Raw genomic sequence first — 576,716 nt, forward strand, 5'->3', positions numbered from 1 at the left:
GACTGTCTAGGTGTATTAAACATCAACCTTCAGTATTTCCAATGTGTTTCACTGTACTCTGTGCTAGTCACTTCTGTAGTGTCAACTATCAAACAACATGCAAAACAGCTGTTGTGTTGTGTTTAACAGTGTTTTAGTACAATTTGTCTACCGAGCCAATAAGAATACCCAAAGGTTGGCTGGTGCACAAGTAAAGCTTCCATACAATCAAAACCAATGAAATTTTATAAACAATATTCTGTCTATAGCTTCAATTATTTGACTGTAAACTATTTGGCAATTTTTTATACAGACTGGAACAAAGACGAGAAAAGTATTATACATAAGTATCATATTAAAACTGAAGGAACATATTTTTCTCAAAAAAAAGTTTCAAAGGGCTCTGAGCACTTTGGGTCTTAACACCTGAGGTTATTAGACACACATCCATGCCCAACACTGGACTCGAATCTGTGATCGTAGCGGTCGCACGGTTCCAGGCTGAAGCGCCTAGAATCTCTCGCCACAGTTGCCAGCCATATTTTTCTCAATACTGAACATTCTTCACAACACCGGTTAAAGATGTTGCTGAACTGGGACGGGTCCCCATGAATAGAGTTATTCGCCAGATCTTAAGATGAAGAATCAATATATCGAACAGATTTAAGCTATGGTCCATTAAAAGAATTACACCTTTAGGTGCAGAAGAAAAAGGGAAAATGAAAGAATTCAAAGTTAGAAAACTGGAGCATTTGGTAAGATAAGTTGCCCCAAAGGAATTGTTACTGGTAAAGGAGCAGGTCACTGCAGACCTGTAAGCAAGGCCCTCAAATTACTTTAAAAACAGTTTATGAAGAAAGTTGGATACGGCTGGGGAATACAAAATATCAGCATTTACTATAAACAGCAGTGGTAAGTTGTTATATGTTGTTGTGCTTGCAGAAAATGAGGGATTTTAAGGACATTTACTATATGAAAAGATACACAAAAACTGTTTATAAGCATATATTCCATTTGATTCTGCTTAAAAATGATGGCTATATTGTATGTAAAAGGGGTGGACTGCACATTGTGAATTCAGCAACGGAAGAACCATTTGCAGAGTTCAAAACTCACAGAGAAACTACACTTAACATAATTAATTTGCAAAAAAAAAATTCTATACAAAAATACTGCAATATAATCCAACTCAAATTTAAATTTAAACTCAAGATATTTATTGTTCACCTCTCGTTCACAGAAATTTGTACAACAGAAATAGTAACAATATCACCAACTTCCCATGCCATGATCACAACTCCTCCACCTTTTCCAACTTGCACAGCACTGACAACAATGCTTATGTGCTGAAGACACATGAAGTCGAAGATACTCTCGATACTTATTGCCTCCAAAAATATTACAAAATACTCAACAAACATTATATTTAAATTAAATGTAAAGATTCACTCTGGGGGCAGCCACTTGAGATGTTTCATATGAGAAGAGATCAGGCTAATAAAACATTGATAAGGATGCTTTAATGTGATACAGGTGCGGAGGAGGGGTTCATGAATCACTGATAAAAAAGGAGGGATGAGAGTGACAGCATAAATCATCAGTGCTTGTAGGACCATATACCGTCAATGTCTCCCAGCCAATAATGCCATACAACTTGCAACAAGGTAAATTTTTTATTAAGTAAGTAGCTGACAGTGGAAGAACCCTACAGAAATGACACAACTTCACAGAACCAAGATTTTATTTCATGTGGTGTGTGCTATGTTTGCAGATGGCAATACTGGTGTACAAAATGGATGATGTTAACGACTCCTCATTCTGATAAGCACCAGGGTAAAACAATATTTTTTCCCACAGGGCCGCCCACTTAGGGTGGCCATTTACTGCTGGGGTAATCCTTAATGCCTCGAGCCAGTTACACAAATATGGAGATAAAATTTGCAATATTCGAACTGACAAGCAGATTTTTTGTAGACTGACAAGAAGAATCAACGGGAATGGTGTGATGGGTAGTTGTTATTTCTAGAAAATGTGATTCAAAACTTATCTAACGAGTAACAAAGCGAGAAATGGGGTCCCAGTCTCTTGGAAGCTGAAGGCAGATGAGGTCCAAGCAATGAAAAGAAAGCTGCAAAGATGTGTCTCCAGAGTTGCCTGCCGCCAATCTGCTCCTTCACACCACTGTTTCTCGCAAATTAACACAATTTCCGTCGTACTGTGAGCGTTCCGAATATACTGCAGTGAAAGAAACAAGTTGTGCTGGATTAGCAAGGACTGAGTATTTCTTACACTTTGGTAATTTCCCTCCTCAGTGTGTGGTCCAGAAATTTGTACTGTGTACATTCAGCATGTCTTTGTCTACATGACGTCACAATATTATAGGATAATTTATTTATGCTATATAGGGTGATCACGAACTCCACTGACAAAATTTCAGAGGTTGTTTACCTATATTTTCTGAATGCTTTGGTGTAAAGAACCTACACTGTTTGATCAAAAGTATCCAGACGTCCCTACATAATGCGTAATTGACCACTAAATGTCAGAAAGAGGGAACCGGTATAGTAAAATGAAGCGAGGAGTATTGTGTTATGAGTAGAGGGGCAGTAACTGCAGAATGGCTCAGTCCAGAGAGCTCAGTGACTTTGAATGTATACTTCGTCAGTGGACATCACCCTTATAAAGCTGCCCAACTTGGCTATTGGCGATGTGATTAGGAAATGGAAATGTGAAGGGACAACTATAGCTGAACCGACATCAGGCAGACCTCAGGAGCTGCCGAACAGGGACTGTCGAGCACTGTGAAGTGAGATTGCAAAAATTAGCATGAAATCAGCGGAAAGGATTACTCATGTGTTCCAAACTGCTACCATCAGTCCAGCTAATACATGACTGTGTGTAGGGCGTTAAAAGAATGAGGTACAATTGCCACACTGCTCGTTATAAGCCATAGGTTTCTGTAGTCAATGCTACGCAGTTCTTGAGGTGGTGTAAAGAGTGACACACCACTAGAGAGTGGATAACTGGAAATGAGCGATTTAGAGTGATGAAATAACCTATATTCCGTGCCAATCCAATGGAAAAGTTTGGGTTTGGTGAATGCGTGGAAGTCCTTACTTGCCATCATGTATAATGCCAACAGTTCAATATGGAGGCGGTGGTGTTAGGTTATGGTGATGCGTTTCGTATGTGGATCATGATCCCCTCATTGCTCTTAAGAAAACGCTAAATTCGGAAGGACATGGGCACATTTTACAGCACTGTGTACTCTGTTCGGTACAGAAACAGTTAGGAGATGATAACCGACTGTATCAGCATGACAATGTATCCAGTCATACAGCAGCATCCGAGAAGCAGAGGTTTGTGGACAGTAACGTTCCTGAAATGTACGAGTATGCATAGTTTCTCGACTTCAGCCCAAAGGAACAACTTTAGGGTGAGTTATAATGTCGGCTTCACCCTGGATTGCAGCGTCCAACAACATTACCTTCTCGATTTTGGCTCTTGCGGCAGATTCTCCTGTCAATCCTCCACAGACATTCACACATCTTATTGAAAGTGTCCCCAGCAGAGTTCAGGCCGTCATACAGGCGAAGAGTGGACACACCCACTACTGACGTCCATTATTAAGTGTCTGGATCATTTTGATCAGATAGTATGTGATCACTAGTACATCATTACAGAGTAATTGCATTTGGGTTGATTCCTTAACCTCATCTAACTTCGTATCTGCACTAAACTCAAAATATATTCAAAGAAAAAACAAAAATAACGCATCACAAAGGAATTATCCGAAATGAACGAAAATCGATGGATATGATGTACATGTACAGACAAACAAATAATTGCAGTTTCAGAAAAATTGGATGATTTATTCAAGAGAAAGAGCTTCACAAACTGAGCAAGTCAATAATGCGTTGATCCACCTCTGGACCTTATGCAAGCAGTTATTCTGCTTGGCATTGATAGAGATGTTGGATACCCCCATGTCCAAAAGATGCATTAGATCATCAAAATCCCGAGCTGGTTGGAGCGCCCTGCCTATAATGATCTAAACGTTCCCAACTGGGGAAATATCCAGCGATCTCTGCTGGCCAAGTAAGGGTTTGGCAAGCACTAAGACAAGCAGCAGAAACTCTCACCATAAGTGAGTGGGCATTATCTTGCTGAAAGGAAGCCCAAGATGGCTTGCTATGAAGAGCACCAAAATGGGGCGTAGAACGTCGTCGACGTACCGCCGTGCTGAAAGGGTGCCACAGATGACAACCAAAGAGGTCCTGCTATGAAACGAAATGGCACCCCATGCCATCACTCCTGGTTGTCAAGTTGTAAGGAGGACGAGAGTCAATTTGGCACCCCACCGATGTTGCAGGCGTCTCCAGAGACGTCTTCACTGGTCATTGGGGCCTGGAATCTCATTGACTGGATTAGAATTGTATTCAGTTGTGAGTCACACTTCAAACTGAGCCTTGATTACCAGCCACGATATGTCTGGAGATGCCCTGGTCAGCAGCGACATATTAACCTGACTGTGACATGTCATACGGCCTGAAACCCAGGAGCGATGGTCTGGGATGCCATTTTTTAAATAACAGGACACATTTAGTTGGTACCCTTACAGGACAGCAGTACATAGCCAAAATTCTACGCCCCACTTTGTTGTCCTTCATGCCAAGCCATACTGAGTTTACTTTTCATGAAGATAGTTTCCGTACGCATATGGCGAGATTTTCTCCTTCTTGTCTTTTTGCTTGCCAGTCCTTACCTCGGCCAGCAGAGGTCGCCAGATCTCTCCACAGTTGAGAATGTTTCGATCATTATAGACAGGGCCTCTAACCTTCTTGGGATTTTGACGATGTAAAGCACCACTTGAACAGAATTTGGCACAATATCCCTCAGGGTATCAATCAATCACAAACCGAATACCTGCTTGCATAAGAACCAGAGATGGACCTACACATTACTGACATGCTCCATTTGCGAATCTTTTTCTCTTGAACAAATCATTCAACTTTTCTGAAACAGTAATTCTTTGTTTGTCTTTACTTGTACACCACATCTATCCGTTTCTGTCCCATTCGCATAATTCCTTCACAATGAGTTTTTACAATGTACCTGCACAACAGCGTAAATGTTTGAAGGTATATGCTGTGTGTCTTGTATGGTCTTACTGCCCATGTTACTTTTCGTCCTCAAAGCTGCTTTCAGTACAACTGGGTTCTGTCACAGGTTTGTTTTTCCAGCAGTGTTAGTTGAACATTAACAGTAATGCACAGCAGCATGGATGGGTTTACTGATGAGGTGGTGGCACCTGATGTATGGGTTCATAGAATGCAGTGGACGAGCAGCGCAACGACGCTATGCTGAGCTGTTCCCGCATCTCTATGGAGGTTTTTGAATTACATTGTGGTTGCATACTGTAGGGTTTTTTGCTCTTGTAAAGGTATTTTCGCAGGAAGTAAGATAATTGGGGATAACAAACAGAATAAAACGTATTACATTATTACTTTGTAAACGCCGCCAGATACTAGTAGTCCACTTACATCAAAATACTCTGGAAATATTCCTCAATAACCTCCGATTTTGTGGTTTTCGGATTCACCCTGAACAGCTGAGTTGACAACAGTATGAATACAGGTACCTGCTGATATGTTCTATGGTGTGGCTGGTATTCAATTGGATCGATGGAACACACCTCAACTTTTTCTCCATATCTTCGAATTCTTATACAAACATACATTTACGTATAAAAATGACCATTGGGTTGTAATTGGCCAATAGTTATAAAACAGCTTGTTGTTCTGGTCTTCAGTCTGAAGATTGGTTTGATGCAGCTCCCCTAACTAGTCTACTGTGTGCAAGCTTCTTCATCTTGCACAACTACTGCAACTGACCTGTTTAGTGTAATCATGCCTTCGTCTTCCTCTACATTTTCTCTCTCTCCACACTTACCTCGGAGACGTGCGGGATGGCCGAGCAGTCTAAGGCGTCTTGTCATGGTCCCCGCAGCTTCCCCCGTCGGAGGTTCGAGTTCTCACTCGGGCATGGGTGTGTGTGTGTCATCCTTAATGTAAATTAGTTTAAGTTAGATTAAGTAGTGTGTAAACTTAGGGACCGATGACCTCAGCAGTTTGGTCGCATAAGACCTTACTACCACTACCAATTACCTTGATTTCCAAATAGAGAATTTCTTGCTGTCTCAGATAGTTAGTTACGTGTTCCATTGATCAATAGCACGGAAAAACCGTTATGAAGTGGAACGTGTCAAATGCACAAGAAATATGCACAGGAAACAAGTTTCTTTTACGTTATAGTGTTATACCTAAATATTTCTATTATCTATCCCATTCCCTTAAGTGGCACAAAATGCATATATTATATCTCCAGATTTATTTACTCATATTCAAGAATTCATCTATGGTATAGAAGGAGTTGTCAAGGAGGTATGATTTCAATTTGTTTTTGAAACTATTACTACTGTCTGTCAGACATTTTATTTCATCTAGTAATTTATCAAAAAAATATATAGCAGCACATTTACCCCTTTCTGTGCCAAAGATAGGTTAAGTAAAAGACAGTGTAGGTCTTCCTTTTTTCTAGTATTGTAATCATGAACGTCTGTGTTGATTTTAAACTGGTCCATGTTGTTGATAAAAAATTTCATTACTGAGTAAAAGTACTGTGAAGCAGTTGTAAGAATTCGTAACTTTTTAAACAGATGCCTGCAAGATGTTCGACTATGAACCCCACACATTATTCTAACTACTTTCTTTTGAGCAGTGAATACCTTTTGCCTAAGTGTTGAGTTGCCCCAGAATATTATTCGGTATGACATCAGAGAGTGGAAGTATGCAAAGTATGTTAGCTTACTAATTTCTACATCCTCAAAATTGGGAATTATTCTGATTGCAAAAGTTGGTGAACCTAGTCGCTTTGTTGTTGTTGTTGTTGTCTTCAGTCCTGAGACTGGTTTGATGTAGCTCTCCATGCTACTCTATCCTGTGCAAGCTTCTTCATCTCCCAGTACTTACTGCAACCTACATTCTTCTGAATCTGCTTAGTGTATTCATCTCTTGGTCTCCCTCTACGATTGTTAGCCTCCACGCTGCCCTACAATGCTAAATTTGTGATCCCTTGATGCCTCAGAACATGTCCTACTAACCGGTCCCTTCTTTTTGTCAAGTTGTGCCACATACTCCTCTTCTTCCCAATTCTATTCAATACTTCGTCATTAGTTACGTGATCTACCCATCTAATCTTCAGCATTCTTGTATCCTAGTCGCTTTAGGAGATCCAAAATACGAATCTTCCAATTAAGATTCTCATCTATATGTACACATCAGTCTATCCATTCTTTCAATCAAGTTTTACCATACATTTTGTTTGTTCCCAGTTAGCTCAGAATCTGTTCATTAGTTATCCAATTTATTCATCCAGTCTTTGGCATTTTTCTGTAGCGTCACATTTCGAAATTTTCTATTCTCTTCTTGTCTGAATGCTTATCGTTTATATTTCATTTTCATTCCAGGCTACATTCTAGAACGATACATTGAGAAGGTCTTACTAACACATAGTTAGATTTATTTTATTTATTTTATTTTATTTTATTTTATTTTTTTTTAACACTTTCGTTGCTATTGCCAGTTTACATTTTACTTCCGCTCTTCTTCGGCCGTGGTCATTTACTTTGCTACCCAAACAGCAAAGAGTGAGATGCATGAAAAGTTACTGCTCTATGCATAACGTTTAAATTTATTACTTCGCTGCTACTAACTCCATTCGCAATAGATTTTGCAGACAGCGTCCACATTTGCCGCTGAATGTACCTACAAAATTGTATCACATTACGACACATAGTCCAGGAAGTATGACGTCATACTCGTTAAGCACAAGGTCAGACGCTGCATGGTACAAGCATGGATGCACAATTGTAAATAAATACCTGGGCAACACTGGGTTTCTCTACTCATGTTTCAGTAAAAATATAAAATACTATAAGCCTATCTCACTCCGTTCTGAACTACTGCTATCCTTTAATGTGCTTCGACCCTTAGAACTGCAGTTTGGTTTATGTACATTTTATTCAGATAATATACAGTCTTGGCTTTTTTCTTTATTAAATATTCGTCTCTTATGAAACACACAGAAGTATCTATAAATCCAATAAACCTGTAATGCCTTTAAAATTGATTTTTGTAGTAAATAATCAACGTGTAATATCCACCTGTTGCCTTATGCAGTCACATCTACTCTGTTTACTATTTAAATAACGGGATATTTCAAGGGAGTAGTATTCCAGGTTGTTCAGCCTTTACTTTCTTAATACGCAATGAAATGCAGCATTACAGCTCATAATTTCACCAGCAATCAACCAGTTTGAAACGCTGACCGGGTTGCAAGTGCCTTCACTGTTTGTTGTCCTCGTATGTAACTTGTCGTTTATAAAAACAGATAGACAGCCGCAGCCGCTACGTGAGAGTTTCAGGCCGAGGTGAGAGTGTATGCAGGAGCAAGCGCTTGTAGAGGTCGACGTCGAAGCGCTGCACGATGCGCGCGTTCCTGGGGCTGAGCTCCCGGCTGTAGTCTACGAAGGCAGCGCCCCTGGCGAGCGCGCCCGACACCTCGACGGCGAGGCGGTAGCGGCCGCTGGCGGTGACGAGCGCCGGCCGCAGCAGCAGGGCCGCCGCCACGGGGTCGCCGCTCAGCCACGGCGCCTCGTCCGACGCGGCCGCCGCCAGCTGCGCGCGCTCCGCCCTGTTCAGCAGCGACACGCGCTCGCCGCCCACCGCCCCCAGCACCCTCTTACGCCAACCCTGCCAACGACCGAGCAAAATCTCCACTCTGTTACAAAGGGACACCGGGAATACTGCAAAATTTTTAGATTTTTTTCCGAGAAAATTGTAGCGCTATTCTTATGTGATTACGTTGTAATACGGCACCAGTACTGTACAGGATGCTTAGAAGTCGTTGCATCAGACGTCTGTGGGTGGCACATCACATCAAGGGGAACAACTTTTCCTAGACGCTAGAGTTGTAAAACTACTGTAGACTATCATAAGTCATCGTAGACTACGGATGTTTTGCTAGTAGCTCTGGTCGGTTAAGATCGTTACTGCCTTACCTGTACGTTAGGTGTGTTGCATACCTATTGGGCGTATCTCATTTAGATCACTTTGTTTGCATATGTGGTCAGTACCCCCAGAAACCAGCAGCAGTGAAACAGTGAGGATATTTAAAGAGCTGCATTATTTAAAGAATATTTTTGTTCTACATAGCTATTCTGCTGTCTGTTCCCTAAAAATTAACAGTATTTATAGCAAAATTAAAACTTTCAGTATTCAATTCTGGTTTTACTTGAAAGTTAAAGAAAAATACAGGTTTATCACATAGCACTAGGAAACGCTTTTTTTCCTCAAAAAAGGTAAAATAAAAAAACTGCAAAACAATAACATATCACACATTCCTTCAGTACTTCGTCGAGCAAAATTGCTACACCACGAAGATGACGTGCGACAGACGCGAAATTTAACCGACAGGAAGAAGATGCTGTGATATGCAAATGATTAGCTTTTCAGAGCATTCACACAAGGTTGGCGACACCTACAACGTGCTGACATGACGAAAGTTTCCAACCGATTTCTCATACACAAACAACAGTTGACCAGCGTTGACTGGTGAAACGTTGTTGTGATGCCTCGTGTAAGGAGCAGAAATGCGTACCATCACGTTTCCGACTTGTTAAAGGTCGGATTGTAGCCTATCGCGATTGTGGTTTATCGTATCGCGACATTGCTGCTCGCATTGGTCTAGACCCAATGACTGTTAGCAGAATACGAAATTGGTGGGTTCAGGAGGGTAATACGGAACGCCGTGCTGGATCCCAACGGCCTCGTATCACTAGCAGTCGAGATGACAGGCATCTTACCCGCATGGCTGTAACGGATCGTGTAGCCACGTCTCGGTCCCTGAGTCAACAGATGGGGACGTTTGCAAGACAACAACCGTCTGCACGAACAGTTCGACGACGTTTGCAGCAGCATGGACTATCAGCTCGGAGACCATGGCTGCGGTTACCCTTGGAAGCGTCTATTCCTCATCGCCATACTGGCGTATCACCCGGCGTGATGGTATGGGGCGCCATTGGTTACACTTCTCGTTCACCTCTTGTTCGCATTGACGGCACTTTGAACAGTGGACGTTACATTTCAGATGTGTTACGACCCGTGGCTCTACTCTTCATTGAGTCCCTGCGAAACCCTACATTTCAGGAGGATAATGCACGACCGCATGTTGCAGGTCCTGTACGGGCCTTTCTGGATACAGAAAATGTTAGACTGCTGCCCTGGCCAGCTCCTTCTCCAGATCTTTCACCAATTGAAAACGTCTGGTGAATGGTGGCCGAGCAACTGGTTCGTCACAATACGCCAGTCACTACTCTTGATGAACTGTGGTATCGTGTTGAAGCTGCATGGGCAGCTGTACCTGTACACGCAATCCAAGCTTTGTTTGACTCAATGCCCAGGCGTGTCAAGGCCGTTATTACGGCCAGAGGTGGTTGTTCTGGGTACTGATCTCTCAGGATCTATACACCCAAATTGCTTGAAAATGTAATCACATGTCAGTTCTAGTATAATATATTTGTCCAATGAATACCGGTTTATCATCTGCTTTTCTTCTTGGTGTAGCAATTTTGATGGCCAGTAGTGTAAAATGTGTTTCTGTAATTCATAAACAACTTATTATTGGAGGAAACTCTTGCCTTTGATCGTTGATAAAGAACGTTCTATTGTCTTATATGTTTGTGTGTGTGTAAGCTGTACTTGCTACAACATTGGTAAAATCTCGTCGTCCCAGGAGGGGCGAATTCAATAAAAAAAGCCTACCGTCGGCAGGAAGTATCGCGAACGTTTTGTCTCTATTAGGGTTGCGCTCTACCAAAACTACGGTTCGGTATTTTTGGTACAGTACATAAATGTGGTAGTAAATGGTAGGATTACCTGTACTATTACATAAATTTACATACTGTTACATAAATGTATGGAAGTTAGGTGATCAACTAATTTTTATTACTTATAAAAGGCAAAATATATTTTTTAGGAATGTAAAATACTCAGTGGACTAACACAGAACGTTATGCAGTTCTAATTATGTGCAGAACAAACAAACAAAAAACGAAGTCGTCGGGTCCTAGTTTGTCTCTCACATATTCATTTATGTTTTTCTCCCTACCAATACTGTAGGTAATCGTACCATTTACTACGTCATTTATGTAGTGTATCAAAACTACTCTAACATAAGCAAAACGTTCGCTGACACTTCCTGGCGACGGTAAGCGCCGGTTCTGGGACGACGAGATTTTACCGAATTAGCAGCGTCTACTAATCAGGTGTACTGCATGTGCCTACTACCTGCTCCAGTAAATGGACAAAGTGATTTTCGACAAGAAAACATTAAGAATGAGTGTCGCTAAGCGGAGAAAGATATTTTAGAAGCTCGGCCTGCCCCTTCTGCGCAGGGCAGGTGACTGGATTATGACAACATACACTGCGCAGCACCGCTGCAGAGTGCCTACGCCCTGTGCCCTCAGGGGGATCACCAATTGCAAAAGACATCTATCTAGTGTCAGCGAATATTTTGTCTCTAAAAAAAAGTTGTTTCCCATGACATGATCCGTCATCCCCAGACTTCTGATGCAAAGACTTCGAGACACCCTCTCTATTCATCACATTTCCTGTTTTCTTTTGTTCTGCTATCAGAAATATCAAACACTTGATTCATTACGTCACAATGCATGTATAATTTTACAAAGAAGCATTATATTATAAATAAATTAGGTAGCAAATCCATTAATTTTCTTCACTTAATACATGTGTCACGTCCTTGATTCTAAGAGAGAATGACAATTTGGCTGACTGAACCTACACGCAGAGTAATTGTAATCCCTTCGTGTTAAGTGGGAATCGAACCTGGCTTCTCTATATGTCAAATACACTGTCATACGTCGGTTTTTATGTGTGGGGATTGGAGGAGCTCACATAGGACCAAACATAGCCAACAGGGTCGCCAGGGAACTACAATTAAAGTGTTACACTGTGAAACACCAATCTAATATTTATATAACTTACTTTGTTAATAATATAAAAGGGTATTAATTAGTGAAACTTTTATTACATTCGGAACTGTTATCCATCATCGGCACTAGTACAATGGGAGACCCCAGGTTGCGGATAATTCTTGTATTCAGTAAAAATTAAAAAACAGCCTTCATCATATAACGTGATTATTTAAAACTGGCGACCCGTTCCAATCTATTTTATACCAATATCAGACCATACTCAAACCGTGGCAGTCAGAGATGGCGACACAAAGCAGGAACTGCAGGTGACATCCGTGTTTCGTTCATAAGACTCCTCTTCCATATCATGGTCTCCGATGCCATGCTTGTAGAATGGTCTAATGAAGGCCTGAAGCAGATCACCATCTTTAAATAAATTTATTTATGTGGTGAATACTGCTTTTTAAGTTTTGTTACATGTTGTTTGTAGATCACTGCTTTTCCACTTATGATTACAAAAATAACTTTGCATTCGTTGCGACATGGAAAGAAACAGCCCTCAAATATCATCTTGAGGAATTTCTTACCAGGGAAAAAAAAAACAAGTCACCTTGAGGAATTTCGTACCAGGAAAAAAAAAAAAACAAGTCACCTTGAGGAATTTCTTACCAAGAAAAAAACCGTAGAAGATTACATTATTTTCGTTGAAGAGAATGGCAGCGATGTAGAAGACTGTTCATGTATAGCAAAAATTTTTAATAATTACTTTCAAAAAATAGGGTAGAAAATTGGTGCAATTAACTAGGAAGAGAAAGGAAAGAAGTATGCCAAAGAAGCAGAGCAGAGGACTTAAGTGAAATTAAAATTAATTTCACCTCACCTTCTGAAATAACGAAGATCACCATGACTCTAGAAAGTAAAAGTTCAAAAGGGGTAGATAAAATCTCCAATGAAACAGAAAACATTTATGGCCCTATAATACAGCGACAGAATTATTTATTGCATCACCAATTCTTACTTCATAACTTCGTGTTTGGCGGCTGTTTGCTTCAGGTTACAGCAGTCCACTGTAGTTAAATCATCGGTTACATATTCTTGCGTTAATTGTTTCATTTTCTTTCACATCTTTCCAACAATATGCAGCTCCTTGTTGTCACTTACATTGAAGCAGTGTTCATACAGTCATTTTGTGTTGACACATTGAAGTGAAAAGATGGGTGGGGCAGTCGAATTAACGCCAAAGTATTACTTATTTCCATGTATGTCAATTTGTCTCAACACAAGGAAGATATCCTCTAAGAAAGGCTTTGGTCAGAACACAATTTAGAGGGTACTAAATAAAAATAGGGTGAAAGGGAATGTTGATCATGAGAAAGGAAGAAGTAAAAAAAGGGTGTCTACAGTCAAACAAGATAGGATGTTGAAAAGATTTTCTCCAATGGATCGTCACCTGTCATCAACTGAACGAAAGCGATAGTTGGCAGAAATTTGTGACGTCTCAGCGTCCAACAGAACTGTTAGAAACAGACTGATGGAAGCCGGATTAGCTGCCTGTTGACCAAGAAAGGAGCCTTTACTGACAAAAGCAATGCGACGACACCAGCTGAAATGGGCAAAACAGCGCGTGACATGGACACCGGAGTTGTGGAACAGAGTAATGCCTTCAGATGAGTAAAAAATTTAGTCTGCATGGCTCTGATGGCAAAGTGCCCGTGCATCGCAGAGTGGGTGAAGAGCTTTTGCCTTTCTGTATAACATAAACAGTCAAACATCCAGCAGGACAGCTGTTCTGGGGATGCATTTCTACCCACAGAGTAGTTCGTTGGACTTCCTAAATAGCAGCGTACGACCACAGTAGGAGACCTGTTTGGAGATTTTTTCCAGTTGCATTTTCCAGGATCAGTTTGCTCCTTGCCACAGAGCTTTGAAGGCAAGTCCTGTGAACAACGTTTGTATCAGGCATGAAGCAGATATAGGATGTGAAATTAAATACCTTTCAGCCGTCAATTTTCAGCCTTCTTTTATTTGACAACCAGTTTCGACGTTTATTACGCCATCTTCAGGCCCATGACCGACGTGTAGGAATAATCTACCTCGCTTGTGATCAAAACAGGGGCCAGCAATACTGTTATTAGTAGATATTTGCTACAGTGGCCACTTCAACCATCACCTGCCTACGTCGCGGGTGATGGTTGATGGTTTCAGAAAAATGAGATGATACATTCAAGATAAAGAGAGTGTCAAACTCAGCAAGTCAATAATGCGCTGGTCCACCTCTGGCCCTTATCTAAGCAGTTATTTGCCATGGCACTGATTGACAGAGCCATTTTGATGTTATCCTGAGGGATATCGTACAAACTCCCGCCTTGTACGGGCGGGTATCATCTTGCTGAAATGTAAGCCCAGCATGGCTTGTCATGACGGGCAACAAAACGGGGCGTAAAATGTCGTCGAGATGCCGCTGTACTGTAATGGTGGCGCAGATGACAACCAAAGGAGTTCTGCTATGAAATGAAATGAAATGTCAATCCAGACCATCACTCTTGGTTGTCGTGTCGTACGTACAGTCAGGTTGATATCTCATAGCTGTCAAAAAATGGTTCAAATGGCTCTGAGCACTATGCGACTTAACGTCTGAGGTCATCAGTCGCCTAGAATGTAGAACTAATTAAACCTAACTAACCTAAGGACATCACACACATCCATGCCCGAGGCAGGATTCGAACCTGCTACCGTAGCGGTCGCTCGGTACCAGACTGTAGCGCCCAGAATCGCACGGCCACTCCGGCCGGCTCATAGCTGTCCAGAGCTTCTCTAGACACGTCTACGCTGGTCATCGTGGCTCCGTTCGAAGCGGGATTCAACGCGGGAGACAATTCTACTGCAGTCAATGAGATTCCAGGCCGAAGATGTGTCTGGAGACGCCCCAGACAGTGGTCGGATCCTAGCCTGAATTTCGCCTGTCTTACGGCCCGACAACCAGTAGTGATGGTCTGGGGTACCATTTCATTTCGTAGCTGAACCACTTTGGTTGCCATCTTCGGCGCCCTTATAGCACAGCAGTATGTCAACGATATTCTACGCTCCATTTTGTTGCCCTTAATGAAAAGCCGTCCTGGACTGATATTTCAGCAAGATAACGGCCGCCCGCACACAGCAAGAGTATCTACTGCTTGTTTTCGTGCTTGCCAAACGCTACCATGGCCATCAGTGTCGCGGAATCTCTCCCCAGATCAGAATTATGGGCACGCCTATCCAAACATTTCCAGATTTTGACGATCTAATGCACCAGTTGGACAGTGTCGCGGAATCTCTCCCCAGATCAGAATTATGGGCAGGCCTATCCAAACATTTCCAGATTTTGACGATCTAATGCACCAGTTGGACAATATGGCACGATATCCCTCAGGTGAAGATTCAACAACTTCATCAGCCAATGCCAAGCCGAATAACTGCTTGCATAGGGGTCAGAGGTGGACCAACGCATTATTGACTTCTCAATTTGTGAAGCTCTTTCTCTTGAATACGTCAAATTTTACTGAAATTGTAATCGTACGTTTGTCTGTACATGAACGTCACATCTACCGAATTCCGTCCCATTCGGTTAACTCCTCCGTTGTGCGTTGTTATTTTTATTTATTTGTCTTAGAGTGTACCTGGGCTGTCCCAAAAGCAGGGTGACCACGCGCTATAGATTCATCCAACTGCGTTTTACACTTCTCTTACAGTTCTTTTATTTTGATTGCCTGTCTTTACAATATGAGCAGATACTACGTTGTCCAGATAATGCCAATGAGGAAGCCACAGGTAACAGCAAGTGATATAAGAAAAGATGGTCCGTAAAACCCTAACTGGACATTCTTTCTACAATTCTTACTTCTTCTTTTTACAAAATAGTTAAAGCTGACATTGCCATCGTGCACACTGAATACTTGCGCAGTGTACAATACGGTAATCATTTATTTCCATTCCCATACATAAGGATAACTTCGTTCTGTACACTATATTTTCAGGATATGCTTTTCAATAAATTCATATGATGTTTCCTATTATGAGGAAGCTTTAACAAAAGTCTGTCGCGCGAAATATCGCCAGGTACTCACCATCGTTATGTGATTTCTGGAAAAAATTGTCTCCCAGGGGACTAACGTTATCGGTTTCTTTTCTGCGTTGGACGTGTTGTAAGAGTCGAAAATGAAACTCGCAGCCTCGGGGTCCATGTAAAAATTAAACTCAACTCCTGGCTTCACATTTCCAATCCCTGAATGAACGAATAAATAAATAAAGGCTGATTATTATATTTAAGGTGTTTAACCTATCAAAACAAACAATAGTAGTCTAGGAATGATATACAGAGCCTTAGTGTGAGCATGACAAAACTGAAAAATGTTAGAAAGCTGGAAATCCACACATAACACGTACACCATAAAACTACTAACAATACAGTTCAAATATCTCTCTTCTTTTCACTTACCAATCTGTTCACAGTATTTCTTTGCCCAAGTCATATGTAGTGAAAGACTATCAATTTCCCCCCAGTTATATTTAATAAGAAATTAAGTATAAAAATTATGTTTCCGTTGCATCTTTCTCACCAAAATTAGTTTAAGTTCTGCAATCGTACGAAGCAAATTGTTGTAAGGTACTTTACCAATTTCTAATGTAAACGTAGTTGCGACACGGTTAAGAAATACACCATTAGTATAGGGCATTTCCAAAAGTTTTATTAAACTCAGTGAGCTATGCAGCACCAGCATTTCACATTATTCAGCAACAACCTTGCAAAGCTGTTATACACTAGGGATAAATCAAATGAAGTAGCACAGTTTTAAATAGTCTGACCTTTTATTTGGAAAGGCGGACGCTCTAATCTTCGTCCAGCCATCCTGGTTTAGATTTCTGGGATTTCCCTAAATTACTTCGGGCAAATGCCAGGACGGTTCCTACTTTAGGACCATTGTCGACTATCTGACCGCTCCTCCTCAAACTAGACATGTAAGTATATGAATTATGTTAGTCCTATTGTTATTAAACTATAATACCTGTCGAATTTCCTCGTAAGAGTGATTTACGGATGAATAAACTGCTAGTACAATTAAGAGCAAAAGAAACTGGTACACCTGCGTAATATCATGTAGCGGCCCCGCGAACACGCAGATGTGCCGCAACACGACGTGGCATGGACTCGACTAATGTCCGAAGTAGTGCTGGAGGTAATCGACACCGTGAATCCTGCAGGGCTGTCCCGAAATGTCCGCAGCTCGTGGTCGTGCGGTAGCGTTCTCGCTTCCCACGCCCGGGTTCCCGGGCTCGATTCCCGGCGCAGTCAGGGATTTTCTCTGCCTCGTGATGACTGGGTGTTGTGTGATGTCCTTAGGTTAGTTAGGTTTAAGTAGTTCTAAGTTCTAGGGGACTGATGACCATAGATGTTAAGTCCCATAGTGCTCAGAGCCATTTGAACCTTTTTTTTTTTTTTTTTTTTTTTTGTCCCTAAATCCGTAAGAGTAAGAGGGGATGGAGATCTCTTCAGTTGTCTTGTGACAGCCAGAGCGAGAGCACCAGCAGCAGCGAGTACTGTTTGTATAAAGCGTTTTTGTACTTATTTGCTGCGCTTAGCTTTTAAATAGTTTTTCTGGGAAAACCTAGCGTAGTTTTCGCGTCTCGTATTTCAGTGAGTGTTTCTTGATTATCAGAGTAGCTCATCAGAAGATTATCTTGGGAATTTGTCACCGTATAGGGTAGGGTAAACATAGTCATGTGTAGGGACTGTGGTTGTTGTGAGCGGACGCAAGGAGAATTGGCCACTCTTCGGGGGCAGGTGGAGGCTTTGTCTGTTAGGCTCATCGAGCTCGAGGCGCAGGCGTCGGCTCGTAGTGGCGTTGGGGCAACTGTGGTGAGACCTATGCCTACTTCGGTGGCCTTGGAATCGCATGGAACCCCTGATGTCGCTGCGTCTTCCGGCAGTGAGCATCTTACCGGTCAGCCATCACTCCAGGGTGAATGGCGGACAGTGGTGGGCTCGCGCGTGCCTGGCCGAAAGGCGAAGGTGGGATCTGGCCGCGTGGCAGCTGCCTTACCCCTTTCCAACAGGTACGGGGTGCTTCCTAGTGGTGATGACATCGTTTCCGAGCCACCACAGGATGCCTCGCCTGTTGGGCCAGTGGCCGATTCTCCGGCAAGGTCCCGACAGTCACAGAGGGCGGGCCTATTAGTTATAGGGAGCTCCAACGTTAGGCGGGTTATGGAGCCCCTCAGGAAAATAGCGGGTAGGGCGGGGAAGAATGCCAGTGTGCACTCGGTGTGCTTGCCGGGGGGTCTCGTCCGTAATGTGGAGGAGGCCCTTCCGGCAGCTATTGAACGCACTGGGTGTGACCGGCTGCAGATAGTAGCACATGTCGGAACGAATGACGCCTGCCGCTTGGGTTCTGAGGCCATCCTTGGTTCCTTCCGGCGGCTGGCTGATTTGGTGAAGACAACCAGCATCGCACGCGGAGTGCAAGCTGAGCTTAATATCTGCAGCATAGTGCCCAGAGTCGATCGCGGTCCTCTGGTTTGGAGCCGTGTGGAGGGTCTAAACCAGAGGCTCAGACGACTCTGCGACTATAATGGTTGCAAATTCATCGACCTCCGTTATTGGGTGGAGAACTGTAGGGCGCCCCGGTTAGAGGGACCCCCCCTTGGGCGAAACGATAAAATACCTGACGGCTTACCAGAGAGGACATTATCATCGTTGATAAAGAACGTCCGTCCTCAGAGACCAAAAACAGGAAAAGTTAACGTAATATTGGTAAACTGCAGGAGTATCCAGGGCAAGGTTCCTGAATTAGTATCTCTTATTGAAGGAAATAGTGCGCATATAGTATTAGGAACGGAAAGTTGGTTAAAACCGGAAGTGAACAGTAACGAAATCCTAGACACAGAATGGAATATATACCGCAAGGATAGGATAAACGCCAATGGTGGAGGAGTATTTATAGCAGTAAAGAATTCAATAATATCCAGTGAAGTTATTAGCGAATGCGAATGTGAAATAATCTGGGTTAAGCTAAGTATCAAAGGTGGGTCAGATATGATAGTCGGATGCTTCTATAGACCACCTGCATCAGCAACCGTAGTAGTTGAGCGCCTCAGAGAGAACCTGCAGAACGTCGTGAAGAAGTTTCGTGATCATACTATTGTAATAGGGGGAGACTTCAATCTACCAGGTATAGAATGGGATAGTCACACAATCAGAACTGGAGCCAGGGACAGAGACTCTTGTGACATTATCCTGACTGCCTTGTCCGAGAATTACTTCGAGCAGATAGTTAGAGAACCAACTCGTGAAGCTAACGTTTTAGACCTCATAGCAACAAATAGACCGGAACTTTTCGACTCCGTGAATGTAGAAGAGGGTATCAGTGATCATAAGTCAGTGGTTGCATCAATGACTACAAGTGTAATAAGAAATGCCAAGAAAGGAAGGAAAATATATTTGCTTAACAAGAGTGATAGGGCACAAATCACAGAATATCTGAGTGACCACCATCAAACGTTCATTTCTGAGGAAGAGGATGTGGAACAAAAATGGAAAAAATTCAAAAACATCGTCCAGTACGCCTTAGATAAGTTCGTACCGACTAAGGTCCAAAGCGAGGGGAAAGATCCACTGTGGTATAACAATCATGTACGAAAGGTACTACGGAAACAAAGAAAGCTTCATCATAGGTTTAAGAGTAGTCGAATCATAGCTGATAAGGAAAAGCTGAACGAAGCGAAAAAGAGCGTAAAGAGAGCAATGAGAGAAGCATTCAACGAATTCGAACATAAAACATTGGCAAACAATCTAAACAAGAACCCTAAAAAGTTTTGGTCATATGTAAAATCGGTAAGCGGATCTAAATCCCCTATTCAGTCACTCGTTGACCACGATGGCACCGAAACAGAGGACGACCGAAGAAAGGCAGAAATACTGAATTCAGTGTTCCGAAACTGTTTCACTGCGGAAAATCGTAACACGGTCCCTGACTTCAGCCGTCGCACGGACGCCAAAATGGAAAATATTGAAATAAACGATATCGGAATTGAAAAACAACTGCTATCACTTAGTAGCGGAAAAGCATCCGGACCAGACGAGATACCCTTAAGATTCTACAGTGATTATGCTAAAGAACTTGCCCCCTTTCTATCAGCAATTTATCGTAGATCGCTGGAAGAACGTAAAGTACCTAGCGACTGGAAGAAAGCGCAGGTCGTTCCCATTTTCAAGAAGGGTCATAAATCAGATGCGAATAATTATAGGCCTATTTCGCTTACGTCAATCTGTTGTAGAATCTACATCTACATCTACATGTTTTGTGTTCTCGTATTATGACGTTCTTAGATAATACAAATCTCCTTCATCATAACCAACATGGATTCCGCAAACAGAGATCATGTGAAACTCAGCTCGCCCTATTTGCCCAAGAAATTCACAGTGCCGTAGACACTGGCGAGCAGATTGATGCCGTATTCCTGGACTTCAGGAAGGCATTTGATACGGTTCCGCACTTACGTTTAGTGAAAAAAATACGAGCTTACGGAATATCGGACCAGGTTTGTGATTGGATTCAGGATTTCCTAGAAGAAAGAACACAACATGTCATTCTTAACGGTTCAAAATCTGCAGATGTAGAGGTAATTTCGGGAGTACCGCAAGGAAGCGTGATAGGACCTTTATTGTTTACAATATACATAAATGACTTAGTTGACAACATCGGTAGCTCCGTGAGGCTATTTGCAGATGACACGGTTGTCTACAAGAAAGTAGCAACATCAGAAGACTCGTACGTACTCCAGGAAGACCTGCAGAGGATTAATGCATGGTGCGACAGCTGGCAGCTTTCCCTAAACGTAGATAAATGTAATATAATGCGCATACATAGGGGCAGAAATCCATTCCAGTACGATTATGCCATAGGTGGTAAATCATTGGAAGCGGTAACGACCGTAAAATACTTAGGAGTTACTATCCGGAGCGATCTGAAGTGGAATGATCACATAAAACAAATAGTGGGAAAAGCAGGCGCCAGGTTGAGATTCATAGGAAGAATTCTAAGAAAATGTGACTCATCGACGAAAGAAGTAGCTTACAAAACGCTTGTTCGTCCGATTCTTGAGTATTGCTCATCAGTATGGGACCCTTACCAGGTTGGATTAATAGAAGAGATAGACATGATCCAGCGAAAAGCAGCGCGATTCGTCATGGGGACATTTAGTCAGCGCGAGAGCGTTACGGAGATGCTGAACAAGCTCCAGTGGCGGACACTTCAAGAAAGGCGTTACGCAATACGGAGAGGTTTATTATCGAAATTACGAGAGAGCACATTCCGGGAAGAGATGGGCAACATATTACTACCGCCCACATATATCTCGCGTAATGATCACAACGAAAAGATCCGAGAAATTAGAGCAAATACGGAGACTTACAAGCAGTCGTTCTTCCCACGCACAATTCGTGAATGGAACAGGGAAGGGGGGATCAGATAGTGGTACAATAAGTACCCTCCGCCACACACCGTAAGGTGGCTCGCGGAGTATAGATGTAGATGTAGATGTAAACAGCACGTTCCAAGGCATCCCAGATATGCTTAATAATGTTCATGCCTTGAGAGTTTGGAGCCAGCGGAAGTGTTTAAACTCAGAAGAGTCTTCCTGGAACCACTCTATAGCAATTCCGGATGCGTGGGGTGTCGCATTGTCCTGCTGGAATTGCCCAAGTCAGTAGAAACGCACAATGGACACGAATGGATGCAAGTGATCAGACAGGATACTTACGTACGTGTCACCTGTAAGAGTCGTATCTAGACGTATCAGGGGTCCCATGTCACACCAACTGCACACGCCCCACTCCATTACAGAGCCTCCACCAGCTTGAACAGGCCCTTGCTGAGATGCATGATCCATGGATTCATGAGGTCGTCACCATACCCGTACACGTCGACCCGCCCGATACAATTCGAAACGAGACTCGTCCGACCAGGCAACATGTTCCAGTCATCAACAGTCCAATGTCGGTGTTGACGGGCCCAGGCGAGGCGCAAAACTTTGTGCGTGCAGTCATCAAGGGTACACAAGTGGGCCTTCGGCTCCGAAAACCATATCGATGGTGTTTCGTTGAATGGTACGCACGCTGGAACTTGTTGATGGCCCAGTATTGAAAGCGGCAGTAATCTGCCGAAGGGTTGCACTTCTGTCACGTTGAACGATTCTGTTCAGCCGTCGTTGGTCCCGTTCTTGTACGATCTTTTTTTTTCGGCGGCAGCGACATCGAAGATTTGATGTTTCACCGGATTCCTGATATTCAAGGTACTCTCGTGAAATGGTCGTACGGCAAAATCCCCATTTCATCGCTACCTCGGAGATGCTGTGTCCCATCGTTTGAGCGCCGGCTATAATACCACGTCCAAATTCACTTAAATATTGAAAACCTGCCATTGTCCACCCCCGGTAGCTGAGTGGTCAGTGCGACAGAATGTCAATCCTAAGGGCCCGGGTTCGATTTCCGGATGGGTTTGAGATTTTCTCCGCTCAGAGACTGGGTGTTGTGTTGTCCTAATCATCATCATTTCATCCCCATCGACGCGCAAGTCGCCGAAGTGGCGTAAAATCGAAAGACTTGCACCCGGCGAACGGTCTATCCGACGGGAGGGCCTAGTCACGCGACATTTACATTTACCTGCCTTTGTAGCAACAGCAACCGACCGCAGCGCCGTATTCTGCCTGTTTACATATGTCTGTATTTGAATACGCATGGCTATACCAGTGTCTTTGGTGCTTCAATGTATTATTGCTATGACTAGACTATATTTTCTACATGACTGAAGATAGAACTTGAGGTAAACTGTAACTGACATGCAGTATGCCTCATTTATTTTCAAAAGTGCCTTCCGGATTTACAGACATGTACATACAACAGCGGAGAGCAAAAACTGCGGGCGTACTACACTCTAAAGTGGTGCGATCACATTTAGTGGGGTTGCAGGTCCACAGTGCCTTAGAGAAACGTTGAACCATCAGGGGAGTATCAGCAGTGTCAAAGGTTGTCAAAAACGTCACGTTTTAGACTGCGAAGCGTGTGGGAATCGATGCCCTAAGAGAAGGAGTCGTTTCATGGACGCCCTTTATGTGGCTTTTTCGTGTCGATTTTGGGCGACGGTATGTCTGCAAGGTTTTCCTCGGCCACCCATACGAAAACCACGTGATTTCATCACTGGACATCGCGGTTCAGACCTCCATCGCAGAGGCGTCGAAGTAAGGGGTGAAATGTGGGTAAGAGGGGGTGTGATCATCCTATCGTACGACACGTCCACTGTGGCGTTGGGCAGAATTGTGGTGAAATTTAGACGCAATTACGGAGGAAGATTTGGGGCAACATTGAGCAAAACTTCAAACTTTGGCGTCGCAATAGTAAACAGTTAGGGGTTTCGAAAATGTGATCCTTTAATTATGGTGCACACTGGATATCTGGGTGTCTCAGAAATGTTGCAACAAACTTTGAGGAATTGTAGAGGGTGTCTTGAGGAACAAATAAAGGGTAGAAACCCGTGTCCACAAACGTCATCCAGCGCCACTACAGAGCATCGAAGTTATAGGAGCCAGTGCCTGCCACTAGGTTGCCCCTATGGCAGCAAATGTGACTTTGTGCTCTGATGGACCGAAGGCGGATGATGGCTTTGAATACAGATTTCCACCTGCAGCTCATTTTTCTTCGTATACGGAAAACAATAGAAATTTTAGATGCTTCCAGAAGAAAAATAATATGCAGAGGGAAACCCGTGTCCAAAACCGTCGTCCACCGGGACAATAGAGCATCACGTTCTACGGAGACAAGATGTTTCTACGCAGCAGCTAGCCCAATCTTCTACAGTGGCTACTGTGGCAATCTGTCGCGACCAGAGAACAAGAAACAATGTTGCGAGAAGTTCTTTCTACGAAAACTTCACTATACAAAATACATTTGCTGCCGAAGGTGTGGCCTAGTGGCAAGCAACGGTGCCTCTAAATTCGACTCTCTGTAGCGTCGTTGGATGACATTCCCAGACACGGTTTTCTAGCCTCGATTTGTTCCTCAAGGCATCCTCTACAACCCCTAGTAGTTGTAGCAACATCTATTGTATTGAACATGTAATCTTGTGAAATTGGAGGAACGTTTTTGAAACTATTTCAATCTAGTCTTCTGACGGCTGGCAAGATGAGATGAACTTGTAACGTCCGAATGGGACAGAGCAGTGCAGAAGGCACTGGACTCGTATTCTAGAGGTGCAAGTTTCAGATTCCTGTCTGCCCACACTGATTGATGTTTTCTATGATTTCCTCGAACTGCTTCGGGCTAATATTGAGATATTTCACTCAACAAAACGACGCTAATGACCTAAATGTCAACTGGACATTAATCACAAAACTTTCTTCATTTTCTGTCTGTGATGTCAGGTGCCACTGAGAATACCGAACTGGAGTAAACGTTTATAGCGAATAATGGAGCGATCGACCACATCTGCTTGCTGATCAGGAACTTCAAGCACTGTCTACTGTCCGAGGAAACCATGCCAAAGGACATCACATGTTCATGTAGAAGCTAAGAAACGTATCTTCAACCAGCTACCTATTCCTAGTGACATCTAACGGGAGCAGCTGATAGGGCCATCGCCTTGGTTAGGCTCTAGGCTTGCAATGATAAAACTTTATTTCGTGTTACGCTGTCTTCTTGTGCCACAGATATAATGATGGGGTAACCTGAAACGCGTCACGAAAATTTAAAAATAAATAGAAATCTTTGGCGTCAAAGAGAAGTGTGTAATCACTTGTGAAGCTGCTCATTGATCACTTTAACTCGGTTCATTGAGTCTCTGCTTGGCTATGTCGAGCCGATGACGGGAACTGCTACAGTGCAGGTTACCTGTAGTCAGCTAGACACTGTCGAGGCACTGAAGGCATTGTACCGGCTCGTGCCTTTGAGGTACGGTATTTTGTTGCATCAGTAACTGATTACAGTCATCACACTCAACAGAACAGTTGTCAGATGAAGCTATTAAAAGCTGCTTTGGGGACCTTAATAGAATCCGCGAGCTGTGTAAATGACTAATTCTGTCCGGTAATCGACCTGTGCGAGAGCGAAGGATTTCCAAACTGGTTTGGTTAAAATTCCACATAATTAAAAATTCCCGGCTACGACGTATGTCAAATGAAACGGGTCTGTTGTGTCCAATATACACTAATCATAGATCTTAAGGGGCTGTTGTAACGGCATCGGTGAGTAACATGGCAAACACTGGTAATCTTCGTTCATTATGCGATTGATAAACATAATCTAATGACTCTTCCGTTGCGTTTTCGCAACTGATTCTTATTTATTTATCCAAAGAAACGTTGCCTTTTTCGCCTATTCAGGCGCTCTACTTTTAACGTACACGTGACCGGTACTGTTTCAAGTCTGCAAATCAATTGAGTTTGATCCTGTAAAGGGCGAGGAGACAGTAGTGCTCCATTGCTGCGCAAAGATCATCACCATCAAGTATTTGTCTTGTTAAGACGTATCCGTCTTCAAGCGTTCAAATGGTTCAAATGGCTCTGAGCACTATGGGACTTAACATCTATGGTCATCAGTCCCCTAGAACTTATAACTACTTAAACCTAACTAACCTAAGGACAGCACACAACACCCAGCCATCACGAGGCAGAGAAAATCCCTGACCCCGCCGGGAATCGAACCCGGGAACCCGGGCGTGGGAAGCGAGAACGCTACCGCACGACCACGAGATGCGGGCTCTTCAAGCGTTCATAACTAGTATTTCCATCCTTTTTCTTTTCTTCCTTTAATGCAACCCCTATGGACTTGTAATTATACATTAGTTTTGGCTACCTATTAATGGATATCGTTAAACAGTATTTAAAAAATTTATTTAAAGTGCTTCATTTTCTTGGAGTATAATATGTACACCAGAGTCTCATATCTTTATTTCGGATGTAATCATCTACTGTGTATCCTAAAATCGAGCGACTACACTCCATTTCCGCTGTCTGAAATCTTCATTACAGTTTTTCATGTGCGTGTCCAACACACTGCTCCACAAAGGATTGCAGCACTGCCATCGTTCTATAAAATTTTATAAATAGCTCTGGTTTTTCTGTCTAAGATTGTTTTAGTTCTCCCGCATAAACTAGAGAATCATTTAATTTTGAATTCAATGTCTCTGGTTTTGTCTAAAGAAACTGTATCAAAGGCATTTAAAAACATTGGCCTGTTCCCACAGGTTTGTATCTGATTGCGAGTTTTGCTCTTGTCAACTGTTTACCGATACATGCTAGTATGTTAGTTTAACTTACATACATTTTTTTAAAGATATGTTAATTTACTAATAACTTTGGCATTTCAAGAAAGAGAAGTATAATACCTAAAGTTTGGTCCTGATTTAAATGTGATGGTGGTGCATAGTGACACAGACGCTGTACAACATGCATGGCTGTAGACTGGAGATCGACGGTAGAGCTAACATAGAGCAACACCTTGTTAATCTACGAGGAGCGTTTAATAAATACCGCAACAGATTTTTATTTCAGAGAAGGCTGGTTTTATACAGGATCTGAATACAGCACACTATTCCTTACTCTTTTGGCTACAAAGGCCTGCTTTTCAACATAATCTGTGTTGACTCTGAGGGCCTAACGCCACCTTACTGGGAGAGCCTGTATGCTCGCAAGGTACGAGTCTAGTGGTCAGCCTCGCAGCCAACGTCTTGCTGCATCAGTAACATCCCCATTATCCAGATACTGTTTCCCGTGGAATGCATCTTTCATTGTGCCAGACAGATGGAAGCTGCGACATCCGAGCTGTAGGGTGGATGAGGGAGAACAGCTCAATGAAGTTTTGTGAGGATCCCTCGGCTTTGTAGACTTGTGTGAGGCCTTGCGTTGTCATGGAGAAGGAGAAGTTTCTTTGGATTTTTGTGATGACGAAACGCTGAAGCTGTCTCTTCAACTTCGTGAGGGTGTGTGCGGCCGGCGACACACGGGAGACCGGACAAAATTCTGTTTTTCAACATAATCTCCATTACTGGGAGGGCCTGTATGGTACCACTCTGCTGGTCGACGTCGGAGCCATTGTCTTGGTGCATCAGTAACCTCCCATCATCCACGTACTGCTTCACGCAGAGTGCATCCTTCATTGGGCCAAACGGACGGAAGATCCGGGCTGTAGGGTGGATGAGGCAGAACAGTCCAATGAAGTTTTGTGAGCTCCTCTCGAATGTGCAGACTAGTGTGTGGCCTTAGAGCTGAGCAGCGAGGTGTTTGATGGTGATCCGTCGATCACCTCGAATGGGAGTGTCCGCGCGTTCCAACAGTGCGCGATTCACTGCTGTGTGCGGCCGGCCGGTTCGTGGGAGATCGGACAGGTTAGTTGCGAGGATGACAGGCGCCTCGCTCAACGACTCACCGTGCTTTTGTCTACTGCCAGGTCTCCGTAGACATTCCGCGAGCGGATATGAATATCTGCGATGCTGTGGTTTTTCGCCAAATGAAACTCAATGATAGCTCTCTGTTTGGAACACACCTCCGTCACGGACGCCGTTTTGAAGGCTATGTAGTGCGCCGCCACTTATCTGAACTCCATGAAACGACTGGGACTGAAGTGGAATACTCCACAATGTCCAACAACAAATTCTGCGTTTTTTCTACAGATATTTGCGGAGACAAAAAAATGTTTTGCATTACTTATTGAACGACCCTCGTATATTTCCTGGAAGTATATCGGTACGAGTAGGATGTTTCCTCACCTTCCACACTGGCCCCGAGCACGACGATCTGCTTGAGATTGTATAAGAAGTCTGGGTCCGCCTGCGCGGCCAGAGCTATGTTAGTCAGCGGGCCCAGACACAGCAGCGACAGCTTCCCTGCAAACAAATTAACTCAAAAATTCGGCGTTCGTGTGAGCATGTCTTACACATAAAAATGGGGGAGGATATTTAAAGAGACACACAGGAACGCGGATCAAAATCTTTGGCACACGTTTTCGGGTCTAAAATGCAAATATCCGCGGAAACAGCGACAACGTCTCAGAGTTAGTTCTCAATAAAGCCACCGTTCACATTACCATACATGCTGAAATTTATTTATTTAATCGTATGGCTAGTGCCCCCCCCCCCCCCGGTCTTTCAATTTGACGCCACTGCTGCATCGAATCCGGACCCAGAGGACTGACAATCCGCCACGCTTAGCTCTCTCTCTCTCTCTCTCTCTCTCTCTCTCTCTCTCTCTCTCTCTCTCTCTCTCTCTCTCTCTTTTTTTTTTTTTTTTTTTTTTTTTTTTTTTTTTTTTTTTTTTTTGCGAACGTCACATGACTTCCGTTCAAGTTCGTTGTTGATCCTTTCACTCAGTTTTTTATTACAGAGGCGCCAACCAGCTCTCTGACCGAACACGCTGTGCTACCGTGCCGGCATCCATTCAGCTACCGAGACATGCTGAAATGCCATAGAGCGATAACCAAGATGTTATTCGGCTTGTATATAACACACATTTTATGTAGGCAGTGCAGTAAAACACACATTTATGTACCTGTATGGTACCTTGAGCTAGGAGTGGCATTCGTGTTTCCAGTATTCCTTTATTTAACTATTGTTCATATTCCCTCTGCTTGAAGCGGGCTGGCAGCGACAACTTTGCCGCTCTCCAGCAGATACAGTATACAGGATGGTCAAACGTAGTGTGAAAAGCTTGTAAGGGTTATGCAGGGTAGTTTGTGCTAAGAAATAATTGTTAAGAAAAAAAAAGATATGTTTCGCCGTTTCCGAGTTACCAGCATTGAAGTTAGCCAACCAGGCCGTTTCGCGCGCAAATTCAAGCGGCGGCTCGCCAGAGACGGTGTCGCCAAACGTGTTCTTCGAGGATAGCCCAGGAAACTAGTGGAAGTATACGCACTCAGCGTCATGGAAAACTGCAAGTCGACAGAGTACTTATTTGTGCAAAATGGTTCATAAGAAAGGACAGCCGCCATTGTAATTGTGTAGTCTACGAGGCGAAGAGACGTTTCATTGCATCTTTGAATTTATTTTCCTTCAGTTGGCTTTTTCTGAGGTGGACGTACTATGACGAGAGGTACTGCGATCGCCGAGACGTGCTGTACAAACTCAATAAGTCCTGTCTGTCATTTCGCAAATTTTTAGGCAATGGTAGAAAAAGCAGCAGTCAGAAAAGCAGGGAAAAATATTTCTTTTTGCGAGTGTAAAATGATGATACCACGTATGCATTATTTTCATGTTATTCTTTTACTGACGGATGATTAGATTATGAAGGCATAGGCCATATAACAGAACAGAAAATTGCCTCTCTCCAACAAATGAAGTTTTACGAAAAATAAATGGCACTTCATTGGCAGAATTAAAAACAAACTGTATATCCCTTGATGGAACGTGGCTTACCTGATATCCTCCCTACATATTTTTCCAGAATGTACTGATTCCGTTCCGTAGGAAAATAAGTTGATACAAAGGCAAATAAAAATTAGAATCTATTAGGACAGCTGTAATTTGCAGGAGCGAACTTAAGAGGGTGTTGAATCTGTACTAGATATCGTTCCATACATTCTGTAGTTTTTGCTTTATTTGAAATTTCCTACCAGAATATGAGAGCAGCAGGAGTAAGGTCTGGCTTGCTAAAGAAGCACATATATTATTCACAGTTCATTGAACGTTTTAAACAGTATCTTTCGCAGACATATAAAATAGATTTTCAAGAAATACTTCGAACAAAAATTTGATGCGATGTAGGATAGGGTAACAAACTAGCACCGCAGTTACTGCTTACCGAATATGCGTAAGTCGGTAACCGAAACCAGAATGAAATTGTCAATCCCTGCGTGGCCATTCGTTTAAAAAAGTTAGACAAGTTGTTTCCGTACCGTTTACAGCACTTTGCACTTCGTGTCTCTAACGGAATGATCATAAGTCGAATGCAAAAGTAAAATAGGAGACAACATTAACTGGAACTAAAGTGATCGCTAGCAAATTACGCCGTGCCCTCTGTATTGGAATAAAAATATATACACTAAGGTCTGCAATTTTCTGCTTCCTATTTTTACCATGGTTGTTAGGTTGTAAAGAGGGTCCCAACAAGCGCTAGAAGTGCACATTTCGGCAACATGGATCACATTATAGACGAAACAATAACTCAGTTTAACATTGCTGAACAAGGAAAGCTGTTGATTCTTTGATGTAACAACCAGCTCGAAATTTGTCTCAGAAGATTTGTTGAAAACAACGGGAACCTATATCTAAATTGTTTGACTACAATTTGAGTCTTCTGTGGACTCCACTGCAGTTGTTACAATTGTCCAAGTTGGAAAAAAAACTGGTTAGTAATTTCGTACAGAACACATTAAAAATATATTGCCTTCCGCTTGCAGCAACACTGTCTAACAGTTCCTAAACCAAGATAGTAGCATACAGCATCATCCCGGTTAATTGCCCGAATTGCAGTAATCTTCCTGCAGACTTCAGTACGTTATATCCATCCTCCGGCTGCTCTATGTTAAGTGCGAGTCTCAGAACAACGGTCTTGTTATACCAACATGGTGGCCGTTGCGACTTTAGCTTCAGCGTCGCGCATGGCAGTTCGGCGTACTGGCCTTATGCTTTAGAAGAGGTATCTGCCAGCAAATCCATCAAGCGAGCTGAGTTCTTCACCAGTGACGGCTTAGTATAGTGTCATTGATAGGCGCAAAGATATTTCCGGAAAGCATCAATATATACCCCGGCAACAGTTAGTACTTGTGAGTGCATCTAGGAATGATACCGCTTCTACAACGTCGTGGTATGACTGTGGACGGAATGACAAAAAACACAGTCGCCGGCCACACACCTAAGTGCCGCCCATTAGGACCTGTTCAGTATCCTACAACTGACCATTGCAAAACTGCTGTGCATTAAAAAAAATTATAGGTGGCGACAATAGCTGCTACTGAATTTCGCATAGCAAATAGCCAACCTCCATCAGCAGCAGCAACCGGAGAGGAGGTTTTTATGTTGGTAACGTCACGTACCTCTCTGTATGAAAATCACTGGCTGTGCTGTGTGCAGTCTGTGGCTGGTTGGCATTGTTGGAATATTCGCTATTGTAGTATTGGGCAGTTGGGTGTGAACAGCGCATAGCGTTGGGTGGTTGGAGCTGAGCCGCCAGCAGTGGTGGATGTGGGGAGAGAGATGGCAGAATTTTGAGAGCGGACGATCTGGACGTTTGAGAGCGGACGATCTGGACGTGTGTTCATCAGAAAGAGTAAATTTTTAATACTGGATATCATGAACTGATTAATATATATATATATATATATATATATATATATATATATATATATATATATATATAATGACTTTTGAACACTGTTAAGGTAAATACATTGTTTGTTCTCTATCAAAATCTTTCATTTGCTAAGTATGCCTATCAGTAGTTAGTGCCTTCAGTAGTTAGAATTTTTTATTTAGCTGGCAGTATTGGCGCTCGCTGTATTGCAGTAGTTCGAAAAACGAAGATTTTTGTGAGGTAAGTGATTCATGAAAGGTATTGGATATTCTTGGCCATTCTTTTGTAGGGCTTATTGAAAGTCAGACTGCGTTGCGCTAAAAAATATTGTGTGTCAGTTTAGTGATGATCAGAATAAGTAAAGAGAGAAATGTCTGAGTACGTTCAGTTTTGCTCAGCTGTTTGAAAATCAAATAACGTAAGGGGTTTACCAGCACAGTCATTTATAATTTTTCTAAGGGGAGGTTTCAGAGGGTATAATCTTGCCTCCTCTAGGATTGCAACCCGATGTAACAACAGTGTGGGAGAGCCGAACCTTCCCAAATCACACAGACTTATTCAAAAATTCTCGAGAAAATCGAATTCGAAGTTCCCCGAGGGACTTAAATTCACAATTTCCGGGGAGCTGTGTGGCTCTCTTGGTAGCGCTCGAGAATGGTAACCGCTGGTTCGAACAACGCAGATAACAAATGAAGTTAACATCGTCTGTAGAGACGCGCTCTGTCGTACCGCGTTTCTGGTCACACATGCAATTTTCATAAAAACTTATGATTAGATACTTGTTAATTACCACAGATTTGATGAATTTTATATCTGAGTGACGTAGGTATCCGAAAGTATTGGGACACGGCCGGCACCATTCCAAAATACCGAATGTATCCGGTACGTGTTGCCTCTCTAGTCGTTATTACCGTAGCGGGTTGCGACATAGAGAGAGTCCTTTCCTAAGCATCGTTAGTAGACAGCAACAAGGTCGCACGCAGTGTATCCGGCAAGTGTTGACTCTCTAGTCGTTATTACCGGCGCGGGGTTGTGACATAGAGAGAGAAACCCTTTCTGGAACTCGAACCCTGCTCCTCCTGGGTGGAAAGGCCAAGTGCTCCCACCTAACACAATTAAACCACCAGACACACATGGAATTGATGGGAAATTAAAAATGCCGGAGCCCTTTCTGGGACTCGAACCCTGGTGCTCCTGGACGGAATGCTCAAGTGCACCCCCAACACATGAAACCTGTCTAGATGCGGGAGAGGAAGGTTAGGTTAGTGTACTTTATTTATTTTGGTCGAGAAACTGACGCAAAGATCGATCCTAATTGCGTAATTAATCACAAAGATAGGTCCTAATTACACAACTATATGCAAAGCACTACAGAAGGACGGCATAAAATCGCAATACGCCGCGGAAACTGACGATACCATACAACTGGTGTTATCCTGCCAAGAAAAAAATTCGCAGAACCACTCGAAACCAGCGACAGAAACATCGAAACTCTACCCTACACCTACAAGCTGCCAGAGTCGATATTAGCTAACTTTGAGACGGGTGTATTTCCTGCTTTTCATGTATGCGTGTTTCTACTGCATTACAGAGAAGTTATTATCAGAGTTTTTTTTTCTTTGTATACGTCTACGGCATTGCATGTTTCCTTTATACCATTCGTTTCGATCTTCGTGTTGGACGAGAAAGAAAGCGCGGGTCACTCCAGTATACAAGAAAGATGAAGGAACAGACCGCAAAATTACAGACCAATATCCCTAACTTCGGACTGCTCCCGAATCTTTGTACGTATTCTCAGTTCGAATATAATAAACATTCTTGAGGCTAAGCTGTTTATGTTGATGAATCAGCCTGATTTTAGAAAGCATCATTCGTTCAAAACTCGGCATGCCTTTATTTCACATGATATATCTAGAACTATAAAGGAAGGTAACAGGTGGATTACATATTCTAGATTTCAGGAAGGTATATGACACGATCTCCCACCGCAGCCCGTTAACGAAGGCACGAGCATATGTAACAGGCTCAGAGATAAGAGTGTGGCTATATCCAATATGCAGCCCAGTGCAATTGGATAGCTGCTGTTCTCTTTATACTTAAATGATTTGGCGGGTCAATAGTCTGCCGACGATGCATCGGTCTACGATAAGTCATCAAAGCTGAGTGACTGTAGGAGGACACAAGACGATTTAGACAAAATTTCCATTTGGTGTGATGAATGGTCGCTAGCCTTAAATGCGGAAAAAAATGCAAGTTAATGCTGATGAGTAGGAATAATAAACCAGTAACTTTCAGGTGAAGTATTACTATCGTCCTGCTTACTTCACTGGTGGGATTGATCCGTTCCAGGTCATGTTGAGGAATTTCGGCGAATGGCTTCTAGATTTGTTACCTGTAAGTGCCATGGAGCTGCTTTCAGAACTCAAACAGAAGTCCTTGGAGGACGGTGTTCTTTCCTAGGAACTGTAAACACTAAATTTAGAGACCCTCATTTCAAGGTAACTACCAAACGACTCTACTGCAGCTAACATTAATTGCGCATAAGGACCATGAAGACCAAATACGAAAAAAGTAGACCTCATATGGAAGCGTCCAGACAGCAGTTCTACCATCACTCTATTTAAGATTAATTGTACATGGGGCCCATTGAACTTAAAGAATTCGAAACATGCAATGCCGTAGACGTATACAAAGAAAAAAAAACTCTGATAATAACTTCTCTGTAATGCAGTAGAAACACGCATACATGAAAAGCAGGAAATACACCCGTCTCAAAGTTAGCTAATATCGACTCTGGCAGCTTGTAGGTGTAGGGTAGAGTTTCGATGTTTCTGTCGCTGGTTTCGAGTGGTTCTGCGAATTTTTTTCTTGGCAGGATAACACCAGTTGTATGGTATCGTCAGTTTCCGCGGCGTATTGCGATTTTATGCCGTCCTTCTGTAGTGCTTTGCATATAGTTGTGTAATTAGGACCTATCTTTGTGATTAATTACGCAATTAGGATCGATATTTGCGTCAGTTTCTCGACCAAAATAAATAAAGTACACTAACCTAACCTTCCTCTCCCGCATCTAGACAGGTTTCATGTGTTGGGGGTGCACTTGAGCATTCCGTCCAGGAGCACCAGGGTTCGAGTCCCAGAAAGGGCTCCGGCATTTTTAATTTCCCATCAATTCCATGTGTGTCTGGTGGTTTAATTGTGTTAGGTGGGAGCACTTGGCCTTTCCACCCAGGAGGAGCAGGGTTCGAGTTCCAGAAAGGGTTTCTCTCTCTATGTCACAACCCCGCGCCGGTAATAACGACTAGAGAGTCAACACTTGCCGGATACACTGCGTGCGACCTTGTTGCTGTCTACTAACGATGCTTAGGAAAGGACTCTCTCTATGTCGCAACCCGCTACGGTAATAACGACTAGAGAGGCAACACGTACCGGATACATTCGGTATTTTGGAATGGTGCCGGCCGTGTCCCAATACTTCCGAACGGAACGAAAATCTTACCATTGCCAGTCTCGAGGGCTACCGACGGAGCCTTGCCACAGTGGTAACACCGGTTCTCGTCATATTACTAAAGTTAAGCACTCTCGGGATTGGCTTGCACTTAGATGGGTCACCCTCCAGGTCTACCGAGCGCTGCTGGAAAGCGGGTTGTACCCAGCACTAGGGAGGCCAAGCGAGGAGCTACCTGATTGAAAAGTAGCGGAGAAGGTCACGAAAGCTGACAACGGCCGGGAGAGCGGCGTGCTGACCACATGTCCCTCCATATCCGCTTCCTGTGACGCCTCTCGGCTGTGGATGACACGGCGGCCGGTCCGTACTGTTGGACCTTTCGAAGCCTATTCGGGTGGAGTTTTGAGAGTTAGTGAATTAAAGTCGCTCGAGGAACTTCTAAGTCGATTTTCTACAGAACTTTTGAAAATTGCATGGAACGGCTTTCTATCACTGATATTTGAGTCCCGAACTTCCAAGTATCATAAATATGAAAAATTACAAAAATCCGATTGCCCTGTTGTCCCCCTGTAAATCTTTGGATTCGCTTTACGAAAGGTCGGCGTTCAAAGCAATGTCCAACCATCCGGATTTAGGGCTTCCGGAGCTTCCATAAACTGCTTAGAGCAAATGCTGTGATGGTTCCTTTGAGAACGATATACCGCTTTCCTTCACTATTCTTCCTCAATCCGGGGAAGTGTTCCGCCTACAATGACCTAGTCGTCAACACAGGGCGTTAAGCCCTAATCTTAGAAATCAATACCAAAAATCCGATTTCATGTGCTCCTCTTGCTAAACACTGTGCCACCTCGCTCTGAAAAGCTATCGGAGGCTTGATTTGGGTCTTGAGTTGTTAAGGAACTGTCCTCTAGCTATTACTGAGTTTGACTTTAAGAAATCGGAGGTGCGGTTGTGACCAACGGAGCCTTGATTATGGATGGGATAGGGAAGAAAAGTACTGTAGCTGCTGCTTGGAAGGACAGATTACCGCACAGGTCTCTGACTCAGGAAGCACGAGTTGGGTAAGTCACCCTGGGACATGATACGTAGTGTATGGACATGAAGGTACCGGTGTTATACATTCGTCCGCAGCTCGTGGTCGTGCGGTAGCGTTCTCGCTTCCCACGCCCGGGTTCGATTCCCGGCGGGCTCAGGGATTTTCTCTGCCTCGTGATGACTGGGTGTTGTGTGATATCCTTAGGTTAGTTAGGTTTAAGTAGTTCTAAGTTCTAGGGGACTGATGACCATAGATGTTAAGTCCCATAGTGCTCAGAGCCATTTTTTTTATGCATTCCTCGTGGAGCGGTGATGAGCCAGACTCAGTGAGCATAGATTAACCTATGGGGTTTTGTTGTTCAGATTTACAGGATCTGTTTGGTTTCCGTACGTCTTTTGGGAATCTGTGGAGGGTTTAGTATTCAAGTATCTGGTAAAGAGGCGACAAAGAGAGCATCGTCTGACTGAGAACATGAGGTGGCGAGACTAATTCCCCATAACTTGTAAGTGGTGACAGAATTTAGCAGGAGCAGAAACCCAAAAATCGTTTCTAAAGGTAAGGAGAGGCTACAAGGGCTTTTGTGGATGTACACTGATCGGCCAAAACGTTGTGACCCTTGCCCACCACGACACTGGCTGCTGCCTAGTGGTGTTGCGGGCACGTGACGCGGTAACATGGGCTGAAAATGTGGAAATCCATTGAGATAAGCGGATTTGGCAAAGGCCAGATTATTATTTAGCAGAGTCTGTGAACCAGTATCTCGAAAACGGCGAAGCTGGTCGAATGTTCACGTGCTACTGTCGTGAGCATCTACTGAAGACCACTCGTCGTACATTGTTGAACATGGAGCTCCGCAGCAGACCACTCCTACGTATTCACATGTTAAGCCAACGACATCATCAATTACGTTTGCAGTGGGCACGGGACCATTGGGAGTGAGCCATCGATGAATGGAAACGAGTCGGCTCTTCGGGGGAAGCACATTTTTGTTACACTAGGTCGATGTCGTCTGCATAAATGTCGTCATCGAGGTGAACGGCGGCTCGAAACGTGCAGCGCGCCGCGGCCGCGGGCTGGTGGGAGCAGTATTATACTATGGGAAACATTGTCCTGCGCTTGCATGGAACCTGTGGTAGTGATGGAAGACACGCTGACAGCTGCGAACCACCTGCATTCCTTCATGCTTGATGTCTTCCCCGACGGCAAAGTCATCTTTCAGCAGTATATTTGTCCCTGTCTCGGAGCCAGAACCAGTGGTTTCAGGAGCATTATTGTGAACTCACGTTGATGTCTCGGCGACAAAATTCGCCTAATGTAAATCCTATGGAACCCATCTCATTATCGGGCGCCATCACCGCGTACGCAAATCAGTCGCCCGTTATTTAAGCGAATTACTAGGCGTATTCGGGAAGTAACGTCCAATTAGGCGCGAAATGGAAACCACTGTGAAAATCCGATGTGTTGGGCAGTGTCTGTAGTGTGCTTGTCGACCGCTTCACGTCGCTCTTTTTAGTTCGGAGCGCAAGGTGATCACATAGAAATACCGAAAGCAACAGTGTTCCAGCCAAGTATGTGGATCACGTAAGAGATTTCGCCTGAAGCTATGCAGCTCACATAACGTAAATGTCATGCTTTTCTTTCTTCAATGAAGACGCTCCTACAGCGTTTTCGGTGGGAAGTGCTTGATCAATCACAATACAGTCCTTAATTGGCTCCCTCCGTTTTTCATCTCTGCTCACATGAACTGCTGGCTACGAAGACAACATAGTGACACAAACAACGAAAGGCAGACCAGCGTAGAGAACTGGCGGAAAGCACAGGCGGCTGCTTTCTGTGACGAGGATACTGGAAAGTTTGTACAACGCCACGGCAAATGTCTAAGTCGGAGCGGCGACTATTTTTGAGAGGTTGCTAACTGATGCGAACAAAAAATTTTGGATTTTCACTGTTTTTCATTTCGCGACCTTTCGGACCTTACTTTCCGAACAGCCCTCGTACATGACCTGTGCGTAGACATCTAATGCTACATACCTCCACAAATCTGTCAGCAAACCGTCGGATCCTTGATACGCAGAATCAGTTATGTACACTCCTGGAAATTGAAATAAGAACACCGTGAATTCATTGTCCCAGGAAGGGGAAACATTATTGACACATTCCTGGGGTCAGATACATCACATGATCACACTGACAGAACCACAGGCACATAGACACAGGCAACAGAGCATGCACAATGTCGGCACTAGTACAGTGTATATCCACCTTTCGCAGCAATGCAGGCTGCTATTCTCCCATGGAGACGATCGTAGAGATGCTGGATGTAGTCCTGTGGAACGGCTTGCCATGCCATTTCCACCTGGCGCCTCAGTTGGACCAGCGTTCGTGCTGGACGTGCAGACCGCGTGAGACGACGCTTCATCCAGTCCCAAACATGCTCAATGAGGGACAGATCCGGAGATCTTGCTGGCCAGGGTAGTTGACTTACACCTTCTAGAGCACGTTGGGTGGCACGGGATACATGCGGACGTGCATTGTCCTGTTGGAACAGCAAGTTCCCTTGCCGGTCTAGGAATGGTAGAACTATGGGTTCGATGACGGTTTGGATGTACCGTGCACTATTCAGTGTCCCCTCGACGATCACCAGTGGTGTACGGCCAGTGTAGGAGATCGCTCCCCACACCATCATGCCGGGTGTTGGCCCTGTGTGCCTCGGTCGTATGCAGTCCTGATTGTGGCGCTCACCTGCACGGCGCCAAACACGCATACGACCATCATTGGCACCAAGGCAGAAGCGACTCTCATCGCTGAAGACGACACGTCTCCATTCGTCCCTCCATTCACGCCTGTCGCGACACCACTGGAGGCGGGCTGCACGATGTTGGGGCGTGAGCGGAAGACGGCCTAACGGTGTGCGGGACCGTAGCCCAGCTTCATGGAGACGGTTGCGAATGGTCCTCGCCGATACCCCAGGAGCAACAGTGTCCCTAATTTGCTGGGAAGTGGCGGTGCGGTCCCCTACGGCACTGCGTAGAATCCTACGGTCTTGGCGTGCATCCGTGCGTCGCTGCGGTCCGGTCCCAGGTCGACGGGCACGTGCACCTTCCGCCGACCACTGGCGACAACATCGATGTACTGTGGAGACCTCACGCCCCACGTGTTGAGCAATTCGGCGGTACGTCCATCCGGCCTCCCGCATGCCCACTATACGCCCTCGCTCAAAGTCCGTCAACTGCACATACGGTTCACGTCCACGCTGTCGCGGCATGCTACCAGTGTTAAAGACTGCGATGGAGCTCCGTATGCCACGGCAAACTGGCTGACACTGACGGCGGCGGTGCACAAATGCTGCGCAGCTAGCGCCATTCGACGGCCAACACCGCGGTTCCTGGTGTGTCCGCTGTGCCGTGCGTGTGATCATTGCTTGTACAGCCCTCTCGCAGTGTCCGGAGCAAGTATGGTGGGTCTGACACACCGGTGTCAATGTGTTCTTTTTTCCATTTCCAGGAGTGTATTTCGTTTCAAAGATGCCAAACAAGATATTAAGCAGGTGGTTATAATGTTTTAGCTCATCAGTGTAGGTGACAGTGGAAGAACCTAATTCCCATTTTCTGCCTGTTAATACTTTTAATCTATTGTGGATTTCGTGCTGGACAGTCAGTAAACGGAACTTCACGTTATTTTGCAGTCGACAGGTATTTTTGCCTGGAATAGTCGCGTATGGTAATGTCAAGTCAGGGTGATTGAATTCACCCTATGATAAATAACACGGTTTAAGGGAGAAGAGTTGACTGTTAAGTGCAGGAGATGCTACCAGGACATGCAGTTGCCACAATGGATCTTTGAGATTGCCAAAGGGTTGTGTGGGGGTCGAGCAAACTGGTGTCGTTAGCATAATGGAGGAACAGGTGAACGGCAGGGGGGAAGGGCGGCTGTGCTTGGAAAGTGTTACAGGAGGTACTGCTGCTGGTGTGTGTGTGTGTGTGTGTGTGTGTGTGTGTGTGTGTGTTTGTGTGTTTGTGTGTTTGTGTGTGTGTAGGTGCTGAGCATGATATGGAGAGTGCAATACCTGGCTCCTTGGCAGCCATCTGGACGAGCGCCTCGGAAGCGTTGAGGTCGCGCACGTAGCGGTCGGGGTCCGGCGAGGCGTCTTCGTCTAGCTGCAGGTCGCCGAAGCCGTCCGCGCCGAAGTAGGGGGCTGTAGGCGGCGGCGGCAATCCCAGGGGTCGCTCCGCCCCCGCGTAAACAGCCACCTGCAGCAACGCCAGCTCCTCTCACGTCAACCACTAGTGGAAAAACACTTCTCACCATTAAAATTGCAACACCATATAGGTGGTATGCAATAACCGTTAAATAAGCACGAACTGTACTACATGCTCGGATATGCAATCGATTAGTATGAAGGTTGTCCAGAAAGTAATGCACCGCATTTTTTTTCTCAGCCGAAAACATTGCTACGAATGCCAAACGTTACATATGTATTATTTAAAGTCACCTGAGTGAGCACGCGATGTTTCCGTCACATCTGACAGACAGCGTATCTGCAGGACAGTTTCAAAATGGCGTCTATAGGTTGTGTACGTGACAAGGAACGTGCCGTCATTGAATTTCTCACTGCAGAGAAAGAAACTGTGGGGAACATGCATAAAGGCTTGTGCGAAGTCTGTGGAGCATCTGCTGTCGAGAGGAGTACAGTTAGTCGGTGGACACGGAGGGTGAGGTCATCAGAAGGCCGTTCGGCGGAGCTCCACGTTTTGCAGCGGTCGCGGAGACCATCCACGGCTGTCACACCTGACATGTTGCAGGGGGCTGATGTCATTCGCGAGGACAGACGCATTGCCACTCGGCAGTTGGCACTGCATCTGTCAGTCAGCAAAGGTAGTATTGATGCAACTATCCGCGCTCTTGGATTTTCAAAAGTGTGTGCAATATGGGTCCCGTGGTGTCTAACGGTGAATCACAAAGCGCACAGAAAAAAATATTTGTTTTGATTTTGTTGCAGCGTTTTGAAATTGAGGGGGAGGCCTTCTTGTCTCGGATTGTGACAGGTAATGAAACCTGTGTTCACCATTTTGAGTCTGAAACAAAACGGCAGTCGATGGAATGGCGTCATTACCACTCCCCGCAGAAGAAAAAATTCAAAGCAATTGCTTCTTTCGGTAAGGTCATGATCGCCGTGTTCTGGGACTATAAAGGTCTGATTCTCATTTATGTGAAGCCAAGAGGCGGTACCATTAATTCAGATGCATATGTCAACACATTAACAAAACTCAGGACGCGTTCCAGCCGACCTCGGCGCCACAGCAACCCAGGAGATGTTTTGGTGCAACGTGGTAACGCTCGGACCCCGGCCCCACACAAGTCTGAGGACTGCTGAATACCTCGCAAAAGTGTTGGACAGTGTTACCCCATCCACCCTACAGCCCTGACCTAGCCCCCTCGCACTTCCACTTGTTTGGGCCATTAAAGGACGCCATTCGTGGAAAACATTTTGAAGACGGTGAAGAGACGATTCACACAATGAAAGTCGGCTCTCAGCCGTGGCAGCGTGCGGACGGTCCCGCGCTCCGGCCAGTGCTCCGCTGCAGGCGTTGTTTACTTCCGCGTAGTAGCTTTAAGGCTTGTGTCCCTCCACCGTGAACAACATGTCGAGCGCTTACCGCCGTGCGACCCTTAAAGTTTCCTTCCCAGCTGAACATGCGCGACCTCGTGCACATGAAGTTGAAACGTTCATACGTGAAGAAGTTCGTTTAGATCCTAACCACGTTCTCGGAATCCATTTTTCGATCATGAGTAGTGTCGTTTATATTAAAATGACAAACACCGAGGTGTGTGAAGGTGTTATTCGCCGCCATGCCAATGGACTTAAGTTCAAATACTCTGATGGTTACGTCGGAGCTGTAACACTTGAACTCGCAGAGTACGGTCAACGCACGATTAGGGTGTTTGAATTACCTTTTGAAGTGCCGAAGGACGAAGTTGTCTCTGCGTTACAACCATACGGTAACGTCATCGGTTACGTAGAGGAAAAATTGCAAACCTTCACGACCTACCATGTCCTTAATGGTGTACGTCAGGTCAAAATTGAACTGAAAAAACATATACCATCATACCTGACAATTGGCGGGGTGCGAGCCATTGTCATGTACGACGGCCAACCCCGAAGACGTGCGGGTTGTGGACAAGGCCACGTCAGATCCGCATGCATGCGACGCCGCCTGATCCAGACGCCGGTCGGCGAAGAAGCGTCCCCAGCGGTGATCTCTCAGATCCCTGTCACATATGCCAAGGAAGGTAGCACCTCTACACAGGGTCTTCCTGCTCCGTTGACGTAGTCTGATCAGGTAGATGCAACCGCTACTGAGATTCCTTCTGAGGTGCCACAGACGCCAGATTCTGACCTGCCGAATCTTCGCAGCACTGTGACTGAAAATGCTACTGAGATGGACGTTGATTCGGGAGTGGTACCTACTTCTGCTTTCCTTCAGACTGGTCCGGAGTCAGACGAAAGCCACCCGCAATCAGACTGTGAACGACATGTTCGAAAACAAAGGTCGACGCGAAAGAGAAAGAAACGTAGCTGTACGCCCCCTGATGAATCCATTCTACGGATGGATACTAGGGATGCAGACCCGAAGATGGACGACAAACCGCTCTTTGCTGACCATAAGTCTGATGCGAACGACCCGCCACAGGTGACCACTGGCAACGAACACCCCTCTTTACTGGCGCCGTCGCCCTCACAAGTCGACGTTGAAGAGAGCCTATCCGTTGAGCCGAAAACTACGTCTCCTCTCCACGTGGATGATGTGCACAGCCGATATCCTACCGCAGTATCAGTCTCCTGGGCAGACGACGTGGAGATCGAAGGGACGGGGGTGGACGGTGCGCCCGCAAACTCTCCACAATAGCAACCTCTTCAGCGGACCGGCAAGATCGAAGACCTCTCGCTCCTGAAGAAGGAGCCCCAGCTGTGCCTGTGGAACACCAACACCAGCATTATCGTGTCGCAACGATTAACCTCGCGACCATTCGTGCGCCCCACAAACTAGCGCTGCTCCGCGATATGATTTATAATGCGGACATATATATTGCGCTTTTTCAGGAAGTGCATGTCGCCGATTTTTCACCACCACATGGCTTCACGGCGCATCGTTCTCCCGCTTCGGACACCGGTAGTGGTGTTGCCATCATCTTACGAGAAGGTCTTCCTGCCGAAGGTGTCCTATACCTCCCCAACGGCAGAGGTATGGCCCTTACTCTCTTTGGTGTACGCATCGTCAATATTTATGCGCCGTCGGGCTCCAGCTACCGTCGTGAACGCAATGCCTTCTTCGCGAATGAAGTTACACCCCTTCTTATGGGACCACACGATGACTGCGTCATGGGTGGAGACTTCAACTGCACCCAGCGACCTCAGAATCAATTGCCGCGTCACTCACCATGCTCAGCTCTGGAAACAGTCGTCACGCGGCTACAATTTGTCGACACGTGGAGACATGTTCACGGTGATCTTATGGGCGTGACGTACTACACTGCGCACTCCTCTAGCCGACTAGATCGCATTTACATCTCGCGATCTTTAATTCGACACACTCGACAGGCTGAAATCTGGCCTGTTGCTTTCTCAGATCATGAGGCTTACTTCTGTGATGTTGTTCTCACAAGACAGGCAGTATGGCACGGACGTGGTTTATGGGAACTGAACACGGCTCTTCTTAATTCACCTGACTGTCGACTTCTAATAGAAGACACTTGGATCACATGTAATAGACGGCGTCCCACGTATCCGTCTACCATATCCTGGTGGATCCAGTGTGCAAAACCTGCTCTTCGAAAAACTTTGATACGGTATGGCAAAGATGTTGTAGCCTGGAGGAAGAGCACCATGGACTTTTACTACAGGATCCTACGGGAATGCTCCACGATGGCAGCGTCCCCTGAGCGTCATACAAGGATGAACCATGCTAAGGCACAAATCTCCAATCTCATGCGGAGGCATTTGGAAGAAGCGATAGTACGATCTCGTACTGCTGATCGCATGCCTCATGAACATCCGTCGATGTATCATATCATCCAAGAACGCCAAAATCGACGACGAAAATTGATTCACGTCCTAACAGACCAAAAAGGGCGTCGCTACGTAACCCAATCTGCAATAGGGAATGTGCTTCACGCCCACTACCAGCAGCTCTACGCCGCAATTCCACATTCCCCAGAATTGATCGAGGAAGTCTCACAGCTCAACTTCGGTGGTATCCCAGGAGATGCGGCGATTGACTTGATGTCAGAGGTGACTGATGATGAAGTCCGCGATGCGATCCGGGCAGGAACAATCAATCGCTCCCCAGGACCCGACGGTCTTCCCCTCGAATTTTATCGCACCTTCCGTGATTTGTTAGAGTCCACCTTCACCTCCATCTGTCGGGAACTGTGCCGGACACTTTCATGGAAGGAATTATTATTCCTGTACATAAACCGCATGGTGGCAACAATATCAGTGATTATCGGCCCATCACCCTCCTTAACAGTGATATGAAAATCTTCACTCGCCTTTTGGCGGCACGACTTAAAAACGTTGCCCGATATGTTGTGTCGCCAGACCAAGCATCTTTGGGAGGGGATAATAATATCCGCACGGCTTTATGCCGCTACAGGTATATGATCGCCGTTACCCAGGCACAACGCCTCTCTGGGGCACTTGCGTCTTTGGACTTTACTCAAGCGTTTGATAGGTTGGCCATTCGTTCCTTACGGCCGTTCTCCACCATATGGGTTTTCCAGTCGCCGTTATCACGGTAGTGATGCGCCTTCTGCGGGGTGCCTCATCCAGGATTATGTACAATGGTAGACTCACTCCTCTGATAAAAATAGGTCGATCCGTACGTCAAGGTTGCACTCTATCAGAGATTTTGTACGCCTTTTCCTTGGAATCCTTGCTATGTGGTCTAAGACAACGTTTGGTAGGGTTGTCCATAGATCGCTACCGATTCTGTTGCCCGGCCTATGCTGACGATATAGTCATCTGTTTACGTAATGCCGGCGAGGTTAGAGCTGTTTTCACGTGGGTAGCGACTTATGGTGAGGCATCGGGTAGCTCTTTAAACGTACGTAAGTCACAAGTTATGTTCATTGGCACGGGACTTCCCGTGGAGTGCGTTACACCTCTCACTACCGTTGATACAATTCTCTGTTCGGGAATAGATTTTTCATCTGATCACCTAAGGCGGGAGTGCCCTCAGTGAGGGCCCCCACAAGGGAGGAGCGCGCCATCGGAGACGCCGGTAATCATGGGGGATTCTTCCGCAATGGTTTCCTCACCTTCCACTATGTCTGCTCACAAACGTAAGTTCACTGAGTCTCAGCCACAGACGGTTCTTCCATCGTTGCCACAGTTCCTTGTTGTTTCTCGGTCTGACGAAGGTCAAGACTTCTCCACGGTCAACCCTTTCATTATTCAGAAAGGTGTCGACGCAATTGCAGGTCCTGTAAAGTCTTGTTCCAGATTACGGAATGGCACCCTGTTGTTAGAAACAAACAGTGCCCTCCAGGCACAAAAATTGCTGCGTACTTCTCTGCTCCACACCTTCCCTGTCCGGGTGGAACCGCACCATACCTTAAATTCTTCGCGTGGAGTCGTTTATACACGCTCCCTCGATGGATTGTCTGACGAAGAAATTCAGCACTACCTGTCTGACCAGGGCGTAACGGCTGTTCATAGAGTTATGAAAAGGGTTGACACAAACATCATTCCAACCCGCACTGTCTTCTTGACGTTTGACAAAGTTCAACTCCCATCGAAAATCAAAGCGGGCTATGAGATAATTTCCGTTCGCCCTTACGTCCCAAACCCTACGCGTTGCTATCGATGTCAGCGGTTCAATCACACCAGCCAGTCCTGTTCCAATCCGGCCAAATGTGTTACGTGTGGCAAGGATGCCCATTAGGGTGCTTGTCCACCTCCATCCCCTCGCTGCATCAACTGTATGGGTGACCACGCTGCTTCCTCTCGAGATTGCCCCGTTTTTAAGGACGAAAAGCTCATCCAGGAAATAAGAGTGAAGGAAAAGGTGTCGACCTTTGCTGCTCGAAAATTATTCGCCAGTAGACAGCCCACCGTGCCTCAGACAGGAAAATACAGCACTGTCCTTGCTTCTCCTCGGCCAACAAAGGAGGCGGCCACGCAGACTTGCGACCTCACCTTTAGTGCCACGGTCGTCAGATCGGCCAGCGCAAAGATCGCCCGTTCAACCTCACCACTTTCGCCTGCCCACTCTATGGTTCACCCTTCGTCGGGTTCTGCTAAATCTCGAGCCCAAAAGTCAGACACCAAGTCTTCGAAAAGAGAGCATACTCGTGAAGAGTTTTTACGTACCGCAACTTCACAACCATCGGTTCCTCCTTCATCTAAACATCATACTTCCAAGAAGGCTACAAAGAAACCCAGTTCCTCTCCTTCTCCGCCAAGGCGTGTCCCATCTACAGCACCACCTGGCGGAAATCGCCCTCGGCCGTCTTCTGTGTCGCCGAGGCGCACTGCTGGTGGCCGGTCAACCGGCCGATCGCTGGTGGCAGGAGCTGCTCCTGACCAACCTATGGATCAAGATCTTCTGCCTACGGCTGAATGCCACTCCATGCTGTCGGTCGCAAGCTCTGAGCAGTCGTTGAGTTGACAGCACCCTTGGTCACATTCCTTCATTTTCTGTTCACCCTATGTCCATTCTCCACTGGAATATCCGCGGCATTCGAGCCAATCGGGATGAATTGTCGATCCTCTTACGATCCTACTCGCCGGTCATCTTCCGTCTTCAGGAAACAAAGCTGCGTCCCCATGACCGCTTGGTTCTCCCTCATTTTCAGTCCGTCCGATATGACCTCCCCTCTGTTGAAGGCACTCCCGCCCATGGAGGACTCATGATTCTTCTCCATGATACTCTCCATTATCACCCAATCCGCTTAAACAGTTCCTTCCAAGCTGTCGCCGTCCGCCTTTCCCTCTCTGGATACACGTTCTCTCTTTGTACTGTATACATTCCATCGTCCACACCAATGGCACGAGCTGATCTCGTTCATCTTCTTGGTCAGCTTCCACCCCCCTATTTGCTGGTTGGTGACTTCAATGCCCACCACCCGCTTTGGGGATCTCCACATCCTTGTCCACGTGGCTCCCTATTGCTAGACGTCTTCCACCATGCGGATCTCGTTTGCCTCAACACTGGGGTCCCCACATTTTTGTCTGCCTCCACGACAAATTTATCCCATTTGGACCTTGCGGTCGGTACTATTCCGCTAGCTCGGCGCTTCGACTGGTTCGCCCTTGATGATACACACTCGAGTGACCACTTTCCATGTGTCCTTAGACCGCAGCCTCAACTGCCATATATGCGCCCGCGACGCTGGAAGTTTGCCCAAGCCGATTGGACACTTTTTTCGTCTCTAGCGACATTCGATGACCGTCGCTTTCCCAGCGTCGACGATGAGGTCACACATATTACCGACGTTATTCTTACAGCTGCGGAACGTTCAATACCACGCACCTCCGAATTGCCCCGGCGCCCCCCAGTTCCTTGGTGGAACGAGGCATGCCGTGACGCAATACGTGAGCGGCGACGTTCTCTTCGCGTTTTCCGTCACCATCCTACTTTGCCCAACTGTATCCGCTATAAGCAGCTCCGTGCGCGATGCCGTCGCGTCATCCGCGATAGCAAGAAGGCAAGCTGGAAATTCTTTATTAGCTCATTTAACACCTTCACTCCCTCCTCGGAAGTTTGGAGTCGGATTCGACGGTTCTCAGGCGCGCCTAGTTTCTCCCCGGTCTCTGGGCTCACTGTTGCGCATGATACATTAGTGGACCCCGTCGCAATTTCTAACTCATTGGGTCAGCACTTTGCTGAGATTTCGAGCTCTTCCAATTACCCGCCAGCGTTTCTCCCGAAGAAACGTGCAGCGGAAGCGCGACCTCTTGCTTTCTCCTCTCCAGATCGCGAAAGCTACAATACTGTTTTCTCCATGCGGGAACTCCAACATGCACTCTCTTTTTCTCGCTCCTCCGCCCCAGGACCGGATGGTATCCACGTCCAAATGTTGCTGCATTTATCAACCCATAGTCTGCGTTACCTCCTTCGCCTTTATAATCGAATTTGGACCGACAGTACTTTTCCCCGACGATGGCGGGAAGCTGTCGTCGTTCCTATTCCGAAACCTGGAAAGGACAAACATCTCCCCTCTAGCTATCGCCCCATTTCTCTCACGAGTAGTGTCTGTAAGGTTTTGGAGCGTATGGTGAATTACCGTTTAGCTTGGTGGCTGGAATCCCGCAGTCTTTTAACACCTGCCCAATGCGGATTCCGAAAGCGTCGTTCTGCAGTTGACCATCTTGTTGCTCTCTCCACTTATATCATGAACAATTTTCTCCGGAAACGCCAAACAGTAGCAATATTTTTTGATCTGGAGAGAGCATACGATACCTGTTGGAGGACAGGCATCTTCCACACACTGTTCTCTTGGGGCTTTCGCGGTCGGCTGCCCCTTTTTCTTCGCGAATTTATGGCAGAGCGCACATTTAGAGTGCGGGTGAACACTACTCTCTCCCGTACTTTCTCCCAAGAAAACGGGGTACCCCAGGGCTCCGTGCTGAGTGTTGTACTGTTTGCCATTGCCATCAATCCAGTTATGGATTGTCTCCTTCCTGATGTCTCGGGCTCCCTCTTCGTGGACGATTTTGCGATCTACTACAGCTCTCAACGAACCAGCTTTCTTGAACGACGTCTTCAAGGATGTCTCGATCGCCTCCACTCTTGGAGCATCGAAACCGGCTTCCGATTTTCTCCCAGTAAGACCGTTTGTGTTAATTTTTGGCGACGTAAGGAGTTTCTTCCACCCTCCTTACATCTAGGACCTGTCAACCTTCCGTTTTCAGACGTCGCTAAATTCTTGGGTCTTATGTTTGACAGAAAACTATGCTGGTCCTCCCACATTTCGTATCTTTCGGCTCGCTGTCTGCGATCCCTCAACACCCTCCGTGTCCTGAATGGTACCTCGTGGGGAGCGGACCGAGTGGTCCTTCTCCGCCTCTATCGCGCCTTAGTGCGCTCGAAATTGGACTATGGAAGCATAGTCTACTCCTCTGCTCGGCCGTCTATTCTTCGGCGTCTCGACTCTATCCACCACCGTGGATTCCGTTTAGTGTCTGGAGCTTTTTACACCAGCCCTGTGGAAAGCCTTTATGCTGAGACTGCTGAACCTCAGCTGTCCAATCGGCGAGCAGTCCTTCTGAGTCGTTATGCCAGCCATCTGTCTTCCATGCCTGCTAATCCAGCCCATGACATATTTTTCGACGCCACCTTTGATGTAGGGTATGCAGGCCGCCCCTCCTCCCTACTACCACCGGGAGTCCGCTTCCGTCACCTGCTCCATTCTCTTTCCTTCCGCTTTCCTAAAACCTTCTTGACAACTTGGGGTACAGCACCGCCTTGGCTCCGTCCCCGGATCTGCCTGCTCCGTGACCTTTGTCGATTTCCCAAGGATGGTACCCCTTCACTTGTTTATCGTCGGGCATTTGCTGCTCTATGTGCACAAATGACGGACGTGGCGTCCGTCATTTGTGCACATAGAGCAGCAAATGCCCGACGATAAACAAGTGAAGGGGTACCATCCTTGGGAAATCGACAAAGGTCACGGAGCAGGCAGATCCGGGGACGGAGCCAAGGCGGTGCTGTACCCCAAGTTTATTTACACCGACGGCTCGAAAACATCGTTAGGTGTAGGGAGTGCCTATGTTGTTGGCGACACCCCAAATCACTTTCGGCTTCCCGACCAGTGTTCGGTCTATACTGCGGAGCTTTACGCTGTTCTCCAGGCTGTCCACTACATCCGCCGCCATCAGCGGATACAGTCCGTTATCTGCTCCGATTCTCTCAGCTCTCTCCTCAGTCTCCAAGCTCTTTACCCTGTGCACCCTCTGGTCCACCGGATTCAGGACTGTCTGCGCTTGCTCCACCTGGGGGGCGTCTCGGTGGCGTTCCTCTGGCTCCCGGGACACGTTGGTATCTGCGGAAATGAGGCGGCTGATATTGCAGCCAAGGCTGCAGTCTCTCTTCTTCGGCCAGCTATTCCATCGATTCCCGTCGCCGATCTACGGAGCGTTTTATGTCGTCGTGTTGTTCACTTATGGCACGCGCACTGGTCGACACTTCCCCAAAATAAATTGCGGGACGTAAAAACTCTTCCTTGTGCTTGGACCTCTTCCCCCCGAACGCGTCGTCGGGAGGAGGTAATTTTAACTAGACTCCGGATAGGGCACTGTCTTTTTAGCCATCGACATCTTTTAAACGGCGATCCTCCCCCACTCTGTCCCCACTGCTCTCAGTTGTGGACGGTAAGAAACCTTTTAATTGAGTCCCCCTATTTTACTCCGTTACGCGCCCGTCTACAGCTGTCGCCTGATATATCGTCAATTTCAGCAGATGACACGCGATCGGCCGATCGCGTTCTAGAGTTCATTCGTGCCAGTGAAATGACGTCAGTCATTTGAAGTTTTTTTTTTTTTTTTGGGACAACCAACCCCCTTCTGTAGTGAATTTTTAAGCCATCCTTCTGCTTTTAGTTTCTCCAATTTTATGACTTTCGTTCCCATTGCTGCTGGTTTCCGTTTTCGGTTTTTTACTGCTTCTTAAGTCACAGACCGGGCGCTAATGACCATAGCAGTTTTGCGCCCTAAAACCAAAACAAAAAAAAGGCCTCCTTTTAATGATCAGAGCAGGTCTTATGGACCATCGCTTTCGATCCCCAGATATTCACCAACGAGCTCGTTATGTCAATATACACCCCTGGAAATGGAAAAAAGAACACATTGACACCGGTGTGTCAGACCCACCATACTTGCTCCGGACACTGCGAGAGGGCTGTACAAGCAATGATCACACGCACGGCACAGCGGACACACCAGGAACCGCGGTGTTGGCCGTCGAATGGCGCTAGCTGCGCAGCATTTGTGCACCGCCGCCGTCAGTGTCAGCCAGTTTGCCGTGGCATACGGAGCTCCATCGCAGTCTTTAACACTGGTAGCATGCCGCGACAGCGTGGACGTGAACCGTATATGCAGTTGACGGACTTTGACCGAGGGCGTGTAGTGGGCATGCGGGAGGCCGGGTGGACGTACCGCCGAATTGCTCAACACGTGGGGCGTGAGGTCTCCACAGTACATCGATGTTGTCGCCAGTGGTCGGCGGAAGGTGCACGTGCCCGTCGACCTGGGACCGGACCGCAGCGACGCACGGATGCACGCCAAGACCGTAGGATCCTACGCAGTGCCGTAGGGGACCGCACCGCCACTTCCCAGCAAATTAGGGACACGGTTGCTCCTGGGGTATCGGCGAGGACCATTCGCAACCGTCTCCATGAAGCTGGGCTACGGTCCCGCACACCGTTAGGCCGTCTTCCGCTCACGCCCCAACATCGTGCAGCCCGCCTCCAGTGGTGTCGCGACAGGCGTGAATGGAGGGACGAATGGAGACGTGTTGTCTTCAGCGATGAGAATCGCTTCTGCCTTGGTGCCAATGATGGTCGTATGCGTTTTTGGCGCCGTGCAGGTGAGCGCCACAATCAGGACTGCATACGACCGAGGCACACAGGGCCAACACCCGGCATCATGGTGTGGGGAGCGATCTCCTACACTGGCCGTACACCACTGGTGATCGTCGAGGGGACACTGAATAGTGCACGGTACATCCAAACCGTCATCGAACCCATCGTTCTACCATTCCTAGACCGGCAAGGGAACTTGCTGTTCCAACAGGACAATGCACGTCCGCATGTATCCCGTGCCACCCAACGTGCTCTAGAAGGTGTAAGTCAACTACCCTGGCCAGCAAGATCTCCGGATCTGTCCCCCATTGAGCATGTTTGGGACTGGATGAAGCGTCGTCTCACGCGGTCTGCACGTCCAGCACGAACGCTGGTCCAACTGAGGCGCCAGGTGGAAATGGCATGGCAAGCCGTTCCACAGGACTACATCCAGCATCTCTACGATCGTCTCCATGGGAGAATAGCAGCCTGCATTGCTGCGAAAGGTGGATATACACCGTACTAGTGCCGACATTGTGCATGCTCTGTTGCCTGTGTCTATGTGCCTGTGGTTCTGTCAGTGTGATCATGTGATGTATCTGACCCCAGGAATGTGTCAATAAAGTTTCTCCTTCCTGGGACAATGAATTCACGGTGTTCTTATTTCAATTTCCAGGAGTGTATATATCGCATCCCGAGTTCCACATGTAGCACAAGTTCTACCTTTCCCGCTTACTGTGGCACGTCGCATGTTGGCAGCGATGGCATCTTTCGTCAGCTCTGGGCTGTTGTTTAGAGTTATCTATGCAACCCTTACCCTTACCCTTCCCCGTGAACGAGGTGGGATAGGTCTGTTTCACGTCCCGGATAGAGCTCGCGCCGTATTTGTCAGCTCCCAGATGACGGTATGGACACGTTACCCAACGAGCCTCACTGGTCTCCTCCTGTCGGCATATTCGCCGGTCTCACTGTCAGCCCCAGTGATGATCTCGGATGTTTCGGTCCAGTTCCATTACATACGATACTTCTTTCTTGAACGCAGTTATCTACGCCTCACCTTACCAAGACAGCTTTTACTGAAGACAAAGGCAATATACAATTTCCTCCAATTAGGTCGTCCACCTAACCCGATTGAACAAAAATTCCCCCAGGTTGACTGGCGTCATGTATGGCGCGCGGTGTTCGCCTGTTACCTTGATACGAGTCTTCAATCTGTCTGGTAACTAACTGTCAATGGTAAGCAAATCAACCAGTTTCGCCTTCATCGTATCCACCTCGCCCAATCACCTCTATGTTCCACGTGTGGAGTGCCAGACAATGATGAACATCGGTTTGTTTGCGGACCGGCGGCGGAGGTTTGGCACTTGGTTCGTCGTATTTTGGCTTTTCTAACGCGGGGCATTCCGGATCGGATTACTCCCCTTTCATTATTATTTCCGGAACGTGACTATTTTCCTCGGACAAAGACCGATGCTGTGAATTGGGTTCGCGGACATGCCATTCACTACCTATTTGGACAAACTGTAGACTCTGTACTCGATTTTTGGACATACCTCAATGACCGTCATTATGTCGTTGTCCGTCACCCAAAATACAGACAATTTTTCTCGAACTTCCTTGGGAGTGCTTTCCACGACCCGCCTTGCAGCTGGAATGTGTTAAGCCAAGAGAGAAGAAGTTTTCCTGTTTGAACCAATGAACATTTCTGAACAATTGAACGGAACACATCAATTTCGAGAAGACGTGACTCAACATATTACCAGCGGGGCGCAGAAGGCCTCTGATCAATTACACAACAACAACAACAAATTTAAAAAAAATAAAAAATAAAAATAAAAACAAAATTCAGAAAAAGGAAGATTTTGTTTTGTTTGTAAGGATAGCTCTAGCCTTGATTTCCCATATTTCGCCTGGTATATAGATAGGAGCCAACGCCTGAAGCGGACCAGATTTTTTTGTTATAGGATGAAAAGTGGCGGTGGCACTTAGGGTTTTTTGTTTTGTTTTTGTTTTGTTTTTGTTTTTGTTTTTTTACTAAGGGACTATCTAAAAATTAAAGAAGGAAAAGAGACAAGAGAAAAGAAAAAAAGAAAAAGAAAAAAACGAAAACGAAAATTTTTTTAAAAAAAGTTGGTAGAAAAATTATAAAAAAGAAAAAGAAAAAACAAATAAAAAAGATGGTAGAGCACTTTAAAAAAAGCAATTAAAAAAGTAAAAAAAAGTGGTCAGCGCGACAGAATGTCAATCCTAAGGGCCCGGGTTCGATTCCCGGCTGGGTCGGCGATTTTCTCCGCTCAGGGATTGGGTGTTGTGTTGTCCTAATCATCATCATTTCATCCCCATCGACGCGCAAGTCGCCGAAGTGGCGTCAAATCTAAAGACTTGCACCAGGCGAACGGTTCACCCGACGGGAGGCCCTCGTCACACGACATTATTATTATTTATTATGTTCAATGAAGAATGGTTAAAGAAAAGAAAAATGCGGTGCATTAGTTTCTGCGGAACCCTCGTATTTCACACTATTGCAACAATTATATACATCTAAGGCCATCTACGCATAACCGTGTATGGACGTTTGTTGTTGTGAGCTTACTTCTGAGCCACAGACACATCCCTATAGATGTCGGAAAGAGCTGTACCGGGTGACTTTACGGACAATCAGCTCACTCCAAATACAATCATGTGTATTTAATTACACGTATTGATTCACGGATAACTTAATAAGTTTAGCTCATTAAACATGGGTGGCTCTAGTATATGTGAAGCATGTGTGTGATAAGTCACAAGATAGTAAAACTAGGGAGTTTCATTAACCTACTAAATGAAACAATAGTCACTATAAAACCCTGTTCATTATAATTTGCTGTGGTCTTCAAGTTAAAGACAAGTACATAAAGATATGAAATCGCTGATTGTTAATATAGTCTTACAGCGAAATTAAAGTAACAACACCTTGACAAGGTCGGGTAATGAAGTTGACGTGAATACGTTTAAGTCGACACAACACTTCGGGGAACAATTGAGTTGAGTTTGGAGAAGTAGTGTGGTGACTGCCGGATGTTAATCAGAGATGAAAGAAAGAACTACGGGAAGAGTCTTGCGTACGTCCACTATCTTGATTGAGCACATGTTAACTCGGAGATTACTAATGGCTTTACTTGAATTAGGAACGTAAAAGCACTAACGTCAGTCTGAAAACTTCGTGTGCATCCTATCACTTGGTTTACGAACTCCGCAGTGGCTCACCACACTTGGCGTTACGGGCGCTTGTGAGTGGCGGCTGTGGTGGTTGGAATTCTGTCATCTGGGCTGCCTCAGAGCCCGGAATCGAAGTCCTTCTCACGGACAAAGCGTCCGCGCGGAGTCTAAGATGGAAGTAAGTTCCACAGAGTACTCCTGGCAAGAAGCAGACTTTTTACCTGTGCATGATTCTGAGCACCAATGACACTGATCCTTCCGAGTCCTGGCCAATCTGGTCAAGTCTAATACTGCAACGACCTCCATCCCTTCCTCAGTTTAAAGATAATTAACCAGTTTTTAGTGACGGGGTTCAGTATAAGCAGCTCCTGACCCTCACCACCTATGCTGTCTTGGCTTTTTGGCCAATCAGGTCTCATGTACGTACACACAGCAGTTCCTCTTCTATAACAATTTGTCCATTTTTATTTGGACTGTTGAGCTCCGTGGCCGTGGATAACGATATTTTACTATAAAAATACAGCGACCAGCCACTTTTTTTAATGCGTTTTATTTATGCCAATATGCACTTCGCGTTTGCACCCATCTTCAGCTGGCAAATTACGTGTATCTTCAGTTTCTACAGTGGTACAATATCGACAGCAGTTTGGATGCTGCGTCTGGCCTGTGCAAAAGCAACGATTCCAGTCATTTACTTCAATTTCGCGAGTTTAAAGTTACGCACTATCAGTTGTTCATTTTACTTACATTCTCCTCTTCTTGTTTTTTCTTGGCCTTTCTTCTTTTTTGTAAAAGCACAAACACTTTTTGTCACGTATTTTACACAGGCGCACTGCGTTATCCGCCATGTTGTCGACTGACAGTTTTGTTTACATACAAGCAGTCTATCTTCTCCCACTCTAGATTTTACCCATATTATCCGGTGGCAGAAGCTCTTACTGTTTCTTAACAGAGTCAACAAAGCCATTAACTAGTTGCCAGCCTGACAGCTTCACGTCCATGTTCTTAAACACAAAAGTACCAAATGGCCTCCTGTCTCATTCCACTTTACAAATCTGTGTGCTGGTACTGCTTCGTGTCGAGCTTTTCCCAGCTTCCTGCTGAGACCAGGGTGCCGCGAAACTGCATTCTTTCATTGTCTGCTCGCGGCCCGTCCCTCCGGCTCCAGTCGACTGATCACATTAAAACAGTGGCTTCCTGTAGTTTGGGAGGCAACAAAGACGTTATTCCTTAGGCAAAATTTAACCCGCACGCAATACACTGTTCTAACTTCTCATCCACGCTTCTCGTACCGCTGGCAGCGTTAACCCTTTGACGAGGCCTGCAGCTCAGCTAATGGCTGGACGCTGGTTATGTTCCTCCTGTGAGGGTGGCCTCTCCCCAACCAGTCCTCGTTACGCTGAGATCACAAAAGTCATGGGATCGCAATATGCACATACACATGGCTGTAGTATCGCGTTTGCAAGGTAGAAAAGGGCAGTGTATTGCTGGAGCTGTCATTTATACTCATGTGATTCACGTGAAAAGGTTTCCGACGTGATTATGGCCGTACGACGGGAATTACCGGACTTTAAACGCGGAGTGATAGTTGGAACTAGACACACGGGACATTTCATTTTAGAAATCTTTAGGAAATTCAATACTCCGAGATCCACAGTGTCAAGAGTGTGTCGAGAATACCAAATTTCAGGCATTACCTCTCACCGTAGGCAACTCTGTGGCCGAGGTTTCACTTAACTACCGAGAGGAGCGGGGTTTGCGCAAAGCTGTCAGTGCTAAGTGACAAGTAACACTGCGTGAAATAACCGCAGAAATCAATGTGGGACGTACGACGAACCTATCCGTTACAATAGCACGGCGAAATTTGGTAGACGACCGATGCGACTACCTTTGCTAACAGCACGACATCGCCTGCAGCGCCTCTCCTGGGCTCGTGACCATTTCGGCTGGACCCTGGGCGACTGCAAAACCGTGGCCTTGTCAGATGAGTCCCATTCCAGTTGGTAAGAGCTGATGGTAGCGTCTGAGTGTGGCGCAGACTCCCCAAAGCCATGGACCCAAGTTGGCAACAATGCACAGTGCATGCTGTTGGTGGCTCCATAATGGTGTGGGCTGTGTTTACATGGAATGGTCTGGGTCCTCTGGTCAAACTGAACTTACCATTAACTGGATATGGTTATGCTCGCCTACTTGGGGACCATTTGCCCATTTGCAACCATCATGGATTTCATGTTACCAGACATCGAGTGAATTTTTATGGATGACAGTGGGCCACGTGACTGGACCACAACTGTTCGCGACTACTTTGAAGAATATTCTGGACAATTCGAGCGAATGACTTGGCCACCCAGATCGCCCGACATTAATCCCATCGAACTCTCGTGGGACATAAACGAGAGGTCAGTTCGTCCACAAATTCCTAAACGGGCAGCACTTTCGCAGTTATGGACGGCTGTAAAGGCAGAATGGCTCAGTATTTCTGCATGTGACTTCAAACGTATTGTTCAGTCCATGCCACGTCGAGATGTTGCACTATGCCAAACAAAAGGAGGTTCGATACCATATTAGGAAGTAATCCATGACTTTTGTCACCTCTGTATGCTCCTAGCTACATTTAAGCAGAACAAGAATTTGGTATGGAAATCTAGGAGTTGGCTGTGACAATCGCGGACATTAACTGAAGTAATACTTGCTCTCTTGTTCCTAGTTTGGGATTAATTTAGATTGCATGGACTTATCAGTTTATTGGAATTTAATTACAGCACATTACAGTTTTGCCAGAAGTGGTCGCGTAACATTGTTTGTGGTAAGATCGTGTTATGCCTCGTGTAAGAAGCAGAAACGTCGACATCACCTGTCAGAATTCGGTAGCAGCAGTATAATCGCCTATTGAGTCTGTAGTTAATCATTCCTCTATGTCGCTACTCGCATTGGTCTGGATTCGACGAGTTGTGTGTTTGTGTGTGTGTGTGTGTGTGTGTGTGTGTGTGTGTGTGTGTGTGTTGAACCGGGGACCTAGAAACCACGGAGTGGTTTCGCCCCGCCGTAGCCCTCAGTGGTTCACAACAGGCCACAGCAGTCCACCCACCCCACCGCCACCCCAGACCGAACCCAGGGTTATTCTGCAGTTCGGTCCCCAGTGGACCCCTTCTGGGAACGTCTCATACCAAACGAGTGTAACCCCAAATGTTTGAGTGGTAGAGCAATTATTTTGTACGCGTACGTGGAGACAGTGTTTGCGCAGCAATCGCCGACATGGTGTAACTGAGGCGCAATAAGGGGAACCAGCCCACATTCGCCGGGGCAGATGCAAAACCGCCTAAAAACCATCCGTAGGCTGGCCGGCACACCGGACCTCGACACTACTCCGCCGGGCGGATTCCTGCCGGGGACCGGCACGCCTTCCCGCTCGGGAAGCAGCGCGTTAAACCGCGCGGCCAGCCGTGCGGGCTACGAGTTATGTGAATATGTAATCGATTGGTTCAGTAGGGATCTCAGCAGGCCCGTCGACTAGCGTTTGAGAAGACAGATACACTATTCTCTCCCCTTGGAGGACCGTTTGGTCATGTCATGTAGCTTGTATCAGGAAACTGACTTCTTTACAGCAAGACAAGTATCATCGCTGGCAGTCTGACGACGTCGGAGCACACGATCTGTCAGCATAGCGACCACTGTTATTGTTTCCCTTGACAGAGCCCCAGAGAGAGGCCTACCAACAGCATTGCGCCCAACGACAACACTTGATACAGTTGCCGTATGGAGGGGCCAGTAATTAAATTCTCCCCCTCCCGCCCGAAGCTAATATCTGCTTTCCCAACCTGGGGCCACAACCTCTCTCCAAGAACTTCCCCAGTTTGCGAAGTACTTCGGGATTTCTTCGTTATCTGGTCCACGGCCTGCACCACATAACTTGAAACGTATGTTCACCTCAAGCACTTTATCGGCTAATTGTTTCTCTGTTTACCGCAGCACAAAATAGCGTCTGGTGGCAGGTAAAATGCTTCATATTAAATTGGAATATCTTTGAAAACTCCGGTGAATTTTCTTTTAGCTCTCGTTATGACGCTCGCGTATCGCAGTGAACAGAGTATAAATATTTACAGCCACAAAGTGCTCCGTGTAAGTAAAAATTTTTGCCGTACCTGGTAACAATGTATGTAATCTCATTTTACACGTTTTGTCTTGTGATCGTGATGTCCCCTCACAACTTCTTTAAGAACAGTTCGTAATTTAGTCGCATGAAATGGCTCTGAGCACCATGGGACTCAACAGCTGAGGTCATCAGTCCCCTAGAACTACTTAAACCGAACTAACCTAAGGACATCACACACATCCATGACCAAGAAAGGATTCGAAGCTGCGACCGTAGCAGTCAGGCGGTTCCGGACTGAAGTGCCTAGAACCGCACGGCGACCGCGGCCGGCTTAGTTGCATTAGGTTGACTGAATAAAACTACACCGTAATAGGCAACTCAGTAAACAAGCAGTCAACACTTGTGGAGAAGCTACGGCGCTTCCAGGATTGGTAAATCAACCGTTCTCTCATGAGCAATTGATCTTAAATATATCGTTTTTGATAGTTCTTTAAACGAAGCTGCGGACTTTGCAGGTGTCATTTGAATCATTTTCCATTTCATTATGAAATCCATTAATTCTTCTGTAAGAGCCACTCAAACAAGCGACGGATGGCTGCTTATATCGTCTACTGCCGCTCTCCTGCGACAAGCGAGTGATTTAGGAAACCATTTGAACCATTATTTCGAAAGACATTCTGTCTAACTTCTGCCATGGAACATTAACTGCTATGTTTAGCAGCAGTTGCTGCTGTTCTCTGTATGTATACTACATTCTGACAAAACAATTCGAGTACAGAAATTTATTAAATTTTTGATGGATCTTTTATCTTGGGAACTGTAAGCTATATTATACACTCCTGGAAATGGAAAAAAGAACACATTGACACCGGTGTGTGAGACCCACCATACTTGCTCCGGACACTGCGAGAGGGCTGTACAAGCAATGATCACACGCACGGCACAGCGGACACACCAGGAACCGCGGTGTTGGCCGTCGAATGGCGCTAGCTGCGCAGCATTTGTGCACCGCCGCCGTCAGTGTCAGCCAGTTTGCCGTGGCATACGGAGCTCCATCGCAGTCTTTAACACTGGTAGCATGCCGCGACAGCGTGGACGTGAACCGTATGTGCAGTTGACGGACTTTGAGCGAGGGCGTATAGTGGGCATGCGGGAGGCCGGGTGGACGTACCGCCGAATTGCTCAACACGTGGGGCGTGAGGTCTCCACAGTACATCGATGTTGTCGCCAGTGGTCGGCGGAAGGTGCACGTGCCCGTCGACCTGGGACCGGACCGCAGCGACGCACGGATGCACGCCAAGACCGTAGGATCCTACGCAGTGCCGTAGGGGACCGCACCGCCACTTCCCAGCAAATTAGGGACACGGTTGCTCCTGGGGTATCGGCGAGGACCATTCGCAACCGTCTCCATGAAGCTGGGCTACGGTCCCGCACACCGTTAGGCCGTCTTCCGCTCACGCCCCAACATCGTCCAGCCCGCCTCCAGTGGTGTCGCGACAGGCGTGAATGGAGGGACGAATGGAGACGTGTCGTCTTCAGCGATGAGAGTCGCTTCTGCCTTGGTGCCAATGATGGTCGTATGCGTGTTTGGCGCCGTGCAGGTGAGCGCCACAATCAGGACTGCATACGACCGAGGCACACAGGGCCAACACCCGGCATGGTGGTGTGGGGAGCGATCTCCTACACTGGCCGTACACCACTGGTGATCGTCGAGGGGACACTGAATAGTGCACGGTACATCCAAACCGTCATCGAACCCATCGTTCTACCATTCCTAGACCGGCAAGGGAACTTGCTGTTCCAACAGGACAATGCACGTCCGCATGTATCCCGTGCCACCCAACGTGCTCTAGAATGTGTAAGTCAACTACCCTGGCCAGCAAGATCTGCGGATCTGTCTCCCATTGAGCATGTTTGGGACTGGATGAAGCGTCGTCTCACGCGGTCTGCACGTCCAGCACGAACGCTGGTCCAACTGAGGCGCCAGGTGGAAATGGCATGGCAAGCCGTTCCACAGGACTACATCCAGCATCTCTACGATCGTCTCCATGGGAGAATAGCAGCCTGCATTGCTGCGAAAGGTGGATATACACTGTACTAGTGCCGACATTGTGCATGCTCTGTTGCCTGTGTCTATGTGCCTGTGGTTCTGTCAGTGTGATCATGTGATGTATCTGACCCCAGGAATGTGTCAATAAAGTTTCCCCTTCCTGGGACAATGAATTCACGGTGTTCTTATTTCAATTTCCAGGAGTGTAGAATACATTAGATTTTTCACGGATGACAAGTCTGTTGTGTAAATCTTTCCAGTGTGTATTTCGAAAATACGTCTTACAGCCGTGAATTCCTTTCTACAAGTAGGTACACATTGGTTTTGAAATCTACATCTGCATGGATACTCTGCAAATCACACTTAAGTGCCTGGCAGAAGGTTTATCGAACCACCTCTACCTATAGACCTGTATCAATACTGATACTGCTGGTTTTCACAACTCTTGTAAATTGTATGAAGGATAGATAAAGGATGAGAAGCAGCTAGAGACTTACGTGTAGCTTACGTATAGCTGTAGAACTGATGTGTCTTAAACATTTAAATTAAAATGCGCACTTAGAATTACGTCATTCTATTTAGAAGTTAAAAGCGACAGTGCATCTAAACACATCACACATAAGTCGAAATCAACAAACGAAGCCGAGCATGTTTTGACTAATACTATGAACTTCCCATGAATTTTTAGTTCTAAAATACAAGATACATAATGGAACTCACTGCAAACTCTTAAGAATATCGTTTTGTTTAGATTTGTATTCAATCTTAATACAAGGGGCAATTCCGCCTTCAGCTTCACTTTTCACAGTGGTCTGTGTTCTCTGAATAACTATAAATTCCAACGTAAGGACCTGTTTCAAGACGGTATAGCAAAGCGAAACAAAACTACACAAGCATGCTTAATAACTAGTGACGTGAGTCGCAGCCACTCAGCAAAACTGTCACACGTCACATGTGATTTATCAGATGAATTGGTAACTACGAGTGGTCAGTGATCGATCACTACAATTTGATATTTTCCGTCACACATGTGCCCGACCGAGACTCGAACTCGGGACCTTTGCCTTTCGCGGGCAAGTGCTCTCGCAGGAGAGCTTCTGTAAAGTTTGGAAGGTAGGAGACGAGGTACTGGCAGATGTGAAGCTTTGAGGACGGCGTGAGAGTCGTGCTTGTGTAGCTCAGGTGGTAGAGAGCACTTGTCCGCGAAAAGCGAAGGTCCCGAGTTCGAGTCTCGGTCCGGCACAAAGCTTTTATCTGCCAGGAAGTTTCATATCAGCGCACACACCGCTGCAGAGCGAAAATCTCATTCTGGAAAATTAGCTTGCTTACAGAAAAAGAAACGTGTCGCGTAACCTACTGAACGCCTGTCGCAGTTACCTTCTCATGCTGTTACTATCGACATCTTTGAAAAAACATCCCCTATCCGGAACGTGGCTATGTTATTTGAAGAGTAAAATTTCATTGTCGCTATTTAATGACGTTACCTTTTAGTAGTGAACAAGGCGGATCTGTTATTACCAACATCTTCGGAAAAAAAACGCCCAAACCGAGACCTGTCTAAATTATTTCACGAGTGCGATTTCATTGTCGCTATTTAATGACGCTCCCTTGTAATAGAGGACAAGTCAATGCTGTTATTATCGGCATTTTTGAAAAAAACACTCCCTAACCGGAGCTGTACGCTGTGGCCGAGCGGTTCTAGTCGCTTCAGTCCGGAACCGCGCTGCTGCTACGGTCGCAAGTTCGAATCCTTCCTCGGGCATGGATGTGTGTGATGTCCTTAGGTTAGTTAGGTTTAAGTAGTTCTAAGTCTAGGGGACTGATGACCTCAGATGTTAAGTCCCATAGTGCTTAGACCCATTTGAACCCTAACCGGAACCTGGCTAAGTTATTTCGCGAGTGAAATTTCGTAGTAGTGAAGAAGGCGGTACTGACGTCGAGCCTGTCGGCGGCGCGCAGCGTGGTGAGCACGTTGCGGCAGACTTGGCGGACGGCGGCGTTGCCGTGCACGCAGGTGACCGCTTCCAGCGACACGCCGGGGGTGGCCAGCGCCAGCAGCAGCGCCGCCGCGTCGTCGACGCCCGCGTCGGTGTCGACCAGCAGGCGCACCGCCTCCCAGCGCTGCAGCTCCGGCCTGCCGACAGAGCACACCCACCACCGTAACACAGCCCACTGTACAAGATGCCGCGTGTAATACAGTCACGTGACAAAAGGCGCGTGATAGCGCTATGCACATAGAGAGATGACTGTAGTATCGCGTACACAAGGTGTGAAAGGGCAGTGCAGTAGCTGAACTGTCATTTGTACTCAGATGATTCATGTGAAAAGGTCCAAAATGAGATTTTCACTCTGTAGCGGAGTGTGCGCTGATATGAAACTTCCTGGCAGATTAAAACTGTGTGCCGGACCGAGACTGGAAATCAGGAGACGAGGTACTGGCGGAAGTAAAGCTGTGAGGACGGGGTCGTGCTTGGGTAGCTCATTTGGTAGAGCACTTGCCCGCGGAAGGCATAGGTCCCGTGTTGGGGTCTCGGTCCGGCACACAGTTTTAATCTGCCAGGAAGTTTCATGTGAAAATGTGTCTGACGTGATTATGGCTTCACGACGGGAATTGGCAGACATTCAACACGAATTAAGAAATCGTTACGGACTTCAGTTTTCCAAGATCCCCAGTGTCACGAGCGTGCGGAGAAAACCAGATTTCAGGCATTGCCTCTCACCAAGCACAAGGCTGACGGGGATCACCTCACGACCGAAAGCGTTTGTGTGCAGTTGTCGGTGCTAAGAGTCAAGCAACACTGCGTGAAATAATCGCAGAAACCAATCTGGGACGTACGCCAAACGTATCTGTTACGACGAAGCCATGAAATTTGGCGTTAATAGGCTATGGCATCAGGCGACCAGTGCGAGTGCTTTTGCTAACAGCATGATATCGCGCACAGTGCCTCTAATAGGCTCTTCATCGTATCATTTGGACCGTAGACAGTCGGAAATCCTTGGCCTGCTCAGACGAGTTCCGATTTCAGTTTTAAAAACTGATGGCAGAGTTCGAATTTGACGCAGACCCCACAAAGTCATGGACCTAAGTTGCCAAAAAGGCCTGTGTGAGCTGGTGGTGGCTTCATAATGGTGTGGACTGTGTTTACATGGGATTGTCCGGGTAATCTGGTCCAACTGAACAGATCATTGACTAGAAATGGTTATGTTCGGCTACTTGAAGACCATATGCAGCCATTCACGGACTTCATGTTTCCAGACAACGATGGTATTTTTATGGATAACAATGCGCCAATTGCCGCGCAGGATTAGCCGAGCGGTCTTAGGCGCTGCAGTCATGAACTGTACGGCTGGTCCCGGCGGAGGTTCAAGTCCTCCCTCGGGCATGGGTGTGTATGTTTGTCCTTAGGATAATTTGGTTAAGAAGTGTCTAAGCTTAGGGACTGATGACCTTAGCAGTTAAGTCCCATAAGATTTCACACAGATTTGAACATTTTTTTGAATGCGCCAATTATTACCGATTGGTTTCAAAAACATTCTCGACAATTCGAGCGAATGATTTCGATACGCTGGCCGCTCTGGCCGAGCGGTTCTTGGCGCTTCAGTCCGCAACCGCGCTGGTGCTACGGTCCCAGTTTTGAATCCTGCCTCGGGCATGGATGTGTGTGATGTCCTTAGGTTAGTTAGGTTTAAATAGTTCTAAGTTATATGGGACTGATGACCTCAGATGTTAAGTCCCACAGTGCATAGAGTCATTTGAACCATTTTTTTTTATTTCGACATCCAGATCGGCCAACATGAATCTCATTGAACATTTATAGAACATAATCGAGAGGTCAGTTCGTGCACAAAATCCTGCACCGGTAACATTTTCACAATTATGAACGCCTATAGAGTCAGCATGGTACAGTACCTCTCCAGGGGACTTCCAACGACTTGTTTAGTCCATGATACATGGAGCTCTTACACTACGCCGGGCATAAGGAGGTCCGACACGATATTAGGAAGTAGCGCATGACTTTTGTCACACCAGTGGTATTACCAACAGGAAATTTGTCTGATGGAATGGGTGTGGCTTATAGTTTTAGAGAATAGCCGCTATATGCTAGTCTATGCGTCTGCTCAGTTTTGAAGCGGCCCTTAAGTTTTTCCCTCGGTAATGCAAGAGGCAAGCAAAGCAGGGCAATGCGCAACCGCTAGGCGCAGTGCCAACAAGGAAGCACTGCTCATGTTACATGTAATGCGGTCACAAGATGGAGGTAATTGCTACACACTGAAAGAGGTGGGTGTCCAAGAGGACAGTACAGCAGAATGATATCAAGAGAGAGAGGAGGATGCTGTCATCAAGTTGATCACACAGAACAAAATGACAAGCTGTAAGTCGGGCATGTGATTCCTTATTCAGACTACCGACGCTACAATATACGTCCACCACTGCTCCTCAAAGCCGATGAGATACCTTTCAGCTACAGCCAAAGCAGAAAAAATGAAGTAATGATCGCCTCGCAATAGCAATGCACGCGGCAGTGGCTCGATCTACATGTACTCAGTTCACAGTGAATCAGCCCAGGTGTGTCTGTCCATTCTCTGTTCGTGAACACAGTCTTTGACCTTGGAACAGCGAATCCTGCCAGGAGGACACTGCCACTGCAAGCCGCAGTGGTGCCTTTCGAGTCAAGACTGATGGGAAGCTGTGGGCGACATTCGCCACGAGGCCTGCTGGAGACCTACCTGGTGGGACTAGGGAGCAGCAACAACCGTCATTGGGGAGGGTTCAAATGGCTCTGAGCACTATGCGACTTAACTTCTGAGGTCATCAGTCGCCTAGAACTTAGAACTAATTAAACCTAACTAACCTAAGGACATCACATACATCCATGCCCGAGGCAGGATTCAAACCTGGGACCGTAGCAGCAGCGCGGTTGCGGACTGAAGCGCCTAGAACCGCTCGGCCACAGCGGCCGGCATTGGGGAGGGCTGTGCCGCAGTCGCCACCCGCACACCGTTCCTGTAGACATTGTCCAGTTCTGCGATAGAGCTACCAACGTTTTGCCATGGTTTTGAGGGAGATGACCAACATTTGACCACAATTTTAAGGGAGGTTTAACGGAGCTTTTGCCACAATAAACTTCAGCTGCACAACTTGGTTACATTTTAATTGCAACAGGTGACACTAGAAATATCAATATAAATAAACTAGCAAATTTTGCTCGCATTACTGTATTACGTCATACAGTATAATATTTTGGGGTAACTTCACAAACAGAAAGGAAGTTTATAGAGTGCAAAAGCTTGTAATAAGACTCATTTGTGGTGTAAATTCAGAAATCAGTATTAAACTCAAGTATTCTAAATATGTTTCTTATATTATATTTTCTCACGTGTTCCACATCTAGAGGATCCTTTCATTTTTGGTTCTATAGAATCAAAAATGAATCTAATCTAATCTAAGCAGATCAATTTATTTGTTCATTGCATATAATGCACAAATATAATGGCTATAAAATTTAACAAATTTGCACATATATATTGTGTGTACCCTGTAAGTATTTGTTTATAAAAGCTGCATAACTATACAGTTTTTTATCTTCCAGTGCAAATTTAAAAATTCTCTGCAATTATAATCAAAATTTATTTCAATCAGTTAATCAGTTATAAGCTGTTGCCGTTTTTCTGATCACTCCACTTATTGTTCATTAGAGGAAAAACGCTTTTGAAACTTTGTGAAATGTTGTTGCGTTGTGTGAATCAATGTAGAAATAAATAACGTAACGAACGTGTTGAAACATGACCTCTACAATCCTCTTTCACAAGTCTTTATTACTTCCATGTGTTATATGTACCACAGTTGATTGGTACGAGGCAAACACATCAGTGGTTTGCCAGTGTTGACCGAGAAACAAGTAAACATTCCCCCTCTGACAACACCTCTAGAGCCGCGCAGGATTAGCCGAGCGGTCTAGGGCGCTGCAGTCATGGACTGTGTGGCTGGTCCCGGCGGAGTTTCGAGTCCTCCCTCGGGCATGTGTGTGTGTGTGTGTGTGTGTGTGTGTGTGTGTGTGTGTGTGTGTGTGTGTGTGTGTGTGTTTGTCCTTAGGATAATTTAGGTTAAGTAGTGTGTTAGCTTAGGGACTGATGACCTTAGCAGTTAAGTCCCACAGAATTTCACACACATTTGAATTTTGAACAACGCCTCTAGACACTTAGGTTCTGCCATTTTATCTTAGCTCCTCGCATTCCCTTGAGCAAAAGCGTATTCTTCGCGTAAGTTATACACTAAGACTCGAAGAAATTGGTACACCTGCCTAATATCACGTAGGGCTCCCACGAGCACGCAAAAGTGCCGCAAAACGACGTAGCATGGACTCGACTGTCTGAAGTAGTGCTGGAGGGAACTGACACTATGAACCCTGCAGGACTGTCCATAAATCCGTAAGAATACGACGGGTGGAGATCTCCTCCGAACAGCACGTCGCAAGGCATCCCAGATATCCTCAATAATCTTCGTGTCTGGGGTGCTTGGTGGCCAGCGGAAGTGTTTAAGCTCAGAAGAGTCTTCCTGCGGCCAGTTTGTAGCAACTCTGGACGTGTGGGATGTCGCGTTGCCTGCTAGTACTGCCCAAGTCTGTGGGACTGTACAATGGACAGGATGGATGCAGGCGATCACACAGGATGCTTACGTTCATGTCACCTGTCAGAGTCGTATCTAGACGTATTAGGGGTCCCGTATCACTCCAACTGCACACTCCCCACACCATTACAGAGCCTCCTCCACCCTTAACAGTCCCCTGCTGACATGCAGGGTCCATGGATTCATGAGGTTGTCTCCATACCCGTACACGCCCATCAGCTCGATACAATTTGAAACGAGACTCGTCCGACCAGGCAACATGCTTCCATCAACAGTCTAATGTCAGTCCCAACTAGGCGTAAAGCTTTGTGTCGTGCAGTCATCAAGGATACACGAGTGGGCCTTCTGCTGCGGAAGCCCGTATCGATAATGTTTCGTTGAATGGTTCGCACGCTAACACTCGTTGATGGCCCAGCACTGAAACTGCAGCAGTTTGCGGAAAGGGTTGCACTTCCGTCACCTTGAACGATTCTCTTCAGTCGTCTTGCAGGATCTTTTCCAGCCGCAGCGATGCCCGAGATATGATGTTTTACCGGATTCCTGATATTCAAGGTACACTCGTGAAATGATCCTACGGGAAAATCCCCACTTCATCACGACCTCGGAGATTCTGTGTCCCATCGCTTGTGCACCGTTTGTAACACCAAGTTGAAAAACACTTAAATCTTGATAACCTGTGATTGTAGGAACAGTAACCGATATAACAACTGCGCCAGGCATGTGTTGTCTTATATAGGCGTTGCCGACCACGACGCCGTCTTCTGCATGTTTACATATCTCTGTGTTTGAATACGCATGCCTATGCCAGTTTCTTTGGCGCTTCAGTGTATGTCAACAGTAGTTTCGATTATTACACGAAAACTTTTCGGCATGTATCGGTCATGGAACTTGAACTATCGATAGTAGTTCATGGGATTAATTTTCACAAATATATAGGAGAAACAGGCGATCAATAAGGCAGGCGGGACAATTAAAAAATATACACTACTGGCCATTAAAATTGCTACACCAAGAAGAAATGCAGGTGATAAATGGACATTCATTGGACAAATAAATTATATTAGAACTGACATGTGATTACATTTTCATGCAATTTGGGTGCATAGATCCTGAGAAATCAGTACCCAGAACAACCACCTCTGGCCGTAATAACGGCCTTGATACGTCTGGGTATTGAGTGAAACAGAGCTTGGATGGCGTGTACAGGTACAGCTGCCCATGCAGCTTCAACACGATACCACAGTTCATCAAGAGTAGTGACTGGCGTATTGTGACGAGCCATTTGCTCGGCCACCATTGACCAGACGTTTTCAGTTGGTGAGAGATTTGGAGAATGTGCTGTCCAGGGCAGCAGTCGAACATTTTCTGTCTCCAGAAAGGCCCGTACAGGACCTGCAACATGCAGTCGTGCATTATCCTACTCAAATCTAGCGTTTCGTAGGGATCGAATGAAGAGTAGAGCCACGGGTCGAAACACATCTGAAATGTAACGTCCACTGTTCAAACTGCTGTCAATGCGAACAAGAGGTGACCGAGACGTGTAACCAATGGCACCCCTTACCATCACGCCGGGTGATACGCCAGTATGGCGATGACGAATACACGCTTCCAATGTGCGTTCACCGCAATGTCGCCAAACACGGATGCGACCATCATGATGCTGTAAACAGAACTTGGATTCATCCGAAAAAATGACGTTTTGCCATTCGTGCACCTAGGTTCGTCGTCGAGTACACCATCGCAGGCGCTCCTGTCTGTGATGCAGCGTCAAGGGTAACCGCAGCCATGGTCTCCGAGCTGATAGTCCATGCTGCTGCAAACGTCGTCGAACTGTTCGTGCAGACGGTTGTTGTCTTGCAAACGTCCCCATCTGTTGACCCAAGGATCGAGACGTGGCTGCACGATTCGTTACAGCCATGCGGATAAGACGCCTGTCATCTCGACTGCTAGTGATACGAGGCCGTTGGGATCCAGCACGGCGTTCCGTATTACCCTCCTGATCCCACCAATTCCATATTCTGCTAACAGTCATTGGGTTTCGACCAATGCGAGCAGCAATGTCGCGATACGATAAACCGAAATCGCGATAGGCTACAATCCGACCTTTATCAAAGTCGGAAACGTGATGGTACGCATTTCTCCTCCTTACATGAGGCATCACAACAACGTTTCACCAGGCAACACCGGTCAACTGCTGTTTGTGTATGAGAAATCGGTTGGAAACTTTCCTCATGTCAGCACATTGTAGGTGTCGCCACCGGCGCCAACCTTGTGTGAATGCTCTGAAAAGCTAATCATTTGCATATCACAGCATCTTCTTCCTGTCGGTTAAATTTGGCGTCTATAGCGCGTCATCTTCGTTGTGTAGCAATTTTAATGGCCAGTAGTGTATTACTGTAATACTGGAGATCCTGGGAAATACGGGAGAGCTGGTCACTCTAGCTGCGGGCCCTACTCCTGATCCAGCCCAATGTCGCACACTCCGTGCAGGGTCAGTGGGTGATTACAGGAGCTTGCGAGAGCGCTCTGGTAACCCACTTGCTACGCTGCTAACGCCAGGCGCAGCGCAGACAATACCAGCCGAGCTGCGGCCAACGTGCCGCGACGTCGCCGGGTGCGGAATACGCGGCCCGACAACTGCAACGGCCGGCGTGACTCGTGAGCTGCTGCCCGACGCCACTGCTGGCAGCCGTGAATGGAAACACGGTGCACTGCGGAACAGTACGAGCTTGTTTCTTAATGTCGTTTTATGGGCCACAGAGCAGGCTATCTCCCACTGAGACACGGCTCACCCATGTCCGAGGGGTTACGGTCCGCCCTGACCGTGACAGCGACGAACCAGTACCGTCACCTAACGCACCGTCCGGTGTCTGGGCGATCACAGATTACTGCTCAGTTAGTCTGAAGCAAAATGGGGCCCGTCAACAATAGGCGTCATGTGTACTACAGTTTGGTAGAAGTGAGATAGGGATTACAGTCACGCGTGAGTTTCATCGAAGTTTAGGGACTGATCCACCTTAGAAGAAAGACATTCGTTCTTCGCTTCGTCAACTTGAAGAGAAAGGTTTTTATGCAAAGGTAAGAGTTCAGGTCGGCTCTGCGCTCCCGATGCAACGGGGGGAAGAATTTGGCAATCGTCTATGCTGCGTCTACAGATTTTTATCACGTTTAGTTTTCAGTGATGACGCTACATTTCATATTAGTGGTAAAGTAAACCGAAGGAACGTGCACATTTTAGGACTTCAGAACCTTCATGCTATTGTTGAGCACAAAAGAGATTCGCCGAAAGTGGTCGATTTTTGTGTCATATTTTATATAAAAAAAAGTTTAGGCCTCTTCTTTCGATGAAAAGAAAGTGACTGGAATATCTGCCAATGCTGCTGACTTGTCTTTTCCCACAGCTTGGTGAGGACTCTAATGACTTCATATTCCAACAGGGTGGAGCTCGGCCGTACTGGCACAACACTGTTCGCAAGTTCCTCAATGATACACCACCTTAACGCTGGATAGGGGGCATGGGACCCCGAGACGCGTGAGTCAATGAGCACAAATATGCTGCTGACGGACGCATGCAAACTGGCCATTCGACTAATTAGGCTTTTGGATAATAGAATCGTCAGTGTAGTTGCGTTGGTCAGTTGAGGTGTATTTGAGTGGGAAATAACCTAGAAGCATTGGCAATGGACTGTTTTCAGCAGCGTGATAGATGTCAAGGTTGCAAAGGATCACAAATAAAAAAATAAGAAATCGTATAAACGTGAAGGATACTATAATCGAAAGAAATTACTGTGTTACGGGCATGTGATAAGAACGTTGGACAAAAAGATTTCTATTATACGTATATTACAACCCAAAGAGGAAAACTGGACGACCAACGACAACTATAAAAAGACAATAAATATAGCCAAGAGAAGAGGAAATTGAAGAGAAGACGCTGGAAGGACAATATGAGGTGGGCACTTGACTGAAATGCGAGAAACACCGAGCCTGTTGCAACTGTGCCGTTACAGAGGTAGGTGTAGACAGGACACAACAAACTTTCAATAGGAAATTGTAAAAGAATGTAGGAAAGTCATCGAAAAGGAAGAAAGTTTTGTTGTTAGGCAGTTCTCATGCCAGAGGTGTAGGCCAACTTCTGCAGGAGGAATTAGGACCAGAACACCAGGTCACAAATTTTTTCAAACCAAGTGCTAGTCTGGATCAGGTGACAGAGGATTTAGGTGCACTCTGTAAAGGATTTACCAGGGCAGACACCGTGGTTATTGTGGGAGGGCCAGGGAACAGTATCGACACAGATCCTGGGTACAGTATAGAGTGTGACCTGGTGAAGATTGCGTCGGCATCGAGACACACCAATGTTGAATTTGTATCTGTCCTGAGACGCCATGACCGGCGTCATTTGAACTCTTCTGTTGGGAGAGTTAATTTGGAGTTGGAACGGCTGCTTGGGTTGGGTGTGGGGGCTCATATTGGTGTGGTTCCTGTTGGTTCTCTCAGTAGGTGGGACTATACCAGGCACGGCCTACATCTCAACAGGAAAGGGAAGGGTAAACTGGCTGGGGTAATAGCAGGAAATTTAAGGGGGGGGGGAGGCACTGCCATGAATGGTAAAATACCTGTGGTTACAGGTGCTGGAGCAGCACCTTTTTTAGGATAGGTAAGACAGAAAGATGTCAAGTTATAAGAGAGGTCAGGATTGAAACAAATCTTCAGTTTAGGAAAGAAATTAAACAGCACAATTCTAGCACATTGGATCACCAATAACAGCTGTCAATTATAAATTTTTACCAATCACCAGAAATTTTATCTCCACAAAGTTGTATCTCAGTCCTAGGTAATTGCATTGATGAATTAAAGTCGCCCAACCCAGTTGACATAATCTGCCTCTCTGAACACCATGTGACCACTGGTATAGGAACTAGGCCTAAGCACAATGAGAAACTCAGACAGGAGAGAACTGCAAATGTTAGAATAAGGAAAGGTTCTCATAAAAGTATAATTAAAAATAATGTAAGTATATTTCATCAAAATATTGGGAGTTTAAAGAATAAAATAGATGAGCTTCTGGTTTGTTTAGAAGATTTAGAAGCTGAGGATGAAATAGATATACTATGCCTGTCTGAGCATCACATTGTTACTGATATGGATAAGGTAAATGTAAGTGGATATAAGCTCTCTGCACATGTAATTAGAGAAAATATGGAGAAAGGAGGAGTTGCCATATATGTCAAAAGTTATCATTGTGCAAAAAGTATAGAAACAAAAAGTTTTGTGTAGAGAAACATATAGAAGCATGTGCCAGTGAGCTTAAATTAAATAAAGGCACATTTATAATTGTAACTGTATATAGGTCCCCATCGGGAAATTTTCATCTATTTCTGAAAAATTTGGACTCCTTGTTGTGCTATCTGTCAAACAGGGGGAAGCAAATTATTATTTGTGGGGACTTCAATGTAGATTCTCCGAAAGAGGGTAATTGGAAAAATGACCTTGAAGTATTACTCGGTTCTTTCAATTTGACACCCGTTATTAATTTTCCTACTCGGGTGGTAAAGGATAACAGCTCACTGATAGATAACTTCTTTATAGACCAAGATAAGTTTAACCAGATAAATGCTCAGCCTGTTAAGAATGGTCTTTCTGATCATGGTGCACAGCTAATTACAATATATGACATAGCTCCATTCAGCAATACTAAACAGTCCTCCAAAGTAGTACGTTCAGTCAACGATTTAACAATTGCAGATTTCAGGGAAAGCCTACAGCAGTTAGACTGGGATGAGGTGTACCGTGAACCTGATGCCAATCCAAAATATAATTTATTTCATGACACTTTTGTAAATGCATTTGAAAACTGCTTCCCCAAGAAAATAGTTAAATATACTCGTAAGAAACCATGTAGCAAACCATGGCTTACTAAGGGTATAAAAATATCTTGTAACCGGAAAAGGGAAATGTATCTGACAGCAAGAAAAAGTAGTGATCCAGAAACTATCAAACATTATAAAAACTACTGTGCTATATTAAGAAAAGTTATTAAAAAATACAGAAGTATGTGTATCATGTCTGAAATCAGCAACTCTGATAATAAAATTAAAACAATTTGGAATATTATTAAAAGAGAAACAGGTTAACCAAGATCACAGGAAAACAGTATTACCATCAAATTGAATGAAAACTTTACAAACAAATAGTCAGAAGTTGAAAATATTTTTAATAATCATTTTCTAAATGTTGTGGATGTAGTAGGATCCAGGTGTTCATTAGAAGATGCTAGGCTGTTAATGGAAGAGGCCATACCTATGCAATTGGATACAATTGAAATCTCACCCACTTCTCCCTCTGAAATTAGGAAAATAATAAACTTGCTTAAAAGCAAAAACTCACATGGAATTGATGGCATTTCCAGCAAAATACTAAAAGCTTGTTCTCAACAGATAAGTAAGATTCTCAGCCACCTGTGTAATAGCTCTCTGGAACAGGGCATTTTCCCTGATAGACTGAAATATGCTATTGTTATACCTTTGCATAAAAAAGGGGATAGATCTGATGTCAACAATTACCGTCCAATCTCCCTTCTAACAGCTTTATCCAAAATTTTTGAGAAAGTCATGTATTCAAGAGTAGCTTCACATATCTGTAAAAATGAAGTACTAACAAAATGTCAATTTGGTTTCCAGAAAGGTTTTTCTACAGAAAATGCCATATATGCTTTCACCAATCAAATTTTGAATAATCTGAATAACTGAACACCGCCCATTGGGATTTTTTGTGATCTCTCAAAGGCTTTTGATTGTGTAAATCATGAAATTCTGCTAGACAAGCTCAAGTATTGTGGCTTGAGTGGGGCAGTGCACAAATGGTTTAATTCGTACCTAACTGGAAGAGTGCAGAAAGTTGAAATAAGCAGTTCTCATAATATGCAAAGATCAGCACATTCCTCAAACTGGGGAACTATCAAGAATGGGGTTCCACAAGGGTCGGTCTTGGGTCCTTTTTTTGTTATTAATATACACTCCTGGAAATTGAAATAAGAACACCGTGAATTCATTGTCCCAGGAAGGGGAAACTTTATTGACACATTCCTCGGGTCAGATACATCACATGATCACACTGACAGAACCACAGGCACATAGACACAGGCAACAGAGCATGCACAATGTCGGCACTAGTACAGTGTATATCCACCTTTCGCAGCAATGCAGGCTGCTATTCTCCCATGGAGACGATCGTAGAGATGCTGGATGTAGTCCTGTGGAACGGCTTGCCATGCCATTTCCACCTGGCGCCTCAGTTGGACCAGCGTTCGTGCTGGACGTGCAGACCGCGTGAGACGACGCTTCATCCAGTCCCAAACATGCTCAATGGGGGACAGATCCGGAGATCTTGCTGGCCAGGGTAGTTGACTTACACCTTCTAGAGCACGTTGGGTGGCACGGGATACATGCGGACGTGCATTGTCCTGTTGGAACAGCAAGTTCCCTTGCCGGTCTAGGAATGGTAGAACGATGGGTTCGATGACGGTTTGGATGTACCGTGCACTATTCAGTGTCCCCTCGACGATCACCAGTGGTGTACGGCCGGTGTAGGAGATCGCTCCCCACTCCATGATGCCGGGTGTTGGCCCTGTGTGCCTCGGTCGTATGCAGTCCTGATTGTGGCGCTCACCTGCACGGCGCCAAACACGCATACGACCATCATTGGCACCAAGGCAGAAGCGACTCTCATCGCTGAAGACGACACGTCTCCATTCGTCCCTCCATTCACGCCTGTCGCGACACCACTGGAGGCGGGCTGCACGATGTTGGGGCGTGAGCGGAAGACGGCCTAACGGTGTGCGGGACCGTAGCCCAGCTTCATGGAGACGGTTGCGAATGGTCCTCGCCGATACCCCAGGAGCAACAGTGTTCCTAATTTGCTGGGAAGTGGCGGTGCGGTCCCCTACGGTACTGCGTAGGATCCTACGGTCTTGGCGTGCATCCGTGCGTCGCTGCGGTCCGGTCCCAGGTCGACGGGCACGTGCACCTTCCGCCGACCACTGGCGACAACATCGATGTACTGTGGAGACCTCACGCCCCACGTGTTGAGCAATTCGGCGGTACGTCCACCCGGCCTCCCGCATGCCCACTATACGCCCTCGCCCAAAGTCCGTCAACTGCATATACGATTCACGTCCACGCTGTCGCGGCATGCTACCAGTGTTAAAGACTGCGATGGAGCTCCGTATGCCACGGCAAACTGGCTGACACTGACGGCGGCGGTGCACAAATGCTGCGCAGCTAGCGCCATTCGACGGCCAACACCGCGGTTCCTGGTGTGTCCGCTGTGCCGTGCGTGTGATCATTGCTTGTACAGCCCTCTCGCAGTGTCCGGAGCAAGTATGGTGGGTCTGACACATCGGTGTCAATGTGTTCTTTTTTCCATTTCCAGGAGATATTAATGACTTGCCATTCTATATTCATGAAGAGGCAAAGTTAGTTCTCTTTGCTGATGATAAAAGTATCGTAATCACACCTGACAAACAAGAATTAACTGATGAAATTGTCAATGTCTTTCAGAAAATTACTAAGTGGTTCCTTGTAAACGGACTCTCACTGAATTTTGATAAGACACAGTACATACAGTTCCGTACAGTAAATGGTATGACGCCATTAATAAATATAGACCTTAATCAGAAGCATATAGCTAAGGTAGAATATTCCAAATTTTTAGGTGTGTCCATTGATGAGAGATTAAATTGGAAGAAACACATTGATGATCTGCTGAAACGTTTGAGTTCAGCTACTTATGCAATAAGGGTCATTGCAAATTTTGGTGATAAACATCTTAGTAAATTACCTTACTACGCCTATTTTCACTCATTGCTTGCGTATGGCATAATATCTTGTGGTAATTTATCACTGAGGAATAAAGTATTTATTGCACAAAAGCGTGTAATCAGAATAATAGCTGGATTTAAGGATCTAGGGATATTCACAGTAGCTTCTCAGTATATATACTCTATTATGAAATTTGTTATTAACAACGAAAACCAATTCAAAAGTAATAGCAGTGTGCATAACTACAATACTAGGAGAAAGGATGATCTTCACTATTCAAGATTAAAGCTAACTTTGGCACAGAAAGGGGTGAATTATAATGCCACTAAAGTCTTTGGTCACTTACCAAATAGTATCAAAAGTCTGACAGATAACCAACAAGCATTTAAGAAGAAATTAAAAGAATTTCTGAATGACAACTCCTTCTACTCCATAGAGGAATTTTTAGATATAAATTAAGAAAAAAAGAAAAAATAAGTCAAAAAGTAAAAAATAATAAGTTGTTATATTAACTTAATTATGTTGTTAAATTATGTCATGTATTGGAAAATTTGACTCGTTCCACATCATTACGAAATATCGTATTCATGATCCATGGAACTAGTATTAATCTAATCTACAGTTTTGGTGCAAATCTGTATTTACATATAAAACACTTGTGTGTGTACGAACTGACGTGCTCCATGACCGCCTACTGCCACCAACTTTTGGTTGCGGTGGTAGAGAGCTCTTGGTCTCACGCTGTTAGTAAGGCAGTTTGATCGCGGCGGGTGGCAATCGGTGAGTCTTGCGAGCAAAAATCCGCGAAATATGGAGCAATAAATACTCTTAGGAATAGTTATATGCTCTGTGACTTACGAACTTGACCGTACATGTGGAAATGCGTTAATTGTTTCATTCTTCCGATATAATACCATGCTTGCGTGGTTTCGTCATTCACACTTCAATAACGACGTGTAACATCAAATAGATCAGTTTTTAATCGCTCAGCGCGTTTTCGTCGAGTACACTTTACCTACGATCAACAGAGATAAAAAAAAAATCCAGATAGGACTGGCCCCGTGGCGTTACCCGCGCTTATATATGTCTGCGTAACGTAATGTTAATGCCAGTATGTATGGAACAGCGTGAGGACTGTATACGCCAGTATAATACGAAAAAGTTCAAGTCACAGAGCTATAGCTTTTTCTAAGAGAATGAAGTGTTCCGCATCGCGCATTATATTGAGATATTTGCCAGTCACAATCACCCACTTGCACCCACCACAGAATGCATGAAATACGTTGACGACTCTATCACCAATACATTGCGTAGTTAATGAAACAATAGAAGCATACTGACATATACGGTAAAGATCGAAAGTCATATATTATTTAGCTTTACCTAAGAGAATTTATTACTCCATGTTTCGCGGTTTTTTGCCAACCACATTCACCCACCACCACGCACCGCGACTAAACTACCTTACTAACAGGATAACTGCGAGAGTATCCCTTAAGGGGGACGTTGATAAAATTGACCGAAAATGTCAATTTTAGATTTATTTTTTATTTGTTAGTACAATTCATGGACTATAAGTTCTCAAAGTTTCAATGTTGAAATCGCATCTGAAGTGCCTGAAAATTAATTAAAAGTGTGACGCAGCCTCCCTGCCACGCCGTAACAACCCCTACATTCACAAGGAGAGGCTTCACAATTGTATCCTGGATCTTGTCAAGACCACTTACAAGTTCCTGGTCGATCCTGCATTTCCCAAAAAGTGTGTTCATGGCAAAACCCAAAATCCAAATGAGTCTCTAAATTCACTCATATGGAAACGATCCCCTAAAAACACATTTGCATCTGCTACAGTTGTCAGGATTGCAACTTATGATGCAGTTATTGTATTTAATGATGGGAACGTCGGGAGGATGAAGGTATTCGAAAGAATGGGCTTCAAGATAGAAAATTTTACTCAAGACATCCGGAGAAGAATAGATTTACAGCGCGTCTCTGCAGCTGAAAAGTCAGTTGAAGGCCTGGCAAAGGAAAGAAGACGGACAACGAGAAACCAGAAGAGAAGCCTTGAAGGGAAAGACGACCCAGAGTACAAATGTGGTGCCTTCTGAAGAAGTGACATAAGGAAAAAAGTTAGGTTGAACTTTAAATTGCGTTCCCTGAAATTTTTTTTTTAATGTTTATGTACCTTTTCCTCAGATTCTATGAATGCTAGAATTATGAAATTTTGTACACATATTTCAGTAAACCTCATAAACGTTGTCTCAAGAGCAAATTTTGAAATTCTAATTGCAAGCTGAGATATGGGGCAAAGTGCTTGGAATTTTGCATTAATTCATAATTGTACTTTTGGAATTATAATTAAAAAATTACGAAAATTCTCCTATTTGACCTATTCCAAAAACCTCATGAGAGAACCTTACAACATATAAAGAGATGAAACAGAGAAATTTTTCTAGAAATCTCTTGAATACTTTCTGAGAAAAAGGAACATACATTATTTTTTGAAAATAAAACTTTAAATTTCATTCAAAAAAAGTTCAGTATATATAATAAAAGGATTTTATATGTAAATGTGTTACTTTCAGGTAAAGCGTGGTACAAAATTTCATTGCCATATCTCCAAAACTGTGGATTTGATGCATTTTTGATATAGTGTGTATTTTTCATCAACGCCCCCTCCCCTTAATGAGATACACGTTTGTATGTATCTCCTGTGCAAAATGGTACTCATGCCTTCTCCTATGACATGCATTCTGACCCTGGCCTTGCCGAACCTCTCAGCCAGTTACATGGAAGACAATAACAGTTCACGGCAATAACAAGATGAGTAATTGAAGATTCAAGACAGGTACATGATAGAACATGGCACTACATGTAGTATGAGAGCAGTAGGTACAGTGAATACCGACCTGCCAGCGGCGTCGGCGGGCTGTTGGGACGGCGGGTAGAGCAGCAGCACAGACACCAGCGCCGCCAGCAGCAGCGCGGCGCCCAGCAGAAGCAGCCACAGGGACCACCTGCGCACGCGAGCATCGCCTGGCTACATCTTTACTTGCAAAGCTCGAGATTGCTGTACAATAACTTTAAAGAGGTAACTGAGAAATGCCAACTTTTGGTAACAGCTGGTGTGCTGCTTCTCTACTCCACCCTACTACCGTAACGGCAAGGCAATTAAAAGTTCAATAATTACCTATAAAGAAGCTTTGAAAGTGCTGAGATGTTGTAGGGAACAAGCTGTAATGCAGACGCTGCTACAATCCTGCACACGGCACAATTATCCAAACCCACAAATTCCATCCACTGAATTGGGACTGCAACGATACTGCTTTTCTACCCTCTGTTCTAGTTTTCAGCTTAGTCCTATCAGCTTCCTTCCTAGTCTAAACACTGGCTCCCGAAAACAGACCTATATCCAGACCTATATCGCAGAAGAGCTTCTGTGAAGTTTGGAAGGTAGGAGACGAGGTACTGACAGAGTTGAAGCTTTGAGGACGGGTCGGGAGTCGTGCTTGGGTAGCTCACTTGGTAGAGCACTTGCCCGCGAAAGGCAAAGGTCCCGAGTTCGAGTCTCGGTCCGGCACCACTTTTAATCTGTCAGTAAGTTTCAGACCTATATCCCCCAGAGTATAATTATAGGACGAACCTGATACGTTAATGAGCAAAAACATCATGACTACTCAACATCGCGAGACTGAATACTGTCTGGCGGCGTCCCATGGACGTGACGCAGTAAGGAAAGTATGTAAGAGGAACAGAGACGAATGCCAAATTATTTTAGGGACTGTACGGGGCCGGCCGGGGCAGCCGAGCGATTCTAGGCGCTACCGTCAGGAACCGCGCGACCGTTACGGTCGCAGGTTCGAATCCTGCCTCGGGCATGGATGTATGTGTGATGTCCTTAGGTTAGTTAATTTTAAGTAGTTCTAAGTTCTAGGGGACTAATGACCTCAGATGTTAAGTCCCATAGTACTCAGAGCCATTTGAACCATTTGACTGTACGGGCCACGAATGGGAAACTTCAGTCATAGCAGAATCTCTCAAAGTGCAGACTGTGACGGCCCGGCGTCATCTCGGAAACGGCGAAAGTGGTCCGCTGTTCGCGGCTACTATCGTGAGCATCTATGAAAAGTGGTGGAGCTTTGTGACGGGTTAAAAGTTTTTGGGTGCCGTCAAGGACTTTGATTCGCTTCAACATACTAACGTAGCGATTGGCAAGTATTAAATACGTGATGAATGGTTATAACTGTATGTATGTTCTATAACTGAAATCTCTGTGTGTGCAACTGTTGTAGAAAAGCGAGCTTTCGACCGCACTTGACAGAACGAGCAAGTTGCGGCAAAAAGTCTGCTCGCTCCGGCAGCATCAGCCACCAACCGTCAGTTGATTTTGGGGAAAGAGACCAAACAGCGAGGTCATCGGTCTCACCGAATTAGATTAAGGAGGGGGAGGGAAGTCGGCCGTGCCCTCTGGAAGGAACCATCCCAGCATTTGCCTGAAGCGATTTAGGGAAATCACGGAAAACCCCAATCAGGATGGCCGGACGCCGGATTGAGCCGTCGTCCTCCCGAATGCCAGTCCAGTGTGCTGACCACTGCACCACCTCGCTCGGTACCAATTGTCCGACCCAGAGATATAATCTCTTCGAACTTACCGCTATTCAATGAGACGAAGGCTGCCGAAGAACTAACATTTAATAGTTAAAAGCAATGGAATTATGAAGTGATTGTCTGAACTGGTTCCCCTTTGGTTTTTGGGATTTAGAAGTTCACTTCTGATATGAGTCTTGCTAGGGAACTCTACGCTAGAGCTGGTAGCTCCAGGCTCTAATTAATTATCATGTCTGACAGTCACCGGGAAAGACAATAGATCGCGGATACAGGTGGCATCGCGACTAATAAATTTCGTGAGAATAACGTCAAGATGTTTTGTTGAATTATTGAGTTAATATTCGGTCCGTGCTGTAGATCAGAACTTAGTGTGACCGAGTTATTAGACGTGTTTTGCAGTGCATATTATTCAATTTATATTGCTCTGCAAGAGAAAGTAGGGTAAGTTAAACTAATTGATCTGAGTTTATTTTGGAGTCGCAGCGCTGGAGAGATTTTTTACTACGATCGTATATGTACAGGAATTGGTTAATTGGCGCTGCAATAGCTTCGAAACAGTGTATTAGGGATCACGTTGTGTAGGAAGTAACGGGCTAGCGTCCTCTTGTGAAACTACGCTCCAACTGCGTGGTGTTGTAAAGTTACGCTCTAATTTCGGTGAAACTGTATTCCACATTTGGAGAAGTTTATGTTTGAGGGTGTTAGGCAGTCGTTGGACTGGACTTGAGTACGATTTGTAGTATTCCTGGTGCGCACAAGACTCTAGAAGTTTTTGTTGTTTAACATAGTGGGTGTTGTATTCACGCACGCTTTGAGATCATTCAGCGGTTGCGGTATTTGTATGATTTTGGACGCGCACTCTAAGGTAGTTGAGTGTCGAGTGATTTATGTTGGTGTACGTTTTGAGTGGCGTAATAATTGTGAATTTGTGTGCCATTGAGTTTAAGTCTCAAACGATGTTTCATAAAGCCAGAAACCAGGATCTGCACGACTTATGTATAAGAGGACAGAGTTAACGTTGCCCGTAAATTTTGTGACACTAATCTTTGAAGACAGCCTTCGTACCTTAGCGGAACCAATTAATATTATTCGACGATATTCAATTTCATTGTTTGGTAGGGCGGTGAGCAGAAAAATTTAATTTAGGGGCTGTTAGAGGGCCAAAACCTGAAGTCGAGGAGCCATGATTGCTATATTAAAGTTAACACAAAAATGGTGTGGCTCGTATGATTTTTTATTTTATTTATTTATTTATTTATTTATTATCTGTGCCATCCCGATTTGTGTGGGGCTCAGATTACAAAGTCTGGGCCCACAGGACCTCGCAACAACCGCAAATGAGATCCCAGGATCTCGTCACGATACCTGACAGCAGTTAAACCTTGCCGATTCACCCGTACAGTTTCATGAAGAGGGATTCGAGTGATAAACATAATCCCTGCCCATACCATTAGGGATTCTCCACGATATCGTTATCTTTACAAAATGTTTGGGTCCCAAAATCGTGTTCCACGTTCCCTCCAGAAGTGACTGTATCGAGAACCACTCTCCAGACTAAATCGGGACTCAACTGTGAAAACAACATTGGCCCACTGTTCGACCATGCAGGTGGCATGTTGATGACTCGACTCTAGACGTTCCCTTTTGTGAAGACGCGTCAGAGGTAGACATACCTTAAGTCTCTGACAATAAGGGCCACTCTGCCGAATTCTTCAGCACACCGTTTACATGCCAGTTGCCGTGCAGTACTAGGGCGGTACTGTCGTGCCCTCACAGTCAAATAATGGTCCTCTCTTCTGCAGTCACACGTGCTCGGCCATGCCCTGGTCTCTGAGATACAGTTTCGATCTCTATAAATTGTCGCCACATCCGAGAAAGAACAGAACGATTCTTAAGCTATCGGTCCACATCAGTTTGCGGCTCTCCTGCTTCCTTTCTTTCCATGGCCCTCAAGCGCAGAGAATCTGGTAGCCATCTTCTCTGTGCCAAACTGCACCGACTGTGACTATGTACACAGCGACTGTGGACGTGGGGCTACCCGGCAAACACTACCTCGTTTCATAGGTGCCCTGACGTCATCGTTGGCATGGTTGCCCGTTGACCGGAATGCCATCTTCCGTGCAGGACACGATCGTACGGACATCTCGTTGACTGTTTGTATGATTATACCGTGAATTAGACACAGAACGGGAAATAGCGGTTTGTTGCTTTAATTTTAGACACCACTGTAATTACAGCTTGCATCTGTAGATTGTGGTGTCTTCAAGTTTCATCGTTAACCCTCCACTCCACTGCGTATTGCCACATAGAATTAGTTCACGCCTGGAGATAGGCAACGCGATGATCAGATATGCGAAGCGGGCTGCCGTTCAAGAAAAATTCGTGTCAGTGAACTGCACGCAGATACTGACATTTGCAGTGTGACAAACGGAGCCCATATCGAGCGTCTATAGTATGAGTTAAAAACTTGGAAAGATGCTCTGTCCACTGAAGTGTGTCTGTTTTCTGAATGCCTTGTAGTTTTTGCGCAGTCAGCATCTCAAACCCTGGAGGTATTTATGAATAACCCATGACACCCAGCTCGGCGTGACATACATTTTTCTTGTTGTTGCTGCTGACTACGACATCAACTGAATTAACCATACATTAATGCCTTTCACTCCAAAAAAATTGATCGTGAAAGACGTAACCGAGATACAGAGCATTCTCCTTCTCCTCTTATGCAATACAAGCCCAAACTCGATGTTGATGCGGCGCTAAACTCAAACCTACTTTCTTTCTTTTTTTCTTTCTTTCCCGAGTATGCTTAGAAAGAGAAATAGTTCTGTTTTAAACCCAAGTTATAATCCCGAAAACGTGTAGCTAATTAAAGCTAGTACCAGAAATCTGCTTGTTTTGTTGGAGAATGACGAGTACGGAATTATTAACGCTGGAGAACTGGTTTCAAGTAATTAAGTAAAATGGGGGAGGAGGATTCTAGAGCGAATCGTTACTATGCAATACCTTATAGTAAAGGTGTTTCCTCGGTTTCACGAAAGAACCAGAAAGGTCGACGATATATTTCGGATTTCTAACTGAGCTGAAGATCCCATTCTTAGCACTAACTGGCCTACAAACCTCAAATCATACAGTCACTCAGTCGCGCCGGGAAAAACTTGGAAATCACGTGTAAAAGGCTTTGCTCTGTGTTCCGACGATCACTTCTCCAATTTTCAGACACGGGTCTCCAAAGAAGCGTCATAAAAGTATCTATACGAAATATCGAAACCTGTAGAAAATACTTCTCTGTCGTTTTATGCATGTAGAAAGAGACTGCTGTTATTCGACAGGATCAAAGCTAATATAGCACACATGCTCTTGAAAGCAGAAACGAAATATCCCGATTGGAGGGTCTATGGTACTGAACTAAGTAGCTCAATAACAGTTAGGACAACTGCATACTTATTCGCCAGAAGTGGACCTCAAATCTCCTCCCATCCATTCTCGTTTCGATTTTCTGTGGTCTGAAAGGGCTATGACGAATGTAGTGGTGGTACCTTCGACAACGCGAAGGCCTGTTTTCTCCCTCATCCTTCAACAACTGAGGGTATTCTTCATCCATAGTGGTCCCAAAGTCCTTCGTAGTCTTTTGTGAAGCCTAATCTGTGGTCAGTTCGCTGCGTTACTGTCAGCAGTTCCATCAACAAATCGGTCATTTCTTTGCTGAAGGAATCATCCTGGCACTCACTTTGAGTGACTTCGAGAAACCAGATTAACATAATTCAGAACGGCCGGATGGGTACTTGAAACCCGCTCTTTCAAAAAATGGCTGCCTGCAGTGCCAGTGCGCCTACTCTGTTGATCGTACTTTGTGTGTAATATCATTACAGTTGAATCTGAGAAAATCCTCCATTTTGTCTGAGAAAATCCATCATAAAGTTTTGGAAAGTAAAAGAGTACAAATGTATGCAGCACTAGCGCTTATCTACTATGTGATCAAAAGTATCTGGACACTTGGCTGAAAATGACTGACAAGTTCGTGGTGCCCTCCATCGGTAATGCTGGAATTCAGTATGGCGTTGGCCCACCCTTAGTCTTGATGATAGCTTCCACTCTCGAATGGCAGCTCATTCTTCACGGAGTGCTGCACTGAGGAGAGGTATCGATGTCGGTCAGTGAGACCTGGCACGAAGTCGGCGTTCCAAAACATTGCAAAGGTATTCCATAGGATTCAGGTCAGGACTCTGTGCAGGCCAGTCCATTAGTGGGATGTTATTGTCGTGTAACCACTCCGCCACAGGCCGTGCATTATGAACAGGTGCTCGATCGTGTTGAAAGATGAAATCGCCATCCCCGAATTGCTGTTCAACAGTGGGAAGCAAGAACGTGCTTCAAACATCAATGTAGGCTTGTGCTGAGATAGTGCCATGCTAAACAACAAGGGGTGCGAGCCACCTCCATGGAAAACATGACCACACCATAACACCACCGCCTCCGAATTTTACAGTTGGCACTACACAGGCTCACCCCAGGGGGTCCACAAATCTTTTGTGGATACGTGCGTAGCGAGCACGGGACCCCGAGCTAATGTGGCCTTCCTTCCTTTCTGGGCTGCATACCTTCCCTTTCCGCATCCTTCCCCATCCCTCTCTTCGCCCCTCCTCCCCTCACCTCTGGCTCTTTCCTTCCCTTTCTCCCTATCTGGGAGTATGGTTTGTGCCTACGTCCGGAGACGGACGCTCGTAAATGTACTGCACTCCTCGCCTTCCTTGCTTTTACGTCTTCTTCCTTCCTTTGTCCTTCTCTTTTCCTTACCTCTTCTCTTTACCCTTTTCTCCGCTGCGGCGTTTGAGACCTCTCTTCTTTCCTTTCCCTTTCTCTTTCTTCCTCCCTGTGCGTGTCTGTAGGCCGACCCACGCACTTCCATGCGTAGCCGGTGACGGGGTAACGCGTAATTCCCCGCCCCGGGTAGATAGGTAGGACACGTACGTACCCCCTGGTAACAGCCAGGCCCAGCGAGGGGTGATTACCTGAGCTGATACCTTCCGAAAGTGCCGATTGGTTCCTCCGTCCGTTTGTCGGGAGGTGTGACCTGAGGTGTGAACAATCGCCTAAGGCGGGAGTGCCCTCAGTGAGGGCCCCCACAAGGGAGGAGCGCGCCATCGGAGACGCTGGTAATCATGGGGGATTCTTCCGCAATGGTTTCCTCACCTTCCACTATGTCTGCTCACAAACGTAAGTATACTGAGTCTCAGCCACAGACAGTTCTTCCATCGTTGCCACAGTTCCTTGTTGTTTCTCGGTCTGACGAAGGTCACGACTTCTCCACGGTCAACCCTTTCATTATTCAGAAAGGTGTCGAAGCAATTGCAGATCCTGTAAAGTCTTGTTCCAGATTACGGAATGGCACCCTGTTGTTAGAAACACACAGTGCCCTCCAGGCACAAAAATTGCTGCGTACTTCTCTGCTCCACACCTTCCCTGTCCAGGTGGAACCGCACCGTACCTTAAATTCCTCGCGTCGAGTCGTTTATACACGCTCCCTCGATGGTTTCTCGGACGAAGAAATTCAGCACTACCTGTCTGATCAGGGCGTAACGGCTGTTCATAGAGTTATGAAAAGGGTTGACATGAACATCATTCCAACCCGCACTGTCTTCTTGACATTTGACAAAGTTCAACTCCCATCGAAAATCAAAGCAGGCTATGAGACAATTTCCGTTCTCCCTTATGTCCCAAACCCTACGCGTTGCTATCGGTGTCAGCGGTTCAATCACACCAGCCAGTCCTGTTCCAATCCAGCCAAATGTGTTACGTGTGGCAAGGATGCCCATGAGGGTGCTTGTCCACCTCCATCCCCTCGCTGCATCAACTGTATGGGTGACCACGCTGCTTCCTCTCGAGATTGCCCCGTTTTTAAGGACGAAAAGCTCATCCAGGAAATAAGAGTGAAGGAAAAGGTGTCGACCTTTGCTGCTCGAAAATTATTCGCCAGTCGCAAGCCTACCGTGCCTCAGACAGGAAAATACAGCACTGTCCTTGCTTCTCCTCGGCCAACAAAGGAGGCGGCCACACAGACTTGTGACCTCACCTTTAGTGCCACGGTCGTCAGATCGGCCAGCGCAAAGATCGCTCGCTCAACCTCACCACTTTCGCCTGCCCACTCTATGGCTCACCCTTCGTCGGGTTCTGCTAAATCTCGAGCCCAAAAGTCAGACGCCAAGTCTTCGAAAAAAGAGCATACTCGTGAAGAGTTTTTACGTACCGCAACTTCACAACCATCGGTTCCTCCTTCATCTAAACATCATACTTCCAAGAAGGCTACAAAGAAACCCAGTTCCTCTCCTTCTCCGCCAAGGCGTGTCCCATCTACAGCACCACCTGGCGGAAATCGCCCTCGGCCATCTTCTGTGTCACCGAGGCGCACTGCTGGTGGCCGGTCAACCGGCCGATCGCTGGTGGCAGGAGCTGCTCCTGACCAACCTATGGATCAGGATCTTCTGCCTTCGGCTGAATGCCATTCCATGCTGTCGGTCGCTAGCTCCGAGCAGTCTTTAAGTTGACAGCAACTTTGGTCCCATTCCTCCATTTTCTGTTCACCCCATGTCCATTATCCACTGGAATATCCGCGGCATTCGAGCCAATCGGGATGAATTGTTGGTCCTCTTACGATCCTACTCGCCGGTCATCTTCTGTCTTCAGGAAACAAAGCTGCGTCTCCATGACCACTTTGTTCTCCCTCATTTTCAGGCCGTCCGATATGACCTCCCCTCTGTTGAAGGCACTCCAGCCCATGGAGGACTCATGATTCTTCTCCATGATACTCTCCATTACCACCCAATCCCCTTAAAAACTTCCTTCCAAGCTGTCGCCGCCCGTCTTTCCCTTTCTGGATACACGTTCTCTCTTTGTACTGTATACATTCCATCCTCCACACCAATGGCACGAGCTGATCTCGTTCATCTTCTTGGTCAGCTTCCACCCCCCTATTTGCTGGTTGGGGACTTCAATGCCCACCACCTGCTTTGGGGATCTCCACATCCTTGTCCACGTGGCTCTCTCTTGCTAGACGTCTTCCACCAAGCGGATCTAGTTTGCCTCAACACTGGGGTCCCCACATTTTTGTCTGCCTCCACGACAAATTTATCTCATTTGGACCTTGCGGTCGGTACTGTTCCGCTAGCTCGGCGCTTCGAATGGTTCGCCCTTGATGATACACACTCGAGTGACCACTTTCCATGTGTCCTTAGACTGCAGCCTCCACTGCCATATATGCGCTCGCGACGCTGGAAATTTGCCCAAGCCGATTGGACACTTTTTTCGTCTCTAGCGACTATCGATGAGCGTCGCTTTCCCAGCGTCGACGATGAGGTCACACATATTACCGACGTTATTCTTACAGCTGCGGAACGTTCAATACCACGCACCTCCGAATTGCCCCGGCGCCCCCCAGTTCCTTGGTGGAACGAGGCATGTCGTAACGCAATACGTGAGCGGCGACGTGCTCTTCGCATTTTCCGTCACCATCCTACTTTGGCCAACTGTATCCGCTATAAGCAGCTCCGTGCGCGATGCCGTCGCGTCATCCGCGATAGCAAGAAGGCAAGCTGGAAATTCTTTGTTAGCTCATTTAACACCTTCACTCCCTCCTCGGAAGTTTGGAGTCGGCTTCGACGGTTCTCAGGCGCGCCTAGTTTCTCCCCGGTCTCTGGGCTCACTGTCGCGCATGATACCTTAGTGGACCCCGTCGCAATTTCTAACTCGTTGGGTCAGCACTTTGCTGAGATTTCGAGCTCTTCAAATTACCCGCCAGCGTTTCTCCCGAAGAAACGTGCAGCAGAAGTGCGACATCTTGCTTCCTCCTCTCAAAATCACGAAAGCTACAATACTGTTTTCTCCATGCGGCAGCTCCAACATGCCCTCTCTTCTTCTCGCTCCTCCGCCCCAGGACCGGATGGTATCCATGTCCAAATGTTGCTGCCTTTATCAACCCATAGTCTGCGTTACCTCCTTCGCCTTTATAATCGAATTTGGACCGACAGTACCTTTCCCAAACGGTGGCGGGAAGCTATTGTCGTTCCCGTTCCGAAACCTGGAAAGGACAAACATCTCCCCTCTAGCTATCGCCCCATTTCTCTCACGAGTAGTGTCTGTAAGGTTTTGGAGCGTATGGTGAATTACCGTTTAGCTTGGTGGCTGGAATCCCGCAGTCTTTTAACACCAGCCCAATGCGGATTTCGGAAGCATCGTTCTGCAGTTGACCATCTTGTTGCTCTCTCCACTTATATCATGAACAATTTTCTCCGGAAACGCCAAACGGTAGCAATATTTTTTGATCTGGAGAGAGCATACGATACCTGTTGGAGGACAGGCATCCTCCGCACACTGTTCTCTTGGGGCTTTCGAGGCCGGCTGCCCCTTTTTCTTCGCGAATTTATGGCAGAGCGCACTTTTAGGGTGCGGGTGAACACTACTCTCTCCCGTACTTTCTCCCAAGAAAACGGGGTACCCCAGGGATCCTTGCTGAGTGTTGTACTGTTTGCCATCGCCATAAATCCAATTATGGATTGTCTCCTTCCTGATGTCTCGGGCTCCCTCTTTGTGAACGATTTTGCGATCTACTACAGCTCTCAACGGACCAGCCTTCTTGAACGACGTCTTCAAGGATGTCTCGATCGCCTCCACTCGTGGAGCATCGAAACCGGCTTCCGTTTCTCACCCAGTAAGACCGTTTGTGTCAATTTTTGGCGACGTAAGGAGTTTCTTCCGCCCTCCTTACATCTAGGTCCTGTCAACCTTCCGTTTTCAGACGTCGCTAAATTCTTGGGTCTTATGTTTGACAGAAAACTGTGCTGGTCCTCCCACGTTTCCTATCTTTCGGCTCGCTGTCTGCGATCGCTTAACACCCTCCGTGTCCTGAATGGTACCTCCTGGGGAGCGGGCCGAGTGGTCCTTCTCCGCCTCTATCGCGCCTTTGTGCGCTCGAAATTGGACTATGGAAGCATAGTCTACTCCTCTGCTCGGCCGTCTATTCTTCGGCGTCTCGACTCTATCCACCACCGTGGATTACGTTTAGTGTCTGGAGCTTTTTACACTAGCCCTGTGGAAAGCCTTTATGCTGAGACTGCTGAACCTCCGCTGTCCAATCGGCGAGCAGTCCTCCTGAGTCGTTATGCTAGCCATCTGTCTTCCATGCCTGCTAATCCAGCCCATGACATATGTTTCGACGCCTCCTTTGATGTAGGGTATGCAGGCCGCCCCTCCTCCCTAGTACCACCGGGAGTCCGCTTCCGTCAACTGCCCCATTCTCTTTCCTTCCGCTTTCCTAAAACCTTCTTGACAACTTGGGGTACAGCACCGCCTTGGCTCCGTCCCCGGATCTGCCTGCTCCGTGACCTTTGTCAATTTCCCAAGGATGGTACCCCTACACTTGTTTATCGTCGGGCATTTGCTGCTCTATGTGCAAAAATGACGGACGCCACATTTATTTACACCGACGGCTCGAAAACATCATTAGGTGTAGGGAGTGCCTATATTGTTGGCGACACCCCAAATCGCTTTCGACTTCCCGACCAGTGTTCGGTTTATACTGCGGAGCTTTACGCTGTCCTCCAGGCTGTCCACTACATCCGCCGCCATCAGCGGATACAGTACGTTATCTGCTCAGATTCTCTCAGCTCTCTCCTCAGTCTCCAAGCTCTTTACCCTGTGCACCCTCTGGTCCACCGGATTCAGGACTGTCTGCGCTTGCTCCACCTGGGCGGCGGCTCGGTGGCGTTCCTCTGGCTCCCGGGACACGCTGGTATCTGTGGGAATGAGGCGGCCGATATAGCGGCCAAGGCTGCAGTCTCTCTTCCTCGGCCAGCTATTCAGTCGCTTCCCTTCACCGATCTACGGAGCGGTTTATGTCGCCAAGTTGCTCATTTATGGCATGCGCATTGGTCAACACTTCCCCGTAATAAATTGCGGGAAGTGAAAGTCCTTCCTTGCGCTTGGACCTCTTCCTCCCGAACGCGTCGTCGGGAGGAGGTAATTTTAGCTAGACTCCGGATAGGGCACTGTCTTTTTAGCCATCGGCATCTTTTAAGCGGTGATCCTCCCCCACTCTGTCTCCACTGCTCTCAGCTGTGGACGGTCAGACACCTTTTAATTGAATGCCCCTATTTTAATCCGTTACTCTCCCGTCTACAGCTATCGCCTGATCTATCGTCGATTTTAGCAGATGACACGCGCTCAGCCGACCGCGTTCTCCAGTTTATTAGTGACAGTGAAATGACGTCAGTCATTTGAAGCTTTTTTTTGGGGACAACCACCCCCTGTCTGTAGTGGATTTTTAAGCATTCTTTCTACTTTTAGTTTCTCCAATTTTATGACTTTGTTCCTATTGCTGCTGGTTTTCAATTTCGGTTTTTTACTGTCTTAAGTCACGGGCTGGGCGCTAATGACCATAGAAGTTTTGCGCCCTAAAACCACAAAAAAAAAAAGCTACACAGGCTGGCAGATGACGTTCACCGGGCATTCGCCATACCCACACGCCCTGCCATCGGATCGCCACACTGTGTACCTTGATTCGTCACTCCACAGAACGTTTTTTCACTGTTCAATAGTCCAATGTTTACGCTCCTTACACAAAGCAAGGCGTCGTTTGGTATTTACCAGCGTGATGTGTGGCCTATGAGCAGCCGCTCGACGATGAAATCCAAGTTTTCACACCTGCCACCTAACTGTCATAGTACTTGCGGTGGATCCTGATGCAGTTTGGAATTCCTATGTGATGGTCTGGATAGATGTCGGCCTATTACACATTACGACCCTCTCCATCTGTGGGAGGTCTCTGCCAGTCAACAGAGGAGGTCGGCCTGTATGCTTTTATGCTGTACGTGTCCCTTCACATTTCCACTTCACTATCACATCGTAAACAGTGGACCTAGGGATGTTTAGGAGTGTGGAAATCTCGCGTACAGACGTATGACACAAGTGACACCCAGTCACCTGACCACGTTCGAAGTCCGTGAGGTCCACAGAGCGCTCCATTCTGCTCTCTCACGATGTCTAATTACTACTGAGGTCGCTGATATGGAGTACCTGGCAGTAGGTGGCAGCACAATGCACCTAATATGAAAAACGTATGTTTTTGGGGGTGTCTGGATACTTTTGATCACATAGTGTATATGCCTTATTCTAATGTACACTGAACAAATGAATTACTCATATTCATCGTTGAGCTAAACAAATTAATTACGATTTTGTAATCTGACTGACCTGATTCAATATACACTCCTGGAAATTGCAATAAGAACACCGTGAATTCATTGTCCCAGGAAGGGGAAACTTTATTGACACATTCCTGGGGTCAGATACATCACATGATCACACTGACAGAACCACAGGCACATAGACACAGGCAACAGAGCATGCACAATGTCGGCACTAGTGCAGTGTATATCCACCTTTCGCAGCAATGCAGGCTGCTATTCTCCCATGGAGACGATCGTAGAGATGCTGGATGTAGTCCTGTGGAACGGCTTGCCATACCATTTCCACCTGGCGCCTCAGTTGGACCAGCGTTCGTGCTGGACGTGCAGACCGCGTGAGACGACGCTTCATCCAGTCCCAAACATGCTCAATGGGGGACAGATCCGGAGATCTTGCTGGCCAGGGTAGTTGACTTACACCTTCTAGAGCACGTTGGGTGGCACGGGATACATGCGGACGTGCATTGTCCTGTTGGAACAGCAAGTTCCCTTGCCCGTCTAGGAATGGTAGAACGATGGGTTCGATGACGGTTTGGATGTACCGTGCACTATTCAGTGTCCCCTCGACGATCACCAGTGGTGTACGGCCAGTGTAGGAGATCGCTCCCCACACCATGATGCCGGGTGTTGGCCCTGTGTGCCTCGGTCGTATGCAGTCCTGATTGTGGCGCTCACCTGCACGGCGCCAAACACGCATACGACCATCATTGGCACCAAGGCAGAAGCGACTCTCATCGCTGAAGACGACACGTCTCCATTCGTCCCTCCATTCACGCCTGTCGCGACACCACTGGAGGCGGGCTGCACGATGTTGAGGCGTGAGTGGAAGACGGCCTAACGGTGTGCGGGACCGTAGCCCAGCTTCATGGAGACGGTTGCGAATGGTCCTCGCCGATACCCCAGGAGCAACAGTGTCCCTAATTTGCTGGGAAGTGGCGGTGCGGTCCCCTACGGCACTGCGTAGGATCCTACGGTCTTGGCGTGCATCCGTGCGTCGCTGCGGTCCGGTCCCAGGTCGACGGGCACGTGCACCTTCCGCCGACCACTGGCGACAACATCGATGTACTGTGGAGACCTCACGCCCCACGTGTTGAGCAATTCGGCGGTACGTCCACCCGGCCTCCCGCATGCCCACTATACGCCCTCGCTCAAAGTCCGTCAACTGCACATACGGTTCACGTCCACGCTGTCGCGGCATGCTACCAGTGTTAAAGACTGCGATGGAGCTCCGTATGCCACGGCAAACTGGCTGACACTGACGGCGGCGGTGCACAAATGCTGCGCAGCTAGCGCCATTCGACGGCCAACACCGCGGTTCCTGGTGTGTCCGCTGTGCCGTGCGTGTGATCATTGCTTGTACAGCCCTCTCGCAGTGTCCGGAGCAAGTATGGTGGGTCTGACACACCGGTGTCAATGTGTTCTTTTTTCCATTTCCAGGAGTGTAATAATGTAGATAGAGTATACTCTGTTTCATGTGGATCTTGAGAATACTAGTGTATGTTTCTGACGTTAAAACCAATTTAGACGATGAATGCTAATTCCTCTATGATTCATCTAATTATATTTACGAGCGTGCATCTTCCCGAGATTTCCATAAATTTTATTTTAACTTACTACGTAATTATTTACACTTCATTTTTGTCAGTCATCTGGAAGTAGAGACAAATATTTGCACTACACATGCATCACTTATGGTAGAGTCGGCAGAAGAAGACCTGTCAGCTTTCAAACGGAAAGCGCAAACGGCTTCAGGCTGTGATAACCCTGAGACGTTTCCATAGACACGTATACAAAATCGCATTACGTGATTGTTTGAGGTAGATAAGCCAAACAACTAGACTACGTTTTGAAAAATAATAATAGCTAGCACACAAATTGTTGACACCTGATGATTAAAGTGATATCTGCTCATAGACGAATCGATATGAAACACAACTGTATAGAAGTTGCGACCAACCACATTAACAATCGCCTTCCTACTGACATCAACTATGAACCAAACGCTAAGTTGGCGAAGGAGCAGCAGTCTTATCTTCCTGGTTTTCTTGTTACTTGCAGTCCTTGCAATCCTTGTGTGTGTGTGTGTGTGTGTGTGTGTGTGTGTGTGTGTGTGTGTGTGTGTGTGGGTGGGTGGATGGGTGTGCGTTCGAGGGAGATAGAGAGAGAGAGAGAGAGAGAGAGAGAGAGAGAGAGTATCGAAAATACATGCATCACTCGAGGCTTCTCGGCGCACAAGGTCCGGGGCTGCTCGCCTTGTGCCTAAATATCCAAACCCTGTTCGTGCTGGGAAATCATTGGAGGCTGATTATTGCTTATCGCATTTTGCACTTTTACATCAACTGAGTGTCTCGGGGTTTCAGTACCTCTCGATCACGGGGTCGATTCCCGGCCGGGTTGGGGATTTTCTTTGCCCGGGGACTGGGTGTTCGTGTTGTTCTCATGATTTCATCACCAGCATTCGTGACAGTGGTTGGACTGGAATGTGGAAAACTTGGACTGTGTGAAAATAAGGACTTTGTACAGACGCTGATGACCGCGCTGTTGAGCGCCCCCAAACCAAAAATCATCATCATCATCATCATCGAGGTTTCAGCAGCAGTTCTGCAGAGGAGCACCACAGGCATCTAAAGGATGATTCAAAAGATTGCTCAAAAATTGAAGGAGCTGCGGTGGAGTCGGAATTCAACGGCTTTGAGATAGGAATTTACGATGGTGGGAGCAGTGCTGAGCCAGTAAAAGCTTTGCAGTGTCAGAAACAATAAGGAAAATCAATGTGTACGCGCCGTAAGTTCCGCAGAGGTAATGTGCCGTTTGCTCAACAGTGTTGTATATTGCAGAAGGTTTCCAAAATAACGACCACCACATTCCATACAGGCATAACATTTTCGTAGAAAATTCTGGCACACGGTACATCTACATCTACATCCATACTCCGCAAGCCACCTGACGGTGTGTGGCGGAAGGTACTTTGAGTACCTCTATCGGTTCTCCCTTCTATACCAGTCTCGTATTGTTCGTGGAAAGAAGGATTGTCGGTATGCTTCTGTGTGGGCTCTAATCTCTCTGATTTTATCCTCATGGTCTCTTCGCGAGATATACGTAGGAGGGAGCAATATACTGCTTGACTCCTCTGTGAAGGTATGTTCTCGAAACTTCAACAAAAGACCGTACCGAGCTACTGAGCGACTCTCCTGCAGAGTCTTCCACTGGAGTTTATCTATCATCTCCGTGAAGCTTTCGCGATTACTAAATGATCCTGTAACGAAGCGCTCTGCTCTCCGTTGGATCTTCTCTATCTCTTCTATCAACCCTATCTGGTACGGATCCCACACTGCTGAGCAGTGTTCCAGCTGTGGGCGAACAAGCGTACTGTAACCTACTTCCTTTGTTTTCGGATTGCATTTCCTTAGGATTCTTCCAATGAATCTGTCTGGCATCTGCTTTACCAACGATCAACTTTATATGATCATTCCATTTTAAAATACTCCTAATGCGTACTCCCAGATAATTTATGGAATTAACTGCCTCCAGTTGCTGACCTGCTATTTTGTAGCTAAATGATAAGGGATCTATCTTTATATGTATTCGCAGCACTTTACACTTGTCTACATTGAGGTTCAATTGCCATTCCCTGCACCATGCGTCAATTCGCTGCAGATCCTCCTGCATTTCAGTACAATTTTCCATTGTTACAATCTCTCGATACACCACAGCATCATCTGCAAAAAGCCTCAGTGAACTTCCGATGTCATCCACAAGGTAATTTATGTATATTGTGAATAGCAACGGTCCTATGACACTCCCCTGCGGCACACCCGAAATCACTCTCACTTCGGAAGACTTCTCTCCATTGAGAATGACATGCTGCGTTCTGTTACCTAGGAACTCTTCAATCCAATCACAGAATTGGTCTGATAGTCCATATGCTCTTACTTTGTTCATTAAAAGACTGTGGAGAACTGTATCAAACGCCTTGCGGAAGTCAAGAAACATGGCATCTATCTGTGAACCCGTGTCTATGGCCCTCTGAGTCTCGTGGACGAATAGCGCGAGCTGGGTTTCACAGGACCGTCTTTTTCGAAACCCATGCTGATTCCTACAGAGTAGATTTCTAGTCTCCAGAAAAGTCATTATACTCGAACATAATATGTGTTCCAAAATTCTACAACTGATCGACGTTAGAGATATAGGTCTATAGTTTTGCACATCTGTTCGACGTCCCTTCTTGAAAACGGGGATGACCTGTGCCCTTTTCTAATCCTTTGGAACGCTATGCTCTTCTAGAGACCTACTGTACACCGCTGCAAGAAGGGGGGCAAGTTCCTTCGCGCACTCTGTGTAAAATCGAACTGGTATCCCATCAGGTCCAGCGGCCTTTCCTCTTTTGAGCGATTTTAATTGTTTCTCTATCCCTCTGTCGTCTATTTCGATATCTATCATTTTGTCATCTGTACGACAATCTAGAGAAGGAACTACAGTGCAATCTTCCTCTGTGAAACAGCTTTGAAAAAAGACATTTAGTATTTCGGCCTTTAGTCTGTCATCCTCTGTTTCAGTACCATTTTGGTCACAGAGTGTCTGGACATTTTGTTTTGATCCACCTACCGCTTTGACATAAGACCAAAATTTCTTAGGATTTTCTGCCAAGTCAGTACATAGAACTTTACTTTCGAATTCATTGGACGCCTCTCGCATAGCCCTCATCACACTACATTTCGCTTCGCATAATTTTTGTTTGTGTGCAAGGCTTTGGCTATGTTTATGTTTGCTGTGAAGTTCCCTTTGCTTCCGCAGCAGTTTTCTAACTCGGTTGTTGTACCACGGTGGCTCTTTTCCATCTCTTACGATCTTGCTTGGCACATACTCATCTGACGCATATTGTACGATGGTTTTGAACTTTGTCCACTGATCCTCAACACTATCTGTACTTGAGACAAAACTTTTGTGTTGAACCGTCAGTTACTCTGTAATCTGCTTTTTGTCACTTTTGCTAAACAGAAAAATCTTCCTACCTTTTTTAATATTTCTATTTACGGCTGAAATCATCGATGCAGTAACCGCTTTATGATCGCTGATTCCCTGTTCTGCGTTAACTGTTTCAAATAGTTCGGGTCTGTTTGTCACCAAAAGGTCTAATATTTTATCGCCACATCAGACATTCCATACCAAGTACACCAGACATCGAACGAACATGGGGCGTCAAATCAGGAGAGCGAGGAGGCCATGCAATTGGACCTCCCCTTACGATCGAAAACATGGGATATGAACAACTGAGTACCTCACTTACATGCACAAAAAAGTGTGCAGGTGCTCTGTCTAGTTGCATCAGACATTCCGTACACAGAACGGTACATTTTTTCTGCTGAACCCAAGGCGCGTGTGCATTGTTTGTCCTTGATGTCACTGACATTCCAAGCTTCCACTGTTTCGGGATTATTGCCTAGAGCATACGTTCCTGTTAGATAGTTGTATTTCGACTCCTATAACAGATCCTTCAGTCCGTGTGCAACCCTTTGAGTCGCACTGTGTATATCAGCAGAGTGCCGCCTCACTACGACGGCAGATAACGCTGCTATTTGCTCGTTTCGGCGCTCGCCGACTTCAGTACTTAACTGCAACTCGTTTTATTTCTGTTTCCGTGTGACTATTCACTACCGGATGGCATGCAGATAATGTATGGCTCTACAAGTATGTTCTTATCTGGTGACTTTGCTGCGACGCACAGTAGATAGCAGGACGAGAAAAACCGGCACTGTCTAATTGGGGAAGTTTCTTAGTCCAAAGTCATCAGTGGCGGAGATTACTGAAGTACATACATGCTGCAACTCCGCTGTCATGCAGGCTGAGCATAAAGTCGTCCTATGATTGCAAAATAATGTTTTTAAGTAGCTACGCTAGATGCAGCTATGCGTTTTGTTGAAAATGGAAGTTCTTGTGGTACGCTTCTAAATGTGCTCCCGCAGCATTTGATTTTTTTCTCTTTCTTGTTGCAGGTAGCGTAATTTAGGAATGCTGTTGTCACAATGGCCTCTGTATAGGAGAAAGCGCAATGTGTTTTATGGTTTCAGAAAACACGATTTCCTATTACAGTTAAGCGACAGTTATACAAGAGACTGGCAGTGTTGGCGACACGGCAAGAAGCGGTAGACGCGGAGTGAGAAACGAAGCTGTTCGAACCGTGTGCACGGCATTTCATAGCAGTCCGCGGAAATCGACGCGTCGTGTTCCCAAAGGAACGGGCATATCTTAGAGCACTGTGGTGAACATTTTACACAAACGGCTAGATCCCTGTGTATACAAAGTAAAACTGTTACAAGCAGCCAGATGGTAGGTACAGAGGTGCTGATTTTGCTGAGAGCGTGCTGAAACGAATCGATACAGACTATGACGCCCTTAACTCTTAATATACCAAACCTATGTCGTCAACGTTGTTTACCAAGCTGCGGTCTTTGGGGACCCCTTCCTTTTTTTCTTAATTTCTCAACATAGTAGTGTAGATGGTTACTCAGATTAGGTTCTCTATGTATATATTTAATTTAAATGTGCATTGTTGACATGTTGCTTTATCGTCAAACCAGGTAAACTGAAGAATGTGCGCAAATCGATTCCGTGGCATGGCAACAATAAAAACTGCACGACGAAAATTTTCGTCTGTTGTCCGCAGTGCAGAAATTGATTCCTTTCGGCACTGAACACTCCAGTAAACACTATCACACCAAAAAAAAATGCACTCAGTTCTACATCTGTCCAAATTCTCTCTTTGTTCAAGCGGCATTTGCACTATAATGCTGAAAATGCTGAACGACACGTTATGCTTCAGCGTTAGTGAAGGCGCTCTAAATTTTATATTAAGGATAATGTGTTCAGTTCACCAGTTCATTATGTGCAAACTCTTGCTGCACGAATACCAGATGCTGTACAGGCGGTGACGGAATAGATGTTGGCAAAGACACTGAGAGAAAGTGCCATCTAGATGTCCTACGCACAATAGACAGGGCACTTGTGAAAGTGTATCCATAAACATCTTAAGGAACTGAGCTATCACATGCAACAAACTGCGTAGTTGTATCTAGTATGGCTCCTTAGGAACATTTATTTTTTTTAACTCAGCGAATAACTCTGTTCTCATTGTGTTCGGCAGTATCGTAAAATGAAGCAACGTTTTTTTTTCAGCTTACAGTATGAGAGGATTCGTCAGAAACGTCCCGGCACAGATTAAATAATACGTTATGTTTATCATACAGGCAAGAAGAATTAAATACTCCTATTATTCCTCTTTTGCAGGTGAAGTTTTATTATTGTTTCTAAGAAATGTATTTCACCTCACTTTATGAGGTTCTACAGAGGTCTAGAAAGAAGTAAAAGAGGTAACTGTTTGTTCAACTTTGTTAGGAGATATGTAGTGTTTCCTGGGAGCATATTTATGTTATCTTAATAGTCATATTATTTACAAGTGCAGGATTGCGATTTAGCACTTATGTTTATGTGTCCTTTGTTTTCTGTCCATCCGTACGTCTTCTGTCAACTACAAGTCAGTTTTGCATCCCACTGCACATAACCATGCTGCTACAGCCTGGCTGCGCACCACATGAGCTGATCGCTTACAAAAGCTTCGCTGAGCAGTTCTTGAGTATTGCTCGAACTCTCGCACCTTCGCTTAAATAAATTAACGGAAAAGAGAGAAGATTGAAAGAAAAGAAAAGAAGGATAAACTGAAAAGCATTAAAATATCCCTAGTCCAGTATTTACCGAGCAAAGTTGTGAGGGATGACAAAGCCCACCGTGGATCAGTAACCACGTAAGAAAGATCCTAAGAAAGCAATAGTGTCTCATCATAGATTTAAACGTACTCAGAGCCTAAATCAGAAACAAAAAATCAACGATGTATTAGGAAAGCAATGCGCCAAACATTCAATGAATCCGAAAGTAAAATTTTGTCAACTGATGCGACAAAAAATCCAATGAAGCTTTGGTCGTACGTTAAGTCAGTAAGCAGGTCGATATCACGTATTCGGGCACTCAGTGACCAGACTGGCAACGGAACGGAAGATGCTGAATTCGGTCTACCAAATGATAGATGTTGACATAAGTGATTGCGAATCATAAAATCACCCAGAATCGCTCAAAAGAGGAAAGATATCTGTGCAGGATGGAGATACCTGTGACATTAAGTGAAAAAACTTGTTACACTTTTAGAAGCAGTCTGTCGTAGGTCGCTATAGGATAAAGCGTACCAAGCAATTTCCCGTTTGCAAGAAGGATCTTCGAGCACATGCATGTAACTGTAGGTCTATATCGATGACGTCAGTATGTTGTAGAAGTATGGAATATGTTTTATACTGACGCATTAGCTACTCCAGTAGACGCTTTGCTGTGGCTCTAATTAAACGAAAAAGAAAGAAAAGAGAAAAGACATGTTTCCAATATGTGTGGGAACTGGATATACGTCTCAGTCTTCTCCCCGCTGTCCCTGTCAATCTTTTTCTCCCCCTCTATTTGTCTGTCTCCTCCTCCTTCTCTTTCTCTCTGCCCGTCACCTCTGACCCGTTCTCTCTGTCCATCTTCCCTCCCCCCCCCCCCCCCCACTCCATTTCCCCTGCCAACTCTCTCCGTCCATCTCCTTCTTTGCACTTCCTATGTGCGTTTCCATTTCCTCTCACGCCTTTATCCACCTCCTCTTCCCCCGCCCCCCTACCCCCTCTGATCTTGAGCCTTGTTTATTATTATGGCAAATTCAGATCCTGTAACATCATTGTAATCACTCGCTGATAAGCTATAAGCACAACTTTCTTGTTCGCTAACAACGCTTCACTATTGTGTTTGTGTATGTGTGTGTGTGTGTGTGTATGTGTGTGTGTGTGTGTGTGTGTGTGTATTACATATACTGTATGAGGGGATGTATTTGGTCTTGTCTCTGCACTGAACTATTTCACAGTTGATACGTGACTCACAGTAGGTCACACAGATTACTTCTCGTCTCACTTAGTGAATAAAAATTTCAATTTGTAATCATATTCTTCTAAGAAACAAGTTGAAGCTCCCACTTACAACACAACCATTGAGGTGAGGACCAAAATATTTTCGAATTCATGTTCAGACAGCCGGGAATTAGAACACTGTGGGCCAGTGGTACTTTCATAACGTAAATAAGCACATCAGACAAAAAATACTATAATCACCTCCAGGTGACATGACGCTAATACAAATACCGCATCTAGTCTTAATAACGGCATCAACTCGAGGAAGAAGGGGGTCTACAAGTTTCTTAACATTTACCCTAATTAGTTGAGACCATTCATTCATGATTTGACCCCAAAGAGCTTGCAAATTGCGTCGAAAATTGACTGTTGTGTTTCACTTGATGCTCCAAGAGGTTTTCTGTGGCATTAAGATGGCTAAATTATCGGGCTAGTCGAGGTGCAATAGGGTACCTGAGTGTTTGTGAAACCAGGAACCTATATGTACAGCCCTCTGAACACAACTGTCGTCAACCTGGAAAACGAGAGTGTCCACAACGTACTCATCAAGAAGATGTAGAAGAAATGGTAACACTTGCTCACCGACAACGTTCATATAAACTTCCGCCTTGAACTACACCTGCGACTCGTCGGCCCACACTAAAAGTCTCCAGTCAGCTACCATCCACTTTCCATATTGCTGCGCCAACTGAAAACGTGCAGCTTTTTGTGCCGCTGGAGCCACCACCTTTCGTGAGTTCATGATGATGATGATGATGATGATGATAAGGTCCCATACTCCGAGGAGCGTAGGGGACGATGCGGGTGACCCGCACCGCCTACTAGGCAAGGTCCTAGCGGAAGTGGTTTCCCATTGCCTTCCTCCGACCGTAATGGGGATAAATGATGATGATGAAGACGACACAACAACACCCAGTCACTCGAGGCAGGGAAAATCCCTGACCTCGACGGGAATCGAACCCGGGACCCCTTGCGTGGAAACGCTACCGCAAAAGTACCCTACTCCAAATATTCAGTGAATGCAGTTCCCTTCGCAACGTTCGCTTGGAAACTGGTCGAGATGGAGTCGCACTCACTGACGGCAGTAATTCCAGTCGGGATGCAAAGCGACTGTCACTGACAGGGCGTTACCCTTGTCCCTGGTCCCTATCGGGTTACTGGTCTGCGGCCGTGTACACGGCTGCGCGAGTTTCAACATCCCTGGTAGAGGAGTTGGACAGCAAGAAATCCGGCAATTTTATTCACACTGTGGTCTCGGGCACGTAGGAACACGATAGCTTCCTTCTGCCATTATGTCATGCATCCTACTCGACTCCCCTTGCTGATTTCATTGGATGCAACTGACTGGGGTATACAAACCACTTCACTGTCGTGAATTACGTCATCGTTGTAGCTTCACTAATATTTTGTCTGGTGACCATATCAAACACGTACATACCTCTTCATTGTCGGGTTAGTCACACTCTTGCACTGAAACAGTCGCTAAGATGGGGTTTTGATTAATCACCTATTTTGTTTGTGTTAGAGACGAACAGTGCTTCACAAGAAAAAGAGACACACCCAAAGGTATTCACCTATGAGTAAAAAAAATACTACGACAATCCCGATCGTAAATAACCACACAGTTCATTTTTCTACTGCATACCGCAAAACAGTCGAGATTTTAGAGGGTTCCTAGAGAAAGAGAAACTGAGGCGGAAACCTGTATTCGAAAACATCATCTACCGAGGCAATAGAGCATCACATTCGTGGGAGACAAGGTCTTTCTACGCAGCAACTAGGTCCATCTTCTCCACTGGTGATCATAGCAATCAGTCATGATCATTGTGTAACAAACAACATTGCGTTCCGCCTACTGTCCGTCAGTGTGCAACGCCACGTTTGCTGCTGAAGGGATGGCCTGGTGGCAGGCGCCGGCGCCTATAACTTCGAAGCCCTGTAGCGTCGTTAGATGAAGTTTCCGGAGATGGGTTCCTAGCCTCAATTTGTTCCTCAAGACACATTCTAAAACCTCTCGATGTCTGCCGCAACATATCTAGGACTCCTTATATAAGTGGCTGGTAATGAAATCTCTGGGTTTGTAGTATTTTTTCTAATATTCTAATAAGTCAATGTCGAAACTATTTTACAGCAACCATGGTATTTAAAAGAAAGTACCTGCTCTATTATTTCTCACCTGCTAAATATTTTTGCCTTTTCCAATCAGCCATTTTCTTGGCAGCCATAGTTTTCGATGTGTTCTCGATATTAACAAGTTATACGCTGTTACTGTTAGGACGTGGTCATCTACAATCGAAACCGTCTCCCACCAAGGCAACAGTCCGCCGCTCGTGGTCTCGCGGTAGCGTTCTCGCTTCCCGAGCACGGGGTCCCGGGTTCGATTCCCGGCGGGGTCAGGGATTTTCACCTGCCTCGAGATGACTGGGTGTTTGTGTTGTCCTCATCATTTCATCATCATCCAGGAAAGTGGCGAAATTGGACTGAGCAAAGGTTGGGAAATTGTACGGGCGCTGATAACCACGCAGTTGAGCGCCCCACAAACCAAACATCATCAACACCAAGGCAACAGAGAATCGCATTTATAGGAGACAAGGCCTGTCTCACAACAGATAGCTCTATCTTCTCCACTCGCGATCGTGGCCATCAGTCGTGATCACTGAATAACAAACAGCATTGTGAGACCTTCTGCCTTTGATCCATCAGCGTACAAAGTCACATATGCTGCCGAACGGGTGGCCTAATGGCAGGCGATGTCTACTTCGATGCTCTGTAGCATTGTCGGACGTTTCCGACGTGGGTTCCTATCCTCGATTTGTTCCTAAAGACATACTCCACAATCCGTCGAAGTTTGTCGCAATATTTCTGGGACACTCTTAGAAAGATATGAGGAAAGACCTTTAAACTGTTACACATAGCCGGCCGAAGTCGCCGAGCGGTTCTAGGCGCTTTAGTATGGAACCGCGCGACCGCTACGGGTGCAGGTTCGAATCCTGCCTCGAGCATGGATGTGTGTGATGTCTTTAGGTTAGGTAGGTTTAAGTAGTTCTAAGTTCTAGGGGACTGAAGACCTCAGATGTTAAGTCCCATAGTGCTCAGAGCCATTTGAACCATTTTGTTCCACATAACATCAGCTCTAAAGCCACTTTTTATGCTGCACATTATAAGTTGCTGCGAGAGATAAAATTAGAACCGATAGTATCTGAGGTGAGTCGAAAACAAGGAAGATGGAAGGAAGATAACGGTTTAACGTCCAGTCGACATCGAGATCCTTAAAGACGGAGCCTAAGCTCGGACTGTTCCAAAGATGAGAAAGGAAATTGGCCGTGACGTTTCAAAGGAACCATCCCAGCATTTGCCTGGAACTAAATAGGGAAATCACGAAAATTTAAATCTGAACGGCCGCGCAGATCTGAATCGTCTTCCTCCTGAATGAGTTAAACACAAATCACTAGATAAATGTGTCTCACCAAAGAAATAGGAGATGTTGACAGGCTCCAGGCGAGTTGGATTCCACAGTTCATTAGTTACGGAGGGGGATTATACTCAGTCTTGTGCAGAATAAGCAGAAGAAGATGATTTTTTGTTATTGTAACGTGTCTTTCTGATACGTCCGCCAAGTTCTATGCGTGTGACGGAATTTTCGGCATGCTTGTCAGCACACATGATGGCCAGTAACATAGCAGAGTTTGCTCGTGCGTTGTTGGCTCATCTGAGCTGTGCTGTTCAACGAGACATTAAAAACGAATCAAAAAGCACAAACATAGAGACAGACAGAAAGAGACAAAATTCCAACTACTAAGACAGCCTGAAAGAAAACGAGTCAAAAATGTGTAATCTGTAAACTTGTCTAAGCTGCTCGTCCGTTTCGCTATTTTTTTTAATTTTTTATTTTTTTGTAAGCGCAGCTCTGTACTTAGTAGTAGACACTTCACGTCACGCCCAAAACGTTCGCCGTTGCCAGACTGCCATAATAATTGGTCAGTTTATTTCCAATTCCTTGTCCGGCTTTCTTTCTTGATGTGTTCGGATCTTGAATCCTGTGTCTGACCCTTTTATTTCATATTTCATCACACATGATAACCATACAAAAACGCACGCAACGATGCAAACGAAATTCACACGTTTCATACACAACTTTAACTAAACGCTACTGGATCCTTCCGTACAAGACGCGATTCAGCCTCAGATATTCAGTTATTATTCACAGAGATAGGCTTACATGAGATACATTCCACACGACATTGTGTGAAGCTGAATTTTTGAAGACTGCAATTCATCGTTGCGTCTGGGTCATTAGGATCATAAATACGAGTATAATAACCTAACTAAAAGAAGTTGCGTAGCGCAGTTGTTAGCACATAAACCTGCCGTGCGTAAAGTCATAGGTTCGTATCTCGTCAAATGCAGCGAATTTTTTTCTAAATCTAATCAGAAGAATTTGATCATTATTTTTATTCTATTAATTGATTTAAACGTCATTTATGGTTATTAGAATGCTACTCACCGGAGAGGAAGAAACATTTTGCGCTGGGAACGCAGCTATCGCCTGCTAGCACCCGCATGTAGCCAACAACGGTGCAGACGACAGGTGTTTCAGCGAGATCCGATGTTGGTGTGGCGGCACGGACGAGACGGTGCGTCTGGAATAGAGGCGCCTCAGTGGCCCCGATAAGGATCAGCACGCGCGCTGCCAGTGACAACCCGCCAGAGGTGACACCGGTCCCATTGTTATGTAACAGCCGCTAGCAAGCCTAGCGACCCGTCTGCAGAGACAACAGCGGCGCGTGGTGGGAACCGCAGCGTTCAACCTAACCTCACAGCGCTAATAGACCGGCTTTTCTTGTCACGGAGGAGGAATGGACAGTGTCTTGAAAGGAGAATATAAGATGAACATCAACAAAAGCAAAACGAGGATAATGGAATGTAGTCGAGTTAACTCGGGTGATGCTGAGGGAATTAGATTAGGTTCAGATGGTTCAAATGGCTCTAAGCACTATGGGACTTAACATCTGAGGTCATCAGTCCCCTAGAACTTAGAACTACTTAAACCTAACTAACCTAAGGACATCACACACATCCATGCCCGATGCAGGATTCGAACCTGCGACCGTAGCAGCCGCGCGGTTCCGGACTGAAGCGCCAAGAACCGCTCGGCCACAGCGGCCGGCTCTTGATTGTAACAGGTTGTATTATTTTTTACAAAGAACCGCATAAAGAAACAGAATATCAATTTGTCATAGCAGTAGAGCTAATATTTTTGGTTTTTAAATACAACTTCCTTTAAAACAAGTAATCCTGATTCGTACAATTTCCATTGCTTTGAAATACTGGATTATTATATAAAATGAAAAAAGCGTCACTGCTATTTTAATAATAACATTGAGGGTTAAAAAAGAGCAAAACAAACACACACACACACACACACACACACACACACACACACACACACATGTGACGTAAGAATCGGTACAGCATTGCTGAGAGAGTAATGAACCTAATGATCCTTTCGTTTGTTGGGAACAGAGTAAAAGGACTGTGTCAGATTTGTCGTCTGTAGCCCTTCGATATTTAGCGATGGTAGAAAGTTCTGTGCTTTCTGAAAGACCGTCTTTGAAATATTGTTTCTGATGAAAGGAGTCGACATACACATCAACACATCATAGAATAAGTATTTATGCATAGACTGGACAATAAATATTGTTCATTACAGTAATTCATTATTGCTATTTTAACTATTGTTATATAAATATTCCTGGTAAAGGATGTTTTACTACTATCTAAAATTTTCGTTTGAATTTTTTGAATGAGCATTTTTAGTCTTACCAGAAAATACAATCGTATTCATATTCTTGTTATAAAGGAAATAAATATATTCGGCTACAAACCTGGTTTCTCGTTCGAAACAATTACAGAAAAAATACGCCACAAATTTTGCAACAGCTTATTATCTGTCCTGCCATTACTATGAAATAACAAAAAAGAAAGGAAATTAAAGCAACAGTAATAAATAAAAAACTTAACACTTCCTTCATAATTTAGAGTAAAAACAGAAAGTAGTTGATCTGCTGCCTGCATCTATATAATATGCCTTTATCTGCTTGTAGCCCCTGAAATCTGACAACATGAAAAACTGAGTTCTCCAACATTATAGTTTGCACACTTTAGCACTGACTGTTCGTACCGTCCAAATAAATATTGGGGTGATACTCGATTACAAGACAGTTCTCGAGCACAGTTTCAGAAAATTAGAGTCAATAGGAGAATACTGGTGATTTTTAGTACTATTCAGCCTCTTATTATTTTTCGAGAAAAGCGGCGACCTTTAAATACACGAAGTTTTCTTTTATTTACCTGTTTTATTTGTTATTTTCATTCTACATATATTGAAACATATAGTGCCAATGTCTGAGTGAGTCTTATAATTTTTAAACCTTTGTTCGATAACAATGTTTATTATTAGGAATAATAACAATAACGAACCGAAAACCTGTTGTTTCCACAACCAGTTATTTTGCGTAATCTTAACAGCCACGTTCAACTGGAGATGAAAAACTCGCGGTATAAGAGAAAAAAGGTTGTTCCAGCGATAACCACCATCCCTACGTAGTAGCTCCCACGCGGACGCAGCAGCTCCTCCACATGGGCCGGTCGTTACGAGTCCCCAACCTCACAGTCGGAGGCACCGATAGCTGCATATTCCTCTCATGGATACAACTATCACTAGGAAACGATGAAAACGCAACGATAATCTTTTCGATTCAACGAGCAGTCCGTATACAGCCATTGGAGCTACCTGTATGAGCATTATCCAGAAGCAAAAAACTAAAGTCAACAAACCAGTTCTATGTAGTGTAACACAAATATTATGTAAACACAACAGACAAAAAGTTTGTCAGCCCTATGAGACATCGCACTAATACCTCTATCCCCGATAACGGCCTCAATGCCTCAATTCGGAGAAGCATATACACTACTGGCCATTAAAATTGCTACACCAAGAAGAAACGAAGTTTATAAACGGGTATTCATTGGACAAATGTATTATACTAGAACTGACATGTGATTACATTTTCACGCAATTTGGGTGCATAGATCCTGAGAAATCAGTACCCAGAACAACCACCTCTGGCCGTAATAACGGCCTTGATACGCCTGGGCATTGAATCAAACAGAGCTTGGATGGCGTGTAGAGGTACAGCTACCTGCCCATGCAGCTTCAACACGATACCACAGTTCATCAAGAGTAGTGACTGGCGTATTGTACGAGCCAGTTGCTCGGCCACCATTGACCAGACGATATCAATTGGTGAGAGTTCTGGAGAAGGAGCTGGCCAGGGCAGCAGTCGAACATTTTCTGTATCCACAAAGGCCCGTACAGGGCCTGCAACATGCGGTCGTGCATTATCCTGCTGAAATGTAGGGTCTCGCAGGGATCGAATGAAGGGTAGAGCCACACATCTGAAATGTAACATCCACTGTTCAAAGTGCCGTCAATGCGAACAAGAGGTGACCGAGACGTGTAACCAATGGCACCCCATACCATCACGCAGGGTTATACGCCAGTATGGCGATGACGAATACACGTTTCCAATGTGCGTTCATCACGATGTCGCCAAACACGGATGCGACCATCATGATGCTGTAAACAGAACCTGGATTCATCCGAAAGAATGACGTTTTGCCATTCGTGCACCCAGGTTCGTCGTTGAATACACCATCGCAGGCGGTCCTGTCTGCGATGCAGCGTCAAGGGTAACCGCAGCCACGGTCTCCGAGCTGAAAGTGCATGCTGCTGCAAACGTCGTCGAACTGTACGTGCAGATGGTTGTTGTCTTGCAAACGTTCCCATCTGTTGACTCAGGGATCGAGACGTGGCCGCACGATCCGTTACACCCATGCGGATCAGATGCCTGTCATCTCGACTGCTAGTGATACGAGGCCGTTGGGATCCAGCACGCCGTTCCGTATTACCCTCCTGAACCCACCGATTCCATATATCATTGGATCTCGGCTAACGCGAGCGGCAATGTCGCGATACGATAAACCGCAATCGCGATAGGTTACAATCCGACCTTTACCAAAGTCGGAAACGTGATGGCACGCATTTCTCCTCCTTACACGAGGCATCACAACAACGTTTCACCAGCCAACGCCGGTCAACTGCTGTTTGGGTATGAGAAATTGGTTGGAAACTTTCCACATGCTAGCACGTTGTAGGTGTCGCCAACCTTGTGTGAATGCTCTGAAAAGCTAATCATTTGCATATCACAGCATCTTCTTCCTGTCGGTTAAATTTCGCTTCTGTAGCACGTCATCTTCGTGGTGTAGCAAAAAAAATGGTTCAAATGGCTCTGAGCACTATGGGACTCAACTGCTGTGGTCATAAGTCCCCTAGAACTTAGAACTACTTAAACCTAACTAACCTAAGGACAGCACACAACACCCAGCCATCACGAGGCAGAGAAAATCCCTGACCCCGCCGGGAATCGAACCCGGGAACCCGGGCGTGGGAAGGAGAACGCTACCGCACGACCACGAGATGCGGGCCGTGGTGTAGCAATTTTAATGGCCAGTAGTGTAATGCACAAGTTTCCCCAGGTATGCCACATCCCGTGCAAGCCACTCACTACTAAGCAGATCCCGTAGCGCTATCAAACTGATGGGATGTAAACTGTCTGCGCCATACACCGAAAAAATTAGCAAATTTAATTCAAGCTGAGGTCATGGGCAAGTAGAAACACGGTAGCTTTTTTCTGCAATTTCGTCATCCTACGGCGCTGACTCCATACAACAGACTGTCGCACACACATCATCCTACTGCTATGACATACGTCGCTTGGAGGGTTGCACGGCGCCCTGGTACCAGTTCTACACCGCACAGCGCTCCAAATCTAACAGTGCGCTCTGTGAAGGAGTTGCTAATACCTTCTGATGCAGTGGAACAAATGAAGAACGTGATTCGCTCGACTGAACAATCAATACTCGATAATATTCCAGCAAGTAACAACGTATAACTCATAAAAAAACGTCAAAAGTATTTCTTAATCCAAGAACGTGTCTAACTACAGATTCACTAGTCTTCGGATTTGTGCTTATTACAGAATAACTCCGTTAACACGAACCCGAAGGGGTCGAAAAATCAAGATTTTGCTTAAAAAATTCGTGTTAAGTCAAAAACACAAATTTTAATACGTATACATGTACAGTAGAACAGAATGCATAATACACTACATCATCGATCACTATACATTACTGTAGACTTGTAACACTATAAAGTATTTGTAAAACTGTAAGTACTCACAAATTACACTATTTTATCGGAAAAATTCAAGCTTAGTTCGCTGACTTTTACGGAAACGGAAATATCTTCTAATTTCACAACCAATTATAACTATAACGTCCGTAGATCCAGCAGTGACGTCGTACGTTGAAGCAAATCGTTATAAATTGTCCAAGGCTGTAAACATTTCCTGACGGATAGGTGGAATAGTATCTGTATTGTCCTCCTCCTCCTCCTCCTCCTCCTCACTTTCTTCTGATGACCTTCTTGCATCTCGGTCACACCTTCTGGCGCATCAGATGCCACAGAAGCACGTACGTCTAAACTTGGTAGCGAATATTCTTCTAAGCGTGAAAATGCAAATTTGAATCGCCCGACCAGTGTAGTTACAATATCTCAAGGTGAAAGTTTAACACCATTTAATGGAACTGTTGACGGCGATGAAATGTGTGGAGGTAGTGTTGGTGCTGAAGCTGCATGGACCATAAAGACGGGGCCTTGTACTGGCACATGTAAACTCACGAGACCTCTTATACACATCGCAGTACCAGTCGTCATAGGTCATAAGTGTAAAACGTTGGTACGACAGAAAACAATGTCAAACAACATTTATCTGAGAAAACAGCGTTTTACATCCTTAACCGAGTGGACGCAGTGCCACTGCGGCCATATTTTGGAAGAGGGGGTTAGAGGGGGTTTCAGATACCGTTCGTGGTCAAATACTACGGCGCAATCTGCAGGCTTGGCTAGCATAAGCATTTACGTTCAAGCACGCGTTTCCAGTGGTGTTTTCATATTTTTGTTCTACCCCTGTTCAAAAAATGGTCCAAATGGCTCTGAGCACTATGGGACTTAACATCTGTGGTCGTCAGTCCCCTAGAACTTAGAACTACTTCAACCTAACTAATTTAAGGACATCACACACATCCATGCCTGAGGCAGGATTCGAACCTGCGACCGTAGGGGTCTCGTGGTTCCAGACTGAAGCGCCTAGAACCGCACGGCCACACTGGCCGGCTGTCCTACCCCTGTATCTGGTGCAAAGGATACTTGTTCCAACAAATCGCATTTCTAACTCCTTAGCACACAGACCTGTTCTAGAACAGCTGCGCGTAGTGGCCGCGCGGTTTGAGGCGCCATGTCCTGGATTGCGTGGCCCCTCACGCCGTAGGTTCGAGTCCTTCCTCGAGCATGGATGTGTGTGTGTTGTTCTTAGTATAAGATAGTTGGAGTCAGTTTAAGTAGTGTGTAAGTCTAGGGACCGATGACCTCAGCAGTTTGGTCCCTTAGGAATTCACATACATTTGAAAATTCTTTCTTCTAGAACATTGTTCCATTCGTTTCGTCAGAAGATTTGTATAATATTCGCCCATTAGTGTCTTTATCCTTGGGAAGGTAATCAATAAGAGAAATCACCTTTGTATCGACGAAGACATCGTTCATAACATTTCCGTCAGATGAAATCGATAGTTGATGCAGAGCCTCCGGCAACCACCCACTGCTTTGACTGGTTCTTCATTTCTGGCGTATCGTCCGTAGTAAGAAATAAGCGTTAAAATCAGTTGGATATGTTTTAAACAGTGGAAAAGGTCCATAGAAATTCGATTTCACATTTTATTTGGCCAGTATTCAATAAGAGCGGTATCCATCGTGCATATGGTTTGTCTTGGATAATTCCAAAAGTAAAATATGGGGTACTTCTGTTTTCTGACATGATACAGGTGTTATTTATTTTGTACACTTTTACACTACCAAGTTATGCACTTCTTCCATGCTGTTATCAGTATTCGTAATTTCGGGACGTTGTTTTGGTGAATCTTCTTTAACAGTTGTACAAACATATTTTCATTTCGCCGCCGATTTAATAAACAGCTGGAAATGAAACAACAAACATTGGATGAATATTAAGGGGCTCCGGAACGCCCTATACTTGCAATGTTAAAATAACGCTTATAAATTACATCTTTCCTCACAAAGTATTTGAGGTAGGAAGTTGAACTTTTTACAGATTATTTATTGGAATATGGGCTACAACTTAACACAGGGATTTTAGAAAATTTTAGTTCAGTTATTAAAGATGATTTTTTTTCAATTGTAATGAAAATTCACAACATTTTTTTGCAATTGTAATGAAAATTCACAACATTTTTTTGCAATTTTTTATTTATATATTCAAAAATATACAGTTTTTTGGAAAAGGCTGTGTTAAATTATGCAGAAGGTACTGTGTAACATTTACTGAAAGTTTGAAACAAATATGTTTGGAAGATCCTTAGAAAACATGTAATTAGTATCAGAAAATAAAAGTTTTGGGAATCGAGCGACAAAGATTGGATTAACTTTTTAGTACATTCCAGGTCCATAGGATGGATTATCTTCATCCTCTGCAAACTCCTCCTCCAGCTTCCTCTTGTTCCTCCTCCTGTTTACTCTTGCTTGTATTTCTAGACTCTTTACAGCCCTGTCTGCAGCCCGAAGGCGTTCCTTGTCTAAAGCAAGCATCGCTCGTACCATATTAGAACCTATCTTCATTCCCATATTTGGCTTTCCAACATTTCCCCTTTTCTTAAAAGCCTTCAGAGGATTTCTAATAACTTTACTTTTACTCATTATTATACTTCAACAAAACAGAGACTCAAGAAACAGAATTAATTACGAATATTTTCGAGATAACGACAGAGTAAATAAACATGAAACAATCGACAATCACACCAGCGATATATACTGAACCATCACAGGTTAGCCACAACACATACTTTATCTCACATCACTAAAATGTACCTGATGAACACGGACGTTAATAATAACACCATTTGACAGCAGTTTAACAGCGCCACAGTGGGTCACGCCCATGTAGAACACATTTCAAAAAAAATTTAAAAATAGTTGTAGTCCTCGGAATTGAATAAATTATATATCTATTAAAAGGTAATAGTCTGCAGATTCAGAAAACGCAAAAAAGTAAAAATTGAACTTTTCATGATTTTGAGCCTTTCCGGAGCCCCTTAATCAAAATAAATTATTTTGCAATCGTATGGAATTTCAATTTAGTCATTTGAAAGAAATGATCAACATGAAAAGGCTCTATAATTCATACGAATTCCACAGATCAAGCTGTCACTTGAATTGCTCAGTCGTGCAACGTGTACCTACATAATAAAAACTAAATTTCGTTGATACCACTCTCATTCCTTTGCAAGTCTAAGAAATTGTCTTCTTCCCCTAATGCGATGGTACTTATTATTGTACTGAGGACGGGCGAGCTCTAATGTCCTATATTGTTTATAACTTGAGGCAAAGAATATTCTGTCTCGCACAATGCACATCTTAGCTTTTTAATATGTCTCTGCTCCCAGATGGCACAAACGTGCTAAAACATTTTTGAATAGCAACGTATAAAAAGTAAAAATCATGATTTTTTGCAGATTTGCTCAGTGCCATGTTTGTTATAAATACTCGTGTTATTCTCTCTTCTTCAAGGTCATTTCAGTTTCATCAAACTGTCGCCAATCTCGTTTCCCAATCGTGCAATATCTCCTGAGTTGTTTCCTTGACATTAATCTTTTTGATTCCCCAGGACATTTCAGCACACCCGTTTTTTTCTTTACTCTAATTTCCAAGAAATGCAACCTTTTTTATTTATTTTCTCAGCTTCCATTCTTTTAAGAAGCTCGTAAAATTTTAATTTTGAAAAAAAAGCATATTTGTGCTATCAGCTGTACAAGTGCATGTTTATTCCCTACCGTTTTCAGTTATTACAACCACCTTCACAGGAGAAAAACAGTGGACATCAATGGATCAAAACATTTTCGTCAAATATGATCCAGCCAATATGTAACTGTCGTAATAGTCTGCCAACATAGTTCACACAAACGTGGTGCACCTTGGCACAATAACAGTATGAACTCTTGGTGATAACTCCACACTTAATAAGTGGTTAACTGTGGAGTTATCATCGAGTATACATTACTGTAATTGTGTCAAGGTACAGCACATTTATGCGGACTGTTTTCAGACAGACCATTACGACATTTATATACGTTCTGCATTTGTTTGGGTCATATATGACGAAAGTATGTTTTTGATGCATTGATATACATTGTTTTTCTCCTATGAAGATGGTTATAATAACTTAAACCGATAGACAAAGAACTTACAGCTGTGCAGCTGTTGGGACAAATATCCTGCAGACATTGACCTAGCAAAAGTTTTAGTAATATTTTAATTTACGTTTTCTAATGTTGCTGTGAAAATCTACGTAAATCCTGTTTCTTGTCGTTTGTCAGTCTGGATTGATAACATAAGGAGTTTAGTTCTGGAATTTTCATTATCTTTTCTCAAGATTTTCACTGCCTGCATTCCTACTCAATAATAAAATTTTCCGATGCGTATGGACATCTTGGTTTAATAAGAAAATTGTAATGTTTTGGTTTCTAGTGGTTTTGAGTGAGCTCCTCGTTGTATATATTTTGGGCGCTGTTTCCATTCTTTTAGCTTCTAACTTCATTGTCCTTTCTTTCAGATTATTTTCCTGCTTTATTTGAAGTACTTGAATTACTGAACACGCTTCAATACGCAGTAATTTGTTTAGGTGGATATCAGTTTTTCTTTTTGGAAATGAGTATTCCGTCCTTTTGCATAAAATACGGCAAATAACTCTTTCTACTATTTCTTTTATGAAGCTAATCCCGTTTGTGATGTTCTGATATCAGGAGCCAACATTACAAGGTCGTCTGAAATTCAAGACTATCTACATACTATATGCATCTCTAAAGGTTCCACTTCATGTTTTTAATATCTGTACCATGAATCTTTCAGTCAGTATGGATTCAGAAGTCCCTCCAGATTTTAAAATCTTAAAGCCTTCTTCTCGGTTACAATAGCTGAAACCTTGTACGCAAGAATATTTATTACGGTAACAGAAGCACCATTGAGTGCCGTAATTGAACGAGAGGAAAATGTGCTCAGAACACAAGTGTTACATATATTAAATTAATATCCATATTAATAGAAAATGAGAAATTATTCCGGATACACGTAGCGCAGGTGATGCGATACATTCAGAGCACAGGAGAGTAACACATTTGCTTCAACCTGTACATACGATGGTTTGTAGTGCATGTTTTACAATCTATAAGACATAACTATAGTTAGAGTGTGCCGCTGGAGACGGACAAGTCATTGAAAATAAATCGTATAATGTCGACAATCTAGTTATCAAAAATAAAGCTCCTGGAAGTCGTACTTGCCTCGGAGTACCGATAGAATAACGTACCGATAATGGAAGCAATAAACAGTGAGACCGGTGTTACTGCCAACTACCCTGAGGATCAACGGAATATGATGACAGACTGGCTGGCACCTCGGTCACCGATGATCGTGGAATAACAACTGCTGCGTGAAGGCGCCGCGGCTGCCGCCAGCTGAGCTGCATCCACAGGTGTGCTCGTAGGCGTCCTGTTTACGGTAGAAAGGAATATTACGGTTCAATATTCGGTCGCAAACGAGGTCTTCAAGACGCATCACAAGCTCGCGTTGAGAAAGGACGGAGGAGGAAACCGTCACGTCCTTTTCAAAGGAACCATCCAGACACATTAAACGATATACAGGATGTTACAAAAAGGTACGGCCAAACTTTCATGAAACATTCCTCACACACAAATAAAGAAAAGATGTTATGTGGACATGTGTCCGGAAACGCTTACTTTCCATGTTAGAGCTCATTTTAGTTTCGTCAGTATGTACTGTACTTCCTCGATTCACCGCCACTTGGCCCAATTGAAGGAAGGTAATGTTGACTTCGGTGCTTGTGTTGACATGCGACTCATTGCTCTACAGTACTAGTATCAAGAACATCAGTACGTAGCAGCATCAACAGGTTAGTGATCATCACGAACGTGGTTTTGCAGTCAGTGCAATGTTTACAAATGCGGAGTTGGCAGATCCCCATTTGATGTATGGATTAGCACGGGGCAATAGCCGTGGCGCGGTACGGTTGTATCGAGACTTCCAGATTTTCAGAACGAAGGTGTCCCGACAGGAAGACGTTCGAAGCAATTGATCGGCGTCTTAGGGAGCACGGAACATTCCAGCCTTGGACTCGCGACTGGGGAAGACCTAGAACGACGAGGACACGTGCAATGGACGAGGCAATTCTTCGTGCAGTTGACGATAACCCTAATGTCAGCGTCAAAGAAGTTGCTGCTGTACAAGGTAACGTTGACCACGTCACTGTATGGAGAGTGCTACGGGAGAGCCACTTGTTTCCGTACCATGTACAGCGTGTGCAGGCACTATCAGCAGCTGATTGGCCTCCACGGGTACACTTCTGCGAATGGTTCATCCAACAATGTGTCAATCCTCATTTCAGTGCAAATGTTCTCTTTACGGATGAGGCTTCATTCCAACGTGATCAAATTGTAAATTTTCACAATCAACATGTGTGGGCTGACGAGAATCCGCACGCAATTGTGCAATCACGTCATCAAAAAATGGTTCAAATGGCTCTGAGCACTATGGGACTTTACATCTGTGGTCATCAGTCCCCTAGAACTTAGAACTACTTAAACCTAACTAACCTAAGGACATCACACAACACCCAGTCATCACGAGGCAGAGAAAATCCCTGACACCGCCGGGAATCGAACCTGGGCGCGGGAAGCGAGAACGCTACCGCACGACAACGAGATGCGGACAATCACGTTATCAACACAGATTTTCTGTGAACGTTTAGGCAGGCATTGTTGGTGATGTCTTGATTGGGTCCCATGTTCTTCCACCTACGCTCAATGGAGCACGTTATCATGATTTCATACGGGATACTCTACCTGTGATGCTAGAATATGTGCCTTTACAAGTACGACACAACATGTGGTTCATGCACGATGGAGCTCCTGCACATTTCAGTCGAAGTGTTCGTACGCTTCTCAACAACAGATTCGGTGACCGATGGATTGGTAGAGGCGGACCAATTCCATGGCCTCCACGCTCTCCTGACCTCAACCCTCTTGACTTTCATTTATGGGGGCATTTGAAAGCTCTTGTCTACGGAACTCCGATACCAAATGTAGAGACTCTTCGTGCTCGTATTGTGGACGGCTGTGATACAATACGCCATTCTCCATGGCTGCATCAGCGCATCAGGGATTCCATGCGACGGAGGGTGGATGCATGTATCCTCGCTAACGGAGGACGCTTTGAACATTTCCTGTAACAAAGTGTTTGAAGTCACGCTGGTACGTTCTGTTGCTGTGTGTTTCCATTCCATGATTAATGTGATTTGAAGAGAAGTAATAAAATGAGCTCTAACATGGAAAGTAAGCGTTTCCGGACAAATGTCCACATAACATATTTTCTTTCTTTGTGTGTGAGGAATGTTTCCTGAAAGTTTGGCCGTACCTTTTTGTAACACCCTGTAGAGGAATCACAAAACCCAGCGTCAAAGAAGAAATCGGTTTCGACAAAAAACATTTTAGCAGCATAAGTCATGAGTCGGACAAGAGACACGAGATTACTAATAATGGTATGAATTGCCACGTGCCACGCTTTGTGAAGACGCTTGCAGAGGACTTAAGAATTGCGGAAAGCGGTTTAAAGAGGAATTACGACGGTACAGAGGAGCTCTTCTGTTGGAATCTAATAAAGATAAGAAACAGAAACGAGTACTGACTTAGACGACCCCAGCCAGTATCGTAAAACTTTCACGTGACCACGTCTGCCAATGTAGGCGGATCAGTAACTCCGTCGTGAAAGAGGACATGCAGAAGGGCGGCGAGGGGGAGTGGGAAATCTGTCCTACTTTAGAAATCAATCTCACATATGGTAACACTGATCCACACTGCAGTAGATCTGGTCAAGGTGGGTTGGTAACCGACAAGTAAATCAGTGCTTTTCTATCTTGTGTGCACTCCCCAGTTTCCTCCTCTGTCGTACATCTACGTCAGTACTTCACAAGCCACCTCACGGTGTGTGGCGGTGGGTGCTTGTGTTTCCACCATCTTCTCGCTCCTTCGTGTTCCATAAACGAAAGGTGCGTAGGAAGTAGTATGTTGTCCGACTTTTTTTTGGAACGTCGATTCACAGCACCTCTCTTGTAGCGTCTGCCACTAGAGATTGTTCAGAATCTCCGTATCGTACCATTCTCCCATTGAGTAAACGATACCGCGACGAAACGCGCCGCTCTTCGTTGGATCTTCCCTACCTCTTCTATTAATCCTTCTTGGTAAGGACCCCAGACTGATGAACATTACTCAAGAATCGAACAAGTGCTTCAGAAGCCACATCTTTTGTGGATGAGTTACATTTTCTTAAGATTCTTCCAATGAACCTCAATCTGGCATCTGCTTTTCCCACTATTTGTTTTATGTAGTCACTCTACTTTAGGCCGCTTCATATCGTTAGCCGAAGGTATTTACGGTGCTTACTGTTTCCAGTGATTTTTCGTCTATAGTACGTGGGTTGGGACTTAAATAGTGGCAACTATTTATTCACAACCGATACAGAAAAAAATGGTTCAAATGGCTCTGAGCACTATGGGACTTAACTGCTGAGGTCATCAGTCCCGTAGAACTTAGAACTACTGAAACCTAACTAACCTAAGGACACCACACACATCCATGCCAGAGGCAGGATTCGAACCTGCGACCGTAGCGGACGCGCGGTTCCAGACTGTAGCGCCTAGAACCGCTTGGCCACACCGGCCTGCCAACCGATACAGAAGAGTTACATGTTTGCACCTGCTACTGTCCTTCAAAGTAGTCAGCAGCGTTGTATAGAACCCGTTGCCAGCGATGTGGAAGGCGTAGTATAGCGTTAGCAGAGCCTGTTCTATTGTTGGTGCGCATGGACCGGTCTAAAGTTATGGTGATTCTCGTGTACGACTGTGATGGTGTTATCGTAACGCATTACGTTCCTCCACGGCAGACCATCAATGCACAGTATTACTGTTCGTTTTTGGAGCATCACATGCGACCAGCTTTGCGAGAGAAGCGGCAACACTTTCTGCGCAACCCGCCCATCATCTTGCAGGACAATGCGCGGGCGCATACAGCGCAAGCTGTGGCTGCTTTTCGGTCGCTGGGAGTGGGAAGTACTGCACCATCCACCATACTCCACGGACTTCAGTCGTTGTGACTTTGATTTGATTCCGAAGGTGAAGGAACCACTTCGTTGCATTCGCTTCATAACTGTTCCAGAGATTCGACAGGCAGTAGACCGCTCCACTCGTACCATCAACAGAAAAGGCTCCGCTGGCAACGGGTTCTACACAACGCTGGTGACTACTTTGAAGGACAACAACAGGTGCAAACACGTAACTCTTTTTTTATCGGTTGTGAATAAATAGTTGCCACTATTTAAGTTCCAACTCTCGTATATTCGAATGTCAGTAGATCTCTTCGGCTAACTATGCGCACTATGTTACAATTTATTAAAGTTGTCAGTCCTGTACTAGTCGTCGATCGTCTGCAGGTCTTCTGACGTTGCGGCCGTCTTACAGTTAACATCACAGTTTGCAAATTGCCTGACGGATCCACTAGATTAGTAATACAACTTGTATAAGGGGCTGTCAAGCGAAAGCCGAACACGCGCCGCAACGGGACCATGGAATTGTTTCATAGATAAGTAATCACCACACGCGTTAAGACGTTTATCCCAATAGAAGACGAGACGATCAATTCTTGTTTCGTACACCGCTGTCGTCCGCTTATCGGCCGCTGACGGATGCACGACCGCAACCGTCCGACTGAAACCGACGTCCACGCATGTCTTTTTCAGGTCGTCAAGGATGTGAAAATCACACGGTCAAAGATCAAGGCTGTATGGAGGATTGTGCAGTGTTTCCCAACCAAATGGCTGAAGCGTAGCCTTCGTCCGATTGGCAGTGTGTGGGCGTGCGTTATCGTGTAACAGGATGGTTCCGTCCGACAGCATTCCGGCAGCCCGAGTGCAAAAGTCAAAGCCAAAAGTGGAAACATCACACATCTCCCTCACGCTAAAGAAATTCGAAGCAGTTCACACAAGTTCCGGTAAGGTCATGATGACCTTCCTCTTCGACTGCAGGGCCCCTCTGCTCATCGAGTTCCTCGAGCGTGGAATCACAATCAATGTGCAACGCTGTGAAGACATTTTGCAGAAATTGCGATGCGCAATAAAGTCAGAAGGCCCCGGAATACTGACGGACGGAAAAATCCTGTTACACGATAACGGCCGCCCCCACGCTGCCAATCGGACGAAAGCTGCGTTTCAGCGATTTGGTTGGGAAACACTGCAACACCTTCTTTACATCCCATATCCTTCATGGTGCGATTTCCACGTCTTTAGCGACCTGAAGAAAGACATGCGTGGACGTCGGTTTCATTCGGACGATGAGGTACAAGAATAGTTGCTGCCGTGGATCCGTCAGCGGCCGACCGCGTTCTGCGAAAGAAGAATTAATCTTCTCGTCTCCCACAGGGATAAATGCCTTTTCCCGTGTGGTGATTATTTTTGTAGGAACGATTCCATGGACATGTTGTGTCAGGTGTTAGGTTTCCATTTGACTACCCGTCATAAACACTAACAAACAGCCCTGTAACACTCTCTTGGAGTACTGCCTAAATTACCTTTAAATTCGTCAATTTTTTTCTGTTAAGAACGACCTTTACATTCTATCTGCAAGATACTCCTGTATCCAATCACAAATTTGGTCCGGTTCTCAACGTGCTGTTATTTTGTTCACTAAACAACAAAAATATGGTTCAAATGACTCTAAGCACTATGGGACGTAACATCTGAGGTCATCAGTCTTCTAGACGTAAAACTACTTAAACCTAACTAACCTAAGGACATCACACACATCCATACCCGAGGCGGGATTCGAACCTGCGACCGTAGCAGCAGCACGTTTCCGGACTGAAGCGCCTAGAACCGCTCGGCCACAACGGCCGGTCACTAAACAACAGTGCGTAACTGTAGCGACTGCCTCCCAGAAATCAAGAAAGAGGGCACTGATCTGAGTGTCTTTTTCTTCGCCCCCTGTATCTCATGAACGTAAAGAGCGAACTTTCTCAAGATCTTTGTGGAATCCATGTTGATTTTTATATGGGAGATTTTCGTTCTGAATAAATGTCACGATTCGTGAGCACAAAATATGTTCCAGAATTTTACAACAGACTGACAACAGCGATGGAGACCTATAATTACGAGCGTCTGTCCAACGGTCTTTCTTGAACATGGAAATGACCTACGCTTTTTTCCAATCGCTGGATGCAGGTACCCTTCGTTGCTCCAGTGGTCTAAGATAAACTGCTGGTAGAAGGGGAACAAGTTCTTTCGCCCAATCTCTGTAGCACCTGACAGTATCTCATCCGGTGCAGTTGTCTTCCCACTGTAAATAAAAAAAAAAAAGGATGGAAGATTACGATTCAATGTACCATCGACAACAAGGCCATTAGAAACGGAGCAGAATGGGGAAGGAAATCGGCCGTGCCCTTTCAAAGGAACGATCCCGGAATTTACCTGGAGCGATTTACGGAAATCACGAAAATCCTAAATCAGGGCGGTGGGACGCGGATTCGAACAGTCGTCCTCCCGAATGCGAGTCCAGTGTGCTGAGCCCTGCGCCATTTCGATACGTGACTTTACATTGCTGAGCATTTTCAGATAATTTCTCATTCCACTATCGCTTATCTCAATATCTGCCATTTCTGAATTCGTGTGATGACGAGGAACCGTATTGCTGTCTTCCACGGTTAAACAGTTCGCGAGACAAGAAGGAATGTAAGTTGCAGTGCCCCTGTGAGTCATTCGTGTTAAATTTCCTCATGGCCCTTCCGTGATTCGGCTCGTGACTATTCCATTTCACTGGAAATTTGACTGACTCCTCGAACCCCGAGTTTCAGATCCCGATGCCAGTCGCAGCACCACGGCGTCCTGTTGGTGAATCAGTATCTTCTGGGCAGAAGCTCTCCATTATATGTAAACGCTTTATAACATTGTGTAACCCAACACACATGTCACACGGAGAAGCAGCTACGAATACGCACAGTTTTGCAAAACCTCAATATACACACATACACACACTCTGAAATTCACACTTAAAAGCCTGGCAGAGGGTTTTTCGAACCACCTTTAGACTATTTCTCTGACGTTCCACTCTCTAGTGTGTGTGGTTTGAGGTTTTCGGGCGCTAAACAGCGTGGTCATCAGCGCCCAAACGCATAGAAACAGAAACACATGCGGTGAAGGGACGAAGACGGACAGCAAACAAGGAGAACGGCTAAAAGACACAGACCTGACGCAGTTCCAAATCCTCACATACAGAGGCAAAACAAGAGGAGAAGAAACGCACTAAAAAAGGAAAGGAAACACAAGGAAAAGAGAACAAAAATCGAAGTGAAACAAGTAGGTAATCGTGACTGGCGGACCTCTTACCTAAAACCTTGGTGAGCCAGTCATCCAGCAGTACATTAAAATCCTCTCCCTAAAATCCGAGGCAACAAATTGGACAGGACACAAAACCGTAAGACCTTAACCACAGTCGTTGCGTCGTCTTGCAAAATAGAGGGCAAATCCGGTGGCAAGGAAACCACCGCCCTCTGGTCAGAGAATAAAAGACAGTCAAGTAAAATGTGGCGGACAGTAATCTGGACGCCACAAGCACTGCAGATTGGGGGGTCCTCCCGCCGGAGTAAAAAACCATGCGTTAAGGGACTGTGCCCGATGCGGAGGCGAGTGAGAAGAACCTCACCCCGCCTACATGACTGGTAGGACGTACGCCATGGCCGCGTGTTGGCCTTGACCAGACGCAGCTTATTTTCACCGACTGCCAGCCACTCCTCTTCCCATTGACGCATAACACGAAAACGCAAAAGAGAGGTAATAGCATGGAGAGGGACGGCACATTCAACAACTTGAGGGAGGGAACATGCATCTTTGGCAGCCACATCCGCCAGTTCGTTTCCCCTAATACCCACGTGCCCCGGCACCCAGCAGAAAGAAACCTCCTTCCTCTGCCGTTGCAGGTGGAGTAGGGCATCATGGATGTTCTGGACGACCGTATCCGCTAGGTACAAGTGTTGCATGGTCTGAAGGGCACTCAGGGAATCAGAACAGATGAGAAACTTAAGACTGGGAACACATCTCATCTGCTCCAAAGCCCGCAAGATCGCTAATAATCCGGCATCAAGGATGGTAAACGCCGCAGGAAGCCGTAACTTGATGACTCGATCAGGGAAAACAACAGCACAACCAACAGAGTCCCCCTGTTTAGAGCCATCCGTAAATACTGGTACATGGTCGAGATGCTGGTTTACAATATCGTAAAATAAGGAGGTAAAACAAATGCAGGAGTGCAGCTCCTCCGGTACTCTGACAAGTCTAAAATTAAGTCTCACTTTTGTTCTTAAAAATTGTGAAAGACAATACTAAGTGGTATTATGTATGACATTTTGTAATCACATAACTATGATGAACAATTTCTGTGAATGCAGTTGAGAACGTGAAAGCGAACCGGCTAAACTCTTACGAAACAGCGGGAGCAGCGAGGAGGAGGACTAGTTGTAAAGAGGCGGGTTTCCCAGCAGGACACACTGTCAACCGGGCCACTTCGGGAGCGCGGTCGACAACAAAAGAAGGATACGAGGCAAACACTTTCCCTTGCACCCGGAGATAATGGCCGCCACACCAGTGCGACCCTTCGTGGAGGCTATGACCTGAGATGGCCGAGCGGTCCACCTTGCGGAAATCCATCTGCTGGCAACGCACCACACGCACGCGACCGTGACGAGACGGCCGCGGTGAAATGACAAAAGACAGGGGATAAAGGGGCGTGGAGCCTTTTGACAGGTACTGTCCAGAGAAACTTGCGGACGTCAACGACGACTATCAACATTTCTTGGCGGAAGCCCATTGTCAAGCGACAGTAAATCATGGTTCGATGTTCTCTGGTCGCTAAGGGTGGCACAAAAAAAAAGAGCCATTAAGTGTCATCCTTGCCCAGGAATATCAAACCGACGTGCCAATTGAGGATAACTCAAGAATGTAACAACACAAGGGGCGTGGAGCCTTTTGACACGCACTGTCCAGAGAAACAACGGCCATCAACATTTCCTGGCGGATGCCCACTGTCAAGAGACAGTAAATCATGGTTCGATGTTCCCTGGTAGCTAAGGGTGGCACTAAGAAGAGCCATTAAGTGTCATCCTCGCCCAGGAATATCAACCTGGCGCGTCAAACGAGGATACCGCATGAATTTGACAACACAAACATGGAACCAAATCGAGATGTACGTGACACAGGCCACTAAGAGAAACTTCATGAGAGGGCAGAGACGGGTGTCAGTGAACAGTGATTATACAGTTCTTAGTCCAATACATATACGTGTGTTTCTTCTTATAAACTGATTTATTGCTTTTTATTTAAATAGGGTGTTACATAAAGGTACGGCCAAACATTCAGGAAAAATTCCTCACACACAAATAAGACGTTATGTGGACATGTGTCCGGAAACGCTTAATTTCCATGTTAGAGCTCATTTTAGTTTCGTCAGTAAGTACTGTACGTCCTCGATTCACCGCCACTTGGCCCAATTGATGGAAGGTAATGTTGACTTCGGTGCTTGTGTTGACATGCGACTCATTGCTCTACAGTACTAGTATCAAGAACATCAATACGTAGCAGCATCAACAGGTTAGTGATCATCACGAACGTGGTTTTGCAGTCAGTGCAGTGACGGGGCAATAGCCGTGGCGCGGTACGTTTGTATCGAGACAGATTTCCAGAACGAAGGTGTCCCGACAGGAAGACGTTCGAAGCAATTGATCGGCGTCTTAGGGAGCACGGAACATTCCAGCCTTGGACTCGCGACTGGGGAAGACCTAGAACGACGAGGACACGTGCAATGGACGAGGCAATTCTTCGTGCAGTTGACGATAACCCTAAAGTCAGCGTCAAAGAAGTTGCTGCTGTACAAGGTAACGTTGACCACGTCACTGTATGGAGAGTGCTACGGGAGAGCCAGTTGTTTCCGTACCATGTACAGCGTGTGCAGGCACTATCAGCAGCTGATTGGCCTCCACGGGTACACTTCTGCGAATGGTTCATCAAACAATGTGTCAATCCTCATTTCAGTGCAAATGTTCTCTTTACGGATGAGGCTTCATTCCAACGTGATCAAATTGTAAATTTTCACAATCAACATGTGTGGGCTGACGAGAATCCGCACGCAATTGTGCAATCACGTCATCAAAAAATGGTTCAAATGGCTCTGAGCACGATGGGACTTTACATCTATGGTCATCAGTCCCCTAGAACTTAGAACTACTTAAACCTAACTAACCTAAGGACATCACACAACACCCAGTCATCACGAGGCAGAGAAAATCCCTGACCCCGCCGGGAATCGAACCTGGGCGCGGGAAGCGAGAACGCTACCGCACGACAACGAGATGCGGACAATCACGTTATCAACACAGATTTTCTGTGAACGTTTAGGCAGGCATTGTTGGTGATGTCTTGATTGGGTCCCATGTTCTTCCACCTACGCTCAATGGAGCACGTTATCATGATTTCATACGGGATACTCTACCTGTGATGCTAGAACATGTGCCTTTACAAGTACGACACAACATGTGGTTCATGCACGATGGAGCTCCTGCACATTTCAGTCGAAGTGTTCGTATGCTTCTCAACAACAGATTCGGTGACCGATGGATTGGTAGAGGCGGACCAATTTCATGGCCTCCACGCTCTCCTGACCCCAACGCTCTTGACTTTCATTTATGGGGGCATTTGAAAGCTCTTGTCTACACAACCCCGGTACCAAATGTAGAGACTCTTCGTGCTCGTATTGTGGACGCCTGTGATACAATACGCCATTCTCCAGGGCTGCATCAGCGCATCAGGGATTCCATGCGACGTAGGGTGGATGCGTGTATCCTCGCTAACGGAGGCGTTTTTGAACATTTCCTGTAACAAAGTGTTTGAAGTCACGCTAGTACGTTCTGTTGCTGTGTGTTTCCATTCCATGATTAATGTGATTTGAAGAGAAGTAATAAAATGAGCTCTAACATGGAAAGTAAGCGTTTTCCGACACATGTCCACATAACATATTTTCTTTCTTTGTGGGTGAGGAATGTTCCCTGAAGGTTCGGCCGTACCTTTTTGTAACACCCTGTATATATATATAATCACCGGTTGTCGTAAGATGACTATTAAAAGATTATAATTAATGTTGGTCTGGTTGGGAATTTGGTAAGCTAGACTGGATACCTGGTGAAACAGTTGCTCAGTAATGCAAGCTTAACTTCCCCAGATAGCTCACAGCTTTTAACCCGCTTTTATTGTCTTGAATATCAGCACCGCTTTCAGAACAACTTAATGCATCAACATTACAAGAGGACAAACAAGCGTAGTGTAGACAGTCTCTTTAGCAGACGTATTGAATTTTCTGAGTGTTCTGCCAATAAAACGTAATTTTCAGTTTTTGCTCCTCACAATATTATTTATGTGATGGTTCTAACTTAAGTTGTTCGTAATTGTAATTCCTAGGTATTTTGGCGAATTGACAACCTCTAAATTTGTGCGATTTGTCGAGTAATCGAAATTTAACGGATTTATTTTTGTACTCATGTGGATGATCTTACACTTTTCCTCACTGAGAGACAATTACCGCTTTGTGCGCCATTCAGATATCGCGTCTAAGTTATTTTGCAGTTGGTTTTTATCGTTTGATGACTTTACTACAAGGTAAAAGGCAGCATCATCTCCAAACAATCTAAGAGGGCTGCTCAGATTATCTCCTGAATATTTTATTTAGACTAGGAACAGCAGACAGCCTAGAACACTTCCTTGGAGAGCGCTGGGTATCACTTCTGTTTTATTCGATGACTTTCTGTCGGTTACTACGAACTGTTATTCTCTGACAGGAAATCTCGGATCCAGTCCCACAGCTGAAACAATATTCCATTATATTCTTTAATTAAACGACGCGATAGTTTTTTGAAAGTACTACTACGGTTCATATTTTACTAAAAAGTAATCACGTTTTTGATATAACAGACGTGCCGCGACTTTTAGGAATTGAAAAAGACCCTGTTATACCTAACTACGAAGTTGACGATGCACCCAATCCGCCAGAATAACACCAAACACATAACACTACATCAACGTATTATATACTCGGTAATCCAGTGTGTACTGCTTAGCGGAGGGTACATCGGATCAGTTATGTTGACTTCCTTTCCTATTACATTCACGCAGTAAGCGAGAGAAAAGTGATTCCCTGTGTGCCATTATAAGCTCCCTATTTTTTCCTAAAGATGCCTACAGGAGATATACGACATTGGCGCCACAATGGTCGCGCAGTCTGCTTCGAATCCTTCTAAATTTACCCAACAGGATTTTCTAAAAACTGCTTCGTCATTCTTCCAGGGATTTCCATTTAAACTCCCCGATCATTTCTGTTACACTTTGATATGGGCTATATCGACCTGTTGCTATCCTAGCAGTGCCTCTCTGAATTCGTTCTGTGCCCACTTGATGAGGACTCCCAAACATTGGTACGATCAGAATCGGTCGCGCTAGAGTCTTGGAAGTGATCTCCTTTTCAGATGCATTGCGTTTCCCAAGAAACCTACTAACAAATATAGGGTTATTTCGTGATGATGTTACAAACTTCAGTTCTTAAGGCATGCATTTTAGAGTGCATCTTTACTGGACTGGACATAGTACCACCTATGAAAGTTGCGTACCATAAAATCTTAGCAACAGCGGTACCGGTAAATGTAGTCCACTGTCAGAGGTATCAGAACGATTTTCGCTTATAAACTTGGTCATTTCCAGGCCAGGATATCTTACATCACATTGATACATTTCCCCTTCTCCACTGTTCCTGTAAGTTTGTAACATCGTCACTGAATCACCCTGTATAATTCTTCCAATTTCCTCCCTATACTGATTTTACCTCCCAATGTACATCGCTTCTTAGTGTTACCAGTAAAATACTTACACGGTGTGACGTCCTCAAGACATTCACCAGTAATCGGATTACGACATTGTCGTGTCCCTTCTCCTTGTTAAAAGAGTTACCTTACGTTTATCCGTATTTAAAGGCAACTGCCATTCAACAACAAATGCAGAATAGAAATATTTTAAGAGATGATCCTGGATAATAAGCTGTCAAAAATGAAATTGATAGATCTGACGTGAAACCTCACACGGCATAAGACCCCTACGATAACTAAGTTTGATAAAGAACGACATACGGGTAATCGATAAGTAAGTCAGGAGTTGAACGATGCACAAATCAATCATTGTGACCAATTGTAGTTAAAACAGCTAGCGAAATCGATTCCATCACATGAATAAAGAAGTAATGCTGGACGGCAGAGGTCTCACCCCATAAAACTGAGGAAAATTGCATGAATATCTTGGGGCTGTAAAAATAATCCGATGAAACGGGCCTTCAAAGTTAAGCAACCACTTCAGATTGAAGAAAGGTTCGTTAAAAGCAATTCCAGAGTCGTTTGTGCGCAGTACAAACATCATGTCAGAGAGTATACTCCTTCAAATTGCTTACAATAACAATGAAAACTGTTATGTCGTGGCTGAATACTTTAAGAACATTCTTAACAGTATTTCATCGAAGATAGATTTCTGCTAATAAAAAACAATAAAATAACCTTAGTCACTCCCGGCTTCAGAGGAGGAAGTTAGTGAACGCCGAAGACGACTTGAAAACAGCAAAGCAGCTAAAGCGTTCTTTATTTTAGCTAAGTGTGGATGTGTGCTGGTGACAGTGCGGTGAAAAATCTCGGTGAAATAACACATGAAAAAGCAGGATTTACCACCTCAGTGGATCTCAGCCTTGACATCCCCCAATCATTCAGTAAACCCCAAAAGATATACAATCCGAAATAAATTTTAGAGGTGAGATACATATATAGCGGACCTATTAGGAGGAATAACTATAAAATTTTCCGTATGGTTCCTGTCTAGTTTTCAGGTACAGCTGGTATTGATTTTGGATCTCGATACTCCGCTTGCTATGAGTTCGTTTACCGACTGTCCTTTTTGTTTTGAAGTTCAAGTTGTGTATCTGTGCTTGACATAATAGAATTTTTCAACAGTGATTTTGATTTGTTGGTAAATTCTTCTGGATCGTTTCAGCATGCCCCACGTACTTCCAAATAACGAGAGTGCTGATAAGATACTTGCGTAGGAGTTTTGTATTGGCAACGCTGCTGCTGTTTGTAGAGAATACGCTAGGTGATTTCATTAACGCAAAGCTGTGATTTCATTAACGCAAAGCTCCAAGTTGAAAAATGTTTATTCAGGTTTTCACAAAACCTCGTGAGTCTGGTGCAGTAACCAGCAATCACATCACATCTGAACCTACAAATGAACAGAGTGTGGATGAAGTAGAAACCGTTATTCAAATGGTATAACTTATTCTTTCAGTAAGCACACGCAAAATTTGTATACGTACCCTTGTATCGTTGGGTCTTCATGGCCTGTTCGAGCGAAGTTTAGTTTTTTTGATCCATGTTTAATATACAAGAATATGGCGGACATTACGTATGTACGGCTCTATCTTTATTATTTATAGGGGACTCGACGCCTTCGAGAAGGAGATGAAGGTAGACGACTGGAATTTTGTCGTTGACTAGTTGAAAATCAGCGAGTAATCCCATTAATACTGTTTACTGATGAAGCCAGTGTCACGCGTGACGGTGTCAGTAACATTCCATTTGTAACTCGCGTTTGTGGCCCGATGAGAACCCACATGCCTTTGTTGTGTCTCCTCCGTTATCTAAATATTGTTGGAAACTACCTTCCAGAATTACTGGAAGAGATTCTTTGGGCTACAAGGATAGGTATGAACTTCCAAGATGACAGGGACCATATACGTTCTATTCGTCAGATGATACATCGGGACTGCTACGGTCGCAGGTTCGAATCCTGCCTCGGGCATGGGTGTGTGTGATGTCCTTAGGTTAGTTAGGTTTAAGTAGTTCTAAGTTCTAGGGGACTTATGACCTAAGATGTTGAGTCCCATAGCGCTCAGAGCCATTTGAACCATTTTTAGATGATACATAAACTAAACCTAACACAGAGATTGGATCGGAAGAAATTGTCTCGTTTCTTGGTCATCAAGGTCTCCACATCATTTCATTTTACATTTTTGGTAGTTCGGGTGGTTGAAATGTTTAATTAAGTCTGTCGTCCTTTGTTGTTTGATACTGCGTAGATATCAGTAGGCAATAGCGTTGGAGGCCGTAATCGGTCATGGTTTAGAATACAAAGGAAAGTGCAACTGGTGCTGAAATTTTCTTCAAAACTTTATCATAGTTTCAGTATCGTCACCAAGATGTTCCACATGCTGGACAAGAAACTATACAGCAGTAACTGTCGACTGTCTAGAAACAGCGACAGTCCGTGTCAATTGCTGAGTAGGCAAGCAGCCAAAACAAGATTCCGTTATTTGAGAAAGCCAAGTACTGTGTTAACTTCAAACCGTCTGGTACAGAGGTATTACTGAAACAGGGAAAAGTCAGGGGAACGATGAAAATTAAATATCTCCACGAGTGAACGGAACCTAACTTCTCAGGTGAAGCAATTCTGTATGCGAAAATTCCTAATGCACAACTAGTCTATAGATTGACACAAAACACGTTCAACAACAAAAAATACTTATTGCTTAAAGTGAAACTGAAACACTACATTACAGTCAACCACTGTGAAATCTTTTTTGTCACGGAGAGCCTGTCACTTAAGAGAAAAGAGTTGAGCGATAAAATTGAAGTAAGAGGGAGACTAATTCTTATAAAGACGTAAGGCCCACTGCTGGAAGAAGGGAAAAACCGTTGGTTTATCTGCCGGTAAAACAACAAATGTCTTTACCACTAGGCGCTGATTCACTTAGATACCAGGAAGAGTTTAAGATGAACTGTGAATAGCGTCCATAGTTTTCAGAAACATCAATAGAAGGAGAAAAACGGCTTCAGGACGAAAGAAAGTAAGGAGCAGCATGGGCAGAAATAACACTATTGGGCAAAGATCATAGTTCAATGGTTGAACAAAAGTGGTCCAAGGTAGATCTTCTTGAAGGAGAAAAGCATTTGCCGGACAATTTCTTGTTTCTCCCCTGGTGCCATTTTTCATTTAGTTTACGATAGAAATCATGCAAAGCTGTGTAAAAAATCCCAGTGAACTGTATTACAAAATAAGACAAGAAAGCAGAAGTTACAAACAAAATACTTTATTCTCGTTCAAAGCAATCTCTTTTGTATTCTTCTTGGGGACTGAAAACCCATCAGGTCAAGATCGCTCATGAAATCTTCTTTATTTGATGGCTTACTAGCTTCGGCTAAGAATCTAACCATCTTTACATCATAAAGCATTCTTGATTAATGTTGGTACCATTGCGGCTTAAACATCTTTAAATATTTCTTAAAATGACAACATCCATACATGACATGATTAAAAACAGCTTTTCATCGTTCGTGGCCAATGTAACTCATAAAAGGTCATAAAATAAAAGCATTACGCAGTTACAACTTTGTAACTGACACTATCAGTAATTCATCATTTCGTTACATCATAAAACAAAGACATCACATGTAACGCCTTTGTTTTATGAACATTTCTAAATTACACTGGCCACGAACTATGAAAAGCTGTTTTTAATTGTGCCATATATGGATGTTGTCATTTTAAGAAAGATTTTAACGATGTGTGAAGCCGTAATGCTACCAACAATAATCAAGAATGTTTTACGATCTGAGGATGGTTCAATTGTTAGCCAATACTAGTAATCCGTCCAGATAGGAAGATTTCATGTGCGATTTTGAGTTCATGGGTTTTCAATACCTAAATAAATTTAAAAAAAGTTATAACAGATCGCATATCTCCTGACTGACTTTGTCAACAAACTCGACAATCTCTTTAAGCCATACTACGCTTTCAGTAATACTTATAGAGTTGCTGGAAACTGTCAGCGCAGGTTTCTCTTCAAACTGATCAAAGCATTGACGTGACGCGTCGTTGGATGTGACGCAGACAGCTGTGCACTTCGATGATGACAGTTTACTACCACCTCTGGATATAGACGGCAGTGTGAGACATCGTATCCACTGATGGCTGTTTACAGATGGACTGAACATCGATTGCACGTGTCAATCGGGTACTGAGCATTTTCCACCCGATTTGTCATCTCCTCGTCAGTCAATCCGCAATTCACGAAGTAAGATTAAATCTTGAAGGTACTGACAAAGCCGTTACTAACGACCAGTTTCTCGGAGAGCCTCCAACTTTGTCACAACACCTGTCGCACTTACACTTTGCTATGTCTTGTGATGTTCCACCCAAACGTGCAGTACCATTAACCAGTCGTAAACAGTTTCTATAGGTGCAGCTTATATTATTTGCACTTGCAACAGCTACGTGCCTTGTTCCTTGACTTTGCATTCGATACAGTTCCGCACTATAGCTTAGTGAACAGTGAATAAAATACTAATTTATCGAATATCAGATGAGCTTTACGACTGCACTCAGGGACTTCTAAGAGACAGAATTCAGCAAGTCGTTCTTAACGGAATGATATGACCACATGTAAATGCTTCGTGAATACGCCAGGGGAGCGCTAAACGACGGTTACTGTTCACTGTACGCATATAAATTGTGATGTGGCGGTATCTGCACAGACGTCCGATGTCACCTTTCATTTCGTTCAGTGAAAAACAGACATTTTAAAGTAACACGTAAATGAATCCCGAAAAAACAAGAGCATGCAGCAGTTTGAACAGAAGAACGTATCACCCAGATGACAAAATTATTGAAAGAGTATTGCATTTAATGAATTTTATCCATAGTGGATGCTGTCGAACTCCGTGACGGTTCCTTTATGGGGTTGTAGAAAAATATCCGCTACCAGTCACAATAAAAGGTTGTCTGACAACAGTGTGGCTCAAAACAGCTCTAGCTGTCATTTTTTAATTTGTAATAGCTTTGAGTAATTTCATATATATAACAACATTGTACTTCCTAGATCTAAGTTCTCCGTCAAAAATGTGAATCAAAAAATTTAATAATGTGTGTCAAGAAACGTCGCAGTCTATAATAGCTTTTTAAATTTCTATATATGCAGCACCTTTGCACTTCCTGTGGTTAAGTTCTTTGACCAGAAAGTACAAGTTTCTGTGTGAGCAACATCTTTACATCTGCTACATCTAAGTTCTTTGACCACACCCCACATCTTTGTGTATGTAAACAGTGTATTTCGACGGGACGTTAAACACTAATCTCCTCCTCCTCCCTCCCATAGTGTATTTCACGAGTGCACATCATAATAGTGTAATATGAAGCTATACTTGGTAAAACTGATATATGGACGTGAAAGTGACCGTAAGTGTGTAACTAAGTGGCAAAACTATCACCACAGCATAACTGTAATAATGGTACTTCATATTTTTGGAAGTAGAGATATATTTTCGTCAAATGCTGCCTTTGCACTTACAATTGTCCCACTTGTATCTGTGTAGTCACCAGCAAATAATTTTTCTTGTATTTATACAGTGATCTCCAACAGTACAAACATGTACATGAATGTATAAACACCTGAAGATGGGCGCAAGCCCGAAAGAGGTCGTGTGACAAATAAACAACCTGTTATTGTGACTGGCAGCGGATATTTTTCTACAACCCCAAAATAGCATTTTATTGGATGCCCTGTTTCGACATACTGTCCATCACTGTTGCAAATTGCTTCACGTTACATTTACACTGACATGCCGATTTGTAGCGATCTTCATGATACTGGAAATAGTATATACAATTTGAAACGACTTGCAACACTTATGGACAATATTTTAAAGCATAAGATCCGAAGATGACAACATAGCTCTGACTAAACCGCTCATCTAATACAATACTTATACAGCGACCTTCGTTTGTGTATGGTCCGCCACGAATCCCTCTCCTGCGCCAACCTCTTCATCTAAGAGTAGCCATTACAACCTATGTCCCCATTTATTTGCTGGATGTATTCCAATCTGTCTTTGTCTACTGTTTTTGTCATCTACAGCTCCCTCTATTACCGTGGAAGTCAGTCCCTGGTGTCTTAACAGATGTCCTATCAGCCTGTCCCTTCTCCTTGACAGTGTCTTCCACATATTCCTTTCCCCTCCGATTCTGCGAAGAACCTGCTCATTGGTTGGTTGGTTGGGTTGGGGGGGATTAAAGGGACCAGACTGCGACGGTCATCGGTCCCTTTTTCAAAAAAAAAAAAAAATAAAACCACCCAAAGAGAATAAAAAACGAACAACAGGAAAGACGTCAGACGACACAGGACAAGAAATACTCCTACAGAGATCAGACGAAACAAATTAAAATCACACAGAGTGTGACAGTGGTTGGCCGACCATAGAGATAAAAAGGAAAAGCCAACCACCGAGAACACATTAAAAACTCAGCATAAAATCGTAGGCCAATGGCCAGAATCAACACAAAAGAACACAACAAACACCCAGAGTAAATAATAAAAACCCCCTGCTCGAATAAAACGGAAAACTAAGTCAGCCATACCAGGGTCATCACATAAGAGGGCAGGGAGCGTATCAGGCAGCGCAAATGTCTGCCTGACCACAGCTAAAAGGGGGCAGGCCAACAAAATGTGGGCCACTGTCAAAGCCGCCCCGCAGCGACATACAGGAGGGTCCTCCCGGCGCAGTAAATAACTGTGTGTCAGGTGGGAGTGGCCAATGCGGAGCCGACAAAGGACGACAGAGTCCCTGCGGTTGGCTCGCAGGGATGACCGCCACACAGTCGTCGTCTCCTTGATGGCACGGAGTTTGTTGGGCATGATCCGATTGCGCCATTCAGCGTCCCAAAGCGCAAAAACTTTTCGGCGGAGGACTGCCCGCAAATCAGTCTCTGGGAGGCCAACGTCCAACTCGTGGCCTCTTTCGCCAGGCGGTCAACATGTTCATTGCCCGGGATACCGACATGACCGGGGGTCCACACAAAGACCACAGAGCGGCCGCAACGCGCAAGAGTATGCAGGGACTCATGGATAGCCATCACCAGACGAGAACGAGGAAAACACTGGTCGAGAGCTCGTAAACCGCTCAGGGAATCGCTACAGATAACGAAGGACTCACCTGAGCAGGAGCGGATATACTCTAGGGCACGAAAGATGGCGACTAGCTCAGCAGTGTAAACGCTGCAGCCAGCCGCCAAGGACCGTTGTTCGGAATGGTCCCCTAGAGTTAGCGCATACCCGACACGACCAGCAACCATTGAACCGTCGGTGTAAACAATTCCAGAGCCCTGATACGTGGCCAGGATGGAATAAAAGCGGCGGCGGAAGGCCTCTGGAGGGACCGAGTCCTTCGAGCCCTGTGCCAAGTCGAGCCGAAGGCAAGGGCGAGGAACACACCACGGGGGTGTACGCAGAGGCGCCCGGAAAGGAGGTGGAACTGGGAAAAACCCAAGCCCGCAGAGAAGCTCCTTGATGCGTACGGCGATCGGACAACCCGACCGGGGCCGACGGTCTGGCAGATGGACGACTGAATGCGGGAACAGGACACGATAATTTGGATGCCCGGGCAAGCTAAAAACATGGGCAGCATAAGCGGCCAGCAAACGTTGGCGTCGGAACCGCAGTGGAGGTACACCTGCCTCCACTAGGACGCTGTCCACAGGGCTGGTGCGGAAAGCACCAGTGGCAAGGCGTATCCCGCTGTGGAGAATTGGGTCCAGCACCCGCAACGCAGATGGGGATGCTGAGCCATAAGCTAGGCACCCATAATCCAGGCGAGACTGGATTAGTGCCTGGTAGAGCCGCAACAGGGTAGAGCGGTCGGCGCCCCAGCGGGTGTGGCTCAAACAACGCAGGGCGTTGAGATGCCGCCAACACGCTTGTTTAAGCTGCCGGATATGAGGCAGCCAAGTCAACCGGGCATCAAAAAGGACACCCAAAAACCTGTGGGTCTCCACCAAAGCAAGAAGTTCGTCGGCAAGATAAAGCCGCGGCTCAGGATGGACCGTTCAGCGCCGGCAGAAATGCATAACGCGGGTCTTGGCAGCCGAAAACTGAAAACCACGCGCTACAGCCCAAGACTGCGTCTTGCGGATTGCGCCCTGTAGCTGACGTTCAGCTGCTGCAATGCTAATAGAACTATAGTAAAGACAGAAGTCGTCAGCATACAGGGAAGCGGAGACAGAATTTCCTACTGCCGCAGCGAGACCGTTTATTGCAATTAAAAACAGGCAGACACTGAGGACAGAGCCCTGGGGTACCCCGTTCTCCTGGACGAGGGAGGAACTATACGAGGCCGCGACTTGCACGCGGAAGGTACGATACGACAGAAAATTTCTGATAAAGATCGGCAGAGGGCCCCGAAGACCCCATCCATGAAGCGTAGAAAGGATGTGATGACGCCATGTCGTATCGTACGCCTTCCGCAGGTCGAAAAAGACAGCGACCAGGTGCTGACGGCGGGCAAAGGCTGTACGGATGGCCGACTCAAGGCTCACCAGATTGTCGGTGGCGGAGCGGCCTTTACGGAACCCACCCTGAGACGGAGCCAGAAGGCCCCGAGACTCCAGCACCCAATTTAAGCGCCGGCTCACCATCCGTTCAAGCAACTTGCAAAGAACGTTGGTGAGACTAATGGGACGGTAGCTGTCCACCTCCAGAGGGTTCTTTCCAGGTTTCAAAATGGGGATGACAATACTTTCCCGCCATTGCGACGAAAACTCACCCTCGACCCAGAGACGGTTGTAAAGGTCGAGGAGGCGTCGCTTGCAGTCCACTGAAAGGTGTTTCAGCATCTGACAGTGGATGCGATCTGGCCCGGGAGCGGTATCAGGGCAAGCGGCAAGGGCACTCTGAAATTCCCACTCACTGAATGGAGCGTTGTAGGGTTCAGAAGCGTTGGTGCGAAAAGAAAGGCTCCGACGTTCCATCCGCTCTTTAATGGAGCGGAAGGCCTGGGGGTAATTCGCAGAAGCGGAACTCATAGCAAAATGCTCTGCTTAGCGGTTGGCAATGACGTCGGAGTCAGTACAAACTGCTCCATTCAGTGAGAGCGCAGGGACGCTGGCAGGGGTCCGATAGCCGAAGACCCGTCGAATCTTGGCCCAGACCTGCGATGGAGTGACATGGAGTCCAATGGTGGACACATACCGCTCCCAGCACTCCTTCTTGCCTTGGCGGATAAGGAGGCGGGCCCGCGCACGCAGCCGTTTGAAGGCGATAAGGTGGTCCATGGAGGGATGTCGCTTGTGACGCTGGAGCGCCCGCCGGCGATCTTTAATCGCTTCAGCGACCTCAGGCGACCACCAAGGCACAGCCCTCCGCCGAGGGGACCCAGAAGAACGGGGAATGGCAGACTCGGCGGCAGTGACGATGCCGGCGGTGACCGATGTAACCACCGCATCAATGGCATCAGTTGAGAGAGGCTCAATAGCGGCAGTGGAGGAGAACAAGTCCCAGTCAGCCTTATTCATAGCCCATCTGCTAGGGCGCCCAGAAGAGTGACGCTGTGGTAGTGACAGAAAAATCGGAAAGTGGTCACTACCACACAGGTCGTCATGCACACTCCAGTGGACAGATGGTAAGAGGCTAGGGCTACAGATTGAAAGGTCAATGGCGGAGTAGGTGCCATGCGCCACACTGAAGTGTGTGGAGGCACCATCATTCAAAATCGAGAGATCGAGCTGCGACAATAAATGCTCAACGGTGGCGCCTCGACATGTTGCCACTGACCCACCCCACAGAGGGTTATGGGCGTTAAAGTCGCCCAGTAATAAGAAAGGTGGCGGCAATTGGGCTATCAGCGCAGCCAGGACATGCTGCGCGACATCACCCTCCGGTGGAAGGTAAAGACTGCAGACGGTAAGAGCCTGCGGCGTCCACACCCTAACAGCGACAGCCTCTAAAGCTGTTTGTAGAGGGACAGACTCGCTGTGAAGAGAGTTAAGGACATAGATGCAGACGCCACCAGACACCCTTTCATAAGCTGCTCGGTTCTTATAATAACCCCGATAGCCACGGAGGGCGGGGGTGCGCATTGCTGGAAACAAAGTTTCCTGCAGAGCAATGCAGAGGAAAGGGTGAAGGCTGATAAGTTGGCGGAGCTCAGCTAGATGGTGGAAGAAACCGCTGTAGTTCCACTGGAGGATGGTTTTGTCCATGGCTGAGAAAGGCGTGCCGGGACTGGGACGGCAGATTAAGCCGCTGAGTCACCTGCTGCCTCCGATTGAGCACCCGTGCTAGTGCTATTGCTATTCACGGCGTCTGAGGGACCGGCGAGATCGAGGTCCTCAGCGGACGCCAGAATCTCCACCTCGTCCTCAGACGCAAAGCTAGAAGGTAGCGATGGGGTGGCTACCACCGCGCGTTCCTTGGGCTTAGAGCTGCTCTTCTTTGATTTCTCACGCTGCTCCTTGGGTTTAACTGGCTGGGAGGGCTTCACCGATTCAGTCTCCGGGACTGAGGAGGATCGGGAAGCCCTTCGACCTGCAGATTGTGGGCACTTACGCCACTGTCTATCGTCAGCCTTCCCGCCGGTGGAAACCTGGGAAGGGAGGGACCCAAGGGACCCCTTGCGAGCGTGAGAAGCCGAAGAAGTTGGACACTTCTCCGGGAGCCTGCTCATTCCTTACCTTATCAGTCCACCTAATTATCAACATTCGTCTGTAGCACCACATCACAAATGCTTCGATTCCCTTCTGTTCCTGTTTTCCCCTCAGTCCATGTTTCCCTACATACAATACTTTACTCCAAACGGACATTCTCAGAAATATCTTCCTCAAATTAAGGTCTATGTTTGATACTAGTAGATTTTTCTTGGCCAGAAATGCCCTTTTTGCCAGTGCTAGTGTGCTTATGATGTCCTCCTTGCTCGGTCCGTCGTTGTTTATTTTGCTACCTAGGTAGTAGAATTCCTTAACTTCATCTACTTCGGGACCATCAATCCTGATGTTAAGTTTCTTGCTGTTCTCATTTCTTCAGTTTATACCTATACAAATTAGTATGTTCTGAGCTCCAAATAGATTAGCTATAGTAAGGGTGCAATGAGCTGGCCGCCACCCACCAAGTACTGATCGTCAAAAGTGGGTACCATTCAGAACACATCGTGTCGACTGTCTTCTGTTTCAGGTTGCTGCTACCCTCAGCAACTCCAAAGTTGTGACACTGTAACTGCCTAACGAAGTGGTGTTGTGTTCTCTGTGCGAGTGGATGATTAGCTGATTAGTAACGGTAACTATATTTATATTTAAGTGCATTACGCAACAAAGGACACATTACAAATGTTTACTAGATGTTTTGAATGTCATCTTTCTTCTACTCATTGTATTGTATTAAAAAAGCCTTAATTTAATTTCATATTCCTTACTGCAAATATGTATGGCATTTGAAGATAACCATCTCTGTATAGCCCATTCATGAATTCATGTTCCTTCCATTTCATATTTACTCAATCGTAGCCGATCTGTACGAGGCACATATGTTCTTGGGATGACAGCACTGGAAGAAAAACAATAAAACATTTCCCCTATCACAGCCATCATCCCAGAGCGGCGGAGGAAATTACCCCTCTGCCCCTGAAGTTCGTAGCCAACTTTACATGGCTCACGGCGAATTCACCAACGTCAGTTACAATTGAGCACATGGTAAGTATTTTTGTTTGCAATAAAATGACACTATTAAGTAGCTTTTAACGTTAGCTGACGTTTTTGGATTCGATTATGAGTTGTTAGGTGCATGTTATGAGAATCGAGGGCTGCACGAACATTTGATTCGGGCCGCATGCGGACTGCGGACCGCAGTTTGACGGTCATGGCCCTAGAGTGACGCCAAGTTGCGTGTAGTTGGGGACGAGAGGAAGTTGGGACTGAACACCATGAGTGAACAATGGTGAGTGAGGTAGAATTATATGAAGGGCTAGGGAGTTTGAACAGTTTTGAGACAGATTACTGGTGGCGGAAGGTAGCGTTGAACATTGAATATAAAAGTACGCGAACAAGGTTATTTTTGACAAAATGCAACACAGTGAAGACGTGTGATGCAACAGGTAAAATCGTAACAATGTATGGTAAGAGTTTTTATCGTAACATAACAGAGGAAATAAGTGACATGGCAAAGTAAATCAGTCTAGGTCTCTTCTATTTCAGTAAATCATTTGCCTACAAATTTACCTCGAGAATGGTTTGGCACACTCCATCGCAGCAAATCTCATTTTAAGATAACAAAGAACAACATTTTATTGCATAGCTCTTCAGACGATTTAGAAGAACGAACTGGAAATGCCAGTGTTCTTTGCATGCGGCATAATCCCTAAATAACTTCTCTTGTAGTCAGATTCCATTCATAAATGCAGTCAGATTCAATAACATTTAAATTCATTTGCTTGTAAACACTAATATTTAACAGGCAGATAAAAAAACTGGTAGAAGCCGAGCTCGGGGAAAATCAGTTTGGATTCCGTGGAAATGCTGGAACACGCGAGGCAATACTGACCCTACGACTTATCTTAGAAGATAGATTAAGGAAAGGGAAACCTACGTTTCTAGCATTTGTAGACTTAGAGAAAGCTTTTGACAATATTAACTGGAATACTCTCTTTCAAATACTGAAGGTGGCAGGGGTCAAATACAGGGAGCGAGCCGGCCGTGGTGGCCGAGCGGATCTAGGCGCTACAGTCTGGAACCGCGCGATCGCTGCGGTCGCAGATTCGAATCCTGCCTCGGGCATGGATGTGTGTGATATCCTTAGGTTAGTTAGGTTTACATAGTTCTAAGTTCTAGGGGACTGATGACCTCAGAAGTTAAGTCCCATAGTGCTCAGAGCCATTTGAACCATTTTGAACAGGGAGCGAAAGGCAATTTACAGTTTGTACAGACACCAGAAGGCAGTTATAAGAGTCGAGGGGCATGAAAGGGAAGCAGTGGTTGGGAAGGGAATGAGACAGGATTGTAGCCTATCCACGACGTTATTCAATCAGTATATTTTACCGAGTTGTAGATATTCACGGTACACTCGTGAAATGGTCGTACGGGAAAATCCCCGCTTCATCGCTACCTCGGAATGCAGTGTCCCATGGCTCGTGCGCCGACTATAACACCAGGTTCAAACTCACTTAAATCTTGATAATGTGCCATTGTAGCTGCAGTAACCGAACTAACAACTGCGGCAGACACTTGTCTTGTACAGGCGTTTCCGACCGTAGCGCCATATTCTGCCTGCCTACATATCTCTGTATTTGAATACGCATGCCTATACCAGTTTCTTCGGCGCTTCATTGTAGGAGCAAAAACTCGTTACTATTCGATTACACTACAGGCAACAAGTCGTTAGAAATATTAAGAACCGTAAATATCTAGGACTGATCTGAAGTGCAAGGACAACAAAAAATTAGTTATAGCAAATGCAGATGCCAGGCTAACGCTCATCGTAAGAATCCTATGGAAATGTAGGCCTAGTTCATTCATGAAAGAAGCACTTACAAAACCATTGTGTTGTTCGTCACTGGAACTCTAACCACGTAAGATTAAAAGAAGAGATGGAGAACCCCCCAATGAAGGGCGTTTCGTCACAGGTTGCTTTAGCAACCGTGAGAGTGTAGCACAGATGCTCAAGAAACTCCTCTGGATGATGCTACAAGATAGGTGGCGTGCTTTACAAAGCTAAAATTTTGAGGTCGTACTTTCAACAACAGTCAAGCAACATATTACCTTCTCCCACACACCTTTCGCAAAATGACGACGACAGCAAAATCAGAGCAGTCAGAGCTTGTTGTGCTTACTGACTGTCGTTCTGCTAACACACCATCCACTACTGGAACAGGAAAGTGGGAAAAGGGGGTGGTACCAGTAGCTCTCTCCACCGGACACCATGACGTAGCTTGTGGAGTGTACGTGTAATGCCCGTTGCTGAAAAGAAGGCACATTGCTATCGTGTGTACGTTGTAACGTGCTCTAGGACACAATTGTACTGAAGCGGTGGGGAACTGCTTGGGGAATAATAAGGGCTAGCATCATTAAAAACTTGTGTACACTTCAGCAACAGTTTATTATCAAAACAATAAATTCTTTACAAGTACCAAATAAACAATTTAATAATGGGAGCGTTCGTGACTAATGGACAAAGCGGTTGAAACCAAGGCTCCTCACAGCGATAAACACAATCCTTGAAATGCACGACTGCAAGATGATAAATAAAAAAAGGAAACCAACTAAGATTGCCGCACGTTGACCAGCCCAAAATCAAATTGCCAAACCAATTTAAAGTACTAAGCAATTTCAGAAAGAATTATTAACTGCCATACGGAGTTATCTATTAAGAGCAAGTCAAGAACATCAACTGATCAAACCACTTAGCAACTGCAAAAACGGCTTAATGCCTACCACGGTGAAGCCAAAATAATTTAAAATACTTAAATTTTTCATACACATTTCATTACGGAACATGATGCACGGCTATAAAGACTAGTGTATGGTAACACTGCCTAATCTCAAGTGAACAGAATTTTACTAGAAAGAACTTTAACAGCATTTAAGACGCATTCAGCATAACTGAATCAACGACCGGCGGTCATGCAGATAAGCTTTACAGTCGATGATGGTGCTCAATAAATTACATGAAATTTGGTTGAAATACAAGAAATCCATTAGTAACTATTTTAGGGAATCTTAAACTCACGACTGAACACGCTTCCGCGGGCAAGCAGGTTATCAGACATAAACACAGTGAATTTCACGGTGTAATGGCCAATCTAAGTGAAATTTTTTTATTTAAATGTGTGAGTCTGTACTTAAATTGCTGAATGACTGAGAAGATAAAACTTCTACGTTATTTTATTCTGAAACAGCTGAGTAAAATTGAACGTACTGAGCCTACTTTCTCTTTACTTTTTCTTATCACGTCAACACTGACCCACAATATTCTAGCGCAACGCAATCCGACTGCTCAAAAAAAAAAAAAAAAAAGGATAACCTGACTTCAAATAATTAAATAAAAAAAAATGGCCATGACTAAAAAGAAATCCTAACAATAACCTATACATTTCATTAAGCACTTACCTCACAAAAATCTTCATTACGCGAACTACTGCAATACAGCGAGCGTCAATACTGCTAGCTAATAAAAGATTCTAACTGATAAAGCCACTAACTACTAATAGGGATGTTGTTAGAAAAGGAAAGATTTTGTTGCAAACCAAATAATGTATTTCTAACCTTAATAATATGACATCCAATACAAAGATATATAATCATGAACAATTTTCAATCTCCAAGTCGGATACTTCCAGATCGTTAGTCATCGCCAACACTTCAGACCTCTACCCTCCATCAATGTTAACTTCTCACATCTAACATCCATCACTGCTGGCTGTTCACCTCCAACTGCCCAACAGTACTTCCATCACTGCTGCCGACTAACTTCCAACTGCGCAACACTATTGGCTCTGAGCACTATGGGACTTAACAGTTGAGGTCATCACTTCCCTAGAACTTAGAACTACTTAAACCTAACTAACCTAAGGCCATCACGCACATCCATGTCCGAGGCAGGATTCGAACCTGCGACCGTAGCAGTCGCGCGGTTCCGCTCTGAAGCGCCTAGAACCGCTCGGCCACCGCGGCCGACGATTAACTTCCAACGAGTCCAACCAGCCACAGAGTCTCTTACAAAGAAAGCGCAGTCAGAGTTCCAATGCAAAGCGCTACACAGCGCTGCCAACACAGAAGCAGCCCACTTACATAAGCACTAGGTACAAGGCGTGATGTTCGTGAGAGTTTCACGGCCTTTGCCTAGAATATACAGCATGACACAAAAGACCGAATCGAACTAATACAAAAGGTCGCCTCTAGACAGTGTTGCTTATATTTGGTGAAACGGGATTTAGAAGAAATCAGTTGTATTAAATTACAAGGGTAATTAATTATAAACGCCCACTTATCAGTACCATACACAAATGAAATATGGAACACCAAGGTAAGGCAAATGTTTAATCTCAGGAGCAATCAAAAACGGTAGCCGATCAAATACACAGAAGAAACCAACTAAACCCAGCGGGCAGAAACGGCAAATAAACAAATCAAAAGCTAATTGCTACGCAGGTGGATAGTTTGGAAAAGTAGTTAGTAACAAGTAATCTGGTTTTACTAGAATGAGCTCACCAACTGTCTTACCAAAGTAGATACCTTTTCCACAGGCGTATGAGGAAATTATGTTAGAAAATGATTATGCCACAAGACCAATTAAAGCATACAATGAGGTTTCTTCCGGTTTCACTCCTGGATTTAACAAATAATGAATGCCTAATAAATGGCTAATCTGTATTGTAACACACACACATAAGGAAAATTAAACACTTTTCTAATAAAATACAAAACACCGATGAATAAAACAAGTCTGGCAAGCACTGAATGCGTTAATACGGCAAACAAGTGGGTCACAGTCAACTTGGACAGAAAGTGCGTTAAAACTATTATAATAAAATACAGAATACCAATGAATAAAGCAAAGCTGGTAAACACTGAATGGGTAATGCGCCAGAGAAGTAACTTACAGTTAACTATACAGAAAAAACGAAAAGCATGGGCTTGCATACAAAAGCAACCAAGCCACGCTACCAAGTAACATGGGGTGTAGGCAGCACGAACCAAATCATAATTCATGTTCGCCACAAGTTGCGAATACGCATCCAGAAAATTGGCTAAACACAACGTGGTAGAAAAATACAAATGAGCTCCTTCGCTTACAACAGAAAATCGGAGGAACGGCCACAAATACTAGACCGGAAAGGAACCATGATACAGTTGGTCACACATCAGATAAGAACAAGATTGCTGCCCATTACAACAGGCCTCACCATATAGCCCACGCAACGGTTCTCCGAGCAGGCTCGCTTCCTCCAGTGATAGAAGAGCTGTTAGTTAAAGTCCAACCCGCGTGGTGGTGCCACCCGTAAGACTCCAGAGGCCTAGCCGCCGTCTTCCAGTTACGTTCGGGCCAACATGGTGCTCACACGTGCTAGGTAAACCCATACCTCCAACCCTCTACACTGCTGCAAGCAAGTCACTACCCCCTGGCTTGCTGAGCTCCCCTCTGTATCACCGTCCGCCACTGCTCGTGCGCCCCCTTGCGGTTATGCGTCCTCCAGTATACCAACAACAGAGCAGAAACATAACAGTATAGATACAATGGGTTACTGAGTGCTAAGGCTATCACGCACACACAGCACAAGTACATACCACGATGCAAACAATTTCACGAATTCAGTTAGGTGAATTATGTTACTGACTTGGTGAAGTTCGAATGACGAAAACCACACTGCCTGAAGAAAAAGTGAAATACCCAGAAGAGAGGGTCGAATGTTAATATAAGTTTACACACATACACACCGTCAGTAGATATGTAAATGATCGGCCACCGGAGTGCGTTTATGTTTGCTAGAAGTGTTCCTAACAGGCTTGGTAGAGTATATAAGAGGTGCAAACAAGGTCACATGTTGAGCGGTCACTGTGAGGGACACGGGTGCCAAGTACTTACGTGAGATAGCATTATCAGCACCAGACAGAGTTTGTAAAGGGCACAGAGTTTGCAAGGGGCCTCATTGTGGGTCTCCATTTGGCCGGCTGGTCGAATCGTGTAATATGCCGATTTGTGAGGTATTTGGATGTGACAGTGGTCCAATAGTGGACTGCTTTCGAAAGTGAAGGCACCATTACTGCACATGCAGGCTCCAGTCGACCATATCTGATCAACACAAGAGAGGATCGTTATATTGTGCAGAAACCACTTCGCAATCCTTTACATCGGCGCCTTCCATCCGAGAACATGTGATGGACTCTCTGCAACATTATGTGCCACCCTGAACCAATGGTGGGAGACTACTGCAGCTGGACAAAGGATTTACTGCCGATGGGTAGGCTACCGTTGACACCAGAACACGAACAGCTGCATTTGGATTGGTCTAGTAGCAAGGAAGCGTGAAATGGTGATGAATGGCACCTGATTGTGTTCAGCGATGAAACACGGTTCTGCATCCCCAGATAACCATTTTCGATTACTATGGCGGTGACCTGGGGAGATGTCCCATTATTCCAGTTTTGGAGGGGCGCGACAGTGTACTCCTGGCGTCATGACGTGGGAACTACCGGGTATGACATCAGGTCACGGTTGGTAGTGAGAGAACTACGACGGCATTACTGTATGTCACTGACATCCGTGTCCTCATGTGTTACCTCTCATGCGCCAGTACTGTGGTGCCATTCTTCAACATGACAATGCTCTTCCACACACGTGTCTCTATGAACTGTCTGTGCGACATTGAAGTACTACTGCAGCCTGTTAGTGTCCCAGATGTTTTCCCAACAGGAAATGCCTGGCACGAGCTCGGATATCAACTCTGCCCCAGTGCCATTATCCGAGATATCCAGGACGTGTTATAACATCTGGGGGGTCAGGTTGTTTCAGGAGAGTATACAACGGATTTGTGACACCCTACCCTGCCGAATCAGTGAATGCATTCAGGCCAGAGGGATGCAACTTCAAAGTGATAATTGAACTCATACTGCCGAGTTCTTTGCAAATGTGACTCTTCTATAATCCCCGATATAACAGCACATACCCTCTCAATCCGTGAAGTTTTTTTATCAACCACAGTATTTTCCAGAAGAGCGTATATAAGTACACTGCACTAAAGAGTTGTCACCTGCACGAGGTATCGCGGTAATACCGTGCAATACCGCCTCTTGCGCGGATAGGTACGTCAGTTCGACGAAGCAGAGAGTGTACAAGTTTCTTCAGGTGCGCTATATCGAGCTGAAGTCACTCATTGATGATTAAATCCGGCAGAATGCCAAATTGCGGAGATGATGATTACCATTTTCATTCGGTGCTGCAAAAGTGTCAGACATTTTCTAGAAGTAATATCGGATTAATTAGCTGTCCAGTCGAGGTGAGAAAGGGTTCCTCGGCGTTCGTTAAACAGGGCACGTACCCGTGCAGCCTTGTGAACATAGCTGTTGTCATCTTGGAAGGCGACACGGTCGACTGCATGCTTATCATGAAGATGAAGAAGAAAGGGCAACATTAGGTGACTAGTAGTGTACACGGTAACCTGAACGAGGGGGTCCAAGTCGTGGTACAAACAACGCCCTACACACTGAAGCATCTCCGGCCTGAACCATACCGTCCATTCTCCGTGGGTTGGGTCGTGCACCATTTGAAATGAGACAACACGCATCTCTTCGGGTCACATTACACGCCAGCAGTCAGCTACAGTCGAGCTGCTGTGTTGTTTGGCCCACTGAGGATGTGGGGCTAATTTTCAGCTGCGATCACCGGCCTTTTGTTAGGTACCCGACTTGAAATGTCCATTGCAAGTAGTTCCGCTCGAAATGTTAACTCGGAAACTGGTTCAGATGGACCTGCAGCCAGCGACAGCGGCAGTTCTTGCCTGGTTTGAAACCGACTGTAATTGACAAAACGTGACATTCATCTCTGTTCCATATCGGTTACCAACTTTTTACGACCACTGTTCTTACGCCGTGTTACACGCCTGTGAGCGATGCAGCAATCTTCGTAGACACACTGGACAGTCTGCATTAACACACAAACAAATAGGCAATTTCATCCATCCACGATGTGGTCTTGGGCACGTGCAAATGCGATAGTTCCTGTCTGACATTCTGCCACGCCTCCACGTCCGCCCACGTTGCTGCGCTGATTACACACAGCCGACCAGCACATTCAGACCACTCCACTGCCGCGACCTGCGCCAGCGGTGGAGGGTCACCCCAGCGCGTCCTACCTACTCAACGCCATCTACAGCGTTCAAAACTGACAAATGTCTGGTGAGCTTACCTCTCAAAACTTCACTGTAATTATGTCAAAATCACCTTGCCCGAAAATGACAGCCTCTGGCTTCCCTTCTTCATGACACACGTATCTCCAGTCCTCCGTTTATACTGATATGCTCCATGACGAGACATAAAAAAATGTACAGTACTGGCCATTAAAATTGCTACACCAAGAAGAAATGCAGATGATAAACGGGTATTCATTGGACAAATATATTATACTAGAACTGACACGTGATAACGTTTTCACGCAATTTGGGTGCATAGATCCTGAGAAATCAGTGCCCAGAACAACCACCTCTGCCCGTAATAACGGCCTTGATACGCCTGGGCATTGAGTCAAACAGAGCTTGGATGGCGTGTACAGGTACAGCTAGCTGCCCATGCAGCTTCAACACGATACCACAGTTCATCAAGAATAGTGACTGGCGTATTGTGACGAGCCAGTTGCTCGGCCACCATTGACCAGACGTTTTCAATTGGTGAGAGATCTGGAGAATGTGCTGGCCAGAGCAGCACTCGAACATTTTCTGTATCCAGAAAGGCCCGAACAGGACCTGCAACATGCGGTCGTGCATTATCCTCCTGAAACGTAGGCTTTCGCAGGGATCGAATGAAGGGTAGAGCCGCGGGTCGTAAAACATCTGATATGTAAGTCCACTGTTCAGAGTGCCGTCACTGCGAACAAGAGGTGACCGAGACGTGTAACCAATGGCACCCCGTACCATCACGCCGGGTGATACGCCAGTATGGCGATGACGAATACACTCTTCCGATGTGTGTTCACCGCGATGTCGCCAAACACGGATGCCACCATCATGATGCTGTAAACAGAACATGGTTTCATGCGACAAAATGACGTTTTGCCATTCGTGCATCCAGGTTCGTCGTTCAGTACACCATCGCAGGCGCTCCTGTCTATGATGCAGCGTCAAGGGTAACCGCAGCCACGGTCTCCGAGCTGATGGTCCATGCTGCTGCAAACGTCGTCGAACTGTTCGTGCAGACGGTTGTTGTCTTGCAAACGTCCCCATCTGTTGACTCAGGGTTCGAGACGTGGCTGCACGATCCGTTACAGCCATGCGGATAAGATGCCTTTCATCTCGACTGCTAGTGATACGAGGCCGTTGGGATCCCGCACGGCGTTCCGTATTACCCTCCTGAACCCACCGATTCCATATCCTGCTAACAGTCATTGGATCTCGACCAACCCGAGCAGCAATGTCGCGATACGATAAACCGCAATCGCGATAGGTTACAATCCGACCTTTATCAAAATCGGAAACGTGATGGTACGCATTGCTCCTCCTTACAGGAGGCATCACAACAACGTTTCACCAGGCAACGCCGGTCAACTGCTGTTTGTGTATGAGAAATCAGTTGGAAACTTTCCTCATGTCCGCACGTTGTAGGTGTCGCCACCGTCGCCAACCTCGTGTGAATGCTCTGAAAAGCTAATAATTTGTATATCACAGCATCATCTTCCTGTCGGTTAAATTTCGCGTCTGTAGCACGTCATCTTCGTGGTGTAGCAATTTTAATGGCCAGTAGTGTATAAAACCTTGTGATGACTGTACGTGCTACACTGTGCGACGCTCACCAATAACGCAAAGTGTAATGAAGAACTAATGAGCTGCGAGTGAGCCGGTATGGCAGACAGTGCCGACCCCGCGCGGCCGGCCGTGGCCTCTAAACGAGCGCCGTATCGCGACTGTCCGCCCGTCGCGGCCGTCTGGCTCATTGTTTGCAGAACAGCTGCCAATGTGAGGCCCGGCGCGCATTAACTGCTACTTGCCGCTAACTGGTTTAGCCGTACGGCTCCAGTCAGTCGCATTCCAGAGGGACAAAGAGCTGCGGCCGCCCTCGGCAAGGATCCGCCATTCGTTGGCAGTGACGCCCTATGCTCACCTCAGTATACAACAGCTGATCAAAAGTATTCGTACAACACTGTGTGATGTGTATATGACGATTAGAGGTCACGAGAGGCGGACCACCAATACATACTCGAAGACAAAAAATCGGCACGCCATGAAGGAATTATCCGAATGGGACGCAAATCGGTAGATGTGATGTACATGTATAGACAAACAAATTATCACAATTTCAGAAAAATTGGATGATTTATTCAAGAGAAAGAGCTTTACAAATCGAGTACATTAATAATGTGTTGGTCGACATCTGGCACTTATTCAAGTAGTTATTCAGTTTGGCATTGATTGAGAGAGTTGTTGGATATCCTCCTGAGGTTTGCAGAAGAGTTTCTGTGAAGTTTGGAAGGTAGCAGACGAGATACTGAAGCTGCCACGACGGGTCGTGAGTCGTGCTTGGGTAGCTCAGTTGGCAGAGCACTCGCCCCCGAAGGGCAAGGGTCCCGAGTTCGAGTCTCGGTCCGGCACGCAATTTTAGTCCGCCAGGAAGTTTCAAATCGACTTACCGTAAAGATGGTACATTAAGCTCCAGACAGACACAATTAAACGTTTACAAGTAAGCTTTCGGCCACATCCTTCGTCAGGGAAAGAAAGAGAAACACGCACCATTCATTCACATAAGCAAGCACGCGTCATGTACACATCACCGCCAACTCCGGCGGCTTGGACCTGAATGCCACGATACCAGTCAGCCACAGCTGGAATAAGTCAACTCATAGAAGTACCTGGGTGTAACGATTTCTAGAGATATGAAATCGAAAGATCACATAGGCTATGGTAAATAGGACTCTCTGGATATAATGGATTATTTATATTAATTTATTTTTATTTATTTTAAAGTACAGGATATTCATTGTAAGAAATTAAGTCATTCCAGTGCCAAAAATATTATTATCGTTTATCTAAATGAGAGTGGATCAACCGGCAAATATTTTATAAAATTGTAGCGATTACACCTTCATGAAAGTCTTCCCTCATTCACTTCGTCACATTCATAGCGGACCATATTGTTACTAAAATTCTGATAAGGATTCTAGTGCTACCCACCAGCATATATTATCGCGGGAGAGAATTTCACAGAAATGATACAGGATTTGGGTTGGACATCATTAAAAGAAAGGCGTTTTTCGTTGCGACGGAATCTTTTCACGAAATTCCAATCACCAACTTTCTCCTTCGAATGCGAAAATATTTTGTTGACAGCGATCTACATAGGGAGAAACGATCACCACGATAACATAAGGGAAATCAGAGCTCGTACGGAAAGATAGATGTGTTCGTTCCTTCCGCGCGCTATACGAGACTGGAATAATAGAGAATTGTGAAGGTGGCTCGATGAACCCTCTGCCAAGCACTTACATGTGATTTGCAGAGTATCCATGTAGACGTAGAAGTAGCTCTTCCTTGAACGTCCAACATCTCTTCGACCAACACAAGAAAGCCTTTTTCATGGCTTTTGGCTTCTCATTCGCAAGAGGTGCTCATACTAACTTAGTAGCTTTCTTTGGCCTTCTACCTTTTCATTTATGTTATATACTTCACTTGCTGTCTGATGTTGACGTTTCTTATTCTGTTTCTAGGGGTATATCCATCTGTTATTCTCACAGATTTCAGTTCCCCTGGTTCAATAGCTCTCTGATTTTCTTTCTTCAGATACCAATTCTCACAACCAGCAAACAGAATATGGACTATCAGCACTTTATGAGATTCCACTTGTATGTCTTTCTTCACTCGTGATAGAAAAAAGAGGCATGTACTGTCCAATGCCGTATGGCAGGTAACAGGTCTCGCGTAACCTGCCGTATATGTACCAATTGGTGACAAAATACACCCCTGCGAAGTTATTCGCTGTCACGTATGCGTAGGTAGTGGATGAGTGAGAGTAACACTGCCAGTTACTATGCATTCGGATTCATAGTGCTCGTATAATGGGCATGGGAAATCAGTGGTTCTTAACATCAGTATTGTAAATTAAGGAGTTAGTAGAGAAAGTCTTAAAAGTATGTCTAAAAAGAAATTACAATATCACTAAAATAATGTAGAGCCCACATACAGAAAAACAGCACAAATTAGCCACTAAATCAGGCTCGTCCAAACTGTGCCCCTGGGGCGCTAGCGCCTGCGATCGCCCGTGGCCAGCGCCCTGGGCCAATTCGTACGTTGCTGCAGTGGCCGAGCCGTGCCGCTTTTAGCTGGCCGTGTGGACCGCCCGAACGCCAGCCGATAGATATATTTGTTCGCCCGTTTTCCCTTCGGGCAGAGGACGTCTCACAAGTGCTTCAGCTAAAGCTGATTGACCTACAGTGCCACATCCGTCTGAAGGACCGCTTTCTTATGTGTAAAACTTTGGATGACTTTTACAGCTGTCTTCCACGAGAGAAATATCCTCTATTGCACAAGCACGCGGCCAAAGTTCTCTCAATGTTTGTTTCCACGTATATTTGTGAGCGCTTTTTCTCTCTTTTAAAGCTTGCTAAAACTAAGCACCGTTCATTCCTTGGCGATAAAAATTTGACCAATTCTTTGAGGTTAGCAGTCTCACGGAATATTGTACCAAGCCTAGACAAAATCGTTTCCTCGAAAAAGAAAAACGTGTAAAATGTTAATTGTCTTCTTTGAAAATGTTGACTGTAAGAATTAAAGAGCTTTATAACCTTAATTCTATTTTAATAAGTTTTGAAACTTGGTCAGTTAAAATTATTACGTACAAAACAGCAAACTAAGGACCCGATTTCTAAACTCTGAAAAGGGATACAAAAAATTGTAGCACTAAGTATAACAAAAAATACTTACTTTTAACTACTAACAGTAAGAATGAGTATATCCCTTACATAAAATTAATTCTAAAATAGAATATTTTGCTTACGTTAGGTCTGACCGTGGGACAGTCCAACGCAGAGCAGTGCTGTGCGGTCTCACTCGCACTGCAGCTCTCTCTCTCTCTCTCTCTCTCTCTCTCTCTCGCTCCTATGCCGACACTAGCGACACACGGTCGGGAACGGTGCGATGAACTACACTGCCTTGCGCCCGCAGGGCGCGGGCGCGCCCGGCGGGCGCAATTCTTGGATGAGCCTGAACTAAATCATAGAACCAGTTGATGAGTTCTGGTATTTGGGACAGTCGAAAAGAAGACCTGAATGGACAATAAAGGGAAGAAACAAAAGTGTGAAACTGGCTAGGAATGAAGGGAGATAAACGTGTAATGTCCCATCGACGATCGGGTCATTAGAGACGGAGCAACGGCTTGAATTAGACAAGGTTGTGGGAGAAAATGGGCCTTGACCTCACAAAGGAACCATTCCGGTATTTCACTTAATCGATATAGGAAAATCACAGAAATTCTAAACCTGGATAGGGATTCGAAAAGCTGTCGTTCTGAATAGGAGCCCAATGTCTTGTCATTGGCCCAGCCCGCATGGAATGCTTCATGGAAAATGAACAGTGTTTCCAATCGAAGAATCCAATGTGTTTGAAACGAAAAGATTACTATCAGTGCATATCATCATCTTCGACTTAGTGAAATATGCACTTTTGATTAAAAATCCATTAAAAAACCGGAGGGTTGTCCAGCGAATAATGGAAAGGCGCAAGCGGGAGTTGCTGCGTATTCTGTCACTGTCTTAGATACTAGTGAGGCCAGATACACAGCAACGGCGTGTTATTTAAAACCCACAAACCTCTGTGAGGAGGGAGTCGATTCTACTGCTTCCACTTGAAGCTGCGACGACGCCACCTACCGCGAGACACAGAGATCAGTTATGGGGTAACTTGTACCGTTAGTACTCACGACGTTATTTCCCCGAGTCGTTTGCGAATGAAGCTACTAAATGACGATTGTCCCAGGTTCGCGTCCATGTCTGGAAAACCATTTTGATCTTCCAGTAAGTTTCAACGATTGTTTGAGTTCAGAGGTGCTCCAACTGTTTCACTTCCAACCTCGAACGCTTACTCTGTGCTTTTACATTTAAGCGATAGTGAGTGGAGAGTAGAAGTCGTCTTTCTTTGGGCACACACTGGCAACTTTGAAGCGAATCTTTGCAACACTATCGCAATGATGTTGGTGGTTTCAGCTCTAGCAGGACGCCTCTCAATCCATTCTATTTATTTTTTTCTGTGTGACAAATCTTGTTTAGTAAACTCCAGAATAACATTAAAAGATAGACGTGGTGTCATTTCAGCCAGAGATGGCGAGAATTATTCACATAAACCGATTTCTTCCACGTCCTCTCCGACCAATGTAGAGTAACTTTTTTTTTTTACTTTATTGTTATTTTAAAGCCAGTTAACAGGCAGGCTGTCAGCAGCACACTACGCTGCTCTTCAGCCATACAATATACAAGCAGCAAAAACAGGAGAAGACACAGAAGTTACAGAACGGTGGGCAAGAAAACAGGAGACACATAGAGACAAACACGGAGCCGTTCACACTCGTCGATAATCCACACTGCTAACTGATGAGACGACGCACAAACACTGAAGATGACGATGACACTGGTGAACGAGGGAGTGTGACGGGGAACACTGAACACTGAACACGACGGCATACACGAAACACTGAGGGCGGTGATCTCCGGCGCGCGAATGTTCACTATGCGTGTGCGAGTCCGGGGACCTGCCAAGAGAGGAGGAGGAGGAAGGGGAGTGGGAGAGCGAGAGGGGAGAGCAGAGATGCCACGGGCAGGGGAGATAGGGGGGAGGGAGGAAGGGGGAGGGGAAGCCCGGGGGAAGAGGGGTGGAGGGAGGGGATGGTGGAAAAGGAAAAAGAAGGGAAGAGAAGAGAAGGGAGGGAGGGTGCCGAAAGGAAAGGACACCGGAAGTGGGGGGGAGCAGGGTCAAAGTTGATAGGAGGGGTAGATGGAAGGGGCGAGGACATCATCAGGGAGGAGGAGCTGGCGGAAGCCACCTTGGGAGAGGGTAAGGAGGGTGGAGAGATGGAGACCGGGTGGGACGTGCGAATATAGGCGCGGCAGTGGGCGGGGGTGGGAAAGGATCGGGGAGACGAGAGGGTGAGGAGGATCAAGGTTACGGGAGGTGTACAGGATCCGTATCCTTTCAAGGAAAAGGAGGAGGTGGGGAAAGGGGATGAGATCATACAGGATCCGCGTGGGGGAGGGGAGACTGATGCGATAGGCAAGGCGGAGAGCATGGCGTTCGAGGATTTGGAGGGATTTATAAAAGGTAGGGGAGGCGGAGATCCAAGCCGGATGGGCATAACAAAGGATAGGGCGGATGAGGGATTTATAGGTGTGGAGGATGGTGGAGGGGTCCAGACCCCACGTACAGCCGGAGAGGAGCTTGAGGAGACTGAGTCGGGAGCGTGCCTTGGCTTGGATTGTCCGGAGGTGGGGAGTCCAGGAGAGGCGACGGTTGAGGGTGACACCAAGGTACTTAAGGGTGGGAGTGAGGACGATAGGACGGCCATAGATGGTGATGTAGAAATCAAGGAGGCGGAAGGAAGGAGTGGTTTTGCCTACAATGATCGCCTGGGTTTTGGAAGGATTGACCTTGAGCAACCACTGGTTGCACCAAGCGGTGAACCGGTCAAGATGGGATTGGAGAAGGTGTTGGGAGCGCTGCAGGTTGGGGGCAAGGGCAAGGAAGGCGGTGTCATCGGCAAACTGGAGAAGGTGGACGGGGGGTGACGGCGGCGGCATGTCCGCCGTGTACAAAAGGTACAGAAGGGGGGAGAGTACGGAGCCTTGGGGCACACCGGCAGAGGGGAAAAAGGTGTAGGAATCAGTGTTATGGATGGTGACATAGGAAGGACGGCGGGAGAGAAAGGAGCCGATCAGACGGACGTAGTTAATGGGAACGGCGAAGGTTGGGAGCTTGAAGAGGAGACCGGAATGCCATACGCGGTCATATGCACGTTCGAGGTCCAGGGAGAGGAAGATTGCGGAGCGACGGGAATTAAGCTGTTCGGAAAGGAGATGAGTGAGGTGAAGGAGAAGGTCGTCGGAAGAGAAGGACGGCCGAAAGCCACACTGAGTAACGGGAAGGAGGCGGTGCTGGCGGAGATGCTGGTGGATGCGTCGGGTGAGGATAGATTCCAGGACCTGTAGAGTAACATCTTACTCGTAATTACAGTCAACGAAAGTACAGTATGGTCATGTTTACGTGCAAACTGCTTCGTCGTGGATATTAAATGTTTCACTTACTTTTTCTTCAATTTAGGACAGGGTGTTTCAAAAATGACCGGTATATTTGAAACGGCAATACAAACTAAACGAGCAGCGATAGAAATACACCGTTTGTTGCAATATGCTTGGGACAACAGTACATTTTCAGGCAGACAAACTTTCGAAATTACAGTAGTTACAATTGTCAACAACAGATGGCGCTAAGGTCTGGGAAACTCTATAGTACGATATTTTCCACATATCCACCATGCGTAGCAATAATATGGCGTAGTCTCTGAATGAAATTACCCGAAACCTTTGACAACGTGTCTGGCGGAATGGCTTCACATGCAGATGAGATGTACTGCTTCAGCTGTTCAATTGTTTCTGGATTCTTGCGGTACACCTGGTCTTTCAAGTGTCCCCACAGAAAGAAGTCACAGGGGTTCATGTCTGGCGAATAGGGAGGCCAATCCACGCCGCCTCCTGTATGTTTCGGATAGCCCAAAGCAATCACACGATCATCGAAATATTCATTCAGGAAATTAAAGACGTCGGCCGTGCGATGTGGCCGGGCACCATCTTGCATAAACCACGAGGTGTTCGCAGTGTCATCTAAGGCAGTTTGTACCGCCACAAATTCACGAAGAATGTCCAGATAGCGTGATGTAGTAATCGTTTCGGATCTGAAAAATGGGCCAATGATTCCTTTGGAAGAAATGGCGGCCCAGACCAGTACTTTTTGAGGATGTAGGGACGAGGGGACTGCAACATGGGGCTTTTCGGTTCCCCATATGCGCCAGTTCTGACGCCAGTTATTGACGAAGCCGTCCAGGTAAACATAAGCTTCGTCAGTAAACCAAATGCTGCCCACATGCATATCGCCGTCATCAATCCTGTGCACTATATCGTTAGCGAATGTCTCTCGTGCAGCAATGGTAGCGGCGCTGAGGGGTTGCCGCGTTTGAATTTTGTATGGATAGAGGTGTAAACTCTGGCGCATGAGACGATACGTGGACGTTGGCGTCATTTGGACCGCAGCTGCAACACGGCGAACGGAAACCCGAGGCCGCTGTTGGATCACCTGCTGCACTAGCTGCGCGTTGCCCTCTGTGGTTGCCGTACGCGGTCGCCCTACCTTTCCAGCACGTTCATCCGTCACGTTCCCAGTCCGTTGAAATTTTTCAAACAGATCCTTTATTGTATCGCTTTTCGGTCCTTTGGTTACATTAAACCACCGTTGAAAACTTCGTCTTGCTGCAACAACGCTGTGTTCTAGGCGGTGGAACTCCAACACCAGAAAAATCCTCTGTTCTAAGGAATAAACCATGTTGTCCACAGCACACTTGCACGTTGTGAACAGCACACGCTTACAGCAGAAAGACGACGTACAGGATGGCGCACCCACAGACTGCATTGTCTTCTATATCTTTCACATCACTTGCAGCGCCATCTGTTGTTGAAAATTGTAACTACTGTAATTTCGAAAGTTTGTCCGCCTGAAAATGTACTGTTGTCCCAAGCATATTGCAACAAACGGTGTATTTCTATCGCTGCTCGTTTAGTTTTTATTGCCGTTTCAAATATACCGGTCATTTTTGAAACACCCTGTATGTGTCTGTGTATTAAACAGCGATTATTAATTGTGTCAGTATCTATACACCCGGTGACGCGACGAGGAAAACATATAAGAAGAGCAGAGAGGAACTGAGAGTCATTCTAAAGACGATACCGGCCGAAAATGGGGAAGTACACTGACATAAGCGACTCTGACGGCAGATCGTCATGTTCCATCAGCTGGAACGTCAGCATCTATGAAATGCGACTGATGGACGATAAGGCGACGAATAAGAGACAGGGTGTTGGACATCCACGCCGCATCACAGAACTTAGACGTCAGAGGTCTTCCCTCAACCTCCCATAAGAAAACAGCATTATTGTTGGGCCTTGCCTACTCTTCTCGTATAGGGTGCCTAAGGGATGCTGCTTTCTCGGAATGCTACACAACAATTCAAACAAATAAGATTAGTAGTTTTATTTCTAACAACTTGGAAATTTACAAGTAGTAGTCGCAACCGATGGGTGACATGCAAACAGTTATTTTCGTCGATACAGACAAAATCCAGACAAGCTCTTCTCTTGTATTACTTGTGTGTTAATTAATTATCACTGTCAACACATTTTATCGATTTTACGTTGTCACCTTAAGGGATGTAAGATAGCGTGATTGCGCACGTGACCAAGAGAGTGGTTAGGATTGAGTATGAGTAATTCTGTCGGACTTATAGTCCTTGTTTTACGACCTTTCTAGCCATTTTAATAACATTCATTCTCACTAATTTTGGTATGGGCGCGTTTGATAGTGTCCCATATGCGTTCCATCTGGTCCAGACATCAAAGTTAGTTCACAATGACGATCCTAAAAACAATTTAACACGATTCTGACATTGTAACACGGAGAGTTATACTGCTGGAAGATGTCATCACAGTCGGGCATCAACCGTGAAGGGATGCAGGTTGCCACCAGTAACGTTCATGTAGTCTACAACTGTCATGACGCTGTCAATTACCGCCACAGCTCCCATAAAAGCCAAAATGAGTGACCTCACGGCTTAATACTGCCTTCACCGGACTGTGTCCCTGGCGCGGAGCACATTTCGAACAGCCGTTCGCTTGGATGACGGTGTATCCGAACACGATCATCGATCTGCAACACAAAAAGCACTCATTCGATCAGCCCTCACGTTTCCATTGATCCACGCTCAATTTTAGATGATTCCACGCCCACTTAAACAGTAACCGACGTTGTGATTTGGTCAACGTGGAATACGTGGGAGCCCCACATGCAACAGTGTGCACTGACGCTGTGCTCCGGAACGCTTGCGCTTGCGCCTTCACTGGCACTGTACTCTGCCTATCCCGCTTTACAGAGCGGGCAAGCCCCAGACCTCCACGTTCTGTGATGCGGCTCAGACGTCCAGTGTCTTGTTTCTAGTCGTCGTTTTATCATCCTTCAAGCACTTTCCATAGATGCTAACGACAGTAGCATGCTAACAGCCTACCAGCTTTGCCGTTTCCGAGATGCTCGTGCCCAGTTAATGAGCCATAACATCTGCCGTAAAAGCCGCTTATGTCAGTGTATTTCTCCATTTGCGGCCGGTATCATCTTTAGAATGATTCCTATCTCGTATCTGCTTTTCTTATATGCTTTCCTCACCGCGTCACGTACGCACGACGCTGCCATGCGGGATGCAATGCTACGGTAGGCTGTGGTCCTAATCTTTGTGTCATCTGTGTATAATCCCACACGCCTATCATATGATACTAGCACAATCAATAATCGCTTTTTAACACCCACGCGTATACAAAACATAAACTGAAGAAAAAGTAAGTGAAACATTTAAGGATCTCAGCGTATGCACTCGCACGTAAACGTGTCAATGCCATAGTTTCGTTCGCTGTAATTATGTGGAAGATATCTCTTTACGCTGGGCGGAGATGACATGGAAGATATCGATTTGTTTGAATAATTCTCACAATCCTTGACTCAAAAGACACCACATCTATCTTTTAATGTGTTTTAGTGTTTACTATACAGCAGTAGTCTCACAGAAGAAATAAATACAACCGATTGAGAGGCGCCCTGCTACAGCTGTAACCAGAAAGTACGATATTATTTTTAAGATTCTCGTCAAAATTACCAGTAAATGGCCAAAGAAAGACGACTTCTACTCTCCAGTCACTGTCACTTAAACGTAAAAGCAGAGTTAGCGTTCGAGGTTGAAATTGAAACAGCTGGAGCGCCTATAAACTCATACAATTGTTGAAAACTTCCTGAAAAATCAAAACTGTGCTCCCGACCGGGACTCGAACCCTGGACCATCATCATTTACCGGCTTCATTCACAGACGACATGCGGAAATAATGTTGTGAGTATTAATGGTACAAGATACCCAACAAGTGAAGTCTGTAGTCTCGTGGTACGTACCGTCACTGCATCTTAAAGTGGGAGTGGTAGCTTCGACTGCCGAATCTTAAAGTGGACGTTGTGGCTACGATTGCCGCATCTTAAACTGGAGGTGGTGGCTTCTACTGCCGCCTTGCAGAGGTGTGAGGGTTTTAAACAATGAGCCGTTACTGTGTGTCTGCCATCGCTAGTTGCTGAAACAGTGACAGAAACCGTACGCAGTAACTCCCGCTTGCGTTTCTCTATTGTTATTAGATTTTTTTATTTCTTTTTTTAATGGATTTTGATTTTACCAAAAGCATTCCAAGCTAGTCAGCGAGCGAGTAGGGACAATAGTAAGACATTGGCCTCCTATCAAGGATGATGACTGTTTGTGTTCCCATACGGGCTAAAATTTCCTATATCGATTAAGGCAAATACCGGCATGGTTTCTTTGTAAGGACAGGGCCCATTTGCTTCTCCAACCTTCTGTAAACCAAGACGTTGCTATGGTTGTCGATCAGACGCCAAACGCTTATCTTCCTTCAATCCTAGCCAGTTTCACACTTCGGTTTGTTTCCTTTGCTATCTATTCAGTCCTTCGTTTCAACTGTTCCAAATATCAGCACTAGTCAACTGGTTTTATGGTTTAGTAGATAATTTGTGTTATTTGTGCTATGTGTCGATTCTACATTATTTTAGTCGTATTGTAATTTCTTTTTAGACATACTTTAAGAGTTTCTCTACTAACTCTTTAATTTACGATGTTGCTCTCAAGAAACACCGATTTCCCACCAACATTGTGTGAGCGCTATCAATACGAATGCATTGTAACTGGTTGTGTTACTCTCAGTCATCCACTGGCTACGCATAGATGACAGCGTATAACTTCGCAGCGCAGTATTTTGTCACCAGATGGTACATACATAGCAGGTTACACGAGAACTGTGACCTCCCGTACGTCGCCGGACAGCACATGTCTCTTTTCTTTTTTTTCTATCGCGAATGAAGAAAGACTTACAGATGAAATTTAATTAAGTGTTTCTGGTGCCTACGCTGTTCTTTAGTTGTGAAAATTGTTCTCTGAAAGTAAGAACAGAGAGCTATTTAACCAGAGGAAATGAAATACTCGAGAAAAATAGCTGGATATGCCTTAGAAAAGAAGTAATAAACGTCAACAACGGATAGCAATTAAATACATTTATTATAAATGAAAAGATACAACACCAAAAAACTACTAATATGAGCATGTCCTACAAATAAGAGGCAAAAGGCCGCAAAAAAGGCTTTGTTCTGTTGATCACAGAGATATTGGACGCTCAAGGAAGAGCTGGAGGGCAATCTTGGAATTCGTACTTGAGCTTTAGGAACACTTTGGTGCAATGTGAACAAGGGAAAACTTTCATGCAGGCTTAGTCAGTTCATCTTTATAAAATATTTACGGGTTTCTCTGATCTAATTTAGAAAAAGCGATAGTAATATTTTAGGCACTGGAATGACTCAATTGCTTACAAGCAAGATCCTGTATTTCTTAAAATAAATGAAAGTGAATTAATATAAGTGGTCCATTATATTCAGATAGCCGCATTTACTAGGAAAAAACTTATTTTTTGGGGAAATTTCTAAATCATTTCCAGATAGTGGATTAGTTTCTTTAATTTTTATAGCGTCCATTAACTGTAAAGAAGCTTGCAAACGACATACGGATTGCAAGAAACGCCGTAAAGGCAGAATTACGACAATACAGAGTAATTTCTGAAAGATTATAAACATAAGGAGAAAAAAGATTGGCGGCTTACACCGGCACCAGTGTGAAGTATTCTGGCTGAGGTTTCCAGTGTACAGCAAGGCATAAGTGAACTAGTGAAAAGTGTGATTTGGATAAACTGGCCCTTCGTCGAGTGGGACAGTGACCCTGGAGTTGTCAGACCTTGTGCTGGCGGTCTGAATCACATTCTCCCGCAGGGTGGACAAGACATGAAGTCTACATACATTTACCGCACTAGGCACGTGGCACGTGGGATGTCAAGGAGACACTACGACAAGAGTCTAAACGAGTTCCTCATTCGCGTAAAGGCGCTTCTGCGTGGATCAAGTGCTGAATTCAACATGCGTAGATAACGTCCCCGTCAGCAAGCTCACTTGTAATGAAAGACTGAGCAACTGTTGTCCAACACGATATCCGTCTATCAGATACAACAGATAATCAACCATGCCACCTAGGGCCACGCCCTCGCTATACACTATCTAACTAAAAGTATGCTGACACCTGTTAGAGGACATTAACATGGGGTGCATCCACCCTTCTGCTTTACGACTGCTTCAACTCTACTGGGGACAGTCAACGAGCATGAATGTCTGTGGGGGGGAGGGGGGGGTGGTAGTCCATTCTTCCTCAACAGCCGAAACCACAGACGGTAGAGATGTAAGCCGGGGTCTGGAGCAAAGTCGACGATTTGACTCATCCCAAATATATTCCACTGGAATCAGGTTGAGACTCTAGATAAGGCAGTCCGTTTGACGAAAATTACTGTGCTGCCTAATAGATGCCGATTTATGGCAAGGTCCATTGTGATGTTGATGCAACAGTCATCGTTTTCGAACTGTTCTTCTATTAAACGCTGTAAAATGTGTTCACATACTTACACATTTAGAGTTTTCGTAAGCACAATAATAAGCCCACACCTTAAGGACAAAAAAGAAATAAAACACTCCCATACCGTAACTCCACGTCCTCCGTAAGTGCCACTAGACGTGACTGAGCGAGGTGGCGCAGTGGTTAGTAGACTGGACTCGCATTCGGGAGGACGACAGTTCAATTCCGCGTCTGGCCGTCCAGATTTAGGTTTTCCGTGCTTTCCCTAAATCGCTTCAGGCAAATGCGGAGATGGTTCCTTTGAAAGGGCACTTGCTGCCCTAATCCGATGGGACCGATGACCTTGCTGTTTGCTCCCTTCCCCCAAATCAACCCAACCCAATCCTACTAAATCTGGTGGCACATAACGTTCTCCGAGTATTCGCCGAATTCAAACTCTTCCATCAGACTGCCACAGGTCAAGCGTGATTCATCATACTGCATCACTCGTTTCCAGTCATCGACTGACCAGTGGCGCCACTCCTTATGCCACAAGTGTCGCCTGGTACTGATTACAGAAAAGTGTGTCCAACGTGGAGCTGCTGAACCAATGTGTACCATTCTTTTTAACAGGCAGTGCACAATCATTGTGCTAGCTGGACTGCCGGTAGAACTTTGCAGCTGAGGGGTGATTTCTTCCCCTAATTTGAGGCGAGTTTTGAGAACCACCCTCCGCAACCCTCGACGCATCGCAGTCCCTTAGAACGTGAGATATGCCTGGTCTTAGATTAGTTGTGGAAGTTCCTTCGCGTTTCCACTTGATAATCGCATCACGAGCAGTCGCTTGGGCATCTTTAGAAGGGGTGAAATGTCCCTGATGGATGTGTTAGTCAGTTGACATCCAATGACCAATTCACGTTAGAAATAACTGAGCTCTCCTGACGGACAGATTCTATTGTTACTGCTTCTCAGCTGACAACACAGTACTCCCCGCCTCCTTTTACACTGGTGGTTCCGCCTCTCGTGACATGTAGTGGTCAGTTCCACAGTACACAGGGGTGTCTGAAAATTTTTAATGAAATAGTGTCGGATACAAAAGTCCCTGTGGCGTCAGAGCGCCTCTAGTGGCCTTCCATCACTGAATCCAGAGATTAGCATGAGCGCCGGTAAACCGTCGCTGGACTTCGAACAAGGAAAAAGATCTCTTGTACTAATCAGTTACGACATTATCGATACATTCCTATGGCAGGTGCACGATTGCTTGTATTAGAGACCGTAGAGCTTCTCTTCCTGGCAGATTATCAATGTAGACATTGATTATATACTCTGTAAATCATGTTTTTGAGGGAAAAAATGAATCTGTGGTATTTTTGCCTTCGTCCCTATGTCAAAATATTACAGGCCGATTCTGTACCACTGGTACTTTATACGTCTAAAACACGTCAATAAATCACAGTTCGATTTGATACAACGTCCGTTTGTCAAGCACAACAGAAGTTGTTCAAATGGTTCAAATGGCTCTGAGCACTATGGGACTTAACATCTGAGGTCATCAGTCCCTTAGAACTTAGAAATACCTAAACCTAACTAAGCTAAGGACATCACACACACCCATGCCCGAGGCAGGATTCGGACCTGCGACCGTAGCGGTCGCGCGGTTCCAGACTGTAGCGCCTAGAACCGTTCGGCCACATCGGCCGGCAACAACAGAAGTTGTGCCTCAAATCTAGAACACCAGCATATGAAATGGGAGTCCAAATGCTATCCTCAGAATTCGACCAGGACGCAGAGTGGAAACGTGAGCGGCAAGCTACAAGAACCCGAAACCACGAACTTGTAGACAATCCAACAGTTCCAGTTCCAGGCTTCCACCAACCAAGGGAGGTGTGGGTGCAGTTAAAACAGATATCGGACCGAAGAGGGTAGGTGCAAATACAACATGCACAAGTGGGGCTTTTCAAGTGACAGTGTGTGTGACTGTGGTGACACCCAACAATGAGCCACATTGTGAATGACTGTCCAATCACACGCTTCCCTGGTGGCACTGAGAAGCCCCATCAAACATCCCACGAGGCACTCCGCTGGATCAAGTCCAACAACATCCGAGTGAAGTCTGAGCCGTTTTAAAACTTGTGTACTATATATAATTTCACTTGTTCATTTTTATATATATTTCTTTGTTTTGCTAAATGTGTATTACTGTAATTGATGCATACGATAATAATATTAATAAATAACAGAAGAACCAGAACTTCGAGATGTAAATTAAAAGTATACAACTATACCCTGTAAACGAAGGTAGAAACACAACAGGATGTCGCTTTACTGAAGGAACTATCCCAGCATTCACCTGAAATGATTTAAGGAATCCACGGAAAGATTACATGACGATGCCGGATGGAGGTGTGAATCTTGCTCCTCTTGAATACGAGGTCAATGTAACGTTTGCACGGCAATAGCTCGCTCCTAAACTTGCCAGTACTGGGTTCCTGTACGGTGCTTAGAGGAACCTTTCTGCGACTAACCGTGGCGAATTTTTTGAGATTCAGAACTTGGTTCGTACGCCAAAGAAATGCTGCTTAGGAGTAGCAGAGGTGCTAGTGCGTACGGCGGGATACGTAGACGAATACTTTCTGTTTGAGTCCAGCTGTCTGTGTTTCGTACTCGGTTTAGTACTGTCGTTATCAGTCTTGTCCTGCCAGGAGAGTTAAGATGACGACATTGCAATAATGTGCCGTCAAGCGGAATGAGGAGCGGTCAAGGCTTGACAGGTGCCGGGCTTCCCGGCGGGCAGTTCTCAAAAGAGGAGCGAGTGGCGGAAGAGTGCACGACGCGGCGTGACAGAGGAACGGTTGCGCAAGGCGCGCGCCGCGCCGGCCTTTGGGAGGCCGATAGACTTCCCGCGCCCACGCAGCGCCTGCGCGGAATGCCGATAGCGGCTGCTTCCACTTAGCCTCCTCCGTGCCCCCCCCCCCCCCTCCCCGCCCACCACTGCGTGCATCCGTGTGTGCCGAGACGTACCGTAAGACAAAGGTAGACTGAAGGCAGAACTCGACACCGGTGCAGCGTTCGCTGTGCTGGTTGCTGCCCTCTGGAAGCTGCTGACGCAAGAAACAACTTCACTTTTTCAGATACCCCGCTAACCTACGTTTCTATCTCTCGTTAGTATTTCATTCCACATCCATGACATTCGGACTTCGTAAAGTAGTATCTTTATTGGATAGTGCGCTCTAACAAATACAATCCGTAAGTCGCCTTGGAAACTCGAATTTCTGTAATTTTATCTTCCTAGTCATTACGCGAGCCAACAATTAATTAATGAAACTGCGACCATATGGAGTTTCAAAGGAAATTTGTGACTGGATTCAGAAGTTCTGACGGGGAGGACGCAGCGCGTTTCCTTGGATGGAGAGTCGTTAACGAGAGTAGAAGTAGCTTCAGATGGAACCCACGCAGGATAGTTCGACCCCTTGCTGTACATTTTGTAGACTCTACATCTACAGCGACATGTACGTGATTACTGAGCAATTAACAATTACGAGATTGCAAGAGGGTTCATCGAACCACCTTCAGATCGTTCTTCTCATTTCTCCCTGTGTAGGTGGGCGTCCCAACAAAATATTTTCCCCTACTTATGACTTGGCAGGCAGCGTTAACAATAACCTCAACCTTTTTACATATTGCATATAATAAAATACGTTGTGAAAAAACTGGGCAATTATCCACACGCATCTCGACAATATTTCAAAGTGGTGCTAAGATCAGCAACTTGCTTTAAATGTGTAGAAATGATGATTTGTGCACTTAATAAAAAACTTAAACCTGTTATACTGTGACCACGGCATTAATGTGTCACAATTGTAATCAGTCAATTCAACAACTTGCGGGGATACGAAATAGAGTATCTGAGCGAGTTGGCGCAGTGGTTAGCAATCTGGACACCCATCGGAGAGGACGACGGTTCAAATTCACTTGCGCCCATCCAGATTTAGAATTTCCGTGATTTCCCTAAATCGCTGCAGGCAAATGCCGGGATGGTTGCTTTAGGAAGAGCACGGCAGGCTCGCTTCCTCATCCTGTCGTAATCTGAGCTTGTGCTCCGTCTCTAATGACGGTGCTGTCGTCGGGACGTTAAACTATAATCTCAGTTTTCTTTTTCTATTTTAAAATAGAATGACCTAATAGGGTAATTCATAGCTGTCTTCGCTGCTTTGGTAGAATACCATACCCGGAAAATGCAGCCTACGAAAGACATTAGTTACGAGACACTTGTCTGAGACATCCTACAATATTGTTCAAGTGCGTCGGACGCATACCAATAGTAGATAGTGAACATCTACAAACGAGAACACGACGAAAGTTCACAAGTTAGACTCGAGGAATGACAGCACGGAAATGTCGAAAACCATGAACTGGCAAACACTGGAAGAAAGCTGGCAACAGTCCCGCGGAAGCCTACTTAAGCAATAAGAGAAGAAATTAGGACTACATAAGCGGCTGTCAAATGAAAATGAGACACATAGGAAAAAAGGAAGTAAACTGTTTATCAATTCAAAAGTAATCGCCATAACGGTTAATACGTCTATTCAACTGTGAAACAGATGGTCGATACCTTCATAGGAACATGTTCCCGGTTGCCTACGAAACCATGATTGTACCTAGGCGGCCATCTCCTCGTCCGAAACAAACTGACGGCACGAACGTCTTTCTTCAGGGCCTAAAAATATGGAAATCGCGTGAGCAGAGATCGGGATTACGAAGAACGTGTAAGGGCGAAACTTCTGCAGTGTAACCGAAACAACAAGTGGGCAAGCCCGATTTGCTTCGGACAAGGAGGTGCAAGCCTGCTACAGTCATGGTGGCATAAATATATTAATAGTTACAGCGATTACTTCTGAAGTAATAAACAGGTTATTTACTTATTTCCATTCGTTTCGTTTTCATTTTACTGCCTTTTATATACTCTAAGACAAAAAAAGACGCACCACGAAGAAATTATCGGAATTAGACGGAACTTGGTGGATGTGATGTATATATACAGACAAACAAATGATTAAAATTTCAGGAAAATTAGGTGATTTAATCAAGAGAAAGAGCTTAACAAATTGAGCAAGTCAGTATCAAGTTGATATAGTTCTGGCCTTTCTCCAAGCTATTATTCTGCTTGGCACTGATTGACAGAGTTGTTCCTGAGGGGTATCGTGCCAGATTTTGCCAAATAGCGCGATAGATCGTCAAAATCCCAAGATGGTTGGAGGGGCCTGCCCAAAATGTGCCAACTATTCTCAATTGGGGAGAGATCTGGCGACCTATCTGGCTAAGTTAAGGTTTGGTAACCACGGATACAAGCAGTAGAAACTGCTTGTATCCGTGCTGAAATGGAAGCACAGGATTGCTCACCATGAAGGACAACAAAAGGGAATGTAGAACACTGTCGACATACCGCTGTGCTGTAATGGTGCCGCTGGTGACAACCAAAGTGATTCTGCTATTAAAACAAATGCAACCCCAGGCCGTCGCTCCTGGGTGTCGTGTCGCACCCCACCGCCCTCGGGGCTATCCCCATACACGTCTTTACTGATCATCGCAGCTCAGTTCGAAGTGGTGTTCAGCAATGAACACGATTTCTACTCTAGTCAGTGACATTTGAGGGCTTTCAAATTAAATTAAATGATGAGTGGTGTGGCCCTCAGCTACGTACCCTCTGAATCAAAGTTGAAATATTAAAAGTTTCGGCTGGGATACACAGTTGCTGCATTACAAGCCAAATACTGCGGAGTCTACAGTATACAATACGTACAGACATGAATCGAATGGTCGAAGGTTCCTATCACTCGGCAATTCCGAATTTTTAATGCAACGTAGTAATTTATAAATGAAACATTGCAGTTAAATAGAATCTGCAGGTACTATCTTAACGACTTTAAATGATGAGAACGATAGCAGAAGTACCTTTTAGAATGCCGTTTATTACTGTATAACACTTATTGGTGTCGATGGTCCAGCAATTAAATAAAATATAAGTTGAATAACAGGGAAGCAATAGATTCCTACTTCACATAATTATTTATGAACAACTACATAGCTCGCGAGATATTCACTTGTAAACGCACACTACGTCTTCACTGCAGAAGCCACGGAAATCCCACAAGTGCACAAGTCGGCACTGCGAATTATTTCTATCTCCCGCGACCGCGCGTCCGTCGCGCCGTACTGTACAGGACTCTCCCGTGTCCTCTTCCGTACTCCCCAGAACTCCTCTGTCCTGTCTCGAAACGATGCTCCTCCCCCACTTCCATACAGTCTCTCCACGTGTCCTTTTTGGAACGATCGCTGTGATTGGCTAGAGCGCTCCCGCCCTGCCTCCAAGCTAACGCACACTCACAAACATAATGAAACACATTCGGAATACTGGGTTTACGTTGAAATAACTTGAAATTAAATAAATATTCCTACGGCTGGACCATAAACACGCTCTAACACACATTATTCAATACATAAACAAATTAAATAAACATATATCAAAGGAATAGCAACAAAAGGTAGGCCAGTAACCTAATGTCCCTGTGCTTTCTAAAACCCAGTAAATAATTGATCAGTTTCTTCATGAATAGTTCATATCGGATATAAACAAAGACACAGATGAATATATATATATATATATATATATATATATACATATATATATATATATATATATATATATATATATATATATAAGCATGCTGCCACCGTTTTTTCGTGTAACTGTGGGGTACTTAGGGCCTGACGCAATCGATAGTAATCGGCCACTTTCACCTCCAATAACTCATGTACTAGTCAAGCTACATGCCTGTAATATATACCAATTTAGGTTTACACTAATAGCTTCATGAAGACACATCGATCGACAAAATCAGTTGAACCGTTTACATTTTGGAAATTTGTTGTTGGGTGTGACTTGTATAAATTATTGTCAGATACTAAACTTTAAACTAATATAGATATTGAAAATCTGATTACACCATCAGAATCGTCGTGCAAATAATGGTAATGTAAATTTTTCTTTTTGATGTATCATGATTCCTCTGGCTGCTATTAATTCCTATATGAACTGTGAAACGTCTGCCATTAAGGTTTCACAAAGTCCACCATCTTTGCCACTCCCGGCATGTCTCCTTCATCAACACAGCGTCACCATGGAATTCCTAGCCATGCGGTCCCTGAACCCCAGCCAACGTTCGGCACCAAACGGCCGCCAACGAGCCGCGGCCCGCCGAGAGGCCCCAGCCAGATTCCAGACCGAAAATGTGTCTGGAGACGTCCCGGACAGCAGTGGTATAGCAACCTGACTGTCACTCGTCATACGGCTCGACAACCAGAAGTGATAACCTGGGGTGCCAATTCTTTACATAGTAAGACCACTTTGGTTGCCATCCATCTACTGTATTCAATGGCCTGTTCTGTTGAGATTTATGGAAAGTCATCCTGGGCTTACATTACACCAAAATTATGCCCACCCGCACACTGTTTCTATTCGTGCTTGCCTAAACTTACCTTGGCCACCGAGGTCGCCAGATCTTTCCCAAATTGAGAACTTTTGGAGTATTATGGACAGGGCCCCCCAACATATCGGGATTTTGACTATATAATGCACCATTTGGACAGAATGTGGCACTATATGCCTCAGGAGGATATCCAATAAGTGTGACAAGAAACACTTAAATGGTTATCAGCCAATTTCCTTACTGACAACTTTCTCCAAGACAATTCGAAAAAGTAATGTACTCAAGGCTAATCCTACGTATAAGCAGAAACACTTATATAGCATATCACAGTTTGGATTCCAGAAGGGTTGATTGACTGAGAATGTCATTTATACATTCGCTCACCAAATATTACAAACATTAAATAATAAAATATCACCACTTGGTATTTTTTGTGATCTTTCCAAGGCCTTTGATAGAGTAGATGACGTTACTCTCTCAGAAAACTCAACTTTTATGTAGTTTCTTTCCACACAATAGTTTAAATCATACTTACCAAATGCAAAAAGTTGTCCTGAATAATTCAAACAACGCTGGACTGTGGAGAAAACACAGAAATAGTCCCACAGTGTTCAACTTTTGGGTCAACTCCTATTCCTTGTATATGTGAATGATCTGCTTAACACTAAACAGGCAGAGTTGGTATTTTTTACGGACGACACTAGCTTTACAATAAGGAAAGCAACAGAATAGACCGTAAATGATGGTTTTCGCAGAATTATTGAGTGGTTCTCTGAAAATGGACTGTACAAAGATTCTGAGAACTATATCCAGTTCTGTTCAACAAATATAATCATACCAATAATTGTTGCACACGGACAGGAGTTCGTAAAAATACGGTAAATAGGGTAGAATGCTTCAAATTTTTGGCTGTTCACATTGATGGAACCTTGAACCAGAAGAGGCATTTTACTGAGCTTCTCAAACAATTAAGTTCAGCTACTTTTGCTCGTCTATGATTGTTAGTCTTGGAAACAAACGAATCAATTTTCTGACATTGTTTGCATAATTCCTCTCGAGGCTTTAGATATTTTAATTCTACTCTGGCAATACATGAACTCACTAATGAATTCGTCATAAATAATCCATCACTATTTGAGAACAGTGATATTAATACCTACAACACTAGCTCCGAAAGGAGTCCAATAAACAGCAACAACATTTTTGTCGATTGCTCAATATCATAAAATGTCTGTCAGGTAATAAGCGTTCTTTTAATCTAACCTAAAATCCTTCTTTTCCTTAGACGAATTTATTTTTAAAACTGACTGCCTGTGCAAACAAAAAAGAACTTGTTTTTAATTGTAGTTTCATGAACAGGGCTAAAAACTAACGTGTTCATTAATGTTAACAGTAATATATACCCCATAAACTGATTGGTTCTACATCACCTCGACAAAAGGATTGCTCTAATGATCTATGGAACATGTAACTGACTAACTATCTAAATAACTAACTTGTATTTGTTGTTGCCAAACCTTAACTGAGCCAGAAAGGTCGCCAGATCTCTCCCCAATATTTGGAACATTTTGGGCAGACCCCTCCAACCATCTCGGGATTTTGACGACCTAACGCGCTATTTGGTAAAATCTGGTACGATACTCCTCAGGAACAACTCTATCAGTGCGGTTTCGGGGCGGTGAGAACACACCAAGGATGAAGAAAATTAAACACCGCGCGCGGTCCACAACACAAAATACAGACCGTGCTGGGCACGATCAGGGGTATAACTGAGAAATTTGCTACTTTATGGTGACTTCCTGTATTTAATAGATTGAGGGAGGTGGATTTTCTCACACGTCTCTAAAGTTGGTCTGAAATTTGATGCACAGACACGCGAAACTGGAATGCCCCACCGAGAAAACAGTGAAGCTCTCGTCACAGGATTTTGTGTGTGTCCAAGTGTGGTGGGGTGTTGGTATGGAGCCACGCCTGAAGTGGCTTCACGATATAAGAAACCCCACAATTGCCAAAAAAATCGTAAAGGAGAGCAGAATTGTTCTTCGTCTCTACCTAAACGCTTTGCGGCCGGGAACGTCGCTGTGATGCACTAGACGGTCCTTCGAACGCCACAGTGCGGGATATCCTTTTTCCGTAGCAACCCGTTTAATCGTTTTTGCACCTGAAGATAGTTTTTTTGGTTAATATGGTATCTAAGAGAACAAAATCATGGTGATCTGCCCTTTTCATGCAGAAAAACCTAACCAAAATTGTTTTAACGTCGATTCTCACCTGTATTGCTTCCTTCGGTCGTGGTGAAGAAGCAGTCTTCCACTGTCTCGATCGTAGATCATCACATACATAACGTTTTCGCCGCTGGTTTCCCTAGTTGAAAAAATAACGTGATGTTAATACCATGTTCTGTCACGCCCGTAGCTGCGAAATCGCTGAAGACGTAAAATGGCAATCAGAAAAAAAGCTCCGACGTAACTTACGCTTCCACACGGCTGACCGTTCGTTTACTGATTGAAAATAGTAGACAAACATTGTGGGAGACTCCGGTTTGATTTTTCCAACAAGAAACGAATTATAGATCATCCACCCTGATACGTCACAACATGAAGAAGCAGGCAAGAGCCCAACCACGACTTTCTCCCTGAAGTACTGTGGGAAGATGAGGCCCGGGAAGGACCGAAAGGATATTCTAAAACCGTTATGGTTATCCCCATAGGAAGGGAAAGATGAAGTAAACTGCATTATTGTAGTACGGAGGACATACAGAGGTTGGATAAAAGTATTATAACATCGCGAAAAATGCATATCGGAACATAAATTCAGTCGTTAGCCAAGCCTTAAGACGGCGCTGTTGTATCTGACCACGAACGCCACCTGTGCAATATCCTCAATGCGTTTCAAGTGTCGGCCATTGTCAGCACGAAGTTCTGTATAGTTGTGGGTGAGTTATGTCGGAGGTAAGAGAATTCCAGCGTGCGCAAATTGCTTGCTGCTCATATGGTGGATGCCTCCGTCACGAAGGAGGGCGAAGTGTTTGGAGTTCAAGAGCCATCTTATCCAGTAGCTACAACGCATAAAGGGAAAGCGGAAAACATCATACGCTAAGTCACAACGCGGACGAAAGTGTTTATCGAGTAATCGTGACAGACGGTCATCGAAGAGGACAGCTACGAAATCATTACAGAACTGAATGTCGCACTAGCGAATTCTATCAGCGACAAAACAACGAAGGGAACGCCATAAGAAGGTTACTGCAGTGCGAACTGGAATCCCGAAACCACACATCAGTGATGGAAAAGCCCGTAACAGGAAAACTTGGTGACGAACCCATAAAAGTTCGACTGTGGAGCAATGGAAGAATGTTATTTTTGTTGCAAGAGTCTTGTTTCAAACTGTTTCCAACGTCTAGCCAGGTTTATGTTCCAAGAGTGAAACATCGCGCGGGTGTTTGGTGTTGATTTGGGCAGTTATGCCGTGGTATTCCATAGGCTTCATAGTTGCTCTGCAAGGTCGTATTTCTGCCAAGGACAATGTGACCACATTGGCTCATCAGGTCCATCCGATGGGTCAATGTTTGTTCCCCCGTGGTGACGGTGGTTCCAAGAAGACGGGGCCCCTGTTCACACAGCTCACAGCGTGCGGGACTGGTTTTGTCTGCACGAGGATAAAATGTCGCATCTCTCCTAGCGAACGCACTCACGAGACCTCAGTATTATTGAGCCTTTGTGGTCTACTTTGGAGAGAAGTGTGCGTGGTCGCTAACTACCTTCATCGTTACCTGAACTCTGCTCTTTTTTCAGGAAGAATGGTATCAGATTATCTTGAGAATCATGCAGGACGTGTATTTATCCATTTCGGGACGACTAGAAGCTGTTTTGAACGTGTTACCCAGACAGTATTAGCCGTGATAATATGCTGCGTTTTTGATGTTTCCATGTTTTTGTCCACCCTTGTACACTGATGAGCTACAACATTACGACCACTGCCCACCTCGAGAGCGAATGCTGCTTGCTGGCGTTGGGGACATTTGATGCAGTAAGGGAATTATGTAAGCCGAGCAGAGAAGAATGGGGAATCACTATAGCATCGATGCGGGCTGAAAATAGAAAAATGCATTGAAAAAATGGGAACCAGAACCGTGAAAACGCCGAAGCTGGTCGGCTGTTCTCATACAACTGTCGTGAGTATCTTCGGGAAGGGATTAATGGACGGTGAAACCACGAGTAGGCGACAAGGTGTTAGACGATTACTCCTCAACACAGAACCAAGTGGTCGGAGGCCTGTCCACTCTGTAAGGCAGGGCGATGGTTTGTGGCAGATCGGAAGGCAGAGTACAACGCTGGTGCAGGCACAAGTATTTCCGAGTACGTCGTTCAGAGCAAACTGTTGGGCGTGGTCTTCCACAGTAGAAGACTGCTGTTCGTTCTCGTGTTGACCCAACATCGTCAATTACGATTGCAGAAGGCACGAGGTCATCGAGAATGGACCGTGAATCAAATGAGACTTACGACCTGGTCGGATGAATCAGGTTTCGGGTACACAAGGTCGATGGCCGTGTCCGGATACGCGGTGATCCAGGCGAATGGCTGCTCGAAACACGCACAGCGCCACGGATGAGTCTTCTAACCAAACTGCGTGCCTACAGAGTATCGCCTCAGTTGTGCGACTGGATTCGTGATTTCCTGTCAGAAAGGTCACAGTTCGTAGTAATAGACGGAAAGTCGTCGAGTAAAACAGAAGTAAAATCCGGCGTTCCCCAAGGAAGTGTTACAGGCCCTCTATTGTTCCTGATCTATATTAACGACATAGCAGACAATCTGAGTCGCCGTCTTAGATTGTTTGCAGATGATGCTGTCATTTGTAATCTTGTAAAGTCATCAGATGATCAAAACGACTTGCAAAATGATTTAGATAAGATATCTGTATGATGCGGAAAGTGGCAATTGACCCTCAATAAAGAAAAGTGTGAAGTTATTCACATCACTATTAAAAGAAGTCAGCTAAATTTCGATTACGCGATAAGTCACACAAATCTGAAGGCTAATTCAGCTAAATACTTAGGAATTGCAATTGCAAATAACCTAAATTGGAACGATCGCATAGATAATATTGTGGGTAGAGCAAACTAAAGATTGCGATTCATTGGCAGAACACTTAGAAGGTGCAGCAGGTCTACTACGGAGCCTGCTTACACTACGCTTGTCCGCCCTATTCTAGAGTAATGCTGTGCGGTGTGAGATCCGCATCAGGTGGGACTGACAGATGACATCGAAGAAGTACAAAGAAGGGCAGCTCGTTTTGTACTATCGGGAAATAGGGGAGATAGTGTCACAGACATGATACGTGAATTGGGGTGGCAATCATTAAAACAAAGGCGTTTTTCGTTGCGACGGGATCTTCTCATGAAATTTCAATCACCAGTTTTCTCCTCCGATTGCGAAAAAATTCTGTTGGCACCCACCTACTTAGGGAGAAATGATCATCACAATAAAATAAGAAAAATCAGGGCTCGCACGGAAAAATTTAAGTGCTCGTTTTTCCCGCGTGCCGTTCGAGAGTGGAACGGTAGACAGACAGCATGAAGGTGGTTCATTGAACCCTCTGCCAGGCACTATATTGTGAATAACAGAGTAATCACGTAGATGTAGATGTAGATGCAGGCTGGGGAGGTGGACGCTACGGGGAACATTCGTCTGGTATTACGTTGGGTTTTTCTTTTCAGTTTAAGTTTTTTATTACGTAGCGGTAGACCACACGCCATGGGGGCTAAGCTTTGTGGATCTAGTCGGCAAGTGAGTGTCAGACTGAGGCGTAGCGCTTCATACCGTGCCTGTGTTAACTAATAGACGGTAGCTAGCTGACAGCTTCGGACAATGGGCCATGGTTATCGCATGATACAGCTGATACAGCAGCTATTTGCGAGTAGTTACGACTGTGGCCGAAGGAGTCAGCTTCTTACGGACTATGGAATTGTCAAATATTTAAAACATACTTTCGAAACAAAACTGCAGTTATTGGAAACAAAACTGTAGTTATTAAGGTTATAATGAATGCCATTAATTATCGCTAATTTATTTATTAATGCGAATGGGAAGTAATTTAACAAATGATTATCATCATGTCTATTAACTGTGTACACGTTAAAATGAGAACTGTTATTGTACATAAAAAGTGAATTATACGCTCAGAGGAGTTTTGTAATGTGTAACTAGCTAGTTTATGAGGCTGGGAGAACAAGAAATATTTGCCAATAATTCTGTTTGTTAAAGAGGGAGATTTTTTTTTTTTTTTTTTTTTTGTAGTAGTGGAACTTCTCAATTTGTTCATTTAGTGAATTGTGCATGAAAGCTGTTAAGTTGTGACTGGTCAAATGTAAATGACGCAGGATTGCGCAGTTCAATACTAATATCGGATTGGCTGTGATGTGTAACAGCTAATCGGTGGACAGTACGTTCGCGCCTACTTTGTGGGCTAAAGAATTGCTTTGTGAGGTCTAAAGAGTCAGTTTGGAAGCTCAGCTATCATCATGTTTGGATGCGGATGTAAGGAGTTCTGAACAGATGTCATAATTTCGTAGAATAATGATTAAAACTTGACCATGGAGTGCCGCAAAGTGGAGGCGAACGAGTGAGAAAAACGATTTTAATAAGCAAATTGTGACTTTTGAATTACCAAAATCCGCATGGCATGTCATACAAACCAAACATTCGTAGTGGTCAAATTGTGTGATGTTTGAGCGAGCATTATGTCACAGATAACCCATTTGGTAATCCTTCTGGTAATGGGATCGGTAAATTAGCTGGCTATTACGAATGACTATGGTTGCATGTGGGTGTTCAAACTATAATTTAAGATTAGCACGAGTTTGGCAGTGCCTTTGTATCAAATTAGTGCCAATATGTGAAAGTTTTCACTCACAAACTACGTTTAAATTACTCACTCGGTTAACCTGATACTGTCTGCAGCTTGTGGTCTTGCGGTAGCGTTCTCGCTGCCCGTGCACGGGATCGCGGGTTCGATTCCCAGCGGGATCAGGGATTTTCCCTGCCTCGAGATGACTGGGGCCTCACGCCCTCGTCGTTGCTGCCGCAGACACCCTTCCACCCACCAACACTCCCACAAGTACATGATAAAAGTGTGGGTTTGTGTAAAAATTGTGCAGTGCACCTACAGTGTCTCCTATGTGAAATAGTGCAACACAACAAATAATACCGTCACCCCAATGGGAAAATAAAAGTGTTAATAATATTAGACGTGTTCTGTTAGCGCTCCACGTAGAGTGCATACCAAGATAGCGTGTAAATAAATCTGTGAAACATCTCTCGCCACGACGAAGGTGATTATGTAATTAATTTAACAAACAAACATCTCACTGCAACCCTTATCAATAATCACGTTAGGCATATCTAGAACTGTGTTTGTGTACCTACACAAATATTAATATTTGCAAAGACTTCTTCTCTTTTTATACCATATGTCTCAAATGTGTTTCTCTCTCTCTCTCTCTCTCTCTCTCTCTCTCTCTCTCTCTCTCTCTCTCTCTCCCTCCCCCCCCCCTCTCTCTCTCTCTCTCTCTCTCTCTCTCTCTCTCTCTCTCTCTTCCTCTCAACCACCATTTGACGACTAGCTCGCTAAATCAAGTATGGTACCTTCTTGTTTTTGTATATATCATTGATCATTGTTTTCTTAGATGTAGGCCATAGCCAGTAAGATAAAACTACAATTAACTTTTAAGAGATGCCGTACTATGGCACCAGATCAAGCTCTCTTCCTGAAGTCAGCAATTTTGAAGTGATAGAATTAACAACCCATAAAATTATCAAAAACCCAACAAAAAACAGCAAAAAAAAATGAAAAACTCAATGTCCCTCTGCCATACATACCTACAGGACTAGAACTAAAATAAAATCACACTAACATTATAAATCAACAATTAAAAACAAATTTGTGTACCAGAAAACAATCTCAGCAAAAAGCAAAGAATAAGGCTGTCGATAACTAACAGAAAATGTACACAAGAAACTTAAACGTATCTTGATACGTGTGAACGTACTGTTAACTTGTAAATAAACAAAAAAGGTGTTGTTGTGCCGTCTTCATCATCCTTATTCATCCCCATTACGGTCGGAGGAAGGCAATGGCAAACCACCTCCGCTAGGACCCTGCCTAGTCGGCGGTGCGGGTCTCCCGTGTCGTCCCCTACGCTCCTCGGAGTATGGCACCTCATCATCATAACCTGATACTGAAAAACATTTGTTGCACCCTTTGGATTCGTATAAAGCTGGTGGTTGTACTACAGCCTTTCCAGTTGAGGAACATCATTTGTTTTTAATATGGTGGGCGTGCGGATCGGACTGCAGAAAAAGAAATCACCGCAAGGTGAGTGAACATTATTTCTGTAGGAAGAGCAAACATAGTAATTGCGATGTCGCAAGGCGAAAGGTATATGCCACCACCCTTGAAAATATTTTTTGAGAAGTAACAGAACAAAACAGGAGGCCTAAATACGGGTTGCTATAAGGAGCGATCAAAAATTTTCCATTCTAAGGCCGCACAGTCCAGAATCGGTATTCCAGTCAGGCATAATCGCTCTGAGCATTGAGACAACTAGCCCACCAAAGCAAGTGGTTGAAGATACCAGTTTGGTAAAACACCATGTACTGCTGGGTGAAGAAGTCCGCCGCAAATACCTGCTGCACATCCTCACTTGACAGGAATCGTCGACACTTCACCGTCTTTTTTAAGGGACTGAAGGCGTGATAATAGCATGGGGAGAGATCAGGATTGTAGGGCGGGTGCTCCAGTGTCTCCCGCTTGAGTAGGTTCGTAATGGATGAGCCTGGCCTCCCACATTGTGTCGAATTGTGACCAGCACATAACTTTGGCGCACCATTCCACAACGGTGATTTTCGACAGACTTGCTGCCCCGTACACAATCTTCATTCTCCGATGGGTGTCTACAGTGTTTTTTCTTCGGCAGCCAAGAAAAGAACGACAGCACATTTGTCCTGTTTAGGCCATTTGGTAATAACGTCGTCATAATTCAAGTTACCGTATTTACCCCACACACGTCGGAAAGATACGAATGCGACACTGCTCTCTTGCTTACCTGCCAGTGCTTATATATGCACATCGGAATAGCGCTACGTTGCATATACGCTTCAGCAACGCCCTCAAACGGAAACTTTTTGATCGCCCCGTTATATTAAAGACTTCTGGCTGGTTTTCTCCTTAATCGTTGACGTGGATGTATATTCGTAATTTTGTCACATCGCACCTGCCAGCGATACCATTGTGTCCAGCGGCGTAATTTTGTCACATCGCACCTGCCAGCGATACCATTGTGTCCAGCGGCAACAATGTCCAACTCGCTGGGTTCTTGTTAGTAAAATACTCACACCAGCAATACACATGTGACTTTTCTGTATGGAACAATTTCTTTTAAAAATAAACTCACTGCTCCTGGGAAAAAAAAACATCTGTCTGATTTTTTCTAGAAGTTGTTACTGATATTTCAATAAAAGCGATTCCTCTGATAGAACGGGAAATATATTTCGAGATTCTTTACCAGAGATTAATGTTTTATGAATCGTCATCTAGCACTTCATTAATAAAAATTTTGTGAATGTAAAGACGCATATTTGGACTTTCAAACTTCTTCTAACATCTTGTATTCTTTAAAATGAGAGCAGTTCAGAGCAAAATTAATTCTCTCCTTTCATATTTGATCCTACGTAGGCTCAAACTGAAAATAATGTTACATTCTTTTTTTATTTCCAAGCAAGCTATCTGGCAGTCAAAAACATAAGTATCAACCAAAATTGGTTAAGAAATCGACGTAAAAGATGTTCGTCGTTGCTATCTACTTATTATAAATTCAACTTTTCTACATTACACATAAAACACATGTATTGCTTGTTTCACCTACAGCTTCGGTATAGCGCTCCGAGCGATAAAGCCCGCATCTCGTGGTCGTGCGGTAGCGTTCTCGCGTCCCACGCCCGGGTTCCCGGGTTCGATTCCCGGCGGGGTCAGGGATTTTCTCTGCCTCGTGATGGCTGGGTGTTGTGTGCTATCCTTAGGTTAATTAGGTTTAAGTAGTTCTAAGTTCTAGGGGACTGATGACCATAGATGTTAAGTCCCATAGTGCTCAGAGCCATTTGAACCATTTTGAGCGATAAAATAATACTGTTCTTACTTTTACCTATTGCTTTCTCTCGTAGCTACACTACAAAATAATATACCAAAATTATCTATAATCGAAGGCGTCACGTCTCTCCATGAAAAAAGAAAAAAAAAGAAATTCTACTTCATGAACGAACTGTCTAATCTCATCCCAAGAATACTACACAAATTAATCATCTCAAATTCTACCCACTCAAGCTTTTGAAATAAACGAAGCGTTGTAGATTGCCATACCTTACTGTGAAATGATGTGAATGTGCTAGTCTACGCTGAACACACGTCTTCTCTAGACACCAGACACTAAGCAACTCTCTCAACTTTTAACAAGGCCAAATCGAACAACGCTTCAACTCCGTTACAACAATGCATTTCACAATTACAACATATGAATAATCCGTCACATGTGGCCAAGTTAATTTATGATTAATATAATATTCTGGTCCAACTTCGCTTCTCTCTGGAGCTATGGCGGCTGGTTACTTCACTGCCCGCCAGATACTGCCTCCTCTGTAGTTGAACACCTTGTAGCTCCCATCATTGCCACGACATGTCACTCCATGCGTCATTGAAACAGTTAACAAACAATATCCACATTAAACCCTCATCATTACTGCAAATAATTTTTTTTTCTTTTTTTAGTATACGTTTCGATGTGTAGTACTACCGGTACGAATTGTCTATAGTTGAGGTTTCCCTCCCAAGAAAATGTTACGTTACGTAAATGGGATTCACACTTCATGGGACCTTTATCAGTAATCGATGTCAGCACGATAGCTGTGGACCACGCGAACGTTATTACGGACCACTTGCAGCCCTCCATGCTTTATGTCATCCCCGACGGCGATGGCATTTGCCATTAAGCAAGAATCGTGTTGTTGGAGTTTGAGGAGGATGAGAATTGCGTGACCTGTGTATAGACATATGGCGCCAGGACCCAGCGGAAACCTTCGAAGGATGTAACGTTCAGCTTATCACCGTGAATTCTAACAGCTCGCTATCACTGTGCTTCCGGGCCTATGCCTCAGTGTTGTCAGTAAGAGAAATAAATTCAGTCACTTTATTTACTTTAGCCGGCCGCGGTGGCCGTGCGGTTCTGGCGCTGCAGTCCGGAACCGTGAGGCTACTACGGTCGCAGGTTCGAATCCTGCCTCGGGCATGGGTGTGTGTGATGTCCTTAGGTTAGTTAGGTTTAAGTAGTTCTAAGTTCTAGGGGACTTATGACCAAGATGTTGAGTCCCATAGTGCTCAGAGCCATTTAAACCATATTTACTTTAATGGAAACAACAGGACTGGAACGTGATACCTGACGGTAGAAGTGTAATAAAAAAAAAGACAACATTTCTTGATTAATTTCTGTTTGTATTTAGAAATATGCTTTCAAAGAGAGCCATTATGTCTCCCTACCAGAAAAAATAATCTGTACCTAAGTGCTTTTTTTTAACAGAAAGTTGGATCTTCACCTTTTTATGTATTGTTGAAGCAGCAAATCGTTATATGCTCTGATTTTTTTAATGTGTGCTTCGTTTCATCTTAACGTTGTACGTTCTCAGAGCTGTAGAGTGCAAGATCTCTTGACAAAGTTTGAAAAAGACAACACTGCTGTTAATCAGAAAGTTAATGATGCACTGGACGTCGCAGAGAATTGTATTTGTAATTTGTGAAGTCGAAGACAGTCAAGTGAACCTACATGCAATGACCCGGAAGCAGTCAGATAGAACAGAGATTGTAGGCCGCGGATCGAAGCTATGTTTGTTGCCTTGCAATTCAGTAATTTGGACTACCCGAATGTCATACTCAATGGAAATTGTATAATGTGAGAACCCGATATAATTATTATGAAATTGTCTTTACCTACAAAACTGAGAACATTTTAAGATTATATTTGCACTGAAGTATTGCGGATAATTCCGACGAGTCAGTGCGAAGGGTGTTTTTTTTTAATTTTTTACAAAAACAATGAAACAAAAATATTCTACTGTTTCTCAAAATTCTCATCTTTCAATTTACGCAGTACACTTTTGTCGTTCCAACCAGTTCTAGAAACATCAATTCCACTCTTATCTTGGTTCCCCAAAATTAGACCTATCGTTTTGCAAGGTTCAAAAATGTTCACATGTGTGTGAAATCTTATGGGATTTAACTGATAAGGTCATCAGTCCCTAAGCTTACACACTACTTAACCTAAATTATCCGAAGGACAAACACACACACCCATGCCCGTGGGAGGACTCGAACCTCCGCAGGACCAGCCGCACAGTCCATGACTGCAGCGCCTAAGACCGCTCGGCTAATCCCGCGCGGCTTGATAGGTTCAAATGGTTGAAATGTCTCTAAGCACTATGGGACTTAACATCTGAGGTCATCAGTCCCCTAGAACTTAGAACTACTTAAACCTAACTAATCTAAGGACATCACACACATCCATGCGCGAGGCAGGATTCGAACCTGCGACCGTAGCGGTCGTGCGGTTCCAGACTGAAGCGCCTAGAACCGTGCGGCCACACCGGCCAGCCGTTTTGAAAGGGTTCGACAATTTATGTAAATGATTAAACTCCCTGTCCTCTAAGATAACGTAATAAACAGAAATGTCTTGGCGATATATTAGGTGAATGCGGGCAAGAGACATTAATTCGTTCTTTTCCAACGTCAAATAACAACTTTTATGTAGTCAAATAACCAACTATTATGTAAACTGAAGGCAGAGGGCGGAGGGGAGAGGGCATGGAGAGAAAGCAAAGGTAAGGAATTCATGATGTCAGGTGCATCGGAACTTTACGCGGAGTCAGTGGCGACGAGTAAAAATGTGTGACAAACCGGGATTCGAACCTGCAATCTCCTGCTTACTAGACACTTACGTTAACCGCTGCGCCAAACAGTGTTTGTCGCAATTACGTTCGATCGAACATGTCCGAAAGCACAGGCACCACGCATTCATATAACTGACTCGCCTCGATGGGCTATGAATCCAACACCTTCAGTGCGAGTGCATAATGACGTCCGACCTCCTGCGGGAATTTCAAAGTAGCGGGCAGGGGTGACTTGGACAGGTATAGCGGACAGATGGCGCTAGATGGGAATGTGGGTCGGCCGGGGAGCGTACTGACATAGTCCGAATAATTGCAATGAACAGCGTGTCCGCGTGGTGCAAGGTTCTAATCCTAGTGTGGCACACATTATCACTTATCGCTCCTGACCTCGCATAGGGTTCCGATGCAGCTGACTCATGAACTTCACTATTTTCCTTTCTCCCCCTCCCCCAACCCCCCTCCATCTTCAGTTTACACAATACGCATCACGGCTGCGGATTCCGCGTTGTGTCTGTTCTTTCGACAAGTCACCACGCATTTATATAAATAACCAACTGTTCGACGTGCTGTCTGACAGCTGGCTCTGCCGTGGTACGTAATGATGCCATGTTTTCTGTTGTTTTTCCATGATCTCCTGGAAGATCTCTGGTTCACGAATTGTTGTATATCATTCAGTACTTCTATTCTCAAAAGCAGTGGTCACATTGTGTTCAGTGTAACGAAAGAGACATGTAAATATATTCTTGGAAGACTTCCACGAACGAAGCACTGTCATTTATTTGTCGGTTCTCGTGGAACACCCGAACAGTCTACTGACGCTCAGTTGCCGGCTCGTGCGAATATATTTTAGCCTCCTATTACAATGTTACATTTCCTGCGTCAAATGTTCTGAGCACTTCGTTACACAAATTGCAACGAGTATTCTTTTATTGTTGTTGTTGTTGTTGTGGTCTTCAGTCCAGAGACTGGTTTGATGCAGCTCTCCATGCTACTCTATCCTGTGCAAGCTTCATCATCTCCCAGTACCTACTGCAGCCTACATCCTTCAGAATCTGCTTAGTGTATTCATCTCTTGGTCTTCCTCTACGATTTTTACCCTCCACGCTGCCCTCCAATACTAAATTCGTGATCCCTTGATGCCTCAGAATATGTCCGACCGACCGATCCCTTCTTCTAGTCAAGATGTGCCACAAATTTCTCTTCTCCCCAATTCTAGTCAATACCTCCTCATTAGTTATGAGATCTACCCATCTAATCTTTAGCATTCTTCTGTAGCACCACATTTCGAAAGCTTCTATTCTCTTCTTCTCTAAACTATTTATCGTCCACGTTTCACTTCCATACATGGCTACAATCCATACAAATACTTTCAGAAACGACTTCCTGACACTTAAATCTATACTCGATGTTAACAAATTTCTCTTCTTCAGAAACGCTTTGCTTGCCATTGCCAGTCTACATTTTATATCCTCTCTACTTCGACCATCATCAGTTATTTTGCTCCCCAAATAGCAAAACTCCTTTACTACTTTAAGCGTCTCATTCCCTAATCTAAGACCCTCAGCATCACCCGATTTAATTCGACTACATTCCATTATCCTCGTTTTACTTTTGTTGATGTTCATCTTATATCCTCCTTTCAAGACACTGTCCATTCCGTTCAACTGCTCCTCCAGGTCCTTTGCTGTCTCTGACAGAATTACAATGTCATCGGCGAACCTCAAAGTTTTTATTTTTTCTTCGAATTTTTCTTTTGTTTCCTTTACTGCTTGCTCAATATACGGATTGAATAACATCGGGGAGAGGCTACAACACTGTCTCCCTTCCCAACCACTGCTTCTCTTTCGTGCCCCTCGACTCTTATAACTGCCATCTGCTTTCTGTCAAATTGTAAATAGCCTTTCGCTCCCTGTATTTTACCCCTGTCACCTTCAGAATTTGAAACAGAGAAAGCTTTTGACGATGTTGACTGGAATACTCTAAGTCTGCAAATGCTAGAAACGTAGGTTTCCCTTTCCTTAATCTATTTTCTGAGACAACTCGTAGGGTCAGTATTGCCTCACGTGTTCCAACATTTCTACGGAATCCAAACTGATCTTCTCCGAGGTCGGCTTCTATTAGTTTTTCCATTCGTCTGTAAAGAATTCGTTTTAGTATTTTGCAGCCGCGGCTTATTAAACTGATAGTTCAGTAATTTTCACATCTGTCAACACCTGCTTTCTTTGGGATTGGAATTACTATATTCTTCTTGAAGTCTGAGGGTATTTCGCCTGTCTCATACATCTTGCTCATCAGATGGTAGAGTTTTGTCAGGACTGGCTCTCCCAAGGCTATCAGTAGTTCTAATGGAATGTTGTCTACTCCCGGGGCCTTGTTTCGCCTTAGGTCTTTCAGTGTTCTGTCAAACTCCTCACACAGTATCACATCTCCCATTTCATCTTCTTCTACATCCTCTTCCATTTCCATAATATTGTCCTCAAGAACATCGCCCTTGTATAGACCCTCTATATACTCCTTCCACCTTTCTGCTTTCCCTTCCTTGCTTAGGACAGGTTTTCCATCTGAGCTCTTGATATTCATGCAAGTGGTTCTCTTTTCTCCAAAGGTCTCTTTAATTTTCCTGTAGGCAGTATCTATCTTACCCCTAGTTATATACGCCCCTACATCGTTACATTTGTCCTCTAGCCATCCCTGCTTAGCCATTTTGCACTTCCTCATTTTTGAGACGTTTGTATTCCTTTTTGCCTGCTTCATTTACTGCATTTTTTGATTTTCTCCTTTCATCAGCTAAATTCAGTATCTCTTCTGTTACCCAAGGACTTCTGTGTGCTCAGACTGTGCGTTAATATAGAAGTTTTAAGGGATTTTAGTCTTTGCTATAGTCTGTTATAGTTTTTGTTCTCTTCGTAAATGTTGTAATGTGATATATTGTAAAGACTTGTGCGCATTGCACAAATTTACACTCTTCATTCGGTTCGTGGAATTGGTCGTTGGTACATATTTTAAGACGAAAACTCTGCATTGAATGTCTTGTTGTTGCAAGTCTCTAGTTCCCACATTCTCTGACACAGAGTCATGGTCTATCTCCTTCTCCTTCTGGTCGATAATGTTAATCTGTTCCTGTTATGGTCCTATGGAAGGCAGACAGAGTTGTAACTAGATGCCCTCTACAAAATAGGTCTTTTTCATGAGGTCATATGTAATCTTACTATCCATTCCATAGACGTCTTCTTCCTTTTTTTTTTTTTTTCATACCCCCGAAGTATTGGCCTTCCGATGACATCATAAAGTGACGCGTTGTGTTTTTTTTCCGATGTTACTACAAGCCACGCCCCTTTTTTCGATGACATCATCAAGAGATATATGAGGAACTTAAAAAAATTGGCTGAATATTTAAAAAAATTAAAATTGGCAGTAGGCGGTGTATTTAAAAATACACACAAACGCACACACATGCACGGATCACAGATCGCGTTATTGCTGTGACATTAAAGACAGTGAAAGTCAAAGATATTTTTTGTAAGATATTTGAGTAGAATTACATAAATGCACCCACACAGTCACACAGAAATGGCTATATCAAATACTGTACTGTTGTGCCAGTAAGTTGCAGCCCACACAATCTTTCCTCTGTTTTGATACTTAATGTTATGACATATACTGAACTGTCTTGTGCATAAATATCATCTCATATCTGGCTCATCAGTGAACTCCATACTTCACTAATGTTTATGCGAAAACGCTATACTACCTCATCATCAGTATATTACAGAGGGAAAGAAAAAAACTCAAACAAAAAATCCATAAATTTAAAATGTATTAATTTCCAAAGAAAGTTAGAAGCACAGTTGGATGACTGCGCACATTTACACTAAACAAGGAATATTCAAAGTTTAAACTGTAAAATGTTTTTCACAAATTTAATGTCTCTTTCTTTCACATTTTTTCACGGTACAAAAATTATCCAGTACCCTTATAACCCGTCTGTTATACCGAAATAGAAGTGCTTTTATGCTATCATACACAGTCGAAACATGTGAATTTAATACACATTCTGTTTCTTATTCAGCACTTTTTAGAATACCATCTGTTGTAAATAGTTGGGTGTTGCGATTTGAAAAAATATTTGCGATTTCTCCTCCAACCAATCACGTTTTGACAGCTGTCTCTCCCTTAATAAAATCGAAACGACGCTGAATTGCATACAGGCAACCACAGCTGTGATGATACATTTTTAAATTATGAAAGCCGCAACAGCGGCGTCAAAATGAAATTATAGTAATATCATCAGTTAACAAACCCTTGATCTGAAGAAGATGTAAAAATCAGAATTAGAACTACCTTAAAGCAGGAACTACCGAATTAATATACTGTTGATTAGTAAGGGCAGTACGCGGACCTTTCAATACATAATGCCCTTAAAATCACCTTAAAGGTAAATAAAAGAAATCCCCTATCTTCCTGAACGAAATTGGTGTCATTCAGTACGCAAGAATAAAGAAACTAGACAAAGACGTAAGCCTAGAAACAAAACTTGTTGAGTAGGAACCGGCATCATAGAACATGAAAAAAAACAGCCTAAACGGGCTTACCGAACATATGTGCTATGTCCTCTCAGGTACAGCGGCCAGCACCATTAGTACGTCATAGACTGATTAAGCAGGCCCCGTCCTAGGAAGAATGCACAACACCGTATGTGCAGATACAGGCGAACCGACATAGCGGCCTAAGACCACAAACAAATGCGAAAAGCAGTGGCAAAATGCCAAACTAAACCGATGTATAAATGTAGGTAAGCACTAGGAGGTACAGAAACTACTGTGCACAACAAAAAACCGTAAAAGAGGGACTTGTATTGTATTGTATGTTAACCGGGGGCCTAGAAACGATGTAGAGGCTCCGTCTCCGCCGCAGCCGCAATGGTCCACAACCCCACGACGACTACCGCAGTCCACTTCACCCCTCTACCGCCCCACACCGAACCACTCTTTCAGGGTTATTGTGCGGTTCGACCCCCGGTGGAGCCCTCTCCAGGGAACGTCTCACACCAGACGAGTGTAACCCCTATGTTTGTGTGGTAGAGTAATGGTGGTGTACGCGTACGTGGAGAACTTGTTTGCGCAGCAGTCGCCGACATGGCGTAACTGAGGCAGATGGAAAACCGCCTAAAAACCATCCACAGACTGGCCAGCTCACCGGACCTCGACACAAGTCCGCCGGACGGATTCATGCCGGGGACCAGGCACTCCTTCCCAATCCGGCAAGCCGTGCGTTAGACCACACGGCTAACCGGGCGGGCAAAGGTGGGCTTAATAGCATTACAATTAACAAGAAGATATTACCGTAAATTAACACAGTAATATGGAAAATGTTAAGCGACACAAGGTGGATGGAACGATATAACTTACTTATTATGTGTCATGATTCCCCCCCGCTTTTAGATTTTTGGAAACGTTAGCAGGAGAGTGTCCCTCAAGGCATATATGTCGCTGAATGCCGTTTCCGAGTTCGTCTCATGAAAATGTTCTTTAAATCTAGCATTAAAACTTCTCCCCGGTTGACCAACGTATTTTACTAAGCATCAGTCACAACACATACTACAAACACCTGTATCATTGAAGGGATGTTATCTCTATAACTCTTTGCGTCGAATGGAGGCACCAACATTATTAGGTAGGAAAAAAGAGGGTATGATACATTCTTTGTACGTAGTGTTTTGCCATCTCCTTCAGATATTCTACTGAGATACAGGACACTATGGTATCTCCTGTGATTTAGCATCCATTCCAGAGCTAAAGTGATATACCGATCCGAGTTGGTCATAGTGGCAGCACTATGAGGCTTATTCATTCTTTTCTTAATGGTTCGTCTATTAAAATTATTAATAAACTCCTTTTTGTAACCGTTGCTATAGACAATATGCTGAATGACTTTTAATTCTCTATCAAAGGCTTCATGGCTAAATGGTGCACTGTGTTATATGTCGAGTAACCACCTGAAGGCCACCTTACAAGAGCGGAGACAGATCAAATCACTGTGAATGGCTGTGGTCGAGCGGCTCTAGGCGCTTCAGTGTGGAACCAGGTGGCTGCTGCGGTCGCAGGTTCGAATCCTGCATCGGGCGTGGATGTGTGTGAGGTCCTTAGGTTAGTTAGGTTTAAGTAGTTCTAAGTTCTGGGGGACTGATGACCTAAGATGTTAGTCCCATAGTGCTTAGAGCCACTGTGAATGACCAAGTCAGTAGCGGCTACTGTTCTGTATATGTCGTACCTAATTTGGGTACCTTATATTGTAACAAGCAAATCAAATTGAGGGACTTTCCCTTGAATTTTATCTTGCATGCCTAATGCTGCATGTTTAGAGCATACAATTGTCCTCGATACACCGGTAGAGCATGAACACGACATCCAAGTAGCTGTTCAGCCTAATATTTTATTGATAAATTGAGAAAGTCGTGTCCAACTCTGATGTTGAAAATTAATCATAAAAATATCAACCAGAGAATACGTTATAGGCGACCTCATACCACGACGCTGTTGGTGTTGGTAATGCAGGTCACTAAATATAAAATAGTTATAATCAAGAACTGTATCCAATAACTATACCGAATTCATTAATTTCATCACTTGAACTGCCACTATGTGTGTGTGCGAAGGTTCAGGGCAACCAAGTTAAAAACCTCATATTTGAGGGTACTTGTACACATACTCTTAATGCCAAGAGACACAATGTGGGTTCCAAGTGGAAACTTGATTTCATCCAGTATTGTGATAAGATGGTCCCTATTATTAACATAATCAATGGGATGTAAATAATATTAATTCAGATATTTAGATAAATTTTTTTCATTAGCACATCCCAGTCCATTACTTGCATTAACAATGGACGTCATCGGCATATTTGGTTTATGGATCCTTCAGGTAGCTATAAGTGGAGGTGCACTAGAATTCATAAGAAACAGTGACTTCTTCACAGAAATAGCCATTCCTTTTTGGCAAGTTTTGACTGGCTACATAAACTACTCATGAATGACAGGAGGGATGTGAGACATAATAAGTAAGTTACCATCTTCCTGTGACTTTAGTGGCATTGTTCCCATCCTCCTTCCGTGCTTTAACATTGTGCTTGTTACTGTAATACTGTGTTATGTTACTGTAATATCTTACCTTCTTGTTAACTTTAACGATGTTAACACTAGCTATTACGGTTTTTTGTTGTGTGCAGAGGTTTCCCTATCCTCCAATGCTTACCTACATTTATGGATCGGTTCACCTGGTACTTTTGCTATTGCTTTTCGCATTTGTTTTGCTTTGGATCCGCTGTGTCGGTACCCCTGGGTCTGCGCATGAGCTGCTGTGCGTTTTTCCTAGCACGGAGACTCCTTATTCAGTCTATGTTATACCACTGATACTGCCAATTGCACCTGAGAGGACGTATGACGTACGAGATCTGTTCAAAAAGTTCGGGAACATTCGTAATTTCACGCCAATGGTGTGTTGCAGAAATATGCAGTTGGCATCCATGCACACGTCTGTGTTTAATGTGTAACTTCCCGAAGTTTCATTGTTGTATGTCTGTTAGTTTTTGTTCAGTGCTGTATTGAGTAAAACGTTGTGTCGCACAGTTTACGAATTTCGAGATGGCAGAGTTAGAGGAGCAACGGGTCTGCATTAAATTTTGGATGAAACTCAAGAAAACCTATAAAGAGACACACAAAACGACGCACGTAGCCTACGATCATGAGTGCCTAAGCCGTACTTGGTGTTACGGTTTAAAAATGGCCGGACGGAAGTTAAAGAGGATTCTCATTCATGACGCCCTTCGACGTCTACCGACGACGCTCGTATCAGGAATGTCAACGAAATAGCGCGTGGCAATCGAAGACTGACTGCCCGAGAAATTGCAGAAGAATGTAACATTTCAGTTTTATCAGGTCATGAAATCCTTACACAGCATCTTGGAATGCATCGCGTTGCCGCCAAGTTCGTCCCACGTCTCATGAGTCAAGACCTGAACGACCTTCGCCTCGCAATTTGCGAGGAGCTTTTGGATTGTGCAAAAGAGAACGAAATGTTCCTTAAGAGAATCGTAACCGGTGATGAGACATGGATCTACGCTTATGATGTTGAGACTGAGGTTAAGTCTTCACAATGATGGGGAAAGGTTCTCCAAGACCAAAAAAGCTCCTCTGGTCAGGTCAAATGTCAAAGCCGTACCGGCAGTTTTCTTTGACTTTGAAGGATTAGTTTATCATGAATTCGTGCGACAGGGACAAAGTGTTAATCGTAGGTACCATTAGGATGTGTTGCGACGCTTGCGAGAATATGTAAGAAGTAAACGGCCTGAAATGTGGCGAGACAACTCATGGCTCTTGCATCACAATAACGCACGCGCACATTCATCCCTGTTGGTGCGTGACTGTTGCACAAAAGACGATATCACTGTGCTGACTCATCCTCCGTGCTCTCATAACCTGACCTCTGCGAATTTATTTCCAAAGTTGAAACCTCCGCTGAAAGGACGAAAATCTGCAACGATGGACGAGATAAAGGGAAATTCGCAGACGGCTATTCGCGCGATCGAGCAAGAAGCGTAGCAAGACTGCTCCCGGAAGTGGAAACCGCGTTGGGAACGGTGTATGAATTGTGGAGGAGAGTATATCGAATGAGACCATGCACATTAAGTAAAAGGTAAGCGCAGAAAATAATTTATGGACAAAGTTACGGAATTTTTTGAACAGACCTCGCATGTCCAGAAAGCTCGTTTATGTTGGTGGTTCTCTTCCACGTTTTATGATGCCAGTTCTTATGCAACAATATCTGTTTCTAGTGTTACTTTCTCTAGTTTCAGCGATTTGTTTATCCGTGACGGTTTCATACTATACGACGCCAGTTTTTTGCTGGAAGGTAGAGCACTTTGATTATTTATCTTTGTGGAGATTTTAAGGACATTATTTTTTGAAAGGTTCGTATACCTGACTTGGAAATCAACAGTATATTAAATCGGTAGTTCTTGTTTTAAGGTAGCTATAATTACGATTTTTGCACCTTCCTTAGATCAACCGTTTGCTACCTAAAGATGTGATTATAATGTCATGAAACTAGTCGTGATTAACAAATCATTTTAACGCAGCTGTTGGCGTTTTCATTCTTAATAATCAGCCAGTTTGTTATATTGAAAGAAAATCACTTCAGCATAATAAATATATTCACAGTACCGAATGAGATGGAGCAGTGGTTAGCACACTGGACTCGCATTCCGGAGGACGACGATTCGAACCCGCGTCCGGTCATCCTAATTTATGTTTCCCGTCATTTCCCTAAATCGCATCAGGCAAATGCCGGGATGGTTCCTTTGAAAAGGCACGACCAACCTCCCTTCCCACCAGCCGCGCGGGATTAGCCGAGCGGTCAAGGCGCTGCAGTCATGGGCTGTGCGGCTGGTCCCGGCGGAGGTTCGAGTCCTCCCTCGGGTATCGGTGTGTGTGTTTGTCCTTAGGATAATTTAGGTTAAGTAGTGTATAAGCTTAGAGACTGATGACCTTAGCAGTTAAGTCCCATAAGATTTCACACACACCCTCCCCATCCTTCCCTAATCCACTGGGACCGATGACCTCGCTGTTTGGTCCCCTCCCCCGAATTAACCAACGAAGCATATTGACAGTTATCATACACTCGAAAAGAAACAAAGTTTTCAGACTCTCTAAAGCACTCTTTTTGAAGCACCTGTGTTATTTTCAAATTCATTTCTCAAAAAGCTCTTAAATTCTAACCGAATGCTATGACTTTTGTATGAGTGAACTAAACACTCTTGCGAATCAAACACAGAATTACAACAGTATTCCTTGAGTGGGCAAACACTAATATCTGTGACGGCTCATTTCCGTCACGGCACCAATCCGTTAACACCAGACGAACGGCTCTGGCGCATCCGCGCGCTCGGCTGCAGTAATCTACACGCTCGCCCCAAGTGATGCGGGAGCTGGTTTCGGCGACTCTGTGCTCCAGCGCGATCTTTGCTGTCGAGCGACCGGCAAACAGACATCGTCTGTGATCATATAGGCGGCCCGTGGTCTCATTGTGTCTACGTGTCTCGACCTGGCGAGAAGCTGGATTTATCAAAAGTTTTCACCACCTGCGTATTACCCTGGATCGTGGTCGGCTCGGTTTGGCTTGTATGAAATGCAAATCAAGTAAAGTATTTCAGTCTCGCTAGGTACCAGTGGTGTGTCAGGGAGCCTAAGTTTCAGATGTCCTATAAATTTCATTACAGAAAAGTTTAAAAGTGACTGTGGTTTTTTTATTTGTACAAATACTGTATTTTCTAATCATTACTGACTAGTAGTCATAAGTTACCTGTTAACTCACTTTGCCGTTTGAATGACTGTAGTTGTGTTTTCTCCAGGGCCGTCTGTGATAATTGATAGCCATCCTTATTGCTAGAAAACTCACTAGTGTAAGATAATACGTTATTTGAAAATCACAAAAAGAGACATTATACATGGAACACAAATTTGAATAGAGAAAGGTATCATTTGGACTACATTCTGATGCAAAAAGGGTTTAGGAATTGTCTAAAGAATGCCAGAGCTTACCTAGGAGCAGACATAAACTTAGACCACCACCTCGTAGTTGGAGAAGTACAACTGAAGTTGAAGAAGGCGTGGTGAGGTAAAGCAAAAGAAAAATTAAATCTGGAGATGCTCAAGGAGGTAGGTAATGCTTCACTGTTGGAAGACAGGTTTCTGGAAAAATGGGAGAGAGGTAGAAAGGAGGAACGTGTAAGTGACAAATGGATAAAAGTGAGGGAAGCACTCATGGACTCTGCCAAACAGATACTAGGAATTAAAGTGTCCAAAAATATCAGGAAAGAATGGATAACGAAACCATGTTCAAAAAGATGGAAGAGAGGAGAAAGTGGAAAAATATGGGACATAAAGGAGGCAAAAAGAGATACAAGAAACTGAATAATGAATTAGGAAGAGAAACTGAAGGAGCAAGAGAAAGATGGATGAAAGGAAAATGCGACGAAAGAGGAAAGTGGAGAGAGAAGGAAAGCATGAAATGAAGTATAGATTAGCTATGAAGGTAGTTTTTGAAAGTAAAAGAAGGAAGACTACAATGGAAACAGAAAGAGTGCACGGTACATAGCTGAAGAACCACAGGACGTTCTGAGCAATTGGCAAGAATATATAGCATGTCTGTATAAGAGGGATCAATGAAAACAAGCATGAAGAGGAGAAATGTGTGTCGGAAGATGGAAAAGGCTACAGCATCTAAGAAGCAGAAGTAGAAAAGGCGCTGAAAGAGATGATGAATCCGAAGGCATGTAGAATCGATAATTTGCCAGCAGGAGTGTGAAAGAGTCTGGGAAACAGGAGAAAGAATGAAATAGACTACCTCTGTATTGAGATACATGACAAAGGGGAATGGCCTGATGATTTTCTTGCAACGGTAATGATATCAAATGAGAAAAAGCGAAATACCAAAAATAGAAGAGCACAGGACTGTCAGCCTAATTTCTCGTGCAGCTAAAGTATTGCTGAAAGTGCTGAGTAGAAGGCTGTATGGTAAGTTGGATAGATGGATTGGGGAGGAACAGTTCGTATTCAGAAGAGGAAAAGGGACAGGAAATGATATTGGCCTGTTGGGAATCATAGGGGAAACATATATTGAGAAAGGTAGAGAAATTTATGCTGTTTTTATTGATATGAACAAAGTTTTTACAATCGAACAAGTTGATGGACATTTTGAGAAGGAAACGAGTAGACTAGAAGGAGAGACGATTGGTATAGAACCTATATTTACGAAAGAAAAGAAGAATAAGTGTTGGAAATAATATATCCGAAGGAAGCAGCTTTGGAAGGGGAGTTAGACAAGGTTGTTGCGTCTTCCCTTTATTGTTGAACTTATACCTGGATGAGATTACTGCGAAAGGCTTAGATGGAGAAAGAGGAGTGTGTGTCGGTGGAAAGCGAACAGAATGTATAGGATTTGCTGAAGACATAGTGTAAGTGCTAGAATGTGAACGAACTGTAGACAAAATGTTAAATATTTGAATGATGCTTGTGTGGAACATGAGATGAGATCAGTACAGCAAAAACAAAGAGTATGGTGAGCGGCAAAGAAAGGATATTGCCACATATTAAGACAGGATAAGTTGTTATTAGTCAAGAAAGAGCATGAAAAATCTTGAAAGTGCGATTACTGAAGACTTGTAATGCCATCAGGTGGTGAAAACACGCATTGCTACAGCGAAGGTAGTATTCAATAGAAAGAGGAGATTATTATGTGGCAAACTAGATAAAGGTCTGAGGAAAAGACTTGGCAAGTGTGTTGTCTGGAGTGTGGCACTCTATCGAGCAGAAACATGGACACTGAAACAAGAGAATGAGAAAAGGTTCAAAAATCAAATGGCTCTAAGCACTATAGGACTTAACATCTGAGATCATCAGTCCCCTAGACTTAGAACTACTTAAACCTAACTAACCTAAGGACATCACACACATCCATGCCCGAGGCAGGATTCGAACCTGCGACCGTAGCAGCACCGCGGTTCCGGGTTGAAGGGCCTAGAACCGCTCGGCCACACCGACCGACAATGAGTAAAGGCTAGAAGCATTTGAGATGTGGATGTGTAGGGGAATGGAGAGGATATGCTTGATAGAAAGAGTAAGTAACGAAAGAGATTTGAAAAGTGTTAGTGAGAGGAGATGATTGCAGCAGGTTATAAGTGAAAGGAAGAAGAACTGGATGGCACATTCGATGAGACTGGAGCGCCTGCTAGCAGACGCTTTGGAAGGCCTAGTTCGTGGGACGAGATTGAGAGGAAGGAGGAGATACAAGATGATAGACGACAAATGAAGTGGAAATTTCGCAGACCTGAAGAGGATGGCAGAAAACAGGAGAGAATGGAGAGTTACCATGTGAAAACTTGTTTTTGAGCAAAACACTGATGATGATGGTCCTTATTGCTCATGTTTTGAGTACTGTGTATTTTAGGTGGCCCCACTTAGAGTGAACAGTGTTTCCTCAATATTTGGTGATTACTTTTTGGAACAGATATTGTGCAAGAATCAATCTATGCTTAAAATCATATGTGTTGTTTTAAAGAAATGTTTTCTTGTTGGTAAATGGCGTCATACAGCTGAGATCTGTAGTGTATTTTCTTCTTTTTCTGCCACTGGCAGCTGGGCAGAGTTAACATTTAAAAAATTTTCTGAACTTCTGTGCAAACCATTCTATCCTGTATTTTTTAAAAGATGCATATTATGGCTATTGTAAGCTGTGTTTATGAACGGCACATGTAACAGGAGGCTCGCCTCTTGACTTGGATTTGATGTGAATGTGAATGATGTGGATTTGATGATATGAATTTTCAGTGTCATTCCACATCTCTCAATCCAGCACTATTCCTAAATACCACAAGACTTTGGTACCAGAGCATGGTTATGATTGTGGCGAGTGATGTGTGCATCTGAAAATTAGTAGAGGTGAAGCTGTGTAAACTACAAAACTTCAGGAATTTTATGGATTTTAACAAGGATTTTTGTCTTTTTTTGCCTAGTGCATACTACTGGTGGAGAACTGTGTTTCAGAATGTGTGCGAGGGAGTTGGCCGGTATTGCAGAGCTGAGGAAGGATAAAACTGTTTATGAATTGTCCATTCGGGTTTGTAACGTTCCCGTGAGAATGGGCGAGTTACCGTGTGAGCTGATGGGAGGCAACCGGCCGCGTCATGGACCCGTTGAATGTGGACCAGACTGGGTGGGTAATACTGTCGCCAGCATTCCGTGTCCACTAGGGGAGCTTACATCACTGCTCTTTTCCGACACTGGTGAACCATCACACTCACAGATTAGTAGAATAACGGCATGAGTGGTGCATTATACAGAGTCCGCGAGTTGCGTTGCTTCAACGCAACGCGTTATAAACGGCCACAGGAGCAAGTTGACGAATTGCTCGGCAGAATGCAGAGCTTGGTTGGTTGTACCGCTGAATCCGTAGTGCAGATGGTAGCATTACCTACGGTGTGTATTGAGCGAACTTTCAGGAATTGTGTGCGGGCTTTTCTGGCCATTTTGCTACATTACTTAACCTCTAGCGGGATTGCTGCACGGAGGATGAGTATTGTCTGTGACGTGCAGTGAGATAGAATGGTCACTTTATCTCGTCTTGGATTTACGGGATTGTGTTGAAGTGTTCGGTCTGACTAATCAGTAGTTTTACCATCTTTTGTATCTGATGGTCACTGGGCGTTTCAGACAATCCTTGAATGAGGCGATACGAAATAAGCTGTCCTTTGCAGAAATTAGCTGTTCAATGTGAAGGGTCAGACGCGCTCTCAGCTGAGAGAAAATAGTAGCTTTGGTGTACAGTGGCACGATGAGCTATTGGAGAAGTATGTGAAGAGAATGAAGGACACTGTTAAAAGTATGTGCTTAGATTTTCAGGAGCAAGAGATTATTTCTATTATTTTGAAGGGAATGAGCCTAAGCAACATGTCAAGAATCACTTTTAGTGAGCAACCTAGGACTTTAGAGGCGGAAGCCAAAGGCCAAATCGATGTCACGCAGAGAGGTGATTTAAGGATTCGGCAGCCCTATGAGAGCGGGGTGTTAGTTAATAGATCACGCGTGTTCGATATCAGGTGTTACAGGTGCCAGGTTAAAGGTCACATGGTGAGGAAGTGCCCGCATCCAGGGAACCTGTCTTGTATATACCAAGAGGTGAAGGACGATTCGCATCAAATCCCATTCTGTAAACGTGTCTTTGCGAGCCCCAGTTCAAGAGTCCCAGTCGTGTCCGGAAATGTAAACAAAGTACCTGCGTTTGCGATTTTGTATTCCACAAGTTCCCTGAGCTTGGGCAGAGAAGACTGATATCTGACGCAGCGGGCAATATGTACATTACCTGCTGTTATTGCAAGAATGGAGTCCTGTAGGGTAGCGAATTCCGGTGAAATGCAATTGATGGGGAAAGTTCCCATCAATGCGCGAATTCAATACTTTACCTGGGTGATTAAAGACAAAGAGTCTCAGACTTTCTGTGTTCTCCCTATTTTGGGAACAGATTTTGTCCACCGTGTGGGGCTGACTCTGGACTGCGAAAGAGGTAAGTTTTTGGTTTCAGCGGGTTGCACACAAATGATTTTTGTAAGCATTTTTTGGGAAGACTTGCCAGTAATCAAACGAGAGTGGTCACAGCGAATGCATCAACTGTCAAAATTATGATTTTAGTCATTTATCTCCTGAACAGGGTTGGCAGCTCCGTCAGCTGCGTGGTCAGTTTAGCAATGTCTGGTGCGATCATCTGGGTGAAGTGATAGCGGAAGAACATAAATTGGACCTTACAGACAATATCGCTGTATAGCATCCACCTCATTGACTGTCTCCATCTCGCTTTAAGCAGCTTAAGATGCTCTAAGCAGCTTAGATGAGGTGTAGACAGAGAAAGTTATTGGGCCATCTAAATCATTCTACTCGTACCCAATTTTTGTTATACCTAAGGGGCATGACAGGGTGTTTTCCATTGCGGATTGCTGAGCTCTCGACAAAGAGGTTGTTCTCAGTCGATACCACTGCCTGACCTGCACTTGTGTTTCGGCTGGTTTCAGAAAGACTCTCGACTTTATCAGACATATTACTAGATTCCACTAGCTAAATAATCAAAGCCTGTCACGGTTTTTTGAACAGACTGGCATCTATATGAACACAAACGAGTCCCGTTTTGGCTGTCCATGGGGGTCACCATCTTTCTGGGATTTTGGACAAAGTTTTTTCGGATCTGAAGTTTTGGTGCATTTAGCACTACTTTGATGTTCAGGTAAATTTTTAGTAAAGGTTTTGATGAACATCTTGAGCACAGTAAGGAAGTCCTTCAGCGTCTTTGCAATTACTGTTAGGCCATAAAAAGTGAGTTTTGCTCAATCTAAGATTTCCTTCTTAGGTTTCAGAGTTTCCGGTCAGGGTGTATAGAGTAGACAAGAGCAGCACTGATGATATCCAGTTATGTCCATGTACGAAGAATACAAAGGGAGTGGCACACTTTATTCGTAAGATCAACTTTTTTTCGGAAATTTGTTTCTAAATTTGTTCAGCTCATGGCTTCCCTTAACGAAGTCCCAAAAAATGGAAGGAAATTTGAATAGTGCTTTTCCTAGCAAGTAGCGTTTGAAGGCCAGAAGTTAGCATCTCCATATTATCAACGCCTACTTTAATAGGGAGTTTATTGTCCAGACCGACACATCGGAGGCAGGGGTTATGGCAGTCATTATGCAGGAGGATGCTAGTCGGAATTGAAACACAGCATATATCTCATGTGCCCTCTCTTTGCTTCAAGCCAAATATTTTAAGTATGAGGTAGAGACCTGCCCATTTCGTTCAGGGTTGAGATATTCAAAATCTATCTTGAACACCGTCCTGTCTTGCTAGAAATGGACAACCAGGCCCTCAGCTGGGTGTTGGCAAGACCAAGACATACGTACATACATACATATTGCGAGGTGGGCAGTGAGGATTTCTGATTTACAATTCTGGGGATAAACATATCCGTGGTGCCGAGATTATGATCGCTGACACACTAAGCAGTATGTTTAGGAAGAATGAAATGTACTCCCAGACGAAAAGGCATGTGAACTAATGAACTGCATGTCTCAGTTTATCAAGTTTGTTCAATAATTACCAGGTGTCCTCTTCTTTTGAAGATGTCAGGGAACAGTAGAATTCCGACCCAGAGCTAAGCAGGTTGAAGGAGGGAATTAAGAAAGGGTAAACTATTAGACCGTATTTCGTGAAGGAGAATGTTCTGTGTTGCTCCACTTGTGGAAGTCATGAAAGTAAAATTTTGTTTCTCGAAAGAATTAGTCCCTCCTGTTTTTAAATATTACCAACGAATTCCTGAGGGTAGTCATTTGGAGGTCTTTAAGACTAGAATCAAAGTTATGGATTACTTCATATGGAAGATTATTGCTAAGTAGACTAGAGGCTTTGTAACAGTGTGTAAGATGAGTGGTATTAGCAAACCAGCATTAAACGCCCAGCAGGGATTGCTGCGATCATAAGTTGTTAATCTCCCCATGGAAAGGATGTAAGAGGATCGTTTGTTGATTATGTGGATCGTTTCCACGCATGCGAGAGGGCAATCGATGCACTTTGTGTGCGTAGACTCATTTACGCGTTTTCGCTTCTTAGTTCCAATGTGAGGCACTACATCGCAGACTATGATATAATGCCTTCAATCAGTATTCAGGATCTTTGGGACATGTAGGATATTAGTTACAGATAATGCCTCTACCTTCGCCTCAGTATCTTCCCACAGTTTCTGCTTTGAAGTTGATTCTGCGCGCAAGCATGTGCTGCAACTTGACATATCGGATCACATTGTATACCGAATATTGGACAATGAACTACAATATTACGCATACAAAATTCAGACAGTGCAAAAACTGAATAAGAACAATCTCCAAAAGAGACTACACTTTTGCTGGGAATTGTGGGAACTCACTAACGACAACCCAGGCCGGTGCTACAATTTGATCATGAGCGATGAGGTCAGTTCTCATGTCAGGCTTTGTTAAAAAGCGAAATTTCAGATACTGGTCACGTGAAAATCCTGAAATGCTTCATGAAACGCCACTTCAAAGTATGAAAGCGGCAGTGTGGTGTGGCGTGTCATCATTTGGACTCAGAGGACGTTACTTTTTTGAAAACGATCGTGGCAATGCCACTACTGTGAACACACAACATTGTGTTCACATGTGGAGCCATTTATTAGGGCGACAGCTTACTGGTCTTCCCGTAACTGCAAACATATTCTTACAACAAGGTGAGACCGCATGCCGTACCTCGCAGCACTCCATTAACTCGCTGCAGGACATCTTTCCTGCTCATGTCATCTCCAAGAATAGGAAAATTTCCTAGCCTCTAAGATCACCTGACCTTTCTGCGTGTAATTTCTTCCTTTGGGCTCGTTTGAAATCTCAGATCTTCCAGTGTTATCTACCACACATCATCCAGGAGGTCAAGGATCAAATTCGGGTGGAAGTTAATCTTTTCCAGACCAGTCTTGCAAGATGTAATGTCTTAACTTCTGTAAAACACTTGAAATATGTGTGGGAAAACAACGAACACCTACATGATATCATTTTCAAGTGGTGGGCATTTTAAGTTGCAAGCACTATAAATTCATGTTGTATTTCTTTTATATCTCTGTGAGTAAATTTTTATCGCTGGTGGAGGTTTCAAAATTACCCGTTTCATTGTCTTCCGCACATGCTCTTTTGCTTTGTAATAAATATATTTCTTTAGTGTCGTTGCACACCTCTCAAACAAGCAACACCGCCCCGAAGCAGCACCAGAATACCTGATATAGTCCGATTCCATGATACATTATTAATAGGAACTGAAATTTTTATATACGCAGTTTTCTAGTGTCGCTCATGTAAAAGCATTTTTTTAATTAATTACTTAATTGTGCAGAGGTGTCTTATTTAGTAGACATATTTGAAGCACACATTTTTATACGAGGTATATCACCAGCTAATGAAAATTGTAAGTTATTATTTCACAGGAGGCCGATTTCAACAGGGATTGCGATCGTCGTTGTTCAATGACGAAACAATTTGAGCTACATGTTGGCTCTTTTGCTGTACATTTTTCACCAATGGAAGAACATATCTTGTCGATATGAAGTCCAGTAAATAAATTTTCTCTCTTTTCTTACACTTTCCCGGTATGGTAATTGTATCGACATTTCAGCCAAAAGAGTCAATGAGTAATGACAGAGGCTAACCACAATGCATTGGCCCGAATATCCAGCGATGGGAGAAAAGTAATGAAGTTATTTTAAGTCCTAATAACTAGAATGAGAATCAGTCCCTTCACTGTCAGAATGTGCTTTCATGACGAGGCAAAAGGTGTATGCGAAACTTCCGAATTACTCTCATTTTTTAAAATGTAGCATAACTAGAGGGATTTTTCTTTGATGTAATTACACTATCTTGAAGGCACATTTCAAACTGTCTCTATGTTTCTGACTCTTCAGTCATATATCATGCACATGATGCCACTCTTGAGAAAGTTAATTTCTTCTTCTCCGATAGCCGAGAATCGTCGTGATAGGTCCTGCCACTCCACATTTGGTGTAGACAAGTCTTTCGCTCAAAAATGGATGCCGCTCACCCTTTTACAACATCGACACTCTTTCAGTGCTATTGCACTTCCACATGCTTCAAGTTCTGTAACATGCAAGGAGAATAACTCCTGATTTCTTGAATTATAACGAGAAATTGAAAGCAAAATATAAATTTTATTGCTATTATTATTATTATTAGTAGTAGTAGTAGTAGTAGTAGAAGAGTACACCAGACCTACATTTGATACACGTACAGAGGACAGCAGCAGTGACACCAACAACAACAGCAGTCGTTTACTTATACTAGTAGTAGTCTCGTATTCATACACCAAAAAAAGTTTTGCATCACCCCTGTTCCCAGAACTCCTGAAGATAGACGTTGACTGTGGATATTGTATCACAGATACAGTCCCTTTGACTGTTCAGAGGTGTCACTAAACCCGCCCAAAGATGTAAACAATCATGCATGAGCAGCGCCTATTAGACGGGGGGGGGGGGGGGGGGCGGGGGGGGGGGAGGTCCGAAGGCCGGTCATTGCACTAGGAAGGAAGTACACGGCTCGTGTTGTCTGTAGTTCAATCATGCCTAGACGGTCAATACTGCGGTTCGATGGCGTTCGCATTGTTACTTTGTGCCAGGAAGGGCTCTGAACAAGGGAATTGTCCAGGCGTCTTGGAGTGAACCAAAGCGATGTTGTTTGGACATCGAGGAGATACAGAGAGACAGGAACTGTCGATGACATGCCTCGCTACGGCCGCCCAAGGACTGGTTGCATGATGTGCAAAAAAAATGGCTCTGAGCACTATGGGACTTAACTTCTGAGGTCATCAGTCCCCTAGAACTTAGAACTACTTAAACCTAACTAACCGTAGCGGTCGCGCGGTTCCAGACTGTAGCGCCCAGAACCGCTCGGCCACTCTGGCCGGCCATGATGTGCAGCTTCACTCCCGATGTCCATGGCGAGGTTCATCTTAGCAACCACGACACCATGCAGCGCAGTACAGACTTACACAACATACCGAGTGGACCCCTCAGGATAAGCACCACGTTCTCTTCACCGATGAGTGTTGCATATGCCTTCAACCAGACAATCGTCGGAGACATGTTTGGTCGCAACCCGGTCAGGCTGAACGCCTTAGACGCGCCGTCCAGCGAGTGCAGCAAGATGGAGGTTCCCTGCTGTTTTGGGGTGGCATTATGGGGGGCCGATGTACGCCGCTGGTGGTCATGGAAGGCGCCGTAACGGCTGTACGATACGTGAATACCATCCTCCGACCGATAGTGCAACCATATCGGCAGAATATCGGCGAGGCATTCGTCTTCATGGACGATACTTCACGCCGCCACCGTGCACATCTTGTGCATGATTTCCTTCAGGATAAAGACATCCCTCTACTAGAGTGACCTGCATATTCTCCAGACATGAACCCTATTGAACATGCCTGGAATAGATTGAAAAGGGCTGTTTATGGACAAAGTGACCCAGCAACCACTCTGAGGGATCTATGCCGAATCGACGTTGAGGAATGGGACATCTGGACCAACAGTGCCTTGATGAACTTGTGGATAGTATGCCACGACGTATACAGGCATGCATCAATACATGAGGACGTGCTACTGAGTATTAGAGGTACCAGTGCGTACAGCAGTCTGGACCACCACCTCTGAAGGTCTCGCTGTATGGTGGTACAACATGCAATGTGTGGTTTTCATGAGCACTAAAAAGGACGGAAATGATATTTATCTCTATTCTAATTTTCTGTACAGGTTCCGGAACTCTCGGAACCGAGATGATGCGAAACTTTTTTTGATGTGTGTACATATTTTCTTGGTGCGTCAGGCATTGTTGATGAGTCCCAATAACCAGGAATACTTAGTGACTCAATAGCTCCGCAATCTCCAAGCATGTTACATACCACAATCTCCATATAACTGCACGTGTGCTTTTCTCAGAATAAACTGAAGCTTGCAAAAATGCGTAGTTGGAGAGCTGAGACTTGCTGCTGCCTAACTGCTGTCCACAACCTGCATACGATGCCGTTATGGAGCAGTTACGCATTTTATGCTACCCTTTTAATAAGAATATTCAGTTTATTTTCAAAAAGCGTCTTAAACTTTTGAGCATACGCATGCATCCGCAAAACTCTCACGACATGTGACAATTAGCTTGTAATATTAGCCAAGAGTCAAATGCAATGAAGAAGCTTATAGAAACATCGAACATCCAACAGATCGTTCGCTAATTTATGAAAATCTTTATTGGAACGTAAAACTTCGAAGAGAAAGCGTAAGAATAAGAAAAGAGTTTTGGGGTGTTGTTCCAGACTTTATTGTATTCAAAAGTCTCCATGTGAATAGACTTCGCTGTACCGATGTTGAGAAATTGCTTTCTAGTATGTGAAACTGAAAGTGATGAATTTTATTTTAATAATGAAATATAGCAAGATGTATAGTCTTTGTATCATCTTGTCAATTAACCATGAGTGTAAATAAGCAGTCATTTGTTTACTGCATGTAATATGAGTCCGCATGATGTGCAGGAAGCTTAGTCTCCTTAATGCTGTGTTTCTAAATTGTCACAACTTAGCACGGTCTGGTGCTAGACTTTGTAAAGCATAGCTATCACAATACATCTGAAGTAACATGCAGCGTGACAACACACACTGCACAGATAACCTGCTCCCGCAACAAGCAAGTCCTTAAGACGTTTTGCCTACTATATCTGCTCTGAGATGCAGTTCAGAATTTTTCGATAGAATAAGGAATCATCTGAATATCAAAGACATCCCACATTCGTTCTGCAAGAAAATTCGATCGAATAGGCAAATTGGACTCTGTGCATATGAGAGAGAATCGCTGGCATTGGGTTGCTGACCAGATAATTGTGAAGTGAGAAGTTACTAACCATTCGTGGTATAATTTGTAAAGTCTGGGAATAAATATCAGTGCGTAACGACTGCTCCATCAGATTTTTAAAATTTTTTGCAGCTATACTAATTTCAGTTAGCAAAAATCGCTCGTTGACGATGGAAAGATATCAATGTCGTCGATGTGTAAGCGAGCCCAGATTTTAAATGGTGGAGCAGATACAGATTATCAGCAATATAGAAACTGTTAGATTAAAGCATAAACACAGTGTACTAGATCGTCAAGCACAGTGTCTGGGTGTTTTTATTATAGTCTGCAAACAGGTAGTTATTCGATAGTTCATAAGATATTTCTCGATCCATTTGTTGGGTGGATAGTTTCTCAATACATCTTCAGAACGATTAATGTAAATATATAGTGTTCTGTCGTATGGTGCAGAGTCTATAGTACACCGAGAATTATCAAAGTAAACAATGGCAACATCGCAAAAAAGCAGTTCATTGCACGTCTTGGAACGTATGGCAATTTCATCAGAAAGCTTACCAGCAGCGTAGTACAAAAGATTATCGTCTTTTTCTGTTACACAGTGGAAATTACCCGGCACTTTGATGAAATAGCATACTAAACAACAATACGCATTCGTATGGTAAGACATCTTTGACCCCTTTGGTTTCAGCGAGTACTCTGTGTCTGTCTTTTCATCTCTGCCTCGTCATTAAATTTCATCTAACATATTGTCGCAGCCGTGAGTTCAAAACTCACCTGGAGTGTATCATTTTAATTTTTATATTCGGTTCGAGTACATTGTAGAAGTATTCACAAACGTCAAGAATCATTGAACTGGAATGTTCTGTAGCTGTATATATACTGTATGTATTCTGGCCGGAGGCAGTTCGCTCCGCGCTCTTGTATGTGCAAGTGCTGAATAAACCTTCGTTATGTGAAGTTAGTGTTAGTCATTCATCTAATTACACCAATTCTATGTGACATTATTTACGTATATGCGCATTTTTTCCCGCATCTTCCTCATAATTATTATATATTAGAGAGGCAATGAAAGGAAAACAAACAAAATACAATATAAAAAAAATAATTTTACTATAAAAATTTTTCACACTGAACTTTCAGATTTTATGCTTCACACCCAATGGAAATATAGGAATTTAATCTTCCTCCTCAACGCTTCCAGAACATCATCCATTGCAAACAGTAAATTGTTACAATTTGAGTAAATATTTGAGACATGTATATTAGACAACCCAGTGTAGACTGCTGTATATGCCTTAATAAAATCGAAATTTACTGAACTGCATTTTATGGCCCAACTACATACAATATGAATAATATATCCTTAATGACACAATCAACCAGTGAGTTATACTGATACAGAAACAGTTCAGTGTAATAAATACATTCATATTCAACATAAGCTTCAAAATCCGCGAAGTATTCGGAATCTGCAAGTCACTCTTCCATTGCTAGACCGCGTCGCCCAGTCGTGAACTTAATCATAACCATCTTCTTCTCCGTCTTCTTTTCTTCTTCTCCTTCTTCATCATCCTAATCATCATTATCTTTCTCACCATAATCATCCTCTTTTCACCTTCTCCACCATCCGCTTTCCTTAATATATTTTTTGGTCATGGTCTGTCTTCTTCTTTTACGATAGTTGTTCAGTCTCTGCAGCCGTTTAGAAACGGGTCTTATAGAAGTTGAAGTACATGTTTCTTGAATCCCACCTTCTCGTCAGACAAAACCTCACGAAATTTTTTGTAGCCAACTGTAGGCACAAATGGACTGTCATCTGAAACCGAGAATAGTATATCTCTATTAAGTGATGGCAAGAGACTATATAAATACTGTATTTAAAATATTGATTCAGTGTGTTTGTGGTGGACGATTGGTAATTAATTTCCTATAAAATATTCGCTTATACGTCATATAAAATGTTTTCTTAGCTGTAGAATTAAGTATAACTATAAATATTACTACCAGCACAATCAGTTTTCATTTTTCAATAGAATCGATAGGTAGCCTCAAGAAATCTATTCCGTATTTACTAGAGGCCTTTCCCAGTGAAGAACCAGTTATTACTTCTCCTGTTTCTTAGATACATATTTCTTTTGGCGTTGTGCCTCTGTTTGTCTTCTTTTTGTAATTTTCCATGTTACCTCTACAAGGAAAAAAGCAGGTCATTGCTCCACAACAACTTGTAATAAACTGTAACAAAGAACCCATGCATTTTATACTCGGTGGAATATGACATGCTTGGAGCATCACTGGGCATGCGCAAGTGTCAGCAAGTCTTATCATGACTTTCACTAAACAGCTTGAGAACTGATTTACAAGTTTCAACAAGCAAAACCAAGTTTAGCCCAGTCAGCTCAAGACTTAGTGAAAACTGTTTTCCTTCTATAGTAAATACTATAATGTTGTTGCCTCATAGTTTAAGCATTACAGAGAGATAGAGGGAATGTATTGCGTATAAATCAGAGAGAGATGCTGATGAGGCAGGTGTGGAAATATTCTTCATAATAGTGTTCACCAGCTGAGTCAGCAAACGTTTGATGGGGAGAGGATTCCCTAGCAATTCCTGTAATTGTTACAGTTTTGCTGTAACGTGTCTTAACTATTACAGTTGTTATAGTTTTGCTGTAACGTGTGTTAACTGTTACAGTTTTTGTTGTGGTTTGGGATAATGAAGAAAAAGAGGAAGAAGAAGATGATGATGATGGTGGTGGTGGTGGTGGTGGTGGTGATGGTGGTGGAGGTGGTGATGGTGTTGAAGAAAAGGATGAGGAAGATGCAGTTCAGACTGGAAGATGATCAGCAACAAATCACTAGCACATATCGAGCTGAATGACTTGGAAGAGCAATTAGTTTTCTTGCTAGCTTCGAAAGCGGTTGGCAAAAATCACATGATAATGAAATACTAGTTACTGATGAGAAACTTCGCCCGCATCTCGTGGTCGTGCGGTAGCGTTCTCGCTTCCCACGCCCGGGTTCCCGGGTTCGATTCCCGGCGGGGTCAGGGATTTTCTCTGCCTCGTGATGGCTGGGTGTTGTGTGCTGTCCTTAGGTTAGTTAGGTTTAAGTAGTTCTAAGTTCTAGGGGACTGATGACCATAGATGTTAAGTCCCATAGTGCTCAGAGCCATTTGAACCATTTTTTTTTTTTTTTTTGAGAAACTTCAAGAAGAATCAATTATTGCTCGAAAGTTTACGATGCCTGTTGAAAATAAACCTTGTTGTTATTAAAAATGTAACATAAAATATGTAACCGTTCTGTAACAATGATCACAAACAAGTGGTATGAACCAGTTAGGCATCAACAAGTTTCATCTCGACAGCTACATATTTTTGCAAGCCTCTACTTGTTCTGAGAAAAGTGTACATCATTTTTGTCCAGTCGACGGTATCATAAAATGCTTGGAGATTGCGACATTATTGGCTCACTGTTAAAGAACTACTTCTTGTTGGGTCCTGTCGATAATAGCTGACTCAGCAGTAAAATATGTATAAATACGAGGTGACTACGGGTCATTCGTAGAACTGTTGCTGGTACCGCTCCCGTTCACCTCTACATGTGCATCAACGAAATAGAAAAAAATTAAGTCTGACATGCACTAATAATAGTAAATAAAAATTTTGCTTTTAATTACTTGCTATAATTCAAGAATTGACGGATTCTTCTGCTTCCATGTTACAGAACTTGAAGCATCTGGATGGTGGTGGGAACGCAATACACAAGAAAAATTGTCAGCGTTGGAGGCAGGTGAGCGGTACCCAGTCTTGCGTGCAAGAAGAGTCAATTCCAAATCTGTAGAGGCAGTGCTGCTCTGTCCGAAGGACTGAAAGCTGTATCTACCACCAACACTCTCTGATGTCACCAAACATGAACATAACTTTCTCAACAGTGGCACCTTGTGCATTATACGAGGGCAGTTCAATAAGTAATGCAACACATTTTTTTTTCTGAAACAGGGGTTGTTTTATTCAGCATTGAAATACACCAGGTTATTCCCCAATCTTTTAGCTACACAACACTATTTTTCAACGTAATCTCCATTCAATGCTACGGCCTTACGCCACTTTGAAATGAGGGCCTGTATGCCTGCACGGTACCATTCCACTGGTCGATGTCGGAGCCAACGTCGTATTGCATCAATAACTTCTTCATCATCCGCGTAGTGCCTCCCACGGATTGCGTCCTTCATTGGGCCAAACATATGGAAATCCGACGGTGCGAGATCGGGGCTGTAGGGTGCATGAGGAAGAACAGTCCACTGAAGTTTTGTGAGCTCCTCTCGGGTGCGAAGACTTGTGTGAGGTCTTGCGTTGTCATGAAGAAGGAGAAGTTCGTTCAGATTTTTGTGCCTACGAACACGCTGAAGTCGTTTCTTCAATTTCTGAAGAGTAGCACAATACACTTCAGAGTTGATCGTTTGACCATGGGGAAGGACATCGAACAGAATAACCCCTTCAGCGTCCCAGAAGACTGTAACCATGACTTTACCGGCTGAGGGTATGGCTTTAAACTTTTTCTTGGTAGGGGAGTGGGTGTGGCGCCACTCCATTGATTGCCGTTTTGTTTCAGGTTCGAAGTGATGAACCCATGTTTCATCGCCTGTAACAATCTTTGACAAGAAATTGTCACCCTCAGCCACATGACGAGCAAGCAATGCCGCACAGATGGTTCTCCTTTGCTCTTTATGGTGTTCGGTTAGACAACGAGGGACCCAGCGGGAACAAACCTTTGAATATCCCAACTGGTGAACAATTGTGACAGCACTACCAACAGAGATGTCAAGTTGAGCACTGAGTTGTTTGATGGTGATCCGTCGATCATCTCGAACGAGTGTGCTCGCACGCTCCGCCATTGCAGGAGTCACAGCTGTGCACGGCCGGCCCGCACGCGGGAGATCAGACAGTCTTGCTTGACCTTGCGGCGATGATGACACGCGCTTTGCTCAACGACTCACCGTGCTTTTGTCCACTGCCAGATCACCGTAGACATTCTGCAAGCGCCTATGAATATCTGAGATGCCCTGGTTTTCCGCCAAAAGAAACTCGATCACTGCCCGTTGTTTGCAACGCACATCCGTTACAGACGCCATTTTAACAGCTCCGTACAGCGCTGCCACCTGTCGGAAGTCAATGAAACTATACGAGACGAAGCGGGAATGTTTGAAAATATTCCACAAGAAATTTCCGGTTTTTTCAACCAAAATTGGCCGAGAAAAAAAATGTGTTGCATTACTTATTGAACTGCCCTCGTATATTGTGGAAGACTGAACAAGAGGGACATAGTTGATTTCGAAAATAGTGGTACGAATTAACGTTTGTGCATAGTAGAAAGGAGTGTATATAAAGCAGATGCTGTTGATAAGGTATGACGCAATGGCCTATTGTATCACAGCCGCCCACAATACGAGCACGAAGAGTCTCTACATTTGGTACCGGGGTTGCGTACACAAGAGCTTTCAAATGCCCCCATAAATGAAAGTCAAGAGGGTTGAGGTCAGGAGAGCGTGGAGGCCATGGAATTGGTCCGCCTCTACCAATCCATCGGTCACCGAATCTGTTGTTGAGAAGCGTACGAACACTTCGACTGAAATGTGCAGGAGCTCCATCGTGCATGAACCACATGTTGTGTCGTACTTGTAAAAACAGGTAGAGTATCCCGTATGAAATCATGATAACGTGCCCCATTGAGCGTAGGTGGAAGAACGAAAATAAAATGAACTCTAACATGTCCACATAACATATTTTCTTTTTTTTCTTTATTTGTGTGTGAGGAATGTTTCCTGAAAGTTTGGCCGTACCTTTTTGTAACACCCTGTACGCAAAGGTTCATTGTATAGGGTTATACTGTCTTTTATGATGTTTTTCGTTGTTTGCTGAAGGTCCGTCGTCTCGTGGTTTAGCCGGCTGAAGTGGCCGTGCGGTTCTAGGCGCTGCAGTCTGGAACCGCGAGACCGCTACGGTCGCAGGTTCGAAACCTGCCTCGGGCATTGATGTGTGTGATGTCCTTAGGTTAGTTGGGTTTAACTAGTTCTAAGTTCTAGGGGACTAATGACCTCAGAAGTTGAGTCCCATAGTGCTCAGAGCCATTTGAACCATTTAGTCTCTTGGTTTACTTTTAGGTGATTTTCCTTTGCCCGAGTTTCTAGTCTCTGTAGTGCCTTCTGTACTTCCTCTCTTACTGCTGAGCCTATCACCAGGTCGTCTGCGTACAGAATCACTTTGCTTTTGAGTCTCCCTCTGTTACGTTTGTCACATCTGCTGCGTAGATGTAGAACAGCGTTAAACTCTTAAGATCTCCTCGGAGAACGTCATTTTTCTATATAATTTTCTTTGAAATTTCGAAATTATTGTCTGTTGGGATCTCATTTAGTTGAAATCGTGCTTCGGTTGTTCTCACTAGAAGACTGTGTAGCACTTTTCTATTTCATGTCTCAGCGTGTCAGCTATCTGATCGATTAAGTATTTCGCTGCCTGTGCCGTGCTCCTGCCCTTCATAAAGCCAAATTGTTATTCCCGAAAGTTTCCGTCGACTGCGTCGAATAACGTTTTTTGGGTGTTTTCGTGAATACTTCGAAAGAAGCGCACGGGCATGCTTTCGAGCTTCGATGAAATTGTACTGATTGCGTAGGAAACAGATCTTTCTCAAAACAAAATATTAATACAAAATCGACGATGGACCTACTGCCGTCTTCGAGATTTCTAAGGATGCGTCTGTGTCACGTGAAGTCCTGTCACAATGCTGCTGACGACATCCATCGTTGTGGACAACTGATTGGATCGACCTCCAGAAATTCGCCGTTAACGGAAGCGCGACCACGACGAAATTCTGCAACTGTGAACAGTCTTCTCTGAAAGTGATTAACTACGAACAATTGCACGAAGCGATTCGAAGTACTGTTGTTGAGGTATGCTTTACACACTTGCAAAGTATAATTCAACGAACTTTTAAGTGAAATGTGAATTATTTCACAACACCGCTTCTTCAAACACTCAATGCAAACAAACTATTGGACCAGTATCTAGGCTGTAATTGTCTTAAGAAAATAAATGACAGATGTTAAAAACAATAGTGACGAGACATTTGAATAGCCACAATTTTTGAAAAGCTTAAGCAAGCCCTCACAGGTATGAGAACATTTGTTATGGAGTTCCTGGCGCAAGAGCGAATCGTGTTTCCCGACAATACGAGAACGATAACCGTGCTTCCCCGACTTATGTGCCACAGTTTCCGTTCCAGAATTATGCGTGACGGTTAGTCTCCACAGATAAACGTGCGACAACAGGACGTCCAAGAGTTCTGAACAAACAAAGACGAGATTTTTACGTGCTGTTGACATTGAGGGCGAAAGTGATTGATGATGATGACTTCGGGAGAAAGTACACAATGACGACATAGTCGTCAGATAGAGACGGAGGAGTAGTTTCATAAGAAGCAGAGAGGGAATCGTTCGAGACTTTGTGGGAAGGAACCATCCCTGCATTTGCTACAACCAGTGTTTGTGCAAGCTTCAGTTGCGACGACACGACATAAAAGCTCACAGCAATATTTCTTCGGAGGCGACTTGTTGCATGTGATTATGCTTGAGCAGCCACGGCGTATCGGTCTTACACTCTTGCGACCTCGTGCGTCATATCTTCCTGCGCCTGTTTGTGCACGGACGAAACACAAAGGGAGGCCGAAGGCAAAAAATGACACCAGTTAGTCCGCACTGTGCTACTTCCTGTCCAGCGATTCTTCTTCAGAAGGTGCTGACAAATGACTTAGCCGTGCAGTGTCGTTTTCACAATGTACCGTTCATCATCGATTTCTCTCTCTCTCTCTCTCTCTCTCTCTTTCTCTTTCTCTCTCTCTAGTCGTGATTGGATTGAAAATTTCTTGATCGAGAGAACACAGCACGTTACCTTGGATAGGTAGAGAGTTATCAACAGATGTACAAGCAGCTTCAGCTGTGAGTCAGGAAGTGTGTAGGGTACCTTGATGTTCACGTTGTACATTAATTATTTATTTGACAACAGTAATAGCAATATCATACTGTTTTTATATGAAGTTTTCTCTAACGATGTTCTATATGAGGAAAGCTGCGCAGCATTTCGTCAGATACTGTTAAGATTTCAACGTGGTACAACAGTCGGCAGATACATTTAAATGTCATTAACATAAAGCTATGCATTCCACGAAACATAGAAAAGTAGTATAGAGCGGGTCAATATCGATGAGTCACAACTGGAGTGACTCAGCTCATACAATCAGCGTGGTGTAACAATTAGTTGCAATATGAAATGGTATACACTGTCAATCGTACGTAAAGCAGGTGGCAGAATTCGTTAATCGGTAGGATACCGTACTTTTAACAGCTACATTTCCCTCCCCTACCCCTCCACCCCCCCTCCCCCTACCGCCGCTCCGCCATCCCAGGCCTAATATAAAGGGTGTTACAAAAAGGTACGGCCAAACTTTCAGGAAACATTCCTCACACACAAAGAAAGAAAATATGTTATGTGGACATGTGTCCGGAAACGCTTACTTTCCATGTTAGAGCTCATTTTATTACTTCTCTTCAAATCACATGAATCATGGAATGGAAACACACAGCAACAGAATGTACCAGCGTGACTTCAAACACTTTGTTACAGGAAATGTTCAAAAAGGCCTCCGTTAGCGAGGGTACATGCATCTACCCTCCGTCGCATGGAATCCCTGATGCGCTGATGCAGCCCTGGAGAATGGCGTATTGTATCACAGCCGTCCACAATACGAGCACGAAGAGTCTCTACATTTGGTACCGGGGTTGCGTACACAAGAGCTTTCAAATGCCCCCATAAATGAAAGTCAAGAGGGTTGAGGTCAGGAGAGCGTGGAGGCCATGGAATTGTTCCGCCTCTACCAAGCCATCGGTCACCGAATCTGTTGTTGAGAAGCATACGAACACTTCGACTGAAATGTGCAGGAGCTCCATCGTGCATGAACCACATGTTGTGTCGTACTTGTAAAGGCACATGTTCTAGCAGCACAGGTAGAGTATCCCGTATGAAATCATGATAACGTGCTCCATCGAGCGTAGGTGGAAGAACATGGGGCCCAATCAAGACATCACCAACAATGCCTGCCCAAACGTTCACAGAAAATCTGTGTTGATGACGTGATTGGCACAATTGCGTGCGGATTCTCGTCAGCCCACACATGTTGATTGTGAAAATTTACAATTTGATCACGTTTGAATGAAGCCTCATCCGTAAAGAGAACATTTGCACTGAAATGAGGATTGACACATTGTTGGATCAGTTTGGATTCTGTAGAAATGTTGTGATCGTGAAGCAATACTGACCCTACGACTTACCTTAGAAGATACATTAAGGAAAGGCAAACCTACGTTTCTAGCATTTGTAGATTTAGAGAAAGTTTTTGACAATGTCGACTGGAATACTCTCTTTCCAATTCTGAAGGTGGCAGGGGTAAAATACAGGGAGCGAAAGGCTATTTACAATTTGTATAGAAAGCAGATGGCAGTTATAAGAGTCGAGGGGTATAAAATAGAAGCAGTGGTTGCGAAGGGAGTGACACAGGCTTGTAGCCTGTCCCCGATGTCATTCAATCTGTATATTGAGCAAGCAGTAAAGGAAACAAAAGAAAATTCGAAGTAGGAATTAAAATACATGGAGAAGAAATAAAAACTTTGAGGTTCGCCGATGACATTGTAATTCTGTCAGAGACAGCAAAGGACTTGGAAGAGCAGCTGAACGGAATGGACAGTGTGTTGAAAGGAGGATATAAGACGAACATCAACAAAAGCAAAACGATGACAATGGAATATAGTCGAATTAACTCGGGTGATGCTGAGGGAATTAGATTATGAAATGAGACACTTAAAGTAGTAAGGGAGTTTTGCTATTTGGGGAGCAAAATAACTGATGAATGTCGAAGTAGAGATGAAATAATATGTAGACTGGCAATGGCAAGTAAAGAGTTTCTGAAGAAGAGAAATTTGTTAACATCGAGTATAGATTTAAGTGTCACGAAGTCGTTTCTGAAAGTATTTCTATGGAGTGTAGCCATGTATAGAAGTGAAACGTGGACGATAAATAGTTGAGACAAGAAGAGAATAGAAGCTTTCGAAATGTGGTGCTACAGAAGAATGCTGAAAATTATATGGGTAGATCACATAACTAATGAGGAGGTATTGAATAGAACTGGGGAGGAGAGAAATTTGTGGCAGAACTTGACTAGAAGAAGGGATCGATTGGTAGGACGTATTCTGAGGCATCAAGGGATCGCCAATTTAGTATTGGAGGGCAGCGTGGAGGGTAAAAATCTTAGAGGGAGACCAAGAGATGAATACAGAAAACAGATTCAGAAGGATATAGGTTGCAGTAGGTACTGGGAGATGAAGAAGCTTGCACAGAATAGAGTAGCATGGAGAGCTGCATCAAACCAGTCTCAGGACTGAAGACCACAACAACAACATGTAACCTTACCTCGTTAGTAACAGGACAAAAATTAGTCACACTGGAGGGACGGGGGGATATCACGACAATACCATGTAACACCGCCTCCAGCCTTGATATTGGCCTCAGTTCAGCGGGAAAGAGAGTCCATGTGTTTATGCAGGTACTCCAGATCTGGCTTAAGTCACTCAATGATGTGTTCGTCAAAAAAAAATGAAATTATGCGTGCGTCCTAGTCAACACGGCTGTTGTCATCCTGGAAGACGTGACTGTCCCCAGCATACTCATCATGACTTTATAGAAGAAAGGAAAACACTTGATCACCAAGAATATTGAAAAACCGCCAAAGTAAGACAAAACCCCTTCCGGACGGAACTGACGCCTCCACACACTACGGATGAAATGCCTCATTGTGTCGACGGGGTACTCGACGCCTTGCATCGGTTCAACAAAGGCAAAATGGTGAATCTTCAGGCTATATTACAAGCCTGCAATCAGTTACTGTCAAGTCTGTGTCTTGTCTGGTGCACTGAAGACGTGCTGTTTTTTGTGCCGCTGTGAGCAATGGCGACTGGCGAGGTATCCGACTCCAAATGTCGATTGTATGCCGCTATCTTCGCAACGTACGCTCGGAAACTGGTTGAGATAGATGCCTTCACCCCAACTGCCTTGAATCCGGTTGTTACTTACAAGTTGTCTGCGGTTTCGCTCGTTTTACGACCAGTGTTCATACGCTTTTTTACATGGCTGTGACTGGTACACCATTGTTTGTAGACACATGGACAGTCCGCTTTGATACAACAAAAGGTCGGAGAACTTGATTCACGGTGTGTTGGTGGGCACGTCCAAACACGGCATATCCTTTCTGCCGCGGCAGAATTCGTTGATCGGCCACGTCTGCAGGTCGATCCGTCCTACCGCGTTGATTCAATACAGCCCAGTGGTACACATTCACTATTTCACTGCCATGATTTATATGAGCGACGGAGGTGACCATCTGTTACCAGTACTACACCGTACAGCGGACCAAAGCGACCGACCCTTTGAGAGGGTTGGCCCCGACCGGCTCGCCTGTGTGTGGACGATGGGCTCGCGCTTGTGTCCTAAGTTCGGGTGCGTCGCCTCCACCGGCGAGCCGTTACCTGCTTCCCCGACCGCCACCTGCTGAGCCGGGGCCACAGCTCAGGCCGGCCGCTTCCTCCTAGCCCACGTTCCGTCAGTACGGTGCCCGACTCTTTGTTATTCACTACTTTCGTTGTCGCTGCTTTTATGATGATGTCATTCGAGGAAAACAAAGACTTTTGGGCGTGTTTCATCACTGCTGCAGCCACAACAAGTTTTCCTTTTTGTTTTGGCATGGTGAGCGCTGCAGCAAGCAGAGGTAGGTGTAGACAGGACACGACAAACTTTCAATAGGAAATTGAAAAAGAATGTAGGAAAGTCATCGAAAAGGAAGAAAGTTTTGTTGTTAGGCAGTTCTCATGCCAGAGGTGTAGGCCAACTTCTGCAGGAGGAATTAGGACCAGAATACCAGGTCACAAATTTTTTCAAACCAAGTGCTAGTCTGGATCAGGTGACAGAGGATTTAGGTTCACTCTGTAAAGGATTTACCAGGGAAGACACCGTGGTTATTGTGGGAGGGCCAGGGAACAGCATCGACAGAGATCCTGGGTACAGTATAGAGTGTGACCTGGTGAAGATTGCGTCGGCATCGAGACACACCAATGTTGAGTTTGTATCTGTCCTGAGACGCCATGACCGGCCTCAATTGGACTCTTCTGTTGGGAGAGTTAATTTGGAGTTGGAACGGCTGCTTGGGTCAGGTGCGGGGGCTCATATTGGTGTGGTTCCTGTTGATTATCTCAGTAGGTGGGACTATACCAGGCATGGCCTACATCTCAACAGGAAAGGGAAGGGGAAACTGGCTGGGGTAATAGCAGGAAATTTAAGGGGGGGAGGCACTGCCATGAATGGTAAAATACCAGTGGTTACAGGTGTTGGAGCAGCATCTTTTTTAGGATAGGTAAGACAGAAAGATGTCAAGTTCTACGAGAGGTCAGGATTGAAACAAATCTTCAATTTAGGAAAGAAATTAAACAGCACAATTCCAGCACATTAGATCACCAATCACAGCTACCAATTATAAATTTTCACCAATCACCAGAAATTTTATCTCCACCAAGTTGTATCTCAGTCCTAGGTAATTGCATTGATGAATTAAAGTCACCCAACCCAGTTGACATAATCTGCCTCTCTGAACACCATGTGACCACTGGTATAGGAACTAGGCCTAAGCACAATGAGAAACTCAGACAGGAGAGTACTGCAAATGTTAGAATAAGGAAAGGTTCTCATAAAAGTATAATTAAAAATAATGTAAGTATATTTCATCAAAATATTGGGAGTTTAAAGAATAAAGTAGATGAGCTTGTGGTTTGTTTAGAAGATTTAGAAGCTGAGAATGAAATAGATATACTATGCCTGTCTGAGCATCACATTGTTACTGATATGGATAAGGTAAATGTAAGTGGTTATAAGCTCTCTGCACATGTAATGAGAGAAAATATGGAGAAAGGAGGAGTTGCCATATATGTCAAAAGTTATCACTGTGCAAAAAGTATAGAAACAAAAAAGTTTTGTGTAGAGAAACATATAGAAGCATGTGCCTGTGAGCTTAAATTAAATAAAGGCACATTTATAATTGTAACTGTATATAGGTCCCCATCAGGAAATTTTCATCTATTTCTGAAAAATTTGGACTCCTTGTTGTGCTATCTGTCAGACAGGGGGAAGCAAATTATTATTTGTGGGGACTTCAATGTAGATTCTCTGAAAGAGGGTAATAGGAAAAATGACCTTGAAGTATTACTCGGTTCTTTCAATTTGACACCCGTTATTGATTTTCCTACTCGGGTGGTAAAGGATAGCAGCTCACTGATAGATAACTTCTTTGTAGACCAAGATAAGTTTAACCAGATAAATGCTCAGCCTGTTGAGAATGGTCTTTCTGATCATGGTGCATAGCTGGTTACAATATATGACATAGCTCCATTCAGCAATACTAAACAGTCCTCCAAAGTAGTACGTTCAGTCAACGATTTAACAATTGCAAATTTCAGGGAAAGCCTACAGCAGTTAGACTGGGATGAGGTGTACCGTGAACCTGATGCCAATTTAAAATATAATTTATTTCATGACATTTTTGTAAATGCATTTGAAAACTGCTTCCTCAAGAAAATAGTTAAATATACTCGTAAGAAACCTTGTAACAAACCATGGCTTACTAAGGGTATAAAAATATCTTGTAACCGGAAAAGGGAAATGTATCTGACAGCAAGAAAGAGTAGTGACCCAGAAACTATCAAAAATTATAAAAACTACTGTGTTATATTAAGAAAAGTTATTAAAAAATCCAGGAGTATGTGTATCATGTCTGAAATCAGCAACTCTGATAATAAAATTAAAACAATTTGGAATATTATTAAAAGAGAAACAGGTCAACCAAGAGCAGAGGAAGACAGCATTACCATCAAATTGAATGAAAGCTTTACGAACAAAAAGTCAGAAGTTGAAAATATTTTTAATAATCATTTTCTAAATGTTGTGGATATAGTAGGATCCAGGTGTTCATTAGAAGATGCTAGGCTGTTAATGGAAGAGGCCATACCTATGCAATTTGATACAATTGAAATCTCACCCACTTCTCCCTCTGAAATTAAGAAAATAATAAACTTGCTTAAAAGCAAAAACTCACATGGAATTGATGGCATTTCCAGCAAAATACTAAAAGCTTGTTCTCAACAGATAAGTAAGATTCTCAGCCACCTGTGTAATAGCTCTCTGGAACAGGGCATTTTCCCTGATAGACTGAAATATGCTATTGTTATACCTTTGCATAAAAAGGGGGATAGATCTGATGTCAACAATTACCGCCCAATCTCCCTTCTAACAGCTTTATCCAAAATTTTTGAGAAAGTAATGTATTCAAGAGTAGCTTCACATATCTGTAAAAATGAAGTACTAACAAAATGTCAGTTTGGTTTCCAGAAAGGTTTTTCAACAGAAAATGCCATATATGCTTTCACCAGTCAAATTTTGAATGATCTGAATAACCGAAAACCACCCATTGGGATTTTTTGTGATCTCTCAAAGGCTTTTGATTGTGTAAATCATGAAATTCTGCTAGACAAGCTCAAGTATTGTGGCATGAGTGGGACAGTGCACAAATGGTTTAATTCGTACCTAACTGGAAGAGTGCAGAAAGTTGAAATAAGTGGTTCTCGTAACATGCAAAGATCAGCACATTCCTCAAACTGGGGAACTATCAAGAATGGGGTTCCACAAGGGTCAGTCTTGGGTCCTTTGTTGTTCTTATTATATATTAATGACTTGCCATTCTATATTCATGAAGAGGCAAAGTTAGTTCTCTTTGCTGATGATACAAGTATAGTAATCACACCTGAGAAACAAGAATTATCTGATGAAATTGTCAATACTGTCTTTCAGAAAATTACTAAGTGGTTCCTTGTAAACGGACTCTCACTGAATTTTGATAAGACACAGTACATACTGTTCCGTACAGTGAATGGTATGACGCCATTAATAAATATAGACCTTAATCAGAAGCATATAGCTAAGGTAGAATATTCCAAATTTTTAGGTATGTCCATTGATGAGAGATTAAATTGGAAGAAACACATTGATGATCTGCTGAAACGTTTGAGTTCAGCTACTTATGCAATAAGGGTCATTGCAAATTTTGGTGATAAACATCTTAGCTTACTACGCCTATTTTCACTCATTGCTTTCATATGGCATCATATTTTGGGGTAATTCATCACTGAGGAATAAAGTATTTATTGCACAAAAGCGTGTAATCAGAATAATAGCTGGAGTCCACCCAAGATCATCCTGTAGACATTTATTTAAGGATCTAGGGATATTCACAGTAGCTTCTCAGTATATATACTCTCTTATGAAATTTGTTATCAACAACCAAACCCAATTCAAAAGTAATAGCAGTGTGCATAACTACAATACTAGGAGAAAGGACGATCTTCACTATTCAAGATTAAATCTAACTTTGGCACAGAAAGGGGTGAATTATACTGGCACTAAAGTCTTTGGTCACTTACCAAATAGTATCAAAAGTCTGACAGATAACCAACAAGTATTTAAGAAGAAATTAAAAGAATTTCTGAATGACAACTCCTTCTACTCCATAGAGGAATTTTTAGATACAAATTAAGAAAAAAAATTATTAAAAAATAATAAAAAATAAAAAAATAAATAAATAAAAATAAAAAAACACACAAAAAAAATAAAGTTGTTATATTAACTTAAGTATGTTGTTAAATTAACCAAATTATGTCATGTATTGGAAAATTCGACTCGTTCCACATCATTACGAAATATCGTATTCATGATCCATGGAACTAGTATTAATCTAATCTAATCTAATCTAATCTTTGCGCTCGCAGCTAGAGGTCGCCCAGCGGTCGGGGCTGGCCACACTCAGCCCGACTTGTCGGGGCTACCGTTAGCGAGCTGTTTGGCGGACCGGTCGGGTTGTGAATGGGCTGCGTAAGGGGACCAGTCATCACTGGCGAACCACGGTTGGACAAGCACGCATAGGCGTTTGTCTTCTGGTGGTTTTAAACCTTAACAGCCATGCTCTGACCAACTTTCTTATTACTGAAGTAACGAGGCTATAGCCAACATTGTGCTTAGGTACACAGTCGTTACCATGAACCGCATATTTCTGTTGTTTTTTTTAGTGTTTTCGTGTTTTGATACGAGAAAGGATCGGAAAGTAACGGACAACAATGATTTTCTCCCGTGATACTGCCGCTGGAATGTTGAAATGTCACGACGATATGTATGTATTAAACCGGGGACCTAGAAACGACGAAGAGGCTTCGTGCCGCGGTAGCCCGCAGTGGTTCACAACCCCACAACAGGCAACAGGAGTCCAACCACCCCAATGCCGCCCCACACCGAACCCAGGGTTATTGTGCGGTTCGACTCCCAGTGAACCTCCCCCCCTCCCCTCCCCCCCGGAACGTCTCATACCAGACGAGTGTAGCCTCAAATGTTTGCGCGTAGAAAAATTATGACGTACACCTGCGTGGAAACAGTGTTTGCGCAGAAATCGCCGACACAGTGTAACTGAGGCGGAATAAGGGGAATCAGCCCGCATTCGCCGAGGCAGATGGAAAACAGCCTTAAAAACCATCCACAGGCTGGCCGGCACACCGGATCTCGACACTAATCCGCCGGGCGGATTCGTGCCGGGGACCGGCACGCCTTCCCGCTGTGGAAGCAGCGCTTTAGACCGCGGGACTGACCGGGCGGGCCACAACGATATAGTTCGAAGTTTGCGCTACAAAGGGTGTTTTGTTTTCATGTGCAACTCTAGCGACAGGGCGGGAAATACGAAACAAACATGGTGCGCATGTTACTCTTGTTAACTTGTGACGAGGGGCGAACTGTAGTTCGATATTTGTGAGCCAAAGGGAATAAATCGAGTGAGATTCACAGGTACATGTGTGGCGTGTAAGTGGATGACTGTACGGACTGTACCAGTGTCTCCAGGTGGTGTGCATTCTTCCGAGAGGGTCGTGTGAACCTTAGCGTCCGGTAACAGCTGCAATGCCGCAGAATGGCGGAGCAACTGAAGCAGCAATTTTGAACGACCGGCGTGTGCAACTGCGAACCCTATCGCAGCAGTTCAACATTTCCTATGGTGCGGTGTGCAATATTGTTCATGACACCGTGAAATTTTGCAAAGTTCGTGCTCGCTGAGTGCCTAAGAGCGTAACAGACAACCACGAGGGCCAACGAATGATGACGAGTTTGCCGCAGAAGCTAGTTCTCATTCAGAACGTGTTTTAATACTTCATTGCATCAGCCCACATATTTATATTAATAATCACTGTACTGCCAGTTTCATTTGTAAGCCTGTTCTGGGAGAGAAGCAACATTTCGACGTGGCACCGATTCGCCGTTGACGTGACGTTCTTACTAATTTTCGATATCTTTTTTCTCTTATCGTATAACCTGAACCTTCAGTCATTCGAGGAAGTCGGAAAATTTTAACTAACTATACCACTTAGAGCGATTATCAGAAAGTGTAATGCAATTTACATTTTCAAAAATACCGTCTTTAGTTGCGCGGCTCTCGACACCAATCGGGGAGAATTACAACATACATTATTTCCGTGGTTCGGCATTTACTTAGTGAGCGGAGATGGAAGCCAACTCAAGAGGTGTTTGGCAAAGGCGGGGAGAAAGAGGTGCTGCCTACAATATCAACGCCCAGAAACAGATGAACGAAGCTGAAGAGATATGTCACTATCTTCTGTGATACTGTGAGATTCTCTTCTAAAATGTTGATCTAGTTAATTTTAGATCTGTTCGCCCAATGTAGAGGACAGCTGTACACGGAAACCACGAAGATACTCGTGTGAGCACGCATATACAAATACAGAGGTACGTAAACAGGCAGAATACGGCCCTGTGGTAGGCAACGCCCATGTAAGACAACAATTCTCTGGCGCAGTTGTTAGATCGGTTACTGCTGCTATAATGGCAGGTTATCAAGATTTAAGTGAGTCTCAACGTGATGTTAATAGTCGGCGCACGAGCGATGGGACACAGCATCTCCGAGGTAGCAATGAAGTGGAGATTTTCCCGTATGAGCATTTCAAGAGTGTACCGTGAATACCAGGGATCGGGTAAGAAAAGTTCAACGTGACAGCAGTCCAACCCTTCCGCAAATTGCTTCAGCTTTCAATGCTGCGCCATCAACAAGTGTCAGCGTACAAACCATTCAAACCATTCAACGAAAGATCATCGGTATGGGCTGGTGGAGCAGAAGGCCGACTCGTGTACCCTCGATGACTGCACGACACAAAGCTTTACGCCTCGTCTGGGCCCGTCAGCACCGATATTGGACTGTTGATGAAACATGTTACTTGGTCGGACGAGTCCCGTTCCAAATTGTAACGAGCGGATGGACGTATACGGGTATGGAGACAACCTCACGAATCCATGGACCCTACATGTCAGCAGGGTATTGTCCAAGCTGTCGGAGGCTCTGTAAGTGTGGGGCGCGTGCAGTTGGAGTGATATGGGACCCCTGATAGTCTAGGTACCATTTTGACACGTGACACGTAAGTAAGCATCCTGTCTGATCACCTGCATCCATTCATGTCCATGGTGCATTCTGACAGACTTGGGCAATTGCAGCAGGACAATGCGACACCCAAAAAAAAAAAAGGTTCAAATGGCTCTGAGCACTATGGGACTTAACATCTTAGGTCATCAGTCCCCTAGAACTTAGAACTACTTAAACCTAACTAACCTAAGCACATCACACACATCCATGCCCGAGGCAGGATTCGACCCTGCGACCGTAGCAGTCACGCGGTTCCGGACTGAAGCGCCTAGAACCGCACGGCCACCGCGGCCGGCCACCCCACACGTCCAGAATTGCTACAGAGTGGCTCCAGGAACACTCATCTGAGATTAAATACTTCCGTTGGCCACCAATCTCCCCAGCATATCTGGGATGTCTTGCAACGTGCTTTTCAGAAGAGATCTCCACCCCCTTGTACTCTCACTAATTTATGGACGGCCCTGCAAGATTCATAGTGTCAGTGTCCTCCAGCACTGCATCAGACACTAGTCGAGTCCATGGCACGTCTTGTTGCGGCACTTCTGCGTGCTTGCGAGAGCCCTACACGATATTAGGCAGATGTACCACGTTCTTCGGCTCTACAATGACCAACGCAACAGAGAAGAGTTCTTTAAAAAGCAGTTACGTCATTTCGTAACTTGAAGACTATAGAGCTCTCTTACAGCCCTCAACCCTCCGCAAACGGAAAAGAAGTCTCACGGTGAGAGTTAGTGGCGCTGCGTAGGAGATCCAAAGCATCAACAATCTACGAGAAGGCGGCCGTACGAAAATAAATAAGGTAAAAATGTTGAGCAGCATCAGGGTGACAGAACATTGAAAGTGACACGTTTTCTGGGATAACTAGCCATCAGAAGCCTTTGCCGTTACGTTTTACCATCGCCGAATGGGACAGAAAGGGAACAAAATGATACTGTACCCTCTGCCATACACCGCAGACTTCCTAAGAGTAGTTGTAGATGTAGCTGTGCTACCAGCACAGGCGCGGCTCGCCAGCTCCCTTACCTTCAGCTCCCTTACCTTCGTGAATATCGGCTGCAAAATTATACGATTCATTTGGTAGTAAGATTAAAACAACACGAGACGTGTCGTTAGAAAAGTCTCTCTCTTCGTCGTCCGGTCAACAATGTCGTCTGACTAGGGCCTCCCGAAGGGTAGACCGCTCGCCGGGTGCAAGTCTTTCGATTTGACGCCACTTACGATTTTTTCAATTATCAGTGAATCGTTATCTGTGACACTATTGTTGTCGATGGTATCGTCGGTCAATATAACTCTTTTCCTCTGTCGTTGAATATTGGAAATGCAGACATAAACTTATTTGCGCTGCGGTTGAATTTACCACGAAAGCCATGACCAAGACACCATTCATTCGTAAACCGAGGGAAAGATATAGTAACTCTCGGCTGCTTCTTCGATCACTTCATGAAGTTGTAATTTTAAAAAGTACAACCAGGATACAATCACGATTTAGTGTCCTCCTTCCCGTCACTCACAGTGAGCAGAAAAACGGGAAACTTTATTTAGCTGCTAAGAAACTATTTTTTTTCTATTTTAATATAATGAAAGGAAAATGCCTACATCATACCGCTTTCAAGAAAGTATTGAAGAAAGTGTTGTGGTATCATCACCTGTAGGGAATGAAGGGAGGGTGAGTAAAGGTGGGGCCGGCCGGAGTGGCCGTGCGGTTCTAGGCGCTACAGTCTGGAACGGAGCGACTGCTACGGTCGCAGGTTCGAATCCTGCCTCGGGCATGGATGTGTGTGATCCTTAGGTTAGTTAGGTTTAATTACTTCTAAGATCTAGGCGACTGATGACCTCAGAAGTTAAGTCGCATAGTGCTCAGAGCCATTTGAGCCATAGTAAAGGTGGGAATGGGGGTGGGAGGAGGAACGTAAGATAATCAGCGTAGATTCGCATTAACAACGTCCGGTAGAGTTCTGCTTTTTTCGCTGTTTGACCGATTAGGTAGCTCTTCTGAATTTTATTTGTATAGTCGACTACTATCAGAGACCATGAAATACTTCTGAACGGAAAAAATTGAAGAAATAAGGAAAGACTTGCTTCTGTTTTGAGTGTTTAACTACATGGACGCAAAAAAACGAAAGATATATGCGCAATATAGACAAAGTGCCATTTCTGTACTCCATATTTATGAATGATTAAATTACTACCGAATCCAAGGCAGAAGAATATCATCTTGCTGGGTTCTGTAGAGTGTCCAACAGGAAAGCGTATATATTCAGGGGTATGTCAGGAGCAATCATTCGAAGCAAAAAATCGTAGTAAACACGGGCTTTAAAATGCTCACCTTAAAGGCTACGAGCACTTGTTCATCTTCTGTACTGTGAAACACATATTTTCTACTGAACAAGTGCTCATAGGTCATAAGGTATGGGTTTTAGAGAACAAGTTTACTAGCATGTTTTGCTTCGAATTATCGTTCCTGTCATATCATTGAATAGTGACCATTAGCCGGCGAAGGTGGCCGAGCGGTTCTAGGCGCAACAGTCTGGAACCGCGCAACTGCTACGGTCACAGGTTCGAATCCTGCCTCGGGCATGGGTGTGTGTGACGTCCTTAGGTTAGTTAGGTTTAAGTAGCTCTAAGTTCTAGGGGACTGATGACCTCAGAAGTTAAGTCCCATAGTGCTCAGAGCCAATAGTGAGCATTACTCCTGGGACACTTTGTATAGCTGACGCGGCTGTAAGTTATTAGCTGAATGATAGAGAATTTTCAGTTCCCGTTTTTTTTTTTTTTTTTTCGACGAATGTTTGAGCTGCAGCCAATCCTAAGATAGGGATATTGAAGTATGCTGTACGTTGACACCAAAAATTGAACACAATAACTTTTTCTCAGTTTTGACGGATATCAGTTAATACGATGAGACCCGCGATTTTGTATATACTGGGAATTATATAAAAAGTATTGTTACGGTACAGACATCGGATGTGCCTAAGGTAACTCTCGCCGAGCCTGGACCTTTTAATTTCGTGAAGCAGACTCTGCACTGCGCGCACCGCGGCCACAAATAAGGTAGGAGGCGGGAAGCGGCGGTACTTACCTGGGTCCGCAGCGGCTGTCCATCTCCAGACGGGGCTCCAGTTTGAGACGGGCCGGGCAGATGCAGATGCAAAAAGCCGTCTGGCTGACGCCGTGGCGACGTGCGCGCGCCTAGCGGCCGTCAGGGGCATTGTCTGCGTATGCAGCTGGGTCAGTGGCGCGCTGTGGGCGAAACTGGCGCAGCCGCTGATTCCGTTCCCGGCTGCTGCGACTGGGGATGGCAAAAACCGATACCGGTATTTTAATTCTAAATAACCGGTGTTTTTTTAGAATGTTTCTGGTCTCGGTTATAACAGTTCTTTTGTTCATTTTTAAAATCATAAGCAGATAAAAACTAGCTTAGCAATTTTCCATAGCAGCAGTGTTAATATTTTTTTGTTTTTAAATAAAACTTTTTTTTAGGAACGAGCAATTTTTGTTTGCAAAATTCCCAGTGTTTTGAAATACTGGATTATTACAGAAATTGCGAAAAGAAATCAGCACTACTATAAAAACAACGCCTACAGTTAGAAACTAGTAACAAATACATGACAGGAATCGGTACAACATTGCAGAATCAATAAGGTATTTCTTGCTGTGTGCGTAGCCTATTACACAGTACGCGTGTATGTGCAGTGCGCAAGATTGGCCCCACCAGGTCTATGCGCTAGTTTCTTGCTGTCGTGCTCAAACGACAGTTTCATTGCAGAATGGTTCCACCCATAGTCTGGAAGTGTTTTACGTAGTGCGATAGAAGTGAAGTACAATGCTCCATTTGCTTTCAAATATTAAAAACGGGAGGAGGCCCAACAGACTTGCGACGTCATATAAGGAGAAAGCATCCACGATGTGCCTTGATAGAGAATGTGTATTTGACTGCTATTCCTGTAATTTCATTGACGAGCTATACCTTAATTTTGCGGTTCCTTCAGGTTGAAAAACTGATACCACACAAAAGCGATAATACAGGGCAGTCATCAACTTGTGAGTGTTCGTCCACGCCGTCGCCGCTCCCGCCTCCTTCACCTTCGCAATCTTTGCTGAAGACAATGATACCGATTTCTGTCGCTGCCTCAACCCTATATCGATCGACATCTCTTTCTCCTTCACTTTCCTCAGAATTTTTAAATCTTTATTCGAAGTTTAGGTTTGTAACAGCAATTAAAAAAAAACGAAATTCGGTTACTTCAGAAAGCGGTTACTTTGAGCGATTAAACTGGAGACGAAAAGAACTGGTGTAGTCGAAAACCGGTTATGTCAGCGATAACCGCCATCCCTATCTGGAACTGGTCGAACAACGTTTTATAAAACGATAATGTAGCGTATGATCAAAAATGTTAACTTCTTATGTTTTCTGATGTCTTCTCGGGTCGACACGTGCCTTTTAGTCACTGTGCTTGGACGACTAGCCGTATCGTCATCGTTGGACGCATTCATATTAACATCTTCACTTTGTAAATTACTCTAAATGGAATGGCAGACAAAGCTATTGATCGCCTAGGTGCCCATGTCCAGTGGTGGTAAGTCCCTATGGTACCAAACTGTTGAAGCTATCGGTCCCTAGGCTTACACAGTACTTAATCTAACTTAAACTAACTTACGCAAAGGACAACACACTCACCCATGCCCGAGGGAGAATTCGAACCTCCGACGGGCGGGAGGGGGGGGGGGTTGCAGTGGACGATGGAAGGGGTGGGGGAGAGCCGTCCTAGACCGCGCGGCTACCCCGAACCCCACGCGGCTACGTGCCGATGTGTGCGCTGTCATTTATACAGTGTCACCCAAGAGGAATGGTCAATATTCGGGGTCATGACAGGAGCGATAATTCGAATCAAAAAAATATAGTAAACAGGGTCTCTAAAATGCATACGTTAAGAGATACGAGCACTTCTTGATCGTCGGTACTGTCAAACAGATCTCTTCTCCTGAAGACTGTTTGCTCTCCATATTTTGAGAGGTGATAGTGTGGACCAAAACAAGGAAAAAATGTCTATGAGCACTTGTTCATCTTCGATAGTGTGAAACACATGTCTTTTACCGAACAAGTGCTCATAAGTCTCAACGTATGCATTTTAGAGCCCATATCTACTAGACTTTTTTGCTTCAGTTCCTATCATATCGCTGAATATCGACCATTCCTTCTGGGACACCTTTTATTTACCGTACCCATGGAAGTGGTAAGTAGCAAGTTCAGTAATAACTATGGATCCTTCTCAAAAGAGGATCACGGACTTTACCTAGTTTCTCGTATTTATTCTGGCGTGTGCTCGTTATGATTTTTCAGCTTTTACTCCTGCGAGGCAAACGAGTCTGCGACCATTTGCGCTTCCCTTCTTTGTGTACCCCTGATCTTTCTTATTAGGCTGACCTGATGCAGATGCCACACATTGAGCGTTAATCCGGTGTAGGCCGTAAGGTGTTGTGCAAGCAGTCTCATTTCCGGACAAATTGTTGTTTCGCAGCGTTCTAGAATTAACAGAGAGTGTATCATTCACTTACCTACAAGTGAGTTTTTTACTTTTCGTAAGGTGCACAATTTTACATGTCTCTATATGCAGCACTGGAACAAGGGCTACGTGCTATGCTAGCACAATTGCTACACTCAAATAATGGCGGAAGATCTACCAGAAAATTCTAGAAAGTTCTGGTCCTGCAGATGACGAAAGAATCAAAACTTTCCATCCAGTTTCTCGTAGAACAATCTAGTGTCAAAGCTGAACACAACAGTCTAAACGTGGAAATATTAATATCCGAATTTAAAAAATGCTATTACGCATGAAGCCTGCTGCTATGTTTCACTGTAGCAAAATCACAGAAATGAGATGTACTAATATTAGAAATCCTGTCACTGGAAAAGAGTTATAGCTACTGAAGGGCGGCAGACACCATTCCATTTGGACAGCGGTGGGCAAATAGCTCCCCACGTGCCACATGCGGGCCTCTCTAAGGGTTTTGTGTGGCCCGTCAAGACAGTCAGGAAAACCTGTGTTGAACCGCCTTCCCCTCTCGTGCGCAACTGCATATCCTCACTAGGGTAGCCACGTCAATACCCATGCACTGTGTCGACAGTACTCGCGCAAACGAAGTTGATCCTCAGCGCGGTGGCTGATGGGGGCGAACCTACAGGCATTTGCAATTTACGCTCGCTCCCATCAGCCACCGCGCCGAGTATCAAGAGGATTTGGTTCAACGGTAAGATGAACAGCGCTTTTACGGTTTATCTGGTTTATTTCCATGTTATCTGTGCAACAGTAAATACATAAATGTCTCTCAAAACCATTAAATCATTGAAGAATGTAGAATGTATGATAAAAATTAATCTTTTCTGAAATACAAACTTAAATAGTGAATGCAAACGTTTTAAAACGTGCGGCCCTCCGCTAACCTCCACTTCCACAAAGTGGCCCTGCCCTAGAAAATTCCTATTCTACATTGTTTAGGTTGCACAACTGGCTAATTTCCTAGCACCTCACACACCGTCAGTCCAGAAAGTTCCGAAACTGGTTTTATACCTGGCGTATACTGACGTCAGCGCAGTAGCTGCGGTGACAGCTTGAAGTAACAGTTGCGAATGACGGGTGTGCTTTCGACCAGCCAGTTGAGAGCACGCACTGTTAAATAGTGGGCGTACGGCCGTTGTGTCACAAATCGCAGTGGAGCAACATCTCTAAATCAAGTGCTCCAGACACTGCGGAAATACACTCCTGGAAATTGAAATAAGAACACCGTGAATTCATTGTCCCAGGAAGGGGAAAGTTTATTGACACATTCCTGGGGTCAGATACATCACATGATCACACTGACAGAACCACAGGCACATAGACACAGACAACAGAGCATGCACAATGTCGGCACTAGTACAGTGTATATCCACCTTTCGCAGCAATGCAGGCTGCTATTCTCCCATGGAGACGATCGTAGAGATGCTGGATGTAGTCCTGTGGAACGGCTTGCCATGCCATTTCCACCTGGCGCCTCAGTTGGACCAGCGTTCGTGCTGGACGTGCAGACCGCGTGAGACGACGCTTCATCCAGTCCCAAACATGCTCAATGGGGGACAGATCCGGAGATCTTGCTGGCCAGGGTAGTTGACTTACACCTTCTAGAGCACGTTGGGTGGCACGGGATACATGCGGACGTGCATTGTCCTGTTGGAACAGCAAGTTCCCTTGCCGGTCTAGGAATGGTAGAACGATGGGTTCGATGACGGTTTGGATGTACCGTGCACTATTCAGTGTCCCCTCGACGATCACCAGTGGTGTACGGCCAGTGTAGGAGATCGCTCCCCACACCATGATGCCGGGTGTTGGCCCTGTGTGCCTCGGTCGTATGCAGTCCTGATTGTGGCGCTCACCTGCACGGCGCCAAACACGCATACGACCATCATTGGCACCAAGGCAGAAGCGACTCTCATCGCTGAAGACGACACGTCTCCATTCGTCCCTCCATTCACGCCTGTCGCGACACCACTGGAGGCGGGCTGCACGATGTTGGGGCGTGAGCGGAAGACGGCCTAACGGTGTGCGGGACCGTAGCCCAGCTTCATGGAGACGGTTGCGAATGGTCCTCGCCGATACCCCAGGAGCAACAGTGTCCCTAATTTGCTGGGAAGTGGCGGTGCGGTCCCCTACGGCACTGCGTAGGATCTTACGGTCTTGGCGTGCATCCGTGCGTCGCTGCGGTCCGGTCCCAGGTCGACGGGCACGTGCACCTTCCGCCGACCACTGGCGACAACATCGATGTACTGTGGAGACCTCACGCCCCACGTGTTGAGCAATTCGGCGGTACGTCCACCCGGCCTCCCGCATGCCCACTATACGCCCTCGCTCAAAGTCCGTCAACTGCACATACGGTTCACGTCCACGCTGTCGCGGCATGCTACCAGTGTTAAAGACTGCGATGGAGCTCCGTATGCCACGGCAAACTGGCTGACACTGACGGCGGCGGTGCACAAATGCTGCGCAGCTAGCGCCATTCGACGGCCAACGCCGCGGTTCCTGGTGTGTCCGCTGTGCCGTGCGTGTGATCATTGCTTGTACAGTCCTCTCGCAGTGTCCGGAGCAAGTATGGTGGGTCTGACACACCGGTGTCAATGTGTTCTTTTTTCCATTTCCAGGAGTGTATTTTGAAGTAGAGATATGTGTGTGGAAAGTTTGTCCTGCACACCTTCACTCCTGAACAAAAACAACGACGTCTCGATGTCTGCCGCGATGTGACTGAAATGCAAAATGAAGACAGTTGTTTTCTGGAAAAAAATCATCACAGGCGACCTTACTTGGTATTATCAATACCAGTCTAGCACAAAACGGCAAACTGCAAGAATTCACACGAAGGTTCAAAGCCAATGTTACGGGTGAGTTGAACAACATCCCATACAATAACAGTTTCACATTATGTTTTGTGCTTTGAACTGACTGGACTGACGGGGTGTAATTAAAAATGGCCCTGAGCACTACGGGACTTAACTTCAGAGGTCATCAGTCCCCTAGAACTTAGAACTACTTAAACCTAACTAACCTAAGGACATCACACAGATCCATGTCCTAGGCAGGATTCGAACCTGCGACCGTAGCGGTCGCGCGGTTCCAGACTGTAGCGCCTAGAACCGCTCGGCCACTCCAACTGGCAGATGTAATTAAGATGGAATAGTTTTTTACTGTGGCACCTGAAAGAGCCGTCTAAGAGAAGGACAACGGCATAATACCTGAGGAACTTGATCAAATAACAACAAGATAACAACACCGCAAACCACTGTCTCGCCGCCATGAAAAGAGGGCCCACAAGCATCTTCTTTTCCAATCCCGCAGATAATTTCCGTTCCTTGGAAATATGAAGTATATCCTAGGACTTCGAAACCGTTTACCGTTACTTATTTCACGTTACCACTTACAATATTACTTGACAATGCGAACAGTTAACTCGGCTACAGCGAGTTCTAACTTAAATTACGTGACTAGGTACAGTTGAGAATAATGCGGGTCGTTACCTCGCAGCGCACGAACGGGAGTGATCACGGAAAGTACCTTTGCGGGCAACCGCGATGGCTTTAATTTATTGACGAGCGACAGTTACAGTTATCCTGCACAAGCCACTTTACGGTGTGTAGCGGAGGTACTAATGATTGATCCCTCGTTCCCTATTCTGGTCCGCAGCTCGTGGTCGTGCGGTAGCGTTCTCGCTTCCCGCGCCCGGGCTCGATTCCCGGCGGGGTCAGGGATTTTCTCTGCCTCAAGATGACTGGGTGTTGTGGATGTCCTTAGGTTAGTTAGGTTTAAGTAGTTCTAAGTTATAGGGGACTGATGACCATAGATGTTAAGTCCCATAGTGCTCAGAGCCATTTGAACCGTTTGAACCCTATTCTGTATACGAATGGCGTGTCGTAAGAATGGCTGTCGGTGAAACTCGGTATCAGCTCTAATTTCTCGCTCTAATCATTACGCGACGCGTCTGTGGAAGGAAGTAATAGTTTGCCTGACTGTTTGCGAAAGGTACTCTCTCGGAATTTCAGCAATAAGCCTTTCCTTGATGGACTTACATCGAGGACGCCTACTTGGAAAGCCATCGAAAGATTAGAAGTTTCTATGGAAGAAAGGGGTTGGCAGGCGCACTCTCTAAGTAACACCCCGCATAATGGATCTCTTATTGCTGGCGTGATCAAACAAGTTCCAAGAGGACTGTGGACAAGATTAAACACAATAACGACTGGGGAAGCCCTCCAGTGACTGAGTAATCTGCAGTGTGTTATATGACTGCAGTGCGTGCAGGACTTCCGCTTTCTTTTCTTTAAAAAATGGTTCAAATGGCTCGGAGCACTATGAGACTTAACTTATGAGGTCATCAGTCCCCTAGAACTTAGAACTACTTAAACCTAACTAACCTAAGGACATCACACACATCCATGCCCGAGGCAGGATTCGAACCTGCGATCGTAGCGATCGCGCGGTTTCAGACTGTAGCGCCTAGAACCGCTCAGCCACCCCGGCCGGATTCTTCTTTTTTTTTTAAATAATTCCTTTACATTCATGGTTTTTTGTGCTTTTCAGTTCATTTGTGCTATATGTTTGCAAAGTGTGTAGTGAATATTTTCATATGTGCTTAACATTTTTTGTCGTATGTTGTTTGGTTCATTATGCTGTTTTCTTACTTTGTGATGTATTACTTATATTCGGCAAAACTGTATTATTTTTTTGTAAATTGTTTTCGTCATGCGAACGAATATTCAGGGCGGTCAGAAATGGTCTGAAAAGCTGTTACGGATGTCGCAGGATAGGTTGTACTGAGAAGTAATTACTAAGAAAAAAATCGACACGTTGCGCCGTCGTCGAGTTAATTAGCATTGCAATTAGCTAATCAGGCCGTTGCGCGCGCAGATTCAAGCGGCCAGCCAAAGACGGTGTTGCTAAACGTGTTCTGCGTTTGGTTTCCTTAAACCGAGCAATACAGCGATGGAAAAACTGGATGTGGGAAGATATTACGGATCGAACCCGAGCCAGAGGCTGAGAAGTCTCGTGCGCTACCATCTGCGCTATGAGGACAACTGACACTAATTGTATCTGGCGGGCCGCGTGAACCTCTGCGCGCAACGGCCTGAGTCTCTAACTGCGACGTTAATTAAGTCGGAAACGGCGCAACGTTTCGAATTTTTAGCCTCTCTTGTGACGCCTGTCACTACAGTTCGCTGAGCGTCTCTAATCGATCGCCGGAAGAAAGACGCCGCTCTTCGTTGGATCTTCTCTATCTCTTCCGTTTATCGAACGTGATAAGGATGCCAGACTGAAGAGTAATAATCAAGAAGGAGAAAGGGGTGACGGTGCTACGGAGAAGGTGACGGAACGTGCCAGCAAAATAAAGACGATTAACGAGGGACACGATGCTGAGTGGAGCGCGATGCAAGTAGCCAACCCAAGGAAGAAGAATCGAGCTAAAAGTTCAGGATGTGGGTAAATATGCCTTTGGGCACTAACTTCTGCGATGCGCATTACCAAGAAATACCAACTTTGTACTCAATAGCACAGATCTTAACTTAACGAAATTCCAATCACCAACTTTCTCCTCCGGATGCGAAAATATTTTGTTGACACCGGCCTACACAGGGCGGAACGATCACCACGATAAAATAAGGGAAATCAGACCTCGTACGGAAAGATATAGGTGTTCGTTCTTTCCGCGCGCTATACGAGATTGGAATAATAAAGAATTGTGAAGATGGTTCGATGAAACCTCTGCCAGGCACTTTAATGAGATTTCCAGAGTATCCATGCAGATGTAGATGTAGATGTAACAATGAAGCTCTGAGAAAAATTGTTCTGCATGTGGTATTTGGCCTTAAAAGGTGCCAGGACACAAAGGTCGTCACGTGTGAACGAGACGACGTAGCTCAAACGAGATCCACTATTAGATTTTTACGAAAAAACAAAGCACCAGCATTAAAGCGGTCAGATGTTTATCCAGGCGAAACCTGGTTTCATACACATAAAATTATGAATATATTCGCAATAATAATGTGAGAGTATTGTCAAACAAAAGCGTCGGTGAATGTCTGGTTACCGTACACTGCAGGTTCATGGTGTTGGCGTAGAGACGTGTAGTGAATGACAGCACTGCATCTGAATGCAATAAAATACCGCACGGATAAAATCATAGAAGCTAGAGTTGATGCGGAGGTTTAACCACAATGGTTCTCTTTACATGACATCCATGAGTGGAAAGGGTAGAAAAATAGAAGCATCAAAAAGTACCCTCCGCCACACATAGTAAAATAGCTTGCGGTATATGTACTGGAGTGTACACTGTTAACTACCTCTCCTCCTTGCATCTCGCACGTAAACACAACAGCGCTGCCACACTGAAACTGAACAGGCCTTCAACACGCTTTGCCCGGAAGTACATACACTCTTGTAAAACGTTAATTCTGTCCACAAGTCCTAGCGGGCACAATGGCTCCGACCGACCGCCGTGTCATCGTATCTAAGGGCGTCATTGGATGCAGCATGGAGGACGTGGGGTCAGCACATCGTTCTCTGGGTCGTCGTCGGTTTTACTGCTATTACTCGGTCAGGTAGCTCCTCGTTTGGCATCACGAGGGGGACTGCACCCTGTTCCAGTCCTCCGACCATCGAAAAATCCTCTGCAGTACCGGGTATTGAACCCGGATCCTCTGGATGGCAGTCAGCCGCGTTGACCACTCAGTTACGGAGGGGTACAGTACGAGTACACACTCTTATACGACAAGTTATTACTCTGTGATGTGGTATACGAGGTATGACGAATGCACGAGGAGGTAAAGCTGTGTGGCTTTTTCCTCTAGCTCTGGAATCTTTTTTTATTCACCGATATATTGTAGGAACTACTGCTTTCTGGTTGAGTGCATCAGTCGGTGAAAACGGATTCTTACGGGATCGCTTTCTTATTCGTCTGCCCGTCCGACTGTTAAAAGCCCTTTTTCTCAGAAAGGGTAGACGTATCAAGTTGACATTTATGTCACATACTAAGGTGTATAGGCCCTTGGCGGCGTAATAAATGCAAACTTCCTAAATCAATGCAACCAAAAACTACGGTCATTTGGGTCACAAATTTTGATACTCGTAAACTCACTCATCAAAATCTATATGGTACTTCCCCTTGGCCTAGAATCATGAAGTTTGGGAAGAAACGAGGTTTCACAGTACAAGTAAAGGAGAAAATCCAGAAACTGTTAATTTATAATTATATCATACAAAAAAATTTCTTTTGTCATTTGTTATTGGCATCAAACTTGAAATTAAAACAGGCTGATTGGGTCGCAATGGTAGAAGTCAATCGTCTGGCAAGGAATGCTTAGAAAGAAAGAATAAGAAACTTAAATGAAATGAAGAGATTTTATTTTCCTTCATGGAATGAACATCTACTGTTTGGAAAACCTCTTCAGTGCTGCTAAACAATAAGGATTTACATTTAACCATTTTAGCGCTGATTATGGCAGAACTCAACAACAGCGGATAATAAACCTCAAGGGTCACACTTCGAAACATTCCTATCTGTATTCCACAACAGAGTACAAAATATTTCAAGGTAAAAATTAGAGGAACTGCAGAATCCTACACGATATGTTGTCCTCTTACTTCGCTGGAGTGGCACAAGAATTAAAGTGAGAGTTGCGTTACTGTATGCGAAGATACTGCCCGGAGGAACAGTGCCGTTTTGGTTGCGCTGTATCGTTTTGCCCTCTGGCGAGTCGCGAACTGTTAACCCAGACGACCGACGCAGTTTCATCAGTGAAGGGCGTGGAGCATGAACAACCAATTTCTTCGTAGCGGGCTGTTTAGGTTGGCCACTAATCAGCGCTGACGTACATGGAAGCTCCACGGCTTCCTAAATAGCTGTTTGACGTCACTGATGGTGAAGGGCGAAATTCGCTGACAGCTTGTTAGTGCGACCTAACCGAACGTCTGACAGCGCCAACGCTCGAGGTCACCTGGAGAACGTATTTCCCAATCGCTGATTCGGTAGAGACGGTGCCATTCGGTGACTGGCGCGTGGCGCGGTTATCAGATCTCACTCTATTCGATTTTCTTCTTACGGGGGCACGCAATATCACTAGCGAACAAAACTCCAGTTGAAGCGGAGGAGGAACTGCTTGCTAGGGTATTAAGTGGCAGCCCGTTTCTGCCACAACACCGCCAGTCTCTGAAAGGTAAAACAACATTCACTCGCCGTTTTAATTTAGGTTGATGTTCCTAGTCGCCGTTTTCAACAGTTGCAAAGTTTTGTACATTGTATCTAGGTATAAAACGAGCATCATGATACATTTACAGTGATGCGGTGTCCTTACCTATAGCCGCCCGAAGTGGCCGTGCGGTTAACGGCGCTGCAGTCTGGAACCGCAATACCGCTACGGTCGCAGGTTCGAATCCTGCCTCGGGCATGGATGTTTGTGATGTCCTTAGGTTAGTTAGGTTTAACTAGTTCTAAGTTCTAGGGGACCAATGACCTCAGAAGTTGAGTCCCATAGTGCTCAGAGCCATTTGAACCATTTTCCTTACCTATAATGGGATATCAAGAGGTATGTTGATGGAATGCTGAGGTTAAAAAAGCAGTTTAAAAGTAGAGCAAGGCATTAGGCTGTGGACACCAAAAGCAAGGGAAGAATATAAACTGATAAAGAGAAAAACACAAAAAATTGTTATAGACGAACAGAGAGAGTGGATGGAGACACTGACCACGATGATGGAGTAGAAAACCAAAGGAAACAAAATGTAGAAAGTTATTGTATGGAATTATCAGAAACAAGAGAAGAGGAATGGCACAGAATGTAAAGATCATTTATACAGATGGAAATGAGGAGGAGGACCATAAACACCTGTGGACGACAAATCTTGATGTTTTGTTGAACTCAGATGGAACAGTAGTGGAAAACAGAGGTATAAAGGAGATAGAAGGTGTACTGGAAGTAGAGAGACATCTAATGAGGATGGAAGAGGAGGAGGCACTGAGAAACGTGGAATGAGGAACGACACAGCGATGGATAAACAAGTGTGGAAATTTTCACATCAACAGAAGAGATGGGAACACTGTTGTCGTTTAGACCTATGAGAGCTGTATGGAAAGAGATGAAAAATCCGGAAATCTGGAAGAAGGGAATATCTGCAGCTGTCTTCAAGGGGAAAAGACGAAAACATGTAAAAAAATATAGGGGCTTTAATCGTAAGTGCCACTGTGCAGAAATCTTTGAGAACAATCTAGAGAGACGAATTTGAAGAACACTGCAAAAGCAGTTGAGAGGAGAAAGGTATTGCTTCATGCAAGGAAGGTCGACAGTAGATATATTTGCGATGTGACAGCTCCAGGAATACCACTATGAGTGTGGGAGACATCTATTTACTGTCTTCCTGAATTTAGAAAAAGCATATGACACTACATCGAGAATAAAGTTTGGGAAACACTAAGAGGAAATGAGTAGGGAAACAGACTGTACCGAGAATAAAAGAATTGTACCGGGAAGTGTAAGTTACGTGAGAGAGGAGGAAGAGAGAACAGGATATCTGACGCAGAGGAACGATCTGAAATAAGGAAGTGTTACAGCTCAGATACTTTTCATTGTGATGATGGGTAATATAATGAAACAAGTGGCAAAGAGGGACAGGGGACATATGTCAGAGATGTTGTTGCTAATGATTTCATTGTGTGGAAGAGCAACTAGGGGGAAGTGCAATTACATGTGTGGAAACAAGTCATGCAACAATATGGCGTAAAGTTTAATGCAAAGAAGTGCGAGATGGAAGAAGAAAAGATACACCTACAATAAAAATGGCTCTGGGTGAGGAGCAGCTATGAACGGTAGAAAGTTTTAAGTATATGTGGAATATAACTCATTAAAATGAAAGAAATGGCAAACAGATAAGTGAAAGCACAATACAAGCTGATAGCCTTTTTGAGAAGCGTGAGAGAAATGATACAGAAAAAAGAAGTCCCCTATTAAAGTAAGAAGGCGATATGCCAAACACATTGTATATCAGTTATGTTGTATTCTGCACTTATATTGTTCAATTTTATTTATTTGTTTTATTTTTATTCCATACGACCGCTGCATTGTTGTTACTTTATCTTGGAATAAATTGTTACATTAAGGGGATATTCATTAAGTATAACGACTGATAACGATGGACCTGATGACCTAATTGGTGCAGATGTTACTTTGAAATTAGTAATAGCGGCCCAAAATTGGTTTTGGTCGAACCATTCTGGAAGATCATTCAAAGCTATAACCAGCGTCATTAGACCTGTTTAAAATTCTAAGTCTTACTAACGGAAACAGTCTATCCCATATTTCGTTTATTTTAATAACAATCTTAGATTATTTATTTCTAATATACTTATAAGTTTGCTATCTTTAAACTAAAGCAGACTGTAATTTTTACATTAATTATCAATCTATAATGCAAAAACGATGTACGACAATTTTTCGTAGCTTATTCCATTACTACTAGCGTATTCGCAGACTAAAGTGTTTTCATAACAGTGCAGTTATTTACCAATTAACGAGTCAGTCCTTCTTTAATTATTATCGCAATTACATACAACCTGAAGCATAGGTATGCTGATGAACCAAAGCGTTATGATCACTCAACGCCGAAAGGTTGATTACGGAGTGGAAGCGTGAAGAAAACGTATAACACAGCAGAGACGAATGGGCCGGAGACATGGATCGTGGCCCTTTTGGACAGTCAGTAGGCGGACGATAGATTACTAGTAGCATATAAAAACTGGCACACGAAATAACAAGAAAAGCAACCAGTTCAGAGTTAACGACCACCAACTGAATTAGCAGGCAGTACCTTCGGATAAAATTCTCTACCCTACGGACAAATAGGTTGAAACTATTCAGAAGAAGCCGACAGTGGATAGCTCGCCAAGTGATGGGTGCGGTATTAAGCTGCGGGGCGCATTCGCCTGGGCTTCCACGAGACCTGTGATAGTAACTGAAGGCACCAACACAGCAGTGGACCACGTGAACATTGTTTCCGACAACACTCCGCGCTTCAAGCTTGCTGCTGTCTTCTTGCAGCACGATAACTGTCCATACCACAAGGCCAGAATCCCGCTACAGTGGTTCCAGAAGCGTGATAGCGAACTCACGCTGATGTCTTGACCACCAAATTCACCTGACTTGAACCTGATGGAAACATCTGGGACGCTGTCGGGTGCGAGCACCGCGCCCCAAAACAAGCCTGTAATTTTCGGGAGTTACGTGACACGGGCACCTGCGGAACCTAACAAGGACTTGTCGAATACGTACTACGCAAAAGTGCTGCTGCACTGCGTATCAAAGATGGACTAATAAACCATTATGCATGTGGTCATAACGGTTTGGTTAGTGTAGAGAAGCGAACAGTGCGCACTAGTTCCGTGTGTTACGTGCACTCGTGGTTGATCCGTCAATCAAAGCTGGCGAGACTGAATCGTTAAACACACAGGCTGAATGAAATTTCAGAGCAGGCACACTGGTGCCGTTCGTTAAGACCGCCATGAATGACTCTTTTATTTGCTTTGCTTACCATCTGATCGTTTTAATACAGAAGTCGCAGATTAAAGCTTTCAGCTTCTGAAATTACACTGCCGGAAAAAAATGCAACAACCTCAGGGACAAGGCCATTTTATTGACAAGTGAGGTGACAGGTAGTTGTTCATTGTACAAGTATACGATAACAAATTCAGATCAAATGAAACACACATGTCACAGTAAACGGTACCCAAAGAGTCGCTTCAATACACGGTGTACCCCTCTTTGCTGGCAACGCAGGCGAGTATCCTCGCAAACGAACCATCATAAAAGTACCGAATGGCATTATGTGATTGATTGTCCCAAGCATCTTGCGTCTTTAGTTACAGTTCAGAAATGAATCTTGCGTGTCCTGGAGATCGAGTAAGTTCCCGCTTCATCATGTCCCTAACGTGTTCTGTCTTAGAATGAAATTGTCACTCTACAGCGGAGTGTGCGCTGATATGAAACTTCCTGGCAGATTAAAACTATGTGCAGGACTGAGACTCGAACTCGGGACCTTTGCCTTTCGCGAGCAAGTGCTCTACCAAATGAGCTACCCACGCACGACTCACGCCCCGTCCTCACAGCTTTAATTCCGCCAGTACCTCGTCTCCTACCTTCGAACTTCACAGAAACTCTCCTGCGAACATTGCACAACTAGCAGGAAGTTTCATATCAGAGCACAGTCCGCTGTAGAGTGAAAATTTCATTCTAGAAACAACTCCCAGGCTGTGGCTAAGCCATGTCTCCGCAATATCCTTTCTTCCAGGAGTGCTAGTTCTGCAAGGTTCGCAGGAGAACTTCTGTGAAGTTTGGATTGTACGAGACGAGGTACTGGCGGAATTAAAGCTGTGAGGACGGGGCGTGAGTCGTACTTGGGTAGCTCAGTTGGTAGAGCACTCGCCCGCGAAAGGCAAAGGTCCCGAGTCCGAGTCTCGGTCCGGCACATAGTTTTAATCTGCCAGGAAGTTTCGTGTTCGGTCTTGCTGGCCATGCAGTTACGTCGCACCAGCCCCTTGTGGACTTGCACTGTCCTGCTGAAGAAGCGCATCACCTTCATGTCGAAGAAATGGCAGTGGCATGGGGATAACAGCCTGTGCAATGTAGTGGGCCCTGGTTTTTTACCCTGCAGAAACACCAAATGTGACCTTGAGCTGTATCTGATGGCTCCAGTTCCATGAAGCCTGGCGGGAGACTTGTGTATCGTGGGCGAAAGGATTCAGAAATAGGCGGCTCACCAAGTCTACGCTTTACATGTAAACGACCATCGTTAGAATACAGACAGAACCTGCTCTCATCACCGGAGACAACAGAGTGCCATTCCACTCACCAGTCAGTTCTTTCACAACACTAGAATAGCCGTGTTTGGCGGTGTCGTAGTGTCGGTGGTAGCCTAGCCAAAGGCGCAAATGCTCTTGCTATCCTGCTGCAAGCAGACGGTTCCCAGTGATCCCTAATGACACTGCAGGTGCAACACGTGCACGGATTCCGTCCCCGGACGATGCTCGGTCAACCACCGCTGCTCGCACAATGCGTCGATCTCGCCGTGCGCCTGTTCTACGTGGACGTCCATAGGTGTGGGAATGTTCCACAGCCCACTACAGAAAGCAGCGGCACACCACAGGTACACTGTGCCTAACATGTGCAGCAATCCGTCGGGACGTCCATCCAGTTTTCCGCATGCCTACAATGCCCTTCAAATGGCAGAAGCTGTTCAACAAGAGTACATATTCGTCGGTGGGGCATGGTTGTAATCTACGATGTTGCAAACACTGTTCACCCTAAATCGAACACAGATACTGTATGCAGAGTCAAAACAGAGGATGCACAGACATGCCTGCTGAGCGCCATCTGATGGTCGATGAACGTGACAGATGAATGGCTAACTCTACAACCCTTCAGTAGGCACGTATTACACCCAGGTGCCACTGAACGCATACATTGAGGTTTTGCATTTTTTCCCCGTAGAATATTTAGTGGCATTATACGATTGACATTATATTTTGGAACCACATCGTATTGTAGGGCTCTGAATTATATTCTAAACAAAATTGACAGCCTGCAAGAGGTCTGGCCAACATTTGCGCTCGAGTGTGCTGAGGGCCTGGCTTCCCCCAACACTGCGCCCTTGCGAGACGGCTAAATTCCGAAGAAGAAGACTGTCTGCAACTCATTGCGACGACTTCTAAGACGAGAATATTGCAGTATACTTCTTTAGGCAGGATTTATCAGTATCGTTTGTTTTCAACGTTTTATATGTTTCCAAAACAATGACTTTATTACTTCATAAAATAAGTACATTAGATTGTGCTAATACAATGAGCATAACTACAAAAACTTTTCATACAGGCATTTAGCATAACGTTTTGTATACATATTTCGATTTTAAAATATGGAATATATCCGGAATTATGGTTCGTAATACAGTCCGACACATGGAGATACGCAGGATAATATCGGTTAAACCCGAACGTTGATGGGACTTTGTCAGTTTCATAAAAGACAAAAAGACGTTCGAAGACCTTCGTTGAACCAAGCATTAAATAACTTAGCGGCATGTCTCTGCAATCGAAGATTTTGCTCCTCTAGTAACGTTTTATAAAAGTCTCGTAAACTACTGGATTGGACAAACAGGTCGTTGAGCCTGGTGCCACATAGTACGTGCTTCAGTTCAAGTAGAAGCAATTCAGAGGCGGACAGCTAGATTTGTTACTCGCAGAAGCAATTCAGAGGCGGACAGCTAGATTTGTTACTCACAGAAGCAATTCAGAGGCGGACTGCTAGATTTGTTGCTGGTAGGTTTGATCATCACGCGAGTGTTACGGAAATGTTTCAGGAACTCGGGTGGGAGTCTCTGCAGGAAAGGAGGCGTTCTTTTCGTGAATCGCTACTGAGGAAATTTAGAGAACCAGCATTTGAGGCTGACTGCAGTACAATTTTACTGCCGCCAACTTATATTGTAAGGTGTCAGGCAAATCCAACACCTTCCATGAAAACCCTGACATGATAAGCAAATCCAGTAGTATGTCACATAGCTCCGAATAAATCGTGACATTAAATTAACCAAAGTAATACAAGTAACGAGTGAGCAAATGGAATACCACAGACTAGCACAAGAATGCCTAAATGCATGTCATACCTTCCCACCGTGAGACAGACGCAGTTCCGAGGGGAGAAACGAGAACAGAACCCGAGAGCAGAACCGTGTTAAGCTGGAAGGCCCTACGATAAGGGTCGGACACCCACGTTGCCAGCTAACCGCTAGGACCACCCCCCAGCCCATGTTAAAAAATAGAGCCCTCCAGAAGAATAGTATATATCTTATGATAACACTAAAAGGACCACACCAGCTGCAAGTTTTAGCGTGAGACTTTTTCGCGTCTCTGTTACGTTGCAAACTTTAAAAACATTGCCCCACCACGAAAAGTATAACGTTTCTCATTGGATAGACAGAATTTTTGTAGGCGGAGCTTAAGGTTAACATTGAGACCCTGATTGGTCAGAGGAAAACACAGCCAGATAGTTTTCTTTAAACCAACTTCGGTAAATTGTAGTAACGAGAACTTAGGAGAGAGTTCCTTCCGAGACGGCGAGGTGAGCGGAGCTGTGCTGTCCGCCACCCCCTGATGAACACCGACAAGGTAATGAACGCACGCGATGCCGCATAACAGCGCATAAAGCTTCACTCAGAACTGCAGAAGTCTCATCTGTCACACCCCCTTTTTGCGTAATACTAGTGTCGATCGTCAATTAAAGCTCATGGTGTTCACATTTGCCACTTGAAGTAAAAATCTGAAACGCGATGATTTTTCTGTTATATAGTTATTCAGAAGCCATATCAGCCACTGTAATTTACGACAAGTTAGATAAGTAATTAAAGATAATTGAGGGTCACTGTAGACCATTTTGATAGTTTTCTCTTTTGTGAAACTTAATTAAAACCTAGATTATAGATGTGATATGGCATAGGTCATCCTTCGATCCATTGTAGAACTTGGAAACCCATTCAGGGAATATTCGTTCACATTTTTGTTGAACGCAGTTGGTTTTTACCATCCTGTATTAAAACATTTCCTTTTATTAATAGTGCAATTTATAAACTATGTTTTGTGAGTAGAATAAAATTTCCAATGGTAAACTTAACTGCTTTTTCGACGTTATTTTACCAGCTAACTAAAAATAGGAAAGCCTTGAACCCCTTCCACTAAATTTAGTTAGTATTGAGATTCTTTTACAGGGAGTGCAGCGGAGCTGACGCTGAAATCATTAAGTATTTGGTTATATCATCGCTAGTCTCACTGAACTCTTCTGAACTCTACATGTCATGTGTGGTCTGGCGTCTCCTTACCAGCAACAGGTCCCAGGTTCAAACTAGCCAATTCCCTAAAAAACACGCTCAGAGCGTCGTTGCGTGAAAGTGGTAGGGAGACACGATATAGAACAAACAGACACCACGCAGAATGTTAGAATATTTCGCGGAAAGCCACAAAGATAAGATAAGATAAGATAAGAGAGATTAGGGCTCGTACAGAGGCATATAGGCAGTCATTTTTCCCTCGTTCTGTTTGGGAGTGGAACAGGGAGAGAAGATGCTAGTTGTGGTACGAGGTACCCTCTGCCACGCACCCTATGGTGGATTGCGGATTATGTATGTAGATGTAGAAGTAGGAAGTAATGAGGTACTCAGAAACCAAAACAGAGAACGACCTCAAAAATAACTCGAGGTCAGTCTTCAGTCGTGCAAACAATTGAAATCTCGTTGAGAGCTCATCATGAAATATTTCAAATACTGGAGCGTAGTTAGTCATGGCTGGTCCACAAATGTCTGTCACGAGTTACGGGAAATGTTCTATTTCATGAACTTTAAGATGATACTTCCACTGGATTAATTTTTGTTTGATACCGTCACTTTTGTTCGCCATATCTGTTACCAAATGATTCTCCACTTGCATTAAGAGACTTAATCAATTCAAGTAATTACCGATGCCGACGATAAAAGATTTTGTCACTACTCTACTTACCCTTAATTCAGTTTCTCTTTTCAGCCATCATTCATTCTCCTTCGCCAGAAGACAAGTGTATCATATCGTTGTCATATCCTGTTTGTTGATGGCTTTGTAATGACGTTCCAAAGAGAGTTTTTCGAGCTCAGGGTAGTGCGATGACATATTAATCCGTTTCTATGGCCTTCAAATTATAAAACTATACGTGAAGTAAAGCAATTCTCATTCCGAACTGAATAATGTGGCTTCTCTTCTTTCTTTGGACAAGTGCTTAAGGCCACAGTATTGTTAATACAGACCATAGATCTAATTTAACGGAAGTAGTACTGCTAGAGACTGCTTGGTATGTCACAGGACGACTGTCTTGATCTAGCGGTATCTGGCTGCAGCGGTGCCTCTTCCCTTTCTGTCTCACCCCTCGTCACCATTCGCCGCTGCACTCGGAACGCTAGGCAGGGCCGCGGTCACGACCGCAGAGCACGCTCTGACCTAGAATACCGTGTCACAAGATCTTGCGTAGGGGGCCACTGTTCTCGTGGTGGAGGCAGAACGAGATGACTCTTCTGCTCAGGTGGAAACTATTTAATCAGAAGTTCGTACCTAGCTGTGCCTCGATCACAGACCACCCACTCACCCAGAAGATCAACAATTTCATCGAGAGCAACGTACGTCTAGAATAAATCCGCGGTGGAAAAGTTCATTCCATAATACATAGCTGAAGCTGTTTGCGGTACATGATCCCGCTCATCTTGAATATATTTGTAAAATGTTACCACTCTCGTTACTATCTGAGACGACTAACTCCATCACATAAATCTTTCCGTTATTCTTACTCAAAATTAAATTTGTAAGAAAGTATCTATCTTCCAAGTTAACCTTTGAATATGAGGGACTCAATTTACAACCTAAAATTTTCTATCAGTCTAACCATCTCCTAAAATTTTCTATGAGTTTAACCATCTCACCAGTTAAAATCTCCTATCTCATCACGTTCACCTGGACGACATCTCTCAACTTTCTTTTCTTTTGTACAGATTGTTTCAAAACAACACAAGGTACAGGCTTCAATGCTTGAAATTTTGTTACGAAAGTGACCAGTCTTGGAAAATGTTCAAACTTTCACCAGAAGCATATTTACTGCAGAACTCCTTGTAATCATAGAATCCCTTCGATACATTCAGCTAGAAGGTTCGATGACATTTTATCGTCACTTATTCGCGAAGTGCCGTATAATTAACAGAAAATCAGAAATTCAGTTCAAAAATTAACGGCCGTGCATTGAACATACTTAAGTTTCTACATAAATACGAGCGCACGAACAAATATGTACAATTCCTTTCGAGCAAGGGTACACTCCGACAATACACAGACTGTGATAGAAGCTCCATTGACGAAGCAATCTGTGATAGAAGCCCACCCCCCTATTATACTATGTTACCTCCCACTGCCTTCATCTCTACACTGACAAATAAAATCCTACGTGAACGGGAATAGGTATGCCTGTCTTCGCCAATTCTGCAATGACTCGCATTACGTTGGGACCCGAAAGTCACACGTCACATCTGAACTGGGAAATCCATTCAGATCAAACTGCGGATCTAGAGCATGTGACACTGGGACGTCCAAGATTAGAAAGTTAGCAGGACGGTTTTTATGCGGTATTAATTACGGAAAGAATAAGAGTATATAGTGTGTTGTTATAATTAAAGTGCAGTTACTTAAAGAGGTCCAGTGTGGGCCGTAATTAGCATATGGCAACGGAACTTACTGTATATTATAATGCGTTAATATCGAACCGATACACGCTCAAAATTAAATTTGTGTGCGAACAAGAGATCTTTCAATAATATTTGAAATAAAAATCTTATACTAATTCGAAGTATTCTTTCCCCTCTAAAAGGTTTTCCAAACACCTACTAAGCGCCGGCCAGGGTGGCCGAGCGGCTCTAGGCGCTTCAGTCTGGAACCGCGCGACCGCTACTGTCGCAGGTTCGAATCCTGCCTCGGGCATGGATGTATGTGCTGTCCTTAGGTTAGTCAGGTACACTACTGGCCATTAAAATTGCTACACCAAGAAGAAATGCACATGATAAACGGGTATTTATTGAACAAATATATTACACTGGAACTGACATGTGATTACATTTTCACGCAATTTGGATGCATAGATCCTGAGAAATCAGTGCCCAGAACAACCACCCCTGGTCGTAATAACGGCCTTGATACGCCTGGGCATTGAGTCAAACAGAGCTTGGATGGCGTGTACAGATACAGCTGACCGTGCAGCTTCAACACGAAACCACAGTTCATCAAGAGTAGTGACTGGCGTATTGTGACGAGCCAGTTGCTCGGCCACCATTGACCAGACGTTTTCAATTGGTGAGATATCTGGAGAATGTGCTGTCCAGGGCAGCAGTCGAACATTTTCTGTATCCAGAAAGGTCCGTACAGGACCTGTAACATGCGGTCGTGCATTATCCTGCTGAAATGTAGGGTTTCGCAGGGATCGAATGAAGGGTAGAGCCACGGGTCGTAATACATCTGAAATGTAACGTCGACTGATCAAAGTGCCGTCAATGCGAATAAGAGGTGACCGAGACGTGTAACCAATGGCACCCCATACCATCACGCCGGGTGATACGCCAGTATGGCGAAGACGAATACACGCTTCCAATGTGCGTTCATCGTGATGTCGCCAAACACGGATGCGACCATCATGATGCTGTAAACAGAACCTGGATTCATCCGAAAAAAAGACGTTTTGCCATTCGTGCACCCAGGTCCGTCGTCGAGTATACCATCGCAGGCGCTCCTGTCTGTGAGGCAGCGTCAAGGGTAACCGCAGCCATGGTCTCCGAGCTGATAGTCGATGCTGTTGCAAACGTCGTCGAACTGTTCATGCAGATGGTTGTTGTCTTGCAAACGTTCCCATCTGTTGACTCAGGGATCGAGACGTGGCTGCACGAGCCTTTACAGCCATGGGGATAAGATGCCTGTCATCTCGACTGCTAGTGATACGAGGCTGTTGGGATCCAGCACGGCGTTCCGTATTACCCTCCTGAACCCACCGATTCCATATTCTGCTAACAGTCATTGGATCTCGACCAACGCGAGCAGCAATGTCGCGATACGATAAACCGCAATCGTGACAGGCTACAATCCGACATTTATCAAAGTCGGAAACGTGATGGTATGCATTTCTCCTCCTTACAGGAGGCATCACGACAACATTTCACCTATCAACGCCGGTCAACTGCTGTTGGTGCACGAGAAATCGGTTGGAAACTTTCCTCATGTCTTCACGTTGTAGGTGTCGCCACCGGCGACAACCTTGTGTGAATGCTCTGAAAAGCTAATCATTTGCATATCACAGCATCTTCTTCCTGTCGGTTAAATTTCGCGTCTGTAGCACGTCATCTTCGTGGTGTAGCAATATTAATGGCCATAAAAGTAGTTATAAGTTCTAGGGGACTGATGACCTCAGATGTTAAGTCCCATAGTGCTCAGAGACATTTGAACATATTAAGCGTCATTTGCTTGGAGAGCAGTTTTGTGTAACTTGCTTAATGAACTAACCAGTTACAAAAAACCTGACTAACATCATCAAGAGGTCTATCATCTCCGTCAACAACGTGTCATTAGAAATTTCACTGTATTCATGATCGCACGTGGATCTAAGCCCAGTAAGTTACCTATCGCCGTTCTTATCCAACACAAAGTGGTATTAAAAATCTATGTTATTCACGAGCAACTTATTGCACATGTGTTTGAACTTTAAAGAAATAACGGACGATTTTTACTAGATCTGGATTTAAACCCAGCATCTATGGACAACGGAACTAAACAAAGCTATTGTACCTGACCGACACTCGAACACATGACTGATTTTCATTGCTGACTACGCATGAAGGCACGCGATACACCTCGTTTGTAACTAGTATCAGTTAGTACATCTGAACCAGAAATTACATGCCGAAAATGTTTGTACTGGACTAGTACTCCTGTACAGCAACTGTTGTCCCTGTTAACTAATCACGAAATGGAAATCTGGAAATTTGTGGTAAGGTCTTATGGGACCAAACTGCTTAGGTCCTCGGTCCCTAAGCCTTAATCTAACTTAAACTAACTTACACTATGGACAACATACACACCCATGCCCAAGGGAGGACTCGAACCTCCGACGGGGGGAGACTGCACGGATCGTGACAAGGCGCCTTAGATCCCGCTGCTACCCCGCGCGGCTAATCACGAAAGTTGTTAAATACAGGGTTATTACAAATGATTGAAGCGATTTCACAGCTCTACAATAACTTTATTATTTGAGATATTTTCACAATGCTTTGCACACACATACAAAAACTCAAAAAGTTTTTTTAGGCATTCACAAATGTTCGATATGTGCCCCTTTAGTGATTCGGCAGACGTCAAGCCGATAATCAAGTTCCTCCCACACTCGGCGCAGCATGTCCCCATCAATGAGTTCGAAAGCATCGTTGATGCGAGCTCGCAGTTCTGGCACGTTTCTTGGTAGAGGAGGTTTAAACACTGAATCTTTCACATAACCCCACAGAAAGAAATCGCATGGGGTTAAGTCGGGAGAGCGTGGAGGCCATGACATGAATTGCTGATCATGATCTCCACCACGACCGATCCATCGGTTTTCCAATCTCCTGTTTAAGAAATGCCGAACTGGCATTCTGCTTTAGCCTTTTCCATAAGATTTTCCAAACCGTCGGCTGTGGTACGTTTAGCTCCCTGCTTGCTTTATTCGTCGACTTCCGCGGGCTACGCGTGAAACTTGCCCGCACGCGTTCAACCGTTTCTTCGCTCACTGCAGGCCGACCCGTTGATTTCCCCTTACAGAGGCATCCAGAAGCTTTAAACTGCGCATACCATCGCCGAATGGAGTTAGCAGTTGGTGGATCTTTGTTGAACTTCGTCCTGAAGTGTCGTTGCACTGTTATGACTGACTGATGTGAGTGCTTTTTCAAGCACGACATACGCTTTCTCGGCTCCTGTCGCCATTTTGTCTCGCTGCGCTCTCGAGCGCTCTGGCGGCAGAAACCTGAAATGCGGATTCAGTCGAACAAAACTTTTATGAGTTTTTCTACGTATCTGTAGTGTGTCGTGACCATATGTCAATGAATGGAGCTCCAGTGAATTTATGAAATCGCTTCAGTCATTTGTAATAGCCCTGTACAGTCTGACTCACAAGCAGCTTAAGGTGATGTTAAGTTTTTTAGTGGTGGGGATTCGAACCTAACATCTGATCGGATTGTAAAGTAAGCACATTCAGTTATGATGCATCGAATTTTTTCAGCAATGGCGAGCTGTCTGGAACTGAAATGAGGAAATAATGAATAATTTCTGGTTTCCTGGGGTTTGAGCCCAGCACTACTGCCATTGTTTTGTAGCCACAAATGTACATTAAATATGTGCTTCTTTCACCCGTAGCGAATGTGCGTAACCAAGAGTTCAGTGTTGACTGGGAATCGAATACCCTACATATCCTCTTTGACTACGCACGAAGAGATGTTAACCATCGAATTCTTTATCAGCATCAGCTAGGAGTGGTATATTTGAACTTTAAATGATGTGGCGAAAAGCTCTGTGTCTCACTGGTCGTCGAAACAGTCACATATCTTTCTTACTGTCAATGAATGGAGAGACATTAACAATCAAAATTATTTCCACCAGCAGTTAGGTATGTTCGGGTAGAGTTTGAAAAGATATGATGAACACTTTTGTGCCGGACCAAGATTCGAACCCAGACATACATTTACATGGACACATTGAGGAGTTTTGAGGAGTTTGAAATCTTGAGCAAATAATGAACTGATGACACTGATCGTCAGGAAGGGATTAAATCCTGCGAATGGTAAGATCCAAGTTCGAATCCCAGTCCAGAACCAATATATTCAACACTTCAAGCTCAAATAAGAGATGAAATACGTGACTTGTGACCTTACATGGCGTTTGTGTCTTTTACTAAAATAAAACCACTTGCATAAAAAAGGTTATTGGTGACAGACATTTTACACGCCGCCTCTTCAGCTTCTGTCGCGGCCCAACCCCACCTCTAGTCGGATACGAAGGGACCTCATGTTTATTGTGCTTCTACTCTTTGCGGAACCAGAGGTGACCTGGATTTGTGTGGGCAATTGAAAACTGTCGCCTCAAGTGGGAATCGAATCCAGATATTAGACACACCAGCCTAGCTTCTCTATGCCAGGCTGCCGAATTCCACAGGTGACAGGGCCACAATTTTGTCGTAATGCTTGTGCGCCATACTAGATCAGTATTCTGACTCCCTGACTCTCTGGAGTGGTCACAGCCTATTCAATAGATTCATTTCCTTGTCCGAATCGCCATTAATTACCTGCCTTTGCTACCCAATCCGTACATTCGACTTGATTTGTTAATTACTGAAATAAAATCACATAGCGGACATCTACACAAACTGCCAACACTGCAGGGTGCGGAAGTTTCTAAGTGTTGCCTTCCGTCGAGCTACTTTCTTGCACATCCCCTGCTTGGTAAACTTCGCCCAGTGCAGAAGAAGAAGCTGAGTTACTCAACCCGATTCTTTGGGTGATTAAATAAATAACACCTCGTCGGTCTGCTGAGAGTATCAACCAGTTGGAAGCTCACAGATAATTTACTTCATTTGCTAACCATCCTGTAATATCAAAACCCTGGAAAAACATTTCCGTGAAAGAATTCGTGGCTGCCTGTGCTGACCAGAAAGATTTTTGCTTGACTGGCCTGCAGCCGCCTGATGCCAACCAGCGTCAGCCTAATGTGATCGCGATGCATTGCATCTACAGCGGACGTTTCTGCACTCACATTGGCAAGCATAAAACTGTTTAATATTGTTGCTCGTAGTGTGGTTTTCAGTGTGTAATATTTTCTGTAAACTGAGTGTACACCATTAAGTAACAAAAATAGGCACAACCAAATCCAATTCACCTCTTGTTCCGCAAAGTGAGTAACGTACGATTGCGCCCTGGTTCCCCAAATTCACATAAAACATGGTGTTCCTTCGCTACCGAGGGAGTCTGGGTTGTCCCACGAAAGTGACGGCATGTAGAAAGACTGTCACCAGTAATCTTCCTTGCGCTAGCGTTTTTACTTTCGTAAATGAACCAGAAGTCATGTAAGACCACAGGACACTCCTATTTGAGCACGAGATGTTGAATATATTGGTTCTGGACAGGGAATCGATCCTGGATCTTCCCGTTCGCGGGATTTGACCCCTCCCTGATGATGCCGCACCATCAGTTCATTGTTTGCTCAAGATATTTCTTCCAGTAACAGCCCTAATGTTTCTTGCAGGAATGTGGTGTACTTCCTACCATTAAGATTTCCTTCATTGAAATAGAGGCGTATAATTCTGTCCTCCAGAATACCACACCATACATTGACCAACCACGGCTTTTGGTGTGCAACTTGCGGCAGCCAGCATGGATTTTCAGTTGCCCAATAATGCATGTTATGCAAATTAACATTTCCATGGTTCATGAATGTAGCCTCGTCAGTAAATAAAATCAAATAAATAAATGTGTCATCCCTCTGAATCTGAAGTTTGAGCCCATTGGCAGAATTCAATGCAAAGCATACAATCTGTACCAGTTAATTCTTGGTGGAGACTGATATGGTAAGGGTGATATTTATGGTGATGCAGAACACGAGCAACACTACTCTGGCTCATGCCAGATTCCCTTGCGATTTGCCGCGAACTAACACAAGAATCTCAAACCAAAGTGGCCAGAGTACCAATTTCCGTTTCCTCATTAGCAACTTTCCTTTGCCGGATATGTTTCCGATACATTGAAGACACACTTGTTCTCAATTTATCATACACATATTTAAATGTTCAGTGTGCAGGGTGAGTACGATGAGGATATCTGTCAGCGTATAAGTCTTTAGCTCTCACTGAATTTCGTTGGCATTCTCTCTAAATGAGAAGCATATCGACTTGTTCTTCGAAGAAATACATTATTCACATTCGCTTGATTTGATAATACTAGTCTTATCATTCCTATTATTGTTGTATTGCGAAGTCATGGAATGGTGTTTACATGTCAATGGCACATTAGTTGGATATGTCGTATTCGGCGAATATTTACTATTTGCATGATATACGAAAGAAAATTGTAAGAGCATGTGCTTCGATGAGTGCAGAAGTGATGGGGAATACCACTCAGTCCATGGTGGGAGGTTTGCGGCACTGCATTGATGCCGGTGGTCGTTACTTCGAGCACCTTCTGTGGGTGGGCGTTCGTGCCGCCTTTTTGACCTTCAAAGACCGTGCTGTTGCACATCGTTGGATTCGTCTCGATGGCCGCTGTCGGATGGTGGGTACCAAACTGTGGCATCCCATTTGGAAGAGCAGGTTGACTTTCATGACTCTGATATGGCCCCGCCTAGCAACGGAAAGCTGTTATATTGTGGCCACTGTCGTCCCACGAGCGTTTCAGCTACTATCTCGCTTTCGGAGTTGTTCTGGGTGGCAATAGTTGGTGCCTCGCCCTGTATTCGTCCACGAGACTCAGAGGGCCATAGACACGGGTTCCCAGATAGATGCCGTTTTCTTGACTTCCCCACAAAAATGGCTCTGAGCACTATGGGACTTAACATCTATGGTCATCAGTCCCCTAGAACTTAGAACTACTTAAACCTAACTAACCTAAGGACAGCACACAACACCCAGTCATCACGAGGAAGAGAAATCAATTCCCCACAGTCGTTTAATGAACAAAGTAAGAGCATATGGATGATCAGACCAATTGTGTGATTGGATTGAAGAGTTCCTAGATAACAGAACGCAGCATGTCATTCTCAATGGAGAGAAGTCTTCCGAAGTAAGAGTGATTTCAGGTGTGCTGCAGGGGAGTGTCGTAGGACCGTTGCTATTCACAATATACATAAATGACATTGGGATAACATCGGAAGTTCACTGAGGCTTTTTGCGGATGATGCTGTAGTATATCGAGAGGTTGTAACAATGGAAAATTGTACTGAAATGCAGGAGGATTTGCAAAAAAATTGACGCATGGTGTAGGGAATGGCAATTGAATCTCAATGTAGACAAGTGTAATGTGCTGCTAATACATAGAAAGAAAGATCCTTCATCATTTAGCTGTAATATAGCAAGTCAGCAACTGGAAGCAGTTAATTCCATAAATTATCTAGGATTTGGTATTAGGAGTGATTTAAAATGGAATGATCATATAAAGTTGATTGTCGGGAAATCAGATGCCAGACTGAGATTCATTGGAAGAATCATAAGGAAATGCAATCCGAAAACAAAGGAAGTAGGTTACACTACACTTATTTGCCCACTGCTTGAATATTGCTCACCAGTGTGGGATCCGTACCAGATAGGGTTGATAGAAGAGATAGAGAAGATCCAACAGAGAGCTGCGCGCTTCGTTACAGGATCATTGAGTAATCGCGAAAGCGTTACGGAGATGATAGATAAACTCCAGTGGAAGACTCTGCAGGAGAGTCGCTCAGCAGCTCGGTACGGTCTTTTGTTGAAGTTTCGAGTAGATACCTTCACAGAGGAGTCAAGCAGTGTATTGCTCCCTCCTACGTATATCTCGCGAAGAGACCATGAGGATAAAATCAGAGAGATTAGAGTCCACACAGAGGCATATCGACAATCTTTCTTTCCGTGAACAATACGAGACTGGTATAGAAGGGAGAACCGATAGAGGTACTCAAAGTACCCCCCGCCACACACCGTCAGGTGGCTTGCGGAGTATGGATGTAGATGTAGAAGATTTCAAACTCCTCAATGTCTCCACCTAGGTGCGTGTCTGGTTCGAATCCTAGTCCGGCACAAAAGTTTTCATCATGTCTATCCAAGCTCTAGCATGAGTACACCTAACTGCTGATGGAAATACACTCCTGGAAATTGAAATAAGAACACCGTGAATTCATTGTCCCAGGAAGGGGAAACTTTATTGACACATTCCTGGGGTCAGATACATCACATGATCACACTGACAGAACCACAGGCACATAGACACAGGCAACAGAGCATGCACAATGTCGGCACTAGTACAGTGTATATCCACCTTTCGCAGCAATGCAGGCTGCTATTCTCCCATGGAGACGATCGTAGAGATGCTGGATGTAGTCCTGTGGAACGGCTTGCCATGCCATTTCCACCTGGCGCCTCAGTTGGACCAGCGTTCGTGCTGGACGTGCAGACCGCGTGAGACGACGCTTCATCCAGTCCCAAACATGCTCAATGGGGGACAGATCCGGAGATCTTGCTGGCCAGGGTAGTTGACTTACACCTTCTAGAGCACGTTGGGTGGCACGGGATACATGCGGACGTGCATTGTCCTGTTGGAACAGCAAGTTCCCTTGCCGGTCTAGGAATGGTAGAACGATGGGTTCGATGACGGTTTGGATGTACCGTGCCCTATTCAGTGTCCCCTCGACGATCACCAGTGGTGTACGGCCAGTGTAGGAGATCGCTCCCCACATCATGATGCCGGGTGTTGGCCCTGTGTGCCTCGGTCGTATGCAGTCCTGATTGTGGCGCTCACCTGCACGGCGCAAAACACGCATACGACCATCATTGGCACCAAGGCAGAAGCGACTCTCATCGCTGAAGACGACACGTCTCCATTCGTCTCTCCATTCACGCCTGTCGCGACACCACTGGAGGCGGGCTGCACGATGTTGGGGCGTGAGCGGAAGACGGCCTAACGGTGTGCGGGACCGTAGCCCAGCTTCATGGAGACGGTTGCGAATGGTCCTTGCCGATACCCCAGGAGCAACAGTGTCCCTAATTTGCTGGGAAGTGGCGGTGCGGTCCCCTCCGGCTCTGCGTAGGATCCTACGGTCTTGGCGTGCATCCGTGCGTCGCTGCGGTCCGGTCCCAGGTCGACGGGCACATGCACCTTCCGCCGACCACTGGCGACAACATCGATGTACTGTGGAGACCTCACGCCCCACGTGTTGAGCAATTCGGCGGTACGTCCACCCGGCCTCCCGCATGCCCACTATACGCCCTCGCTCAAAGTCCGTCAACTGCACATACGGTTCACGTCCATGTTGTCGCGGCATGCTACCAGTGTTAAAGACTGCGATGGAGCTCCGTATGCCACGGCAAACTGGCTGACACTGACGGCGGCGGTGCACAAATGCTGCGCAGCTAGCGCCATTCGACGGCCAACACCGCGGTTCCTGGTGTGTCCGCTGTGCCGTGCGTGTGATCATTGCTTGTACAGCCCTCTCGCAGTGTCCGGAGCAAGTATGGTGGGTCTGACACACCGGTGTCAATGTGTTCTTTTTTCCATTTCCAGGAGTGTAATTTTGATTGCCAAAGTTTCTCCATTCGTTGACAGCATTAAAGATATATGACTGTTTCGACTATCAGTGCGACTCAGAACTTTTCGTCACGTCAATTTAAAGTTCAAATATATCATCCATAGCAAATGGCAACAAAGAATTCGATGGTTTAACGTCTCTTCGTGTGCACTCAAAGACGACAGTAGGGTAGAGTGTTCGATTCCCATTCAGCACTGAACTCTTCGTCAGATACTTTCTAGTTCAAACAGCACACATCTCGTTACTGGTGAAAGAAACCTATATTTAACGCACATTTGAGGCTAAAAAACAAAGACAGTGGGGGCTGGGCTCGAATCCCGGGAAGGCAGAAATTATTCATTTCTTTCCTCATTTCAGTTCCAGACAGCTCGCCACTGCTGAGAAAATTCTATATATGACAACTGAATGTGCTTAGTTTGCAATCCCTTGAGGTGTCGGGTCGAATCCCTACCACCACAAAACTTAACGTCACCTTATGTTACTTGTGAGGCAGACTATATTTAACAACATTCGTGTTTAGTTAAAAGGGACAATAGCTGCTTTATAGGAGTACTAGTCCAGTACAAACATTTTCGGCATGTAATTTCAGGTTCAGTTTTACTAACTGATACTAATTACAAACGAGGTTTTTTGCATATCTTCATGCGTAGTCAGCAACGAAAATCAGTCCTGTGTTGGAGTGTCCGTCAGGTACAATAAGCCCGCCCGGTTAGCCGGTCGGTCTAACGCACTGCTTTCCGGGAGGGAAGGCGCGCCGGTCCCCGGCACGAATCCGCCCGGGGGATTAGTGTCGAGATCCGGTGTGTCGGCCAGTCTGTGGATAGTTTTTAAGACGGTTTTCCATCTGCCTCGGCGAATGCCGGCTGGTTCCCCTTATTCTGCCTCAGTTACACTATGTCGGCGATTACTGCGCAAACACTTTCTCCAGGTACGCGTACACCATAATTACTCTAGCACGCAAACGTTTGGGGTTACACTCGTCTGGTATGAGACGTTTCCGCTGATTCTATGTCCGCAGTTCAGCACAATACAGGTACAATAACTGAGTTTCGTTGCATTGCCGACAGGTGCTGGGTTTAAATACAGATCTGGTACAAAATCGGTCGTAATGATCTTTACAGTTCAAACACATGCACAAGTAGCTGCTTATGTGTAACTTACAAGGGACTGGTTCAAACCAATATGTCGAAACCTACCCTGTAATTTTTCTTACAGGAAGAATACACCAAGGAAAAAGATTTTAGCTGGTAAGGCGCACAGCAAGTATTTTTTTAAAATTAAAGTCCCCCAGTTTTGCCGCACGAAGAACCGCTTGTAACAGCGGTTTGTACAGCACTACCTGTCTAGCGCGTGGACACAGCCGCGACAACAAAACGTAGGCTGCGTAGCGCAAAATCAAAAGTGTACTTAAACCATAGCATAAATGTCTCAAATGATTAATTTTTTGTACAACTTGCAGCTCATGTTGACTTTTAGACTGTTGTAAATGTAACTGTTACACAAGTTATCAGTAGAGGAAACAAAATCAGTGCAGTGTATGATGTTTCGTTACAGACTGCTTCCATTAATCGTGGCTTTTAATTTGTTAATGTGAAGTGTTTATAACAATTCCTGAAGCACAGTTCTTTTGATGATTTTTGAATAATGTATCTTTTACTGACAATGAATCAGTCCCTTATTTATTCCCTGTAGTAGTCACAAAAATGCAAACTATCTATTGGACGACGAAAACAAACATTTTACTTTCAACAGGCAAACCTGATAAAAGAAAAGTTAATGTTTTCAGGCACTTAACAGAAATTGTTAGTTTTGTTTAGATAGAATTAGGATGGAGAAAAAAATAGTCGTCGCCGTTGTTCTGCATATTATGCTACGTACTTGATCAAATTCGTAGAACGTGATGATGCAAACTGACAAAGCACAAATGACTGAAAGTTAACAATACTGTTCCGCGGATAAACCTGAAATGACAAAAAGCTATAGGAAATTATACTATCCGAAAATTTTCTGAGTCCAACAGAATTGTTTTCTGCAACTGATAATAGGACGTTTCGGACGTAATGTTGAAAATTATTCTCTGTTTTTACAGATTTTGATAAGACAATTATATTTTTGCAACTGAAAAGTCCTGTTTTTAACTTCTGGCTCTAATGTGCCTTGAGGTTCCTGAAGACAGATATGAAGCTGCGGAAACAGTAATCCATTGATATTATCACTGGAATTGTTGTATACGAATGCATCGATTGCACAACCGATTCTGTCTTTTTTCGCTTGAAATAATAGGTGCTGTTTGCTCGAAGCTCTTGCTTGTCTCTTGTCCTTACAGGTTTTATGTTTCCTATATTTAATTTTATGTCACACAAATATGTTATTAGTTAATAGGCGATAAAGAGTGCAAATCTTTTGAAGAGTTCTTATTCTCCCAGTCACAAATAATCTCACCCAGTATTAATTGTCAATTTTTTAAGGGCGTGGGATGTCAAACCGGCCGACTGGGAGCAGGAGAGGCACCACAGGACATTTTAATTTCCACTAACCATAACATAGATTTGATGGCCACCATTACAAAATTAACACGTTTGAATTCCACAGAACAAAATACTGTGACACGCGATAGAAGAATGCGGTGTAAAGATGTGTAGCGCTGCACATTGGCACACTTACGATCGAATAACATTCTTACATTCCCTCGAACATATATGTTTTACATATCAAACTCTTCAGAAAAAATGTGTGCCATAAAATGAAAATATTTTTGAACATTCGATTTTTTTAAATGTTCGAAGTCCTATCTCAAGCGCTAAACGCCAAAGCTCGAGGGGGACGGGGTGTCACTATCAGCTTTTAGCACCGGTTCGGAAATATCGTAGACCCGGGGCTGTAAATGTACTCTTTGGTCCGCCTTGCCTGCAACATTTCCTATGTGAGCCTCCAATTTCAGTTGTTCGTAATTGTAATCGATAGATGTTTAGCTGAATCGACACCCTTTAAATTTGTATGTCGTGTATCCGAAATTCAAGAGATTCCTTTTAGTATTCATGAGGAGGACCACATACTTTTTATTGTTCAGGGTCAATTACCACTTTTGGCACCATACATCTTGTCGAAATAATTTTGTAATTCGTATTAATCTTCTGATGACTTTAATAGATGGTAAAAGTCAATATTGTTTGCAAACAAGCTAAGCGAGCTTTTCACACCCTCTCCCAAACTGTTTATACAGCTTAGAAACAACAGATGGCCCATATCACTTACTTGGGAAACGCTAAATATCACTTCTGTTTCAGTTTTGTTTATGTTCATCTTATACCCTCTTTTCAAGGCAATGTCCATTCCATTCTACTGATCTTCCAGGTCTTCTGTCCAAATTTGTTCTCAGCGTACAAACTGATAAACACTGGGGACAGGCCACAACCTTTTATCGCTTCTTTCTCCATTACTACTACTACTACTACTACTACTACTACTACTGCTACTATTACTACCACTAACAGCAGTTCATGCCTTCCAGCACTTATAAGTGCAGTTTGGTTTCTGGAAAGCTGTAAATAACCTTTTGCTCCCTGAATTTTATCCCCGCTATCTACAGATTTTCAAAGAGTCTGTTCATGGCATAGACATATGTGGAAAGAAAGGGGAGGCTAATTAATTAATGTCATTTTTTGCTTATTATTTTTGATGATATAAAGCAATATTTTTTGTTTTCTTTCTGTTTATACTTCTGGTTTTTAATTCTCATTGTCAACCTGACATTATTAATTTATGAATGGAAATATATTTTCTGAATATTTTCTACCTGTGTTTTGTAATTCGTTGGGTATGCTTGATGTAATCGTATGAGGATGTACATTTGGGTCATTAAGTCTAAAATGTTGACATCTGTAATACACTCTAACTCAAAATAAATGAAGCACCACAAAGCAATTATCCGAATGCGACAGAAGTAGGTAGATGTGATGCACATGTACAGACAAACAAATGATAACAACGTCAGTAAAATTGAATGATTTATTTAAGAGAAAGAGCTTCAAAATTGAGCACCTCTGGCCCCTATGTAAGTAGTTATTCGACTTGGTATTGATTGATAGAGTTGTTGGATGTCCTCTGAGGGATGTCATTCCAAATTCTGTCTAACTGGCGCGTTAGGACATCAAAATCCCGATATGACTGTAAGACCATGCCCATAATGCTCCAAACGCTCTCAATTGGGGAGAGATCAAGCGACCTTGATGGCCAAAGTATGATTTGAGAAGCATGAAGACAAGCAGCAGACTATCTTGCTGAAACGTGGGCCCAGGATGGCTTGCCACGAATGGCAACGAATATCGACATACTGCTTTGCTGTAAGGATGCCGTGGATGACGACCAAAAGGGTTCTCCTGTGAAATGAAATGGCACTGCATACCATCACTCCAGGTTGTCGGGCTGTATGGCAGGTGACCTCACTGCTGGCCGGGGTGTCTCAGACCTATCTTCAGTGGTCATCGGGCGTCAGTTTGATGTGGGGCTCATCACTGAAGACAATTCGACTCTGCTCAATGAGGTTCCAGGGCGAAGACATGTCTGGAGATGCTCCAGACAGTAGTGGGATACCAACCTGACTGTCACCCACCACATGGTGGGGTGCCATTTCTTTTCGTAACAGGACTCCTTTGGTTACCATCCGCAGTACCCTTACAGCATAGTGGTACGTCGATGATATTCTATGGGTCGTTTCGTTGCCCTTCATGGCAAGCCATCTTGGGCTTATGTTTCAGCAGATAACGTGCACCTGCACACAGTGAGAGTTTGTACTGCTTGTCTTCGTGCTTGCCCAAACCCACCTTGGATAGCAAAGGTCGCCAGATCTCTCCCCAGTTGAGAATATTTGGAGCTCTAGTAGTGGTGGTAGTAGTAGTAGTAGTAGTAGTAGTAGTAGCTTTATTCATCCATAGATCTCTTTTTACAAGGATATAAGACATGTCAAAGTATTTACAAGTTTAGACCAATTTAAAATAAGCTAATTCATATACACATACATTCACAAACTTCTAGTTAGAGACAATCATTACATTTACACCTGGTATACAACACTTCTTTTACAAATAACTTATTAAATAATGTAATGCCACACTGTTCACTCATATCTCACTATCAGTCACTGCACACACTATACACACATTGTTTCATAACACTTCACACACACACACACACACACACACACACACACACACACACATTGTTTCATAAAACTTCACACACACACACACACACACACACACACACACACACACACACACACTGGTGATCTCTGGGCCATTTTCTGTACTGCAACTTCCCATTTGCTATCCTGAAAAACTGAGTCAGCATCCCTCTATAATGAGCGAGATGTTGAGGTCAGAAAGAGGAAGAGGTGTTAGTATTGTGCTATATATAGCTTGGGGGGTAAGTTTTCTAGAAAAGGAATAAAAAAGGGAAAAAAACAGTGTGAAGATGTTATGTGGAATGTTGGGTTTTTTTATAATCATTATTATTATTTATTTGTATAACTTTTTTTTACCAAACCCCTACTCTGCTTTATCTAAGTAATCCTTCAATGTATAAAATGTATTGCATAACAGGAACTTTTTACCTGCCTTTTTAAATAAGTGTATTTCCGCAATTTCTTTAATCTCTTTTGGTAATTTATTGTACAGTTTTATTCCTTGGTTGAAAACGCTGTTTTGAGTTTTATGTTTATGTCGACTGTAGCTCTTGTTCCATGGTCATGGACAGAGCTGTTTGTGGAGTAATTACGTTATTTTTTATGTGTACAACTGACTGGTAAATGTATTTACATGGAGCAGTTAATGTCCCCAGTCTTTTGAACACATCTTTACAATGAGCTCGATCACGATTTTTGGTTATTATTCTTATGGCTGTTTTCTGGAGTTTGAAAACTGTGTTCATATTTTGTGCATTTGTTCCCCAAAAAGAATGCCATAGCTAAGAATCCAGTGTACATATGAGCAATATGTAATTAAAAGACACTGCATGTTACACACTGATGATAGGATTCTAAGGGCGTAATATGCTGATGGCATTCTGCTTACAAGTACCTTTGTGTGTTCACACCACTTCAACTGAGAATAAATATTCATTCCTAGAAATTTTGCATTTGTTACACAGTCTGTAGAGGTGCCATATACATTTAATTTAACATTGTGAGTTTCCCCTTCAAACTGAAATTAATGGCATTAGTTGTCTTTATGTTCAATGTCAATTTATTGCTTGTTGACCAATCATAAACTTCCTTGAGAGTTTGATTTGCTTTCTCTGCAAGGAGTTCTCTTGTTTTCTCGATGATTATTATATTTCTGGCATCAGCAAAGAGAATTTTTTTACCACGAGCAACACTACTGGGAAAGTCATTGATGTATATCAGGAATAGTATTGGTCCCAAAATGCTATCTTGCGGAATCCATGTATTAATGTATTTTAGTTCTGATAAGGGTTTCACTAAATGGGGTTCGGTTGTTTGGGGAAGGAGACCTGACAGCGAGGTCATCGGTCTCATCGGATTAGGGAAGGATAGGGAAGGAAGTCGGCCGTGCCCTTTCAAAGGAACCATCCCGGCATTTGCTTGGAGCAATTTAGGGAAATCACGGAAAACCTAAATCAGGATGGCCGGACGCGGGATTGAACCGTCGTCCTCCCGAATGCGAGTCCAGTGTCTAACCACTGCGCCACCTCACTCGGTGTTTCACTAAATGTTTGTATCTATTTGAAATATGTGTTATGTCTACTCTTTGTACCCTATCTGGTAGGTATGATCGAAACCAGTCGTTAGCTACCCCTCTTATTCCTAATGCTTCTAATTTATTTAATAGAATCTTGTGGTCGACTGTATCAAAGGCCTTAGAAAGATCCAAAAATATGCCTGTAACACACTCGTCTTTATCAAGAGCATCAAGTACAACTTTTGTGAATTCTGCTATGGCTGACATCATATTTTTGCCACTTCGGAAACCAAACTGTGATTCACTTAAGAATACAGGGTACCTTTTAGGCTCAATATTATGTCAAAATCAACACCTATTCCTTTCAGGCACTGTTTATAATGAATATGTTTTACAGACTGTTTGTTGCTATCAGGTAATGCAGCACACTTTCTAAACAAATTAGAAGTATTTTGAATATTTTTGAGCCTGCTTTGGGATTTTAAAAAGTTAAAAAGAAATTGATGCAATTTTTTTCCAAAATGCTTCCTCAAATTGAGGTACCATTTAATCCAATGTTATGCATTTGAAGGAGACCAAATTTTTACCAGATATGCATGATATGATGGCTAAGGTACTAGACCTGTTTCATTCCACCTGTTATGTATATTACGAGGATAAAAAATATCACATATTACATTTTAATTTTTATAATTTTTTTCCTAATAAAAATGTTATTTTTTCTATAATTTAGTTGATTCTGTAGTAAAGCATAGGTCTACTACATAAGTATGGACTATTTTTCAAGCTACAGAAAAAATTACAACAATGTTTTATAAACTTTAGGAAATATATGTACCTGAATTCTGAAAAATACAACTTGCGGGAAGTTGCGAATATGAGTCCAATTAAGCTGTACCTCAGAACATTCCTGAAGCACTGTCTTCATCCTGCAGCATTTCTTCATCTTCAAGCTTCATCTTAGCATTCCTTTTAGCACTTCTTGCTTCTTTGGTAACTTGAAGAGCGAGTCTTTCAGCTTCATGCACCTGTAGTCTTAGTCCTGCAAAAACATTCTTGGGTAATCTTTCCCATAGGCACTGGACGAAATTTTCGTTTCCATTCCGAGTGCCCCCATGAAGATATTTACTAAAGAAAGCAGAGTCACTCAGGTCTCTAAAAATTGGTTTTATTTTATTCATAAGAGGCTCAGGAAGAGAATGCTTATGACACTATATTTGATCACTTTCTTTTGCTTTTTGGTATAGGGCAAAGTCCATTAACAGGATGGCCATCTGTGGACAACTCATGAAAGTAGGTGGCCCATACAGCTTTCCTCATTGCTGTAACATCATTCAGAGGTGCAGTTCGTCTAATGGCCAGTCCACAATAATTCTGAAGATCTATTTCAGTTTCTGTCTCAGCCAGACAGAGATTTTCCATCAAATAGCAACTTTCCTTTCATTTCTCTTCATAGCTTCCTCAATCTAGCATCCATCCTCTTTTGCACATATCCACAACACTCCAGTTTTGTTACCAAGGTATCATCATAAACATTGAACTCATTAATTTTATTGAAAGCTTTAGAGTCCCCATCGCCTAGGTACTTCGTATATCTAACGTTATAAACGGGCACCGACCTGTGAAATATTTTCAGATTTCCATCATATTCCAGACCTCCACTGTAACCATCATAATCCTTAGAACACTGATGTTCAATATGTCCTTCAGTGTTGCTATGGCAGGTGTGGCAGTACTTAGATACGCACTCAACATCAACAACTTTCCCATTCTCCAGAGAAGTAGCACTTACAACACCATTCAGGGAATGATGTCCTCAATGTTGCCATGTCCCATCAAGTGCAACAGCGATGTCCCTGGTTCCACTAATATTTACAGTTTCTTCTACAGCACGTTTCATAGATGCTTTAGACACAACCGTTAAGGCAACTAAAAGTATTTTTATGTACTCGCTGAACCTGCTGGGAGGAGGAGAAAGGTCCATCAAACCACAAAACGTTTGAGCAGCCTTTTTTCCTTTCCTATTGCACACATTGCATGCACTAACTTCAGATTCACATCATGTGAATTACGCACAATGTACGAAGTCATTTTTGAGCTAGATTTATTGCAGGATCTACACAGAACAACTAATTTTGACGCTAAATCCCTTCCTGTCACTTTGTTGTTCAGTTATTTCCAGACAGCCTACACCATCACATTGTTTACATTTCGCCACTTTATGTATCAAAGAAGATAAGATGCCCACATCAACATCAACAAATACATTACAAATAACGTCATTGTTAACACAAAAATTTTAATCACCAGTAGAGATGGGCAAACTGAAACACGTAAATGTTTCGAAACAAATGAAACAGTACAATGTAATGTTTCGATACGGTGTTTCGAAACAGTGAAACAGTTTGTTTTGTAATCTAATAAACCTACACATTTTATCATCTTGAATGTCTACTGTATAAGTATGTCCATATAAACACAAATGAGGTGCGAGAGCGCTAATCATATCGCAGAAAGTATGAAACTATCACTTAGGCGTCTTGGCAGTTTCGTATTTCCTGCAGCAAATGCGCTGCTTTTGTGTCATGTGACTTTCATACTTTTCAATTGGCTGAGGAAAGCCTTAGCTGAAGACAGAAGAACCACCACGAAGGGAACTGGAGGTGGGAGCAAACTGCAGAAACAACAGATATGCTACTGGGATTCCCACATTCCATTAGTATGGCTAATATACCCATCCTGATAAAGGGAATCATTGTGGATAGACACAGTGACTATAGACTCACAAATAACGCCAAATAATTCGAATAAATAACAAAATATAACAGAAAAAAATTTGTCTTTCAAGGTGTTTCGAACCGTTACTATAAATTCACTATGCTTCCCAGCCCTTACCGTTCACCATTACACTATCAGTGATATGTCAAACAGATTGCTTGCAATTATACCTACATCAAATTTATGTATATGTCTAATAACTGTCACTCTACGCCTTTTTTATTTAAAATGTTGTAGTCTTACTTGCGTTTCTTAATATGATTACTGTACATGAACAGAGAAGCGTATGTTATAAAAAAAGTGTAATTTAACTGAATTATTTTCACATATTTATTATTTTGAATGCGAATAGTATGCGTTGTTTTATTGTTTGGTTAGTGTTTATAAAGCAGATGTTACGCCATTTCGGAATAGGACAGTCAGCCAGAAACGAAGCTTTATTTTCGGATATCTTGAGCTTCATGCTATTGCTTGTCAAAAGATTTCGACACTCTTGAAAGTGTTTCATGAAGTGGTATGTTGTGTTTCAGTACCTGTGCCGAGCCCGAATCTCGTCCGACACAGAGCGGAATGAAACATCACTGTTTCGATACAATTAGTCCGTTCCAGGCGCAGGTGGACTGAAACAGTCTTATTTTGAAACAACGATACAGTTTCTGTGTCTGGCTCGAGATCCGAGACAAGGGCGGAATGAAACACTTCTGTTTCGAAACAGTGAACCATAGCCGTTCCGAAACACTGAAACAGTTCCAGGTATCGATACACTGTATCGAAACATAGAAACAGTGGCCAAGTCTAATCACCAGGAGGTGTGCCATGTGGAAGTCACTTTCCTGAAGAGCTGATATATAGGTTACTTTCAGCAGTGTGGCTTGCTTTCGTTGTGAACTGGTTAACAAGGAATTTCCTTTTATTGAATTTATTGATGCGTGGCATAGTTCGTATTTGTTTCACACTACAGGATATGTACTTCCACAAGTATATTTAGCACTTGGGCAACAACCGTTTAGTAACACGTGAACAAGCTGTTTCGGCGAAACGAAAGTAAATACTAGCATTTACAGACACTAGAAACCTGCACTGTTACCACCGTATACAATGTATCATACGTATAATCGCTGGAAACAGGAAGTTCACAGTTCTTTTCTAAATAATACTGGTTTGTGCAAGGAGATATATAAACTACATAGAGTGGCTATCTGTGAGGTAACAGCGCTCCCAGGGGCAGCAAAAAGCAACACCGGCCGCCATTTTTTGAAACGTCTACATGTCAGTATATTTACATTTGGTGTATAGTACTGGCGTTAGAAAGTCACTGTTTTCCGGTTGTAATTTGTTTTAAAAGTCTTATTGACCGATCGCGAATCATGCCCAGTGTATGTGCAGCGTACAATTGCGCTAATAGAAGTGATAAAACAACTGGAATATCATATTTCAGGTGAGTATCTAAATGCGTGTTGTATTTAGCGTCTTGTGCATCATTTTCGTGTTTAAGCTGTATACAAAATGTAAATAACTACTGTATACACGTCTCTTTATTTTTAGATTTCCTCTGAAAAAGAAAGAGCTGTTAAGTCGGTGAGTAGCCAATATAGGGCGAGATAAGTGGCAGCCAACTCAACATAGCTGCATATGCTCGTTTTACTTTGAAGATAGATACATGTATAGTACAAACGAGAAGAGGCGACTTCTGGCAAACGCAGTACCGAAAAAAGTTTCGTTTCCTGACCACCTGCAGAAAACAACTGTAGTGTAGAGACAACCAAGGAAACGGCCTGGCAGTGAAGAATCAGCTTCCTTATCAAATGAACCTGGTAAAATAGTTTTCCTGTTATTTATTTGCTATATGGATTGTGTGTGTGAATTTTACTATTAATCAGTGTATGTTTAAAGAAAAATGATAATACTTCATTTTTGTAGGTGAAAGAGTGAATTAGAATGACCATACAGATCATTCTTATTGTTTGCCTAGCCCCAAAAAATTGAAACAGAATTATGAGGCACTACAGAAAAGGACCGAGAAACAGAGGATGCAAGCGAAACATGCAAGGAAAAGTGTTTCAAGAAATAAGACACAAATTGTGACGTATAAAACAGTGGTTGTAGCCCTAAATAAGAGACTTCACGACTGTGCTTCTGAAGTGATAGGATGTGACAAAAATAGTGATATTCTGAAGCACTTTTTGCAACGCAAAACAAATGTTCAATTCCTGAATATCCTAAAGAAATAAGACAGTTTGCCCTTACACTCAGTTTTTACTCCTTCAAAGCTTATAATTATTTGAGGAAGTCTGTTAAATTACCCCATCCTCGAACACTCCGAAGGTGGGCAACTATAGTAAATGGCAGTCCTGGATTTACAGAAGAAAGCTTAAAAAAATTAGCAGATGAGGTTCAACATAGTTCAGACCTATTTTAGCTGCACTTATGTTCGATGAGGTGACTCGCAAAAAAGACTTAATATGGGATGGTAATAAGGTCTGGGGTTATGTTGTCTTAGGGCAAGGATGTGAGGAAAGTGATGATAGCCAAATAGCAAAAGAGGTACTAGTGTTTATGGTCACTGGGATTAATAAGAGTTGGAAAATTCCTGTTGGCTATTGTTTTCTTAATGGTTTAACAGCAAGTGTGAAACTTAATTTACTGCAGCAGTACCTCCGTAAATTGGAGGACACTGATGGAAAACAGGTTTCATTGCAATAAAATGCATCAAAAATAGTTTTTATGCTGCTCCAAAGGGTGTATTCAAATTGTTAACAGTGGCAGAAAGGGTTTTCAGGGACTGTCAAACCTTAATATGGAAGAAGAACTTCCTTCTGTAGTTGTGTGTGGAATTGTTCAGTATGTTGGGTGACAGGCCGAATTTATTTACTCGATTTTTACCATCTAATGGTGCCAGCTGAATTTGGAGAAGAGTCACATTACTCTTTTGTAGTCAGGAGGCTGTTAAAATAGTATTTTAATTGTAGGTTACACCATTTGTGCAAAAACCAGGCCAATGGAAGAAAGAGGGAAACATATTCGGCAAATATATACAAACTTATATTGTTTAAGGGACAATGAAAGGTCCTACGCTGTCAATTGATCGTTTTTGGACCTACTGAGCTATTTAAAATTGTTTTTGACCTAATCTATATGGCATTGCAGCGAAATGAACTGCAACATTTCGTAATAAACTTTTCAATTAATCGATGTCGGAAGTGTGTTTCATTTCTTTTAGCCTTCATCACTATATGTTTTACAGTAGAGAAATCAGATTGTCAGTGCAGATTGGCTTTTATTTTACGCCATGCGTAGTAAACAATAACAACATTCAGTATTAGCAGACGACGTGTAGGCTGCACCTTGAAGTTACAAGACATGGCGGCTCAGTTTTCAAGTTGCTTCAAAGATGGCGGTGCCATAGCCAGTCTATGTTGTTTATATAGGTCGTTGGGTTTGTGTAACAGAATTAAAGGGAGCGTGGCGGCATACATGACCATAACTTTAAAATTTGGTGTATGTAAGTCATTTTTCATTTGAAACCCTATAGTGTATATATCAATTTAATCAGGAAAGACTATAGAATTTTTCCACAATTTGTAAGTACACTGTATGCTTGAAAGATTGTATTTATTCAGGTAATTTATTAATCTATCTTTTATGGGCAGGGCCCTCCAACCAACTTGGGATTTTGGCTATCTAACGCGCCAATTGCACAGAATTTTGCATGCTATCCCTCTGGAGGACATCCAACAACTCTGTCATCGATTCTCAAGCCGAATAATTGTTTGCATAAGGGCCAGATGTGGAGCAACGCCTTACTGAATTGTTCAATTTGTGAAGCTTTTTCTCTTGAATAAATCATTCAATTTTTCTGAAGTTGTAATCATTTGCTTTTTTGTACATGTACATCACATTCATCGACGTACGCCCAATTTGGATGATTTCCTAGTGGTGCGTCTTTTATTTTTTTGTCTTTGAGTGTAACATAAAAAGAAATATCTTGCATGAACTGATGAAATGTGCTTATCTTAGAGGTATCAAAGTAATTTACATACAAACTATATATATAGAATGGTTAAGTTGCCTGAGCTACTGGGTGGATCGCAGGGGACATATAGCGAACGACCCTCAGTTATGAGGTCTGGGCGCAAATATGGAGAAATCGGAATAAACAGTCCCGAACTGAAGTGGCAGTATTAGGGAGGGTGGAAGGGTATTCCATGGCGAGGATACCCTCAACAAATACCACACGATGTCAATGTGATCCTGTCACATGTCGAGTAAGCACCACCAGAAAATGTGTGCTTCACCTGCTACCTTGCAGGTAGGGATTCAACCCAAGGCCTAAGCAAAGGTAAATGCCAGAAGAAACAAAGACTGGAGGGAACTCTGTATGCTAGACAAGAATATTCCACAACCTGGAGGAGAATACACAAAGGCAGTAAGAGAGTAACAGGAAAGGAGGCAGTTCATCAACAAGCAACTAGAAAATGAAGAAGACAGAAATAATAACATTATAAGATAATTCTATAGATGTAGACGACATTTCAAGATGTGGTACAAACCAAAAATTGCTGGGATGTAAAATAATGGACGTGACTTGATAGCTGGCCAAGAACAGGACATGAACTTATGGAAAGACTATTTCGAAGAAATGTTGAATGTGCCTGTAGGAAACGAGGATACCGATGAATTTAAGACTATGAAGGACCCGAACCAAAAGTAGAGGAGCCTACAGTGAGAGAAAAGGACGAAGTTTTAAGACAAATGAAGAACAATAAGGGCGCAGGACTCGATGGCATGACAATGGAACTGCTGAAACAAGGTCGAAAAGAATGTGGAAAATCACAGTATAGAATTATTCTGCAGGTATTTAAAAATCAAAAGAGATGCAGGGAATGGCAATAAGCAATAATACTGCCAGTTCACAAAAATAAAAATGAACCAGGAGAGAGAAATGCAGGGGTATGTTATTATTATTTAGCACATACAAGATCTTGGCACACATTCTCTTATTAAGACTATTATAATTTACAGAGGAAAACCTTGAAGAGCACTAGCCCAGATTTTGGAAGGACGTGTCAACAACGGACCAAATATTCATTTTCAGACTAGTAATTGAAAATATATGAGAACGTGATAAGAAGGTATACTTCCTACTTACAGATTTCAAGAAAACCAATGATAGTGTCCACAGTAAAGTATATTGAGGGTACTGGAAGAATCTAGTATACCTTTGAAACTGTTCAGGCTAATCAAAATGTGTATTGAGTACACTAAATGTGCAGTGAAGGTTGAAGGCAGGAAGTATGAATGTTTTGCATTAGAGACAAGAGTCAAACACTATTTTTATATTGCAAAAGATGGTAAAAAGAGCGACATCCATTGGAAGAGGTGTCAACGTAGGTGGCCGCGTGAAACTGTTAGTGTTTGTAAATGATATTGTCTTTACAGTGGAGGAGAAGGATGAGCGCTAATAGACAACGCACAAAAAGTGGGTCTAGGATCAATCAGGATAAAACAGAGTGTATGATTGTAACAAGAAACAATGAGAAATCGAAGGGATCACTGGCAGTAGCAGAAATGGAATTTAAGAAAACCAGGTTCTTCAAATGTCCAGGAAATACCAGTGGCTGGTTGCTGTTGTCGTCTCTGTAAGAGCCAACCTATATAAAACGGTTAAAATCTGCAAAGAGATGTCTGGGAAAACTATTCAGCAGCAAACTACCAACAAGAACAACAACTCCACATTTACAAGACTATTGTGGGAACGGTATTAATACATTCCTGGAAATGGAAAAAAGAACACATTGACACCGGTGTGTCAGACCCACCATACTTGCTCCGGACACTGCGAGAGGGCTGTACAAGCAATGATCACACGCACGGCACAGCGGACACACCAGGAACCGCGGTGTTGGCCGTCGAATGGCGCTAGCTGCGCAGCATTTGTGCACCGCCGTCGTCAGTGTCAGCCAGTTTGCCGTGGCATACGGAGCTCCATCGCAGTCTTTAACACTGGTAGCATGCCGCGACAGCGTGGACGTGAACCGTATGTGCAGTTGACGGACTTTGAGCGAGGGCGTATAGTGGGCATGCGGGAGGCCGGGTGGACGTACCGCCGAATTGCTCAACACGTGGGGCGTGAGGTCTCCACAGTACATCGATGTTGTCGCCAGTGGTCGGCGGAAGGTGCACGTGCCCGTCGACCTGGGACCGGACCGCAGCGACGCACGGATGCACGCCAAGACCGTAGGATCCTACGCAGTGCCGTAGGGGACCGCACCGCCACTTCCCAGCAAATTAGGGACACTGTTGCTCCTGGGGTATCGGCGAGGACCATTCGCAACCGTCTCCATGAAGCTGGGCTACGGTCCCGCACACCGTTAGGCCGTCTTCCGCTCACGCCCCAACATCGTGCAGCCCGCCTCCAGTGGTGTCGCGACAGGCGTGAATGGAGGGACGAATGGAGACGTGTCGTCTTCAGCGATGAGAGTCGCTTCTGCCTTGGTGCCAATGATGGTCGTATGCGTGTTTGGCGCCGTGCAGGTGAGCGCCACAATCAGGACTGCATACGACCGAGGCACACAGGGCCAACACCCGGCATCATGGTGTGGGGAGCGATCTCCTACACTGGCCGTACACCACTGGTGATCGTCGAGGGGACACTGAATAGTGCACGGTACATCCAAACCGTCATCGAACCCATCGTTCTACCATTCCTAGACCGGCAAGGGAACTTGCTGTTCCAACAGGACAATGCACGTCCGCATGTATCCCGTGCCACCCAACGTGCTCTAGAAGGTGTAAGTCAACTACCCTGGCCAGCAAGATCTCCGGATCTGTCCCCCATTGAGCATGTTTGGGACTGGATGAAGCGTCGTCTCACGCGGTCTGCACGTCCAGCACGAACGCTGGTCCAACTGAGGCGCCAGGTGGAAATGGCATGGCAAGCCGTTCCACAGGACTACATCCAGCATCTCTACGATCGTCTCCATGGGAGAATAGCAGCCTGCATCGCTGCGAAAGGTGGATATACACTGTACTAGTGCCGACATTGTGCATGCTCTGTTGCCTGTGTCTATGTGCCTGTGGTTCTGTCAGTGTGATCATGTGATGTATCTGACCCCAGGAATGTGTCAATAAAGTTTCCCCTTCCTGGGACAATGAATTCACGGTGTTCTTATTTAAATTTCCAGGAGTGTAGATGTGTCTGAAGCATGAACGTTGAGCAAGAAGGTGGAGACAAAAATTACCACCTTCAAAAACAAGGTGTTAAGAAAAATCTTTGGGCCTGCATAAGAAAATGGAATTTTCATAAGAAGAAAAACACAGAAATTCATGTGCTGTTTAATGAACTAGATGTGACAGCTACAATAAAGAGTAGAACAATTTAATGGCTGGAATATGTACTAAGAAGATAAGAAATGATTATGAAGGCAGTGGTAGAAGGGAAGTCGCAAGGGAAGACCCCTTGGCAGACGAAAACTGTAGTGAATGAATGGAACCACGAAAGATCTGGAGGCCCTAAGAGCCCACGAACGCATGGCCAGTGACAGACCGAATGGAAGGGGCGGAAGAATGAGGCAATGAACCAACATCGGTTTGTGTGGCCAACTTACTAATAAGTATCAGATATTTAAGATACAAGACAATTAGTGTTCGTCCATCACATGAAGTTGTTTGGTCATGACATGTCTTCAGATTTGCCAAATTAACGAGATTTGCCAAATCTACTCGTAGTACACCAAAAACAAAAATTTTAGAATCTTGCCCTCTCTTGGATAAATTTCTGGGGACACCCATGGTTCCAGTCAACACTGTTAATAAATGTAGGATTGTCTTTCCTTAGTCTCCGTCATATGGTCACTACCTCCTCGTGTGATATGATAAATACTAGGTGGTTATAATTGAAGTGCAGCTACTCACAGAGGTCCTGTGTGTCTGTAATTATTTTATGGCACCGAAGGTTGGTAGATATACTAATCCGTTGATGCAGAATTGATTTACAATAGAAAAAAATTAGTTCTAATTTTGACCACCAGGTGCAAAACTGGCGCTGTACAGAAACTCGTTGACATCTTCCATGCTTGTATCGAACTGTGCAAGCAGCAGTTAATAATAAAATCAACATTATGGCTTTCTCACTTGTTTGACCATTTCTGCTCATGTCCCGTCACCTAATTCATTGCATCTGGAAACATTTCTATACATCTTTGTTGTATTCACAGTGCCAGTTTTGCATCTGTTGGCCAAAATTGGAAACAATTTTTTTCCAACATAAATTGTTTCCGCATTGACGCATAAGAAATCCACCAACTTTCACTGCACGCGATAATTACACCCCACACTGGACCTCTGTGAGAAGCTGCACATTAATTACAACCACCCAGTACTTAAAACTGTGTGGCGATCATGTATGTAAGTGATGAGAAGAAAAAGTTTTAAGACTTTTTTAGATAAATTCCCTCTAACTAGTCCCCTATTTTATTTATAGTCTAATGGAGCTTATTTCCCTGATAACTCTCGTGACATGCAAACACTACCCCAATATCTGGACAGAAACATGAATTATGGCTCTCACGGAGCGCGAGTTACCGATGCAGCATGCGTTGACGTGAGCAAGGTGAGACCTCCGCGTGACGACGGAAGTTCCCGTAGAGTCTAGTAAACAGGCAGGCAGCCATGAGAATAATTCGGGGACGCGAACGAAGCAGTGACGCGGCGCGCGGCCTTGTGGGAATCCCTTGGGCAGCGGATAAGAGACGCCGTGGGCCCGCGGCGCGCAGCAGCCATGCCGCCGGCTCTGCTGCTGACTCTGCTGCTGCTGACTGCGCTGCTGCCGCCGCTGACAGCCGCGCTGCCGCAGGACGAGCGCTGCCGCGCCTGCTCGCAGGTCAGCGCCAGGTTCTGCTGCCGCTTCTTCGCACTCTGCTGCGCAGGTGTGTGAGTGTGCTCAGCGCAGCCGACTAGCGTGAAGTTGCGTTATAAAGGCCCCCGCACGCTATGAAACAATTTGTCAAACTGTACCGTTTGCCAAACACTACGGTGCAGTTTGACGTGTTCGTGCTTGCGAGACATTTTGAGTCACGTAATGTTTCACAAGGTGACGGAAGTTGCCAGTGTCGATGATTCGCCGCATATGTTCAGTGAAAATTGGTTTATTAAAATTTATCTCACTGTGTCTTGACTTTACAACCTATGTAAACTACGATCAGTGATAATAACATAGTAGCACTGACAATTGCCAAAATGGTGGAGTTATCACGTCTTTCCCAGCCATATAGGCCCATTACGCAGGTAGAGGTTATGAATAAAATCAATATTTTAGGAATAACATACAAGTAGGAATGCAATAAAATAAAAGAAATGGAAGTTCTTCGGTACTTCCACGGACGATGTGGGCTTTATGTTCCCACGTTGTGGTATTTAAATGAAATGTCATTAAAGGAGCAAGTAAGAGAGAACGAATTTTCGCAAACTTGTGTCTTCTTTTTCAATGTGAGGACGAAGTAACTTCAAAGAAGTTATTAAACATTTCACTGTCTGCAAAAAAAGCTGATGTAATCATCAGGCTCTGTATTTAACGTGTCCAGTAACAGGTTTTCTATCTCATTTGAAACCAAAACCCTAGAAGGTGTTTCTCACGGAAGTTTTCGACAGCAGTTTTTTTAAGAACTTCGTGCCAAGCTAGTCTTGCTGTGATCTCAGTCAAAACTAGAACTGATAGGTACAGAAACTAAACGTAGCTTTATGACATTCAACGCCGTGTGCCATCTGTTGACTGAGGTCCGTACTTCGTTCTAAGAACCGTATATCACGCTATTGTGTATCGACTGTTTAATAATTTCGCCTGTCGTCAATAGCAGTATCAGCTGCTTGTAGCAACTGAAACTACCGTTATAACATTCAAACCCCTGTGCCATCTCTTGTGGAAGTTTCAGTTTTTATACTTTATGTACGATGTATGTGAATAATATGCTGAAACTTGGTTTCAGCTAAATGGGTTGAATCTAAACATATCCAAGACGCACGTGATGCAGTTCAGAACCAGTCAAAATGTGAGCAGATTAAGATTGTGCACAACAACCAAGGTATAGAAGAAGTTGATTCAGTCAATTTCTTAGGTTTAAATGTAGATAAAAATTTGAGCTGGCAGGCAAACATTGAATACCTGGTAAACAAACTGAACAGCTTTGCATCTGCAATGCAATTGCAATGCAAATATTGTCAACTGCAATTGACATGGACACACGAAAAAGTAGCATATACAAGCTACTTCGAATCCATTATTAGATATAGTATTGTTTTTTGGGGTAACTCGACAAACATAGTGCGGATACTAAAAATACAGAAACATATCATAAGAAATATGTGCACTGCAAATCACAAAGAACCATGTCGACCATTATTTAGAAAACTTAAAATATTAACTCTGCCATCCTTATACATATAAGAGATTATTATATTTTTGTACACCAGACGAATTATTTGAGGGAAACCATTTTGGCCGTTCACATGATACCAGAAACAAATAAAATTTTATGGTCCCCACATGGGAATGAAAATTTGTAATAAATCAAAAGGGAACAAGTCGGTGCAGATGAATTTAGATTCAGTTAAAAGAAAACTATATGAGGTATTGACACTGAAGTGTTATTACTCAGTGGATGAATTCATGCGGGACAAACTGGAAATTTGAGCTGGGTACAATGTGTTATCCTTATAGTGTCGTTATTTATTATAGTGCTGTTATTTATTAATGTAAAAATCATTGTAATTGTTTTATAAATTTTTGACGTGTCTCCTGTACGCGAACCAAATGGACTGCAAATGTACGTCATGAGATGAATAAAACACAATTCACATCAAAATACTCTCCGTGGCTTGCCCATAACGTAATGAAGGTTTTCAGAATTTACTTAGCAGTTTTAGTCTTTATCGAAAGGTGCAGTAAATATAGCACGAACGTAAGCATTAGGCTGTATTAAAAGGCAATATTTTAGCAAGAACATTTATTTTGTTACACAACCAGAATTTGGCATTCATATTAGGTGCCTTTACCGAGCGAGGTGGCGCAGTGGTTAGCACACTGGACTCGCATTCGGGAGGACGACGGTTCAATCCCGCGTCGGGCCATCCTGATTTAGGTTTTCCGTGATTTCCCTAAATCGCTCCAGGCAAATGCCGGGATCTGAAAGGGCACGGCCGACTTCCTTCCCTCATCCAATGAGACCGATGACCTCGATGTTTGGTCTCTTCCTCCAAACAACAACAACAACATTAGGTGCCTTTGCCAATTCAGAACCAAATTATCTCATAGACCTCAGGCCATGCTACAGACCAGTCTGTGACCAAAACCAAGGTTTCAGGAGGGGACCAATATCACACTCAAGCCAATCTTTATCAATAACGACACGGCAGAAAATTTTGGGTTATGGGACCGTTTTAACCATGGAGGTAAGAATAAGGGGAGATGGCGCTACGTATCCCAGCCGTACTACGTTTTGAAGCCATAGGGGCGTGGCTCGCTGTCATGACACTCTGATCAAAACATGGCCAGTGTGCTATAGCGCTGCGTGTATTACAGTCGCTAATTGCACCATATACGCATGTAACGTCATAAGATTGGTTGTTTCAAAGTTTTTGTTTAAAATAAAATGTCGTAAAGGCGAAATTCCGCGTTTCTTCTGATTAAAAATAGTTTTTAATGTAATATTACGAATAGCTAGCCTTCAATGTAAACGATACAATTTTGTTAATTCAGTAATAAACGTGTATCACAAACTAAATAATAGAAACAAAACTAAGTTAGCTGTACCCTCCCTCCAAAGCCCCATAAATACATCTTGTTTGTAATACGTACTGGGACATTTCAGTTACGTTACACTACTGGGAAACACTGCACATTACCACCAATATTTACTGAAATACGGTACATAGAATGGCAAATCTACACAGTGTCCGGTTTAGGCCTATACTTTACGCCAGTTAATGTAGTGTTAGCTTTTAATTTGGTACATGATGAAGACAAAGTGAGTTACTCAGCACTTCGATTATCGACGATACGTACGTATTATACTGAAACGTGAACTTGAAAACTAAGAATTTAATTCTTTGAATTAACATACCTTTTGCAAATGTTTTGGGTGTGTAGGGAAAACTGATGGTACAGCATTTTCTCGGAGCTTTACTGTTGAAAGGGAAGTTCGGTCTATGTCCTCTTCTTGGAAATGCTGAGAACATATAGTGCTCCATTTAGACGCACGCCAATTCTTCCTCCTCACGACATTCTCCCACAGAGCTTTCCGACTTTCATTTTTAGGAAATCTAAAATCATACAGGAGAAAAACACGCTATAGTACAAGTACCGATGTAGCACACGTTCATTCACAATGAAGTTGTAAAATCGCACTTAACGAGACAACTTACACATGAAATGTTATTCCCTTCGATTTCGCATCACAATCAGAATGATTCGTACATCCGAACACCACACAAGTCACCATAATAGCGCAAAATCTTTCCAAAAGCGAGCGACAAGCCTATGCACACAAGCTTACAGCAGCAATGTTTTGGTCGGATTGAGATGGCTACCCGCGGCTTCACATAGCTTCACAGCTGTGACGTCACGGCGTCTCCCTCTATTCTTACCTCCATGGTTTTAACAATGGGAGAATGGAAATTTCATTATCACTCACAGTGTATTTCTCATTTATGTATCACCCCTTTCAAATCGCATAATGTCTTCAACGGCACGCCGATCAGATTCTCAGTTTGCATACTTACGTCACCAGTTACCACTATGAGTTCCCCAAGAGATGACTTCTTTAATTGGATAGATAAAAAATATACTCACCAAGCAAAACACACACATAAAAGACTGTTGTGACTGGAAGCTTTTGGAGCACCTCCTTCTTCAGGTAGAAGGGTTGAAGGGGAAGGAAGAGGGGTGCAGGGAAAGGACTGGAGAGGTCTGCGAAAAGGGGTAGATTTTGGGAAAGTCACCCAGAACCGCAGGTCGGGGGAGACTTACCGTATGGGATGAGAAGGAAACAACAGAGTGTTTCACAAACAAATAAGAAAGAACGAATCGAAATGATAATTAAATGGACACCCTAGCTGCAAACACGCGTTGATAAACTTCATTGGGGACATGTGTGCCCCGACCGGGACTCGAACCCGGGGCACACATTTTCAACATGTCCCCAATGAAGTTCATCAACGCCTGTTTGCAGCTAGGGTGTCCATTTAATTATCATTTCATTTCTAGCAAAGCTGCATGGTCATCCACGGTAACTGTTCTTTCGGGAACAGATACTACCGTCATATATAGTTAAAGAACGAATCCCTTCTCCAGAAAAATGAATGAAGACACATCAGGAAACACATGGGAAGAAATGGCCTTGTAGTTCCTCTCCTGTACAAGTGCCGCCACCCTCTCTAAGATGGCCAACTACATCTGCATTGTCAAGGTGAAATGTGACAAAGGATGGCTGCATTGGACTCGGCATGGTGGAGGGGAGCTGGCTGGATTGCAGACACAACCAGGAGCTGGCACTTCTACCAATGAACCTTAAGCGTGTGCTGTAGCATGAAACCATTATCCTTGTCAATGATGGCAGATGAGGGAATAGTACTGAGAACCCACATGAACGAAAAGTGTCACATTTATCATGAAACCGTTACCCTAGTCACCAATTTCTGTAGACTTAGCCAAGCGGTGTGCTAGGCAGTAATTGCTGTAGAGCTTCTGAGGATGAAAGTCCATACATAAGTGCATCTGAAATGTCCTTCTGTAATGAATCGTAACAGGGGCCCCACTACGACGAGGTCCAGGATAATCAGTAGTGGTGATAGCAGGCAGGTGCCTTGATGTGTAGTGACAAGATACCACAAAGCTGTGAGCTGTTGGGCAATCAAAGTGCAGGTCAAGTGAAGCAAGGTCTTCGAGAGCAGCTGACAGACGGCCAGCAGCAATTCTGGCAAAGGTGCAAGATGAAAGATGGGCCCTCGGGAACAGCTGATGGATGTCCAGCTACTGTGATCCCAGTGGTTGCATGTCACAGCACGGTCTGATGGATAGTGGCAGCAACAGGCATTGTGTTCCAAGTATAGGCCTGAGGCTGGCTAATAGTTGGTCTGGAGCTTGGACCTGAATTGCTGATGAGGAGGTGAGTGGCACCTAAGTTCATGTCAGCAGAGGAATACAAGTGCAGTGTCACGTGGATAAGTGACAATGCGGATGTTGATAACTGCCTGCGACCCACGAAGAATACGCGTGAGTATTTTTGCTGAATATACAGGGCCCCTGCCATGCGGAACATGGGGTAAAAAGTTTTGAGTTTAGCTTGGACTAGCAGCCATTTGTACAGCCATTCGGACATCAGTCTTACTGTTGTTGTGTTATAGTATATTAAACAAGGTTTGAATGATGAATTGGATTTGGTACCAAGGAAAATTGTGTGAATCAATTAATCGTTTTGAAAAGATGTTAATTGGGCTGAAATTATTGCTTGGCTAATGGTACCATTCATATGTGCAGTGTTCGAATTTTCCATGCAAATAAATGCAAAAAACATATATTTCTGGGAGGTCTTTAAAGTGTGCCATTTCTATACTTTAAATCTGTATGAACAAGTTCAAACTTTGCATTAAGGTAGATGAATGGATCAAGTCAAAACCAAATTTTCTTTATCCAAAAATTTTTATTTGTTGTTTAGATATGATGGTTTAAAGTCAAATTAAATGTAGCATATAAAATTCATTGTTACATGAACTGAATGTATGGAAATGGTATAAAGTGATTCAAATAAATAAAAAATGGTAACTCACATTAAAAATTCTAGCTTGATTTAGGTTTTGCATGCAAAAACGTGCTTTTCATCAGTTTAAATTTTGTACAAAGGCAGACAAACACGGTAATTAATGATCGTCCTATTTGTGGAAGCTTTCTCCATTGCCACAATATAAGCAATGGTAGAGTAAAAGTAGAGAACCAGAATGAAAGATACTTCTATCATAGCACAAAAAAAGGTGAATACGTCCTCGGCAGAGCTAGGAATGTGAAAGAAGGGAGCTAGCTTTTCTGCTTATATGGCAGCTTCAAAGATATTTAAATCAAAACATCTTCACAAATTTATATTTTTTTCAAGTTCACCCTACTTCACCAATGCACTGAGATCTCTTAGCTGCAAGGTGATGGCACACCTGCATCTCACAATTTATAAATTAAAGTCCCTGATCCTGTGACCAAAATCCAGAGGATTCAGTATATAACATCAAATGGCTTAAGAGCGCACATGCAATAGCTAAAAAAACTTTTTCTCGGGCAGATAAAATTTCTGGGAGTCGAATTTGTTCTGGGGAGGGGGAATGAGATTATGTGTCATGTTACTTTAATTGATATGTTATGGATACTAATACTAACAAGTAAATCAGCCCAATTATGCCAACATGTTTTGATTTAAATGTTTTTGAAGCTACCAGAAAAAATAAAAAATCTACTGCTCTTCTTTTACATCTCCAACTCTCTCCAGGATATATATGCCTTTTTTGTGCTAAGATAGGAGCATTTTTCATTCTGGTAATATAAAATGCACAAGGATGGAACTTATAAAGGCAGACACTGTATACAGAGTTAACAGAGACCAGTTTCAACAACAACAACACTACTTTGGAGATTATTCCCGAAATGCTCATTCCTATCAGTCAAGGTGTGTCTGTCAAAGAATGCAGTTCTGTGCTTGATATTACTACATGTAAGCTTGCAGTCAGTTAGAGAATCAAGTCTCCCCCCCCCCCCCTCCCTCCCCCGAAATAAGCATAACATTATAACATTTGTAGAAGTAATACCTATTTTGAAAAGCATAAATCAGCACATAACTACTCATTTGATATGCATCACATTTTGCCCAACATTTCTAGAAATAGATTTATTTACGTGGCATATAGCAGCATAACCACCCTTTTTTGGCAGTACGGCATCTCATTTATAATCTCTCTGCCGTAAATGATAATAGAAAATTTTCTGTTTGACCTCAGTTATTACTGACTGTTTTAAGTTAGTTATATTATTTTTGTACAGCTCAAAAATTTCATCAAAGGGTACCATATATGTAGTTTTAGAAAAATTGAACTTGCTGTAAAATCTATTTAGAGAGACTAGATGGATTCATTAGGATATTGTAGTAGGCAGAGTTCTGAATGCATATTTTCATGTAATAACACACAAACATAGTGTCATTGGACTGAAAAACCTACTATCACAGTGCAATTTACACTACATCAATAATCGGCCCACAAAAAATTAAGCATGTCTTGTCAAAATTTTTGTCTTTTTAAAACTACAGAAGAATCACAGTGTTTCCATCCTCTGATCATAATTCTTTGCTCATAAACTATACAAGTTGTTTCCCTGTTGACACAAGTAATGTAGGCCTAACTCTAAAGTTGTGATCACAGACTTGGCACTGATGTCAAGTTTTGTAAATCCCCTTCCTGACAGATAATGGTTTGGCCACTGTTATGGTAATACAAATTATACTGTAAGCAGTGATGTGTCACCAAAGATAATATTTGATAGATTAGTAAAAGCATTTTTGACACAATTTTAAGACAGTTTGCCCATAAAGAAGTACAAAATATCTGACAAAGGCTTCACAACCAAGGGTACAAAAAGAACAAATCCATGGTATGGTAAACAACTGACTAATCTAAAAAAAACACTTATGTTGCTGCACAATATATGTAATAGTTTGGGATTGATCATGCTTCTTTAGTCTGTCTTAAATTTAGGAACGAGTATAAATTACCATTGCGGAAGCCAAAAAGTCACATAGTCTTAGTATGGTACCAGCAGTATTGGAAATCCACCAACAAGTGCCACATTGAGTGGGAACTAATAAACAGTGTTGCTAAAGATGCAAGAAGCAAGCAAATTAATAGCTGTCTTAAAAAATTCAGTAATTGTTATTAAATTAGGTGAAGAAGTCTGAAGACATCAAACTTGATATTAGTTCATCAGAGCTACTTTCAGAAAATGTTTATGGATCATCAGCATGAAGAAGTGTGTTTACTCTCTCTGTGGTCTTATCCTATTCTGTCCTAACAGTAGTAAAGCATTTGAAATCATTGACATATGACATATCTTGCAACATACAGATGAAAGTAATAGACTGTACTGCATACCCTTTAACATATTGCATAAACAAATGTATATCTGAAGGGCATATTCCTGATGAGCTTAAACTGTCTAGCGAAGTTCCATAGCATAAAAAGAAAGATAAATACTCTCTTTCAAGTTATGGGCTAGTTTCCATAGTCCCAGTTTTTTCTAAAGAATTAGAATGTATAATTTTCCAACTGTTAGCTCTTTATTTTTAAAATTTACAAATAATTAGTGGATCACAATATGGTTTTAGCCAAAACCTGACAACTGTTGATGCTATAGACTCTGTAGTCAAATGCCCCCTTTGTGTGTTAGGGGACAAAGGCTTTGTTAAAGTCACTTTTTGCCTTTGGTTATGTAGATCATACACCAGTTCTGTGGCATTAGAGATAACTGCCTTAAACTGTTAAATTCATATTTATGGAGTCACATGCAAGTTGTCTTCATTGACAAAGAAATGGCCAGTATAGGACAAGTTAAGGTATGTGTTCCACAGGGATATGTATTGGGGTAATTTTTGTTTGTGGTCTCGCGGTAGCCTTCTCTCTTCCCGAGCAAGGGGTCCTGTGTTCAATTCCTGGCGGGGTCAGGGATTTTCACCTGCCTCGAGATGACTGGGTTTTGTTGTGTCGTCTTCATCATCATCATTCATCCCCATTTCGGTCAGAGGAAGGCAATGGCAAACCACCTTCGCTAGGACCTTGCCTAGTACAGCAGTGCGGGTGTCCTGCATCGTCGTCTACGCTCTGTCGACAAGAATTTGACATCATCAATATTGACTAATAGCCTGCCAACACTTATTAATTCCAGTACCACCTCTACGCAGATGATACAACTTTTTTCACAGGAGTAATAATTCAGTAGCCTCAAAATTTGTGTTGCAGAGACAACATCTCAAGTGTCCTATTGGTTCTAAACAAACAGATTCTTGTTAAACGAAAACAAAAGTCAGCAAACGGTCTTTAGCCTAAAAAACAAGCTTCCATCTAGTTATCTGAGCTATGTTAAGTTTTCCTGGATATATTTAGATGATAAATTATGTTGGAGTCAACATGTAAAATACATTAGTTACGGTAAATTGTCCAGAGTAATTTATTTGTTAAGAGAACTTACAGGTTGTGTACCATATCTGAAATGTATGTTAGAACACCTTGTTTTTCATTTTTACAAAGCATAACATTGTGTGGTACTATTTTATGGGAAAACACTTGCTGTGTGCATGAGACCTTAGTACTACAGATGAAAGCAGTTATAGTAATTACAGGTTCTTTGTGTAAGTCACACTGCAAAACTTTGTTCTGTGAATAAAAAATCATGACAGTAATAAACTTATATTTACACCATTTTTAATTTATACAAAGAAGAAGTTTCCACAAGCAAAACATGGAGAAAATGTACATTTGTACAACAAGAGAAGCAACAGCTGCATTTATACTTGATACCACAGACACAAAATCAGTTAACAGTTATTAAATAATGGGGCAGAGATTATTTAATAAGCTTCCAGACACTGTACAAGCTTTATCAGAACAATGAGTCAAACAAACATTGCATGATCATTAGTTGCCCGCCTATTCTATGATGTAAAGAAATTTATAATTTGAAACATAATACTTCAATGTTAATAACTGGTCTGTTGTTCCTTTAAATTATCAGTTGTACTAAGAGTGTTGTGTGGTCTGTTGCTACAAGGGTCCAATGGCAATCTTGATATGAGGTCAGAGTGCAGTCTACACAGAAAACAGGGGTAGCCATTACAGTCTCCCAATTACAAATAAGAACTAGCTCAAAACTGGAAAACATTAAATATGTCATAACTAAGAATTCAGCTTGTTATTTCTTTCCAGATTATTTGTTTTTAGTTTGGGTCTCATTCTTGACCCCTTGGCTACCAACAGTTCATTACTAGGAACACTCTTAACTTTTAACTGTTATGTCCTCATCATTTCCCATTGCTTGGGTCACTGTGATAATAGTTCTTCAAAGACTTTTTCTTCTTTTCAGGAACTGTGTATATATTCTTTCATTTTCTTAAACCTATTGTGGACTATCCCAGTGTAGCTTCCTGTATTTTTCCTAAACTGATTAAGGTAAATTGCAGAATTGTTCCATTAAATAGGACAAGGCCATTTTCCTATCCCATCATTGTACATCCAACCTTCTGATCCATCTGTACTTGTCCTTCTTTGACTTCCCATTTTCAATTTTATTCTGCTGAGAGTAGTTAGATATTCAACTTCGTCAGTAAACTTTTGATGGATACCCATGATCAAATTCCTCCTTTTTCAGCAACTGGTTAAGTGGACACTCCACTCATCGAAAACCCTGTTAAGCAGAATCCTATATAAGTTTATGCGGTAGAAGATAGCAACAGTTGGGTACAATCCACAACTATTCAATAACAAAATTAGAAAGTTAATATGAACACACCAATAGCTGCATGATGGGTTTAAATGAAACCAAATCCTTGCTTGCAAATGAAAACTGAACAAAGTCAAAACAAGGAAGAGGACAGCTATTATTTCATAAATTTGGAAGCATGACGGATTTAAATGAAATCAAATCCTTACTTACAAACAAAAGCTGAAGAAAGTCAAAACAAGAAGAAGGACAACAACCATATGTTCTTTGCTCAATACGCTACAAAAATCATGACATATGATTTTATCCATGATGACAACAAAGGGAAGATAACAAAATGAAGGCTGAATTACTGAATTTTTCTTCTAACGAAAATCTGAAACCAACTCCTACATCCATCAAAGATCCAAATATGACGGATATAAAGATAAATGAGAACAAAATAAGGTACAGCTCAAGTCAATTGATAAGGAAAAGACACTAGATCTCAAAATGTGCCTGTTAGATTATTTACTGAATACGATTATGATTTATCACCAGAACAATTAAGTGTGTCACATGCCTGGAAAAGAGAAGGTTGTGATCTCTCGGATTAATAGTGTGCTTCTGGGTATACAACCAAGTTGTTGTTCCATTTATAAGAAGGTTCACAGAACAAATGTCCATATCTACCTATTTCATAGATGTCAATACATTGTAAGAGTAGTCTGCCACCGGGAGCTGAGTGGTCAGCGCAACAGAAAGTCAATCCTAAGGGCCCTGGTTCAATTCCCGGCTGGGTCAGAGTTTTTCTCTGCTCAGAGACTGGGTGTTAAGTTGGCCTAATCATCATTATTTCATCCCCATCAATACACAACTTGTCAAAGTGGCGTCGAATCGAAAGACTTGCACCCGGCAAATGGTCTACTCAACGGGAGGTCCTAGTGACATGACATTTATTTATTGTAAGAGTATAGAAATACTTTTTGAACATGTACAGTGATTTTTGAGATTATACAATTCCTCTCTAGGAATCAACATGGTTTCAAAAACATCATCATGGACACTCATCTCATTGAGGACTTCCTAGCAAACAGTGTAGTACTCAAGGAGGGGTGGAGGTATCATCAGAAATAAAAGTAGCATCCAGTGTACCTCAAGTTTATGTTGTAGGACTATTATTATTGTTCTTTCTTTTCTCAGATGTTATGTCTGGTCAAAAATGGAAAGTGACGCGGACCTTGATCAAGCGTGACTTCCTTTTAACTGTACAGTATATGTTATATTGCATTTAGGAACTTTCGGGTCATTAAACATGTATCAATAATTACGGATTTAAGTAGTTGTATATATAATTTTGGATGTAACTGTATTGCTTTGATGTACTGGTGGATATTGTGTGGTATGATTCCTGTAATTGATAGTATAATTGGTATAATGTCAACTTTATCCTGATGCCACATGTCCTTGACTTCCTCAGCCAGTTGGATGTATTTTTCAATTTTTTCTCCTGTTTTCTTTTGTATATTTGTTGTATTGGGTATGGATATTTCGATTAGTTGTGTTAATTTCTTCTTTTTATTGGTGAGTATGATGTCAGGTTTGTTATGTAGTGTTGTTTTATCTGTTATAATGGTTCTGTTCCAGTATAATTTGTATTCATCATTCTCCAGTACATTTTGTGGTGCATACTTGTCTGTGGGAACGTGTTGTTTTATAAGTTTATGATGTAAGACAAGCTGTTGATGTATTATTTTTGCTACATTGTCATGTCTTCTGGGGTATTCTGTATTTGCTAGTATTGTACACTCGCTTGTGATGTGATCTACTGTTTCTATTTGTTGTTTGTAAAGTCTGCATTTATCTGTTGTGGTATTGGGATCTTTAATAATATGCTTGCTGTAATATCTGGTGTTTATTGTTTGATCCTGTATTGCAATCATGAATCCGTCCGTCTCACTGTATATATTGCCTTTTCTTAGCCATGTGTTGGATGCGTCTTGATCGATGTGTGGCTGTGTTAGATGATACGGGTGCTTGCCATGTAGTGTTTTCTTTTTCCAATTTACTTTCTTTGTATCTGTTGATGTTATGTGATCTAAAGGGTTGTAGAAATGGTTATGAAATTGCAATGGTGTAGCCGATGTATTTATATGAGTGATTGCTTTGTGTATTTTGCTAGTTTCTGCTCGTTCTAGAAAGAATTTTCTTAAATTGTCTACCTGTCCATAATGTAGGTTTTTTGTGTCGATAAATCCCCTTCCTCCTTCCTTTCTGCTTAATGTGAATCTTTCAGTTGCTGAATGTATGTGATGTATTCTATATTTGTGGCAGTGTGATCGTGTAAGTGTATTGAGTGCTTCTAGGTCTGTGTTATTCCATTTCACTACTCCAAATGAGTAGGTCAATATTGGTATAGCATAAGTATTTATAGCTTTTGTCTTGTTTCTTGCTGTCAATTCTGTTTTCAATATTTTTGTTAGTCTTTGTCTATATTTTTCTTTTAGTTCTTATTTAATATTTGTATTATCTATTCCTACTTTTTGTCTGTATCCTATATATTTATAGGCATCTGTTTTTTCCATTGCTTCTATGCAGTCACTGTGGTTATCCAATATGTAATCTTCCTGTTTAGTGTGTTTTCCCTTGACTATGCTATTTTTCTTACATTTGTCTGTTCCAAAAGCCATATTTATATCATTGCTGAATACTTCTGTTATGTTTAGTAATTGGTTGAGTTGTTGATTTGTTGCTGCCAGTAGTTTTAGATCATCTATGTATAGCAAATGTGTGATTTTGTGTGGTTATGTTCCAGTAATATTGTATCCATAATTTGTATTATTTAGCATGTTGGATAGTGGGTTCAGAGCAAGGCAGAACCAGAAAGGACTTAATGATTCTCCTTGGTATATTCCACGCTTAATCTGTATTGGCTGTGATGTGATATTATTTGAATTTGTTTGGATATTAAGTGTGGTTTTCCAATTTTTTATTACTATGTTTAGGAACTGTATCAATTTAGGATCTACTTTGTATATTTCCAATATTTGTAGTAACCATGAGTGGGGTACACCATCAAAAGCTTTTTGGTAATCAATGTATGCATAGTGTAGCGACCTTTCCTTAGCTTTAGCTTGATATGTCACCTCTGTATCTATTATCAGTTGCTCTTTACATCCTCGTGCTCCTTTGCAACAGCCTTTTTGTTCTTCATTTATAATGTTGTTCTGTGTTGTATGTGTCATTAATTTCTGTGTAATGACTGAAGTTAATATTTTGTATATTTGTGGTAGGCATGTTATGGGGCGATATTTTGCTGGGTTTGCAGTGTCTGCTTGATCTTTAGGTTTCAGATAAGTTATTCCATATGTAAGTTTATCAGGGAATGTGTATGGGTTTGCAATGTAACTGTTAAATAATTTAATATAATAGAAGGAAACATTCCACGTGGGAAAAAATGTGTTTGTTTGTGTGTCTATCGACGTGCCAGCGCTTTCGTTTGGTAAGTCACATCATCTTTGTTTTTAGATATGTTAAATAATTTAGTTAGATGTGAATGTGTTGAGGTGAATTTCTTTAGCCAGAAATTTGCTATTTTATCTTTTCCAGGGGCTTTCCAATTGTGTGTAGAATTAATTGCTTGGGTGACTTCATGTTGCAAAATTATCACTTCAGGCATTTGTGGTATCATCTTGTATGTATTTGTTTCTACTTGTATCCACCGTGCATGCCTGTTATGTTGTACCGGGTTTGGACCATATGTTGCTCCAGAAGTGTTCCATGTCTGTTATGTTTGGTGGATTGTCTATTTTAATGTGTGTGTTAGCTATTGTCTGGTAAAATTTCTTTTGGTTTGTGTTGAATGTTTGGTTTTGTTTCCATTTTCACTTTTTTTTGTCGTTTGGCCAATGCTTGTAATTTCTGCTTCTTTTCATCTAATTGCTCTATCGCTTCTTGTTGTGAGATTTTACCTAACATTTTTCGTTTTTTTTCATTTCTTATAAATTGTGTTAGCTGTCCGATGTCTTTCTCAGTTTTTCTATTCTGATCTGTAGCCTGTGTTGCCATGCTGGTTTTGTGGGTTTCTTCTGTGTGTTGGTTGGTTCTGATCTCTGCCTAGTATGTATATTAAGTGTAGTGAGTGCTCCAATATAAACCAGTAGTTGTAACTCTTCCATAGTTGTGTTTTCATTTATTTTGTTGTGTATGATTGTGTTGATAGCTTTTATTGTTGTTTCGACTTGTGGGTTATTTGGCGGTCTATGCAATAATGGTCTAATGTCTGTATTTGTGTCTTTGTATTCTATATATGTCAGCTGAAATTTCTCTTCTATATCTAACATGTGTGTTACTTAGAGTTCTATTTGTGCTTGTTCTGGTGGCTGTCTTAAGATTTCGTTTTCCTCTCATTGTTTAATTGATGCGTGTTGTTCTTTGTTTGTTTGCTCTGGGATGTTTGAGTCTATTACTGTATTGTCTTCTTCTTCTGATAGCACATTTTTTTGTTCCAGTATTTGTTGTACTTGTTGTTTGATGTTTTCTAATTCTGACTGGGGTATCCTGTTATTTTTGATTATTACACGGATCTGATCAGCTAGCCGTTGTTCTGTTAAAAATTTTAATTCTAGGTATCTGATAATAAATGTTGTGTATACTTGTGATCTGTATCCAGTTGTGTTGGTTCCTAGGTTTGTTGCTTGGTAATAACAGAACATGAGGTGTTGATTAACTTCATATGACCATCTCATCCTCTGTCTTTGTTTACCTTCTAGGGTGGTTGCAGGAAGCATATCCTGCAAAACAACTCTATTTGGATTTAAATCATTTTCCAGTTGGCTAGCAGTGTCGTTACCATTGTGGGTGGGCATAGTGTTCAAACGTCGTCCCCGACCATGACGGCACTTGTCGAAGGCTTCCTTAGTTCTGTCCTGAACCAAGTAATCACACTAAAAGGGGGGTTAGCCCTATTAGTGGTTTGTTCTTTTCGTCGCCTTTTACGACTGGCAGAACATACCGGAGGCCTATTCTTTTCCCGGGCCTCCACGGGGTCTATTATTATTATTATCATCTTCTTTCCTTTCTCAGACCTTAGGTCTGGTTAAAAATGGAAAGTGACACAGACCTTGATCAAGCGTGACTTCCTTTTAACTGTACGGTATATGTTATATTGCATTTAGGAACTTTCGGGTCATTGAACTTGTATCAATAATTATGGATTTATGTAGTTGTATATATAAGTTTGGATGTAGCTTTATTGCATTGATGTACTGGTGGATATTGTGTGGTATGACTCCTGTAGTTGATAGTATAATCGGTATAATGTCAACTTTATCCTGATGCCACATGTCCTTGACTTCCTCAGCCAGTTGGATGTATTTTTCAATTTTTTCTCCTGTTTTCTTTTGTATATTTGTTGTATTGGGTATGGATATTTCGATTAGTTGTGTTAATTTCTTCTTTTTATTGGTGAGTATGATGTCAGGTTTGTTATGTGGTGTTGTTTTATCTGTTATAATGGTTCTGTTCCAGTATAATTTGTATTCATCATTCTCCAGTACATTTTGTGGTGCATACTTGTATGTGGGAACATGTTGTTTTATAAGTTTATGTTGTAAGGCAAGCTGTTGATGTATTATTTTTGCTACATTGTCATGTCTTCTGGGGTATTCTGTATTTGCTAGTATTGTACATCCGCTTGTGATGTGATCTACTGTTTCTATTTGTTGTTTGCAAAGTCTGCATTTATCTGTTGTGGTATTGGGATCTTTAATAATATGCTTGCTGTAATATCTGGTGTTTATTGTTTGATCCTGTATTGCAATCATGAATCCTTCCGTCTCACTGTATATATTGCCTTTTCTTAGCCATGTGTTGGATGCGTCTTGATTGATGTGTGGCTGTGTTAGATGATACAGGTGCTTGCCATGTAGTGTTTTCTTTTTCCAATTTACTTTCTTTGTATCTGTTGATGTTATGTGATCTAAAGGGTTGTAGAAATGGTTATGAAATTGCAATGGTGTAGCCGATGTATTTATATGAGTGATTGCTTTGTGTATTTTGCTAGTTTCTGCTCGTTCTAGAAAGAATTTTCTTAAATTGTCTACCTGTCCATAATGTAGGTTTTTTATATCTATAAATCCCCTTCCACCTTCCTTTCTGCTTAATGTGAATCTTTCTGTTGCTGAATGTATGGATGTATTCTATATATGTGGCATTGTGATCGTGTAAGTGTATTGAGTGCTTCTAGGTTTGTGTCACTCCATTTCACTACTCCAAATGAGTAGGACAATACTGGTATAGCATAAGTATTTATAGCTTTTGTCTTGTTTCTTGCTGTCAATTCTGTTTTCAGTATTTTTGTTAGTCTTTGTCTATATTTTTCTTTTAGTTCTTCTTTAATATTTGTATTATCTATTCCTATTTTTTGTCTGTATCCTAGATATTTATAGGCATCTGTTTTTTCCATCGCTTCTTTGCAGTCGCTGTGGTTATCCAATATGTAATCTTCCTGTTTAGTGTGTTTTCCCTTGACTATGCTATTTTTCTTACATTTGTCTGTTCCAAAAGCCATATTTATATCATTGCTGAATACTTCTGTTATCTTTAGTAATTGGTTGAGTTGTTGATTTGTTGCTGCCAGTAGTTTCAGATGATCCATGTATAGCAAATGTGTGATTTTGTGTGGTTATGTTCCAGTAATATTGTATCCATAATTTGTATTATTTAGCATGTTGGATAGTGGGTTCAGAGCAAGACAGAACCAGAAAGGACTTAATGAGTCTCCTTGGTATATTCCACGCTTAATCTGTATTGGCTGTGGTGTGATGTTATCTGAATTTGTTTGGATATTAAGTGTGGTTTTCCAGTTTTTCATTACTACGTTTAGAAACTGTATCAATTTAGGATCTACTTCGTATATTTCCAATATCTGTAGTAACCATGAGTGGGGTACACTATCAAAGGCTTTTTGGTAATCAATGTATGCGTAGTGTAGGGACCTTTGTTTAGTTTTAGCTTGATATGTCACCTCTGTATCTATTATCAGTTGCTCTTTACATCCTCGTGCTCCTTTGCAGCAGCCTTTTTGTTCTTCATTTATAATTTTGTTCTGTGTTGTATGTGTCATTAATTTCTGTGTAATGACTGAAGTTAATATTTTGTAGATTGTTGGTAGGCATGTTATGGGGTGTTATTTAGCTGGGTTTGCTGTGTCTGCTTGATCTTTAGGTTTCAGATAGGTTATTCCATATGCAAGTGTATCAGGGAATGTGTATGGGTCTGCAATGTAACTGTTAAATGATTTATTAGATGTGAATGTGTTGAGGTGAACTTCTTTAGCCAGTAATTTGCTATTTTATCATTTCCAGGGGCTTTCCAATTGTGTGTAGAATTAATTGCTCGGGTGACTCCATGTTGCAAAATTATCACTTCAGGCATTTGTGGTATCATCTTGTATGTGTCTGTTTCTGCTTGTATCCAACGTGCATGCCTGTTATGTTGTACCGGGTTTGACCATATGTTGCTCCAGAAGTGTTCCATGTCTGTTATGTTTGGTGGATTGTCTATTTTAATGTGTGTGTTATCTATTGTTTGGTAAAATCTCTTTTGGTTTGTGTTGAATGTTTGGTTTTGTTTCCTTCTATTTTCACTTTTTTTGTATGTTCTAAGTCGTTTGGCCAATGCTTGTAATTTCTGCTTTTTTTCATCTAATTGCTCTATTGCTTCTTGTTGTGAGATTTTACCTAACCTTTTTCGTTTTTTGTCTGATATTTCATTTCTTAAAAAGTGTGTTAGCTGTCCGATGTCTTTTCTCAGTTTTTCTATTCTGATCTGTAGCCTGTGTTGCCATGCTGGTTTTGTGGGTTTCTTCTGTGTGTTGGTTTGTTCTGATCTCTGCCTAGTGTGTATATTTAGTGTAGTGAGTGCTCCTACATAAACCAGTAGTTGTAACTCTTCCATAGTTGTATTTTCATTTATTTTGTTGTGTATGATTGTGTTGATAGTTTTTATTGTTGTTTCGACTTGTGGGTTATTTGGCGGTCTATGCAATAATGGTCTAATGTCTGTATTTGTGTCTTTGTATTCTATATATGTCAGCTGAAATTTCTCTTCTATATCTAACACGTGTGTCTCTTCGTGTTCTATTTGTGCTTGTTCTGGTGGCTGTCTTAAGATTTTGTTTTCTTCTGATTGTTTAATTGATGCGTGTTGGTCTTTGTTTGTTTGCTCTGGGATGTTTGAGTCCATTACTGTATTTTCTTCTTCTTCTGATTGCACATTATTTTGTTCCAGTATTTGTTGTACTTGTTGTTTGATGTTTTCTAATTCTGACTGGGGTATCCTGTTATTTTTGATTATTACACGGATCTGATCAGCTAGTCGTTGTTCTGTTAAAAATTTTAATTCTGGGTATCTGGTAATAAATGTTGTGTATACTTGTGATCTGTATCCAGTTGTGTTGGTTCCTAGGTTTGTGGCTTGGTAATAACAGAACATGAGGTGTCGATTAACTTCATCTGACCATCTCATCCTCTGTCTTTGTTTTCCTTCTAGGGTGGTTGCAGGAAGCATATCCTGCAAAACACCTCTATTTTGGTTTAAATCATTTTCCAGTTGGCTAGCAGTGTCGTTACCATTGTGGGCGGGCATAGGGTTCAAGCGTCGTCCCCGACCATGACGGCGCTTGTCCGAGGCTTCTTTAGTTCTGTCCTGAACCAAGTAATCACACTAAAAGGGGGGTTAGCCCTATTAGTGGTTTGTTCTTTTCGTCGCCTTTTACGACTGGCAGAACATACCGGAGGCCTATTCTTTTCCTGGGCCTCCACGGGGTTATTATTATTATTATTTCTTTCTATTCTCAGATGTTATGTCTGGTCAAAAATGGACAGTGACGCAGACCTTGATCAAGCGTGACTTCCTTTTAACTGTACGGTATATGTTATATTGCATTTAGGAACTTTCGGGTCATTGAACATGTATCAATAATTACAGATTTTTGTAGTTGTATATATATGTTTGGATGTAGCTGTATTGCGTTGATGTACTGGTGGATATTGTGTGATATGACTCCTGTAGTTGAGAGTATAATTGGTATAATGTCAACTTTATCCTGATGCCACATGTCCTTGACTTCCTCAGCCAGTTATTATTATTATTATTATTTCTTTCCTTTCTCAGACATTATGTCTGGTTATTATTATTATTATTATTATTATTATTATTATTATTATTTACATTTTTTGGCCTTCATTGGACCACTCTAGCCAACTTTATACAAAGAACTTTTCAGTTCCCTGTCAGCCCAGTACTTCTTCATTCTCTCGGATCTCATCCTTCTTTCTTCATCGGAAAGACTATAGGACTATATTATGATTAACTGATTTTAATGAAACAGTCAAATAACATCTGCAGCTTCATAAGGCTGTCTGTAAATCATGCAATACTACACAGGGAGATGACATTGTTAACAGTTTGTTTGAAAATGAATCAAAGCTCGCAGATGATCAACACTTGGCGCAAATATTGGGGGTTGATCCTCAATGTAAATAAATGTAATGTAATATGGGCAAAAAATATAGAACCTATAACTACCTGTGTGTAGCAAGTTATGGTACAACACCTACATAAATCTTGCTGTGGGAAAGGAAACTGTTAGATTCGTTGGAAGAACCATAAGTGTGTTTGGGATCCCTAACAGGTCAAATCAAAGGAGGCCATTGAAACAATGCAGAAGCAGGTTCCTAGATTAGTTACCAGTGGGTTCAGTCAACATGCAGGTATTAACAGAGATGATTCAGGAACTCAAATGGGAATCCCTGGAGGGGGGCGGGGGGGGGGGGGGGGGAGGGAGTGGGAGGCAGTAGTCTCTTTGAGGAACACTGTTGAGAAAATTCAGAAAACAGGCATTTGATGCTGACTGCAGAACAATTCTACTTCCACCAAAGTACATTTCACATAAAGACCATGAAGATAACAGAAATTAAGCATCTTATAGAGACATATGGACAATTGTTTTTCCCTCGCGCTATTTTCAAATGGAGTAGGAAAGGAAATAACTAGCAGTGTGTAAGGTACCCTCCATCACGTGCTATATGGTGGATTGCTGAGTATGTATGTGGATGTAAATACGTTATGTAAAAGAGGTTTCCTAAAGATGCCTTAAGTAACTAATTAAGAATTATTGTTCAACAGTTTATAATAATTACCAAGTTGGATTATGAAAGAGAGATTCAAAGAAAAGCTTTGCATTTTATTGTGTATTTGTGTAGATGGCATCAAAATGTCACATAAATGTATAGAAACTGCAGTGTTAGATGGTTCAAAAAGTTATTGTGCTTCTTGTCTTTTTTTTTTTTTTTTAATTTATTGAACAGGCTGGTACAATTTCAAGGACTGGTTGAAAAGGAAGTGCTATCAGGGATCCAAACCTACAAAAAGGAAAGGAGAGTGACTGTGACTTATTTTTTTATATAATAGCATATATTGCGATATGGGTTATTACCTCTCTGTGTAATACTGTTCCCGAGTGTGTGGAGTATGTTAATTTAGTGTGCCTGGAAGATTTTGTCCCTTATGTACTGTGTTGGTTCAGTTTAAAGGCAAACTATGATGATTACGAGGTCTATTCAGAAAATTCTTGAACTTTGTCCACAAATTTTTTCTACGCTTACCTTTTACTTATCATGCATGGTCTCCGAAATACTCTCCTCCACAACTGATACACGGCTCCCAACACCATTTCCACTTCTAGAAGCAGTGTTGTATGACTCTTTCTGGTTGTACGAAGTGCCGTCAGCAAATTTTGTTTTATCTCATCTATAGTTGCAAATCTTTGTCCTTTCAAAGGGGTTTTCAAGTTTGTAAATAAAAAAGTCCACAGGGGCCAGGTCTGGAGAGTACACAAGATGAGACAGCACAGTGATTTCACTTTTTGTGCTATAGTCATGCATTAACGGGAATGAACTTGCGGGTGTGTTATCGTGATGCGAGAGCCATGAATTGTCCCTCCACACTTCAGGCCATTTCTTTCTCACAGCATTTGATGGCATGATGTAACTGAAATGTTACACTCTTCTGCAATCTCTCAGACAGTCACTTTTTGACTGCCATGCTCAGTTTTGTTGATGTTCTGGACGTAAGCTTCATCTATAGATGTAGAAGGGTGTCCTGAATGAGGGCCATCTTTAACTTCTGTTTGGCCATTTTTAAACCATGTGAACCATTCATAACACCAAGTATGGCTTAAGCACTCATTATCATAGGCACCCTGCATCATTTAGAGTGTCCCTGTAAAGGTTTTCTTGAATTTCACGCAAAATTTAATGCAGACGTGTTGCTCCTCTAACACTATAATTTCAAAACTCATAAAAAGTGCAACACAGTGTTCTACTCAATACAGCCCTGAACAATAACTAACATATATACAGCAATAAAACTTCTGGCAACTACACACTAATCACAGGCATGTGCAAAGATGTCAACCGCATTTTGCTCCAACACACCAATGGCACTAAATTATGAATGTTCCGAAAGTTTTTGAACAGATCTCGTAAAGCTTCCGGGTATCATATATTGTCTATTATGACAAATCCCTGTATTGGACAGGACAAAGCATAGTGGTTAATATTTTTTTTTTAATTTGTTATGTTTGTTCAAAGGCAAGTGGCCTGATATTCTTACTTTGTATATTCACTTTGCATTTTTTTTGGGGGTAACTATTGATAAAATGGCCAGTGGACCTCCAATCAATATTACAGAAACTGAAGTACATGTTGCTAAGATTAATAATGGAATCCCTTCTCCTGATTTCATATATGAGAAGAGTCATATGTTGAGTTTGGTGGCTTGCATACATGGTAGCTTACATGTGAAATAAAACTGATTGTGACATACGTCACTGAACTCAGTCAAATGCTCCATTCACATTCCTATCCAATTTTTCCATTAACTTGCTTCATTAGGGACAAGAATCATGGTGGGCAGTCCATTTGTAGCCTCGGGTATGGCAGCTGCTTGAGCGTGCTCCCCATTGTTGGTGGCTGGATGCGGACACGATGTTAAATGGATGTGTCAATGACAAAAAACCCTAATGAAGTGCATTAATGGAAACATCAGACAGTAATGCAAATGGAGCATTTGATTGAGTTCTGTGACATATGTCAAAATTACACAAGTAAGGTACCATGTACACAAGCCACCAAAGACAACATATGACTCTTCTCATACGTGAAATCAGGAGGAGGGATTCCCTTAATAACCTTTGTAACATTTACTTCAGTTTCCATAAAATATTGATTGGAGTTCCATTGGCCATTTTATCAATAATTACCCTCAAAAATATATGAAGTAAGAATATCAGGCCACATGCCTAAGAACAAACATAAAATATATAAAAAATTATTAACCACTATGCTTCATCCTGTCTAGTACAGGTATTTATCATAACAGACAAGACAAGATATCTGGAAGATACAATCATCACATTTAGACTTTAAGCTGAACCAGTACAATACTTAAGAAACAAATACCTTCCAGGCACATTAAATTAACATACTCCAAACAATCAGAACAGGATTACACAGAGAGGTAACAACCATACCTCAGTAAATGCTAGCACATTAAAAAAAGTCATAGTTCCTTCCCTTCCCTTTTTGTAGGTTTGGATCCCTGGTGGCACTCCCCTTTCATCCAGTCCTTGAATACGTATTGTACCAGCCTGTTAAATTAAAAAAAAAAAAAAAAAAATCCCAGATCGCACCTGCAACAGGGCAGTATTAGACACCAGCAACACACAACACATAAACATATGTGCTTCTATGAACAATGACAGGGCACAATACTAGTTTGTGATTACTAGTTAGTGTCAATATCCACACATGACCTGCTCGTACATCAAGGCACACAACCTTATTCTTGGTCATTAATAAGCACCCTCAAAACCAGTCTGCCATGGGGTAAATAATTCAAGTCCCACAAGAAACAAATCAGTCATCCATAAGCAGCACAATGTAGATGAATGAACAGAATACAGGTCAGGTGATAATGTTGTCTGAATGCAGTACCTCAGTGACACTGCATCATCCAGAAGCAATCTTTGTATCCAGCCGGCAGGTCATACTGTTGTCCAACATTCCGGTACACCACTTCCTCATGCACAACATAACTCCAGCACTCTGCTGCACCTGCTGCTCACGTCCTCCTCATACCACTCTTCTCCCTCTAATGTTCCATGACCCTACAAGAGGTTGCCTCACTGCCGACGGAAAGCATAAGCAACCTAGGTGGCCAGTGCCAATGTAACCACATTATGCAGTACATGGCACAGTTTAATGTATAGTTTAGTATCTTTTCATCTGCTACACATTCAGTTTACTGCTAATAAATGAAGTCTTTATAAACAACATATTATTTAGCTTTCACTTACTCTCTAACTCATTAAATTGGTAACTTCTGATTCCAATCAAAATTAATAAATTAAACTCGATGGTAAAAGTATTAAAAATTTTTTGGAGGAAAATTTGCTTTTATTTTACCATGCTCAGAAATTCACATCTGCAGCCAGGGTCAGTTAAAAGTGCAAGCAACACGAGCCACCACTTGGAGTGTCAAGCTGAGAGGTGTGACACAGGTGCCACAACCATAAGATTTCTGTACAGGACGTATCACAACTAGTAGTGTCTGATTGGAGTGTCAAGCTGAGAGCAGCACCAGAAACATACAAATACATGATTTTTATATAGTGCATATCATAATTAATAGCAAAAACTGATACAGGTGCAAGTGCACATTAGGGAGAAATGGGGCAGGCGGCAATTGATAAGTTGCTTGTGTGGGAAAGTGTTCTCAAACCAGCCCTGTCTGAAGCTCTGAAAATTCTCAGATCTTGAATTTCGAATATAATCAGATTTGTAATACAATCAGACAGGAAATACTAGAATTTATTGACTGTTCTGGAGCCATTGTCTTAAATTTATGTTATGCAGAGAAGTAAAGCTACTCTGTCAACCATTTCACATACGGCATGCATAAAAATTTTCACTCCAGTCAAATAACTGGGAATGGAGTTCACTAAATAGTTTTAACTATAAGGATACCTTTCCAAACATACAATAATAATTTGCAGAAAATTGATAGGGTGATATACCTTTGCTTTACTTCAAAGGGAATGCCAGTCCAAAATGTCTGAAGTGTCACTTGTAACAATATAGTGTGTGCAACCTATTAAGAATAAAGCCAACTGAAACTGAATGTAGGGGGCCAAAACAACATAGTACTAAACTGAAGTATCAGGATCAGTGGCCAAACCAGTACCAAAAAGAAAACTAAAGCTAATAATAAGGTAAAAGTAGTATTGGTATTACAATCAAGTTTATTGGATTAAGTATTGCTAGTAGTTGTTCATTAAGTGAAGTCAAGGTAGCAGCAGTAATGGTATGACTTTCTAGTGGTAGTAGTAGTAGTAGCAGTAGTAGTAGTAGTAGTAGTAGTAGTAGTACTACTACCACTACTACTACTACTAGTGTAATATCTACAGCCCTTTTTCTGAGCAACTTACAATTTTGAGCCTGGAATTTGTACACCAAACTGCATCTGAAAAAAGAAAAAAAAAATGTATAAATCAAGTCTTGGTTGCGTGTGAAAACTGACCAACTGTTATCAATAATTCATCCTGTGAGTTTGACTTGTGGAATACCAAACTTTTTAAAGGACACTGTTTGGTTTCCAGAGCTATTAAAGTTTCCTAACCACGGAATAATCATTTGAGTAACATTGGATGTAATGTATGATGGAAAACATTCTGTCTTATCCCCTATATTATACAGTAATGAACTAGGTAATGTGACTGCAACTTACTGTAGATTCATGTTTGATGTAACAAATATGTGTGTGTTAAACTTCCAAAAGTGTTAATAATAACAACTGTAATTTATTATGAGCTGTTGTATGAAAAATAAATACAAAAAACTAAGAACTGCATCAAAATGTTAAAGAAGTGGCTGTAGAATTAAAAGAAATATAGCACAATTAATATGAAAAATACTGTAAATTTAGATTAAAACTGAATGAAGAATGGAAATATACCAAACTGGGAATGTCACATTAACCTCTTTATTAACTGTAAGTTTAACTCCAGCAGTTCATATTCATTCTCTAGAAATAGGCCAACAGTGAATCATAAGTGAGTGGCGGTTGTACATCTGTCATCTGGGCACTGTCAGATATGGGTAAGTTTGGGTCACTGATTAATGTGTCTTCAGTAAACAGTGCAGTTTTTTAATATTTTATTGTATTTCATAGATCATTTGTGAAAGTTTAAACAGGTGGGCTCTACAGAACATGATGGGGGAAAGGGTGTTTCATGTCTTTAATGCAGCTACTTAAGTGGTTTAAATTATTTGTCATAACAAATAGTTAATTATACTGTTTTACATTCTGTTCAATCTCACTCGTTTTATTATTCTGTAAATTAGGCATCTTTGATATAGTATCAGAACTGAGTGTGCTATAAATGACTGTCTTTTGTGATGTTGAAATATGAGCTTTTAATATTTACTAATATATGAGCCAAAGTATAAAATGAAACTGATGTTCATGTGAATATGCATCATAATGCACTAGGCACAACACACAAGTCAAAGCACTTTTTTCTTATTTTCTTATGATGCATTTAATAGTGCTTTCTACAAATTAGATGCACTGTGGTCTCCCCCTTATTTCTAAACTAATACTACTACCACTAGTCAGAATTAATAAATCACATTTTTGTTAGTAAGTGTCTTGATAACATGAATAAGGTTTTAATAATTGTTAGCATAGTTGTAGCCACAGCAGGAAAACAGTGTACCACTTCAGTCATAAGTATTGATTTGTATGTTGCAGAGGTGCCGCAGTGTAGACCAAATTCATTGCCTAGTGACAAGACAAACAGTACCAGTGGTGGAAGAATACCTTGCCCAGTGAGTGCTCGATCGTCACTAAAAATGCGTTCTGCAATAAAAACTGAAAAGTGATCCAGTGGAAACTTCCCATCAGTGCCTTTTAGTATCCACACCTAATCATATGTCACAACTTAAAGAACAGAAATAAGATTCAAAACAGCTGAATATTATTAGTAAATACAGATTATTCATTTTGAGTGCTTAGCATAGTATTTTTCAAACACGTGCAAAATACAGCCTTAGTGATGTAACTGAAAATTTAGTCCTGATGTATGATTATACAAGAAAAAGATTTCAAATAAGCGGTAATGTGTATATAGTGTATTCACAATTGATACTGAACTGATGACAAACAGCAAAGTCTGTATATTTTGTTAACAGTCAAATATTGTTTTTATGTACTAGTATGTTCTATGGTCAATCTGAAGACTGGTGTGATGCAGCTGTCCATATTCCTCTCGAGTGTTTATGCTCCTCCCCCTCACCAAATTAACTACTCCTTGATGACTCAAGAAGTGTCCTACCAATCAGTCCCTATTTTGGACTCTATTCAGTCGTCTTCATTAGTTACTCAATCTTTCCATTTAATTTTCAACATTCTCCTGTAACATTTCAAAGGCATCTGCACAGTTTATTGTTGACACTTCACTTCCTTGCAAGGGTACACTCCATACAAATACTTTCAGAAAAGTCTTTCCCACCCTTTACATTACATACTAACATTTCTGCATTTTGTATTGCATTAACATTTATTAGCATACATAGTATAACTACAATTGTGAGTTCTAAAAGACTGAAGCATTTTCTCATTATATAACTGATCATATTTAAGCACTCATATTAATGTAAAAGTAGTTGTATATATAGAAGTGTAAAAGTTACTATATAAAATAAAGTGTTGCTGTAGAGCAAGGATAACCTTGTTTCTTAGATTCCAAAATCTCGTATAAATAGCTGACTGTAAGACTACTGTTTGCCACATAATATCTGGATAGACCACATATCCAGATAAAATTGTATAATTGCATAATAAAATTCATATAAAAGAAATGAAATGTATGTATCTAATGCAAAAACTGAATTTCATAGGAAACGCTGAAAGACATAATCAGTCTTAAATGATGATGATGATGACAAGTATTGTAATGAATTGGGCTAAATAATTCAGTTTTAAGAATATTATGTTTGTTTACCAGTTTATAGAGTATTTACAAAACATGTGATAGTAGTGGTTTTACATGTGTTTAACCATGAAAGGGGAAACAATACTAACTTGTCATATGTAATGATATTTTATGATGAAGAAGGTTTACATTTATTTCAGATATAATTTTACCAGCAATATGCCATTTTCAGTCACAATGTTTTATTTTTCTGATTAAGTCCAATGTATTTTGAAGCTATCTCCTCATTTCTAAGAATGTCTTTAGTTTATTACTTCCATGCAGCTATAAAATGTTTGTTTTACACATTAGTGAAAAAATTCAGTATTATGAAAATAGAGGAGGCATAAAGTTGCAGACAGGTGCAACAAAAAGACAGCTATACAACAAAAAGACTGCCAAAAGACTTTAGGTAGAAAACATACGTGCATTCACACAAACCAAGCTCACACAGAGATGACCACTGTCTCTGGCCACTGAGACTGGACTGTGTACAGCACCTGATGGAAGAAGCAATCTGTGAAAGTGATAAATTTAAACTAGGTGAACAGAAGTTACATTTGTTCAGTTTGAGCAGGCTAGGGCAAGGAGTTTGGCAACTGTCTCTGGCATACTGCTTGAATTTTTGCCTGCAATGACCTGATTGGCTAACTTCTTTGCTAATTAAACCAGAATGGTACAACATATCAAATTTTTTGTTAACAGTTATTTGTCAGCACAATGTAACCTGCAACATCCTTACCAGCTTTTCAGACTGTTTCTGACCACCCACTTTCGGATGCAGACTGAGTGATGTGCAATGCATCTGTCATTCTCATGTATGGAGGCTAGAACCTCTCTCCTGTTCCACAGGACGATTTATCCAGGTCTTGTCATACAGCTCAAAGAATAACACAGACTTCATAATAGTGAGAGGAGCACCTATCATATCTATGTGGGTGATGGCAACAAAGAGAACAGAGGACATAAAATGATCAGCAAAGCAGTATACAGAGAAGGAGAGCCACTGACATAAAACAAATATGAAACTACAAAACAATAACGGTATAAATGTTGTTTTCTTGACAGAGAGTTATGGAAGTCAGATGATTTACTAGAGACTACACAACATTAAACAAAGTATAGCATTTCAAAATATAGAAATTAAATGAAGAATTCAGATAAAGAAATACACTCCTGGAAATGGAAAAAAGAACACATTGACACCGGTGTGTCAGACCCACCATACTTGCTCCGGACACTGCGAGAGGGCTGTACAAGCAATGATCACACGCACGGCACAGCGGACACACCAGGAACCGCGGTGTTGGCCGTCGAATGGCGCTAGCTGCGCAGCATTTGTGCACCGCCGCCGTCAGTGTCAGCCAGTTTGCCGTGGCATACGGAGCTCCATCGCAGTCTTTAACACTGGTAGCATGCCGCGACAGCGTGGACGTGAACCGTATGTGCAGTTGACGGACTTTGAGCGAGGGCGTATAGTGGGCATGCGGGAGGCCGGGTGGACGTACCGCCGAATTGCTAACACGTGGGGCGTGAGGTCTCCACAGTACATCGATGTTGTCGCCAGTGGTCGGCGGAAGGTGCACGTGCCCGTCGACCTGGGACCGGACCGCAGCGACGCACGGATGCACGCCAAGACCGTAGGATCCTACGCAGTGCCGTAGGGGACCGCATCGTCACTTCCCAGCAAATTAGGGACACTGTTGCTCCTGGGGTATCAGCGAGGACCATTCGCAACCGTCTCCATGAAGCTAGGCTACGGTCCTGCACACCGTTAGGCCGTCTTCCGCTCACGCCCCAACATCGTGCTACCCGCCTCCAGTGGTGTCGCGACAGGCATGAATGGAGGGACGAATGGAGACGTGTCGTCTTCAGCGATGAGAGTTGCTTCTGCCTTGGTGCCAATGATGGTCGTATGCGTGTTTGGCGCCGTGCAGGTGAGCGCCACAATCAGGACTGCATACGACCGAGGCACACAGGGCCAACACCCGGCATCATGGTGTGGGGAGCGATCTCCTACACTGGCCGTACACCACTGGTGATCGTCGAGGGGACACTGAATAGTGCACGGTACATCCAAACCGTCATCGAACCCATCGTTCTACCATTCCTAGACCGGCAAGGGAACTTGCTGTTCCAACAGGACAATGCACGTCTGCATGTATCCCGTGCCACCCAACGTGCTCTAGAAGGTGTAAGTCAACTACCCTGGCCAGCAAGATCTCCAGATCTGTCCCCCATTGAGCATGTTTGGGACTGGATGAAGCGTCGTCTCACGCGGTCTGCACGTCCAGCACGAACGCTGGTCCAACTGAGGCGCCAGGTGGAAATGGCATGGCAAGCCGTTCCACAGGACTACATCCAGCATCTCTATGATCGTCTCCATGGGAGAATAGCAGCCTGCATTGCTGCGAAAGGTGGATATACACTGTACTAGTGCCGACGTTGTGCATGCTCTGTTGCCTGTGTCTATGTGCCTGTGGTTCTGTCAGTGTGATCATGTGATGTATCTGACCCCAGGAATGTGTCAATAAAGTTTCCCCTTCCTGGGACAATGAATTCACGGTGTTCTTATTTCAATTTCCAGGAGTGTACAATGTAATTTTATGTAAGTTACTACCAACGGGATATATTTAGCGCAATGTATCTGCAACATTAGCAAATCAATAAAATGTGTTCTGTGCATCTGCAAATGTCACAAATAATATTATCTGTTGAAACATTGTTGCTTATCATGACTAGTAGTGACAGACAATATGATCCATCCCTAAGACACACTGAAAGTAGCAAATTTCCAGGGAGTTGTATGTCAGGCCAAATTAAAACCTCATCTTTGACAGACAGTCCTTTCACCAACTGAGCTATCCAGACAGACAGAACACCTTCTCAGCATAATTTCTGCCATTACTTTCCCCCTAGTTTCCAAACTTCTTGGAATCTGTCTTGCATACTCTGCTGCACTTGCACACAGAGAAGAAAGTGGCTTCCATATCTATTGTTGACTGCCCACTCAAGATAATATGATAAGCCCACCAAGAAAATTTGAATCCAGTCACCAATCTGATAATGGATGCTGTTTGAATACATTCTTTTAGTAAATATCTATGTGGTAATAAATATGAAGCATTCTGAATGTCAACATGTACAGAATTTCTCCACTTATTATAACCCATGACTTCCTGGATCTCACATTGAAGAGTTTTGGGCTGCTTGTACATGACCAGTGGTTTTAGAACCCATGGTCGGTTATTCTGCATATGTGTGAACAGTATGTGTCAGGATTCTGTTTTAGACAGACATCAATAATACAGGGCAATAGTTTTGTAGAGATCTGCAGTAATCATTGTTTTCCTGCAAGACAAATGTGTTTAGATAACATTTGTCTGTCAGCAGTTCTGTACTTTTATTTTAATGACCAAGTACCACCTGAATGCAAATATTATGACATATTTCATACCAGAACTAAATTAGTCTAGCTCATGTTTAAGATGTCACAAAATTATGTTTTTTCCACTTTTTACTCATTTCCCAAGCCATATTTACACACAAGTGTTTTTGCATCTCAGATCAGCTTCCATCTCAGTGTGATTAAATATCTTGCTTACTACACCATTACCACTTCCAGTTATACTCCTACTACTACTACTACTACTACTACTACTAAACAGGATTCACATCTAAGTGCTTATGAAAATTCTATACATTCCCAAATTATTTTACAACATATTGAAATATTATTTGGATCTTTCACTGTAAAGATTTTTGGCCATAAAAAGTAATTATCCTATAGATTTCACTTTATATGAACTACAACAAGTACCAAGTGGATTGAATAGTTTGCCAAATGTAATTTACATAATACAATAGAAGCCCGATATAACGCAGTTGTCAAGGACTGTCCTGTACTCCCGTGTTATAGCGTACCTGTGGTATGTCGAGAGTGAGCCTTATAATGACAAACTACAGATAAAAAGTTACAAAAAAACATGTTAAGCAATATTCTAAATACTGTACTACAAAGTGTTTAAAGAACATTAGATGTAAAGCATTTCAGAAATTTACCAAATATGGTACAGCAATTAGATAAACTTCACTCAAATGACCAACCAATAAAATGAATTTCAGTATAGTATAAAGTACACTATCAAATACAATACAATAATTTACAGCACTGCCTGCAAACTACAGTATGTCACTATTCTACTGCTTTAAAGAAGCCAGTTAGCTTTCTTTGACAGGTCATTTCACACAGTTTTTTTAGTGTGTATTATTTGATGCATATCTGATGCAACAACTCAGTTCAGTTTGGTTCACTTTGTCATTCCATCCACATAACCACTTCATTTATATTATCCAATATTTCATGTGTACTGGGATTATCATCTATACTTTACTGTTCTGCTTCATCACCCGCATCCTTGACTGCTTCACTACTCTACATCTATACTGTGCAAACCACCATGAGGTCATGGCAGAGGGTATGTCCCATTGTAACAGTTATTAGGGTTTCCTCCTGTTACATTCATATATGGAGTGCAGGAATAATGATTGTTTGAATGCCTCTGTGTGTGCAGTAATTAATCTAATCTCATCCCCACAATCCCTGTGTGAACAAAACATAGGGTTTGTAGTATATTTCTAGAGTAATAATTTAAAGCTGGTTCTTTAAACTTTATTAAAAGATTTTCTTGGGATAGTTTACATCTATCTTCAAGTTTCATCCAGTTTAGTTCCTTCAGTATCTCCGTGACACTCTCCGATGGATTAAACAAACCTGTGACATTTGTGCTGCCCTTTTCTGTTCACAACAACAAAAATAATCAATAATCAACAATAAAATGTAAAAGGATGGATAAGAAATCTACCCACAAAGCAGCAGCAGGAAAACACAGGCACAAAAATGTTTAACTTTTACAAGCTTTTGGAGCCAGTTGCCCCTCCTTCTGGCAGAGGAGTTGAAGGGGAAGAAGAAGGGCGAAGGAAAAGGACTGGAGAGGTTTAGGGTATGGGGTACAGTTCAGAAAAGTCACCCAGAACCCTGGATCAGGGAAGACTTACCAGCCAGGATGAGAAGGAAAGAATGATTGTTGGGGACTGCACTGGACGAGATTTGAAAACCTGAGAGCCTAATGGTGGAAGATAGGGTAATATGCAAGACAGAGATTACTACTAAAACACCAACACAAGTTAATAAGACGGAAAAACCAATACCATCCAAAGAAACATGAGGGGCAGATAAAAGCAGGATTTCTGTAGAAGGAAAGATGTCTTGCATATTACCCTGTCTTCCACTTTTAAACTCTCATGTTTTCAAATCTCATCCAGTGCAGTCCCCAACACAGTCTTTCCTTCTCATCCTGTCAGGTAAGACTCCCCTGACGTGAGGTTCTGGCAAATTTTCTGAACTGTACCCCTTTCCCTAAACCTCTCCAGTCTTTTTCCTTCACACCTCTTCCTCCCCTTTCAACTTTTCTGCCAGAAGAAGGAGCCACTGGCTCTGAAAGCTTGTAAAATTTAAACCTTTTTGTGTTTGTGTTCTCCTGCCACCACTTTATGAGTAGATTTTTTTATCTATCCATTTACATTTCCTTCTCTATATACGTGCAAAATCTCCTGTTAGTCCTATACAGTATGAGTCCCACACACTTGAGCAATATTTTAGAACCAGTCGCCCAAGTGATTTGTAAGCAGTCACCTTTGTAGATTGATTGCACTTCCCAAGTTTTCTACCAATAAACCGAAGACTACCACCTGTTTTCCCCACGACTGAACCTATTTCATATCCCTACAAAGTGTTACACCCAGGTATTTTTATGAGTTGGTCAATTTCAACTGTGACTCATTGACACTATAGTCATAGGATACTATCATTTTCATTTTGTGAAGTGCATAAGTTTACACTTCTGAACATTTCAAGGAAACTGCCAATCTCTCCAACACTTTGAAATCTTGTCAAGATTTGACTGAATATTCATGCAGCTTTCTTTTGGATAGTACTTCATTATAGATAACTACATCATCTGCAAAAAGCATGATTTTACTCTTAACATTGTCTGCGAGGTAATTAATATACAAAATGGACAGCAAGGATCCTAACACACTTCCCAGGGTTACACCTCAAGTCACTTATACATCTGATGATGACTCTCCATCCAAGATAACATGCTGCATCCTCCCTGTCAAAAAATTCTCAGTCCAGTCACAAATTTCACTTGATATCCCATATGATTGTATTTGACAATAAGTGTAGGTGTCGTACTGAGTCAAATTCTTTTTGGAAATCAAGAAATACAACTTGTACCTGACTCCCCTGATCCAAAGCTTTCAGTATGCCATGTGAGAAAAGTGTGAGTTGGATTTCACATGACTGATGTTTCGAAATCCATGCTGGATGGCATTGAGGAGGTCATTCTGTTCAAGATACCTCATTATGTTTGAGCTCAGAGTATGTTCTAAGATTCTACAACAAATCAGTGTCAAAGATATTGGATGATAGTTTTGCAGATCATTTCTGGTACCCTTCTTGTAGACAGGTGTGATGGGTGCCTTTTTCCAAGAACTGGGCATGGTTTTTTGTTCGAGGGATCTATGGCAGATTATAGTTAGAAGAGGGGCTAGCTCAGCCACAAATTCAGTATAGAATCAGACAGGGATTCCATCAGGCACTGGAGCTTTATTCCATTTTAACTCTCATATCAAGCAGGATCAATAATGTCCATGGCATCTATGATCTCCAAAATCGGTTTTTCAATGTCAATGACAAGTCTTCATGATCAATATTGCACTGTAGAACAGCCAGACCGGATGTCACTACTGTTGAAATATATGTCACTACAGCTTTCATTTGTTTTATTTTCTTCAGTGGAACACCTGTTCCAGCAATTGCCAGACAAGACCCATTGAATATGCAACACTTTAAGATTTACAGATTCCAAGAACATTCCCATTTCCTGATATGAATTTCCTATTAAATGAGGAGTTCAAGGCAATAATGAGTCTTAAATGCTCATATGATGTCCTGATCCATTGGATGAATTAATGACATTCCGTTTTTTGCAAAAACAAGGTTTTTATTTTTCTATCTTCTGATTGCAACACGTCAGCAGGTGGATGAGCTGGACATTGATCAAGGGTCAGCACAGATTCTCCTCTCAGCTTAAGTAACCATAGGTGCTTCCTCACTGACAGAACAAACTCTTCTTGAACCAATTAGTGGAAGTGTCACATGTCATCCAATCATTCTTTGAATGCCTGTAAGTGAATTGTAGTGATGACATGTTTACATGTTTGAAATATCTCAGGTTACTTTTACCTTTACAAAGAGGTTTCAGGTTATGGCAGCTCAATTTATTTGTGGCAAAGAGGAAGGTTATTCTGTCTTGATTTGTTTTCAAACCCTTCTTATTTCTCAGCGAATTCCGTGGTGACACTTCCATCTCAAAAACAATCCATTGGAAGCTATAAAATATTTGTTGCTATATAAATCAAAGTGAAATTTTTCAATTTGGGCTGTAGTAATCACCCTGGAAGGTGGCACACCTTCACTTCTCTTTATTAGAAACTGCCTATAAAGGCATATGTCAAGTTGTCTTTTCCTAGTTAGTCCTTTTTCTGGGCATTCTCACATCACTTTCAATTGTGTTTATGAAACTTTGAAGTTTATTCTCTTGTTTCACTATCCCCTGATTGTCCTTTCAGGTACACCACACTCTCATGAGATAAACGTGCTTTAGTTTCACCACTCTCCACATGATCAATAATTTTTCTTTTATCACAGAATATGCATTCCATTCTTGTAACATCATAACAAGCACACAGAAATCTAGATAATGAATAAGTAATTTATTATCCACTTGATGACTGTGCTCATTTCAATTATTGCCAAGTGCTGTTACATAGCCACTTTTCTGACTGCACAACAATGTTAACTGGGAGATATGTATTAAAAACTTATGTCCAGAAACAATCTTGATATGCTGATAAGACAAACCTTAAGTTGAGTTCATTAGATCCATCTATTTTGGTTATTATTTAGAGCACTTGGAGGTTGCAGCAATAAATTACACTGCAAAAAGGCTACAAGGATACTGTAATAAGATTTTTTTTTTTTTTTTTCAAGTTAAGAAAATATACTGAGAGTGCAAAGTTCATTCATAAATGATATTTTATTTTGGGGGGACTTACTTTATGCCATGTTATATCCAAATCCATCAGGCTTTTATTGTACATCGTGGAAATTTATTGATCAGTAAAAAGAAAGCTGTTATCATGTTGCAAAAATAAATTAACTTTTTCATAAATAATTCACTGTTTTGTAAACACTAAATAAATGTTGTGCTTTACAAATGACATATTCCAGAAACTCAAAATTTCTGTTTTGAACTTTATAAAATAACTTTTACCATTATTTTATTCCTTTGATTTTTGCAAGAATGAAAAGAACTTTACATAAAACTATTAAGCACACATAAACTGGTTATTATATCACTCTCTAGTTTGAGGCACAGAAGTTTCCAGAAGCTTCTGGAAACAATATTTTTTTATATATATCATGAGATTCGTGCCAAACTGCACACTTCAATCCATACACCTCTTGTTAGCAGTCAGTGTGTGTCGGTCAGACTGTTTTCATACTGTGCATATACAATGTCTTTTGTTACTATGAGAAATTTCACATGTTAATTTTTCTCTTTTGTGCTAAAACTGTGTGCTTTGTTATGTGACCTATGCTGCTTGTTAGCAGTCTTGTGAGGATAAAACATTGAAATAAAATACGTTAAAATTAAAAGTCAACTACGTGCTTAAGTCTTATACAACCAAGAACCCAGATGAAATGTAATTTAATCAATTTATTGGACACAGTCTCCCAGACACTGATGCCAAACATAAGATAGGCACTCACATAATAGTCGTCTCTTGGAAAATTAAAAAGAAAATGCAGCAGTAGTGATGTTCACTGGAAATGCATGCATGAAATACTAGTAGCATATCCAAGAGGGTTATCACAAAGTCCTAGGAAAAAAAGCAGTCAGGGAACCATTGTTAAAACAGTTATCAAGCTCCTTCAGAATTAATGTGACCAACTGATGAGTGAGACTCAACAATGGCTGCAGAATTAAGAGTCAGGGATCATGATGTAGGTGCCACCGAGTCCAGCTACACTGTAAATGAGTTGCTGAACAAAATGAGTTACAAAGGAGAGCTAAAATTAATAATTACGTGAGCACATTTTTTCATCTAATTGGAGGTTCGTAGCAGATAAAAAGGATTTTGCATCCTCAAGTAGTAGTTGTTAATGATCCCAAATCGAAGAGGGAATTAGAAAAGTGTGCTGTTGAACAGAAAAAGTCTTGTTTTACAGATGATCTGGTAACAAAGAATTGTTCACAAAAATGCATTCTTATTTTTGTACATCACGTATAGTTTTCAGGATTAAGAGTTCTTGATAGATATTTTATATTGATGTATATCACTGAAATAATATTAATATATGTCTTTTACTGACAGTAGGTTAAGGTTTTGGGGTTATTCCAATGGTGAAGGCAGGTAGTGATGATGTTTGATTGGTGCAATATGATGTTGAAATAGTTTTCCTCTAATGTACAGGACTAAGAAGTTTACCAGATGTGGCATTTTCCCAGTTCTTGGAAGATCCCCAACACTAGTAATACTGCATCTGTACAATCCAAAACTCAATGTGAAATCTACTATTATCAGTCAGTGATATGGTTGGAGATAACATGTCAGTAGTGACCAATGAAAACATAATTTTATTTCAGGAATGGCTAAATCTATAACAGAACCAATGTGGTAACTATTTACTTTATATGGGTTTCTTTATTCTTATGTGGACAAATTTTTTATACATACCTGTAAAATTTTGGTTGGTGATACGTCAGTAGGCTGTTGTGGTTGAGATATAAGTGGTATGTTCAAGTGGGTTGGCTCCCTTTTGGAGAAATTAGGACATGACTGTCTTTGGGTCTATACAATCAATGAGTGTATTAGCTTGTTTATTTGAAATTGTCTGGGTGCTCAATACTATTGTATTGGGGTGGCAGACAATGTGAGACGGGTTCTCACATTTGGAGGTGGTGGTGTTTGGCTGCTCAATACTATTGTTTTTGAGGGATAATGTGAGACTGGTTCTCACATTTGGAGTTGGTGTATGCTTCTACACTGAGGTGATGAAATTCTCTGGACAACGCCTAATATTGTGTTGGACTTCCTTTTGCCCAGCGCAGTGCAGCAACTTGATGTAGCATGGACTCAAAAAGTTGTTGAAAGTCTTCTGTGGAAATATTGAGCCATGCTGCCTGTACAACCATCTGCTTTTCCAAAAGTGTTGCTGGTGTAGGATTTTGTTCACAAACTTACCTCTTTATTATGTCCCATAAATGTTCTGTGGGATTAATGTCAGGCAATCTGTGTGTTGCAATATCATTTGCTCAAATTGTCCAGAATGTTCTTCAAACCAATCACGAACAATTGTGGCCCAGTGACACGACACATTTTCATCCTTAATAATTCCATTGTTCTTTGGGAACATAAAGTCCTTGAATCGCTGCAAATGGTAATCATCATTTCAGTTGGACCAGAAGATCCAGTCCATTCCATGTAAACACAGCCCACATCATCATGGAGTCACCACCAGCTTGCACAGTACCTTGTTTACAACTTTGACCCATGGCTTTGTGTGGTCTTGAACACTACCAACAGCTGTTATCAATGGAAGTGGAGACGCATCTGACCAGGCCATGGTTCTCCAATTATCTAGGGTCCAACCAGTATGGTCATGAGACAAACAGAAGTGCTGCAGGTGATGTCATGCTGTTAGCAGAGGCACTCACATCAGTCATCTGCATTCATAGTCCATTAACACCATAATTCAGTGCGTCATCCTAATGGATACATTCCGCATATGTCCCACACTGATTTATGCTGCTACTTCATACGGTGTTGCTTGTCTGTTAGCACTGATGGCTCTACGAAAACACCACTGCTCTCGAACATTAACTGAAGGCCGTTGGCTACTGCATTGTCTGTGGTGAGAGGTAATGCCTGGAATTCAGTATAGTTAGCACACTCTTCATGCTGTGGATCTTGGAATATTGAATTCCCTAATGATTTCCGAAGTAAAATGTCCCATTTGTCTAACTCCAGCTACCAACCTGTGTTCAGACTCCACTAACCCCACTCCACCTAGAGTGTCTTTCCGCCGTCCACCTAACCTTCGTAACCTCTTAGTTCATCCCTATGAAATCCCCTAACCACCTTCCCTACCCTCTGGCTCCTACCCTTGTAACTGTCCATGGTGTAAAACCTGTCCCATGCACCCTCCCACCACCACCTACTCCAGTCCTGTAACCCGGAAGGTGTACACGATCAAAGGCAGAGCCACGTGTGAAAGCACCCACGTGATTTACCAACTGACCTGCCTACACTGTGAAGCCTTCTATGCGGGAATGACCAGCAACAAACTGTCCATTCACGTGAATGGACACAGGCAGACAGTGTTTGTTGGTAATGAGGATCACCCTGTGGCTAAACATGCCTTGGTGCATGGCCAGCACATCTCGGCATAGTGTTACACCGTCCGGCTTATCTGGGTACTTTCCACTAACACCAACCTGTCAGAACTCCAGAGATGGGAACTTGCCCTTCAGCATATCCTCTCTTCTCGCTATCTGCCAGGCCTCAATCTCTGCTAATTTCTAATTTCAATTTGCCGCCGCTCATACCTCACCTGTCTTTCAACAACATCTTTGCCTCTGTACTTCCGCCTCGACTGACATCTCTGCCCAAACTCTTTGCCTTTACAAATGTCTGCTTGTGTCTGTATATATGCGGATGGATATGTGTGTGTGTGCGAGCGTATACCTGTCCTTTTTTCCCACTAAGGTAAGTCTTTCCGCTCCCGGGATTGGAATGACTCCTTACCCTCTCCCCTAAAACCCACATCCTTTCGTCTTTCCCTCTCCTTCCCTCTTTCCTGACAAAGCAATCGTTTGTTGCGAAAGCTATATATATATATATATATATATATATATATATATATATATATATATATATATAAAAAAAAGAAAGATGATGAGACTTACCAAACAAAAGCGCTGGCAGGTCGATAGACACACAAACAAACACAAACATACACACAAAATTCTAGCTTTCACAACCAACGGTTGCCTCGTCAGGAAAGAGGGAAGGAGAGGGAAAGACAAAAGGATATGGGTTTTAAGGGAGAGGGTAAGGAGTCATTCCAATCCCAGGAGTGGAAAGACTTACCTTAGGGGGAAAAAAGGACAGGTATACACTCGCACACACACACATATCCATCCGCATATACACAGACACAAGCAGACATTTGTGTGTGTGTGCGAGTGTATACCTGTCCTTTTTTCCCCTAAGGTAAGTCTTTCCACTCCTGGGATTGGAATGACTCCTTACCCTCTCCCTTAAAACCCATATCCTTTTGTCTTTCCCTCTCCTTCCCTCTTTCCTGACGAGGCAACCGTTGGTTGCGAAAGCTAGAATTTTGTGTGTATGTTTGTGTTTGTTTGTGTGTCTATCGACCTGCCAGCGCTTTTGTTTGGTAAGTCTCATCATCTTTGTTTTTAAATATATTTTTCCCACGTGGAATATATATATATATATGAGAGTAGGCAATATGCTTAGTCTATGCTGATGTTTAGTGTAATGATGGTCAATGATGAATGAACTTTAACAAAATAAGTCAATTAAAAGCAGACTGCTTAATTACCTAAAACAGGTATTTAGCCTGAGTAAACTGCCCCTTTCCAGCTTCACCCATCAGTTCCTTATTTCCTTACATGAAAATTGTGTTTTTCTATCTGTCATACTGTAATTTGAGCTTCCTGAAGATATGCACTGGAGAACAAATACGTCTAATTGCAGTGGGATAATGACAGCTGATTTCCACTCTTCTAGGATTTCCTCTTTTTCCCATATTTCTTTTATGAGAATGTATAGCTCTTCCTGAAGTGTTTCTCCTCCTGACTTCAACATCTGTGATGTTATCCTATCCTCTCCTAGTGCCTTATTATTCTTTAGGTTCCTCACTGCTCTTTCTACACCCTGTTGAGTCACTAGAAGTAAACAAGGAAGAAAATCTAAGAAGAATAAAATTTTCTGAGTTATGATTTTTTGTGATTTGTACACTCAATAGTATGGTTATTGGAAGCTGGTGGACAGGGAAAGTTACATGCAGGGAAATCAGTAAATTCAGTTCTTCAGGAAAATGGTGATCACAATTGTTTCACGCATATTATTACTGGGTTGGCAAATCTCAAAAAGAAAATTTGTATGCAGGCCCATTTAACTAATGAGTTGTTTAACCCTGTTATTTATCACATAATTATCAAGAAGCTCTACAAAATGCCCAAGCAAGAATCGGCACTATCCTATGAGATGATGATTCCCACCACAGAACAGTTAATATCAACATCTGGCCAAAAACTGATTGAATTTCAATGTCCCCAAACTATATTGTAGTACACATGCAACTGACAAAACATATTTCTTAGTTATGTGATAATGATGTTGCAAATTTTTCTAATATATTTCCAGAATGTCACAGAAATACATTGTTTTCTTCTTCATGTTTTGCAAATCACTAGATGCATTGATATGTTGCTTGATGAACATAGCCATGCCATTCATTTGCATAAGCAAAGACATTCCTTAGGTGAAAATGTAGTTCATTATAGCATTCATCCAGCCCTGTTACGAACAATCTATACATCCAGGTAGTTGGAGCTCGGAACTATCATGACTGCTCAACTCATTATAAAATAGTATTCATGAGAGATAATTCCCCATGTAAATCCTACAATAAAGAGTATTTCCATCATGCAAGGTGCATATTCAGCTGAGTATATCATGGAATTTCTATTAATAGCACAAGTATTGAACTAGGTGTCTGACTTCTAATGTTCTAATATCTTTCTTTTCCAAAACCCAGAAATGAAGATATGGACACATACCTCACATATGGAACTCATAAATTCATATATTTATAATCATAAACTTGTAAGTCCAGTGGTAAAGGCTGATGCAAGAGGACACACCTTTAGTGGCTGCAACAACAGTCTGATACGGACTAGTTTAGTTTAGTCTGTGTCTTTTTCATGTACTTCTCTGAAGAAGTGAACTCTACTTGTGTATTTTACTGTGTAGACTAGTGTTTAGCAAATTACTCCAAGTATTTGTTTTTGCATAAATCTTCATGAGTGTCATGTGAGAAGCTGATTCCTCTTGTAATTTTCAGGCAACGGAAGTGCCACATCATGTCTCTACATTTAAATCTTATGTTAGTAGAGAGCATATAAACAACCATTTCATCTACTTCTGATAACTTTCACTTTATTTCCATTTCCGTTTTTCGCACATCACTGATAATTTTTAGCCGCTTCCCACAGGTTTAACATCATTATTTCTTCGCCAGAAATTGTTAGCCTCATTTTCATAATCTGCCACCACAAAACTACTCCTTTTAATACATTTACATGCAGGTTTTTCGAAATTTTCCCGAATTTCTCCATCCTTTAACGTGTTTTGGTGGCAACACAACCACCTAACCTTTGTGCACATCGTTGTCTACCAACCCAAGTTCACCACAGGATCAACATAGCCCAGCTTTAACCAACACTTTTTCGCCATTTTTCACAACAGATCTCCAGTTACCTTCTCCAGTTATTTTCATTTTCATTTCAACCTCATGTTACACTTTCCACCTTCTAATACCATGTCACCCTCACAACACCCCCACAATGACCCCATTAAGTTTCATTTACATTCCCTCCGCAAACATGCCTTCACCCTAGCCAGATTACGCTCACATATTTTATTTTCTCAGGCTTGTCTGACATTTGGCTTTACCCCCAAAGGCCTCACACTTAAAGTTCCCATCTCTGACTGCAACTCTTCTTTCCATCAGTCCCTATACCAGTTCCAAACTGAACAATCCATTGCCCTCACCCACCTAATCCTTCACCTACACATCAACTCAGCCAATGAACACACCCGTCAACTCCTATCCGTAATAAAATTCCTCAATCTTTCCTCTCGCACATCCACACTGGCTGTTCAGAGCATCCTCCTACAGGCCAACCGCAAATTAGAACAGCATGCCACCCTTCACCTCAAAAAACTATCCAATCTCCTGGTTTCCCACCTCCGGAAAGGCAACTGACTCACCATTCACAACCTTTCCAGCAAACCTCAACCTCCTCTCATTGCACACAAACCCAGTCTCTCCCATCTACTCAATCTCCCACTTCCAGCTCCACTCCCTCCAAAACCTCCAAATTCCAATCAACACAATCTGGTACCACAACACCCTAATTCAGTAGTTAACCTTTCCTCCAAACCTCTCTCCCAATCCGAAACCTCTGTCCTATCCAAAGGCCTCACCTTCAGCCCCACTCCCAGATTCAACCAGACAGCCCTCGTCAAAGATTTACTGTCCTACACTCGTACTCTCTGCTGGAAGTATCACTTTGCCACGAAGAAAAATGATCCTAATCCTACCCCTAATGATCCAACTCCCCAAGACACTATCCAAATTGAACCCTGCTTGGAACAGTTCCGTCCTCCATCACAGCGGGATCCACCTCCTCTTCCTCAAAATCACCCTCTCCAAACCTTCCAGGAATTTCTGACTTCCAGCCTTGCCTCTCAATCCTTCTTAAAAAACCTTAATCCTACTCCCAACATTACCACTGCTGAAGCCCAGGCTATCCGTGATCTGAAGGCTGACCGGTCCATCATCATTCTTCCGGCGGACAAGGGTTCCAGGAACATGGTACCTGATCGTCGGGAGTATGTGGCTGAGGGACTGCGTCAGCTTTCAGACAACACCACATACAAAGTTTGCCAAGGAAATCCCATTCCTGATGTCCAGGCGGAGCTTCAAGGAATCCTCAGAACCTTAGGCCCCCTACAAAACCTTTAACTTGACTCCATCAACCTCCTGACCCCACCGACACCCTGCACCCCTACCTTCTACCTTCTTCCTAAAATTCACAAACCCAATCATCCTGGCCGCCCCATTGTAGCTGGTTACCAAGCCCCCACAGAACGTATCTCTCCCTACGTAGATCAACACCTTTAACCCATTACATGCAGTCTCCCATCCTTCATCAAAGACACCAACCACTTTCTCGAATGCCTGGAATCCTTACCCAATCCGTTACCCCCGGAAACCATCCTTGTAACCATTGATGCTACTTCCTTGTACACAAATATCCCGCACGTCCAGGGCCTCGCTGCGATGGAGCACTTCCTTTCACGCCGATCACCTGCCACCCTACCTAAGACCTCTTTCCTCATTACCTTAGCCAGCTTCATCCTGACCCACAACTTCTTCACTTTTGAAGACCAGACATACCCACAATGAAAGGGAACAGCCATGGGTTCGAGAATGGCCCCTTCGTACGCCAACCTATTCATGGGTCGCTTAGAGGAAGCCTTCTTGGCTACCCAGGCCTGCCAACCCAAAGTTTGGTACAGATTTATTGATGACATCTTCATGATCTGGACTCACAGTGAAGAAGAACTCCAGAATTTCCTCTCCAACCTCAACTCCTTTGGTTCCATCAGATTCACCTGGTCCTACTCCAAATCCCATGCCACTTTCCTTGATGTTGACCTCCACCTGTCCAATGGCCAGTTTCACACGTCTGTCCACATCAAACCCACCAACAAGCAACAGTACCTCCATTATGACAGCTGCCACCCATTCCACATCAAACGGTCCCTTCCCGACAGCCTAGGTCTTCGTGGCAAACGAATCTGCTCCAGTCCGGAATCCCTGAACCATTACACCAACAACCTGACAACAGCTTTCGCATCCCACAACTACCCTCCCGACCTGGTACAGAAGCAAATAACCAGAGCCACTTCCTCATCCTCTCAAACCCAGAACCTCCTACAGAAGAACCACAAAAGTGCCCCACTTGTGACAGGATACTTTCCGGGACTGGATCAGACTCTGAATGTGGCTCTCCAGCAGGGATACGACTTCCTCAAATCCTGCCCTGAAATGAGATCCATCCTTCATGAAATCCTCCCCACTCCACCAAGAGTGTCTTTCCGCCGTCCACCTAACCTTCGTAACCTCTTAGTTCATCCCTATGAAATCCCCAAACTACCTTCCCTACCCTCTGGCTCCTACCCTTGTAACCGCCCCCGGTGTAAAACCTGTCCCATGCACCCTCCCACCACCACCTACTCCAGTCCTGTAACCTGGAAGGTGTACACGATCAAAGGCAGAGCCACGTGTGAAAGCACCCACGTGATCTACCAACTGACCTGCCTACACTGTGACGCATTCTATGTGGGAATGACCAGCAACAAACTGTCCATTCACATGAATGGACACAGGCAGACAGTGTTTGTTGGTAATGAGGATCACCCTGTGGCTAAACATGCCTTGGTGCACGGCCAGCACATCTTGGCACAGTGTTACACCATCCGGGTTATCTGGATACTTCCCACTAACACCAACCTATCCGAACTCCGGAGATAGGAACTTGCTCTTCAATATATCCTCTCTTCCCATTATCCACCAGGCCTCAATCTCCGCTAATTTCAAGTTACCGCCACTCATACCTCACCTGTCATTCAACAACATCTTTGCTTCTGCACTTCCGCCTCGACTGACATCTCTGCCCAAACTCTTTGCCTCTGTATATGTCTGCTTGTGTCTGTATATGTGTGGGTGGATATGCGTGTGTGTGCGAGTGTAGACCCGTCCTTTTTTCCCCCCTAAGGTAAGTCTTTCCGCTCCCAGGATTGGAATGACTCCTTACCCTCTCCCTTAAAACCCAAATCCTTTCGTCTTTCCCTCTCCTTCCCTCTTTCCTGACGAGGCAACCGTTGGTTGCGAAAGCTAGAATTTTGTGTGTATGTTTGTGTTTGTTTGTGTGTCTATCGACGTGCCAGCGCTTTCGTTTAGTAAGTCACATCATCTTTGTTTTTAGATTTTTTTTTCCCCACGTGGAATGTTTCCTTCTATTATAAAGAGCATATAGTTTAGATCAGGGCATTGGAGTTTGCATATTTATTTCCTGCAGTGGCCTTTGGGTAAACAGAGTTTCTAGTAAAAAGCAACTGTTGAAACATCCATTTTCAGCAAAGAAATTTATATCTGTTTTAAGGACTTGCAGATCTTGTGGTCTCAGAGTACAGTGAGAAATCTGCAGAGCACATTTTATTGTTTGTTTATTCTTGACAATATTTTGTGTACATTCCAACCTCAGTATAACCACAATCAGGTAATTTTGTCTTTTTTTCAGTCTGCTAGTAATTTCTAAGTTAATCTTGACTGCTTTGTTTGTATTTTTTGAGATCTTGTATCAATTTGTTACACAGTACAATATGGGTAAGGACTGAGTGTGTTGTAGCTGTTGTCTGTAAGTAGATGGATGTCATGCTTCTGGCTAATGCTCAAAGCAGCAGTGATATCGGAGCCCCAGTGACGAGACCTGCAACATCTTTGATGCCGTGGGAACCCCCTGGTCATGTAGTTGACACTGTGTCTCCTGATAAACAACATCTGACCGGTCTGTCCTCACTCAAGAGTAAGTGGCAGACAGTGGTGGGTTCGCATGTCACTGGGCAGAAGTCGAGAGAGGGAACAGGCCAAACAGCTGGCTCCTTATGCCTTGCCAACAGATATGAGGCGCTACCCAATGTTGATAATACTTCTGAGCGAGCACAGGATGCCTCTCGTGATGGACGCAATCTGGACAACTGCAGATGGTGGGTACGCTAGTCATTTGGAGTTCGAACATTAAGCAGTGAGGTGCCCCTCAGGAAAATAGCACACAAGACAGGAAAGAATGTCAGTGTACACTCAGTATGTTTGCCAGGGGGCCTCATCCGTAACACGAAGGAGTCTCTATCGGGGGCTATCGAGCACACTGGGCACAACCGGCCACAAATAGTGGCACACGTTGGCACAAACGACTCCTGCCACTTGGGTTCTGAAGCCAGCCTTGCATCTTTTTGGTGGAGGGCTGACTTGGTGAAGGCAATGGCATCACATGTGGGAGCATGTTACGCTATCCAGGGTCAACCATGGTCCTCTGGTTTGAAACAGAGTGGAAGGTCTAAAACAGAGGCTCAGATGTCAATTTCTTGACCTCCAGTATCGGATGGAGAATTGTAGAGTTTCTCTTAATAGATCAGGCATGCACTACACACAGGATGCGGCTACTGGGGCAGCAGAATACATGTAGCATGCACATGGGGTGGATATCGGATACATAAAAGTTTAATGTGATATTAGTAAACTGCAGGAGCTTCCAAGGAAGGGTCCCAGAAGTAGTATCACTTATTGATGGTCATAATTTCCAGTTAGTATTAGGAATAGAAGTTTGTTGAAACCAGAAGTGAATATCAACAAAATTCTCATTTCAAATTGGGATATTTATTGTAAGGCTAGATTAGTCACCAATTGTGGTGCCAAGGGTCTCAGTAATATCTAGCAAGGTTATCATGAAGCCTGAGCATTAATTACTTTAGGTGAAATTAAGCATCAAATGGCAGCCAAAATTGGTAATTGGATACTTTTATAGACTGTCTGGTTGAGGAGCTCTAGTAATAGAGCACTACAGAGAGAACTTACTGAATCAGTTAACGTAGAGGAAGATACCATGTGTGACAATAATAAGAAGAAAAATAAAACATAGTTAAATGAAGTCTTACAAAATATTTTCCAAGTGAACACGTAGGAGAAATTACCAGTAGATTGATAACATTTACTTTCAGACAGTTAGTTCATAATAAAGATTTCAAATAGACTACAATTTGATTTAAGATTTGTTTGTATCCAATGATCAGTAATAACATGTGGACTGACACACTACTGAGTAACGATGACTGAAACATTGTAATTTATTTTAATATTTCATAGAAAGGAAGTAATATTGGTCCAAAAACAGAACTGTTGTATGTGCCTCCTCCTCACAAATTCACATAGCCTGACGTCAGCTCCTGCGCAGGAACATTCCTTCACAAAGAGTGATAGTTTTCGTCTTTGTTTCCCTCTAATGGAAGAACTGTTTTGGGAAGAAGCACGCAGATGTTTCCGACATATGTGTACTTTTCAACAGTGGGTTCTTAATGAAACATCGTAGATTGACTGAACTAAACTAAATATTCTTTTGCCTGTTTCACAAAACTTCATTTAAGTATGGTCAAGGTTTTGGGTTGTAAACCCATTTTCCAGTACACAGCTGATGCCAAAGATGGTACCCAAGCAAAGATGAACACACTTACCGAGCGAGGTGGCGCAGTGGTTAGACACTGGACTCGCATTCGGGAGGACGACGGTTCAATCCCGCGTCCGGCCATCGTGATTTAGGTTTTCCGTGATTTCCCTAAATCACTCCAGGCCAATGCCGGGATGGTTCCTCTGAAAGGGCACGGCCGACTTCCTTCCCCATCCTTCCCTAATCCGATGAGACCGATGACCACGCTGTCTGGTCTCCTTCCCCAAACCATGAACACACTTGATCTCCTTTAATCTATCACTTCTTGACTTAGATGATTTTAATTATGAAACAGTTACATTGTATTGCACAAACTCACAAGATTGATAAGAGAAATTATGATGTAGATTATGTAAGTGGATAATATTTGTGTGGTTACCCATTTATGAATGATGGTCCTAAGATTTCAAAACTGTTACCATCTTCACACCTATGTAGACATTCCAACATTATCTAGAAATCAATGTGCTCATTCAGAAGTAAATGTGGGGATACACTCATCACAACTGCAGAACATGATCAGTTGAACTAACTGGTATTGTGATATGTTGCCAAGGCTTCATGAACAACAAAATGGAGCACGGTGTGGTGGGTAACTATTGCCCACCAAATGGAGAATTGGTCAGTTTCTTCAACAGCCTTAGTAGGATAGTTGGCCAGGTTGGACCCAGCAACCTCACAATAATGGATGATTTAAATACTGATGCATATTCACGTAATACTAGTAATTTAAAATTATCATGTATGTTGAATTCATATAATCTTGCAAATGTGGTAACTTCAGATGCCAGTATAACAAATTTATCCTCCACTAAGGTAGACTACACAATAACTAACAAATATGGTAAATACAACATTAAGTTCAGTAACCTAAAATTACAATACTTAAATCTTTATCACCAGCAAATTATTTACTTAAATGTGGATCATACAGTAATTGTAAAAACAATTTAGCAGAAACAAAGCCTAGCCACTATGAACATAATCACATGCAAAAATATGCAAGCTAGAGAGAGAACTGGAACAGCGTTAGAGGAATCAAATAATAAATGGACAAATGCAATTCAATTTTGTTGAGTCACTGTGATGCTCATTGTTCAGTTAAAACAAAAACAGTTCCCAATAAATTTGGAAAAAGAGTCAAGATAAAACTACCAGCTAGATTATTCAAACTCAAACAGAATATACATGATCTCTACCTACAGTACAAGGCACCAGTGCTGCACAGTTTCAAATATAGATATACCACTTCAAACTAAAACTCCTCAATTTAGGAAACAAGTCAGCAAATATAAACTATGCCATTATATAAACATGTACCAAAGGGGGAAGCACATGCTACAGATTAATATCACTTATTCCTATACTTAGTAAGATTTTTGAGCCAGTGAAGCTGGCACAGCTTAGTGCCTTTTTAACTAAAAACTCCTCTAAGAAATCAGACATGGATTTTAAAATGCCACAAAACCACAACATATGTCACAGAGTATATGCACAAAGTCAGTATCTATCTATATGAAGGGAAGAATATTATGGGCATAGTTTTAGATCTCACAAAGCCTTTGATTTGCTCAATCACGTTCCACTCTCACAGAAACTGTGGGCATACAATATCGGACACAAATCTCTTGAAGTCCTGTTTACATGCCTAAAAAATTTCAAACAACACTCAAATTTAAATTATCAAAATGGAGTGCAAAAAAAAAAAAATCACCATTTCGCCAATGACTAAAACAGTAATGTAGGGTGTGCCACAGGGATCAATACTGGTCCCATTTCTTTTTCTTGTATGTGTAAACAATATTGTACAATCTTCTAATTCCCATGTAACCATGTATGCTGATACCTCTCTAAGGTTTCATGGTGATGATGAAAAGGAAATAACACTTTTTTTCAACACAAGACGTTAGAAGTGACAAAATCATTTTGTAACCAGGGCCTAAAAGTCTATACAACAAAATTACAATCACTGGAGTTCAAAGCAGGCAACTTATGTCACAAAGGTATAGGAAATATTTGTGGAATTTCATATGCAGACAATAAAGACTGTAAATTTCTTTGTCTGCACTTGCGAAGTGAGCTTTCCATGCAGGAAAATAAGCAGTGCATTGTACATAATTAACCACCTGTCCAAGATACTATGCAATAAAAAATTGAAAACAGTATACTATATGACAGTAATCCCATTTATAAATTATAAGATAGAACTGTGAAGATGTACTGTTGATGTACACTTGAACAGAGTACAGATGCTATAAAAGAGAAATGTTAGGTTGAAAAACAATTAAGATAAAAAATAAATGTCTTCACTGAATGAATTCTAAGCAGCTTAAATTCCCTGCTCTAGACTATGCAACAAAATTATACTTGACAGTAAAATCTGGAAATTATTATCAGATGTCAATTTTTTGTAAGCAGTGAAAGAGTGTGAAATAATTCTTGTTGAATAATAAAAATTACAAGTTAAAAGCAGATATAAATTTTCGCAAACATGTAAAAAGCTTTTACCTATCTGTGCAGACTGTGCCTTGTCAAACATTAAATATGGTATGTATTAAAATATGTACACAAATATGATGTGTATTAACCTTGTACATAATATGACACATAAGCGAGATGGCACAGTGGTTAGCACACTGGACTCGCATTTGGGAGGACGACAGTTTAAACCCAGGTATCCTGATTTAAGTTTCCCATGATTTTCCTAAATTGCTTCACATAAATGCCGGGATGGTCCCTGTAAAAAGGGCATGGCCGACTTCCTTCCCCATCTTCCCCTGATGTGATGGGACCAAAGACCTCACTGTTTGGTCCCCTCCCCCTCCCCCCTCCCCGAATTAACCAACCAACCGTAATATCACATTTGTAACAGTAATCATTAAATGACTACACATACAAAGAAATGTAAACCAAAGAAAAATTAAATAAAATGTATAGCCAGTTCTGTTCTATAACAAGATCTGAAACTTACATGAAAAAACCATCCAAAAATTGGGAGTTGGCCAATGTGCAACGGAAGGAAGCATTTTCAGAATAATAAGAAAACGGAGATGAATGAAAGGCTGATGGAAATGACAGGAGCTGTAAATAGGCTGCACATATTTGGATGCATAACACTAAAGATGTGATACACAGAGAAATGTAGAAGAGCCTTTAGTCCTGCAGTGAACAAAATGTAGCTGATGAGGATTGTTACCACTAGCTTCAAAGCTTACTGAATGTCTTACTGAAGGTTACTCAATAACAATTCACAGTTACTTTAGTGGTATGATGCATGCTGTGAATAGCGGTATTTCCTACAGAACTTAAGGATTACCAAACAATAAGGCATTACATTGAGCTGGTTGTCTTACGTTTGTTTAAAATTTCCAAATTCAAGTCATCACAAGTCACCAAAAAATTTTATCTGCTGGCCATTGCTGCTACTTTCTCTCATCAGTACTCCATTATTTGTAGTAAGTAGAGTGGGAGGTACTATGTACCTCTATACCTTAACATCTAAAACAGGGCAATTCTGCCACAGCTGCTGTGTTTCAGACCTTCAGGTCACATTACATAATTTACAGTTCTATTTTGGGACCTACTTTAAATCACCATTTCCAAAATATTGCCTTCTCCTTGAAATTTTTCTTTATGGTTCTTACTAGGTGGTGCACAACATAAGCAGCCATATTGGGCTGCAAAGTACTAGGATGGCTGCTAAATATCCATTTCTTTATCATACTCAACTTATTTTTGAATCAAAAATTTCATTAAATGTCATCACAAATGGACACTAGACGGTTCCAAATCTTGTGGACAGGATGGACATTCTAACAATTAGTCTTCATTCATTCAAGCATTGTTTTCTGTAAATCCCATTATAAACAAGAGCTTTCAGGGATGTGGAATGAGTCAAGTTATACCTTAACAGACAGAAATAATCACTGTGGGTTACTTCTGTAAAATGTGCTAACAACAGATTATGACTAGTGCTAATTTATTCAGGCTTTTACTTATTGAATTACTTTAGGATTACATATATATAGCCACTGCTCCTTCTCCTATACTACTCAGATGCTATCTCAATCTAATTCTTCAAGCAAAGCATTTTTGTAGCTTCAGACACAATGCTACTATTAGCCGTCTGTAAATCAGCAAAAATAAGATCAATGTAATACATATAAAAGACTTATGTGGAACCTGCATCCTTGAGTATAAATATTCTGAAAAGTTGTTGAAACAATGGCTAATGAGAAATTCTTTTAGTTTGTTTTTTAATATTTGAGAACTTTCAGTTTCTTGCATGATGCTCACTGCCAGTCTGTTGTAAAATTCTGCTCAGAGTATAAAGCTCCACTCAGACCCCTGGAGAAGTAGACAGAGTCTACATTCAATCTACCTTTAGTATTGTGCAGAGTTCAGTCTAAATTTACTCTAGTAGCTATTGTTGTTGCGGTCTTCAGTCTGAAGATTGGTTTGATGCAGTTCTCTGCACTAGTCTACCTTGCATGAGCCTCTTCATCTCTGAATAACTGCTGCAACTTGCTTACTACATGCATGCCTAGGTCTTCCTCCCCAGTTTTTACCCCCCCCCCCCACCACCCCCAACACACACCTCTATCCATTATCTAATTGACTGTTCCTTGATGTCTCAGAATGTATCCTGCCAACCGATTTCTTCTTTCAATTACGTTACATCATAAATTTCTCTTTTCCCCAATTCACTTCAGTCTCTCCTCTATAGTTATCAGTCTACCTATCTAATTTCCAGCATTCTTCTGTAACACCACATTTTAAAAGCTTCTATTGTCGTCACGTCCAAAGTGCTTACTGTACACATTTCACTTTTGACAAGGCCGCACACTAGACAAATACCTTCAGGATAGACTTCCTAACACTTAGCTTTATAAATTACAGTAGTTCAAAACAAAAACACTTCTTGCAAGCTGCACACTAGGTTTTTTTATTTATCTTATGCACTCAGATGCATTTCACGTTAGTTACAAGGCATCTTTAGCAGTGTCAGATCAGCACCTAATTCATTATTTTTAAGCCAAACAGCCTTCTCTTACATGCTAAACTGGTTGCAATTTTGTACTTTTCTTTTTGGTCACTGTTTTCAACATATAGCAGTTTAACTGCTATTTTGTGTGTGACACACAGTTAAATTGCTATACATAGAAAACAGTGACCAAAAGTAAAATGCAAACTTGCAACCAGTGTGTGACCTGAGAGAAGGCTGTTTGGCTTAAAAATAGTGAATTAGATGCTTTGTAACTAAGGTGAAATGTGGCTGGTTGTACAAGATAAATAAAAAACTTAGTGTGCAGCATGCAAAATGTGGTTTCATTTTAATTACTGTAATTTATATACAGCTGTTCCAAAAACGACCAGTACAAGAAACTTATATTTATGAAACATTCACATTGCCACAGCCAGTCTGCATTTTATAGCATTTCTACTTCAGCCATCTTCAGTTTTTTGCTGCCCAAATAACAAAACTCATGCCCAAATAACAAAATCAACCACTACTTTTTGTGTCTCATTTTCTAATCCAATACCATCAGTGCTACCTGACTGAATAGAACTACATTCCATAACTCTTGCTTAGCTTTTGTTGAGGTTTGTCTAATAACCTCCATTCAAGGCACAATCAAGTTTGTTCAACTGCTCTTCCAAGTCCTTTGTCATCTCTGACAGAGTTCCAATGTCATCAACAAACCTCAAAGTTTGTATTTCTTGTCCCCAAACTTTCCTTTCCTTTCCAAGTTTCTCCCTGGTCTTCTTTACTGCTTCCTCAATTTACAGATTGAATAATGCAGGGAATAGGCTACAATCCATCTCTCTCCCATGTCAAACACTGCTTCCCTTTTGTGTCCTTTGACTCTTAATGATTTCAGTTTGATTTCTTTACACTCCATTTACGCAATCATTGCTACCTTCCAAATTTCAGTATATACTCCAGTCAACTATTGTTATTAAACACAAATACTTTTAGTGGGAATATATTTTGGCAAGTAAGTGTAAGAGTCCCTAGGCCCTTGAAGAGGATTTTGCAAGATGTTTAGTTAACAAGTTAAGATAGTATTCTAATTTCAACCTGTAGTGGACAAAATATGCTAGCAATCATGGTCTTAGGTTAATCTAATGAGATTTTAATTGCAAATAAGACAGAATGTGCTTTTGGTTAACTTATCTACATACTGATGCCATCTCAGTCTTATATTAATCTGAAAATCCCAGGACATTACACATGGAGCTACAATGATCTCTATTTTTGGTACTTGTAAGTCATTTTGGTTTGTTTGGAAATACATAATACGAGTTTTTAGAAGACTTCTGTAAGTACCAAGCTGTTGGCTGTGTACAATTTGTAAGACTGTTCCATTATTCTTTGAGCTGTGTATATCAACATACTTGTGCCATCACCGAGTTTTTGAAGAACACTCTAGTCATTTGTGTAGACGAGGAAGGGGAACTAACCAAGCTCTGAACCACGGAGCACACCACATTCAATGGTTTCTCACCATACATTCCTGTTGTGTGACTTGATAATGTGACGCACTGTTTTCTAGTCTTGAGATAAGACAACATTCATGCAAGTGGAAATTATGTAATATGTACTGCTTTCTCTGTAGAGAAGCCTTTATGGAAGCCAAATTGGGCTGTTCTCAAAAGGTCATTTTTAAAATGATGGTTCAGTATTCTGTTTTAAGCTACTTTCTCAAAAATTCTTGAGAACACAGTAAAGAAGAAGACATGTCTGTAATTAAAGGTTAGTTTCATGTCTCCACTTTTATAAGTAGATGATATTACTACATACTTCAGGCTTCAAGAAAACATATCCTGGCCATTGACTAGCTATAAAGGTAAGTCAGGTATGGCTCTGCCAAGTTAGCACAAGATTTTACTCCTTCCACTGAAATGATATCATAGCCAAAATAGTAAATGCTTTTTAGTTATTTAATGATTTTTTTGTCATCTCTCTAACATTTTATTTGGCAAAAACATATGAAATCCTAGTCTCAGTGAATGTAATGGCTCTCACTTTGATGGACCATTTTTGTTCTTGTGTTTTCAGCTACTGTCAGGAAGATGTCATAGAACTTAGTATCCACTGATTTGAATTTCATCATCTGTCTTCCACCTACTGCCACCAGGCAGTTGAATATTGTCCTTGCCTTGTTCTAGGAATTTTGAATTTTTTGAGTGTAACACATGGCTTATGCCTTTTTTGATGATATGCTATGGAATGACAGTGCAAATGAAATGCAACTGAAAATGCTCAGGCTAAATAATAACTAAATGTAAAGGCAGCAAAGAGGGAAAAACATTAATAAAATCAGAAAAAAACATTAAAACTAAACATAAAAACCTACAAGTCTGTGTGTGTGTGTGTGTGTGTGTGTGTGTGTGTGTGTGTGTGTGAGAGAGAGAGAGAGAGAGAGAGAGAGAGAGAGAGAGAGAGAGAGAGAGCGGGTAATACAAAGAAAAGGAGGAGGATAACATGAGCAAAGAATTATGCTCAGCAAAAGATAAGATTTACAAGTAGCGAAACAACTTAATAGCTTACATAACAATTGTAGTTAAATTAACATTAACAATCTCAGTCACACAAAGTAAATACAAGACAAGAGTATTGAAGAAGGCTAAAGGAGATGTGACAATTTTAACAGGCAATACTCTCCTCAAATAATATATTTTTTTTGTATTTTTCATCATTACTGTACCCTTTTTGATGGTGATAGTGAAGTACAGTCTGATCAGTCTGATGATGGGCTTGTAAGTTGAAAACAAGTTAATGAAATACATTAACTCTGTAGAACATTCATGATTTTGTGCTTTTCTAAAGCCGTTTTACCAAGCAGTGATGGCAGAATTAATTAACATAAATACTGTATTCATAGTGTTGCAAGACTACTTTTGAAGAAAAAATTATGTTTCTCAACTACTGTGTGTCTTTGATAAATTGTTCTCATTTCATCTCCTCGAAATTTTACATGTGTAGTGTAACACAATCTACATTGTCAATCCTCTGAAATTTTCTTTTTCTTTTCTTAATTAAGTCTGATTATGGAGGATGCTTTATTGCTGTCATTTGAAAATCGTGGTCAGATAAACCATTTATTACGGGGCTCACATCTATATGATGAAAAGCAATTGGATTTAAATACAAATTATGAATTTCTGTGACATATGTCCTTCTATTTTTGTTGAAAATGCTACTATGGGGATTCAATAAACACTCAACATCAGCAACTCAAGGTGCCCTCGATCAGAACTATCTGACAATCAATACTGAAATTTCCATGTATCATCATTCTCAATTACATGTACTAAATATTATCATTATTCCCCCTTATTGTTTTGTGAAGCTTAAAACATCATCTGTTTGGGGCCTATAGACAGCTATTTTATTTTTTCAAGCCTATTACTGAACTACAACACCCAAAGAGGTGTTTGATGCAGTACAAATTGAGTACAATGGCCTGGATTATCATTCAATTTTTTTGTATTTATCTGGTTACTCCTACAGTAAAGTGGGTGTATCCATCTACAAAGGTAGTTCAGTTTCTGTGACTTCCAAATTATGTTCTTTTATGCATAGCATATCTGTAGAAATATCTTTAGATTTAATTTTCTGTGGTGATATGCTGCGTTTGAGGAGTGATGTATCACTTGCGCACATGTTTGATTGTCTGCTCTGTTGGACAACTGTTTAAGCATTGCATTTATACATAAAACAGAATGGTTAAACCAGGGCTTGCAACATTACTCTAAGGGTGACACAGTATTCACATTAGTGTGAGGAACATTCTCAGTGGCATGCCTGATGTCATCCTCAATTGCATGGTTGAGGTTACAGTCTGAACTGTTCTCAGTGCTCTCAATAATCACAATATAATATTCTTTACCTGAATCTTTTCTCAATGAATGCAAATCACAGGTGGCATCAAAATGCTCTGCACTTGTCTTTAAAATACTTATTACCTGGTGTTTAACATCCACAAAATTCTGTGTTTGTTCAAATATTCCCCTCCATTAATACTCCCCTGGAGAAGGACATCCTTGACGTTTCCAACACCTGAGTACAGCTCAACTTAGATTGTATTTTTTCCCTGTCTTGTTAGAATCTTTTCTAACTCCTTGGGCTGTCTTCACAGTTTTGTTCACATTCATCAGAGCAGTGAAGTTGTTGGAGATGTCTAGACTAAAGCTAGTACTGTGCAGCATCTCTTGAACCTCTTGTTAAATCTACACCTACATCTGTACTCTGCAAAACAATGTGAAGTGCTAGGCAGAGAATGCTTCCCATTGTTGCATGTATTAGGGCTTCTGCTTTCATTAACTTAGGGAGTGTGGGAAGAATGATTGCTTAAATACTCTGTGGATGCTGTAGCTAGCCTAATCATGCCTTCATGGCCTCTGTGTGATATGTAGGGTATTGTTGTATATTTCTAGCTTTCTCACTTTAAGCTGAGTCTGGAAACTTTGAAGGTAGATTTTCACAGGATAATTTGTGTCTATATTCAAGTGTCTGCCAGTCCAGTTTTCTCAGAGTCTCTGTAACACTCTTTCATGTGTCAAATAAATCCATGACCATTCATGTCCCCCCTTCTTTATAAATATCCCTTGTTAGGCCCACTTGTTATGGATCTCACACGCTTGAGCAATATTAAGGGTTGGTTGCGTGAGTGCTTTGTAAACTACTTCTTCTTTCTTCTTTTGTGTCTACAGCTCATTGTGAGCCATGGCCTCTTCAAGAATCTTCTGCCATGTATCTTGGTCTGTTGCTAGTGGTTTCCAATTTCTATAAGACATTTTCCATAGATCCTCGGTAACTCCATCCTCCTGTCTGATTCTAGCCTGACCGTTCCCTCCCAGTCTTACTGGATTTCCTTGTAACACCCCTTTAGGTACTTCCGCATCAATCATTCTTGCTACATGCTGAGCCCACCTTAATGTGGTACATGATATTATGCATTCTCCAACATTTCTGCTCTCCTGGTGCTTTTCTCTAATTTCAACTGATTCTAAAGCTACTATACCATATTTAAGCACACTGGGGTGTGTCCCTTGCACTGCATTGGAGATCCTAGCTGTCACTCAGGCACCAACTAGAAAATGATCTGAATCTGCAGCATGATTCAGCTGCCTCTACTTCTGAGTTTTATGCAGCCTGCAGTGTCTTGAGACACCACATGCAACAGTTCATATTCTATCATTCGCTATGCACAAACTATCAGTCTTACAGAACAAATGAACAGGACCATATTGCAGTAAATTTAATGAAGTTAAATTTTGTACTGGGATACGTTTTTGCTGGAACCCACAGTTTTTAAGGTATTCAAGGAAAATGCATTTGAAGGCCACTTTTACATGTTTTTATTGAATAGTTCAAGACTACAGTCTTTAGAGAAAACACATCCTGCTAAAAATCTCAATTATTTTTACATTTTCTACAAAAAGGTTCTGTTCATCTTTTTCTCTAGGACTAATAGTTTGCACATATTGAGTGAGGGAATGTGAAAATCTTGTGTGTGGTATTTGACGGCATTACAGGTTGCATAAAACCCAGCAGTAGGTGTAACTGAATCACCATGTATATTTGGGCCTCTAAGGCTCCTCACATGCAATAGATATAGTTTGTGCCTAGCATCTGTCAGCAGATGGGTAAACTCAATTCTTATGCTTCTGTCTGATGAAGTCCATGTTCATTTGTGTATGTCGATATGTGTGAACAGTGTTGACAACACCACCATATTTCTAGATCCTGTCTTGTTCCATCATTATTGTTCATGATATGTTTGCTGTGAAGTCCAGTTAATAGTCTAAAGATCTGATCTAACCCCACTTGAGCATTTAGGTCATCAGCTATTATTTTAATGTTGCGCACTGGACAGCCATCATATGATCTTTCAAAAAATTCAATAGATTACTTCTTTCTCTTCCTCCTCGGATTCTTTAGTTCATGTATGGACATTAATATAAAGTAAGTGAAGAATTTCCATTTTATCCTGACTGTTGATAATCTTGGGTTAGTAGGTGTAAACCCAATTAGGCCCGCCAAATATTTTAGTTGGTTGAAGTCTATGGTCCAGGTCTTTGTTCTAATTTTTGTCTATAAAAGCAACTCCCTCTTTCCTCTGACTACACCTACAGTCAAGTAACACTAACTTGTGTCCATCTAAGTGCACCTGTTCAGTTTCTGTGACATTCAAATGATGTTCTATTATGCATAACATACCTATAGAAATAAGATTTTTCTAATTTCCTGTGTTGCTGTGCTGTGTGTGGTGCAACTGTACAAAGCGTGACATGTAACTCACACACATGTGTGATCATTCCATTGGGTTGAGCAATTCTTGAAACACTGCATTTATAAATTCAACAGTATTCTTAACCCAGGGTTTGTCATGTCACCCTAAGTGTGACATGATCTTCACATTTGTGTGAAGGTTACAGCCTGAACCTTTCACAGCACTCCCAATAATCATAATATGACATTCCTTACTAGAATTTTTCCTCAAAGAGCCTAAATCACAGGTGACATAAATATGCTCTGCACTTACTTTTAAAATACTCATTCCCCAGTATTTACCACCCACAAAATTCTGTACTAGTTCAGACATTCCTCTCCATAATTACTGCCCTGGAGAAGGACCTCCTTGATCTTTCCAAGACTATAACTACAGCTAAACTTATGTTGCATTTTTCCCTTGTGCTGTTAGAAGTTTTCTAACTCCTTAGGCTGTCCAGAATGAGATTTTCACTCTGCAGCGGAGTGTGCGCTCGGTCAGGCACACAGTTTTAATCTGCCAGGAAGTTTCCTTAGGCTGTCTTCACAATTTTGTTCATATTCTACTGAGCAGTGAAGTTGTTTGAAATGTGTAGACCAAAGCTGGCAGATGTCTCCCCTCAACCCCTTGCTAGATCTATGTCTGCAACTATATTCTGCAAACCATGGTGAAGTTCTAGGCAGAAGGTAATTCCCACTATAGCACTTATTAGGGTTTCTTCCATTTCCATTCACACAGGGAGTATGGAAAGAGTGATTGCTTAAACACCTCTGTGGATGCTGCAACTAATCTAATCCTGTTTTCACAGCCCTACTGAAATGATATGTAGGGGTCTTAGATATCTCACTTAAAGGTGATCCTGAGAACTTTGAAAGTAGCCTTCCACAGTATAGTTTGTGTCTATTTACAACTGTCTGCTAGTTCAGTTTTTCCAGCATTTCCATGATGCTCTCTCATGGGTCAAATAAATCTATGACGATTCGTGTTCCCTTTTTTTATAGATATCCCTTGTCAGGCTTGCATCTCACTTGAGCATTGTTTGGGATGGGTAACATGAGTGTTTTGTAAACTGGTTTCTTAATATTCTACCAATGAACTGAAAACTGAAACCTGATTTACATACAACTGAGCCTATGTGATTGTTTCACTTCATTTCTTTACCATTATTACACACAGAGTAGACCCATAGTCCAGTCATTTATCCTGTTCCAAACTCTACTGCTGCCAATTGCAGCATACTACAGACAAATTAACTTGCTGTTTTTAGATCAGCAGCTCTTATTTTGTAATTCTGTGGCGAAACGTGCAACGTGACAAGTGTCTTCATTGCTTGTGTGATAGGTAATTAAGGAAGGAGATAGTACTGTAATTAGAGATCAGTTGTTTATCCCCAATTTTATATATGAGTGTTGCTACTGCATACTTGGCGCTTTGAGGTAATACAATTTGATTCATTAATTGATTCCTAGACTACTCCTTTAAAATGTGCAATAATTATGTGTAATATTTTGTCTTGTTCAAAATCTTCACGAAACATCTATTGCTATGAATGTTTTTGCACTGTTGGTAAGTTTTCATCTACAGTTTTAGTTTTGTGACATTCTTCACATGGATCATCTTCAAAAACATATGGAACGTTTGAGTTCAGTTGACTGTTCTTTAACTGTTGGAAATGGTGATAAACCATGTAAAACAAAACATTCTATGGCAACATGGGATTTCAATCCATCCTACTGAACAAAACAAACAGCATGATTGTTTCAAGGAGCCTTATCAACAAAATCTGTCTGAAACCTGACTACAGACAACTGCCTTAAGGTGCATCCACACAATGCCTTTTTTCTGCTCAATTTTGTACCTAAATTTCCAACACCTCAACATGTGTAACTTCCTGTAAATAGAGACCAAAGTACATTGCTTCCCACCTTCAGTTTCATTTCATTTTATTGTCTTCCTGTAAATCATTTACATGATGTAGGAACTGTCACAAGTGTAATTAATGTGCAAAGGACATATAATACAAACATAATTACAGAATATCACTTATATAGCTATTTTCAATCCATTTTTGAGAGTACAAAATTTGTCATGAAAATGTCCATAAATGTTAAGGCAGTAATTTTACAAACATTCAAACTACTCATATATGTCATAAAAACTTTTACATAAAAGTTAATTTTTAAGCTTAGTCTTAAATTTTACTTCATCTGTTATTTCCTTCATGTACACTGGCAGAGCATTGTAAAGCTTTATTACAAAATAACAAGCTTTTGTGTTTGTATTATCCTTACTCTTGACTTTCTACACGTAAATTTTGCAACTGCGACTATTATAATTGTGGCAGTCCTCATTGGTACATAAATTGTTCAGTTGTGCTCTTGTACATAGAATGCTTTTAAATATATGCAGTGATGTTATTGTGAGGATTTGTAATTGTTTGAAGAGGGGCGTACAGTGAGTTCTTAGAGAATTGTGTGTTATAATTCAAATAGCTCTTTTCTGTAACTTGAAGATATCTATTAAGCATGATTTAGTTTTACCCCAGAATACTATACCATAAGACAAAATAGACTGAAGTAAGCAAAATAGACTAGTCTAGCACACTCTATGGTGCATATTCTAGATATTATCCTCAACGCAAAACAAGCTGAATTGAGCCAATGGGATAAATACTTGATATGGTCTTTCCAGCTTAAGTTTTGATCAATGGGCGCAGCCCATAAACTTTGTGCATTGCACATTTTCTATCTCTTTGTCACTCAGTTTTAACTGGAGGTCATTTCCTTGGGTTTTACTGAAGTTCAGTGTTAACTTGTTTACATTAAACCACTGCTGAACATATTTCACGACTTTGTCTGTTGTGGCGGATAGTGATTTTTTATAATTATGCTCGTGTCATCTGCGAGCAACATAATTTTGGTAGAAATAATTGGATTCCTTATGTCATTTATATAAAGCAAGAATAATAAGGAACCACGAACATTGCATTGATTTAATGGTTATTATAATCTGAGATGATTTGTATAACCTGAGTTCTATCTTGAAGGTAAGATTCAAACCATTTCCACGCAACTCCTCTTACTCCTACTGCCTCTATCTTTTTTAACAGAATTTGGTGATTTACTGTAGCAAAGGCTAAAGATCTAAGTTAATACCCACTACACATTTTTTATTGTTGAAATTCCTGACAAACCCTTCCATATAGGTATGGATGGCTGATTCTGTGCTGTGGCCTGAATAGAAGCCATGTAGATTGCAGTTCTGAATTTTGTATGCATCTAAGTAATTTATGAGTCTGATTTACATCAATGCCTCTAAAATGTAGGAAAATGACTATTGAAGGGAAATTGGTATGTAGTTTTCTACCTCTTATGGATCTCCTTTTGACACAGAGGAGATTTTCAAACCCTGTGGAAACACCCCTTCGTTGAATGACAAGTTGGCAATATGCGTGGGAATCTTTGCGCTCTTTAGCAGGTAACAGGCAGCTGGGCACGGGCACATGTGCGTTTCATTGTGTAGTGTGTTGTGATGGTGCTGTGGAACTGATGTGCAATAATGTCTGTTGTCTCCAAAGGAACCACACTTAAAATTTATAGTAGTATTACAGACATCGAAAAGTCGTATGGAATGCCACCTCTAAAGATTATTTGAATAAAAATTTGAGATGTGATGCCCCGTGCGCCAAGTATGAGATAAAGAGACTCCGAGCAAATCACTGTAAATAATAAAATACTTCCGTAAGTTTCGAAGTAGAAAATCGGAGATGAATAAGCCAGAACTGTATGAAAAGTGTACGTGAAAACTGTGGGCGTATATTCGTGCTATGGCGACTCAGTAGCACAACAACTAAAGAACCTGACTTCTGAACAAAAGAAATGGTGTCTGTGTAGTCCCTCAGCAAACTACCGTAAACAGAAATGGAGCACACTGATGCTGCAAAAAATCTAAAACTGGGGAATACACTCCGTTCTAGTGGACTCTGATGTTTACGAAATACTCAGCTTCGTCGAGTCCAAGGATAAGCTGCATATAGTGATCTTTCGTGGTTTAAAGTTTTGTAAACAACTTTTTTAAAAAAATAAAATATAAATGACGCATTGAAAGTTAAATAACCTTCACATAATAACTAAGAATATCTCTTAAATATTTCTCAGTTTCGGGAAATGCTTTGTTTTGAAATGCGAAATAAATAATTCCAACTGGTACTTAAGCCACCGTTTACTATCTGACGAAATATATTACCAGCCTTATCGTTGCAGTTTCCCTAGCAGAAAATCTAAAATTCCACAGCTAACTCGTTCTGAAATTGGCAAACAAAACGTCTGTATATCTCGTAACTCTGTTATTTAGTTACCTGCACTTGACATACAGTTGCTTTTGCGTTTCCTTTTTCTGTCGGGTTTTCATCGCAATAAACAAACCACAAGCTCCCTAACAATGAAAGTTATCCACAGCAGACTGCTTGCACAATTAAGCAACATGTGAACACGAGACATGTGAACATGTAAACCCACAAGTGTTCCTTCCACAAAGTTTGCTCATGCCCTTTTAGTCCCGTGCGTCTGCGACTGCGCACGAGGAAGCAAGCATCGAGTGGATTAAAAGTTGTGCAACATGTACCAGCGTAAGAGAACCGAAATATCATTCACATCAGTGTCGTCTTTGTGTCCCCTCGATCTCCAAACTTGTTGAAAACTAACCAGCGCTACCGAATCATCTTGTAAAGGGCACGTAGAAATCCGTCGCTGATTACTACGTTGATGGTGTCATTTCGCTGCAGAACGCCAGTCCGCGGTGTCTGATACTCATTCCCGTTACGGCAGTCGGTATGCTACACTTGCAGAAATGTGCGAGTTCTGTTTTGCACATGAAGATCTGCTGACATTCCGTCTCACCCCGCCTGAACCTTCTGCTACAGAAATAGTGTCATGTCGCAAGGAACACATTACCATGTCGCCTCGAACGTCAGTGGAGCACAAAGCATTCTTTTAGAAACAGCCTTATATACATATGCAGCGGTATACATTAGTAGATCTCAGACAAATACAGAAATCCTGGCTAATGGGCACGTAAAATCTGTAATTCATAGTGACACTTCTTTACCTCAGCTACACTGTTTTCTCAATTAGGTCCAAAAATCCGATGTGGAAGCCAGAGGAAACGGCATTAGGGTCAAAATATTGATCTTTTATTGTCCTAGCTTGTGCAACAACTACGCTCTCAGAACTTTAGTAACATCATTAGGTTGGACGAAATGTTAATTGAAAATTATGGCATCTACTTTGTTCGCAGTAAAATGCTCGGTAATTATTGCTAAAATGTTAACATGAACAGTCACGGTAAGTCATTGCCATCGATAGATGTGTATAAATATTCACAAACGTTTCGTCCAAAGCTAAAGAAAATAGTATGCCTCCTTTATACATGATGAAAACAATTTGTTGGAGTAACAGAAAAATTATTCCTTAGATTAAATTCTATTACTCCCTTTCTAACTCTAGAATATCAACACTGGTATTTCATTATATTTAAAAAGTAGTCTCCTTTTTGTGACGCATTCGATTAAAAAGGAATTGTAACACAAAAATAGTTCAACTGGTCGTGGTCAGAGGAATTTAGTGCTTGTGTAATCAATTGTCCAAAACTACCGCGAATACTACAAACTGAGCGGCAATAAACGGAAATGTAACACATGCGAATTTCTCGTTGTTTGGCGATGTAGTTGCGATTTTATTGTTAAAGTGAACATTGTTAACAGTGAAAACTTTATACAACAGAACAATTATCTAAATACATTCACATATTTGAAATTAACATCACACCTTGAAAAAAAAAAAAAAAAAAAAAACATTACAGGTAAGGAAGATTATAATGGAACATACTAAAGTGTTACAGTGGGGGACAAAATTTATTTGGGGCCCACATTCCGCAACATATGTCATAGTGCAAATCTTCATAAATTATTTTGATAGATATTACGTGAAAAGGCATTCAGTAAAGTGGTGCTACAGTATTTCATCCATTATAAAAGGCCTACTCACAATATGTTTATTTGCGTGACCATCTTCCGCAGCAGTTATTATAGATAACTCAGCCCAAGACGGATAACCTTGCTCACAATTCAAATTATTTGAGTAATGCCAAGGGTTGTCATCCGTCCCGATATATCGGGACAGTCACAGTTCTGGACCTTCTTGTCCGGACATGACCCAATTTTGTCTCAATTTTGCAAAATACTGTTACGAGCTTGGTTCAAATACTGAAGTAACGCCATCTGTTAGCGTAACATTAAATGCAGTCTCCGTTTATTTTTTAATGTCAACAAGTTTATGTTCACATTTTGTCTCACAGAGTTGGAGGTTGCATATCCCGTATCGGCGATGCAAGCACGTTCCAGTTGAGGCCACATCGTTCGAGAAAATACCATACTTCTGCAGTAGTCAAGCAGTTCTCATTTGAATAGCGATCTGATACGACGGTTCTTTCTAAACGTAATACGAACAACTAGTGTAAGTTAGTAATGTTTGAATGTTTACTGCTGGTATGTAGGGCGTAAAATGTATAGTGACTTCTACTTCGATGACTAACGTGTTACTGTCAACTGTTTACCGTCTATTAAACTTATCTTATCACATCTTACGAAAACGCCGGAGGAAGGAAAGTGAAAGTGCCACTTTTCGAATGATTACAGAAGAGAGGTCTTTTGTCAGGAAAGGACGTACGTATTGTTTTAAGGTAGCGTTACGTGAGGTAACTGCTTCATCTCAATAATTCACGGAGGTAAGACAGATGTGAAGCATCACGTTTCTACGAAGAATCATACAAATAGATTCGCAATAGCATCGACATGAAAGCCTATTTCTACATTCTTGATTAAAGAAGATACCCAGGAATAAATCATCTTTCCTGGTGCAGAACTAGTAACAGCTTATAAAGTTGTCAAGCATCATGAGTCCTTCAGTTCTCTTGACTGTACCGTAAAACTGAATACCGCTGTTTATTCTGACTCCAAAGTCGCCGCAAGGCAGTTTACAGCCAGGGCCAAAGTTACAGCGAATATTAAAAATATTCTGGCACCACACTCCGTATCCGAATGCATAAAACAGTTGCAAGAAGTTTCATTTTACGGCATAGGCACCGACTCATCGACCCACAAGGCTGGAAAGAAATCTCCAAAGTTGTTCAGTACTTCAGTGAAACTAAACTTTTTAGAAACTAACCGTGACTCGGAAGAATGGAAGTCTAGGTGCTCCATCTAAGAAAGCTGGATGCACTTTCGTAAGGAAACCGAAAATCTTGAAAACCGATGACAACTGCTAAAATTATGCGAATATTTTTTTCTTTTCCAGAACACAACGCCTCTGTGGAAAGAGTATTTTCGCTGATGGCCGAGTGGACTGTTGAAATATGTGACTGTGAAATCAACCTTATAGTGCCAGTTTAACTACAAGCTGACTTGCTTTGAGTTCTATATATAGCTTAAAGAAAAAAAGACTTGCCAAAAAAGGTGAAACCCTCCGAATAATGTGGTGTATCAACTACTTCTGCCGCAACGAGTTCCATTTAACTGTGTTCTAAACAAAAAGTAATTATATTACATTTTTTTTAAAATTATTTCTACACCCGCATTCAGGGTGTCCCAACGAAATCCCAGCTAAATATGTCAACCCAAGTAACGCAGTCCCTAGAAGTTCGGTATTACTGTACAATAAATAATATTGTGCATTATTATTAAAGTTTTGTCTAGACTACACAGAAAAAATTGCTGTATATAATAATGTGTAGCACCGCGTCTGGTTCTAAATTTTGGATGATCAAGATGTTGCTGTGATAACACTTTCCTCCTTTCAAGCAGAAGGTGTGCAAAACTGGGGTGTAACGAGCGTTAAAAATTGATTCAGGAAAACTTATTGAGAGAACTGAGGCTGAATGAGATGGTAATCCAACATTTCATACAGTACAACGTGTTACGGATGCTGCCATGTTTGCTCTTAAAGAACTATTTAAAAGAAAAAAGAGCTTCCCTCGTAGCTGTAGGGTACCAAATGGTTCAAATGGCTCTGAGCACTATGGGACTTAACTTCTGAGGTTATCAGTCCCCTAGAACTTAGAACTACTTAAACCTAACTAACCTAAGCACATCACACACATCCATGCCCGAGGCAGGATTCGAACCTGCGACCGTAGCGGTCGCGCGGTTCCAGGCTGTAGCGCCTAGAACCGCTCGGCCACATCGGTCGGCTGTAGAGTACCACTCACTGTATTTGGCGAACAGTAACTTGTAAGAATCATTCTCAATTTTTATGTTTTTATATTCGTGTGGCCTAATACCCCATAGTGCCGGCAATGATTTGTGTATTTCGATGCATTCTAATATGAATTATCTGCCTTGTTGTTTTTAACTCATTTTACTAAGCAAACACAACTGTAAACGCGAAAAAACCAGGCGACTGTACTTCATTGAAGAACGTGACTGACGAGGGCTTTGTGAATACTGCCTACAGATGGCACATTATTTCTCAGGTAGGTTAGCGCGCATTACGCTATTTAAGAAGTTTTTGATCTGTTCAGTATTATTGAGCAACCTCTCAATCTAACCCACACACTTTCAATATTACTGCACAATCGGTAACACTGAGTAATAATATTGACAATCCAGAGGCCGTTTAAGATAAGTCAGATACAATGGAGTTTACAGTATTCACTTGTTTTATTTTTGTTACTGGCACATAATCCGTAACCTACATTTTACCGAGATAATAGTTTTGAAAACTATGAAATTAGGGTAATATTATATTAAGGACAAAAAATTGTTTACAAGGGTATTAATGAAACGAAATGCGATAGGTTTATTATTGTTTTATTAGAAATAAAGAAATTTAATTCAATTAACAATAAATTGAGTTACATATGATTATATAAAATTGTATTGAAGCCGTACAGTACAACAAGACATGATTTAATTGGAAACGAAACTTACGCGACAAGAAAATGAACCTTTTGTAATTAAGCTATGAGTCCCAACCTGAAGATCAGAAAAATTTTGCGCAGGCATTTGGTCTCACATGGCAAGTGAACAAACCTTGATGCGTACAGTGAAGAGTATTGTTGATTTAAGGCATGGTAGAGGATTAGCAGATAGCTCTCTCTAGCAAGATGGATTGCTTCGATGCCTACAACGCTTGACTTCGTTGACCAAGCTGAGCATTTTTGTGATGTTTCATTTTCAAACGACTGATCAACACGTGGATGCTAAGAAATACAAGAATGCAAAGAAATGAAGCAGATGTAAAAAAGTTGTACGACTGTTTCCTATTCATAAGCAGCATGTAATGTGCATTAACATTGGGATAGCAAGTGATGAAAAGATCAGTTGCTACACGCTGATGAACTTGGCAATCTAAGAATTTCAAAGAATAGTGGTAGCAACTTTGACAGTGTGAAACTTCAAAGAAGAAATGGAATTCCACCTCTAAGGTGTATAATGTCTGAAATCACAGGGTACGACAAGGCTATTGCTATCATTGTCGAAACGATTTTGCGTAGCATTGCGTTCCACAAAAATTCGAATGAAGAGCTTCAGCACCTTTTAGAGTGCCAGTTGGTAAACTGAGACTGTCTCAGATAAAAACGACGCCGAGTTTGCGTAACGCATTGAAAACTAGTTTAAGATGCTCATCGTGTTCCTCCTGGGAAGGAGAGAAGACTAAAATACGATACCACGCAAGTAGGTGTAGCAGAAGCGAAATTTGAAAAGAGGATTGTCTGTGAATCTTCGCCAAGTGTTCACTGCAAAATTAGGATGCGTGTTCATGTCTCGTCGGTGTCACCAATATGGAGAAGACGTAAGCGGAATTGTCATTTGTACTCAGGTGATTCATCTGAACATGTTGCCCTCGTGATAACGGCCGCAAGACGGGAATTAAGACTCTGAAGGCGGAATGGTAGTTGGAGCTAGACGCGTGGGACATTGCATTTCGAAAATAGTTAGGGAATTCAATATGGTGATATCTACATTGTCAAGAGTGGGCCGGGAATATCTATTTTCGGGCATTACCTCTCACCATGGACAACGCAGTGGTCGACGGTCCTCTAACAACCGCAGACAAGTAACACTGCGTGAAATAGCACATAAATCAATGTGGGACGTACGACGGACGTATCCGTTAGGATAGAGCGTCGAAATTTATGGGCAATGGCAGCGGACGACCGACTCGAGTGCCGTTGCTAGCAACCCGACATTGCAGCGCCTGTCCTGGACTCGTGACCATATCGGTTGGATTCCAGACGACTGGAAAATTGTGGCGTGATCAGGCGAGTCCCAGTTTCCAATGGTATTTGCTCATGGTAGGGTTCGAGTATGATGCAGACCCCCCCCCCCCCCCCCCCACGAAGCCATGGACTCAAGTTGTCAACAAGGCACTGTACAAGATGGTGGTGGCTCCATAAAGGTGTTAGCACCATGGACTGGACCCTCTGGTCCAACTGAATCGATTAGTGACTGTTTATGTTCGGCTACCTAGAGACCATTTGCAGCCAACAGAAATTTTTATGGATGACAATGCGCCATGTCACTGGACCGCAATTGTTCGCGATTGCCGGCCTCGGTGGTCTAGCGGTTCTGGCGCTGCAGTCCGGAACCGCGGGACTGCTACGGTCGCAGGTTCGAATCCTGCCTCGGGCATGGGTGTGTGTGACGTCCTTAGGTTAGTTAGGTTTAAGTAGTTCTAAGTTCTAGGGGACTTATGACCTAAGATGTTGAGTCCCGTAGTGCTCAGAGCCATTTGAACCATTTTTGTTCGCGATTGCTTTGCAGAACATTGTGGACCATTCGAGTGAATGATCTGGCCACCGAGATTATCCGACATTAATCCTGTCGAACATTTATGGGACGTAATCGAGAGGTCAGTTCTTGCACGAAGTCCTGCACCGGCAACACTTTCGCAGTTACGGACGGCTGTAGAGGCAGCGTGGCTCAGTATTTCTTCAGGAGACTTCCAACGACTTGTTGACGCCACGCCATGCCGAGTTGCTGCTCTGCGCCAGGTAGTTGGAGGTCCGGCACGATATTAGGTGGTATCCCATGAGTTTTTCCATCTCAGTGTACGTTGGATGTTGGGTGTCCCGTACCTCACAAAAGCCCATTCCTCACAAGAGCTGTATGTACTGAATAGATAAAAAAAAAAACACACACACACACGCCCGGGTTCGATTCCCGGCGGGGTCAGGGATTTTCTCTGCCTCGTGATGGCTGGGTGTTGTGTGCTGTCCTTAGGTTAGTTAGGTTTAAATAGTTCTAAGTTCTAGGGGACTGATGACCATAGATGTTAAGTCCCATAGTGCTCAGAGCCATTTGAACCAAACACACACACACAGAAATTGAACATCAGCTGATTGGAGACGTGTAGTGCGGTTCGAGGAGTCACGATTTTGATTCTGCGTCTCGCTGTGGGTAAGAGCTGCCACGTCCGTTTGTAAGGAAACCCAAAGAAATTCACAAAGGTGGCAGTAGGTTCAACAAGAAAAAGTAACTCCTCACGGTAAACGGACCCTAGATTCCCGCGCTACAGCGAACGACCATTGCAGGGAGCAAGGAGTGAACCATAGCGGTAATGACTAGAGAAAGGCGCTGAGGTAGGATAAGGTAAGTTAATACGACATGTTCAACAACATACAGGGCTATTACAAATGATTGAAGCGATTTCATAAATTCACTGTAGCTCCATTCATTGACATATGGTCACGACACACTACAGATACGTAGAAAAACTCATAAAGTTTTGTTCGGCTGAAGCCGCACTTCAGGTTTCTGCCGCCAGAGCGCTCGAGAGCGCAGTGAGACAAAATGTCGACAGGAGCCGAGAAAGCGTATGTCGTGCTTGAAATGCACTCACATCAGTCAGTCATAACAGTGCAACGACACTTCAGGACGAAGTTCAACAAAGATCCACCAACCGCTAACTCCATTCGGCGATGGTATGCGCAGTTTAAAGCTTCTGGATGCCTCTGTAAGCGGAAATCAACGGGTCGGCCTGCAGTGAGCGAAGAAACGGTTGAACGCGTGCGGGCAAGTTTCACGCGTAGCCCGCGGAAAATTGGCTCACGCCAGAACTGGAGACCGACAGCGCCGACTTCATCTTTCAACAGGATGGTACTCCACCGCACTTCCATCATGATGTTCGGCATTTCTTAAACAGGAGATTGGAAAACCGATGGATCGGTCGTGGTAGAGATCATGATCAGCAATTCATGTCATGGCCTCCACGCTCTCCCGACTTAACCCCATGCGATTTCTTTCTGTGGGGTTGTGTGAAAGATTCAGTGTTTAAACCTCCTCTACCAAGAAACGTGCCAGAACTGCGAGCTCGCATCAACGATGCTTTCGAACTCATTGATGGGGACATGCTGCGCCGAGTGTGGGATGAACTTGATTATCGGCTTGATGTCTGCCGAATCACTAAAGGGGCACATAGCGAACATTTGTGAATGCCTAAAAAAACTTTTTGATATTTTGTATGTGTGTGCAAAGCATTGTGAAAATATCTCAAATAATAAAGTTATTGTAGAGCTGTGAAATCGCTTCAATCATTTATAATAACCCTGTATATTGCTTTATTGGAGCAAAAAAATGTAAATAGTTGTAATTGATATATTAAGTTGCTACATATGTGAGCCACATTTTATAAACGTATTACACTGTTCTTGTTATTAGCACTGTTCATAATTGTCGATAAATATGAAGTGCTGTACACTCAGTAAAGTAACTTTTGCAACAGGTAAGGTAATTCTGCAGCAGTGAGAAGTCATCGTCGCAGTACGAAGTTTCATTCATCCAGTTGGAAAAATCCTAAATTTCAGGAGTGGAATGTTCACATCTGTTGTCACACATGTTGCCACCTTCCTTTGCCAGTTGTTTTTGGCAGTTGTGATGGTAGGGTGCTAAGCAGAAAGTATTTTGTCCACAATACACATGCTTTTTGCACATCAGGTAAGTAAGTCATCAAGCAGACACCACAAATCCAGTCGTCACCTTTACTGTTCCCTGGACGTTGTTGTTTGGCTGGATTGGCTGCAACTTTTAGGACATTATTTACAGTTGTGGATCTCGATGCTGACGGACTGGAATGTTGGTTACTTTCACCTGCACTGAGACATTTGACCAATGAATTCTTTTTCCTCGTGTTGTGTTGCGGTGTTCATTCCTTAACATCCAACTTCATGAAAAAGTGCCTTACCACATTCTCACTGTCCATTGATGCACGGTACGCCGATAGATCCTCCGGCACCTTTAAACTCCAAGCCGCGCGGGATTAGTCGAGCGGCCTGAGGCGCTGCAGTCATGGACTGTGCGGCTGGTGGCGGCGGAGGTTCGAGTCCTCCCTCGGGCATGAGTGTGTGTGTTTGTCCTTAGGGTAATTTAGGTTAAGTAATGCTAAGCTTAGGGACTGATGACCTTAGCAGTTAAGTCCCATAAGGTTTCACGCATTTAAATTCAAACCATAACGTTCTTTGAATTTCGGCCACCACCGCTTTCCAGCAAACTGTTTTTCACGATAAAACATTTGCCCTCTTCCTCGGCTTGAAGCTAAATCATACGCAGATTTCCTGATTTGTATCACGATTGATCCAAAACCTGACTATCGCATCTCAGCAATGTAGTTGGCAGCACAATGATCTGTTTCAGCTGATGAAGCTAATGACCTGGCCAGTTTTTCCGTCTGTGAATATTCATTGTCTTCATACTCCAACAAAACTTTTTGATAGTGTTGTAGGGCACATACACTCTTCTGGCCGTCCGTTACGACGTTACTGTAGTTGTTTGTGCGACTGTTCGATTCGAAGACACGCCATACGCTTACTGAACGTTCCGGATGATCAAAAATATCTTGGTTGGTTGTTTGTTAGCCTTACATTTAACTCTCACAAACATGAGCTCCGCCATTTTTTTCTAGTACACAGCAACGCTTGTCGAGCATACTTTTATCGTTACACTGGGTGGTTATAATTCAAGTGCAGCTACTCACGGAAATCCACTGTGGGCTGCAATTATCGTCTGGCAGCGAAACTTCGTAGATATGCTGATGTGTTAATGCGGAAACGATTTGCGCTACAAAAAGTAATTAGTTCCAGTTTTGGCCACCAAGTGCAAGTCTGGCACAGTACACGTGATATTGATGAGCTTACTGTTGTTATAACTGACTATACAGCGCGTGCCCCGGGCAGTGCTAGTGCTAGCGCAGTGTCAAGACAAATGTTCATCCCATGGTCAGCAGCACGGAAAAGTTTTGCGCTCTAGTTTTCACTGGTACCCATGCAAGGTCCAGTCGGTGCAGGAGCTGAAACCTCACGGTCCTTAACAACGTTGTGAATTTGCTCTTCGGTTTCCGGCACGGATCGAAGCTGATGACATGTGGCCGAGAAATATTGTACGGAATGACAAGGGACATGTTACACATCAGGATGCAGTGAATACGCAGAACTGCCGAATTTGGCGTACTGTTAAACCCCGTGTTGTGCACGAAGAGTCACTGCATTCGCCGTTTCTGACTGTCTGAGAGGTCTTGGTCTCGTCGTTTTGCGAATACAGCATCCCGTCGACGTCTCTGATGCTCATATTGAACGAACTGTGTAAGCGGCTGTTAATAATACAATCAACATTATGCCTGTGTCACTTGTTTCACCTTTCTGCCAGATTTGCACCTGATGGCCAAAATTGGAACTATTTATTTTCCAGCGTAAATCGGTTCCGCATAACGCATCAGAATATCTATAAAGTTTAGCTGCCATACGATAATTACAGTGGACCTCTGTGAGTAGCTTCATTTTAATCATAACCACGCAGTATTACACGCTTACAGATTCCTTATTCCACGTGTTGACCGTTGGTTTTAGTCTCGGGGTTTCGGCCGACGTCTGTTTGATGATACTGCTGACGTTTCGACAGCAGGAGTTAAGATTCACCGTCTATTGCTGGTGGCGGAATGGAGGATGAATCTTTGACAGTGCCATCCACTAGGACTGGCGAGCGTCAAGAATACAACTAAAGATCCTAAGACGAAAGCCAACTGGCAACACGTTAACAAGAGACCATGAAAACCTCTAGTTCCTTTTAAAAAGTCCTTATTTGTTTTTTTATAGGGTAAGGTGCAAACAACATAGAACACATATAGGTAGGGGATACCGGGGCGCATTTACGAGCTTTTCTTTTCAGGACTTTTTAAATTTATTTGGTTAGCTTTATCGTATTTAAAGTTGTAACACGGTTATTAAAGTATAACTTGGCGTATATACTTCTAGCTCAATATTACATTTGAGAGTACAAGATAATTTTATATAGGGTAAAGTGGAATGCGTAAACGGGCCCTGGATATTGGACAGGTTTATGCATCTATAGGGGTACGTTTACGCGTATCATAGAACACAATATGAGTAAGCAAAGCACACTACCAAAATTTTCAAAATTGTCGATAAACAAATTACAGGCTTATTCACTTACATCAAAATTAACATGGTGAAATACAAAAATTTTACAGGCAGTAAAAAATTGTTTGATGAACTTCCACCTGTTAGCATAATAAGGCCTACACAGAATTCTGATGTCAATTAAAAGCCTATTCATGAGCACTGTCCGAGTTGTAATTTATGCACACAACAAAAATGTGTTTCCTGTGACACAATCTTCGTGAGCCTACCTTTCAAACATAAGGCATTTTTAAAATTTCTTTTTGACTGTTTGTATCGCTTCAATCAGTAAATGCAAATGCAGTTTCCATCCTCTACATCAGACTGCTGGAAGCTATAAGAGAAACGAAGAAGTACTGGACGGGACATTCACTGAGACGGGATTCCCTACTAATAGACACTTTGGAAAGACTAGTTTGTGAGTTTGTGAGAGGAGAGTGGGAGGAAGGAGGAGTTACAAGACGACAGCCGATGTAAAGGGAAATGGAAATTAGCTACCCCGAAGAGGGTGCCAGAAGACAGAAGAACAGTGAGAGTCACCATTTGAAGATCTGTCTTTTGGCTCTTTGGGCAGAACACTAATGACGACATCAGATGTAAGCCTATTCACATTTTTCCTTGTTCTTGCTTTTATCAGTTTCTTATCCTAACAGGCCTTGCTCTCACAGATTAATTCTTTCTGCTTGAGATTCATTACGTTCAAATACCATTTTAGTAATTTCAATCTTTTATTCTGTTTTGCCTTCATTTTTTTTAGATTGGGTTACCAACTGCTGTTGTCTTAAACTTTCCTTGACTAGGTATCAGCTAGGACGGCAATGCAAATTAGTGCGTAAACTTTGCCAGAAGTCCTTCAGGTGCGGTTGTTAATTTTAGGTAAAAATGTGAAAGTGAGACTTCTCCCTGTCATACGTGAATCAATCACCCTCCAAATAATGAAATAGGAGTCTTGCGACTATTAGATGAAAAAAGAATTGCAATTACTGTACTTGGATTTATTCTGATAAAGTTATGCTCAAACAATTGTCAAACAATGAACATACTACAAAAAAACATCTTGGCATATCTAACAAAGGCGTTGGAGGGAAGGTTCTGATAATTGTACAAGTGAATTTATTATAATAGTGAAGTGCCCAGTGATGGTTGTGATGCTAATTGAAAGGCAGGTAGTAGAAGGGAATACGTCGTACCGAGGGCCAGATTGTGCGTAGCAAACTTCCCTAATGTACTGCTGTCCAAGAAAGTTCTCACGCTCAAATTATTCTTGGCACCAATAGCTGCCTAAAACCCGAAGTAGAAAACTGAGATATTTAGCGAGTTGTTCATCGGAAGGACAGATTAGACGCAATAGAAGGGGAGCATTCATTGGAGTTGCCAAATATACGTCTCCGTTGAGGTTGAAATTGTGTGTGGCAGTGAACCTATCTGGTCACGATAAAAGGTCTAGGTGAAACTAAGTTAATTACTGGATGTTTTTACCGGCCACTTGATTCTCTGTGACATTTCTACAGTCACTGAAAGGAAGTCAACGGTCTGTGGCGCGTGGATCCAGATCATGCAGTACTAGTTGGAGGCGACTTTAACCTACCAAGTGTAGACTGGGACGTCTATGGGCTCACTGCGGAGGACGCAGACAGAAAGTCTTGCGAAGTACTTTCGAACACGTTTTCCGAAAACTGTCTTGAGCAGCTAGTTCGGCAGCGCAGAGGCAATGGAAATGTCTTACACTTAGTGGTTACAAACAGGCCGGACCTTGTCGATGGCGTCAGTATAGAGAAGGGGATTACTCTATCAAAAAGAGCAGATAAACAATCGTTAGCATCTCACTTAGACAATAAATTGACACCGTTGCTTCCAGTATGATGGACATAGACACTCAGCCCTTGTGAGGCAAACTGAGGAGCTACTTGACTGAGAAGTACCGGCTCCGGTCTCGTTAACTGACATACGGCCGGGAGAGCGGTGTGCTGACCACATGCCCCTCCATATTCGCATCCAGTGACACAAGTAGGTGAGGATGACACGGCGGCCGGTCGGTACCGCTGGGCCTTCCGAATGCTGTTCGGACGGAGTTCAGTTTAGTTTTATGATGGACATAGAGGAATTATGGGCAAAGTTTAAACAGATTGTAAATCGTGCTCTGGACAAGTATGTGCCTAGTAAATAGATTAAGGACGGAGAAGATCCACCGTGGTTTAGCGATGAAATTCGGAAAAGGCTTCGGAAGCAAAAGTGTTGCACTCCCAGTTCAAAAGAGAACGCGCAAATGAGGATAGGCAAAAGTTTGTAGACCTGTACGTCTACGAAAAGATCTATCCCGAAGCATACAGAAGTTATCACCGTCATACCTTAGCAAAAGATCTGGCCCAGAACTCGAGAAAACTCTGGTCCTATGAAAATCGCTGAGTGGGTCTAAGGTTTCCATCCAGTCATTCATTGACCAGTCTGCTGTGGCGGTTGAAGATAGTAAAAAGAAAGCCGAATTTTTAAATTTCGCTTTTAAGAAATCGTTCATGTAGGAGAATCGTACGAACATGCCGTTGTTTCGCCAGCGGACAGAGTCCCGTACGGATGACATAGTAATAAGCGTCCCTGCCATACAGAAACACTGAAAGAGTTCGGTTTTACAAAGAGTACTCTACGAAATTGTCTCCTTGCTTAGTTTGCATTTATCGCGAATCCTTGACCTGCGCAAAGTCCCAAGTGACGCGAAAAAAGCGATATCCTTAACATCGGTTTGCTGCAGAATTCTAGAACATATACTTAGTTCGAATATAATAAATTTCCTAGAGACCGAAAAACTTATTTCCACGAATCAGCACGGTTCTAGAAAGCGTCACTTGTATGAAATTCAGCTTTTCCTTTTCTCACATGATATATTGCGAACTATTTCCGAAAAGCATTTGACACGGTACCCACTGCAGTCTGTTAACGAAGGTACGAGCAGATATGTGAGTAGCTCGAAGACTTCTTAAGTGATAGATCTCAGTACGTTGTCCTCGACGGTGAGCGTTTACCAAACACAACGGTATTGTCAGGAGTGCCCCAGGGAAGTGTGACAGAACCACTATAACTTTCTTTGTGCATAAGTGATATGGCAAACATGATGAGCAGCAATCTGCGGTTGTTTGCTGATGGTGCTGTCGTGTACGGGAAGGTGCCGAATATGAATGGTCTGGGATGATACAACAAGATGACTCAGACAAAATTTCTAGTTGGGGTGATGAATGGCATCTGGCTCTAAATCTAGAAAAAATGTAAGTTAATGTGGATAACCGAAAAAAACTGTAATGTTCAGATACGGTGTTGGTAGTGTCCTGCTTGACACAGTCATATCGTTTAAATGTATGGACGTTACGTTGGAAAGCAATATGAAATGGAGCGAGCATGTGAGGATTGTGGTAGGGAAGGCGAGTTGTCGACTTCGGGAGAATTTTGGGGAAGTGTGGTTCATTTGTAAAGGAGACTGCATATAGGGCGCTAGTGCGAACTGTTCATGGTTACTGCTCGAGTGTCTGGGACCCGCACCAGGTCAAAGTAAAGGAAGACATCGAAGCAATTCGGAGGCGAACTGCTATATTTGTCACTGGTAGATCTGAACAGTATGTATGTGTTAGGAGATGCTTTGGGAACTCAGATGAGAATTCCTGGAGGAAAGGTGACTTTCTTTTCGAGGAACAGTACTGAGAAAGTTTATAAAACTGACTGCAGAACGATCCTACTGCCGCCAACATATTATTTCTCATAAGGATCACAGAGATAAGATACGAGAAATTAGGGCTCTTACGGAGACATATAGACAGTCGTTCTTCTGTCCCTCCATCTGATAGTGGAACAGGAAAGGAAACGAAAAGTTGTGGTACAGGGTGCCCTCCGCCGTGCACCGTGCAGTGCCTTGTGCAGTATGTAGATGGAGATATAGATGCAGAGTTGAAAGCAGAACTGTTCACCGAAGTAAAAGTGCAAGTCTTCAAGTGAAACTTATTTAAATGGCCAAAAGTTTAAGAAATGACTCTAATTTCCTTAAACAATGTCTCGCAGTTGCGGCTCCATTTCAATACAGTGTTGTAGATGGATGGACGCTGAAGCGGCTACAGATTCAGTCATTGGGGCACCATGATCCTTGTCAACGGCAAAGTGCAAACCAGCCCAGGTCCCTACATCAGCTCTGGCGCCAGAGGGCCAGTGGCGTATCTCGGCAGCCGTTGCTGGAGAAGACCCAGATCTAGACGTTAAAGATGAAGTTTCCGATGACGTGATTTCTGCTCGAATGTTCTCTACCAGGAAACCTCCTATTGCCTCATTTCACATCTCCTACTGTATGCAGACGGCTGTGATTCGTATCTTCCGAGTGCTAACCAACTAAAATTAGCTATTAAGAAAAAAATTCGATCACATTGCGCTGTTTCCGAGGAAGTTCGCCAATCAAGTCGTTACGCGCGCTTTTTCAAGGAGCCTGCCAGAGGCATTGTCGCTTAACTTGTTGTTCATTTATTTTCCTCAAACCGAACAAACATGGTTTTTGCTCACCTAGTTTAAATTAATCACTTCCGAAAAAGGCACATTTTAATTGGTAATGAGCATTTCAACAAGTGGCAACTCATGGACCTGCAGATGTTTGTAAATTACCTTATTTAGCCTGTGTAAATTCTTGAATTTGCACGCGCAATGACCTGACTAGCAAACTTCAGTGCTAAATAACTCGGAAACAGCACAACGTATCGAAAAAAAATTTTTAACCATTATTTTTCAGCACAACCTCTCCTGCAACACCCTTACAAGTTTTTTTGAGCTTGCCACCCTTTATATTTTCCTTACTGTCTCATGTGTCCGCGCCGTCACCAGGCGGCATTCAGTTTCGCATGGGCAGTGGTCTTAACGTTTGGTTCACCAGTGTATATTATCAATAAATCGAAAAGAAAATTGTGTAAATTAAAAATGGTTGATGACCGTTAGTATTCAGGGAACTGTAAACAGCGACAGGTTGTACAACATAAGAAATTAACTGAAGGGTAAGATGAGCTCGAGTGTTTTTAGTAAACTTAGTAGGGTTGTCAAAACTAAATCTCCATTTATGAAAGGAAATGTCCTGACTGAGTAACTGACTCATCATCGATCAGCCCAAACCGCTAAGGATAAAAGCTTTAACTTTTGACAGCTTGTTAATCTTGTTCTTAGGCACCGTTTAAAAAGTGATTTTTCGATATTCCACACCTAAGTGAGTGAAATAGGGAACGACATGTTTTTTTTTTGAAAATATGTCGCCATTAAGAAAATTTGAAGTTAGAACTAAAACAATTGGTATTTGGTTTCTCGGTCAGAGAAAAAAGAAATGCGTGAAGAAATGAGTGTTTAATCAGTTTTGCAAATTTAACCCCTTTGGAGGTGAAATTATGGGTCGAAGATCTTTTTGGAAACAAATTATTATTAAAGAATTACTAAAACATTTGGAAAGCTACAGCTATGAAAATTGGTATTTGACTTCACGGTCTGAAATGAAAAATACGTGTGTCAGTGCTTTTGGAAATTTAAGGGACGAAAAGACTATTTGGAAATATGTTAATAGTAAGGCAATTATGAAGATAGAACTACGAAAACTGGTATTGGGTTTCTCAATCAGAAATTAAAAAAACGTGTTTCAACATTTTCGGAGATTCAACCACTTAGAGGGTACAACGATGGGTGGAAGTTTTTCTGTTATCAAAGAACTACTAATGGATTTTGAAGCTACACCTCTGAAAGTTGATATTTGACTGCTCGGTTAGAAATTTAAAAAAATATGAAAATTTTTAAGAAAATATTTCGTTATATTAAAACATTTTCGAAGCTAAAGGTATGAAAATTTTTTCACCTCTTGGTTAGAAATAAAGAAATATGTTAGGGAATGAAAGTTTCTATACAAGTATCACCACAAAATCTCAAAAGCCACGATTAACAAAAACTTCCGACTTCAGCTACCAAAAACGCTTTTTGGTTTTTGGTTAGAAGTACAGTACATTCGCAAAAGATCGTATCTCGGTGGTCATAATTAGCCTGAATAGTTTAGAAGATGTTGCAATTTGTGAACAACACAAACATTCCACGACACAAAAACAAAACAAAAAAGATCTGTGCACGCCGCGCCATGCTGACTACGCAAGCGAAGCGGCGGGCGCTAAGTTAGTTTCCCATATACACTCCTGGAAATTGAAATAAGAACACCGTGAATTCATTGTCCCAGGAAGGGGAAACTTTATTGACACATTCCTGGGGTCAGATACATCACATGATCACACTGACAGAACCACAGGCACATAGACACAGGCAACAGAGCATGCACAATGTCGGCACTAGTACAGTGTATATCCACCTTTCGCAGCAATGCAGGCTGCTATTCTCCCATGGAGACGATCGTAGAGATGCTGGATGTAGTCCTGTGGAACGGCTTGCCATGCCATTTCCACCTGGCGCCTCAGTTGGACCAGCGTTCGTGCTGGACGTGCAGACCGCGTGAGACGACGCTTCATCCAGTCCCAAACATGCTCAATGGGGGACAGATCCGGAGATCTTGCTGGCCAGGGTAGTTGACTTACACCTTCTAGAGCACGTTGGGTGGCACGGGATACATGCGGACGTGCATTGTCCTGTTGGAACAGCAAGTTCCCTTGCCGGTCTAGGAATGGTAGAACGATGGGTTCGATGACGGTTTGGATGTACCGTGCACTATTCAGTGTCCCCTCGGCGATCACCAGTGGTGTACGGCCAGTGTAGGAGATCGCTCCCCACACCATGATGCCGGGTGTTGGCCCTGTGTGCCTCGGTCGTATGCAGTCCTGATTGTGGCGCTCACCTGCACGGCGCCAAACACGCATACGACCATCATTGGCACCAAGGTAGAAGCGACTCTCATCGCTGAAGACGACACGTCTCCATTCGTCCCTCCATTCACGCCTGTCGCGACACCACTGGAGGCGGGCTGCACGATGTTGGGGCGTGAGCGGAAGACGGCCGAACGGTGTGCGGGACCGTAGCCCAGCTTCATGGAGACGGTTGCGAATGGTCCTCGCCGATACCCCAGGAGCAACAGTGTCCCTAATTTGCTGGGAAGTGGCGGTGCGGTCCCCTACGGCACTGCGTAAGATCCTACGGTCTTGGCGTGCATCCGTGCGTCGCTGCGGTCCGGTCCCAGGTCGATGGGCAAATGCACCTTCCGCCGACCACTGGCGACAACATCGATGTACTGTGGAGACCTCACGCCCCACGTGTTGAGCAATTCGGCGGTACGTCCACCCGGCCTCCCGCATGCCCACTATACGCCCTCGCTCAAAGTCCGTCAACTGCACATATGGTTCACGTCCACGCTTACGCGGCATGCTACCAGTGTTAAAGACTGCGATGGAGCTCCGTATGCCACGGCAAACTGGCTGACACTGACGGCGGCGGTGCACAAATGCTGCGCAGCGAGCGCCATTCGACGGCCAACACCGCGGTTCCTGGTGTGTCCGCTGCGCCGTGCGTGTGATCATTGCTTGTAAAGCCCTCTCGCAGTGTCCGGAGCAAGTATGGTGGGTCTGACACACCGGTGTCAATGTGTTCTTTTTTCCATTTCCAGGAGTGTATTTGAAACGAAAATGTATGTACAGGCAGCGGGTATCAGTAGGCTTGGTTTAATATCCTGGTGGACGGTAAAGGGACCGAGCTAGTTGTTTGCTGGGTTGCAAAAACGAAAAGGCGACGACTATGACCTAGAGTAAGGCGACTAAAAGGCATTAGAAAGCACACATGAATAGCATGGCTGCGTGTTGCTGAAGGCTGTAATGCATAGTTAAATGTTGTGGAGGACTTCATCCTACAGTTACTGTCAAATCGCTGAGGATGGTATTCCAACTATTACGACAGTAGAAGGATTCATTAGCGTCATCTGCTTCTGGGTAACACATCATTTAATTGTTGTAATAGAGGCTACTTATCTTCTGTACAAGTACTTGCACTGTGTTGATTTTTTAAATCACGTACAGATTTTTAGAATTAATATTTTGCTAGATTGAGATTACTATGACATACATTTGTTCTACATGAAATAGCACTAGAGTAAATGACAAGAGAAGTACTGGGTGTCCCACTCAAACCAACCTAATTACAAGAACCCAAGAGAGAAAAACCTCAGTAGATACAACAATGAAAAATGCACCACATTGTAGAGAATCTCAAAGAATTTATATTCCCGCATCATCAGAAGTGCCCAATATCGTCGCCAGAGTGCAGGATGGTCTCATGAAGTGAAAATGGTGACTCTAGAGCAGTGCGTGCAAGCTGTAATGTGGTTTGCAAAAACAAAATCTTGCTGTTCTGAAACATTCTGGCGGTGCATGTTATGGAGTTTCAGAAGAGACAGAGGAGGACATCAGGCAAACGTTTCTCAGAAGCCCACGAACTCAATCCACCAACCATCTAGGCATCTTGATGTACCACGATCAACATTGCATCGTGTAGTTCACCAGCAAATTCTGCTACATCTGACGCCGAACGACACATCACGGCCGGCCGAAGTGGCCGTGCGGTTAAAGGCGCTGCAGTCTGGAACCGCAAGACCGCTACGGTCGCAGGTTCGAATCCTGCCTCGGGCATGGATGTTTGTGATGTCCTTAGGTTAGTTAGGTTTAACTAGTTCTAAGTTCTAGGGGACTAATGACCTCAGCAGTTGAGTCCCATAGTGCTCAGAGCCATTTGAACCATTTTTTTGACACATCACGCCGACAACAATTTGCTGTGGATATGCTGCAGCGTATTGATATGGATGCCAGCTTCCTGGAAAGATGTTATTCTCAGATGAGGTAATCTTTCATCTATCAGGAAGGGTTAATAGGCATAATGTTCGGGTTTGGGGTTCGCAAAATCCGCATGTTGTCCTTGAACATGTTCGTGGTAGCCCTAAACTAAACGTCTGGTGCGGGCTACTGCACGACAGGATTGTTGGGCCGTTGATCTTTGCGGAAGAAACAATGAATGCGTCAGTGTGTCTGCAAATGTTGGAGCAGTTTGTGTATCCTCAGATACAAGACTTGCAACCCAACATCATTTTTCAACAAGATGGAGCTCCACTGCATTGGTCAACGGCTGTTCGCAAGTTCCTGGATAGGAAATATCCCAGTCGTTGGATCGGACGCGGAGGACCCATTGCCTGGCCACCACGTTCACCCGACATTACGCAGCTTGATTTCTTCATGTGGGGACTCGTGAAGGGCCGCGTGTATGCGACCAAAGTGGACACTATTCCTACGTTGCGACTTCGTATCACTAATGCGATTGCAACAATAACAGAGGAAATGTTGCAAACAACTGTGCAAGAAATTGAATATAGCCTCGATATTCTTCGTGCTACAAATGTTTCTCTCACATGTAGAGGTGTACTGATGATAAATAAATAAATTCTTTGAAATGCTCTACAATGTGGTGCATTTTTCATTGTCGTATCTACTGTGTTTTTTTTTCCTGGGTCTTTGAAATCAGGTAGGTTTGAGTAGGACACCCTGTATTCTCTTTTACATAGGCAACTGGGTTAATACATTCACCATAATAAATATACGCCACAGTCTGATATTTATAAGTTAGACTGTGTTATCTACGCCTGATTTCTCTCGAATACATTTCCATAGATCGTACTCTTGTTCTTGGTTTCTGCATGACTCTAAACGGGGTCTACGGTATTCATTCTTATTTGCACAAATAACAAACACCTTAATTTCAGCCAAAACACTTCAGTTTTAAAACGATGAAAAATACAAAACAAGACAATTATGTAACACAAAACTGATGAAAGTGAGAATATTAGGAAGAATGTGCAGTTAATTTAAAACTAAAAGTTATAAAGAATCCTTCGAAATCAGAGTCAGATTTGCAAAGTTAGATATTACTACAGGTGATACCTTTTAGCTCATCGCTAATGGCTCTAAAGGAGTAAAAAGTGAGTCTTAGCTTTCTGTAAAAAAAATTCGTTCTGATCTTTCATTTCATTTGCCACACGCATGCATACGGAAGTAGCAATCGGCAGCTTATAGATAAGGTAAATTGGCCGTGGACTGTAAAACAAATTCTTCTACATTTATATTCATAGTGTTTGAACTTTATTCTAGGTTTAAAACCTTCAGTTGTCAAATTAGTTTTGTGTCTCGCTCTTATTGTCGACAGCAGCAGTGAAAGCCTACATTGCATCGCTATCATACTGCTAGAGATTTAATACAATTTATTTATTCATTCATCCTTTGAGCATCAGATAGAACGATATTGTCGGGTACGCAATATAGATCATTGACACGTGCATGTGCGAGTGGATACGTTCGTTGTTTTGTCCTATCCTTATATGGCACTACTACTATCTGCTACTACTATCTACTACTATCTGCGTTTTGAGCTACAGATTTTTATTGTATTACCGTGACAACTCCTATATCATTGTGAGAGGATCCATGGATGAAATGAATAGAGTGATGGACAGAAAAGTACTACCTCCACACTTTTTTTCCGAAGACCGATACATGCTTTGGAAACCTGTGTGAGTACCTTACATCTAACCATAATCTTCTGTCATAATCGCTAGAACGTTCAAATTTCAGTAATAAACCTAGTTGTGTACTGTGTAGTTCTGTATTTACTTGTAGTAGAGAGATGATTTAATACTGTATGAGGTTTGTGGATATGTAACACAGAGATGAATGATTTACAGATAAAAGAGCGAACATGTGCTAGTAGGTCGCGTGATCTGATCGTTATGTACTAACTTAATTGTGTATAGAGATAATAATAATAATAATTTCCTGTGGCTCAATCGCTTATGCAAGTCTTTCTACTCGATAGCACGTCAGTGACTTGTGTGTCCCTTACCTCTTCAACCAATGAAAGGCGACCTAAAGTTTAAGACCTAAAGTTTAATGTGGACTCCTCAAATCGTTGGGTTAAAAAGAAGACGCTATATGACGAGGTCCTAAGTGCATGTACATAGGTCGACTAAGACAGACGGACAACAAATAGTACAAAAATGTTGTATGTGATATAATCATATATTGACATTTTTCGGATTCTTTCCCTTAACCCTACTATGAAACCTTGCTTCTTGTCAGCTTTCATGGTTTTAGGTCAACGGAAGTACCCTACAGGTCTAAAAAATGGTTGAAATGGCTCTGAGCACCATGGGACTTAACTTCTGAGGTTATCAGTCCCCTAGAACTTAGAACTACTTAAACCTAACTAACCTAAGGACATCACACACATCCATGCCCGAGGCAGGATTCGAATCTGCCACAGCAGCGGTCGCGCGGCTCCAGATTGTAGCGCCTAGAACCGCTTGGCCACTCAGTCCGGCCTACAGGTGGCTCCAGGCTGTAGAGGCTAGAACCGCTCGGCCACTCCGTCCGTCCTACAGGTCTCGATGAGTGAGTTTGCGAGTAACGAAATATGTGACATAAATGGCCGAATATTTTGACTGTATTGACTTAGAAGCTTAAATTTTTTTACTCCTCCAAGAGACCATGCACCCTAGCATGTAAAATAAATTTCAACTTGATACCTGTATCCATTCCTGAGAAAAATTAATCTTAAAAGTCGGGCACACAGATAGATAGACTGACGAACAACAAAGTAGGGTTTCGTTTTTGCCTACTGAAGAATGGAACCCTAAAAAAGTACGTAAAGTACGGTATTTACAATATGCAAGTGAATAAAATTTAGACAACTGTTTAGTATAATGTGTGTAGGGATGGAAGAGAAACTAAATATATCACTGTGAAATTCCTCTTTTATCATGAGTAAGAATGTTTCCAACTTATAACTGCTCACAGGAGAGCTGATTAGAATCAATGTTGACTCACAGTTTAATATTTTCCCGAAACTGAAGAATGACGTATTTGTTCGAGAATGATAACACTTAAAACAATATTCTGTAATACTTTTGATATTTTATGTGGTTGGAGGACTCTTTTGTGAACAATGAGTTCTAATAATTTGTTTCAACACACATAAGAAATTTTTTGCGAATGACGTTTCGGATTTGAGTTTCCCGCGTGGTGTAAGCCAGTACCGTAGCAGATATAGAAGGCTGTGGATCTGCGTGATAATACACTGCAAGAAAGTAAACAGAAATGTTATATGTTATTGTCCCGTATAAACTATAACACTACCACCTAATGGATTTAATTACGCCAACATGAGGATACAGTATAAGATATATTAGAAAAATCTGGTGTAAACATACTGAGTAGTTACACAAATAAGCTTAGTCAGAGGCACTACATCGTAAAGCGGAATGCTCCTCGAACGCCAGAGACCCATACTCAAGATGGCTGTCACTTGTTGGCTGTAGAGTGATGTTCTGCTGATTTCGGTGTATAGAATGTGACGTTTGTGTAGTAACGAGTATTTTTGTTAATATTTATCGGTGACGGATTGATACCAGCTGGTGTTGCGAATATTTGACAGTGTGCAGTGCTCGTACAAGGAAGTGTTAATTGTGTTTCTGTGTAACTGGAAGTTTTCGCATTGCATTTATATGTGGGTGGTTTGATGTGTGTGATGTTGAAGTGACTTGTTTGCTGCCATGGATAATCCAACGTACGGTTTCCCCGAAAGGTAATTCTCGAGCCTACATAATGTAATTTGAAAGTATAAGTTGTGATAGAGCTTTTGATACACACAGTCTTAGACATCTCTTTATTCATAGGTAGGAGCGACTTTCAAAGTGACAGCGTTGTTTACATTGTGTATTTATATCATACAGTCTATAGAACACTTAATCTCTTGTAAGACGGGCGAAAAAGATGCTGTCTTATCTGTTCTTTTCACGGATGGTCATCTATTCTAATAAAACTACTTCAGAAAATGTATAAATACTGTCGCGTTACTGTTTAAACCCCTAGGCTGTCGCATTTTAATTACTAAGTTTGTATTGTTACCCTCAAACACGAAATAACACATCATTGTATTTTATAACATTCGGAACTATTCCGTAAACCAAAGTTAGTGTTCGGCAAGTGTTTCACCTATTTCTCCGCATGACCTTCCGTATTTTATGTTATGTGAAATGCCTTTCACGAAACGAAATAGATCGGTGATCCAGCTGTCTGTCGCTGACATACAAGTGTGTAAACTTGAGACGTTGAACTCTGATATTTCCGTCCATTGGATTTGAGACCGCCATAGAATTTTCTGTTCGTGGTTCCTTTAGGCTTGCCTTGTTTATCAGGGCCCTTATCTCTGCCTGCATTATTTTCTACTTTCTTGACGTGCGTGCCCTCTTACTTACTAGAAAGCAGTTCACGAGTTGCAGATGCGACGATATGTTTACATCTTATCAGTGTTTAAAATATTACACTGTAGTGCAGAAGATATATGGTGATAGTCATAGAAGGACAATATAAAAACAATGGAGTGAAGGTGGTGGAAGTACACAAACAGAAATTGTCAACTGAAGAACGTTTTATGATGTTTGTGCATCAAAGCTGTTGCAAGAAATAAGTGTAGGAGAATACATTTCGCATCTTGTCAGTTGACAAATTTATTAGTTTCAGTACTGCAGGAGCTAAATCTCGAACTTATGAATCGTTGACCAATGTAGAATATTTTTTGTATAACATACAGGTATCCCCTACCCAGAGGAAAACATTGCACAAAAACGTGTGGGTCCATATTGTTATGAACAGTATGCAGTGTTTATACTGCAATATCTTGAAGTTGAAGAGTGAAATTATTCCCTAGTGAAATATTTTGTTACATGCTAATCCTGTTTGAAATTGAAAATAAAGAAATTAATCAAAGAGAAAATTGTATTGCCGTAGAAAGCCATGGTTATTTGATTATGTACATTTTAGGCTACAAGTAAAGTGACCTAACTATGTGGAAAGAACTGCCAACTTTTGTGAGGCTCAAACAGTCTTTGTCCTTGAGTTTGTGTCAATGTAAGGTCAACATGTAATTGTTTCACATCTTAAGATCACATCATTGTAGAAATAGACTGACTGTTGAGGTGCCTTCATGGCACAGGCATCTGCTGAAATGTTTGAAAACATCACCAGGTGGTTGAAGGCCAACAGACTGTAATTGAATTTTGACAAGACTCAATACATAATACTGTGTATTCCTCACAGAACTCTACAAAACAGACTTTAATTGAATTTTGCCAAGACTCAGTACATAATACTGTGTATTCCTCTCAGGACTCTACAAGCTATAAAAATAAGCTCTTCACACTGTGAAGTACAAGAGGTAGAAAGTGTTGAGTTTTATGTCTACAGACAAGTCACCACCTCGGTTGGAAAACCCACTGCCTAATATTAATGAAGCACTTTGGCTCAGTTATGTTTCAGGTATGCATGAATACTGCTATAAGCAGGTTAAAAATGAAGAAATTAATTTCTAATGAGTCATGTTTTGGAAAAATTCCAGTAAAAGTGCTAATATTTTCAGAACACAAAATGTGTGTATTAAGAATTATATCAGGTGTTAATTCAAGAATATCGTATAGAGACCTCTTCAAAAAACTGGGTATTTTGACAACTACTTCATGGTACATATATTCATTAATGTCCTTTGTCTTTCGTAGCATTTCTCTTTTCACAAAATATATTGAGAAGGATGCATGTAACACCAGAAACCAACCACTTCTACAAAGATCACAAGGGGTTAGCATTAGTACCGGAAAAATTCAGATACATGGCTTCACAGGTAGTATACAACACATTAAATTTTAGGTTGTGAGGTTCAAGATTCATTTAAAGAATTTTCTGTTAAGCAGCTCCTCTTAATCGATAGAAGAGTGTCTTCTCAAGAATTCATAAATTTAATGTTTTGTGGTAATGTTTTATTAGAATTAGCATTGTAATACAATGATGGGTAAAAGTTATGTATTGGAGCCCCCCCCCCCCCTCCTCCTTTTGCAGTTTACAATATGATGCAGATGTAAACCTTAGGCTTCACTACCAGTGAGTTTGTTACCACAAGTTTGGAAAAAGTTCAGTAAAAAAAGCTGCATAAAGACACACCTATTGTTTTGTTGACTGGGAGTTGGAACTATTGCAGTTCACTTCCTATTGTTTTCCCCCTTCAATTCTTTCTTTTTTCAAGCTGTCGCAGAGGCCACTTATGTTGGACAGTTGCACAGTAGTGATGCTGAAATGTGTTTAGTCTTCAACCAGATGCAATTCCTCTCAATACAAATGTCAGTTACCTGTATAAGTAAAGTCATGGGTGACATTATCTGTGAATGACATGAATTGTGCTCTGTTAGCTCTCCATGACCAGTGAGGCACATGTTTATACAGATGGGGAAGCTTACCTTAAATCCACACTGAGGTATTTTACCATGGATTGTTAATCTGCTGCATTGATTCAGTCTGTGCCTGTCTTGGTTCTAGCCTTTCTAGACTGCATGTTGGGCTGTATGAGCAGATCCCAGTACATGTGCTGTGCTAACACTACATTTTCTGCAAAATGAGGTGAAAAATTTCAGCTGTGTTCACCCAGTTGTGGCTCTTCATTTTTGGTGCAGTTGTTTTGCAACTGTAGTGGATATGGTTTTCTGTTCTGAGCGTGAAGGAATTTAAGTTGAATCTGATGAGCCTAGTGCTAAGAGTGCCATGTGAGTATTGTTTATTCAGGGGCTGAAAGAATATGACAAAAGTTTGAGTTAGCCGACGTGTAGTCTCTTTTCATTACCACAAAGAAATCATCTATACTTCATTCACTGTTGATTTTTCCAGTTTATATAAACATCTTTTTCCTTAACAGAGTTGGAAGTAAGTTAGTATCTGTTTACAGAAGAATTATAAATTCGGTAATGCATTGGAGGTTCTTAATTTTTTGTGAAACAGTCTGAAGAAGAAAAGAGCACCATTCCAGCACTCATTCACCTGTCGAATTGATACACACATTGAGCTTGCCAACAAAAGTATGAGGAATGGGTGCACTCCTGGCCATCTGTGAAACAAATCTATGGTGACTGGATGTCAAGTTATAAAGAATGAATTGTAATTTGATGAAATTGTCATAATGCTGCTTGTAGGTGCTACGACCTGTGTTAAAGCCATTACCAACTTTACCTACTGAAAATTCGCAAATTGTAGGAATCTGCAGTGTGTAAATGATTAAAAAGTATTTTTACCATCACACACCCATTAATTTGAAAACGTCTTTCAATTTGGACATTGTGTGACAAGCCTTACATTGGCTTCCATCTGATGTCAGTAAGTAAAGATTTTGTGTCAAACTGCATAAAAAGCTGGTCAATCATATTTCACATGCAGAAGCGTACAGTTGTACTGCAAACCCACACAACACAAAAAAGACAGAATGGTATGGGATGAGAATAACAGGAGAGATGAAAATGGTTGTAGCCCACAATAGGTGTGCAGCCAGTAGTACAGGCTTCATAGAATAAGTCATTAGAATGGGAAAATAAAAATGTTTGTGATATTTCATATGGTAATATCATGGCTGACTACATTGTGCTTTCACAGCATTCCTCTGGGGTATATTTCAGAATTGTGTAGTATGTTTCCTTATTATTTCAGTGATCAAATTAAACCAAAACCATATATGTTAAAAAATTTGTGACAGAAATTCAAAAGTACAGGAAGCAACACATCGAAAAAAATGTTTCTAGTGCAGAAAATAGGCAGGCCAATATATTACTAAAATTTCTTTCAAGATTGATTTTTTAGCTTCCTAGAGTGAGGAAATCCTGCATCAAACTGAAGTCATTCACTTTTTAGAAATTAAGATAGTGGTGCAGCTCATATAAAAGATTCATGTTTGTGGCCCTGTCAGTAATTAAGTATGGCTTTGGTATCCTTCAGATTTAATATTCTGTTGGCAATAGAGAGAAATATTCAATACAAATCAATGTTTTTGTCCACTGATGCAGGAAACATACAGCAAATGATGTAAACAACATGGCTACTATAACGTGTTATCAGTGGTGATCCCCCCCCCCCCCCGAGATTCATATCAGTCTATCGTTACTACCATTTTTTTTTTTTTTTCACATTTGTTGGCTTCACCAACTCACCGTCCAACCATCACCTTCTGACATAAACTAGACCTCTAGCAACACTACAGATCAGTCAGTCACCACAACCAGGTTTTATTGCTTTCACATTTATTGGTTTCACCAACTAACTACAAAACTGTGAATATGCGCACCAAAATGTGACACTATAGCAGCCCTTAACGTTACGCTGCTGGTCAAAGGGTGAATATTCCTCCTGACTTGCCTTTGGTTGCTGTGGTACATGTAAGCTGGTTTAGAGTGTTTGTTCGTATGTGGTGAAGTTGTCTGGTGAAACTTAGTTCTGATGTAATAGATGTAATTAGCATCATAATGAAACAGTAAAGCAGTATCTTTTGTTAACATTCCTTAGAAACTAATTTTCAGGCCACTGGCATGTGTTTACCTGTTCAAAAGAAACTGCTAGAGCTATGCCATACATACATGACTGAAATAATCTTCAAAGATGTAGTGACTATTTAATGTTAGTATTTGTTAGCCTTCAATCGCACTCAGAATTTTTTATGCACATTGAATTCTCCTTTAAGCTTGTTCATCTCTGCTCATTGTTCTCATAATGTAGAAAAAGTCGAGGCATTAGTAAAACACACTCCTTGTTGTCGTAAGAGTTCACATAAAATTCCTTAATATGGGCACTTTGATTTAAGTTTTCTGTGGTTTCTATAAATTACCCTAAACAAATTCATGGATAGCATTTACATAAGATCATAGTTGACAGATTTCCTGGGTGTTATGTTATTCTGCTACTTTTATGTTTGTTTTGGTATGTGGTAAGTTACACTTCCCGCTGTTAGTTTTTGTAGTTGGTGTATGGTGCGTGTGCGTGCATGCGTGTGTGTGTGTGGGGGGGGGGGGGGTTGTGAAAAGTTGCGTTCTAGTTTGTTGTGAAATAGGACTAATATTTGTACCCCCTGGTTTCATTAATGAAAAGAGCCATTCATTTTTCAATTGCAAGGTGTGGGACTTTATTTTTTGTTTGTGTCATAACCAGAATGATTAAATCAGAGAAGTCTGGTTAGCTAATTTGTAATGTTGATTAGATGGCATTTTTCCTTGTTGAATCAACGTTGTGGATTGCTGTTGGTGCATTTCACAATTGATACAGTTTGCTTGTCTTGCAGTACGTAATATCTCTGAGAAAATGTCTTCGTGTCACCCTTTTCCCATTGAGCAAGAGCTAAATAATGTTTTTAAAAAATGGTTATTGCTTGTGAAACACTGTTTTTAAGGGGAATGTTTATTTTCTGTCTGTGTAGAACTTTGTATGCTATTTTTGCATAGGGAGTGGCTTCATAATAGATTTACATATGAATGTCTAACACCACTGTGGAATCAGCTGCTAAACTGTAGTCCAAATTAGTGCGTGAATTTTGCATTCCTTGTAATGCACTTGCTGTTCTCCACATTCGTGAATAAAGTAATTATTGATTGTCCCTATAGACTTGAGTGAATGTGGATTTGCTTGTTAATTAACAGTGGAATTGAGTAACATGTTACTCGACAATACTACATTACCTCTGTTTTTAAGAAAATGCTGATAGTCTCCTAACAAAAATGACTTCAGTACACGAGCAAGCAACCATTGTTCAATACTTCACTTCTTATGCCATTTATGGTGTGTGCAGAAAATTGACTGATTAATGTATTCAAAACTCATTATCATATGACCTACATTTTGCTACTTTCAGATATTACAGTGCTCTTTGTGGTAGTTTCCTATATTTCTCTGGCCCACATTTTTCTGTAAATGTCATAATTGTTACCATGATCATATAATTATTGTAGTGACTGTACATACCTCTCTCGTCTTGCATAATAAATTGATGTATTACATATAATCATTCATTCATTTGCATCATAAACCATAAAATGTACCATTACAGAGAATAAGAGGGGAGGTCCTCTAGATCTGCCCTACACTGCATTAATTTTCTCAGGCAGATTTAACACTGACTAGAAAAGGTGTAATAGTCCTGTTGAGTTCATGCACATTTCATTCCTTGTCTACATTCAGGCAGATGATGATATCGTAAGTTGTGTTCGCACATGGTTTAATTCTACATGAAATTTTCTTTAGACATATTGAGACTTTGTGTTGTTATTAGTCATAAGGCAGTCGGTCCTAGGCCTGGATACCGATTAGATTTTTCTCTATCTGTCTTTCAAGTCAAAGTTCTCTAGTGCTTCACTTATCTCTCACAGATGGCCATGGATTTTATATGCAACATACTGATGCATAAGAAGGTAGTAGTTGTTATTTGCCTTCCCTGTTTACCTTGGCTGTTTAAATGGTTGTTGTTTCAGCAGTTTCTAAGTGCACCAAGAAAAGAAGCCAAGTGCGTGATGTGGCTTTAATAAAGTACCCCTGATAATTTATTTTTGGCATTCTGTCACTGTTACTTAATGTGTCTATCCCTGTTAAACAGCATGTATTCGAAAGCTTCTGAAAAAATTTATTTCATGGAATACGCAACTCACCTAGTAATGTATTATAATAATAAATAATATATTTGACATGGACCCGATGTGAATTCGAACATAATGTGTGTGTGTGTGTGTGGGGTGTGTGTGTGTGTGTGTGTGTGTGTGTGTGTGTGGTGGGGGGAGGGGGAAGGGGGGGGGAGCTCCTCAGTACAGCGAATCAATGTTAAACTAAAAAGTGCTATGTAGTAACGAGTACAAGTTAAAATATATATTCTTTTCTCGCTAGAGTAAGAGGAGATAGATGAATGTTCGATCGGAGTCGTCGTTGACCAGTGACATGGTATCATTTTGACAAACGCCGTAAACTGTATGGCAACTGTAACGTGGTTCTATTTATTTATTTTTAACTGGCTAAGGTACAGCTCAGTGTGTCATCACAACCAGTTTGTTTTAGTATCACATTCGTTGGTTTTGGTAACGCTCAAACTGTCGCCATCCAACATAACCTGTACCTCTGGCGAAGCTAGAGATCAGTGTATCACCGGAATCAGCCCCCCCCCCTTTTTTTTTCCAAATTCGTTGGCCTCGACAACTAATAACAAAGTTGTGCATATGTGCACCGAAAAGTAATGTGACAGCCATTACCATTAAGCCAATGGTCAATCCCTACGTCTCTTATCGAACATTCCGTATAACGTTTTTTAGACTTGGTGTTGAGTTTAAAGTCTGGTGCCTATTAGTATGAACCGGTCTACACACGTCTCCTTTTGCAATGTACCATTCGACCCGTAGCTAGATCTGTTGGCGGTCAACGTTAGAATATGTTCTCTGCCATCTCTCTACACATATATAGCTGCAAAAGGATGTCCAGCACTCGGTAGAGACAGCCATCGTGTTTTGCTCTGTAAATCTGTATGATAAATACTGATTGATGTTTAGTGGGGCGTGTGGATACTTCAGTTTGATTTACTTTAATAGCATGTAATTTGCTTAAGGATTTTGTCGCAGCGTATGTTAGCTATATTCCTGAAACACGACTGTAATGCTTGCAGTGTTTCTCAGTGTGCTGCTAAGTGAATAGGCCACAGAAGCTCGAAAACAGCTGCTTCATGCAGTGTGCAAGGAACGGCCCTATTGTAGGGCCGACGTTCGTTTGGCAATTTTTCTTGTTTCGCCAGCACGAGTGACTAAACATTTCCACCAATGGTACGTGAAGCGTTGACGATGTCAGGCACTCGTGTTGGCAAAACGGCAGAAAAGTCGTCTGACAAACGTCTGCCGAAGAACCCGAGACAGAAACCAACAGCCATTCATCGTCGTATTTATCGTTAGCGAGTAATGAGAAAAGCGTAGTGTGTGTGTGGGGGGGGGGGATGAGGGAACAAAAGAGAAACAGAAACAAAGACCTCTTTTATTTCCAGATAGGCACTTTATATTACCACCGTAATCCACGTTGGACGTCTGCGAGCAACGCAACCGAACGTCTTGCAGATGGTAATAACAACGTTATAAAGCAGAGCGATTTCCAAGGAACTGAAAAACACCAAATTCGCCAGTTGTGCTTGACTCCTGAAGACTAGACCTATCTACATCTGCATGATTACTCTGCTATTCACAATTGTCTGGCAGAGGGTTCAATGAACCACCTTCAAGCTGTCTACCGTTCCACTCTCGAACGGCGCGCGGGAAAAACGAGCACTTAAATTTTTCTGTGCGAGCCCAGATTTATTTTATCGTGATGATCATTTTTCCCTATGTAGGTAGGTGCCAACAGAATGTTTCCGCAATCGGAGGAGAAAACTTGTGATTGAAATTTTATGAGAAGATCCTGATGACGAAAGCAAAAGTGTAAACTGTAAGAATAAGATGTGGCAGTGACAACCTCCAGAAAACGTTGGACATAATGAACATCAAGGAAAACTCCCAATCGTAGCTGTACTGTGGCAGAGGTAGTTGGTTCGAACACGGTGTTGGATGAAATTTTCACTGTTAGTATTTGGCCCGTAGGGGTAGACATGAAGTTCTTGCTGACCGGACTTTGCACCAATCCCGCGGATTAAATTTTAACCCTCCTTGTGGAGTGTTGGTATGTGGCAGTGTTGATGGTGATCCGTCTGTCGGGTGGGAACGTTAAGCTCGAGTGTCTCCTCCGTGGTATCCGAGACTAGTAGGTTATGTGCTTGCACGGCTTTTACGCTCTCTCTTGTCTTTACCCTTTATAATAGGTCGGAGGGAAGGCAGCTGCCAACTACATCCAGTGTGACTTTCACAGGGACCATAAAACGAAAACACCCCCCCGCCCCCCCGGCCATGACTTTTGAATCTTCGGAAACTTCCTCCAATCGTTCAGCGCTTGATGCATCAAACAGCGTCATTAGAGATAAAATTTATATAGAGGAAGAACTTTTGCAAAAGGTGAAATATCCATTCTTTAAGGTTCACATTTTCTCTTTCATGTTTGTGTTTCGCTTAAATTTATCACAGACTTCAAGATGAGCGCAATATACACACCGCCGTCGTTCGTTTATGGTTAGGTCGTCAGTGATGCCCCGTGTGGATTACACTCTCTTCTGGCACTAGCAGATATTTAAATGGTTACAACAGATTTGCTTCAGTCCAAAATATTTTCAGTTGGTAGTTGGTTCAAATGGCTCTGAGCACTATGGGACTTAACTGCTGACGTCATCAGCCCCCTAGAACTTAGAACTACTTAAACCTAACTAACCTAAGGACATCACACACATCCATGCCCGAGGCAGGATTCGAACCTGCGACCGTAGCGGCCTCGCGGTTCCAGACTGTAGCGCCTAGAACCGCTCGGCCACTCAGGCCGGCTCTATTGGCAGTGCTGCACACCTTCGATGAATATTAAAAACTGCATCACGAGAACCAGAATGATTGGAGACGAGGCAGAGTGTTCCCGTAACAGCAAAGCTCGCAGCGCCTGAATAGGAGGGATGGGTCGTCGTCGAAATATTGTGCATAAAATGGAAACTCGTGAGAACACCCGGAAGTGCATCATTAATTAGCCACGCCGAGAAAAACTGAGAGATAACAAATACATAATTACTGCGTTACAATAAGTGTCACTAACGCATGCACCCATTAACTTAAACATTTTTCTGTAAGTAAATGCATGGATTGATAGTCCTTTGCCTTTTTCAGCATACTCTGTCACCAAAGCCGTAACATAAATAGTGTAAGTGACAAATGCTGCAACAGTTAATAATTGCAAACTTGACGCCAATGAATCTTGGTGTGGGCTGAAGTGCTATCGGTGACCTGAAGACGGTCGCTGGATCGAAACTGATAAATACTCATTATTGCAGCAGCCTTTGATGGTTTTCGTGACGCCGATCTTTAAATGGGATCAATTCATCACAGAACTCTACAGTTTATCAGTATGCTCTCCGACCACTGAGACTTTTCAGCAACAGGTGCGCGAACTTGATTTTCATCAACAAAATTTTTTCCTGTAGCGCCTTTTCATACTGACAAATGCATCCTGCTGTCTCGTTCTCTAGTGTGAAGTATTTAGAGAAGGCACAGCGCCATGGGCTAGCGGAGAGGGGGCTTGAGCTGAGGTGACTTGATGTGTATAGTTTGTTATTTTGAGAGATAGTAGTATGCATCAAAGCAAAAAAAAAAAATGTTCAGTAAACATGGGCTCTAAAATGCTTACCTTAAGAGCTATAAGTTCTTATTTAGTAGAAGATATGTGTTCCACAATAGCGAAGATGAACAGGTGCTCACAGCCCTTCAAGTGCGCATGTTTAGGGCTCATGTTTACTGGACATATTTGTCTTGCTTTGGTCAATACTATCATCTCTTAAAATGTGGAATACTTTTTTAACACCATGTATATCGTAGTGTTCTGACGACAGCGTGTAAATTTGAGAAATGCTTGTCAGCGGCGTATACTCTTGAGTAGCCTACTTAGCTACAGTGAAATATAAAGGTGGAAGAGTTCATTATGGTCCCATTTCTCATAAAACGGATTGAATATCGTGTAAATCAAAGTGGCGGTGTTGCGGACAAGTATACAAGGGCATTCTGAACGCTTTCCTACTGTCTGCAATAGCAGAATGTTTATCGGACTAAGTAAAACAGTATGACGGACCGGTACGCGATCCGAGTCCTTGCCTTTCACAGTTTATGCGCCACCAACTGAGACTACTGATATGAGTAAGCGTCGATAAATGTGATATCTACCAGAATATCAGTATCGGAAGTATCGATTGGTGTCAAAGGAAACGATTACTTTGCACAATTAATCAGCACTGTCTGTGTGGTGTACAGAAAACACGTGCAGTTGTAAAATATATATCAGCTTTCCGCAAGGTACACCGGTAACAATAAGTATTAGCTAGAAGAGACGAGAATAACTTCTTAAATAAACAGTGCATATAAGCTGAAGAGAATAACAGAATAGGGAAGACAAGGAAACTTAACAAGAAAATTAGAGACATCAATGTAAAATTCCAGGCGAAAATTGGATTGATAAAAGATAGAAATGGTACAGCTCTAACAATAAGGAAAGACGGGGAGAATATGTAGAAGTTATATAGAAGAAAGAACCGCATAGTGATGATAATGAACTTATGTAATTTTAAAGTCAGAGACAGATATTTCAGAGATTGAAGTCAAAATGGACCCTAGAATATATTGCTAGAAACAAGGCTAATGGACATGATAGAAATCCAGAAGAACTGTTCAAAGTAATTTGAAAGAAAACAGTGAAAGTGTTGATTTCAATGTCAGAAAATATGGCGAACCCAACAGTGGCCAAAAAACTGGAAAAGCTCAGTCAGTATTCATCCCGATTCCGAAGAAGGGAAATTCTAATAGATGCTCAAATCACCGAACAATCGCATTTATCCCACATCCTGGAAAAGTCATCCTTAAAATCTTTACAAAATAGACTTTTACATTACATAGACCGAGAACTACCTAAAGAACAAACTGAAGTTCGTGAAGGGAAAGGGTCCAGAGATAACGTTACCGATATCCTATGGATTACACAGAAGTCAAAATAATTCCAGAAAGATATATGTCTCTGTTCATTGACTATGTTAAAGCATTTCATTATGTCGACCACAATAAATTACGGAAAATACTAAAAAATATGGGAGTACCAGATCACCTCTTTTTCCTCATACGGAATTGATACTTCAAGAAGCCTTGACGAGAACAGTATTTATCGCAACTGAATGGGTCAAGATTCAGAAAGTGGTACAGCAAGGCTGCGTATTGTCACCTTATTTATTCGATACGTATGCAGAGCAGATCATGAGGAATGCCGGATTAGATGAAGAAACCGGAATTAAAATAGCCGCGGTAAATATAAATAACCTTAGACATGCAGTTCATACCACACTGATGTCAGACACGGAACGAGGTGGCGCAGTGATTAGCACACTAGACTCGCATCGAGAGGACGACGGTTCAAACGCGCGTCCGGCCATCCTGATTTAGCTTGTCCGTGATTTCCCTAAATCGCTTCAGGCACGTGCCGGAATGGTTCCTTTGAAAGGGGACAGCCGACTTCTTTCCCCATCCATCCCTAACCCAATGGGACCGATGACCACTTTGTTTGGTCCCATAATCCCAACCAACTGATGGCAGAGGGTGAAGTTAAAGATTCTCTGTGAAGGTGAAAGAAGAAAGTGCAAATGCTCGTCTAATGCAGAAGGTCAAGGAAATTAAAATTAGGCCAACTACACCTATCACTTCGTGGCATACTGAAAGCGAAACAATGGAGGTAGTTTCTGTGTTCACTTATCTCAGCTCCCAGATTTTTGCTGATGGTGACTGCGACCGCGAAACCAAGAGACGCCTGTTACTTGGCACAAAGGCAATGTGCAACCCTGACAATGTTTTAAGGAGTAGAGACAGAACTTGAGGAGCAACAGAGTAGGCGCTATCGTCTTTCCTGTTGTGATGTGAGGGCGTGAAAACTGGATCGCAAGAGGGGATAAACGGCACAGAATAGACTTCTTTGAATTGCAGGTTTAGAGGAAACTCCTTTGAGGTCCATAGACGGAAAAGAACGAATAGGCCAGTATTATAGCAACTAAAAGGAGATTTCTCCTGGTCTTATACTGAAACAAAAGTTGACCTACTTTGGGCACATCGTGAGAAGCCATGATTCACTGGAAAAGACCTTAATGCTGGGCGAGATCGAAGGCACAAGACGAGAGCGGAAAAGGATGAGGAGGATCGATGGCATCACATTACTTATAGATTCCAATCTGGTAAGTCTGTGGGAGGTTGTGCAGGGCTGAAGAAATGGCGTGATTTAGTTCATGGAGTCATGGAGAGTCGGAATCCGACTAAACGATTAGAAAAAGAGAGATCCACTATCCAAAAAAATGTTCGAATGTTGATGTTAAACTCGAGTTGATTCTTGCAAAGATAGCATAATTTCCATATTTTGCCTTGTAATCAAAATTAGTGATTTTCACTGTTTAATTGTGCGTCTCGCTTCCTTTATGCTTGACTGCGGATCCAAAGGTCTTGGGTTCGATCCCCAATCAGTCCTAAGATTTTTATATCACTTACCACTTCTTTCACCTCTGACAATATTTGCTAAAGTGAAAAAATGCCAGGTAGCACCGTGGTTCCTAGTCCGCGTTAACTGAATGGGTAAATCTAAAGGTTAGAGGAAGGCAACAGCATAGAACCCCCCAACAGAACCTGGTAAAACGCTGTGGTGTTTAAACCAACATTCAGGTTTGTGACAGATGTATCTCTCTGGTAGCCTACAGGTAAAACCTTGTTGTAAATGAGTAGTACTGTCTTCTAGAAAAACTTTTAATGATCCACTGTACTGATAACAGGTATGGGTAACATAAAACTTACGTGAAAGCCTATATTTTGTTTTCGGCTGGAATATTTGCCCTTAACTCCTTTCATTTTTGTTTTATATTATACTCGAGTTGGTTTATATATCCAACTCCAGCTTCATTATACATTTTTACTTGTCAAAACTTCGTCGCCACACCCACCCTGCTGATGAGTAAGAACGGGTATTCTCATACGTAGACTTCGAAAGTAGACATTCCACTGAGTGTGGTTTAGAAGGAAGCTATTTCGCTTCACATGTCCCACACATAATCCAGCTGTGTTTGTGTCCGAAAATTTGACAAATTTCCAAATGACAGCTTCGAGTCAACAGCAGACTGTCACCGCTCCCTGAAACTCTAGCGCAGAGTGAGATCTCATTGCTGAAGAAACGTTTTTTCTTGTAGTCACCAATATAATCTTTCGAGTTACACGCTTTTATAAAGCCGAAGGCTGAACAGGTATTAAACACAATTACATCAGATGTTATTTTAACTTCTGTCATAACAATACTAAGTATCCCTTGTGTCGTCATTACAATTGTGCGAATCCCTTGGCCATAACTGTGTGGCTATGACAAACTGACAAACTGCTAGTTATCTCTGTTCTGCCCATGCTTGAGTTGTTATATCGTCATGAATCACAAATAGATGCTGTGCCGGAGCTCTGTAGGCTGTTGCGAACGAAATTGCCAATGATTCGTCAAACGCTTTACATGCAACGAAGGGATCGAGATTAAGCTTTGTCTCGTCGGCGATGAGGTTAGTGGAGACGGAGCAGAACGAATTATACACGTAATGGGGAGAAAAATCTACCGTCTTCTTTTCAAAGGAACTGCCGTAGTGTATGTAGACGTAAATCTGGGTTGCCTGATGGAGCACCTAGCTCGACTACTGTATCTAGTGAACGGTGGTTAGATATAAGTAATCCAGAAACTTTTGTTTGAACCGCAAATGTTTCGTGCTGTATGTCAACTCCTAGTCCTTGCATCACGCAGCTGTTTCCCGAAACATTGATAATGCGAGGAAAGTTATCTTCTGTTATTGCGATGTCGAAGTACCGACAAACCGTTGGTAGCTGTATCGCGACATTTAAATTTATTTCTTGAATTTTTTACAGTCAAACTGCATATATTAACTTGAGTAACACCCTTGATGCGACAGTGCAAGAGTATCCAAAACAACAATCCACGCCCGGGGTCGACTGCTGGAATCCAATCGCAGCGAAAAACAGGATCCGTCGCGCATTCAATCGTGATTTAGTACCGATATGAAACACATTCGTTTACTGATTAGGACATCGGCGCTATTAATATTCAGTATTTATGTATGTAAGTAAAATAAGAAAGTCACGAGGAAAATGGAAAAATAAACGACGTGTTACGACGATGACTATTTGCTTTGTCATTTGTGTCCAGTTTTTGAAATATATTGGAGTGTTTATTTATCGCCCTTCAAATGGGTGATTGTGTTGGAGTTTTGAATATGGTGTGAATTTTGCAGATAGTAATAAAACTGTTATTCGTGAGAAAAAGAAAATTGAGTGCATTGGTTTCCGGGTAAGCCAAGAAGTTTTATATCTTACCCAGTCACAGTGGAGCGACGACTGGAGAAAACAGAACTGTATTCTTCTTCGACCTTTGCAATCAAGCGGAAATTGCTTGTATTGTTGTCATCTTCAGTGTTATTGTAAGGGCCATAAATACAGGAAGAAACTTTTTTTTCTGCATTTAGAGACTGCCAGTTTGAGGCAAGTCGGCTTTCCCGAAAAGACATTCCGTCATGGTACTCCGTTTAAATAGTGTACCCCATGATAATTCACGTTTGAACTTACTTTGTCGTAAGTGAGAAAATGTATTCAGTCAGTCACAGCGTAACACTTACCTTCTATTGAAAGGCCTAAAAATAAATGAAAGCGCAAGTAAAACGAAATAGAATTTCATCTTCTGTACATCTTTCCATCTTTGGAAAGGAGCTTAGTCAACTAGAAGCCATAGAGGCAGAAGTAGAAGTGACCCATAAGATATGAAAGGGGTAACAGACACATCGAACAAAACTAAAGCGTTAAAATAGGGATGGACAGACATCGCAGAATGAACGTCTCGAGCAGCAAGAAAGAGTTAACAAACACGAAAATGGCGACCCTAACAAAGTCACCACTCATTGTGGCATTTCTGGGATTCAAATTGAGAAACTGTGAATGGTGAGGTAATAAAGCAATGTGTTGCGCGAATTTGATTCAACATTTGTAACCACTATTGCTGAAATTCAGAGGGGAAGACTTCATTGAGGGATTTTGCTTTTGGGAAGCTCACTACTTTATCATCAAGACAAAAGTAGACTAAGACCTACAAGGTTCTTTTGCATATAATACTGATTTCTCTGGTCTGACTCGCTCGTTTCCCTGTGTTCGGAAAATATCCTCAGTTAGTGAACTTGATTGAGGGCTTCATTATTTCCAGGCCACCATGCTGCTTTGTAGGTAGAACTAAAATCCCTTAGGACATCGACGCACCACCGCAAACAATTCTGTAGAATATGTTACTGGGTGTGTGGTGGGATTTCTCTGTCCTAAAACACCCACACGTGCACCCCTTACTTACTCCTCTACCCTAGTTGCAGCTTGCTGCTTGTAGGCCACACCTGACCTATTAAGAGAAGGTCCTTTCGCCAACTGAGAGCGAAGGTCGAGAAATCCGTACCCAGTGTCGTCACAGAATAATGTGAGACTTTGGTGTACGCTTTCCATTCGGCTCCACACCAAAGGACCGCGATATGTTCTGGGAACGAAGCTGCAAAACGCCAGGCTCTGATTATACCGCGCGAGCGAGGCGAGCTGTCTTCAGCAAAGCTGCTAGCCACCTGTAGGAGCTGCATCCAACCAAACCAGTCTTCGGACTGAAGACCCCAACAGTAAGAAGCAAAGCTATCGAGACCAGAAACATAAGATTCACTGATAAGTATTTCAAATGTGTATCTGATACGTGTTCTCATTTCACTCAGTTCTCTGAACAACTGCAATGCGTCGTTTACAGTAGCAAGTAGTCGACAGGCGTAAGTTGAGAATGAAGGCAAGAGCATCAGAGTTGTAACAGTGGGACGTAGAGCTGTAGGCTCAAACTGCCGTGCCAGCATCGCCAAGGTCACTGCATGCTGCTCCTTTTCCGAGAACCGTGCAGCTTGTTTCGCATCCACATTCACGCCGTCACTTGCTACCGGTGCGCAGCTGCGGTGCCGGCGAGCGGGCGCAGGTGCGTGTGGCACGGCGCCGAGAGGAGCAACAAAGCCGGCCTCACAGGGCCGCACTGTGCTCTGCAGGTTATTGTTCTTGGCGAGCGCGGCGCCGCACTGAGCGCGTCGCCAGCCGGACGCACGGGCAGGAAGTACTGGACGCACTGCGTGACGCCGCCTGCGTACACTGCGGTAGCGGCCAGCCGCCCGTGTTCACTACACACAGCTGCAGGGCTGACGCGGAAGTCCGCAGCATTCCCTCGCCTGCCACGAAAGTTTTTATGTAGAAGGAACAGTCAACAGAAATTAATCCAGTATTGTTAAGTGGCGATAAGAAAGTTTCCGTTTGATGGCGCTGCTGCAACATAGTGCGACTCCGATGCGGGTATATAAGCACCGACGTGTAAGCAATGCATTAGTGTGGCATTCCTTCCCTTTCGACGTACGTGTTGTGATTGCGGAAACGTGAACTATGGCGACGTTATTACCAAATGGCCGGACCGTGTGGCCGTGCGGTTCTAGACGCTTCAGTCTGGAACCGCGTGACCGCTACGGTCGCAGGTTCGGTTCGAATCCTGCCTCGGGCAGTTAGGTTAGTTAGGTTTAAGTAGTTCTAAGTTCTAGGGGACTGATGACCACAGATGTTAAGTCCCATAGTGCTCAGAGCCATTTGAACCATTTTTGATTACCAAATGTACCCAAGCGGGACCAACGTGCTGTCATTCTTTTTGTGTCTGCCGACGGACAAACAACGGTAGACATCTATTGGAGACTGTGTACGGGGCGGCAGATCTGTTGTAAACCACCATCGTGGAATGGTGCGCCAAGTTCCGTGCTGGTCGCCGGTTCGACTTAAGAAGCCGGTCGATCTGAGTGGCCAGCCTCATCCGTTACGGACAAGAAGTAGTAAGCTGCAGATGATGCGGTTATGGCGGACCGGCGCGTATCCATTCGTGCACTAGTAAAGAATCTCGACAACAGCTTCGGTCGCGAGCAGCATACAAGTATTATCTGGGACGAGTTAGGCTACCGCAGCCAGTGTCTACCCACAGTGTTGAATCACGAGCGAAAAGCAAACCGGATGGCTGTTTGCCTGAAGCATTTGATGCGTTTCAGTGTTAAAGACAACACATTCCTTTAGCGCATTGCTGCAGGCGACGAAAGTTGATGTCGCCACCACAGGCAACTGGAGTCGAAAGCGACGACGATGCAGTGGTGTCTTTCATCGTCCCCTCGTCCCAAGAAGTTGCAGATTCTGCTGGAAAGGCGATGCTCGCCCTGTTCTTTGATTACCGGGGCCCATTGCTTATTGATTTCAAGGAACCTGGTGTCTGCATCACTGGGGAACTGTTCTGCGCAACACTGGAGAAATTGCAGCGAGCAGTTACGATGAAACGTCCGGGAAAAATTCGAAAAGGGTTGCTACTGTTTCACAATAACGCATGTCCCCGCATTGCAAAAGCCGTAACGCCAAAGCTATTCCAACACTGGTGGGAGACACTAGTTGAGCAGCCGCCATATAGACCTGATTTCTTCCCTTGCGATTACCACGCCGTGGGTTCCTTAAAAAAGGCCTTAAAGGATGGACGATTCCTGTCGGACAAGGATATTCAGTAGTAGGCACTTAGTGACTTCTTCATGCAGCAGGACACGGTGTTTTGCCAAATGGGACATCTTCAACCTGGTGCGTCGGTGGGTGCTCACGGGAGTTTTGCCTGATTGGTATACCGATTCTGGAAAGCACGGCCTTCGAACGGAAACTTTTTGATTGCCCTTACAGAAGTCGCGTAAAACATCAGTTACATACAATGCTGGCCATTAAATTGGAAATTTATGGTAAGGTGTTATGGGACCACGACAAGGTGCCCGAGACCGCATGGCTACCACGCGGGGCGCTAGCCATTAAAATTGCAGCGTCATGAAGACGGCACGCAACAGTCACCAACTTGTCACGAGCTGTACTAAAACGTAGGCTATTCAAATGATCAGCATTTTAGCAGAACCGCGCAAAGTAGACAGGACTAACGTCATCTACATTCTGTGAACAAGGAAAAATTACGTAGCAGGTTTCTGGTTCAGAAATCACATTTGAATGGTGGTGGTTGGCGTCAAAGTCGTGTTATGTATCCTGTGAGGAGGAGGAGGAGAAGCGTCTGCCAATACGTGTCGCAATTCGATAGCAATAGGATCGTACACTCTGGAGACAGAGATTTATCGCTCCGCGATATTGCCGCTGGCGTTGGCTGGAACCTCACGACTGTCATGCGAATATGGAACCGAAGGGTTGAGATAAACTAGACACGACGTAATACTCAAAAGATTCTAAATGACCAAACGAGACTAGCGCCCGAGAGGACAGAAGAGGCGGGAAGCGAAAGTGACCTCTTGTCGAAAATTTCAGATTTAAAGCTTTTGTAATTTTTACGTTCAACATTAAATTCCGAACAATCTGAAGAAAACTATAAATTTGAGTGAGTTATGCCAGGTTGAATGTTGATCATGGAAAACAAGTGTTTTGAAATAATGCGTTTTAAAGTTTCACTTTATTATCATTGTTTAATTTGACATATTTAAGAAAGAAATTCTGCATTTGTATTGCCCTTAAAATGTCCTTTGTCATACGGTGGAGACTTTTTTCAGTTAGCTTTAAGTGGTCAACCCCTACAGACCTATAGCACATGATAGTGTACAAAAACTGAAAACAAAATAAATTGGACCCAAGTTGAGGAAAGTTAGCGTACCCTGCACTGATTTTTTTTGGCAAAATCTTGATATTTTTTACTCTGTGTCATGCCCTCATTTAGACCAGATTTTGATTTTGAAGCCGTTAATGGGCCCAATACTGCATAAAATACTGAACAAACAAATCTCCAAAAAATACATTACTAAGATCAAATATTTTATGTTTGCTAAAGAATTTGACTTTCTACTTCTGAAATACTTGTGTCTGAAGGGGTTCAAGATCTTTCACAAACAGCGTTTCAACCTCTTCTTCTTTAGTTCTGGAATATCTGGCTGGTCAGTTTCTTCCTCAGGATCCTCGTTGTCACTGACTTGAGGTTCTGGGCCGAGAGAGTGATTGTCTTTTTATTCTTCTTTGCAGTAGGTCCTGATGTTCTCACAGAGATAATCTTTTCGTTATCTTTTCATTCCTCCTGGAATTACTGTACCAGGAAACCTGACGGATTCATTTTCTTTGGGAAAGATGCGGTGCGAAAATCCATTTGCATCAAAGCCCATTTTGCAGTGCACATTAGCTATGTGAGGTACTTTGTTAGCATTACTGTTCTTCAAGACATTTAGCTAGTCATATGTATTCACAGCAACATCACCTTTTTCATTTCTAGCTGCAACAGCAGAGTTAACTTGTGTCGCTTTAGTAACTTCAGCTGGCATTTCAGGTCTGCCACCGGCAAATTGGTAAAATTTGTGGGCATTTATAACTCTCGTTTAAAAGGGACAACTTGCATTGTTTGGTATTATTGTATTCACAAAACATTCTTGTTTTATGCAAAGCTACTTGAGTCCCTTAAAATGTTTATAAAATGTGGAGATACTTTCTTGTGAACCATTGCATGCACGGCTGCTAGATTTAGAAAATCGGCCCCCTGTCGTGCCAATGTTATTTCTCTATAACGACAAGAAGTCCTTTATTGAGAAGACTGACATCGATTGCTTTTAATTATGTTATTGAGTGCCGTTGGAATAACAAAAAAATTTCAAATCGATACGAGTGTTAACAGAATAGGGTAACTTACTACAGTATACAAAAAAAGAAAATAGATCTTTTAGACACGATCCAAACGTTTTTGCTTGTGCGGAAAATTTTACTTCTGCTGTCTCAGAAGTCCTTTTTCTTTTCGCTTTCCGTCTGCTTTGCCGTGCAGGATCGTACGGCCCCGTCACGTATCGTGAGTCCAAGAATGGGCTTGTGTGCACCAAGGCAGGTATCCACATTTATCGTGGGGCGACGCCTGGAGCACCACGGACCGGCAGTACGGCGACCGTCGTTGCTGCTTCTCGTGATGTGGCAGCGGAGAGGAAAACACCTCGTGTAGGAGTGGCACCACGTCTTCTTTTCAGACGAGTCTCGGTTCTGCTTGCAACAACACGACCGACGTAGCCGCGTGTGGAATCTCTGAGGACAATAAGTGTTGCCAGATATTCGTCATCGTCTTACAGGTTCGGCACTTGACTTGATAGTATGGAATGCCATTGGGTCACAACATGACCGCTTCTGGTACTAGTACCTCGTAATTTCGACAGCAGTCATTACAGTTCTGACGTGTTTCGTTAAGAAATGTGTAGTGCTGCAAGTCAGATTGAAATTAGGCCAGAAGCTTCAGTGCCAAACGCAGGAATGTTTGGAAAATGTTTATGCGGACGACACTTTCAGAAGTAAGCGATATCAGATGAAAATCCAGTAACTGAAATATGCACTTCAATATCTTTATAAACGAAATCTTTGTAAATCAGTAAGGAAAGTAAAATTGTAAATATGTTTGCTTCCATACCACTGACGATGTTGTGCATGAGTAAAACGAAACGCTAACGGTAAGAAAAATAAGCAAATATTAGTATGGCCTGTTTGGAAAGACGGATTTGAAATTACAAAACATCAGTTACCACTGTTCTTCTAGATCCACCGGCACAGTAGAACAAACCATTTGAAACTCTTCTTTAAATTGTGTCACCTAGTATATTTAGTCCCTAGCAGGAATTTTTAGCTGTTTACAAAGCGCAGAACGTTGAGTGGCAACATATTCCGTCAGGATTATAAAGAGAGAATAATTTCTTTGCACGAGGTCGCTACAGAAAAGTGGTGTGCCGGCCGCGGTGGTCTTGCGGTTCTAGGCGCTGCAGTCCGGAACCGCGGGACTGCTACGGTCGTAGGTTCGAATCCTGCCTCGGGCATGGATGTGTGTGATGTCCTTAGGTTAGTTAGGTTTAAGTAGTTCTAAGTTATAGGGGACTGATGACCTAAGATGTTAAGTCCCATAGTGCTCAGAGCCATTTGAACCAGCCAGAAAAGTGGTGTGATCATGGTTCCACAGGACAGTACAGTCAACTGTGTGTGTGTGTGTGTGTGTGTGTGTGTGTGTGTGTGTGTGTGTGTGTGTGCGCGCGTGCGTGCGCCCGCACGTGTATTTTGAATCAACGATTTTTTGAGTTTTTTTCTTTTCCACGTCGTCGGTTCTGAATCGCATCTAACGATTTCAAAAACGCACCTGTTAAAGCGGTTCTCAGCTGCCTGAAAGCTACAAACAGCATGTCGTTTTTATCCCTAAAAGACAGTTGCCATAAGTTCCTTTCCGGATTATCCTCATTTAAACTTTTTGGGCTTCGATGAATTTCAGTCATTGGTGTTGAGACAGTGTTCAGACGTCACAGCGATGTGTATTCTCATCACTCACCATAAAAAAAACGGTGTAATCGTTTATTTTGTAATCCACAACCGTACATATACCCTTCTGTTGCTGTTTGTGGTACTACTACTACCACAACCTCTGTTATTTTCATTATTATTGGTATTTAGCTACCTAAATATGTTTCGTCTTTCGCCTGAACACTGTTGTTCTTGTAAATGCCTGTATTATTTTTGCTATTCATTTTTTAAACATCAGCACCAATAATTTAATGATTCCAACTATTCCAAATCAAAAGCTGATCACTCGCTACTGTCACATTGCAAAACCAAAATGTACTGGAGTGTCGCGACTGTACGTTTTAGACTGTGGTAAAACTGCAAGCACTCTTTTAGTTTTACAAGTGTGAGGAAGCTCGTTATGGGCAACAAGATTACAGATAGCACTTCAACTCACGATCATTGTATTTGCTTTACTGGCACCTGATGCATGTCGGTAAGGATTACCCGAAAACGAGTAATTGACAGTGTCAGTCTGGCACTAGTGATTTATGTCTCTCTCTTGTACTGACGTGTTATATAAAGCCATTCCGTCATAATCAAAGCGGGAGATGAGCCAGCAGACTGAAACTAATTGTGAGGCCAGCGCAAACATGTTGGACGGCGTCCGAGAAAATGGCTTACCGCTTCCTGAAGGTCAGGCGCGCTTAACAAGGCAGACGGTACTCGTCCTCTCTTCTTGTCACGTGTGTAGACGTACGCATTTCTGGCATTTTCGTATAGTTGGTTGCAAGCGTCTTAGCATAGTTTCACGTTTGGCAGCTGCTCAAACGTATGATTATGTGCGTGTTCCCTGCCTCTCACAACTCTTACGTCTGTTTTCAGTTCTTCGAATAGGGAATAGCTTGAAAGCTTTGCAGATCCCATGTTGTGGCGATGTAACAAGTTTGGAAAATCTGTAAGATACGCAGTTATATTTGCCAGAAGTAGATAATCTAAGACACGATATTTATCTTTGTTTCTATTGAAATAACATCCACTCAGCCAGCACATCTTAACTGTTCTAGACACATCCATGAAGTAGTTGTATTATATGGATAATTTATGCTAATATTTTAGTGCCAAGTGGCGATAGACACATATTAACACCACACTCGGAACAGACATACACAATATCTGATCAGAAGTATCCGGATACTCCAGTGTAATACGGAATTGACCACTAGGTGTCACGAGAGACAGACACGGCAGTGTAAAAGGAGACTGGGAGAACTGTGTTGTCAGTAGAGAAGTAGTAATAGTAGAATGGGTCGGTCAAGAGGTACTAGTGGCTTCGAACGTGGACTAATAATTGGGTGTAACCTGACTAACAGATCCATCAGGAACATTTCAGGCCTTCTGAAGCTGCCCAAGTACACCGTGAGTGACCGCGAAATGGAAACAGGAAGAAACGTCCACGGATAAACCAAGACCAGGCTGACCTCATGTACTGGCGGACAGGTATCGACGAGCATGGCGGATATCGGATGGTGGTTGTAAAAAACCATATGAAATCAGCGGAAGGAATCGCTCGTGAGGTCCAAAGCGCCAATGCTAAACTGCACTTGATGTGGTGTAAAGAGATACGGCATTGGACAGTGGATAACCGGAAACGTATGATTCCGATTTGGAGTGATGAATCACGCTGTATAACTGTGGCAATCCCATGGAAGGGATTGGGTTTGGCGAATGGCTGTAGAACGTCATGTGCTATCATGTGTAGTGCCAAAAGTGATGTCTTGGTGTCGCGGTGTGGGGGTATTTTTCGTGGTATCAGCATTACATTGCACCCTGCCACAAAACAACATTCGTGTGGGCAATAACATTCCTGAAATCGAATGGCCTGCCCGAGTCCCCACCAGAACCCTGTGGAACATTATTGGGTTGAATTAGAAGGTCAACATAGCTGCAAACCCCAGGTCAACATAGCTGCAAACACCAGCCTCCAGCATCACTGCCTTCCCTGGTTTCGGCTATTGAGGCATAAGGGGCTGCCATTTTTCCAGAGACATTCGGACATCTAATTGTAAGTGTCTCCAGTAGAGTTCAAGCCGTAATAAAGGCGAAAGGTGCACGTACCGCTTTTTTTGCTGTCGTTTGTGAAGTACAAACTACATAATCAACAAATGGAAATCGATCATTGACTTCAGTATTTACATTGGTTGACCAGAAGTTGGCCACGTCGAGTGCATTCGGTGTCGCCCTCATCAGGTGTCTCATGGTGCATGTGGCTGGAGATAAAAAACACTGTAGTAGATGATTGTTGGTCTGTACAGCGCCACAAATGTAGAAAAGTTGAATCCACAGGAGGGTCCCACTTCTTCAGGTTGGTCTTGCATCTGTTGATACTAGAGCGTAGTCTGTTTAGAGCCTTCCATGTTGTCAATTTCTTCGAATGACCAGGAGGGCGCTCTTGCTTTGGAACCATCCATTTCTCCAAAGGCTATTTCCCTCCCCACTCCTTGCTTGATCAGATAGTGTATTACGGGGGAAAGGCTAGAATATGCGACATCACTTAACGAGGCAGTAACATTAGCTGGAGACAACGCGCGTCCCTAAGACGATAAATGACCTGAGGTTTAATGATTGCCAAATTTTAATGTCCGCCTACATTACATACATTCCTAAAGGTGAGACCGGTTTGTCCCACCATGTCACCTTCAGATCTATAGAGATACAAAAAAATAAAATAACCAATCAAAATAAGATACGTAGAGCTGCTATTATGCCAAATGTGCCAGAACGCACCTAAATGTGTTGGCTGCAAGAGTAATCCGCTTTGGTAATATAAGCCCGCATTACGAATGCTACCCTTTTATTATATCTCTCTATTTCGTGGGATATGTGTTGCCTGTAGAAAGTGCAGGCTACTCGTGCAGCCGACATAATTACGTACATTCTGAAACATTTGGTTTCAGATATGGTGTAATAACAGCGTTGAGTATCTTCCGTTGTTTTTAGTGTTTTTATTTTGTCGTCACTACAGATCCGCAGACGGTTCGATACATGCGAAATCGATCGCAATACAAAGGATACACGCAACAGAGAATGTAAGGCAGTGTAGTACACTATCGATAAACCCAATTGGCTTCAAGGTGAATGGCTTTGTTGCTGGAGGATGGAGGGTCAGTTCTACATACGGATATCCTAATAGATGTTTTTCGTGGTTTCTCTAAATTACTTCAGGCCAACGCCAGGATGGATCCTACTATAAGACCAGCCTTACCAAACTAGGCTTATATGTATGTACTTGCATATATAAATATGAATAATGTTCTTTGAAATGTCATGACATGTCTGATGTCCTTTTAAAGACAATCCACGGGTGAATAAACAACCTTCACCGCCACCATTTGAATGATAGAGACTACATCATGGGGAAGTGAAAAGCAACATCGTCAATCCAAATAGATTATGTGGGCCTAAAATGGCCGTATAAAATTAAATGGTTTATGTAAAGATAAAAGCAAACAAAAGCGCTGTCACAGTAAACCGAAAACTTGTTAGAAATAAACACTTGTAAGTGGAACAAAAACGCGATTGTTTTTCGACCTTATATATGAAATTGTTTTACCAATATGGGACGGAGGACTCCATAAATACGATTAACTCGTTTTACGCATTACTACTTCGTGAGCTATGCAGTTCAAAGAGAAACGAGAATACTTGAAAATTCGTTCATTCTTTGTTAAATATAACGATTGTAAACGTAATGTGTATCAAGTCATGGAAATTTGGTAACAAAACATCAGAGGCCAGAAATTTTGATTCTGGAGGTATTCCTTCTACAAGACAACTAATGTTTTAAACAATCCTTTTCCGATGTTAGCGCGTTTGTGCCATCCGTAGGGTTTTAAGGGTCAATAAAACAGCGATATTCAAGAAGGAAGGAATTTGGAATCAGTTGAAGCGGTGATCAAATCACTACTGCGTAGAGAGGTCTAACCTGATCGAAAGAAGCTACTTTCATAAACGTTACTCTCTGCTATTAAGCAGTAAAGTTGCAAGAAATCTGAAATAGTTTGCACCTCGAAGTAAACATGGACGAAGGAAAAGTGAAAGTGTTTAATAGTGATATTGGAGAAGACTGACAGGGTCTAAAAACGTATTTGTTCTGACAGTAAGAAGTCAACGTGTTAAAGAAACCCCTAAAAGAAGTGGCACCATTTTAATACGCATTTGGAAACCTACGATTAATTTTTTCCCGCGGACGGAAGACGATAAAAAGTGGCTTGTGGATGCCAGAATTTAATGTGGGGCGCAGAATGCCGAACTTCAGTCACTACACTAACCTAACATTTACGTACCTTAATCCAGAGAGAGTTACGATGGAACGACCACATAAATCTCTTTGAGAAGGCAGGTAAAGGCAAAGATTAATTGGAAGTATTCTTAGAAACTATATATAACTCATGTATGAAGCATGTCAATTACCAGCTGTTGCCCCACCAATTTCCATTTTCGAGTATTGTTCCTTCAAACTAGAGAGAGAGAGAGAACTTCAAATAACAACCGTTCGATTCATCATTTGTTTATTTAGTCAGGGCAGGTGTGTCCCAGATACGCTTAACAAGTTCCGTGGGAGATACTAAAACAAAGGCATTGTGTAATACCGAGAACAGCATACGTACTGTACCATTACAGTAAAAATTAGAGAAATTCGGGTTTATAAAGATGCTGCCGGAATCATACGCGTCATCGAGAAATGAAATAGGATTACAGGGGAGTGGGATACTGATATTTTGTACACTTCGTGTTTTTTATCCAAGATACATATTTTAATGTATAAAAAGGATATCGAAAATAGTGCTAAATTCTTGAGATTCAAATATGTCATATAAAAAGAAAGGCTTCGAGTGTCAACGTGAGTTAGGAAATGCTCACTTTCCGGGAGCTAGACAATGTGGCATGGTATGTTAATAATTGAAGCAACAATTTATTGCTGTCGTTATTTGTGACATGTTACAGAAGATGGAGAAAAGTGTTCGAAGTGCCTATTCTCCTCTTGAATACTGGCTTCGTTTTACCGTTGGAGTTAGTGGAGGGACTTCTGAAAACGCTGACACATCTAACTTAATGCTTCCATAATTCGTACAAGAAGATACACTTCATGATTAAGAGGACTTAGTGACAAGTGAGAATTTTTGCAGCTAAGATCGGATGTTGAAATATTTTTCTTTCCTCTGTGATCGGTTTCGACAGTCTAGCGGTTATCTTCGGATCTTCTGGAAATAATATTAAGTGGCTCCCAGGAACACGTACAAATTATATAATAGAATTTAGTTGAATCTCCAACAATACATAAAACCACAGACAGATATCCTCCGGATTTAAATTGGACCAGTAGCCCAAAGAGTCAGTAAATACATTAAGAAAAGCTTTGCGTCGCCCCAGTTTCCAGACCTCCTGAAATAGAAGTTGACAGTGTGTATTGTATCACAGACAGAGTCCATTTGACTTCAGAGATGCCACTAAAACCGCACAAAGATATAAACAACCATGCATGAGAAGCGCCTAATTAGACGGAGGGGGTCCGACAGCCGATCAGTTCCAGTCATTCCACCAGGAAGGAGGTACACGGCTCGTGTTATCTGTAGTTCAACCATGCCTAGACGGTCACTACAGCGGTTAGATCGCGTCTGCATTTTTACTTTGTGCCAGGAAGGGCTCTCAACAAGGGAAGTGTCCAGGCGTCTCGAAGTGATCGAAAACGATCTTGGTCGGACATGGAGGAGATACAGAGAGACAGGAATTGTCGATGACATGCCTCGTTCAGGCCGCCCAAGGGCTACTATTGCAGTGTATGACCGCTACCTACGGATTATGGCTCCGAGGAACTCTGACAGCAACGCTACCATGTTGAATAACACTTTTCGTACAGCCACAGAACGTCATGTTACGACTCAAATTGCGCGCAATAGGCTGCATGATACGCAACTTCACTCCCGACGTCCATGGCGAGGTCCATCTTTGTAACCACGACACCATACAGCGCGGTACAGATGGGCCCACAACATGCCGAATTAACCGCTCAGGATTGGCATCAAGTTCTTTTCACCGATGAGTGTCGTATATGCCTTCAACGAGACAATCGTCGGAGACGTGTTTGAAGGCAACCCGGTCAGGATGAACGCCTTAGACACACTGTCCAGTGAAAACAGCACAGTGGAGGTTCCCTGCTGTTTTGAGGTGGCATTCTGTGGGGCCGACGTACGCCGCTGGTGGTCATGGAAGGCGCCGTAACGGCTGTACGATACGTGAATGCCATCGTCCGACCGATAGTGCAACAATATCGGCAGCATACTGGCGAGGCATTCGTCTTCATGGACGACAATTCGCGCTCCCATCGTGCACATCTTGTGAATGACTTCCTTCAGGATAACGACATCGATCGACTAGAGAGGCCAGCATTTTCTCCAGACATGAACCCTATCGAACATGCCTGGGACAGATTGAAAAGGGCTGTTTATGGACGATGTGACCCACCAACCAGGGATCTACGCCGAATCGCCGTTGAGGAGTGGTACAATCTGGTCCAACAGTGCCTTGATGAACTCGTGGATAGTATGCCACGACGAATACAGACATGCATCAATTATCAATGCAAGAGGACGTGCTACTGGGTATTAGAGGTACCGGTGTGCATGCAATGTGGACCACCGCCTCTGAAAGTCTCTCTGTATGATGGCACAACAAGCAGTGCGTGGTTTTCATGAGAAAAAGAAAAAAAGGGCGGAAATGATGTTCGTTGATCTCTATTCCAATTTTCTGTACAGGTTCTGGAACTCTCGGAATCTAGGTGATGCAAAACTTTTTTTGATGTATGTATTTAGGTATGCGCGGTCACGGCTAACGTATGTTCACTGTGCTATGGGGCACGCAAACCGGAATGTGCAGGAGCGTGGATGAAATATGAGGAGCGTTAAGTAAGTCATGCAATAACTTTTATTTCTGAAAGCAGGTTAGTTTTATTCGGGATTCCAGTTCACCACATTATTCCCCACTCTTTTGGCTACAAAACCTTATTTTTCGAGATAACCTCTTTTCAGTGCGGCGGCCTTACACCATCTTACTGGGAGGGGGTATATGCCCACATTTTACCACTCCACTGGTAGATGTCAGAGCCAACGTCTTGTTGCATCAGTAACCTCCCCATCATCCACGTACTGCTTCCCGCGGAGTGCATCCTTCATTAAGCCATACAAATGGAAGTGGGAAGGTACGAGATCTGTGCTCTAGGATGGATGAGAAAGAACAGTCCAATGAAGTTTTGTCAGCTTCCCTCGGGTGCGCAGAATTGTGTGCGGCTCTGGGTTGTCATGGAGAAGGAGAAGCTCGTAGTGTGGCGTCTCTCCATGGATTGCCGTTTTGTTTCCAGTTTGAAATAATGAACCCATATTTCATCGCCTGTGACGATGTTCGACCAAAAATTTTCACTCGTGCAAGCAATTCAGTACAGATGGTACCCAGAGAAGAACCCAGTGGGCACACACCTTTGAGTATCTCAACTGGTGGACGAGTGTGCCAGCACTACCAGCAGAGACATCCAGTTCGGCAGCGAGGCTTTTTATTGTAATACGCCGATCGTCTCGAATGAGAGTGGCCGGACATTTTAACATTACACGAGTCACAGCTGTGTGCGGCCGGCCAGCACGCGGTACATCGCACAGGTTTGCGCGACCTTGTTGCGATAGTGAAAGACGCCTCGCCCAGTGATTCATCGTACTTTTGTTCACTGTTGTCTCCGCAGACATTCTTCAAGTTCCTATGAGTATCTGCGATAGAGGTGGAAGTGGGAATATTCCACGATATACCACAGAAAATTCCTTATTTTTTTCTACCGAAATTGGCCGAGAAAAAATGTGTTACACTACTTACTGAACACCCCTCGTACGTCGCTCGACAGACTCTTACCTATATGTTTTCTAGGTACTCATGTAAATTGTTACTGTAGTTTATAAAATTTCAGGAAACATCTTAACACACAAGGGCATGCCATAACCAGGGCTAAACATGTTTAGTCCTGTATTTATACATAAGGGCTCTGTCACTTGTCATTGCTCAGCACATTTCATACTCCCTGTACAAGTGCACTGAGAGGGGTGGAAACAGCTCACAATTGCGAGAACTGTTGGAAACCAGTTGAAAGATCGATGTCTTTGAGAAGGGAAGGGTGCAGTGCAACTTGAACAGGAAGCAGATGAAAGCGTACCTTCTAGACGTGCTCGTTACTGACTGGAGACGTAACCGTGGTGCCGGAATTTCCGCTGAGTGGTTAACTGTGTACGTCACATAATGAAAACTGACGGATGAGTCAGTAGGGAGGACTTTGGAGCGCGCAGTCGTTACGGGAGGAAGAACAGCCCGCGGCCGGCAGGCAGCGGGGCAGCGCCCTACCCGAACGCCTTCCGGAACGCGCCCAGCTGGGCGCCGCGGTCAGATCAACAGGTTGCGGCCTCGGGCGTCGCCGCCGCCGCTCGGCTGCTCTCGTATCGGACGCGGCGCGCGCGACCGACTTCCGCGCCCCTCAGTGCGAACGCCACTATTCCCGGAAAGGACCAGGAGGGTAGCGTTGTTCTTTCATCTCGTCGGCCACACGCCAACGCGCCTATTTGCTTGGACAGGTCGTGGGCGCATAAAATGGTTTTTTCATGCCGTTACCTGGATATTCATTTCCACCACTTGACCACAATACGAAACCTGAGATGTAAAGCCCCTATGTGGGAGCGACCTTCTATTCAAAATCAACTACTCGTTGTGGGTTCGCGTCACGTGTTGACATGTAAGTTTTTAGCCAACTACGTCGCGAGGGCGTAGTGATGTCGATGATCAGTTGACTATGCTGAGTGTGCAGAATTAACGTCTTGAGTATAGAGGAACACACAAACCGGAATGTTCATGCTTAGAGACAGTGGACTGTAGCGTCGACTGCTAACTTCGGAAGTTCACCATTGTCGCCGAGCTTACTCGTATTACAGTAATGGACTTCGAGCTTTTCTGTTTTCTTAATATTTATTTGGTTTGTTTTCGTGACCCATTGCAAAGGCTACACCAGGGTCTGGTGTTTTTCCTATTACTGTTCTCCTACAGAGACACGAAATTTTTGAAACAAAAGGTACCGAGTGGTTATAATTGAAGTGCAGCTACTCACGGAGGTGCATGTGGTCTGTAATTATCGTGTGGCAGCGAAACTTGATAGACTAATGCGTTAATGCGGAACCGAGTTGTGCCGGAAAAAATAGTTTCAATTTAGGCCACCAGGTGCAAATCTGGCGCTGTACAGCATCTCGTCGACGTATCATGTACACATATTGAACAAATTGTGTAAGTGGCGGTTAATAATAAAATCAGCATTTTGCCTTTATCATTTGTTTGACCTTCTTTTTGCCTACGTCCTGTTCCTAATCCGTTACATATGTATAAATTTCTACACCTCTTTACTACATTTACAGCGGCAGATTTCCACCTAGTGGTCACAATTGTAACTAATTTTGTTCCAGCAACATTGCAGTCCATACTGGATCTCTTGAGTAGGTGCACTTTAATCGTAACCAACCGTTATTTACGCTTAAGAAAAATCCTACACTGGGCATAAATAAGAATGTAAGTAGATAATAAAATGTTTTAATGAAAATTTTCCAGTAGCGAAAAAGTCAGTTTGCTTGAACGAGAAAAATAATTTTCCGATATTATTTTGATACTTAAAAACGAAATTGGATACAAATCATAAAATAAAAATGCTCTATTTATTGCCTTCTAAATGTTTTATCCATTTGTGTGTATATACTTTCTCGAGGAAATAAATGTACATGTGTTGAAATAAGTGGACGACACTTTGCCTATGCTTTTAGTTCTCATGAGTTTGTTTAATTTACCATACTACCTTTTTAAAGAACATCCACCATGAGTTTTAATTTGTTGATTAAAAACTCTGTTCACATTGCTTGCCCTTACATTTTGGTACCATATTTAGATTTTTTCGTAAAAAGAATGGTGTCTCATGACCTCACTCTCACCGTTCAGACGCTAAACTGCACAGCAAGCAGCTCTCAGGACGTGCAAGTTGGCGTTGACGAGTAAACGAAAAGGTCCACTCGTGACAGGCGAGAAGAAGTACAGGAATGAAACGTGAGGGTGTTTCGCTCTAGACTCACTTGTCGCGAATAGTCGATTGAGGCAAAGTCTCTCGTGTGAAATGGGCTGAAAGCCGTTTTTCAAATGTTCAAATGTGTGTGAAATCTTATGGGACTTAACTGGTAAGGTCATCAGTCCCTAAGCTTACACACTGCTTAACCTAAAGTATCCTAAGGACAAACACGCACACCCATGCCCGAGGGAGGACTCAAACCTCTGCCGGGACCAGCCGCACAGTCCATGACTGCAGCGCCTTAAACCGCTCGGGTAATCCCGCGCGGCACCGTTTTTACACGAGCTACTTTCTGGTAAAAGCCTTCAATCCGAGGTGAGTGCGAATCACGTATCAGCGTGTAAATCAGCCGCCAAACACATATAGATAGTGGGTCAGTGATGTCAATGATCAGCTGACACAACGAAGTGTGGAGTTCTAAAATCCGGAGTATGCTGCAGACTGCGCTTGAGCAGGAACAGTCGTTTAACCGTCGTCTGCTAACATCGGAAGTTAACCTGTTCTCGCCGTTCACATTCATGTAATAGTGATAGGTTTTGTTTTATTAGTCTCTGTTTTAGTGTTTGTTTAGTTTCCGTGCCAAATTATAGCACGAGAACTCGCGTTGCCCTCAAGACAGACAAAATAACTGAAGAAAAAAGAATGAAAAAAGTTAAGTTTCAGAATACCCGGACAATGAAGAAGAAACATAGACAGATGAAATAAGTTTTTTAATGATTTCTGAGGCTACCTGTCACTGTTTTGCGTCCGTGACCGTGGTATGTGTATGGGCAGTCTTGAAGTTATACCCTATAAGAGAAATGTACGCCGAACACGTCTGAGATTTATATTCTCTCCTTTCATTACAGTTACTTTAGCATTTCACACACACACACACACACACACACACACACACACACACACACACACGAGAGAGAGAGAGAGAGAGAGAGAGAGAGAGAGAGAGACTCCCGCGTTCTGCGTGTTATCTTAATTCGTCCTGTTGTTTGGACACGAAGTCCTTTGTAGCACTAATGTATTTCTCATACCTTGGTGGTGGATATTTATTTTTATTTTCTTTTTTTACTCCTTTTGGCGCGTTTCGCGCTTGGCAACATTAGATGTTCCTGGATATACAAAATCCTATCAGCTATAAACATTCTTCCTTAACATCGGTGGCCCAATTTCAGGCCCTGATGTTAAGGAAAATGTTGAAAATCGTCTGCATACTTTGTATCCATTAATAGCTGATGCTTCTGATCGCGAAACACGTTATAAGGAGTTAAAAAATAAAAAGAAATATCGGCCACCAAGATATGAGTAATTTATTGGTATTGTGTTGTTCTCCGCCTTCCTAGTTAAGCCTTGGACACCTTGTTGAACATATCTTAGTTATCTCAGACTTGGGCACCCATCTCGATATCGTCTGGTCCCTTTAATCCCACAAACCTTCTCGATATTCCATTTCTTGCCGCACCCAACTATGTCGTATTCGGATATATTCGTACTCACGTGGCCATTAACAGCATTTTTATTGGCGAAGACGTGCACAGGTTCGCTAATTCATTTCCCCTGATGAGATTCACACAAAGTTAAACTTGATGAGTCAACAAATTTTTTACTCGGCGATGACTTCGTCCACCATGTTGCAGGAGTTTCGTTCCTGGCCAGAAATAGCCAAATGAGCCCAAATTCGCTAACCAGAATGACGCCTGTTACCGATTCTATATGCTTCTTTTTAGGTGGTGTTACACACTAAACGCGTATTATTGCCTCGCATTTGTCGTAAACATACAACCAAGAGAAAAATTCAGAGTCAAAACGGCAACTATATTCTCGTTTTATTCTTGGCCCTTAGGGTAACGAGTCCGATAAAGTAGGCCAAAAGCAAAAGTGGATGGGCCTATTAGTACATTTTGCAAGTGATCTGACAGGGGGAGGCAACGACTTTAGGATCATGAATTTACTTCACACTTCGTACACTTTAAGTAGTACGGTAGAACAACATAATTTGCAAGTAATAAGTCGTACTACGTAGGCGATTTGAAGAAAATCGCAAGAAAAGTTCGAAACGTGGAGTGGTGCACCGGGGTAGCGTCGGTAATGTGGTTAGCGTTCAAGCTCCGTAATCGGAGTATCGCTAGACCGAGTCCCGCTCATGTTTTTTTAATTTATTAATACTTATTTCAGTACTAGTTATATTATTTCATACATTCATATTTGAAAGGTAGTACGATGAAAAGATATGTGTATTTGCATGAACTTTTGTTGAGATTCCATTGTTATTTGACTCTTTACTTATTTTTATTATTACAACAAATATTGTACGACTTTTATTTCTATAGGCTAGTTAAAAACTTGGTCAAGCGCCTTCAAACGTCGCCATATTTTATTGTTAACGAACGAGAAATTGCTTCTCGTGAAGATGCCGTTAAAATACATTCAATCGTATATTAAATTTTGGGCACCGATGTTTACGAAAACGTTGCTTTAGCATGGCTTGCTGTCCTTGTTCTTATAGTTAACTTCTGGTACAAAGTAAGTGAAACCATACACTACGTCAGACTTTTACGAACGACTGTCAGTTCTAAATCCAAAAATGAGTATTTTCCGCCAAGTGCTACCGTGGCCCCAAAAAATACTTGAAATATAAGTCGCTGTTATCTTGTATAAAGTTTTAGTAAGGCCGATGGTAACATACGGTGCTGAAACGCGTATGTTAATAAAATACTCGTATGGTGACAGGCAGCTGACCATATTTGAAAAAAAAAAAAAAAGATCTTGAGGAAAAATTCTTGGGACAATGGAAGAAAATAGCGTCTGGAGTAGGAGATTCAGCTGTGAATTACATACATACATCAAAAAAGTTTTGCATCACCCCGGTTCCCAGAACTCCCGAAGATAGACGTTGACTGTGGATATTGTATCACAAACACAGTCCCTTTGACTGTTCAGAGATGTTACTAAAACCGCACAAAGATGTAAACAACGATGCATGAGCAGCGCCTATTAGACGGAGGGGCCGACTGCCGATCAGTTTGTCGTTCCACTAGGAAGGAGGTACACGGCTCGTGTTGTCTGTAGTTCAACCATACCTAGACGATCAGTACCTCGGTTCGATCGCGTCCGCATTGTTACTTCGTGCCAGGAAAGGCTCTTAGCAAGGGAAGTGTCCAGGCGTCTCGGAGTGAACCAAAGCGGTGTTGTTCGCACAGGGAGGAGATACAGAGAGGCAGGAACTGTCGATGACATGCCTCACTCAGGCCGCCCAAGGGCTACTATTGCAGTGTATGACCGCTACCTATGGATTATGGCTCGGAGAAACCCTTACAGCAATGCCAACATGTTGAATAATACTCTTCGTGCAGCCACAGTACGTCATGTTACGACTCAAATTGTGCGTAATAGGCTGCATGATGCGCAACTTCACTACCGACGTCCATGGCGAGGTCCATCTCTTCAACCACGACACCATACAGCGCGTTACAGATGGGCCCAACAACACGCCGAATGGACCGCTCTGGATTGACTTCACTTTCTCTTCACCGATGAGTGTCGCATATGCCTTCAACTAGACAATTGTTGGAGACGTGTTTGTAGGCAACCCGGTCAGGCTGAACGCCTTAGACACACTGTCCAGTGAGTGCAGCAAAATGGAGGTTCCCTGCTGTTTTGAGGTGGCATTCTGTGGGTCCGACGTGCGCCGCTGGTGGTCATGGAATGCGCCGTAACGGCTGTACGATACGTGAATGCCATCGTCCGACCGATAGTGCAACCATATCGGCAGCATACTGGCGAGGCATTCGTCTTCTTGGACGACAATTCGCGCCCCCATCGTGCACATCTTGTGAATGACTTCCCTCAGGATAACGACATCGCTCGACTAGAGTGGCCAGCATTTTCTCCAGACAACCCTATCGAACATGCCTGGGATAGATTGAAAAGGGCTGTTTATGGACGACGTCACCCACCAACACTCCGAGGGATCTACGCCGAATCGCCATTGAGGAGTGGGACAATGTGGACCAACAGTGCCTTGATAAACTTGTGGATAGTATGTCACGACGAATACAGGCATGCATCAATGCAAAAGGACGTGCTACTGGGTATTACGGGTACCGGTGTGTACAACTATCTGGACCACCGCCTCTGAAGGTCTCGCTGTATGGTGGCACAACATGCAATGTGTGGTTTTCATGAGCAATATAAAGGGCAGAAATGATGTTTATGTTGATCTCTATTGCAATTTTCTCTACAGGTTCTGGAACTCTCGGAACCGAGGTGATCCAAAACTTTATTTGATGTGTGTAATTTGTATACGGAACCAGATATTGTCAGCTACATTAAAATTAAAGGGCTGGAATGGGCAGGACATGTACTGAGAGCTAACGACAGGATGATGATGATGATCATCATCATCATCATCATCGGCGCGCTGCCTGAAGGAACCAGGAGAGTGAGATAAATGCTAAGGTGGGAGGTAGGTGTCAGAGATGACATAAGGAAAATTGGAGGAATTCGGCACCAAACAGGAAGAATGGAATAATCTTCTACAGAAGGCCAATGCTCAGAGAGGGCTCGTGCGCCACTAATGATGACAAAAATAATAATAATCGTAATAGTTCATGGATTGCATCCAAATTGTCAGAAGGAAGATAAATTTTTCAAAATGTCGGCGAAATTTGTTTTTCCTTAAGAAACTCTGAAGATTCATTGTTTATACGGGAAAATTGCATTCATTCAATGTTTTCCAGTCTGTATGGAAACTGTCATCATGCAGTTAGTAATGTCGAAAGCACTTCCGACGATTAATCCTACATAACCCCCATATTCTGGCATATTGTAATTTATTGTATTACTGAATAAAGTTCTTTGGCCTAGAACTTTATTCGTCCTTGTTTGACTTGGCCGTTCCAAGCCTGTCCCTCATTTTTGAAACCTTTGTCTGCAGATCGAAGCGTCCAGGCGCAAAGCATTTCTCGGTACTTACCCAATTGCGGGTATAAGAGATCTCGGAAATCACGACAGGCATACATTTTCAGAAAAAAACATGCGTTTGGTCGTTTACTTGTCTATAATTACAAACCTAATATTTGTTGTGATTGTAAAACTTAGCAAACAATCCAGTAACTTTGTAGATTGAGTAAAAATTCGTGGAAGCACACGTGTCTTTTCATCGTATTATCTTGCAAATGTAATACGCACGAAATAATATGGCTAGTGCTGAAAAAAATTAATAGATAAGAGCAGTCCACCGATTTCGGAGCTTGAACAGTAACCATATGACTGCTGCCATCTCGCGCTCACAGGGTCACAACGCTACGGTACAACACAGACGCATAAAACTTCTCTTGCGATCTTCTCGAAGTCACCTAAGTAGTACGCCTTACTACTTGCACATTATGTGTCCTATTGGACCACTAAAAGTGTACAAAGTTTGAAGTAAATCCGTGATCCGAAAGTCGTGAATTCCCTTTGTGAGTAAGAAAGAACCACTGAAGTGGTGCACCCACAACCTACCACTTTTCCCACTCTGAGCGCAGGAAGCATGTTACATATGTCGAGTGTGGAGTACAACCCAAGGAGCCAATATCCCCGTGTTACTATTCTTCAGTGCATAAGGCCTATACGACATTTTATGTTTTTCCATCCTTTTTTCTGGTCGAGGTGGGAACATTTTATAAGCCGACCACCCACTGCTAGTAAATGTCGTATAATTTCTTAGTATGGCGTACTGTATCTATTGTGTCACTTAATGGAGGGCTGTTTGATGTTAATCTTCAGTGGTGACAGGAAGTAATCTCTACCTTTCGGTTTCTATGTTGTTGTTGGGGAAAAAAATTGTGGTAAGGTTCTATGGGTCCAACCTACTGAGATCATCGGTCCCTAGGCTTAGACACTACTTAATCTAACTTCAACTAACTTACGTAAGGGACAACACACTCACACCCATGGTGTGTCAAGGCGTCATAGATCGCGCGGCTACTCTATCATGTGCAAGCTTCTTCATTTCTGCAAAACTGCTGCAGCCTACATCAGTGTGAAATCTGAGTACTGTACCCATGTCTTGGTTCCCATACAATTCCCCCCCCCCCTCCCCCCACCCACACACACAGAGGCGCGCGCAGTTGCCTTCATAACGAAACTGACGATTCCTCGATGCATCAGATTGTGTCCTATCAATCGATCCCTTCTTTTAGTCAAATTATGCCATATTTCTCCCCTGTTCAATTAAGTACCCAAGTACCCTCCTCATTTGTTATTCGATCTAATCTTCAACTTCTGCACTAAATGCACAGAACTGCATCACACAAGGTGTTATTATCTGAATGTTTATGACATGTTTACGAAGGTCCTGATGAACGTCCCTTTGAAAGAGACAATTCTAATGCGTGAAATGTGCACGCGATGCTTAAAAAAAAGTAACAGTCACTACTAAGGACATACTGACGTCTATACAAGTCGTGCCATTTCCCGATCACGCGTTAGTGGTCGTAGCGCGTCCGGGATGGAACATCCTACTTGGAATCTGTGACAGGCCATTAGAGCAAAACTGCGCTTCATAGCCAGCCAGCTATGTAATGGTTATGAGACCGGGACCTCGGGCATGGATGTGTGTGATGTCCTTAGGTTAGTTAGGTTTAAGTAGCTCTAAGTTCTAGGGGACTGATGACCTCAGATGTTAAGTCCCATAGTGCTCAGAGCCATTTGAGACCGGGAGAGTACGATCCAACGGCGACGGGAGAACATATAGATGACTTCGATGTTGTTATTACGAAGGATTCGTGACCTTCCATTACACCCATATTGCTGAAGATGAAAATCGAGTGCTGTTCCGGGAAGTCGGAAAACCTGCAGTCTCTACTGAACTACTGCTTCTTAATGTTAGCCTCCTTAGGTTAAGCCAAAAGACCTATTTACAGTTAATGTTGTACTGATAATATTTCGTTATTAAGAACAAAAGTTGGCGCTCAACAATGGAGCAATGCGGAAATAATATCATTTACGACTATGGTAACTAGAATCTTAGTCACAAGCTTAATTCTTGCGGAGATTAAGCTTTTCTTTGGTGAGTAGTGTAAAAAGCCCTTTATTACTGTATTGTTTAGACCGAGGTAGCCTTTTTAAACAAGCTTTTTGCGACGACTCTGTTAATCTCCCTAAACCTCCTAGAAACGCGACCCTCTTACGCCACACTTGTAGATGTAGCAATCCTGACCCCGAAGATCTGCGTGAATTCCTCAGTGCTTTAGCAGGCCTGATCCTGTTCGAGACGATTATGCCCTTGCGTCCCTGGTGTCTTCTCAGCTGACTTACTCTGCCACTTACTGGGGGCAAACAACGCCCTAATCTGGCATTTTAAAAAATGACAAACATTGTTATAAGTATCGGAAAAATCCGAGCACCGATTGGAAATCAGACCTGGCCCTTTTGATTCGTAGTCTGACACACAACCAATAGTTTTTACCACATTTTATTCAATAAATGACATAGTTTGCATAGTCGCATCACAGTAACTTCGATGAACTATTTCATTAATTTTGTACGCTGTAAAACATTTACACTTCAGCATTCAGTATTAACGTTGTGTGATAAATGTAGGTCCATCTTGAATGAGGTCTATAGTGACTGCTTTGTATGCAAAGTCCTAAAGTGTACACAGAAGTTTCAGCGTCCCCTATTTAGACAAACAGTTCGAAACGAAAGTATAATTCCAGACCAGAATAGGAGATAACTTGACTATACTGCTGACCAGATTTCCTAGTATTTGAGACGCACTTCGTTCAGTGGTATGCAACCGAGTCACCGAACTGTGCACCAGGAACGATTTCAGTTGTTCACCCCCAGCATAACCTCACTGCCGTTATGGGGCACTTGTAGCGCGTCGAGGCAAAGTTGAGCAGCGAACGCCTTTCGGTTGGATAACTGTCGTTAATAGTAGGCGCGTACCTGTTTGACTAGTTAGCTCGTGCTGGACTGCAGGCATGGAAGCGCGGGGTCGCAGTGAGGCGGTCCGGCGCGCCTTCGGCGTGAGCCCGCGAACGGGGCCAAGGACGCGGGCCAAGTCGCACCGGGCCGGCGCGGATTCCGGACGCACCTCAGTCGCCGCGCCTTCCCGTGGCCGGCAGAGCGCACGGACACGGGCGGCAGTGCGTCTGGCTGCGCTTTCCCCCCGGCCCCCTCCCACAACCCCCCATTTGTGGTGCTGTGGTGTGAACTGAGATTAAAGCTTCCACTTCAGTTACGGTACCAATGGACCTACGGCAATTACAGCGCATCAGTAATGCTCTGCATCTACATCCATACTCTGCAGTCCGCTGTGAAGTGCATTGCAGAGGCTACTTCTCATTGCACCAGTTGTTAGGGCTTCATCCCGTTCCATTCACGTGTGCAGCGCGGAAAGAATGACTGTTTAATTGACTCTGTAAAGTCGGAAATTAATCTATTTTTTTTTTCTCACAATACTTGAGGTTTGTTTGTTTGTTGGTTGGTTGGTTGGTTTGTTTGTTGGTTGGCTGGTTTGTTTGTTGGTTTGGGGTACAAAGGGATCAAACTACAGGGTCATCAGTCCCTTGCTCCTCATGCAAACAAGTGTCCAGGTAAAAAAAATTCCAAAAGGAGTTGGGGAAAGTAAAAGGGCGTAAAATTAGCGGAGGACCACACCGAAAGAGAAAACGAAAGAAGCAAACGAAAATGGGAAAAGATACACTAAAATGAAAAAGTAGAAGAACATATTTAAATCATACAGCAGATGGGCTGGACTGGCTGATCACAAGAATTAAAAAGGAGGAGCCAGCCACTCTGCACCACACTAAAATCTCCAGCCCAAAAGACAAGGCGGAATGAACACGCCTAGAGAAAAGACGAACACCAAGGAAAACAAAATGTAAAGGTAGAGTGACGAAGAAAAGGGAGGGTGTAGGCCTGGGAGAGTAGACCAGACGGCCACCCGTAGACTGTATGATAAAAAATCCCCTCACGAATAAAACTAAATGAGCTATTGAGGCATTGTCGCCCAACACCGTAGGTAGGATGCTGGAAAGGTTAAAAGGTGGCCGCAGAGCGGCTGAAATTGGGCAGTCCAACAAGATGTGGGCAACAGTCATACGGCAGCCACAACGACACGGAGCTAGCTGGGTCCTCGCACGGAGGAGGTGACTACGTGTTAGCCAAGTATGGCCGATGCGGAGCCGACAAAGGACGACAAAGTCCCTGCGAGTGACTCGCATGGATGATCGCCACATATACGTTGTCTCCTTGATAACACGGAGTTTATTTTGTGTACTGAGGGTGCGCCATTCAGTATCCCAGATCGCGTAAACTTTACATTGGAAAACCGATTAAACTTAACGTTGGAAAACCGATCGGAAATCAGTCTCCGGCAGGCCGATATCCAGAGTTGGTTTGCCGGTAGCCTGTTTGGCCAGGCTGTGAGCAAGTTTATTGCCCAATGTCCCGACATTTCCTGGTGTCCAAATTAAGGTCACTGAACGTCCACTGTTGCCGAGGGCATAAACAGACTGCTGGATAGTCATTACCAAAGGATGGCGAGGGGAGCACTGGTCGAGAGCTTGTAGGCTGCTTAAGGACTCACTATGATGACGAAGGACTCGCCGGCGTAGGAGCGGATATGCTCAAGGGCGCGATAGACAGCTAACAACTCTGCAGTGAAAACACTGCAGGTATTCAGCAAGGAACGCTTTTTAATATGCCCAACGTGAACGTAAGCGAATCCAACAATACCGTCGACCATTGATCCATCGGTGGAGACTATTTCTGAGCCCTGGAACTCGCGAAGAAGAGAGAAAAATTTCCGGCGGAGGGCCTCAGGTGGAACTGAGCCTTTTGCGCCTTGCGATAGGTCCAGCTGAAGCTGTGGCCGAAGCATGGACAATGTAAGTGTAAACGTAAGTAGACGCACAGGAAAGGTGCTAGGGATGAGGCATTGAATTCAGTAAGAAAGCGACCGGACACGGGCGGCAAGGTGATTCCCAGTTCTGGGCCCCCGTTGCGGGGGATGGATCGCCGTGTTAGGGTAAGGGAGACGGTAATTTGGATAGCGAGGCGAACTATGAATGTGGGCGGTATAATTTTCAAGCAGTAGTTGCCGCTGGAGCTGCAGTGGAGGAACGCCAGCTTCCACGAGGCGGCTGTTCCTCGGGGGTTCGTTCGGAAAGCTCCCGTCGCAAGCCGAACTCCACAGTGGTAGATGGGGTACAGCAGACGCAGTGCGGGGGGCGATGCGGAACCTTGAGGGAGCAATACTTGGGGCGGAGATGGTATATTCCTGGAGTAATCTTTTACAGTTGGTTCTTGAAACTTTGCAAGTAGGCTTTTTTCGGGATAGTCTGCGTCTACCTCTAAGAGGCCTTACAGTTCAGTTTCTTTAGCATCTCTGTGACACACTCCCAAGGTGCGAAACAAACCTGTGAAAATTCTTGCTGGGCTTCTCTGTATGCTTGTACGTTCAATATGCCAGTTAATTCTGTTTGGAACGGATCCCACATATTCGAGCAATATTTTAATATGGGCCGTGTGATCTGTAAGCTATCTGCTTTGTAACAGTCTGCATTTCTATAATATACTAACAGTAAAACGAATTCTGTTAGTCCGCAGCTCTTGGTCGTGCAGTAACGTTCTCGCTTCCCGCGCCCGGGTTCCCGGGTTCGATTCCCGGCGGGGTCAGGGATTTTCTCTGCCTCGTGATGACTGGGTGTTGTGTGATGTACTTAGGTTAGTTAGGTTTAAGTAGTTCTAAGTTCTAGGGGACTGATGACGATAGATGTTGAGTCCCATAGTACTCAGAGCCATTTTTGAATTCTGTTACCTGCTTTACCCACGATTAAGACATACGTGATCATTCCTTTTCATATCCATGCAAATAGTTGCACCCAGATATTTGTATGAGTTGATCAATTACAACTGTGGCTTGTTGTTATATGAGACATATTTTTTACGTTTTGTGAAGTTCATGATTTTACATTTCTGTAAATTTAAATCACGTTACCAATCTTTGCATCACTTCGAAATCTTATCGAGACCTGACATGAATAATTGCGCAGATTTTTTCTTTCAGACAGTATTTCACTGTAGATCGCTGCATCATCTGGAAAAAGTCTGAGATTACTAGTAACATTGTCTACAAGGTCATTAATATGCAACATCAATACCAGGAGTACCAACACACTTCCCTGCGGAACACCTGTAGTTTCTTCTACATATGTCGATTACTCCTGATCCAAGATAAAATACTCTGTCCTCCCTAGCAAGTAATACGCAGTCCTGTCACAGATTTCGCTTGATACCTCTTATGACCGTGCATGTGGCAAAAAGCGTAGGTGTTGTACTGCGCTCAATGCTCTTAATAAATCCTGAAGTACTGCGTGTACCTGCTGCTGATGTTTTCGCTACGGGGGAGAGAAATCTTTTTTGTCTGCCACAGAGATAGCGGCGATACCAGCGAAATTCTGTTGCTGCTTTGGTGAGATATGTTCCGCAATAACATCAGTCAATTGTCAACTACCTGTTTTGTGGATCGTTTTATTTGTATGGCCTCGTAAAGTTGTCGTGTTACGCTTACCGGAAAAGTATTAGTCAGCCCCTTAAAACAGCATAGTGGTCGCTTTGGAGCACTGTGTTTGCTCTATAACTGTGTTCAAGCTGTCAGAATACAGCTGTACTGAGATTGCACCAGATTCATTTGTTCCATTGATCGACAAGATTCGTATTTGTGATTGTGTCATTACATTAATATTAAAATGGGTTTATTTTCTAATAAGCACGATTTCTCTAAGTTGTTCGCTAATTTACGAGCGTATTAGGAAATTCATGGTATACTATTCTCTGTTCCCTGCTCAGGGCAACGAAAAACGTCCAACTTTCCGATATTCTTATTTCCTGCGTTGGTTAGTGATGCCTTTTGCATGTTTTTTCTTCTGTTCTTACGGGGCTATAACTAGACACAGGAAATGAAACTCACTCTGCACGTTATTGAAATTCCAACGCGAAACTATTAAGTACGTTATGAATTATTCGAATATTTTTTTCATGCTGCGTGACAAATTGCTAATTAAAAGGGTGGAAAACACTCTTAAATACTACGAAACATAGCTCGATTATTTATGGTTTATCTGTATTCCTGGCATTCCATGACGACTCACGTTATCAGACTGTGAGGATTTTCTGCCGGAGAACATTCTTGCGTAGTTAATTTTGTGGCTATTAAGAATAATTTATTTTAGTGAAAAGCGAGAAGCGGCTAACTTTCGCCACGTTACGCACTGCGGTATTAAGCGTAGGAAGAAGAATTTGGAAGTAACCCGAACGAGCCGCCGCCATGTCGGTAAACACGTCTGGGGCACGAGTTTCCCCGTAGGCTGGGAGCGTGGAGTCTGAGTCGGCTGTGCGTCACTGTGACGTACCCAGTGAGAAGGCGTTTCTCTTACTCAAACAGCTTCCAAGTACCCTAGCGAAACGAGAGTTCGAGGGTCTCCCGTTTCACCCGTGACCCGTGTAAGTATGAATTGCATCTTCTAACACGGCGGAAACAGTCTCCTAAAAAAATAAAAGAGATTGGATCATTGTATCTATAAAAATTTAGCGCTTTAATTTTCTGCACGAGTCACAACTTCAAGCAAATATCGACAGTGATCTAGTCTTTGGGACAATGACTCATGGTGACGGAAGGGGTGGGGGTGGGGGTGGCGGGGGGACAGAATTCCTGGGCAATCATATAACACGGCGCCAAACTATCATGTCTCAATTCCTCTATGTTCTTACGTGGACAGTTGTGGGGCATACACTCACGACTCTGGTACTAACTGCAGAGGTGTTGAAGCTATAAAGAAGCACGATTCCCTTGTGTGAATACGTAGTCAAAATCAGAAATGCGGAAAGGGCAGGAAATCAGCCGTGCTCTTTTCGAAGGAACCATTTTGGCATTAATATAAAGAGGTTTAAGGAAACCGTGCATAACCTAATAGATCATTAGCCACAGCGCCAGTCGGCCTTTCCGCTTCTGGGATAGCGCCGCTACACCGAAAAGCAAAAATTAGATTCCCATGTCGGGCATCGATATGGGTTTCAGATGCGCCGTTACAGAGATTTAATTAAATTTGCGTAAATTATATATCCTCATTACCAACAACTATTTGACATCCTTTGCCGGATAAAAGACTCCTCTAGACTTTTCCATGTATTATAGTCTACACGCATCCAGAATGTCGTGTACATACTTCCCATTATGTCGCCGTATAGATGTCTTTTCTTATATCTTGGAATGCAGCGAATTACTTTCTTCGCCCATCCTTGCTGCTTGTCCCATCCACCTTCTTTTCATTGTCATTACAGTCTTTTTAGGTCTTAAAATCCACTTTGAACCATTTATTAGATTTCTATGACTCCTAGCCATTCCAGACGTGCATGTTTGCTAATAGAGCAACCCACAGTTTTTGAATCGTTTCCCATGAAAAGTCCAGATGTCGCTACCACAATTCAAAGCTGCTAGTACTTACTGACTGCAAACAACCGTTCCAGAGACACGCGAGACTTAATTTTGTCTACTCTGTTTAATTTACCAAAATTAGGTCAGACTACTTTTTATTGTTCTGTTTTATTTTTTTTTCGTGTTCATCCAGTCGTTGTGTACAGCTGTCTGTAGTTCAAAAACTTGTCAATTGAATTTGAGGCCTCGTTGTTGCCTTGTTGTATTTTCTTTTGCACGTATTTGTTGTTCAGAAATGTAGTCTTAATATAAATTACTTTTAGCCCTTCTTTTAAACTTGTTCAATTCGTTGTAGATTTTTATCTGCATTAGAGGGACACAGAATACACACATCACCATAACGAAAGTGGCTCATACCCAAACTTCCAGATGTCAGACAACAGACGTTGTATGTAGATAGAGTACCAACCAAAACAACGAATTAGTTCGTGTTATATGCTGTCGTCCAGTAGAATATGTGTAAACGGTAATTGAAAGTAACACCAGAAGTACGGAGCACCGGGAAAGCGAGTCTGTAATAGTGTTGTGGATCTCGCGTAGGTGAATTGCTAGAGCGTGAGATCGTCGTACCAAAGGTCCCGCATGCAAACCTCATTGATGGCAACTAGTTTTAAATATCTACGCTTGAAACTCTTAGAGGGGAGAACATTTTCGTGGTTTGTATAATGTCTTTTCGGAGTTTGTAGCAATGTTCTTTGGGCAGTCTGTTTCCGCTTCGTTAGTTGAAAGTAGCAAACATATAGAATACATTTGTATAGACAGGTGTGGTGTTCTGTCGGACATGTGCGGCAGAACAGACACCACTCGTGATGCAGTAGCAACTGCTTTTGTTGTTTCACAGAATAAACATAAGCAGTCGGAACAGTAAAAAAAAAAAAAAAACAGTTGCGTCACACGTGCGGAAGTATAGATAGTTACATGCAACACTTTCACGCTTAACATAGTAAAAAAAAGAATCGTCATCATTGGGAGTATGAATCCAGGACGGCGATCTATTGACTTCCCCACGGAAGCTATACGTGTACGTTACTCACTGTTAGGCTTTTCCTGGGCTCCGTAGCTGTGGTGTTACATTTAATTAATGTTTACGCCCGTTCTGCTGGACGACAGCACATAGTACCATCTACATCCGAGTTCTGGTTGATACTCTTATCAGCAAACGTTTGGTACCGATCTGAGTATCTGACATCCGGAGGTTTGCGTGTCAAATATCTTCGGTACCTTTGTTTACCCAGTTTAGCCGTCTGAAAACTTCCCTAAGAATGCTTCAGAATTGTTTTGGTGATACAGAGTCTTTCTGCATAACTCCTATTTCAGTTCTGCATTTCCAATATTCTGATGAAATTTTATTAAAGCAGTGGCGTTGATGCATGTATTACTCAGCATCGTATTGACTCAATGCTTTGTCTTACTATTACATAATTCATAGTTTCAACAAACACAGCCTATATTATGGGAAAAAATTCACTCAGATGTGAACCTGCATATAGTACTCTGTGAATCATGCGAAGTGCGGCAAAAGTAACTTTTGTCCATCATATGTTAGTGATCGTTAGCATTCCAGCGAGCGAAGTATTGCATTGGTTAAAAAGCTGGAGACACATTCGGGAGGACCAGGGCTGAAATCTCCATTTGGCTGATCCTGTTTTTGTATGGTTTCGTAAGTCACAGGTATGGTTCCTCTCAAAAATACCTGCTGTCTTCCAAACGGAGTTATTGACCTCGTTTTCGACGAAATGTTAAACGCAACTATTCCTTTCTGTTAACGCTTTGTCTGCCGATGAAACGTGTGCAGATGGGTGTGACCTGTGCTCTCATCCATTGACCGTGAACGGTATTTGAAGAAAGTAGCAAGTTCGGCCGCGAGTCGCAAAATGTTCATGGTGATAGTTGAGCTCTATGTTATTAACAGTATTACGACACAACAGTGTGATCAAAAGTCTCCAGACAGCCTTTGAAAGGCACAGTGTGTAACGTCAGGCTATCCGTCTTGGGGTATGTGGTGCAGGCACAATGCGTAAAGGTGGCAGATTCGTTTTCTCTCTGATTCAGTCATTGGAGAGAAGCCAGTTTGCTCTCTGATTCTGTCAGTAGAGAGAAGTTTATAAGGTCTTGGTCGGTCAGTGTCGACACAAGTAGCAACCGAGATAGTGACAGGTAAGTAAAGAATTTAAAGAATTCTTTCTGACTTAAGTTTTCCGTTCCACTCAGAATTAGCGAGCCAGGGTCTGTTGTAGAAACAGTTACACAAATTTGCTCGAGAACCTATGAGTGAGAATGGTCTTTCTCATTCTGCCTGACAGTCACTGGAGTGTGTCGTGCATTATTTGTTCTGCTTTGGATCTGTATACTCAGCTGGTTACCTCCGATGCTGTCGGTGGTTGCTGCGTTGGCCTGTTCAACGAGTTCCGTATTAAACAAAATCAGTGAAAGCGTATTGCATTGCTACTTTCACTTTGCACCTTCCTCCTTGTGTCCGAAGACTGATCTGATGCAGCTCTCAGTGGCAATCCATCCTGCGCAAGACTCTTCATCTCTGCGCAATTATTGCAGCATACGTCTATTTAAACCTGCTTACTGTAGTGCAGCTTTGGTCGCTCCTCCCCCGTACTTCCATGTATTAACAAATTGACTATTCATTGAGACCTCAGGCTATCTCCTTTTAATCTACCGTTTTTTCTCCCCAGTTCGCCCTACTACCCATCCAATCACCCGTGACATCACATTTCAAAACCTTCTCTTTTCATATAGTCTGCGCTATTTATCGTCAATTTTACACGCGCATATAAGGCTGTACTCCAGACTTTCAGGAAGGACTTTCTACCATTTTCCTTAGGAGCGCCATTATTTTCCGCACGTTGTTACTGCCACAGCCTAATACATTCAATATTTTCTGCTCATCTTTTAATGTGCCTCCTGATATTTTCGGCTTTCCAACTCTCTAAATTTATTTCACATCCTCGGATGTACTATTTCAGACTGCACTTCTCCGTAAACATTTCGAGCTATTCCGACTTCAAAGTGTGGACTGCAAAACTGTTGTCTCGATCTCCGGCTGGCGCGCCACTCAGGCGGGCGAATTGTACAACAATCATTAGGATTCTGATCAGGAATCAGCGCCACTTGGTAGGGGTGGTACTAGATGTTTCTTTGAATCTCAGATCCGCTATTCGTCAGCATCCTTCTCCAGCCCACACCGACTGCAGTCACCTCCCATCCATTAGATAGCCGTGGAATTCATAAGCATCTTGGTGTGCATGAGGCAGGCTTGAAGGGTTTCCATTGCCGCAAATGACGTCTCTAACGTTGACATTATGTTTTTCATTGTCTGTTGCCCATGAGGTTCCGATGCGTGATAAACTTATTAACTCTGTGAGACGGTAATGTAAAAGAGACCGGAATAATTGTGGAGGAATTTCCAAAAATTACCCGAGCATGCATCGTTTCACAATTCATAGAACCGGATTAAGTCTGACTTAATTACTGGTTACAGAAACAAGTGCTTACGGCGCTATGCATTCTGGGTGGGCTGTACTCACAACGATGAGCAACGCCGGGAGAGGTTAATGAAATACTTAGACTAATTGGACGCCAAGAAGGCATACGACCGTATTCTCATCATCATAAAAAAGTAAGGCGTTGTAGCGTAACCAGCCGTCCAGGCAATCTGATGTCGCGTGTTGCTGCACCAGTATTTTATTACTAGTTTTCCTGTGGAAATCAGTCTCCGTATTGCCACGTATTGCCTGTATTTTCAAAGATGCAGGAACTTGCACAACAGAGAAGCATTTTGATTAAGGTGTGTGAGGGCATACTCGTGTTTACGAGCAACTTTCGAGGTTCTAGTTACATTCTATTTTTCACTTACATCTCCCTTATTCATATACGGACCCGCTTTCACGTCCCCTCTTCAGTTTTTATCTGCCGGTACGCTAGGCATGCTAGAACGCCCACTTGGGACTCTTAGTAGTAGTATGTCGTGACTTCCTCTGTTATTATGGGAGGTTTAGATGTTCCCCAAGATGTCATAAATTTAGATTTGCCATGGTTTCCACTTACCTCACTGTGTGCATGACTGATGTTTCCGCCAGCCTCAGTTTCCGAGCGGTTCTAGGCGCTACAGTCTGGAACCGCGTGACCGCTACGGTCGCAGGTTCGAATCCTGCCTCGGGCATGGATGTGTGTGATGTGCTTGGGTTAATTAGGTTTAAGTAGTTCTAAGTTCTAGGGGACTTACGACCTCAGCAGTTGAGTCCCATACTGCTCAGTGTCATTTGAACTGATGTTTCCTCCAATTCTAGTGCAAATGAGCTAGTGCTTCGTACGTAATGATATCGTCTTCGATTAAGTGTAAAGTAGCAAACGCACCCTACTTACCTTTAGTCTCAGATTTTTCCTGGGGTTTACGTGTTTTATTTCTGACAAAGGCTTGGGTATATGGGATGTCGCCGGAGGAATGGTCAATATTCAGGAATATGTCAGGAACGATCATTCGAAGCAAAAAATGAAGAGCTATGAGCACTTGTTTATATTCGATACTGTGAAAAACATCTCTTTTACTGACCAAGTGCTCATAGCTCTTGAGGTAGGCGGTTTAGAGCTCTAGTTGACTTGGATTTTTTGCTTCGAATGAGCATTCCTGTCAAACCCCCCTGGAACACCCTGTATAATGAAATCCAAAGTTCAACAGTAGTTGAGAACCTAGGTTACGCCTCAGGTCTGTTAGGCGCGTCTTGCTTAACAGACTCAGTCACAACAAGGGCTTAAACACGTCCAATAGGATCGTAAATAATATATCACCAAGGCATTACCGTGTACTTGGCGTCTTTATATTTTATATGAAGCTGGCTCCAGAAGCATGAAGGTAACTGAATTAAGAAAAGAGGAATTGAGAACTGACGTGGCTCCCTATTTTCTTACAAAATGCCCCAGGCATGTTAAATACCCGCCTCAAGATGCTTTAAGGCCTACTGAAATATTTTACGTTGCCGTTCTTATTACGTTAGGAGTAATACCGCTTGTAATTTGAACGTCGTCATTAAGAGGATCGTTTCAGTGTACTGTAACACAGTGCTATGTGTGTAGCCGCTTTTGGTGTGTAGTACAGCCATCCGAGCATCTAATCAAAATCTGATGATGCTAAAATTGTTGAAATTGGACTAAATGATAGACGCACAACTGTCTGGAGCAGTTTTGACTAAATTTAGCATTCGGGATGACAACAGTTCAATCCCGCGTCCGGCCATCCTGATTTAGGTTTTCCGTGATTTCCCTAAATCGCTCCAGGCAAACGCTGGGGTGGTTCCTTTGAAAGGGCACGGCCGACTTCCTTCCTCCTCCTTCCCTAATCCGATGACCTCGCTGTCTGGTATCCTCCTCCAAGCAACCCAATCCGCGAGTGTGGCCTTCGAAAAGTTGAAACAGCCGTGTGATGAACATTCCTTATCAAGAGCACAAGGTTTTCCCTGGCATGAATAATTTTTGGAAGGCTGAGAACACGTTGAAGATGAACCTCTCTCAGGGAGACCTTCCACTTCAATAATTAAAGATAACTCTTGAGAAATCAGACTGACGTTTAACAACAAGGATGATGGGTGGCATGTTAAACTTAAAACAGTCTCACACTATATAACATTTTGACTGAAGATTCGCACATGCAAAAGGTTTGTGCCAAAATTGTGCCGAAAAACCTCACAACAGAGCAGAAGCACAATTGAAGAAACGTGTGACGTTCTTGAGAGGAATGCCAATTATCACGAATGGTTCAGTCGTCTGATCACAGGTGATGAACCCTAGATTTATGAATACGATCCTCAGACAACGTGGCAAAGTGAAGAGCGGCACACTGAGACATCTCCTCGATCGAAAAAAAATATCGAATGAGCAAATCAATGATCCAAACAATGCTGATTTGCTTTTATGACAGTAGGGGTATCGTGCATAAAGAATTTGTTCCACCAGGACAAACTGTCAACCACGTGTCTTACAAAGACGTCCTCGTAGGTCTCAGCTAAAGATTGAATCGTGTGAGACCGAACATGGCAAACTAATGGATGCTGCACCATGACAACTTCCCATATCAAACAGCCACTTCCATCGCGGAATCATTGACCTCAAAAGGCATTCCTGTCGTGCCACAGCCCCCCTGTTTATCTGATCTGAGTTCTTGTGGGTTTTTTCTTTTCCCCGAAATTGAATAATGTCTTAAAAGGTCGTCGTTTTGGGACTCTGGAGAACATTCAAAGGCATGTTGAAGACACTACTAGTTGCGTTTAAGCGCTGCTACCAAGACTGGGAACAATGACTCCGCCGGTGTACAGCTGCCGAAGGGAACTACTTTGAAGGGGACAGTATTGTTATTTGAAAAAAACGTAAAAACTTTTGTAGACAAAAAATCAGTCTCATTATCTTTGTCACACACTTCGTACATGAAGCCTAACGACGAACGTAAAGCATTCTGACTAGGGCATATTTTTGCATATGGAGGGGGAGAGGAGAGGGGCGGGATGCAGGTTTATGTCTCTTTGGAAATGATTAGTCTCCATAGACCTCGCAGCTTGCCATGACAGAGGTGTTTGCATTAGCAGGCTTCTCTTCTGACAACTATCAACAAATGTAGTTACATCGTATGTAGGAACTGTAGGGAACTTGTTCCATCCGAACCGAATGACATTCCATTGTTTTCTAGGAAGAGACATTATTCGATATCCGTTGTAGCATCAAGGCCATTGTCCGAACAGTGGAAGGCATTAGAGATGCGGCACGGGAGGCAGAGGACACGTGTGCTGAAATACCAGCGCCACGTGACCCGCCGCCGCCGCTGTTGCCAGCTTCTGATTGTCGCGACTCGCGAGCGAAGGTGAGGCAGGGGCCCGCGGCCGCGGCGCGCCGGCTGACGTGAGTGCGTGATGTCATCGCACTGTGCCCATTGGCACGGGCTCGCCAGGGCCGGACCCTGCTAGCCTAGCCTAGCCTAGCCTACCTACACTCCGCGCGACTACACACCGATACCTCTGACGCACTCCAGCTTTCACATGCCCAGATCTTTGCACCATTATACGTAAACTACACTGCTTGACAATAACATTGAAGCACCCAGGAGGGGACGAGGAAACTAAACTTCACGGGTTGTTAGGGTATGTGATGTTATTTTAAGCATTGCAAAATGGAGATAGATTTGTAGCGCAATCGGAAGTATGAGCGCTCTTGTCGGTATGACATCGCACCCCTTCTTGTTTGGACAGATCCACTGATTCGGTTGGGAATTGCGTCATAAAGCCGTTGTATCCTCTCTTGAGACAAGCTGGCCAACAACTGTTGGAAATGGCCCTGAAGGACTTGGATACTGGCACTAGGACAGAGTCGATATCCGAGCCGATCCCACACGTTCTATCGGTGACAGAGCTAGGAATCTTGCTGGCCAGGGGAAGACCTCAACATCCTGTACTCATAGAGACACGTGTCATGAGTTGACGAGCATTTCCTGTTGAGAACTGGCATCACTGTACTGTGGTGGGGTACACTATGTGATCAAAAATATCCGGACACCTGGCTGAAAATGACTTACAAGTTCGTGGCCCCCTCCGTCGGTAAGGCTGGAATTCAATATGGTACTGGCCCACCCTTAGCCTTAATGACAGCTTCCACTGTCGCAGGCATACGTTCAATCAGGTGCTGGAAGGTTTTTTGGGGAATGGCAGCCCATTCTTCACGGAGTGCTGCACTGAGGAGCGGTATCGATGTCGATCGGTGAGGCCTGAGACGGAGTCGGCGTTCCAAAACATCCCAAAGGTGTCCTATAGGATTCAGCTCAGGACTCTGTGCAGGCCAGTCCATTACAGGGATATTATTGTCGTGTAAGCACCCCGCCACACGCCGTGCATTATGAACAGGTACTCGATCGTGTTGAAAGACGCAATCGCCATCCCCGAATTGCTCTTCAACATTGGGAAGCAAGTAGGTGCTTAAAACAGCAAGGGGGTGCAAGCCCCTTCCATGAAAAACACGACCACACCATAACATCACCTCCTCTTAATTTAACTGTTGGCACTACACACGCTGGCAGATAACGTTCACCGGGCATTCGCCATACCCATACCCATACCCTGCCATCGAGTCGCCACGTTATGTACCGTGATTCGTCACTACACACTGTTCAATGTTTACGCTCCTTATACCAAACGAGGCGTCGTTTGGCATTTACCGGCGAGATGTGTGGCTTATGAGCAGCCTCTCGGCCATGAAATCCAAGTTCCCTCACCTCCCCTGTAACTGTCATAGCACTTGCAGTGGATCCTGATGCAGTTTGAAATTCCTGTGTGATGGTGTGGATAGATATCTGCGCATTACACATTACGACCCTCTTCAAAAGTCGGCGGTCGCTGTCAGTCAACAGACGAGGTCGGCCCGTGCGCTTTTGTGCTGTACGTGTCACTTCACGTTTCCACTTCACTATCACATCGGAAGCAGTGGACCTAGGGATGTTTCGGAGTGTGGAAATCTCACCTGCAGACGTACGACACAGGTGACACCCAATCACCTGACCATATTCGAAGTCTGTGAGTTTCTCAGAACGCTCTATTCTGCTATCATGATGTCTAATGGTTACTGAGGTCACTGATATAGTAGTAGGTGGCAGCACAATGCACCTAATATGAAAAACGTATGTTTTGGGAGGTTGTCCGGATACTTTTGATCACATAGCACCACTGTGTCTCTCCAAAACATTGGAAAAATGGGACTTCCCCCCTGGTCGCCGTCATACTCGCCGACTATGGTCATCTGGAGTAGTGCAAACCGCGATTCATCTATGAATATAATGCCTCCATCAGCTTCCCAGCCCATGCACAACTCCAAACGCAGCCGTTTGTGTTGTTGTGTTAACAGCCTACGCATCGGACGGTAATTCCCTAGTCCGGCTGCTGCTGGTCTCTCTCCAGTCTCGCGGGATGACACAGAACGTTGCAGGAAGTCCGTTACTTGTTCTCGGATGGCAGGCGCTAATGTGGTTACGACGTGCAATCCCTTGTATTGGTCAGACTTGGTCGACCGGAACCTTGACGATGAGTACACCTGTCGTCATATGTGGCATCTTTGTGCCCTTCTAACTGATCACTAAGTATCTGAAGCTGATCGCGGATTTTATATATCCCACGAGCCCTGGTAACAGTGCTAAATACGAACAACTAAAATTCATTTTGGTGGCCGTTTTAACTGGCACGGAGAATTGTAACGTTCGACCAAGTCTACACTTTGTCAGTCAGTGTATAAACATCCCTCCCTATTCGGCGAAGGCCTGGAGTACAGAAGCTATACTGCAGGTCCAAAAGTCGAAGGACCTGAAAGGGATCCAGTGTGAGACAGGTCTGTAGCCTATCTCAATGTACTTTGAGAAAGCTGTGAAGGAAGCAAATGAGAAATTTGGAAAGGAAATTGTCAGCTAGAAGAGATGGAACCTTTGATCTTTGCCGCTGTCATTGTAATTCTGTCAAAGATGGCAAATGACTTCCATGACCAGTTAAGCGTGAGGGACATTCTCTTGAACAGAGGTTATAAGATGAATTAAGAAGTAAAAAAGGGTAATGCAGTGTAATAGAATTAATTCAGGTGATACTGAAATAATTCGTTTAGGCAATAAAACATTAGAAGTAGTAGACGAATTTTTCCTTTTAGGTGGCAAATAATTTAGGATAGTTGAAGAGGGAGGATATAGAATGTAGCAATCTACATTCTATATCCTCCCTCTTCAATAGCAAAAAGATATTTTCTAAGGAAGAAAAGCTTGTTAACATTGACTGTAAAGTTAAATGGTATGAAATATTTTCGAAAGTGCGTGCTACCCGGGCATAATTGAATCCCATTCTGAAACTTCGGATGGAATGGATCCATTCGCACCAGTAGAGGCTCGCTGCGGCGCTAGAGGAAACGAAGCCGTGGACGTTTTGCGAAGGGTGGTAGTTCGTAGCGGTGGTAAGAAGCACGATACAGTACTGCGTGGAGATGTCTGTGCTGCACGACTGCCCTCTCGAACTAAGTTTAATATTAAGTTACATCCTCTTACTAACATAACCCACACAGCCATAGAAGCCATGTGGGTAAACGTTTTCTTCCCTGCATGAAACGTGAAAGATTCATAGGGCATCATCATCTACTTAATATTGTTAATGTCACACCCACATGTACGCGTTACTGAGATAAACATCAACCGCATCACCGTCTTCTGTCCTCTCCATTCCCAGGAAAGAAATTTACATCGAAGTGATTTGTGACGAAATCTTCGGTAAAGAATGACATTCAGACATTCATCATGTATGGTCGCTAAAATCGAACGAAATGCAGCGTTCGGCTTTCTTACACGCTGGTGGACAGTATGAAACTTCAGTTGCACACGATTGTTGTTCTTCCATCATGGTGGAGGATGTACAGCTACAGCTGCTGGTGATGATGTATACTTAATTTATTTATTTAATACGATCTTTGGTGCACACAGTATCTCGACACTGTGGGGTGGGAACTCAAGGTGTCAGGTGCCTCTATACCGTCAACTAGGGACGTAAACAGATTTGAATTGCATATGCATGTCCGCCTGGTTTTGTGCAAGTGCGAGTATCTATTTAATCACGCAGTTGTACCGATAATGAAGCGTACTAGCTCTGAAGTAGATCACATATAAAATTATTGCGTTAGTGAATACGGCTGAACGAAAAGTTTTATTTTTATCTGCAAACAAATTTGGTTTAGCAAGTCACTGTGTTACTAATTATTCGGATGGCTTCTTGTTTTTATTTTATGTACTGGAACATGAATTTCTGAGGATTAATTATATTCAGAATATGTATGTGTTTACAGCTAGCTGATAAAGTATGTAAGACACTTCCATACGCGTTTGTTGCCCTTGAAGGTCGTGTGTTGAAGTCACACTCTGCAGCCATTTAGTACGCACTTGAACTCTTCCCGTCTTGTCGTTCAAGGCCTTTCTTACAGTCGCTTCCAGGGTGTGCAAGCAGACTTCGGACATCCCCAACATCACAGCTTTTTGCCACGTGAGCCACTTGCTCTGCCCTACGAAGTCTTCTCAGCTTCATTTTCGAATAAAGCGCAGTTATTAGCTCATTTTTCTTCAAACTTCCTTTCCTCTCACTGGGCGAACGATAGTTATAGTCTCACTTCCATATGAGCGGCTGTTTAATATTATTGTATTGGGCCTGTTTATTTTAATTACCCTTAAGGTCATGTTGATATAAGTTCAGCTGCATTAACTAATTTTTTCTTCGCGTTTAATCCTTGTATTTGTTGAACCAGATACTTAGATGGCCAAAGTTCTCTACCCTACACAATCTCCAACCGTCAGCTGTGATGGAGTTGCTCTGTACACTGTACAGCCCCTCTGGAAATTCCCCTTCTCAGCATAAACTTGCAGATCAACTTCGCTCTCCCTTTGAGCTTGTGGTCACTACTATGTCATCTCTGCTCTCATCTATGGCAGGGCGGTGGTATAGCCTGTGGACAATAACATGCCTGTCCCCTTACTTGGGTTGCCATCTTTGTTACTTCTTGGATGAGCTTCTCAAGTATACGTTAATCAGTATCGCCGAAACAACACCAGTATCTCCACAGGAACACCCTAAAAGAATAAGAAATCTACGACTAATTTATATATTACAATAATTAGCCAGCTGACAAATTTGTTCTGGGATTTTGTTTGATTTTGCAAGTCACTCGGTGCGAATTCTACTTTCAAGGGGCGATTACTTTCTTCATCCTTTTCCACATCATCCCAGTCACTTTTTGGCCCATATAAATTTCCGTGTTAACTGTATGAATTGTTTGTAGGTTCGTCCTTCAGCAGCTGCGGGAAACGTTGACACTTTTATGACTTTATACACTTGTAGAACGCTATGGTGTGTGAGGGCATGACTGAAGTCACTTCCAGCTGTTGTAGGCGCTGTGAGCGCGCTGTTGCCGTGCCTGCTAGTAGGGGGGCGACCAAAGCCGTCGTCATATTGGCCACGGAATTCAACGTGTAGCGCGGTGGCATCGTTCCCACCGTGCTGCTGAACGCTCAGAAACGATTCGCCTTGTGCGTACGGTACGTGTGCCTCGCCGCGATATACGCGACCGCAACGCGCTCCAGCCGTCCAGTGGCTACTCGCGGCTTCACAGTACACAGGAGTTCTCGAAATGGAGAAGCGTTATTTCTGAAGTAATTGCCATAGCTGTTAATACATTTACCTCACTCTGAGACAAGTCGGTCAATGCCTTCCTGGAACAATGAAGCCTTTACACGTCCAGCCTACAGTCCCGATTTCTCCCCACGCAATTTTTTTTCCAAATTTTTGGAATCCTGAATAAAGACATTTGTGTCCGTCGTTCGGGCGAAGAGACGGACATCTGGGTACAGTCATAGTTCCGTAGCGCAAAAATATTTCAGTGAAGGCATTAATCGCCTTGTCTCACAGTGGAATAAATTTATTAACAATTATGTCGCTTACTTTTGAAATAATGAATAATGTGCTTACTTTTTAGGGTTCTGTACGTCAATCCGTGAAAACTGAACCCTCATTTTCCATCCGTCTCGTTTTCATTTGACTTCACAGAATAACAAGATAGTCCCAGAACATTTTAGAAAACGCGAGATAGATATTTTTTCCCATTTTAACGAGATACGAACTAGTTACAAACTGCGCACACGACTTCATAACTCCGCTTCTCTATTAATTACAGTACGCTAAACTTCCGTAACATACGACCATGTGATGTATGTTGCCGTCTCCTGAAGGCTTTAATCACTCACATGTTACAACTGACATAGCAAATCATACGAAGAATAACATGTTTCGATTGCTCTTCAGTGTATCGATACCTTGAAACGGCATACTTCCATAACTTTCAAGTTGTTGTTGTTGTGGTCTTCAGTCCTGAGACTGGTTTGATGCAGCTCTCCATGCTACTCTATCCTGTGCAAGCTTCATCTCCCAGTACCTACTGCAACCTACATCCTTCTGAATCTGCTTAGTGTATTCATCTCTTGGTCTCCCTCTACGAGTTTTACCCTCCACGCTGCCCTTCAATACTAAATTGGTGATCCCTTGATGCCTCAGAACATGTCCTACCAACCGATCCCTTCTTCTAGTCAAGTTGTGCTACAAACTTCTCTTCTTCCCAATCCTATTCAATACCTCCTCATTGGTTATATGATCTACCCATCTAATCTTCAGCATTCTTCTATAGCACCACATTTCGAAAGCTTCTATTCTCTTCTTGTCCAAACTAGTTATCGTCCATGTTTCACTTCCATATATGGCTACGCTCCATACAAATACTTTCAGTAACGACTTCCTGACACTTAAATCAATACTCGATGTTAACCAATTTCTCTTCTTCAGAAACGCTTTCCTTGCCATTGCCAGTCTACATTTTATATCCTCTCTACTTCGACCATCATCAGTTATTTTGCTCCCCAAATAGCAAAACTCCTTTACTACTTTAAGTGTCTCATTTTCTAATCTAATTCCTTCAGCATCACCCGACTTAATTCGACTACATTTCATTATCCTCGTTTTGCTTTTGTTGATGTTCATCTTATACCGTCCTTTCAAGACACTGTCCATTCCGTTCAACTGCTCTTCCAAGTCCTTTGCTGTCTCTGACAGAATTACATTGTCATCGGCGAACCTCAAAGTTTTTAATTCTTCTCCATGGATTTTAATACCTACTCCGAATTTTTCTTTTATTTCTACATCTACACTCCGCAAGTCACCCAACGGTGTGTGGCGGAGGGCACTTTACGTGCCACTCTCATTACCTCCCTTTCCTGTTCCAGTCGCGTATCGTTCGCGGGAAGAACGACTGTCTGAAAGCCTCCGTGCGCGCTCTAATCTCTCTAATTTTACATTCACTGCTTGCTCAATATACAGATTGAATAGCATCGGGGAGAGGTTACAACCCTGTCTCACTCCCTTCCCAACCGCTGCTTCCCTTTCATGCCCCTCGACTCTTATAACTGCCATCTGGTTTCTGTACAAATTGTAAATAGCTTTTCGCTCCCTGTATTTTACCTCTGCCACCTTCAGAATTTGAAAGAGAGTATTCCAGTCAACATTGTCAAAAGCTTTCTCTAAGTCTACAAATGCTAGAAACGTAGGTTTGCCTTTCCTTAGTCTACCTTCTAAGATAAGTCGTAAGGTCAGTAATTGCCTCACGTGTTCGTAAGGTCAGTATTGCCTCACGTGTTCCAATATTTCTACGGAATCCAAACTGATCTTCCCCAAGGTCAGCTTCTGCCAGTTTTTCCATTCGTCTGTAGAGAATACTCGTTAGTATTTTGCATCCGTGACTTATTAAACTGATTGTTCGGTGATTTTCACATCTGTCAGCACCTGCTTTCTTTGGGATCGGAATTATTATATTCTTCTTGAAGTCTGAGGGTATTTCGCCTGTCTCATACATCTTGCTCACCAGATGGTAGATTTTTGTCAGGACTGGCTCTCCCAAGGCCGTCAGTAGTTCTAATGGAATGTTGTCTACTCCTGGGGCCTTGTTTCGACTCAGGTCTTTCAGTGCTCTGTCAAACTCTTCACGCAGTATCGTATCTCCCATTTCATCTTCATCTACATCCTCTTCCCTTTCCATAATATTGCCCTCAAGTACATTGCCCTTGTATAGGCCCTCTATATATTCCCTCCACATTTCTGCTTTCCCTTCTTTGGTTAGAACTGGGTTTCCATCTGGGCTCTTGATATTTATACAAGTGTTTCTCTTTTCTCCAAAGGTCTCTTTAATTTTCCTATAGGCAGTATCTATCTTACCCCTAGTGAGATAACCCTCTACATCCTTACATTTGTCCTCTAGCCATCCCTGCTTAGCCATTTTGCACTTCCTGTCGATCTCGTTTTTGAGACGTTTGTATTCCTTTTTGCCTGCTTCATTTACTGCATTTTTATATTTTCTCCTTTCATCAATTAAATTCAGTATTTCTCCTGTTACCCAAGAGTTTCTACTAGCCCTCGTCTTTTTACCTACTAGGTCCTCTGCTGCCTTTAATACTTCATCTCTCAAAGCTACCCATTCTTCTTCTACTGTATTTCTTTCCCCCATTCCTGTCAATTATTCCTTTATGCTCTCCCTGAAACTCTGTACAACCTCTGGTTCTTTCAGTTTATCCAGGTCCCATCTCCTTAAATTCCCACCTTTTTGCAGTTTCTTCAGTTTTAATCTACAGTTCATAACCAATAGATTGTGGTCAGAATCCACATCTGCCCCTGGAAATGTCTTACAATTTAAAACCTGGTTCCTAAATCTCTGTCTTACCATTAGGTAATCTATCTGAAACCTGTCAGTATCTCCAGGTTCTTTCCATGTATACAACGTTCTTTGATGATTCTTAAACCAAGTATTAGCTATGATTAAGTTATGCTCTGCGCAAAATTCTACCAGGCGGCTTCCTCTTTCATTTCTTAGCCCCAATCCATATTCACCTACTATGTTTCCTTCTCTCCCTTTTCCTACTTTCGAATTCCAGTCACCCATGACTATTAAATTTTCGTCTCCCTTCACTACCTGAATAATTTCTTTTATCTCGTCATACATTTCATCAATTTCTTCGTCATCTGCAGAGCTAGTTGGCATATACAATTGTACTACTGTTGTAGGCATGTGCTTCGTGTCTATCTTGGCCACAATAATGCGTTCACTATGCTGTTTGTAGTAGCTTACCCGCATTCCTATTTTTTTATTCATTATTAAACCGACTCCTGCATTACCCCTATTTGATTTTGTGTTTATAACCCTGTATTCACCTGACCAGAAGTCTTGTTCCTTCTGCCACCGAACTTCACTAATTCCCACTTTATCTAACTTTAACCTATCTATTTCCCTTTTTAAATTTTCTAACCTAACTGCCCGATTAAGGGATCTGACATTCCACGCTCCGATCCGTAGAACGCCAGTTTTATTTCTCCTGATAACGACGTCCTTCTGAGTAGCCCCTACCCGGAGATCCGAATGGGGGACTATTTTACCTCCGGAATATTTTACCCAAGAGGACGCCATCATCATTTAATCATACAGTAAAGCTGCATGCCCTCGGGAAAAATTACGGCCGTAGCTTCCCCTTGCTTTCAGCCGTTCGCAGTACCAGCACAGCAAGGCTGTTTTGGTTAGTGTTACAAGGCCAGATCAGTAAATCATCCAGACTGTTGCCCCTGAAACTACTGAAAAGGCTGCTGCCCTTCTCCAGGAACCACACGTTTGTCTGGCCTCTCAACAGATACCCCTCCGTTGTGGTTGCACCTACGGTACGGCTATCTGTATCACTGAGGCACGCAAGCCTCCCCACCAACGGCAAGGTGCATGGTTCTTTGGGGGGGGGGGGGGGGGACATTCAAGTTATAATACAAAAATTCTTCAAGCACCAAAATTATGTTTATTGTCATTTTCTTGCAACAAATTTACCAATAACGACGGGTTTTCGAGGTATCCTTAGTGCGCTGATGCATTGAAATGGCTTTTATTTATAGGTCGTAACCCAGAAAAAATGGGCTGCGCCTGAAGTCTAATTTGGCGTCACCCAACTCAGTACTGAACAAAGAGACGGCCTGTATGTGCCGTATGTTGCGTTCTGTCACCCCATTGGCCTACGTTCAGATGCGCTTAATTTTGTTCGGCACCTTCACAAAGACTCCACAACTTGCTTTTTCCGCGCTGTGAGGTCAGAAACTAGCCACTCTCAACGATGAACATCAAATGTACGGTCCGTGTGGTACGTCGACTTAGCGAGTGTAATACCACCCTTACAGGTCATGACACTTGCTTAGCTTGTTTCGTAGCCTCATGGTCGTGTCACCAGACGAGGTGCCTCAGTGGTAAGACTATGAACTCATTTTCAAGAAGATGGCGGTTCAGATCCCCGCCCGTCCATCCAGATTTAGGTTTTCCGTTATTTCCGTAAATCGCTTAAGGTGAATGCAGGAGTGATTCCGTTGAAAGTGCACGGCAACTTTGCATCCTCATTCCGAGCTTGTGCGCCGTCGCTATTGACCTCGTCATCGTCGGGACGTCCGAGCCTATCTTGCTTCCTTCTCGAAGGTAGTGTCGGTTGTTGGCCACAGCCGCAGCGGCGATCGCGTGGCCGACCAGCTTTGTGCTGGCGGCGGCGCGCTCAGATGCGATCTGCCGCAATTAGCATATCCAGAGGGCCGCAGTTTCCGGCGTACACCTACACCGCGCGCGGACAGCGATGCCTGCGATAAGGGCGACGGCCGGAGAAACTGCACCGGGCAGTTTCGCGTTGCGTCACCCACTCGTTATGCCAGCCAGCGTTACGCTAGCCGCAGGATGCTGGGCTGTTTTCCTGTTGCTCAAACTGCTTCCCCACGAGCTCTGCTCGTTCCGGCCTGTTGCAACAAAGCTCTCGGGTGACTCGTCTCATCGGTGTTGGCATTCTGTGTCCATGCCGAGGCCTCCTTGTGCAGCGCGGTAGCTTTGTTGGCAGAGTTGCCGGGGCGAAGACGTGTAAGACTAGAGAAGTGTCACGCACCGCTCGGCGCTGCCAGCACCAGTTTCGAGAGAGTTGAACCGGCGATGCCTGCGGCGTGAAAATGCGAGCGAGGTCAACTTTCTTGAACGAAGCGGAGATGTCATATGCACCAGCGCAATCCGTCCAACGCAATATAGTACATGGCACCATGCAAAACACGAGTAGGTCAAGGCTTAGTGACAGCTGTCGTCGGTGGAAAAGCCACTGCTTCGTTTCGTTTGCCAGACTGTAAATAAAGAAGTAGACTAAACCTACCTGTCTTCGTGATTTTAATAATTATAAATGGAAAAGCAAAACAAATATTCAATCTAGACATTGTTTATTTTACCTGCAAAGAGACCAATAAACTGCTCTACTAACCCATCACAAATAACATTTAAGAAACGAGAAACTGTTGAAGTTGTAAAATGTAGTAAACAAAGTTGACATGCTACATATTATATCCGAAGGTATCCTTAAAACATCATCCAAAATTGTGCTAAACGCAAATTATTTCGAGCAGTTAATTCATGAGCCCACCCGAATAGCAAACAGTTGTGAAAACATACTTGATCTCTTAGTAATAAATAATCCAAACGGGTACAGGGATTAGTGAACACAGGGTTGTCGTAGCGAGATCGAATATTGTGACCCCCAAATCCTCCAAAAGTAACGAAAAATATACCTATTCAAAAACGCAGATAAAAATTCACGTGACACCTTCCTGAGAGACAATCTCCACTCCTTCCAAATTATCAATGTAAGTGTAGATCATCTGTGACTTTAATTCAGAGAACTAGCATTGATAGCAATTGGGAGATTTATAGCAAATAAATCAGATAACGACGGAATTGGTCACCGTTGGTAAAAAAAAGGGGTCAGAACACTGTTAGATAAAGAGTGGAAAAAGAGCATGCCAAATTTAAGCGAACGCAAAATCTCCAAGATTGGCTGTCTTTTACAGAAGTTAGAAATTTAGCGCGGATTTCAATGTGAGATGTTTATAATAGTTTCCACAATGATACTGTCTCGAAACCTGGTAGAAAATCCAAAGAGATTCTGTTCGTAAGAAAGTGATAGCAGCAAGACAAAATCAATGCCTTCTCTGTGCGATATAAATGGAAATACTATCGACGACTGTACTGCCAAAGCAGAGTTACTAAACACAGCCTTCCGAAATTCCTTCACCAAAGAAGACGAAGTAAATATTCCAGAATTCGAATCAAGAACAGTAGCCGACATGTGTAACGTAGAAGTAGATATACTCGGAGTAGTGAAGCAACTTAAATCACTCAATAAACGCTAGTCTTGCGGTCTAGACTGTGTATCATTTGAGTTCCTTACAGAGTATGCTGATGCATTAGCTCCATACTTAACAATCATATGCAACCGCTCGCTCGACGAGAGATCCGTACCGAAAGACTGGAAAGTTGCACAGGTCACACCGGTATTCAAGAAAGTCAGTAGGAGTAATCCACTAAGTTACTGGCCCATATGATTAACATCGATATGCAGCAGGATTTTGGAACATATATTGTGTTCGAACATCATGAAGTACCTCGAAGAAAACGGTCTATTGGCACACAGTAAACACGGATTTAGAAAACATCGTTTTTGTGAAACACAACTAGCTCGTTACTCGCATGAAGTGTTGAGTGCTATTGACCAGGGATTCCAAACTGATTCCGTATTTCTAGATTTCCAGAAGCCATTTGACACTGTACCACACAAGCGGCTTGTAGTGAAATTGCGTGCTTATGGAATATCGTCTCAGTTATGTGACTGCTTCGTGATTTCCTGTCAGAGAGGTCACAGTTCGTAGTAATTGACGGAAAGTCATCGAATAAAACAGAAGTGATTCCTCGCGTTCCCCAAGGTGGGCTTATAGGCCCTTTGCTGTTCCTTAATAAACGATTTGGGAGACAATCTGAGCAGACGTCTTGGCTTGTTTGCAGATGACGCTGCCGTTTATGGGCTAGTAAAGTCATCAGAAGATCAAAACAAGTTGCAAAATGATTTAGAAAAAATATCCGTATGGTGCGAAAATTGGCAATAACCCTAAGTAACGAAAAGTGAAGTCACCCGCCTGACTGCTAAAAAGGAATCCGTTAAACTTCGGTTTCACAATAAATCAGTCAAATCTAAAGACCGTAAATTCAACTAAATACCTAGGAATTACAATTACGAACAACTTAAATTGGAAGGAACTCATAGAAAAAGTTGTGCGGGGAAGTCTAACCAAAGACTGCGTTTTATTGGCAGGACACTTAAAAATGTAGGAGACTGCCTACGCTAACCGTGTCCGTCCTCTTTTAGAATACTGCTGCGCGGTGTGGGATCCTTACCATAGAGGATTGACGGAGTACATCGAAAAAGTACAAAGAACGGTAGCACGTTTTGTAGTATCGCGAAATGTGGGAGAGAGTGCCACTAAAATGATACAGGATTTGGGATGGACATCACTAATAGAAAGACACTTTTCGTTGCGGAAGAATTTTCTCACGAAATGCCAATCACCAATTTTCCCCTCTGAATGCGAAAATATTTTGTTGACGGCGATCTACATAAGGAGAAACGACCACCGTGATAAAATAAGGGAAATCAGAGCTCGCACGGAAAGATTCAGGTGTTCGTTGTTTCCGCGGGCTATATGAGATTGGAATAATAGAGAATTGTGAAAGTGGTCCCAAGAACCCACTGCCAGGCACTTAAATGTGATTTGCAGACTATCGATGTAGATGTCGTAGGGAATTATTGTGAAGGTGTTTCGATTAACCCTCTGCCAGTCACTTAATTAGGATTTGCAGAGTTCTGTGTAGGCGTATATGTGGATCTAATTTCATTATAGCATACCTAATTTTGTGACACTGTATACTTAATTCTGTGATAATTTTCTTGTACACTTAACGCGCTTTTCATTCATTTTCAGCATCGGTTCCACTGTCACTAACATTTACACAAATTTTGCGCATAAATACCGTCGTATCAGGTGAATCGAGGGACTGAAAACTTTCATGGAACCATAGCCGACAAAAACAACACTGAACCCAAGCGCTTTTATTATTTCCAAAACTGTAGCTCTCCTTAAAAGTGGCTCAGATGCCCTCATTTCGTTTGTTCTTTGACTTCTGTTTTTCCTTACACTTTGATTTCAGTGTGATACAATGACTATCAGATTATCCAGTTAAACTTTCAGGCTGCACCTAATTTCTTGCATTTGGAATATGAAATTAACTTCGAGTTCACATGTACCGGCAAACGGTCTACCCATTTTGCCAATGGTCACATTGTCGTTCTCACCATCACTGCGGTCTACATCGTGTCTTAAAATACACCATAGAAGGAGAAATGTTTAGTTGCATTGTGTATCGACCACTTTTCTTCCAAAACTTTCTGAAGCGCTGCACGAAAGTCAACCGTTGAATATGCTTACATTGTCTTGCTCACATAGCTCATTTTTGGGTTGTCCGTCGCACATTTGCTTGGAGATGGAGTCATTGCTTCTGAATCGGACACAAAACTTGGGAGTTGTCATTTTCCTAAGTGAGTCATTTATATGTTATTTAAATGTCATTTATATGTTATTTAAATGCAACTAATGGTGGCTAATCTAAGTACGTTGCATTGGTAATACAACTATATATAAGTGTCTGACTAATTATTGGAACGACTTCCGTTAATGAGCTTGTATTACAGGATCAGTGGAGCAAACGACGTATTTCCCTCCACACAAACAATGTACTTCCTGTTTCGCATATAGCGTTTATTCCCGGCCAGAATGTCTTTCTCGTGTGAAGACATTCTTGCCATTTTTCCAGGACAATTGGCTATGTGTAGGAGTACCTTACTTAAGGACAAAGAATGTGTCTCCTATCAAGAAATAAAGTATGTCACTGACTTAGGTAGGTTTGTCCTATAGGATGCTATTACGTCCATCGCCGTTTGAGAAGAAAACCGCGTCTGCGGTTTCACTTGTTGCCTGGAGGCGTTTCGTCTGCAATACCACTATGTCAGTTTCGTGTCGGTTCACAAAAAATAATGCAATTTTGCCATGAGTATTGTGTCATGCTGCACTACGTTCTATCTGTAAAAATTTTGCGTCGGTGTAAGAGATGAAATTAAAGTAAGCAGTGTGATGTAACACTACCTAAAACTAGTAGCTAGATAGTAACAAAAAATAATCGCCCGTGATTACTCGATGCGCCAGATGCGGTAAAAATCGGAGCTACCTTGACATGTGAAAGTATATTTCCTAAATTCTTCTATCAATTTTTGCAAAAACTACAACTTAATGTTCTCCATAGTTTCTCTAATCAGCTCACACGAACGCTGCAATGGCCATGGAACTATGCCTCGTCCTTCCGTAGCCAACCCGGGCTATCTCTGCCAGAGTCAAACATATTTTTTATGCATTAGAGGATAATGGAATGTAGTCGAATTAAGTCGGGTGATGCTGAGGGAATTAGATTAGGAAATGAGACACTTAAAGTAGTAAAGGAGTTTTCCTATTTGGGGAGCAAAATAACTGATGATGGTCGAAGGAGAGAGGATATAAAATGTAGACTGGCAACGGCAACGAAAGCGTTTCTGAAGAGAAATTTGTTAACATCGAGTATAGATTTGTCAGGAAGTCGTTTCTGAAAGTATTTGTATGGAGTGTAGCCATGTATGGAAGTGAAACATGGACGATAACTAGTTTGGACAAGAAGAGAATAGAAGCTTTCGAAAGATGGTGCCACAGAAGAATGCTGAAGATTAGATGGGTAGATCATATAACGAATGATGAAGTATTGAATAGAATTGGGGAGAAGAGGAGTTTGTGGCACAACTTGACAAAAAGAAGGGACCGGTTAGTAGGACATGTTCTGAGGCATCAAGAGATCACAAATTTAGCATTGGAGGGCAGCGTGGAGGGTAAAAATCGCAGAGGGAGACCAAGAGATGAATACACTAAGCAGATTCAGAAGGATGCAGGTTGCAGTAAGTACTGGGAGATGAAGAAGCTTCCACAGGATAGGCTAGCATGGAGAGTTGCATCAAACCAGTATCAGGACTGAAGACCGCAACAACAACAACAACAACAACAACAACAACAACAACAGACGCATGAAGCTTTGGTAAACTCAGACTATGCATTCCATGCCGACTGATGCGCGAGTCCCATAATATTGTAAGACGGCAGCTGTGGATATTCCAACAGATTCTGAGAAACTAAGCGGCCAACTCAAATTTTCAGCCGCTCCGTACTAGATGCGGTACCCAAAATCAAGTCAGGGAAATAACGTGATGGCTCCAATATCCTTCCTCTGCCCTTGTCTAATCCGAGCTTGTGTTTCGTCTATAATGACCTCAGTGTCAACCATACCTTAAATCCTAATCTTCAACTTCTCTTAAAAAGCTGATGTTGTCCAACATTAAGAGTGACCATTATTTCAGATACGAAAGAAGATGTTATCTGAAAAATTTGTTGTGTTTTGAAGTTGTTTAGTCTAGCTGAAAAGTGCCTCTGGAGTAGCCATTTTACTTAGCAATATCTTAAAACGTAGAATACGCAGCTACAAGTTGCTGAATTATTGAGTAATGAACTTAATAACTGAAATCACGTGGGGTTATTTTTTAATGGGAATTAAATGGGAAAACACTGATAAACCTAATAACCTTTAGTAGACTAAGGATAAGTAATTCCTGTTTTCGAAACAAGAAATTTCACAAATTTACCTGGACAAGTACAGGCTTGCAGTCTGTTATGGACCACGTAATTGTCAATAATAAACTTTGAAGGAAAGGTCCTCAGCGGTGCGATCGACTTTTTGAAACTGTGTATACGGTGATGTGGGTTACGATCTCATGTATCACAGACTGCAGCTATTCACCCTGGTGGGCCCTCGTTTGTTTGTAATTCACGATAAAAAAAAAAGTTGGGAATTTTGTGTGACTCTCAGTAGCGATTAAAAAGTTGGATTATATAATGTAGTTGTGTGGTGTAATGGATAGGATAATGATTTAAAATTTTTAAAAAAATAGTACACGTGCTTGCAAAGCTGTTCTCCTATCCGTTACACCAGACAACCAGGCATAAAACGCAACTTTTTTTAACGCTACTAAGTATCACACAAAATTTCGAATTTATTTTTCGTCAGTTACTCGCAAACGATTGCCCACCAGGATGAATGGCTGCAGTGTGTGAAATCTGGGATCTTAACTTATATCGCCGTATAGGTGGTTTCAATTGTTAGTCACACATTTTTAATATCTAGACGCAACTATAAAAGACTATGAGATCAATATAGAACGTTTTATAAATAGCAATATAGTGTTAAACGTAAATTTATTTGCTGATGATATGGTCATCCTGGCAGGCTACGAAACTGACGTACCGTAGGCCAAGCTTCAACTTTTCAACTGATTTTTTAGTTATAACTTAGAGTAAATCTCGAATATGACGGTTCATTGAGATATCGTAATTGACAATAGTAGACTGGACCAGATTAGCAAATTTATTTAGGATGCTTGATTTCCTATAAGGAAGATAATCTGAGAAACACATTAAATGAATTCCAATTGGTCAACAGTACGTTTACTATATATAGAACGCTTCCTAGCTAAACAACAAAACAAATGGTATTTCATAATTCATGGCTATCAGAATTAAGCTTAAAAAAGAAGGAACAATGGTGCTTTGGAAAGAGCGGAAATGTACTTCCCAATAAGAACGGCTGGATCTACACTTCGTGATAAAATACGAAACAAAAATGTTACACAGGTATGAAACATATGTAACATAGACTAAAGATTATAAATGAGACGTTTTAACATGTACCCTCTTCCAAATACTATTCAGGGATCATAAGCTATCAGGATTTGATTGCAGCGCAGACCTTGAAAGCGCCTTGAAACTCCAAAAGGCATTTATAATCACATGTGGGCACTATAACGAAAAAGTAAACTTCCGCAATGCGAGATAGTGACATTACAAGACTGTAATTGTAGCGGAATAACTTCTTGCATTAGAAATCATAATTGATGGAGGGTATTCTGTCGTTGAAAAAATTGAAAATTCTTTGAAAAATGTATGGTCCCCCCCCCCACCAGCAAAAAAAAATAAAATAAAATAATAGAATCTGGACGAAGAGGAGAACATCTGACCTCACGCAAATTGGTAAGCTCGCCAACACAGTGCGCAAGAGGTCGTGAAATCCTATTGCCGTACTTACAGAATGAGCAACGGTAAATCCACCAAAAGGCTACTCAACGGTATTGATTGGTAGGTTAAAATCAGCTGCTTAGAAGAAGCTAGCGAGTATAAACGGCAAATGAATTTCGCTTAATAAAACTATCAGTCGTCTAGCATTTGGAGCATTAGTAACGAACAGCAGATGCACGGAGAAGCCCAAGAAAAGACCGGCAAGAAATGGGCAAAACATCAGAAAAAGTTTAAACACGCTCTTTAAGTGGACAAAAGGAAGGAAGATGTAAAGAAAGAAGAAAAGATACACTCCTGGAAATTGAAATAAGAACACCGTGAATTCATTGTCCCAGGAAGGGGAAACTTTATTGACACATTCCTGGGGTCAGATACATCACATGATCACACTGACAGAACCACAGGCACATAGACACAGGCAACAGAGCATGCACAATGTCGGCACTAGTACAGTGTATATCCACCTTTCGCAGCAATGCAGGCTGCTATTCTCCCATGGAGACGATCGTAGAGATGCTGGATGTAGTCCTGTGGAACGGCTTGCCATGCCATTTCCACCTGGCGCCTCAGTTGGACCAGCGTTCGTGCTGGACGTGCAGACCGCGTGAGACGACGCTTCATCCAGTCCCAAACATGCTCAATGGGGGACACATCCGGAGACCTTGCTGGCCAGGGTAGTTGACTTACACCTTCTAGAGCACGTTGGGTGGCACGGGATACATGCGGACGTGCATTGTCCTGTTGGAACAGCAGGTTCCCTTGCCGTTCTAGGAATGGTAGAACGATGGGTTCGATGACGGTTTGGATGTACCGTGCACTATTCAGTGTCCCTTCGACGATCACCAGTGGTGTATGGCCAGTGTAGGAGATCGCTCCCCACACCATGATGCCGGGTGTTGGCCCTGTGTGCCTCGGTCGTATGCAGTCCTGATTGTGGCGCTCACCTGCACGGCGCCAAACACGCATTCGACCATCATTGGCACCAAGGCAGAAGCGACTCTCATCACTGAAGACGACACGTCTCCATTCGTCCCTCCATTCACGCCTGTCGCGACACCACTGGAGGCGGGCTGCACGATGTTGGGGCGTGAGCGGAAGACGGCCTAACGGTGTGCGGGACCGTAGCCTAGCTTCATGGAGACGGTTGCGAATGGTCCTCGCCGATACCCCAGTAGCAACAGTGTCCCTAATTTGCTGGGAAGTGGCGGTGCGGTCCCCTACGGCACTGCGTAGGATCCTACGGTCTTGGCGTGCATCCGTGCGTCGCTGCGGTCCGGTCCCAGGTCGACGGGCACGTGCACCTTCCGCCGACCACTGGCGACAACATCGATGTACTGTGGAGACCTCACGCCCCACGTGTTGAGCAATACGGCGGTACGTCCACCCGGCCTCCCGCATGCCCACTATACGCCCTCGCTCAAAGTCCGTCAACTGCACATACGGTTCACGTCCACGCTGTCGCGGCATGCTACCAGTGTTAAAGACTGCGATGGAGCTCCGTATGCCACGGCAAACTGGCTGACACTGATGGCGGCGGTGCACAAATGCTGTGCAGCTAGCGCCATTCGACGGCCAACACCGCGGTTCCTGGTGTGTCCGCTGTGCCGTGCGTGTGATCATTGCTTGTACAGCACTCTCGCAGTGTCCGGAGCAAGTATGGTGGGTCTGATACACCGGTGTCAATGTGTTCTTTTTTCCATTTCCAGGAGTGTATATGAATAAAAGCGCGACTGGTACGAGCACCACATACGAATGCTCTACAAACAGAGTGGTCAGAGAGATGTTGGAAGCCTTTGAATGTGATGAACTTGAATTCTGTTTGAAAGGAATGGACTGCGTAGTCATCTGTGAAGATGTGTTGACGACGGCGGCGACGACGTGATGATGATGATGATGATGATGATGATGATGTCGAACAAAACCTACAGTTGCTTCTACTGAAGGTTTCTTAAATAAGCTTTTGAGAGTGACGGCCAGTGAAAGTAATCAGTTTCTTCAAAAGGACGAAACACGCGGAAGCCGGTAGTTCTTCAGAGCGCGGAAGCGGGCGTGTGTCAGTAAGCCGTGGGAGACCCTCTCTGAGACACGGCACACAATGTCCGCCATAATTAGCGCTGTCCTTGTTTGCATCGCAGTTCGTATTACGCAGGCACTCGTACTTGTGACGCCTTTCCAGTGCGGGAACATCATCGAGACTGGCAATTCCACAGCATGAATACAGACATTTTAAGGTAACTGAATGTGCATTTTGTTTATTTGCTCTGAAGTTTAGAAACTGGCGACCTTCCCATTTTACAGGGATACAGCATATATTGGGGTGACATGAACTCTGATGACAGTATTTTGAGAATTTCAATAAGATAATTGCTCCGTTATGCGCAAGCTAGTAAAATAAGTGGCAGGAGAAAGTATCTACGCTCCCACTTCTGAGCGAAAATAGTTGGAAACTTATATCCAGAAGTGTGTGTGCTGAAGTAGAAAAACAGAAGCGAAATGTGTGAAGAAAGACGAAAAAGTGAGCAGGTGGCTGACATACGACCGGGAGGGGGGAGAGGGAGTTTGTGGTAAACGTTGACGTCGTAGCGGTCGAGGTTCTGTTCCAGCGAGCTTCCGCACCTTGCACCTCAGAATACCACGCAGTGTGTGAACTGTTGACTCATAGAGCACTTAGGTGCAAAAGTGGTCCAGGGTCGGGGAGGTAAGTGGTTACGTGAGATTGCCAAGAGTTCAATGAATAAAAGGTATAAAAGTAGCGCGTTGCACTGTAAGTAGGCGTTTTTCGTGTGATGAACTGCGTTTATTTTCTTAAACTTTTTGAAAGCGCTATAAACACACTATTGGATGTTCCTTACGTATCTTTCGAAATATCGCAGTAGCCCGCAACTCTTTCGTGTGCAATCATTTAAGAGCAGGCAGTCAAATGGTTGCCGGACGTACGCAGAGCTGGAAGCACTTCTGGGTTCAGACGATTTGGGCCCTAAAATGCTCAACAGCAAGGACAGGCAAGTATTAGTGGCTAGCTGCATTCTGTTTGATAGCAAGAGTTATGCTTGTAGAACGTTTCCAAGTTTACAGTTGCTGACAAATTCCTACTATCGATTGAATGCGTAAAGAGGAGGACAGCATGGTATGTACTGTTTTATGGTTCCTAAAGTAAGTAGGTATGACGTTTGAAAAAACGCCTGTCTTGAATGGTTCCTGATTGTTACAGTCCAAGGCAATGCCTGGAGAAGAACAGTTTGTACGTTCCGTGAGTAACTGAAATGTTGGGGCGGATGAGTGCGGTGGGGATGAGGGAGCGTAATCATTTGGAAGTTCAAGCAAATAGATATTCGTTACAAGCGTCCTTCTTGGTTATGCAACTTTAATATCCAGAAGTGCATATTCCGACGTTTTCTAAGATGGACTGTCCGTCAAAACCTCACTTTGACCGTTCAGTACTGGGCTGAGCGACGTGACATTGCATTGACGTACTTCTAGTGCGAAAACAATCATCAGACGGTGCCGTTACACTGCAAAACGTCCAGAGTGAATCGGCATTTTTTGTTGGCGTGTTCCACTCTGTCCACGTGGCTTCGAGCGGTGTCCTGTAAACAGGCCGGTGAGATTTGCGCTCAGATAAATTCCACTAATCCCTCTGAACTCGGCAACTTTCCTGCAGGAAGGAGAGCCGAGGGCTCTTTCGTGGTGTTTTACCTGAAAATAAATATTGATGGAGAGAACTGGAGATGCTTAAGCAAAAACTATAGTGCCGAAATTTTTACTTACATCGGATCTTCAGAAACTATAATGAAAACATAAAAGCCAAATTAGAAACTTAAAATTTAAAAATGGTACTCTTCTACTCGACAAAGCATACTTTAAAATAAGATGTAGATCGTACACATGGATCAGTATGAAACGAACACAAAATACGTTGTCGTAGTAACGAAAAGGCCAGGAGTACGTACGTATACATGGTGTCCCAGGACGAATTGTGATTTAGGGATATGACAGAAACGACTATTTGCAGCAAAAAATTTCGTACGGACTTTTTCCCAATTCCGAATTGTTTCCGATGTAGAACACGTTTAATGTATATTGTTATTTATTTTCTGCATTATTCAATATATTGTCACGTGTACGCATGTACAACAGTAGTAAACACATTCATTCATATGTACGCTTTATCTTACACGTCACATTACAACTGTTGTTGCAGTTCACAGTAAATGTTCGAATATACCACTGTCAACTTCATTGCATTTGTGCACTCCTGGGAGAACACATTCTTCTGCTTGTCTCATTGTCTCCGCCTGTTGCGTGATAAGGGCAACAGCGTCCGTGATGCGACCAAGCAGTTCATCTACCGTATTCGTCTTTCGTTTGTACAACTCAGACTTCATTTAACCCCCTAAAACGTTTTGCCGGCCGAAGTGGCCGTGCGGTTCTGGCGCTGCAGTCTGGAACCGCGAGACCGCTACGGTCGCAGGTTCGAATCCTGCCTCAGGCATGGTTGTGTGTGATGTCCTTAGGTTAGTTAGGTTTAACTAGTTCTAAGTTCTAGGGGACTAATGACCTCAGAAGTTGAGTCCCATAGTGCTCAGAGCCATTTGAACCATTTGAACCTAAAACGTTTGAAAGCAACGAGGAAGAGGTTGGGTGGGTAAGACACATACGTGCGCGTCACTAGCTCTACAACAAATGTACATTGAAATGTGTTGTATCTCGGAAACCATTCGGAGTAGCTCATATGTCCATGAAGTTTGTAGCTTCAAAGGAGCGTTCCTGTCATTTCCCTGAATGTTGACCATTACTCCTGGGACACCCCGTATTGGTGACATGAACATAGTTCTTCTCTCACTCCAAGTGCTACAACCTCGACCTCAGCATGTGACTTAAAATATGAAAACAATTTTCTTTATACTAATAATTGTGGATATCATTGTCAGTATGGCAAACAAATATTTCTCACCACGTCTTTAATGCAGTGCCCAGTGTCGACAGAAAGCGTCGGTTTCTTTCCCGCCACAAACAAAATTATTTTTGAACCGGAATTTCGCGTGCCCGTTCGATGGAGCAGTACCATATTAGTCAAGTGCGTTATTAGTGTTGTCAGTATATATTAACAGCAACAGTACAGCACGAGGAGTAATCAGTACCGTAAGAGGGACTGAGCTGCGCTGCTGTATGGCGGGCCAGCGCGGTGCTATCGCTGTTGGAGTACAGGTTATTCGCCGTGTTTTATTGATACTGTTAACTCTTTGAGGGGTCGGGTAAACGCCATAAAAATTCACAGAGGGTCATGAACAATAATTTATGTATTTCAAATGTGATCCACTTGTAACACTTCAGTTTTATTACCGTGATACGTTTTCTACTGTAAGTTTTTGTAAATTCATCCCAACATCAAAATATTAGCATTAAATGTGGTTACCGCAGATAACCAGCACATCATTACAGTATACAAGTTCGATAGTTGCTGATTCAACTTTGGTATAACTTCCTTTTAATTTTCGTGGTATCTCTTGAAATAATTCTTATGTGCTCTCAGGTAGATAGGTACTTTGCACACTAACACGCCCACGCAGTTCGGACCAGGGTTTTTCTCGATCTGCAAACTGCACATCTTCTAGATGGTGACTGATCAGGCCGACGTTCACTGCTTTCGTGGCGAATACTTTCATATACTTACAGCTTTTGTCGCTTGATCTGAGGTGATAAATTATGTTTTTATGCAGATAATGAAGCAACAGTCACTGATACTATATTTGGAGCCAACAAACTTTTGACACCTCTCGGCGATAATTAGTGTCAAGTCATTTTAATCACTTTCATCAGTGTTGTCAGTAGAAGGAATTTCGTCAAATTATATTCGATAACATTCTTCCTCTCTTTTTCTTTTTAGGCGAGACGTACTAGATGGGGAAGAAGAGCGGTGGTTAACTTCTCTAACCACACAGAAATCCGTTTCTGAAGTACAGGAAATTCAGTCGAATAAATAGTAATATTACTTGTAGATTTAAGGAAGGTCAACCCATAGATATAAACAATCACTACCAAGAATAGCCCTATAAAGAAGAGATACGGATAGAAATGCACACTTCCACGAATACCACCAACAATGCATGACACATCAGCTCGCGTCGTAAACACGTGGCAAAAGTGTTGCACGGTGATTCTCGTGCTGTCTAATGGAACTTCAGTCAACAATTAGTTGGGTAGTTGAGAGAACTACTGCCCCTGAGCAGTAAACAGAAAAATGTGTGGTTAGCCACAGTGACCACCACCCTTTCAAAGCGTCTACGTATGTGGTAAAAGTTCAGATATATCGATAAAACATATATCGCATTAGATTGATATAGGACCGCTCTGTCGAATGGTAAGCAAAAATGTGATTTAAAATTCATTTTTTTGTATGGGGAAAGAAACCGACGCTTTCCGTCGTCGCTGGGTGTCGTATAAAACACGTGATGAGCAATATTTGTTTGGGCTGACTGGAGCTACACATTACGAAAAAGAAGTCGCAAAGAACTGTCGAAACAGCGGAGAAAATGCCGCTGACGACTCTAAGAAGGGACACCTGGTGTATTATTTAAGATATACTTTAGAAGGCAGAGTATGGTTTACGGAATAAAAAACAAACAAAAATTGTAAGGAGACAATTCAGAGTCTTAAGTAGTTCTAAGCGTGCGTCATCCGTAACTCTTACATTGACGCTCGTTTGAACTAAGCACTATATCGCCTTTGAACTTAAACGTTTCTCGGCGATACGTTGACTTATGTTTCGATCAGCGCCAAATCATTGTCACGTGTACTTTACTGGGCTTGCCGTGGATGGTCGTCGATACTTCCTTATCGAAGAGATCACCAAGAAAGTTGTAGGTCACACTAAGGGTGAGTGTTCAAGTTTTCATCCACTGGAGTGGACGAAGTGCAGGATAGAGAACGTTTCCGGTGGACGACGACTCTCTGGGTGTAGATAGGCCGTGACTCACAGAGCAGGTAGTTCCCAGGAATACTAGGAACAAAGTTTACAGATTTACTCGTATGTGAGTCTCGTGCAACTCTCTACTCTCGCGTATTGATAGCGTCCAGACGGGTTGGGAAGCGCTCGCTCGCGGCCGTGACCTGCCGCAGCCGCAGCCGCTGTTCCCGCGACACCTCCAGCGTGGGTGCTCCGCAGCGGGTGGCGTTGTCTGGCAGCTCTCGCCGGCCGCCTCTTCTCGCCTCGCGTCGCCGTTCTAATTTCCCCGATTAACGCCAATAAACAGCGGCCGGCGAACCGGCGCGGCGGCGACTGCGGCGTCTTGCGAGCCGGGCCGGGCCGAGGCGGGGCGACCAGTCGGCGCGGCGCCCGCGCGCCCCACAAAAACTCAACCCCCACCCCCTGACTATATATAGCGCGCGCCCGGCCTATTTATAAGAGTGCCTCGTTTCCGTACGTAACAAGCGCACGCCTCTATGCACCGGCCGCAGAAAATAACTGCGCCACCCACCGCCGCGATGCGCGCCTACGCGCTTCTATTGCCATCCTCTTCGGCGCATCTTCCCGAAGAACCTTACGACGTCCCTGGCGGTGCTACTAGTCTTCAGCATACCAATGACTGTTCCGTACTCAATTGTGTAGTGAAATTTCTAACATAAGATAGTTATTTAGAACCACGAACATTAGTTAATAGTTGTCAGTAAGTAATTGCGATTTGCCCATTTCAGTGAGCATCTCTCGCATTTGCAGCCTACAGCGAACCAACTGTCGTAGTACTGAATCGTTATACACCCCTTTGAAGTGGAAATAAACTTGGCGATGTCTCTAAAGCGTTGTCTTATCCGCGTTTTCTAATAATTGCGCTGTAGTTGTCGTATTATAAATGCTATTAAAGTAATAAAATAAACCACCGAAAAAGTGTACCTCTGTGACGTGAGAGGTAGGCAGATTGCCCATTCGATCTCCAAGACGCTTATGGACGTTCGACTGTCCCCCATTCGAAGTGTCACTCCATTGAAGACGCTAAAGAGTATGGTGAATGATGTAGGTTATGCGAGGGACGTTCCGAAAGTTTCTTCATTGTTTTTGAAAGAGAAGATAGTACACCAGGTGTCACACCAGTTGCCGCTTCAGCGACGGATGGGACGTCACCGGAGGAGGAATTACGCATGCGCAGAGCGCCGAATGCCCGACGTTATTCGAGTACACTTCACGATTGCAGACGGGCGTTTAGTGACAACGAGGTCGCCAATGGACATGCGTGCTGTTATCCAGTGTGAATGGACACGCGCGAAAGGGAAATGAGTTACTGTTCGGAACCATCACAACGATTAGACTTGGGTGCACTATTTTACCCCAGAAACCAGGGCCCCCTCAATGATGTGGAAGCCCAATTCACCAGTGAGGAAAAATTTCAAAATGCCACATTCCGCAGGAAAGGTTATGATCACACTGTTCTCGTATGCGAAAGGTGTGATTTTCCTTTATATCCTCCAGCAAGAGACCATCAGTGCGGCTCTCTGCTGCTGCAACACACACACACACACACACACACACACACACACACACACACAGTTCGGGTCCGCTATTCGAGGAGAGAGACCAGGGCTCTTGAGTGAAGCTGTCGTGCTCACATAGCATGTGATGTGATTCGCCGCTTCAGATGGAAGAAATTGGATCACATGGCCTACAGTCTCGATCTTGTCCCATCGAACTTCCACTTGTTCCGTATATTGAAGGCCACACTCTCGGGACATCATTTCGAAACCACTGCCTAGGTGGAGTAGGTTGTGCGACAATTCCTTGCATTGCAGGTCACAGAGTTTTACCAGAGTGGTTTCTTCAAAATGATTGCACGGTACGACAAATGTCTCATTGTCGGTGGCAACCATGTCGAAAAATAATGCAGGGTCTATGGTTCATGAGAGCATGGTGTTGTTTTTTTTTTTTTTCAATAAAGTTTCCGTGTGAAAACGGCGAAGAAACTTACTTTCGGAACGTCCCTTATATGCACATTACATACATCTTCCACAGGAAATGTTTACACGCGCGCGCACGCACACACACACACACACACACACACACACACACACACACACACACACACAAAAGGCCAGGCCTTTTTGTTCTTTATTCTGTTGTTTTTCTTCCGTAAAGAGGAGAAAAATACTGGCTGTAATATGTAATAATCAGTGTTCCATTTACTCCAAATAAAACTGGAGTGTGGGCAGCTACTTTTTCTCTCTGAATCACAAAAAAGTACAGTGCTGCACTCCACTTCCGGTATATACTTCGCGTTGTCAGGCTGCACTAAATGTTTGTCGCCGTAGAGGACACGTAAGATTATTCGGAACCATTGACAAGCTGTGTGAGCTAACGCGACATAAGAATTTTATGTACAAGTAATCAATAGAGTATTCAGTAGTATAATGTGACTGTTAATTTTTTTCGTAGTGTATGATTATATAAGTTTCACTTGAGTTTTAGGCTTTCGGAAGGCAGCCTAGTGATCCTTTAACTAGAGCGCAGACGGTAAGTAGTAAGTTGCTTGGTCGGATGAATAATGGATCAGTTACAGTGAAATGCTGATTTGAGAAGGGTCCTAAACAAGTCATATTAGTTAGTAGATACTGGTTGCAAAAAGCAGTTTACCAGTTAGCTGTACAGGCAGATTGATTGATCTCCTTTTACAGATCACTTAATGTTAATTGGTATGAAATGCAGCTAGACAATTACTTTCAAGTATAAGTCAAATAATGTAATGTCAACACTTTCAGCTTTACCAGAGGGGCCATGCCATCCATTCATAGGATGTGCAAATACACACTTACATTCATTATCATGTTGCAGAATTTCAAAGACCTTAGTACTACGTTCGGTCAGTTCCAGCGCCATCGACTGTTTGGTGAAAAGGTCACAGCATCCTGCATTTAAAAATACTAAGGCGCTACTGAGCAGCTTTTGAAACGATACATATAAAATTATGAGCCCACAAGTACTCAGTCAGATGTCGAGGCGACTCTAAAGGAGAAACTGCACTCATCGAACTAGATGATGTCCAGTACGAGATTAGCTACCTGAGAGGGGGACTAAGAACGCGATACTTATAAGACCAATCAGTAACCGAACCTGTTCATGATAAACAGGAAAATTTTTATATTCTGCACCTTGCTCTGAACTCTTACAGCGAACCGAGCAAGCGTAGGTATTCAAACCTCCTTTCTGCGTTAAGAATTAGACCTTACGTGAAACAGAATTTTAAGTGGAGCTCTTGAAATAGGCCTTGTGCAGCTGCTCAGTTTCATGTGTCTTCTGGCGTCACACTAAATGACTTCAGTGCATGTGTGCCTACAGATGTGACTGCGTGTTTCCTTCTAAAACTGTACGAATATATAAACGGATCGTATATTTTTCTCTCATTCTTACTTCTCCTATTAGCTAAGCAGACAGAAAATGCTCCATATCAGCACTACAAAGACTATGATCGCTGGAAGAGTGTTGGCAACACTGTGGACCGTATCTATAGGGTTATTCCGTCGCCTGTATGTTCGTGTCGTGTAATGTGGTCATTAACGATACTTGAATGAACAGAAGGGAGGGAGAAAAGGCTTGTTGTGCAGTTACGCTATTTCAGTATGTGATGGCGCCATACAGCTAGAGCCAGTCGGAGCGTACAAAATACCGTCACAGTGAGCTAACTTCAGAAATAAAACTGTTGCGTGGTGTGCGAGGAATGCTGTTCGATGAGTGTGTTACCTAACTTCAGTCTGTCGTTCTGTTTCATCAGTGAAGCGAGAAAACTACACGGTAGATTGTGTTTAGCTGTTTTAACGGGAAACCGTTGGAGGCGGACTTTCTCTACCAGGTTTGACACGAATCGTATGGGTAAATGGTTTGAATCTGCTTTACCAATAGAGAAAGCGCCTACTCTCCACTGCTTTAGAATTACAGCTCATATATAGCGATTTTTTAAGCTTCTTAGGGGTTTAGAAAGTTGATGAGGCAGCAAATACGCCACGCGTAGCAGAAAAGTTTGTATTTGTAGATGCCTAACCTCGCCTCGCTTGTGTCATAACAGGTCGCGCGGCGTAGTTGGGTATTTGTTGCTTACCGTCAGTCATAATAACGGGTGTCGTTCACGCGGGAAAAGTAATCTTTCTTCCTCTGCATCGATTGAGAAGGTAACGCAGACATTTCATTCGAAATTCCAAACAGCACTTGCATGCAGAAAGTCTTGCTTGATGCAGTCGGAAACTGGTTGCCTTTGAGAAAGGGAACAAATAATGGTTCAAATGGATCTGAGCACTATGCGACTTAACTTCAGAGGTCATCACTCGCCTAGAACTTAGAACTAATTAAATCTAACTAACCTAAGGACATCACACACATCCATGCCCGAGGCAGGATTCGAACCTGCGACCGTAGCGGTCACGCGGTTCCAGACTGAAGCGCCTTTAAGCGCACGGCCTCACCGGCCGGCTAGGGAACAAATAAATTGACAAGAATTGTTACCGAGGTCGCTGAGCTTGCGGAAGGAACTTTTTTTCAGTTAGCATTTTGCCATATAGCCATACTAACAACTCATTTATCTTTTGAAAGTTTCATATACCATCGACTGTTTTTAGTTGGTACACAGTTGAGACATGGTATGTCGTTATTTCTGCCATTTAATGATATCTCTGTGGTGGACACACACACACACACACACACACACACACACACACACACACAGAGAGAGAGAGAGAGAGAGAGAGAGAGAGAAAACGCGGAGGGGGGGGGGGTGGCTTCATGTTTAAGGATCGACGGTATCCCTGCGGAAGAGCAGTTGCCGAGAGACTTAGCAAAGACAATAAGGTCGAGCAGGGAAAGCTCGCTTATTCAACACACAGGTTTCCGTGAAATCACGTTATTGTATCTGATACAAGTGCCGAGTACTCAATATCACAGTCTGGACACGGAAAGTTACTTTGCAGTGGTTGAAAAACTCCCTGATTCGCTGTCGCAGTTACAAGAAGACTTGAGTTTTCAACATTATTGTGCCACTTCACATGTTCAAGAGCACTTCTGAGTTTACCACCGTACCACGTTATTGAGAATGGTCGCTGATAACCTCCTTGTTTTAGTGATCTGCAATTTTTAATCCATCCAATACGTCCAAATTTATCGTAATGTCGAACTCCATGGTTGCTGAAATCGATTCTCAACATGATTTCCCATCCGCCCATTTTTTTCTCAGATGATTGTACGGTAGTCTCTCCCTATCTTTCTTTTTTCTTCTTGTTTAGTTGCATCGAATATCATCAGACTTCATTCTCCGTAACTAGCAAGTGCGAGACAGAGTAGCGCATCCATTTCCTGTTACCGAGGCTGACTCGTTTCACGCCTGTGGCAGGAATCTGATTGCGTAATGGACGCACTCAAAATGTGCGCACATTTGGAACATCCGAACATTGCGTACGAAAGTTGCTTACTGGATTGAACGTTTCTGTTTTGCCTGTCATAAATATCCCACTGTGAACCATTCTGTGTAAAGGTGTAACGGCGATGGTATAATAAGCGAGATTTGGGGTCTATCAGTCGTACTGCTATCCTAAAATACATCTTAACTTGAACTAGATCCTGGTATCCGAAAGTTCTCCGATCCTAGCGGATGACTGTCAGTTCTTGGAGGGAAGTCTCACCATTCGAGGAACGAAAATTATGTTCCACGAAGTTCTTCGCTCCCTTCACTTCTGTAGCTCTGGTACACAGATTCCTAGAGATTAGACAAGTGAAATGCTGCTGCCTTTTTCATAGTTTGTCAGTCCCTGATTCTATCCTGGAATCTCGCGGACCTTTTGTTAAGCTAACAGCTCTCAGCGAGCGGTGCTAATGGAGTTGGGGCTTTCTGCGGAACCCCGATGCAGTGGACACACACTGTCACTAGCCCCTCTGCCCACAGAGATAAGCTGACGCGATAACGAAGGCGGATGGACAAGCAGAGCAGGTGTCTGCCCTCTGCGCGTCTGTAGCACGTGTTGTACGGCCCGGGCAACACTTTTAGTGGCGGATGATACACAGGTTCTGCTGATCAAACTTTCACACACAACGAAGATCTTCTCCAGAAGATGATGAGCATGGCTGGTGTCGAAACGTTGTGGTATGTTAACGCTTCCATTCTGCTGGAAACTCGTGAGCTTTTCGTCAGCTATAGGTATACGCCGGAAAGTCTGCATTCATACATTTTGTTTGGTGTGTTATATGGAGAAAAATCCCTAGGGACGAGAGGAACCGACTTATGTTTTGGAATAAGAATTAAAAGAAAAAAGCTGATCACTGTATAAATTTACGGTACTGAATCAAAAAATTAGCTGAGAATGAAGGAAAAAAATATTGCAACGTGTTGCTATTATTTCTATAGTAACGACATAGAACGGACTAATGCAAAAGCGTTTACACGAGTTCACTATAGCACAATTTTCTCTTGGCAAAAACAATGAAGAAATATATCACAGACATATTTGAAGTAGAAAGCTTTTGATGTATTTAAATCAATTTATAAGAGGATGCAATTTTAAAGCACTTTGTTCCGTCGATACTAATCAGTTATTGGAGATGGAAAATTACCTAAATTCCATTGGATAAAGATAGGCAAAGGAATGACGGTTAAATCCAATTGAGAAATGGGATTTGAAAGAGGGTAAAAGTTGGGGTCGTCAGTCAGATAGGTCGGACGCGCTCATTGCTGTAGAACTTGAAATAACAAATGTTACAATGTCCGACGCATTTCTGCTTTAAAGTACTTAGTTTATTACTTGTCTTACAAGATTTTAATTTGGATTATTATGTTCCTCTTTATTTCTTTTACGTTTTACAGTTTACAATTGTTTTCTTTTAATAATAATCTAGAGCAGGCATTAAGTCGCTGTTAGCTCCCAAAGTAAAAAGACAACTTCTCTCAAGCTCTAACCACGCTTCCAGAGAAGTGATTCTTGTCTGTCCGCCCTGTCCATATTTCTGAGTGAAATACGTATTTGCATAATTTTTTAACAAAAGTTCTTTTTACTTCACCAGGCGGTCGTTTTCATTCCTCAAGCTGTGCGGCCTTTATTTGATAGCGGCCTTTATTTGATAGCAAATAGCGTTAAGGATAATCAGTTATTTGAGAATGGCACGAGGAACGTAAAATGATCTATATATGTAGCTAATGGAGCCGGACTCCAAAAGTAAGACTCTTCCGGTGCGACCATTTAGAATAATCTTTGCAATTAGTCTGGAAACGTAGCAATAGGTCTCTTGATTCTTGTCAAAACTGATGCAAAAAAGAGTAGTTCTCCAGATATGTTTTAGAAACGTAGAACTCATAGCGTTATTTTTTGCAACATACATTTTGATAGAGGTAATATTCTGTCGAAACATAATAAGGATAAAGTGATCTTGAAGAGGAGTTCAGTAGTTTAGTAAATTCAAAGCAGGGAAAATGGAAATGGCCGATCAGTTGACTAAAGATCTGTACAGCAGCTCCATATCCTGCCAAGGCAAGCTACAACAGTGCCATAAAACCAGAGTGTCAATATGTAACTGAATGTGTAGGTTCTATTAAGCCAGGAGAGACTCAAAACAATACAAGAGAAAGGAACCTTCTGACAGAAATATTAGGACAATCAAAAAGAGTATTAAACAAATGACGATTTGTACTTAACCCTTTTAGACCTGAATTTTTTCCGGAGGCAGAAATTTTTTTCTGGTAATGGTGTTAGGTGATCTTTTAATGATTTTGATACAAGGTTTATACAAAAGTATGTATCTGTTTTCAAAATATACTCTGTACACTTGGCTTCATTTTATGGACTAAAATAACTAATTATTAAATATTCTCTGTTGTAATAAATAAAACTACGAGGGTTGTTTTTTAAGTAAGGGCCGTTTTTATTTTTTTAAAAAGATGCAAATACTTTTGTAAAAAAACTTTTATTTTCTAATTCTACACACTTTTACCTATTTTTCTACATAGTTGCCTTGTTTATTTAAGCACTTGTTCTACCGTACAACGAAGTTTTTAATTCCCTCTTCAAAGAATTCGGCCGCCTGCTCCGACAGCCAAGAGTTCACGGCCGCTTTCACTTCATCGTCGTCATTGAAGCGCTGCCCGCCAAGATGGTGTTTCAGGTCCCGGAAAAGGTGAAAATCGCTAGTAGCAAGGTCGGGGCTGTATGGTGCATGGTCCAAAACTTCCCAGCCAAAAGAATCAATCAAATCCCGAATCTTTTGAGAGGTGTGAGGCCTAGCGTTCTCGTGCAGGAGCAAAACTCCTTTTGTCAGCATGCCGTGCCTTTTGTTTTGAATTGCTCTGCGGAGCTTCTTTAGAGTTGCACAGTAGGCATCTGAGTTGATTGTCGTTCCTCGAGACATAAAGTCCACTAGCAAAACACCGCGCCAGTCCCAGAACACAGTTGTCATAATCTTGCGCTTTGACAGCATCTGTTTGGCTTTGACCTTGACGGGAGAGGAGGTGTGTCGCCATTCCATCGATTGTCGCTTGCTTTCGGGAGTGATATGGGAAACCCATGTTTCATCTCCAGTGACAATTTGACTCAACATGTCATCCCCTTCTTCCTCGTAACGAATCAAAAAGTCCAATGAAGTGGCAAATCTCTTCCCTTTGTGATCGTCTGTGAGGAGTCTGGGTACCCACCGAGAACACAGTTTCTTAAAGTTTAGGTTTTCAGACACAATTTTGTACAAAACCGATCTTGAAAATTGTGGAAATTCCAAAGAAAGAGTGGAAATTGTGAATCTTCTGTCCTCACGAATCTTTGTTTCGACTGCAGCCACCAAATCATCAGTGATCACAGAGGGCCGCCCTGAGCGTTCTTCGTCATGGACGTTTTGACGGCCATTTTTAAACTCTCTAACCCATTGACGCACTTTACCTTCACTCATTGCATTCAAGCCATAAACTTCTGTTAACTGACGATGAATTTCTGCAGCTGATAGGCTTCTCGCGGTCAAAAAACGTATCACTGACCGTATCTTACACACGGCGGGCGATTCAATAATCGTAAACATTGTAAAGTAGCACAGCGATGCGTACACGTCAGCTACAGAGCTGCAACTTGCATCAGTGTGAACGGGAAGGATGCCGGCAAGTGGCGCGGTGGCTTGTTGCGGCGTCCGCGCGAACAGCCCTTACTTAAAAAACAACCCTCGTATTATTCAATAATTCCCACGCAAAATAACAGTAATAATATCCAGTTACACAGTGGAATACAGCGAACCAACTACAATTGTACTGCTACGTTGATATGTCCACCAAGATGGCAGCAGTTGAGCATGATGAAAGGGTTAACATTCACAAATGTGTACTTCACGTTTCCATTGGGGAAAAATACTTGTGTTGCAGATAATACACCGTAGCCAGAGGGCCTGAAAGGGTTGACATAAGAGCCATTAATTATAACCCAAGCAAAAGGAAAGGTGCTCTTTGCTTGACATCTGACTCTAATAAATAAAATAGGCCTGTGGCAGAAAAACTTCGAACACGTAACAAGAAAAAGGCACTGTGGCACAAATGCATATAAAAAATACAAAAGATTTGAAAAAGATTAGGATAAAAGACCGTGGAGTTAGATGGAGTGTAAACCGAACAGGGAAACTGGTACTTGGACAGAAGACCGAGTGCTCAGTACAGTGATTACGTGAAGAGCATTGAAAAACCTGAAAATAATAATAATAATAATAATACCCACTGCTTCACTCGCATATAGGTAATTTTGTTATAATGAGTGATGGTGAGTAAGCAAGCAGTACTTTTACGAGATGTCTGTGTATATAGTGGTGTAGAGAGGTATGTAAAAAACTGTATGCTGTGCCGATGCATAAGTACATAATGACTGTGTTTCTGTTATTTTACTGTATGTCGGATCTGGAAGAATGTATTATATTTTCTAAATATATTTAAAAAAACGCCTCGATTCATTATATTCATTCAGAAGTACTAGATGTGAGATTTTGCCCCCAGAGCAACACACATCAACCGTTTCTCCCCTTCATTGTAATGCTTGATCGTGCCTATATTTTTGATCCATCTGCCTACGATGACTAATTTATGATAAACACAATTCAGCCTCACCAAAAGCCTTCCACGTCGCACACGCAAAGGTACGACTCTCTGTTTGTCGTACGTACAGCCTTTAAATGAAGCCACGCGTGACGCGCAGCGTCTAAAATGCAACGGGCTTCCAACTGTCCTGATGTCTCTTCACCTTTTAAGGCAGTCTTACGTTCTGCATCCAGCGGACTTGAGATTGCTGTGAAGTTTGTTGGATTCGAGTAACTTTTGCAACTTGAGCTCTCTTTGAAATATGCGCAAAATCAGACTTAGGTTTGCGAGGCTTACCGTCCGATTTTATTATTGTATTTCCACCATAAATCTCCAGTTATGCCAGAAGGTGTGCAAACTTAATTATCATAAACCGCGAGCACAATAATACTGAATTTGCACTGTCATGGAATAATGTACACTGATGAGCCAAAACATTATGACAACCTGTTTAACAACCTATTTGTCCGTCTTTGGTACGAAATACATCACTGATTCTGCGTGTCAAGGAACCGACAGTTTGTTGGTAGGTTTGTTAAGGTATGTGGCATTAGATGTCTACGCTGTCATGCAATTTGCGTAAATAATAGGCCTCTGATTTGCGTACGCGGTGTTGCCACTCGATAGCGACCAAGACGAGTTCCATAGGATTCACATCAGGCGAATTTGGTTGCCGAGACATCAACGTGAGTTCACTATAATGCTACGTAAACCACTGTAGTACGATTCTGACTCCGAGAGACGGACAACCATACCGCTGAAAGATGACATCGCCATCGGGGAAGACATCAAGCATGAAGTCATGCAGGTGGTTCGTCACTATCAGCCTGTCTTCGATTTCTACCACAGGCCCAATGCAAGCGCAGGAGAATGCCTCCCTTAGTATAACATAGCTCCGACCAGCGTGCGTCCGTGGCGCACTGCATGTTTCGAGCCGCTGTTCACCTCGATGACTGCGTTTGTGGAGAGGATCATCGACCTAGCGCAGAAAAAATGTGATTCGCCCGAAGAGCAGAGACGTTTCCAAGGATCAACGGTCGAATCCCGATGGTACCGTGTCCACTACAGTCATAATAGACGATGTCATGTTAACATGTGAACACGTAGGGGTGGTCAGCTGCGGGGTTCCCAAGTCCAACAATGTACGATGGACGGCGTGCTCCGAAACGCTTGTGCGTGCACCAACATTGTGCTCTTTCGGCAGAGATGCCACAGATCATCATTTATTATACTTTACAGACTAGACAAACCTCCGAACTCCACGTTCTGTGAAGAGTCGTGGATGTCCAACCATTTAGCGTCTAGTGGTAGTTTCTTTGTCCTCCTACCGCTTTCCGTAGATGCTCACGACAGTTGCAGGTGAACATTCGATCAGCTTCACCGTTTTCGAGATACTTGTTCACAGGCTCTGCGTAATAATAATCTGGCATTTGTCGAAGTTGCTTATCTCAATTGATTTCCCCATTTGCACCCCATACCTTCGGTAGGGTGATCCTCCGTCCGTGTCTGCTGCGCTTACATGCTTTTGTCAACGCGTCATGAGCCCGCATCCAACGTCTCGGAGGGCAGTGGTCATAATGTTTTCGCTTGTCAGTTGCTAAAAGTCGCCGACCATCGCGCCAGCGACGTGTGCGTGTCACTCACGTGTGCCAGATAGATTTTATAATGTGAGTAATGCTCAAAAAGGTACAACATAGTGAAGCAGTCTATCGTCTTCCTCAGCGTTCAAGATATCTCCATACCAAATACCATCGGAATCGGTTCAGCGGTAGAGTCTTGAAAACTTAACAGAGTCAGTTACTTCCGCAATTAATAATACTGGTATTAGTGTGAATTAAACCCATTGAGAATAGAATAAGAATGCTATTGATTACGTCGAATCAAACTGCGTAGGACATGTCAACCGATAAAAGCATTTCACAAGTATGATAAAGTTCAAATGTGAAAGGGAAAAATATCCTTTTCAGAGAGTAAATGTTATTCCTTAATTTGCAGAATATTCTTCAAATAAATAAATATATTTTACTACACTCTTTGTGAAGTAGCCTGTCTTCTTCATCAGGGTTCAGGCTCACACCAAATTTCATGGATATTGGTTCAGCGGTTTCGACGTGAAAACGTAACAGAAAGAGTTACTTCGGCATTTATAATATTATTACGGAAGTACTGATTGGCATGGATTAAACACGTTGAGGATTGTATAATCATTGTATTCTGGCTGTTACCCACGGCTGCGCTCATGTATCAGTAAAATGAAATGAAATATGCTTACAGCTTTATTGGTCGTGATTCCCAGTTGGGATGTTCGGGAGCTTGGGGCAAGTTTTTTTATTTCACGCCACTTCGGTGACTTGTTCGTCAATGGTGATGAAGACAATGTACATATCCAGACGCGAGCAGAAAAAAAAACCTCACCTGGGCAAGTATTAAACCCGGGAAGCGATCAACGTGTAATATGAACGCTAAGCGCACGATCACGAGCTGTATTTGGAAAACCATATGTGCAATAAATAAGTTATAAAAACACGTAGAGTATTACAAAACATTGTTTTCATTACGTTGAGTCGTAGTATGTAGAGCACATCAAACAATAAAAGTACTCTAACTAATATGATATAAATTCAAAATTCGAAGAGTAAAGAGTAAGGAGTAATTATTGTTCCATATTTCGCGTTATATGCTCCAAATCAATAAATTTGTTGTACTACACATTTTCTAAAATAGCCTGTGTTCTTTCTCAGCGTTCAAGGTATCTTTATAACAAATTTTATCAAAATAGGTTCAGCGTGTTTTAATCGTGAAAGCGTACCAGATAAAGTTACTGTCGCATTTATAATCTTAATATGGATAATAATAATAATAATAATAATAATAATAATAATGTGTATATTTCCACAGGCTGCCCTGTATGTTCTTCGAAAAAACTAAAACTATCATTTTATGGAGAGGATAAACAAGGTTATTTTGCAGATCATGTGAAGAGATAGCCATATAGAGTTCGCAAATACATTCCGAAGTCCACCGGTTAATTTGGTCTTAGTGAACACCATAACAAACAGAGTATTATACGTAACATACCGATGAAATTGGTATTACAAAACGTAGTCGTTGCGGCTGCACCTCTTAAATAAAAAACTAAGCTTAACTGGTAGAAGTTCGTATCAAGTGTACACAGAACTGACTTAAGTTCCCGTTCTTTTCCCGCCTTTCAGCAGCGTACTACAAATTTTAGGCACTGAGACACTGTATCGAAAACGTTTTATTACTCGTGATGGTGTGTTATGGGATGGAGGCAGTGTAACACGGCAAAGTTAAAACATCATAAAAGAAATGTCAGCACTGTTAACTCCATGAGACGATTGTACTATGTATAAAGGTTATCCGTTTACGGAACAGTAAACAGTTCTAGGCGCTTCAGTCCGGAACCGCGCTGCTGCTACGGTCGCAGGTTCGAAGCCTGTCTCGGGCATGGATGTGTGTGATGTCGTTAGGTTAATTAGGTTTAAGTAGTTCTAATTCTAGGGGACAGATGACCTGAGATGTTAAGTCCCATAGTGCTTAGAGCCATTTGGAATTATGGACGGAATTCATACGAAATTGTGCAAACTAGAAATTAATTTTCATAAACATTTAGCGAAGTTAAAAGTCTGGAAGAACCAGTTTTTCACCTGCGCGACTGGAAGAGCGGCGTTTGTTGACTGATACGAGTAATAGAACGAAAATCCAGTCCAAGTTGCAAAGATTATACACTCCTGGAAATGGAAAAAAGAACACATTGACACCGGTGTGTCAGACCCACCATACTTGCTCCGGACACTGCGAGAGGGCTGTACAAGCAATGATCACACGCACGGCACAGCGGACACACCAGGAACCGCGGTGTTGGCCGTCGAATGGCGCTAGCTGCGCAGCATTTGTGCACCGCCGCCGTCAGTGTCAGCCAGTTTGCCGTGGCATACGGAGCTCCATCGCAGTCTTTAACACTGGTAGCATGCCGCGACAGCGTGGACGTGAACCGTATGTGCAGTTGACGGACTTTGAGCGAGGGCGTATAGTGGGCATGCGGGAGGCCGGGTGGACGTACCGCCGAATTGCTCAACACGTGGAGCGTGAGGTCTCCACAGTACATCGATGTTGTCGCCAGTGGTCGGCGGAAGGTGCACGTGCCCGTCGGCCTGGGACCGGACCGCAGCGACGCTCGGATGCACGCCAAGACCGTAGGATCCTACGCAGTGCCGTAGGGGACCGCACCGCCACTTCCCAGCAAATTAGGGACACTGTTGCTTTTGGGGTATCGGCGAGGACCAGTCGCAACCGTCTCCATGAAGCTGGGCTACGGTCCCGCACACCGTTAGGCCGTCTTCCGCTCACGCCCCAACATCGTGCAGCCCGCCTCCAGTCGTGTCGCGACAGGCGTGAATGGAGGGACGAATGGAGACGTGTCGTCTTCAGCGATGAGAGTCGCTTCTGCCTTGGTGCCAATGATGGTCGTATGCGTGTTTGGCGCCGTGCAGGTGAGCGCCACAATCAGGACTGCATACGACCGAGGCACACAGGGCCAACACCCGGCATCATGGTGTGGGGAGCGATCTCCTACACTGGCCGTATACTGCTGGTGATAGTCGAGGGGACACTGAATAGTGCACGGTACATCCAAACCGTCATCGAACCCATCGTTCTACCATTCCTAGACAGGCAAGGGAACTTGCTGTTCCAACAGGACAATGCACGTCCGCATGTATCCCGTGCCACCCAACGTGCTCTAGAACGTGTAAGTCAACTACCCTGGCCAGCAAGATCTCCGGATCTGTCCCCCATTGAGCATGTTTGGGACTGGATGAAGCATCGTATCAGGCGGTCTGCACGTCCAGCACGAACGCTGGTCCAACTGAGGCGCCAGGTGGAAATGGCATGGCAAGCCGTTCCACAGGATTACATCCAGCATCTCTACGATCGTCTCCATGGGAGAATAGCCGCCTGCATTGCTGCGAAAGGTGGATATACACTGTACTAGTGCCGACATTGTGCATGCTCTGTTGCCTGTGTCTATGTGCCTGTGGTTCTGTCAGTGTGATCATGTGATGTATCTGACCCCAGGAATGTGTCAATAAAGTTTCCCCTTCCTGGGACAATGAATTCACGGTGTTCTTATTTCAATTTCCAGGAGTGTATTTTTCGTACAATGACTAGTTTCGGGCTGAGACCCATTTCCAAAGTCGACTTTGTTATGTTGATTTGAAAATCCCGAAAATAGCCATCGAATGAAAAATAAAATATTTGCAACTTTGGCTGGTTTTTCGCTCTGTTCGTTAACAGAAGTTGCTGTCCCAAGTTACTCCAGCGTGCTGGAAGTTAGTGATAGTAAGTTTGTGACGTATGATGTGCTTTTCATTTCCAGGAAGGTGAGATCCTTTGCATCGTTTAATGACTTAGGATATTTTGCTTATCTGTGTTTCGCAGAGCGACATCAGTCACATTTAGAAACGATAAATGTAGCCGCATGAAATTCTGAAAATATTTTATGTGGCTGGTGTTCAGCAGCTTCGGAAAAATTGAAGAACGTTATCGACAAATACTGCATAAAAGTTTATTGATTCATTAATAAGCCGGACCAATGTTGTGACAGATGGCCATCGTCAACAGCGAAGAATAGTATTGTGAAACCATGTAATTTTATTTTATTGTATACCTAACGCATCTCTTGTTGTTGCCATTGTCTTCATTCGTAAGACTGGTTTGACGTAACTCTCTCCACTGGTCTAGCATATGCAAGCCGTTTTATCTTTGTATCAATATTGCAACCCTCATCCATTTAAAACTGGTTGTTGTATCTATGCCTAGCTCTCTAAAATTTTTTTCTCCACTCCCCAAGCCCTCCACTTCTTCCCATTACCAAATTAATAATTTCTTGCTGCCTCAGGATGTCCTATTATATGTCCCTTCATTCACTCAAGTAGTATCATAAATTTATTTTTCCCCAATTCGATTCAGGACCTCACGTAAAGTTTTTCGATCTACCCATCTAATCCTCAGCATTTTTCTGTAGCACGGCATTTCTATAATTTCTATTCTCTTCATGTCTGAACTGCTTATCGTCCACGTTTCACTTCCGCACAAGTCTACACTCCAGACAAATACCGTCGGAAAAGACTTCGTAACACACAAAGTAATAGTCGATGTTAGCTAATTCACCTTTTTCAGAATGATTTTATTCCTATTCCCAGTCTGCATTTTATTTGCTGCCTATTTCGGCGGTCATCGGTTATTTTGTTGCCCAAGTAGCAAAGCTCTTCGCCTGTTTCTTAGTGTCCTCTTTTTAAATCTATTTCTCTTAACATCGCCTGGTTTGATTCGGCTACATTCCATTACCCCTTTTACGATTTTGCTGACCTTACATTTTGAAAAGTTTTGAGTGAAACTTTGAATTTCGTTGGTAGTACGCAAGAATATTTTCTGCGTCATATTGCGTATTCCTCGAAGAGTTTGATTTTTGCGATGTTACTGTCAATCATTTAGTACTCTGGACTAACATCTAACCATTTGCCGACCATTTCTTCCTGATTAGCTTTTCGGAGCGAGCATTTAGTTGTAGGTTATTACATAGCTAAAGGCCACTTGGATTCAGTCTTTCGCCGCTTTACTTATCTTCACCTGTGTTATTTAGAGCATGTTTTCAAGTGCCTTTCACTTATCGATTGAAGATGCCGACGGATCTATTCCTCATTACCCTTTCATCTAAAGGTTCATCTTACTCTCTTTCCAAGTGCTACAGCGATGCCGCCTACAAGCCATAATGTTCTGCGACAAAGCGTTCTTGATTCAGCTGCTAGCGATTCTTTGTTACAAAACTTGCTTGACTCGTGTTGCTGGAAAAAAAAAACATTACGCAGCAATTCGAAAATTGCAGTTTCACAGGAATAGTGACAAAACCCTTACTTGGAACTCCTTATCATCCGAAACAACGTGATGTATAGCGATAGCTGAAGCATAGGACTCGCATTCGGGAGGATCAGGGTTTGAATCCTCAGCTGGGCAAACCTAGTTTAGGTTCTCCATGGTTTCCCTTCACCACGTAAGTCGGATGTCGAGATGGCTCTTTCGAAAACGCCACTACCGATTACCTTCATTGTTTTTACACAGATGTGTCCTCCATCTCCATCCTCCTCGTTTCCGACGGTGCGCTAAAACCTATTCTTGTTTCACTGCCGTGTCCCATAGGATACTCCTGAACTATGGGTTTAAAACCCAACAGGTCTCAACCGCACTTCGTCTGACGGTGCAAAATAATCGCAGTCTGATGTTACGGTTAAGTTTCTCTATGGCACAGTTAAGTATTTGGATAATTTTATCCCTTCAGAATCCAGTATAGCCCTATTTAATGTAGTACGGCACTGGTATTATCAGAATTTGCTGATATTCACAAGTATGCTTATCGTTTTGCTATCAGACTAATTGTGATTTTACTTGTGATCAAACTGATAAAATGAGTTTCCAAAACAAAATGCATAGTGAATGATACGAAACGGTTCACGGAAAGCCCCTGTAGTGTCAGCAGGAGAATTTGCCATTTGAGCAAAGGCGCGTCACGTAATGTACCCAGATAGTAACTGAAACAAACATGCTCTTTATATGTCATGATTGTCAGATAGGAAACTCAGCGCAGTAATGGAAAAAAGTATCATTCTTTGCTTTAGCTGCTGAAAAAGGGCTTCGATGACAAAGTTTCCAAACGTTGTAAACTGATTATACACATTATTTGGCAGGAAGTTTTAGTATTGTAGTTGCTCATTGCAGAGTTCTTTCTAAATTCACTCTTGTTGTTACTGTGATGGTGGTGGTCTTCAGCCTGAAGACTAGTTTGTTATAGTTCTCCTGGCTAGTTTGTTCTATGCAAGCCTCTTCATCCCTAACACAACTATTGCAACCTACATCCACTTGAATCTGCTGATTGCATTCAAGTCTTGGTGCATTGGTCTGTCTGTAGAATTGTTACTCGTCCCATTTTCCACCATTACCAAATTAACTATTCCTCGATACACCCGGATGTTTCCTATCAATCTATTTCCGCGTTTAGGCTAGTTTTGCCGTAGACATATTTTACGCTGATCCTGTTCAGTACCTTTTTCATTTATTATCTATAATCTTCAGCATTACTTACTTGCGAAACAAATTCCGGAAAAATAGCAGATCGTGGTTTACGGCTAGTGAGCTGACCCTTACATGCAGTGAAACGTAATACATCCAGTTTCTACCTCGAGTAACCGTCTTACAGAGACGTCCGATTAACGGAGGTGAGACTGTGGATGATGGTCAGCCATCGATGAAGATTCATATTCACTAGCTCCTGTTGAATCTGAATGCAGCTGTGTGCTGTCAGCACCAGTTGTACGCTAAAACTGGTTTACTGGTAATAGATTCATATCTTCGTCTCATGAGATAGTATTTTGTACCCCTCACTTCAGATAGCAAATTTATTTTAGCGCAAACCAGAGTAATATGAATCATGTTTTGTCGTTGTAGTTGTCGTCGATCGTCAGGTTTGGATTCATGCGGATCTTAATGTCAACCTACCCTGTGATAGTAACATCTTTGCATTTTACATCACGAATCTCGTGTGTGTGTTTCGAGCAAGGGATTCTTACACTGACACTGCAGTTCACCGCCTCTCATATGAGATTTCTCGTCGGCAACATGTACTTAGTTAAAATGAACGACGGCAACCATGCAATAATCGTAAGACAAGCGAACGATCTGTGTGTAATGGGCGCGTGCTCGAAGGAGGCCACACTCTGCAAGCTTCATTATCAATAGGCCTTGATGATAGTTAAGCATGGTTACTGGCAAACAGCATATTTTAGATATACACTGAAGTGAACAGGATAGATGAGAGTATCATTAGTAATGAATGCTAAACTACACGGTGTAGTCATTAATGTGCTACTGCCTATGTTCTACGTCAGTGTGTAATAACTACTCATAGACGGCAGGTTACAGCACGAGCAGTGAAGGGTATATAAAGCACGCCGGAGGAGCGCGAAAAACAGTGCAGTCGTTGTCGTAATGCGGAAAACGAGCGATTTATCTGACTTCCAAAAGGGCGTCATCATTGGCCTTCGAGCCACGGGTGGAAGCACTTCCGAAACGGCTAGGTTAGTAAACTGTTCGCATGTTGCCGTGGTTGAGGTATACCTTCCATGGCAAAATGACCCTATTCAAAAGTGGCACCGAGCACTTAGGTAACAGTGGTGCACCGCGGACCAAAGTGAACGACGGCTGGGGAGATGTGTACGGGTGAATAGACGTATAACTGTCAAGCAGTTGACCGCCCAGGTGAACCAAGGGGTATCAGTAGTCTCCCCTCAAAGACTTTTCAGCGAACGTTGCTGTTGCTGCGTACAGGCTTCGGCAGCAGGCGCCTGGTACATGCTGCCATGCAAAATGCTGTACATCGGTGACGAAGGCTGGAATTTGCACTCCAGTCCACTTAGTGGCGACAAGTGGCCATTTCAGATGTCAGATGGTCGTTGAGTGTACATCTTGAAGCGTCTGAAAGCAAACACATTGGAACAAGTGTCGGGAGGGTCCAGGCCGGAGGCGGAAGCGTTACGGTCTGGAGAATGTTTTCGTGGCAATCCCTGGGTTATCTTGTCATTCTGGGAGGTACAATGAACCAACACAAGTATGCATCAATCCTTGGGGACAAGATCCACCCCAACATGCTGTTCGTTTTTCCTCGGCACGACGTCATCTACCAGCAGGACAATTCACCGTATCACACAGCTCGTATTATAAATACGTGGTTCGAAGAGCACCAGGATGAGTTTACCGTACTCCCCTGGCTACCAGATTGCCCGGGAAATCTATGGGACCATCTCGATCGGGCTGTTCACACCTTGGACCCTCCACCGAGAAACAGCGCATCTGGCCACTGCACTGGAGTCGGCATGGCTCCACATCCCTGTCCGTACCTTCCAAAACTTCAGTACTCTTCGTACCGTCTTGCAGCGGTCCGCGCTTCAAAATATGGTTATTCAGGCTTTTGTCCGGTGGTCGCATTAATGTGAATGGACAGCGTATGTGGGAAAAATGGCTCTGTTCACGTAGAAAAAATACAGACTAATTTACGTGATCCAGATTTTCCGCTTTGGGTTTTCGTGCTTTTCCCAAAATATTTAAGGCGAATGCCGGAATGGTTATTGCTAAAGACCGTGATCACCACACCTCCGTTTCGAAATACATGATTTTTCTAATGTTGAAGTCTAACGTTGTGTGTTTATACTAGTAAGTATTATTATTACTTCCTTATAATTTTGGTTTCCTGGGTTCATTTCAGTACGGAATTTCATTATCAGTAACCCCCGACTCATTAAAGATTCGAGCTCCTATCTATAAAACAGCGTCAAACTTCTGATTATTTTATATATGAATTAATGTGTTAAATATTTGACGCTAAGCTGATAAGCAAAAAAAGTTTAGAAAAGGTTTGAAATTATGTGTAGAGTTTGTTGGAAGTCGCGAAGTACTCTCATTCTTAAATATTGTATGAATGTAGTGTGGCTAGTTTGCGCACCGTGAGTTAACACGCCCCTAACACACACAGTTTTGAACTGCTGCACTTGTTTTACTATGTTAAACATTCAATATAGGATTATGCCTCTTAATGAGTAGATTATGACAGCATTTTAAATTTTTATATTCGGTCAGTAAATTTCAAATACTGAATTATTGTCCCTGGATGTAGTTAGATAGGCAGGCTGCAACTGGGGCCATGAACTGGTTTAGTCGTTTAGCAATATAGATTATCCAGGTATTTTTCATTTGATATGTTCGGGAGATGATAAGACGAATTGTATTACCTAGCACCAATGACACACTGATCCACCGTAAGCCGCGCGGGCTTAGCCGAGCTGTCTGAGGCGCTGCAGTCATGGACTGTGCGGTTGGTCCCGGCGGAGGTTCGAGTCCTCCCTCGGGCATGGGTGTGTGTGTTTTTTCCGTAGGATAATTTAGGCTAAGTAATGTGTAAGCTTAGGGACTGATGACCTTAGCAGTTAAGTCCCATAAGATTTCACACACATTTGAACATTTGGTCCACCGTAAACAAATAAGCAAATAAACTGCCCGGTGGCAACAGGCGAGCAAGTGAAATACGAGCTATAAAATATGGGAGCATTGTGATGCAAGTTAATATGCATTTTGTTGTGTGGGAGTAAATTTACTCATTCCTTTATCACACAGCAAGTATTGTGTGGTGCGGAGTAGCGGGGGTGGGGGGTCGCAGCTTAACAGTATAGGAAGTTACTTAGTTCTGCAAGTCTTATTTATAGACAACGAAAGGGGAATATTGCGGCCAGGACCTATTACAGTATAGAAGTATCCCGCCGTCCCCATAGAATGTTGTGGATCAACCTTGGAAAACCAAAATCTGGTTCAAATGGCTCTGAGCACTATGGGACTCAACATCTTAGGTCATAAGTCCCCTAGAACTTAGAACTACTTAAACCGAACTAACCTAAGGACATCACACACACCCATTCTCGAGGCAGGATTCGAACCTGCGACCGTAGCAGTCCCGCTGTTCCGGACTGCAGCGCCAGAACCGCACGGCCACCGCGGCCGGCCTAAAATCTGGATGACTAGATCAAGTAACTAATCCAACTTACGATATCATAGTCTTTCACGGCAAGTTTAAATAATACAACAAGAAAGTGACACTCATGTAAACGTTGCGACATTTCGACGAAAGCATGAGGCGTACACAAGGCCTTCACATTAAATCAAATGATTCAAATGGCTCTGAGCACTATGGGACTTAACATCTTAGGTCATCAGTCCCCTAGAACTTAGAACTACTTAAACCTAACTAACCTAAGGACATCACACACATCCATGCCCGAGGCAGGATTCGAACCTGCGACCGTAGCAGTCCCGCGGTTACGGACTGCAGCGCCTAGAACCACACGGCCACACATTAAATCCATCATACATGTTTCACCACATTTCGAGGTGCGCATCTCATATTCATTTTTGATATTTTGTTATATTGTATATATTTCTTTTATATTCGTCTTTGCTTAATAGGAAAGTGCCGAGCGAGGTGGCGCGGTGGTTAACACACTGGACTCACATTCGGGAGGGCGACGGTTCAAACCCGCGTGCGGCCATTTTAGGTTTTCAATGATGTCCCTAAATCGCTTCAGGCAAACGCCGGGATGGTTCCTTCGAAAGGGCGTGGCCGACTTCCTACCCCATCCTTTCATAATCCGATGGAACCGATGACGTCGCTGTTTGGCCCCCGCCTCCAAATCAACCAGCCAACCAATAAGAAAGTAATATGGTGGGAATAAGATTTAGCTCCCAGTCTATGACTAAGCCATTACAGACGGAGTGTAAGATTTGACTGGACACAAAGGGGAAGAAAATCGGCCATCTCCTTCACTGGGGAAGTACCCCTGTTTTTTCCTTATCCGATATAGGAAAACTACGGGAAACCTAACTCTGTGTGGATTGATGAAGATCTGAACACTGTCCCTCCCGAATTCCAGTTCACTGCCTTCAGCACTGCGCAGCCTAGCACGGTAAAGTAATGTGAGGATAGTACCTTAAGCAGTGCCATTCTTGTTTGCTTCGTCCAGACTCACACGTTCAGTGCTGCGTTACTGTTTTCTGTTTCTTAATTCCATTTAGAGTTTATTGCCTGTGGCTGTATGCGTTAGGCGGTACAAGCGCTATTTTCGCAAGATTTTTCATCTGCCATTTTAACTGCTGTTTGTGTTGATAACACTGTAATGCAGTTTATTACACTGTTATTACAAAGTAAATATATTAAGTAATATTCCTAATATTTCACGACTGCGGCAGATTTACATTTAAATGTAAATATGTTCACAGCGTATTGCTTGAGCAACGTTAAATAACTTACACGTACCTGTTGTTTGGCCTCATCACCATCACCATCACCATCACCACCACCACCACCACCACCACCACCACCACCACAGGAACGGGTTGCTACTTATGTGACACGTACTTTGGTAATTTTTGTTATTGGTTCTTCTCGAACTGGATCTCTTGTTTCTCCGTTATCCACGTTGCTTCGGATGGTAGAATACAGATCGTCTTTGGAAGGATACATACTAATGAAGGTTGTCAGCACCACGATTGAGTACCTGTAGCAAACAAACTAAGGATACCGCAGTCTTAGTATTTGCTGCAGGCAGGTTGTTAGCTGGAGCCCGAGACTTGTTTTCGTCCCGCCGATTTGCGTCATTCCTGTGCTTTTGAGCCGAGAAAGTTTCGCCTTGACAGCTATTTCCTGCACTAACAGACGCTTCTCAACTGATGGCCGGTCAGACCCACAGTACGAGCTCGTTCGTCCAGCTTTCCACTTTCATAGTACTTGGATGGAATAGGGTTTCCTCTAATCCCTTGAAAATGTCTGTAGAGTCAAAGTCAGCTATTAGTGAACATGGAGACTGTTTCAGTAGGTATGATGCTTTTACAGATTTTATGTCCTCTGTTCCCTCTAACCTGAGATATGGCTCACAAAGCAAGGCATAAGTTTTCCAAGTTCAACCCCTGCTGTAATACGCAGTTATTAGATACCGTGGAGTCCATGTTAAACTGTAGGACGTTCTCTTAACTGGGTGGTGGCACATATTCACAGGTCGGAAAAGGGAAAGAACACACCATTTCTAACATGTTCGTACGTGCTACTTTCTCAACGAGGACTTACGCACATATATACAGAGTTTTGTGGTACTGTGAAACAGCATGTACAGGAAGCAGAGGGCATGAAGATAAAATTCTTTTTTAGTAGGTCGTAAACTGTTGGTGATACTTGGTGCGTTTCATCCGGCTGCCCGTTTGCCGAGACTAGCGATCTGGAGAAGATTGTGGTGTTCCAACTTGCTCTGCGGGCGCGTTTGATCTCCTTGCAATCACAGAAGTTTAACCAGCGTCGTACCTCAAAGATAATTAGGCTGGGAAAAGCGCTCCGTGTAATGAAAAACATTTACTAATGAGCCAAAACATTATGATCAATGCCCGCCGCGACGTACAAAGCCACCTGAGCGTGGCAGGCACGTAACGCGGTAAAGTATCTAAACGAAGCAGAGCGAGTGGGGAATCATTCTGGTGACGATAAGGGCCGCAAAAAAGAAATCCACGGACGTAAACAACTTTAACAAAGGGGGGATTGTTCTTCATGGCTCTTTCGGTAAGTTTTTCATGTTTCTCATTATATTCTCCGTTATTTGATTAGTAGATTTCGAAGTTTAAATTCTATTATTCTCACAGCATCTTATTCGAGAGCAGAAGTAAATTGTGTATTAGAAGGATTTGCACCTGATGATGGTTCCAGAGGGTGTGAAATGCGTCGTGTGATTTAATAAAACACGGAATATTGTGACTGAATGCGTTATTATTCTTACTTCCTGTGTAATGAACACAGTCACCTCCACATCTGCAAAATATGTATAAAACCTGTAACTAGGGGAAAGGTGGACACCGCCTATAGGAAAATTAAAGAGATTTTTGGGGAAAAGAGAATCATATGTGTGAATATTGAGCGCGCAAGTAAATAAGCAAAGAAGGGAAATTTGAAAGCTGAAAGGTGCAAAGAATATGCAGAGAGGCTATACAAGAAAAGCGTACAGCTCATGGATGCAAAATATTGCCACGAATTATTTACCGAAGATTGGAGAAACAGGTAGAAGCCGACCTCGGAAGAGTTCAGGTTGGATTCCAGAGAAATGTAGGAACACGCGGGTCAGTACGGACCCTAGTACTTACCTTAGCTTACCTTACCTTAGCTAGTTAAAGAAAGGCAAACCTATGTTTGTTGACTTACAACAAGCTTTTGACTCGTTGAAATTCTGATGGTAGCAGGGGTAAAATACAAGGAGAGAAAGGCTATTTATAACTTCTGCAAAAAGCAGGCGGCAGTTGGAAGAGTCGAGGGGCATGAAAGGGAAGTAATTGTTGAGAAGGGAGTGAGAAAGAGTGGTAACCTGTCCCTGATGGCCGGCCGGAGTGGTCGTGCGATTCTAGGCGCTACAGTCTAGAGCCGAGCGACCGTTACGGTCGCAGGTTCGAATCCTGCCTCGGGCATGGATGTGTGTGATGTCCTTAGGTTAGTTAGGTTTAATTACTTCTAAGTTCTAGGCGACTGATGACCACGGAAGTTAAGTCGAATAGTGCTCAGAGCCTTTTTTTTTTGTCTCTGATGTTATTAAATTTGTAGACTGAGCAAGCAGTAGAAGAACCCAAGGAAAATTTGAAGAATGAATTAAAGTTCAGGAAGAGGAAATAAAAATTTTGAGGTTTGTTTGCAGATGACATTGTAATTCTGTAGACAGCAAAGGACTGAAAGAGCAGTTCAATGGAATGGACAGTGTCTTGAATGGCGGGTGTAAGATGAATATCAACAACAAAACAAGGGTAATGGAATGTTTCGAATTTGAGCGATGCAGAGGACATTAGAAAATGTAAGACTAAAAATAGTCCATAAAATATGGCGTTTCAGTCTTCGATCGCTATTCTTTATTTTCAATTGATTGAAAATAAAGAATAGCGATCGAAGACTGAAACGCCATATTTTATTTAATGAACGAACGCGGAACTCCCAAATAAGACAATCATGTCTAGTTTTGATAAAAATAGTACGTATGTATTTTGCTATTTGGGCAGTATAATCATGGCTGAAGTAGAGGGTATGTATAATGCAGACTAGCTATAGCAAGGAAAGCATTTGTGGAAAGGAGAAATTTCTTATATCAAACCAGTCTTCGCTCAGGAGTGGTTTCATTCTGTTTTACGGATATGCTAGTGAGCATGGCCAGTGAATTGCAAAATCGCTGTCTAAATTACTGGCTGATTCCCTTGCATTTCAGTACAGTGTATACTACAGACCATAGAGCAAATATCCGCTGCCGCTGGGTAGTGCTGCGGTCGCAAATTACGCCGAGGAGGAGCACATTTCGTGTGGTGTACCAGTTTATTTTTGCGCGTGCACGATCACCGTTGGAAACCACGTACTGTGGCGTGCTTTTCGTTGAGAAACTCGTCCCGTGTGATGTCAGCATGAAAGTGCTATATCGCAAAAGAAGAAGTAGGAAGTTAATGTGCTTCGCGCAATGCAAGCTTGCCCGCGGATGAGAATGGATTAGCGCGTCTCGAGTTGCGACTGGTTCTGTACGCGCCGACGGCAAGGCCGGCACGTGGCGCGCCAGCGGCGGCGGCTGCTGCGGCTGCGGGGACCGGCTGGTGTCTGCTGCAGATGCAGCCTCTGGTCGCAGATGGCGGCTGGCGCGGCTCCAGGCGATCGATGCTGCGCTGCGGCGCGCGTGTCGCAGCCGCGGCGTGCGCCTTCCCCCTGTCTGCGGTACCGGGAGCGACACGCTTCCAAAAAAGTTTTGCATTGTCTGAAGGAAAGTTTTGCTTCGCCTGTCTATAATATCAACTGGTTCCTCTTGACCTGTCCTGAGGTAATTCGAAACACCTGCTTCATTGATCTGTCTAAACATATAAACAATTTTGTGTGTACTCCCATCTGTCGTAAGCATACGCATTTCATTGGTTGTCGGAGAGGCAGTTTCATACGAATCTTCATTCAGAAAACGGTATAGGGCTTTCGTAATCAATGCATGGATGCCAAGTAGAATAATATCAGCGTTTAATGACATACGAATGAAGAAAGGTAAATGATGAAACTTCGTGGAAGATTAAAACTGTGTGCCTGATTGAGACTCAAACTCGGGACTTTTGCTTTTCGCCGCAATTGTTGTACCGACTGAGCTACCCAAACACTACTCATGGCCCGTCCTCAGCAACTCATCTCCTACCTTCGGAACTTCACCGAAGCTCTCCTACAAGACTAGCACTCCTAGACTTGCAGGTGTCACAGAAGAGCTGTGAATTTTGAAAAGTAGGGGACGAGGTACTGGTGGAAGTAAAGGTATGAAGACGGTTCGTGTGTCGTACTTTTGGTAGCTCATTCGGTAGAGCACTTTCCCACCTAAGGGATAGGTCGCGAGTTCGAGTATCGGTTCGGCACACAGTTTTGATCTGCCGGGAAGCTTTATATCAGCGCACACTCCGCTGCATAGAGAAAATTTCATTCTGGAAGATAAATTATATTTATTTTTTAGTTTTTTTAAACCACAAACTAATGAGTCAGTTGGCAGTGTTTATTTCTAACAAAGTTTTTTTGTGGAATAATGATGCAATTTTTAGTGCATCGCAAGTGCAGCCTGCAAATCCTTGTCAGAAAAGAAAGCTAACCATGCACATTGAGGGAAGGCACTCGTTACAAAATATACTTGCTCTACGCTACTCTTCTCCCTAGCGACACTTGCTTCACCCACCAGTGTACAGCTGAAGTGCAGCTCGTGCTGTTTGGAAGCTGTTCTTTCATTATAATCAACGAAGTCAAAATGCGTGTAATTAATGTCCATACATAAATAATTTGATTAATTTGATTGCTAGACCGCTTATTTCTCAAGTAGTGGAAGTCGGAAGACTTTAGGCTGACAAAGGTTTGTGGGTGGCCAGTGCCTCTAATAATATTCGCAATAATAATAATAAATACAGTGTACGCTTTACAGGAATGTGCACTAGTGTCCAAAAGTTAAGCATAATCACGACAACAAAATGAGAAGTGGGGAAGTGAGCAATCACCCAACATCACTGTAAATCCAGAATGAGATTTTCACTCTGCAGCGGAGTGTGCTCTGATATGAAACTTCCTGGCAGATTAAAACTGTGTGCCCGACCGAGACTCGAACTCGGGACCTTTGCCTTTCGCGGACAAGTTTTCTACCATCTGAGCTACCGAAGCACGAGTCACGCCCGGTCCTCACAGCTTTACTTCTGCCAGTATCTCGTCTCCTACCTTCCAAACTTTACAGAAGCTCTCCTGCGAACCTTGCAGAACTAGCACTCCTGAAAGAAAGGATACTGCGGAGACATGGCTTAACCACAGCCTGGGGGATGTTTCCAGAATGAGATTTTCACTCTGCAGTGGAGTGTACGCTGATATGAAACTTCCTGGCAGATTAAAACTGTATGCCCGACCGAGACTCGAACTCGGTAGGAGACGAGATACTGGCAGAAGTAAAGCTGTGAGGACCGGGCGTGAGTCGTGCTTTGGTAGCTCAGATGGTAGAGCACTTGCCCGCGAAAGGCAAAGGTCCCGAATTCGAGTCTCGGTCGGGCACACAGTTGTAATCTGCCAGGAAGTTTCATATCACTGTAAATATTTACCTGCGAACTCTACTTGTTCGCTCTGTATAGGAAAGGAGTAATGCTCGACCAAGATATTACTGTATTTCACCGTTACCGGAAAATAAGTACAATTTCGGTAAACAAGTACAATGGTGACTAAAGAAAATACCCCTGCTGTGAGTAGCTGCTTAACCGAAAGGTAAGCACAAACAGTGCCTGTGACCACTCATGTCTTAGTACCCTCCGCTCATAGTGAGCAGAGCGTAGCCTCTTGGCGAAGTTGTCAACGTAATTCCACAAAAAACGCAATGTGGACCTTGTTGCGTAGGGTAGGCCTCTTCGAAGCAGGGCAGACGCAGACCGAAGTCTCAGTATCCTCCGATGTGCCACAAAGAGTCATTTCGAGGCTTTGGCGACGGCTTCGATATACAGGAGACGTTCGTCGTACGCCAGTACAAGGTCGATCAAGAATAACCCGATCTATAAAAATTAACTTAGTTTTCTGGCGGAAACACAATCGAATCCTTTTGTCTTTATCCCTCAAAAAATTGCATTATATCCCTCGTGCGGTAGTTTGTCAACAGACTGGGAACCACTGCTCTAGGGCATCACTTGCAGTATGCCTTTATTTGCAAGGTTTTTGTTTTGGGTGTAAATCTTTCTCGAAACCTATGGCAGTTTCAGTAATTCTCTATTTCAAAGATACGATGTAGTAAATGTCTGTCTTGCATATTTCCATTTGTTTCCGCTTGAACAGAGCGTACTTTGGTTTTATTGCTCACAAGAAACCTCAAAATCTGATGTGCCAAATTCCTATGGATCATTATAAGGATGTGTCGTATCCAAAGAACACGGCCCTTCTTTTCGTGGTAATGTCCAAAATCCTCTCTATATGGGTTCATTGTTTTTCGTTCGTTCATCTTCTGTATTGACCATCACGTTTCAGTGATGCCACTGGCGGGCAGCGTAAGGAGTCAATGACCCAAAGAGAGTGGGGAGAGAGAGAGAGAGAGAGAGAGAGAGAGAGAGAGAGAGAGCGCAGTGCGACGCGAACCGTTTCTTTCACGTTCCAAACCCTGCCCCTTTTTACAACACTGTTTCACTTTCGAGGGATGGTAGCAGTCATAGTAAGTGCAATGTCTTCCATTCATTTTCAGGAGATAAGACATTTGCTTGAGTTGTACTCTCTCTTACATAACTCTTAAGTAAATAGTCATTTGCAATAAAAATGTTAATGGTTTTCTCTTACAATTTTCGGATGTGGGAATTTAAATGTGCATCATTGTGACACAAGTAGTGAGTAATTGGAAAAATCACGAATTTCAACGTAGGAGTTGAGAAACAACGTACCAAAAGTAGAAGTTTTGTATCTGCAATGGAGGTTACAGCAAAACTATGCTGGAAGATCATTGGGGATTTACAAGAGAAAGAGAGATAGAAAAAAAACGAATGCTAACGCTTTGAAGATAATTGAAATTAAAGAAGAAAACCATTTTTTGATCAACCAACGACTGACAGGGTGGTCACTATTCATGTATTGATTCGATCACCAGTTATCTGTGAAAGAGAGCTTCTGAGCGATCGAAGGCAGCCGCGAAGAAGCGAGGGTTAAGCAATTCAGTAAGTTTTGTACTTACACATAAGCTTTAGTTTTTCGATAACTAACTAACTTTCAGCCTGCAAGAACTCGGCCAGGCTATCATTGTCATTGTGAGGGCCAACAGTTAGCACATGTCTAACCAAAATGCATCAAACAGACTTCACAACACTTGTCTGTATTGTGCACGGCGAGAGAGGCCCGGCTCTTAAACCCAGACATCATGTTGAACGGTAATGATGACACAGAGCTCACCTAGAATCGACTGTGGAAAATTAACTCTAAGCTCTCTTCACAGATGACTGCTGCATATGTCTGATATCTTCGTCAACGTGTATGGAAAGAATGCGGTAATGCTGCACGCGACACCGCCTCAGACAAAGCGTGAGCTGAGTACGATGAGTTGGCGTATCAGTGACTTTCTGGGATGGCTTCATGAAAGAGAATCAGACACCTTAGTTGTCCATGCAGAGCGAACTCAGCGCTCCACAATACAGGGACGATATCCTCCGACGCGCCATTGGACCGTTTCATCCGTATTTCGGGGAAGAATTCATGTTTATCGATTGGCTCCTTCCGAATCCATCGTGAAGGCATTGTCAACTGTTTCATCAGTCGTTCCGGTTTTGCCCGACTGAATAAGGATGCACGTTTCTCAGATATGAATACCATGACACGCGTGCGCTCAATTGAAAGGAGTTGGGCGAGCACGTTCTGACACACCACGAAATCTGCGGGAGCTACACAAGATTGCCACTGAAGAATAAAGTAAGACCAACAATGGTAAATTAACTTGCGCCCAGAATGCCATGTAGGATGCGGGCTTGCATTCATATAAGGGGACATGCTACTCTATGTTTAATGGGGTTGTTAACAGTGAGTTTACCTTAGAGAAAAACTATTTCTGTTAGTTAAATTATAGGAGAAGTAATTCTTTTTTGGGTTTTGGTTGTGAATTAAATTTGAAGATGCGTTACTTTTAAATGATCAATTCACCATTGTACAGAATGTTATACAACTTTTGTTTGGCGGGTGATGGGTAAAGTTTTTAATGTATTTACAACCGAACAGCAAAGGCTGCGACAGTCTGCACCACACTACTGCCCTGCCTGTTAGTCGAATGTTTATCCATCCACAGGTCACATGTGTAATAAGCGCATCGGACAAAAAAAGTTACCCCACAGGAGACATCCCGGTAATATCGTGTAACACAGCCTCCAGCCTTGATAATGGTCTAAGTTCAGCGAGGAAGAGCGTTCACAAGTTTCTTCAGGTATGCCATATCCAGCTGAAGCCGCTCCTTGATGTTTAGATCACGCAGAGCTAACAAATTGCGGGAGTGTTGACTCCTGTGCTCCATTACTGATGGAAATGGTCCAAAACATTTGCTGTGGAATCAAGAGTGGGTGCCATGGGGTGCCGGAATGTGCGTGAAACCAGGGCCGTATATGTGCAGCGCTGTGTATGCGGCTGTTGTCATCTTGGGAGCGGGAGTGACCCAGCATATTCACCATGACGACGTAGAAGGGACAATATTTGGTCACCGAGAATGTTGAAATAAACGTCCTTGTTCTTTTTCACGGTAATCTCAATTGAGTGCGCCCAAGTCATGGTACGAAAAGCTTCCTAAAACATCACAGAACCTTCAACTACACCCTCGACAATTGCAGATTAAGCGCCTCAGTGGACCAATGACGCAAGCGACGCGCCTCATCACTTGAAAAGAGGCCACATCACGATTCATCGGACCACACTACCAGTTAACTACTGTCCAGATTATGTGTTATTTGGCCCAATGAAGGTGTGCGTGAGCCGTGAGCAACGGTCTTTTCCGAAGTAAATGACGCTAAATGTCGCTTGAATTCGGTTCCCTTCGCCGTGTTCCTCGGAAACTGGATGAGATGGACCTATGTTCTCCGACAGCGGCACTTCCTGCTGCGTTTGAAACCGACTGTCATTGACAAGGACACTGTTTTTACGCCGCGTTGTATGGCTGAGAGTGATACACATCATTCTTTGGAGAAACGTTGCTCAGTCCGGTATGATACAGCAACAAATCAGCAGCTTCATTCACGGTGCAGTAACGGGCACGTTCAAACACGATAAGTGATTTCTGTCATTCTATAATGTATCGACGTTGGCCCATCTTAATGCACCGATTCCTTACAAGCGACTGTCGCATGCGCACCACTTAACTGGCATCAATTTGGTCAGCGGAGGATCACATGGGCGCCTGGTTTCAGTTCTACACTATTTAAAGCGCTCGAAATTGACCAGTGCGTTCTTTTAAGGTGGTAACGAATATTTAGCTGGGAGAACTTACTAGGCATGTAGATTGGGAGAACTTAGTAGGCATGTAGAGGTTCAAAATATGGCTCTGAGTACTAACTTCTGAGGTCATCAGTCCCCTAGTACTTAGAACTATTTAAACCTAGCTAACCTAAGGACATCACACACATCCATGCCCGAGGCATGATCCGAACCTGCGATCGTAGTGGTCGCGCGGTTCCCGACTGTAGCACCTAGAACCGCTCGGCCACTTCGGCCGGCGCATGTAGAGGAAATTCAAGTAATTCATTTATGCGGTAAACAAAACACCACCGTCTAACTTCGAGTGCTTGTAGAGGGTGCCATGGGCAACCAGTTGAGGAGTGGTTGCCATGTCTGGAAGTGGCATACAGCGCTGCTGTAGAGCGCCGAAATTAATGCGGCCAACGCCTGCTGCTGGGCCGTCCCTCCAGCAGCTAACGTGAATCTTTACAATGACGGACCTCAAGCAGAACTCCTCACAGTGGTCTTCACGACATTTAGTGTGTTACATGGCGTCATACGCGTCCAGACCTGTCAGGACAGCAGTATAGAGCATAGAAACTCAAGTTTGCTGCCGAAGTGGTGGCCAGTGGCAGGCATCGTCCCTATATAACTTAGACGAACTTTACCATGCATTGAACCCTATACTCAATTTGTTTCTCAAGACGCCCTCCTCAACCCGTCGAAATTTGTCGGTGTTGTTTTGTTACATATTGAATACAGATCACAGCATATGCACTGAGGGAAAAAAAATATCAACGCCAAAAGATAATTCATGTAGAGTAATCAAGTTTTGGGAATACATTTGTGTAGATGACGTGTGTAAGTGATTAAACATTGTAAGATCACAAGTTACGTAAGTGCGAGATAATCCATTTCAAATGCGTTAATAATCGATGTAACCGAAAGAACGTTGAACGGAAGCATGCAAACGTACATGCATTGTGTTGTACAGGTGCCGGTTGTCAGTTTGTGGGATGGAGTTGCACCCCTGATGCACTTGACCGGTCATTATAGCGACGGTAAATGCTGTTTGTGGATGAGGCTGGAATAGTCGTCCGATGATGTACCATGTGTACTAAGGTGGAGACATTTGGTGACTGTGCGGGCCAAGGCAACGTGTCGACACTGTAGAGCACGTTGCGTTAAAACCGCGGTATATGGGCGAGCGATATCCTGCTGGAAAACATCCACTGGAATGCTTTTCTTGAATGGCAGCACAACAGGTCGAATAACCAGATTGACATACAAGATTGCAGTCAAAGGGCGTGGGATAACCACGAGTGTGTTCCTGCTGTCATACGAAATCGCACCCCAGACCGTAACTCTAAGTGTAGGTCCAGTGTGTGTAGCACGCTGACAGGATGATTGCAGGCCGTCAACTGGCCTCCACATAACCAATACACGCACATCACTGGCACCGAGGCAGACCCACCTTTCATTAGAAAACACAACAGACCTCCACCCTGCCCTCCAATGAGCTCTCGCTCGACAATGCTGAAGTAGCAAATGGCGGTTGTTTGGGGCCTGTGTAATACGCGCTACAAGGCATGAGCTCCTGAGCTGTTCTTGAAGTAATCGACTTGTAACAGTTCTTTTTGTCACTGATACCAACTGCTGCTCAAATTGCTGCTGCAGATAAAGTACGATGCAGCAGAGCCATACGCTGAAAAATAAGATCTTTCCTCTCGGTAATGCCAGGTGACCGTCCGGAGTTCGATCTTCTTTCGACCGTACATTCTCGTCACCAGTGCTGCCAGCAGTCATGTACAGTGGTTTCGTTCCTGCCAGGTCTTTCTGGAGTATCGCAGAAAGAACATCCAGTTTATTGCAGCCCTGTTACACGACGTTTTTCAAACTCATTGAGGTGTTGATTTAATGGCGTCTTTGTCGCCTTGAGGGAGTTCTTCACTAACGTCAACTCACCACGTCCAATCTCAAAGGTAACTAAAGATCACGACCGTTGTATTTAAAGCAAACCTGATTTGCATCTTCATAGTGGCGCTACTAACACCACTGTTACGTGTCTGATGCGAAATTTTAAAGACTTTTTCAGATGCAGAAACACGTCTATCAACTTCCGTTTATGTCGCGCATCTCCGTCTTGTTGTTTGCAATTTTTTTTAGTCACTTTAATTACTCAATAGTTTAATTTTACAAGGATTTATACGTTGTGTATAATACTGTTTTTGTTCGTACACTATATGATCAAAACGCCTAGGGGCGTCATGTATTGCGTAGGCTCGCTGTAAAAAATCGTATGAAATCAGCGAAATCACATCAGTTCCAAAGTGCAACCAGTAGTCCAGCTAACACAGGTGCTGTGCATATGAATTTAAAAAGAATGCGGTACAGTGGTTGAGTAGCTCCTAACAAGCCATACACAGTCAGCGCTAAAGTGTGCTTGATGCTGCATAAAGAACGACGCCACTGCATGAGTGAAAACGAGTGATGTGGAGTGATGAATCACCCCTGTGGTAATCCGATGGAAGGGTTTGGGTTTGGCAAATTCCTGAAGAATGTGTTGTGCGAACAGTGAGAGGCGGAGGAGGTGGTAAGGTATGGGGGTGCGTCTCCTTATTGTAGTGTGTTAACTCTATTGCGATTAAAAAAACGGTAAATGCAGACGGATATGAATACATCTCACGACTGTTTGCATCATCATGAGAATGCACCCTGTTATAAAAGCAGAATCTCTAAGGCAATGGTTTGTGGACATTTTACTCCTCCTCAGACACAGGCAGACACCTGTTTGAAAATATGCTCCGCAGAGTGCAAGTCGTTATAAGGCGAATGATGAACACACCTCCTATTAATGTTCGCTAATAGTTGTCCTAATACTTTTGATCACCCAATATACACTCGTAAACAAGTTTGCAGATAATGCCAGAATTAACGATCTCCATATCTCTGATCACTGATTGAATGCGTGCTTATTGTACTCCCGCGTAAGATTTTCAGACAAATGCGTTAAACTGGAAAGTATGTATTTATAAGTACAGTTGTATTCTGTTATTAATTCATGTCAGTTTTTTTTCGTTGCCACACTCTGTTTTAATTAAATAATGGTTGCAGCTATAGTGTATATTATGTAAGAGATTTATTTTGGTGGGTAAGTGCCAGACTGCAAATCTAAAGGTCTGCTGTTGAAACCATAACCGTTGCAGGTATTTTTTTCCGGCTGTTGATAGTTTGTGTCAGTTATCACTTACGTAACGTATTGAACTAACATCAACAGCTGTGTCTCTGTTTTCACGAAAGTGAAACCGCGCTGCAATCTTGTCGCCCTGTTTTGCAGTATTTTGTTTAATAACCTATCGGTAACAGCGTCGTTAAAATAGTGTAACCTGCGTGACAGTATTTATTTCAGTGGAAATCTTTAGTTCGAAATCATGTAAAGTGCTATATTGCAATTATGATTCAGAAGTGTAAATTGAGCCTTATGTATTTAGTATACATTTCAACGTGCATTGCCATTCATTGTTATTGGTCTCTCATCTGCGACTAATGCATCTACATTAGCTACATGTAGAGTCTGCAGTTCACTCTAAGACGTTCCACAGAGGGTACTTTATGTTACCTACCCACAAGTTACGCAATGCTAAGTGGTCTGGAAGTAGTGATCTGTCTTTCACATTTAATCATTTCATTGATATCTAATCCATTACGAGGGATAAAATGCTGGGTCAGATAATAAACGATAAAAAAATTCACCACAGGCTTATAGAACGAACGATCCCGTCTTATGCCGGATGGCCGACAGGGGATTCGTGCCCCACACATCCTCAGTACGAGTCCATTTTTATGATGCGGTGTTAGGCGATCCTTCTTGGGATCCCGCGTTGGCATAATAATGTAATTTCCGCAATCCATCGAAGTATTGGCCATTTATCAGCGTCGTAATAGGCCTAGTTGTGCAACAAACAATGTGCGCTGCATTTGTTCTGTCCTGATTCAAAGATTCTCATACTGAAGAATATTAATAAACTGCTTTAGGCGCGTAGTTTACAACATATCATCGGTGAATTCATTAAATTTGTTACTTTTTTTGGTTAATTCTGTCATCAACGGATATTAAAGAAGTTCCTACTAAAAAGTTTCTAGCGTTTCTTTTCTACAGAAGTTACACTGCAGTTTTCCTCTTGCAAATAATAAACCAATAAATAACCTTGTTGCTCGTAAGACAATATCCATCGACCATTCTTTTAATTTCCATTTTCTCTTAATAGATCACAATTTCTAAACTGGTTCAATTGTGTGTTCAGATTCAAATTGTCAGTATAGACAGCCATCTTCGCGGACCGCCTTTGATTATACGCGGGATGCAAACTGCTCGGCAGCAGCCCCATCAAGTGGACAAAAAATGTAAGAAAACAAGGCGAGAAACCGGTTCTTGCGTTTCACAGAAACTAATAAAAGTATATATGAGGTTTGCCCAGAAAGTAATGCACCGCATTTTTTTTCTCAGCCGAAAACAATGCTACGAATTTGAAACGTCACAGGTATATTACTTGAAGTCTCCTTATTGAGCAAACCAAGTTTCCGCCACTTCCGGCAGATAGCGTAGCTGCAGAACAGAGTCAAAATGGCGTCTGTAGGTGATGTGCGTTACAAGCTGAGGCCGACGGGAAAGGGGCCTCGGTTACAAGCAACGTGCCGTCATTGAATTTCTCACTGCAGAGAAAGAAACTGTGGGGAATATTCACAAGCGCTTGTGCAAAGTCTTTGGAGCATCTGTTGTCGACAGAAGTACAGTTCGTCGCTGGGCATGGAGGGTGAGGTTATCATAAGGCGGTTCGGCGGAGCTCCACGTATTGCAGCGGTCGGGGAGGCCATCTGACATGTTGCAGCGAGCTGCTGATGTCATTCGCGAGGACAGACGCGTTACGACTCGGCAGTTGGTGATGCATCTGTCAGTTAGCAAAGGTTCACGCAGTGAAGCACTGGCTCCACCAGACGAGGGTTGGTACCGACAGGGCATACATGCCCTTGTTTCACGCTAGAGGAAGGCCATAGAACGGGATGGAGATTACATGGAAAAAATAAGGCGTGTTGATAGAACACCACTCTTTAGTGTGTGTAATTCTGATTATGTTCAATAAAGAATTGTTGAAGAAAAAATGCGGTGCATTACTTTGTGGGCAATTCTCGTAATACATACTATTTTTTCTCATTGCCCAGTGTTGTTGATAAATTTGAGTGCCTAAGTCCATATTTTGTGGACCACAATAAGTATATTTTTTATGTGACTTCATAATTTTTGTTCTTGTATACCCAGTATTTTTTTTATTTTCATGCGTACTTTACATCTTTGCAGCACCACAATCATTAACAACCCATTATTAAAATCTATATGCATACCAGAAGTGGAACTACGCTTTATGAATCAGCAACGTTACTCCGATGCCAAATGAGTCGTACTTGAAGAAATCATGATTCCGTGCTGCATAATGCACGTACAACATACTACAGGTTCCGCTCTCGAATGCACCAGTTGTTCGCTTACCGTTCCATAAGTGCCGAAGCGCTGTCAACTAGTCAGTTAACGAAGATAAGTGTTTCCTGCACGCGTTTTATCAGTTTCCGTTGTCTGCTTCCCAGTGCAAGCCAATTTAAAACAAGCAAAAAGAGAAAGGCAGCTATATTACCATGTGGTAATACTTGTGATTCGAATTAAGCAGCGGCCTTATATGAAGAAGCTAAAAAAACTTTTCGCATGCTAGACTTCTTTTTAATGTCAACAGACGTGTGTCTTTGCTAACTCAATAAATTTTTCGGTGCATTATGCTGATACTTGTGAGCCGTTTAATATACATGCTGTGTTACGAATTTATTTTAAAAGAACTGTCTCTTTGTAGAAATGTAGCGACAGATTCAAAAAATATGAGGAACCAGTGTAGGCCCTAGGCACCGGAGCACTGGGCAGCCTTCGGTTATCAGAATGATGCTCTCTTATCATTAAACATACGTTTTTCGTCTAATTGTGGATCATAAATGGTTTGGCAAAGTGGTTTTCATTTTAAGACTGTAAACTTGAGAAGAAGAAGCAAGAGCTCGTGAGAGAAAACACAAATTGCGCAAGAGAGGAGGTACAGTATAACTATAAGGAGGTGGTGGGAGGCTGTGCGGTCCTAGAGCAACCGACTGTTTTGTGCTAGCGGTTTCCGCCAAATTAAAAAAGTTAGAACTTTGATATTCCTTCCTGACAGGTTTCTTCAAACTGCTCTTCCTTTTCACGTGAATTCACCAGACTGTAATTGATGCGTGGATGTTTATCATCAGGTATGCATTTTTTGTAAAAAGTTCACGTTGCGAAACTTTAATGAAATAAGGAATCTATTTTGAAGGTACTGAAGGGCAGGGTTACCCTTAACAGCGACTTTTTTCTGCCTCACTGTGAACCTTGTTGTTCGTGGTATTCGAAATGTAATGCGTTAACAGTTGTTCGCCGGCCTCTGGTGGCCGAGCGGTTCTAGGCGCTTCAGTCTGGAACCGCGCGACCGCTAAGTCGCAGGTTCGAATCCTGCCTCGGGCATGGATGTGTGTGATGTTCTTAGGCTAGTTAGGTTTAAGTAGTTCTAAGTTCTAGGGGGCTGATGACGTCAGCAGTTAAATCCCATAGTGCTCAGAGCCATTTGAACCATTTTTTGAACAATTGTTCATAAGACTGGAACGTACATCCAAAAACAGCACAACGAAACCCAACATTTTCATAAACGAAGTCATTTTTCCTGCACCAGCTTGTATTTGTTATGTGTAGCAATTATTTATTTCGTGGCCGATGGGTCATACAAAGAGAGAACCTTACGTTGGAGAAATGACGACATGTGAGAAATTTAATATTGATCCAAGCATAAAAGATGCTGATTGCCATATTCTAATGTTTATTTGACGTGGGAATTTCAGAAATGCTACATCGATTCAGTTGGCGTTTCACTGAAAATATGAGTCATGCTGAAAAAGAGTTGAAATCGCTGTTAAAAATGTTTGGTTGTGTTTGAAATTTTCTGAATTGACTCCGCCCTCCCCTCTTTTTACGTATGATCTCTTCTCGTTGACAGGAAGAAAGCACGTCACGCCTATCACACGGGATAGCGAAAAGGATACCACACTGTATCAATCACCTACATAGTTAGCAAAGTTCTCTAACGTACTGTGAGTTCAAACGTAGCCAATGCTTCCACACATGACGTATTAAAAGCCATGGTTAGACATTAGTAGCAGGTTTCAGTGTTTCTAGATTGTCAATGATCTTGCAGGCTCTTAATATAGCGACACCTACTTCTTATCTGGCAGACCGTTGCAACTAAGATGCCTCATGCAACGTGGTCACACGCCATCATGCCTGTAATGTTTTTATCTTCCGGGATATTGAAAGAACTCTGATTTTAATACGGAACTAGGTAATCTTTTTAACGACTATCGACTGATCTCGAAAAGTGTACAGCTATATTTCGCTCGTGAATTGTCAGAGCGAACATATTCAGAACGACAACTGTAAATCTTCGTCACCTTGGACACAAAGTCATCCATCTGCCGGAGTCCCGCTGCTCGCTGTTGACACGTCAGTGGATGTAAAATAGCGCGGTTCCGCCATCCTTGCCCTCGCATTCAGCACATTTCCCGTCGAGTTATACGTGTAACTGCATGTGTTCGTAACCATCATTCTACTCTGCTTCGCTTTTAAAGGGCTCTCGAAAGTTCTTAAAAATCTACATCCTTTCTTTTTTTAAATCTGTGATTTTATCACTATAGTAGTACATTAAAAATATACCCATTTCTGTACTGTCTGTCGTTAAAGAACTTCATTCCGTATCTCGAACTGTTCGTAATACAACACACTGTCTGTCGTCATAATGCGTCATTGTTATTCTTATTACTGGTAATCACCTAATTGTGATTAAAAATTTAAAAAAAGGCTTGTGTGACAGTACTTTTAAAATGGCATGTCTCATAACATGGGCGTTATTGACATATTACGTAATTTTTCTGAGGGCAATTTATCGCTTTAGCTTTCTAATTAGTCTTCTACTTGTTATCGGGCTTTTATATGGGGAGTTCACAAAGTCGTAATGGTAATTTAAACTAAGATAGGGTTAAATATAGTTTCAGTAAAACAGTTATTACGATTCAGAGCATATCATCAGATGTGGTTTCGCAGTTTTTATTGGTCTAAGAAAGTTAAATTTACTTTCCATACTTCCGCTTTCTGTACTTAATTACCGCGAACGTGTAAACCTTGTAACCGGGGTTGCATTGGACAGGACAGAGATTAAGTGGTGCCGTACTCAGAATAACCAGTAACACTTGAGCTGTAAGAGTGGGGAAGTTACTTTTCCTGGATCTCTGCTCTATGAGGAGGCCGTACCCGTACATTCATCGTTTCCTCTTTGGCCGATTTTTTATGAATGCCCCGGTACGCACCTCATGACTGGCCGTTCGCGTTGTCTTGTTCCTCGGCAGAAAACTGAAGAATTCGAAACGTATGGGCGTGAACGACACACGAACCGGTCTGTCCGACCCACGCTGTCTCCTGTATCCTCGCAGTCGCGGTCGAACTGTCGGTATGCATCGACCGCCGACTTGTATGGATCTGTGCACTGCTTCCCCTAGCAAGCTCTGTCCATAATCGTCGAACAAGATTCAATCTGAACTTACGTTTAACTGCGCAGAACAAACCGAAAATTCTTTCTGGAAAATTCTTTCTTTCTGAAGCGTCAGACGTGCTGATTCAGCCACGCAAAGGGGAACCAGCGGTGCACGAATTGGAAACCAAACACCGTCATCCTAGTCCAGATTGCTGCTGTTGCTGTGTGTAGCATATGTAGTGACTAGCGTTGAGAAATGATTAACATTGTAGCACTAGCGTTTTGCATTGTGAAATAACTGCTCTGGACTTGCTTATAAACAGACAAGCACTGAACTACAAAGTCAAAGTCAAAACGAACAAGGTTGCGCTGTTGCCCCATATTCGCGTTGATGAAGACCCTAATCCCTATGTGGCCACCTTGATTTAGGTTTACTGTGGTTTCAATAAATTATTTCAGGCAAATGCAGGCATCGTTCGTACTTTACATTCGCGGCCATTTCCTGCCCCATATATAAGTGATGAGTTTTTTTCTCCGCCTGTAACACTACGATATGGCCGGTACCGATGCAAAACTGATCCACTGATGAATAAAACTCCCCTACTACTCGGTGGTCTTCGGCCACTAGGAGTGATGGATTGTTTCATGTTCCCCCTCCCCTCCCGGGTTCGTGCTCGAGTTTGTAGAGATTGCGCCGGGCGCGACGTGTGCAAGCCTGCACTCCAAGTGAAAAATGTCAGCGAAGCGCCTCAAGTGCTGGACGTGCCGTTAGACGGCGACTAAGAGCCGTTTACTGGCCTTCTTAAGGATTCAGCTGTCTGAGGTTCGCGTCTGCACCACGTCTGTTGTGGAGCAGCGAAGCGCGGACGAGGGAAACAGTATCTGTCTGGCGGAACTGTGAACGACGACGTGCGGAAAGAAAAAGTCTACTGAAGTATAATGTGGGACAAACAAGACCATTTGCGGACCGTAAACCACTCTTAAATTCTCTGTAAGGAGACGCTGCCTTAAAGAGAAGCGCACGAATTTTGATGAAATTTTTGCAACAAGCATAAAAACTTGCTACTTAGGTAACACAAGTCCTCACAGTTACCAAATTGCCCGTAAGTTCCGCACTTACCCGTTATCGAGTCGCCTCGTTTAGATTTTTTATTTATTTTTATTTTTTTATTTTGCAGGTTACAATTAAATTGGGCGATACTGAATACCTGTTCTGTGGCGTACGTTGACTGTAATACGCCAGAGGCGTCCTCCGGGTTGCCATTCATCATGGCGACGGTAGGAACTGTTTAAATCCTCTCCATAGTGTTCCACTATATATTGTCGGTTGTATAAAACAAGGAAGAGCTTAAGATGGCACTCAGTCCTCCTACTCTGTGTTATCAGGAAGCTTTCACTCGATAACTGTACATGCCGTTGTAAATTAATTGCTCTTAATTTTCATCCATTTGGAGAGGGCTGCCACGAATGTTTACGCTACGTCAGACTTTGGAACGCACGTAAGGACGCAGTTGCTTGCTATACAGTTACGCTGCAACTTCGGCGATATTGAAAGCGTGGGAAGGACATGCCATTACGAGCGTTTGCACGCGTCCCGACGACATCTTCATAAGATGCCAAGCGTTCTTGATATCAGTTCCTCATAACTTCTTTTTAGGGTTCCGTTCCTCAGTCAGGAAAAACGGAACCCTTACAGGTTCGCTTTGTTGTCCGTATATCTGTCTGTCCCTCTAATTGTTAAAAATCCTATTTCCCGGGAAGGGGTAGGCGTATGAAGTTGAAACTTGTAGAACTTAATAACGTCTACAGTCTCTTGCCGGTGTAAAAAAATGGAATCGTCTAAGTCTGTGCATTCAGAAGATACAGCCATTTATGTCACATATTTTGATACTAGAAAACTCACTTATTAAAACCTACGAGATACTTCCCGTTGACATAGAATCATGAAATTGGACAAGAATCAAGGTTTCACGGTGTAAGTAAAGGAAAAAAATAGAAAATTCTTAATTTGTAATTATGTCGCACAAAAAATATTTCTTTTGTCGTTTGTTATCCGACGTCGAACTAAATATTAATACATTCTCGGAAGTCTTGGAATCCCTGAACCCAGTACTTCATATGTGCCACTGGCAAAAATCGTCAAGATTCTCGATACCTGGAATAGATGAATTTTCTATATAATTTATAATATTCGTACGGAACGCTCAGTGCGCGAGTCCTATACGCACTTGCTCTCTCTCTTTTTTCTTTTTAATAAATCCAACAAGGTCATGTATTTTCTCATTACATTCGTTGTAACTAACCTTACGATCTAAAGCAGTGCTTTCCGGGCGGGAAGGCGTACCGGTTCCCAGTACGAATTCGCCCGGCGGATTAATGTCGAAGGTCCGGTGAGCCGGCCAGTCTGTGGACGGTTTTTAGGGCGGTTTTCGATCTGCCTCGGCGAGTGCGGGCTGGTTCCCCTTATTCTGCCTCAGTTACACTACGTCGGCGATTGCTGCGCAAACACTTTTTTACGTACGCGTACACCATAATTACTCTACCACGCAAACGTTGGTGTTACACTCGTCTGGTCCCGGGGGGGGGGGGGGGGAATCCACTGGGGGCCGAACCGCACAGTAACCCTGGGTTCGGTGTGGGGCGGTGGTGGGGTGAGTGGACTGCTGTAGCCTCTAGTGAGGTTGTGAACCACTGAGGGCTACGGCCGGGTACGAAGCCTCTCCGTTTCTAGGTCCCCAGTTCCATACAATACAATAAAATACAATCTTACGATGCAAAAGACATAAAGTTGTCGATAATTATAGTACTACAAGGAATTGTAGTCCAGGACGTTGACATATAGGAAGCTAAGTTTGAAATCAAGCTAAAGAGCTTATTTTAATTCCCTTTAATCCCAGTGCTTCATCGCATAGATTCATCCGTAGATTACCAGTTTCAGTGTGTCCAGATCTGATTGTCAGTTTGTCTTTACAAATTCTGAAAGCGGTTATCATAGGCCGAAATCAGTAATCGACGTGTGCACTTTTGGATCAAATACTGGGATTAAGGGGAATTAAAATCATTCCCTTGATCTCTGTTAGTCTTCGTTGCTTCGGTATTGCAACTGAAAAAAATTTCCTTCGAACTCTTCTATTACATAGAAATTATTTATGTAAATAATTTAGTTACTGTAGTAAATAATGTGTGCTGTCACGTATATTCATGTGTTTTTATACACAGGAGGTCCTAAATGACCTCGTTCCATTCTTATGTGATGCGTCGTACAAGTGCTCGGGACAACATGTATATGCTGGTGCAAGAGAGTGACGTGGCGTGGTGATGTTGCAGGGCAGGGGGCGTGTCGCCGGGGCTGAGCAACGGCCCCTCGCTCCGGCGCGCGCAGCTCGGCCGACCCGGCAGCGGAGGCGGCGGCGGGGGCGACTGCCCGCCGCATACCGTCACCATCATCGTCACCAAGGACGACAACAACAGCTACGGCATGAAGATCTCCGGCGACAAGCCCGTCTACGTCCAGTCCGTCAACGAAGGTCAGTACACGCTGCGGCGCCGGCTCGCAACATACACTAGGCGAGCGTTACTAGGACCGCAACCTGACAGACAGACATAACATCTCATCATGTTTACCACTGGAAATTGGACATTGTTTCGTGGGGTAGCGTTTCGCACTGCTGTAGCATAAAGGTCTACCACTTACGAGTCGCAAACAATGCGCGATAGGCACCACACCTTTTCGTCGTTGTGGAATGTAAGAAACTATAAGAAATACGCGCAGGCCTATTTCGACTTATGATCAGAAGTCTCCCAGAGTAGCGATTGAGGCAGAATACATTTGTGCAACGGCCTGATAACGTTGCGAATGTGGTGTAAGTTAATTATAATTTTATGGGACTTTTGGCTTGTTTTGTGTACCGTATTGAAAGGAATGGTTTTGTATGATGCTCGGTTAGAAACGCTCCTTTCGCTCGTGCCGCAAAGATTCTGCGACGTTCCGCGTAATGGCTCTTGAGCCCTCGGGCAGAATACTTGAGGCCACGGGCATAATCCACGCACTGTTTGGTGTTGTGCGGTGCAAATTACGCGACTTACTGCTCCACGAATTTAATAGGAAACGTTTATCGGAGGAGTCGGATTAATTCTGTGTACTAGTACATACGTAAAATCAGGATCGCTTTGGCTCACGAGACAGCGTTAACTTCTCACTACTCCAAAGTTGTGCTGCAGATATCTAACTACTCTCAGAAATATTTCGAGATTTGACCGTCGGACTGACATACGTACACCAGTAACACGCCATGCACCGCCTCCAACTGGCTCCTAACAACTCCCGCCGATAATCACAACAAAAAAACATGATAGCAGTTGTAAGTCAGTAAGGACAGATTTAATTTTTTTTTATCTTAAATTTAAAAACCTCTCTCAGACCGGCCTGATTTAGCTTCACTGATCAGGATAGTAAAAAATATGCGTATGTTAAGGGAATTTTCATTCACAAAGCAGGCTTATCACATTCACACAGTTCAATACTGTTCTATCCTGATTAAATTGAGCTTAACTTAAATTCCATAAGGCAGTGAAGCAATTTCGAAGTCTCTGTCCGACGAAAATTGTCAGTCGATCTCCTGGAAACATTTGTAATAATTATTAACTTTCGGTGATCACATGGGGAAGACCGGAGATCTGCTGGTAAGACCGTGTTAGCCTATTTATTTGAAGTAACTGGATATCTTGAGCATACAAAACGGCAGGTTCGTCCAGTGTAAATCAGACGTTCCCCACTGATCCCGTGCAATACAGTTTAGTAAGCAGACACTGTCAATAATAATCAGTTAAATAATACGCGAACACACTTACTTTAGTTTAGTTCATGTATTAAATTCCTTCTCATACATAATCTCATCAAGATGGCAACTAGCTCAACAATACGTACATATACATCCTCCTTCTTTCACGACTAATCGGCAAGAAGTCCCTCATTCTTTTCATAAGAGAAAACATAGATAGCAGAGAAGCTATTCCATAGAGTAAATGGACGCTCCAAGGAATAATTGGGCTTGAAACTACTTTGCATTGATAATCGGTAAGATAAGAAGAGATATTTCGAGATATGTACTGAGTTATATAATTTATAAAATTTCTGCAAATATCGCGGAGAGACCGCTGCAAGAGACATTACACAGAGTCATATAAAAACACGACTGACAGCGGGCAGGAATATAATTTACTGGCTTCAGGGCAAACCTTGCCAAGCTTGTCTCGTTTACTTAACGCCACCGCGCAGCTAGCTACTTGGATCCGCAACCTCACTGAGATCTCTGCCGATAATGTGTCTTCACTCTCGCTAAACGACAACACTCGCCTAGAAAACCAAAATGACTCAACCTGAAAACCACGCCCGCACATGGGACCGCACTTTCGGATTCTGTCAATGTTCTATCCTGCAAGAAATAACTCGACTGATCACGAAGGATCATCTACTGTTCAGTTCAGAAACATGCTCGAGAACAGAGGGCAAACGACACTACCTATACGGCTGTCGCGAAGGGCAGGCGGCCAGATCTTCGATTTCTCAAGCTTCCAGAACGCTTCACGAAGCACTAGGACTTTCAAATTTGGGCCTTCGAGTCAATCATATTCAGGAGCAGAATGTAGACATTTTTATTGGCCGTTTCCTGCTCCCGCTTGTAGCACTTCTCATAAGGGGCTCCTTCCCGCCCGAAGTTTCAGAAGTTTCTCTGCAGCGGGTGTCGGAAAACTCAGTCTGTCACGGGAAAATTACTCGCAGTGAGATCAGCCAAGTCGCCACCGACCTCCACTCATTTAGGATGATTCCATCATCTTAAGGCCGGACGAAATCTCAGTTACCCTTGCAACTGAAAACTGTCCCTTGCCTCCAAAATAACGGACACTACTAGCACAGAGTCGCAGCCAGGGAATTACGTGTTGCAAGCTTATAATATTTTAGTATAGTGTGAAGCTGTTCCACTGTAGATCGATATCGTTTGCTGCATAATAAATAAAAAAAAGATTCAGCACTGAAGAAGTAGACTTGTCCCTGTGTGTAGTGGTAAGAATGCGTGGGCATGTAAGGTGGAGCGATAGTTCTGGATAAAGCAAACGGCAGTATACGAGGAAACAGTAGTTTTTCTACGAAAGAAAATATTTTCAAAATGCTTGTGCGACCTGTGTTGGAGTGCTGCTCATGTGCGTGGAATACATATTGGCACTTCGTACAGAGGAGTAGTCAATGGTTACAATCGCATTTATCTCGCTGGACAGTCACCCGCGGGAAGCCGTTAAATAACTGCGGAAAATCCCAAGAACAGTTTTTCAAGACAATAAAACGGCTGTGACAAACACAGACAGACAATCCATCTTCCCACATTCTATCCTTGAATGTAATGGTAAGTAAATCGTGTATAGGGCGAATATGAAATCTCCCAACCCGTCTCCGCTGCTGCAGTCACTAATGCACGCTTCTGCGGTAACGCTCTAGTTAGTGATTACCGGTTTGAATCACGCTCGTGAAAAATTTTCACTTCCAGTACTTGGTCGGCAAGAGGAGGAGGGATGGTCTCTTATCATCCATCTTTGCACCAATGTCACGCATTAATTTCCTAACCACTCCGCAAGTATGATTGAGGGCATGTGAAGCGGTTGATGGTGATCCGTCCGTTGTATCTGGGCATAAGTTTTTCGGCCTCTTCGGTGTCATTCGAGAGGAGTAGACTATGTGGCGGCACCGCGCTTATTCTCTCCTTTCGCTTCGTTAATAACAGCACAAACCCGGGATTACACTGTACAAACACCACAGTTTACACATAGACACGTGACACTTCACACCAAGTCGGAGGAAGGTAATAGGAAACGATCTACACTAGGACCTCGCACAGGACGGCGCTGCAGTATTCCCGCATCTGCTCCCCAATACTCATTTTCTTGAGTATGGGACTCTTATGTTACGAAATCATCAACGAAGTTTGACAGGTTGTTCATCGAGATTTGCAGGCTAATTAGGATAAAGATTCTATGGCCTCTGTGTCGATTTACGATACTTCAGTAGGTTTGGTATCTTTTTTGTGTTTGAGTCGCTACAGTTACATACCCTACTTCAGAAATGAGAGAATGCTCCTTGATTTTAAGATGTTCCTGCTGCGTAAAATTCTATCTTGCAGTGATTTAGAAGAGCCATATTATATATATTATTACCTGACAAACCGTCGTTTTCCGGATATTCATTTTGTCAGCCGAGCCGTCTAGGGCGGGTGTCAGGGACTTCCTTCAGTTGACTCGATTGCAGAAGTGTCGTAGTACTAAAGAATAAATGTATTAACACTTCATGTAAGATGCGTCAGAGACTGTGCGGCTGGTCCCGACGTAGGTTCGAGTCCTCCCTCGGGCATGGGTGTGTGTGTCAGTCATTAGGATAATTTAGGTTAAGTAGTGTGTAAGCTTAGGGACTGATGACCTTAGCAGTTAAGTCCTATAAGATTTCACACACATTTGAACATCATTTTGTCAACTTTCTGTCAGAAACGGAAACAAGGCATGAGCTGCGTTTGTAGCATAATATCGAAAAAATTTCATTTCCATGTTTTCGAGAAAAAATCCTTCAAAAAGCCCTTTGAAATTACGAAACAATTGTACAAAGAAATATGCATAATGTACAGATATATAAGTACAGCTGCGCTGCGTATCTGCAACGCGATTTTGTAAACGTCTGTATGGTAACGCTTCTTCATAGGTCTATAGACGGCTATCGTTTTCGGCTACAGCCGTATGCGTTTCACAATTGAAAGCTGTCAAAAGTGCTGGCGGGTGTCAGGGATTTCCTTCAGTTGACTCGATTGCAGAAGTGTTGTAGTACTAAAGAATAAATGTATTAACACTTCATGTAAGATGTGCCATTTTTCATGCATAGCAGTGTTTCTGACGTCACATATCCTGAGCATGTGCGGATACTGTGTGCGAAATGTATTATAAATAGAGTTAAGTAGCAGCGAAGTGATTAATATAAACGTCGTTCATTATGCGGCAGTTTTCCACGCATCGCACTGTTTATGATGCCGTATCCCCTGAACTATGACAGGTAGTTGGTTCTTACCCCCACAGCGATCGTGTGTACCAAGTTTGACTAAAATCGGTCCAGTGGTTTAAGAGGAGATGTGGAAAACACACACACACACACACACACACACACACACACACACATACACATTTTTGTAATATGTATGTATGGATTCATCAAGAGTCAGTGTCGTCTCTGTAATGTAGCCTTTCTTACTTAAGCGGTTGACATTTGTCAATGAGCTATGGAATGAGTTCAGTAGTTAGTAACATCATCGTGTGGGATCACTCTTATTTGGACGTTAATTGTTCAGACACAGTATTTGTAAAATTTTAGTTCAGCGTTTAGGACAGCAGCTGCATACTGTGGTGTGGTGGTATTTCCGGACTGTGCTGTGGGTTGTTGATGTGGCGCATGCCTGCTGGCACCTGCGGATATGCAGCGCGGAGTGTATAACGGGCCCTGGGAACCGGCCAGTGAATCCGTAATGTGCTTGGGTGGGCGCACCCGCGTGGGAGTGGCGCGATGCCGGCCGCATCCCAACTGACCGCTCGCTGCCCCGCGTGACGGAGCGGGCCAGTTTTTGGCAGGCTGCGCCATTTAAACTGTGGGCATCGGGATCATTTTCTTGTCTCTGACACTGCGACCGGTTGGAGTTCTTCGGTACATCTTGACAAGTCCGGTGAACCCTCTTTTGGCCGCACTAGGTGGGGCCGTAAGTCATACGGATAATCCGGTGAGTCAGAAAAAAAAAACCGCACGAAACGGGTTTAAAGTTTTAAACATACACCTTATATTTATTGTCACATAAAACCACAATTGACCAGATATTGAAAAAAATAATAAAAGACGTGAGCCTTGGATGTGTCGAAAGTTGAGTAACTGTAGGATCATAACAAGACGACTTACACAAAATTTCCACTAGTTGTGATGAATGAAGCTGGCTGTAAATGGAGAAAAATACAAGTTCATGCAGATTATTTTCGGATACAGCTTTAATAGTGTCCAGCTTCACGCAGTCACGTCTTTAAAATACCTGGGCGTAACGTTGCAAAGCGATATGAAGTGGAACGAGCATGGGAGGATTGAGGTAGTGAAGGCGAATGGTCGACTTTGGTTTAGTGTGAGAATTTTAGGAAGGCGTGTTTCATCTGTAAAGGAGACCGCATATGGGACGCTAGTACGCCTTATTCGTGAGTACTGCACGCGAGTGTCTGGATCCGCACCCTGTTGGATTAAACGAAGACATTGGAGAAATTCATATTTGTTTCAGACAGGTTCGAACAACGCCTAAGTTTTATGGAGATGCTTCGGAAACTGAAAGGGGAATCCCTGGGGGGAAGGTGACGGCCTTTTCCAGGAATACTGTTGAGAATATTTAGAGAAGCGGCGGTAGTTTCCCCTTGCTTTCAGCCGTTCGCAGTAGCAGCACAGGAATGTCGTTTCGGTTGATGTTACGAGGCCAGATCAGTCAATCATCCAGATTGTTGCCCTGCAACTACTGAAAAGGCTGCTGCTGCTGCTGCTCTTCTTCAGGAACCACACATTTGTCTGGCCTCTCAACAGATACCCCTTTGTTGTAGGTACAAACATGGCGATACTGACCCTACGACTTCTCTTAGAAGGTTGGTGAAGGAAAGACAAACCTATGTTTTATAGCATTTGCAGACTTAGAGCAAGCTTTTGACAATGCTTACTGGAACACGGTATGGCTATCTGCAAAACTGAGGCGCGGAAGCCTCTCCGCCAACGGCAAGGTCCTTAATTCGTGGGAGGTGTAAGTTAACGAAATGAGGACGAGACGTGAAGATCGCAAAGGTTTTAGTTACTTAGAATACATGGCATCTTGATATCCATTGCCAATACATTCGATAATGTACATTTTACTCATTTCTCTCTCTCTCTCTCTCTTTCTCTCTCACTCACTCATTCCCTCACTCCCCCCCCCCCCCCCCACCACCACTCTCTCTCTCTCTCTCTCTCTCTCTCTCTCTCTCTCTCTCTCTCTCTCTCTCTCTCTCATACACACACACACACACACACACACACACACACACACACACGCGCGCGCCTCTAGGCGGCCGTAACAAACAACAGTAAGACACCTGTACTACCCTCTCCCCCTCCCACCAGAAGTCTGGTGTGCAAAGAAGTGGGTAACATAACCTAGATCAACGGCGCCGCAACCTTTGTCACTGTTACGTCTGCTGTAAGAACATGCCGGTATCATCGTAGGCGTCTTTCTTTCATTTTGTGTACTATTGGTGCTACTCAGTATAACTTACGGATGGCATCAATTGTGATATGATCGTGCAGCGTTAATCCAGATGCCCAACTGAGCATCTTTTCTCACTTGAGACAAGTTGTTTCATTTTTTTTTCAAGGCCAGCATGCATCAGAAGCGCAACGAAATGTAGTTGCATTTTTTACAACTAACTACGTAATGTAACGTTATGAAAGATGAGCAAAATCGGTGAACTGGGTGTATGTTTCACTTCTAAGCCGAAATATTTTCGCAAGTATGCAGGTTGTGAAAAAGGATTTTCTGAGCAGTTTATATATCTTCCAGCGCAGAGGGAACGGTGGCTTGCGGACTAAAAATGTAGGCTACATTTAAATACAGTGATCAAAATGAATGTTGTATATTGCTTTGTTGTTGGTAGTGGACGTAATACGAAACAAAAACGGATTGTGTTCTGTCAGGTACAGTCATAGGAAACAAAAATAAAGAAACTTGCTAAATATAAGCAAAAACAAAACCTTATAAAATATTCAACTGCAAACGTTACAGTTTCTTCTCACAGTCATCTTGCGTAAAACATTGTTTCTATATTAAATGGTCCTCTTCGTCGTGGAGACAGTCTGGTATACGGTTGGGCACACTTCTCATCAAATTGTCTATTTCGTCCCCAGCGATCTGTATGATGCCCTGTAAGGTTTTTGGTAGGACAGGACTAGGCCATTTTATCTGTCTGATTCTGTGCTCCGCTAACAAGGTGTTCAGTAGACTGTGACGATGGGGGCGTGCATTGTCATCCATCAGCATGAATCTCGCCCCGATATGTTCACCGAATGGAGCAACAGTGCGTGCAAGGATATCGTTTCGATACTTGACACCAGTCGTCCTCCCATATATTGACACAAGGGGTGCCCTGCGACCTACATGATTCTATCCCAAAACTTGACTTAACCGCTTTGATGAGGGTGGCGGCGTACGATAATTTAGGAATGTAAACGTTTTCACTTAAAACTTCCGGCCTGATAGGCCGTGGTCGAAGTATAAAACACTCTCCTGACGTTTCGTCTCCAACTGCGGGAGACATCCTCGGAGGTAAAGCGGCTTTACCTCCGAGGATGTCTCCCGCAGTTGGAGACGAAACGTCAGGAGAGTATGTTATACTTCGACCACGGCCTATCAGCCCGGAAGTTTTAAGTGAAGACAATACCGGCCGTGAAAGCTTACATTGTATGATCAAACGCCTTTACGGGGAGGATATGTCAGCATCGGTTCGACGATTTGAAGGAATGCGCAAGAAGAAAGCTCAACAACTGTGTACCCTCACCTTCCTGTTACGCTGCAGGGACACTTCGACGGTTCCGAAGTTTCTGAAGGTGAAGAGGATGTTTCGCTCGGCCCAGGCACATCGTATTTACAACCGTATGGAGTCTGCAATGCTACGTGAGAGGATTCATCAGACGCGGCGAAGACTGGCGGTAACCAGCAGTAAACTTTTTCATCTCCACTTGTTTCTTAGTAATACTATGCAGTGTTGTGATTGGAATAAGATTGACGGTCTAACATTCAAAACTATGGAAGTTAGTGCAGAAATGTCAGCAAATAGGCAGAAGAAGAAGTTCAATAACTTACAGAACAACATTTCTGGAGGTTCAGTTGAGGACAATTCTCGAACTGTTATTAACCTGTCTGATAAAGATTTGTCAAAAGTTGAAATTTCTGTACTAGCGAAAGGAGGCAATTTTGCTGTGACGCCCCAAAACGTACCCACAGAGGATATTGTAGCAAATATTGAGGCCGGTATCCGTCAGTTGCCACAGCAGTCCGCTGACGTAATTAGGATGGAAACGGCTAGGATTTTACGTACGTGTAAGCCACCTAAAAGTAATTTGTCGCAGGCTCAAAGGAAGGCGCTGAGGGATATAAATGGAGATAAAAACATTATTGTCCTTAATGCAGGTAAGGGTAATGCCACCGTCATACTGAACAGTGAGGACTATCATGGAAAAATCAATGACATTTTAGTTCCCTCCAATTACAAAAAACTCCAGAAAGATCCGACTATGAAGATTTTAAGAATGACAAATCGACTGGTGAAAGCTTCTTCATTTGGCTCCGACAATAAGAAGCTGCTTTGTAAAACAGAAGCATATCCACCTAGACTTTATGGCTTACCCAAAGTTTATAAACCTGGGATTCCGTTGAGGCCAATTGTCAGCGCTATAGGCGGACCAACACACGAGTTAGCTAGACACCTTGCCTCAATGCTGCAGCCTTATGTTGGTAGGACGGACAGTCATATTAAAAATTCAGCTCATTTCATTGACAAGTTAAAGGAAATGAGCGTGGGCCCGGATGATATCCTCGTCAGTTTTGACGTTGTGTCATTATTTACCATGATTCCGGTAAACGAAGCTATCTTATGCATAGCGGATATTTTTCTTACCGATATTGTGGCATTATTCCGGCACTGCCTCACCACAACCTACTTCCAATACAATAATGACTTTTATGAACAGATTGACGGAGTGGCTATGGGCAGTCCTCTCAGTCCTGCTGTGGCTAACTTATTTATGGAGACTTTTGAACAACGGGCGTTGCAGACTGCCAGTAAGAGACCAGCCAGATGGTATCGCTACGTCGATGACACGTTCGTAGTATGGACACACGGAGCAGAGGAGTTGGATGCCTTCCTGACACATTTAAACAGCGTTAATCCGAAAATCCAATTCACTATGGAGACGGAAAGGAATGGGCAATTGAACTTCCTGGATGTGTCTGTGATTAAACGACGGGACGGAACGTTGGACCATAAGGTGCATAGAAAGCCCACACATACTGATCGTTATCTACACAAAGAATCAAACCACCACCCTAGACAAAAAAGAGGTGTAATGAAAACTTTGGTAGACAGGGCGTACAAACTTTGTGAACCTGTTTATTTAAAAGATGAGATTGAACATCTACGGTCAACGTTCGTGAAGAATGGCTATTCTAGCAAGGATATAGATCGAGCACTTCGCTCTAGGCAGAGAATCAGGAGTAACGACGAACAACAGTCGTCCAAGGGCAAAGTTTTTCTTCCGTTCATTAGTAAGGTCACAGACCGCATTGGGAAAGTTTTAGGCAAGTATGGGGTGGAAACTATTTTCAGACCCACCAGAAAAATAAAAGAATTTTTAAGGTCGGCAAAAGATGCACGAGACACTTTGGCTACACCGGGGGTATATAAAATTCCTTGTAGTTGTGGACAGGTTTACATCGGTACCACAAAGAGAAGTGTGAACACCCGTCTTGTTGAACATAAGAGGAATTGCCGCCTGGGTCACACGGATAAATCGGCCGTAGCGGAACATGTTTACCAGGAAGGTGATCATGAAATAAAATTCAGCGAGACGAGCGTCATATCAAAAACCTCGCATTATTATGCACGCTTGTATAGAGAGGCTATCGAGATTGATAAACATCGTAATAATTTTAACAGGAAAGACGAAGGTGTTAAACTGGATAAAATTTGGATGTCAGCGTTGCACCGCAAGCGTGACGATCGATTACTTTCAATCGAGAATGTTGGCATTACCAGAGACAATCTCATAGCCGACGCCACGTGATCAACTGTGGCGCCCTCTGTACTGCCTATATAATCAGCGCTTCGTCGAGTTCTCTTCGCAGTTCGCCGCTTTACCTCCGAGGATGTCTCCCGCAGTTGGAGACGAAACGTCAGGAGAGTGTTTTATACTTCGACCACGGCCTATCAGCCCGGAAGTTTTAAGTGAAGACAATACCGGCCGTGAAAGCTTACATTGTATGATCAATGTAAACGTTGTCCTCGTTGCTTCCACACACGAATATCAATATTGTCAGGGTGGAGACTGGTGTGAGTCTCATGAGAAAAGAACGTTGTCCCTCACTTCGTCCACAAATAGTAGTGTCGTACTCATGCGACACGAGCCCGACTCCTTACCCGATTTAGAGGAGGAGCGTCGAGACGTCTTCTGGCACGTAATCCCTGCTCATGGAACCTATTTCGTATCGTTTGTGTCGACACCTGCACTCCTGTAGCTGTTTGGAGCTGCCGCCGTAGACTGTATGGTTTCTGCTTGCTGTTATACGCAGGTACCGGTCCTGAAGTTTTTCTTCCGCTGTCATTTCTGTGAGGAGCCTCAATTGACCCTGTCGCCAGAAGCGTATTTCAGATTCTACACATATCACTTCGACTCACAGCGATATTCCCTGCTATATTCACTAGTCTCACTCCCTGCACGTTATTGTTTTCTGAACCATACTGAAGCAACACAACTCCCGTAATGACACACAGCACCAGTACTGCAATGTTTACGGATGACACAGTTGCCACAGACTGTGCAAGTACACCACCCTCACGGGATAAAGACGGATTTTTTCCGTTGTATTGACACTACAGATAAACCAGTGTATTGACGTCACAACGTGTTTCTGGGTGAGAACATTCAGTATTAAAGTTTCGGCAGTATGCAATATTTATTTTTGACCGTTGTAGTTTGGGTGCTTTTGAGCCATTGTACAGCTTCGGAGTCGACGTTTGTGTAGTCGGGCGCATGGCGTAATTAACTTCGGCCGTGCAATTTAAATTGAGCGTAGGCCAGAACTAGTGAGACAGGAGCGGCAGAGCAGCGTGTGGTGTCGGTGGCGGCGTGGCGCTTTGACGCGTGAGGTCATTGCGGCCGGCTGGCTGGTAGCCTGGCGCTGCGCCTCGCCCTGCCGACTGCCGCGCCGCGATACGCCGGCTCTTCTCGCCTCGTCTCGGGTTGCGGAACGTGCCGCGCGTCTGTGCGCTCTCTCTCTCTCTCTCTCTCTCTTTCTCTCTTTCTCTCTGCACCACAGCCAAGTAAAATACTGCGCTCGCACTGTGCCGTTGCATGTTGTTCGTAGAGTGTGGTCTGATAATTGCGGTAAATTCTTATTGAAGAATTTAACATTTGTGCTGCGCTTTCGTGGTTGTTAAGCTTCATTATTCCAGGTATCACCTAAGGAATTTCAACAATGTACAGCGCACAGTTTGTCGTTGACAGCCGTCTGAACTTGTCAGTCTGAAGCAGAGCTTCTTGCTGTTTTTAAGCATTTTCATTTGAAAGGTTGGACTGCAACGCAAATCAAAACAAAATTGGACTCTGCACCAACATTGAAGACAATTTACGTTTGTATTGATGAATTTAAATGTGGTCCAGACTAGCACAGAAGATGAAGAGCGCTCAGGCTGTCCAATTGAGGTGACTGCAAAGGTAACATTGACAAAATCCCGGTTTTATAATGCAAGTCCGTCAAATGAAAATTCGTGAGATTGCAGAGACTGTACTCTTCTCAGACTGAGTCAGTGCATAATATCCTGCACGGAGAACTGACTATGAAGAAGCTGTGGGAGAGGTGAGTGCTGCGATTGCTCAACCAACCACAAGCCCATCTGAAACAGTATTTCTATGTGATGTGTGGCGACGTTTTATAGCAATCCGCAAGACTTTTTGGACGACCTGTGACTGTTGTTGAAACATAATTCTGTCATTACATACTAGACTGGAAATGGCATCCAGAACAGTGGGCAAATGCTGCTGGAAAGGCACCAGAGAAGGCAAAGGCTATTTCGTCGCCTTGTAAGGTGATGGTCAATTTTTTGGCGGGTTTCCAAGGAATAATCCTCATAGATTACTTGGAAAAAGGCAGAAACGTAACAGTACCCAATTAAGTTTCATTGTTGGATTGTTCGAAACTTTAGTTGGCTGGAAGAAGACCAAGATCGGCACTCAAAAAAGTGTTCTTTCGCCAGGATAATGCACCATTACACACATCATCGATAATAATGGCGACAATGCGTTAATTGTCACCAAACTTAGCCCCAGGTGACTTTTGCCTGTTCCCTAACATGAAACTTTGGCCTGCTGGTTAGGAAGTGTCACCAAATGAGGAAGTGATGGTTGCAGTCAAGGAGTATTTTGCGCAGTTTGACAGAACCTGTTTATTCGATGGGACGAAAAAGCTGGAGGATTGCTGGACCAAGTGTATATTCCAGAAAGAAGACTTATGTCGAGAAGTAAGGTGAACTGTCTAGGAAACAAACATTTTTTTCTTACTTTTTTACCAGATCTACTAGAGCGCCCTCGTAAGTACACTGCCCATCTGAGCCTCTGTATACTCACGCACATACACTAGGCGTACATGGTGACGTCGGTTCCGACCAAGGTCTCCGTCAGGTTTCCCTTGTTTGTAAGGCAAATGTCGCAGCTGGAAACCCCCTCCCAAGTTCCCACAAAGGTTGTTGCATGAACAGCACTTTCTTCGTATAGTTGGATTTATGTTACTTTACGTGTGACGTCTGATCTACAAAACTGCGATATGATCGCGACAAGTACTCGCTGCAGAAGTTCCCACAGCGTTCCACTGATCCTGGCCGTAGAAACCTCTTTTAAAGTTTCTATTTCGTAACAAAGAAAGTAAAAATCTGAAAGTTACATATATGGTATACATATATGTAGTATCTAAACATCCGAAAAATCAGTTCTCGATTATTATTAGGGCCAGAGACATGCTACTTCTTGAAATATGCCAAACGCCCGCGCCTGGAAAAGTTTCCTATTTCAGAACTGGCAACGACAATACTTCGCGCAGCGGAAGTGAGAACGCGGCAGCAGCAGGCCAGCCAGCCTGCTAGCTGTAAAATACGAACTACTTCGAATCTGTCTATATACAGAGTGGTCAGAAACTGTCTGAAAATCTTCTAAGAGTGTTGCACGTTATATTGTGCAGAGAAATAATTGTTAAAAAAGAAATTCAATAAGCTGAAGTTAGCCAATCAGGCCGCTTTGCGTGCAGATTCAAGTGGCCCGCCAAGACGGCGCCGCCAAACACGTTAGTCGTTTGGTTTCCTAAATCCGAACAATATAGCGATACAAGAACTGGACATGGGACGGTAGTACGGATCGAACCTGAGCCAAAGTCTGAGCTGTCTCGTGCGCTATCATCTAGGCTATGTTATGAGAATAACTGACACTACTTGCATCTGGCAGGCCGCTTGAATTTGCACGCCCAACCTCCTGATTGGCTAACTTCAGTGCTAATAAACTATGAAACAGTGCAATAGGTCGAATTTCTATTGAAACAATTACTTCTGAGCGCAGACACCACACCAACACCCTTACAGGCTTTTCAGACTGCTCCTGGTGACCCTAGTTCGAGATTATTCTAGTTCATTAGTTCCCAACAAGGGAATAACACCATGAAGGGTAAAATGAAATTTTCTGAGGGGTAGTAACTGAACGATTCGATTTTGTTTGAGTCACGAAACTAAATTATTTTCAAAATATCATTACTATTGTGACAATTTTGAAAGACTCTAATCTTGTTTGTACTGGGGGATTTTTTTCGACCGTGTACAAACTTTATGGATTGATCGATGAGAGGATACGGAACAAAGAAGGTCTAATGATCTTACGTCGGGAAATGCATGGTTTCCATGCTAGAGGCCATTTATTCAGTCATACATTCTGACAGAGACTGCGGTGGTCTAATAAGCGCTGTACCATGCAGCCACAGTTGCAATATGTGTTGAAAATGGTTTACATGTGCCTCAACGCATGCGTGTACGCGCTGGGCATGTTCTGTCTCACATGTCCACATCGGCCAGGCTACATTCGAACGGTGTCAAAGGCAGCATGAATACGCTTCTCCAGTGTCTCCACATCTGGAATGGATTCTATATACACGATACATTTGAGATGGCCGTATAACCAGAAATCGCACGGGATGAGATCCGGTGAACGAGCAGGCCATGCAACTTGACCCCCTCGCACGACCTTTCGACCAGAGAAGACACGATTGAGATGCGTCCAGACATTAACGGCCAAGTGGGCTGGAGTACCATCATGTAGCAGCCACATAACCCTTCGAATCATCAATGGCACTTCTTCCAGCAGGGGAGGCAAAGTCACCCGGAAGAAACGCCGAAAGTAGTTTCGGCCTGTTAGGCGACGTGGAAAGAAGACTGGTCCCAAAATACCATCTCCAGTTATCCCGGCCCACACATTCCGGCTGCACCGATGCTGATGATTCGCTGTCACCATATCATAAACGTTCTGCATACTATGCCGTAGATGACTGTCATGAAAGCTGAAGGTACCACTCCGAGTAAAGATGGCCTCATCCGTGAATATGATGGACGACACAAAACCCGGAATAGTGGTTGCCTGGTGAAGAAACCAATGATAAAACTGCTCATGGTGTGGAAAGCCTGTCACTGGTAAGTCCTACACACTCTGTTAGTGATAAGGGTAGTAACAGTTGTCATGGGGAATGTTCCACACGGTCGTCCGGCGTACTCTGAGCTGGCGGGCCAACTGAGTGATATTGACACGGCGGTCGCCTTCCATAGTGTTAATCACTTTTTCCTCCAGGTCTGGTGTCCGAACATTTCGGGTTCGTCCTTCATGATTTCCTGCCTCCTGGAATGACTCTGTCGCACGCAAATGGCGAAACACTGTTGCAAACGCTGAATGCTGTGATTGTTGTCGGCCTGGATAGGTCGCCTGGTACAACCTTTCTGCTCGCCGCCCGTTACCATTTTGCCTTTCCGTAACTAAACACCATTTCGGCAAGCTCTCGATTCGAATACGGAGCGACTGTGTACAATGCTGTATCACATCCGCTAAAAAGTGTTTCAGTAAGAGAACTGAGTCGGACACAACATTACCAATTACTGTGGCAGGAGAGGTCGCTTGGACATGACGTATGAGGAGCAGTACCTTCGTCTAGGAGGAAACCATACATACTGTAACTGTGGGTGCATGGTACAACGCGTATTAGACCGCAGGCTCTGTGTCAAAATACCATAATTGAATAAATGTTCTATAGCATGGAACCTATGCATTTCCGGACTTAAGTTCGTTAGATCTTTTTTGTTCCGTATTCTCTCATCGATCAATCACTAGAGTTTGTACACGGTGGAAAAAAATCACCCTGGATAAGTTATCAATAATTACTTTTTTTCAATGAGTAGAATTAATGTGGTGGAGGTTACAATTTCCTCAAAAGTCCACCTATTACACACATACGAGGCTGTGCTTTGTCCCGTACTTCACTGATGATAAAAGTGAGAGATATGCGTAACAAATACCAAATATCTCAAGAAAATGTCGTATCCAAGTTGTAGACAGTACCTGCAGTGGTCCAGAAATTGCTTCAGTGTTCGCTTCGAAACAAATAAATGAATTAATTGACAGCACGACACAACGGTAACTACGTAAGGGCTACTGTAATGCTGTACACAGTTTTTAATTATTACTCGTATTATTTTTATTGAAGTGGCTAGGAACAAAGCATTAAAAACCTGCAGCCGTCCAATTTCCGCCATTTCAGATGTAAGGAGTGCAGCAATAAAGTGATTTACGGACAGTAAGTATAGCGCACACGTCTGAACTTGGTTTATTTTAAATGGGGTTGCAGTGTGCAGATCAACCAAGTGCCGCAGTGGAGTGGAGTAATGCAGGGAAGCATGTTTTGTAACAAGTGTGTTGTCTCACTGTGGATAGTTAGCTTTCTTTTCTGAGGAGGAGTTGTGAGTAGCGCTTGCAATGTACCACTAATTCCTTCGTCATTCTCTCTCTCTCTCTCTCTCTCTCTCTCTCTCTCTCTCTCTCTCTCTTTCTCTCTCTCTCTCTCTCTTTCTCTGTCTGTCTTTCATCATTTGAAAAGTAAAAGTACCTGAAGACTGGAAAATTGCTCAAGTCACACCAATACCCAAAAAGGGAAGAAGGAGTAATCCGCTGAATTACAGGCCTATATCACATATCACTAACATCGATTTGCAGTAGGGTTGTAGAACGTGTACTGTATTCGAACATTATGAAGTACCTCGAAGAAAACGATTTATTGAGACATAGTGAAACACAACTAGCTCTTTATACTCATGAAGTGCTGTCGACAGGGGATGTCAGATTGATCCCATATTTTTAGATTTCCGGAAGGCTTTCGACACCGTTCCTCACAGGCGTCTTCTAACGAAACTACGGAGTATGGTCTCAGTTGTGCCACTGGATTCGTGATTTCCTGTCAGAAAGTCATGACGGAAAGTCACCGAGTAAAACAGAAGTAGTACCCGCGCGTTCCCCAAGGAAGTGTTACAGGCCCTCTATTGTTCCTAATCTATATTAACGACGTAGGAGACCATCTGAGTAGCCGTCTTAGATTGTTTGCAGATGATGCTGTCATTTACCGTCTTGTAAAGTCATCAGATGATCAAAACGACTTGCAAAATGATTTAGATAAGATATCTGTATGGTGCGGAAAGTGGCAATTGACCCTCAATAAAGAAAAGTGTGGAGTTATTCACATGAGTAACAAAAGAAATCAGCTAAATTTCGATTACGCGATAAGTCACACAAATCTGAAGGCTGTAAATTTAGCTAAATACTTAAGGATTACAATTACAAATAATCGCATTGATAATATTGTGGGTAGAGCAAACCAAAGACTGCGAGTCATTGGCAGAACACTTAGAAGGTGCAACAGCTCTACTAAAGAGGCTACTTACACTACGCTTGTCCGCCCTATTCTGGAGTATTGCTGGGCGGTGTGGGATCCGCATCAGGTGGGACTGACGGATAACATCGAAAAAGTACAACGAAGGGCAGCTCGTTTTGTATTATCGCGAAATAGGTGAAATAGTGACACAGACATGATACGTGAATTGGAGTGGCAATCATTGAAACAAAGGCGTTTTTCGCTGCGACGGGATCTTCTCATGAAATTTCAATTACCAGTTTTCTCCTCCGATTGCGAAAACATTCTGTTGGCACCCACCTACATACGGAGAAATGATCATCACAATGAAATAAAAGAAATCAGGGCTCACACAGAAAAATTTAAGTGCTCGTTTTTCCCGCGTGCCGTCCGAGAGTGGAACGGTAGAGAGACAGCTTGAAGGTGGTTCATTGAACCCTCTGCCAGGCACTTTATTGTGAATATCAGAGTAATCACGTAGAGGTAGATGAAAAGTGTTCCAAAAAAAGTCTTTTATTGTACAGCTTAGGTGCTAAAGTTGGTGACCATGTGGTGAAGAGGGGGGGGGGTGGGAGGTTGGCAACCACTCTAGTCCGTTGTTCGTTTTATCAGTATGTTTTAACAAGGACAGTAAAACTCTAAGAATAATCAATACTACAGCAGCGGCAGCACCGCTATGGTCCGCACTGACTGCTGCTGTCAAGCATGCAGCGCTACTAACAAGAGAAACTCCCCATCGCACCCTCCTCAGATTTAGTGGTAAGAGGGTCCAGTTTATAGCCCTTCAAAAATTGGACACATATCAAGCATGAAAACAGGAACAAGGCGTACGGAACAGTGCGAAAGAAGCAAAATAGAAACAATGAACGGTCAAGCTGAAGATGGGCAGCATCGATTGAATTTAAAGAGCCACGGCTTAGTGGTTATGTGGTCACGGTGTTGGACTGTGACGGGGGAGATATGTGTTCGAATCTCTCTTGTGCCCCACCTTTTTTCCTCCCCACAAAATTATAAATTGCCTGTCCGGTCATTGATGTCTCTGTTAACTGTATTCAGATTTGTGTTTGTGTCGTGGTGTAACGTCTTTTTGCAACAGCGAGGTGTAAGAAAGGGACCACCAGACGTACGTACCTCCTATTTCTTCTACACAAGTATCCCGTGTTACGACTTTCGCGTTACGTTTGAAAGTTTTCACTCTTTAATTTCTTTGTTATAATTTAGGTCCTTCTATTTGCTGTTTTTCAGTTCTGTGACAGGTCTATGTGGCATCTCGCCTGCTCTCATTATTCATCACTTTTTCTTGCGACGGTAATATATTCTTATGATCTGTATTCTATAACCAAAATATTTTATTGTATTGCATTAAACCGGGGACATAGAAATGGTGGAAAGGCTCCATCCCGCCGTAACCCTCAGTGGTTCACAACCCCGCAACAGGCCACAGCAGTCCACCCATCCCACCACCGCCCCTACCGAACCCAGGGTTATTGTGCGGTTCGGCCCCCAGTGGACCACCAGACGAGTGTTAACTCCAAATGTTTGCGTGGTAGAGTAATTATGGTGTACGTGTACATGGAGACAGTGTTTGCGCAGCAATCGCTGACATAGTGTGAGGCGGAATAAGGGTAACAAGTCCGCATTCGCCGAGGCAGATGGAAAACCGTTTTAAAAAACATCCACAGGCGGCCACCACACCGGACCTCGACACTAATCCGCTGGGCGGATTCGTGCCGGGGACCGGCGAGCCTTCCCGCACGGGAAGCAGCGCGTTAGATCGCACGGCTAGCCGGGCGGGCTAACCATTGTATAGTATGACAATTGCCAAGACTACAGAAGGAGAACAGATGCGTCAGTTACCGGACGGACAGTTCATAATTTTGTGGGAAAAAAATAATATTAGGACACGAGGGAGACCTAAACACCAATCTTCCTCTTCACAGTCCAACACTGTGACCACATAACTACGACGCCATGCCTTTTTATATTCCCTCGACGTTTCACATCTTGAGCTTGGACCGTTAACTGTTTTTATTTTGCTCCTTTTTTCACAATTCATTACACATTCTTCCGGTTTTCATGCATTATCTGTGTTCAGTTTTTGACAAGCTATCCACTGGGTCATCTTACCACTAGATCTAAGGGGCGTGCGATGGGGAGTTATGCTGGATTGCTCTCTATTCTTCGTATTTCACTGTTCCTATTAATACACGTCGATAAAACGAATAACGGAATAGACTAATGTGGGAGCTCTCTGTCGAATGGTCACGTAAAAAACCAATTTCTGTTGACACCGGGAGTCGTCTGAAAGACATGAGGAGCAAGAACTGTTTTAGCTGACTCTAGCTACACAATGTAAAAAACGAAATTGCAACCGTCTAACTGGAAAGACATCTCGTACTCGCGCTCCAATTTGCTCTTCCCATATTTTTTTTACGTTCTGATGAGCAGATGTTTGAATTTGGAGCATAGTATGATACACTTCCAATATAGACCATCCGTCCACAAACTTCCGAGACTTATTTCATTCTTTGCGTACAATCGACGTCACCGCAGTAACTGCGGTAACAGCTTAAAGTAACAAAATGGTTCAAATGGCTCTGAGCACTATGGGACTCAACATCTGTGGTCATCAGTCCCCTAAAACTTAGAACTACTTAAATCTAACTAACCTAAGGACATCACACACATCCATGCCCGAGGCAGGATTCGAACCTGCGACCGTAGCGGTCACGCGGTTCCAGACTGACGCGCCTAGAACCGCACGGCCACACCGGCCGGCTTTAAAGTAACAACTTTCTGTAAACAACTGAGGCACATTCGACCATTCAGTTGTGACCACGTACTGTTAAGTAGTGGACGTGAGGACGTGGTGTGTCAGGGTTGATGCGTTACAAATCGCAATGGAACAACACCTCCAAATCAAGTGCTCAAGACATCTCCGAATGTTGCTGTCTCATAGAAGGACGCAGTAGGCAAAGTTTCGGGCTCGATTCCCGGCCCGGTACAGTCTGCCAGGAAGCCCAGCCTAGGTGAAAACCGGGATCGGTGATCCTTTTTACAAGGGCACACCACGTTTCCTAAATGCACGACTTCACATGGGTTAATAACCTCTCTTCGATAACTGCCCACATATATAGCCGCTGAGCATCAGGAACCAGCCTGTTATAGCGATTTTTTTTATGTTACTTGAACTATTTGTGTGGCCGAACGGTTCTAGGCGCTACAGTCTGGAACCGCGGGACCGCTACGGTCGCAGGTTAGAATCCTGCCTCGGGCATGGATGTGTGTAATGTCCTTAGGTTAGATAGGTTTAAGTAGTTCTAAGTTCTAGGGGACTGATGACCTCAGAAGTTAAGGCCCATAGTGCTCAGAGCCATTTGAACCATTTGAACTATTTTTGAAATCCTGCGGCTGAAATTAGTAGTTTCTGTTTCGTCAGCAAAACAAATGGAGATGTCAGTCATGATATTTTATTTACTATTGTTGGCTGTCGGGCGTTTCGTGAAATAATTCTAATTTCCAGGTTTTATTAAAAAAATATTGCATACTTATATGTCAGTCATAGATAGGAGAACCAGAATACCTTTGAGCTAACAAAATGTACGAAAGGAGATCATTTCAATGTAACACATTGCAGCAGTCAGTGATTTGCCTTCCTCCGTGATTGACGTAATACTGAACAAAAGAAAGAAAAACATTGTGTAAATCAGGCAATAAAAAAAAGCATTCCATACGTCGGAAATATATGATAAACATTGTTTAAACCTGTTCATAGAGCACTTACGGGACTGCTACTTCCACCACCTCCCCATTAGCATTGCGAAGAATCACCTCGTACTTCAGAGGACATTGGCTTTAATGCATACGAAGAATCTGTCGAAAAATCACAAGGTGCTAATTATTGAAGAGAACACCAACCTGTAGACATGAAACTTTTCAAGTTCTTCCGGTGTGAACATTTTAACATTGCAAGAACAGCAGTTAAGCTGCGAATACGTTATCCATGGTTTTAACGTGTGCGATGTGTGGTCTAATGTGAATACCTAATATATTTTATTGCTCTAGATTTCACAGGATCATGAATTACAAATACCCGTCGCATCACGTGAGAACAACGATGCATGTCCTTTAGCTTGCTTTTATGAGAACGCCCGAATGGAAACCCCTTTTGTTGATCAGAGCTGTTGCCAGAATGATTCCTGAAAGAGGCAAATAGACCATGGCTAATCTGTTTACTAACACTACTACTCGTGACTCGGCATCTTCCGTGGACATGCAGTATATGTTGTTGTTCTGGTCTTCAGTCCTGAGACTGGTTTGATGCAGCTCTCCATGCTACCCTATCCTTTGCAAGTTTCTTCATCTCCCAGTACCTACAGCAACCTACATCCTTCTGAATCTGCTTAGTGTATTCATCTCTTGGTCTCCCTCTACGATTTTTCCCTCCACGCTGCCCTCCAATGCTAAATTTGCGATCCCTTGATGCCTCAGAACATGTCCTACCAACCGATCCCTTCTTCTAGTCAAGTTGTGCCACAAACTCCTCTTCTCTCCAATTCTATTCAATACCTCCTCATTAGTTATGTGATCTACCCATCTAATCTTCAGCATTCTTCTGTAGCACCACATTTCGAAAGCTTCTATTCTCTTCCTGTCCAAACTATTTATCGTCCATGTTTCACTTCCATACATGGCTACACTCCATACAAATACTTTCAGAAACGACTTCCTGACACTTAACTCTATACTCGATGTTGACAAATTTCTCTTCTTCAGAAACGCTTTCCTTGCCATTGCCACTCTACATTTTATATCTTCTCTACTTCGACCATCATCAGTTATTTTGCTCCCCAAACAGCAAAACTCCTTTACTACTTTAAGTGTCTCATTTCCTAATCTAATTCCCTCAACATCGCCCGACTTAATTCGACTACATTCCATTATCCTCGTTTTGCTTTTGTTGATGTTCATCTTATATCCTCTTTTTCAAGACACCGTCCATTCCGTTCAACTGCTCTTCCAAGTCCTTTGCTGTCTCTGACAGAATTACAATGTCATCGGCGAACCTCAAAGTTTTTATTTCTTCTCCATGGATTTCTTCTCCGAATTTTTCTTTAGTTTCCTTTACTGCTTGCTCAATATACAGATTGAATAACATTGGGGAAAAGCTACCACCCTGTCTCACTCCCTTCCCAACCACTGCTTCTCTTTCATGCCCCTCGACTCTTATAACTGCCATCTGGTTTCTGTACAAATTGTAAATAGCTTTTCGCTCCCTGTATTTTACCTCTGCCACCTTCAGAATTTGAAAGAGAGTATTCCAGTCAACATTGTCAAAAGCTTTCTCTAAGTCTACAAATGCTAGAAACGTAGGTTTGCCTTTCCTTAATCTTTCTTCTAAGATAAGTCGTAGGGTCAGTGTTGCCTCACGTGTTCCAATATTTCTACGGAATCCAAACTGATCTTCCTCGAGGTTGGCTTCTACCAGTTTTTCCATTCGTCTGTAAAGAATTCGTGTTAGTATTTTGCAGCTGTGACTAATTAAACTGATAGTTTTCACATCTGTCAACACCTGCCTTCTTTGGGGTTGGAATTACTATATTCTTCTTGAAGTCTGAGGGTATTTCGCCTGTCTCATACATTTTGCTCACCAGATGGTAGAGTTTTGTCAGGACTGGTCTCCCAAGGCCGTCAGTAGTTCTAATGGAATGTTGTCTACTCCCGGGGCCTTGTTTCGACTTAGGTCTTTCAGTGCTCTGTCAAACTCTTCACGCAGTATCGTATCTTCAATTTCATCTTCATCTACATTCTCTTCCATTTCCATAATATTGTCCTCAAGTACATCGCCCTTGTATAGACCCTCTATATACTCCTTCCACCTTTCTGCTTTCCCTTCTTTGGTTAGAACTGGGTTTCCATCTGAGCTCTTGATATTCATAGAAGTGGTTCTCTTTTCTCCAAAGGTCTCTTTAATTTTCTTGTAGGCAATATCTATCTTACCCCTCATGAGATAAGCCTCTACATCCTTACATTTGTCCTCTAGCCATCCCTGCTTAGCCATTTTGCACTTCCTGGCGATCTTATTTTTGAGACGTTTGTATTCCTTTTTGCCTGCTTCATTTACTGCATTTTTATATTTTCTCCTTTCATCAATTAAATTCAATATTTCTTCTGTTACCCAAGGAGTTCTACTAGCACTCGTCTTCTTACCTACTTGATCCTCTGCTGCCTTCACTACTTCATCCCTCAGAGCTACCCATTCTTCTTCTACTGTACTTCTTTCCCCCATTGCTGTTAATTGTTCCCTTATGCTCTCCCTGAAACTCTGTACAACCTCTGGTTTAGTCAGTGTATCCAGGTCCCATCTCCTTAAATTCCCACCTTTTTGCAGTTTATTCAGTTTTAATCTACAGTTCATAACCAATAGATTGTGGTCAGAGTCCACATCTGCCCCTGGAAATGTCTTACAATTTAATACTTGGTTCCTAAATCTCTGTCTTACCATTATATAATCTATCTGATACCTTTTAGTACCTCCGGGATTCTTCCATGTATACAACCTTCTTTTATGATTCTTGAACCAAGTGTTAGCTATGATTAAGTTATGCTCTTGCAAACTTCTACCAGGCGGCTTCCTCTTTCATTTCTTACCCCCAATCCATATTCACCCACTATGTTTCCTTCGCTCCCTTTTCCTACTTTCGAATTCCAGTCACCCATGACTATTAAATTTTCGTCTCCCTTCACTACCTGAATAATTTCTTTTATCTCATCTATAACTTGTCTTATACGTAGTCTCTTTACACAGCGTGTAAAACGTAGATTTCCGTTGCTGTTCGCTGTCTTCGCGGTCCCAGAGCATATCCATCACCGTGATTCATTTGCTATGACAGGTGGTCGTTATTACGAGAGAAATTACGATATATATTTATATTTGACATTCTTGTCATATTACGTACGTAAGTACTTATTTTTCCTGTCCCGACACTGCCACATATCCTAATATAGGTATTGTCAAAAAGTTCAAGAAACCAACAAAATGAACGGAACGTGTTGCGTTACTAAGAAACTACTTGTCGTAACGTATTAGAGTGCGATTGATTAGCGCTGTTGAAGTGTAACATTCCGGCGAAAAGTAACATGTACAAAGCGTAAAACAAAAGAATTAGAACTGTAGATACAAATTTTTATTCTTGTTATACAGGGTGTTTCAAAAATGACCGGTATATTTGAAACGGCAATAAAAACTAAACGAGCAGCAATAGAACTACACCGTTTGTTGCAATATGCTTGGGACAACAGTACATTTTCAGGCGGACAAACTTTCGAAATTACAGTAGTTACAATTTTCAACAACAGATGGCGCTGAAAGTGATGTGAAAGATACAGAAGACAACGCAGTCTGTGGGTGCGCCATTCTGTACGTCGTCTTTCTGCTGTAAGCGCGTGCTGTTCACAACGTGCAAGTGTGCTGTAGACAACATGGTTTATTCCTTAGAACAGAGGATTTTTCTGGTGTTGGAATTCCACCGCCTAGAACACAGTGTTGTTGCAACAAGACGAAGTTTTCAACGGAGGTTTAATGTAACCAAAGGACCGAAAAGCGATACAATAAAGGATCTGTTTGAAAAATTTCAACGGACTGGGAACGTGACGGATGAACGTGCTGGAAAGGTAGGGCGACCGCGTACGGCAACCACAGAGGGCAACGCGCAGCTAGTGCAGCAGGTGATCCAACAGCGGCCTCAGGTTTCCGTTCGCCGTGTTGCAGCTGCGGTCCAAATGACGCCAACGTCCACGTATCGTCTCATGCGCCAGAGTTTACACCTCTATCCATACAAAATTCAAACGCGGCAACCCCTCAGCGCCGCTACCATTGCTGCACGAGAGACATTCGCTAACGATATAGTGCACAGGATTGATGACGGCGATACGCATGTGGGCAGCATTTGGTTTACTGACGAAGCTTATTTTTACCTGGACGGCTTCGTCAATAAACAGAACTGGCGCATATGGGGAACCGAAAAGCCCCATGTTGCAGTCCCATCGTCCCTGCATCCTCAAAAAGTACTGGTCTGGGCCGCCATTTCTTCCAAAGGAATCATTGGTCCATTTTTCAGATCCGAAACGATTACTGCATCACGCTATCTGGACATTCTTCGTGAATTTGTGGCGGTACAAACTGCCTTAGACGACACTGCGAACACCTCGTGGTTTATGCAAGATGGTGCCCGGCCACATCGCACGGCCGACGTCTTTAATTTCCTGAATGAATATTTCGATGATCGTGTGATTGCTTTGGGCTATCGGAAACTTACAGGAGGCGGCGTGGATTGGCCTCCCTATTCGCCAGACATGAACCCCTGTGACTTCTTTCTGTGGGGACACTTGAAAGACCAGGTGTACCGCCAGAATCCAGAAACAATTGAACAGCTGAAGCAGTACATCTCATCTGCATGTGAAGCCATTCCGCCAGACACGTTGTCAAAGGTTTCGGGTAATTTCATTCAGAGACTACGCCATATTATTGCTACGCATGGTGGATATGTGGAAAATATCGTACTATAGAGTTTCCCAGACCGCAGCGCCATCTGTTGTTGAAAATTGTAACTACTGTAATTTCGAAAGTTTGTCCGCCTGAAAATGTACTGTTGTCCCAAGCATATTGCAACAAACGGTGTATTTCTATCGCTGCTCGTTTAGTTTTTATTGCCGTTTCAAATATAACGGTCATTTTTGAAACACCCTGTAGATGCCCACTTACTGGACGCTATCTGCAAAGTAGGGTACATTTGATCTGCAACATCGGCCCTTAAAATTGCAAAACCATGGAGACCACATGCAGCAGACGTCAAATCGGCATGATGCGTACTATAGTCGTGGGTGTGCAAAACATTAGCGCTTGAGCGCAACCCGGACTAACGGCATATACATTTTGTATTAAGGAAATACAGATAATACGCAATAGGTTTGTCATTCGGAAATTGCATTTCATTGTTAGTTGTTTTGCGAGAAAATTCGTGTAGGCATTGTGGTGGGAAGAAGAACGTCTGTCAGCCGACGTCTAAATCCGGTTGCGGTAGAATCATGGCCTATCGATATTGGTATTTATCGATCCCTGTTGTTGCTCGCGTTGGTCTAGATTCCAGAACGGCCTTGCAAATACGGAATCCATACGTTCAGGAGGGTCGTATCAGTGCCATGCACAATGATGGCACACTTCAGATTGTCCGTCACACACACCATGCGGTGGCTTGTGTTGTTCTTGTATTATCCATGTGCTTGGTTGCTAATGCCCTGTTAGTCGCACGTCGTAACCTACATGAAAACGACGACAATAACAATAATTGACTTTAAATATCGACAGTAAGTTTTTAGATGCTTCATACCATTCACGACAGAGGAACGAGAAAATGAAAGTCTTCTGTTACGTTGACAGTATTGCATAAAATATAATTCCGTCCAATGAGATCTTACGTCGTGAGTGTCGTTGCTGGAATAGTAAGAAAAATGTACGTGAAAATAAAAAGAGGTTGTCAGAGAGAGCGGATATAGTTCGGAGTGCAACAGGTCAGGCATAACACTCGATGACGAGGGGCGCTGTGTGTCGCTTCGCAGTCGGCTGGGTCGGCTGTGTGATGGCATCTGGGCTGGAAGCGCGCCTGCCATTCCACCTGTTGAGTGGGCAATCGACAGGAAATCAGCGGCGCCGCTCGCGAGCTGCACCGCCTCGCCATCTCTGGGCGGCGTGCGGAACTAATGGCGCAGACTCGCCGTTGACAGCGTTCCCCCACCCCTTCACGCCGCGTGCTGTGCGATAAGTGGCGTCCGATCACGCGAGGTACTCGCAGGAAACCACTGAGCCGCTCCGCGCCTAACAGCCGACTGTTTGTTTTTCGCGATAGCGACACATTATCGGCTGCGAGCGCTTCCGTTCCAGGCAGGCGTCAACGGATTTTGCGAAACGGTGCCAATCCCTCACCTGCTGTTTGCAGTGACTGAAAGGCTTTCTTTTACTTTTTCCTTTACAGGATGCCCTTTGATAAGCCTAGAAGCACTGTACTTGCGAAAGGAGCTTCTGTGCTGCGGATGAATGTAATATCTAGATTCTAGTTTGCACTGTAAAATAAGTGAAAAACAGTCTAGATTGCAATGGTCGTTTTGTTTAAAATGACTTGTTTCGGCCTAATCCTAGGCCATTTTCAGAATATCACTGTGAAGGACAGAAATTGTGCTAGTTACATAAAGAAGTCAGTGACTTAAAGTACAGTAATTATACTTATTAAAGGCGAAAAGTCGTTACGCATCAGCTGAAGCTGACCATAAAAGTCAGTAGACCCCAGTCGCTGAAACTGCTGCTGTTGGCTAGGCAGCATTGCGTTATATAGATCTGGTGAGGGTGTGTTTGTAGGTGCTGTACGACATAAGCGTCAGTCAGTGAGGAACGATTTACGTAAATTACGTATTATTTGAAGACACAGTTTATGTAAGAGTGAATAATTATAAATAAAGTAGTGCCTATAGGACAGAACAGATTGTTAAAAATAGTTTAATAAAATTATTTAAAAATTATTGATATGGCAGACGTCGTCGTCAATGATAGTGAAACAAATTTTTTGTGGATAAACCACAAATATACGTTAAAGTAATTTATTATAAACTTTATGTAGACGAAACTGTACTGTTACAGGATGGCTCTAAAGAAGAAATTAATAGTGTCACGAATTTTTTAAATGATTTGCATCCAGAATTAAAGGTCACCCGTTGAGCACAAAAAAGAAGGGACCATCAATTTTTTAGATTTAACTATTTCCAATAACAATGGTAAACATGCATTGGATATTTTTAGGAAACCAACTACGACTGATGTCATCATAATAGCAATTCGTGCCATCCCACAAAATATAAGAAAGCTTTTTCCTCATCAGTGCTAAACAGGATAGTTAAACTGCCGTTATCTGCAGAACAGGTGCAAAAAGAATGATTGATTCTAAAACAAATCGGATTCATCAGTGACTATGACCCGTATATCATTGACAATAAGATTCAGATAGTTCAGTTAAAACAGCCACAATCACCCACGAAACAAGTTTTTGCAAAAATGACGTACATGGGAACGATATCTGAGAGAATAAACGAACTGTTTAGAAAACCTGGTATAACTCTCGCCTTTTTGACTACAAATATGCTTTTGAATAAACTCGAGCTCGTGATTGGCAATACTAATAATCGCCATTGTAGATCAGGAGTTTATAATTTAGCCAGCCGCGGTGGTCTAGCGGTTCTAGGCGCTCAGTCCGGAGCCGCGCGACTGCTACGGTCGCAGGTTCGAATCCTGCCTCGGGCATGGATGTGTGTGATGTCCTTAGGTTAGTTAGGTTTAAGTAGTTCTAAGTTATAGGGGACTGATGACCATAGATGTTAAGTCCCATAGTGCTCAGAGCCATTTGAACCATTTGAAGTTTATAATTTAACGTGCAGTGGCTGACATCCATATTGGTCAAACTGGGCGTAGTTTTACACCACGGTTTAAAGAACATACCCCGGGTATAGCACGTAATACAACATTTGAATTGTAATAATCATTCAGAAGGAGATACCATGAATAACCTCTAAATTCTGCATGCTATTCCAAAATGTTTGCTCCTGAACTCCCCGGAAGAATTAGAAATCTTTGTACATTTTAAAAATAATTCGTCAACCCTATTGAATTAACAAGTGGATTTCCGACAAAAAGGTTTCTTCGAATTATTTGAAGACGTCATTTAAATAGATTGCCGCTTTTCTCTTTTACCGTAATGCCAGTAACATTTTCATTTTGTAAACTAAAATCTCGTAACAGATAGCTGTACATAATTATGTTGTTGTGGATTTATTAAGAAAATGTTGACATGAGTGACTACTCTAGAATTTTTCCAGTTTTAACTGACCATACGCTCTTTTATCACCAGATTTTATACGCTGACGTAATTTCTCGAGAAATAACGGTTTATGGGCTTCCAAGTAGATTGTTTTTTTGTGAAAAAATAGTTACGTATTAAATAATATGACCAGCATTCCAGTTTTATTATATGATCAGATGCTTTTTTATGATCAGATTTAATATTTTGACGTAATTTCATCACAAATAACTGTTTTTTGGCTTCCAAGTACTACTGCTCTCTTGTAAAACAGGTCTGTATTACAAGTATGATTAGCTTTATGCTGTAAACTTCTGGTAAAAATTATACTGGCACTACTTCAGAAGACACCATCCTGATTATCTGTGACAGTTGCGGTCGTCCTCAGTCGTTATGGTAACACATGGTGTCCATGATATACATATTTGATGTTTGCTTATTAATTTTTTATATTTGCTGGCCATCTTACTACGACATCTCCATGGCAACTGCGTCCGTAGATACCAGGTTTAGGCCAGAAGAGGGCGCCAATGTTCAACTAAATTTCGTATTAGTAGAACTCAGTGTAGTTGCTGCTTAATTACTATAGATGATAATTATTTTACATTAATACATTTATGTATTCCATACACACATTCTGTTGATTAAATAGCCGATGTTATGGATATACACTCCTGGAAATGGAAAAAAGAACACATTGACACCGGTGTGTCAGACCCACCATACTTGCTCCGGACACTGCGAGAGGGCTGTACAAGCAATGATCACACGCACGGCACAGCGGACACACCAGGAACCGCGGTGTTGGCCGTCGAATGGCGCTAGCTGCGCAGCATTTGTGCACCGCCGCCGTCAGTGTCAGCCAGTTTGCCGTGGCATACGGAGCTCCATCGCAGTCTTTAACACTGGTAGCATGCCGCGACAGCGTGGACGTGAACCATATGTGCAGTTGACGGACTTTGAGCTAGGGCGTATAGTGGGCATGCGGGAGGCCGGGTGGACGTACCGCCGAATTGCTCAACACGTGGGGCGTGAGGTCTCCACAGTACATCGATGTTGTCGCCAGTGGTCGGCGGAAGGTGCACGTGCCCGTCGACCTGGGACCGGACCGCAGCGACGCACGGATGCACGCCAAGACCGTAGGATCCTACGCAGTGCCGTAGGGGACCGCACCGCCACTTCCCAGCAAATTAGGGACACTGTTGCTCCTGGGGTATCGGCGAGGACCATTCGCAACCGTCTCCATGAAGCTGGGCTACGGTCCCGCACACCGTTAGGCCGTCTTCCGCTCACGCCCCAACATCGTGCAGCCCGCCTCCAGTGGTGTCGCGACAGGCGTGAATGGAGGGACGAATGGAGACGTGTCGTCTTCAGCGATGAGAGTCGCTTCTGCCTTGGTGCCAATGATGGTCGTATGCGTGTTTGGCGCCGTGCAGGTGAGCGCCACAATCAGGACTGCATACGACCGAGGCACACAGGGCCAACACTCGGCATCATGGTGTGGGGAGCGATCTCCTACACTGGCCGTACACCACTGGTGATCGTCGAGGGGACACTGAATAGTGCACGGTACATCCAAACCGTCATCGAACCCATCGTTCTACCATTCCTAGACCAGCAAGGGAACTTGCTGTTCCAACAGGACAATGCACGTCCGCATGTATCCCGTGCCACCCAACGTGCTCTAGAAGGTGTAAGTCAACTACCCTGGCCAGCAAGATGTCCGGATCTGTCCCCCATTGAGCATGTTTGGGACTGGATGAAGCGTCGTCTCACGCGGTCTGCACGTCCAGCACGAACGCTGGTCCAACTGAGGCGCCAGGTGGAAATGGCATGGCAAGCCGTTCCACAGGACTACATCCAGCATCTCTACGATCGTCTCCATGGGAGAATAGCAGCCTGCATTGCTGCGAAAGGTGGATATACACTGTACTAGTGCCGACATTGTGCATGCTCTGTTGCCTGTGTCTATGTGCCTGTGGTTCTGTCAGTGTGATCATGTGATGTATCTGACACCAGGAATGTGTCAATAAAGTTTCCCCTTCCTGGGACAATGAATTCACGGAGTTCTTATTTCAATTTCCAGGAGTGTATTATGTCGGTTAAATAAATTATTTCCGCCTGATAGTACTACAGGAGGTAAATCTTATTACAGTTACTGTCTATTTTTAACCGTCTGTTCTGTCCTGTAGGCACTACTTTTTTTTGTAACTATACACTTTTAGATAAACTGTATCTTCAAATGATACGTAATTTACATAAATCGTCCGTCATTGACTGACGTTGTCGTCATACAGTACAAACACGCCCTCACCATATGCAGATAACGCAGTGCTGCCTAGCTAGCAGCAGCAGTTTCAGCGAACGAGATCTACTGACTCTAATGGACATCGCCAGCTTCAGCTGATGGGTAACGACTCTTCGATTTTAATAAGTATAAATTACTTATTTTGAGTCACTGACTTCTACGATCTCTACCCTTCACAGTGCTACTCTGAAGAGGCTCTAAGACTGGGCCGAAACCATCGGTTATTTTAAATAAAATAACCATTGCGATCGAAACCGTTTTTCACTAATTTTATATAGCTTACAAGATCGCTGTTCTCCAAAAATGTTATCAAAAATTTCTCTGTAGATTGATTATTTCGCCTTTTGTTCTATTCAGTATAGATAAATCTTTCAGGCGCAACACGCCAATGTGGACTGCCTTCATAGAGAAAGAGAAAGGAGGGGATAACATGAACAGGAACAAACTGTTCAGAGATGAATAACACAGGAATATAAAATTACTGAATCTACCGTAGCCACTTTTTGACGGGTTACCCGTTGGTTTTTATCTTGGGACTTTCTGCCGACTTTTGTTTACTCATTTTCCTGACGTTTCGCTACGGTGGCTTCCAGCAGTGTAAGGTGCATTTTTGACAATTTAAGTCAGTCGTGCTGGCGAAACATCAGAAAAATCACTAAACAAACGTCGGCCGAAAACCCGGAAGGAAATCCAACAGACAGTACGTCAGTATAGAAATAACTGCCGGCCGGAGTGGCCGAGCGGTTAAAGGCGCTACAGTCTGGAACCGCACGGCCGATACGGTCGCAGGTTCGAATCCTGCCTCGGGCATGGATGTGTGTGATGTCCTTAGGTTAGTTAGGTTTAAGTAGTTCTAAGTTCTAGGGGACTTATGACCACAGCAGTTGAGTCTCATAGTGCTCAGAGCCATTTGAACCATTTTTTTATAGAAATAACCTACGAGAAAAAAATAACAATTGTACAGTTCTGCACGAATCATAATAGGGGAGGATGACAGAGATATGTCTTTTTCCCTAACTATAATTTAATTTATACCCGATGTGCTGTTGTGGTCTTCAGTAAGGATAATGAGGTAGCTGAGGTTTCAGATTGTGTCCAGTTAACTGGTCCCTTCTCATAGTAAAGTTGTACCATAAATTTCTTTTCACACCAAACCGCTTTAGTACGTCCTCATCTCCTCATGAGTTACGCGATCTACCCATCTGATATACAGCATTCTTTCGCAACGGCACATTTCAAAAGCTTCTATCATCTTCGAGTCCACACTGCTTACCGCCCACTGCCGTACAGGGCTGCACTCCAGACAAATACCTTTAAAAAAGACTTCCTAATGGTTAAATTTATGTTAAACGTTAACAAATGCCATTTTTAAAGTCCTTTCTTTCTTATAGCCAGTTTGAATTTTATGTCCTCTAGAGCTTCGGCCACCGTCAGTTATTTTGCTGCCCGAATACCAAAACTCATCTGTTACCTTTATCGCCTCGTTTCCTATTCTAATTCCATCAGCATCGCCCGATTGAATTCAGCTACATTCCTTTATTAGTGTTTTACATTTGTTGATGTTCATCTTATATTCATTCTCCTTTCAAGACACTGCCCATTCCGTTCAGCTGCACTTTGCTGTCTCTAACAGCATTACAATGTCATCGAGATTTTATCATCTTTTCCAAATTCTTCTTGAATTAATTTATTGCTTGATCAGTCTACAGATTGAGTAACATCGGGGATAGGCTATAACTCTGTCTCATTCCCTCCTCAAGTAGGGCTATCCTCTCATGTCCTTTAAGTCTTACAACTACAGTCTGGTTTTTGCTCCCTGTATTTTATCCCTTCTACCCCCAGATCATCAAGGAGCGTATTTCAGTGAAGTGTCAAAAACAGACCCATATAGATCGTAACTTCCACCTTACAAAAGGAAGTACCGATGATGATAAGCTCCGTCTAAGGCGCTGCAGTCATGGACTGTGCAGCTGGTCCCGGCGGAGGTTCGAGTCCTCCCTCGGGCATGGGTGTGTGTGTTTGTCCTTAGGATAATTTAGGTTAAGTAGTGTGTAAGCTTAGGGACTGATGACCTTAGCAGTTAAGTCCCATAAGATTTCACACACATTTGAACATTTTGATGATAAGCTCAGTCAGTGTTTTGCGCAGCATGTAGACTGCAAGAAAGTCCCGACCACCTCACGAGTTCCGTGAATGCAAGAAACTTGTGGAAACTGCTGAACGTTTCGTCTTCACGGCCAGTGGATTATTTTGATCTTCCTCTTGACATGCGACACTGTAGAGAATTTGTGTTTCAATACAGACTTTCTGACTGGTGATATCGTTTCTGCTCTTCTCGCCCGCCAAACAAATATGGCGATGAACATTTGTTTGAGGATTCGAAACGGCTAACTCGTGAGCAATGACAAAACACAACCGTTTGTTGCCGACCATGGTCACGGATGGGATTCCAAACGTTACGTTTTCCACCAAACGCTGTCCTGGGAACTAATACAGTGGGTAGTCACGAAGCTGTAGTTATCACCTCGAAAAAGTAATGCTCTTTTACACGTTCTGCATTAGGCCAGTTGTGGCCTGTTACGGATCCTCTCTCTTTCTCTTTTCCCCTTAAATCATTAGTTCTTTATATGATGTTGTATTGAAAACAGCAAAAGGAAAGCTGAAGTTCTAAACACCGCGTCTAGAATCCATTCGCGCAGGTGGATTGTACAGATACACCAGACTCCCTTAGGGAGTACAAATAGGCATCTCTGACGTCGACAAGTAACTCAAAGAATTGGAAAAAAAACCGCCAGTTCGGCTTTATGGACAGTACTCTTCGGCATTGTCCATTTACATAGCTTGCATTTATCGCGAATCTCTCCCCCATCACGAAGTCCCAAGTGACTGGAAAAAAGCACAGGTGAGTGCCACGTATAAAAGGATAAAAATAACGACCTGCGAAATTTCAGAACAATTTTACCAACGTTGCTCAGCTACAGAATTCTTCAGCATATTGTAAGTTCGAATATATTAATTTTCCTCGAGACAGAAGAGCTTCTGCACTCATATCGGCTCAGATTTAGAAAGCATCGTTCATACGAAACTCGGCTTGACTGTTTCTCGCACGATAGCCTACGAATGGCGAATAAAGGGCAATAGACGCATTTAATATTCCTAGATTTTCCGAAAATGATTGACGCAGTGCCCCACTGATATGTAAGTGGCTCGAAGGCTTTTCAAATAATAGGAATTGGAAGGTTGTCCTGAATAGCGCGTGCTCATCAGAGACGAGGGCAGCGTCAGGAGTGCTCCAGGGAGGCGTGATAGGGTCGCTCGTGTTTCCTATACGGCACTATCAGTGAAGAGCAAAAAATTTTGACTGTGTGAAAAAAATTCGTGTAGTCGCAAATTTTTGTATTGGTGTAGAAGGGAGCGTCGTGAACAGCATACTAAAAATCGTGACCGACGGAGTGTGAACGTTTGGATGCCGGAGGGGAGGGGGGAGGTTTTCAAGGATACTCTCTTACTTTTTTTCTCGAATAACTCGAAAAGCGCAATTTCTCCAATACAAGATTAAACTACGTTTAATTTAAAAAAAAATCCCATTCGTTTTTCTCTAGAACAAATAGTTTCCGCGTTGCAGGAGATGGAAAAATCGCATATTATAAAATTATTGCTTTAAAGGTATGAATTGTCTATTTTTAAATCAAGTGGGTTAAAAACATACATTAAGTGTGTGTACCACGTCTAAGTACGTAGAGCCGTATTAAGGGAGAACTTGTGGTCTGGGTATGCAGCAAGGCGGAGGGAGTGTGGGTGGGGCTAGAAGTGCAAGCGAATGTTGATCATAAACGTACCTCCTCCATAGGTCTGCAAACTGAAGATCGAGCATGTGCTTTCCAATTCTGTATACCCCACTACTTAAGAAGAAGCAACTATAGGGTGTTTCACAAAGTTTGTACTGGCATCCTGTACAGCAGCTGTATTGTTTTTCCGAGAAAGGCAGCTTCCCACACTAGGTGCGCTGCTCACGTTTCTGTTTACAGACGTATTATATTCATCAGCATTTCCTCTCCATTTCTCTTATTTGAGTAGACAAAATCAGTTAAACGAACCCTTGTTTATATAGTAATTTTCACTTCATTAAGTGAGTACTAATTTGCAGTTGTTAAAGCGAACTTATAATTAAAATACGTTCCAATAAACAACGGCTTAGAAGTTTATAACTCAGTGCATAACTCAGAAACCTTTGTAGTGTTAATGAGGAAGAGATTGGATGGGTGTGTTGATAGGAAAGGGATTGTATTGGCACATGCCTGAAGGACACCGTTTTTGGCACGCTGCACTAACTGTGTATCAAGCCAAAGCAAGGCAAACTGATTAGAAAACCATTGTCTATCATTATGTGGAAATCCCACTAACGGTGTGCGAGCACTATGGGATGTAGACACCATGACATATGGAAGTTTGGGTCCTTCTAGCAGGCGTGTACGGATAGCCGAAGTGGTTAAGGCTATCGCTCACGATAAGCGGAAAGTCCGGGTTTGAATCCCGGTCCGGAACAAATTTTCACATGTCTATTGTCAACCATATAGCTGATTTAATATCGTATTCGCAATTTGCGAATACGTTTCATACTTTTGGGATGGTTTAGACAATCTTCTTTTGCGACTAATTGCGGAAAGATCCTCCTGCCACCAACATATTCCACATCTTGCGTAAGAACCACAAAGACAAGATAAAAGAAATTGGGGCTCGTATGGAGACGTGTACACTATTTGCTGAAAAGTATCTGGATAAGTATTATTGGACATCAATATGTGGTGTGTCCACCCTTCGCCTTCATAACGGCGCCGGCCGCGGTGGTCTAGCGGTTCTAGGCGCTCAGTCCGGAACCGCGGGACTGCTACGGTCGCAGGTTCGAATCCTGCCTCGGGCATGGATGTGTGTGACGTCCTTAGGTTAGTTAGGTTTAAGTAGTTCTAAGTTCTAGGGGACTGATGACCACAGATGTTAAGTCCCATAGTGCTCAGAGCCATTTGAACAATTTTTTTTTTTCTTTTTTTTTTTTTTTCCACAACGGCTTGAACTCTGCCGTGGACCCTTTCAGTGAGGCATGCGAAGAATTCCGTAAGATGTGAAATAAGAGAAGATAATGTCGTTGGACAGTGGGATCTGGAGGAAGTAGACGTTCTAAACCATTCCGAAGGTGCTCTATTCGGTTAACGTCCGGACTCTGGGCACACCAGTTCATTTCCGCCGCGCGAAGTGGCCGGGGGTTTGAGGCGCCATGTCACGGACCGCGCGGCCCCTCCCGCCGGAGGTTCGAGTCCTCCCTCGGGCATGGGTGTGTGTGTTGTTCTTAGCGTAAGTTAGTTTAAATAGTGTGTAAGACTAGGGACCGATGACCTCAGCAGTTTGGTGCCTTAGGAATTCACACACATTTGAACACACACAGTTCATTTCCGGCATGTTGTTGTCCACAAACCATGGCCTCACGGGTGGTGCTTTATGACTCAGTATACAGTGCTGTAACATCTGTTCATTTCCTTCTGCATTTAGTGTTTTCGTATGCGTAATAAGGTGATCTCACCCTAACCACGAGAAACACCACCCTACCCTAACTCCACCTTCTCTGTACGTATTGGCAGGTAATATTTTTCAGGCATTAGCGAAACAAAACCCTTCCATCGGATTATCACAAGGTACAGCCTGCTTCATCTCTCTATATCAACCGTTTCCAATCATCCACTGTCCAGTACCGTTGCTCTTTGCACCATCTCAGGCGTCATGTACCGTTGACTGCACGAATGTGTGGCTTCTGCGAAGGTTGTCGACCATTGAGCCCCATTCTTTTTTAACTCCCTACGCACAGACATTGTGTTAGCTGGATTACTGGTAGCACTTTGGAACTCACGAGTTATTTCTTCCTCCGATTTCATGCGATTTCTTACAAGTACTCACCGCACTGTTCGACAATCCTCGTCAGTCAGTACATTAAGTCTGCCTGTTCTTGGTTTAGCTGTTGTTGTTTCTTATCGTTTCTACTTCGCAATCGTAATACCAACAGCGTACCTGGGGAGCTTTAGAACGGTTGAAACGTCCCTGGTCGATTTGTTACTCAGGTGACACGCAATGACTAGTCCACGTTCGAAGTCACTGAGCTCTCCTTCCCGACTTATTATGTTGCTACCGCATCCCTACTGCAACATAGTACTCTCCGCCTTATTTTATAGCATGTCCGCCCCCTCTTGACATCAAGTGGTCACTTCTGCCTTTCGTGCGGGCATCAGGATACTTCTGATCAGATAGTGTAGACAGTGGCCTTTTTCCCTCGCTCCACTTGTGAGTGGAACAGGGAAAGGGTAGCAGTGCTGCAAGGTTCCCTCCACCATGCACGGTATGGTGGCTATCGAAGTATGTATGTGGACGCTGATATAGATGTTAATATAGGTGTAGAGGAAGAAATTAAAAAGGATTTCCACAGAGAAACTACGTAGTAGTAAATGCAAAATAATGGAGCATTTAGATAACAGCCAGCGCGTTAGAATGTTACCGTGCAGCAAATCGAACATCTTTAGTCGTTATGGTTCGAGATTGGAAGCTGTTTCAAGAAAGTATTTGAAAGACTCTTCGTAATCATGTTTTTGCCATGCGGAAGAGAACTATGTAACGTCAGCATATTTACAGCTCCATCTTCCCATGCGTCCCTGGAAGATTCACCAAAGTCGTGAACAATGAGTAATAATGGATTTATAATAAATGCAGGTAAACTCCTGAGAGCCCGCGGCCCACCGAACGTTGGCTGGAGTGAGGAAGCACGCTTCTGACGTTTGAACTAAGTACAGCTATTGACATGCTACATACGTACCGTTTATTTTACATTTTATGCAAGTCTTTTGCCATTTTGTGCGTTCTATATTAATGTTGGACCATGCCTCTTTAGGCAGTTTGTAGTTTTGGTGTGTTCCGAAGAAGGCGTGGTTATCCGCGCCGAAACCTAGGTCAACATCCGGTTTCAATTTGTAATCGCGGCGGATTCTTTATAATCATTAAATCTTTCAATAAATTTGTGACTGTGGAACCCGATATGAATAAACCTATTGTCAGGTCCAGTTTCGTTTGTTTCCCGTTTTTGAAAAGTATTTTAATTTTTATCATTTTTTTCTTAACGAAGGGGCATTTCAATCCACCGAAACAGACAGATTTCTTTGTTTTTGCAACCTTGTGTCTATAACAGAAAAAAAAGAAAAGCAGCTTACAATGTGGTAGAACACAGTCATTTTTCCTTTGATCCACACTTTAAGCGAATAAGACAGAGGCTGATAATGGTACACAGTAGTCACACTTCCTGCATGTGCCCGTCAGTCCACTCTGTTCCCACAGGTTGCAGCCGAATGTTAGGATAGTTGCCTCAGCAAGGCCACAGCCGACTGATTCCACCGTGGCGGCCAAGCTTAGTCGTGGCCGTGTGCGCCTACTGACCTCGGCGTGGACGGGACGGTAAACAGTAGCGGCAGCAGCCTCCACAGAAATAGCGGCGCCGCTCTGCGCTGTGAGGCAGACCACTGGGCAGTGGCGGGCGTGCCGTGCGTCAGCGACGCAGTGACCTGTAGGCCGGCCGGCCGCTTCTTGTGCGGCGCAGCAATTCTGTCATTGCTCACAGAGCACACTAACGAGCAACTGAATTACACATGCCTATCCAGTAGCGCGTTCCAAACCCTTTAGCACTCGGGAGAGCAAAGAAGTATCGTGGCAGAGACTCCGCGAAGTACCGAGAGCATTGAGGAGCCGTCCTGATCCGTGCATATTTATGGTAGCACTACCTTCTTCTCCATTCCCTATTCCATTCAAGAATGGTACACGGAAAGAGTAACTGTTGATTACCTCCATACAACTCTTAACTTTACTTATTTTCTCGTTGTAGTGGTTTCGCAAGAAAGTAATAGGTTGCCCAACTCTTCTTGTAACATACACTCCCGAAATTTCAACAGTGAAACTCTCTCTGATGCTTAGAGTCTCTCTTGTTGATAGTCTCCGTAAAGCTATCGACCCGACCAACACGACCCATTAAAAAACGTGGCACTCTTCTTGGATTCTACGTATCTCTTCTATTAAACCAGCCTCGTAAGAATCCAACATTATAAACATAACTGAAGAATCGCTCGAACAAGTGCTCTGTAAGCCACGTGTCGTGAATAAAATACATTTCCTTAAGATTCTTGCAATGAATCTCAGCCTGGCATCTGTTTTTCGTACTACTTGTTTCATATGCTCATTCCATTTGAGGTCACTCTGGATATTTACTCCAAGGTATTTTATGACAGGTACTGTTTCTAGTGATTTGTCGTCATAATTGTATCTCTTTACCTATTTATGTACAATATTTTATGTTCATTTACGTTGAGGGTCAGCTACCAGTACCTCCTCTGCATTCCCACTACTATTTTCTGGCATTGCAACCTTTCTGCAGACAACATTGTCCGCAAACAGCCTCGCGTAACCTTCAGTGCTGTCCGTGGGTCGGCCTCTGTCCACCGTTATAGTCGACGGCAGCTTCTTATCATCATCATCATCATCATCATCATCATCACGTTGTCTTCGACGGTGGTCTTCTGTGGTAGCGGCCGGTTTGCCCAGGATTGAGATACTCTTCATGCACACTCTCCACGGTGGCACGTGAAAAGTCCAGTGCTTGCAGGACCTTGGAGATGGAGTGTCTCTTGTATCTGACTTCCACAGTCTGGCTACGGTCAAAGGAGCTGATACCATTCGTCTTGCCCATCCTCCATTGATTGAATCGCTGGTGACCAGTACAGGGGCGAAAGACAAACCAGTTACGTGACGCGCTTAAGACCAGCTCTTCCAGTACCAAATCAAGCTGGCAAATGTTGTCTCAGTGGTGTGACATAAAAGAAATAATGGTGCAAATACAAATTTTTGGCCGTGTCATTCGGTTCAGTGTCCTCCATGTCTTCCAGTTTGTTCTGAATCCGCTGCGCACTTCCTTTGCAGGTGGGTAATCAGTTGGTGGTTCTTCTATTATCGTGGCTAAGAACCTTTTACAGGATTCCAGTCGCCCGGGTTTACACTCACTGCCAAAAAGAGGATGCCAATCGTCAATAGTTTGCCTGAGCCTCTCTGTGAATTCATGTGATGGTCTCCGAGAGTTGGAAGTCGCAAAAAAAAAAAAAAAAAAAAGTGCAAATGGCTCTGAGCACTATGGGACTTAACTTCTGAGGTCATCAGACCCCTAGAACTTAGAACTACACTCCTGGAAATGGAAAAAAGAACACATTGACACCGGTGTGTCAGACCCACCATACTTGCTCCGGACACTGCGAGAGGGCTGTACAAGCAATGATCACACGCACGGCACAGCGGACACACCAGGAACCGCGGTGTTGGCCGTCGAATGGCGCTAGCTGCGCAGCATTTGTGCACCGCCGCCGTCAGTGTCAGCCAGTTTGCCGTGGCATACGGAGCTCCATCGCAGTCTTTAACACTGGTAGCATGCCGCGACAGCGTGGACGTGAACCATATGTGCAGTTGACGGACTTTGAGCGAGGGCGTATAGTGGGCATGCGGGAGGCCGGGTGGACGTACCGCCGAATTGCTCAACACGTGGGGCGTGAGGTCTCCACAGTACATCGATGTTGTCGCCAGTGGTCGGCGGAAGGTGCACGTGCCCGTCGACCTGGGACCGGACCGCAGCGACGCACGGATGCACGCCAAGACCGTAGGATCCTACGCAGTGCCGTAGGGGACCGCACCGCCACTTCCCAGCAAATTAGGGACACTGTTGCTCCTGGGGTATCGGCGAGGACCATTCGCAACCGTCTCCATGAAGCTGGGCTACGGTCCCGCACACCGTTAGGCCGTCTTCCGCTCACGCCCCAACATCGTGCAGCCCGCCTCCAGTGGTGTCGCGACAGGCGTGAATGGAGGGACGAATGGAGACGTGTCGTCTTCAGCGATGAGAGTCGCTTCTGCCTTGGTGCCAATGATGGTCGTATGCGTGTTTGGCGCCGTGCAGGTGAGCGCCACAATCAGGACTGCATACGACCGAGGCACACAGGGCCAACACTCGGCATCATGGTGTGGGGAGCGATCTCCTACACTGGCCGTACACCACTGGTGATCGTCGAGGGGACACTGAATAGTGCACGGTACATCCAAACCGTCATCGAACCCATCGTTCTACCATTCCTAGACCAGCAAGGGAACTTGCTGTTCCAACAGGACAATGCACGTCCGCATGTATCCCGTGCCACCCAACGTGCTCTAGAAGGTGTAAGTCAACTACCCTGGCCAGCAAGATGTCCGGATCTGTCCCCCATTGAGCATGTTTGGGACTGGATGAAGCGTCGTCTCACGCGGTCTGCACGTCCAGCACGAACGCTGGTCCAACTGAGGCGCCAGGTGGAAATGGCATGGCAAGCCGTTCCACAGGACTACATCCAGCATCTCTACGATCGTCTCCATGGGAGAATAGCAGCCTGCATTGCTGCGAAAGGTGGATATACTCTGTACTAGTGCCGACATTGTGCATGCTCTGTTGCCTGTGTCTATGTGCCTGTGGTTCTGTCAGTGTGATCATGTGATGTATCTGACCCCAGGAATGTGTCAATAAAGTTTCCCCTTCCTGGGACAATGAATTCACGGAGTTCTTATTTCAATTTCCAGGAGTGTACTTAAACCTAACTAACCTAAGGACATCACACACATCCATGCCCGAGGCAGGATTCAAACATGCGACTGTAGTGGTCGCGCGGTTCTAGACTGTAGCGCCTAGAACCGCTCGGCCACTTAGGCCGGCGGAAGTCGCAAACCCGGCAGCGCTATATAGTTTTGATAGGGAAGCAGGTTTCATGCATCCCGTTGTCAATCGACATGTTTCATTAAGTCTTAATGTCGACCTTCCTTGCATGGGTTGATCTGGACCTTACTGGGCAGGCATATTCGGCTGTATAGAAGCATAAGGCGTGTGCGGTGGTTCTTAATGTGGAAGTTTTAGCACCCCATTTGCTGTTAGCTAGTTTCCGCACAATATTATTTCTGCCAGTTACCGTTGGTCGCGTCTTTTCGCAGTGGTACCTGTATGTCAGAGATCTGTCGAGCACCACGCACAGGTAAGTTGGTTTGTCGGTATGCTCCAGTGTGGTATTATTCCAAGAGACGTTAAGTTTACGGTTAGCTTGCCAGGATCGAAGGTGGAAGGCGCTGACTTGTGTTTTGGACGGGCGTGGCTTAAGAAAGTTGTTTTTATAATACTCTGACATTTCTCTAAGAGCTTTCTCCAGCTTTTGTTCTACATCCTCAAAGGTCCTCCTCTGTGCTGTAATTGCCAGGTCATCCGCACACAGAAAATGTTTTGTATGCTTAGGCATCGGTTGGTCGTCGGTGTACAGATTAAATAGGGAGGGCGCCAAAACGCTTCCTTGGGCCAGATCATGTTTCTGGTTTCTCCATCTGCTCTTTTTCCCATTGAGAACAACATAAAATTGTCTATTTTGTAATAGGGACTCGATAATCTTAACAAATTGATAGTCTCTTGGTTCATGATAGAGCTTCTGGAGCAGCAGCCTGTGGTTAATTGTATCATATGAAGAGCTAAGGCCGACCAGGGCTAGACCTGTTATCTTTTTATTTTCGTATCCTTCCTCTATGTGTTCTGTTAAGCAAGCGTGCTGAGGAATAAGTTACATCTCAGTAGCGTCTGTCATACGATTTAAAATAAGTCTCTCATACAGTTAGTAAAGCTGACACAAGAGAGATATTGGGCGATAGTTCTTTGGTGAATTAGATGTGTTCCCAGGTTTCAAGCGTGCCACTATCCTTGCCTTCCTCCACATCTTGGAGATCTTACATGTCATCCACCCTAGTTGCTTTGCCGCTTTTCATATTGCTGAGACCCTTGTTGAATTTCTTCATTGAAAAAGGTGTTAAAAACCTATTAGTTTCTGATTCTAAAGTCCTGTTAATTTTTACTTTCTGTTGTTTTGTATTAGTCTTTCCATTCTGGAGCAGTTGATGAGCCACTTGATTAGGTGTTACGGCGTCAGACAGTTTGGGACCATTTGGGTCTCCGTCAAATTTTTGAATGAGATTCCAGGCTATTTTGCTGCTGTGTGTCATATCCATCCTCTCCAGGGTCTTCATCCATCTATTTTGCCGAGCTTCACTTAGCATTTCCATCAAAGCCGTACACATGCTGCTGTTTCTTGATTAAAGGGGTCCTTTTGGTTTAATTCCTCGTTCTTGGCTAGGAGATGCCTGGAGTCATGTGAGAGACCTGGATGTACTGCTATCGGCAGCCTCGTGGTATATGTTGTCTGGAGATTCTCCGTAGCATTTGCACAACTTCCTGGCAGTTCTCTGGGATTGGGGCGAGGTTTACTATGGCTTTATCCAGTTCCTCTACGAAAGTTTCCCAATTGGCCTTTTTAAAATTAAATCATCTGCGAAACGGTAGTGGTCTTGACTGCTGTATACAGCTGTATCCCTACTGATCTGTGCTGTGTTCGAGGTATAGGTTGGTATACTACTTTAGTACAGCAGTCTTTTATGTTTGAGCTTGTAATGCAGTTGTCGGGGTTATATCCACGTTTCCATATTGTACTTGTGAAGGAGGGGGGAGGTTTTTGGGTAATGGAAGATACTGAGGTTTCTTGTTTCTATCCATTCCTCCAACAGGTGTCCGTTGTCGATAACGGCCGATCCTCCTACCACTGGAAACCTTGGAAGAAGGTAATAAATAGGCACTTCTCGTTGTACAGAAATTTACACACACGTAAACTATCACTCACACTCCAGAATGAAATTTTCACTCTGCAGCGGAGTGTGCGCTGACATGAAACTTCATGTCAGACTAAAACTGTGTGCTGTACCGAGACGAACTCTCGGGACCTTTGCCTTTCGCGGGCAATTGCTCTACCGAGTGAGCTACCCAAGCACGACTCACGATCCGTCCTCACAGCTTCAGTTCTGCCAATACCTCGTCTGCTACCTTCCAAACTTCACAGAAGCTCTTCTGCGAACACTCCGCGCACACTCCGCTGCAGAGTGAAAATCTCATTCTGGAAACTACCCCCAGGCTATCGCTCAGCCATGTCTCCGCAATATCCATTCTTCCAAGAGTGCTAGTTCTGCAAGGTTCGCAGAAGAGCTTCTGTGAAGTTTGGAAGGTAGCAGACGAGATACTGGCAAAATTGAAGCTGTGAGGACGGGTCGTGAGTCGTGCTTGGGTAGTTCAGTTGATGTACACTTTCCCGCGAAAGGCAAGGGTCCCGAGTTCAGGTGTCGGTCCCGCACACAGGAAGTTTCATATCACCCACACTGTTTGTTTGTGAACTCATAATATGAATACGTTGAAAAAACTCTTTAAAAGTTTTCCCAGAAAACAATGGATACAAAATAAATGCTCAGTTAAATAAATAACATTTCTTACTGATAGAACATGAAAAGAAATTCGTTACATGAAGACCCCATATTAAGATACCAGATTAAGTCATGCACAGAAGGATGTCACATCAGACTAATAGTTAACAGTGTGAACTGCACTGCTTGGAGAGTTTCTCACTAACTCAGCTCCTAAAAAAGTATTTCATGTGTGAAACAACGTATACTGCAAAGAACGATACCATAATATGCACTGAAATGAGGAAAATAAATATTCCAGGTGGTGTTCGTTTTGTATCACTAGACACCACACACCTATGCTTCAATATCCCCTGTTATAGAAGCCATTGCAGTAATGAAGAACAGTTAACTAAAGCACAAAACGTTTTGACGATCTGAAACCAATGAATTTATTTAGTTACACAGACAAGAAAATAAATTTCACAGAAACTAACAGCATTCATTTCCTAGATTTGTTCATAGTAAATCACAACAGGCACAATTTTAAGATTTACAGAACAAAGACAACTTCCAACACAATTCCTGCCACACCATGTCACCCAGATATAGCTCCATACAGCACGATGGAATTAGGCAATATTAAGCACATTGCAGTGATTAGTGCCTTCCCCAACTCAGTGACAAGCAAAATGAAGAAACAAATAACAAAAAACAAAAATAAATTCTTGTAACTTTGGAAGGAATTAGTAGTAAAACCAAATGTGTGGTTGGCATGTCTTATGTAGGCAACATTTTTCAAAAAATAGCATACTTACATCGGTCATATGAAATGATAGTAGTTCTCTCCACAAACAACAAACTACAACAAATTATTGCATACATTAAAGGATAAAAAAGGTGAATTCTCAGATTCAGGAATACACAAAATGGCTTGTAAAAATAACTTAAGCTCCTACATGGACAGACTGGCTGGAGTTTTCATACTAGTTACGCTGAACGCATCAACTATTACACACATAACGAATTGACAGAATGGGTCATAGCAGCACAGACAAAAAAAGGACACCGATTCACAAACATAAAGAAGACCGTAAGATACTCCATCACTTCCAGAAGTCACGTACAGTGGATTTAATGGAGGAGCTGGAAATTTTTGTATACCACAAGCAAGGGAGAAAATTTTTCAAACACAATCGAGATAGTGAATCGGTTACTTTCTTCAAATATTTTTTTCGCATATAGTGATTATAACGAAAACGTTTCCCAGTACAAAATTAAACTACGTTATATTTCTTATAGTAATGGTTCTATCAGTTTTCTCTCTAGCACCAATAGATTCCCCTTTGCAGGATATGGAAAAATCCCAGATTAAAAATATTGTTTTAACGCCATAAAACCGCTTAGCTCTAAATGAAATGGATTAAAAACAAATATTGAATGTGTGTACCACGTCTAAGTACAGAGGAGCCGTATTGCGGGATTAATGGTGTTCCAGGTTTGTAATAAGGTAGGGCGAGGGGGCTGTGGGATAGAAGCGCGGGGAAGGTATGTCCCTGAAATTGTGTTCATACGCTGTCCGCCTACATTGGTCTGCAAATTAAGGATCGAGCAAGTGATTTGTCACTCTGTCTGCATCATAAGAAGCAAGATCAATTTGTTTCACAGTTTGTACTGGCATCCTGTACAGCATGCCCTTTGAATCACAGGGTACGCAGTGCGCAAACATGCATGAGTGTGTTTATTTTCCATAAAGTTCATTAAACTTATTGGAATACACATGTGACTTACCAATAATCCTAACACAAGAAACACACATGCACACAATCTACGTAAATCTTTGTACAATGTTTTACACTGCCAGAGAGAAATTGATTGTCATCCTGTACGACAGGCGTAGCGTTCTTCCAGGAAAGGCAACTCCCCCCCGCTGCGAGCACTGATCGCTTTTTAGTTCACAGTCGGACTATACCTTCCCAGTATTTCCTGTCTAGTTCTCTTATGGGACTAAACCAAATAACTTTACAGAGAAGATGTTTCTATAGTGCAGTTCGTTTCAGTTTATTCTGTGGGAACTTAGTTGCAGTTGTCAAGTGAGCTTTTATGTAAAGTACGTGGCTGTAAACAGTGGCTGAGAAATCTATCATTTGTAAGTGTGATGATGTCAGTGACCTTTGTGGTGTTGATGGGAAAGGGATTGGATTGGTAAATATGACAGCTTCCTACTGTCTGTCGTTGACAGCGTATTGTAAAGCAGTGTAACTGTGTTGTAGTCACTTGGTGGTGAGTTAATGAATAACCAGAAAGTTACTACATTTCCCTCGCCATTATTTTTGTAACTATCGGACTCCTTAACGTCTTTCACTGAGGAATAGCTGGCACCTATAGAGTGGGCTGCACTGAATGGAGTCACCACACATCCACAGTATATCGTCCAAGATGGGTGTGAGTAAGTCTGGTGGAATACGACTGATCATGTTCAGTTATAAAACATCGATCTGCTGTGATGCACTGACTTGCGTTGAAATATCGGAAATTCATAAACACCTCGATGACCTACTTCTGTTCTAGACGCACATAATTTAAACCTCTGGGCGTCAGATGCTGAGCGAACTCGGCTGGGTTGATGGTAGGGACAGTGAAATCGATATTTTCTAATGAGTATGTGACTCTATGTTACCCTTGGGACAGGCTCGTCAGTGTGGAAGAAAGGTGACAGCTGCAGCTGTTGAGCTTTTTCACATAAAGCTTACTTAACAACTGCAAATAAGTACTCACGTCATAAACTGAAAGTAATTCCACTGTATAAGTACAAGCTCAGTGAAGTTGTTTTGTGTGCTCACATAAGAGAACTGGACAGGAAATGGTGGGGAGTATGTAAACAGAAAAGCAAGCGCGCTCGGGGAGGGGGGGGGGGGGGGCGCGTTCCCTTTCCCGGAAGAACAAGGCAGCTGCTTTACAGGACTATTAAGGATCACTTTCCCCTCTAACAGTGTCAGAGATTTACGTAGCTTGTGTCCATATGCGTGTCGCATTACTAGCAACTCATACCTGCCTAGCAAGTAGTGTTAACTCCCCCGCCCCCTCCGTGCACAGTGATTCAAAAGACGCACCGTGGAGTATTGGTATAACCTTGTCAGACGCCCTTTAGTAGCTTCTTGTGACGTAGTGTGGTAGATAGAGTCAGGAGTAATCTGCTCGATCTCCAGTTTGCAGACGTTTGAAGGAGGGCACCGCAAGATCACGATCAGGCGACCTACCTTCCCACGCGCTTCTACCCTCCAGCTACACCCCTTCCATTCTGTTCCACGCCCAGAACAAATTTTATCCCTTAATAAGTCTCTTATGCGCTTAGACGTGGTACAGACGTTTAATATTTGTTTCTAACCACTTCGTTTAAAGCTAAACAATTGGGTATCTTTAAAACAATATTTTTCATAATTGCGATTATTCCATCCGCTGCAAAGCGGAATCTGTTATTCCCACAGAAAAAAATGAATAGGAACGATGTTGTAAGGAGTTTAGAGTAGTTTACTTTTGTACTGGGTAACATTTTCCGGCCATTCTGGCCGAGCGGTTCTAGGTGCTTCAGTCCGGAACCGCGCTGCTGCTACGGTCGCAGGTTCGAATCCTGCCTCGGGCATGGATGTGTGTGCTGTCCTTAGGTTAGTTATGTTTAAGTAGTTCTAAGTCTAGGGGACTGAAGACCTCAGATGTTAAGTCCCATAGTGCTTAGAACCATTTGAACCATTTGGTAACATTTTCGCTAGGAGCTATAGTTTCCAAGTTACTCAAGAAGAACATAAAACAATGTTCTTCAGACTCCACCTTCCCCCCTTCTAACGCCCACATCCCACCGGTGGGGACTTTTAGTATGTTATTTATGACACTGTCTCCTACCACACTCCTGCGACTACAGAAGTGTTTTCCTCTGTTAGACCGTTTTTGGTCTTCGTTGACTGGGCTAAACAGGGTGTGTGTTACCGTTTGCATGTGTGTGTGAATTTTTGCATAAAGACGGGGTCACAGTACTTGTTGGTAAAGAAACGAAAATACTATTATCTGACGTTAGGATGTGCAAAAATCACAAGATCTATTTTGTCATATTTTCCGATTGCTGCAGTACCACATAAAGAGGATTACACGGCAAGAGAGACAGAATAACACACATGAAAATATCATATAAAATATATATGTAAATATTTGTTCTTGATAATGAGATTTCGAGACGCGTCATGCTAAGCATGAATAAGTGCGCAATTCGTGCGGTGTTTCATTATTTAAATAATACTAACGAGATAAGACCATACGTAGTATATTCGAAAATCTGTGGTTGGGTCGAAGAATTTTTGACCAACAGAAGCGAGTACGTTATACTGGACGGCGAATATTCCGCAGAAACGAAAGTAATGTCAGGTATGCCCCAAGGAAGCGCAACAGGACTTCCGAAACGACGTACAAGACAGGGTTAAGACAGTAAGACAGTTCGCTGAAGATATTTTAAAAGGGAAAGTATCGTCTTTGGACGATCGCAAATAGTTAAAAAAAGACGTGGGCAAAATTTCTACTTGGTTTTATGCACGGCAGCTCTCTAAACGGACATAGATGTAAGGTAACGCCTGTAGCAAACAGAGAGAACCCAGTAGTATCTGGTTACAAGACTGGTAGTGAACATCTAGAGAACATCATATGGTATAAGTATTTATGGGGAGCAGTAAGAAGCAATACCAAATGGGACGATCATGTAAAATCGTTATTAGTATTAGGGCTCTCGAATTGAGAAAAGAGAGGTTAGGGTGCCTACAGAAGCAATAGACAATAATTTTTCGCTAACCCAGTACGGAAATAGAACAGAAAAAACTGTTGGAAGAATTACTCGAACAGTCGCATACATCTGTGTCGAGGTAGTAAGTGACATTACGTCCAATGAAATTGCCCGGCCTGGCGTGTTACAGCATTGTGCCCAACAGCCTGCTGCATTAGTTGCCCGGGGCTGCCTTTGCCTCGCACTACTAGATACTTGACACTACGGACAGATAGATTACAACTTTCACAGAGATACGACACGTTTGTCTTGACACCCGAGAGCACACGCTGATGTAACTTACGGTGGACGTTCACGGCAGGCGCGACCATTGGTCTGGTTATCTGGCGTTAGAAGGACGAGGCGAGAATATACGTTGACGAATACGCCGTAAGGGAATTCGGAAGCTGCGTATAGTAGGGGATAAACGGTGAGACATCATAGTCACCTTTTACTTGAGGCATCATAGTCACCTCTTACTTGTTCCTCGCCTAAAACCTGTGAGGGGCAGTATTCAAAATTCATAGCACCTAGGTAGATCGGGCTGGAATCATACATCGTACTTTCTAAATCACGATTTGCGGATCAGTTTTTCTCCGGGTGCGGTAGTAAGGAGGTAGCGGGAAAGTCTTGGAATTCCTTTTTTCGTCGGTTTGAAGACAACCTTCCCCCCCCCCTCCCCCGCCCTCCATGTTGTTCTACGAACAGTGACTAATAAACAAAATGAAGAGAACGTACGCCAAGTTAGTTGAGTACTGTTTTTGTACCCAAGAAAGTAAAAAAGAGTATTAAAGTATCCTTCCATAAATGAAATACGTAACTTGATATGCAAACTGGTGAGTTCTCTTTCGGACTTGAAACCCAGACAAGTATCTCATTAGGCCGACGTGAAAGTGACACCGACACCGGGGTATTCCGTCGACATCGTCCGATTTTTCAAATCAGTACACCACTCAGTGCAACCTATCTCAACGGCCGAAAGTACAGTCTTCGGTCGACGCTCGGTGGAATTCAGTTTAGTTTATTTCCTTCGGACGAATCGGCCGACATTCCCACACCCAAAACATGGATTTTTGAGTACAAGAAAGGATTTGGTGTGGCGTGAGAAAGATAACAGGTTATGTCTCGTATGTTACATGCGGATGTTCTGTGGCTGTATAGCCATTTCAGACTCATGCCTGTACTTAATGTAGCCTGTCATCTGACACACAAGCAAAATCTGATCGGAAGCTTTAGGCCTAGATTATAAACTCAAAAAAGTATTTGTCCAAGTACAAAGGTCAGGTATGTCAAACTTTATGCTTAAGTTAGTGTAATCAATTTTTTTGGGTAGTGATAGATTGGCATTAGCTGTTTGTGGATTGCTATTACTGCTTCCTGGTGTTTTTATCCCAGTAGGGTGGTGATTTTGTTGCATGCAGTAGTTTGCAAATGCATCAGATTATCATATTGTAAAATTTATGTTTGTCTCTTACACATATGCTGAACGACAATCGTTGAAGATTAATTGACAAATGTCGGTTCTGCTGAATTTATTTGAAGTTGCACAGAAAGTTTGCAATCTTGCTTCTCGTTGTCACCGCGAATAATGTCGAGTATGTAATACACAGTTTCTCTCATCAGCTGATGTATTCGTAAAAATTGCTAGTTATTCCAGTAACTGAAGAAAGAGTGTACAGTATTCGCCACGGTCTTTTCGAGTCATACAGGTTAGAATAGATTCTAATCTCCGTGGTCTCACCAAGCAATGACGAAGGAGATCGGATACATTGTGGCGAAGCAGTCAGCCGAAGTTGTGGGGCGACCTCTGGCAACGCCATCTGACGACCGTTGTCCGTGCAACTGTGAACGCAGCCTGTGGGCCAAAGTGTCAATAGAGTGCGCTGTGGGGCAGCTTTGTAGTAGCTACACTGAGAACGGTGTTGCAGTGCACAGAATTTACACATTCCGAAGTAATTCACGAAACAGTGTACAACACTTCTCGTCCTTGCAAATTAACATCGTAAGCTACTTACACATCGTAAGCTACGGTCACATAATTATATCATTCCATCGCATCCCACACCTGATAAGAAGAGAATAAATTGTTTTTACCAGTGTATTACTACAGGGGAAACGTCGTTGTATCACTCCCCTGGCTACTGCACACTGTGTTGTTCACATGCTGTCTTATCGCATCATAGCTATTGATATGTTGACGACCAAATTACGTCGAGGTGGTACACAAAAAGTCGTGACCTACCGTTGTGCAGTCCTGTGTCATCAACTGATACGGGAGATGATGATGAGCAATAAATACTGGCACTGCAGGCAATAATGCCTGATGCCTGTGACGTTTACGACTCAGTGCTACATTGCAGCTCTGTCCTCAGCCATTCCATTTCCCATTCCGTCCGCCATTTCCATTACCAGTGAGGTGGGACTCCTAAAATAAAAGCAAAACATCGCCTCAGAATGTTCATTTACAGTTTCCGTGACTTAACAATTGACGCAGAAGCGGGAGAGGCCAGCAGCGAGAAGCATGACCCGCTTGTAGTCCAGAGTAGGGTCACTACTGCGATTGCTAGTGAAGTCTGCATATTCAGTGCAGGACCAGTAAAACGACTTAGAGATTCTGAGTGCGAGGCCACCTGATATTATTGGCGTTTGCAGACAAATGTTCTGTCCATCTAACTAGTCTAAGCACAATAAATTCCCCCCCCCCCCCCTCCCCAGAAAAAAGTGTAATACGATTAATATACACGATAACGAGATAAACCTAGTAGGAAATAAAAAAAACCTCCATAAAGCCCAAATACCACACAACAAGTTTCATTCCAGTGTCATATAGTATCTAGTACAGAGTATCCCTCGTGTTATTAAATCTGTAATAAAGCGTGCAGTAAAAAAAAAAGGAAACATTTGGAAAATAAATTAAAGTTTATGGAGAAGAAATAAAAACTAAGCTGAAGGTAGCAGAGGTAAAATACAGGGAGCGAAAGATTATTTACGAATTTCGCAAAAACCAGACTGCAGGGCATGAAAGGGAAGCCATAGTTCAGAAGGGAATGGCACAGGGTCGTAGACTATTCCCGATGTTATTCAATCTGTAAGCTGAACAAACAGTAAAGGAATTCAAAGAGAACTTTGGATAGGGAATTAATCTTCAGGATGAACATATATAAAAACTTTTGAGGTTTCCGATGGCATTCTAATATTCTCAGAGACGGTAAAGGACTTTGGAAGATCAGTGGAATGGAATGGATAGTGTATTTATATAAGTTTACAAAGTGAACATCAACAAAAGTCGAACAAAACTATTGGTATGTAATGGAATTAAATCGGGCTATGCTGAGGGGATTAGATTAGGAAACGAGAAACCAAAATTAAGACATTAGTTTTGCTATTTCGGTAGCAAAATAACTGACGATGGCCGTAGTAGAGTGTATGTAAAACGCAGACTGGCTATAGCATGAAAAGCATTTCAGTAAAAGCGAAATTTGTTAACATTTAAGATTAATTTAAGTTTTAAATAAAGGTATTTGTCCGTAGTGTAGACTTGTACCAAAGGGAAAGAGGACACTAACCAGTTCAGTCAGGAGTAAATTGAAATTTTTGAGATGTGGTGCTACATAAAAATACCAAAGGTTAGACAGGTAGAACGAGTAATCGAAGATATATTGAATCGAACTGGGGAGAAGAGAAATTTATGGCACAACTAGACTGAAAGAAGGCATCGGTTGGCAGGACACATCGTGAAGTATCAACGGACCGTCAGTTTAGTTATGGAGGAAAGTGTGTGTGTGTGTGTGTGTGTGTGTGTGTGTGTGTGTGTTTGTGCGTGTCTGGAAAGGGGGGGGGCAGGTTAGCGTGGGAGGCCAAGAAGTGAATAAAGTAAGTAGATTCAAGTGGATATAGATTGTAGTAGTTATTGACGATGAAGAGGCTTTACGTGATACGATAGCGTGGAGAGCAGCATCAAACCGGTCCTGTGACTTTAGACCACTACAACAAAAACTATATGGTTAATTCAGCGTCATTAGCTAGTGTATAAAGTAGCATTTCAGGTCTGTTGTAGCTTCCTTGGTTCTTTCGCAACAGGGCGCTCTTTCAGTCGGGCAAGGAGATCGTAGAAGCTTCAGATGGAAATAGTTTGTTTCACTACCCACCATTAGTCTCAAATGTCCAAAGGATTTTGTAGGTTATTTAGACTACTCCATATCCAGTTCCACCGTACTCCATACGTTCTCAGTGGAGGACAGTTACGAGGCTTGTGCTTGCCAGGTTCTAATGACTCCATCATAGTGTTTCCTTTCGTAAACTATAGCGTTCTTAGATCGTCGTATGTTCCGAGCTTTTAGTCCCGCCTGCAAAGCAGCGTGATGTTGGCAACACTTTGGCTCTCTTTCGCAACTTAAAATTTTCAACTCGCAATTAAATCAACAATATAAACACTTTGAACCTCGCTCTTTCCTAACCTCCATACTCTTTAATATAATTAACAGCATTTGCACCTCTTTGAATATTTACTAGACAATCTTACTTCCTCCGAATCCTTTAGGGGTCGTTGCGAAGCAAAGGTACGAATTTCACTTCTTACCTTTCACTATCGTTCTGATAGATGACATTTTACATTAAAGCGCAGTGACAGCGTACACCACTACGTTACAATCAATACTGACTCACTTTGGGAAACAGCCTTCTTCAAAATAATGTACCACTTGCTATAAAATGTGCATACAACCTAAAGATACGAATCTTGGGAAAGCCAACTTGTTTGTTCGACTTAGAACAGTTTGTGGATTTAATATTTTATGAATGTTATTAACTTTGTTATACCAGAATGAAATTTACAGCCCTTAAATTACTTCGTGTTTTGAGTAATACTCTAACAAAATTGTTAACAAAACTCAAATTAATACCGGTCTGTAGTTATCTGTTACTTTAATCTTGAATATTGAGTAAATGAGTGTATGTCAATAAAAGTCAAGCAGAGACGGATACAGTGCGATTCAGGTTCCTTTCCTTACATTGATACACAACACTGCCGTTGCATTAAGTGGTGAAACTTTCCAATCAGAAACTAGCATCTTAATGTTTAAAACAAATGAAATAGGTTTATGGAGTGAATCGTGGACACTTGTCAATTTTGACAGTTGGTTTATTAAATCGAAACACTACTCACAGCTGTCGAATTAATATGAGTCTAGCTCCCACACACGTTACTTAAGAATAAATTGTCTGTAAGTTGCCGTGGCTATTGCATTGCAGATGAGGACTTGCTGCGAAGGTACTCCTTGCATATTCTTCGCGTCTCTTATAACTTGAGTAGATCGAAGTATGATAATGACTACCCTCACAAACATACTTGAAATAATATGTTGAGACATTTGCCTCACCCGATAATGCCGGGAAAATCTTGCATCCATGACAACGATACAGTAGAGACGAAGTTTATTTCCAGAAATCTATTTATTACTTGTTGACATCAATAGTGTTCCAAAGTTGGCACAAATTTTCACTGTGTTGGAGAGCGCTCTACAACGTGACCTTCCTCTGTCATTGCCAACAGGCTACTTTTTCCAGCTTATTCTTTGAGGTATACCTCCAGCTAGAAAGAAGGCGTTCCAAAAATGGAAAACGCCTCATCACCTGCCATCTTTTCTCTGCGCTATCCACTGGGGCAGCATGCTGCGCAATACTTCTCGTAGAAAAGGTGTTTCCAGAACGGAACGACGAGGGGAACGACTTCGCCGTCTTCAGTCCTAATGGCAGTGCAGAATACTATTCATACTGTGCCCATTATTTAAAGTAGCCTTAACGATTAGCTCAGAGCACTTATGCACATTTCGTGCTCATTTAGATATTTAAGGCTACAACAGTAATTAAATACCCAATATCTAATACTCTTATGGTTTCACAAGGTATAGATTAAATCTCTCTTTCTCTATGAGTGTCATTACATTTTCGTTACTCAATCAAATTATAGTTTTATAACACACTATGAGCCATATGAAACAACTCTGTTCTATGATAAAGTAAGCTGACGAACAGCTCGGACAGAATAATGTGTAAGGCGACGAGTTGAAACGAACACCGACCAGAGTGAAATGCACATCTATTTGACGTTGTAGGAAATGCAAAGAATGGTCTGTATAAGTTCCGTGTGTATACTAAGTCATTCAGCGTCTCAAAAACGGCATGCTGTTACAGCGGGCTATAGCTACGCATGGAGATTTCCAGTGTTCTTCCCCGTTTGTCGCTGCCTGATAGACTCTGTAGTGTCGGTCTGCTTGTCGAAGTCGCAAATGGTCGTTCACTGATGCTAATCAGAGTCTGCTCTCATCGCTAAAAGCAACTTAGCGCCGTTCATCACTCTTGTTGCATCTTCCGATGCCCCATCAAAGCTGCACAGTAACAAGGTGTGAGACGAAGCCTATCGAATGGGGTCCTTGCTCGTAGCTCACCTTCCAGCACAAAAATCCAGATGGTCCTTCGCGACATTTATTGATGATAGTTTGTGTTAGGGTCGCCGCTCAGTCAACAACGGCTGCTGGACTGCTGTGGTAATTGATATGTGAATCTGCGAGCCTATTCCGTTATCAACCAGGACGATGGTCACGTGGAAGTTCCTTAAGCCACCGGCCCCCAACGTCAATAAACGTGTCGAGCAATTGTATGGTACTTTGATCCAGTCTCCGGCAGGCTCACAACACACGTCTGGAATTCAGTTAATTAGACGGGTTTCGAAAGCGTTGTGGTGTATCTACAGTATTTACTGATCCATTACAATCTTGTAAAAATAAGACTATTTTCTCTGTTAGTCGCTCGCAATTGTTTGCTGAGGCATTTCATGTTCAGTGCAGGGTTACTACTGTGTACAGCATTGCTCTTGAAACCAGTCACCACTGCTTCTATACGCGTGCTCCACGTAAATCTAGTGTCTACGACTCACATCTGTGGAGATGTTCATTTTTAATATTGAACTACTTTACGTATCTGTACCACGCTGTATTTGCGTTGATAATCCTACATGTCGTGTGCATCTCTTTTTCAACATGCCTTTCTACAATACGACACTTGTGTGCAGTGCTGCCTTCTGAAGTAACTCCCTGTTGTCTGTCCACAGGTGGCGCCGCCGAGAGGGCCGGCCTGAACGCTGGAGATACCATCGTGAAGGTATGTGCAGCAGCGTCTTAACTAAATCGCCTGGTTGTTGCTGAACATGTGTCCGACAATGTACCTCTGTTACTGAGAAATTGAGTCAACGAAGGGTTCCCGGCAATTTACATGCTCTTGTTATGCGTTTGATTAGTAACAAAATGGACAGCGACCACATTCCAATCGCATGCTGCACAAATCAACAGTGTAGTCAAAATAAAACTGACTCGGAATATGTTTTTAAGAAGTCACTCAATAACGTTACTAAGTTAATTTGCAGCAGAACTACTCTTTATAGAGGATGCTCAAAATGGCACTGTTGACGTCGAATGCAGCTCTGTGCGCGATTTGTCAAACTGTGGGGTACGCTTCTGCCAGAGGCATGGCAGTAAATAGCATTTTCCGGCCAATCCACAGATGAGCCAATATATTATTACCACGTGCTTAAAACAGTGTTGCCCACTTTTTTGGAACATAATATAGCAGCAGTTCTACGCAGCGTGGGTTTGACAGATGTTTCGTAGGTTTTCAGAGTTATGTGACTCCAGATGTCTACGCACAGATCACCCGACTCCCACAATTTACGGGACCGTGTTTTCTGAGCGCGGAGCAGACGCTCAATAGCGTCCCAGAGGTGTTCGCTGGAGTCACATCATGCACATCTGGTTGCCAAGACATCGACGTGAGTTCACTATCGTGCTTCTCAATCCACTCTCGCTTTTTGCCACGAACAGTTGTCCTGCTGCCAGTTGTCCTGCTGGAAGATTCCATCTCCACCGGAGAAGACATCAAGCGTGAACGAATGCAGGTGGTGCGCAGTTATGTTCACGTAGTCCACACTTGGCTTGGTGCCTTCGATTACTATCGCAAATCCAGTGGAATCTTAGGTCAGTGTCCACCATTGTATAATACTGCCCCCCATCGGCATCGGTTCCTGTAGCGGTGCATGTTTCGAGCAGCCGTTCGTTCATAAGATGGTGTATCCGGCCACGAACACCCACCTGGCGTAACAAGAAACGTGATTCATTCGACTAGACGATATGTTTCCATTGGTCCACGGTCCAATCTCGATGTTACCGTGCCCACTGCAGTCGTAAATGACCATGTCGTGAAGGGGGTAGTTTGCTGTGGAGCCCAGTGTTCAAAAATGTACGCTGAACGGTGTGCTCCGAAACACTTGTGACTGACTGCATCAGCATTATACATTTTCAGAGCTGCCACATTTCGCCGCCTATGTTGCTTTACAGACCAGGCAGGACTCCGACTTTCGCGTACTGGGATAAGGCGTGGACATCCACTTGTGGTCTTACAACCCTTCAATCACTTTCCATAGATGTTGACGATAGTAGCACATGAACAGCCGACCAGATTCGACCGTCCAACATGCTCGTTCCCAGGTACCGGGCCATAAGAATCTGTCCTTTGTCAGAGTCGTTTATGTCAATGGATTTCCGCGTATGCAGCCAGTATCGTCACCAGATTGGTTCCCCATTCGTCTGTACTCCGCATATAAACTCCCCTTACCGCGTCACGTGCCCGCTACGCTGCCAGGCGGCGTTCAGTCTTGCGGTGGGCTTTGGTAATAATATTAATGCTCACCAGAGTATTTTGGCCATCCTGTGCTCCCGACAATATAATATGGAGGCCTAACCAAATGGAAACATTTCATGCTTAAGTCCAGGAATGAAGTCAACGGCCTTGGCACAGTGGTAACATAGGTTCCCGTCAGATCACCTAAGTTAGGCGCTGTCGGGCTTGGCTAGCAACTGGATGGGTGACTGTCCGGGACTGCCCAGCGCTGCTGGCAATCACGGTGCACTCAGCCCTTGAGAGGCGAATTGAGGAGCTACTTGGTTGAAAAGAAGCGGTTCCGCCGGGTGAGCGGTGCGCTGACCACATGCCCCTCCATATCCATATCCAGCGACGCCTAAAGGTTGAAGTTCACTAGGCGGCCGTTTTGGGCATCGTCAGTGGAATATTTATTTATATTACCTCACTTTATCGACTTTGGAGTAAATACCCGAATTCCACTCCTGACGAAATCATGCCCCTCCTTTCGTAATTTGCACTTCAAATGCGTACTCAGTTGTAACATTTCTCAAGGACGTACCGTCGCTCTCTACGTCGGTGTGTCTCTCTTTTCTTCAGAGCGTCATCAATGAACCTGATTACTTCATTAGCACACTCTCTCACTTGTCCAAATTGACATTTTCTGCTCTGCATTTCCCCAATTGCACTGCGAGGCTACGATGCACCCTATTTTGAACTTTAAAATTTCTATACTCCAAGTGACCATGTTAGCTCGCACTGCGACTGCGACTACAGTTAGCCTTTTATAGTAATAACAGAACGGCCTGGTATAACAGTATTTCAGTAACTGTTACAAACCTATTACAAGGTTTGTTTAGTGGTTAGAGCGACGTTTGCGGCTCTGGAGTGTGGTTAGCAGCTTAAACGTCACTTTTGAAAATTTTTATGGCTTCATACGATAATGTCACAACACCAGCTCATTTCTGGTATTTAGAAAACTACATTTCACTTATCACCCCATTATATCCTCATATTACAAAGCTAATATTGAGGCATGAAATTTCCCTCTACGAGAAATTACTTTACATATTCGTAGAATTTAAAAGCACAGTCATTCATGAATTTTATAGCTGCCACGGAAGAAGAATTGAGGAACAAAGGAAGCTGAATACGGGCGATAGTGGATGTGCAAATGGAGCTGCACGTTCTTTGAATGAATATGACATTCGATTAGGCAATGGAACACTTAAGCTACCCTGTTTTGACTGTTCACCTGAAAGATGTTACGAGATGCAGCTTGACTGCAAAGCCATTACAGTCTGCTGACTTGAATAGAGTGAATTTCGGTCTGTGCATTTGCGGATTTCAGCATAAAAAGGAACGCTCAGCTACACATTGATTACCGTACTTGTTTTTTATTCGGTAGGAGCTGGTTTCAGATCACAATGCGGTCACCCTGGTTGTGTGCGTTGCCGCTGTTTATTACATGAAGCCTCAAACGGATAATGGAATACCCGATATCTTCACGTGTCTTCAAATTGAGATAGCGATCTTTGTGACGATCTTGCGATCAGCAGGAAGCTAATTACTAAAGCAAAATTAGCTGTCGTATTCCGGAGGATCAGTATTTCTCTTCGCCGTAGGCAACATACTTTCGTGGTGAGATTACTCAAAGTGCTCATTTCTACAAAAACAGTCTGCAAGCGTATCCAGCCATTAGACGGCACAGAGTGCCTTTTTTGGGGAAGAAGAAAAGCAGAATTTTCTGGAGACGCGTTCCTGAGAACTCTGTTGTAGAAATGAAAGAAAGACTTTAAAGGCTTTACAGAGTGAGTACAAACTCGATTGGGCACGGGTGAGGAGGAAATCGTTGGTGGCTGTTTTAAGGAACTGTTCAAAAATCTCCTGGAGTGTTATACTGAAACCGCAGGAAGCTTACAGTGTGACTGTGGATAGGAATTCTTATTCTGCTTCTCTGAAATATGAGTAGTATGAGCAGCGTCCATATCAATAATATTGCAGAATTCAGCTGATTATGTAAATGCGGGGTACGCTCCCAAAGTACGTTTACCGTAATGGAGTCTATTTATCCTAAAAAGCTAAAGTAATGTGTTACGTATCTGCCATTTTGAGGGTCCCCTAGTGTTTCCAACACGCTATTCGAAGATTCTGCATCTCTGAGCCTGGACGTGGAATAATAGTCGCCATTTTAACAGACTCGAAACTCGATTACAGATAACGCGACTGTAGACCTTTCACCTCTAACGTCGCCACCTTCCATTTAATGACCCTCATGGAATCAAATACACATAGAATAGTCTTACGATGAAACTTCCTGGCAGATTAAAACTGCGTGCCGGATATGGACTCGGTCCTTTTGTCTTCCGCAAGCAATGCTCCTACCGACTGAGCGATCCAAGCACGACTCAGGACCCACCCTCGCAGCTTATTTCCGCCAGCATATGTCTCCTACTTTTCAAACTTCGCACACATTTTCTAGCATACCTCGAGGTACGTGGGTCATGCTTCGATAGCGCAGTCGTTAGAGCACCTGCCCGCAAAAGGTAAATGCCCTGGGTTCGAGTCCCGATCCAGCACACAATTTTAAACAACCGGAAGTTTCAGGTCAGTACATATTACTACAAGGTGAAAATTCAACCTGAAAAGTATTAATAATGCATTCGCATCATTGACTGGCGCTGGTATACTGCTGTCCTTACACCGTTCTTAAGATCGAGATTGGTTGTTTAGCAAGTTTTTCTACCTATGCACCATTCTCAGAGCGTTTCCTGAGCAACGTAAAGGCACACGATTTCACAAGAACGCATGAAAATCAATGCTGTTGGTGTGTTCCTTAGACGGCATTTGTAATCGGTAGCAATCTGATCTTCCTCTCTTCTCAATATGTGCTTGAACCTTCTGGCACCGTACTACAGGTATATGCTTAACAAGGAAAGGATGGAATACTTACTAATTTGTAAATGTTGCCAAACGCGGAGTTAGCTTTCACCACAACTTTCACTCTGTTTGGACAATCTTGCAGCAACATGACCTTTTTTTACGGACTTCACTTCATCACAGTCACATTGGAGCACAAATTTAGTAACGTGTCAGTTCCAGCTTTCGCTGGGAAGCGTTTGATGACCCACCATACAGCCCGAATTTGGCTCCCTCTGATTTTCATCTCTGCTCGAATGAACCACTGGCTACGAAGGGAACATATTGGCACAGACAACGAGCTGCAGTCAGGTCTAGAAGATTGTCGGAAAGTACTGGAGGCTGCTTTCTATGACGAGAATAAGTAAACTTGGTACAACGCCACGGCACATGTCTTATGTCGGGGCGGCGACTACATGGAGAAGTAGCTGGAAGGTATAGCAAACTGTTGCAAATAAAACATACTGTGGTTCCCATTTCACGGTCGATCGGCCCTTAATTTTGTTCTGCTGTGTGCTGTCATCCAGGAGAGCGTGCGTAAACGGTAAGTAGTAAGTAACACAAGACCTAAGGAGCACAGGAAAAGCATAACGGTGAGCGTCTGTCGTGTACTGCTCCCGTAGGGAAGTTGGTAGAGCGTTAGTTTGTCGTACCAACGACTCCGAGCTCGAGACCTGGTCATGCTGTTCAGTTTTCACGCTACTGCCACTGCTGCAGCTGACAGTGCTGTTTAACGATATGAATCCGAACAGTGCTTTTACATGTCAGGAACGTGTTGTCCCATATAGAAGTTTCACACGTACTACAGTCCAAAAACTGACATGAACAGAGCATGAACCCGGGAGCCTTGGTACGACAGCCTAACACTCTGTCGTCTTCCCCAAGGTAGCTCTACAAGACAGACGCTCAGAGTTATGCTTCCTCTGTCCTCCTTAAGTCAGATGTTACTGCTTAGCGTTTACGCAGTCCGACCTCGGTAGCTGAGTGGTAAGCGCGACACAATGTCAATGTTAAGGGCCCACGTTCGATTCCCGGCTAGGTCGGAGATTTTCTCCGCTGAGGGACTGGGTGTTGTGGTGTCCTAATCATCATCATTTCATCCCCACCGACGCGCAAGTCGCCGAAGTGGCGTCAAATCGAAAGACTTGCACCCGGCGAACGGTCTACCCGACGGGAGGCCCTAGTCACACGACATTTACATTTTCCGTTTACGCAATTTCCCCTGTACGACAACACACAGTACAGATTATATCGGAGTTTTGGTTGATACTTCGTCCTTATATATCGTTTGATATCGATCGATCTGACTGACTGACATCTGGTGGTTTAGGTATTAGATTTTGTCATTTATCTTGTAAACGCTGAGCGTCTGGCGCAAATCTTCATTTCTTCCGCTGCCTCTCTTTGCCACCCCACAACTGTCTGAAAAAATCTCTTTTAGATGTTTGTTCGTATCAATGAAGACCCACGCTTCACACCTACACTGACGTGCTGGTGACATGATACTCTTGTGGAACTTCTTTTTCCTTCATATTGTACACGTGCCTTGTTAATATCTTGTTAGAGGTTTCAGTTTTCCTTGCAGTGTTGTTATTGAGAAGGCGACAGTGTGCAACCAAGGAAAGTAAACAGGCTGATACGTTCAACAGATTTGTTACTAATATTCCATTTGCAGCGGACTTGAGGTAACCAACAAATGCCGTAGATTGTTTTATGTAGATAAATTTCAGAATTTACTCGTCCATTGATTTATTGAATTGAAACAGATCTCGTTGTAAAATGCCTTCAGAATTTGAGACTATTGCCTGATCGTCGACAAACAACAGCGTCGTGTCAAAGCTGTCGAGACTTATGTCACTGTCAAAACCCGTATTTAGACGTTTCGTTTTCCATTCTCGAATGGCGAGATGAATGTAGAAGTTAAATCAGCGGGAAAGAACAGCCGTGCCGTACACTCCTGTTAATGTTTTCTGAAATGAGCTGTCTTGACCCGTTTTCCCCTATAAGAAATAAAAGTAAATGTATGACATGTCAGTCACTTCTCCGTAGGTAGATGTTTCTTCAAATGGCTGAAATCAAAGTCCTATTCGCAAATAGTTTATTAAAATTCGCGACCAGTTTTGACTTTGCAGCGTTCATCAGATGTTTTTAAAGATTATAATACAAGGAAATGGAATTGTTAAATGTACGAAAAAAGCGAAAAAATTATCCGACACTAGACACGTCGTAAATACATATCACAAGATCAGGGGAAGTATATTTGAAGATGAAGTAAACGTTAACAATTTTCGTATCTAGTGGCGCTTGTAAAATGACAGTTACAGAAAGTTGTTTTTAGAACTGATGATAGCTGCAAAGCCGAAATCTGTCATGAATTTTAATAAGCTAATAGGTGACGAACACTTTGATTTCTATCATTCAATACGTTATAAAGGTCACACGTCTACTCCATAGGTGTCACACGTCTACTCCATAGGTCCAAGCGGCCTTATTTCGGGATGTCTTTCGTTTTTTCCAGACATGTCAAGAACCTGCTGGATGAACGAATAGGACAGCATCCACAGTACCTGACTGACTTTGTTGTCTCAGGGCTTTGAGACCGTCTACGTCTCGAAGCTTACCCAGGCTGTGTAGCAGCAAACCGCAGCCGTTATCGAGGCTCGTAGCTGTTTCACCCGCCATATATGTCCTGCGTTGTAACCTAGCAAGTGGAAGTCAGCAGCAACTAGCTCCTACAAGAAGCACGCCAGATTTAGATATGGTCAGTCAGAGGTTCTCAAATTTGTGCTTTTCTATGAGCGTCCATTGAACAAACCGAAAAAGCCACTAGCTTAAAGTGGTGCTTAAATTAAGTAGAAACTCGAAGTTGCAAGGTGGAGGTGAGCGTACATGAATGTGACACTGTTAATTAGTGAACTAAATCCATGGATTTGAAAGGTGCTTTTGCCATTCTTACAGCCAGGCTCGTTGTCCGACAAACGTTGCGTTGACACTGCACGACGACGATAGAGAAATTGTAGCAAGCGCCATGTCACAGATACCGAAATGTAAACATAAGCGCTGCGGGTGTGTGAAGTACTGTTATCAGCCTACGAGCAGCAGGACTCGCCCGTCCTACAGATCACTGCCGCTCCGTTACTTCGTCTTCCGGAGAGCAACAGTGTGTGTGAAAGTGTGAAGGAGTGTGATACCGAAATACGATTGGGACGGAGTGTTCAAGCAAGCATGTGTACACAAACCTGGCACCTGGACGGCAGAGAAGCGCCAGTGCGTGACTCACGAGCACTTCGGCGCCGCCGAGCTGATGACGGATACTGCTGTTGCTAACAACATGCGCAGGTCATACGCTCGGCGTTTTTATTCGCATGTAGCCCCAAAACCACTTCTCAAAACGGAGTTCAAGCGGCACTGCACTTTCTGTATTAAAAGAAAATTGAGACAAGATTTATGCAACCGAGTTACGCATGCACAACGCTTTTTCAAGTTGTAGAGACGACGTACTTAGTGTTAACGATAACTAGCGCTTGCTGAACAGACGTTTCAGGAAAATTGTACCTAACACGTGTCATTTCGGTGTTTCGGGAGTCTTACGAACACACAGTGTACATCGATATATCCATTTACGAACATTGAGAGGATGAATTTCTGTTGTAATATATTTCAGATGTCGAGTTAGCGATGTCTTGGCAAACCATTCTGTGGCTGACAGAGACTAGTGTAGCACGGTGTGATATTTCAGTGCGACTACGTTTACTATTGTCATAACTAACGGACGTCTTTTGTTTCGTAATATCTGATAATGTGATCGTATACTTGGTCTGTGGGTACGAGGGTGGTTCGATAAGCCTGATAAATTTTCTTGAAAGAGTGGAACATTTTTGTTGGGCCTTCATGGTTGATACGCTAAATTATGCCATGAAACGTATAAAGAATTTCAACATATTTGACAGCACCCTGAATTGTTCAGTGTGTCGACTGCGACTCAAAAGATCATTTGCTTCTAGATTAATGAATTTAAGCGTGGTTGTACAAGCACCGAAGACGAAGGACGCTCCGGCCGTCAAGTCGATGTAACCACAAAGGAAACCACTAACAATTTGGTAGTACAAGACCGTCAGATAAGAATTCGTGAGATTGCTGAGGCTGTAGTCATCACAAACGGAGCGAGAATTATAAGTGAATGAAAAAAAAAAAAAAGAACGGTCGCCAGCCTAATTAGGCACAATAATTTGGAAATACATATTTGAGAAAATTGGATCTTAGCTATTGAAGTTACTTTGGTGGGATTTCCCTTTGAATAGCAACAAGGAGACAAACTGGAACAGTGCACTCTGTACTGTGTGTAGCAGCAGTTACCAATAACACACACACCAGTAAATTATGGGGAGCAAAATTGCCACAATAATTAGCGTTACTTAATGAAAATACTGAAACATGACTGCATGAAGTGCAGAACTAATTTTGGACATGAGGGACTTCTATCTTGACTGACATGAATAACACAAATAAAGATGAATGACATCTTAAATACACTGTTTAAGCTCCTCTGCCTGTAGTTTAGTGAAAATATACCAGTTTATATGTGTCCCCATCATATTGACCTCCTATTAAAAAAAAATGAGCTATTTTTTTTAATAGGAGGACAATATGATGGGGACACACATAAACTGAGCTATTTTTTTAAATAGGAGGACAATATGATGGGGACACATATAAACTGGTATATTTTCACTAAACAAGGTTCTTTGATTATTGTAAAAGTGAAAATTATCTCTAAAAGCTAGTCATTCACTTAAATTACTTCGCAAGATAATAAAGTGCAACCCTGGGCGTAATTCGTGGTGGGTACCAAAACTACACTATCTTTGAAAACGTGCGTAACTTCACTTTTAACAATACTACCGCAAATCGGTTCATTAAATATTTATATGTACTTGTACTTTAATCACGTGTGAAGCAGGTATTCTTGGCAATAATATTTACACCTTCGTGCGTTGTAATCCTGCAAAACTATATTTTATAATAAACTAAGGGTACTTTAGCAAAAACCTATCAACTTAACTTTTATGGTTTAGCTTTTAAATAATTAAGGTTTTCACTTTCCTATTGATTGATCTTTGAATTTTTGTATTTAAATTTCGTACCTTAACAATTTCGCTTGGAGTTGTCCATAAACAAAGCATCCAAATTTTACTCTTACTTTAACTTTTGCTACTCCTTTTACTTTAGACAAAAAAATCACTTTTAAACGCATGAATGACAGAATTGTTCATTTAATCAGGATACTCGGTTTTAGTAGCACTTAAGTGAGGACAGTGCGTAGCTTCGTGATCAGGATTGAAGTTATGGTTTCGAACACGAATTGACGTTTTATTTGATTATTATTGAAACACACACAAATTAGCTGGTCCATGTCAATATACATTACGTAACTGAATGTATGAAGTCTGTGAAGCGGTGGCGAAGATTAGTGGCACGTGAAACGGCGGCTTACTGTACTCACTGCCTTGATGTGCGAATGATCTATAAAATCTCTTCTTGGCGTCGGATTTTCAACATATTACAACCATTCCATTATTCCGTGAATACCAAATAATAGCCAGATCCACATCCCAGACGAATCCCTACTAATGCAACTTCCAATTGTCTCTCTTAACACCGTCGAAGTTTACCGAGCTAAGGCTAGCCACACAATGCGTGCCGTTCACGCAAAGGAGCCTTTCAGTTCGACCGCCAAACCCACCCTTTACATTGCGCCATGCCACTTTCATTGTGGAGGGACTTCCCTACAGCGTTTACATGTTACAAATACAAGTGCCCTAAGCATGAACCAGCTTTTAACAAACATACTTCTTTCATAAACATATTCATATTAAAATAATTTAACATATTCTTTTGCTTTTTTCATATATAAATTACAAAACTCTAATTTTCTTGCAATACATTAAGGAGTTCAAACCACACAGAATTTACACTTCATAAATTGCAGATACACAGTTACTTTAAATAAACCTACTCTTAATCGACATAAGTGTTACAGACTCCATTATGGTTCATTGTTGGATCGTTTGACACTTGAGCTGCCAAGGTTGGCACGCAAAAAAGTGCTCTTTCACCAGGATAATGCACAATCCCACACATCAGGGATAGCGATGGCGAAAGAGCGTGAATTGGGCTTTGAATTTGTTCCTCATCCACCCTATTTACCACACTCAGCTCCAAGCGACTTCTGCCTGTTCCCTAACTTGCAACTTTGGCTTGCTGGAAGAAGATTTCACCAAATGAGGAATGTGAGTTGCAGTCAACGAGTATTTTACAGAGTTTAACAGAATCTATTTTTCCGATGGGATGAAAAAGCTGGAGGATCCTTGGACAAAGTGTATATCCCTCAAAGGACACATCCCGCCGGAGGCGACACTGTTTTATAAGTAAACTATGTCATGGGTATATTTTTACTGTCTTCAAAGATTGGCATCTGAAAACAGTCTGTTTGCGAGCAGTCTTCTGGAGGTTTGGTGATGAACAATTCGTATGAAACGTAGATTAAGTAATCTTAAACATATCCGATGACGATGCACTATTTTCCAGGTGAACGGTGTCAACGTGATGCAGTCGACGCATGTACAGGTTGTGGAGCTCATCAGATGTAAGTACATACAAGTTAGTTCTTTAGCCTGCAGATGAAATTCCATGTGCTAGCGGAATTTGATTTTCGCTAACTATTGGTGATTATCACGTGCATGTGCAAAGAAATTACTAACCTACATGAGATAAATGTGCGGCTTTTTCCCCCCTCTTTCATTCACGAATGGTGCGTGGGAAGAAATGATCTCGGAAGGTACGCTCTCTGGCTTTTAATAGCAATCTTATCCGATATGTACCACGCCTCTCTTGCAGCGCCTGCTGTTGGAGTTTGTTGAGCATTCCCTAAACGCTTTCGCCCTAACTAAAGTAACCCGTGCGGAAGGTTACGGAAGGTGCCGCACTTCATAGAATATTCTCTGCCTTCTCTGTTCATCCAAACTGGTAAGAATCTGAGAATCCTGGAATACCGAGCAGTGTGAAAGAATAGATGGAACGAGAATTTCTTCAGGAAAGATAATATTCTAGTAAGATTCATACGATTAGCTATAGATTACAGCGATCCATCGCCAGTAGTGTAATCGAACAATAGGGCATCTCTTCACCTGTCTGTGTACAACACGTTACATTTAGCTACATTCAGAGTCAGTGCCAGTTTCTACACCGCTCGTCCATCGTCTGCATTTCGCTACATTCTGTAAACGACGACATCGACTTAATACAGCCTTACAGAACTTCCGATGCTAGCCACTAGATCTTTTATAATTACAGATATATATCGTAGTTAACCGCTAGAACTGACACTTGTGAAAGTATATTATAAGCAAATACACTCTGCAACACAATTAAAGGATCAATTCTTCGTAAACAGCATATTTGTTTCTCTTTGTGATTTAGAAATTTGAAATTGGACGCAAAGGTACCTACAGCCTTCCTGTGTAATGGTGAAAAAGACTGGCGCCCTGCGACGTCGCACTCGGCCTCGGCTACGCTTCAAATTGCATAAGAGTCGACACACGCGGAAAAAACAGGCTAGAGTTCAGGAAGTTCATATGAGATGAAAGGTGGGTTAATGATGTCGCACTTGAACCAAATTTCACTAAAATTCTGCCAAACGCCACTGTAGAATTGTTACACAGTGAGGAGGTCGTCGCACGCTGTCTTACCCATATTTCAGCCCTCCTTTAAACGCATCTGAGATGGAGGTCAGAACCGCGTCGCTCTGCATTGAAATCATGATGTCTTCTTATGGGTTGCAGAGGAAAGAAATTCGTCACCGCCGCTCAGAATCGACACGAAGATGCCTCAGAGGGTGGCGTAAAGGCGTCAGTGAACTCGTTCCTTCCCATGAGGAACTGATTCTCACACGTTGTCACCCCACCTACGCTTCAACCCTTCCGTAAGGACATCATGGGCCAGCAACCCCATTGAATACGATCACGTTTCTTTAGACTGCAGTGCGACCACAATTTTTGGTCTGCTATACAGTGTGGGCCTGCTAGGGACCGTTGAAAACCGTGCTACAAAATTTGAATGCGATCCCAGACAGCACGTAATCAATAAAACTGCAAAAGGTCCCTCTAAAGCCTTCCAGTGTGGCAGCACTCTCTGTACCTTCCGCCCAAGTTTGTTGAGCAAAAATGTACCTGTACAGAGAAAATCCTTCGCGAGAGCCCTTGTCTCTTGGCGCCTGCAGACAGGCAACCATTTAACTCCCCTCCGATCCTACATGCCTAGTAGAAGGCGCCTAGGCCTCCATCGCGAGTTTTCCCTTTAAACAGATACATTTTTAAAATGCTCAACAAGGATGCGTGGCTGGCACCGAGGGTATTGTGGAAGTGAGGGATCTTAGAGGAAGCCTTTGCCTTTCTATTCACGCATGTCTCCATGTCGCATCCGTATGTAATCACGTCTCAGGAGAGTGCGAAATAGAAGGCCTGGAAAAGCATAAGCACGCTTTGCTGCTTTTGATGGCGTTAAAATTTCATCATATTGTTTTGAACGGTCCCAAGTGGTTTCACACTGTACACCAGAGCAGAAACTGGATTCAGTCTGCACTATAAAGGCGTGTGAACATTTTCTGTAAAGTTGCTGATCCACAGTATCCTTACAGAAGGGCTGAATCTTCTGGGTGCTGTCATCAGTATCAAAGGTAGTCAAGAACGACGTTCTCTTGCTCGTCACACTGCGAACATTAATTTTTGGCCGCGAATTGTGTGGGAATCAACGCCCCGAGAAAGGGGTAGCTTCACTGACGCCCTTTACGCCATCCTTGAGGCCTTTTTGTTTCGATTTTGCGCGGCTGTGTGTTTGAAATGTTTCGCTCGGCCACCCATAAGAAAACCGCATGATTTCAACTTTGGGCGTCGCGATTCTGACCGCTGCACGGAGGCGTCAAAAGAAGGGGTGAAATGTGGGTAAGGGCGGATTTGACGACCTTTCCATCATGTGACATGTCTGAAATGGCGTTGGGCAGAATTGTGGTGAAATTTGGTGCGAATGGGACAGCATTAATCCACCTTACACTTGACATGAACTTCTGGGTTCTTGTCTTCTTTTCGCATGTGTCGACACCTTGCTATTTGAAGCGTCGCCGAATCCGAGGGTGACGTTGCAGGGCGCCGGGCTTCTGCACCGTTACGGAGGAAGATTGTAGGCTACTGTCAATCTAATTTCAATACGGGAAACAATTATGTGCTTTTGAAAAAGTGGTTCTTCGGTCGTGTTGCAGAATGTAGTTCTAGTTAATGTTGAAACTTACTTGCAGATTATAACTGTGTGCAGGACCACGACTGGAACGCACGACCTCTGCCTTTCGAAGACAAATGCCCTACCATTTCCCGCGAAAGGCAAAGGTCGGGGGTTCGAGTCTCGGTCGGCGCAGAGTTTTCAGCTGCCAGGAAGTTTGGTATCAGCTCACACTATGCTACAAAGTAAAAATTTCATTCTAGTATATATATGTCTAGGAACGAGACATGTACGACATAACTGCGAAAGTTTGGTTACGAGTCGCCACTGACATCAGTATGAAATATTGTCGTAGTTAGTACAAATGTATTTGGGGGGGGGGGGGACCTTTTGATGAAGTCCCCATCTGATACGGCTCAAATTTCACTCATGACATACGCGCAATATTACTACAGTACATTACATTTTACAGTTTAATATACACTTGTAACTATTAGAGGAGATCTTACACATGTCCTCAACGCATTTGGGTGCAATATTGCCCAAGTTTCTGCATTGAGTGAGGAAGTATTTGAAACACTCTCGGGTGATATCGTAGGCTTAACAGTTCGCTGCTCCATTTCTTCAACCGCGTTAGTGGGAGTGTTGCACACTTCAAAAACCCAGAGGATCGAGGACAGGTGATTTTGGAGGCCAAGGTGCAGCCTGTGATCGACCCTCCATGTCCTATGTAGGTACATTAAATGTTACCTTGCATTAGCAGCAAAATGGGCAGGTGCCCCGTAACGCACGCACCACCTATCCCCAGGTTGCGCAACGGGAACATTCTCGATCAATCCTGGAACTTCTTTCCGCAGAAACCGTAGTTTACTTGAAAGATTGTGTGAACCAAAGAGGTGATCTCCTAGTACGCCGGACTAAACATTTAATGAGAAACGTGGCTGATCTGGTGACTTGTGAACAGCATGACGGTTTCTGTCAAATTTGAGCGCAATTAAATGGGAACTTAACCGAAAAGTTTGTATTTCAAATAAATTGGCTCTAAGTATCAGTTACCTCAGCCTGCCCGGCTAGCCGTGCAGTCTAACGCACTGCTCCCGAACGGGAAGGCGTGCCGGTCCCCGGCACGAATCCGCCCGTGGGGTTAATGTCTAGGTCCGGTGTGCCGGCCAGCCTGTGGATGGTTTTTAAGGCGGTTTTCCATCTGCCTTGGCGAATGCGGGCTGGTTCCCCGTATTCTGCCTCAGTTACACTGTGTCAGCGATTGCTGCGCAAACACTTTTTTCACGTACGCGTACGCCGTAATTGCTCTACCAGGCAAACATTGGGGTTACACTCGTCTGGAAGGAGACGTTCCCGGGGGAGGGGGGGTCCGCTGGGGGGCCGAACCGCACAGTAACCCTGGGTTCGATGGGGTGAGTGGATTGCTGTAACGTGTTGTGTACTACTGAGGGCTCCCGCGGGGACGAAGCCTCTCCGTCGTTTCTAGATCCCCAGTTCAATACATACATACATCAGATCTCGCAAACCGCTCGTTTGCGGTTCCATCTTACAAGAATGTTTGCCCTTCTATTGTAGTATACTTTCACCTGCGACACTTTTCTCTATTAAGTGTGGTGTACTTTGTGTATTTTAAGCAGTATCCGCCGTACAACACTCACGTGGGGGACCGAGTTCCGCTCGGAGAAAGGTACGGAGAGCCTTCCGTCATATATTTGAATACACAAAGTTACGGGCACTCGGGGGCCGGCGAGTTCATATGCCGCTGGTAGTAGGGAAACCCTCTGCTTTATGTTTCTCCTCGTTTTCCCGGAAGAGAGCGCCCCAAGACGGGAGGCAGTAAATCAGGCGCTTGAGGTGCGGTCCGTTAACCGGCGCCTTAGAAGCGGCTGTTTGATGTGACCTCCGGGGCCTTTTGTACGGCGGTTTATGTGCTTACGTTTGCACACGTGCGCGTGTGTGTCCGCTGCGTCCACGAGAGGCCGGCGCGCGTGTCTCGCACCGACCGCCTTGTGGTCTCTTGCCATAACGTTGACGTATTGTGTGAAAAGTAGCGTTAGCTCGGTAATGAGCAGAGACGACTCTGCACGGCTTCTGTAACACACTGTTGTCATCGTAACAGTGCGTTGGACAGCGTCGAACTGAACATTTGGGAGCTCGCGTCGAATAATATATGACGTTTCTTCACAATTTCCGAACACACTGCAAACCGTCGCTGCTATATCAAAAAAGAAAAATTGTAATTTTGGGTAAGAGTAATTATCGTAAGAAAACCAAAATAATTGCAGTAAGGTTATTTTTAAATAAACAGTTGTGATGCAGACCATATCAATGTTGTCGAATAATGTAATCCTCTCCTCATCTATCCAATTTCACTCGTCGAGGCCTTCCGTCTGAAGACTGCTTTGATGCATGTCTCCACGCTAACGTATCCTGTACAGGCCCCCTTTTTTCGGGTGACGTTATCTTCTTGAATAGTCCGTGCTCGAATATTCGAATGGAGGAACATTTTACATCGGAAATAATTCATTCAAGAGGATCTACGCCATCGGAAAGCATAATGGTTGTAGTTTTCAGTTGCTTTTAAACGTGCCGCCCGAACAAAACAGAAATGCCATGTCGGCTTATGTTTCAAGCCCAAAACACTCATAATCCAGATAGTTCCCTGTTACTACGTGGAAAGGAAGCTGTTTCCTCCTACGTAATATTTGTTGCCGTCTGAGGATAGTTTTTCTCTACTTAAAACTCATCAAATCCGACACAAATACGTTGATTTCCGCCGCATTTTACAAAATGCAAATAAATAAAAGTTAAGTTACAAGTCACTTGCCGATGTTTTCTCCGGGCGATCATAATTTCTACTGCAGATCACTCTGAAGCGAGCAAATCGCCATGCACCAATGTTGCAGGGGTTGACAGCGCACAGGGGCTACTCGTGGCAGCACAGTACGAACGACGACGCTGTCGGTGCGAACTCTACGATGATATGGTTCCGGACACTCAGATAGCGACGATGTCGACGTGAAACAGTTCCTTCAAATCCCCGGTTTACTTTCGGCAAAGCGACAGTCCTAGAGTGACTAAAGCACTTCTTGAACAATACCGTTACAACAGAGTGCTTTATTCAAATTAATTCGCACACTATGTAAAGGCATTACCTTTAAACGAACAAGATTTGACAAAAAGTAATAGCAGTTATATAGTTAAGCGATAAAGTAATCACGCCACGAATCACACCCGCTCTAAGATTTGCGATCGTTCATTATATTGTGAAGTCCCGAGGGATTCTATAACTAGCACTAAACACTTTAAAAAAAATGTGTGAGAGTATTTCATTGAAAATGGTACACAGACCCTGATGACGTTAAACAATGACGAAAAATTGTAAGTATATTAAAACACTAGAGATGTAAGCGAAACAGTTTTTTCAGAATAACAATTAATACACACTTTAACAGAACCTTAGCATAGTCTGTTTTAAATGTATTGGAATTATAATGTTTTAATGGCAGGAATACCACTAAAATTCGGTATCTTGCATTGAAGAATAGATTTCACAAAGAGAGATGACGGAAATTTTTATACTTACTTTTGTTTCGTTAACATTGAAACCAAAGAGCAGTGGGGATGGATGACGAGGATTAGGAAAGTAAATAGCCTTTGTCTTGGTCAAAGGGACTATCCAGCCATTTCCAGTGAACGGAGAATTGGCTGTATCGCAGATAGTACCTTCCGCCAAGCACCTAATCCGCAAGCCACCTTCCGGTGGCTATTGCAGTCCCGAATGGTTCGCGGGGAGAGCAGTTGCTGGTAAATTGCATTGTAAGGAATACAGCAACCAGCCACAAGTTTTATCGAAATGATTTTGTTACACCATTACTAGCTTCGGGCCTGAGCCCATCATCAGATGGTAGCGTTGACTTCTTGCAAATTTTACATCTGTTTCCTAAAATATAACAAAATTTTGTGATGCATAGTTTACAAAAGATTTATATTTTTCCAAGTGCATCCTAAAATTTGACAAAATTTTTGTGATTACATAGTCTTACACTTGCTTCCTGAAAAGCCCTCCTTCACTTATTATAAGCCGAGATTTGGTACTTATGAAAGAAAACCGAACCTCTGGCATATAGAAGTGTAACACTGTATAATCGCAAAAACCTTTGTTACATTTTAGGATGCAATTGTTAAATGAAAAATCTTTTGTAAACTATGCATAACAAAATTTTGTTATATTTTAGAAAACTTGCAAGAAGTCAACGCTATCATCTGATGTTGGACTCAGGCCCGAAACCAGTAATGGTATAAGAAAATCATTTGACAAAACTTGTGGCTAGTTGCAGTATTTCTTACAGTGTAATTTACGAAAACAGCTGTGATGTTCTCCTACCAAAATTAATAAAGCAAAACTGCTGGTAAACCCGCGTGTGGGTTGAAAGTCTCTTTATTTTCATAGTCTTATCGCGAGATATAACTAGGAGAAAGCACTGTATTGGTTGACATTTCTAGGACGTACGCTTTCCGAATTTTAAGAAACAATCACAAGGTGATGCACAACGCGTCTCTTGTGAAGTCTGCGATTGCAGTTGACTGAGCATCTCCGTGATGCTTTTGTGCTTACTAAATGAACTTGCGAAGAAACACACTGCTTTTCTTTGGATCTTCTGTATTTCCTCTGTGAATTGTATTTCTCATTGAAGCAATAGTGACGAGAAGTTCTCAAATATCAGTCGAATAAATGTTTTGTAAGCTACCTCCTTTGTGGGTGGATACTACATTTCCTAAGGGATCTTCCAATGAATCTCTGTGTGCAACCTGCCTTCCCCGCTATGAGTTATATGGTCGTTGCACTTTAAAACCGCTCCGTACGTAAACTCCTAAACATTTTATAGATGTGACTGCTTCCAGTGATTGTTCTACAGTCGCGTTATCGTAAAATAATAGGTACGTCTGACTATTTACGCGCAGTACGCTAATTTGTTACGTAGAGGGTCAGTTGCCACCTCTACACCAAATGTTGATCCTCTAGGTCTTCCTGCATTTCGCTACAGTTTTCTAGCTTTGCGACTTCTCTGTGCATTAGTGTAATAGCACCATCCGCGGAAAGCCTCGAGGAACTTCCGAGTTATCCACCATGTCATTAAATATTTTATGAAAATTGAAAATGGAAATGAAGTCCCATGCTTATTTACAGAGCGTAGGGGAACGATGCGAGAGACATGCACCGCTTTACCAGGCAACGTCCTAGTGGAGGTGGTTTGCCATTGCCTTCCTCCGACCGTGATGGGGATGAAGACGACGACAACAACGCCCATCATCTCGAGGCAGGAAAAATCCCTGACCCCGCCGGGAATCGAACCTGGGTCCCCACGCACGGGAAGCGAAAATGCTACCGCGAGACCACGAGCAGCGGACTTGTGAAAATTAGTGATCCTATAATCCTCCCTTGTGGCAGCCCGAAGTTACTTTCATGTCTGAAGATTTCTCTCCGCGCTAGAAACTCTTCAGTCCAATCACACAGTTGGTCTGATATTCCGAACGCATGTGTTTGGCTAAGTAGGCGGAGTTCGGAACTTCATCGAACGCCTTCCAGAAGTCAAGGAACACGGCATCACCCTGGGCGCCGATATCTAGTGTTTTCTTGTTATCGTAGGCGTTTCACACGATCGTTGTTTCTAAAGTCCATGTTGATTCCTGCAGAGGAGATTTTCGATCTCCAAAAATGTCATAATAGGCGATGTTAAACACCCTGTGGAATGTAGTTTATGAATGGCAGCACGATAGTTCGAATCACCAGATTGACTTACAAATATGCAGGCAAGGTGCGTGGAATAACCACGAGAGTGCTCTTGCTGCCATACGAAATGTATCCCAGACTATAACCCCAGGTATAGGTCCAGTGTATCTAACACGCAGGGTTGGTTGCAAGACGTCAGCTGGCCTCCCTCTAACCAACACACGGCCATCATTGGTGCCGAAGCAGAACCAGCTTTCATTAGAAAACGCAACAGGCCTCCACCCTCCCTCCCAATGAGCTCTCGCTTTACACCACAGAAGTCGCAAATGGTGTTTTGGGGTCAGTAGAATGCTCGCTACAGGGCGTCTGTCTCGAAGCCGCCCATGTTGTTGTTGTTGTCTTCAGTCCTGAGACTGGTTTGATGCAGCTCTCCACGCTACTCTATCCTGTGCAAGCTTCTTCATCTCCCAGTACTTACTGCAACCTACATCCTTCTGAATCTGCTTAGTGTATTCATCTCTTGGTCTCCTTCTACGATTTTTACCTTCCACGCTGCCCTCCAATGCTAAATTTGTGATCCCTTGATGCCTCAGAACATGTCCTACCAACCGGTCCCTTCTTCTTGTCAAGTTGTGCCACAAACTCCTCTTCTCCCCAATTCTATTCAATACCTCCTCATTAGTTATGTGATCTACCCACCTAATCTTCAGCATTCTTCTGTAGCCCCACATTTCGAAAGCTTCTATTCTATTCTTGTCTAAACTATTTATCGTCCATGTTTCACTTGATGTAACCGAATTGTAACCGTTCGTAGTGTCACTGTGGTGCCAACTGCTGCTCAAATTGGTGCTTCAGATGCAGTACATGCGCCGGATCCATACCTCGACTACGATGGTCTTCGTTCTTGGTAATGCTACGTGGCGGTCCGTCACAACCGCTGCTAGCAATCGTGTACAGTGCTACATCCCTGCCAAGCCTTTCTGTAGTATCGCAAAAGTAACATCCAGCGTCTCGTAGCCATATTACAGGACCTCGTTCAAACTCAGTGAGGTGTTGATAAAGACGTCTTTGTCGCCTTAAAGGCATTTTGACTAACATCAACTTACCATGTCCAGTCTCAAAGGTAACTAACACTGAAGATCTTTACAGCGTGTATTTAACGCCGTTCCTGATTAGCCCTCACAGAGACGCTAATAGCGCCACTGTTATGTGACTAGCGCGAAATTTTAATAGAGAAACACGTTAACCAACTTTCGTTTATGTCGCACAACTCCTCCTTGTTATAGCGATTTTTTTCCGACATTGTATATCGCAAGCCGTAAACTAAACTAAACTAAACTGCGCCCGAACAGGCCATGAAGGCCCAACGAAACCGACCGGTCGCCGTGCCATCCTCAGCCCACAAGTGTCAGTGGATGCGGATATGGAGGGGCATGTGGTCAGCACACCGCACTCCCGGCCGTATGTCAGTTTACGAGACCGGAGCCGCTACTTCTCGATCAAGTAGCTCCTCAGCTATGGCAAGCCCTACCTACTAGAAAAAATGATCAAGATGACAGAAAAGCTGTTAAAACGCTATAGAATAACTTTTATGGTACTGCAGAGAATCTTAGAGGACAAAAATTGTAGAGGAGAATAGAGATTAGGTTGCACATAAGTCATGGACGAAGTTAGGCGTAAGCGCCACTTGGTGACGAAGAAATTATGCCAGGAGAGGGAATCTTGGCGGCGTGCATGAAACCATCTGGAAGACTGACGATAATATCACGGATTATATAATCGTGAACTATCGGACGGGTACTCGTTTTAATTTCTCGTAATGAATGGAAACCCAGAAGTCTTTGCGCGGCTCGTTGTGTTGCCAGTGCAGTGCATCACGGTCAAGCGAATACTGTGTGGGGAGTGAGTAATCCAGGCATGCGCTTAGTAATCGTCACTGGCGAAAGGGGGAGCGAGATCGGAGCTTATTGTAAGCTACCGTCTCGGCAGTGCGCGCCTGCGGCAGGAGGGTTGCGTGCCGTGTCGGTATTTAGACATCAGGCGGATGGGCGGAGCCTCCGTGGCCGCGATCGTTGCGGATAGCCGCCGCTCTGTGCCGCGCTGGTAGGGAGGTCTCGCGTGAGCGCCGCTCCCCAGAGCGCAGTGTACGCGCTGGAAGTAGCCGACACTCTGCCGGTGGTTTAACTCTATCCCGGTTGGACGCAGTGAACGCTAGACATATTCTCTCAAGACAGTGCGTGTATCGTGTCTCTATTGGAAACAGAATTTCGCAGACAACGTTTTCAGTACGCTGTGGCTTTCAGCAGAAAATGCTCGTCTGCTATTGCACACCGGAAGAAAAATTCCATGGAACGAACACCTTGCATGTCTAACGCCGCCAGACACAGCAGACTGTAGCAGTTCAGCGTGGAAATTCCCCAGGAAGTGATTGACGAAGCTCTGAAAAATTTGCTAGACTGATATTATTGGAAGAGTGTTAAGAAATTGTAATTCAGCCAAGAAATAACTGCCTAAGAAAATACTCTTTCGATCAATTTTAGATTGGTGTTAAAAAGAATTCCACCGATAGCTGATAAAATTGTTGTTTTATTGGTACGCAACCAGTGTCGCGGGCTAAAGCAGCATCTTCAGGTGCAACAGTGTTCAAAGGTCATAGATGTACCCACCGCTCTTAGTGAAGATATACTGTATTATTCAGTGAATATGATCTACATTACTTTGGTGAACGAAGAATGACAAAGACGTGACCGTTAATTTCGTAAAAATTGCTGCTGGGGGTATCACGTAGTTCTACATCTACATACATACTCCGCAATCCACCATACGGTGCGTGGCGGAGGGTACCTCGTACCACAACTAGCATCTTCTCTCCCTGTTCCACTCCCAAACAGAACGAGGGAAAAATGACTGCCTATATGCCTCTGTACGAGCCCTAATCTCTCTTATCTTTGTGGTCTTTCCTCAAAATGTAAGTTGTCGGCAGTAAAATTGTACTGCAGTCAGCCTCAAATGCTGTTTCTCTAAACTTCCTCAGTAGCGATTCACGAAAAGAACGCCTCCTTTCCTCTAGAGACTCCCACCCGAGTTCCTGAAGCATTTCCGTAACACTCGAGTGATGATCAAACCTACCAGTAACAAATCTGGCAGCCCGCCTCTGAATTGCTTCTATGTCCTCCCTCAATCCGACCTGACAGGGATCCCAAACGCTCTAGCAGTACTCAAGAATAGGTCGTATTAGTGTTTTATAAGCGGTATCCTTTACAGATGAACCACATCTTCCCAAAATTCTACCAATGAACCGAAGACGAGTATCCGCCTTTCCCACAACTGCCGTTACTTGCTTGTCCCACTTCATATCGCTCTGCAATGTTACGCCCAAATATTTAAACGACGTGACTGTGTCAAGCGCTACACTACTAACTGAGTATTCAAACATTACAGGATTCTTTTTCCTATTCATCTGCATTAATTTATATTTATCTATATTTAGAGTTAGCTGTCATTCTTTACACCAATCACAAATCCTGTCCAAGTCATCTTGTATCCTCCTACAGTCACTCATCGACGACACCTTCCCGTACACCACAGCATCATCAGCAAACAGCCGCACGTTGCTATCCACCCTATCCAAAAGACCATTTATGTAGATAGAAAACAACAACGGACCTACCACACTTCCCTGCGGCACACCAAATGATACCCTCACCTCCGATGAACACTCACCATCGAGGACAACGTACTGGGTTCTATTACTTAAGAAGTCTCACATACTTGGGAACCAACCCCATATGCTCGTACCTTAGTTAGGAGTCTGCAGTGGGGCACCGAGTCAAACGCTTTCCGGAAGTCAAGGATATGGCATCCGTCTGATACCCTTCATCCATGGTTCGCAAGATATCATGTGAAAAAAGGGCGAGTTGCTTTTCGCAGGAGCGATGCTTTCTATAGCGGTGCTGATGCATGGACAGCAACTTCTCTGTCTCAAGGAAATTCATTATATTCGAACTGAGAATATGTTCGAGAATCCTGCAACAAACCGATGTTAAGGATATTGGCCTGTACTTTTAAGGATCCGTCCTTCTACCCATCTTATATTCAGGCGTCACCTGCGCTTTTTTCCAGTCGCTCGGGACTTCACGTTGGGCAAGAGATTCGCGATAAATGCAAGCTAAGTAAAGAGCCAATGCAGTAGAGTACTCTCTGTAAAACCGAATTGGAATCCCATCAGGACCTGGCGATTTATTTATTTTCAACCCATTCAGCTGCTTCACAACCCCAGGGATGTCTATCACTATGTCCTCCATACGGGAATCTGTACGAGACTCAAACGGCGGTGTGTTTGTACGATCCTCCTGCGTGAAAGGTGCTAAATTTAAAATTTCAGCTTTCGTTTTGCTGTCTTCAGTTGCCAGGCCAGACTGATCAGTGAGTGAATGGATGGAAGCCTTCAACCCGTTTACCGATTTTACGTAAGACCAGAATTTCCTTGGGTTTTCAGCAAGATCTTTTGCTAAGGTATGACGGTGGTAGTGATTGAATGCTTCGCGCATCGCTCTTTTTACAGCAGCACGAATCTCTACTAACTTTTGCCTGTCCTCATTCTCCCGATCTTTCTTGTACCGCGAGTGCAACTGCCTTTGCTTCCTGAGCATTCTCCGAATTGCGCCGTTAAACCAAGGTGGGTCTTTTCCGTCCGTAACCCACTTTTTCGGCACATACTTCTCCAATGCGTGATTTGCAATGTGTTTAAAATTTTCCCATAATTCTTCCACGTCCATCGTACCGGAAGTAAATGAAGTCGATTCATTTACTAAGTGGGATGCTAACAACTGCTTATCTGCTCTTTCTAGTAAGAATACTCTCCTAGCCTTCTTGACCGACTTTTTAACTTTCGTAACCATAGTCGTAATGACAACATCATGATTACTAATCCCTGTCTCAACACTGACACCGTCGATGAGGTCTGGTCTGTTCGTGGCTACCAGATCTAAAATATTTCCATTACGCGTTGGCTATCGATTTAGCTGCTCAAGACAGTTTTCGGATAATGTGTTCAAAAGTAACTCACACGACGGCTTGTCTGTACCACCTGTAATGAATCCCTAGACATCCCAGTCTATACTAGGTAGGTTGAAGTCGCCTCCGACTAATATAGCATGATCCGGGTACTTCTACGATACAGAATGTAGACTCCCTTTGAATGATTCTAGAACTGTGACGGTGGAACCTGGTGGCCTGTTATAACACAGCACAATTAACTTCATTTCCCCTAGCCCTGTTAAACGTGTCCAGATAACTTCACAATCACACTCTACTTCGACCTCAGTAGACACAATATTTTAGTTATAGACCCTTGTTCTAGAATTTGCCTGCATGGGCAGAGCAGCCCGGTGTTGGGAGAGTGGAGGCAGTCCGCACAAGCTACATGATCCACTCAGCAGCAATTTTTACGAAATTAACGGATCACGTCTTTGTCACTCTGCGTTCGCCAATGTATTGCAGACAGTATTCATTGAATAATGCACGAAAGCTATTCAGAAAGTAGGGAACGTTTCCGTCTGATGCCGCTAGGCGCGCGCCGATCGCATATATTTTGGTATCTGTGTGCTCTGCAGCTCAGTCGGCATCCATCCGTGACGGCGGGAACGTCTCTGCGCGTCTGGTTTTTTCGATATTTGCGCTGCAATCTAAAATCCCGCCAGATGTGAGGTGCGGTCTGTGATACGGTTTTTGTTGGCAAAAAACCTGAAACTTACAGAATTTATCGTGAACTGTATGAAGTGTACGGAAACAACGTAATGAGTGAATGTTCCGTCCGGAAATGGTTCATTCGGTTTAAAAATGGCCGAACCAACGTTCCTGATAAAGAGAAGAGTGGACGCCCGAGCATTGTGACTAACGGTCTTGTCGCTAAAGTTGATGAAACGATTTGTGAAAACCGTCACTTTGCAATAACGGAGCTTTCGCTTTATTTTCCATAAGTTTCTCGGACTTTATTGTTTGAAATTGTCACTGAAAAGTTAGTCTGCCACAAATTTTGTGCACGGTGGGTGCCCAAAATGCTTACAGAGCACCATAAAGAAAAGCGAATGGGGGCAACGTTGACATTTCTGGAGGCCTACCACAAACATGGTTATTCATTACTGGTTCGAATCGTAATCGGTGACGAGACTTGGATGAAACACGTCAATTGCGAGACAAAATTACAGTCCATGGAGTGGGGGCACACAAGGTCCCCTCCAAAAACCAAGAAAATGTTTGCAAACCTTGTTAGCAAGGAAGTTGGTTGTGACAGAGTTTTGTGACAGGCAGATGTGCTTCTTATTGATTTTCTCGAACGTGGAGCAACCATAAATTCTGCCCAGCACTGTCAAACTTTGCTCAGCCTTAGAAGAGCAGTTCAAAACAAAGGCCGAGGAAAGCTAACGTCCAAAATTTTGTTTTGGCACGACAATGCCAGACCTCACACGGCAAACCGCACTAAAGAACTCATTAATTCATTAAACTGGGAAGTTTTCCCTCATCCGCCCCACAGCCCCGATATTGCACCAAGCGACTTCCACTTGTTTCCCAAGATGAAGAACTGGCTTGTAACTTTGATGACGACGCGGAACTCCAGGCCGGCGTGACTCACTAGCTGAAGTCCGAGGCGGCAGAATTTTACGACGAAGGTCTTTCAAAGCTTGTCCATCGCTATGATAAGTGCCTCAATAAGTTTGGTGACTATGTGAGTAGTATGTCAGTCGCTCTTTCAGATGTATATAATAAAATGTATTTCTTGTACTTAGTTTTTTTTTTTATGCCAAAACGTTCCGTACTTTCTGAATGCCCCTCTATGTTGACTAGGAGCGATTGGTACAGCTGTGGCCTTTCAACATTGTTGCACCTGATGATGCTGCTTTAGCCGTCAAAACCGGTTGTGTGCCAATAAAACAACAGGGAGCACTTCAAGAAGACTGAGTTGCACCACAGATATAGCGTGCGAGAATGACACGAACAACCGACAGAAGACCCGATTATTTAACACGTCAACATATCACCGGGAAGCCTGAAGAATTACAACAGCTGTACCAGCTGTCAGAGGATTTCTTCGTAAAATCATGCTTTTCAACACATGCTGATGTCCAGAATTTAAAATACTTTGCGATTTTAGATCTTTGATCGTCTATGTGGGACGCTTACCAGGTAGGGTTAATAGACGAAATAGAGAAGATTCAACGAAAAGCGGCTCGCTTCGTCACAGGTTAGTTTAGGTAGCGCAGTATGCTCGTCAAATTCCTGTAATAATCGCTGCAAGAGAGACGCTGTCCTATACGGAGAAGTTTTTACGTTAAAATTCCGACAGCATAAATTACAACATGAATCCGGCAACATAACAACTTCCACCTCTTAGTATGAAACGAAAGACCTCGACGGGAAAATTAGATAGGAGCTGATACGGAGAAGTACAGATTTTGTTTCTTCCATTCGCGAATGGAACAGAAAACAGATGAAGCGGTAGTATTACCAAAAGTGCCTTCCACGACAAAGACGAGAGGTAGCTTGTGCGTTGTAGGTGTTGCCTGTCATCCTCCTTCAGTAACTTGTAAACTCCAGTGCTTAGAGACACATAACAGTGCTCAGGGTGCTGCCTATACTAATAATGCACGTGGCACCCAGCAGAGAGTATATCGATAACTGACCGTTTTTAACTCTGCGTCTAAGTATTATTCCCCTGCAGAGCGTGTCTGTCCTCCTCTCGCTGCCCACTGCAACCACTGTTCACGGCGCCTGCAACTGGCTGCGTAAGGAACACGGTGGGCCCACTCAAAACAAAACTTCCTGAATTTGACGAATATTATGTATCTGTTGTGATTAAGCTTACTGTGTTCAGCTTGCACTCTTCACGCTCATTGCAGACGTTAACATAAACGGTTCATTCTTTCACACTGCAGCTGAAATCGAGAAATCTACAGACTCCGTGATCGCTAGTCACTTACATAATGTATTTGTTTTCACGGGTCCCTCTCCGATTGAAATAACACTGGGTTAAATTCCGTGGGTACCTTTCTCACCTCGCTCTTATTTATAGTTTCGCCGGTAATACTTCTCGTGATTGTTGGCCGGGAGATCGATTATTTATAGTATTCAATGCAGAACGCGTTATTGAAACATACTTCACTTCCAACTACTTTAGTTTATTCGAGTAATAATCCTTAATAATGGATATATAAATATCAAGTTTTCCGCCTTGGTTGCCTTTTTATGATGCAGGTAACCGTTTTTGTAGAGAGACAATGTCCGCCAGCCAAATAATCACGTTGTCAGCGTCCAATCCCTGTACCAGTAATACAGTCGATACTGTGTCGCAGAGATCTTACTGGATGCACAGACATGTTGCATGTAGATCTCGGGATCTAAGGCCAACGGTTTCTATGTTACAAGAAAGTGAAGAACCCAGAAGATTTCGTAAACGTACACATTGTCAGCAGATATGTAAATTAACAGATCTGCAATTTTCTGTGATAGCGCTTTCGTGTTGGTCATGTTTAATGTTGTTACCATACTCTGTTCATCATAAGAATAAATCTGACGTAAACATTACGCCATGTATTCTTCCGCGTTTGCTTGAATCTCATTGGATTTCATTTCACGTAGAGCGGAAACCATACTGGGTCAAGTACAGTCAAGTACGATCATCAGGATACGTTTTATGCTGTGTTATACGCACATAGACTGAGCGATAATGCAGGACAACAGCTTTACCGGCAGGTTAAACGTTAACAGCATTGGCCAGCCAGCTGGTCCAAATAACCTGCAATGATGTTAGCAGTTTGCAGTTCAGACGTAAAAAGAGACGAGCAGAGAAACAATATAGTTTCCAATGTCATTTAGTTTTTACAGAGAATGAAATAATACTCTGGAGAGCTCCAGCACTACCGCACGCTTTTTAGATTACCAGACGAAAAGCATAAAATACTCTCGTTCTCACCTGACATAGTATTCTAATTACAAACAAGAGTGATGAAAATTCCTAACTTAGACATAGGATTATTTTTCTGAGCGAGCTATGTGTGATGCAACAGTATACTGCAGGGATTTCACCGTACTGTTGAATACTGGAGCCACTGAAGGTATTATTACAGTCAGTCGTCTGGTAATCTCTTAGCTCCTTCCTTATACGAATCCGAGCAACACATTTCAGTTCTGGAACTGTCATCTGCTACTTTCATAACGAGTCGATCAACAACAGAATCTACGAAGCTACCCAGGCGCCAAATTTTCTCCTCCTCTTTTATGACATGACGTCATATATCCCGCCAAATTCGGCAGTGACATGTGAAAAAGCTGCGTGCGTTAGTTCCAGTACGTCTGGCAGATTAACAGTCTCTTTATTTCTGGGGCCAAATCCATTAACTTAGCTACACATCAGTTATGTTGGGTTCCTATTGTTTAAGAAACGAGCCAATTGCCAATGATAAATACAACATATTTCTTGATAAATTTATATCCTTTTTTGAACACTGTTGCTCCAAAAAAAATTACTAAATGTGACATCAAACAGTTTTCAAAGAAACCTTGGACACTACAGGTATTAAAGTGTCTTCAGAAAGAAAAAGAAAATTGTATGAGGCAGCAAGAATTAGTAAAGACTCAGAAGTAATTTTACACTATAAAAATTATGTAACATAAATTGTCAGAAAATCAAAAAATATGTGTATTAGAGATGAAATTAAAAACTCGAGCAATAAAATCAAATCAGAATGGAATGTTTTAGAAGAGAGACAGGAAAATTAACCACTGGTGTATGTAGTATACGTATTGAAGAGAATGATACCATCCTAACCAACAGTACACAAGTAGCTAATGTATTTCACAACCATTTCTTAAGTGTAGGTGAAAAATTGGCGAGAATAGTTTAAAAGAAAAAGCCAGACAGTACATGGAAGAGTCAGTTTTGAGAAATCCTAATTAGATTAATTTTCATCTAACAACCTGTTATGAAATAAGGAAAAATCATTAAATCTTTGAAAAATAAATGTTATGTTGGAGTAGATGACATCTCTAACAAAATATTAAACAATGTGGAGCAGTCACAGCTGATGTTCTGAGTCACATCTGTAATTCATCACTAATTCAACATGTTTTCCCAGACAGGTTAAAATATGACATTGTTAAGCCTCTCTGCAAAAAAAAAAAAAAAAAAAAAAAAAAAAAAAAAAAAAAAAAAAAAAAAAAGACATCAGCTCTCAGTAATAACCGGTCGGGATCCTTGCTCACAGCATTTTCAAAAATTGTCGAGAAATTACTGTACCCAAGGGTGGTTAGCCATCTCAGCAGTAATGGGATACTTAGTAAATCACCGTTTGTATTTCAAAAATGCTGTTCTACTGAGACAGCGATAAAAGGTTTCACTGCCTACATAATAGAGTCTTTAAATGGTAAAATGTCACCAATACGAATTTTCTTTGACTTATCCAAAGTGTTTGATCGTGTGGACCATGACATTGTGTTACAGAAATTATAATTCTATGGTATAAAAGGAACAAGATATGGGTGGTTTAATTCATACCTACAGAACAAAAGACAAAAATTTTCTTTACATGGTTTAGTGATTTAAGGAAGTTTCCCATTTCACCTAACTGGGGTGAAATTACATTATACTAAAATGTAAACTTTCACGGCCGGAAATATCATGTCCATTATAACTATCCGGGCTGTTATGCCGTGGTCGGAATTCATCAACCGACCACGGCATAACAGCCCGGATAATTATGATCTCCCTTCTTATCTGAATCAAGAAGCTAAACTGACACTGTTTGCTGATTATACAAGCATCGTTATTAATACAGTAAAAGAAACTCCAATAGAAAATGATACAAATAATGTCTTTGGAAATGTTATTGATTGGTTTTCTGCGAATAGGCTTGCTCTGAACTTTGAAAAAACACAGTGCACCCAGTTTTCTACTGCAAAGAGTACAGTTCCCTCAATAAATATAACACATAAACAAAAGTCAGTAACCAGGGTAGAGCATACTAAGTTTTTGGGTGTACATATAGATGGGAAACATAATTGGAAAATCATATTTTGGATCTTCTAAAGCGACTAGGTCCAGCAGCTTTTGCAACCAGAGTAATTGCTAATTTTGAGGATGTAGAAATTAGCTAGCTAACACACTTTTACTCTCCTATGTCATACGGAATAATATTTTTGGATAACTCAACACTTAGGCAAAAAGTATTCACTGCTCAAAAGAAATTTTTAGAAGAATGTGTGGGGCTCATAGTCGTACATCTTGTAGGTATCTCTTTAAAAGGTTAAGAGTTCTTACAACAGTCTCACAGGACATTTACTCAGTAACGAAATTTGTTCTCAACAACATGGACCAGTTTAAAAACAACAGTAACATTCATGATTACAGTATCAGAAGAAAGAAAGACTTACACTATCCTCTAATTAACCTCTCTGTGGCACAGAAAGGGGTAAAATATGCTGCTGTAAAACATTTCGATAAATCACCAGATGAAATAAAATGTGTGACAGGCAGCAGTAACAGTTTTAAAAATAAATTGAAATCGTATCTCTTCGAGAACTCCTTCTATACCTTAAATGAATTCTTAAATTGGAATTAATGCAGTAAATCAATAGGTATAATATAGGCATTTTGTGCCATTTAAGAGAATGGCGTAGGTAATAAAAATTTAAGCTTAATAAATGATATGTTCATTTATGATGCACGTGACACGTTCCACATCATAACGGTTACCGTGAGATTGATCATTGGAACATGTAACTAAGTAACTTGATCTGCTTCCGTGGCCAGCAAAATCCTCAGATCTGTCCCCGATAGAACATTTGGAAGGGCAGCTCGGACGTCAGCTCTGTCCCCGTGCAAGTATCCAAGATATCAAGCACTAGTTAGTTACAATTGGTGTCGGTCGCTTTTCTCAGGATACGGCCTATAACGGCATATGGCACCCTTCTCAACCGGATCAGTGCGTACACCGAGCACAAAGGTGGTGTAATCTCATGGGTCCCGTGCAGTGAAGTTTGTTTGTGAATTTGCCTCGAATTCGTTATCACTGCAATAACATCACATATCGCCTCAATTTGTGAAATTTCAACACGTATCTTCCTTCCCATCTGGATGTTTCACTTTTTTGTCAGGTAGAGTGTTTTGACGTTTCCTCAAAGATTCACTCTTCATACCTGCTCCTGCTGGCCACCAGGAGTGGAGGGATAATCTTCGACATTGTTGCCACTGTGCTGACAAAACGCCAGAAAACTCTCTGACTGACCGTCGGCATAAGATCCCGAGACGAGCAGCAAGAAGCAACATTATCGAGAATCCTTATTAAGCGCAATACGAACAGTCCTAGACCCGTGAGAAGATGCGTTATCTTAGTAGAATGTCCCCCCCATTTGGACTATAAGGAAACAGTGTTGATAAAATCACATAGTCTTCAAGGAGCTCTTCAGTACTGTAACCGCCACCACTATGTTAGATATCTTTATTCTCACTCTATCCAGCGATAAATACGTATCGCGCGTGGAGAAGTAACAATAACTTCTGCATAAATTCGTCACGGCGATATCTTTTTATAGAAGACAGTCAGCCTTTTAACCATATCGATTGTGAAGTAACTCATTGTTTTGTGGCTTGTCTTCATCCTCTTCGTTGCATATATGAATCGTGTAGTACATAACAGATTCTGGTAACTGCCACTTCCCTCTGTGAATCATTTAGTAGAGACAGTCGTCGTCAGCGTTGCGGACAGCGTTTAAGAATGACCATTCCACAACATTTGCGACGAAATGCTGACGTGTTCGAACCAGTGGTTGAGCTCCGATGCTGTAAATAAACGTATTTCCTGACTCTGTGTGTGAGGTGGCTTTATGATCTCTTACGGCCGAATAGTCTTTCTGACCTGTCGAACGCTAGTGGCGCGGGTGTGTTGAGATTCTGCGTGCCGTTGAGTATGATCCTCCTGAAACCTTAGATTCGGTATTCTCATGACAGTCGTGGGATCCCAAACAACTTGAGCAGCAGTATCGATAACTCCAGTCTTGACACACTACGATCCTGCCGCTGTGTAATTCCGAAACTCCCCCGTCTTACACGAGGCGTAATACGATCTCCTCACAAACACTCAACATTCATAGGGCTATGCTATTTCTGAATAAGAAATGCGGTGCGTAATTTTACATTCTATATACAACTAAGACGTCGTTACTACTACCTATTTGAGCAGCTGCGCTGAAATGACAATCTTTTCCTTATCCAAGCATGTGATACATTCCGTTCCAATATGGAAAGCATATATAAATTTCGTTTCGCGCTCTAAGGAGCACGTGCAACTATTACTTAACACTGGCGTTCTTGTTCTTCTTATCTTGCCAAAACTTCATCCTTTCACTTTGAGCTTGTCTTCTTTGTTGCGACCAGGCGTTTTAAAGTTTCAAATTCCTTCCTGTTGGGTTCTTGGGTATTAAGTTATGTTGTTGATTCTCTGCCTATATCCAGTCCGTGTAGTCGCAAGGTGCTCAATACCAATTTCTGCGGTGTCACTTACGGTGTCTGCGAGCCAAGGTATTTTGGACTGTCCGCTTCCGTTGACGATGTGGGAGATTTTCTTGGTCAAGCGAGAGTCGCCCCGTCGTGCTATATGACCATAGCATTTACCAACATTTCGTGCGTCTTTGACGTGCAAGTGAGGTGAACATAAGCGAATACAAAGTTAGCCAATCAGGTCGTTGCGCGCGCAAATGCAAGTAGCCTGCCAGACATTGTGTCGCCAGTCGTAATCTTCGTTCGGTTTACTCAAACCGAATAAGCGTAGCTTTTGTCCACGTAGCTTATCATTTCCGAAAAAAGCATATTTTGACTGGTAACAAGTGACAACTGATGGAGCCTGAGATATCTGTGCATTACCTAGTTCTAGCGCGTGCAAGTCCTTGAATTTGCACGCGCAACGACGTGATTGGCTAACATCAGTGCTAATTTTTCAGTTGAAAGCATGGGCGATTTCTTGCAGCAGCCAGTAACATGAGAGATGGGAACGAGATTAGGTTTCGTACTTTACAAGTAAAAGAAGAAGAGTGAGAGGGCTGCATTATGACGTGGAAAGCGGCATATACTTCTCACATCAGCGAGGCAATATGTTCTGATTGTATCACAGAGAAAGTACGTTTCCACAAAAAATTTGAAGGTGAGGGAAGGTTCACTACAAACAGATGATGGAAGAGATTATGTGTTCATTTTCTGTGTAGTTGTGGCAAAAAGATAACGAGGCAACTAATTTTGCATGTCACAAAGTAATTAGTGCAGTGACAATGACACACAGCTAAAGAAGAGGGCTAGATTCTTGACATCTGCATTGAAACCGACTACATATTTATTGCTTACATAGTAACATTTCCGACTATACGGTTTTGGGAATTAAGAAATACATGACAAAATAGCTCTGCACCAAATGAACAGAAATAACTGAATTACATGTCTAAAACCATTTCCGATATACCGTCGCAACTTTTTAAGAAACTGCTAAAGTCGTGTCATAATAATAATTAAATAAATTTTGATTTGTCTTCTTTCTGTGAATGTAAGTCTCAATTTCTGGTATATATTTATCCTGTGGCCTTTGAACTGGAGGTCGACGTTATATTCTAAAAGTTGTGAGCTGTATCTTTGATATGTATGGCTTTGCAGACTTTTCTTATGTTTCATACCGAAATATGTTTGTGCATTGCATTAAACGTTCCTAGCGGGTAATTTTAAAAATGCTGATTTTGTTAATCTGTATTAGGTTTTGTGATCTGCACCGCCAAAAATTTAGCCACCTACAGCAGGTGCGCTACTTGGCACACTGGCCTCCTTCGGAAATAGTTTCAAAGGAGATTTTGCGATAAGCACTGGGAGAGGTCGTTGAAAGTTGTCAGTATTCTCAAATGTCAGGTGCCGGGTTTTACTGTGTGTATACTGCGCCACTCTTGGAGACGTTTGCGTGCTCCCATATAAGTACAGTACTACTAGTAGCGCGTAAGTCATTTTTGCGTCATATTTCAGCGCAGTTTGTAATTCTCTGCTGCTTTTAACCCACTGTTGGATAACTGCCACCGGATGACGCATGTGCTAACGCGCTAACCTTTCTGTGCCTAGTACCGCAGTTCATGCGTAAAGCATAAGACGTGATTATACGATCTTGTTCAGGAAACTCGGTGATTGTTCTCTTGAGATTGTCACAACTACGTAACTAATCTCGGTTCTAAACTACTTTTTATTCATACGCCGCTACCGACTGGACCCGCCACCGTTTGTTAGAGTAGTCCCACTTTGCATGTGGCATTCCAGTTGTACAGTGATTAGTTGACATTTGTTCAAGAACTCACTCTTCGCCACGTAGCAGTCAACATTATTAGTAACAATCATCTTGAGGTTGAAGCCACAAATATATATGTTTTTGGAGCGGGTCCGCCTTGAACAAAACAGTTTTCTCTTTATTCTATTTCCCAGACATGTCT

General features: G+C 43.2%; 2 protein-coding genes across 6 annotated transcripts in view; one reads left to right on the plus strand and one right to left on the minus strand.

The window, feature by feature from the left end:
• Positions 1 to 8,447: 8,447 nt before the first annotated feature.
• LOC126156838 (uncharacterized) lies at positions 8,448 to 227,024 on the minus strand. Its single transcript, XM_049916336.1, has 7 exons — positions 226,902 to 227,024; positions 79,085 to 79,192; positions 62,664 to 62,862; positions 39,893 to 40,076; positions 27,826 to 27,942; positions 16,138 to 16,295; positions 8,448 to 8,792 (listed from the first exon to the last, which is right to left on the minus strand). The coding sequence occupies exons 1-7, from the start codon at positions 226,922 to 226,924 to the stop codon at positions 8,448 to 8,450; spliced, it is 1,134 nt and encodes a 377-aa protein (XP_049772293.1). The 5' UTR covers positions 226,925 to 227,024.
• Positions 227,025 to 362,680: 135,656 nt separating this feature from the next.
• The window catches only part of LOC126162235 (rho guanine nucleotide exchange factor 12), a 1,164,938-nt gene continuing 950,902 nt past the window's right edge, over positions 362,681 to 576,716 (plus strand). For 4 of the 5 annotated variants that reach the window (XM_049918604.1, XM_049918605.1, XM_049918607.1 and 1 more), the window contains exons 1-4: positions 362,681 to 362,970; positions 484,748 to 484,947; positions 541,707 to 541,756; positions 552,794 to 552,851. In XM_049918604.1, coding sequence (XP_049774561.1) covers positions 362,939 to 362,970; positions 484,748 to 484,947; positions 541,707 to 541,756; positions 552,794 to 552,851 — 340 coding nt within the window. In that variant the 5' untranslated portion in view covers positions 362,681 to 362,938. Of the gene's footprint in view, positions 362,971 to 484,747; positions 484,948 to 541,706; positions 541,757 to 552,793; positions 552,852 to 576,716 lie in introns of those variants that run through there. The other variant, XM_049918608.1, reaches the window with a different exon arrangement.

The sequence above is a fragment of the Schistocerca cancellata genome, chromosome 2, assembly GCF_023864275.1.
Source record: "Schistocerca cancellata isolate TAMUIC-IGC-003103 chromosome 2, iqSchCanc2.1, whole genome shotgun sequence".
NCBI lineage: Eukaryota > Metazoa > Arthropoda > Insecta > Orthoptera > Acrididae > Schistocerca > Schistocerca cancellata.

Bases quoted from the DNA above. Each gene is read 5' to 3' on its own strand.
- LOC126156838 (XM_049916336.1), bottom strand. From the start codon at position 226,924: ATGGACAGCCGCTGCGGACCCAG. The intron at 79,193-226,901 runs GTAAGTACCGCC...TCGCGTGCGCAG, and splicing joins GACAGCCGCTGCGGACCCAG to GTGGTCCCTGTGGCTGCTTC. The intron at 40,077-62,663 runs GTCAGTACCGCC...GCGTTGCTGCAG, and splicing joins GCGCCGCCGACAGGCTCGAC to GTGGCTGTTTACGCGGGGGC.